The 576716-nt window shown below is 40.0% G+C and overlaps 1 protein-coding gene and 1 pseudogene across 9 annotated transcripts; both read left to right on the forward strand.

Annotated features, from left to right (window-relative positions):
- Positions 1 to 23355: 23355 nt before the first annotated feature.
- Positions 23356 to 413527, forward strand: EBF1 (EBF transcription factor 1). Of its 9 annotated transcripts, none has more exons than XM_040987314.1 (16): positions 23356 to 24278; positions 27115 to 27271; positions 27799 to 27862; positions 28489 to 28544; positions 38836 to 38909; positions 48674 to 48742; positions 267311 to 267392; positions 282335 to 282476; positions 308942 to 309075; positions 332537 to 332663; positions 380236 to 380324; positions 396541 to 396606; positions 397527 to 397704; positions 398312 to 398491; positions 401941 to 402135; positions 410352 to 413527. In XM_040987314.1, the coding sequence occupies exons 1-16, from the start codon at positions 24145 to 24147 to the stop codon at positions 410381 to 410383; spliced, it is 1779 nt and encodes a 592-aa protein (XP_040843248.1). In that variant the 5' UTR covers positions 23356 to 24144; the 3' UTR covers positions 410384 to 413527. The 9 variants fall into 9 exon arrangements, with proteins under 9 accessions (XP_040843248.1, XP_040843330.1, XP_040843578.1 ...); XM_040987396.1 differs by having other exon boundaries at positions 308945 to 309075; XM_040987644.1 differs by having other exon boundaries at positions 308945 to 309075; positions 402043 to 402135.
- LOC121154456 lies at positions 179859 to 180024 on the forward strand (annotated as a pseudogene).
- Positions 413528 to 576716: the final 163189 nt, after the last annotated feature.

Consider the following 576716-nt stretch of genomic DNA (forward strand, 5'->3'; position numbering starts at 1 on the left):
CCAATAAAGGCGTGTGATAGAGGTCAGGGATTCTGCTGAGTGCGACCTGAGGGTGTTCTTCAGATTGCGTGAGCTTTCTCGGAGTCCCCTAGGACACAATCAGAAAGCTGGTCCTCTTCTGCCTGGGTGCAGAGCTTTCTTCTTCCGTCTTCAGAGAGACTCCGAGGAAGACATGCGGAGGCGAGCCAGCTAATTGCACTCTTTACTCGGTCTCTTGCGGGAGCCCTTTCCTGCTCTGTAGAATCTGTTAGAGTTACTAATTTGCTGGCCACAATTAGCATGGGGTTTTCTGGGAGCAGAGTCAATTTCTTAGCTACCCAATGTTACTAAATAATTTAAAAAGGGGAACACAGCAAATTTCCATCAAATATGCTTTGTCTCTTAACATTTGTGCTGCCATTAAGGAGAGCACGTGAGAGGGCAGAGAAATCAAGCAGTTCCTAAAGATCTCTTCTGGCTGAGGAGCTTTAACCTGCCACTAGAAGCTCAAAAGCGGAGAAGTCCGTCTCCTTGTTCAACAAACCCTAATGCTTTTTGTCTGGTGATAAACACTTTCTATCATAAAAAAAAAAAAATGTCTAAAGAGATTTTTTTTTTCAGAAGACATTTTCATGAAGAAGGCTGATGATGAATCAAGAGAAGCTTTTTCTCCAAATTCCGTGGAATGATGCCCCTACTCTCAAATCAGAGTAAGAACCCCTGTTTTTTTTTTTTTTCTTTATTCAGTTTTACTCACTTGCAACCATGCTAAGATTTAAAACATGGCGAGCAGATGCACCATTGTGCTGGGTCCACTAAACGCATCAAGAGAAATCATATACAAAATGTGATTCTTTTCTGGTGAGAGAGCCAGATTTTCTCGAGTTTTTCAGCTTTTGGTCAGTGCCGTTGATTTCTGTCTGGTTAGTGGTTATGGTCATGGTTATGGTTATGGTTAGTGTCCACGCCCTGTTTGTGTTACCGATTTCTGCGCCCCCTCCAACATTCTCTGCATTGTTTTATTACGTGTTGACGTCAGCGTTAGTGGATGATGGTCTAGTGGCAGCGTTCCCTTCCAAGGTTTTTTGAACATCACCACTCAGTATGCTTTGAGCCTGTTTCTGGAACTATTATCTCCAGGGCTACAAATTATGCTTTACTTCATTGTTTTCACATGTTTAGAGCCAACATATCTGCTTAGGCAACTGAGCCAAGTACTGTTTCTCTAGCACATGTATGATGATTGTCTCCTATGAGAGATGCCGGATTCTATCTGTGCTTGTCTTAGAACCGCATGATTGCAAGAGGCTTTGAGGATTCCACCATCTCCTCCAGACCCTATCAGCCTTCTGCCGTGAAAGTAACAGAAACCTGTTCTGGGCTAGTTAGGTCAAAACGGGACTTCTGTTGTTGGAAGGATGGTTCTTGGAATACAGAGAAGCAGCTGAAGGGCCAGGCTGGAAGGACCAAGGAGCCTCGTCAGCACTGAGGACCTAGACAGCAGGTGCTCGTTGGCAAACTTTCCCGGGGTGACCCCAGCGACTCACTCCCCCATTTTTTCTCGAAGTTGAGACTTCTTATGTTCATGCAAAAACGCAGCAGAAAATGACAGCGGGGGTTGATTGCTTGTATCTGAGCTCTGAAGATACTTCCCAGGCCACATCCATGCTCATCATTAAGCAGTAGAAGCCTTGGACGCTGGAGGTATTTGTGTACTCTCCTGTCCAATGTGCAACTGTACTCTAAGCTCTGCAAACACAGGGGCAACCCCTAAGGAAGTCAGGCTGAACAAGTAAAAGAAACGTGGCACACCTGACAGCAGCAAAACCATGTTAGGATACCTGCATTCCACATGTAAGCACCAGGTTCAAACCCCAGCTACACTCCCAATGTTAGATCCTGCCAATCCAAACTCCGGAAGGCAGTAAGTAGTGACAGGAGTGGTCGCATCCTTGCCACCTGGGTGGGAGACCTGCGTTGTGTCCTAAACTGCTAGCTTTGGCCTGGTCCAGCCCTGGCTGCTGTGGATGTAGGAGGAATGAATCAGTACACGGGAGCTCTGTCTATTGGTCTGTAAAATTAAAAATAGAAAATACAAGGAAAAACACTGAGAAAAATCATGAACATTCATACATTATGGGAAAGAGAATTCATGGGTAGAGTCCAGGTAAGCTATTAATAATAATAATAATGATAATAATAATAACAACAATAATACTATACAGCAGCTCTTAGAGGAAAAAAGCATCAAAATCCAGAAGGGTCACACTATTATCTAAGATGTTTAGTGTTCTTGGGGCCAACGCAGTGGCATAGCAAGCTAATCCTCTACCTTTGGCCCGGCATCTCATACGGACGCTGGTTTGTGTCCTGGCTACTTCACTTCTGGTTCAGCTCCTTGTTAACGGCCTGGGAAAGCAGCAGAGACTAGCTCGAGGCCCTGGGATGGTGAACCCATGTTGGAAACCCAGGAGAAGCTCCTGGCTCCTTGCAACCTTCTGGGGAGTGAACCAGTGATGAAAGATCTCTGTCCCACTGTCTAACTCTGACTTGGAAGTAAAATAAAATAAATGTTAAAAAAAAATGTGTGGGCCTGGCACAGTAGCCTAATAGCTAAAGTTCTTACATTTCATGTACTGGGATCCCATATGGGCAACAGTTCTAATCCAGGCGCCCCCACTTTTATCATCCAGCTTCCTGCTTGTGGCCTGGGAAAGCAGTGAAGGATGGCTCGAGGCCTTGGGACCCTGCACACACATGGGAGACGTGGAAGAGCTCCTGGCTCCTGACTTTGGATCAGAGGCAGCAGTTGCAGCCACTTGGGGAGTGAACCAGTGTACATATTTTCCTCTCTGTCTCTGCTTCTTTCTGTATATCTGACTTTCCAACAAAAATAATCTTTTAAAAAAATTTTATTTTTATTGACTGACATACACGGGGAGCAGAGGTGGACATTGAAGTCAGGCTGCCATGCAGCCAGCTTGTGCCTGGAGCTACCTGAAGCCAGACCGAGACAATGAAGAATTCTTCCCCAGAGTATTAGAGAGAGCCATGTCCTGTGGACACCTTGATTTCGGCCTCTGAATTTCCATGGTTTATACCTACCACTGCCCTGCAGATGCTGTGCTATGGCTCATCAACAGAGCCTGGAAATATAGCCTGAGTCTACTCATCTTCACAATGTTTACCATAAAATGAGCAAATAAGAACACAAGGAAATCGCTTCCCCATCCCCTCTTTAAAGCACCTGCCTTTGTTGTCCGTTATTTTAGGTAATCCCTTTTTCCCCCCACAGGAAGTTCTCATTGCTATTTTGTATAGTCAAGGCTGATTTGACTTCACACATTCCTTCATTTCTTGCTTCTCAGAGCTTTGATAATGATCTTTCTGTAGCAAGCAAGGTAACGAATTCCCAGTAGTGGAAATCTGCCGGGTTACCTTCTCTTAGGTTCATCTTTCACTGCGTGCAAAATTCTATGGTGGACATTATTTTCTTTTGATTCATTAAAAATGTCAATCCACTGCATTGTTTTTACGTTTTTCATGAAGAGTTTTATGGAATATTACACTCAGAAGCACTTCTGTAGGGTCCCTGGGACTCGGGCCATCAGCAGGGAAATGGACAAGAAGTGGACCAGCCAGGAGACAACCAGTGCCCACACGGAATGCTGCCACTGAAGCAGGAGGCTTATCTTTTGTGTCTTGGTTCCTGGCCCTAGTTGTCATTCTTTTATGGGTGACTTGTCTAGTTTTCTCTGGCTACTTTAAAGATTCTTCTCATTGTTTTTCTGCAATTTTACTTTCATGCCTTTCACTGTAGATTTGTTTTTACTTTTCTTACTTGGAATTGCATGGATCTTTCTATAGATTACTGATGTTGCCCCACCCCAACATTTTAATGTGTTTTTATTTCCAACTTTTCCTTCAACTCATTCTTTCTCTTCCTCTTAAGTACAAAGTCAATGTTGGATTTGTCATTACACCCTCTTTGCATCTTATTAGCATTAAAATTTTTTTTTCTTATTTCGTATTTCAGACTGGACAGTTTGTTCTGGTTTGTCTTTCGCCTCATTAAATCTCTGTTATGCTTGGTCCACTTTGTTCCTAAATTTGTTCTCTGAGTCTTGAACGATATTTATTTTAATCTTTGCTCTGTAAAAATGTTGTTCATTTCTTTTTGAAATCTGCAATGATAAATTTGACAAATTTGTAGGGTTTTTTTTTTTTTCTGTTTTCTGGCAGATATTATCAAGGTTCTCATCTGTTTCCTTAAACAAGGTGACTGTGGTTACATCTCAGTCTGTGATGCTCCTGGTGCTGGGGAAAGGGCACAGGTGCCTGATTACAGCTGGTCCTGTTTGTTCACCTTGGGTTGTGCTTCCTTGCACCGCTGCTGACCTTGGACCGCTTGCCACCTTGGCCCTTGTATCACTGCTTGTGGGATGACCACAGCTGAGCACACCTGCACTGTTCCCTTGCCAAGCTTTGGGTTTGCATCCTTTGCTGGGTTTGCATCTATTGGGCACCAGGAGTGTTCCTGGCTGTGTGCCACTTAAAGCAGGTTTCACAATTTGGGATTCCTTGATCAGCTCATATTGTGAGGTCCTGGCTGTGAATTCCCCCAAAAGCCAGTATGACTCCAAAAATCCTCTGGGGTTAAAGGGAAAAAGGTCAGGCCTCTGTTGTTCTGGCATTGAAAACTTAGCTCCTTGAAATCTCTCCTGCATGTGAGGAGACTCCCACAAGTGCTCCATCTTAGAGGCGTGGCACCCTCACCTGTGCTGCCTGTCCCCAAGCAGCCCTAGAGCAGAGGCAGCCTGGATGGACCATAACCATGACTGCCTCTGGACAGAAGTGCTTCTGAGGCTAATATTCCAATTGTTTCTCTGGTTGTGGAAAAAACTTTCTCCAAAACTGTCCTGGGAATCCCCTATGGCCGTTTTGACTCTTTCTGTCCTCTCAGGAGAGTTTGAATGCGTGTGTGTGTTGTGGGCAGGAGAGGTTGAACTAAATGGCACAGCTGCCGTGATTAGGAACCAGCAGCTCAATGATATATTGATCTTCGTCTCTCGCATCCTTAAAAAATAGCCCAAGTTGACCAGATAGCCCCCAGAACATAGCAAGGTTTGAGTGCTTGAATGCCTGTGAAATACTGGGCACATGACTATGGACAGCAAAATGAAGAGAAATTTGATCTTGCTTAGATTTCTTACCTAAGTCTAGTTCTTTTAAGAATGATCCAAGTCTTTGTTAAAAACAAGTGCTTCATGTCTCAAGGGTGTATGATGTCCACAAATCTTAACATAAGAAAATGAGCTCACGCAGGCTTTACAAGTGTTAGCATGTTTCCTGAAGACAGAGTCATTCAAAGGATCAGCCCTATGCCCTCACAGACACACACTTAAAGAGCTGTGGCTTACTAGGAATGGAGGTTGTATTTTATATCTAAAAAGTATAGACACTCTTCATCTATACCCTATGCAGTTAACTGAATAGAATATTTTCATGAAAAGATTAACAAATAGTGATGCTATTAAAATGAAGACTACCGTGACAACTAAAACCATTTCAACCCAAATTATCAAATTGCTTTTGGTTTATAGATAACAGGTACTGTTTGTTTATTGCACAAGTTTAAAATCCTCAAGAGCAATTTGAAATGTCAGCTTTCCCAATGATGTGACCTACACATTTCAAAAGCCAGTATCTATCCTGTTGGCTAATAGATGCTTCTGGAAGGTTGCAGTTTGACACACAGGAAGCTATTTCCTTCTTATGTATACTGCACATGCTGATGCCATTTGACTTCAGAGTGCAGACACGATCCCTGATCTGTAGTTTCACTTTCTGTGGCTCTAGTGACCTGAAGTCAACTACGGTCAGAATTATTAAAAGGAGGATTTCAGAAGTGAGCAATTAACATGATTAAACTGTGTGCCGTCTGGAATAGCCTAGTGGAACCTTGCACTGGGCCACTCTGTTCTGCCCAGGATGTCAGTCCTCTCTTTGTCCAGCATGTCCACGTTGAATACAAATGCCCAGCCATGCATCCCAGGGCTTGTGTTCCAATAACCCTCTGGTACCCAATAACGCTAATAGCCCCAACGTGCGAGAACAGTAACAAATATTGTTGTAATTCTTCAATTGTGGTGATAGTTATTGGTGTTAGCTTCTCACTGTGCCTGATTTATACATTGAACTTTATCCTAGAAAAAAAACCAAGATTCTTTTTAGAGTTTGATGTTCTCCAGTTTCACACATCCACCGAAGCATCTTATCCTGTACAGTTAGGAGGCATAAAGGTTGAGTTCATGGTGCTTGTTCTCTAGAACAAAAGTATAAGAATAATGGCCACCCGGAGAAGGTCATGAGGGAAATGCCTGGTTTCCAGCGGGCGTGATGAAGTTACCTTGGCTGTTGAGTGTCGCTCGGGCCTTTTACGCTCAGGACAGCAGACAGCAGCAACAGGGACAACGCTCCTCCCTATTGGAGCAGCCAGGTGACCTCTCCACGAGTGGCTTTAGCACACGCTGAAATGCACGCCTCCAGGGCAAGTCCGTCTCTCAGGGGCCGTGGGACACAGCGAGCCTTGAGGGGATGGCCTGGGACCAGCGGCTGACTCAACCACTTCCTACTTCAAACTCTTAGGCACATCCGCTCAGTTTACCATGGCTCAGTTTCTGGAGGAGAACAATGATGATTTTTGATTGCTGAGGAAAAGATTTCCTGTGCAGATGAGACCAGCTGTTTACGTGGGATTCAGAAGAGTTCTCGGCATCCAAGATGTGCTCAGCCCATGTTGGATGCTGCCACTCAGTCGGGCGACAATGTTTTGCACAGCTTTAGTCAACTCACCTGGGGAGTAATATTCTTGAGAGAGAGTTTTGAATGTAGTTCAGAAAATAATTAAATGCCTTCCTTGATTGAAATAGAAAGTCAATTAAGACAATGAAGCATTTTTCTCTGTGGTATCTAGGACATATTTTTCTCATTTTCCATTGGTAATGGGAAAATTTGAAACTTATTTGAAAATTTGAAACTCAGTGAAACTTTTTCAGAGTGGTGCCATATTACTCATTCTGAGGCCATTGTTCCCCCAGTAAACACATTTCAGGTTGACGAGGTGGATAATATTCTAGAGGTGTCAGAGTCCAGAGCTGTGTCAGTAAGATGCTTCAACTTCTTGGTATTGTTGGCGTTTGATTTTGATTGATGATTTTTATTGGAGAGGCAGAACAGAGAGGAAGATCTTCTGCCCATTGATTTACTCTCTAAGTGGCTGCAACAGGCAGAGCTGAGCCAATCCAGAGCCAGGAGCCTGGAGCTTTTTTTGGGTCTCCCCTGTGGGTGCAAGGTCCCAAGGCCTTAGACCCTGCTCTACTGCTTTCCCAGGCCGCAAGCATGCAGCTGGATGGGAAAGTGGGGCTGTTGGGATCAGAGCAGGCGTCCACATGGGATCCCAGGATGTACAAGGTCCTAAGCTACCATGCTGGGCTTGGCATCTGATATTGAAAGAACTCTTCTACTCTTCTGGGTCTCAAATCCCTTACTAAACATTGGAGCTAAAAATATATTAACCCACAGTGGGTTTAGCAAAGACGCAGAGGTAACTTTAAAGTAAGTCCCAGGGACTTGCAACAGGAAGCAGCCTATTTACATAACCCAGGGTGATTCGTCAAGCTCTTCTCACTTGACCCTTCACAATTTTGTCACAAATATGTGTCTCTGGTTATCTGGAACGGGGCACAAATGACCAAGATAGGTATCTAAAAATAGGGCAGAGGCACGAAGAGGAGGAACAGTGACACGTGATCGAGTTAACAGTGACGCATTCAGTAGTTTCCCCCGACACACAGGATTAGTTACCTGATGATGTATGAATTTCACTCACACACGTTGGGAAGAGGTGTGAGGGAGGAAAGAGATGACTAACCCACAGTCCCATCTTTCATGATGCAATAGGGAAGGAGGGCAAGCCAAACATTCATAGAAAGCGTTGTATGTGCCTTGCTGTTATGTCATAGTTGGTTATTATTGTGACAACCCCAGGATTTCAACAAAATAACTCAGGAGTCTTTAATTCTGTCTGGCTGAAGTGTGTTTTCTTATATAACTCTTCAGAGATTCAGATGCCTGCCTGCTTCTGACACTGACACACTCCCAGCAGCAGCGGTCAACAAACCGAGGCAATGATACAGGTATGACCTGCTGTCTTTGTAAATAAAGTTTTATTGGATTCATTCATTTCCGTGTCAGCCATGCCTTGGCACACTGTGACGATCCAGTGAAGTGGCTGTGGGAGAGACTGCATGGCCCGGGAAACCACAGATGTTGACCACCTGGCCTTTCCTAACAGAGGAAATTATGAAGACTTGAAGATTCTCGGAGCTCATAGAAAGGAAGAGTGGCAACTCTGTGGGAGGGCTTCTGGGCCACGTCTAAATGTGGCTCTCTTCTGTTCTACCTCAAACTAACTCCAAGGAAGCTGAGAACTGTGTTGTAGCTCCGTGACAGTCGCAATTCTCTACAACCTGTGCTGCACAGCGTCTTCATTCACTCCGTCCTTTTTCTTTTCTTTTTTTGGGGGGTGGGGGGGAAAGGCTTGATTTTGTTTAGTTTTTTTCTTTCTAAGATTTTATTCATTTTTTATTGGAAAGGCAGATTTACAGAAAAAAAAAAATCTTCCATTTGTCGATTCACTCCCCAAGTGATTGCAACAGCTGGAGTCGAGTTGATCTGAAGCCAGGAGCCAGGTGCTTCTTCTGGGTCTCCCATGTGAGTGCAGGGTCTCGAGGCCTTAGGCCATCCTTGACTGCTTTCTCAGGACACAGGTAAGGAGCTGGGTGGGAAGTGGAGCAAGCCAGACATAAACCAATATCCATATGGGATACTAGCGTGTGCAAGGTGAGGATCTTAGCCACTAGGCTACCACACCAGGCCCTTTTTTCATTTGTTTTTCTTTTTACATTTCTTTCTTTTTTATATATGAATTTTGTTTTTGTTAATTAGGGTGGGAAGGGCCAAGGATCAGGGGTAAATGAGCAAGCCATTGTTTCCCAATCTTTTGCTTCTTTCTGGATCTGGGGGAAGAGTCTAGAGGATAGAGGAAGCCACACCCAGCTTCCCAACTGTTCAGCACCCAGGGATGGGGAACGGGCACCCAGTGTCATCTCAGGGTTGTTTTTCTGTTTAAGATCTGCTTATTTATTTGAAAGAGTTAAACAGCAAGGAAGAGAGATACAAAATGAAATACCTTCCATTCTCTGTGTCACACCTCAAGTGGTCACAATGGCCAGGGAGCAGCCAGGCCAAAACCAGGAGCCAGGAGTTCCAGCTGGGTCTCCTACATGGGTGACAGGAGTATGGCAGCCGGAACATGAACCTGGGCTGACACAGTACAGGATGCTGGAGTGGCAGGTGGCAGCTTCACCCACTACGCCACAATGCCAGCCCCAACTCTGTCCTCAGAGTGTACTGCCTCCAAAGATGAGACACCTGTAGTTCACAGAGGTTGAGCAACTTGCTGCAAGGTCACCCAGTACTAAGATCCTGGGGAGAGGGGTTTGCACTTGAAGATGCCTGTGTTATTCTTTCTGGGGGTTTGGGGGAAGGTTAAAATGGTGGCAAAATATACAAACTGTCACCTGTATCCTTTTAAATATTTTCAGTAGCATATAAAATGCATTTTTGGGAAAAGGAAGTTTGTTAGCTTTTAAAAACAATGAAAAAAAGTTTATAGTTCTCATTCCAATGATGATAGGAAAGTTAACTAGAGTTTCATTTGAACAATTACCTTAACACTGAGTATTAACACAAAATCTCTGGACTGAGACATGCCTTGTGGGCGTGGATGTGGACAGATTCCCGCGTGTCACTCATGGTAAGGAAGGGTTGGGTCAGAAGTGACTGCTCTCGCCTTCTCCTCAAGTACTATGACTATAGATAATGGGAATATATTGTTTTGTTTTTCTTTTGTACAAAAAGAAAGAGAAACGTGAGCTAGGATTTTAGATGTTTATGCCGTAAAGTAAATGTGAAAATGTACTTACTCTGATTGTGCACGGTGCAGTATGATACCCTATAAATACATACAACTTTTGTATGTCGGTTAAATTTTTTAATGGCAAAAAATTTAAGAATATTAAAATGTTTCCAGTAAGCTTTTCCTGTGCAATATGAATTAAGGAATATTTTGTGGTAGATCAGAAAAAGAGGCAAGCGGTAAGAAAATCAGATAATTAAGGAGAACATACTTGTATGCCCTTAGAACCTGCTTTAATGATCGCAGAACCGTGTTGATACTTGAATGACAATTTGGTTTTCTCAGAATAATGTGGAATCCAGCATATTCTTTATTATTTATAAATCCTTGGTTTTTGTGGATCTCTCCTTTTTCATTTGGAATATGCATGAACGGCTTATTGCTAGTTTTATGCTTTGTGGAGATTTAAGTAGCAGTAGAATGAACTGAAATAAAAACATGAGTTGCCTAGAACAGTACTTTATTTTTCAAAGGCAAGTGCATAAAACTCAAGCTTAGGCATGTCTGCTCCACAGAGAAAGTTTCCCGTTGCTGAACACTTCAATTAGAATTAGACGACTGTACCTGCTAAGGTAGGCTAAGTCACAATAACAAGCAAACCTGAAATCCCAGTGGCTTAAAACACTTGCTCCCATTAAATCCCTTGCACCTTGGTAAGACATTGCACTCCTGGCAACACCACACAGGACCCAAACTTCCGGCTCTGGGTGCCTTCTGTGACATCCCCTGCTGGTCCCCCTTGATGTTCTCTTGCCTAGAAGTCAAGCAAGTCAGGGATCACTCCGCATGTGAAGAAGCAGGGCATCTTTTTGGCTGCCTGGAGGGAGAGCTGTCTCAAAGAACAGCTTGATACTTGCAACAGGGAATATGTTGTGTATTTCCTCAAAGAAGCGTCGTATAGCATTGTGGGTTCCTGTGAGGAGCACATATGCAGTTGGCATTCAACACGTTTCACACCTTGAGTGAATAGCCTATCTCCTTGGGGTGTGCAGTGTGTGGAATATTAAATGATACAATGTTAACCTGTGTGAAAGGTGAAATATTAATCAATATAACACAGTGTTAACTTGTGTGTAACTTCTACCCTTTGGAGTAAGTAGCGATATCTGGTGACATGGTCAGAACTTGTCTGTGACCTTAGGCCTTAGGACTTGTGTGTGATTTAGGAATAGTTAGCAGTGTGATTAGTAAAGAAAATGTTCACACCCCCCCCCCCCAGTAGCATGTAAGAGGAGATACGAGAGGCTGAAAGTCAACCAATCAGCAACACATGCTGGAGTGGCTGAGCCCAGAAAATGGGTATAAAAAGGGATCCACTTGCTCTCAACTAGGACGTGGGGCAATGAGACTCTGTCTCAAGTGCTCAGAGCCAGAGCCAAAGAAAGCAACGGCGGTTCTCTAGCACCAGCCACAACTCAGTGGCTGCCCTGTCGTCTCTCCTTCACCTTTCCTCCAGGGCACATGGTGTAACTCAACCCGATGGACGGCCGCAGCAAATGTCCTGAGACTAACAGGAATAAGAGACTTCTAGTTGAATATATGTGGACAAAAGCTTTTAAAGTTAACTTACTGAGTAGAATCTAAGTTAGTTTGTTGGGTGACTAGGAGATAACGCATTGAAAGGCATGATTGTGTAAATCTCTTGGTTGTGCTTGAAAGCAACGGAAGCGCTCATGCCATCTGCTGACAGCTTTCAGAATTTTATAGGCAGCTGTGTTTTTGAATTTGCAACCAGAATGTTGCTAATGGGCCTACCTGAACCTCATTTCCTCCCAGGTGAAATGGGAGACCCCCTGTCCATTGTTAAAAGGAATCAACACCAGCCTCTATGGCAAGCACTGGGATTCCATCCGGGCTTCTCTACTTCCCATCCAGCTCCCTGATTGTGGCCTGGGAAAGCACTGGAGGATGGTCCATAGCCTTGGGACCCTGCAGCCATGTGGGAGACTCAGAAGCAGCTCCTGAGTCCTGGTTTGGGGTCAGCTCATTTCAGGCCATAGCAACTATTTGGGAGGTGAGCCAGTGGATGGAAAATCTTCTCTTTCTCTCCTTCTCTCTGTAAATCAGGCTTTCCAACTAGAAAAAAATCCCCCTCTCAAAAGATTAAGACCACAGACTCGTAAAAAACCTCTTTGTTAGTTTTTAAGTTGTTTATTATCCAGATGTATTTAATAGTGTTATTCTTGGCGACCAATCACTTCCTAGGCAGGATAGTGAACAGAATGTAATGGTTTCACCTTATAGCACTTGTCATATAGTCAATATTTTATCACTAATGTTTCCTGAAAAATCACGGGAAATTTTCTTAGATGACCAGATAATGAAACCTGGGGGAGAAGAGTTCTTCGGTGTAGAAGCACACCTTTTCAACTGCCTAGAAAATGATGACGCAGTTTTCATGGTTCCAATCTATATGGCCCACTTTTTCTAGCATATGCCCACATTTAAAAATATCAAGGTTGGAAAAAAGAAGTACTCTCTCTTTAGCTCAGGAAGCAGTTCTTTTAAGTTTGGATCTGCGTAGAGGAAGGCTAAGAAGGATTTCGTAAAATAATATCAGGAACTGAAGCATAGGATCAGCCATACACTGCAGCGTCATTACCTAAACCTCTTGTCATCCAGCACTGACTCCACATTCCAGCTAGTGGGAAGCTGGCTGGTGTCTGCAAAACCATCCTTTCCACTTACTCTTGTTCTCCAAACATGTAATTCTCTTTAGGCTCTTAGAACAAAATACTACACATTGGGTGGCCAAAATAACACACATGTAGACCTCACAGTGTTGAAAGTTGGCAAGTTTGGAATTAGGGTGCCAGCATGAGCCCTCCTCCAGCGGACAGCTGCTCTTGTGCTATTGTCCTGGGGGTTTAGGGGAAGGGAAGAAAATGGATAAGATTGTTCTAATCACTTCTTCCTTAGGGGTGTGGGTAGAGAAGAGAGGAAAAATTGTCACAGTCAGTTTCTTTTGTGAACACTGATTGCATCACAAAGACTCCATCCTCGGGACCCCTTCTGAATTTAATCTCCTCTGAATTGACTTTGAGAGGTAAAGCCATTACATTGGAGTATGACATGTCTGAGTTTCGGGTGGCACAAACATTTAGTTCACAACTCTAAATGAGGAAACTGAGGTGTGGAAACATTAAACGACTTGTTCCTGAAACCCACATTGACTGGCTAAGTATTTTTGCCTTTCACCCACCTGAAACCTGGCAGAGAAAGAATTGTTTCTTTCCCAATGTCTTCACACAATTCTTCTTTGGTGCAATTCTCAGGAAGTCTGTGAACCACAGCCCGTGGGACTCCCTTCATGGTATAACCAACTGCAGGAGGCCCAGCAATAATTCTGAGATTCTGTTTAAACATTACTAAAATTGTTTCCCCTTCTCAGAATTCTGGTGTCTGGATCCTCAGGAAATGTGTGAATTAACAAAGAACATGAGATTTGGCTTTCTAGCTGCACGAGTCTGTTATTGAGCAGGATGTGGGAATCAAGTCTACTTTCCGCTCCGTGGGAAGAGCGTTTACGTTGTCCACACACACAGCAGAAAATGAAGAGTTACGGCAGAGAACTATGGCAGAACAAGCAATCGTTGAGCTTTGCATTACACAAAAAAATTCATTTCCCCTTTATGCTAAATATATTTCCTAAGTATGAGGCCCTCCATTCCACACTCTCTTTGTGGAGTGGACCTGCAGGAAACACCAGCTAGGTGTGATCAGCAAACATGGTAGGGGAGGAGATGAACTTTCATGCTTCGTGCTTCTGTCTGGAAGTGACACCTGCTACTTCTGGTAATTCCTCATTTGCAGAGGTCAGAACACTTCAACACTGCTCTGTGCCCGGAAGAAGAACGCCCAGAATTTTGATAAACATATCTGATGATTACCATTATAAAAACAAAAAAATACAAGAAGAAAATAAGATTGTCACTTTGTTAAAAATCTAGTATCTCATGCTATCAATATATGTCAAGTTCTAAATTAAGAATAATATGTCAGCTATGAGATATGATCTTTTTAATGCATTAATTTGCTAAGGTGAAGTTGCCGAATTTTGTCTGTACCTCCATACAACTATGTTGGATGGAATGAGAAGCAGGTACAAGTGAATGAAACTAATTTGGAATTGGGAAAAAGTTTTTCAAAGTGAATCGTGGGACAACTAAATGGGGAGCACACTTATGCCTTTTTGTGGATTTTATTAGCCTCATTTTTTTGGAAAGGAATTCTGGAAAGGAATTGTGTTTTTGTGACATGACTATAGTAGTTAATAGTCTTTCTGAAATAATTTGAGAATAAGATGGGTAGCACAGCCCTATCAAGTAGAACAGTACGTTTTCACCTAAATTGTTAATAGGGAAGGGAGTGTCATTGTTAATCTGTTGAGAATAGACCCTAAGCTTCTTTTTTTTAAAAAAGATCTATTTATTTATTTTGGGGAAGACAGGTTACAGAGAGAAGGAGAGACAGAAAGGGACAGAAAGAGACAGGAGGTCACAATGAACGCAACTGAGCTGATCTGAAGCCAAAAGCCTCGAACCTCCTTTGGCTCTCCTACTTGGGTGCAGGGCCCCAAGGCCTTGGACCGTCCTCCACTGCTTTCCCAGGTCACAAGCAGGAAGCTGGATGGGAAATGGAGCAGCCATTGCACCCACAAGGCATCCCAGCGCATGCAAGGTGAGGATTTAGCTGTTAGGCTACCGCACCGGGCCCAACCTTGAACTTATAAGCCTTAACCTTTTTAGGAGATAATTGAAGACCTAGAATATGTTCAAAAAATTCTCATTTGTTTCTTGTATTTGGGTACAATCATTTGCTTAGCCATATATTTTTAAACTATTAATATATTCATAGCAAGTAAGTTTTTTAAGTGGGGGAGAATTAAAACTAGCTCAGAATCTCCCCTAAATTAAAAAATAGAGTTTTGTACTTTCCATACAGTAAGCACTTTCATAAGCTTTATTGGTAAAACTCTACAAAGCAGGAGGAAAAGGTGAGAAGCAAAGTCCACTGATTTACTAGTTACCTGCCTCACCCTGTCCCTTAAAGTTTTAACACTGAGTTGGGCTAGACTTAACACGGCCACCACCACGAACCAGACACACTTAACCACCTAATTCATGTTCAAGATGAAATTGAGGCTATACTATCAAGCCAATTTCATAGGCAGGTACAGTGAATTGTGCGCAAGTTATGCAAGTCAATTGTGCGTTCTTATTTTTTTAAAATTAATTTTCCTAATTATATAATAGAGTTTTAACTGTAGGTGCTATGTTAAACCCTTTGGCATTTCCCCTCCCTCATTTAATCCTTACAGTAAACCTCCTCTCATAGAGTGAGGCCTTTGTGGATTAAGAGACTTGCCCGAGGTCACCGAGCCGGTTGCCTGTGGAATACTCCTCGGGATGACTCAGACTGCTGATGTTTCCGTCAAGGTTTCTGATCATCCCAGTGCTTCTCCCACCCCAATTCTAAGAGAATAACGCTTACTCATGAATATACCAGCCCCTTTTGTGTCTTACTCTATTGTGAGACCCGTTGATAGAGTTGAATAAAGCTTTGAGTCGCAGGAATTAAGAAAAGTGAGCTGTGGGCCAGGCGTTGTGGTACAGTGCCTGCATCCTTTATCCGAAATCAAGTCCCGCTTGCACGTGCAATCCAGTTAGACCCAGAGGAAGCTCCCGGCTGCTGGTTTTAGCCTTACCCAGTCCTGGCTATCGTGCACATTTGGGGAGTAAGCCCGGGGGTGGAAGAGCTTTCTTTCTCTCTGTCTTCCTCCCTGTCACCCCACCTTTAAAATACAGAAAAATAAACTTTAAAAATAGTGAGAGATGCATTTCTTAGAAAGAAAGAAAAAGGGAAGAATGAGCTCTGGCATCTGGTGTGGGATTCAGCTCTGCCATGTGACCTAGCATCAGCTTCCTTATCATCTGTGAAAGGGTAATGATATTGGTTGGCACTAACAGTTACTATGCCTGAACGTTAAACACAAACTCTCAATGGATCAAAGATCTAAATCTATGATCGCATCAAATTACTGGAAGAAAACATCAGGGATACTGGAGGATGTTGGTAAACACAAAGACTTCTGAAACAAACTCCAGGAGCACAGACAAAAGCAACAATTGACAGTGGGATTACCTAAAGCTGTGACGCTTCTGCGCTGCAAAGGAGACTCTCCACAAAGCCAAGAGGCAACTAACCAGAGTAGAGGAAGAAAATATTTGCAAACTAGGCAACTGATAGAGGTTTAATATCCAGGATCTATAAACAGCTAAAGAAACAAAACAATCCAGTTAAGAAGTGGCCAGAAGACACCAACCGGCATTCTTCAAAGGCTGCAGTACAAATGGCGGTGGCCAAGAGACACACAAAAACACGCTACCGATAACTGGACGTCAGGGAAATACACCTAAAAAGCACAGTGGATTTTCATCTCATCCTACTTAGAATTAACTGCCATCCAAAAATGAAAAAATATCAAACGCTGGCAAGATATGAGGGGAATAGCTACCCTAATCCACTGTTGGTGGGAGTGTAAACTGGTACAGTTACAGAACATAGAATGCAGACTCTTCAGACATTCCAAACTAGATCTTCCAGATAACTCCGTCACCCCACTCCTGGGAATTTTCTCAAACAAAGATAATTAGCATATGAAAGAGTTATCTCTGTCCCCAGGTTAAGGCAGCTCAATCCACAATGGCTAAGATATGGAACCAACTCTATTGTCATTAACTGATGACTGGATAAGGAAAAATATGATATATACATGTATATACACACACACACACACACACTATGGGATCCTACTCAACCATAAAAAGTGAATACAACTAGGAACCACTATACTTGGGGAAATAAACCAATCCCAAAAGGACAAATACATTTTCTCTGACATGCAGTAGCTAATACAGAATAGGAAAAAAACTGTGTGGGAACAACAACAACAACAAATGATGCTCTATAATACGCCATGAATGTGAATTTTAATTGCGGTGATTGGGTGAGGGGTATTAACCATCGAGCAAGCGCCCTTCAATAAGGGAGGGGTAAGAAACATATTTCCTGTCCAAACGGGGCGTGACAGCGCAGGAGGAAGCAGGGACCCTCTGGGAGCTGTGTGAACTTCATCCAGTTGACCTCTCAGTTGGTGATTAGCGGGAACCAGGGCTTCACAAGGTGAAAGGGGGGAGTGTCTGGGGTCCTGGAGGTTCAGGCGGGAGAATGCTGTGGAGAAGAAAGAGGCCGAAAGGAGCGGAGACCCAGGGGTGGGCACTTGGGCGCTTCCGGAGGTGCCAGCCTCCGGCGGCCGAGGCGGATCGCGAGGTGGCGCTGTGGCTCCATCTCAGGGGAAGCGTGGGCGCCCGCGGGTCACCAGCAACGCCCAGGCTGTGTCCAAGAGGTGGGGGCAGGCCATCTCGGCGGGTTTCGGGTCTTCCCCACCACCGCCGCCTAATAATGACCGTGGTAAAGAGAATAAATACAAAATAAACAGATAACGCGAAAGCGGGCTGCTTTAAGACACGCGGCATCAATAATCAGAAACTGCCGGCGAGGAACAATTAAGAGCGCGGAACTGTCCAGCAGGGACCGTTCGGTTTAATTGGTTCTCCTGCAGTGGGAACTGGCCTCATCCTCCCGCAGCTGAGCTGAAGGAGCTGGGCGCTTACCCGACGCCTCCGCCTGGGCCCCCGGCCGCGGAGGCGGCTCCTGGTTACCTGCAAAGCGGGAGGAGCAGCCGTCTGGACGCCTGCGTGGCATTGGACCCTCTCACTGGCGGGAGCTGGATTGTTAGGACTTCTTTGCTGGGGTTGTTACTTTACACTGGACCCACATACAAGTTCATGTTCTTAGGCGCGCGTGCAATGCTCTTGCACACTGCAAGATACTTCTCTTGCACACTCACATAAGCCGGATTCCCAAGACACACGGACGCTGCTGGACACGACCGCCTCTTCACACTCGGGCGCACGCCGCCAAGTGCGCGCTGTCGGTCACCGGCACACAGGCGCGCCGCACAGGCCCACAGGCGGACAGGCACACTTCGCGAGTGCAAACATGTTTGCACATCACAACGTGTGCATCGCGCACTGCCCTGGCTAACAAAGACTCTGCAGTGCAGAGTGACACGTAAAGTATCCAGGGAAGCGCGCCACTCGGGAAATTCGCGGGCGAACTTTTTTTGTCATCCAGTGTCTCTGGCTAAATACACCCTTCTTTCTGCAGCTGTCCCCTAAGTAGACAGGCCGTTTGTGCCCTCCAGGTCTTCACACCCCAAGGTTTCTTCCAAGGGGTGTGCGCTGCTGAAGTAATTTACAACCCCCCTGGAGCGCTCTCTCATTCTGGAGCCTCCGAGGGAACCCGGCTCTCCCGCACCGGGGGCCCGAGCCGGGGGTGCGGACAGGTCCCGCCCCAGGGCCGTCTCAGACTTGGGAGACCGTGTCAGGTAGCGAACCCCAGAACATTCTCCCCACAGCCAGCCACGATTGTTTAGCCACCGCCGAGCTTTCTTCACTCTCAAAAAAGCGCATCAGCAGGTGTCCAAATTTATGTTCTCTCACTGGCTTGGCGGCTAAGTCCGGTGTTGGTCGCGTTTCCAGCAGGTGAGCTGCCTGAGCTCTCAGACATCATCTTAGCCTGGGAGAAGCAGCTAGTGGGAGGCCGCGGGTGCGCCCCCCGCGTTCCCTGGCCCCGCACGTGGGCTCTCTGACCGCGCGAGTGTCCATTCAGTCCGTACAGTTCTCAGAACTCCCCCGCCCCCTTTGTTTCTCCCTTTCGCGTCCCGTTCTAAGGGACAAAATGTGTCCTCGCTCCTTTCTCTTTCGGGAGGCGGATTTCAGTCAAGGGACCCAAGGAGCCTTTGAGGGCAGGAAATCTGCACCGCCGCTGCGTGGGTGGGTTTGCTGCAACATCGAGGGCACCGGTTCTGATGAAATTTCAGCAGTGTGGCCTTGGACACATTTGTTGTTGTTTTTCTTCCATTTCGCTCACAAGGCCTCAGTTTCCTCACCTGTAAGATGGGAGGGTTCTGCACGTCAGTGGTGGAAATTCTGTGAATTCATGCTCGTAAAGCCTTCAGTAAATGGGATCTATTATTACCTGGGACCGCCCCGGGGGAAACCCGAAAGAGCCGGCAGGCTCGCTCCCGGAAAGATCGGTCGGATCCCCGAGCCCCAGGTTTCTGGTTCTGATGACAAGTACCCCTCCCTGCCCCAGGTGCCCTTTTGTCGGGTTGCCTTTGTATTTCTGTCTTCCCCGATTGTACTACAGGGCGAAGGTGTGCTCCAACGTACTGGAAGTGACTGGAAGCCGCCTTCTCGGGAATTCTGGGCTGGGGTCAGTGTCCGGATTTCCGGTGGAGCCTCGGGATGAGGCTCCCTTGCGTCCCCCAGGATGGCGGCTGGAGGGCAGAGACAAAAGGGTCAGAGATTTACGGGGCGGCGCGTCCGTGGTCCCCTGCCCCTCTGATCCTTGCCGCCCCACAGCCCCTGGCCACTACCTTCTCCTGTCCTTCTTCTCCGGGCAGCGCCTCGGTCTCTGCCCTCCTGAGCCCTGAACTTGAAAGTTGCAGGGCCCGCGTTCTTTGGTGCCGGCCGGGCGCGGCAGGACTTTGCGCCTTTAGGCTTCACCGCCCGGTCTGCCTAGAACTTTGGGGTTGCGATAGCCCTCTCCCTCCTCGCTGGCAGACCAAGTGGCAAGGGGAAGGGGCGCTATACTAGTATAGGCGGAGGCTATACTAGGGGAGCGCTCTCACCCGCGGAACTGAGAATCGGGGGAAATTTCTAAGGGACAAGTCCCAAGGCTGGCCTCCTGGGGGCGGGCGAGCAGAGATGATTCCCTCCTTCCCCGGGACGTCCCCCGCTGTTCGGCCGCATTTAACTTGCCTCTTTAGGGGAGAGGATGTGTTTCTTCTCCCCCAAACACCCCAGACTTACTGCGATGACTGAAGCCCTTTAGGAAAAGCAATTCATTCCCTCTCGTGTTGAGCAGGGCTGGGAAACCAGGGAGAAGTTCCATGTGGGACGGGAAGCCCATAAACCTGCTCACCTGGTGGCAGTTTCCTTCAGCAGGCAGGGGAGACCCCCCAAAAGCTGGGCCGCTCTGCCTACCATCTGGAGCAGCGGCAAGCTTGTGCACACTAGCCCTGACGGCTAACGCAACTCCGAGGAGCTGGGCAGGAGGCTTCCACGAGTCTCTTCAGTGGCGCCTTCCAGATACAAGCTCGTTCCCCAGGCTTAGGCTCTTTCTCACTTCTTTGCTACTTTCAGAGATGATACGCATTGTACCTGATAGCAGTAGTTTCCAAATACTCTCAAATAGAGGTTCCCAGGATGCTGGAGGTTTGGGCAAGGCCTGGAAGTCTGTATTTCTAATACATGTAGCGCCCTTCACCCTTTCATGTGATTAGGCAGCTGAGACCGGTGTATGGCTTACAAACCACAGTGAAATAAAATTATACATGGGCTGGGGAACCTGGACATTGCCATTTACACAAGTGACATCTCTTCACAGGAGCTGGGACTATAAAGTGAAAAAAGATGGAGCCAGTCTCAGTACAAACCTCACAGCTAGCCCTGACCACACTGGCTTGTTCTCTGGCTGGTGGTGCTATCCTCATACAAGGGACACACTCTAACGCATGTAAGAGGTCCTCTTTCCAAGTTTAAAATTGCACTTGCTGTTCCACATTCGTCGGAGGATGACTATCCACCACAACACTGCAGCTCTGTTGGCCTGGGTGTCATTCCTAGTTTTTCTCTCTTCTGCCCACCTGCCCCCCACTCTCTGTGTCTCTTTCCCATCTTCACCTTTACCTTCTTCCTAGTTCAGCATCTAATATAGGATGGGAAAGCTAGGTTGAAAGCACATGGACACTGAGAAGAAAAGCTATGAATACTTGCTTGATTCAAATAAAGTGCACCCATGGTCCCAGGGACGGTGTTGGCTGTCTGCACAGCCAGAGGGAATAAGTCTTATCAAAAGACTCCTGCCCTCTTGCATTTTTCTTCCGTCTCTGGCCTGGCAGATGTGGAAATTGCCTGCCTCGTAGTTAGTTCCTGAACAGATTGGCTCTGGGGCAGCACATGGGCTGCTAAGGACTTCTTTCTCTGCCAATTTCTCATTTGGGATCGTGGTTTCAGAAGCTTCCACCAACACATGTTTTACAGATGCTTTGAGATTTATAGAAGCTTGACACCAGCAGTTCACCTGTTGTGTGTCCTTTGCTGATTTTGGTTCCCAGAGTGGCTTTCTCCTCTTCCTTGATAATTTCTGCTGGCAGTGACCTTGCCCATCACTGGACTAGGCGCCCTACTGGCCTCAGCTTGGAGTCCTGCAGACTGTTCACAGCAAGTTAAAGTAGAAGCTAGGGTCTTATGCAAGGGCCATCTGGGGCCCATTGACAAGAAGGTCCTCTCTGCTTCCTGCTCCCCTGCTCTCAATGAAGAATCTGTTCCTGGCAGGGGAAGGGCTTGATACTGTGGACCCCAGGGCAGGGGCATCGGGTTAGGCGGGAAGCTTTGAGAAATTTAAAACCCGCACTTAAATTCCAAAGAGATGGAGAAGGATGACTTCCCTTATCCAAGCCACAGACTGACACCTTTTCTGGTGTCTCCATGGCATATACTCCTGAACTGGGAGCCCTGGTGGATGCTACGGGGAGTCCAACGGGTCTGACCATCTCCTTCAGGAACGTCCTAGAGGAAGTGGAGCTAAGGATGGTGACAGGGAGAAAGTGCTTGCATGGCAGGCACGAAAGGGGTCCGCATGGAATGCCCTGCAGGGTGGCCTGTGGACACGGCATTGTCTGAGCCTGGTGGCCACGCACCCAAACACCTGGAGTGCAGTCTTTCATCCTGTTTTGGCATCTAGGAGAATCTCCACTTCCCTGTTCTGGCAAAAGCACAGAGCATAGCTCTTACCTGTCTCCATTTAGCCAGGGCTTGCTGTTTTTCACTCTCTGACTCCGTGGGCTTCCTAAATCAAAGGGCCGAGGAAGCCCTGCAGAAAAGGGATCTGGGTCTGTGGCAGAGAATTTTCTCTGGTGGAGTCCTTGGCAGGTTTGTCTGCAGCCAGGGAGCTCCTTGGGGGGTAGTGAAACAGAAGTTGACCATGTGCTTATCAGAGGTTACAACCTGCTAAAAAAAATGATGCGGCACATTACCCAGAAGCATCCAGTGATTTCCTCGGCCAGCCACAGCGTGTATACTCAAGTAGGAGGCCGTTTCCCCCTTCTTGCTCTTCTTGCCCCTCTTTCTTTTCGGTTCTGCCCCCTTCTTCTCCTCTCCGTCTTTCCCTTTCTTCTTCCCTCTCTCATTTTCTCTCCCCACTCTTTATTTCCACTCGTCAAAGGGTGCGGACAGTTTGTTGTCTCCTTTTTAACATAAAGAACGAGGCCGAGAAATCAAATAACCAACTACTCAGAAACGGTCTACGTGGTCTTGGCTTCGGTAGTTAAAGAAACCACTCTGAGGCGGGGGAGAGGGGACGAAGGGTTAAGCACTTAATTCGAGAACATTTTAAAATGCACCACCCAGTGCATCCCCTCCACATCACCCTTCTTCCTACGAGAGCATTTCATTCCACCACTCGCACCTCTTAAGGACTGCGAGAGAGAAGAGCGGGAGCGAGTGGCAGAAAGAAGCGTCCAACGCCCAGAGACCCGAGGTTAGCGGCCGCGCGGTGTTTCAAGGCCCGTCCTGGGTCTCCACTCCCTGAAGGACCCACGGTGCCTCGCGCGCGAGGGTGTCTTGAGTTCAGGTGCATTCTCCATGCGCTCCCAGCCCCAATCTTGCCCACCTCCAATCAACCCATCACCCCGGTCTGAAAGTGCAGACGTGGACACCTGGGACATGCATCCTACTTTTCCTATCGGGGCTATCCCAACTCCTTCTGCTTTTGCCCCCGGCCGACCCGGAACAGCGGAGCAGGACGAGGCGCCGTCCCTGGGAGGGCGCACCCTGTGCGCCTTGAAGCGCTTTCTGGGCGCTGCGAGATGCGAAAGGACTGTCCGTGTCCTGGAGACTGAGACCTCCCAGCTCACTCCCCTGGGCAGGACACCCTCCCCTGTCCCGGGTCCGCTCTCCAGCCGCCAGCCCCGGCGCTCCGCGCGCTCGCTCGCCACTTTGGCGAGCAACTTTGGCCGGCTCCCCCGCGCCACCCGGAGCGGGATGCTAATGAGGGAGCGGGGCCTGGCGCGCCGAGCCTGCCGCCTCCTGAGCCGCGATTGGCCGCGGCGAGGCGGAAGGATGACGGTATGCAAATGAGGGGCGGGGCCGCGGGCGCGGGCCCCGCCTTCCCCCGTTGGGGTTAGTGTGCCCGTGTTTAGCTCTGGGGACAGTCAAACTGGATTCCATAGGGAAAGCCTGCAAATCACTTCTATTTTAGCCGGGAGAAAACAGAATCTCCATCCAGCGGGGTCCACCCCTCTCTCTTTCTCCCTCTTCTCTCTTTCTATCTCTTCCCTCCCCCTCCTCCCCTCTCTCCCCTCCCCCTACCCGCTCTGGTGTCTGTCTGGCGACCAGCGTCCTCCTCTGCGCGCAAAGGAAAGAAACATCTTTGGTTGGGAGAGAAGGAGGGGGGAAAAAAGCGAGAGAGAGAGAGAGAGAGAGAGAGGAAAAAACTTGCCTGGTTGTGGAAAATGACACTTGAAGTAGCAAAGCCGGCAGCGCGAGTTGAGCCTATTGTTTCTTAAATTGCCATCAGGTTTTTTTTTTCTTCCTGCTTCTGCAAGTGGAGGTACCGTTACAAAAGGCCCCTCCTGTCCTGCACCGGCCTGTGACCACTACAAAAAAAAAGCGCAAAAAAAAAAAAAAACACCCCAACCCAAAATCAACCAACCAAACAACCCCAACAGCCAAGCATACATCTCTAATTTTTTTATTTTGGTCTTTTCGTTGGATTTTCCCTTTTTTCTTTTTTTTTTTTCTTCTGGTTATCGCTCAGTTTTGAGCGAAGGTTTACAATTTTTTTTTAAAATTTGCTTTCCAGCCCGCCTTGATCTTCTAGCGTGAGTTCATCGTCTCAAAAAAAATCTCTGGTTGGCGTTTTTCTTTGCTTTTTTTTTTTTTCAATATTTTCAAGGGGGAGGAGATTTTCCACAAGAAAAGGTTGTTTTCATGTTTGGGATTCAGGAAAGCATCCAACGGAGTGGAAGCAGCATGAAGGAAGAGCCGCTGGGCAGCGGCATGAACGCGGTGCGGACGTGGATGCAGGGCGCCGGGGTGCTCGACGCCAACACGGCGGCGCAGAGGTGGGGACCGCGGGGGGACCGTGGCCGGCAGCCGTGCGCGGGGCCGGGGAGGCGGCGCGGAGTGGGGACCACAGCCGGCAGCCGTGCGCGGGGCCGGGGAGGCGGCGCGGAGTGGGGACCGCGGGGGGACCGTGGCCGGCAGCCGTGCTCAGGGCCGGGGAGGCGGCGCGGAGTGGGGACCGCGGGGGGACCGTGGCCGGCAGCCGTGCGCGGGGCCGGGGAGGCGGCGTGGAGTGGGGACCACAGCCGGCAGCCGTGCGCGGGGCTGGGGAGGCGGCGTGGAGTGGGGACCACAGCCGGCAGCCGTGCGCGGGGCTGGGGAGGCGGCGTGGAGTGGGGACCACAGCCGGCAGCCGTGCGCGGGGCCGGGGAGGCGGCGTGGAGTGGGGACCGCGGGGGCACCGTGGCCGGCAGCCGTGCGCAGGGCCGGGGAGGCGGCGCGGAGTGGGGACCGCGGGGAGACCGCGGCCGGCAGCCGTGCGCAGGGCCGGGGAGGCGGCGTGGAGTGGGGACCGTGGCCGGCAGCCGTGCGCGGGGCCGGGGAGGCGGCGTGGAGTGGGGACCGTGGCCGGCAGCTGTGCGCGGGGCCGGGGAGGCGGCGCGGAGTGGGGACGGCAGCCGGCAGCCGGGAAGCGGCGGTGGCCGCAGGGCTGGGCCGCGCGGCAGCGCCCGCCGCTCCGCTCTCCTCCCGGGCGCGGCGCTTCCCGGCCACTGCGCCTTGGTCGCCAGCGGCCGGCCGGAGAGCCCCGAAAACGCTTGGCTGGCACTTTCCCCTGTCTCGTTCGCGACTGTTTTCATTTTGTTTTACCCCAGAAGAGGCGTCTCGCCCGCGTGATGTTGTGTATGTATTTTTCTGTGATCACGCTTTCTTTTCCGGCCAGCTATTTTTCTTGCTGTGTTTTCTTTTTCTTTTCTTTCTTTCTTTCTTTCTTTCTTTCTTTCTTTCTTTCTTTCTTTCTTTCTTTCTTTCTTTCTTTCTTTCTTTCTTTCTTTCTTTCTCTTTCTCTCTTTCTTTCTTCCTTCCTTTCTCTCTCTTTTTTTCTTTCCCCGTTTACTTCTTCCTTATTTTCTGCTCTTCGTCCTCCTTCCCTCGCTCCTTCCATTTCGTTCGTTCTTCCTCGCTCGCCCCCTGCCTTCTTTCCTTCCGTCTCCCTTTTTTCCCGTTCCCTCAGTCTTTCCCCCTTTTGTTCGTCTTCCCTTCCTCTGTCCTTCCTCCCTCCTTCCTGCTGCCCACTCCACTCCGTCCTCTTCCTGAGCTTTCCTCGCCGCCTCCCCGCTTTTCTCTCCATTTCTCCCTCGAGTCTTCTCTGGTTGCTCCCCGTCAGTTTCTCCCTCCCTTTCTGTCTCTCCAGCGTCGAGTTTTTCTTAGTCCTCCCGGAGAGCGACAACTCCCAACTTTTATTCCAACACCTCCTCAAAGTCTTCCCCACCCCACACCCCACCCTCTGTCCCGGTGGCCCCATCCAGCCCCTCTGCCACCGGCAGCTTCGGGGCCGCCAGCCTGTGTGATCTGAAGGCACTGCCCTTGGAGGTTGACCTGGGCGAACTTTTGTTGGGCACACACCTCATGCCCCTTTTCTGGGAGCTCCTGGTCCCGAGTGAGAAATGGCCCCCTTGTATGCTCCCAGCCCGCCACCTGAGCTTGGGACAGTGGGGGCCTCTGATGGTCTCAGGCCTGACCACACTCAAGAGTGCGGAAGGGGAAGAAGGAAGGTGGCCGCTTCACCCCCACCTTCCTGGGGCTGGAGGGGACAAGCGTCCTCAACACGGTTCCCACCGCCGCTGTACCTCAGGTCGGGGGCGGTTGGTAGTGAGAGTGCGCGGGGTGACCGGGCTGGAAGCGAAAGTGTGTGTGTGTGTGTGTGTGTGTGTGTGTGTGTGTGTGTGTGTGTGTGTGTGTGTGGCACCGAGTGTATGGGATGTTTGTGCCTGCGCACGCACGCCGGTGTCGGGCAGGTCCGGTAGTCAGCGACCGCCGGGCGCCCTGAGGAGATTCAGTCGGGCGCCCTGAGGAGATTCAGTCCGCAGCCCCCGGCGGCCTCACTCCGCCGGCCTCCCCGGCGGCGGCAATCAGGAGCGACGGCACGAGTGGGAGGATTTCTGTCCAACAGCCAAAGTTTGTTGGGATAAGTCTTAAAAAAAAAAAAAAAAGCCCGTCCCCTCTCCCACAGCGACCACCTCCGACAGCTTGGCGACCCACCCTTGGACCCGGCTTCCCCTTCGGTTTTCTCCCGGGGGTTGGGTGTGGGAGTGCGGCTTCCTGAGGCTCGGCACCCGTGGCCGGCCGGCTGGGACGCGAGAGGTTTCCTGCAGAGTGGGGCTGGAAGGCCAGCGCGCCTCCGTCCCTTCCCACCTGTCCACAATAGCGGGCACACAGGACTTGGGTGGGTGAGCGGCGGGAACTACCGTCCGGGCCCCTTCCCGGGAAATGTGACTTGTGTGCGTTCTCCTTCGCTAAAAACTGAGGGGATACCCCAAGTCCGCGGTCACTTCGCCGGCTCCATGTTGGCGCGCGTCAGCCGGAGTAGAGGCTTCCAGAAATTCGTCTTGCGCGCGAACCCCGACCAAACTTTCACGCCTCGTGGCGAGTTCTGAGGTCGCCCGCTGGCCTCGGCAGGGAGGACGAGGACACGCGCGGAGCCTCGCGGGTCCCCTCGGCCGCTACGCCCGGGGGGCCTCGAAGGGGCGTGAGGGGAGCTCACAGAGCAGTTGGGGGCAGAAGCGGGGGGTTTTTGGGGGGACACGCGTGTCGGCCTCTGACAAGGGCTGGGGCGGGAGGGAAGAGCGGGCCTGGGGCGTCTGGCTTTGCGGTCTAACTCTGCGTCTTTGGCCGCAGCGGGGTGGGTCTGGCCCGGGCTCACTTTGAGAAGCAGCCGCCTTCCAATCTGAGGAAATCCAACTTCTTCCACTTCGTCCTGGCCCTCTACGACAGACAGGGCCAGCCCGTGGAGATCGAGCGGACAGCCTTTGTGGGGTTCGTGGAGAAGGAAAAAGTAAGTGGGCGCGGCGCAGCAGCCCCTGGGCCATGGCTTCGAGGAGCAGGCCCAGGCGCCTGGGAAGTGCGAAGCATCTAAAACACACTCCCACATGAGGGCCCCCCCCAAGCCACTTCCCATCCCAGACGGAAAAATAAATTGTGAGGAGTTCCCCCCCCCCCCGTAGTTGGAGAGGAGCATGCTGGCTCCACAGCCCCAGACATAGGCACCACGGATGTGCCAGTCCTCCTTAAAGACCACAGTCACCTGCCTGTGACTACCCAGGCCCGAGCCCCTAGGCCCTGGGAAAGAGCCGCCTATGTTTAATCGCGCGCCAACAGAATTTTCTGGAAGGGGACCGTGTGGAAATGGAGGAGAGGGCACAGTTGACCACATTTTCTGCTCTCTGGGGACTGACTGGCTGGTGGGTGAGGGGATCCAGGTTTGGGGGAAGTTGCTGTAACTTGATGAACTGGCTCACGCTGATCTCTCTTTCTCAACCTCTCTTGGCATCTCCTGTGCCTTTGCATCCTGCTGCAACCCAGGAAGCCAACAGCGAAAAGACCAATAATGGAATTCACTACCGGCTCCAGCTCCTCTACAGCAATGGTGAGGCTCCTGTCCGGGTCTGTGCCAGCACCCTGCAGTTCTGGGTTGGGACGGGGTCACCTGGAACTCCAGGTGGATAAAAGCTTGCAGCATTGCTAGTCAGACTGTCATGCTGGTGGTGGGCCTGCCTAGCCATACTTATAACCCAGGAGGTTTTACTCTAGGAGAATCCAAGGAGTAGGCTGAGGACTGCCTGGTGGGTCCTTGCACATACCTAGGGTCACAGGTAGTAAACAAGCCTAGCAGGTACTGAGCTGTTTTCATTCTTCCTTCCCTTCCTGAGGCCTGTTCCTTCAAGCAGACAGACTGCAGGGCCAAGGCCCTTTGGGATGAGGAGGCCTGGAAGGCCATGGCCAGTGAGGATTCCGGGCGGCACAGAGGGGCACTTGCAAGGGCAGAAGAGCAGGATGCTAGGACCAGGCCAGAGGCTGCTGTCTGGACACTGGGGGAAAGATGTCACGGCAGTGATTTCCCAGGATAGGGCGAGATCCAGTGTGCCTCTGAACCCCTTTCTCTGAGCACATGTGTGTTTGTTTTGTTTAGTTGTTATTTGCTCCCCTCCCCCTTGGCTGATCCCCTCTCATTTAATTCTTCCTTCCTCCATCCACGCCCACCCTCCACTCCAGGGATAAGGACAGAGCAGGATTTCTACGTGCGCCTCATTGACTCCATGACAAAACAAGTAAGTTTCTTGATTTCGTGTCACAGGGTGACCTTAAGGTTGTCAGGAAGCTGGTTGCTCCACAGCAGGGGTACTGGGATTTGGACTCTGAAAGCTGGGGCAGACAACAGACCACACTCCTCAGAGTCCATTGAAGCTCTGCCCCTACCCCTCCCACCCCCGGCACAGAGGAGGGCTGCAAGACTCCTTTCTTCCAAGGGAGTTTCAGGCCTTGGCAATGAAGACAACGGGGTACTGAGCACAGAGAAGAAGGGCTGAACTTCCTGTGACCTGGCAGGGCAGCCCCAGAGGGCCGGTGCAAAAGGTGCCCAGGCACCCCCTTGCAGCTTGAGCTTAAACTTCTGAAATGCCAGCCAACCAGGCCTGCTCCAGGGGGCAGAGGATGCAGGGGTTGCCCCCCCACTGCAGCAGAGGGGAATTCTCTAGGAGTGGGTGGGATGTACTGAGAAAGCAGATGAGCACTCCACAGATTATTTTATTACTATGATTTTTATTACTATGATTTTTAAGAAGGATGGTGGTGGAGGTAGAGTAAAAGGGGGAGCGACAATTGTCAGAAGATATTTTGTAAAAACTCTCTTGCTTTTTGCCTCCCAGTTTGGCAGGAAGCCAGAGAGCAAGAGTGAGTTTGCAGTCTTAAAGGTACATAGAGGGCATTTTCTTAAGCTTCCCAACACTTGGGTGTCAGGCAGTATACATTTAGGCTGAGTTATGGTTTAAAAGATACAATTATGAGCCGAGTCAGAAAAGAGGCCTGACGTTTTAACGAGGTACAGGAGCTTTTCTTCTTCTTCTTAAATTTAAGAAAAAGTTTAGTTTTTGAATTAAGTAGCTGGTTAGGTAAGATTTAAAAAAAAAAAAGAAGACAGCTTTATTGGTTGGGAGAGAGAAATCAGAACAATGAGAAAAGTTAGGCATTATGCTCTAACCAGCAGTTTAGCAAGAGGATTAGTAGTTATTTGGTTGTGATTTTTAAATGTTCCTCTTGAAGTAAAGGAGGTGATTTTTCATAAACACTGACTTGGAAAGTTTCAAGTTAGAGTAGGCATACATATTTAAAAATTGTCTTTTGAAATGTCATAGCTTATATTTTTTTGTGCAAAATATACATGAATAATATTGTGAGTTTTAAAATATATTCAGCAAGAGCTAGTTTAATAACAGCTAGTTTTGATTATTACTCTCATATTTCATTGTGGCAGAAGTAGAAAACAAGTCATATAGAATATATTTTTAAAATAATAATAAATAAATATCTATTCATGTGATTTGCCAACAATTTTATCTGTTTTTCTTGAATTGTTTTTTAGTTCATTAGTCAGAGTCAATTGCACTTATACTTTCAATTTTGGCCTTATTTTCTTTGATGGATTTGATTATTACATAGGATAATTCCCTTTTATATGAACACTGTATTTTGTTAAAAAATTTTTTTTTTCCTTGCCAGAAGAAACACAAAATCCAATATCAAAACAAAAAGGTCTTAGATAGAGTTTGTTTTCAAAAATTGTCTGTGATAGCCTAGATGTCATTTCCTGACCTTCCCATCAGAGGACTTACAAGAGGGCCAGGAGGCAGGGGAGGGAGGAAAACATGAACCCTATTTCATATTTCATACACATTAAGGATTCACTTTTTATATATGATAAAAGGCACACACATACACACACAAATCAGAACCTGAGGCCTGCTTGCATGAATAACACTGATCACTTACCTGTTAAATTACAGGCAGCACTTAGGAAATGAACTGTTGTAAAGATCACAAAACAAGGGCCTGCTTGCAGGAACTCACTTCTCTCTGATTTAAACTTCCTCAAAATTTTATTTTATTTATTTTATTTGAGCGTCACCAAACACTGGTTTTCCCATTAAGAAATGAAGTGGCTTTATACACTATCACATGAAGACGGTAGGAGAATAATCTTTTGATGTTTTATAAAGCAATACATCAAATATCATTTTACTAACAAGGTCATAGAGCTCAAGAAAAACGGCGGCTTAAGGCATTCTGTGACCTCTTATTATCATCATAAATTCTATGGAGAAATGAAGAGGGAGAGGAGAGGGAATGAGAGATAAAGAGGAGCAAGAATAAGATATTGTTTATGTTCAGTCATAGCAGGTATGAAAAATCATTTAGTATAATTGGCATCTTAAAAATTTAAATTATAAACATAAGTAATTACATGCTTTTGAGAGAGTGACCTGAGAAAATCTTTAATAATGATATTAAAAACAAATAGAAAAAGGGATAATTTAGGACTACCTGTTTACTTTTATCATACTTGCTTGAGAAACTGCCCTTTCTATAGCTTTCACTTTGAAAGCCAATTCCTGCTCATTATCCAGTTGCTTGTGTTGTTGATTGTGTGCTGTGAGAGTTTTGCAAGTAAGTTAGATTTTTGTGTGTACAGTTAACTCAGTAGTTGCCAAAAAGGCAGATAAGTCGGTGTGAAGAAACAAACTTTCCCTAGCTGTCACATGATGATGTATGGTTAGCCATGCTTTACATGAAGCTTTGCTTTAAAAGGTCCTCAACTTGTTTGACTTGGTGCCGTGATAATTAAACAGCAGGTCTAATTTAAAATTTCTTAAATTTTTAACTTTAGCTAAATATATAGTGGCCTTGTCAATCAGGAGCGAGTCTTGATATAAGCTGTTTGTTTATACAATATTTTTGCTCTGAAATTCTGTCTGGTAGAATCTGGATTTTGATGTTTGAAGTGCAGAATGGAATAGTTTTTGGTGATGTGATGAGTTCTAACAAAAATCATAAATTGTGGAAGGAATTCCTAGCCATTGTCAGGTGTCTTCTGTTAGCTGCATGCTTATTATATCATTTTTTCATATCAGGGATGTGGCTTTATGTGTGTGATATCGTATCCTTAATTCACAAATTGACATGAAAATGAAAAAAGGGATCTCGAATGAGCAAATCCAAAACTAGCCGTGTACTCCACATTTCCCTAACGTAGGGCTCCTGAGCTCGGTAGAGTTAGTAGCATTGAAATCAGACAGAAATGTACTCAATCAACCAAGATGCGTTGGGATGACACAGTGTTTCACACCTCCAGAGTGTCTCATTAGACTATTTTGGGTAATGACTCTGAATTTTGGACTCTACCTGGAAGTGAATGCCTAAGATTTAGGTTCCTTACTCATTGCAAGGGTCCTTTGTAAAACGTAGAGGATATCATGTTTAAAAATTTTGTCCACCAACTAGGAAATAAAAGGCTTGCTTTTGGGAAGGATTGTTGAAAACCAAGTTTAGCTGGACTAAAAATAGGTTGTTTTTGTGTCTTTGCTGTTTTTGGTATTCTATTAGTGAGCTTGCGAAGAGCCTTGTTGGATCCAGAAGTTTATGGTTGTTGCATCCAGAAACCCCCTCTCCTCCAGAAGCTGAAATGTACCCAGTGGGGGAGGTCTAAGGTTTAATATGCCTCATTTCACTTGTTCATGTAGTGTTTGAAATATGATTACATTCTTGTTGCTTCTGTGAGCTATTTATCTTTAAATAGTTAGCAATCAAAAATCCTTAACTTACCTGGCTTCCTATCATCTTGCTTTAAAAGTGATGTATATTTAGTGACAGTCAAGGAAAAGATACTAGATTTCATAAATCCATAAAAACAAAACACTCCCCCAGCCCTCCTTGCACCCCGCCCCCGAGTCAGAAGCTTTTTTTGAAAGGGGAAGGTAGTGTGCTCACATATCCTTGTATATATGGATTTGAGGGTAAGAGATAGGAAGCAATTGCCTTAAAAATGTCCCAGCACAGTGGGGGTAGAGGGCTCCAAGGTATAATAATCACAGATGTGCTCTGATTTCTTTTCCCAGCTAGACTTCTTTATATGTTTGTTTTGATGTTCCTGATACTTTAAGTTATTGAAGCAAGTGCAATTTTTTCCTATTGATTGTTTCATTATATTCTGCCACAGCTATGTAGATTTGGTTAGCAGTTGTTTCAGTTCATAGTTCTTCGTTGGTAGATAAGCACGTTTTCAGTGTAACGATAGGTTTCCAAAGAATGCACTAGGCCAGCACAGTTTCTTTCAGATATTTTTGGGAGAAGCAAACAAAAAAGGATGAACAGGATTGTAGTCAGAGGCCTTATTTCAGCAGCTTTTTCAATCCTTTGGTAACATGTCAAAAATGCAGGTGATTTAAATTTCCTTGCACAGAGAAGAATGAAGAAGTTTGGAATTTTTATGCATGATCAGGACCTGTGTTTGGGAAAATGTAAACTCATCACAGTGGAAAATGTGTTGTTTGGAGTCTGGGGGTGAAAACAAAGCTGATGGTTTTGGAGAGATTGCTGGAGCCAGATGGCCTAGTACTTCCCCAGTCTGGCGGTCCAACTGCTCCCTCCTGGATAATATACAGCCATTTGTTCGGGGATATTTACGCTAGAGCTGTTTCCATGTGAATGTTTGAACAGCATTAAAAACGAACATATTAGTAGGGATGCATTTATCGAACTTGTACGACTGTACAGTTAGTCTGTCCTCTGTCTACTTATATTGCTGAGAGCGATAAAGGAATGTTCGGAGCTTGCCGAATTGTTTGCATAGTTGTTGAACAACAATGATTTGTTCTTAGTGAGTAATTATAATATGTAAGTGTTTGGAATAAAACTACTGGAAATAATAATAGCACCTACCTTATAGCTATGTTGTGTGAATTAAATGAATTCATATAAATAAAGGGCTTAGAATAGTGCTTGGCATGTATTAACCGCTTAATAAATTAGCTGCTTTTGTTATTTTATTATTATTTTTATTGCTTCTTCAGGTTGACAGAGCTAAGCATATTAATAAGAGATATAAATGTAGATACGATGTGAGTGAAGTATCTTTTATTACTTCCAGAAAAAGAAATGTAAAACTGTTAGAAGGATTTAGTTTTTTGATGGTGTTTGAATGTGAGGAGTTTGATTTTGAGACAAATAAGGCATGCTAGAACTTAACTGCTATGAGTACACATTCCCTTTTAATTCAGGATTGTGATTTTACTGAACAGCATGTTGAATATGATATCATTCCTTTGCGACTTTCCTAATTCACTTCTGAAAATGGGCCTGCTTAGCTGTTGGGCTGAAATTACATCTTGGTAATTTGTTCACGAGTAGTCAAGCTGCTAATTGAAGCAAAATGATTTTTTATTTTATCTCACCATTAATGTTGCATTGCTGTTTGACACAATTGTTTATGAAATGTCAGATTTGCAGTGTTATTTTTGTCATTTAATTTTTAATTGGTGCTCCTTCACCTTCTTGAAATTTCTAGAACCATATTAGTGCTTTTTGCTTCTGAAATGGCAAGCAGTGGAACTTGTTGGTCAAATGTAATTATCATTACGGTATGTTGATATTATAGATGTTCATACAATTTTTTGATTAGTGTGGTTATTGGTAATTTGCTGCCAAAGGCTTATTGAATCTTCTTATTTGGGGGGCATTGCACTTCTGGTTGAAGGAGGTAATTTGTACGTTTGTGAGCTTGTTTTATAAGGTAGCACATTGGTTTTGGACTTTTGGATCTAGGAAAAGGAGTGACATCTTTGCGAGGTGACTGTTTTGATGTAATTGGAAATTGGGAGTTTCTTTATCTCTTCTTCTTTTTTTTTTCTTAAACTAGTATGTCTCCCATTATTTGATTGTAAGCCCTAAGGGTCATAATGAAAACATTTTATTCCTAAAAATGCTTCATATTTTGCTGAGCCAAAGTTAAAGGTCTTTTTCCCTCTCTTTTGGCTTGGGACATAAAGAGTTAAAACTATTAGAAAAGTAAACAAACAAACAAACAAAAAACTCCTACTCAAATCTCTATTTCCCTTTGGTATTCTATTGAAGTGTGATCGTGGTGTATGGTCCTTGTGTATTTTTCCTTTTAATGTGTGGCCTTTATCCATAGTTAGTTTTAATTGAGTTTTAAGGCCCAATGATGTTTTAGAAAAGTGGAGATGAAATCCCTGTGCCTCACGGATGCCTTCTAACACAGTGGCAATCGAGGTAGGTTTTGTGTTTAGGCTGATTGATTTTCAAAGATGCTACATGTTATTTCGTAATGGAGTAATTGAAATTGCTGACATTTTATCCTCTGTAAACAAAATTTCCAGTACCTTTGTTACATAGGGGTGCTGTGTTTAGCAGTGTCTGTTTTGTTCTTTAGGTAAACTATGAAAAAGTTATTGTGGGGAAAAAAACTCTCATTCTGAAAGTAAAGAGAACACGAAAAAGGGTGCATTATTTTCTCTCTGCTTATCAGAAGCTGGTGTTTAGAGCAGGGAAGCAAGCATATTAGAGACGTAAATCAGCTCTAAGTATATGCAGTTTTAAAAATTTGCTTGTTCATTTGATCAGATTTTTGAAGTTGGAACTGCTGCCCATTTTACTTTTTATTCTTTACAAGCAACCCTGATGCCTGATGGGATTTATTTGCCATTGGCAGGATTAATTTAAACATGACCTTTTACTTGATATTGTATTTTTTTTGTTTGTTTGTTTGTTTCTTAGGTTACCTATCCCAACTTGATTCACCATCAATTGATTTATTTAAATAAAATATTTTATATGCTTTCTCTTCGCCTCCCATCCCATCTATGGAGCAGGCCTCTCCTCACTTGCTGATAAACACATTGATTTATTTAAGCCACTGTTGTCGTTGCTGCTGTCATAGTGGGCTACCTTCCTCACAGTGAACAGACACATGATTTACTATGGAGGAGGAAAATAAGCCTTCTTCTTGGTGTTCCATTGTCTGAGCCCTAAACCAGCTGTCTATTAAAATGGTTTCACTTAAAATAGTCAATGCTGTTTATATGCTTCTGTGATCTTCCAGCTGATCCAACCTCAACCATCTTTACTCATATCCCTCAGAGGCATGTATTTAAATTAGAAAGGAAAGTTAGAAATTTCTTCCTAAGTTGATGTTCAAGGATCCCTATCCTTTTGGGGTTAAAGTCTGCATCTGCTGAACGGTGAGCCAGTGTTGGTATGTGCGCGCCTAAGTGTAGATGTAAAGATTTAATGTGTGGCTGTCATTTGGATATGCATGCTGGAGGGAGAACTTGGTGGCATTTTTAAGAAGTCTGTCTTACTGTTGCCACTGTGCATCAGAAACATTCATCAAAATAAATTTATTATATCTTCCCATACTGGATGCCATCAGAATGTTAATGGGCCAATACTTTCTATATGATGTATGCATCATTGTGTGTGCATGGGCATCTTTGTGGGTGTGTATGTGTCTGAAATAATAATCTTCCTTTAGTAACAAAAAATGTTTGCATGGGTTTAGGGGTGGGCTTGTTGTTTCACTGAGGTTATGAAGTACTCTAGTTACAGGATTTAGACCTGCTGCTTGTGGAGTTTTACTTGCTATTATTTCTGAAGTCAGGGCAACGTCTTTCTCTGTCTTTATGTGCTGAAATATTTTGTTCTGTTGAGGCCTTTAGAGAGAGAGGAAGGCAGAAACTTCATGCTTCTACCCCATCCCAAAGTTTCTAATTATTTTTGAGCAAATCCAAACTCATGTTTTCATTTTTCTATGCTTGATTTGGAGAAGAATTTTCTGTTTTGACTCTGCTGCCAGAAGCAAAGTGGCAGTGTGGTATTTGGTAAGGAGATGTATTATGGAGGCTCTGGGTCTTAAACAAGTGATGTTCAGTCCCCAGAACAATAACAAAAGAAGCAAAGAAGCAAAATATGGGACTTCTTAAAGCTCACATCATGTATTTGTGAAGTTCTGAGCTTATGCACAAGTTTTAATTGTACTTTAACGGGTCACTCAAAATAAAATTTGTTTCATGTGGCAGGAATCAAATGAGAAGGTTTAATGTAGCTAATATTCCTTCTACTAGAAAAAAAACAACTTAAAAAAAATAGTAAGTGAAACCTCACCAATATCTATGAACTCACTTACCAAGTTACTTGTTTTTGTTTAGCATGGCAAATACTGAAATGGAAGGGGAGGTTATCAAGTGTATTAAAAGAACATGCAAACAACGTAGTGATGATAGGACTGAACAGAAATGTGTCATTAGAATTTTTGGCACCAAGTAGAAGATCTAATCAATAATTTATCTTTTTTTCTAAACTTCAGCAATGATTGCAGGAAACAAAACAAGCAGATACGACTTTTGCTTTTCAAAACATTTACAATCAATGCAAGTTTTTGAGTGAAGTAATTTCTTAAGATTTTGGAAAGGTCTTTCAAGAATAGAGGAAAGAATAATCTGTACTTGCTATAAGTAGTGCTGGAAATCTGAGGCATAACAATACACTAACATGACCTAAATCATCTCTCCAAAAAATAGTCTGTGGATTACACTTGGTAAAGTCGTAAGTTTACAATGGGGAAACAGGTTGATGATTTCTGGTGGACAGCCACCACTACTGTAAGCAAATGGTCAGTGTTTATGTTACCAGGGTGGAACTAGTCCACTACACGCTTTGGTATACTGGGTACTAAGCATCACCTCCGGGCGTTGCTGTGTAAAGCACACAATATTAAATCTGAGGACACTCAGAGGGATAGTGTGCTAAATAACTGGCCTGTATCCTTCAAAAATCTCAGTGTTATGCAATACAAAGACTAGGGATGTCCCCTGTTAAAGGAAACATAGCAACTGAATGCAGTGATTAGCATTGGATTTTCTTTTGCGTACAGGCTATTATTGGATAATTGGTGAATCTCAGTAAGGTCTGCACATTGGATTATTGGTGCTATGTCAATGTTAATTTTTGATTTAGATAAATTTGGTGTGATTTTGCAAGTGAATTCCTTGTTTTAAGGAAATGCATGCTTGTTATAAGGAAACAGAACATGCCTGTGATTTACTAATAAATGATTCAGGGAAAAGTAGAGAGAAAATGATAAAAGTTGATTTTGTAAGATGCAAACATCTGAAGAATCTTGGTAAAGTGTATACTGGAGTTTTTTATATATTTTTGCCAGTTTCCTCTATGTCTAGAATTACTTCAAAGTAAAAACATCTTTTAAAAATACAGGGTTATGATAGGTTAGGCATTAAAAATGGTTTTGATGAGCCAGTGGTTGAGAAATGCTTTCTGTTCATGCAAGTATGTTTTTTTATTTTTCAACTTATTACAAAGTTTGTTTTGTAATGTGGTCTGAAATCATAACTGAATCTGTCCTGACAATCTGCTCCCCTTGGTTCTTCATTTGTTGTATATGTCATTAAAGGTTTTTGAGAATCTTGGGTTCAAAAACAAAGCACAGTAGAGCCAATTACAAGTTAGTTACTACAGCATTTCTGTGTAGCAGATATAAGTAAGATGTACTCATTCCAAGTACTTTTGATTGAGGTTTGTAGAAATTATGTTAGTAATTTTATTAGCAATTTGAAGCAGTGTTATGTGAGCGCTGGGCAGTGATCAAATGCTAAATTAGTGTGTCGCTGGACAGAGTACAGTTCTGTTTGATAATTGTGTTTTTTTTTTTTTTGGCCTAGGTATTAACATGTAGATCTGTGAGGAAGCTGAGGTCCCTGGGAACCTTCTCCATGTCCTCATGCAAAATGTTTTCACACATTTAAAAAAGAAAGACGAATATTATCAGCTGATGAGGTGGTGTGGGACTCCACATTTTGAGTCCGATGTAATTCTTCTTAGTTGAGTGAGCTCACTGCGTGGCTTAAGCCTCCACACAGCATATGTGGGCGAGTATTCCTGTCTGGGTGGGTGTACACCCCATGAGATCACATGTTTTCAGCCTGTTGGCGGGAAAAAGGCTTTTGCCTGATTGATGAATCATTTCAAAGAATGACACTTTTAGTGAATGGACTCATTAGCTCTCCCACACCTATTTTCTGCCATTCTCCACTAGAACACTAAATATTGGGACCAGAAGTTGTAAAGTGAGGAGACAAACACATATCATGTAAAAATCAAATTCACATGCTTTTCTATGTTCTGAATAAACAGTGTCTCAGTATGCCAAGTCTTCAGGAATTTTTCTCCAGATAATTACATTAAAAAAAAAATCTGATATTGAAAGGAGAAATTGTGGATGTCTTAGCTGTAGAAGTCCATTCCATACCTGAATCCAGAGCTGTGCATTATAATAAAGTGGTTGACAGATCAGAGCGGCACACGTCCAGTTCCACTGAATTTGGATTGATCCTGAAACAGTGAGCTCAGTGAGGCCTTCAGCTCCTGAAAGCTAATTGGCCTCAGCAGTGCTGAAGTGGTCTCAGACTCAGCTGTGATGCTTTGTGTTCTGCCGTTTGATTCCACGTTTACCTAAAATCTTGCCTTTGCTTTCAGGCCATAGTGTATGAAGGCCAAGACAAGAACCCAGAAATGTGCCGAGTCTTGCTCACACACGAGATCATGTGCAGGTAAGAAACACCTTGGTCTCTCTCTCTAATTAGCAAAGAGAGGAAAATTTGTATTTCTGATCTAGGTGAACTCAGGTCTATTTTTGGGTATACATTTATCTTGCTCTTGGTAGACAATCTGAAAAGAACTGTTAGATGGGAGCATTTGGTAGTAAAGTGTCAGGCATCACAGTAGTTCTCAATTATGTATTAGATTTCATCCTGAAAGACATCCATTTCCATTTTGATATCATACTGTTAATGGGCACAAAGCAATGCCCCCCTTCTGCCTTACAATCGAATAAAATACAATATAAGCCTTTTAGTGTTAATATATGCGCTCAACTGCATTACTAGTAAAATCAGTAAGAATTCTATTGCTGTCAGCTGAGGACTCTGCTGGGTTAAGAGATGAAAGTCATAGTTCCTGATTTTTAATTCTCTCATATGAAAATATGGCTTCCCACATCTAGGCATCACTCCTCTTTACATTGGATGAGGGGCGTTTATTGTTCGATTTTGCTTTGTTTTGTTTTGCTCTGCTTTTCTTACATCCGCTCTCTTCCCAATCCTGCTTGGTAGCTCTGACAATGGAGCCGATAATTCTCAGAGGTAGTGATATTTTGGAAGCATGACAAAGACGTCTCCCTAAAAGGTTTAAAAATTCATATTTCTCACGAACTAGTGTCTTTATTTGGGACTTCAGGCAAGGCTTGACAACAGGCAGGCTGACTGAATTCACTTCCTGACCTCAGCCAGTCCTCTACCTGTGGGAAGGAGACAAGGGGGACAGCTTTGTAGCTTGCCTTCTTCTTTAGAAAATAACAAGGGCACTTTGCTCCTAATAGGTAATTGGATAAAGCATGAAGATGCCAGTATGTATGAGAGAAAGGCTCCTAATTGCTTTGTTAGCCAGGCAGGCGCTACCTGGCACAAAACGTGCTTGGCTGCTTGCGCTCAATGACCAATCCGTTTAGGCCTTCAGCTGCCACCTCAGCATGGGTGGGCATTATTTGCTGCTCATGAACTTGTGGAGAAAGCTACCTTAAACACTACAGGTGGAAGTAAAATGAAAAGTTTGCTTGTTGAGTGAGAGTCCCAATACTAACATCTAAGTCTATAATTCTAAGTGTATATCAAACATTTTCCCTTTCTTAAAAAAAAAACACATACTTTTAATACATTATTCAGAACCATACAAGAATTTCATAAATTTCATAAATTTACACTTTGGTTGTTTTTGAAACTTGCTAATTGTTCCAGAACCAGGTTGTTTTTTCTTTAACTTTAAAGCAGTAGCGAGACCTAAAAATATGGTAATATATTACTTATAAGATAGTTTTAGGCAAAAATTAGAATTCTGCTCTCTGTAACAATTGTAAAATAAATTCATTTGCACCTTTCAGATATCAATGAGTAACATCCATTTTGAAAAACGTTAAAACATGAACTCCTTCATCTTATTATTTTCTGATATTTTAGCTTTCTACAATTACTATGTTCTCAATAACAATTTTCCATGTTCTACTATTTGTGATTCTAGCAAAATAGTAAATGGAAAGATAGATCCAGATAAAATGAGTAGGCCAGTAATGTAATGGATTTGCATCTCATGTCTGTACGTTTGGTCTATTTTGGCAATAATTCTGTTTTTGAAATAGTTAAGGATGTATTGTGCCTTTCACATGCAGGCCTACCCTCTATTAATGCAGTTTATATTTTTCTTGTTTTTAAAATTCATTGGTCCAAAGCACTTTATTATGCTGGTTGGTGTATTTTACTGCTGATGTTCCTTCTATTTTTCAGAAACATAAAAATAGCAAAAATAAAATTCTCAAGCCACTGGAAGCAAATGATGTTTGTACTGTGTGCTAAGAGGGAAAAGCCATATTCAAAATGTCATCCTGCTAATGTTACAGATTACGATTTTCTTGGCTGCCTATAGATGTGTAAGGGGTACTGTTTGTTTACCAGGCTGCCATGACCCTATTACACAAACCTGTCATCTATTGTGTGGCTAACAGTCTTTTAAATTGCAAATCTGATGCTCTTTAGGGGGCTTTAGGAAAAAATTCTCACTTTCTACATCATCCTATTTCTCTTGATTTCTTGCCTGTTGTAAGTGGAAGTTGGGATGTGCTGAATTTGCACCAGGGGTGCAAATGCAGGCTCAATTATAAGCATAAAATTAGAGTTTGTTCGCCATTAATCAGCCTGGCTAATTGCTATGCACCACCATTAGCCATATGGTGTGAAAGACAGCTTGCTCTCCCCACGATGAAATTTCTCCATTGCAGACATGAAATAGTGAGGGCCTTGGATTTTAAAATAGCTTGTTTTAGATATTTAATTTCTAAACAACTTTCTGCAGTGCTTTCTATCAAACCTAACAGTGCAATAAAACTTTGTGTTGATGTCACACAAGCTGTGTATTTATAGTATGTTGGCCTTGGTAAAGGAGACAGAAAGAATTCTGATCGACAAGAAAGGACTTGGTATGATGCTGTTTTGTTGCAGGCAAAGGAAATGGTGGGGGGTGGGGGGAAGCAGAAGAAAACATCAGAGTGTCTCAAGTGGTTGAAGAATTTAAAAATCCATTGTGTTCTGTGGAGAAGGTGACCCCACTACATGGGGTGACTAAAGGAATTGCCACCTCTGGATTATAATTATTACCACTCAGAGATGAAACCTTTTTTGTCTTGATGGCATGGAGCTCTTTCTGTGAAATTCTGTGAGAATTTATCATACCAATCATCCTTAACATTTTGCATTTGGTGGTTAAGTTCTTGGAATGATAAGGCTCCAGGAACAATTTTTTTAAAGGCAGTATTCCCTAGGGGATTTGATCATAGGGCCCTCCTGCATTTAACTCTGAAAGGAGAATAGGTGTTATGCTGCTGGGTAGGGACCAGTTCCTGGCTTCCAGTTGTACTGAACGATGCGGGACTGTTGCAGAGGATAGGAGCTGTTTTTCCACTTTAGTGCAAGATTTCTTGAAGGACTGTGAGTTCTCAAGGTTAGCCCAGTCTTTTGATGTGCCCACTTAGGCGTGGTTTCCTCAGGGAAGCTTCCCTGGCCCTAGGTCAGAGTCAAGTTCCCTTGTCATGCAGCCCTAAATGCAGTGATTTCCCTTTGTAACACTCAGTGCAGTAGTTAATTGTTTGCCCACCCTCTGATTTCCTTTGCTGGAGTAAGAGCTCCCTGAAGACAGGGAAGTTCCTTGGTTTTCCTCTGTGTTTCAGTTGTCCCTTTTGCAAGATGGGAGGGTAGTAGTGTTATTTTTAGTTATAGGCTGGTGGTTAGGATTAAATGCTTTGATCCCAATGAGTGTTTATCAAATGCTTGGCACAGTGTGAACCGAGCCTCTATGATATTGCTGTTAGTAATCAGAGCAGCATTGTCAGAAGAAGCAGTAGTAGTAGCAATGACTAGGTTAATAGTGACTCAGAGTGAACCATGATAAGGGAGCATTGGAAAGAACTGTTCACTAAAACATAACTGTCATTTCAGTTGTTATTAGGTCTATTTTCATTCTTTTAGTACATACCATATGCAAAGGCCTGTGGAATTCACAGCCAGCAAAGACTGGATTCCATAGAAGGAAAGCTTTTGTCTTAGCAGAGGTTTGCAGATAGAGAAACCTTTGGGCTGGAGCTAGGAAGAGAGTCATATGGTCAAAGATAACTGACTTTAGAGGCCTTTCCCCAAAGATGAATGTTAAAGTTCTGGGCTTTTGCAGACTTGACAAAAATGAGAGAAAGAAAAGTGAAGTGACCATGTATATGTTGTTCTTTTTTTTTTTTTTTAAAGGTTTATTTATTTATTTGAAAGGCAGAATTACAAATAGAAAAAGGAGAGTTAGAGAATCTTCCATTTATTAGTTAATTCGGCAGATGACTGTAATGGCCCCTGGTGGGCCAGGCCAAAGCCTGGGACCAGGAACTTGCTCCAGGTCTCCCATGTGGGTACTGTTGCCCAAGTAACTGGCCATTTTCTGCTGATTTCCAGGGCCTATTAGCAGGGAGCTGGATTGAGAATGGAGCAGCTGAGACTTGAACAGATAGCCGTATAGGATGTTGATGCTGCAGGCAGTGACTTAAGCCACTACACTGGGAGCTGGCCCCCATGGATACATTCTTGTGGAATAAACACAATTAGCAAAGAAGGGGAATGTGTTAGAGAACCAGGAAAAAACGGTTAGCATGCAGAACTCTAAAAAATAAAAGGAAGGGGATGTTTCAAAGAAGTGGACTCATCCGTACAGTAAGTTCTAGGGAGGTCAGATCAGTATGAAGACAGAGGAAAGCACCAGAGGTCCATGGTGTTTTTTGCAAAAGGAAATCTGAGCAGGTGCTGATGGATTCAAGGAGTGATGGAGACTTATAAGGAGAATGAAGAGCATCAAAGATATAAACTCTAGGGAAAAGAAAGAGCACGATGATGTGTGTGGTGTATGTACAGCAAGGGAAGAATTAACTCAGGAGTAAGGAGAATGCAAGCACAGGAGTGGTCATTGATGGATAGATGCAAAGGAGGGACCCCAAAGCTCCAGTGCTTGAGTTAGTTATGAGATTAAGAGTAGAAGATAGAGTATATAAAAGTCTGGACTAGATTCTTTAAAAACTAGTCATCCTGTAACAGTTAATCAGACTGTCCTCATAATTCAGTTATCTCATTCTCCAGCCATTTGGCTAAATAAAGGAGACATCTAAATAAAGGAGGCATCTTGGGTGTTTTTCTTCTTGTTTTTTTTTTTTTTAAAAGCTTAGGGTTTGGAATGATGTGTTTCTTTGGTTTAGAGAGCTTCTACATTCAGGAAGAAGTTTCAGGGCGTAGATGAAGATCTGCATTCCAGGAATGGGAAATTTTGAATGTTTCTTTCCCCGATTGATGAAGCTGTGAGTCACTTCACTACCAGGGATGACTGCAAAGGAAGAGATTATTCGGGCTATTATTTCTCTGTGAGAATGCAGAATTTTTTGGGAGACATGATCCCACTAAGGAAAGGGCTGCTGTTTTGAGCTCACAATCTATAGATGATACCACGTGTTAGGAAGCCATTGCTGTGGCTGGCCACATAGTTCTCCTTTCACTCAGATTGCAGGTTGGAAAAGGGATGTGAACATTGATACCATTTGGGTGCTTTCGATTTTTCTGTGGTGATGAACCAAGTAGGAAATTTCCAACCCAACTAATAAATACTTGTTTTAGAGAGAAAATACCAAGTTTATGCTGGCATGCGTAGTCGGAGCCTAAATATGCTATTTTGAATGGATGGAAGCCATTCAATCACACTGTAGTGAGGATATGACAGTTATTGCTATGATTTCTCTTGTTAACATGGTAACTTCTCCTCTAAGTGCTTTTGTATATGTCTCATTTTATTTGGAAGTGAGTTAGAGGGAGGGAGAGATCTCCCATCTGTTGGTTCAATTCCCAAATGGTCATCGTGGTAGAGCTAGGCTGGTCTGAAGTCAGGAGCCAGAAGCCAGGAGCTTCCTCTGGATCTCCCAAGGCCTTGAGTCATTCACTGCTGTCTTCCTAGACCACTAACAGGGAGTTGGATTGGAAGTGGAGCAGGCAGGACACGAACTGGCATCCATATGGAAAGCTCTGCCACAGGCAGAGGATAGCCTGTGTGTAGTATAGCCTACTATACCACTGCCTCAGCATCCATAAGGGATATTTATAAAATAGCAAGTTGGTTTTGAGTCAGAAATGTCTGACTCTAAAAATATATGCTCTTCATTCAGTAAAATATATACACACATACATGCACACCCATACACTCACCAAACACCCTATGGTTCTGAAGATGATATTAAAGGCACAAAATTTTCAGTATAAAATATCCATTTGAATACCTTAGGCAAAAAGAGTGATTGAGGCATCTGTTTCATTTATTGAACTAGTTCAGTAGGCACCCTCTTCTGTTTTAAAAAGGTGAATTTGTCCTTTCCTCAACCTGTCCTTCCAGGTTAGCGCCTGTCTTGTATTCAGTGGAGGTGGCTCTCTCCTTTCTTGGTCCTTTGGTTTGTAGGAGAAATGATCAAGGGAGTTCAGCTTGAGAAGGGAGAACTCAGCAAAGGTAGGAAAGACCAGCATGGAGGGTAAGGACAGGTGCTTGACCTGCTTACCTCTAGGAAGCTACAGGGAATAGAGGTCAGCTCAATGTAATTTTCAAATAGGAAAGCAATACTGCAGCACAGAGCAGAACACTGCATCATTCCCTGTGGCCAGTCTTCCCTACAGGTTAGCTCTTTGAAGTTCCTGTTCATTCATTCAAAAGATATTCCCCAAAGGCCTACTGTGTGTCAGTCTGTTCTAGTACCATACAATGGAGAATTGAATAAAACATGCCTAAGATTCTGTCCTATTGGACAATGGCTGGAGTATTCTGGAATAGTCAGAGAGAGCCTTTCTGAAATAATTCTAATACTCCCAGGTTTGTGTGAAGTGAGGCAGGGAACCATGCCTGTGATAATGCTCTCCTTCCCTCTCCTTCCCTTTCTTTTTCTCCAAGAAATGGGACCATACTGTACTTGCTCTTCTGCCATTTAGTTTCTTCACTGCATCAACTTCTTTACATGATAGTGCTTTAAACCCAACTTTGTAAATACATGGCATTTTGCGTAAGCATGTGTGAGTGTTTGTGCACCTTTGCACATCCAGCTGTATTTTTTTGGTGGGATCACTCCATAGCATTGTTTGGAATCCACTGAGGTGCACAACAGAAGCATGAGTGTCCCATTTTGGAATACAAATAATAACAATGTCATGCAGTAATGTCACTCAAGAAATAGGAAATCTACTGGCTATTTTGCACACCTTGCAAAAACTTTTTTTGTGTGTTTCCCAGCCTCTTTGCTTTTTCTCCCCCATTCTCTCTGTTCCATTCTATATTTCCTTCTAGACTGTTTTTATAGCTGTCAGTTTCCCTGGGCCTCTTGGGAAACAGCATACAGACATGGCGAAAAAAATAATCTGGTTGCTCTTAGGAGCATTTTCGTTTCAAGGAGATGGAGGCTGTACTTAAGCAAAAGGACAGATTGCAACCTAGTGTGGTGCTCATTGAGGGAAGGTGGTTTGGTATGTTCCTCCTGTTCTCTTGCACTGTACTTTTCCTCCAGTATCTACCATTCATTCATGAAGCTGTTCATTCATTCAGTCAATGCATAGTTGAGTCTTCCTGGTTTACTCTAGAAGTTGTACTACTTATTAGGTAAGTTGATAGCTTTTTTTTTTTTATGAAGCACATAGGTTAGAAGAGAGGGTGACTGGTGGGGAGAATAGTACAATAATACACAGATGTACAGATAGCAGTATAGTTTGTTGTTTTCAGTGCTCTAAAGCACAAGTACCTCTAGAAGGGATCCAGTTGAAATTAAGGATGGGCACATCTCTTAGAAGTTTTGGCTGGATTCAGAGGGCAGAGTACTGGTCTACTGACCAGGAATAGACCAGAGGAGGAATAGTCCATGTGGAGATGCCTGCCTGGGTCTGTGCCTGAGGTCTGATTGCACATGGCCCAGTGGAAGACTAGGTATTTGCCAGTGAGTCTGGTCAAAGAATCAGGAGGGTGTGTAGTGGGCTGTTGTCCTGTCCTGTCAAGGATTCATTTTAATTGTAGTGGGAAGCCATTGGAAGGTCTTGGGCAGCAAAGTGATAAAATCCTGTAACATTTTGAAAAGACTGTTAGAGGAGATGAGAGAGTAGAAGCAGGTGGGAGACCACTGTAGGGATCCACTTGATTAATGAAAGTGGCTTGGGTGAGGATGGCGGCAGTGAGGATATATAGATTCTTATCCTCAGCTATCAAGCAAGTTGGAAGAGTCTGTGGAGAGCATTTTAGGTTCAGAGGACAGCAATGACCAAGAACTTGCATTGCCAGTGGGCTGCTTTTGGAGACACATGGCCCCTGCAAAGAACAGGTCTTTTTTTTTTTTTCAGTGTTGGAAGAGGTGGTGACTAGAGGAAAGGAGTGTTAGTGGTTGATGCCTTTTGTAGAACCAACCACAGAGCTCAGGCTTTGTATTCCTATTGCATTGAGTATGCTCCTGGCTACTTCAAGGGAGTGGTTACAATTCTCCCCTTTTGTATATGAGGCAACTGAAGCTCTATGAAGAATACCATGCACAAGGTATCATAGGGGCCTCTGATTGCAGATCCAGTGTTCTTACCACTGTGTTACCCTGTCAAGTCCATGACATGGAGGTGTGGGGAGTCAGCATCCAAGGATGATGGAGTTTATTTTATAAACCATTTTTTTTTGCATGTGTTCCAGCTACCTGTACTTCCCACTCCTTTGCTTCTTTTTCTCTCTTAGATCTCAGGCTACTTTGGGTTTCTGTTGCTAGAATGCTAGTGATAGCAAAGGACGGACTCAGAGGAGATAGTTTCCTCAGAACCAGAAAGAGAGAGCTATTCAGTTGATGGTGTGGTTTTTGTAGCTGTTTTTTTTATTATTATTATTTTACAAAGGAAATAACAATTATTACCATTCTTTTTGAACATAAGAGAGACAAGCAGAATTAGCACTAGATTTGGAAGCTGGTTCTGTTCTCAGACTTACAGTTACCATGAAGAGAGAGAGACATTCTCCCACTTTTGGTGAAATACTCACTGTGCAAGAGTATATTCCATGTCCTGAAGTGAAGTTCAACTTTGTTCTTTGCTGTAGTTCACTAAATTTAGGTTGTGTGATTCACTAAGCCTGTGTGTGCATATGTAGATGTGCATGTGTAAGAAGGAAAATATGTATTTTGCTTGTGTATATGCTAAAGTATAAGCCTTGGATAACGTCTCCATCTTCTGGAAGGATCATACAAGTGTCTTTATGGTGTGCCCCAGGGGACATACTTTTTTTTATTTGAAAACAAGTCCCAGAATGGTAGTTTTGGGTTGATCATGGGTACTTTTCAAAACACGAATCTCTCATCATCTAGAAACATGTTAGTTAAAACATAACAAAACAAAACAAAAAACAAACAAAAAAACCTGACAGCCTGAAGGTCACAGCTGGGTGGTGTTTTAGTGGCAGATGTGTTTCTTGCCTGCCTCTGGCTATTTTCTCTCTGATCTGGTATAGAGTGTCCATTGTCAGGGCCACGCTAGCCATTGGATCCACGGCCCGTAAACTTCTGCAAAGCTGAAACGGTGCCAGTGTAGGCCTTGAAAGCCAGAGGAATGTGAATCTTCATTTTAAAAAAATCTGGCTTTATGCTTATTTTATTTTTTGTGCTTTACGTGTCTTCTTATGAAGATTATTCAAAAACAATTAGAGCTTTAGCATTTTTTGGAAAGGTTTTGGGTGAAGGAAACGCTACCCATAGAAGAGAATGGCAAAGGAAAAGGACTTTGTGTAATACAGAATGACTGGAATGGGAGAAGTCGCTCATACCTTTTTATTAATATATCCCACACAACTAATGTGATCTTGAGGGAAGCGTGTTTGAGCCACCCACAACCCTGAGTGTTCTTGTTGGGTAGATGTAATCCCAGTGTACTGAGAGGCAGTGATGGGGAGACCCACTTCAGCGTTGTCAACCATGGCTGTTGGAGAGCCTCTCTCCCTGCTTCCTTCTCAGAGAAGGGAGAAGTTAAGCCTGGCCGTTAACCCATAGGTGACCCAAATAGAATTTCTGTCCCAGGGATCTGTTGATTGCCAGGTATGGCTTTGTGGTAATTCTAGCATTTGCAACCCAGCAATTTGAACCTTCTGTCTACTGAAATGATGATTTTACATTGTAATGGTTGTACTAAATCCTTTCGCTTTTGCTTCATAGCCGCTGTTGTGACAAGAAAAGCTGTGGCAACCGAAATGAGACACCCTCAGATCCAGTGATAATTGACAGGTAGGGAGCACTCTTCTTTCACTGGATTCTTATTCCTCATTATAATGAAACACCTGCCTCGTGTCGCTCATGGGTGAGGGTTAGGAATGTATGTGGCTGAAATTTGACTGTTGGTCTTGCTTTGCGCTGCGCCGAGCAATTGTGATTCCTGGGAAAGCCATATGGAATGTTCTTTGGAGGCCTGTTTCTTGGATTGCGCTGGTTGTGTGTCTGATTCATGCTCCTAAAGGAATATTTTTTTCATTCCTGACTTTCTATGGCTCAACCCTCATGCTGTGCCAGGAAGCTTCAGAAATAAAATAATAATAGTTTTTGATTTATGAAATGTGGTTGGGTACTTATAAATATTTAACTTTTATTTGAAAAATGTTTGAATCATTATCATTTTTAGCTACAGTAGTTCTGTTGGACGTAATCCATCTACATTTTAAGGTTTTATTTATGCATAAAAGCAGTTTAAAGAGATCTGTGAACCAAGATTTTCCACTGTTATTTCCCGGGTTTGATTGTAGCTCATGCTGTATTGTAAGTTGATTAATTTATCCTACTTGTCTTAATTATTGTGTTTTTAAACAGATCCATATTACTAATCTGACATGACCAAGTAAATCACTGTAGAACAATAAATCTGTTTTAGTTGTTTGGTGTAATTTTGAATCAGTGTGAGCACACATTATGCAAAATCACATTCCAAATATTCATTTTACATTTTAATTATTGAAATTCATTGTATGGAAACATGTATGATAAACCATTTGTTATATAGCATTACTCATTGAGAATTAAATGGCCTGGAAGCTTTATAGATACTGTCAATTGTCAGTTAAGCAAAGAGCTAACGTACTCTACTAGCTGGAAAAAGACTTGCGGATAAGACAGACCTGATCCCTCACTGAGGAAACCAATAGCCAAACAAAACTCCTTTTTGGGTTTTGGAAATAATAACTTTTGATAACAACAGTGAGGATACTTGTCTGTCGTTTCAATTCTTCATCTTTTGGGAACTTGATTATCATCTTTCAGGTCATAAGATCCTGAAATCAAGTTTTTATTTTGCTTCATCATTACTTACATTGAGATGGATTGTTCATTTCTGACATTTATATATTTTTAGATGTAAACCCAATATTGATAACCAATAATCATCTCTCCGAAATATTTATTGTGTGTTTTTTTTTGCTTGATATGAATATTAGCATTTCATTTGAAGTTAAGAGATGAGGCTAATGCTGTTGTGTGCTGCCTATGGAATTGGGGTAGCATGTGCATCTAGAAGAGCAGACATAGCATTCATGTAATTGACTTTTCTGCGAAGGGACGTGTGAGTTGTCACATGCATAAGATCAGAAATAAATCTATCCTTTAAGCTCTTTGTTTCATTTAATTATACATCTTAAAAATACCATTTGTTGTCTTAAGAAAGTTTTCTTTTTCTTTTATTAAGAAGACAGTGTTTTAATTAAGGGCAGGTACAAATCTACCTCCAAACTTTGAAATTATAAGCATTTTGTTCTGTGACACAGTTTCTTTTGGTTTAAATGATAACAGGAAGCTTACCTTGCCACCCGCAGTGAAAACACTTTTTGCTTGTGAATGGGTTAAGCTTTTAAGTTCTTCGTTTAGTTTTAAGCTGTGACTCTGATATAGAAGGTTGATATGACTGTGGTTTGAATAACATTTGATTTTGACCTGTTCCTGTGGGTTGCGATGGCATAAGAAACTTGACTCAGCAGCACTGTAATTAGCCCAGCCTGAGTTTTTGAAACAGGATTGTGTTACCTGGATTGCATTAATGTGGCTTCTATTGTTGCCGCCTTGCATCTGTCCCAGTAGGGTACTTAAAACCTTTTCTTGGCTGGGGTAGTTCAAACATTTTAGGCAGAATAAGTACGCACTTCATGCTGTTGGTGGCTTTAGAGATATTGCTCATGACATTTATCCTGTTCATTTTTTTCTCGTTTGGTTTGACAAAGTAGAAAACAGTGTGTAGCGAATCCCGCTCTCTTAAGATAGAGTACTTTAAAAAGGCCCGAAAAGGCCCGAAACACAGTGCATATGCATAAGTTCCGAAATAGGTTTATTTGCTGACTGTTGTACTGTCCCTCTTGAGTTTTATTTTCATGCAGTAATGCCAGTTGATATGCAAAACCCCCTTTTAGCTATTTTTATTTGCATCCAAGTTTTCACAATGTTTCTGTCCTTCAGTCTGCCAAAGGTTCTAAAAGCTCCAGTCTTGTCTGTGGTGATATGTGAGACTCCCATTTTTAACAACGAAGGAAAGGAATAACAACACGAAAAAACTTATGCAAGGAAGGACAAAATAGAAAAGATTTTTCAATTCCATGAACTTGCTGCAAAGGAAAAAAATGATGCAGCTGTGTTTGAATTTCATAGTTTCCAATTTGATTCTGTTACTGATTACATAATATCTGTGTTGTGTGCTTAGGATTTGATTTGTTTTTAGACTAATGGATTTGAATTCCTGAATATTTTGTAAAAATAGCCTATGGAGCCTGCTTTTAGTAGCAATAGTAACTTTTTTTTTTTACAAGGTGCCCACAGTTTGCAATTATAGAGCTTAGTATATAGACAACTGTTGGCATTAAAGTTTAGCTTAATTTTAACATGCAATCACCTTTTGAGCACCAATGATTTTTAACTCTCATTGCTTGTCCTTCAGAATTTGGAAGAACACTGCTATTTTTATCAGTCCAAAGACTTTTAGCAGTGGTTATTCAGGAAAACTATTTATAGGATGGATAGAAGAAGCTCTCTGGTCATATGGCAGTGGTGCAGGGCAAGCTATTTCTGTGTTAAATTTTGGCTGTATTCTTTGTTGCTAGTGATTTGGGGAGATCGGCTTGGCATATTCTATCAGAAAGTGGAATTAACAAAATCAGCAGTTGCATACTGTAATGTAGAAAATAGGTTTCTACTTCATTCTAATGGCATGCAACAAAGTAAGAAAAATATGACCCACATTCTTTCTACGATTGTACCAATTTGTCAAGTCACTTCAAAAAAAGTTTATAGGAAAATTGCTGTAAATGTAGGAAATGTACATCTGGGTTTGACTGCCGGATTAAATTTCTGCCTGATGCCAGATAGCTGGATTATGAGGCACAAAACCCAGCCTGTGCCTAATGATCCAGATATTTGGGCTGTGTAGACATGAGAAAAGTCAAATGTGTTAGATTTAATAGCTGATGACCAGGAACTAATAATAGCAAATTGCATTACCGCTGATGTAAAGGGCTATGTGTAGTTATTATTGTTAAAGTAAAAAGCAAAAAGTGACTGCCAGTTATTAAATTAAGGGGGAGATTGATTTAACATATTCACGCAGTAACTCATATTTGAATTTAAAAGGTTTGCAATAAAATTCATGTTTAGAAATTGAATAAATTGTAGTTTTATTACTACATTGGATATCCTTGTGTCCTAACCTTTTTCCTTGGAGTTATCTTAGTTCAATAAATAAAACCTCATTAGACTATTCCCATTTCAAGGACTTTATTAAATTTTGCAGGAGTAATTAGCATAAGCTGTGCTAATTTTTCTGGAAGACTAATGAGGGAGGTTCTTAATTAGGTTTACTTTGTAAGAATCAGAAAAGATGATAATGACAAAAGTCACATAGGGTAGTCTGAATTGGGAACCCAGTTTTTCTGAATCTATTAAAAACTTCCATTTCCTAATGGAAACTTCTTTAAAAATGATTGGGTTGAATATATTAAGCATGTAGACTGTTAATTTCTTATCGACTTAGGATTAGCACCCATGCTTGATTTCCCTCACAAAACTCCGTATTTTCCTAAACTGTCTTTGAGCAGTGAATGCAGATGGTTTTACAAAGCACTTTTTCTTCCTAAAACTTCTACTACAGCATTGCTTGTACAAAAAGGCCTGAAATATCCAGCTGTATTTGTGGTGCTTCTCTTCGGTAGGACAAGATAGAGAACAGCTCAGTGTGTGTGTGTGTGTGTGTGTGTGTGTGTGTGTGTGTGTTGACAGTTTAGCAACAGTGAGACCAATGTAATTGTGAGACTACAAAGTCCAGGGAGATAGTAAGGGCCCAATTCTTCATTTCCTAGTTCTGTGAATGCTTAGCTGTTAACAAAACACATTTTTAAAAATGAATTGAAATAAAGGATGAAATTTCTTCTCAAATCATGTTCTGTCTGGTGTGAATTTAGATCTAGTCCTTCCAGGAAATAATCAGTCAGCTGAAAGTTTTTGATTTTTCAAAGTTGATATTTAAAACATGGGTTCAATTTTGGGTTTGCTTGTACATAACTTTGACAGATTTGCCATGTCTTTCTTTTCCTCTTACAAGAATACCTGTATCTATGTTTATAGTTATAACATATAGGCCTTGACATGTGACATTAAAATAATACAGAGTTTTTTTTAAACATGAAAAAACTACTCTGTTTGGAATTACTTTAGGCTGTACTTTTCCAAGGGTCTCCTAAAGAGAAAGAAAGAAAGAAAAGTGTATGCAAGTATTTGTTCTTTCAGAATCATACAAAGATCTTCCCCATCTAAATTACTTTGATTTAGATAACACTAATTTTTTTCATTATTATTGTTGAAGTGGAATTTTCAATAACAAAAATATTGGAATGTCCATTTTACCTGTTGATTTTATGTGATATATGTGCATTATCTGAACAGAACCTAGCCATGTTTGGGTTGTTCAGGGAAGGAATCCTAATGAAATTTGTTCTTCATTTAAGAGATGTGCTAGTATTGTTCAGAAAATTATAGTGTTGACTCGTCACCTCACCACAGTAATTTTATTTTTTACATTGACCTTATTATACTTTAAAAATGTTAAAACTGAAAATGGAATTAAAAGATAGTATATATTTCATAAGCTTCTTGAAGACCTAGGGTATCTGTGTGTTTATATCTAACTGTATAATAGACACTCTATAATAGGTAAAATTTAGTGTTAGACTATATATAAATATATATAGAGAGGATAAATATATTATACACACACACATTTTTATTTTTAACCATCAGGCAGGGTTAGGGTATATATTCTTGTAAGACTGTAAAGCATTTGGAACCCTCAGAAGTGAATGAGTTGACTTCCTTTTATCACCAGAGGTAAATTCTAAAATTCATTTGAAGTTTTTTTTGTCATCCATAAAAATGAATTAATCAGCCAATATGAATGTAAAGATATGCTTTTATTGATGTTGTAAAGGAGGCTTTTAGTCAGAGTTCCATGTCTTCATTTCATTGCGCTTTCAACTCTATTATTTTGGTCTTCCAGTTTTTAGTAGGGTCAACCACCAAACATAATCATTCTGCATAAAGAACTAGAAAATGTAAATGTATTTCTCTGAGCAGATTTACCACCTGATTTTTCTAACCTTGAATGCTCAGTTAAAATAAAAGGAAGAGGAATTCACTTAAAAATTGCTTTAGGCAAGATAATTGCAGTCCTTTTGGTTGGTTTGAGAGGACTGCATTTTTCAAAAGTGAAAAGGCAGCATCGACACCAGGGCATGAATTTACAGTTGTTTGTTAACCCTAGTGTGTTTAAACATTTGTTTTCTCAGTGGGAATTCGTATGTGATTATTAGCGATGAGACTTATGTGAGTATCATTCTAAATTTTATCACATGTCAGATAATACCATTATGAATATGAGATGAGCCCTGTACATTTGTGTGCCGTTTGCTACCATGATAAGAAAATAACTAATACAATAAGCTAATAGCAGGGTATATTCCATTTGCTACCATCTATTCCCAAATACACAACCAGGATACATTAAAATGCATTTCAAATATGCTGACAATATATCATAATGTAGTACTTTTACATAGTATAATACTACTGCAGACACTGTATAATGAACAACAGTGGTTTTCCTGTAAAGGAAATAATGGCACCAACTTCCAAGAAATGTATTTAACGGAGCTTCAGAGAATCCGCGGTGTTTGTGTGCCTGTAGCATGGCCTGGGTGTCAGCTGATGCTGCGGATGCTTATACCATGTCTTCGCAGCTTTACTTTTGTAACAGAATTGAGAAAATACAGAAAAACAGTACAAAGTCCCCAGTGTGTCATATTAGCAACTTTGCAAATCAGTTTGTGATGAGGCTATATCCCTCGATTAGATATACTTTTACTTTCTAAAAGAAGCTGATTAGAATGGAACAACAACCTGTCCCTTCCCAAGCATGATTCTCCATTGATAAATTTCTCTTACTTCTCTTCACAAACAGCACCAGACCATGCTGTCCAATAAAAATTGACCAGATTCTAAAAATTCCACTTACAGGTTCTAGCATAGAGATGATATTTTTGGTGATTTTAACTTGTGTGAGGTGTTATCTGAAATAGATTGGTAATTCTTTCTTCTCACTCCTCTCCTGCCCTATGCTTCTCTTTACAAACTATGTTAACTGTCTACCATCCAGAACAATGCAAAAGTGACTTCAGTACTCCTATTGTAATGAGTGAAATAGGTGAACTATACATGTCGTGCTTGCTTGCTACCTTTGAGGGTGTGAGTAGATGCAGATAAATTTCCCTTCAAAACTGTTCTCCAGTTACCATTCTGTCCAGAAGCAGATGAAGGCTTTAATGTTACAGCATTTATTATGATCAAATTTTAATTGCCCTAATCCTGCTGAAATGTGAAGCTGAAAGAATATCTGTATGTGTGTGTATTCTTCATGGGGAGGGCAGTTAAGGAAAAAAAAAATAAAAAGGCTCTGTTGTATTTTCCTTGGGGTAGAGGAGGGTGGCACATATGTCAAGTGATGCAAACTTAATGAAGCTGATTGTGGAGGAGACCATGCCATTGGCATTTCGTACTTGCAAAGTGTACTCCATTTTCAGTGGGAACAGGACAGCCTCCTGTGTGTATCCAGAATTTTTATTTTTGGCGATGAAGTGCTCTGTTTCCAGTTCCAAATATGCCCCAAACCTACTTGGAATGACAGCTAGACAAGCTGGCAAATTCTATAGCTTGATCCCACACAATAACCTTCAAAATGGTCCTTGGTAACTATACCGTCCTTCTAACTGTTTGAGGCACAATAGTTTTGTAATATAATATAGAGTGGTAGTGTTAGCCAACACATCTTTAATAAGATATTGTTCGCGCCTTTGCCATATGCTCCAGTGCTGCCTCTCTCTTGGTGGGCCTTTTGATTCCTCGCAATAAGATTATTTCAAATACTCTAATCCTGAATCATTGACATGAATACAAAAGCCTAGTGACATCTAATAGATGCCTCTTAGCTTTGCTTTTCCTCTTGTTCCTTTCCTTTTTCTTCTCTTTTTACCTGACAAAAAGCTTATAGACACTTGGGTTCTGTCTCTCAGTAGCAGCATGGGGGGCTCCTCATGAAATATAAAGGAGGAAAAAGGACTGACAGAGGCGCGATAAGCTACAGAGTAAAGGGCCATAGATTAAAAGTAAATGCCAGTAAATCCTACCCGGTACACTCACTTGTTCTTTTATTGTTTTCTTTAACACTTTCATTGCCACGGAAGGGGAAAAAAGAGAAAAATCATCATCAAACTGCATGAGAGCATTTGAAATCTGGAAGTGGTCACTGTCTATTTTAGAGAGATTTGACAAAATTCTTAAATTTTAGCCCTTGTTAAGGTTGTGATGCTTTAAAAAATGTATCAAGAATCTCTCAAGGACATGTTTGTTCATTTTTTACTCAGTCAATCAGATATTGATACAGTTTGGGGTTGGTGGGGATAAGAAGATGATTCCTTCTGTAGGTTGGGAAAACTGCAGGGTCAGAATCCAATATTTTTGAGGTTTTACTAACTTTCCCTTTTTAAATCGATGAATCAAAAGTTGTTCAAGTGAAGTGTGCAGATATTCTATGATAATAGCTTCTTTCTCGTTTGGTGTTATTCTCTGCTGGTGCTGTAAGACCCTTGCCTGGCACACACTGGATTAACTACTGATGGTACACACCCAGGGGCTGGGCACATGACTGGATATTTTTCTGGTGGTCAGAAGTTGTTCCTCTTCCTACCTGTCCAAAATGGCTATGATTTGACCAAAGCTCTTGTATAGACTGAAGCACTTGAATATCAGATAAGCATACTACTTGCAGTCTCTTTATAGCTGTTCAGTAAACTATTAGAATTCCTCTTGTTGCACTGTGAATATCAGAGCGAGGCTGAACTAAGGCTGGGAGCCAACAACTCAATCCAGAGATAGAAAGCCAACACAAGTGCTCTCCATTTCTTAAAATATACTGTTTAAAACTTTCAAAACTTTTTTTTGTTAGCAATGTGTTTGAAAGGCAGAGAGGCAGAACAGACACACGGGAAGAAGTCTCTTATCCTCTGATTTACTCTGATATCTGCAACAGCTTGGGCTGAGCCAGGCTGAGGCAGGGTGCTCCAACCTCAATCCAGTTCTCCCACATGGGAGGTTGGGTGTGAACTCATTGAACTGTCATCATTGGCTCTTAGAGCTTACAGGAAGTAAAAATCACAAGTAGCAGTGGAACTTGAACCCATGTACTTGATTCAGGATGTGGGTATTCCAAGTAGTGTCTTAATGGCTGTACCAATACCTTTCCCTTAAAATATCATTTTTTTTTTGAATTGTGGATGTATTATCAGTTCCCTCATAAATGCAAAATTGATTTGAAGAACTCTGGACATGCATTAGGTGTGGTCACACACACAGTCATTACAGAGACCTCTTAGTATTTTTAAAAATGTTCCTTAGAAAAGAAAGTTGGCTGAGTGTTCCACTGATTATCTTTGAACTGATTACCAATGGTATGGAAAACCAATGTCTCTATGCCATCTTGGGTTTTAAAGAATAGGTTTATTTATTTACTTACTTGAAAAGCAGGGTGATGGAGAGAATAGAGGTGAAGAGAAAGGTTACATGAGATCTGAATCAGGAAAGAATAATTCTAGTCTGATGTCTCACGTAGATGACAAGGATCGAAATAATCGGATCATCCTGCTCCTTTCCCAGCTACATTTGCAGGAAGCTGGATTTGAGGTGGAGCAGCTGGGGCTGCAATGGAAACTCTGACGTGGATTATATGACATGCGGAGTCACAATGCTGGCGCTTGTTGATGTTTTTTTATAGCCATATTTTACCTTGAGCTGTATAGCATGCATCTCAGGGAATCTGAAAATTGCGGTACTGTTTCCAGTGGCTGTAGGTGTGGGAATGCTCTATGCTGGCTGCCCATGTGTTCTCATTAAGACCAATATCCAAACATGGCCTATGAGCACCTTACATCTAAACCACCAAAGTCCCTTACCATTGTAAGTTGGACAATAATTTCATCTCTGAATGGTACTTGTAAAAAGTGTGAAGTTCAGAACATTCTCCTTGTAAAAATATGAGTGCACAAATAAACTTTGTTTGATACATCTGTAAACTGAGGCACACATCTCAATAGATTATTGTATTAGTAACAAATTGAGGGTTTAGAACTTTTTAGCTCTTAGCCCATTTGTTTCCCCATCTTCAATTGCTCAGTAAAAAAAGCATTGTTTTCTATATTTCATAGCATTTGTTTTATTTTACTTAGCATCCACAATTATTTTTTTCCATGTATCACCTTTTGTCTAACTTGTTTTATTAGTTGATGCTGCACTTTTCTTTTTCAGATTGAAAAATGAACTACTGATTATTGTACCCTTTGCTGAGGCAAAACTGGATATCTTGCATTCTTATTTAATCTGATGAATGTACCACTCTGTTTTCATTAGGAATAAGCATGCACTAATCCAGAGAGAAATCTTGGAGAAGGCATTACGTGATGGAAAAATTCATAGATTTTGGAAACCATTGGTGAGGGTTTAAGTCCATTTGCTGCTGCTTGTCTGCACCTGAGTAAAATAGGAAAGTCATTTTGAAGAGTTGTGAGTTGAATTAGCTTGAACTGAGTTTGGCACCTATCAGCTGCTTAAAATCAGGCAGCTCTTGCAGTTTGACCATAATACATTCTATGTGGATTATAATTCTAATGTGATCCTTGTCATGGGGCTTTCTTTCTTTTAATTTTTAATGATTTATTTATTTTTAACATTGTAGCTATACAGAAAGTGGGAGATCATCCCCAGGGGCCTGCAAGTGGCCAGCCTGAGGCCAGCCTGAAGCCAGGAGCCAGGAGCTTCATCCAGATCTCTTGTGTGGGTGACAGGAGCCCAAGCACTTGGACCATCTTTCATTGCTTTTCCCAGGCTATTAGCATAGAAATGGATCAAAGTGAAGCATTCAAGGTTCAAACTAGTGCCCAAATGGGATGCCAGCATCCCAGGCTGTGGCTTTACATGCTATTCCACAGTGCTTGCCTGGAAACTCTTGTAAGTGTCCTTATGTCAGTGAAGTTAATCATGGCGGCTGAGTCTTCTTGGATGAGAATTCACTTGCCACAAATATTTATTGAGCCTCTATTATGTGCCATGCACTGTTTTTTGGGTTGGGCTGTAACAGTAAAAAAGATGTGGCTGCAATTTCTGGCCTCTTGGAGCTTTCTCAGTGTCCCTGATTTGAGGAAAGAGAAACAGATTGAGAGAGAAAGAAAAAGGAGGGGTGGGGACCAGTTGAAATGATTTATTAATGTAAACAAAAATACATCTTTTATTTTAAAAAAAGAATACTATTTTAAAGTGGAATCATGTTGAAGAGGAAAAATGTCCCCAGATTAAAGCTGTCTTTTAGGTCACACCCAGAGATACTGCACTTGGGTAAACTGGTGGCTTTATTGTAGTCCTTTGAGGCAATTCACATACTGGATCAGGCAAGCAGGCTATGGAGATAGACCACCTCAAGTCCAAACCCAGCTCTGTCAGTGCTGTGAGACTACAGGCAGTTTAACTTCCTCAACCTATGATTGTTCATCTGTGAAAGAAGGATAAGAGTAATTGTTGCTAATTTATATCCAAGTATGTAGTACATGAAGATGACTTAGCACAGTGCTGGGCATCTAGTGCATAGTTATGACAAGGTGAATTGTTTTTAAATGTTGAAATGAAGATATCTCTTAAGACCTTTCTGGCTCCAAGCCTTCTAATTTTAGTTCCTGGTGATCTTGCTGAACACAATGAGGCAGATGACTTCTTTTGAGGGCAAACTGGAAGCCAAGAGGACAATGACAGCTTGTGTTGGTTGCCACCATTTCCCCAGAACTCATTAGAGTGCCTTATTCGTGTGTGTGTATGTGTGTTTGTGTGTGTAGTAGATGCCTTGGAATGTTTTTTGTGAAATGAAAGAATGAATAAAAGGAGTTTGAAATTTGTTGAATCTGGTAGACATTGCTTGGCCTAGAGAGGCTTGTTACAACTACACAACATCGTGAAATGGCACTGCCATAAAAGAATTATGAGAAACAGAAAATTTAAGATAAAATATTAAATTTGTTACACTTAAAAATGTTAATCTACATGCGATTACCGTGCAAATCTTCTCATTGCTAACTGTTTAATTGATCCAATAAATCACGGGGTAGACAAGTAAGTAAAAAGCGTGCTACTGACATTCTCACGACACATTTTCAAGAGTATCTTCCGCTAACTAGAATGTCTGTTACATACACAAACTTGAGTTTAAAAAATAACACATACATCTTGTATCTTTTACAGCCCAGAATATTTTAGAGTTTGAGGGAAACCATACTTTGAAAAAAAAACAAAACAAATTTGTGACCTCTCAGTCTTGTGTCAAATGTGAAACTGGTGATAGAGTATCCATGTTTAAGTAATGTTAGAAGACTTAAGAATTTGTCTTTTCTTGTGGACACAGTATTGACAAGCTATTCTGGTGACTGAAGGGTTAATGATTTTTTTTTTTTCTCACTCTATTTCTCTGGTTTCTCTCTCTCCTCCCTCTCCTTCCCAGATCCTCCTGCCTCCCACCCCCCAATCCCATCATGTGCCTGGTTGACTCTGAAAGAAGGGCTTGAAGTTGCCCACGGGGCATCCCTTTTCCCAGCCTTCTTCAAGGCCACCTGGGCAGAAGGGAGCTTGCCTTCTGTCCTTAGGACACAAAATCCAATCAGGCGCCAGGACTGGCGATCTCTCTGACCTGTGCACTGGGAAGAAGGAGGAGAAGCAGGAGCCCTGCCCATTTGATAGGTTGCATCTGTGTCTCCTGGAGGAAGGAAGTTCTCTCATTTTCAAGATAAGGTGTCATTCAGGAGAGCAATGTGCTGAACTAATCAGGTTAATTGAGAGGCCCTGGATTGTCCTTATTGAGCCCATCTCTTTTTCTTGCCACAGACAGATAGTGCAGACAGCTTACAGATAATTTTAATTTTTCCTCCCAAAGCTCATGAAATCTGTAGGCAGGCAGAGAATGTAGGCTCAGATGAATGTCATTCAGGCTATTTGAACATGAGTTCTTATTGTAGAACTGTGCAGCATTAAAAAAATAAAATATAATAACAAGTTATCAAGATTGAAAGATGAGGATGTTTGGGTATCTGAGGCCATCTTTATAATTTGTGTAATGTTAAAACAATCTCTGTACTTCAGTCACAACAGACTGTTGGAAATTCCTTCCTGGCTGTTTTGTTTAAGTTTGAAAGTTTAACAACAACAACAAGAACAACATCAAAAAAAAAACCTCAGTGTCGTGTGTCATCAGTCACAAGCCATGTTTCGATTCTTTGGCTTCCCACCCGGCCACTGGGGCTGTCGCTCTGACTAATCGCATCTCGCCTCTCGGGCCTCCCTCTGGAGCAGCCCGGTGCAGATGGAAGTGGGGCTGTTCCACTGAGTTTCATAAAGGGCGGGGTCTCCCTCTTGCCCACTCAGAATGATTTGTCATAGTTTAATTTTAAACACTCTCATTGACTCTTCTTTCTTTCTACCCCACCTCGTTCCCTCTTTTTGCTGAAAGTTCCAGGAATGACTTTAATTATCTCCACCATCAAATTCTCATTCCTGCCTCTGTGAAAGTGTGTAGTCGTAGATTGCAGGGATTATTTTCTTTAGCACTTGGGGATAGAGAAACCGGTTGTTTCAAAATGAGAACCAGCTGCTTCCACAGAGCCCTCATTTAATGGGGAGCCACTTTGTACACAAAGCCCTTGCTTAGGTCAGTCATTACGGCAAACCCCAAATCAGCAGTGTTTGGTCTATCACCCTTTATTAAATGTCGAGCAAGGAGTGATTTAGCTGATATGATGATAATAATAATGATAATAATTTAAAGTAAACAACCCACCCTACATCTTTAGTTTTGCCTCAGCTAAACACTCAGGTTTGGAAGGGATATTTCTCAAACTTCTTCCTTGGGTAATTATAATCATAGATCTAGCTTATCACTGCTCTCTTAGATGGCTCAAGGGTGCATGTGTATGTGTGTGTATTTGTGTGTGTGTAGCTTTAACCCTCTCTAAATGTGGAAGATAAAATTAAGCTCATCTTTCAACATAATCTTTTATCTGACAAGCACAATAGATGGATGAAAGGTAGATAGCCAAGTTGTGGGTCCCATTAATAGAACCAGTCGGAGGACAGGGATAACTGCTATTATCAAACATCTTCGATGCCATCCCGAAAATAAGAATGAGGGTGATACACATATATATTTTGCTGTCCTTCTAGCTTGTAGAAATTGGCTTGTTGTTATGCCCTGTTAATCTCTAGCAACACCAAATTCAATTTGAAATGAGGAGAATATTTTCACTATCTGACTGTACAAAATACTTTTGAAGCATGCAAAGAGAAAGAAAAAAAGCATCAAAGACACAAAAAGCCACGGTAAATAGTTTTGAGAATGATTTGTCTTTAAAACCCAGGTTGCATTTTTATAAGATAAACGAATTTTGGGGATGCGGCATTTACGAAGTGAGAGGCTGAAGAATAAATAAGGCAGCTTCACACAGCATTTTACAAATCTAGTTTAAGCAAATTTCAGCATATAGAGATGAGAAATTACTTTGCATTACTACTAAAAATACATGAGTTAAAAATCGTAACATGCCTTTGGACATTCACATTGACATAATATTTAAAAATTGGTTTTCAGAGGGAATTTGATCAATAACCCAAGCATATATGTGCTTTTAATTATTTTTATTTTTAGGATTTCCATATTGAAATACACTTTGGGTAAAATCTTATAATTTTTTTTTTGTTTACCGGTTTATATAATGTCTCTTTAATTCAAACTCCAGTTCTATTCCATATTTCCTGTATCTGTTCTTTAAAAAGATTCTGTGGGTTTTTTAATATAAAAAACAAATAACTGTTATATTTCTAGTCACTCAAATTTGAACTGAATTTTACTTCCTGTTTCAAAGGTCAAGGCAGGCTGACCTCAACAGCAGTGTGGAGGCTGCTGAATTATTCATATCATTGACTTTGTGTCAGCTTCCACATTTGTGGAGAGGGATGTTTTATTCATTTATCTCATTTAGGGTTCTTCTCTGCACCTGTTTCTACCATTAAGTACCCTGTAATTTGCATTTGATGCTAATTTAGTTTCATATCAGCCTGGTCCCCCCTTGTTAATTTAATTTTCTAAGACCCTTTTCATTACAGTAGAACTGTTTTCCTCTTTAAAGCAAACATCTATACAAGTAATTGTATAAACTGCCTTTTAAATAATATCTTTTAGAAGATTCCATCGTTTAATTCCTTAATTCCTATAATTAGCCATGGTTTGATTAATGTTTCAAAGGGTTAAATTAAAATGCAGAATTACTCAAATGCGTACTTGAATAATTTCTTATATACAGCAGTGTTAGCATTGTACTCTTCCTGATAATTCTCAAAACAGTATGTCTTAACAGTAGTAATTTTCTTTATTTAGAGTGCTGTTTAGTTTACTAATAGTAGTTTCTTCCAAATTACTGTGTACTCAACATTACTTATGAAATGTTAGGTTTTTTTTTCTTTCACCAAATTGTTGAAAGACAGTGGCTTAAAAATGTTTCTGCAACATGAATCATGACATACCCAAAGTAATCAGGGGATAATTAGTTATGGTTTCTTGATATCTCATGAAACTTTGGTCTAATAAATATCAGGAAACTGAATTATCTTACAGTTCTGTTTCGCTTACTGATTCTTGAACTTCTCTCTTCAGCTTCCCAGTAATGGCTGGAGTGAGCTGTTGTCTCCGTGGGTATCCACTGGGCTATCCTTACTATCTGGATAATTGATCGAAAATTTGATAATTTGATCAAAAATTGTGGAACCTAGGTAGGAGTGGCCTGGTCCCTGGAATGTCTGCCAGGGATTGACTGTCATGAGCTAGCAACTCGTACAAACCAGGTATATATATAGCTCTTCCAATTGGGCGGAAAATAATTCTCTCTTGGTTCTTTCACTGGAACTGTTTCGAGGGTTCTAGACATGAGCAGGTCAGTATCTCTGATAGGCTCTCTCAGTGGTCAGAATTTAAAACAGGGATAGGAGTTCAAGTGCGAAGGAAAGTCATGGCTGTTGCTGAATGCTGCTGAGATATGCAATCACACCCTACAGTGACCCTTTCTGCCAGTACATGTGGTTAGGTTGATTTGTTATTTTCCAAAACAATTGTAAGTCTATTTTCACTGAAATTTTTTCTAGTTGCTTTTGTTTGTTCAGTTATGAAAGACTCCTAACCTTGTGATCGTGAAAATGTGCAGGGGATTCTCCAGGCTTCCTAGGAGACAGTTTCAGTGCTTTAGTTTGCTTTGAGGCAGCACTGGGTGTAGACTGGACTTGGGGCTTCCTAAAGGTCCTTTCTCTTGAAGAACTTCTGGGCTATGGCCCAATACACTGGATTTTTCAAATCCTATGGTTGTTGGTTTTTGTTGTTGTTGCTGTTAGCTTTGGGCTTCTTCTGATGAGCCTAAAACAATGTGAGAGTTTTCAGGAATGAAAAATGGGATCTTCATTCATTAAGAAAATATTTACTTACTGACTCTTCCTCCTCTTTCACCCCCTCCTTCCCTACTCCTCTCCCCACGCTCCAGATTTGCATATTCATTTTAGTTTGAACTTAAGTCTGTGAGTTCCACCAGAAAAGTCTCCTTGAGGTTTGATTAAACAAGCCGGGATTAAAAAACAATAAGGAGTATTTGTGGTGCTCTTCAAAATGCAGGAAAGGTTTTCCCACCCAATTCTGGCTGATGCTTGGAATTCCACATTCAGAATCTCATCCCTCTAAGAAACTTTGATCTTTACTAAGTTTGGAAATGTAATACTTTAATTCTATCACTCATAGATCTCGTAGAGGGAGTGAAGTAAGTATCTCACATGGGTTTAGCACTTGTTAGTTTGCCAAGTTTTTTGATTGACATTATTTTTTCTTCCCTGAGAACACTGTAAGATAGGCAGGGTTTTTGGTACCCATTTCATGGATATAGAGAATGAATCATTTAGCTTCATCAACCTAATAAATAACCTAACTAAATTTCAAAGGCAGTTTTTTTTTTTTTTTTTTTTTTTTTAAGAATTTAGGTTCTGGTAGGTAAAGCCCAATTTACATTTGATCTGAGGGGACTTTCAGAGATTGTAGCCCAGTCTGTTCATTTTAACAGATGAGAATGCTAAGGCCAAGAGAAGCACTGCAAGCTTGCCCGAAGATCTAATGAACCTCAGAGCCAGGAGAATATGCCAAGTCCCTGGGCTCGGATTCCAGTGGCTTTTCTGCTACTACACTGGGCCATCTGGGTCTAACCCTGCTATCCATTTCACCTTGTGTAAAATCTGCCTCAGGGAACAGTATAACTTACATTTTCTGGATTTGGGCTTTGTATCTCCAGCATGGCCTAACATTGTGCACCATGCACCAGTTATGTAGTTTCCAAGCGTTTATAACAGTCACAGGGGAGAAGGAAGCTACAGAATAATATCCTATCATAAAATACTAGTTTATGTTTAAAAGCTCTCATATTTCATTAATTTGCAACTCTGCTTATATATAGGAGGTCAAAGCACTGTGCAAAAACAGTTTTTGTTTCTATTTGTCAGAAATCTGTCATCAATAATCATTTTTCAGTGAGAGTTTTATAAAAAGCTCTTTTTAATCTACACACCTCTCATGAGTTGTTGTCCCTACTGCCTTTCTCTGGAAGGTACTGACATCCATAAATATTGAACTTGGCAAATTACAAAGTAAGTCCTCGTTTAAAAAAATTATCTTGTAGTTAAATCTAAAGAAATTTAGTAAACCTTCCTTTCCAAAAATAATAATAAAGGAAATGAGGCATTGTGGTAGAATATGATTCTGAAAAATTCATAGTGAAAGGGGAAAAAAAACACACTGTCCTGTCTACTTGAAACCACTTCCGTGTGTGATTTTTGTCTTTGAGCATAATGATCACACTTTTTGAACTGCCCAGAAAGAGCAGAAGTTATGGGGATGGCACTGAGAGGGATTATTATCCCCTGGCATAGTCTCAAACTGAACTGCAGGAAAATGATTCCAAAAAGCAAAGGTATTCACCTCGTCAGCTGGAGGAGGAGACAAGTTCTCAGCAGCTTTTGTATTTGTCAGGATGTGTGGGAAAGAAAGAAGTAACAATTATTTAAATCTCTGAGTTATATGCCACTCTGACCCCAATAAAATGGGTTGATTGGGGAAAATTTGATTTTTTTCATTTTGGTTCAATCATTTGGTTTCAATTTTTGATGTGTCTGAATGTGGTCAAGTGCTAAGTCTATCCTGTGTCTGCACTCACTGTCTGGTCATTTAGGGCCAATGTTCTAAAATTTCAAATTTATCTGTCTTCTCTTTTCCTTCTTTCCCAAATTGCCATCAATTACTCAGCAAACTGAATTTTTTTTGTACTCCCAAATACTTTGATATCAGAACCCAGAAAGAATAGTAAAAAAAATGTTTTTCTTTTTTTATGTACTTGAATTGTTTTCATTTGCAGAAGGGATGAGGGCAAGAACCTGTTGGGCTCATTGCCCTTAAGTAGGAAAGACAAAGGACTAGTATGTTTTGTTATTCAGTAAATGTTTATGAAGCAACTACAAAACATAGTATTAACTCGTTTACTCAACTGGGGACTACCTCAGAGATGCTTGTGGTACGGCCAGAATATTCACTTTAGGAAATTACATTTAGTATAGAATACCCTTCTTTTTGCTAAATCACTATCAAACTCATTGAGTTATTCAACTTACTCCTACTGTTACCTGGTCATCCAAGGTCACTCTCTCACCTTCAACCTTCAAGATTTAGTGTAATGTTTAACTACTTAGATTCAGTGAAAGTTCATGCCCTACTATGGTAATTTTCAATCTTCAAGTAGGTACCTCTGTTCTGAACACTGATTCAAGAATATTTTTCTGTCAGATATCAAGCATGTTTTGTTTCTGATGCAGGCCTGACAAATTCAACTGCTCATTCTGAAGTTAAATTTTTCATTTATAATGAAAAGAAAAACTAATATGGTATAGAACGTTGAACTAGGACCTAGGAGACCTGGCTTCTAATACTGCCTCTGCTGTTATTCAGATGCGTGAGCTCCTTCTCTCCACTTCTCTGGGTTTCAATTTTCATATATATAAAATGAAAAAATTGAACACTTAGGAGCTGTAAGATTTCATCTCTCTTGAAGATTTTAATCCTCTGTACTCAAATCTGGTCACCTCTTCTAAGATTGGACAATAGCCTATTATTAAACCTTTGCTTAAGCAGCAACTAGTATAAGGTAAATAGTGATTTCACAGAATTGAATAACTAACTATTCCCAACTGACTTACACTCCTTCTGTATTACCTAGATCAAGATATATGCTAGGTAATAATAAGAAAAGGTAGTCCACCACTATTACTAAGCCCACCTCTATTAACAAGATCTTTTAAGACGGGGGCCTATTGGGTGAGATCATTAGATAATGTACCTTACAAAGTTAATTGAGTTAGTACGTTTGAATTTATTGATGGCATAACTTAGGCAATATAGGGAAAGGATCTAGTGAAAAGAAAATTGTAAGGTAATAAAATAATGAGATAGATTGATAAGCACATTTACCTACCAAAGGCTATAACTTATGCAACTTTCATAGCTATTTAACTGCATGCTGTGATTTAGATTTTCTTCCAAATGAAGCAGCCTAAATGTTGGTACATGGAGGATATACCCTGAGTTGCACACAGTGCATTCTCATTAAATAATTTTCATGGTGAACATAGCCATTTGACATTTATACTTTTGGAGTATATTTAAAAGCAAATAATTGAATAGCTTTAGAATGAATGTATGAAATTATATCATCTTCTAGTATCCTGTGCATGTGTGATAACATAGCATACTTCCTTAAGCTTAATTAAATAAGAATTTCATAAAATCTTCAACACCTTTTGGTTCTGTGCACAGATGGACTAAGAAATAAAACCTTTTCCATGTGGACATTTATCTATCCATCATCTTTTAAGTTCTAGATTTTTCAACCCCTACATACAAACATTGTAATATTTTGACAGACCTCAAAAGAAAAAAAAATTGTAAGTTTCATGAATCATGATTTTCTGAGAATTCCAGCTACAGACTTGGAGCTCTCAGGATATCCTGTTTTTTGTTTGTTTTTCTTCATTTCTTACTTTATGTCCAATAAGCCTTTACTTTAGGCAGGATCTAGTGTTAAGACAAACCAACTACAGAACTAATATATAGAACCTTAATTCTCAAGAAATGCCCTATAAAAACCAAAAGAAATAAGACTAACTATTAAAAGAAATCCATACGTCTCTGGAATTTTTATTTAAGTTTATATTAGCAATAATGACCCTGGTTCCAGGGAATTCAGTAACGATTAATGACCAGCAAGGGGTCACTGGCCCCATGGTGCTTTGGGCCAACAGCTCCTTCCAGTGTGGACAAGAACTGGTCATTTATCCCTAGGAAATTCCCTGAGGCGAGGTCCTTATCCTCTTGCCATCTGATTGTAATTTAACTTCAACTCTTAAAGGGCCCCTAGGAGCAAAGATACAATGAGTTCTGCTTTCAGTATTTTAAAAAGTTGACTCTTACCCTGCAACGCATATCATCTAATAGAGTTGTCACAATTAAGTTGATAATTTTATTCCTTTCATTCTGGAGAATGATTCACTCATTTATATATATGCATCTGCTGGTTAGTATGGGTGTAGCATACATCCTCATAGATGTTAATATTCACATTCCTGTGTCTGAGATTCAAGATGGAAATGGAGGCACACACACAGAGAAGTGGAGTAGAGGTAGAGAGGGTAATGTTCAAACATCCAGTGCAGCATTATAGGAAACTTCAGTGACTTCAGTTCTATTTGCACCTTGAAAATATGTAAAATGAGAGGTTAGACAGAGTACAATTAGCCTTTTCCTGAGTTACAGATGACTGAGTGGCATGGTGACTAGCAGTGGTGTTTGTGAGTTCTATGTGTTATGATAGTTGATAATAAGAGCCCACATTGATTGAGTCACAACTTTACTACGTATTCTCCCATTGAATCCTTACATCTCAGTGTAGCATATCCTTTTCTTCTCCCCATTTTATAGATGAGGAAAATGGGGGCTTACCCAAGGTCGGCTGTGATATTAACTGATGGAGCTAGGGTACCACCCCTGCTGTGTCTGACCCCAACAATTGGGGTCTTAATCACAGTGCTCTTCTGCTTCTATGTAAAACCTAACATTTCCATTTTAGCACAGCCTTTATTTGATGCATTTAGGCACATATACATCCTTTACTGGCATAATCACTATCCTTTTGTTGGTCATTGTTCCCCTGGGCTTCCCTCAAACATGGTCAGAGGTGCCCTGGACTTTTAAAAATGGAAGAAAGGCCACATGGCCCTGCATAATTTGACCGAGACAGCTGTGCAGTTGGTTGTTTCATTTAAATTACAACCACAAGAAAGATGTGCCAGGTTTCATTGACACAAGGCTAAGGGCAGGAACATGAGACCGTTTCCTGAACCTGCCCTGGGTTACTGCCAGAGGTAAGCAGCCAGGCTCCGCAGGGTCTCAGGGACCACTGAAGCTGTGGCTTGCCTCACCGGCACAGCGGTCCCTCCCTCGGCCTCTTGGGAAGGCCGGTGGCTCCAAATACTCAGGGTAAAGGATCTGTCTGTCTCTTAATTCCAGCTTGGAATGGCTGACCCAGACAGGAACTTGAAGACAATTCAGCTGAGAGGGAGAAAAACAAAGGTGTGGGCATTAAAAGGCCAGTATTGCAAGGAATCTTCCTAACAGGCTGTGGTCGAGATTTAAGAGAAACCCCAAACTGATTTGCTCGGGGCTGAACACCAAACCTTGTAACCACAGAGGAGGCTTGGGGAGGCATTCATGAGACCAGAGAAGACTACTTTTAATACAGACTCTGGTACAAAGTTTCATGTGTATATTTTTGCTGTGGGTCCCCCCCCCCCCCCCCCCGTGTTTTGGAATTGGGTTTGATAGTCCAAAGGGTGGCTTTCATGTGTTGTATTTTTCTCTCTGCTTTGTGATATTGGGAGTTTTTCCAGGACTGTGAAACCACAAACATATGCCTACACGACATACAATTTCTTCTTTTTTTGATGGCTTTCTTAGATTGTATATTTTCTCTCTGTTAAATGATTTTTTATCATCAGCTATTTTATTTCCCATCTCATCTTTCCCAAACTTCACTCATGGTGATTGTTACCCAAGTCAGCTTTGGTTTTATTAAAATGCAGAGTCTTGCTGAAACATATTGAGTCTTCCACAAAAGTCCCTGATGGTGATTTATATATATCTCCCCCCATGGGAGAGTGTGATGAGCCTATATCTTTGTATGCCCACTGTACTCCTATGAAGGTTTCTGTCAACATGCCTATGTGATACAACTTTTCCTCTGTAGCTATTTAGAGCAAAGAGATCAATTTTAAGTCATTTTTTAAAAAAAATTTAACACATTATGATAAAAGGGGGGTGATCAAGGTGATTTTTCCACCTTTGCACAGAAAATAAAAATTATAACAAAATGAATGAGGACAAATTGCATACTGGGCGGTACACGTGATTGTGCTCAACTTCACGTGGGGCCGAGCCCCGGAGAGGCCCACAGTCAAGGGGGGGTTACACCGGTCTCACGTCCCTGCTGCCAGGCCTCTCAGTGCTGGCTTTGTGGGGACTCATGAATTACTTCTTAGAGTCGGGGCTCCATGCTATAAATCCCGCCGCGGTGCCGAGCGCGCTGCGGGCAGCGGAGCACAGAGCGGCCGGCGCTGTTTGTGTTGTTGTTAGCGACACGTAGCGAGTTCCTCTCCAACGGAAAGGCCCCGGCTCCAGTTTGTCGCCAGTGAAAGCCGAAACGAGAGTCGCACATGTGGAGCAGGAGCCCTCGCCGCCTGCGGGTGGGGGAATGGGGGAAGCAGCCCAGGCTGTGGCGCCCACCCGGGCATTTGTTTGGGGGTTGGAGTTGGGAAGGGAGGGGAGTGTGTGAGCAAAGAAAATAGCCAGAGGGGAAACTAGGAAGACAGCGCTCTGACCCTAAATGTTATATCCCCACCCCCAGCCCTCACTAACATCTCAGGGCTTGTTTGAATATTCCAGAGGACTGAAAAAAATATACCCTTTGTAGTGTGGCTTCGAAATTGTTAGTTTTTTTCTTTTCCAGGATATCCTGTGTCTGTCTTTGGGTGGGTTTTTCCTGGGTTGGTTGGTTAGGAGACGTCTCCTATCTTTTTCAGAGGTAAAACATGAACAAATGTAAATGTAAGGACTTTTAACACTTCACCCCTTCCTAACATTCATATAATTGCTGTTAAGCCACACTGAAAACCCTGGGGCCTGGTGTTCACCAGGGTAAAGTTACATTTCACAAGCAGAAAATTGACTCACCACTTAGGAAAATTGGCTACCAATTATGTGTCAAAGGCTCTAAAGTCAGACCTGAGGTTTTCTTTTTGCCAGAATGTGGAATTAAAAAGAGCACAAGGCACCCAGCTTTGTCCCCAGGCTGCGTCCTGGAGCAAGTTCTAGTTGAGTTTCCTTCTTTTGAGGCAGCTCCTGGCCCTCAGACCAACCTAGGACCAGGAGGACCTGCTAGCAATATACGCAGGTATGTAAAAAATACGTCCTGGCGTGTTTTTTTTTTTTTTTTTTTGAGAAAGTGGCTTTTGCTTTAGCACTGTTGACCCAGAAGCTCTTACAGTCTGTAACTAGGGCTCCTGGGGCCAAGAGGAGCTGGAGAAAGGAGGCGCTTCTGAAAGCCACACCGCCAAAATCAGGGGACATCTGCTGACTCTGGTGACACGCTCATCACACACGCACCATGTGCAGAGCCCATTCTGGAAACTCACTGATCCTGTCCTTTGTAGGAGGAGCCACCTGGGCAGGAGGGGAGAGCAGTCCCCGGAGGGAGGATCACTGGTGTCTGGGAGGGGCCAGGGAGGACAAATGAAGGCAGGAGAGAGAAAAAGAGGAAGAAAGAGAGAAGCACAAAACCACGGGGAAGGGGGCAGAGGCAAAGCAATGTGGGGAGTGAGAGTGTATACGTGTGTGTGCGCGCGCGCGCGCGCGAGAGAGAGAGAGAGAGAGAGAGAGAGAGAGAGAGAAAGAGACCTCTTTGCACCCCCCCTCCCGCCGCCCCATTTATCTTGTATCCACTTTCTGGGTATACATACCTCTTGCCTTTTTTTTTTCAAGGCCTGCCTTGTGTTCTTGTCGGAGTGGTTTATCCCTGGCTTTATTTGTAATGCCTTGAAATTAAACCTTATTTAGTGGTTCGTTTTCTGCCTCTAGAGGGAGAGAAAGAGAAAGCCTCAGGACTTGCCAAATTGAGTGAATTCGCTGGACAGTGCTGGGGAGAGTTGTTGAGTACAACCAGGATGCAGAATTACACTGAAGATGATCCCAAGATAAGCACCCCTCCCTCCTAACAGCAGGATGTTATATGTAATAATTTTAGTGAGAAAAACCATCCTTATTTTGCCTTCTGGGAAATCTTAGCTAGCTATTTCTGTTTGATTCTAACTTTGGACGATTTCCAGAGTTCTCAAGAACCAACTATCTTAAATCCTCAGTGATCTTGACAGCAAAGACTGTTTTGTCTAAAGGACAGCAGTTCTGGGACTCAATCTCACCCAAAATATCTAATTTCAATTCAGTCCTGGCTTCTTAACTGGAACAAAGAGGAGAGAGAAAGAGTTTATAGTTTGCAGTATATTTTATTCACCTCCAAATCTTTACTGGATTAAAAAGCATGTGTACATGCAAGTGTTCTTCCTTATTCAACATTTCAGAACACATGTCGACGTATGTTTTAGTGATCAAAACTGAAACGTTTTGAGTGGATTTCCCCCTCTCTGTGATTCTAGGTTTCAGAATCTCACAGGCTCCCTCAAGTGATGCTTAATTAGAGAAGTCTTCCATCCACTAAGTATTTTCTTAAATGTATAATTGATTGTGCAAGGAAGGAAGAGCTGCAGGAATGGAAATCATACATCATTTCATTATTAATGGCAATGACTAAATAAAATGCAGACTTTGTCATGCTAATGGATTGTTGAGTTTTAGTTTAAATCAGAAGCTTTTTTTTCTTTACCATTTAGGGATCATTTTAGGAAGTTTATTGTTTAAGATACTGATAAATATATGCTAATAGCTGGGTAAAAGTTGCACAAAAGAGCCAAGTCAAAATCTAGAGCGGTGTACTGGAGTGATGTAAAAATGATTTGAGAAGCCATAATTGTTGCCTTTTTCCAACCTGTGAAGAAGCTGGTGTATATATATATTTAACCAGAACTTGCATTCAGAAGATGTGTATTCAGCACTTGCTGTATATTGTTCCCACTGAGACACCTGCCAATATCCTCTAAGAACAATCAAAGTGGGGAAGTTGCTGCATTTAGTGTGTAATTCACTAGCTGTAATGATAGAATAGCATGCGCATACAGAAACAGCTGGTGCTGAATGAACGTTCATGTTCTCCAGGAAGTACATCTTCAACAGGGATTTGATGCAGGTGGCTTATATAGCCTGACTCTTGAAGATAGGACGTAAGGGACAGAGTGGGGTGAGAATAGGTAAGGAAGAAAAGCTAAGGCAGTGGTGTATAAATGGAGTCACTGCTGAGTTGCTTGATGAGAGTGGGCTCTCCTAAAAGGAGAGTGAAATGTGCTTCTCAGAATTATGCTCCTGAAGGATGAGGGCTGGAACATTTCTCTTCTGGATCCTGTATCTCACTAGTTGGGAGTTATCCATGGGTGCTTGAATGTGGGCCAGGCAGCTCCTCCAACTTTGGCATGATATGGAAGGCAACCTTCTGGGGAACAGAGGGCGAATCAGAATGAGATATATGGCTGAAATCAGAGGTGGGCCATGGGATGGTGAGATAGATGCCAGAGACATCTGTCATAGAAGGTGTATGTTAAATTTCTATGGTAAAGGAAGTTTTTGATGTCTAATAGGACACATTTTGTCCATTATTATCTACTCTGTGCTTGGGCATAGTAGATCTTCAGTGTTTCTTTGTTGAGCTCACCAATGAGTGCAAAAATTCTTTTACAATAAATATTTAATGAGTGCTATTGAATGTCTGGAGACCAGGATGTCTTCTTCCTGTAAGAGTGTTCATGCTGTCAGACCAGGTGTTGTGATTTTTACTTGAAAAAATATGGTGTCTACAAATAGAAAATGCAATACTCATTTTCTTACATGTCACAGAGATCCCAAAGTAAAGGAGACATGATTGGAGCTCCATATCTTCAGTGTGAAATGTATACAGTTCTGGATGGATGACTCTAGAGCATTTCCCACTTACAAGAAGCAGGGGTCAGAAAGCAGATTTTGATCGAGATATTTGAGAGAAAGAATACAGATACAGTCCCACGAGTGTTCTAAAATTTTGGAAGGAGATCCTGCTAACTGAGGGAAATAGCCTCATACGGGACATGCGGAATCTGTTGGGAAATGATTGAGAGTAGCATGTGAAGGGCCCCAGGGCCTTGGTAAGAATAGGGCATCATTTTGCATGTGTGATAAGGGGACCTCGTGTCTGTGTGAATGAACTTAGCATACACACAAGAACTCTTAATTCTACTGCCCAAATCTGGTCATTTTCCTCATGTGACTGACAGACCGCTCTGTTTCTTCAGTTACAGAAACATGGGAGTTACTCATGTTGCTGACCTCTCTGTCCACTGCTACAGTCACAATAGAACTTTCTTAACTCTGTCCTGTCTGCACCACTTATAACATCCAGCTCCTGCAAAAACTCCAGTTTGGTGTTTCTGTATCTGTATGACCTCACCAATAGTCCGTTTTCTCCACACACCAGCCAGAGTAAGTTTCTGGAAATTAAATTTTGTCGGCCATTCACCAACTTAAAACTTACCTGTGACCAGTGATTTCTAATGGTCTTAAGGGTTAATGCCAAATTCTCTGTTGATAAGCTCTATGCGCTTCTCACTCAATATGTTATACGTTCTCACTCAATATGTTTATTGTCAGAAACACTTCTTCTCTTTGGTAAATCTGATCCATGCACCAGCTTCTAGTTCCCTTTCATTCAATTCTCAGAGATACATTTACTGACTCCCCAGTTCCCATCATAGGATGATGAAAGCTCCATGTAGCCAGGGTCTTGGCTGTTTACAGCGTAGATACCTGGTGCTCCAAAAATATCTCTTAGGCTGTATGAATCTTGTCTGGTGGTGTATTGGAGCTGGCTGGAATGGGCCCACGAAAGCCAATTGAGTGAATCTCTTCCTGGTTCTGCTGTATGATGTCTAGTTGGTAGCTTCAAGTCCCTCGTGGTGGTAGTTTTTACAACAGTGGAAATCAGAGCTCCCTCCATCTGCTTTACTGGAGCAGCACTGATCCTATTGGTCACGACTCCTATCAGATCTTTTTTTTTTTTTTAAGATGTATTTATTTTTATTGGAAAGGTGGAGGAGAGACAGAGAGGAAGATCTTCCATCTGATGGTTCACTCCCCAAGAGGCCGCAGCGGTTGGAGCTGAGCTAATCCAAAGGCAGGAGCTTCCTCTGAGTCTTCCTTCCATGTTGAATCTTTGTCACCATTTTCTAGAAGATAAAAGCCACATCTTACTAGGCTTAGAGTCGGCAACCCATTGGTGAATCAGCTGTCAAATAAGGTTTTATCTAAAGAAGAGACAATGACTAGTATTTTGGACTCTGGTTATGTTGTGATGATTATACTACTTACTGTGCTGCTTGAGAAAATAATTTGGAAATGACACTTCAGCCCACTTTAGCCCTCTTTCCCTTCACTGTTGCACTTGTGGTTCGTAAACATTTTACTTTTGTTAGAGAGGCATGTTTTACTAAGCAGGACTCTTGTCTTTGTGGACTGCTAAGTGCAATTAAGTGGTGGCCAAATTCCATTGTAAAATGAGTTTGTGGAGTGCCTGCCTTGTGGGGCAATACCATTGCTTATATGCTAATGAGATGGAGACATTGCCCGATGTCTGTTGTCTGTAAACTGAGAAGTACAGCCGTGTGTAAGTAGAGCCCTAACCTACAGGACATGTTAGGTGGCAGAATAGAGTGTCAAGGGGTTGCTTATATGGGGACTGATTAATTTTGTGTGGAAATCAGGGAAAGAGAGGGAGAAGAATCAGTGTTGTTTGAGATGGACTTGGAGGCATCTCAGTAGAGCTCTTGAGAGTCCAGAGGCAAGGAGGACAAGCTAGGAAATTACAGTGATAACAATGGCCCAGAGATGAAGTCTTGGTCTGTGTTGGTGGCAGGCATAGAGGGGAGTAAGCAGGCGCAAAGGGTGGAATTGATTATAGGAGACTGGGAGAAGACGATTAAGGTGTACTCTTTTTGTGGTAGGAAGAAGAGAATTGGAATGATCTAAATATGACGTCTTAACACTCATGTTATCCTGACAAATCTTAATAAGAGTTTATGATGACTTAATCTCAAGCTGCTGCAGTTTCAATAGAAATTGGGTTGTAGGATGCACAATTTGATTTAGCTAAACAGCTTTGGACTTGCATCTTATTTCATTGTCTCTGAGTTTCATTACTGTCATTGTCTGAAGCCTAATTCCTTTTCTATTTGAATTACTCATTAAGTACCCTAAAATGATGTATGTAATAAATTCATAGGATAACATGCAAATAAGAAGTACTCTTACTCCAGTCTTAAATAAGCATTGTGAGTTTGTAAAGTAATTTAGGAGTTTCAAGTTATTTCGTTCATGTAATGAAATTATAGGTTCACACTTTTAATGTGGATAGAATCCTTCTCCCCCTCTTCCTTTAAATACAAGGAGGAAAAACAAACATTTTGATTTTTAGTCAGGAGCGCGTATTGGGGGAAGAGAGCTGAAGGGGAAGAGGGTCTAAATATAGATTCTCTTTTGAATTGTGGCAAAAAAGGGTAATTTCCATCAGTTCAGCTTGGCTAAGAGAGGCCTTCAGATAAGATTTCTTAAACCTCTGACTCTTCTCTTCATTAAAACTTTGAAAATAATAAAAAAGACATTATAAGCAATCTGGTTTTGAAAGCCAAAAATCTAACCTTTGATGTTGGCTTTTCGGAAGTTAAATAATAAACCACTGCTTCTTCTTTTTCCCTTTTTAAAGAGAGAACTACTTCATAAAACCTATTTTACTTTATAATAAAAGGAGGAAAACATAAATAAAAGACACTCAAATATTTATGTAGTTATTCAAAAGATTAAATGTATTTGTAAGGTCTTAAGGTCATTTAATAGTTTCCCATTCTTTAATGTCTTTGCTTTTGGCTCTGATATATTGAAGATATTTTTTTCTCCCTCTGGTTTTGTTTATATAAATTAACTAATTCCCTGTGATCTGTTACTTTAGAAATATGCAAATACAGATAATTGAGAGAAAGGTGATAGGACGTAGATAAGAGTTTTCGCAGTAACAGTGTTCTTTATATCACTCTGCCTAGTTAGCATTTGGTGTTCTTGAGTAGATGCCAAAAAAATTAGAAATAGGCTACTGGTTTGACTCACATGAAAATCGCAGGGACCCACACTCCCGAAGAATACAGATTTACAGATTTTATATTACGAGGAAACTCTGACAACATCTGTGTTCACATGTGTTTACTCCTATATGATTTTAACTGTGTTAGGTGTGGGAGGATTCGTTTATCAGATAAAAATGTAATGAGTTTCTGTAAAGAGTCTGGGTGAGTTATGTTAACATCCCTCTCTTCTATGTTCCAGCTAGAGTTCTCTTACAAAACAGACAAAGCCTCTCTTTATAGTTTTGGCTTAATTGTTCTAAAATTTAAATATTCAGGTAGCGGTTTTTGTGGATTAAAAAAATCTCCCCAGCGCTACAGTATCTCCATTAATTTAAGACTTTTTTCAAAATCCAGTGTTGTCAATACCGTATTTTCTTTCTCCTTTGGTAAGTCAAGATTGGTCCAAAATATTCCCCACTAAACTTGGTACAGCTTTTTACGTAGGAAGAGTTAAATCTTTCTTAACAAGCGTTAATGAGTATTGTATGTGGTTCTCTATCCTGGTTGATAGATAATATTTTCATATGTTAAGCACAGAACATAATTTTCTGACTCAATAGTAGTTATGATCAATATAGTTTTATTCAACAATTATGTGTTGTCTAAAGCCCCTGGAGAATTACATAAAGTGGTCTCTTCTCACCTAATGCCACTTTTCTTTGATTCAGAGGATACCTTGGCGACTTGCTGTGAATTAGGGTCATAATTATAACTACCATTTATCATGGTACTATGATTGTGCAAGTGCCAGCTAATAGAAGATTCAGAATGCTAGAATACAGGATAAATCACGTCAACTCTTTGCAGCGTGTTGAGGAGAGGAAGCAGGAGCGGAGTTATGGATACTGGTATCATTTCCATCTGTGAACCCTCATGACGTATGAAGTGCCGTGAGACATTTATGGTTTTGTTGCTACCATCAAGACCTTTGGCAGAGTCCTAGACTTATTTTGGTTCCTCCCTCTCTCTCCCCCCTCTTTTTTGCTAGCTATTTCCAGCTGTTTATTTTTACTTGCTTTGAGATGTTTAAATGAGAGACATAATTTGAGTCAGAATTGTGGTAGTTATTAGGTCTGGCTAGAGTAGCAAGACAGTGAGAGTCATTTGGGTTCTCCTGGATGCGTATTTTGTACTAAATTACAGTTAAAGTAGTTTAGAGGCAGTGGTTCATTCACTGATTCAGTGACCACCTACTATGTTCAGATTTTGAATTGGCTTTACAGTTTACCAGACAGACCATCATTCAAAATCATTGAAGTAAAGGTGGGGTTACAAATGTGTTAGGTACTGAAACGGTAGTAGGATGACTTGAGTACATAACACAGGGAGAAGAACTAACTGGAGTACTGAGGGCTGGGAGAGCATGACCCCCAGGAAGTGATGATCAAGTCTCTTACATCTGCATTTCCCACTTGGAGTCCTGTGTGGCAGAGAAGAAATAGCATGTTTGCAGGAAAGAGATGATTGAGGGTTCAAAACCTCCTATTCTACTAACTAGCTGTGTGAGCCTGGACCGGTAATTTCATCTCCTTGCAACTTAGGGTTTTTATCTGCAACATAGGAAAATCTATAGCAGAATGATGGACTGGTGGTGACTGTTGCTGAAGGACTATACTGTTGTAGTAATATGGGACAAAACAGTGGAAGGGAAGTGCAAAGGAAAGGGTGGAAGGCAAAATCCCCAAGCCTAGGGACTGTGACATAAAAAATAAAAATTAAAGAACCGCAGGAAAACCACCGTCTACTCGACTAGGTTGTTTGTGTTGTGAACAGATTACATTCCTTAAATGCCTGCTTCCAGTGGTTAGTAAGTGCTTAATAAATTTCGGCTATTATTATTGCTTCATCTATGATAAAATATGAGTTACATAAATCAGACCTTGTCTTTCCCAGAAAAGTTGTTTTAAAAGGGCCCTTCTTGACCACATAAGTTAGCACAGCTCCCTAGTAACTCCCTATCATGACATTCTAATTAACTTTTAATTTTTATTACTATGAATATTAAATAAATAAAAAATAATATATACAGAAATTATACTGTGAAGTTACACAAACCTTTGAACCCTCTATGCAGCTTAAGAAGTTAGACTTTTAAAAATGTTAAGTAGGGCCCGGCGCGGTGGCGCAAGTGGTTAAAGGTCCTCGCCTTGCACGCCCGGGATCCCATATGGGCGCCGGTTCTAATCCCGGCAGCCCCGCTTCCCTTCCAGCTCCCTGCCTGTGGCCTGGGAAAGCAGTCAAGGACGGCCCAAAGCTTTGGGAACCTGCACCCGCGTGGGAGACCCGGAAGAGGCTCCTGACTTCGGATCGGCATAGTATCGACCCGTTGCGCTCACTTGGGGAGTGAATCATCGGACGGAGGATCTTCCTCTCTGTCTCTCCTCTCTGTATATCCGCCTTTCCAATGAAAAAATAATAAAAATAAATCTTTAAAAAAAAATGTTAAGTACCAATGATTTTGATACAGTTCTATTTAGAAGATGGATTTTTTAAAACAAGCCAGAAAGATGGTACTTCACTCATATTTCAAGCTTCAACACAGTTTTGTGTTGCTGGGGGACCAAAAAACAAACATACACCCACATACATCCACACAAAGAAAATAATGCCATCCCACATGCTCCCCTCACCCTCATTGGGAAAGCAGCAATTTGTCTAAATTGGTTTGACTGAAGCTGGTTCCCAACCGAAATGACATTTAGTAGAATATCTGAATGAGTTGATCATGGTTTCAGGTAAGTCAGTTCAGAAATAGGGTCAGCCTTTAGACATGTGGAAGAGGAGTTCTTCTGGTTTAGGATGCAGGAAGAGGGCCGGTTTTAGAGCCAGACTTTGCCTTTGATGGGGCTGTGAACCTGAGCCTTCTCTAGTTTGCTCTCTGGATTTCAGTTTCATCCCCTTAAGCTAAGGGGATTAAATGACTACCATGGTTTAACATTCCTCAACCTGTGTCTGCCTAATTCTTGCCTGTAGGTGAGCGTGAGTCAGACCCAAAGGGACATTTTCCAAAGCTATTCTCAAAGCTCTTGAGGAGCAATAGTAGCATGAGTTGGTTTTAGGTCTTCTCAGGTCCAGATTGTTTGTGAGCCAAGGAAGCAGCCAAGGGGCAGACTTCCAGCAAGTGAGAGTCTGTCGGCAGGTGTGTGTCCCTTAATGCCAATGTACTGTCTCTGATGGGCTGGCGCCGAGAGCAAGCTTCTTTGCATGGGAAAAAGTTCTCTTCCAATTACACAGCAGTTTTGTGGTGGCTGAGGGCTATAATGGGAATGCTTTGCAGCCAAAGTACGCTCATTCATAAATTCCACTGTGCCACTCTCTAATTTTTTTCCCTTTTGGATAGATCAGTGTTTTGTGGTTCCCTCCACCACAGCCTCGCGAGCAAAAGTGAGTGGTTAAATATTGTCTTTGCCTTTAACTCTCCACTACTCACAAACACAACAGTGTCAATCATAAATAGTATTTGGAGCAGTAAATAAAAGTGAACTGACCCTTCTAGTATCTTCCAGGGAGCTGTCTTGATAATGAAATTCAGGAAGATGCCAAAGATGGGAGTTGGTTTGTCCCTAGTTTATGTATTTCTGTGGAAATAGATATTTCTTCCTGGTAAAAGGCCTGTGTTCATCACACACAGCTAGATGCATAAGCTGAAAGTCAACATCTTTGTGCAGGTGTGAATATCTGTGGTAAATTAAGGAAATCCAGACTGCTTTAAAAAGTATTTTCTACAACTCTTCCTGTAACTTGCATTGTTTCTGGGTTCCCTTTTTGGAAGTGACTAAAGTGCAGAAAGAAAATTAAAGTAAATATTGTTCAAAGAAATGAAATATATAAAAAGCCCACGTAGAACTCATAAACAACACAGACTATTTTAGTATTATGTATTTATTTATTTTTAAAGATTTATTTTTATTGGAAAGTCAGATATACAGAGAAGAGGAGAGACAGAGAGGAAGATCTTCCTTCTGATGATTCATTTACTCCCCAAGTAGCCGCAACAGCTGGAGCTGAGCCTATCTGAAGCCAGGAGCCAGGAGTCTCCTCTGGGTCTCTCGCATGGGTGCAGGGTCCCAAGGGTTTGGGCCATCCTTGACTGCTTTCCCAGGCCACAAGCAGAGAGCTGGATGGGAAAGTGGGGCTACTGGGATTAGAATCGGCACCCATATGGGATCCCAGGGCATGCAAGGCAAGGACTTTAGCTGCTAGGCTACTGTGCCAGGTCCTGTATTTATTTTTAAAATGTGAGAATTATGTTCTCTTAAAGCCAGTGTCTCAGTCCCTTTAATGGCGATCTAAAAGATTTATGCTTCATGCAAAACCTGCTCCTTTGAAAATCTATTGCCTGTGTTGGATAGGTATGCATATTGCACAGAACACTAGAAAGTTAGCATTTGCCTTTTGCCATGCAGTGTTTGCTATGTTCTCATGACAGGGATGAAGAATATTGTAATTAGATTTGTCATAAGTATAATTTCTAGCATACTATTAGCTGATTAAGGTGTTGGGATTGGTCAGATTCAGTTTAAAAGTTTCAGATATAAAGAGTGGGTACCACATTGTGATGCTGGAAAGTGTAGATTATAACTCTGCCGGTGACCTGCCTGTGCGTTTCCCTTTGAAAAAGGTGACTGTTCCTCTGTAGATATGTAGCACAGAATCTGTTTCTAAACAGCTATAATAAAATCTGTTTATTGGTGTCTCTTGTCTACCTACAACCACCTATCTAAAAGCATAAATTCACGTGTGTATGTGGTCTATTCTCCCCTGCATAAGGATATGTCACCCTCATTGGCTTCAATGAAATCTGTGTGCTTACCAGCAGGAGAATAGATTCATATGCTGTGAAAAGGTATGGAATTCTGATTTATAGTCTGCGTTGCTTTTAATGGATATACCTGCAACAGCCACAAACCTAGAAACTGTAAGGTGTTAAAATAAAACATTTTATGGTGCCGTATATTGCCTGCTTGTTAGTTAAAAGCACTACCAGGGAGCACGTTTTAGTTAAATTTGGCTGTGTTAAAAATACATGTAGACTATGTCTGCTTTCCTTTCTTCATCCCTTCTGTCTGCATTTCTCCGAGAATGCATTCCCTGTTTTTCAGAAACTCACTGCCTGGTGACCCCAAGGGCACCGAGGGTGGACATTCTGTGTGGCTGGAGACGAAACTAAAATGAAAGATTAAAGCAATTCTGAAAGATTTCAGGATAAGGACACCGCCAGCACAGCTTCAGAAGAAAGAAAAGGGAAAGGAAACTGGTTTCTTGAGTCGCTTGTAATTTGGATCACAGCCATTTTGGTGACCGCCTCAGTGGATGTAAAATAGATAGGCTTTCAAACCCAGCATGCCAGGGCTCAGAAGCCTTTGCAGGATCATTTATTAAATATTTAAGTGTTTCCTCTTTCTGCCTCTCGCTCGGCCACAGAGACAGCCAGAGAGCAGTGTTTCCCAAGCCCAGTGAGATACCACTGTGCGGCTGTCTAGTTCCTTAGGTTAGGGGAAGGGCTAAAGCTTTGCTTTGGCTGATTTTCAAGTGATGAGTGCCCCTCATCTAGGATGGCCTGCTCCCATGGTTAAAAGCAAGTGCTAATGAAAGTACCTGGATTTTTGTCCTTTGGTGCAGTCTTTGAGAAGGCATTTGAAAGAAATTCACAATGTTTTAGAGGTTGGTTAATGCTATCTTTGAACAGAAAACAAATTTAGCCATAAAATATAGAATTATCTCCAGCAAACCTTTTAAAAGTTTTTTCTTTTTAATGAATACTCCTGGAAACACATCCAGCCCGACCATATCCATCAGAGATCTAGGGGCTTCATGGTTGGAAGTGCTGTGTTTTACTCATTTATTTTATGTTTTACATGTTTTTACTCCTTGTCTAATTTTTGCTTGTAGGTGAGCATGAATCAGACTTGAAGGAACATTTTAAAAGCTATTCTCAAAGCTCTTGGGGAAGAATAATAGTATGAATGGTTTTAGGTTTCATGGTAAAAACTGCTTTTAATATTTAAATATTTTTTCTTCCCAAACGGGCAACTTTAAATAAGAAATGATTTTTCTCCTGAAATGGGCAACTACCAATAGAAAAGTTATTTAATAGTCAAGTTACTTTAGCAACTGGATTTCTTATTTCTTTTCTTGTTATAATCTTGAATGGTGCTTAAGTAAAGTATAATGTAGTATTTAAAATAAATATACTTAGGATCTGTGAAAATCTTACTTCACAGCATTTGTAAGGAAATGTAATGCATGCAAAAGTATATGATAGTTTATATAGTAGTTTTACTTTAACTAGTACAGTATAATAACTTGACATGCTGTGAAAAATAAATAACTTTTTGAAAATGCATTTTCCAAGTATGAAAGTAATATTGAAAAACGACTGAGGTAATCACTTTTGTATAGATTCTGAAAGTGGAAGAGAGAGGAAGAATAATTTATGGTTTAATGCATAGAGTTATACAAAGGTGTGAAAGATTTCCTTTTTTGTGGGACCAGGAAGAATGTGCTGTGCTACCTTGCTGAAAGGCTTTGGGAAACAGGGCTGACTTGAGAGCAAACGCTTGCAGGAGCTGCACTCATTTATACCACAGACACTCTTTGTTTTGGTTTTTGGGCTGGCAGATTGAGTAAAATGGATTTTTAAAAATGCCTTTAGATTAAAAAAAAAGATTCTTTTGGCTGTTTTAGACTCCAATTTCTGAAGGAAGTAAACATCTCATCTCGGGCTTCTCACATGTTGGGATAAACAATGAGATTGAATCATACAGTGTTTATCCTTAATGGAAATAGCCTCTCCATTTTATAGATAGAAGCCTAGAGAAGAAATGACTTGCCCAAGATCTTACAGCTTGTGGGAGTCTAAATCAGGATTTCTCTCCCTTCTTTTCTGTTGCTGTCTTGGAGACAGTTAAGGTAGAGAGTCTGAGACTTCCATAGGCATTAGGTGCCCAGAGGCTAGATCAAGGGGAGCTTTGAAAGTAGTTGATAGTTTTGCAAATGAATAAGGCAATCTCAGGCTAACCAAATATAATTAGGTCAGTGGCACACCCAAAGAATGGCTCAGAACTAAGGTGCTATCCTCTCTCTCCATAGTTTTTGTCAACTGCCCTCCCTGTATACTTCCCACCCCCATCTGAAATAATTATACAAAGTAGGTAAATGCTGTGTTTTCCAGGCTGTGGAGAAGCAGCTTCCAATCCTCTTGGATTGAAATTCTAGTGACAGCACTGCATTGGATTTTAAGTTACTTTGACCCTGAATCCTATTTTTTAAAAGAAAGATTTGTTTCTTTATCTGAAAGGCAGCAGGAGGGAGGAAGGGAAAGCAATAAAGAGAGAGAAATCTTACATCTACTTTCCAAAAGGCTACAACATTGGGATCTGGAACAAGCTGAGGCCAGGAGCCTGAAATGCCTTTTGTGACTCCCATATGTATGGCAGGTGCCTAACTACCTGGTCCAGCTGATGCTGCCTTCCCAGCTGCATTAGCAGGAAGCCAGATCAGAAGCGAAGTAGCTGTGCCTTAAACTAGTAGTCTAATGTGGAATGTCAACATTGAGAGCTGAGGCTTAACTCACTGTTGCAACACTGGCATCTGATCCTGCGTCTTGATGTTTCTACTTGGTCCCAGTAGCAAGGTCTATCTAGACTGGAGAATTTATACATAAAACCTTATTTTCATTGGCTCCAAAAGTGTGAAATATCTGAGCTGTTATTTAAGTGCTAAGTCGAGAAGGTGGGATAAGGGATAGGGTGGATTTCCCTCCATTGATTCCTATGGCTTTTTTGACTTCTTGCCATGAAGTTTGTATGTGAAAGAAAGAGGAAGGTGTATATTTTACTGGCCACCATGGAGGTTGTTGGACCATGGGTTATGGTAAAAAGTATTACTAAGAAGTGCATGGAGCATTAATCCCTGAATGCTGAAGGATGAGAGACAAAAATCTTCCTTCACAGTGTCCCCAGAAACTGTCGGAAACCTTTCAAAAATAGTCTTGGCAGTCAGCTCCTTCTGACATTCTGGCACTGTGCATGAGCCACAGTCGGGGCTTTTTTGCAGAAACAATCCTTGCAAATGAATCTTCAATACCAGGGCTAGGGTTGGGAAGGACTTCCATTTTAAATAGTTGGAGGTGATAACTCAAACACCGAGTCTTTAATGGTAAAATTCAAGGTTCTCTAAACCAGTAAAGAGGTGCTTAGGGGAGTGTATGGCTATCACAGCCAAGAAAGGAAATACTCTGGAAGATAAATTCTGATTCTCCACATCCTCCTAATAAAATGAGCCTGAATAATTACTTTTTAACTTATTCATATGACATATTTTAGAACCTTATTAAGTAGTATTGACAGCCAAAATCGTACGTGCAGGACAACTCTTGTCATCCTTATTTATAGATGAGGAAGGGTGAAAGTTGGAGAGATTGTCTTCTTCCAATTTTGCAGCTAGTCTGTAGAAAAACTGCAATTCAGGCCTGGTGCGATAGCCTAGTGATTAAATCCTTGCCTTTTAGTTGCCTGGATCTCACTCGGGTACCAATTTGTATCCCGGCTGCTCCACTTCCCATGCAGCTCCCTGCTTGTGACCTGGGGAAGAGTAGAGGGTGGCCCACGGCATCCTGTGTGGGAAACCTGGACGAAGCTCCTAGCTCCTGGCCTTGGCTTCGCTTAGTCTGGCTATTGCGGCCACTTGGGGAGTGAACCAGGGAACTGAAGATGTTTCTCTCTGTCTCTCCTTCTCTCTGTAAATCTGACTTTTCAATAAAGATAAATAAACAAACAAACAAACAAATAAATGTAAAGCCAAACCAAACCAAAACAAAACAAAACCCCCTACAATTGGAATTCAAGTAGTTTAACTTCAGTATCTATGTAGTAACTTGCTATTCTAGACTAACTTACTTCAAATATGGTACCAAGCTCTTCAGTTTTATGATTAGTAGCATTAAATTTCTGTTGATAACAGAATCTGTGGTTTTGTTTAATACCTAGAGCTATCAGTTAATTGAACTGTCTGGCTTGGAGTTCTCAATTTTTTCTGGATTTCACTTTTCATTTATTTTGTTGGCTTTTTTGTTTGCTTGTTATATATTTGCTCGTGTGTGTTGTGCTGTTGCTGCATAGAAGTTTTTGATGATTTGAGAATTTTCCCTTGCTTGTCAGCTCACCATTGTTGATTGTTGCTGAGCCTTTCTGATTGTTGCTTCTCAGAACAAGCAATAGTGTAAACTCAACTGATCTGGTCCTCTCTCTCTGTCTCTAATGTTTCAATGAACCAATAATATAATTAGACTACAACAAATGAAGAACACCTATGGCTCATAGTTTATTTCTGATTTTTCTGATACAAAATATCCTCCATCCTTGATGTTCTCTTGCATCTGTTTTGCAAAGAGCTCCATGTTGAGGTAGGTTTTGGTGAATGGTCTTTGTTTTTATGAGAAGAAAAAATGGGGCTAAGGTCCAGTCCTGAATGGGCCAGCTAGACAGGCACCGTAGGGTGGAAGGATTATGTGCTGTGCTGTTGGTTTTTATTACCTGGAGCTCCATCATGAGTCTCAGGGTGGACTGAAATCCTATATTGAGGCCAAAAGTGAAAGGAAAACCCAGACAAAGGAATCTGCAGGGCAAGGGGTGGGGCTTGCTTAGCAAGAGCTAGGGAAAAACAACGACAATGAAGTAGCTTGTAGCTTGCCGCCTAATATGTGTAAAGTGTTGGTACAGGCAAGATGGAGTTAATTCAATAAAATAAATATAAAATACTCTCTCCTCTGTCAGGCCCGCTGGAAGCGGGTCAGGGGTCACTGAGCCGCTTCACTGGAGCACTAATCGATTTGCTGTCAAGGTGGCCTGCTGGGGTTTCAAGCGGGAGAGGAATTGAGAGGCGCGCTGGCCCAATTTCCATAATTGCTCACTGCCTTTAGTGTACAACCTTTTATGAAACACAAAAAATATATCATGGAATCGTATTGATTAGCCATTGGGCTGAATAATTCACTTAGTATTTATTACCTGACCCCAAGAGGTTAAATAAATCCACTATCTTACTTGGGTTTGTGAGAAATATTACTTATTCATTGGAATGTGGGCTGATTATTGCACAATAGGCCTGTATCTTTGTTTCTTGATTTTGCAATTAAGGTTAACCCTTTTTGCAATTGAGGCCAAAAAATTATTAAACAGAAGGAAAGAAAAGGAACAGCATGAATGTTGCCTCAAATAAGTCCAACACCATCAATGCTACTTATCATTCTGAAACAAGTTCTTTTTTTGTGGTAAAATTTTGTCACTTGAGTCAAATTTTAAAATGGTCCCAAACAAACTTTATGGATGCCAATGAAATACAGCCATAAGCCTGGTTTTCATTGTAAACACTACATTTTATAACAACAGACTTATTAACGGCGATGACATCTAAGTCCGTTTTTATGACACTATTTTTGAAAAGCTTATCCTCTTACACTAAACATTCATAAATTAGGAATCCCAGGAAACAGCCGGGAATTTGGCGGTGGGTAGGTAAGACTCTTTCACTCTTAAGGATGAATTCATCATGACAGAAGACTGATATTCATTCTTAAATTGGATTACTTCAAGTAACTTGAAGAGATGATGAGATTTTAAACTGTAGGGCATTTTATGCATTTGTAAACTTTGGAACACTCATTAATTATTTAGTGGCCAGTGGCATTTGCACATTTCTGCTACTCCGAATGAGCAGTAAGTCTGTTTTGATGTGCTATATATCCCAGGCACAACTACATGACATTCAGATCTAATTATGTTCTCAGTTGCCATGAGCCCTCACTGTCAAGATATAATCCTTCCTTACCCTTAGTTCCCCTTTTGAAAAATACGATTCTAACTTTTGTGTAAAGTCTTTCTTTAGTTTCCTGTCTGCATCCTCCAGCATCTCAAAGCATTGTTTTTGAAGTTTAATGGAATTTGTTGCAGGTCAAGGAAAGGAAGTGAAGTTAAGCTCCTTTTTTTCCTCTCTGCCTTCAATAAAAGGGAAAGGAAAAAAAATTCATTTGACTTCAGTGCTCACTTTGTGTTTGTTGATCATTTAACATTTCTGTATCCAGGATCCAACATGACCATTAACGGTAGGAAAAGCCAGGGCTCTGGTGTTGTACTCAGAATCTGCTTTTCCTGTGCCGTGCAGTGGAAGGAAAAGGTGGCTGTAAAGTGGGGTGCGTGTGTGCAGAGCTTCCCCAGGCATGTTTGGGTGGACTCACATCTAGTCTTCCACGTGTCCGCTTCTGTGAATTTGGCCATTTTACTTAAGTTTTATGTTACATTGATTTGTTGATTACCACTTTGGAAATTTTCAAGTTAGAGTTTTGATGTTGGGTCTATAATTAGTTTGGGGGTGGGGCGGATGTGGGAGGGTGGAGAAGGTAGGGGAGGAAAAGAGAGAATAGGATATTTGAATTGTATGTGTGTGCGTGTGTGTGATGTTCTGAGTGCTGCTTTCCTTCCCCCTCCTGTCTGCGTGGGGCTTGGTTAAACAGAGAACACAGTTAACGAAATGACTTGAGGGCTCTTGATAGCCTCTTGAGATAATTTGGTTGTAGGCACTGAACAGAAAGCATTCTCTGGACATACTCATTTCAAGTGCTAACCATGAATGTTAAAATTTTAAGGAAGCCAATGTCATAATACTGCTCATGGTAATTCTAAAATAAATATTTGTAAGATGCCTTAAAAGGAGCGGGTGATTTAAGACAGAGAGAAAAGCACGCTCTGGCTTTTGTTTCTGTGGAATTCTACAATTTAACCTGTGTTGGACCATGAATTTCAGAGTTGCTTAAAAGTCAGTTAAAAAAAATTATCTGCCTAATGCCAGCTTTGTGTAATAGTGTAAGGAAACTGTAAGAGATGAGAGAGGTGGGTCCAGCGTGATGGTTCAATGGCTAAATCTTCACCTTGCAAGCACTAAGTCCCTGTATGGATGCTGGTCATATCCTGGCTGCTCCACTTCGCATCATCTCCCTGCATGTATCTTGGGAAAGCAGTGGAGGATGGTCCAAAGCCTTGGAACCCTGCATCCGTGTGGGAGACCCAGGAGAAGCTCCTGGCTTCTAGCTTTGCATGGGTTCACCTCTGGCTGTTGTGCTATTTGGGAAGTGAACCTAGTGGATGGAAGATCTTTCTCTGTGTTTCTCTTCTCTCTTTCTCTCCATCTTCTCTCTCTCTCCATCTGTTTGTAAATCTGTCTTTCTAATAAAAACATTGTTAAAAAGTTAGGAGATGAATGAAGAATCAGTGGTATGTCCTGATTTCTAAATGTGAATTTTGACTGGAAGGTAAAATCCACCCTATGAGATGAATGTAATAGAAAAAAAAAAAAACCCTTTTCTTTGGAATTAGAAGGGCCTCATTTTGAATCTTAGATATTATTTGTTTTATGTTTCTTAAATTTTGTATAATTGTGAATAATAGTGCCCATCCGTGAAGGGTTGTGGACTGAGAATTCAGAATTATGGGAGAGGCATCTGGTGCAGAATGGTATGAATCAATGTTAGCTGTGCTATTATTACTATCCAGAAAGTCAGATAGGGATATTTGTAACATTTGTCTGTGTTGACTGAGTGTTTTGAGACTCCTGTTGGTGGTGGCATCAAACTGAAAACAGACTACAAATATCAAAGCATACTAGAATGTACAAGGTCACCTGAAAAAGCTTGTGAAAAATGGAATGAAAAGCTTATTTTGGGGTAACTAACTTCTGAACTCTATCCATACTTTTTTCTACAGTGCATTTCCATGAACTTTTGAAGTACTGTTGTATTCATCAGGTATCCTCAATGGAAAATGGTTTGACATTTGAAAATGTCTATTTTTTAACCATTAAAATTCATTCAAAGAAGGGAGGAGTGTGACAGATTTTCAACTACACCCACAAAAAGCTGGTGGTTTTGTTTTTATTTTAACTAAAAGTGGCCAAGATTTCCCAACTGTTCTATTTTTATAATTTTTAAAAGTTTCATTGCTGGGTCACATTTAGGGCCTGTGTGGGAAACAGTGATTTTTGCCAGCAGCAGCAAGATCCCGCTGTGTTGTGGTTTCCATGTATTTTTACATTCCATGCATTGCTGAACTGTGTATAGGAGAAAGCTCTAAATCACTGGTACTTTATGCTAGTTTTTGACCTTTTAATTTGGGCTTTAAGGCGAATGCATTATTTTAAAACTGGAGTTGTTGTGTTTGTGACTATGCGGAGGGCTTAGCTTGCTTTCTTGTTCCGGCTCCACCCTTCATTTCCCCAGTTGATGTCAAAGGTAACCTTTATATAGCACAGGAAACATTTGGGACTGCTAGTCAACAAATGTTTGGATGGATGAGGTTTAATTGTTGGAAGCACATATGCATGCTTAAGACCTTGAAGAAAGCCTGGTTATGTTGAGGAAGTTGAGGAAGAAATGATCGTTCTCCATACATGTCCAGATTTCTCAAGGACAGAGAGATGTCTTAGTGGATCTGGAGCTTTTTGTTGCAGAGTTCTGCCTAATTATAGTCGCATTGCAGCATGGGAATTCTCTCCCATCCATTCCTGTGGCTCCAATCTTTGTTTAGTCCTTCCATCTCTGCAGTCTTTTGTTTGCCTCCCATCTAGTCTCTTGGGCCCTTGCTGACCAGGTCTTAAGGCAACTGCAGAATCCTAGGGCTTTGCAGGGAATATTTGGAAAATTCTGTATAAATCTCAGAAGAGGTATTATTTCCTAACACATTATAGACATTTTCATGACATTCAATGCATAAATTGCCTTCTAACTATTTGAGCATCCAGTGCCAATTCTATTGTGATTTGTGAATACTAGTTACTGTATATTTTTGCCAATGTTGTATGTCATGAAATTTACTTTTACCTAACTTAATAGATGAAACTGGTCTTAAATGTGCACATCTTCTGTTATGAGTGTGGCTGGGCATTTACCACATTTATTATTTCCATGTCTTTTTTTGAAAGCTTCTTTATTTCATTCCCGTTGACTATTTCTTAGGATCTTGGAGTTTTCCTTATCAGTGTGTTTAAATTTTGAGATGATAAATATATTAACTGTCAAAAATAATGTCAGACATATTTTAGGGTTGTAGAACACAAGTGATTGATTTTGTTTGCAAGGCAAGCACCTAAGGTTTCATTCTTTCAAGGAAGATCTTGGGTAATAAACAAGAAATCTTTCATATTCTTGATAGCATTTGGCATTGAGTCTTTTATGTATCAGATGTTCTGAAAATACTTGTTGAATGGATAAAAAACTATGAGAGTTGCTTACTTTTTTCCATCTTCAGTTTTTCTTTATGGCTGTTGACTAAGTTCTAGTGCCCAACTTTGTCACTATCCTCATTGCCTGACACTAATTCCATGGCATCTACTAGCCTTCTTATGAAATGCCAACTTGTTTATGTTTTGGAAACTTAACTCTTCCCTCTTTGTGAAATGTTTCCTGCAGAGGATTTATAACTGGCTCTTCCTTGTCTTTTAACTCAGGTGCCATTTTTTTCAGAGAAGCCTTTCTTGTTCACTTTTTCTTCTGCAATTCCATCCAGTGGTCCAGTCATTTAGTTCAGTGCTCATTTCTCAGTGAATGTTTATGGAGTCCATACTCTGTATCACACATGTAGTTGGTTCAGGGGTTGTAGCAGTGAACAAAACCCTTGAGGTTCCTGCTGTCATGTGGAATATCTGACTCTTATCATTTTCTTAAGTGGTTGATGGCTTCCTTGGCTACCTGTGGAATTGCAGTTCCGTGTGAACAGATACCTTATGTTTTTTATTCACCATTACTTCCAAGCCCTATATGTGCTAAATAAATATTTGCTGAATGGTTAAATGTTTCACTCCTTTTCACATTCATTCTCCAGTGTAGTATTGCTTCAGTTGTTTGTAAGTTAATGGTGTATTCCAGAAGCTTAGGGCTCCTTAGTCTAGCAGTATATGGTAGCTCTTCTTTTTCTATTGTGTCATCATTCTCAAATAGAATGAAATTAAAGATTGTTTTCTTTCCTTCTTCGTCATTCAAGTCCTCCTTTTCCTGATGTACCACCCACTAGATCTGACCTAGAGGATGTGTTCTTCTTTCAGAGCAAGAGCCTAGCTCCCGTTAGTGTTAATGAAAATGATGCTGCTTCGTCTAGTGCCTTCTGGGATTTTCCAAGTACTATTTACGCACTTAAAATAGAGACACAGCAGCAAGTAGAATGCAGTTGCACAAAGTCCCAACTTCAACCTGCTTTTAATAATAGAAAATCATATTTGCCAAGTCCATGTCATTTTTTCCCCCTCTTGCAAGCTTTATTTGGACAGGGAGTGGGCTAAAGTTCATTCTTCTATAAGCAAGTAAATGAAAGATCTGTGTGAGCTGGGAGAACCCTTGTTATGGCAACTTTGCACGTACTTTGTACAACCCAGGAGTTGCAAAGATCTCTGCATGACCCTGCTGAGCAAGTATTGTGTGAGAGCTGAAAAATTAGGACTAGAGAAGAAACACAATCAGCATGTTCTTGTTTCAATCCAGTAAGTTTTTTTTTTTTATCAAATGTCAGCTACATACTAGGTACAGTGCTGTGTTGGGGGGATTTGTGACTATGAAAAAGAGCTAACATTTGAGGATTGTTTGAGAATTACTGTCCTTAGCCAAGAAGCAGAAATTTTAGGGACAGATGACTGAGAGTTTGTATTGTTGGATTATTTTACATTCTCAGATCTGCACAGAGACCTACTAGTATGGACAAGAAAGATGGTAAATATCAGTTGAGTGTCAAGCGTTAAATCAGGTGTTAGAAGAGAGCATGTCAGGGCTGTCTAACTTGGTCTGGCAATGAGCAGTTAAATTGAAGGTTCTCTGTAAAAGTTATGTCAGTGGAGTTAGCTGGGAAGGGTGGCATCTAGGTCTGGTCTAGTATAGACCATAGAATGGGACAGGGAGGTCCTGGCGCCGTGGCCTGGTGGCTGGTGGCTAAAGTCCTCTCCTTGCATGCCCTGGGATCTCATATGGGCGCCGGTTCTAATCGCAGCAGCTCCGTTTCCCATCCAGCTCCCTGCTTGTGGCCTGGGAATGCAGTCAAGGACGGCCCAAAGCCTTGGGACCCTGCACCCATATGGGAGACCTGGAAGAGATTCCTGGCTCCCAGCTTCGGATCGGCACAGCACTGGCCGTTGCACTCACTTGGGGAGTGAATCATTGGACGGAAGATCTTCCTCTCTGTCTCTCCTCCTCTCTGTATATCTGACTTTGTAATACAAAATAAATTAATCTTTTAAAAAATAATATAAGAATGGGACAGGGAATTTTGTCCTCTGAAAACTGTTGAGGTTATCAGTGCAAATTGGCACAAAGTCCATGTGTCTGTCAGTGGTGAGGAATTTGAGCAGCATGCAAGTAGAAATTTTTGTTGTGAACAGAATCAGGGTACATCGACCAAGGCATTGCTACTGCTGAAATGCTGTGGATACTCTCTCCTACTTCCTCATAGACAACGGAAAGCAGGGCAGTAGCAGAATATAAACTGAAGGAGGCAGATAGATCCCTGAGCCAGAAAAGCCAACTGGATGGGGCTAATGGAAATTTGGCAGAGCCTAACCAAATGAAATAGGCTCTGCATCTTCTTTTTCTGCTTGTTTTGGTCTGTGGGGTTCTTCTCCAGTAGGAATTTTTATGTAGACAGATATTTATCCTCTTTCTTACCTTAGCAAAACAAGAGAGTGGGGCTATTAAAAGGATGATTTTGGGCCTAGCAAGATAGCCTAGTGCCAAATCCTTACCTTGCATCTGCCAGAATTCCATATGGGCACTGGTTTCTATCCTGGCTGCTCCACTTCCAATCCAGTTCCCTGTTTGGGGCCTTGGAAAGCAGTAGAGGACGACCTAAAGTCTTGGACCCCTGCACCTGTGAAGGAGACTTAAAGGAAGCTTCTGGCTCCTGGCTTCGGATCAGCTCAGCTATGGCCATTGTGGCCACTAGGGGAGTGAACCAGCAGATGGAAGACCTTTTTGTCTGTGTCTCCTTCTTTCTGTGTATCTGCCTTTCCATAAATAAATAAATAAATCTTGAAGAAAAAAAGAGGAAGATTTTGGAGATAGAAAATAAAGTGGCACTGACCTTTTACTTATCTATTGTCTTATATTTTTCCCAGATAGAGTCTCTAAAAACTATTTGCTGATGTGATCTAGTCCATCTACGTGTAGGGCTAAATTTAGCTTAGGGAGAGAAAAGTTTGAGAGTACATGTAACTTTAACTACAATGCTGTAGAGATCTGTGATTCCAGCTTCAGGGGCACGGCTGTCTTGGTGAACAAAGGCCGTGGCATGCTAAGAGATGAACAAAGGCCTGTGGCCACCTAAGATTCTGTTGGTTGTTGGCTCAGGTTTTCCCATACCTTGCTGGTGGGCAATGTTATTTTTGCTCCATAGTTGTTTATTCTTATGTTTTTTTTTTTTTTTTATTTGTTAGTGCTGACTAGCTTCCCTCTTAATAGCCTCTTCCTTTGTTTGTGGTTGCAAATGTTCCTGCACTGACTTAGTTATTGAAAAGCATGAATTTCATGATTTGGGAGTAGTTGTGTTTAACCTGAAATTTTTCTTCCCAAGTCTAATTTCTAAGAACACGAGTCCTCATTAGCACTGGAGCCTGCTCACCAAAATACTCACTAAATCTGGCTGTAGAATTTGACTTTATGACCTTTTAGGGTGGTGAATGTCAAATACTGAGCTCAGGGCAGTGTGAAATAATAAACAAGCAGGCTGTAAGATCCAGCTTGACGGGCATCATCTGAAATCACCTCCCTGAATGTATTAGAGTTAATCAATCCAGGCTGAAAAACAGAGCCTGGAAACCTCAATCTTTGCCCTTTATTTCATTCATACTTTATTTCAGGCAATAAAAGTTTGTGTGTGTATTTCACTGTTTGTTGTGTTTTGTTGAGACAGTGAAACATGTCACCAAGTGGATGCCCCTTGGATGTAACTTGAAAGGTGATAAAATGCCCAAGAAGAAAATCACCATGTTGTTTCACTTGGATTTCTCAAGGATTTTTTTTCCAGAGTTAAGACTGACTCATCCTATTCTGAGGTGTATGTTGGCCATGACAAAAGTTAGCGGGAGTCACATCTCATTTCAGACATCCAGGAAGACCTGCAGAGATACATTAAGGAGATGACCCATTGAAAGAGAACTGCCTATAGAAAAATCTAACAGGGTTCAGGTTAGAGCAGCTGCTTTTGACCTCAGAGATTGGAAATAAAAAGACTGCTATTAGTTCCACGTCGCTTCTCAGAGTGAATGTTACAGAGTGATGGAGGGTGTTAAGCTGTCAAATACCAGCAAGGGTTAATAAGGTTAAGGAAGAAATAAAAGCTGGTCAACAATAAAGCAGTGTGGATAAATCAGCTCTAATAAATAAAGCATGTCACATGATGTATACACTAGGTAGGGAAAACAAAAATCATACCTCATGTACTCAGGCAACAGTTGCAGGAATTCTTGGGCGGGGTGATTATTTCTTTGGGTGTCTTACATGGATCCTCAGACACCTTACCATTCTCTTTTCCTCTCTGGAAGTCATTTAGTTGCTTTTCTTGTGGGGGAATTCACTATCAGTCAGAGAGTGTAAAATATAAGACAAGCAGAGTCAGTATAACTTAGCACCTGATGCTAAAGAAAGACCATTATAAACCATCACACCAAGGAGGTGATTCACTTTCAGTCCCCTTTGACCTCTGCCCTGGAAAGGAAGGTCAGATGGATGCTTTCTGTGTGGGCTGAGTTTGCCCATCTGATTAGGGAAATGTAGGATTTGTTGACCAAAAGATTTTTCAGATTATTTTGTACATTTGTATATACTGCTTTCTAAAACTTTGTAGTCAAAATGCCTTCAACGCTGTACATAGCAATCTCTACCTTGGTGTATAAGTGCCTGGTTCCAGCTTGGTTTTAAAATGGTTAATAGCTGGCAATTCTAGTTGACCTGTGAGTTTCGTCATGTTGTTTTATGTCTGCTTCCAGACCCAGTGACTATGGAGAATGTCTTTACTTAATAGTCACTCTCATTTACAAGTGATTCTACGAGTAGAAAGTACAGTCTCAAGAATCTGCATTTTATTTTGAAAGTTTTATGTATTTTTGTTTTGTTTGAAAGTAAGAGAGAAAGAGAGAGAGAATATCACTCTCTCATCTTCTGATTCACTCCTTAGATGCTTTCAACAGTTAGGAGTGAACCAGGCCCTCCTATGTGATATATGTGTGTCCCAAAACAAAGTCTTAGTTGTGGCTCCATATGCCTCAATGGATGGCATTTATTTCCCGGAGTGGCATGTCCTTACTAACACATTTAAGTCAGTATTACTGCTTTGGGCTTATTTCATCACTTCAAATCTATGTTGCTCCCAGTCTGTGGTGTATTACTATGAAAATCCTTGATAGTGACAAGTCTTCAGCTTTGGGTGTTGTGTTTGGATTGAGACAAGTATATGAGTATGATTTTTATTATTGTTGCATTAATTTTTCAGTTTGACTACTACTGGTTGTATGGTTTTTGGAGGGTCTTCCTAGTTTTGTTTTTGATAGAGTTGTTAAGAGAGATCCAGAAGCAGCTAGCAAGGGTCATACAATTGAAAACCCTTTGCTTTATGAGAGGTATGTTATACCTTAGCCTCAACATGTTGTGGTCCTAGTTTGTCAACTGTGGAGCAGGTGATGAGGGAAGGTAAGGGCTTTTTTTTCAGGAAGTCTTCCAGCAGGCAACTAGAACCCTATGAAAGCTGAACTCAGTGCCTTCTTTGCTTTGATCTGTGGTGATTTTAGAATTTTAGAAACTGGTTTGCGGAGTATATAGGGGGTCTCAAATGTCAGCTTCGGAGATGACCCACTTGAGTTATGGAGATTTTAATTTCCCCATTCTGAGGAAATAAGGTGTTGGCTTTCAACTACTATTTTCACCCCTTCCTTCTTCTAAAGAAAGAATTTGGATTCCAAAGAAACAATTTCATAAAGCTGTGAATTGCTAAGAAAACATGAATGTTTCTCATATGCCCACCTTCATTTCCCACCCTTTCTTCCTGCTTCACGTTGGACTTGGGATGATTTCATTCTGACAGCAAGGCCTGATTGTTTTTACATGGATTGATTTCCCATCAGTGGGTTTTCTCTGCCATATTTCATGCGATTTCATGGTAAAGCAGTACATTTGTGACTTCTTTCAGGATGCATCTGAGGTTGCCTATAAATTCAAACATAGTGGGTGGTATGGAAACTGTTAAAATTTTGTTTTTATACATAAAAAGAAATATAAAAATTAAGCAAATGTCTTTCTTCCTGTCACTAACTGCCTGGTAGAAAATACATAAATTTGTAACTTTGTCAGGATAATATGATGAAGCCAGGGCTGCTTTTTTTCATAATGTTAACTTCTTAGAATTATTATTTTAGGACACCGAACACAGACTCAAGGATATTACTGAGCTACAAGGACAATGGAGCTGCTAAAGAAAAAAAAAACATAATTTGGGCATTAGATAGAACTGGGTTTGAAGGTCAGTATTTTTCTTACCAGGTGTAAGTCCTTGCTTGGTGTAATCCAAATTCCAATGGCATACCTCTTTCATGAAGTCTGTAGTACTGTGTCTATCAGGTAACTATCATAGTGCATGATGCAACGAGGGCACTGTAGGGATTGGTGTTGTGCACAGAGGATAAACCTTCTGCCTGCGGTGCCTGTATCCCATATGGGTGCCAATTTATGTCCAGGCTGCTCTACTTCCAATTCTGCTTTTTGATAATGGCTTGGGAAAAGCAGTGAGGATGTTCCAAATGTTTGGGTCCCTACTGCCAGTGAGGGAGTCTCAGATCAAACTCCAGGCTTTGACTTGGCCCAGTGCTGGCTGTTGTGGGCATCTGGGAAGTGAACTAGCAGATGAGGATCCATTTCTCTCTGTCTTTCCCACTCTTTGATTCTCTGTCAAAATAAATAAATGTTTTTTAAAAAGAGAGCTCCCAGCCTCTTGCCTCTTCTTTTGGTTTAAAATGGTTTGTATGAACAAGTTGCGTAAGCTTAATTTTCTTTTAGTGAGTGAATTCTTACACTTCTTGTGCAAAACAAATTAGTATATACTTTCAAGTTTTCTTTTACTGTAACTGGAATACAGTCTTCATGACTGTTTTTTGCTGTGGGAGATTATCAGAATCCCAAGCTTTCCTAGTTCCCAAGGCAGAGGAAACAAGCTATCTTGAAGAGAGAACTGGGAAGCCAAGGTCCAAAGTCAGGGCCATTTGGAAATTGTTTGATTTTATAATTCCTATTTGAATTTTTACTTGGTGACTTTAAAAATAGCTTTTAAACATAGTTTTTAAAAGTCAAATGCTAAAAAAAGAAACTTTAAGTATGAAAGTTCTTGCATTTTTTCTCTTCTTTCGCTCTCTGTCAGTCTGTGTCTCTTGGAATACCGTTGAGCTGAGGGGTTTCTTTGAGGAACGTGTGATGCTGCACTGCCTCAAGCAGTCTGAAGCTTCATCCCAGTCGCTGGGCTTTTAACAAGCACAGAGGATTCCATTTTTAGTTCTTCCCCTTTCTTATGTACAAACAGCAAAGTAGAAAAGCCTTTTTACCTGTCCCCTTGTCCCTCAGACCATCTGTAATTAGTGTTTTTATGGTTAATCCCTACCATATAGTTTTAGGAATTTCACATGAGCTAGCCCCCTACAAGTTTTATTGCATTCAAAATAGAGGCAAGCTGGCAGTGTGTGATGGTGGGAATATATACAGTCACCAAGAGGGGGTTGGCTGTTCTTCGTAATTGATTGCTCACTGAAGCCTGCCTGCACACTTTACCCCGAGGCCTGACTTTCCTCCATATGCCTAGTGTCAGAACTTGGGAGCCAGCTGGTCAGTCAGTGCACATCCTGTGGGAAGCAGCAGACACAGGCAGCCGGGTAGCCATCAGCCTCCCCGAACACATTTCCTCTGTGTTTTGATAATAGTTCTGTAAGCTTTAATTATGCTGTGTGACAACACATTCATGAACTATCAAAATAAATCCTTTGAGGAGATGGCTGCTAACAAGTTTTGAAGCGACAGTGCGTGTTGCAAAGAAGTAAGATTTGCTGGATCCCTCCTCAATGTTGAAACCAGATGAAACACTCTCTTGCCTTTTTTTTTTTTTTAATCGTGCTGACAAATGCTGCTTTTAAAGCTGTGCCCTTAAGAAGTTAACTGAAGATGCTTATTGCCACACTTGAGTGTATCCGACACAAGCGCTTTACAATTAGCAGCGGTAATGCGAGCATAAAAGCTGTGTCCCAATATCAGTACATAATCTGAAGGAACACCACAGGGTCCATTAAGGCCATTTACAGTTGAGACTGAGACTAATGGTATTAAATTATAACAGCTCTTGCTAAAGGAGCATTAGAAGTGAGTCCCCTCCAGCTGGGCTGGTTGTATATGCTCTTTGTCAACAGTACAGTCCTTTAAGGAGATCCTCATTGTTCACCGTCATTCAGACGTGATGCTGTGTGCTTTTCTGAAGGTATAAATAACACCCGACAAAAAGACTGGGATTTAGGGTTTGCGTAAACTTGGCTTAGAGTTAAGTGGAGCTGGGTATTTTTGGGCAAAGCCTACTTGTCTTTGTATACACATAGAACTGTGTGTTCATACACAGAGTGGTCTGCGTTCATGAAATGCAACAACACACATCCCCCTGGCTGCTCATGCACGGGTAGATTCGCAAGTTATTCTGTTGGGAAGTTGGCAGAGTTAGGGATTTAGTGTTAGACTGTCAGAGAATTCTTTTTTGAATCCGTGTTGTTACAAAATAGTAGCGATTATAATCCTCAGCACTATAATCCTTAGTTGCTCTTTGTTTGATGAGAGATTACCAGACACTCCTCCAAGGTAAGTAGCCTTTTAAACTCTTATTTTAGCTCCCTTAACATCCAATCAAACATCAGGAGATTGCTGTGTAGAATAATTAAACACTGAAATCTTCAGTTTACCAAAAAGGTTGAAAAAATTGGGAGTAAGTTTAAAGCTACTACTGAGCCTGAGAAGAGAACATGACATGAACTAATGATTCCAGCATTGTCAGCAGTGTAAGAGAGACCATCAGGAAAACACAAAGGTGCTTGTTGCCTCTGGAAGAGATTGAGAGTCAAAAAGCAAAAAGATTAAAAGATTGCTGTAATAAATATAATTGTACATAGTATACATTACTGTTACATCACGTATTATCTCATTTGTGTTACATAAATGGAGAAATTATAGATGAATATTTATTATTCATTACTTCCATAATTTACCTTGTTTGCAAGTGTTTATTGAACATATGTGTGTGTGTCTTCTGCTGTCTTAGGCTCTTATCAGACTTGCCTTTTGCCTTAGAATAGGTAAACTTGTTCATTGCTAAATTCTGCACATAAGAGTTATTAAAATTTTTTAGTTATTTTTATTTATCCAGTTGAATATCTGAGAGAGAGAGAGAGAGAGAGATTTTACATCTGCTGGGCTGCTCCCCAAAGGTCTTAATAGCTAGGACTAGGTTCAGTGAAAAGTAAGAGCAAGGAACTCAGTCTTGGTCTCTACTATGGGTGGCAAGGATCTCAGTACTTGTGATGTCATCTGTTTCTTCCCAGAGAGCGTGCAACAGGAAGCTGGAATTGTAAGTGCATCATGAACCAAGCACTTTCCCGTGGGGCACAGGCATCCCAAATGCAATCCTAGCTGCTTCTCCAGAGTCCTAACCCACCATAAGATTTTAAAGCAGGAGTAATGTGGGTGAAGTAAATTTGCAGCAGAGTTTAGAGAAAGTTTGCCTTGAGCTGGGTGTGGACCTGCAGGAAGGGTTGGTGGTGAGGACAGACGAACCTGCTATTTCCACGGAGAGTGAAGGTTTGGAGAGGGTTGAGCAAAGTAGGCATAGAGAACACTGTGCAACCTTACTGGGTTAAGGCTAAGGCAGATACTTGTTTTTGTTAAGTGCTGTGTTAGGCTCTGGGAACACAAGTAGGGAAGACTCTGTCCTACCCTTAAGGAACTTAGAGCCAATGCAGACACTCATAACCCATACACCTTACTATGGCACCGTGCATCTTGCTCTGTACTCAGAGTCTATTAAAGCTCATCAATTGATTCTTGTAATTAAGAGATGCTGCTTCATGGAAACTTAGGGTTGTAGTAGTCTAGGATGGGCTGGATTTTGGAGATGAAGAGGGGAAATTAAAAAATCCTGGCAAAAGAGTTTGGCTGACATGGACAGCATCAGGAAGTCCTTGAAAAGGCCTGTGAAGTTTATGAGCAACGGGCCAGTGTCAATGCGCCTCATTTTCTGGTTGGGAAACAGATCCAGGGGCCAGGTAACTGCCCAAGCTCCTCCAGTATTCCTGCAGGCTTGTTATTGTCTTCAGATGGAGACTGCCTGCTTGGATCAGACTTTCTCAGGAATTATCAGGGTGGCAGCCAAGGGTGCAAGATGAAAAACTGACCTTAGGTTAACATCTCCTTAGCAGAGATGCACCGAGAACAATCGGGGCAGTAAAAGAAAAGCAGAATTTAAGAGGAAACTAAGAACAAAGGATGGAAGCAGTGGCATGAAAGAAACTCTACCAAATATAGTTTCATGCACATTGCAGTCGGCACATGAGACACTTCTTAGTGAGAAACTATTCTTGAACTTTGCAGTAAAGCAGAGAATCTTTGCAATCTTTGAAACCTTTCACTTTGGAAATATCCACAAAACAAATGAGAAAAACAAACATTAATGAGGCATATATAAAACACTTTGGAGAAAAAATAATTTAGCATTTTTACAGTTGCTATAGAAACACCTCAGCCCTCACTCTGGCTAATTAGTTGGATTTTACACATTTTATATTTGGAAATGCAAATCAGTTTTCATAAATTATTACTTATTTTTCATTTATATTTACAGTGCTGTTATACGGATACACACAGGAAGTCTAAGATATTATTTAGTTATATAATATGACATACTTAGTCATATGAGGCTGACATTTATATCCACAAGACATTTCTTAGTTTAAATATTCTCCTGTTAAATGTTGTGGGAAATTATACAAAGATTTATAATTTTTACAGAAGAAAATGAGAAAATGTAAATTATGTGGTGGCTTAGTAAAGTGCTTTCTCATGGAGTCTTGAGAGGGAAGGGGGAGTTTTACCCCCAGTAGACTCTAAATAATAAACATTTAAAACATTTCTCTAGTCGTGGGAATTATGGTTGGTTTGGGTGTCTTCTGAACTTTTGGTACTAAACACTAGCCATCTGTAAACACTTACTGCACGCACGCTGATTGGAGAAGACATGAAACTGTTTGGAGGAAAGGGACTATAGGATAGCGCCAAGATCTGGCCTGGCCCGTAGTCTTGTGGAGAGGAGATAAGTGAAAACTTAGCTTCAGTCGATGGGAACAGTATGTATCATTTTGTTCATCGTCAGAAGTTGTGAGGAATCAAGTTGTGGATTTTGGCTGAGTTGTTGAAGACGGGGATTTGGAGCGATATACATTCAATTCCTGGCTCTGCCACTTAATAGCTACATGATTTGGGACAAATTATTTGACCACTTCAAGACCCTCCTTCTTGCGTAAAAGAAAGGGACCCAGAGAATGATTCTTAAACCAGAGTGGGTTTTTTTTTTATCTTTTTGGTAAATATTACATTTAGAGTATTTCTAAACTATTTGGTTCAGGACTCAGCACATTAAATACTGTCAGTTAGTGATATCTGTTAACAAAACTATTATTATAGTTAGTTCGCATTGTGCATGCATTTAATCTTCCTGACTTCAACTGTGTACACTTGAACAACAACAAAAAAGAAATGAAGACTAGGAGAATGAGAAGAGTTTAAATAATGTTCTTCATTACATTCTGTGGCTGTGTCTGTGAGCCTGAGATGTGAACCTGCTGCTCATCAGGACTTCGGCCATGGATAATGATGCTTGTGTTCTGCACTTTACATGAAGTTTAAAAGATTTTAAATCATTATTTTGCTTTTTCTTTCTTTTTTTTAAGATTTATTTTATTTTTTTTAATTGGAAAGTCAGATTTATAGAGAGAAGGAGAGACAGAAAGATCTTCTATCCAGTGGTTCACTACCCAAGTGGACGCACTGGTCAGAGCTGAGCTGATCTGAAACTAGGAGCCAGGCTTCCTCTGGGTCACCAGCAGCCATGAGCTTCTTTTGGGTCTCTCATGTGGGTTCGGGGTTTTAGGGCTTTGAGCTGCCCTTGACTGTTTCCCCATGCCATAAGCAGGGAGTTGGATGGGAAGTGGAGCAGCCAGGACATGAATCAGCACCCATGTATGATCCCAGAGCATGCAAGATGAAGATTTTAGCCTTTAGGTTGATGTGCTGGGCTCGACTTTATTTTTCTATTTTGACTTTAGAGGTTAACTTCCACATTCCAGTCAAAGCCATTTTGTTAATTGTGTTATTTTGTTGGCCAGATGAGAAGGGATCAATTATGGTAGCCAATGGAATGACTTGAAGTTACAGTTGACACCTTGGGTCAAATATAATGCCTTAGATGAATTTGAAGTAGTAGATCATTAAATGTATAGTGTGAGGAAAGAGGAAAGAGTGGGCCTGAAGGTGGGTGCTGGAAGGAGCAATGTTCTTTGCCGTGAAGCACTTGTGGCATGGGAGAGGGAGGGAGGGAGGGAGGGAAAGAAAGAGAGAGAGAGAGAGAGAGAGAGAGAGAGAGAGAGAGAGAGAATGAGAACATGAGCCCCTGAGAAACATTCCTAGGAACTTCAGAGGGAACCAGGTGACGGGGCACTAACCATACGTAGGAAGTCGCAGACACAGAAAGAAGAATGTTTCTGTCTACACTAGAGTTTTTAGAGACCATCCTGTGTTAGGGGAGGTTTTGAATAGCAAGGTGTTTTAATGGCCCTTTGCTTTCCTAGGTCTGATGTCTTCAGTTATTTGCAAAACAGTAAACAAGATCATTTCCTTCCCTAGGCTGATTTCCGTCTCTCTCTAAATCAATAAGCAAGGGTTTGTTTCTTCTTTGTGTATATGACCCCATTTAAATTCAGAGTTCATGGTAACATGAATGGTAAGTGGTAGGAAAACAAATAAAGGACAAATACATAAATACATTTCTTTTTCAAAAGTTTCCACATGAAACAAGCCAATAGTTTTGATGTTATCTCTGTGAGGTTGTGACTTTGCTGTTTATGCCACCTACTGGGGTATGGCCAGGCGGGAAGTATAAAATACTGAAGGAATGGGGAGTGAGAATGATGGCAAACTGGAAAGTTGAGTGTGGTTTCTGAGGAGGGGCGCTGCAGCTGGTTCTCAGATCTCCTGTTGCTGCTGGAGAGTAAACAGAATCAACTTTGTAAATAAAGCGGGAGATAGTGTTTTAATGGGAAAACTTATGTTAAACGATGGCAACAAGTAGAAAATATTTAAATCACCCTTTTTGTTAGAGCTACGCTGTCCAATATGTTAGCCACTAAGTAGAAATGGCTATTGAACATTTTAAAAGTCACTGTGGGCATTGTGGTTAAGCTGCTACTTGGGATACTTACACCCCATAACAGAATGCTGATTTGAGTCCTGACTGCTCTGTTTCTGATCCAGCATCCTGCTAACATATTTTTGGAGGCAGGAGGTGATAGTGGCTCAAGTGTTTGTGCGCCTGCTATGCAAGTGGCAGAACAAATGGAGTGCCAGCTTCCTGGCTTCCGCTTGGCCTATCCTTGGCTGCTGCTGGCACTTGGGGAGTGAATCAGCAGGTGGAAGATCTCTGTTTGTTTCTGTTGTTCTGCCCTTTCAGTATATGAAAACGGAATAAACATTTAAAAATTTGGCTAGTTCAAATTGAGATGTATAGTAAGCATAAAAGTACGTTGGATTTTTAAAGACTGTATACATAGTTTAAAATCTTAATTAAAGATTAAAATGATAGCATTTTGCAAATGATGAGTTAGATAAAATATCTAACTTTTCTGGTATCTTTCTGAAATGTGGTCATCAAGAATATTTAGAATTGTGTATGCTACTTGTCTGGGACTTGCATCATTTTTATTTTTGGTGGACATATTACTCTAGAGAGTTTGAACTGGATTTTTCCTGTAAGGTCATCTCCAAGTATGTTTGTGTGTGTGTTTTTTTTTTAGTGGTGAAGGTTTATGAACTTAGCTACATGTCTGTGCCTCCTTCTTAGACTTACCAAAAGGTCATAGAAGATCTTCGTTTTTGGTAGGTCCTCCAGCTAGGTCAGTTTTGATCCAAGGATAATGCTAAAAATAGGTTTCACACCTCCAGCTCAGGTTTTGATTGGCTGGTAGGTATGTACCCAGCTGTCTCTGCCCAAGAACTGGTAGTGATGACACTGACATTTGGCATTCCAGTTATGGGCATGGAGCCCTTGGTACTTCTGCACCTTCAGAAGACATAGTGAACTCCTGGCAATGGCACTTCTTCTGCTTGCTATTACTTTATTTAAAACTTATTTATGTTGGAAAGAAAGAACACACATTTTAAATTTGCTAACGTGAAGAGAAGTTGTCACTATCACTATTGGCATCCCTTTGGGGATAGATTGAAGCTCATGGCTTAACTAATTCCACTGATTCAAAACATAATCTGTTCTCTCAGTCCCTATCCAAGGTAATTAATCCAAGAGAGAGTAGTTCCCAAAGGCAGTTAGGTGGATGACTGGTGGCCTGGTGAGGGATGGGGAGGTGGCTGTAGCTAGAAACAGCAAGTTGAAAAGATGGGAAGGGGTTTGACAAAGTTTTTTCTAGTTTTTCAGAGAACTGTGTGTGTGCAAATTGAGTGAGGTCTAGATTAAACCCAGGAAATACTAGTCTACTTTGTAGATGTTAGGTTCTAAAAGTAGTGTTTTTCACATATACAGGCTCATTTAATACTTCAAAAAGCCCACCTCCACTCTAGGTGCTTAATAGCTAGAGGGGCAAGGAGGAACGCTTTTCTTTACAGTTAACCCCAGACACGGTAAAGATTTAGCATTTTTCTTACAGGCAGGGCAGTTTGGATTGCCAGATAAGAACGTATAGGTTTTCTGTTTGTTCCTTTTATTCCATCTCAGTGGTTCTGAAAGTTTAGTGGGTTGTAAAGAAATACTCCTGCATAATATTTCATGCAAGATATAATTTTCAAGTGTAATTTGGACTATTTTTGATTTTTTTTTTTTTTTTGCCCTGAATTCTGAGCTAACTTGTAGGTCCTCTTTGTATGTTGATATTCTCAGTGCACAGTTCCAGCTGTTTGGGTGGAAAGGTAGGGGACTGTCTAGAGACTGGCCTCAGTCCTTCAAGAATAGTGCGTGTTCTTAATGTGGGGGTTGGTGAGTGGAGAAAAAAACTCCATGAGCAGACATTCTTTGACAGCAGAGGTGGCAGGAGATAGGCCGACTGAAAGGAATGAAAGCTGTCCTGAGGCTACAAGATTCGGGACCCACCCATATTTCAGCTCCCCCCAGGTGCTTTAGCTATGCGTAGATTTTGCTCATGTGATCTGGAGGAGGAGCTTCAAGCTCAGCTCCGAGATGAGTCCTTCCAACGCTCCGTAGTGCCAGCTCTAAGTGTAGTGTGCAGATAGGGGCTTTGTCAACGTCATGTACAAGATTGCAGTGAAGTTTATCAGCTCTGTGGAGTTTATTGTGAGTGTTGCTGTGTAAGCTAACATTTACTGAGGGACTGTGCTAGATAATGCAGTGACATCATATCACATTTTATTTCACACAATGCTCCAGGCTTGGTATTATTCATCATTCACAGAGTAGAAAATTGAAGGAGGTTCAATCATTTGCCCAGGATATCATGCTTTTCATAGGTGAATGTATTAAATATAATTAGACTTGTCTGCAAGTGAAGAAACTCTTGGCTCAATCCAAAAAAGAGTGAAACAGTGGCTTAAATAAGACAGAGATTTACTGCTGCCACATAGAGGAAGCCTCAAGGAAGAAGCTTAGAGGTGGTGAGGAAGCCACATGCCACAGGCCCTCCTGCCAGGCTCCTTCTCTTTGCTCTCCTGCCTCCTGTGGCACGGTGGCCATCACATTAGCATTTCTACTAGCAGGCAGAGAAGGAACCTTTGCGGGAAAGACACCCTCCTCTTAATGACGCTGGATAGTGCACCTAGCATTCTGCTTTCAACTCACTTACCAGAGCCTGACCATGTGGTTATGTAGCTAAAAGAAGGTCCAGACAGCCATGGACTCAGACACATATTCCTGATGTTATCACTTCAGATGAAAGGGAAAACAGATCTAGGACCAGCATGGAATTAGTCATCACAGTGATCTTGGGAAAGTCAGTTAGATGCCTCTTGAATTATTTGTAAAGTAGAAACGAGGATGATAGTAATTGCTAACTTTGGGATGTTATGAGGAATAAATAAGGCCCTTTGGAAAGTGTGTATCATTATATAACTGGCATCATTCAAAACCATCATTGCTACTTTTAACTATAACATTACTAATCTTACTCTATTTTAAAAATATTTATTCTTATTTATTTGAAAGGAAAAAGGAAAAAACAAAGAAACAGAGAGAGAGAGAGATAGCAAGAGAGAGCAAGAGAGATCTCTTTCATTTGCTCATTTACTCCTTAGGTGCTGTGAAAGGGGCTGGGCCAAGCTGAGTCATCCAGGTCTCCACCTGGATGGCCAGGACCTGCCTACTTGAGTATGTTGTCTGCTGGCTCCCAGAGTATGCATTTGTAGGAAGCTGGAATTCAGAAGTAGAGCTTGGGCCCAGACCCAGCACTCCTGTATTAGTTGCTGGCATGCATGTGGCAGCTTAACTGCTTCACCAAATACTTGGCCCTCCTCAGTTTTTTTCCTTCTTTCTGTCATTTTGTGTATGTGATAACATAGTCACTGGAGAAGGATACTTACTTTTTATATCTTCTTTTTCATATTGTTTTCAGTATTTCACATTAGTTTTTGTATGCCTATGTTTATTGTAGTTTAAGTCACAATAGCTAAGATATGGATTCAACCCAGATATCCATCAAAAAATGACTAGATAAAACAAGTGTTATATATACACTGTGGAATACTACTCAGTCATGCAAAAGTAATAAAATACTGTCTTTTGCAACATCATATATGCAGCTGGAAGCCAGTGTGCCTAGAGGAATAGGCCAGTCCCAATGATAAGTATCATGTTTCCTCTAATATGTGGCAGATCTTATAGAATGCACAAAGCAGTGTAGGAATAAAATGGTCAATTTGGTGTAGGATTATTATTTTTAGCTCATGCTTGTATGCAGTGCAAATGTGGTATTGTGGTCTTTTCTTTTTGATTTTTACTTGTTGAATATTATGATTAGTGACAAAATCAGCCTGTGAATATAAAGCAGGTTAAAATTATGACTGCAGATACAAATAGAGGAATGAGAGCAGAAAGTAGGGGAGCGAGGGAAGTGGAGCTGTGTTTTTGGAACTGTACCTGTGGAATGTATAAAATATGTTCTCTTCATTTTGTCTTCTAAAAGCAGAAGAAGCAATGTTTTAGAATCTCACATTACTTTACTGTAATTTCTCTCCATATAATGTTGAGAGATAAAAGTCAGTGATCATGAATTCCAAAAGGTTTGAAGGAAAAATCATAAAAGACAGTATCCAGTTGATTTTCTTTATTTCTATTTTTAAAAAGATATTTGTTTATGTTTTATTGGAAAGTTGGATTTACAGAGAGAGAAAGAGAGAGAGAGAAAGATCTTGCAACCACTGGTTTACTCCCCATGTAGTGATAACAGTAGAGCTGAGCTGATCCAAAACCAGGAGCCAGGGACTTCTGGTTCTCCCACGCGGGTGCAGGGTCCCAAAGCTTTGGGCTGGCCTTGACTGCTTTCCCGGGCCGAAAGCAGGGAGCTTGAAGGAAAGTGGAGCAGGTGGGATACGAATTGGCACCTGTATGGGATCCTGGTGTATGCAAGGCGAGGACTTTAGTTGTTAGGCTACTGTGACGTGATGGGCTTTTTCTCTTTCTTAATTATTAAAGTAGCACATTTTAGAAAAGGTTTTGCTTTGATTGTAAAGGCAGATTTTCAGAGAGAAGGAGAGACAGAGAGATCTGTCTTCTGGTTCACTTCCCTGGTGGCCACAATGGCCAGAACTGAGCCGATCTGAAGCTTGGAGCCAAGGGCCAAGAGCCTCTTTTGGGTCACCCACACAGTTCAGGGTTCCAAGGCCTTGGGTCATCCTCCACTACTTTCCCAGATCATAAGCATGGAGCTGGAAAGCTGGAAGGGAAGTATAATAGCAGGGATGCAAACTGGTGCCCATTTGGGATGCTGGTATTGCAAGGTGAAGGATTAACCTGTTGAGCCATCTTGCCAACCCTTTTTCTTGCTAATGATATGGTTACAGATGATCCCCTTTTCTGGTAGCACTTAATTTCACCTTATATGCCCACAAAACCAAATGTCATCATAAATGATGAAATTAATTCAACAAAATAGATTTAATTGCAAATTTTTAGATTTAGGTCTATATAGATGTTCAGGTTATCGTTGAATTAGACTGACTTAAAAGAGAGCAGACATGTAAGCCAGGGATTTCTGCTCTTCTTGGGAATTTTGCAGTCTGTTATAACTCAGCACCGTTGACTAGAAGGTTTGTGAGCTAGAGATTAAGTGTGTGACCAAGTCTGTTCTGCCTTTAGTTTGTACTAGTTCTTGAGAAGTTTGTGCAGGACATCGGCAAGGACTGGGTATTAAAACAAAATCTTTCACTGGCTTCCCATCAGATGACTATCAAGTCGCTTGCTGCATAGGGCTCTGGTCTTCTTTCTTCCTTCTGTGTTGGTGGTTTCAACCTGGACTTCAGATTCGGTGCTTCTGCCCTACAGTTTGACTCATGTCGCCTGTTGCCTTCAATACTTCTGCAGTTGGATTTTCCTTTTTGAGAGCCTTGTTCATGTTTTGCCTGCTCATCCACTTCTTACCCTGCAAGCCCCATCACTAGGAAGGGCTCTCTGAGCCCCGGCATTGACCAGGTCCCTTGGTTTCAGTGTGCTCTTGAACTATAAGGATTTATTTGTTCGCGGACATCCTGCTGTCCGCCTCCCGCTTTGGTCTGTGAACTCCAGGTAAACAGGGACCATGCCTACTGTTGCTCACTACTGTATCCCGTGTGTTTGATGTGGTGGTTAATAAACACTTGCAGTGTAAATTAATTTGAAGATCTACATATTCTCTGTGAATCACCCTCTGGTAACTTAGAAGATCTGTTTAAAAATGATCTTTCGCCCACCCCCCACCTTAACTGCCTTACCAAAGTTCAGTGGACTGGGTGGCTTGAACCATAGAAAACTATTTTCTCACTGTTCTGGAAGCTGGGGATCCAAGGTCCAAGATGTTGGCAGGATTGGTTTCTTCTAAAGGTTTTGCTTCTTGGCTTATAGATGCCATCTTCTTCTGGTGTCTTCTCATGGTTTTCCCCCTGGGCATCTCTGTGTCTCAGTCCCCTCTAACAGGCATATTGGATTAAGGCCCAACAGATTGACAGCACTTACTTTTAAAATTACCTCTGTGGAGGCCCTTGTTCCAGATACAGTCATCATCTGGGGTACTAAGAGTTAGGGTCTTAGCATATAATTTATTGGGAGGGGGAACAATTCAGCGCACACCTGTGTGCTACAGGGTCTCTAACTTAAATGTAAGTCTAACGATCTTCAAGGCCCATGGGAGAATTTTCTAAGCAGAGACTGAAGACATAGTGACCCAGACTCTGCTGGTTACAGTGGTGCTAAGCCAGGCGGCTTCCTTCCAAGTGACAAGCAAAGAAAGGCAGAGACCGAGGCTCCACTGGGGCTATGTGGCCCACATTAAAGAGCAAGATTTATTTTCATTATATTTTTCTCTTAGCTGAGGGCATCTTATCTGGTTAGACAGGCTTCTTCAGAACCAAATTTTGTTCTTTGTGACATTTGGAGTTAATATGAGGAAATAACTCTTTGTATTGCCTGGTATTGAAAATGTCAGTAAACAAACGCAGCAGTAGAAGAAGGGAGGGGGGTGGTTAGTAACAAAAGACATTGTTTCTAGATGCGGGAGGTCACAGGAGTGTTTAGAACAAAGGTTTTCTCAAAAATGGGCTTGCCCACCCCGTCCCCGCAAACTTTTGAGTCCTTCTCTTGTACCTCCTCCCGCTCCCTGGGCCGGTTCTGCTGAAGCAGCGATGCTGATGCTAATACTTATTGCTTTAGCCAGCCGCCAAAGTGTAGCAGCACAAACACTCTTAATTTCAGGGCTGACAGCAGGGCTGGGAAGGTCCTCACAGGATCGCAAAACAACTCAGGCAGCTGAGGGCTTCCGGCAGCAGGCTAACAAAAATATACTCTTAGAGGATGCGGCTCGGAGAGGCGTGGGACCCGCACAGCAGTGAGCCTGAAAGCGGGCCTTTCCGTTTTTTTTTTTTTTTTTTGACAAAACAGAGCTTCACCCCTCACATCTGGTGGAGCTGTGACAATCAGTGTTAGACCATTTTAGAAATCAGATACCCTGGGTACCAGGAAGTTGATTTGCCTTCCACTTCCTTAAGAAAACACGCATAAATATTTAAGTCGGGTTTTCATAAAAGAAGCGTTGTGTTTGAGATGTGAAATAAAGTCAGGCGGCCGGGAAAGCGTTCTCAGATATGGTGACCCTGGTGCAATTCTGACCATCCTCCAGATTTGGACAGAAGGGGGGCTCAGCTTCATCAAAGTCCTCGTGTGTTTTGTATCTGCTGTTTTACAGCAGGCGTCTATAATTTGCAGAGAATGGGACTTTAAGTTGTCACTTCCTTCTATATAAACAGAAGCTGGAGATTCGTGAAGGTTACTGTCTTAAATGATCCCCAAAAACAGTGTTTATGATTTGCCCCCGCGGTACGGTTTCTTTGCAGCTTTTTCCAATTAGAGAGCTGTGAGAGGTGCATCATCCCTGTTCTGGATTCCTTGGAGACCTTAGCTTTTCCGGGCCAGCTTTGCCAGATAAGTCAGGCAGTGTCAGTGCCAGTCGTGCCATCTTGAATGTAAAGCGTGATTTTTGTAGGTCTCTCAAAGACTTCCAGAAGCAAATAAAGTTCATAAGGGGTGAATGGGTTTTTGTTTCTTTTTTTTTTTTTAAAGATCAGTGTAAATGACTTATTTTTAAAATAAACATTTAAAATCACTTTGATCTTAGCTGTCCAAAAGATGCAAACGAGTCATGCTTCTGGGGAGTACTTTCCGGGGTTTTAAACCTAGCATAGACCATTTCCTCTTTGCTTGCAAGAAGATAAATAATTTTTGGAACAATAGAACTCATGAGAAGCAATTGTGTAACTAATGGGCAGGTATAATATTGAAGGTGTTGTAAGAGAAGAAATTGGTTTTGCATTTGCAAATGGAAATTTTGCTAACTTCTTTAGGTAAGATTACTTAAGCAGGTTTGAATCCTGCAAACTGCATTACTCCGTCTGCCCATCTCTGTCTCATCTGAAAGGATATCATCAACTTTTTTTGGTTAGTTAAAAATTTGTCCATGCTATACCCTAGAGTGTCTTTAATCTTTCAGTTTCAATAACTGGGACTTTTTTTCAATTGGATTGTAAACTTGCATAATCAACAGACACAATAATTTAAACATAATTGCAACACTGAATATCAAGTTCTATATTTGATATCTTAGTTCAATGGTTAATATTTTGAGGAGTACTCCCCAAGTAGCTGCAATGGCTAGAGCTGAGCCCTATCTAAAGCCAGGAGCCAGGAGCTCTTCTGGGTCTCTCACATGGGTGCAGGATCCCAAGGTCTTATGCTATTCTCAACTGCTTTCCCAGGCCACAAGGAGAGAGCTGGATGGAAAGTGGGTTAGCTGGGACATGAATTGGCACCGATATGGTATCCTGGCACATGCAAAGCAAGGATTTAGCCACCATGGTATCACATCAGGACCAAATTTTTAGATTTTGATTAAGTAAAAATATAATTGCAATGAGAATGAGTTCTGATACATTTTAAAATATCCTTGAGATAAAAAAGAATGATTTTAAAGTTTCCTACATACTTCCTTTGTATGAAAAAGCAAGTGTTAGCTGTATTCATATCCTATATTATTTAATCCTTAAACTAAATTTCCTTTTGCCTTTTTTAAAAATGTGATGTTTAAGGTAGTTATCCCATGAATTGCAGGAAGTTGTTCTTATTAGACCATTCATCGTTTTCACAGTCATGGTATGATTGTTCGTATGAAGAATAGGGGAACAAGTGATCATTTTCAAAGATGTTTTAGGATCTAAACTGACATAGTGAAGGATGTCTGACAGTTCATTTTCAACTGGCTTCCAGTCCTTTTCTTAAATAGAGCTCTCTATCAAGTTTCTGTAGCTATTGAGTGGCGTATGTGTGTGTGGAGTGTGGAGGGTGGGGTTGAGGGGGCGATGAGGGATAGGAGGAGGAAGCACTATGTGAGAAAATTTAGGTGGTTCTGTAAGGGTCTCTTTCCAATACAAATGAATTGAAAATGTGTACTTTTTGTTGGATAGACACAAGCACCTAGTGGGCAGAGGATAATCTGAATGAAGACGTGTGAGTTCTATTCTGAGATTGCCCAGTAATGAACCATGTGACCTTACACAAGACCGTTAGCTTCATAGGGGAGATTTTTCTGATGTATAAATTGAAAAGCACTTGGCTTGACAGTAAGTTTAAAAATATTTGTAGAATAAGTAAGACAGAATTGCTGTGGGAATGGAGAGCTTGAGACTGGGGTAGTATCCTCTGGCTGAACTCCGTTCTTGAGGCGTGGAATGGTGGGGGAATCTCTAGAGCGATGCAGAGCAATCCAGAGATGATTTGAGCTAAAATTTACGCTGATAAAAATCAAAGCCACTTTGACATTTTTGCAAGCATCTTTTATGGTGATATTATGTGCTGTAGAAAATGTGCAAAATATAGAAGACCAAATAATTCATCAGCACAGATATTGGATGGGAAGTAAAGCACTCAAGACATGAACTGGCATCCATATGGGATGCCAGTGCTCGAAAGGTGTGGATTTAGCCATTGAGCCAGCGTGCCACGTTTCTATCCTTATCTAGTTAATGAATGGCTCATATTGGTAGGTGAAATAATATCCTGAAAAGAGGTAATCACTCTTTCAGATTATAGAATAAAAGATATCTCTCATGTCATTAAATGAAATGCTGTCCTCATTATATGTCTGGCAAAAAGTTGTTTTTCATTTTGGAGTAAGTAGCTTATACAATCAGCTCTAATGTCAGTCACATACCTGGGATCTCTCTGATTGCTAACACTTTCTTTATATCTCATGACACCGCTGATTTTAACAAACAGGGCTTATGTATTCCTAACTCCTCTCATTTTTGAATTACTATTTTTGAAAAAAAAAAAACCTTGAAGCTGTGTATTTTCGGGGAGCATACATGCATATTCAAGGCATGAATGCTTCTTTCAGGAATTGATCTGCGTGTTGGCTGGCAAACGTCTCAGGTACGTGAAAGGGCCCTGGCTGCCTGGTCACTCATGGAGGAATATATTTTAAAAATGCTTTCTTGACCCTCTCCTAACTTGGAGGCAAGCACATTCCTCACTTTTTCCCAACCAAAGCGAACCAAATTTTCATGTGCAGAGAGTGTGTTTTCAGTGGATTAGACCCAAAGCTATGTTGTTCTAGAGGTCTTAGAACTGCTTATGTAGTGCACAATAAGCTTTGTAGCACAATTTAAATGTTGATTTTAACATATAAACAGTCATCCAAAAGCATTTCAGAAAAGCTGTTTTTAGGAGTTGGCTTGGAAGTGTATTGGATAATGATTTCTCAAGCATGTTTATTTTCTTTTGGTGTCTTTATTTAGGCATATAAAGTTTTTCCCTTTACTGGGACCCTATAAAGAAGTTTTGTGTCCTTTTTTCCCCTCGTTCAGTGCTCCTGCCCTTTCTTTTCCAGCTGTTTCTTTTATTCATAGGAGGCATTAGACGACATTCTTTATTTTCCCGACAATGACTTATTTATACCTAATTGCTTTGGTTCTGGGATTGTTCAGAAACTGTATTGACAGTGAAAATTTTCAGTTGTCTCACAATGAGAGCATGTGAATTAACACAGATCCCAATCAAAACATGGCAAGTGAGAAACAAAGCCCCCAACAACGGCATATTTCTGACATTGCCTTTGTTAAGTGTTGCATTAATAGGAAGGTGACATTCTTTTGAGAAGTAAAGCATATGTAAATAGGAACAGTTTTTAAAAATAGAACTTTTCAAGTCAAACTAATTTTATTGGCTTCATAAGGCAAGAATGAATTAGACAGAAACCCTGTGTTACTAGAGAATTGGAATCAGAGTTGTTCTCTTTGGTTTTACAACCAAATGGTTTTAAATTCTTATTTATTTATTTATTTATTTGTGTTATGTATTGCTGGGTATAGTTAGGTTTGTAGTTTTAACAAACTTATCCTGTGTTTTAATTTCATCCTCAGTGACAACCCAAAGGGTCCCTATGTCCTCTCGGTGTGACTACAGTCAGTTGTATGAGTTTGGAAAATTGCAAACCTAATTTCTGGCAGCATCAAAGGCAGGTTACCTGAAAGATTCCCAGGTTGCTTTGTGATTTGATAATTACATTTCTTGATTTATTTCTCTTTCTAAGATGGGAATAAAAGTGCTGCTCTCACTAATGACTGAATTGGTTGGTTCCACTCATATGCGCTATGCAATCTCTTTACCAGGCAGCCTTTCAAAGTTAATCTATTGTAAAATTAGATTGTGAAAATGGACGAAGTTGCCACCAACTTGGGACAATAGTGAAGGACTCACAGTGTCAGCCACAGATATCTCCCCAGTGGAGATTCTTCCATAACTGTTTATGGTGTCATCTGGTTTTCCAAAACCTTGCATTTGCTTTGCAGCCCCAGTTATATCCTGAAAGTGCGATCCTTCCATGTTGATTGATCTGATCACAAGTTGTTTTTCTTGCTAAGGAAGCGCCCACCCCTTTTCCTGAGCATCTGTATCGTAACTGACAGAGATGCAAAATAATTTCTTTTAATAGTGTTTCTATTCAATTATCTTTATACTATACTGTATAAACTGAGTAGTACATCCACTAGAGAAGGGAGAGAGGGGTCAGAGGATTTGGATTCCAGTAAAATTGAAATAATCAGCCTACTTGCAGTGCAAAACCATGAGCCATGAACATGATCGCTGACCTTGTTAGCAAATGGGACAAATCAATTAGAGGAACTGAATTTTCACGTTGTTGAGGATGTTATAATTCTGGGATTCTTAACCTATAGACAGTTCAAGACTAGATTTCAGGGGTGGGGCAGAAAGCTTTTGAAGTGGATATAACTTTTTTTTTTTTTAATTTAAGTACAGGCATTTTCCTAGGGAGAGGCTTTTATTAAATTCCTAGATGCATCTACACCCATAAAAGGTTAAGGAACCACTGTATTCTAGCTTCATAATTTTTTGTTTTATTACCAAAGTTGATACTCTTTTTCTTTTTATGCAGAGAGACAAAAGCATGTTAAACTCTGATATTCCATAATCTTTAATTTTTCTTTCCTTTTGGACATCTTATAATAAGTATACAGGAAAGAGATATCTAAACTCAGTTAATAGATCCAAGAAATGCACATTCAGAGTGCTTTAAAATCAAGTTACAAATGTAATTTCCAATTTTCTGGGGAGAAAATTGGAAGAAAGAGTCGTTGGAATCCAGAGTAAATTCATTGTATGTACATTGTCAGTGGTTTCATTATATTCCTCATTGGTCCCCAACTCAACACATTTTTAAGGAGCAGAAAGTTTATATCCTCTCCCTATTGATGATATTTTGTGAACTACTTAGTTTGAGTTTTTGTAGTCAAAGAGATGTGGCTGGAGTTTCTGTCTGTAGCATCTTAACATCCCAAAGCAATACGTGTTACCAGTTAGGGATACTTTTTGAGATGTGAATGAGGAATTTGCTGGTCTCGAGGAGCATTTGTTCATTTATGGGATATTTTGGATTCATCTAGATCTAGCCTTGACAGGTTACAGAAAAATAACCATCTTAATTTACTGTGATGCAATGGGCTTCCTAAGACTGGGCCTGTGTGATACGTGGAAAACCCTGAGCTTATGGCGGTGAGGCCTTTAAAATTCTTCATGTCCCATGATTGACTTTCATTATTTTGTGACAGTCAGGAAGTGATGCTGTGACTGTTTAAGAAGTATGGGTAGAATGCTGAGTGCTCCCTGGAGGACTTTCCCATTATAACGGATTTGCCTGTTGATTTGGAACAGCATTGTCACTTTCACTCCAAACTTCTCAAGAATCTTAGCCTTCTCTTATTCTGAAAACTAGGATCTCATCAATTGACGCCATAGAGATAATGTGTCTAGTGGGTCTGGAAAGTTAGTAGGGTCAAATAGCATTTATGACGTTTATGACAGTTGCAAAATGAAATATGGCAATAGCAGCTATCTCTGCTTCTCTGACTTTGATAAGTTTCAATTATTTGCTTGTCCTTTTCATTCTGTTTTGCCCCTTTAAAGTATGATGGTGTCCAGGAAAAATCCAAATTCTGGACCCAGATCTTTCAATCATAATGGTTAACATAATGTTACCTGCTTTTGTGACTTAATATAGTTAGGTTGATGAGGAGATGAGACATCAAATGTGATATCATTTTAAGTCTAAGTGAGCATTTCTCCTTTCGTTGATAGAAACTCTCCTAAAATTGCCAGCTCAACCAGGGTACATATTTTAGTGGCTTACAGTTCTGGGTCTGGAGTCACACAGAATTGGGTGAGAATTCTGACTGTTTCATTTACCCATATGTGAACTTAAAGAAATCTTTTGTATAATCTGAGCCCTGTCTTCTCTATCTTTAAAATGGGAATAAGGATAGTTCATACCTACTAGTGTGAATGGAAGAATATACCATGAAGTCTTAGGCACTGTATGCTGGTCTGTGTAGCTGCTCTGTAAATGTAAGTTATTATTAGATATAGGGTTCCTTTACCTACGTTATTAGGGATTTCATCCTGAAAACAGACCCATGCATATTTGCTCTAAGAAAACCCAATACCCAGGCAGGTTGTCCTTTTAGGCAGAAATCACCAAGTTCTGTGGATTATAGTTCTCAGTAACTGCCTTTTATTAAATCAGATTTGATCTTCAAGTGGCAGCAGGATGCCAGCTTTTCCTACATTTCTCAGTTTCCTGTGCCTTCCAGTGGTATTCAAAATACTTCACAATTCAACTCAAGAAATTTAGCACATCTTCAGAATAAATTATTATTGTCATTAGCACATTACCACCCAGGAAAAATCTGTAGAGGAACAGAGTGCCCAAAGTGAAATGCTGCATGTTCATCAACTTGTGAGCAACATATATAGCAAGATGTTTTGGTTCAGTTACTTTTTGTACACTGGAACTAAAAAGCATAGCACACCAGATAGTGTTTGTTGTTTTTGTAACTGAGTTGCAAAGTCCCAATTTAAATGTTTCATACAGAGATAAAGGTAAGGAAGCCAGCACAGAAAAAAGTCACGGAGACAATGCCCCTTGACAAAAGGGTCCAGGTGAATGAGTTGTAACCATCTCACCTTTCTTCAGCTTGTGTAAGTCGTTGAAACGTGCAATGTAAACATCCCTAAATGATAGCAGAAATAAAAAAGAAAAAATCAAAAGATCTAGTTTAGTTGTTTTCATTAAGCTTTTTAAAAAAATGTGGGCTGATTTTAATCAACTTTTCTATCACTTTTTTTCCTTGTGACTCTTGTTATGCATGGTTTAGCACATGACAGATATTTTTACTTTACAGGTTTCCAAAGGTGATAATTTCTTGCATTGTACATGACTATGTATACTAAAAATGAAATATTGCTTTAAAATACAGTTCTAGGGACCTAGATTGCTTTATCCCTTTGAATGGTGTGGCTTTCTCCTCCTGTTAATATATATGTATAAATTACATATACATATGTACAATACACAATATATCAGCCAAAACTAAAATCTTTTTCATGAAAGGGCGAGTTCATGATTTACTTCCAGATGAATGCCCTATGGATCCTTAAACCTAAGCCTGAAAAATAGGAAATAATTCACTCTGGCTTGAAAGGGTGGGGATTTCTTTGTTTCTTTTTATATTTATTCAGGAAAAGCTGACAATCGTCCCACATTAATGAACTACACCATCAATCACTGAGTTGACAATGAGCGGAAAAGCGAGGTATATGTCAGGCTGACGGCATATTGCCTTTTTCAGTGAGGGCATGGCTGTTTATAGCACTTTCATTGGCAAAATTCTTTTTGCACTGGAGCAGGAGTAGAAAGAATTAGAAAGGCAGCCAATGGAAAGAGATTTATGTTTTCAAATTGTAGTTTGAGAATTTTTTTTTGTAACTTGTGTACCTATATTATAGACTTTAAGTGTAAAGGTAAAATGAGGAAAAAAAGGAGGTTTTATTTCTCATTATTGTTTAGGACTGGTTGTATTTCCTTAAGACCATGCAAGAAGTTTCAAAGATTATGTGCATCAGCTGCATTTGAATCTTGATATTGTTGCATTGGTGAACTGGGAATAAGTAGCAATAATTTAGTTTACTCTTAGCACCCACATTGGGATAAACTGACATACCTGTACACCCACTTACCTCTACACGCACAACACACAGGCACACACACACACACGTGGTAATGAAAGTGACTTTGGAATCCCATTTCCCCTCAGCACCAGTTGAGAAGAGGAAAGTTGAATTCTTGGTGGAATCCTTGTATCAGGCAATATTACAGTGACTTGTTTCTTAGGCTCATTCAGATCATGCCTTTCCTAATTCTCAGATGATGATATTATGTCTATAAGAAATTGTACCACATAATTCAAAATTTCAAAATTATATATATATATATTTTGTAAAGTGTCTTTGATTCCACAATAACTTCTCAACAGTATAAAGGAGTTGTAAGATCAGAGTTTGAGTAGCACACTGAGAGAGGAGTGCGTGGTTATGAGGGATTCACAAGTGGAGGCTGTGCCACTCACTGACTGTTTGGCTCCACATGTCATTTTCACCCCCTCTGAACAATATTTTCCTACCTTATCAAGATCTTACAAAAATGCAATGGAGTATCATGACACTGTGTTTAACATATGATATAAGGCATTAATAATTACCCCCTGCTAATACTACCTTCACCTTTCCTTCTTGGCCAACTTACTAAATTGACAAAAGTCAGACCTATTTGGACAAAGGTCAGGATAAGATGCCTTCCAAGAAAGAGATGAGAGCAGCCAGGGGTTGAACCAGCACTCCCATTATGGGATGCCCATGTTACAAGCAGTGGCTTCATCTGCTGACTGTGAAAGCTTTAATAAAATTAGTGGTTTTACAACTTCATCAGAAGTATTCCTCAGTAAAATGGTTTTTAAAGTGTTTTTTTGCTGTTGTGCTGTGTTTTTATGGCATGCGCCTTATAGTAAAGCATGTGGTGACTAAGTGTGGTTTGGCATCATTACCTTGATTCTCTCAAGGCATCACCGATTGCCTTATCAATCACTGGATTTGCATCTTCAGTACAAATGTTGGCTCAGTCTTATTATTAGGAACGTAGGAAAATAGTTTTGACCTCATGCACCTCTGGCAGGAACTCAAGACTTTTAGGGTTCTGCAACGCTACATTTGTAAACTGCTGCTCTGTGTATTAATGTCTCTCAAAAATGCTCCTGATAGATGTATGAACAATTTTAGGAAGCAAAACAATGGAAAAGAATTGCATATTATTATTGTTACAATACCATTTTATTGTCTATTTTCATACTTGTCTGTCTGTCATGACAGACAGATGCTTTGTTAAAATGCTGCTAAATTTTTATTTCCTGTTGAATCTTTGCATTTCATTTCAAACCAGGAAGAAAATAATCCTCTGTGATTCAGTGTAAGGAAGAAGAAAAGCCTGTGTGTGTCAGGGAGCGTACACATTTGAAGTTCAGCAACTGCTGAACTTCGTTTTCACTTTTACCATGTCAACATTGGAACATACTGATTCTCTGTTTATAATCCTGAGACTAGCTACTTGGAATAGATTTAAAATATTTGTGTATAGTCACAGCATTTTAAGAGGCCAAAAAACCCACCAATTTCTCACGAATGCTTGGAAAGATTTCTTCTCTGTGACTACAAACATCTCATGTTCCCTCTTTGCCAAGAGGGAGAGGGTTTGAAGACAGATCTTTTTAACTAGTTGTAGAGAGTTTTCAACTTCGCCGTGGTTGAAAGTCGTTCTTAAACAAGTCTTATCTTGGTTGAAGTGCAGAAAATCTGGGAGTTTCATGGAAACGTGCCACAAGTGCTAACTTTGCTTTGAAGTTATGGCTGCATTATTTGAATGACAACTGGTCACATTTCCTTTTTTGGGGGGAATTACACAGATTTAGGAATTGTCAATGTCTCAGGCAGTAATATGGAGACAGTGTCTCTGGGTAAAAGCCATCCACATGGATCTTTCATTCTGTTTCTTCTTCTGTGAGAATTTTCTTCTTTTTCTTTCAAAGAGAAAATTAAACACAAAAATGTTGTGTGTGCTTGAGGCTCATTCACTGCAATCTGAGAAGTGAGGTATTTGGCTGAGCCATTGAAGCTTCCATGACAGAGAAGTGCTTAGGATGTAGACACTAAATTTTTCAGGTTGCGGACATTTTTTAGGAGTAGGTGAAAAGCACGCATAATGTACTCTGTGATCTGGCACATTGGGAATCTGAAGGTCCATTTGATCAAGTCAATGGCTTTTCCCAAACTGTGGTGAAAGCTCCAGTGTAGGCCTGTAACATGAGGTGAGGAGATACACAGACATTTGAATGTAGCAATTACATGCCTAACTTTTACAGTAGCCTTCAGATTACTGACTTTCTATGTAGTTTCCCCTTAAAATAATTTTATTCAAGTGTTGTATGGTATTGATGTACGCATGATTGAATGGGAATAAGCTGAAATAGTTTGCACATTATTAGTGATTCTTATATTTATTCTTACGCTTATTTGACATTTTAGGTACTGGGAATTTGGTAGTCAGCAATATAAACAAAGTCCCTGCCCTTGTGGAGCTCACATCCTATCCTAGGTGGAGAAGAAAAATAAATCTAACTATGATGTCAGGTAGTTGGTGTGATACTGAAAAATTAAGCAGTTCAGGAACTAGCGTTGGGGTGAAGTGGCTGCTTTAGGGAAAGATGAAGAAAATTTCACTGAGAAGGCTGCATTTGATCAGAAGCCACCACAGATTGAATTTAGTTAATTTTGTAAACATGCATTAGGGGTTTGACTCTGAAACATAAAAGCATATCTTTTTATTATGTGAGTATGGAATTGTTAATTAAAATTTAATATACAGAGTACAATCATTGCCACATAAATAGGATACTTTGGGGACAGGGAAGAAAAAGAATGGCTGTCCTAAGTGATGGGAAATGAGTGCACAGATGGTTTCCTGAATTGAATCTGTCATCAGGGGGAATAGGTGGACAGGGAAAGGCAATGACAGGAGAGAACTACATATGTGAAGGCATACGATACTCCTTGTGGATGACCCATTGTGGCTATTCATTATTCGTCACATGAAGAAATGACGTGAAGAGTGCTTTGATATCGCAGGAGTATCAGGGTGGAAGAGTGACAGGAGAGCCTAATGCAGGGTGAGCATAAGCCTTGAGCTAGATACTTCCAGGGGCTTTCAACTTTTTCCCAGGAACTTCGGGGATCCACTGGCAGGGTCTGTGAGAGGGCTGATGTGTTGCATACTCTTTATTCATAAACCTCTCTTGTGTCAGTTAGGGGGATAATTTTGGCTGTGATACACAAAAGTTCCAGGAAAACTAGGAAAGGTCTATTGGAGGGAGGCCAAAGAAGATCCAGAAAGGTGTAATGAGAAGTAAATGCTAGTGAGTCAACTGCATGTTGCAGAATGGGCATCACTGGGGAGTTTAAAGCAGCTTAATCTGTGCCTTTAGTGTGGAGTCAGGATTTTTGGAACAAAGGTAGAAGGAGGGTGAACAACTCTACATATGTGAATTAATAGCATTTAGAGAACTGAAACTGTAAAATCTAGAGTGCTAAACCATGCAGAATGTTGAGTGCCTATTGTAGGAGGAACTGAGTGTCCAACACCACTCAGAGATTTGGTTAAGAGGATATTGTGCCCGGACTAAATCTCAAGAAGTCACCAGGTTGCCTGTCTCCCAGTTGTTTGCCCTCAATGGTTGAGAGATCCATGGGCCACCTGGAACCTGCTTATCCTTCCAGATCCTGATAGTGTTCCTGGGACCCAGGAGTTCACTGTCTCCAACTACAGGGCCTTGAGTCAAGGCCCAACTTGATGGGGCATACGGCAGTGAACTAATGTGTTTACCCTTGGAGTCTGAGGAGAGAGATTAGATGTGAGAGTCTGTGTGTTCAAGTATGCACATCTGTTCCTTGAGTTTTAGATCAGAGCCAGATGTGAAAGGAGAAGGGGAAAGGCACGGGGTGGGTGGTTGCCCTGTGCCGTCAGACTCTTCAGTGGAATTTGGAGAAGCTCAAGAATTCTGCCATCAAACTTGACCTTCCAGATTTTTATGAAGGAGTATTTGTTGAGATTAATTTAAGATTTGCTAGTTTGTTTTATACTTTTAAATATTTCAGCATCTAATATGTGTGAGACTTGTTTTATCAGGATTGGGTATATCATAATTCTTTGCATTTTGCCTCTAATCCAGAAATAAAGTAGTTATAGTCAAAAAGTCTAGTTCCCATGAGGCTATGTAAGTGGAATTTTCAGAATATGAATACGTTTTGAAGAAATTATGCTAAAGTTTGCCTCATTTTCCATCTATATATCCCATGTCTATGGTCTTCCCTCAATCTAGTAAATAAATGCGTGTGTGGAATTGAATTAAATAGTACATGATAGATTTATATTTTAAAGACACTCAAGCCAGATTTGGAGAAAGAGAAAGTAGTCTTTCTCCCTGCATTTTTAGGCTTTACATTTTTTGATAACTCCCCAAATCCAAAAAAATCACCAATTTTGGGAGTTAACTTGTGGAGTAAAAGTTGAACTATTTCATAAAAATTAGGAAAAATTATTGCAAAACCATCACTAATTTACCAAGAAAATGTATTAAGAAATTATACGCTTGCAAGTTACTTATAAAGTGCCAAAAGTATTTCTTGATCTGATTAAAACAATAACTACTTCCAGAAAAATTCCATGCTACATAAAAAGATCCAAGAAATCAGCATGATCATCAGATTTACCCAATGAAAGAAAGGGCGTCGGAAGGAGTGAGTTCCAGATATGTTCTGTGTCATAGTCCTGAAAGCCATGAAGTCACCAGTAAATTAAAGTTGGATTTGAGATCCAGAAGCTGTGATGGCTGTTCATGTTCCGTGAGGCTGGAGGCCAGACTACCAGAGCAGGGCCGAGATCCTCAGGGGAGAGAATTGAGCCTTCCTCAGTGCTGCACTTGACCCTTCGTTGCACCCTTGGAAGCCAGTAGGTTTGACTAACATGTTTTTGGAGGACTGTTTACATCATGAGATAAAATTGTGTTACATATCTCTGACTGAAGATGAGGTAATTTTTCTTAGTTCATAGTTTTAAGCAGCAGTTGCCCTACCCATAGGTGGAGTTGTACAAAATGCACTGGGATGCAAAGCAGGAGGGAGCTAAGATTTTATTGTTCAGCTATCCTGTGCCAGGCATGGCACTAGGTTCTTTCTTAAGCTATTCAGTGAATACTTGCCACCACTCTGAAGGTTAGAAAGGTTAAGGAATATATCCAAACTCAATGAGCATGGCAGATAGAAGATCTGTGAGCCGTACTGCTTTCTGTAAGGGGCCTGGTTCTGCTCTCTTTCCTGGATCTCACACTGGGGAATGTCCAGACTCTTCCATGCCTTGGTAAAGCGTTAGTCTCCTACTCTCAAAGCTCAGAGGGAACTTGGTGATTACAGTGTCCCAGAGCCCTTGTGATACCGACATATTGCTGCTGCATCTCTGGCAGCTCTAAACCAAGCCTAACAAGGATAGCCCAACCAGAAATCTACTCTCTGTTTTCCCTCCAGTGAATATTTCACACTGATGCATTGTCTTTTGTTAAGAAAGCAAGAGACCAGGAAGGAATTAACACTTAGGCTCAAATGTCTTGATGCCATTAGAAAGAATCCAAGGAAAATGTATAATTGAGAAATACTGGAAAAAAGAAAAAAAAAATGTGACCTCTGGGGAAGTGCTTGGCATAACATTTACTTAAAAAAATTTATTTATTTATTTAAAAGGTAGAGGGAGAGAATGTCTTCCATTTGCTGCTTCAACCCTCAAAGGAAGCCAGGAAACAAAAGCCAGGTCTTTTGTGGGGTTGGTTGGAATCCAAGTATTTGAGCCATCTTGTGCTGCCTTCCCAGACAGATTAACAAGAAGCTGGGTCAGAAATGAAGGGTTAGGGACCCAAAGCACTGCTTTGATATGGGATATGGATGTCCTCAGTGATGGCTTCACCAGATGGGTCACAACGCCCTTCCCCTGGGATCCCTCTTCTTCAGTTTCACCTCACTTGCTCCCCTTGTCCCAGCTCTTCCATTAAGGAGCAGATCTCTGAGAAAGACCTGGAGTATTCCTTATAGCTTGGCTAGGATGTAAGTTGGTGCATTATTGGACATATATAGGGATGCTGCATGGAAGGCCTGGCTTCTCATAGTGAATGGTGAACCCATCCGAGGCTCAGTGCTGTGTGGGAAAGCAGCAGACTCTAAGTGATGACTGAGTGCTCCTGTCATGCCAATGCTGTATTTCTGAAATGTTACCTACAAAATAACTTTTTCAAAATCAAAATAAACCAGAAGAACATGACTTTCTAGTTAAGAAAATTTACTTGCTGGGAAAGCTAACCTTGAATTATTAGTTTGAATTTTCTAAAAAGCAAGATGAACTAGAAGAACCTTCTCATATGGCACTGTGTAGAGTGTAGAATTCTTGCCTGATGAAAACAGTCATACATAACCTTCTTGCCTTATTGGTTTCTCAAAACTATCAGCTTTTTTTTTCTTTTAGTTCTTTGGTATGTATGTAATGTAATGGTGTATTTGGGATTTTGAGGTAGAAATGACTTTCTGATAAAATAACTGCTCAAATGGTGAAATGTAAAATGGCATGGCATTCACTTTCACAATGACACATCAAGCTAATGTCATCATCAGGGTTAATGTCAGAATCTTACACCCAGAGTTCCAGGAAATACCCTACTTTTCTCAGAAGGAGCACGAGTGACAATCCAGTGTTGTCCCTAGCAGATTAGCATGTAATGTCCTACTCTCTTCACAGGTCACATCACTCTGTTGTGTATGCTTGTGTTTTCATAGCTCCCCATGATAAGACTCACATTTAGTTTTTATATGTTAAAAGATCCTTTGATTCTAAATCTAAGAATTGAAAGAGGCTAATGCAATCTTATTGCCTGGGTTCGGGAAAGCTGCTCTGCATAATAACCATAGAATTTCAGGACATAGCTTGATAGTTGTCCTTGTTAAAAATTCTGTTGTGCTTTAGTATCTGTTTAAGATTTATTTATTCTATTTGTAAGTCAGAGAGAGAGAGAGAGAGAGAGAGAGAAAGAAAGGAGACAGAGGAATCTGCATTTACTGGTTCACTCCCCCAAATGACCAGAACAGCCAGAAATGGGCTGGTCCTAAGCTGGAGCCTCTTACAGGAGGGTGCAGAGGCCTAAGGCTTTGGTCCATCCTCTGCTGCTTTCCCAGGTCATAAGCAGGGGGCTGGATCAGAAGTGGAGCAGTCAGAACATGAACCAGAGCTCATATTGATATTGGCCTACTATTCCACAGTACTAGCCCCTAGTCTCCTTATACTGTTCAAGTGTCCCATTTGGTTTTGATTGGTGGAAAATTACGAGGGATCTATCATTTAATTTGGTGGAATTAAGATGTAGTTCGTGGTCTCCCTCTAAGACCCACCCACGTGTAGGAAGCTGGGACAATGAGTCTATCCTATGAAGGGTGTATGTGGCTTTCCAAAATGAAAGATTTTGTACCCAGCAAAAAAGGAGAGGAAAAAAAACTAAATAAGCTGACATTATCTGGGGTCATTACTCTTCAATGATGCAAAGGCTGAGGGAGACACTTGGAATAAGCTTAATTTTTTTTTAAATAAAACATGTATTTATTCATTTGAAAGGTAGAGTGACAGTAAGAGAGAGGAAGGGAGACAAGAAGGATAGGGAGAGGAACAGAAAGGGATCTTCCACTTGTTGCTTCACTTGTTATATTCTTCCTGAAATTTCATCTGAGTTTCTCATGTGATTGGCAGGGGACCACAGATGTGGGTCAAGATCTGTTGCCTTCCTAGGCACATTAGCAGGAGCTGGATCAGAAAAGGAGCAACGAAGACTCGAACCTACAGTCTGATATGGGAGGCAGGCATCCCATACAGTGACTTAATATTTTGTAGCACAATGCCCATCCTTCAGATTTCCTTTTCAGTCTTCTCTGCAATTGACCTAGAATTTGAGGTGTTAATTATGATTCATTTAAGCTTTAATCTCTTGGCTCTGATTATGACCGAAGCCTTAACTTGTTCCTGGGTTTTACTGTTGATTGATTATGAGTGTAGTTCTTGACTTAAGCTTGGAAGACTAGAAATAGAGTGCCAATAGTAGTTGGTTTACATATTACAAGGTGCTTTCCCCTTATTTCATTTTAAATTCAGAGCAATCCCTGGAGGCTTATTGGTTGAGTGTGAATAGTTTGTTGCACAGGCAATGCAAGAAGATTCAGGTGTGGTTAAAGGATTGAAGTTTTGCTTGATGATGCCTACTTCCAAATATTTATTCTACTGTTTTATCCACTAACTTTGGTATTTCCCATTACCATTGTTCTGTGAATAGAATTTTTTTTTAATCTCTATTTTCAGCTGGGAAACACTGAAACTTTAAGGAACTTTCCCCCCTGGTAATCCGTTGATTTAATAGTTGAGCCAGATAGCAAGTAGAGGCCTCCTTGTAGGTCACATTCAATCCCTAACAAGTCTAAAGGAAACAGCAGGGCTCTTAGTATAGCCTTTAGTGGATATAAATCCTATAAAGTTACATTTCAGCAGCAAAATAGACAAGCACTTTAATTGTGGTGTGAAACATGCAAAGTCTTACTTACAGAACATCTCATGATACTGTTCCCAGATATCTTTTTAAAGAATTTTTTAGTTACATGCAAAGGAACTGAAAATCAGGAATATAATTGGTAAGAAATGTGAATCTTAAAAAAAAAAAATTACAATGACTTGATGAGATATATATTTTTCTCAGCATAAAAGAAAGAACATTCTGATCCAGAAATGGTATGTAAGTAAATAAACTTTAATTGGTTTGACAATGCCCCTTTTCCTGGCAGTGCCAAGAATCCTAGTTTTATAATTGCACAGTTCTGGGCAGACATGTGGTTTCCATTAAGAAAGACTTGTGATTGACTGAGTTCATGAGGCATGTCAGGAAAAACACATCAATGTCTTTATAAGAAGGGAAGAGAAATAGATCTGTATGCACAAGATATACATTCATAAATAGTTCTGAAATGCATACATTTCTTTAATTTTGATGAAAAAATCATTAGGGAAGCATTTGGGAATTTTCAGACCTCTGTTTCTAGGTGAACACAGCACAGTGGCTTGCTTGCATTTATGTTAAAGGGGATACTTTTTTTTAGACGATTTTATGTCAGAGTTCTGGAAGGAAAATGAGTAAATTCTTAGTTGAATAAGCTATTACTTTATTGGCTTAAGCACCCCACGCACCCTTTTTCATTTAAATGGTTTTACCATTAGCAAAAAAAAAATTTTTTTTTTTAAGATGTGTTCTCTTTTGCCCCACATGGTGGGCTAGGCAGGGGATGTGTTTGTATTGTCTCTAGGCTCCGCTCCTCCCGCAACTTTTTAAAGGTGAACTGAATTTTGGAAGGTTAGTAAATTGTTGATGGTCAAAAGCTTGTAAATGCTTTTAATTAAAAAATAAAATGTTTCCGAATCACTTGGGAAATGTGGACTAGGCAGACAGGGAAGGGTATTTTTGCCCTGACATTACAAATGCCAAAACTCCAGAGGTATATCACAGATAAAACCTGTGAAGTAGCTTGAACTTTACATGCAGGAGTGTAAAGCTGGTGAGATTGGAGACGGGTGAATTTTCTCTAAGAATATTTTAGATCAAAACCTAATGACTTGCCTTAATCACCTAAAGTGAATAAAATATTGAATAGTTTATTTTCTGCCTTTGCATAAATACTTTTAAGATGACAAACATTTTCAAGTCTGCCAAATGCTGTCATCTTTGGCAATGTTAATATCTCAGCCTTGATATATTTTCCTGACAACAGAACAATTGTGTGTGTGTGTGTGTGTGTGTGTGCGCTGCTCTTTATTGAAAAACATTTCATTAAGAAGTAGTGACAAAACATGTGGTAGCATTTTAAAGAAGAATATTTTACAAAGGAATCTCTTGCACAAGTATGAGATATTTTTAATCTAAAAAATAAGCCATTGACTTTGCTTATTCCTTGGAGTGTCTAGGCTGTTTTTATAAGTGATTCAGACATTTTTTAAAGCAACCATCTGGTATGCTTAAGTGGAAATGCAAAGTATTATAGTCAGAAATTAATGAAACAATGGTTGATGATGACATTAGTAATAAAAATAACAATGAAAGATAATCAGTATTTACTGAGTGCTTATTGTGGCAGACACTAGCTCTGTGGAATATATTTATGGTCTTATTACTGTTAGGATATTGGGATTATTAACTATTTTTAAAAGATTTCACTTATTTTTATTGGAAAGTCAGATATACATAGAGGAAGAGAGACAGAGAGGAAGATCTTCTGTCCGTTGATTCACTCCCCAAGTGGCTGCAACAGCCGATCTGAAGCCAGAAGCTAGGAGCCTCTTCCAGGTCTCCCACACAGGTGCAGGATCTCAAGGCTTTGGGCCATTCTCGATTGGTTTCCCAGGCCACAAGCATGGAGCTGGATGGGAAGTGGGGCTGCCAGGATTAGAACTGGTGCCCATATGGGATCCCGGCAAGTTCAAGGCAAGGACTTTTAGCCACTAGGCTACCGCACCGGGCCCTGGATTATCTATTTTACAGATTGGGATATTAAGGTTTAATAGTAAATTATCCCAAGAACACACAGATAGTAAATAGTAAATCTGGGATTTACAACCTTCTTCCTTCCTCAATGCATCTGTTATTCTGCCTGGAAATATCAGACATTAAGATATGTAGCAGATCCTGTGACTAGGGCTCAGTGTTGGGTTCCATTTGTAAAGTTCTCATTTACTTCGCTGGTTTTTGATATCATTTGGCCCATCAGTGCTAAGAAAAAGGGATGGATGCTCTGGAGAATAGCCCATGTTTTGAGTTCGATGATCTCTAATACAGAGGGTAGGAAACATAATGCCTTGCATATCTGTTATAAAAGGAATATAATTGTATTAGCCACATATTGATGGTTATTATGAAAAGGTGAAAGTACACATGCCTGCTCGTTTAATCCTACTTGAAATTCCCACTAGGATTTGCAGTAGTTGAAGATAGACAAGGTTAAAGAGTAGGAGGTTCAGTTACCTGCTTATAATCACACAGCCAGTCTTTGCTTGAGTTAGGGCCAGAAACTAGACTTTCTGAATTAAAATCCATTTTTTTATGGAATCATGTGGAAATACCATGTGGGACTTCTCACATGGTATTGTAGTATTGTATTATTGCAAGATTGTATTATTGTCATTGCGTTGAAAGCCAGTCTTCATGTCATTATCCTTTGGTGTCACAGCCATAGTCAGTCAGGCCTGTCTTACTGAATCACTTCCTTACTTGACTCTCTGCCTAAAATTGTTTCCGCTCCTAATCCATTCCTTCATCCTACACCCAGAAAGGCCTTCTTTCAAGACCTTCTTTATGTCTCTTGCCAGGGAAGAAACTTCAGCTAACTTCACAGAGGCAAGGGTGCTGAATGTTGTTCCAAGACCCTACTGACAGGAATAAAAGCCTGGTTTACCCAGGGTGTCCCTACAACTTGCTCCTTCTCCAGCAGAGGAATGCCATCATAGTGTCAAGGTGTTACTTGTTCAAGTATGTACTTTATGCTGTTCCACTTGCACTTGGCACCTCTAACACCTTGCCCTCATGTTTAGGATCATTCCCATTCTGTACGAATAGGTTCATATTTTGGTTCCTATTTGAAGCTTCCTGATCCATCTCCTAATCACCCCTGCAATGGCTTTTCTGTACGAAAGTTCTGCATAGCAATACTCTCTCCCATAGCACTTAGCTGGGAAGTCAGGTAATGAGCAGGTGCTGCCTGAAATACAGGAAAGAGAGTTATAGCATGTCATGAGTGCTGTTATTATAAATTGATATGTCTTGAAAGAATGTGTGCAATGGGCACTTGGCATCTTACAGTCTCATTGTCTTGTGAAGGAGATTAAAAAGTGGAAGTTTTGAAAGCATGACTGCTGAACCTCTGTACTTGTAGCTCATAGTCACTCTGTTCTCATGAATATGAGCTGGGTTTGGAGCTGCATTCAAAGTAAGAAAGACTGCATCTCCTGTGCCAGGCTTCTGTTTGCCTAATCACAGGGATACTTGCATTTGATTTGGATTGGTGGTGTTGCAGCGCTCACTGTGACTAAGCGCTTGCCTGAGGTTTTTCCGAGAGTCTCATGGCCATTTCACATTACAACATTTGTGTCTACGTTCCAGTGTGACCATCGTTTGGCATGAGAACCACTGTTTCCCATCCCAGCAGTCTGTATTCAGTCTCCCTCATGCCTTTCTTTTCTTTTTAAAGTACAAAGCAAGAATCCCAGCTTTCTAACCTGGAGATTGAAGAGGAAACTGCAGAAAGCCTTCCTTCTCCTCCTCCAATTTGTTCTTTTCTGGAGAGGTGTAGGTTACAGCTGTTCAGCTTCTGTGATATTGAGGTTTGTGACTCCGATAGGTATTGAGATGGGTGGTATAACTCATTGGCTATCAGAGAGCCAGGAAATCAACACACATTCCCTGTTGGGCCTTAGTGGGCAGGAAATTCTAGTCACACTTCAGGACATTTCAGTCATCTTTCTAAGAAGAGGGCTTGGTTGATGGTGGGCAAGACCAGCGGCCACCAGGAGGTTTTCTATTGGGATTATGCAGGAGCTAGTTCAGCTGGAGGGACCAGCTGCTAATGAGGCAGATGGAGAAGACCCCTTTGAAGTCTAAGTTTTTTCCCCTTCCCTCTGTTACTACATTGGCTGTATTTTTCTCAAGGAGAGGAACAGAACAGAATATTTAAATTAGGTATTTTTGACCTGTGTCAGCTGCAGATAACCTTAACAGACTTTTCATTCCTTCTCTCATATTTATATTATTTATAGATTCTTGGACACAGATTCAGAAGAAAGATTGGGACTGTTTTAAACTTCTTGGGATTATATCAGATGAGACAACAGTAACCACATTTTCTCAACTCTTTCCTTAAGAAATAAGAGAGTGAGTTTATCAGGCAGGATACCCTTGTTTTCAGGCATAGAAATTCCCGATAGGTAACCTAAGCAAAGAGAAAGAGATTTTTTTTTTTTGAGGAAATAACAGGCAAGCTTAAAAGTCAGAAGAAGAGTTGAATAATTAGGTGGGAAGATGAGGATGAAAGTCAGTCAAGGGAATCTGGTTCATAGAAACTAAGAATCTCAAGATGCTACAAGCCAATGGTCTGAGTGTTTCCTGTTTCCTACTTTAGGCTATGTTCTCCAGATTCAGTGTCTAGGACAGAGTTGGACTGATGGACTTGATTATCTGTTTCCCTAAAATTCACAAAGAGTATACCAGGAAAAGTACAGTGACAAAGAGAAGGTGGAGAACTTGTGCAAGAAAAATAACACCCATCACAATGGGCCAGATCCACTGTATATGGGAGCTTGGCTCCTTCTGTCTTTGTGAGCAGAGGTATTCACTTATTCATTCACTCGTTTCACCTACTGTGAACAGCTACATGAGCCAGATGATGTACTAGATGCTGGGAATACTTAACGTTTAAGTTGTTCATTATGTAAAATGTGTTTAGAGACAGAAAGTTCAGGAAAATGGCCTTCCCTCCCTTCAGGGATGCTTCATCAAGATCTGAATGGGGATGAAAGCTGGGGCAGAGGACACCATTCCTAATCCTAGTGAGTTGGGCCACATAGAGTAGGTTTTCTAATCCTTTGGCTTTTTCCCACAGGAAATTCATGTTTTACTGTCCCAGCTTCCAGTCATGCTAGTAATTGCTCTAGTAATTTTTTCCCCTATAAGCATTTATCTACATAATTTGCATTAGCATTCCAACTCATTTATGCTTCTTCAGATATATTCTTCTATCTTTTTTCTGGGTAGTTAGTTGTGTTATGATCCCTGTTATATTTCTAAGTATTCATGGATATGTATGATGTTTCTACTTTTAGTAGTTCTCCCTGTTCACTTACATCTTTGAGTGTCTAATAACTAGAAGAAAACAGGATTTTTGGAGTCTCTGTTTGTCCATATGATTTTGGATGTTCTCGGAACTTCTCTGCACTTTCATTCTATGATCTGTCATGTGAAATCATCACCACCCTGCATCCTGATCAGGCTCCTGTGAGAATCAGATGAAATAAGGAATGTTATAACGCTTTGGAAAGTTAAAAGTGTTCTTATGGCCCAAGGGAATGTTAGAATTGTGTAGCTTTAGGATAGAGTTCTGAACATGATAAATGATAACTCATGGTAAAGATAATAGTCAGTTGCAATGGAAATCCTATTTCGCCCAGTGTTTAAGTAAGCCTTTGCACAGGTTTTCTTATGTAACACCCAGCTGTTAGCACAGGCGTGTAGGAGATACTATTGCTATCTTCATTTTACAGATTAAGAAACAGTCTCAAAAAAGTGAAACAGTTTTCTAAGAACAGAGGGTTTGTACAAGGGAAGCCTTGATTTTAATGAAAACTTGTCCAATTGATCTCCTTAAGTCTACTGTAAATGTTTCCACAACCTAATTCCTTCATATTTTTTCCAGGTCCATTATAAATGCAGGATTAAAAATGTAGATGGTTAGGCAAGCATTTGTCAGTAGCAGTAATGACTCAAGTAGCTGGGTTCCTGTGAGCAGGTGGGGACCCCTGAATCACTGGCACCTTGTTCTCACCTTGGTTAAACCTTGGCTATTTTAGACACTTGGGAGTGAATCAGACGGGAGTGTTCTTGTTCTCTCCCCTTCTTCCCCAGATACACACACACACACACACATACACACACACACACACACACACACACACACACACACATTTTTAAAATGTACATGCTGGGATTGAACAACACCAACATGTCCTAGCTATATAATGTAAGTGGAGTTATTTAATTTCTCTAACCTTCACATTCCTTACTGTGACATGACAGTAATAGTACCTTATAAGGTAGTTAGCAGAATATATATGAAGTTGCAAAAATAGTGATAATAATAGTTATTAATTATATGCAAGTGTTTGAACTGGTAAATTGGATCCCATACAATGATTATGTAAGATCTAGAAAGCACAATGAAATGAGAGAGGTTGCATTTGGGGTAATTTTCTCTCCTTTTTAAATCCCAATTTCCAAACTTAGGGTAATCCCCAAATGGATGACTTTCTTCTTGATTCAGTTGTGAGACATATTTGTTTTAGTTTCCAGAATATATTTTAAAAAAAATTTATTTGAGATGCTTGTAGAATAAATAAAATTTTGCCTGAAATATATAGATTCAACTTTTCTTATAAAGTTGGAAAACACATAATAATGGGCTTACATGTCTTCCTGGTGACCGCCAGCTGTTGCTGATTAAAGTTGCTCGAGCTGTGTGGAGATACCACACATGGAGATGCTCTTGCAGGTGTTAGAGTTTTAGACCCCTGCTGGAAAACCACTGTGGTCCACCTTGGAAAGCTGAGGAAGGAGAAGGAATTTTTTTTTTAATTAACAAAAAGAAATCTAGTTCTGCAAGTGTATTGTTCCTAATTTTGCTCAGGACTTGTCATTAGCATTCACTTCTGCCTTCCACACCAGGAAGTTAAAAGCAGTCCCCTCTTTACAGGGAAAGGTAGGGAAAATAAAAAAAAAAGCAGAGAGAGAACAGAGAGAGAGAGAGAGAGAGAGAGAGAGAGAGAGAGAGAGAGAGAAAGGGATAGAAATGTGTTACTTCTTAATTAAGCTAAGGAAGGAGACAGGGGCTGAGAGACACAGCATAGCTTGCAGCTCGGCATTTATCACACACATTGCCCCTTGACCTGGGGATGCATTGAACACAAGAGCTAGGCTGCTGGGAATGGCTTTGCTGATGTGCCATTCCTGGGGTAAGTGCTTATTGATGAAGGGGCTTAAGTGATATGTGGAGAACACCAACCCTGCAGCTAATGCTCTGGGACTCTGCAGTGTGTGCCATCTTCCGGGTGGGAGCTCTTCTGCCTGGTTCTGCCAGCTCCTTCATTGGTCCTGCTGACATATAAGTACAGGAATTATTCTTTCCTCCTCCTCTCCTTCTTGCAAGTTTGGACTGGGTGTAGGAAATCTGTGCTGTCTGTGCAGATTTCCTGACTTCAGACTGATGCCTCTGTTTAGCTTTGTTTCTGATGTAAAGACTAGGAAAACATATGCTTGGATGTTGGGCATCCTGATGATTTGGGAGGTGTTACTTATGTAAAATTCAGAAAGAACATGTGTATCCAGATCTTTGAAAGAAAAATAAGGAAGGTTAAAAAATAAATAAAAATGAAAAACTGGGAGAATTAGACTTTTATGTTTTTTATTTGTTTTAGTGGCTTTCTTCTAGTGTTTTTTTGAATAGGATTTATTTCTAGCCCCTATCTCCAGAGATACTAAAATAACTGATTCAGGATTGAGACCAGAAATTAGCATTGTATAACTGATCTCTGAGTGGTTATAGCCTGAAAACTTTGACCTGGCTCCTTATTTTGGTTTAGGTAAGTTACTTATGCATGGGCTCAATGCTAATAGTTACACTAACTCGAGATCCAGGCTGTTTCTCAGCTCAAGGTGCTCATGTTCATTCTGGGTTTCCTTGCAAAAACCATTTCTCACACCATTTGCATGACTTTTACTATATTCTTGTGCTGTGTCATGTTAAAAAGTGTGTATTGGCATCAAGTTAAAATTTAAACATGAGTTTTTTTGAAAAAGAAACTTTATAGTGCTATAGTAAGTGGAGGTACCTAACCACTTGATGCGTCTCTGCTACCTCCTACAGGTCTGCTTTAGCAGACAGCTCAAGTGAGGTGCCAGAGCCAGGTGTCAGACACAGTATTGCCACATGAGAATCAGGCTTCTCTACTGGGTTCTTAAGCACTAGGCTCATCACCTACTCCTGATTTGATGTGATTTAATGTTTTGTACTTGTACCCCTAAAATTATCCTGTATTCATTATCAGTACTACTTTATTTGCTTTAAAAATTAATAGTTGTACTTATAAGAAAACTAGTTCAAAAAAATCAAGTATTTGCAAAATAGAAAAATGACATATCAACTCAGACAAAAGCTTTGAGAAATAAAAGAAACATAAATGAGTTTGCTGGAGTCATCATGAACTGCATCCATTTCCAAATCAGGCTAGAATGTTAACCTTTCTGATAATGGCTACCACTGGTAAATTGTTCTTAGCATACTTTGTAGGCAGAGGTTCTCAACTATAGCAATTAGCTGAATTTAGAGGAGATGGACATTTAAAGAAGGGTTATGCTAATTTTCCCCTTCTTTTGGGATTCTGGTGTAATTTGGAAGTTCATGAGATACATGGGAAATGATCTGATAACATGAATCAATTATTGTGTCAGTGATTAATATTCCAATGCTATTTTTAAAAAATTAGCTAATAGGTACAGTGGCAGGGATAGACAGATTGAGCTTTCATTCCATGGTTCTGTTTCCTAACACCCACAAACAGCTGAACTAAACCGGGTCGACTAGGAGTCAGGAACTTAATCCAGGTCTCCCATGTGAGTGACAGAGACCTACTTGAGTCATCACTTGTTATTGGGGTTCTTTAATGGCAGAAAACGGGGAGCAGGAACAAGTCAAGAGCCGGGGCACACATTGCAGGCACTCCAGTACAGAAAGTGGAACTAGCAGCTTCAACTGAAAGGTCAAATGCTGTCCCTAATCCTGGTTGGTTTTGTTTTGTTTTTTGGCTTTTGAATTTAATCAGAAGAGAAACAGTTTTATTTAAATACTCTGATTCTTGTACAAATGCCTGTCCTAGGTTTGGTACGTACTTTTCCAGATTTTAGTTGAACATGTTATCTCAGGGTAGGCTGTTACCTCCTTGCCCCACTCCATGCCCTGTCTCTACCCATGTGGTAACATTTACTTTCCAAGCTGAGCTGTCAGCTCTATAGTCCCTTTGATTTTTCCAAAAACACTAGCACCAACAGGGAATCTTACTCTTCTGGTCAGTGCTCTTTGATGCATTTACCTAAATGGCATGTTCTTCTTCATGTTGTTGCGTTCACACAATAATTAAATGTACCTTCAAACAGTATTGAAGGTAGGTAGTCTTTGAGCTTATTGCTTAATTAGTTCTGGTTCGTCCTATAGCTTCCCATCACAGTGCGATCAATACTACTCTAGTGAACATTCCACCAATATTGGAAAAAGATGCCTCCTGCCTCCACGCAGTGGCTGTAGCAGGGTTCAGATTGTGTTGTAAATTAACTTTATTGGAAATATCAAGTCGGTCATACTTTTAGAGAGTTTGATAAGTGAATGTACCTCCTCAAAAAAGACATACACAGACAAAAAAAAAATCCCTACAAGCTTCTCTGGAGCCCTTTGTTCTTCGTTCTTGCATTTGTTGAGGTTACTAAAATTTCCAACCAAATTAACAATTCAAAGCTTGCTGCTAAAGGGAACCCTTATACTATTTTATCACCTTTTAGGCCATGGCAGTAATTGGATAGAAATGAAAAGAATATTTTGCTTGCAAGAATTCTTCCAAGTGACTGAGGACTTACGGGTTGCAGGAGTCAACAGCCCACGAGACAGGGCCTTTTAGAGGAAGGATGGAAGGTAGAAAGTAGATTCAAAATGCTGGAGGCCCAAGGGTCCTGTGATGGTTTTGCTCTGTGAGTTAATGAGGGTCTCTGAGAAGCAACCAGACCAGAAGAACTCCATAGTTTCTGGCCTTTGTTACATTGGATTTCCTTCCAGGGTACTTCTGATGAAATAAAGAGCTTCATACATAGGATACCAAGTTTGGGGCCACAATATACACCTTTTCCAATAAATACTGATGGTATTATATTTTTCAAAGCAAGGCACCATCAGTGTTTTATTAAATTAGCACAGCAGGAGTCTTCAAAAAAGAGCAAGATTGATTAGTGATGGTAAAATTTGTGATAGTAAAATCCACATATAATAAAAATAGCTGGGCTGTGAATGCCTTGTCAATAGAAATTTTTGTTTTGTTACTGATTTATTTAATAAATAGTTGTAGTTATCCATTATCTTCAGTATATATTTTGAGATATTGTAGCAAATAAAGCAGTTATGACCCTTAGCTAGTGTAGTTCATTCTCGTTAATCTTTGCCTCTTAATTGACACATTTGAGTGTCAAACATACACTAGTTCCTCAATAAATGACTATTAACTTGAATATAAAGTATGCCCAAGTGCATCTCTTTTATTTAGGTTTTTAAGCTTTAGTTAATCTGCATCTTTGATTAGCCTTACTGTGAAAGTCAAACTATTAGTAATGACAGCAGCTAATATTGATTTAATAAATGTCGGATAGTTTGCATTTGTGAGCTTTTTGTTCCAGGGCCCTTAGCTATTTGACCTAGGAGTTCTAGAAATATTTGTATGTATGTTCTAAAACCTGTGTACTTTACTTTGTAGAGTTTCAGTTAGTTTGTTGTTTGGTCAAAGCTGTTGTAGCTTATTTTGAGTCCTATTTCCCAAACTACAAATTGACAATTAAACTCGCAGTATGTGCTCATTTTGGGCACAGAGTAGGCATTCAGGTATGTCCTGGTTGAACGAACATGATGCAATTTTAAATGATGTAATCAGGAACTTCACCTAACTAAAATTTGAATCAATACGATAATGACCTAAGCCATTATCCAGTTCTGGGTTTACTAGGACTTACACACACACACACACCCAAATATGTATTTAAAGTAAGATTCTAGAAGCACTGTTTTGATGAAATACTTAAAGTAAAACGATAGCAGTTGTTCCAAGTCTGTCTCTGCAGTTCTCTCAAGTAATCACATCTTGCATTATTTTATAGAAGGTTGAGGATTTACATCATAAAACCTTCAAAAATACAGAACTCAGAGTACTTGAGTGCTTATAAAGAATTTTAAAATTAATTTTTAATGAGTTTTAATATTTTAATATTGTACTGGGTTTTAAGTAAGAAAGTTGTTCTTGTATTAGGCGGTAGAGTACAATATTACTTCACAGGATAACATTTAATTAAAATACACTAATTTATGTATTTGTTTATTAGCTTTATCCCTAAAGCTGAGAGAACCTCTGTTAATTTTATGAAAAATGTAAATGAGGGTTCTGGCATCACTAATAAAATTAAATTACAATAGGTAAAATGTATGCTTTTGCTTTCATAATTTTCTAAAAAAGAACTTTAAAACGTGGGTTTGACATATAATAAAGATCACTTTTCAGTGAAATATTAAACTTCTATGAAAGCACCTTCTATTTTTCTAATTTCCTTTTGACTTTATTAGGTTTTACCTGATTTGTTCCTGTCTCAAAGCATTTTCCCTTGTTTCTTTAATTGCTGGAGTCAGTTTGATGCAAGGATATTGTAGTAAGATATTTTAAAAACATTTGGAAAGCATTAGTTGCCCTCACTCACTAAGGGCCACTTTGAGTATTGATGTAGCAAATGAGAAACACCTTATTGAATAGTATATATTCTCTGCTGATTTTGCGTACCCCTAACTTAGATTTTATGCCCTTCAAGATTGGGGCCATGATTTTTGTGAACTTTTACTGTGGTTTTGGACATCTTTTATATTTTAGAAATTAGCAATAATAGTACAGCCTTAATGTTGTTATTATGGAACTTAATAGCCTTTTCTCAAAAACATTTTTAAAAAATCTCTTGATATTGACAAGGAGAAAAAAATGGAAAGAAATGTCATTCTTCCAATTTTCAGAGTTTCATTTAAATGTTCTAAATATCAGTTCCTAATGTTTTTATTATCCAGGTGTCATGAATATATTTTTTAGTAGCACCATGTTTCTTAGAAAACAGATTCAAGACGCATTAAAATGGGGACTGCCCTGAGATATTTTCTCTCTGTTCTTTCTTTGTTAGTTATTTATATTCACACTTCACTACATTCCTTAGTAAACAGCTTGCAGGGGAGTTGCTGTTTGTTAATGAACTGTCAGTAAGCACATGTTCTCCCGACTTCTTCTTGACAACAGACTATTTTGGGGGTGAGGGTGCTGGTTTCCAGTTCCTGTTCATTCCATGGAGAGAGAGGAGTCTTGGCTGGAGACGTGGCCTCAGAGCTGAACACCGCTTGTAGTAGTCACGTGGTGGAAGCACAGCCTTTGTGCAGGGAGCAGAGTGGCAGATTTGGATAGAGATGGTGCCAGCAGTGATTAGGAAGAAGTCGGGAAGTGTTTGGGCACACGACTATGAGCATTCCCAACAGAGCTGAAGAAGTCCCTCCCAAGAACAATAGGTGCAGGACTTCTCGGTAACAGAAGAGCCGGAGTCTGAGCCAGGTTTGAAGAGGGCAGAGATCGCATCTTTGCTGAGAGCCAAAGACCAGTCATTTTCTTTTCTTTTCTTTCTTCCTGTTTTTAAACTTTCCTTGCCTCTTCTTTTCTCTTTGTAGCTATAGGTCTCCACCCGAGTGTCTAACGAAGCACTGACTATACAGTGGCAGTGAGTTGTGTCTGTCATTTGAAAACACAACTTTCCTTTCCACCTAGCCTACTGATGTGTGGGCACAGGAGAAGGAAAGGCACTGCATGCCAAGGTGGGCAAAGTGAAAGGGCCAGAAATAGGCCCTTTAGTTTTTTTTTTTTTTTTTTGGCACAGTCCTGAGCTCCAAATTAAATAGAGAAACTTAGAACAGCCTTTAATGAAAACTGTAATTTAATTAGTGTTGTAACTGCCTGCTATTCATTTTGAAACAAATTGTCCCAAGAGCAAAAATTGGAAATTTTTGCTTTGGCTAAATAAATAAATAAATAAACGAATGAAGAATTTTCTAGTATCTTTGTCTTTTTTTTTTCTTCCTTAAAAATTTCATGCATTGTTAGGGAAGAAAAGTCTAGTCTAACTCACAAATGCATCCTTATTCTCATGTATATTTGATACCGGCCCCAGTCTAATCTGATAAAGTGCACTTTGCCTGTGGTGTCTTACAATAAGCTGGCTGCATTAGTGCCGGGAAAAATCAATACCGATTTATAATTTACCATCGCAAAAACCTATCACTTTTTATGACCCTCCATCCTGGCTCATTAATATTACATTAAAACACACACAACCCCACTGCAACAGGGGGAAATTGTAGCTTGTCAGGTTTACAGCCATAAAGAAACCTTAATTGGGCTTAGTTTGGGAATTTGGGCACAGATTTTGTTTATTTGTTTTATTTTTAATGTATGGTGTTTACTTTGGTGGATTTTAAGATGATGCATGATATACCTATTTATTTCTCTGAAAAGAAAGAAGAAAATCATATTGCAGAAATCATGAAATACATCTTCACATAACTTTTATAGTATTCATGTTAATAGTCCCTAATAATATTATTTTCTATTTTTCTGTACTCTCCAAACCACTTTAACTTTCTTCTTCTTCTTCCTCCTCCTGTTTCTTCTCCTCCACCATCTCTTCCTCCTCTGTCTCTCTCACTCCTGTCTCTGGGCGTGTGTGTGTGTGTGTGTGTGATTTCTTTGTGCTGAAACATTTCTCTTGATGGTATTTCTGTTATCTTTTGGCTTGTCACAGTTGATATTTATTCTCTCACTCTCCCTGGCCATAAAGAAGCTAAATGCCATCTTTGCTTTGTCTGTCTTCCAAAGAAAGGATGCATATTTGATTTTTCTTCTCACTGTATGGAGAATATTACACTGACTGTGCTTGGAAACTGAACATTCTCCTAGTGTTCCTAGAGAACTATAGATGGTGTGTATGTGTGTGTGTGTGTGTGTGCGTGTGTGTGTGTTTTCTTCAGTTCTTTCACCTGAAAGAAATTTCTTATAAAAAGTTAAACAATAGTCATTTCTTAATCAAGCAGCTTTGCTGTCATGTGGTTTGCGACTTAAAAGTCTTATATCTAAATTCTTTCCAGATAAGGTAAAAAAAGGAATGATGTCACTGTTTATGTTGGCAGTGGCAAGGTGTTCTATTTATTTCATACTATTCAAATAGTTTCCAAGGAATTTTTCCTGTTAAAATCATGAAGATTCTACCTTACCACATGACTTGCTCCTTTCCTGGGCTACCTTAAAGGTAAAGGCTTTTTTCCCTTCTCAGAAAGAAGTAAAGCGAAGTGCAAAGCAGAGCCAAATAAATAAATAAATAAGGGAAGGGAGAAATGCAGTGTGTTCTCAAGTGTGCAGTAGATCCACACCATGCAGCAAATACATGTCGTGATTGGGTTTTTAAAAGACGTCTGCCTCGCCCCTGACTGACAGGGCCTATTGATTTTTTAGGTTTCTGCCGTCATCGGTTTCCAGCCTCACAGCGGCCGCATGTCGAGGGTCAGGGCGCACTGGGGCGCAGTGAGCCAGCCCTCGCCACTTCCCAAAGTGAAGGGCCGCTGAAAGAAAATCAATCATGTCATAAGTGAGAAGCATCAAAAATTTTCCCCCTGTATGGCCAAGGCCCATCAGCCTGTCTCCACTCAGTAGCTAAGGTTAGGCATCTGTCAAGTCAGACTGGGTGAAGAGTATTAGAAATGCCAGTTAACCCATGGGTAGACTGAGGAGGTGTGAGGCTGCCTCTTCCTTTGTCTAGCCATCCAGGATGACAAGGTTGGCGATTGCACTTAATTTTTGAGCCTGAATCACTTGTGTTCCCCTTCTCTGGTCTGTGTGTCCCTTCCTTCTCTCCTTCTTCCTCCTCCCAAAGGACAGTGGGTTGGCACCTGGTACCTGCTTATTTAAGAACTGGTGAGGAGCCAACGGGGAGCTGTCCTTTTGTAGCTCACCAGGAGGTCACTGCAGTCATGTTTCTACCAGATTTGTAGGTGAAGTTTTTTAATCTCCTCTCTCATATCTTGCTTTGAGGATCCTAACAGATAAGTCTTAACGGGAAAATTAATTGTGCACATCACATGATAGACTTTTTTTCTGGCCATTGTGCTGCTGTATCTGAACTGATAGGACACTAAATTTTCCTTTTGATCTAGTAATTGGGAGGATATGTATTTTCAGTCCTTGGGATGATCGTCCTAAGAACATTGGAAGAACCTGAAAATGAATTGAACTGAGAGCTATCCTTGTAACTTTCCACACCTAAATTGCCATTCACTGCCCGACCAAGATGTATACTCACTAATAAATATTTTAGCTTTCTCTGCCTCAGTGATTACATTGGCCATTCCATACAGATAAAAAGACAAAATGTTTCTTTAATCAGTCCTGTGATGTGAGACCGTTAAGGTAATAGCGCTTGAAACTATTAGAATCTCAAAGATATTGACTGGCTTGCTTTTGGCATGGCAATTATAATTACATTTTTAGGTTACATTTTATGGTTTATACTAGTTATTCTAACATAAAAGAAATTGCTGTCCAGAATTTTAACACAAGGGAGAATGATCTCTGTTGAAATTCTCAGCAGTGCAGGCATCAGGGGTTGCTAATATACGATCTAATTGTGATCAATACTTTCTTTTCTAGTTTCTGTAATGACAAGGCCTTTGCAATAAAAACACTACCATCTTTTTGAAATCCACAGAATGATAAATGACCGAGGCTGACTTGGGGGGGAAAGTGTAGTGTATTTTACATTCCTAGTGATTTATTATGGGTTTGCACACATAGCCAGTGTGAAATCAAGCTCAGGAAAAGGAGGAAAAGTACCCAACAAAGAAATCCATTCTGCCTAAAATGCCTAGGTTTAAAACCATTACCATTGATGTGAGCTAAGTACTCTCGTCAGGGGCTTAGGAACCCTTGCGTATTTGGATTCTCGTGGTAACATTACAAGAGAGGAAAAGAAAACCAACACAATGAACCGCTACTTTGCTATGTATGAATGGCTAGGTTAGCCTAGCTCATGTGTTACATAAAAAGAACCAATTTGATTCCATCCTGACAGTAAATGAAAGCGTGGCTTTGAAGGTACTTTTAGCTGAATCTATTTGCTATCAGAGACAGTCTATTGGGCAGATCCTGGGAAGCAGGTTATTTCAGGTATAAGAAAGAAAATCTGCTCGGTTCATTAACTGTTAGGGACTTAACTTTCTTTGGTGTAAAGCTGGTCTGATCATCACAGACTTGATTGTGCTGGTACAGAAGTGCCTTCTGTGCTAATCAAACCCAGCTGGTCACTTAGGTGCGACCGATAAAGTTCTTGAGGAAGCCCAGTAGAGACCTGTGAATTCTGTAGTATAAAATGTGAAAAAAAAATGTGTTCCCTTGGGCCTTCTTTCAGCTTCTACCTCAGTTGTTTAGATTCAGCCTGGATTTTTCATGTGGCCATGGACATTTCTTAATGTACAATATTAAAGAGACTGAAATCTTTTAGTCGTTTTTTTCCCCTAATATCTTCCATCCTTCCATCTTCCTTTTCTTCTATCACTTCTACTTTCTCTTTTTCTCCTTTTTTCTTTCTGTGTTTTGTTTTATCACTGAATCTTTTTTTTGTCCTTAAACTTTGTTAAGAGTTGAGAAAAATAATGGAGGCTGTCTACAGCATTCATAACCTTAGGACTGTGGCTACAAAACTTTCTGCCATTCACCAGACCTGGGTTTTGTTGTTATTCTTGATGATCAGAAACACCCCATTTTCTTGCCTTAGTAAGCACAGCATATAGTAAATATTAAGTTTTAGGACTCATGTGGTCAGGACTATGAAAGCAGACATGAGAGGCGCAGAAACTAGGTTTTTGTCCAAGATCATTGATCATTGCTTTTCTCTCGAATCATGCTTGGTACAAAAAGGATAAAGAGTGTTTTCCTCTCAAATATACAATTCATCCTATCAGATTTCCCACAGTGACTTTCTCAACCAAGGTCTTAATGCACTACTCTTAGACTGCCTCATCAGTGACCAGAGCTGATGGGGTCTTTGAACATTAGAAGGTACCCATTAGTCAAGGTCCCTGGGCTAGCATCTCTAGATGGCATTTTCTTCTAAGTGTGCCATTAGTTAGTATAATGGACTGGTGTCTGTCAGCCTTTGGGGCAGGACAGGGAGGTGCATCCAAGATCCTTTGTTAGAAGATGGGCTGTATTTTTACTTCAACCTGGAAACATGTTCCAGCAACATTTTTAGCTCTTGAGGGACAATAAATGTTAATGGCTTCAGTGAAGTCTTTATGATCTCCCAGGTCAGAAATCTTTTTTTTTTTCCCTTTAAAGTCTCAAACATGGATGTACAAAATACTCTTCAGAACTATTATAGTCTTTTGGGTAAATAGTTTTCATTTTAAAACACTTTTATAATACACACATTTTAAAAAGTGTTCTAAATATGTATTTTTACGATTGATCATGACAGCTCCTTAAAGAGCCATTATTACCTATCAGGGAGATAATGTGTGTGTATATTCAAGAAATTGCCTACAAAAAAACCCATCTCAAAGCTGTATATATTTCCAATGAGGATTTTTTCTCACCAATAAACTTGAAAAATTATGCAAAACAATTGAAATGTAGGCAGATCATCAAACTGAGGCAATTCAGAGTTGAAGATTTTTTGTAATAGTTCTCCAGTGGCAAGTGAAACACTCCACGATGAGAAAGATCAGAAATGCCTGGCTATGCTTATTCATGGCTGTAAACACAGATTACTGAAGGTTTATGCGTCTTCTAGACTTTCTCCCTCAAGCTTGCATCTCACAGAAGATCAGACTTTGATTTTATTAGGCTATCTGACTGTGGGTTCATCCAGCTGCAGAGGGTTAGAAATCAGTGAGAATGGGACAATGACTTGTTGGTTTTCCCAGATTTATTGAATGGATCACTGTGCTATGAATTAGAAAGAATAAGCTGCATTTATGCCCTTGGGGAGCATGCAGACCTACAAAACGTATTTACATCGGTAAATTCTACAATGAGGCATGAATGGATGGGAACAGCAGTGAATGATGTTAGGAATAAGAATGAAAGTATTCTTTCTAAGGTCCAAGTGTCTGCAGGTTTCTTCAGGGTTTGAGGGGTGGCAAAAAGTTGAGGGTGCTGAATCAAGTGGGAAAAGATGGTGAGAATCAAACAATGACATCATGGTTGATGGCAAGATTGATAGGAATTAGGAAAGCTTGTATGTGATACTTGGTTATATTTTATTTATTTATTTTTCTTGGAAAGATTTTTCGAAGAGGAGAGGCAGAGAGAAAGATCTTCCATTCATTGGTTCACTCTCCAAAGGGCCATGCGTAGCTGGAGCTGAGCCAATCTGAAGCCAGAAGCCATTCAGCTACAGGGTCCCAAGGCTTTGGGCCAGCCTCTACTGCTTCCCCATGCCATAATCAGGGAGGTGGATGGGAAGGGGAGCGCCCAGGACATGAACTGGCACCGCTGTGGGATGCTGGCACTTGCAAGTTAAGCCAGTCGAGCCATTACACCAGTCCCTGGTGAATAAATTTCTAGTTCAAAGAATATTATATGCTTTCCTTTGCTAACAACTTGGGGTATCATGGTAATAAGATTCTATTCTTGTGGAATTCATAGGTGGTGGATGGAAGGGGGTCATAGAACATGAACACTAAATTAAATGAAAAAATCTTACTCAAATGTGTACAGTCTCTAATTGATTATTTTGTAAATTAGAGAATTGCAAACTGTTTGACTGATTGTGGATCCCTGTAATTGAGGCTAGGTAGTTTGACCTGATCAAGAGGTCAGAGAAATCCCTGAGAAAGTGATTAAGGGAAGAATTGGAATTTATCAGGCAAGGGGAGTGGATATGATGTGGAAGGGTAGAGAAGAATATTCTGGAGAGGAAAATAGATGAGAGAAAAAAGAATGGAAGGATGAGAAATAAAATGCGTCAGCAAGAGAGTATAGAGCTATGTCGCACCTTCCATTCATCCCCTGGCCCCCGTTCTTGTAACAAATATTTATTGAGTGTGTCCCAAGATGCAACACTAATCTAAACGCAGTGGGATTCTGTGTGAGTAAAGCAGTCAAAAATGCCTACCTTCTAGTCAGGGGAGGCAGATGATAAACTAGCAAAGTATATAGTGTATCAAATGGTGATGAATTATGCAGAGGGAAATAGTGCAGAACAGGGTAAGAGGGACTGTGTGGGATAGGGTGGGGTTGTTACTTCACATACAGTAGTCAGAAAGATGTTGGTAACTGAGGTAGTAGCAGAAGGAGTGAATCCTGCAGGCAAAGTGGAAGATGAACCCAGGAAGACCAAGCAGTGTGTGGCAGGGCCTTAAAGGGGAATTCACCTTACAGGCTTGAAGATGAGGTTAGAGGGCACTGAGCTGCAGCAGAGTGCTGTGGACAAGCTGTGGCCTGCATGTTGTGGGACTGTCTGTTGGGCTTTGTTAATCGTAGGATACTCTTGGACTCTTCTCTTGGAGTGAAAATCTCCCATGAGGACAGACATGATAAACAGGTTTCCAGCAGTGGATTAGTCTTAAACCAAAGGGAAACTTTGCAATGGTCACTGGATATCTCAGGATTCCTGACCTTTCTGGTGAAACCCAAAACTGACAACTCTGGAGTCAGTTTTTTCCCTTTTTCCCTCCCTCTCCTCTCCCTGCCTGCCTGCCTCCTTTTCTTGTTTTCTCTTTTCTGTCATGCTCTCTCCTTTTCTCTCTTTTTTTCCTTCTCTCCTTTCCTTTCTTTCTTAGGATGGCTTCAGTGTCAAGTCCACAGTCATAGGATTTTTAGGTTGGCTTTGATGCATCAGGAAGTGTTTTGGAATAGCTCCACTTTACTACTTAAAGATCTGCTTTGATAACCCCCTGATGAAATTCTTCTGTCACTAAGCTGTCGTTCTAGTTCTATGATGACTGTGTACCCAAATATGCAAGGCATATGGGCAGGGTAAATGAAATAGAGACAGCTGGGGCTTGAGTGAAAGATAGGGGAGGGACGTAGAGCATCTGTGAATGCAGATAGATGTGGGCAGGCAAGACAATGGCCTGTCATGATAAGCACCTTTTCTCAAAGGTCATCAGCTCATCAGGGAGAATCCTCACAGACACCTTGGCTTCTGTGGAAGCTGAAGTTCCATCCTGTCACGAAACCAGCCTGAATGATTTCACTGTAGAGAGATCAGCAGGATGATCAAGGGAAAAAAATGGTTTGTGATCCTCATCCAAATAATTTGCTACCTATACATAAACACCTTTATTCTGTTTCTGTTTCTAGTATTGTGGTTATGTTCTTCGACATTAATTTTACATCATTAGGAAGCAGTTTTAAAGTTAGGCATTTCAGATTTTTGGCCCTTTTCTAAGATGTAGGTGAGAGAGCACCTTCAGAATCTTAGCTCTTTAATAAGTAGGCATTACTTTGTTGGGCTCTTTTGAGGCCACAACAGATCAACCTTGGCCAGAGGCTGGGCTTGACTCAGGCAAAGCAAAGAAGGCTCTAGGAAGAGAACCACTGGAAGCTAGTATTATTGGTTCCCAAGCTTGATGCTGAAAAGTGGTTTTATTTACTGGTTGCTTGCTAAAATCCATGTTTGCTGCTGTTGCTGCTGCTTCAGGAGGCCCAGCTCCCAAATCTGGTTGACTTTTTGTAATCACTCTTTAAGGTGGCCACCCATCCAGCATCTAGAGGTACCCTGAATAGGCTATTTCCCAAGACCAGTGGGAGTAAGAATACTGATCACTTACTTGGTGACTTTCAACATCAAAGTAATTTCTAAATATGAAGTCATTCTTGTAAGATTCAGCTGATGCATTGTTATGCCCACTTTTACAGTTGGGTGTGCCCAGATTTCATTTTTCCAAAGATAAATGTTGAGTTTGCGATAAGTATGCTTGACATTATAGTAAATTGAAGATGAAAAGACCTATCTGGGTCACCTGGCATAGCTTCTTTCTCCATCTCCGTATTGTCCAAAACAGGAAGCTCCTGTAAACTACTTTCTACTGCTTTGACCAGTCTTGATTCAAAAGTCCCAGGGGATAACCTTGGAGGAAGAATCTTCTGAAAGAAGCTTCTACGATCTCAGTGCTGTGACCACCCAGCTCCCCAGCTGAAAGGCTCTTGAAAGTGAGAGGACTTTGGTTAGAAGCCTTTTCTTCCTTTCTGTTTGAGAACAACTGCAACTTCCAAGAGTCAAATGTGTATCTTTTCCTTTCATAGTTGATTTTTATATGCCTTTCCAGGTTTAATAACAGACATACGTGTAGGATTTTGAGTTACAGTTGGGACATGAGCTCATGAAATTAGTTTTAACTGCTTTAACCCGTAGGTGCTTGTGTTTATGGAATAAGCAAGTCATAATCGCTGACCACAGCCATTAAAATCTGATGTGAGTCAACTTCCAGTACAAAGGCTTTCTATAAGCCAACCCCCTTGAAGCAGAAATGATCACAATTTAATATAATGAGAATAATTAATAAGGAATGTGCCAGTGACCTTGAATATTAATATTGTTTCCTTTTCCTGTAAACAAACCAGGCTATTTTATTATTATTTTAGTGTGTAATTTGGCATAAACACTCCTTTTCACATAATTTCCCCAGGTGACTTTTGTCTTCTTGGCAATTTCCGGCTTTAATAAAGAAAACCTAATTAAGAAGGAGCTGTTGATTGGTTTGCTAGTGTAATTAACACAGGTGATGCTAATGAGTTTCTATGAAACCAGTGGTTTATGGGAAAAATAAACAGACCGTTGTTGCATATGGCCCAACTGATATCTGCACTCTGGAAGAAATGATGATTTCCAAGTCTCCTGTGAGTGGTTTGTGGGCATGGAATAGACAGATAAAATGTTTTATAAGATTCATTAGTGGAACCAGACCAAATTGGGAGCAAAATTCTCCATACCAGAGATATTTAAAAAAAAATCTGATCTCTGGCTGGCTGTAGTTCTCGTTAACTTTGCTTTTTTTTATGTGCCTAGAAACGGGGAAGATTTCTTTAGTTTGGGACATGTTTTTGATTTTCATTATAGGCTTTGTAGGTTTGCGTAACTGCCAGCTGACTTTCTAGACATTTCAATTTTCATTCTCCTCTCATGGACTCTGCCCATTAACCCTTGAGGATATTCTGGTCAGGAATTACTGTGGAGAGGGAGGCTCCTGAGTACCCTTTTTTGGCCTGTAACTGCTTCCAGAGGAATTCTGAATATTGGTCACTCTAGTGGCATCTATGTCGTCTGGCACAGCTGAAGGATAATGTCTTCTCTTTTTATCTTTCTTGGGTTGGGACGGGCCATAGGGACAGAGGTTCAGATCTAATTTAACAACGCTGCACCGTGAGCAAGATTTCCATGGCATGCACACAGATTCTGTCAGTGTGAATTTTACTAGGAATTCCTTATAATATATATATTTGAAAGTCTTTGCATAAATGACCTAAGACCTTTGATATTTTGCATAGTTTTACAAGGACTTTTCCCATTTTCCTTGGAGTGCTCTTCTTCAAATCAGTTTTTAAAATGTTTTTTCTTCATTTTCATCTCATTTTTCCTTACCAGCTGTTTCCTTTCCTTAATGCTGTTCTTTCTCTTTTTCTTGCTTCCAAAACTGCCTGCTCTACTTTGTCTCTCTATTGCTACGTGACAGAAAAAGCAGAGACATCCTGTGTCTCGCAGTGTACCTCCAGGGACATCTTTTGAACTCTCATAATTTGTATTTATTGCCACCCACTTTGTAAGTTCACAGTTTAATTTGCCAGCAGTGGCAGTGTTAGGCCGACACAGTAAAACAAGATAACGTTAAAATGTCAGAATGAGAGGGGGCATGAATGATGCATTACCCCTACTAGGACTTGCACTTGTCATTCCTTTCCACCAAAGTGATGTTAACTACCTTTTGAGAGCTTTATCTGACTGGTATTACTCAGAAATAGGATCATTAGTTCACTGTTCTGATTAGGAAGCTGCTATGCTTGATTAACTCTTCTTGGACTGGGACCTCAGTGAAGGCATTAAATGAATCACACTGACTTAGACGTCTAGAACTAATTTATAATTATTTTTTTGCAATTATTTGTAGTTGTTGACATGTGTTTTTCTATGATATGGTGCTTAGTGAGGATGCATTAAATGTGCTGCTGAAAGACAAGTGTGTTCAAGCTGCATGTTTAACTACATTTCAGCAAAGGTTATCTGGGTTTTTAGGATGTTTTTCTGTGGTCAGATCCTAAGCCATCATTCTTAGTAGTAACTATATATAACTTGTTCATGAACCTTGTGAAATCCCTGGGTTTTGGTAATTGACCCTTTTGTAGATTTTGCTGAATTGCATCCCTGGGAGGTAACTGGCTGAATTCATGTTTATTCAGAAGGGTGACTTCATGAACAATCAGGGTTAGCGTGTGTTTAGAGGACACTTCCAATGTGGTAAATCTAAAATACCAGGATAGGAGAACCCTTCTGGTTGCTTCATTCCTCAACACTAGTTCATATCATTCTTTGCCTATCTGTGATTTCCTTCAAATCTTGCTGAAATACTTATATATTTATTCTTTGGATTTTGACCCAGTAACCAGCCTCCTATCCTCTCATACTTCAGTGCCACTGAATATTGGAATTTCTTACAAGCAGGTTTTGTTAGGACAAGTGTTGAAAGGCTGGGGAGTAGATGTGGGAGTAGTGTGATGGAGAAAATTGGTCCTGCAGCAGGGAGCTTGGTGATAATGAAGACTTAATTTCTTTCCGTAGACAAGGACTCTGTATATCAATTGTGGCCCATAAAAAAAAAAGGGCTTATATTTTAGTTTAGTCTTTTGAAAATAATAACGTTAATTATTCTTAGACTTCCGAACAGTCCTCCTGTCCTGCTTTGTGTAGAGTGCCTAGCTCAACAAGGTGTGCATTGTGTATCTGTTAAATTGAATGGAATCAAGTGGTGCCTAAGAAGCAATCCCCCCCTCCCCCCGCCCCAGGTACTTCCCCTCCAATGTCTTATTTCCTGAAAGAGCTTCTTATCTGTGTGAATCCAGAGACTTGGGTTGCTATTATAGATGCTTCTGATGAACCTGGGGTTACTCTGAGCATATTAACAGCACCATCCCATTATGCTGCTTTATCATAGGTTTGACATCTGCCCCATGTTACTATCCCTCACTATCTTCTCAAGCTTGGCTGTGTTCTTTTTGGAGACGTCTTGGCAGCGAAGCTTTGACTGTAGATACAGGTGCATTGACCTTCAGCTATTTGTATTAAAAATGTAACCATGACTCACTTATCAAAGAAATGATTTGGACTCGGTTACCAAGACTGCCTCAAGAGCCCCTATTTGAGAGATTGGATTTAACTAAGAAGGGGATGTTTATGTCACCGTAAGACCTGCTTTCTAAGCATATGCTTTTCTTCAGAGTGAATCATTTACAGTAAATTTCAACTTATTGATGTTTTACTCTGTGAGGTTTCCCAATGGTTTCACCTTGAGTTGCTCAGGGCACTGATGGCCCTTGAGATTTGGCTGTAATTCTACTTTTGTAGAGAGGGGAAGTGGAGTTATGAAAAAACAAACAGCTTTCTGTAATTCTGTGTGGAAGGGTAGTCCCCAAGTTGGAAAGACTTTTTTCCTCCTCTCTGACCTCTGTCAGATAATTTTTAAATCAATACAGGTCAGACTTAGCCCAAATCACAGTTATTTTGAAGCTGAGGTCCATTTGAAGTTCCCTTTCTTTGCTTTTTCTTGGAAGAGAAGGTTGGAGACAAAGTTTTTCAAGAAAAGTTGTTTAGCCAAGAAAATATGAAAAAAATAATTCCTCACATCGAAGTTGCACACATCCACATGTGGTTCAAGGAGCCAACAATGTGACTTCTTCCAGAAATAATTGTTGTAACTGAATTATGATTACTTTCCTAAATCTGCCCATCTGCATTACTCAAGTTTCCTGTGCCCTGCATTGTTCCAGTTAGAGAACAAAATGTAACTCTTACCGATTTTGTCTACCTTTTTTGCTTTAAGCCAAGGCTTTGCAGCACCGTTAGGATGTAGATTATCATATTTAAAACCTGTGATGACACCGTTGTACCCATCTGAATGATTAATCTGCTCATTAAAAGAGTGCCGATGGGCTAGTCTAATTGGAACATGGATCTTCTTAAAGGACGTTACAGGGTCGGGAATAGGAAATATTACTCATAACATAAAGTAGGGATTAATTATGCTACTAAATACTACTGTGTGAAATATACATATGGGTCTGGTTAGGGACAAGGATTAGAAAAAGTGTAGCATCCCATTTTATAACATTTATGTCAACGATAAGACAGGTGGTTTGTTCCTACTTTAATCCCAAATCTTAAATCAACATTTACAAAGCTGTTATAACTCAAATGCCACAGAAGGCTTAGAGGTTCAGATAAACACGGAATTTGCATCAGGGAATCAGTGTGATTTAACCGTATGGATTTAGGGAAAACATAAAAACCAAAACCAAAACAAAACAAAAAATAATTGCAGAGATCTAAAGCTGCAGAAAAATCTCTACCCTCCATTAAATCCTAAACTTTTGGACGGTATTAATCTTCCTAGAGAATGAAAGCACAATTGGGATCTTTAAGAAAATAGGCAAATTCATTGAGCCTACGTTTACAAGCCCTTTAAAAATATCCCTTATTTAAACAAACAACAGGTATTAAAGGTGCTGGGGGATTGTTGAAGTTAAATAGGGGTTGAAAAACTTGCAATTCTACTTTGGAGATTTTCTGCCACAAAGATCCTGCAACTACACAATGAGAAAGATGCCAATAACATGGAAGTAGATCCTAGAATCTTTGTATTGAAAAGAATCTAAAAGACCATGTGTTTTAGCTCCCTCATTTCAATGCAAGGCACCAAGTTTATACAACTACTTACAGAGCTCAGCACCATTTCTGACTCCTAGTACGGTGCTATTTTCATCCCTAGTATGGCTACCGAGTAGTTTGACACATTGGGTTGTTTGTTTGGCACGTCATGTCTTAAGATACTTCAGTTTACTGCCGTCAGATCTGTTTGACAAATATGAAATACATTCTTAGACATCTTGAGGGTTTGTTGTATTTCGACTACTTAAAAATACATATTGTTTTTTTACCTGCAGGCAGATGTTATGTCATGTGTATAGTAAAGAATGGAAAGTTGTTATTCTAGAATAAATATGTACTCTTCTGAGTTGGGGTTGCCAAAAAAAAAAAAAAAAGGAAAGAAAGAAAAAAAGAAAATTGGGGCACTTGCTTGTTAGTCGCTTTCTACCTGTTTGAAGAAATAAAAGGATAACATATATTTTTTTAAAATTCTGCTAAACTTAGATATTTTGTTGGAATTTGGTGACCCTGGGATCAGGGAAGCCTTGGCAAGGAATGCTGAATTCATGGTATTTCAACAGTTGGTCATTTTAGGCCTTCCTATACCTTTAGACCCTCTTAACCAGCTTTCAGGGTGTACTGTCCTCTCCATTTTATTCTTCTCTGGTTGAACTGAGTTCACCATCATTTGCCACCCAGATTATTAGGATTAAGTTCCTAGTTATTTTATCCTGTTCAGTCTTGCTCAGACTTACTCAGGCTATCTACAAAGCAACTGGAATGATTTTTCTGACTCTTCTGACATCATTGTCTTGCAGAAAGCTGTCACTTGGACAGCCTGACTCTGTTGTTGCGGAGATAAAAGTTCAAGCTCTTTAACCTTGTGTCTAGTACCTACCTCTCTCAGTGCCATTTCTTGCTACTCTCTTTCTGTCCTTGGTCATCTTGCATTATGAAATCTTTGCCACGTGCTCTGAAGTTGTACCAGTTTTCCCCTTTAACGTGTATATCCGTCTGCCTTTTTCCTTGCCTGAGCTTTCTTTGAGTTGTCTCTGTGTTAGCCTCACAATTAAACTCAGTATTAGGTCCCCCAAAGCCTTTTTGGTCCCCCAAATTGGGACATAGTGTGCGGCCCACTCTGTATTATGATGCTTTTCACAGGCATACTATCAGTTTTCCAAGTGTCTTCCCCTCACCAGTGGGATCCTTGAGGGCAGTGAGTGTATTATTGTTTTTCTGTTCCTTTTTCCAAGTACTGTGTTTGACTCAGAGGAGGAAATCAATAAATGCTGAAAGAAGGAAAGAAAGAAACTCTGACAAGAATTTACTCTCTAATGAATTCTGCAGAAGAAAATGTTCTAACATTTTTTGGGTAGATATTCTATCAGATATTGCCTTTCATTAATAGCTAGATATGTGTCCTTCAACGTCAAGCTTTAATGTCTTGCTATCAATATCTTCAGTGTATTTTTCCTACCTGGAAGTATAATAGGGATAAGTTGACTTTTACCTTTTCTAGTAGCACCTTTAAATTTTGTTCATTTATTTATATGTGATGGGGAGATTGAGAGTACTCTCATCTGCTGGTTAATTTCCCAAATGCTTATAATGACTGAGGCTGGTTGTAGGCTGAAGCTGGGACTGGGAATTCAATACAGGTTTTCCATGTGGCTGCTAGAGACTCAATGACTGGAGCCAGCAGTACTGCCTCTCAGGGTCAGCATTAACAGGAATCTGGAGTAAGGAGGCTGAGTCAGGAATCAGACCTAGTTATTCTGAACTGATGGGCTGAATGCCTGCCTCAGCAGTACCTCTGAAAACACTGGTAGGCAGAGGCCTTTACTCAAAGAAGAGAGAAGAACATTGTTTTCATTTGGAAAGAGAAGCCTTTGACATAGGATTTGAAGTATTCTCAGTTGTGGCATGTTTTGGAGGTTGGTTCTGAAGGCGTTCTTTCTGTGATACGACGTAAGAGATGCCAGTATTGTCATTCTTTGAAAGTTAATCGCAAAGTATCATTGCAGAGCTGTTGGAGAATGTTTGCTTTCTGTTATAAACCTCTGAGCATTTAAAGAATCCAGTGTGGTGTGCAGAACAACTTTAGAAATTATGATCTGATGGAATACCACAATTGTTCAGTAATGAAACAGGCGTGTGGGCATAATATTCTGCTGCAAATGTTATTAATTCCTGGATCTTCACAGTTTGCTAGCCCAAGACTCAACTACAACGAGTTGAATTGATATGTTGTAGTAACATTTGATTGGACAGAATGCCAGGGAAATGGAGTGGTTGTGAATATTTTCTACCTTTGTGGGTAGAAAATTATATCACTGCTTTTTGTTTTTTTTAACCAAGAAATGGTGTGGCTATGGAGATGTGTAGGTGTAGGAGGCTGAATTAGAGGTGAACCAACTCTCAAGAATCCCTGAGTCGTTTACCTAAATTAAAGAATATTGAGCCTTTTGTGTCTAAATGGAAACTACCCACAATCTGCGCAAACCCCTTGCTTAAAGAGGTGGAAATGGAAACCACTTGATGAGCTATCTGTCTCAGTGTCCTCTAGATAGTTGAGGCATAAGCACCACAGACAATGCTTATGCCTAATTCGTTGTCCTTTTCTTCTATTATAAATACCTGCATTGACTTCATGAGCTTTAAATAAGTGTCCCCCTACCCCCTCATTGTAGGTTCAATGCAGAAATAAATTTCAGTTAATTGGAGAAAGGTGAAGAGAATGTCATTGATTGTACTCTGCTGAAATCAGGTTTACTATAGTGACACTCTAGATTATAGCAACAAGAATCTCGATGCTTCTAAAAACTTCTCAGGAGTATACAGACTCCAAAGTTGCACCCTAGCAGTTCCCATCAGATTTGCCTGGGGAAGCATTGTGTTTGGCCTGTGCTGTGCCATTGCCTTGTGGATAGATGTATGATTTTCCTGCCTTAGTCCACACTGTTTTTGGCAGCTTCGCTCCCTGGTATTATTGGCCTAGACAGTTTTGAAGGAGTCCTGAGTTTAATGTAATCTTTCTCTCCCTCTTCCCTCTCTCCCCTCTCTCTTTTTCTGTTGGGGGCTTACAGAAAGCTAAGCAAGAGCTGCTCACTTTATTTGCAGAACATTTGAGAAAGGGGTGCTACATGGAGGGGATGGGCTGGTTGGTAGTAATGTTGTTTACATACTTGGGAGCATGCCGCCCCTCCAGATGCTGCCTGCTTCATCAGATCCCTTAAACCAAGTCCTGTGCTACCATGCACATTCATCCAAATCTGTCACAACTGGCAACCTTCAGCATTGGTATGGAAAGGTAGTTAATTAGTCTGTGCATTAGCACAGATGCATGGTGTAAGCAAATAAGATTACTGCTATGGTGCCACTAACCAATCAGGTTTGCACAGGAGATAACAAGTTCTTCCTGTTTTATTGGAAAAAAGACTTTCCAGGATTTAGGATTTTTATTTTTTTCTTCTTAAAAGTTTTTTTCTGGGCCTGATGCAATAGCGTAATGGTTAAGGTCCTTGCCTTACACATGCTGGGATGCCATATGCTTGCTGGTTCTAGTCCCGACTGCTTCATTTTCCATCCAACTCCCTGCTTGTGGCCTGGGAAAGCAGTCGAGGACGGCCCAAAGCCTTGGGACCCTGCACCCGCATGGGAGACCTGGAAGAGGCTCCTGGCTCCTGGCTTCTGGCTTTGGATTGGCTCAGTTCTGGCCATTGCGGCCGCTTGGGGAGTAAATCATCAGATAGAAGATCTTGCTCTCTGTCTCTCCCCTTCTCTGTATATCTGACCTTGCAATAAAAATAAATAAATCTTTATTAATAAAGTTTTTTTCTTCCCTTTCTCCCACTCCAAAATATAGATAAATAGTTATCTTTTAAATTGGAATAACTTTCATACGCGGGAGTCTTACTGCAGAAAAGAGGTAAAACAGGCTATGTAGGCCTTATTTCTAAAACGGTTATTAGTTTTAGGCCCTGGCCCAATGGCTTAGAGGCTAAATCCTTGCCTTGCATCTGCCCGGATCCCATATGAATGTCAGTTTGGGTCCTGGTTGTCCCACATCCCGTCCAGCTCCCTGCTTGTGGACTAGGAAAGCAGTAGGGGATGACCCAAAGCCTTGGGATCCTGCACCATTGTGGGTGGCCTGAAAGAAGCTTCTAGCTCCTGGCTTCTGGCTTCAGATCAGCTCAATTCTGACCATTGTGGCCATTTGGAGAGTGTATCAGCAGACAGAAGATTTTTCTCTCTTTCTCTCTGTGTATCTGATTTTCTGATAAACGAATCAATTTAAAAAACCCGAACCAAAGAAACAGCTTAAAAGAGTAACTTTTATGTTTGGTAGAAAATTTTAAAGACTATAGACAAGAAAGCAAAAATTATCTTTTGTTCAAATACAGAGGCATCTCTTTTAACATTTTCTGAGTTGGTTTTTTTTTTTTTCCCTGATTGGTAAAGAACTACTGTTTTAAGTTTCCCATCTATTGTCTACCCCTCTGTTCAGAACCTTCCTTACCAATTAAAAAGGCATTCTATGGCTTATTAAAAGGAGTGGTTGCAGTATTGTGTCTTTCAGACTGGAGCGCCAGGAACAATGTAGATGTCATTTCTTCTGTTTTGAATATTGACTCCAACTTGATATATAGGCACACGGCTTTTTACTGTGTTGCATTGATTCTCTTGATGCAGGATTCAAATCACTGTTGCTTTAGAGTATATGATTTCATAATGATTATTACTTTTTCCTGTGTATGAATCATGGAGCAATTCCTAGGTTAAAATAATTCCTTGAGTATATTATGCAAAATTATTTTAAAGCCTGGGATAGTGGCATTTGTATCATGTCTTGTCTTCCTACCTGGAAAAAAAATATATATATATATGTAAAATCTTCATTTATTTAAATCTTTAACATCCTTAAGTAGAATTTTTCTTTATATTTTTGGTTGACATTTTTGCTGTTAGGAAAGTATTTTTTTATAAGATTTATTTTTATTGCAAAGTCATGTGTGTGTATATATATATATAGAGAGAGAGAGAGAGAGAGAAAGAGAGAGAGAGAGAGGGAGGGAGAGAGGAGGAGAGACAGAGAGGAAGATCTTCCATCTAATGATTCACACCCCAAGTGACTGCAATGGCCAGAGCTGAGCAAATCCGAAGCCAGGAGCCAGGAGGTTCTTCTGGGTCTCCCACACAGGTGCAAGATCCCAAGGCTTTGGGCCATCCTCAACTGCTTTCCCAGGCCACAAGCAGGGAGCTGGATGGGAAGCGGGGCCACTGGGATTAGAACTGGCACCCATATGGGATCCTAGTGTGTACAAGGAGAGGACTTTAGCCACTAGGCCAGCGTTCCAGGCCCCAGGAAAGTATTTTCTAAAATATTTCAAAATGGTTATTACTGTTGTTTATTGCCTCTGTGTTCATTGCACTTTAAGACAGTGATATTCTAAGTCTCAGAAAAATTAAACATTTACTGAACTTGTTTAAATAATTCCTTCTCTGCTTTAGGATTTTGAATTGCCTTCATAAGCTAGCTGCACAGAGATTCTGGTCATTTAAATTGTGTAGATAACCAATGCAAAATGACTTGGAATATCCTGAGTGATAATGCGTAAATCACATGGGCAGTCACGTGTTGTTGACGCCTCCAGCCTTTGAATTTCCTCTTCTTAGTGTTTCTGCCTAGGAATTGTTAGATTTGAATAGGGAGGTTTTAAAACAGTATTTCTGGTTTTATTAGAATCTGTTGCCTGAATCTGAATGTATTCCAGGGAATACAGGCCTTAACCAACACCCCTCTCTCCCATCCCCCAGGAGGTGGGGGGAGGAAAATGTTGAGAGTAACAGTCTTGTAAGTCACGGAATAGTGTTACTGTATGAAAACATGCTGCCTCTGCCTTGGTGCTAATCAGGAAGCCATCAGACAGTCTTCCCTGACTGAGCAAGGGCAGGGCGGGGAGGAAGTCAGCTGTCATGATGTTTTTGAAGAAGAAAAAACCGAGAGGTGAGGTGAACCCTGTGATAGGAACTTCACTCTGGCTGCTTCCTGAATTTAAAGGTGTGGTACTCCAATCAGCGCCACAAATTGGAGGCATCTGATTTGCATGGATTAACAGGAGTGGGTCACAACCTTGTGACGGGTCAATGGCACCACTGGGGATTGGAAGAAAACTTTGATTCTTCCTCTTTAGCCCCTCTGCCATGAAGCAGTCATGCTGTTCTATTGTAAGACAGGATCCCTCACTTAGAAAGCCAAGCTTGTCATTTAAATCCACCCAAGTTAGGACACCACGGAGCTCTGTCAGATGTCAGTCTCAATACGGCAGAGAATGTTTTTCAACATTTTTCTAACCTTTTTGGTGGGAAACACAGAGGCCTGGATCAAGGGGGAGGGGCTGCTGACTGGGTCTGGAGGATTTTTACAAAGGCAGGGTTGGAATTTTTCATTTCAGGCAGGTTTTCTTTATGTTTTCTTATTACTTTTTTTCCTTTACCCCTTTAAGTCTCCTGTTAAAGATATTTGCACAAAAGGGGCGTGAGAAAAGAGGTTGAGATTACTTGTAAAAAATCACTTCATTTTAGTGTCTCCTGGAAGGTGTGTAAACCTGGGAGTGAGGTTGGTGTTTTTCTGCATCCCTGGTATAATGGCTGTGTGCCAGTGATGGCCTTTAAAAAACAGTTTTTGACTCAAGGTAACTGTGAAATGTCTAGCAGAAGAACCATTCATGGCAGAATATGGACAAAGAGAAATGGAGAATTTTTTGTTGTTGTTTTTCTTCTTTAGCCTCTAGTGCCCAAATTCAGTAAAAGTAGGAAGCCCATGTTATCAAACCATGGCTTTTGTGACATGCGCTGGATCATGCCACTTTGAAGTGGTACTTGCAGAGTCTGGACCATTTTCTCTTAAATGATGTTTAACAAATGTTTGGAATATAGTGTGTTCTTGGAGTTTTGATGTACTCACTAGGCACTTTTCATTTTCGCTATCGTTCAACAGTGACTTATCCATCATATGCTATGGGCTCTGACTACGTCCCGGTAACTCAGCTTATCTCCTTGGACTTCCTGCTTAGGTCTGTCTTACCAGTTTTCTTTTATGACCTGAGCTGATCTTTGTCATCTGAATTCTAATATTGCTTGTATCCACCGCAGTGCTGGGCATCCCAATATGGTACAGAGAGCCTTGGCAAATATTTCTTACGATTTGGTTGCCTGTGTCATGTTTGGAGTTGAGAAGCCCTAAATTTCTCATCTGTAATATGGAGATGGGGTCTATTCCATAGAAGTATTTGTGAGAAAAAGCCCTCATGATGTGTGTAAAGCACCCAGTAATGATCTTAGCACAGGGTACACATACAGCCTTTAGTGGTTCTAATTTTTTTCTGTTAGTGGAAGTGGAACTGTCAGATGTAACAGTAGTAGTAGTGTGTGCTTAACATCTGGAACCTTCTGTTGTGGTTAATCTCATCGATGGTATCTTGAACCTGTTTCTTTTAGTAAGCATTGTCTCTTTTAAAGAATCGATTGTTGTTGATGGTTGAAGACTGCTTGGAACACCCAAGGTCATGATTTGAAACAAATTCACAAGAGTTCTAGAAGGCACTTACATGTGTTGGAAAGTTACGGTGAGTCTTGCAGTTAGGCTTCCAGTTAAAATTTCAGTTTGGGAAAACCCTTGACCTGTTTTGTGATTTCTCTTTCCTTTGACAACATGAGTGTCCTTTCATAGGATAATGTGCTCATTCTATTTCTGGTGAAAAAAAATTTGAGACCCATTAAATTGCATTTCATTGAAAGAAATTACAGCGTAGGATTGACTCTGGCAGGCCTGAGACATATCACTGTTTTTTTTCTGTGTGGTCCTAGGAGTGTAGGGTTGTGAATCCAAGTGGGTTGCTAGAGTCAATTTGGCTTACAGCCTTAATTTTGACATATTGTGGCTTTAACTTGGGCTTCACAAACACACACAAACACAAATACACAGGCACACGTGCACTCGTGTACATATTTGTGTGTCAACAGAATGACTTAACTGGCACATTCAAGTAGGAACATGTAACACATATGAGTAAAAAATGTAATGTATATGTGGCATGAATGAGTGAATGTAGCTATTCTTGCTTCAGTAATGCCACTGCTGAGTATGGTTTTACAGATTTTGTTCCTTCCAGTTTGTGATATGTTGCAACGCTTTGTTATGGCTCTCCGTAATGGTAGTGCACTGCCACGTGCTGGGTTAATCTGAGTTTTGGAAACAGCCAACAGGGTAGCATAAGAGATCAGTCTATTAAAGCCATTTTGGATCAGACATGCTGATCGAGGAATGATAGTGAATTGATCTCAACCTTCTGCCTACATTCAGGGTAGAACCACAATGCTTTTCTACAGTGCCAGATTGGGAGAAATAGAATTCATTTTGACATGGTTGATAATCAGTAATGCCTCAGGTCTCACTCTGGCTTCTGTGCTCTGGAGAGATCATTGAGCTTATAATTCTTGATGATTCCCTGAGTTTGAATTCTGTTTCTGACACTTACTAGCTGCAAGGCTTGAGGTTTGTTATATAAGTCATCTCTTTGACTGTTGTTTCTCTGTAATTTTTAATTTTCCATGGAGATTCCAGGGGTGGGAGGAGGGGAAGAATAGTATTCTTAATATACCTTACATTAAGTTTCAGGATATTTTCTCCTTTTCGCATTATTTTAGTTTCTTTTTCCCATATACTCAGGGTTCTAACATTGCTTGACTTCTGAGTCATAGAGAAAAATGATCTGAGAAAGGAATTCACATGAAATGCTACTGCTTTAATGTTTTACTGTTTCTAGACTTCCCATGAGTATTTCCACTTCTATAAAATGATATCCAGAAAGACAGTGCCTCAGCAAGAGGGATATGTTTCTAATTTTAGAAATTCAGGCACATGAGTTTGGCACTTAAGGTCAAGGAGGCTGCAAGACCATACCATCTGCTACAGTGCTAGCAGACTCCACTGGATTGTTAGGAAAGATAAGGTTTCTGGAAGCTGTCCCCCACGTCTCCTCACCACTCTCTCTAGAGAGTAGCCAACACCAATACCAGTAACCAATACTAAATATAATTCTGTTGCTTCCAAGGCATTAAGTAGGTGTGCCCTTAAGAACAATTCATTGACATTGCATGGCATATTTGCTCTCATGGCATGACTTTTGAAAACAAATTAATTATAAACTGGGTGCAGTTTAATTCAGTTTGTCTGGACTGTGAGTTTGCAAGGCTTAGAGTACGTTTGGCACTGCTTCTGGCGCATTGGGGTTTCAATGTCTTTGACAAGCCGCTGCTCCGTTGGCCTGGGTAAAGGGCCTATTACCTGCCATTATTTAGTGCCAGACTGACGCTTGGGTTTCAGTTTGCAACTCCCACCCCACCTCTTTGACTAGCACCTTCATCTAAATATTTGCCCAGAAGCTGAAACGGAAAGCTGCATGCAGAATACCCTGAGAAAATGATGGTTTATCGCATAGAAAAATTTTAACTATTTGCATCCGCACAATAACACACAGGCACATAAGACTTTCAGTTCCCCAAACCCAAAGAAGTGGTTTAACAACCCTGTGTGAAGTTTGACATCCTGCTATACACATAAACATAAAAGATAGGTTGGGAAAAATACGAAGTTCCCCATTTGTGTGGAGAATAGTGATGAACTTTTCTCTAAATGGAAGGCCTCTACTCCAATCCCTCTCTCTGAGTCCTGCTTTTAACTTACTTAGGAAGCTCAACTACAGGTTAAAAATCGAGTAAGGGCACAGGCTACATTCTGCTTTTTAACACCCTGCCACTGACTCATCTATTTTTCCGTTTTCTTGAAAAGTTCCCACCCTTTATAAAACTCAGTTTGGTATGCCTGTAGTATGAGGCATGGCAGCTGATTAATTCAGGAAAAAGGTGGCCACTGATAGCATCTTACCTTTTCAAACTGACCAGACCCTTCCCTGCCTCCTTCTCCCAATCTTCGTCACCCCTTTTGTCTGTTCTTTTCCTCATAAAGAAAGTGCAGGATTGTCAGTTGTCTGAGTTCAGGACAGCATGGGATTGCACTGATCCTACTTGGATTTGAATCTCTGGCTCTCAAGGCATTGGCTTCTGAGGAGTCCAAGTTCTCTAGTCTGGACAGGTTAGAGCTCAGTTGCTTTGCCTCTGCTGCCTCTTCCTTGGCAGAATGATGATCTCTGGCATTTATTTATCTATGAGACTTGAAAAATCATGGCCTGTCATAATGGTAAATAAAATGTGTTGGAGTTACTATGAAGAAGAAAGGAGCAATTACAACTGCTTAAAACAGTCTTAAAATATACTTAAGCAGAGGTTTGCCACGTAAACACACAATTAAAGCAGGAATTTGTGATGGATGCAAGGGTTTGACGGTCCCAGACATACTGTTTACTGGTATAGTTAGCAGATGGATAAGTCAACTGATCCCAGATGTGCAGCTTATAAATATAAACTCACGTCTTACCAGTGATGTATGTCTGTAAGTAGCGACAAATTACTTTCCATTTAACTCTTGACTATTTGCTAGGGGAGCATTGTAATATTCACTTGCTTAAAAAGGAAAAGAAGGATTTTTAATGGATTTCCTCTTTCAAAACTGATAACTAAAATATCTAGAAAAGGTTACTTTTGTGCAGGAGTTGTTTTAAAGCACAGGTACGAATAGGTTTACTTTTTTTTTTTTAAGTTCAGACATCTAAGCCATATATCCCTAGCCACAATTTTCAGATATTTGCAGCTAATTAATTCTTAGGAAATCTAATCTTAATTGAATTAATTTTCTCTTTTAGGGCACATGCATCAACTTTTAGGTAAGAAAAAATGAAAACAGCTTTTGGTGCACATAATTCTTGCAACTAATGAAAAGTAATATTGCTGTTCCTTTCAAATAATGCAATAACAAAACATCGAATGAGAGCATTGCATTGTATTGTTATAGTTACTGTTTAAATAATTTAGCTGCAAAAATCTGAAAACTGCTTTAGCTGTAATTAATTATTCATTAATGACATGCTAATTGCACAATACCTTTGAATATTTAACAAAATGCAAAAGCCAAGCTCTGAAGTTATGTTTTTAGTGCAAGGGGAGGAAAAAAACCCTTTAGTCCATCACTGCATCAGTTTGACCAAAAAAAAGTCCTTTTCAGAAGTGGGGTGAAGTAGTAGTAGTGGCCTACTTTCCATTCACCATCTCAGTCACTCTTTGTGCAGTGGGATATAATGTCCTTATCTGGACTTAACAATTGACAGGGTGGTAAATCCCTTGACTTTTGTCCAAATGATTTCTCTACAAAAATGGGTTAATTATCATCTATCCCTAGCTTTTTGACTAACAAAAGGCCCTGAATCTCTTTTTTCCTTTCTTTCTTATTTACTGTAAGGAGGCCTTTGAAATGTGATAGTTTAATCGGCAACACCTTCAACAGGGGGGAATACTGAGAAGCCAGCAGGGCCCTGCCTGAGCTCAGGTTGCTGTGTGAACATTATCATGGTTAGGAGATATGACCTTTATTATGCCAAAGCCATCCTGGACTTTCACGATGAAAAACTCCTGAGTGCTCAGTAGTCGACTCCATTTGTTTCTGCTAATAAAAGCTGGTGGGTTTTTTTTAACAGTGTCTTTTAGTTGAGCGGGATGGCTAAAGGGCAACAGGGAGTGTTGAACTGGCTTAGTTGTGTTTCATTAATTCTCTGCAAGACCTGGAGTTTGCATCTTTCTGCACCTTGTCTCTATTTCCAAACTTCAAAGCTTCTCTTTGTCTCTCACCTGTAAGTCAGGGATAGTGTTGGAAGTGGATAAGCAGAGAATAGGGAACTGGCTCTTTTCTTTTTGTCATTATCACCATCTCAGTCTAAATCAGAGAATCACCAGCCCCTAACTTAGTACAAGGCAGTGAGCTGTGTGGCAGCTTGTCCTTGTGGTAGAGAATATATTTCATGCACTAAGGCCTACTTACTCAGTCATATTTTGCATTTGACTCCCATTACTATTAATGGCATTTATGATCGCACATTGGCGGGAAGAAGACCCCAGTGAATCTGTGCATTATCAAAGAGATGGGAGAATTAGCATACTCCGTGTCTGGGGCCTGATGGATTTTTACTGTGCCATGGAAATGCTTAGCAATTAAATGAGAAATCATCATTGTGAATGTGCACCTGCCAGCAAGAGAACAGAGAAGAAGGAGCATTCACCAAATTATGCCAAATTCCCTCTTTGCCTTTGTATTATCTTATTTGGGAAATCTTACTGTTATATCTAATTGTAGCCATTGTTCAACGTGGCAATACAGAACAGAGTCCCTGTATAATAAACATGTAATAGTGCAGACCCACTCAACCAAAAATGTGTCAGAATCATAAGTGTTTATGTTCAGTTTGGAAAATCACAGCTTGTTAAGGAAAGAGCAAAATAATGCAAAAGTAGTATATGCTTTAATGTCACCTGACTATGAGCTCAGGGATTGCTCAGTCATATGAAGTCTGCTTGATTAAACTTTTTCTAAGTTTGAATTCATATTTTAAAACTGGGAAGTTTGTAATAAAGTTCAACTTTACATCAGCTCTTGAAAAATCAGAAGGACCAATAAAAAAGGGTTGCCATTTCAGAGCAGTGCCACCAGATCAACTCATGTACTCCTGAGGTATTCAGCCACGGTGAAATTTCAGATTGCTCACAGCACTTATGTGTTACCTTTTTTTTCTCAGATTAAAAGATGTCACACATGAAGGTCACTGAGAACACGCTTTTATGCCTTTATGCCTGGTTCTTGGATCAGTACCAATTTTACCAATAACAATCTGTAAAATAACTTTTTATTAAGCCTTCCTCTGTGTAAGACATGGGGTGAGGCACTTTTCATAGCAATAAACTCCTTTTTGGACCCCTAAGCCCTGGACTGCAGCATAATTGATGGGAAGTGCTGCACTGTGGCAGTGGAAAGTGAGCTGAGTTTTGCTGGGAAAGGAGAGGAGGAGTAACAGGTTACCATTCTTCACTGGCCTATAGCTGGCTCTGAGTACTTCACCTTGGGTGTATTCACTAAGGATTAAAGAGGGATGTTGTTACATAAAGCCTTGCTTCTTCCCAGGTCCTGAAGTGAATAACATCTAAAGGAAGTGGGCAGGAGTGCCAAGAGAAGCTAATTTCTTGAGTGTTAATTAGAGACCTCTGGGCCAGGAAATAGAAAAGCATCAGTAATCCGTTTCTCTTTAGCCTACTGCTTCTGTGGAAGCCAGCTTGGAACTTTTTATTTTACTTAGCAGTATTAGGGAAACATCTGTGAACAGGCACCACTTTGTACCACTGGGAATTGCTTAAAAGTGATATAACATGAATCTGTCAAGTAAAAAATACTACTATGATGAGCATGGCTTATAAACCATGTGCACACTTGAACCCTGCTTCCAGGGAGTTTGGGCTGAGCTAGAGTGTTATGCACCTGGAGAGAATCTGTGAGTTAGGGGCTGAGTGACTTAAGCATAGAGAAGTATGAGGTTGAAACTTATGACTTCAAGCACATTGAAAATTAATGGTTAGAGAAATTCAGTTAGTCAACATTACTGAATATATGCAAAGATTTATTTATTCAGAAGAACTCATGTAGATATTTGAACCCAAGTCCCAGATTGGCCAGCCGTGTTAGATTGGGCTCATGTTACATTTTTGTCTTTATGGAAATTGTCTTAATTGATGAAGTAGCTGGCTTGAGAAACAAGTGTGAGAAATGAACACAATTTCTCTATTAGAATCTTCCCTTTTCCCTGATGACATGTCTTACCAGAGTTAAGAAGAGTGAGAAATGGGCATAGTGTCAGGATATTAGAATGTTAATTTAAGAAAAATTAAATATTCTTAGATGCTTTTGTAGATTGACAAAAGACAAGCAATTATGGATCAGATTATTAATATTACTGAAAAACAAGTTGGGAAACTGTAAAGAAAAGAAGAGGAATAGGAAAAGTTATTAAAGGAAGGATGACAGTCACTGTTCTGTATACACTCATACATACTCACACATGTCTGATATCCAAAGAGAGAGGCCCTTGAAACCTATTGGCATTTCCAGAAACTATTCCATGACCTGCAGTTGCTGATGTGCCTTTTACCATTGTAGGGTAGATAAAATACCACAATCCAACTCCAGAGTACAATTAAGGGCTTGTGTCATGCAGCAAGCAGCCATTCCCCCTACTCAAGATTTTTCACTGTATAATTAAAATAAATGAAGGGGCTGGAGAGAGGGAATGACATGAGGGGAGAAGGTCTGGCTGAGTATATTCAGACATGACATTTTCTGATGTCGATAACCATCATGAGCGTGGCTTCTGTGTCCATGAAGACAAGAATGTCACGTGTCAGTCAAAGGTAGACTGACTGAGCAGGACTGAAGGATGGGCGTAGCAAGGAAGGATCCATTTGGCTCTGACTGTTCTCCTCGGAGACTTTAATTGTGCTTTCATTTTGTCAGTGCTGTCCGCATCCAGATTTCTGATGAGTACCGATGGATATGGAGGAATAGCAGCTTGTGCAAAATTTGCTCTTCCCTTTCAGGCTGGGATTCTAGGCCATGTTTAATCCCTGTGGAATAGATAAAAATACACACAAGAAACAATCTCAGAAAGACATTCTGGAGAGCCTTGTAGGCAGTTTTGACCTGTATACAGCCTGCATGTAGAATGCCTCTGCTATAAGAGTATACTTTATTTATTTTAAAAAAAAAAAACTATTCCAGGATACAGTTCTTCATGAAGGGCTTTGTTATATTACTTTTATCTTGTAGTGAGTAAGCTAGCCCCTCCTATTCTTTGGCTGATCAGGAGCTGCCATTGGCCTGTCCTCATGCCTCCCCTAACCTCACAGTGACACACAGTTGAATGAGAAAAAGGCAGATCAGCTAGAGCAAAGATGAGAATGAGGGCTCTAGCCCAAGAAAATGTGGGTGATGTTTTGACGCTTGTTCCCTCCCTCACCTCCCAATTTTATGTACAAGAAATTCTGGAATGCCTTCCTTCCTGTGACAGTCTGACACTCTGGGGACCTGAATAGTTGTTGGGAAGCACACTCATGTTCTAGGATTAGGGGATTTACGTGTTCAAAGATCATTATGTGCTCTTCAGAATGTATAAATATTCTAGGTTTGGGTTCAGGATATGAATTCAAAGAGAACTAATGCTTTATAAACCAATGCTGGGTTTGGGTGGAAGAAAGATGCCTGAGCTGTTTAGGAAGGAAACTTTAAAAAAAGCTGCTGTTGCATGGTTTACTGCTCACTCCCATGTCTACGAATCTGACATCCCAGCTCTCTTACCGTTCATAGTTAACTTGCCTCCACTGTGATTTCTGCTGGCCGTGATTCCCCAGTGTACCTCCCAAGCTCTAGATTCATAGTTCATCACAGCATTTATTAGAAAAGATCCGAGGAATGATGAATTTAAACCACAGGGCTGTCTCTCCTGCTTACCCTGATTGACTAACAGTGGTTGTTGTGACCTTGTTGGGAAGCCCCGACAGGCAAACTGTGAGCTCTTTGGAAGTGAGTGTGATGATGAAGCTGGGATGCTTTTTCTGTATAAGACAAGGAGTGAAACTGAGTGTCTGGTACTTGAGTATCTTCTTTTTGTTTTCCTGTAAATCAAGAGAGTATTAATTACAACTGACTCAACTGAGCATAACATCCAGCAGTTGTGCTGCATAGGCTACTCCAAGGCCTCTACACCCATCCCAAAGCTCCTACCCAACCAGCGCTCTGTGGTTCCTACTTTGGTTGAGATTCCAGAGATGGTCCTGGATTCCCCAGGATTGCAGTTTTCTGCTTTGACTAGGCATGGCCATGCTTTTCAGTGAGAACCTTTTTGCTTGCCTCCCATGAGTCTGAAACCTCATCTGTTGCAGAAGCTATCTCATGTGTGGTTGACAGAAGAGACAGGTTTAGTTTAGAAGTGTTCTAGAGGGACTTGCAAGTGATTAGAGATGCCAGTTACAACACACATCAATTGTTGTGATCAATAAATTAAAGCTTATTGCAATTTTTGTAATTACTGATTTTGTAGCAAACTACTCTGCTGTGTTATCAGCTCAAGAAATAGCAGTGTTTTATATCTTCTCACTGCTATGTCCTCAGAATCTAGCAAGGTAGCTCATACATCGTGGGAACTCAGTAAATCCTCACTAAAAGTGGGGACTGAAAGGACATCAGGACACAAGGCACCCTGAAAGTCAGTGCTGAAGGTTCTCTGAAGCCTCTCTGGTAAGATGAGGACTGCTCTCTGTGTGATTCTGGCCATGCTTGGTGTTAATGTGATCCCTTGAAAGACAGGACATTCGATTTGTCACATGTCTGCTCTCACTCCAACATAGACTCGCATTTGTTTTTCTAGTCAGTCACCCAGAAAAGCTCTTATTCTCTTTCTTTTCTTTCCTCCCTCCACCATCCCTGTTTTCCCTTTCCCTCCTCTTTGTCCTCTCTCCCCCATCCTTTACTTTTTCCTCTATTTTTCTCCTCTTCTCTTCCAAGGAGTATTAATAACAACTCTCCTGTTTTGAGGGCTTACCATGTATCCAAGACTTTGCTAAGTGCTTTTTTTTTTCTCACAGGACTTGTGTTACTGTATGATCTCAAATTTATAAATGAAGTTAACTGAGGTTTAGATGTGAAGTCAGTGGAGGAAGTGGGATTTGAGTTGCAGGTGGTCTGATTACAGAGAAAGAGCCCTTGACAATCAGGTCATGAATTTATGATTCTTAATAAGTTTTATAAACACAGTGACACAGTGCTAAGTTTGATAACAGCTTAGTGGCCATTGATTCACTGTGGAAGATAGTATTATATATATATATTTATATATTTTATTTATATATATATCTTAAGAGAATACAGTTTCTAAGAGAAATCCTTTAAATGACTCATGCATTAATATATAAACTTTTTAACTCTGTGCTTCTTTGCTTGTAGTAAAAAGAATATTATGTAGTTATAAAATATATCTTTTAAAAATAGTTACATGATTGTTATTTGCTCACAATACTAAAGAAATGACAGCTGGAAACTGTTCGCAAGTGTCAAGGCTCTGAGACTCCTAAAATTTAAGTTTGGGAAAGTCTGGAAGAAGTTGGAAGTCTACAATTTGGAAGTTGCTGAGTTGGGATAATGTAGTACAAACCTTCAAGATGTCTATATGCATGTACCTGTGGAAGTGTATGTGTGTGTAGGAGGGAAGGAGACGGAGGGAATGGATGAAGCTTCTTTTTGGAGTTGGACAATATATGGTTCACTTTCTTTGGCTTCTTTGCCTCTGATAGCTGAATTCTCACTGTAAGAGTTCATGCTTGGGAAGAGGTTCTCTGCATACAGGTTCCTGGTTTGAAGTGTCCAGGCCTCATTACTTGGGTTCAACTCCTCTCATTTTCATTCTTTCCAAAATATGTGTCCAGAATGAGTGTCTCACCGCTTACAGCAAACCTGAGACTTCAGAACTTGCCAAGGTGCCGCATGTGTTCATTCTTTCAGTTTTCTTGTGCCCAACACAGTCTGCTGCAATCAGCAACAGATGATTTTTTTCGGTTTGTCTATTCTTGAGGTTAAGAGCTTTACCTCAAAGATCTTCAAAGTGGTTGACATTTTCAATTAAACTGTGCTCAGTCAGACAGGCATAAGTTCTTATAAAAAGCCACCAGGCGGTGTCTGCTACCCAAATATTGCACAGACAATGAACGCAATAATAATTGGTTTTAATTCAAATGTAGACATCCTTTCACCTGAAGTGATTTTATTCCACGGATAGTCCGCTGAGAAGTGTCTTCCAGTGGAAATTCAATTCTTATTGGAGTCTGTCCCCCATTGGACTGGTGCTAAGGGAAGTTATCACGTAGAGAGAACCTATTTCATCTTCAGTCCTTATAATAGGCTGGAGGAAAACCTGCATGAACTTCCTCTCTTTTTAGTCTCCCCGGGAATGTTCCAACAAAGACAACAATAGAATAGGATAGTAAAATGACTAAGATCCTGAATTCTGGCATTAGACAAACACAGATGCAAGTCCAGCTTTACTCAAGCTTTTGTTTTCCTGATCCTTCACATTGGACTAAAACAATACTCTGAGAGCATTGAAGAGGAGAGTGCACGTAAACAGTCTGTGGTCCTGCAGTCCTATAAATGGCAGCAGTTGCTGTTGGTCATTACTGCTCCCCAGATTCATTACCATCTGATGTGGGACCTCTCACTCTTTGGCAAATCTTATCTTTTTTTGTTTCAGAAGATGTGTAGCCTGAGAAATCACCCTGGGCACAATTCCCTTCCAAAGTGCCATCACAGTCCCCTTGTTTGGCTTTCTAATTCTTTCATCAGCATAGATTGTAACTAGCAATGATGCTATAGAAATGGTAGCAAGAGAAGCCCTTCCCAAATGCATCAGGTCTGGCAGCAGATAAATAAAGCACCTGAGTTTGTGAAGGTGCTGCCATTGGAAAGAGACCAGAAAACAAGCAACTAGTATTTTTAATGAGGAAAGTCATAAAAAGTGAGTGTATTTATTGAGACTATTTAAGAATGCTGCATATGGGCATTCAGATTTCTTGAGCAAGTGCTTTCAGTAGGTTAGTACTTGTGTTCTGATTTGGGATCCTGGAATCTGCATATGTAGGAAGGACAGATTTCGATGAGGAGGATTGGCCAGATGACTTCTGAGATGACTTCCCCTCCCTTGGGGAAGCAGGCACGGTTAACCCTATGTGACTGCTGAGTGTTTATTGACTGGTTGTGTGAAAACTTGAAGACTGTAGGCTTTTTCACAAATTGTAGCTCAAATATCCACTTCCTACCAGATCACATCACAGAACACAGTCTAATAATACAGTCCACGCTTTACACTTAAGGTATTTCATGATCAGGATAGATTCTCCGTAATTAAATTTCAGCTCAGCTCCATTGCTGAGCCAAAAGTGCTGAAGATTTTCAGCTTCCATGCCTTTGCTTGTTCTGGTCCCTCCATCTGGTATCTCCACTTTCTGATCACCATCTTCACACAGTCTGCCAGCCTCTTCTGGGAAGCCTTGGCAAGTCTCTCCCCTTCAATCTAGCTGAAATGTCTGACCTACCTCTCAATGCGTATAGCATGTGTCCCTATTTCATGGCACTTTGAGCTTTGTATCTTGGAGTTCAGACTATTTATATGTGCATCTTCTTTCCCTGCTTGGTTTAAGGGTCCTAAAAAGTTAATTTCTAGTTCATTTTGGTGTTTACCAGAAGATACAACTCTTGCCCTGCAAGTGGTAAAGACCGAGGCACATGCAAAATGTGTGGGGAACACAAAGTACCACACACCCTGTCTAATATACTGGTTCCATATTCATTTATTTGCATAACGAACACCTTATGTGCCTGGTCTTGAAGTTATAGCTGGGCACAACTCTTGTTCTCCTGGAGGCTGATGGACTAGTTGAATAAAGAAAAATGTATTGTATTTTGGGATTCCACACTGAAGCCCGGATATTGTAGATGCTTATTGGTGGGCCCTACCCCAGTCTGTGACAGAGAAGCAAGAGCTTCTTGAAGCAAGCAATTCTGGCTAGGTCCTGAAGGAAGATGAGAACCCAAATAGAAGTTTCTGTTCTCTAAAAATTGATGAGTAGAAACTCTAAATTCCAATGGAATGCAATCATGAGGTGAGATTTTTGCAAGGTGATTGAGTTTAGATGATATCATGACCCTGAACACCTCATAGTGGAATTAATGTCCTTATAAGAAGCGAAAGAGAACACACATCTTTCTACCATGTGAAGATGCAGGGAAGCCAGGAATAGGGCCCCTCACCCGACATGGAATCTGCTGGCACTCTGACCTTGTCCTGCCAGCTTTCAGAATTGTGAGAAACAAGTTTGTGTGGCTTATAAACCATCTAGCCTGTGATACTTTGTTATGGCAGCCAGGGCAGGCAGTAATAACAGTGAGGAAAGCATTAGGATGTTCAGGCTAGAGGGAACAGCAAGTGCAAGTTCTGGAGAGGAAGGGAACACAGTTTGTTTGGGAAACCCTAAATAGCTTCAAATGCTGGAGCATGATAGAGAGGATAAGATGGGGGAAAAGTGAGGAGGTGGAGGTGGTCAAGCACCAGGGTCCAGAAAGCACTGTTGACCCTTGAAAGTTCAAGGCAACCATTTGGTTCATTCAGAGACTATATACAGGTACCGTAATCCTATCCTGGATGTCCAGGATCCCAAAGTAAGGATAATGAATTTCTTTTGTTTAGAAAGCCATCTTTAGCAACATGGAAACAAAACAAACATTCTGACGCCAGGAGTTAAGAACCAAGGCACTTGAACCAGAGTTACAATTCTCCTTTCAAAGCTATGTCTTGCTTTAAAATGTGAGCATACCAGGTGCACTGTAAGGCAGTATCCACGCACTGCCTGCAAGGATCTGTGGAGGGTTTCTTGATGTGAATAGGGCATTTCTTGAGTGGTGCATTGATAAAGCACAATGGACCGGGGGTAATGGGGGTGGGGTGTGACTGGTGGGCTGGGAAGTTAAACAAGGTTTTAAACTTTCACCATTGGGTGCCTAATGAAATACATCTTGACATGTCATTGAGGTGTGGAGCCCTGCAGCCCTATGAGGTCACCTGTCCCATCTCCCGCCCAGATATATTCTTCCTCACACTTCTTTCCCAGCTTTTTGTCCAGTGGCTTTATGCACCTCCAGCAATAGGGTTTCTACCACTTCCCTTGGGAAGCTGTTCCACACTCAAATAGAGCCTGCTCTTAAGAAGGTTGCCATGATATTCAACTCAAGTGTTCCTTTCTGTAATTACATCCATTCCTCTCTGCTCTATCCCTTTGCATGACCCTGAGAGATTCTTTCCCTTCATCCGTGTGCCTACACTCTTACTCAGGGAGAATATTTGATCCTCTTGCTTTTTGTCATCTCTGAGCTTTGCCTATTCCTGGCTGGTTCTGCGGAAACCCTTATAAGTAGCTCCTGCTGCTGTTCTCTTTAATCCTCATGGCTTCCCTTCTTTGATTTCTGTCCAATTTGCCTATTGATTTCAGAGGTACTGAGGACCTCCCAAAATGAACCCCTTCCTTCCTAACTATAATATTTATTAATCTTTTACATGGAAGATCTTCTCCATGATGCACAACCAGGTTGGGTGGAAAATAAAAATTGCTTTGAAAGAACTGGCATGAACTCTGTGATAAGACTCCAGGCACTTCAGAGAAAAAATGAGCTTGCCTGCAGGGAAAGTACCCCCACTCAGTCCTCTGAGATGCTTGCACCTGTATGTCATTGTATTGTGAGGGCAGAAGATGTATGGATTTAGGCCACAGAGGGATGAGAATGACCATCCCTAATCAGTACCACTAAGCTCATTCTTCAAGGTCAAGCTTGTGGGGGTCACTACTTCATGACCCCTTCTTTGAGTTTCTTCAACTCCCACCTTTAAACCAGATAAAAATCATCTCCCCTGCCTCTGAATTACCATTTTACTTTTGTGGTGCTTGCTGTTGTAGTACTTCTTCTCTTTATTTATTAACTCATGCAATATAACTTTAAACTAGTATATTGTCTATTTGCGATATTATGACACATTTTGGGGAAATGAAAAACTAACAAGGTTAAAACCGCAAGACAAAATTCTTACCCTTGAAGCATTTCCAGTCCAGAGGAGGCCAGTGTGTAGCTGTCTGTAGATGCTATAGATGAAACTGTTGAGCAGATTTTCACTCCATGGTCACAGGTCAGCTCAGGACTGAGGTGTGTGTGTGTGGGGACTCACACTTCATTCATCTGCATGTGCCCTACAAAGCCTAGCAATTACTTTTAGTATCTTAGCTGACATTTGTAAGAAGCACATCTACTCATATATACCAGGCAAGGGGCCAGCCACTTTATATGTGGATCTCAACATTGGGACTTAAAAACTTTTGCGGTAATTATTATCTCCTTTTGAAAAAAAGAAAGCAAAAGCTGCAAGAAATTAAGCAACTAACATAAAGACACACAGGTAGGTGGTGGTGCTGAGCTTCCTGTACACAGTGCTATACTGACACATATGAGGTATGTATTCATGATCAGCCAGGGTGGAAAACTGAGGCAGGAAATATGATTTGCAAAGTACAGGGTTGAAGATGATTTTTGTGATATAAGTAACACATTACTTTTTCTATGCTGGTGTTTATGAAAAGCAAGGGTGAGACCAAAAGGGAACTTTATACTATCAGGCACCCTAAGAGTACACACAGCTATTTTTCATTTCATAGGTGGTACTGGAAGAGGATAGAAAACTAAGAAGCTTCTTGTTTTATTTCCAACCATTAGTCCAGTAGCATCATGTTAATCAACCAAGTCTTTCTACTGGGAATCAGGGGACTGATCTGGTCTAACCCAGAAAAGTGGTCATTGAGTGCAAACATAATTGTATAAAAATGGTGCATGAACCATATGTAGATTGGAAAATCTGTGAGTACTTGTTTGATATCTGGTATCAAATTCATATTGTTCCAGTGGGTATATCCAGCATATAGTAGCTGTGTATGATATATTTGCTTAAATGTATTTGTGACTACTAACTTTCTATACATTTTATACTTTTGGGGAATGTTTATAATAAGTGTATTCCTACCAAGATTGGCTGATTACAGTAATCATTATATCTGTGATCATTTTAAATAGTCACTGAAGGAGGAAAAATAATGTTTTTTTTTTTTTTTTGCTTTTATATATGTGCTTCCTATCTTATAATGTCTTTTGGAGAGATGAAGCAAGATTTTTCTCCTGCTTAGCCTCCTGATGTAACTGCTTGTATGTGTATGTTCATGTGCATGCGCAGTGGTGGCTATTGTGTGTTCCACCAGCTGGCCTGCTCTGGGTTCACTTATGGTAATCTAGGAGTGGGACTGCCACACCTGTGCCCATATCTCCCAGGAGGCTCACCAGGAAAGGGGAGTGGCTCTGTTGCAGCAAGCACATTTGTGCATTGTCTCGGGAATGTGTCCCTAGCTCCTTGGTGCCTGTGCCTTATGTTGAGTTCACCTTAACTGTGCATTCAGAGTGTAGCCTCTCACCAGCTGCTATTTCTAAGCATTCTTTCGCTCATCCCTGGTTCTCCTGCAAGTGTTGTGCGGATCAAGGAGCTGAGGGAAGTGGGTATGCCTACTTAGGTCACTTCTTTGAGGCTAAGCAAAAAAACAAAAAAAAAAAAAACCAAAAAAAACCTGAAAGCATCGTGTTCCAAAGATAGAGTGGATCAGTTTTTAATTGTTTAAATGTGCTTTAATCAAATAGATCAAAGGGTAAAGTATAGCCATTAACACCTCTGGAGCCAAACTAGCTGGGTTGTATCCTGTCTGTTATTATTTCTTGTTGAACCTTAGGCAAATCAACCCTCGTGAATCTACTTCTTACTGTGCAGAATGACAATAATAATATCTTCCTTGTTATGAGTGCTGTCCTATACCTACAGCATGAAGGGTTAGGGTTTTTTACTTACAGCTTCCTCCAGCAGTGACATTTGGTAAACACTGTGCCAGGCGGTGAACACAGCCTCCCATCAACATTGTCTCATTTGATTTGACCTATTAACTGTATTAAAAAAAAAAACTGAATTCTAACTCTAGTTCAATGTCAGTCTCTCCTCTCTTCAAGTATTGCATTAATTTGCTCATTGTATTGAAATTGGAATGATTTGTTTAAACTATGGAAAACTTTTGAATTTGAAAATTGGGGAGATGAAGAAAAAGGTGGTCCCAGGATCTTGGGTGCTAGAAGCCTCTATTTCTTACTGTCTTACAAATTAGCTCCATCCAGATCTCATCAGAAATAGCATAGGATTTAATGTTTCAGGTAACTTTAAGAAAGACAGTTCAGTCTTGCAATCCTGGTTTTGTGTGTGAGTGTGTGTTGTATCTAGTGCACTATATTACATTGATATTGTACAGGTTGAATGGAAGGAAGAGAGAAAGCAAACAGCATATGTATAAAGTCACACATGACTCTAAAATATGAGTTGCTTCTATCAGCCATTCAGGAGAGTTTGTGATATCTTCATTATTCATGTTCCAAATATTCATTTACATGAGTATTAATCCACCCAACACACACACACACACACACACACACACACGTTCTCAGTTCCCTGTGTCTGTTGGGCATGGGAAAATCTTCCCATGATTCTGTGTTATGATTCTGGATACCCATTTTCCAGTGGTCTGACAGACACTGGACAGCAGGAAGCTTTGATTTTTTATTAAAAGGGAAAAACTTGCAAGTGAGTCATTAAAACCCTGTAATATCAATTCAGGTAGTCCTTTCAGGGAGGTGTGAAGCAAAGGGGATACTGTACTTTACCTTTAATTCATTGGGTTCTTTCCTTGTTCGGTATGAACAGATCTCATTTGTTGTGGTAGGTTTGTGTTAAAGTGGATATAACAGAACTCTGTTGAGCACTTGCTATTTCTTGAGCTCTGGGTTAGGTTACTTAGCCTTTCCACACCTTTTGAGAAATAAGATAAGGGACCATTGGCTGAGGGACATGAAGGCTGTTGCCTGAAGTGATGGAACTTATATGTTCTGTCACATGTAAGGACCATGCAGGCCTTGGTTCCTCCATCCTCAGTTTTCTTTCCTTCTTGTGGCTTAGAAAAGGTTAAAATGAAACACAAACAAACAAAAATCACACGAACATTTCATGAGTTCTTTGATGAATAGTTTATTCTGCAGTAAGGAAAAAAAATCTGTATCATTTTTCTAAGCCTCCTAAAAAACCAAGTCTTTCTGGTTGTATTAAGAGTGTGATGGGGGGAATGTTAGACAGTTTATTGATGCCCTCATCTCAGCCTGACAGAATAGCTCGTTTTGTGCATCTGCATTTTAGTCGCAATTATGTTTCCCTTCAGAAGGATGATGCTTGCTTTCTATGGGAAGCTCTATCTGTAGCTGAAATATTCTCCTTGAGAATTGTCTGAGCATTCTCAAACATTGCTGTAGAAAAAGTCTTGATGATCGCTTCTCGGCCTTTTGGCTAAGATCAAGTGTAAAAAGTCTTGATGAAAAAGTTTAGTGACATGGCAGGACATTTTAATACTTTAAAAAAAATAAAAAGAAATAGCATGGGTTTTTTTTTTTCCTTTTTCATGATACAGTTCCTTAGGCATGAAGATTTCCCTCCACCCTCCCATTACCCCTCCCATGTGTTTCCCTGTATTATTACAATAGTGTAGTCCTTCAGCAACAGTCTTAAGTTCATCATTCTCCCCTAAGTGTATCATGACATTGTACGTGTAAACAATGATGTGAAGTCTAGTATCCTATTGTCAGGGTGTATTTAATTGTTTCGTTGGGATTCCTCCTTCAATTGGAAGTAGAGATGCATACTGCAACATATGTTAACTTCCTGATATGCTGGTCTCTATTACTTAGTTCATCTATGAGAATAAGTAAACGCATATTTACCAAATACCTACTTATCATATTTATGTGAAGGCTGTCTCATATCAAGAGAGAACATATATTTGTCCTCTTGGTTTTAGCTTATTTCACTGAGCATATGATCTCCACTTGGGATCATTTTGTTATAAATGGTGGAATTTCATTCTTTTTAATGGCTGAGTAGTATTCCATAGAGTAAATAGATGTACCACGATTTCTTTCTATTTGAAATTTTTTGTTGAATAGGAAAACAAAAACAACCTGGGAGCATTAGCTACACTTGTCCTGAGTTCAGTGCACGTTCCTTTAGTCTAACTGGAAAATGAAAATGGCTGTGGAAATTGTGAAAGATCATGCACAAGGGCATTCAACATTAGCACAAGTAAATGAGACCATTAAGGAAAACATGTACCCTCTGGGGCATTGGGACAGAGCTATGGAATGACTGAGGACTTCAGATGTTGTCCTCTTGCCTTGTATGAATCTGAGGCAACTTTATACAAAGCTGAGGTTACCACTCCAGTGGTGAGGTGTAGAGGGCATCTTTTAAATGCAGTGTTTTAGAAATGTCATACTAAGAATCTCGATAACCATGCCCAGCATATTCTCTGAGCTTTATGTAGCTGAATAGTTAGTAAGTAATAGAGGAAAAAAATATTTGGAGTGGCTATGTTTTAAATTATGCAGTGGTATAATTATATATTATACCCAGATATAAAATTCTTTATAATATCTGGGTACATTTTAAAAATATATGTATTACTGAATTGTTTAGTAATTTTTAAATGAATAGTTTTTGCAAGGTTTAAAGATCAGCATTAAAATTTCCTTTTATTCCATCTTCCCAAGATAACCACCACTCACACTTTGGTATCTAATTTCTGTTTTTTAAAAAATCATTATCTGGATTTGTTAAAATCTGTGACTGTGAGGACATATCATATCTATAATATCTGATGTTACATTTGTAGCCCTTTCTTTTCATTATTTTCAATCATATGTATTTTGTGAATATGATCCTATCAGCCAATGTTAGACATTTAGTTTTAAATTTTTCATCATTATAAATAATGCTTTGAAGAGCCTCTCTGATTTCCTTGTAATAGATTCCTAGAAGTGGAATTACAGGATCAAAAGATGTGAATGTTTGTAAACTCTTGATGGAATCCATTTCGGAGAGGCTGTGCCGCCCACTAACGCTCCCTTCCTGCATGGGTGGAAGTGCTCATCTCACTGGATCTTCGCTAGCACAGAACACTACCGCTTATTGATGTTTGCTGTTTTAGTCAGGGGCATCTGAGTCGTTTTAAAAGTTAAGATGGAAAAAAACCATGAAGAGAAACAGAATTTGGATTCCAGACAATAAGCCAACATTGGCAAAGGCATATACGGCTTCCAGAAGAATCCTTTTTCTAATTTATAGAGTGAATGTACTCACAGCCTCCCAGGGTATTAGCTGCTCCTAAACCTCTTAATGTTCTCGCATTGCATTAATGCACATTAAATAGGGAGCTGGAGCTTTTACCACTTTGTTTATACTTCTGAACCATTCTAAGTTTCCAACCCTTCAATGAAAAGCAAGTGACTTTTTGTCCTTCTTATAATACAAAAGCATTTTCAGTTTCTTTGGTAGTCAAGTGGGTGTAAAATGACCAATTCAGTCAGCTTGATTTGTTCCCACAATACTGAGATCTGCTTGTCCTGAGTTGTTTGGGAAACTGATTGATTGTTTTGACAAAGATGATCTTTGAGAGTGCACTGGATAACTACAGGAGGTTCAACCAACAATCCAGGTTTCCCTCCAGGATCAAGCTTGCCCAAATAGGGCAAACAGTAAGGATGGAAAATAGTTTTTATTCCTAAGTCACAGTAGCTAAGACAAATATCTTGAGACAGTCCTCCAGGTCCCTATTTTTTTCCTGATCTGTGGCAGGATAAAGGAATGTGGAGGGTGTTTAGCTGCCTGTGAATTAGCAATGCTGTTACTGGAAGACTGGTGAGCATTTTGGGTCATGAAGTGTGATGTATCAGAACAGGCTGCCTTTGGCATTAAAAGCAAACTAGAAATGGCCAGCCTGGTGGGAGATCATCATGATGGGCTCATTGCAAATAAGACAGGAAACTGGACCTGCTACATTGATAAAGGGCTGGCTGGGCACAGCTTTGCCTTTAATGGTGACTCCATGGAGATATGTGGTGACTCATGGAAACACAGTGGGCCTTTTAAATTTGTGCAAGATACGAACATGGATAATTTCCTGAGAAACCTAAGAAAATCAAGAAACACTATTTTGAATTGCAGAGGTGGTATAACTTAGACAAAGAGGAACAGGGCTCATTCCTATGCTCTGACCTGGCACGAATTTGCTCAGCTCATCTTGTCTGTGAAATGGAAGCATTTTAATGCTTGTCCCTTTAGACCTCTTAGAAATGTGACAAAGCATTTCTAATTCCTAGGAAGGAGGCAATGTGGAAATTCACTGTGGTAATTTCCCAAAGTGGGTCATTTATACAATTATAATTGTATTTGGGAGACTGCAGTCATTTGATAGGAAAAAGCATCCGAATGTCCCATTGTAGCTCAAATCAAATGCTCGTGGAGGTCTTCCTTAGGAGTGGCAAGGGGTGACGCACTGCTCAGCATTGGCATAGCAGCAGAATCCAGCAAAAGTGGCTAACTCAGAGGGACATCACATCACCATCAGCCCCCTGTTTCCAGCTTTCGTTGATTGGTCATTTGCGTGCTCATTTTTGTTCTGTTTTTCACAAAGTCTGTTAATTACTAAGCATGGGAGACTTAAACAAAATAAAAGACCCAGCATCATTGGCTAAAGTTTTGTTTAACGTCCAGTAATTCAGATTGGCAGGAGGGAAGAATAGGCAAGAGAGACACCTGACCAACTTGCATTTTGTATTTCGAACACTCAAAAGTGCAATGCTTATGGTAATGAATTTTATCTATTATGGGAGAAAACAATCACCTTTGATGACATTATAGAATAAACACATTTAACAGCATGCTGAATTGCTGAAGTATCATTTTCAACGACCTCATTAGTGTCACTTAATTAAAACTTCCTGCTCTTGACTTTGATGCTAGTACAGGCAAAAACACAGAGGGAATTGAACAAACAACAAAAAAAGGGGGGGGGGTGCATTTTCTAGTGATAAATCGCAGAGGTTGCTAATGAAACCAAATGATGTACCTTTTTTTCCTGCAACTCCGATAAAATAATATGAAACACGCAGCAACTTTGCATCAAACAAATTAATCAGCTGTCAGCAGATTTGCTTTATAATAATCTTTTGCACTTATTGATCATTTAAAAAGGAGGGGGGTGCTTTTTTTTTTCTCTGTACACAAGCATTAGGTTGGTGATAATTAAAGCCTCAGCTTCAGAAATGCCATAATAACCGTTAATTAGCAGGATGCTATTTTCAACATAATTTGCTAATTAGGCAGTGAGCTGGTATAGTGTATATACCTAATTATGAAGGGTCTTGTGCTTTAGACACATGTGACTGGAGTGTAAATGACACCATTAGAGGGGTCCTAGCAGATTTTTTAAAAATACAGTGTGTTTAGAAGTGTTTAATTCATCAGGGACTTTTGCATATAGAGTGTATTACTCTTAGCTGTTTTGCATGAAGTTTAGAACGGGAAATACGATATAGAAATATGCCATTTCTTTCATCTGAACTGTGCACAAACGGGATCACCAACTTTATAAGGCTTTGTCACTGCACAAGGGCTGATGTTGCTCATACTTCCCATTTGCCTGCCACACTCGATTCATCTGTGCACCAGGATGCAGTAAATCTTTTAATGCTGTGTGTCTACCATGCCTTGATTTTTCTGCCACACACTGATAACCTATAACATGTATTTCCCAGCTTCCTGACTCTCTCGTCATGTCATAAAGAAAATACAGACTTTTGAAAATGGATGCTATTTTCACCTACTTTGTCTCCAGTTCATTCTTTAACTCCTTTGTTTGAAAAAATATTTAAAAAAAATTTAAGGAAAAGAATGATAAAGCACAAAAAGTAAGGGTCAGCTTTCATGCAAAAATCTCAAATTTTATGCATATTAGCAGTATTTATGAGTTTAAATTTGGCTTTTCAGCAGAGCATAAGCAGAGTAAGATCATTTGCACATATACAAACTGGCTTCCTGAATTGTAAAGCTGATTTCTTTTAAATGTTTTACCTTGTTTCAAATAAAACTATATTTCTTTATTCACTTTAAACGAAATGAAAACTTAATTCAATAATAAATGAGCTTCAGAGCAGCACAAGAGTCACTTAACTTAAATCTTTTTGTAGAGGTTCCCACTTAAGCAGCTTGAAAGACAGTAAATCACACTGGAGAACGGACATCCCGATTTCATTGCTGCGCTGTAGAGAGCTGAATTAATGACCTTCTCTTTAGAATGTATGGATGTGCCTTCCAGCTGCTGAGCCTGACAGTGTTATAGCTCAATTAATGTGATTTTGATGTAATTGCCGATAGAGAGCGTCACGCTGAAAAATTATTTTTTTTTTCGTGAGAATTACATTTTATCTTCCAGATGTGAGTGGAGGGGTGCTAGTCAAGGTTGAATATGGTAACAGAGCCTCCACTTTCACTTTCTAATCATGTTTCTCCAAAGGAAGCAGAGAATAATGGATCAGCATCTTTTAACCTGAGAATATGCTAAGTGTCCTGTAGTTTGCTAAGCACTTAGCTCCAACCTATCAGTGACTTCAGAGGCCTAAGAAGAACCCTTACGATGATCCCCATTGTACAGATGAAAAGAACGAGTCTGAGAGAGGAGCTACCAGTAGCCAACCTGAGTTTTGAATCCCTATGTGTCTGCCATTCTGAGGTCTTAATTAGCTATCCTGTGGGTCACATGTATACCTTGCCACCAGAGGCCTCTGGCAGAAGGTGGTAGGACTCAGAAATGTTTAAATGCTTAGGCCAGGCTCATGAAGCATGATAACAGAATGTTGTAGGAAATAACTTTCAGCCCAGTCACCTGGTGTGAAGCCAAGTTCTGCAACTTCCTAACTATGTCTGACTTTAGGCAAGGTATTACAACCTTCTGACCTCTGACTTTGCTGGGCTTCAAAGAGAGGGCAATGATGGTGGCTTACTCATATACATTGTTAGAAAAATGAAATGAAAGAATCTGTGTCACGTGTTCAGAATAGTGCCTGGAACACAGTGATGAATAAGTGCTAGCCAAGTTTACTGTTAGCTAAATGCAAGCCAGTGGGGTCATTGGTCTCGTCCAGTACAATTTTCTTTGCCTCATCTTATCTACTGGGTCCAGGCTGTCTCTGGGAACCCGACTGCCCGTGTTTTCTGGGAAGTATCCAGAGTGGCATTTAGCATAATACAGGCTGGGCCTACTGGCATTGATGTAAGATGGCCTATCTTTCTGTCTTGAAGACGTTTCAATGCTTGTGTTATTAGAATGGATAATGATGTTAACTCCCCAAATGATAAACGGTGCACCTGTTGGCACATACTGCATTGCTTGTCTATTCATACTGAGATTGTGAGCAAAGCACTGAATTTAAGGCCTTGTTTGGGGTTCCAGGAGGCAGGAAGAATAGCAACCTGGTAGTTTATGAACTGAAGCAAAATTCAGAGACTGTCTTGGGAAATTCTAGTTAAAGAACAAGTCCAGAGAAAATGGTGATGGTGATTATGGCGATCATTAGATTTGCAAGACTCTACAGTTACTATAATCAATGTTTATAGTACCTCTACAGATAAAAAATAGGAACAATCCATTTTTTCTGCTTTATAAATTTTATAGTTTTAGTTTGTGTGGTAGATACTGTCAACAGAAGGACCATATAGCTTGAGGATATTACTTTACATTAGAGAAGATATTCCCTCTATTGTTCGATAAAGCAGCTAAGCAGTTGACTCACTAGAATAGCTTGGTGTCAGAGCTTTGTTGAAGCGTTAAGATAATAATTTCAAATTTTAATCCCTGTTGTGATTAAAATTCTCTCCGAATTTTGCTTTAAGTTGGACAGTTCTTTGCTTTTTAGTAATTAAATATTGTTTAATAGTGTATCCAATGTTTCAGATGTTTGGCTAATGCGTCTGTGGTCTCTACCCTCGCTGATTGAAACAATAAATTGATAAGAAAAATTGATACTGAGGATTCAAATGCTGTAGCTAACATAAAATTTTAAAATAATTGTTGAAGTTTAAGAGGAAAAGAAGGAAAAAAATAGATGAAAATATGGGGAATCTCAATTTTAAAAACATAATATTTTAAAAAGAATCAAATGGGGACTGGTGCAAATCTTCCCCCCTCAAGTGCCAGGATCCCATAAGGGCATTAGTCAGGGTCCTGGCTTGCTCCATTTCCCACGTAGCTCCCTGCTGTGGCCTGGGAAAGCAGTGGAGGATGGTCCTTGGGACCCTGCACCCACATGGGAAAACCAGAAGTGGCTCTTGGTTTTACATCAGTTCATCTCAGGAACTGTGGCCAGTTGGGGAGTGAACTAGCAGACGAAAGATCTTTCTTTTTGTCTGTCCTCTCTGTAATTCTGCCTTTCCAATAAAAATAAATAAAGGTTAACAAACAAATAGGAATAATCCTGTTGACAGTTAAAAAAGTGAAAACCAAACAAGTTAAATTTGCCCAAGATAATTCAATTGTAAATCTTTCTCTGTGTTTCTTTTTTTTTAATTCCATCTGTGGGTCCATTTTGCACAGCCGTGGTGAAGTCACCTGAAGTCAGCTTCAGGGTGTGGGTGCAGATAGGCAAGGTCAGGAGACTGAGGTTACTTTCACTTCTTGGTACTCATTGTGTCTGCAAGAAAGGCTTACTTTGTCCCTGGTGCATCCCTTTATAAATAATAATGTCTTCTATTTGTGGTTCTATTGATCAGGTTGCAATTAATAAATTACCTTGTCTCTATGGATAATTTGTTAAGTGATTCATTATACACAAGAAATGTATAATAAATCCTAAGCATTTTCAATGATGTGGGTTGGTAATTTACTTCAAGTGTGATAGTTATTATAATGTTATAATAGTGTTATATAGTGTTGTAACATTTTAATATATGATAACAATCCTAATTTTTATGGTTATGCCGTTACTTCTCATTGCTACCTTCAGATTCAATAAGTAAAAATTAATATGAAAATTTCATATATCTAAGCATTTATATAACACAAAACAACATCATTTGCTTATATGTGTGCTTAAAGTCGGCTAGAGTGCTTGGTAAAATTGTTGAAATGGAGATAGATATGCACAGGTGGACTTTATCATGTTCATAGAGAAATAGTTATGGAAAGGGCTTTTTGTTCAACATGTAATCCCTACACTTGAGGCACATTTTAATAATGTAAGTATAAATTAAATATATAAAGTAGACACTGGTTTCTTGGAGGATTTTCCTTCTAATAAGCCTCACACTTGAAACATGTTGAGAAAACTTCCTCTTGTATCATTTGGGTTTGTGTTCTTATACTTCTGCACCTTTATCCCATCAAACTTCGTTCCAGGACACTTGGGAATAGCACCGTAGCCTACATGTTTGTAGAAATACATGGATTTCTACAGAATCTTTTTCTGTTTTTCCCAACAATGGTTATATTAATTATGATTAAGTTATGTTGCAAGTCATCCTTTTATCTCCACCCACTGTGGCCCAACCAAATAACAGCAGCTTAAACAGGACAATTTTTTTCTTCATGTTTAGGAAATCCGGGGGCAGTCCAGGTCTGGGTGACTTTCCATGGTGTTGAATCTCTGGCTTTTGTTTTGTTGCTCTGCTGCGCTTTAATTCCTATGGTCAATGAACTATCAAACATGGCTGTTGGAGTTCCAACTCCAACCTTCACCTTCATGTCACAGCCAATAGAAGGAAGAGGAGGGAAAGGAGAAAGGGATAACCTTTCCCTTACAGATGATTGAAAAACTTAATTACCTTACCGCTTTTCTGAAAGCCATTGGTCAGAGTTAGTCACATGGATACAGGGGAGGCTCGGAAATGTAGGGCAGTTTGGCAGTCCTTGAAAACTCAAGAGTTTTGTTACTGATAAGCCCTCTGCCATAGTCTATCTTATCTTTCAGGATTCATTATGAAAAGCATTAAGTCTCTTAGCTGAAAAATATACACAAGTGGATATTTGCATGTTCCCTAAGGGAGTTTGAGGGCTTCTTGAATTGCAGTCTTCCAAGAACCTCAAGATAACAATGTTTTGAAAAATCACTTTTCTCTTTTATTCATTTGTTATCCAACTGTGCATCATTCAACCTTCAACTAATATTTGTTATATACTCAGTAAATGTTTACTTTCTCCCTCATCATTGAGAGATGAATAAGGCAGGTGGAATTCCTGCTGTGATAGATCTTGTATTTCAAGGAGAAGACAATAAATCACATCAGTAGTGATACTTACTTTGAGGAAAGTCAGGTTGATTGACAGAGTGGAAAACTGACTCATGGTCAAGGGTGCAAATTACTCTGGATTGGGAACAGACACTCTTTTGCGAAAGATGACCTTGAGATACTGGACCCTGATTCATGAATGCATGAGTTAGGGCACTGGGAAGAATATTTCAGGCATGGAAAACAGCACGTGCAAAGGTCCTGAGATGGAAATAAGCTTAACATATTTCGGGCACAGAAAAGTGCCTAAGAGAGGAAAATGATGTATTAAGAGAGGTAGAGTGGAACCAGGCCACGGTAGAGAGTTTGGATTTCCTTCTAACAGCGGTGAAAACTGGAGGAAGAGGTTAAACTGCCAGAAGGGAGACTGGCTGCATACTTTAAACTGTAACTTTGATGCCACAAAGAGAAAGACAAGTGAGGCAGGCCAGCGATACTGGTTTATTCTTCAGTAGATGACTTAGGTAGAGAGGGGTTTGCCCATTGCTTCTCACCTCTGAGTTGAACGCTTGGAGATTTTTTTTGCCCACTTGTGTGCAGAGAATTGTGTCCTGCCAGGACTTTATGATAAGGCTTTAGCAAAACTCTGGATGACTTGCTTATTATAGACACGTGAGGGAAAGCATGCTTAAAACCTTTCCCCTCTGTGGCTCCCTTGCATGGGGAAGGCAGCGAACAAGGCTTACAGGTGAAATAAAGCAATAGCTGTACAAATAGTATGCCTTCTCAGCAAATTGTTTATCACCCATCACATGCTGGAGCTGATGCCCATGCCTGCCCAAGTCCAAGAATGAGCCTACGAGGGGGAAAGTTAAGGGATAAAGTTAGATCACTGGAAGCATGTGGTTTTGTCATTCCCACAAGGGGCACTGTTTTGTGAATGACACATTTGGGCCATGGGCAGTGTCTCAAGGGCTGTAGACAACAAGTGATTAAAACAACACAACTCTGTGAACTTAGTTTCAAGGACGGTCATTAAGATGATGCTTCAGCCAAAGGGATTGAAAGAAAAAGGCAGTGTGGATGAACAATGCCCAGGCTTGGCTTTTGAGCTCAGATGCAAGTGCCTTTGAATCTTGCCTTTGACAAGTCCATCCCCAGCTCATGAAATCTGTTTTCAATTTGGAATCATCGACATTTGGATCTGAAAGGGACCTGAAAATAAACTAGGCCAGTTCCTGGTTTTACACATGGGGAAAACCTCAGGCCCAGCAAAGGTGTGACTTTTCTGCTGTGTTTGATTTAATGCTGTTTGCTCTAGAGCTGACTTTCAGGAGCTAATAGGGTATCCGTTCAGTATAATGTGGCTACTTTGAAATCTCCCCCTCCCGCTAAATGCTTTTAGTTCTTTCCCAGTATTGCAGAAGCTCTGAAGAGTTACATTGCTTAATCAAACTAAATTTACTGTCTTGAAATCAGATTGAGTGAGCTAAGAGTCATCCTCCAAAACAAGGGATGATGATTTAAAATACTTGAAAAGCTTCAGTCTGTTCACTCAGGAATAACTGAAATATGGTATTAATTTTCCACATGCAATATGGGTCGAGAAGGACAGAGAAGTTTTAATCTATAATTTATGACAAGAGGATAGAGAAGGAGAAGATAGTTTTAGGGATAAGAGAAACCTAGCCATTTACTTTGTTGCAAATGTAAAGATGTGTAGGCAGCTGTTAACATCCTTAAAATGTGCTTTTCCCTCATTGGATGGAAGGTGTAGTACTGGTGGTCCAGACCTGGAGAATTGTAGTTTTAGAAATAAACTGATGACAAAGGAAGAGTTCTCCCATTTGAGCCGCTCCAGCTCTGCCTCACACTTTCGGGGGTTTCTCCAGCCTGTTAGAAAGGCCTTTTGCTCCACAGGGAGGATTTCTGCATTCAGATTGCCCCTCCCCCTCATAGGCAACCTAATTGGCTAATTGTAGGCTCATCCATTCACTTGGGCTGCAATTAGCCCCTTACATCTTACTTTGTGGATACAAGTGGCCACTTGAATCCTCAAAAAGTCCATTGTGAATTCAATTATTTGTGTGTCCAATTTCACCTGGACTAGAGAGTAGTTAGAAAAAAAGTAAAGTGGAATAAATGATAGTCCTTGAAATAAAATCCCTCTGAAATCTGACTCAGGCATCCTCACTTTTGAAGTGACTATAATGGGGACGAATAGTTCTCTTGCTCTCTTTTTAAAACGTATATTAAACAGAACACGCACAAATATCCCATTAACTGGAGACTTTATTTTTCTCCTAGTGTAGAACAAGATATAACCACCTGCTGGTTTTCAGCTCCCTAACTTTGTAAATCTGCTTTTCCAAATCCCAGATTGGCTGTGTATAATTTAATTGGCTGCTGTACCTTTCTGTAGAAAATGGATATGCTAATTTCTAGAGTGATGCATTAATTCTTTTTGTTATCCATAAAATTCTGGCAAGTTGGAAGATTTACTTATAGTTTTTATGTTATTTTTATTTATTTGAAAAGCAAAGGGACAGAGAGAGACAGAGAATCTCTATTGATTCACTCTTTAAATGCCTATAGTAGCTGGAGCGGGCCAAGCTAAAGGCATGAGTCCAGAGCTCATTCTGGGTCTCCCATGGAGGTGGCAGAGACCCAAATGCTTGAACCATTCTCATCCTGGCTCCCAGGTTGTGCATTTGCAGGAAGATAGAATTCAAAGTGGAGCTGTAACTTGAACTGAAGCACTCTGATAATGGGATGTTGATGTCCTAAATGGCATCTTAATGATGGCACCAAACACCTGCCCTGAAGGAAAAAAAATTCATTTTAAATATCTGCCCCTTACTGTCTCTGTGTTCCAGCAAAGTGGAAGAGCTTCTGTTTTCAAATACCCTTTTGATGGTGTCCATTATTGTTATGCTGGGTCAAAGGGACTTACCTGAGAGATGATAGATGCAGACACTTAACCACCAGTTTTCCTTAGAAGTGCACAGTAACCACCAGAAAAAAAAATCACTGCATAGATCCTGGGTCGAAAATTGCTTTTGGGGGAAATTCCAGGAAAGAGAAGATTGTGACCTCTGTAACTGCACAGTGTCAAGGACAGATGGGAAGAAGGTATGAATCAATATATGTCAACTGCACAGATGGTATCACCATACAGTGTCCACATCCTGGTTTTCTAGCCCCTGAAACAGAAATTAATAATGCTTTCATTTTAGGCGGTGGCTGCCAAGCAGCTGAGGGGACTCAGCACAACTCAGTGCACTGCTCTGAGCAAGTGATGGGAACAGGAGTAGTCCTGCGCTCGCTCTCTCTCTCTCATGCTATGGATCATAGGTGGCATGATGCTGAGTTGTATAGATGAAAGAGAAGGTGGTTGTTTCTTAATTAATGATATTTTGATGCTGAAGAGTCTTTCCCCAGATTCCTGCCTTGTCGCAAGGAGAAAGTTAACGCTACTGTGCCAATTATTAGCCTCAGAGATTTGAAGATGTCAGAGCACACTTGGTAGTGAAGTATAAAGCACAAATAAGCAACCATAAACCACCAAAACAAGTATTGGCACATCTCTGCAAGCTCTGGCTAGTAATGATGAATTCAGTATTCATCACATGGACTAATTAATGCACGATAGCACATCCCAGTGCAATTTGCAAGTCACAGATTGCATTAGGTGATACAAATGACTCATTTGTGAACCTGAAGGATGACCTTTGGCAGAACTATCTGCTGACCTCAAAAATATTAAAGAAAGGTTATTTCACCTTGCCATTGTCTCCAAATGCCAAAATAGCCCAATTAAAAACCTTGACTTGGAACCATAGGAGCAGATGCAAGTCCTAAAGGGCATTAATTATTTTCAGTGTCAGCTGGTTGTATAACTGAGGCCAAATGAGAGTTTGGAAAGCTATTAAGGCACTGTATTACATGCACTGGGTCTAAGATTTGAATTCAGAATAAGGCGTAGGTTTTATCTATTTAAACATGCTGCATAGAATTTATGCTGGCTGTTCTGTTAGGAATGAAGGGCTTCCATAGGTGAAATGAAGCTTGCCACCCTCACTGGGGTTCTTCCCTCTGCAGTCATCCATTTTATTTTCCCAAGACTATTTGCAGAACCATCATTAGTTACCATATTGTGAGGTCAAAGGCATAAACATGTGTTCGGTATTAGTCTGCTTCCAAGTGGACTTTTCCCCCTCCCTACAAATCTAAGCACTACAATAATCCTGTAGTGCTTCCTCCCAAATGTGGTGACAGATGAAGATATGTACCCAAGCTAGGTTCCCATATGGCTAATTCCTACATTTGTTTTAACAACACACATATTTTAGGCAAATTAAAGCACAAGAACTTCAATATTCGTGGCATTCTCTCCACTTCTGTTTTTTTTTTTTTTCCACCAGGTGGGTTTTAGTGCATTTTTCTGATGGTATAGCCTGCAGGGAAAGGAAGAGGGGCAAATGTGCCTGTCAGATGTAATTGATCCACAACAGTTCCCGTGTCATTGGGAGAGGATTTGTCCATTGCTTAGGGCTTTTGTGGAACCCACATACACATGGATGTGAATTGCCAGGGCTTACATATCTAATTATCCAAAATATAGTTATCCTAAAATACAGGGAAGCAAATGACTTGATCTGTTTAGCAGAAGTTTAAGATTATAGTTTACCTTTAGTTCCAATTGTAAGGAGTTAAAGAATATCACATGTTTAGGAAGAGATAATTTGTTAGAAAGTCCAGGAGATGGGGAATCATACCTGCACTTGGACCTCAGTTTTGTTATTTCTCACTGTGCAAACCTGAGCCCGTAACTGAACTCCTCTTGGCTCCAGTGTCTTCATCTGTACCTCAAGAATAGGCACACCTGGTAGGATTATTAAGCTGGAGTAAAGGGACCCTTTATAAAATGTGACACCTGTGTGCTGTATTACAAGAGGGGCTCTAATATTGTGGCTGTTATTATTTTCATTACAAGAACTTTAGACAAAATTTTCAAAGGTTTGCTTTTCTAGATTTTTCTTTCTACCATTTTGTAATGCTGTGTGCAGCTTATATCAGTGCAGGAAACAGCTTGGAATCAGGGTCTTATTGTCTTCAGGTCATTTAAGATAGTTGTTGAATCTTGATTTGCTTCACATTCCTATCTGTAAATGGGAACATAAGCCATAGCAATGTGTTTTGCATGGGGTTTCCTGAGAGCATGTATACATACTGGCATATACTCACAGTGTTTTTCCTTAGTAGGTGTTTGATAAGCGAGTGTAGCCATATTTTCCTTGCTCCCAGAGTATTCCCCTCTTTTGACTTTTTAGGCTGTGATGAGTGGAGATGCAGTTCTGTCTCAAGGCTTCTGACGCTAGTTCATTCGTATTTTATTTAAAAAAAACTGAGCACCCTCATTGGGATACATTTTCTCTAACCACAGTTGTTGATTTGTCACTTTTAAGGTTAAAGGTCTTTACGTTTCTGTATTATTTATCTGCACGTCATTTGGTGGTGTCCCAAAGTATGGCAGGTTCCCCCATGTTTCCAGTCATGTCTCAGAAATTGACAACATTATTTTTGAGTTAGCCCACAGCACAGATTTTCCCTCCGGGTACTTAGACCATGTTTTACCCAAGTAGCATGAATATCATTTTCTCCCTGAAAGGTCGCTATTATTCTAAGCTACCATTTAAACAAAAAATTTTAATTTCATTACAAGATCCTCATAAATGCCAGCAGCTAATGAGAGCGTGTTCATTTCTTACTCTTTGGGAGGTGACCACCCATGTCAGCAATGGAGGTGTCTGCACATCCTTACATGCCCAACAAGTGGTAAACAGATGGGGTTTGAATTCAGAGCTAAATTACCATGGGAAGAAATTTTGTTCTTTACCAAATGATCTTTTTAATAGTCATTTGTGAAGAACTCTAGGCCTTGGAATATTGGGAAAGTAGTGTCTATAGATAATAAAAGCAGTAATACAAAGTCCATTTAAGCTTTATCAGCAACTAATTTCTGTAAAGAAGCACACTCTTAAATTTTGGGAAAACAAGCATAAAGTTCTAAACACATGTGTCGATTCTGTACTAGAGTGTAACTTCCTAATTTTGCTATAATGCCTTGCCCAAGACCCAAGTTGCTGCTCAGATAGTTGGCAAAAAAAAAAAAAAATGTTAGCGCCATGATTATAACATTCTCTTTAGGAAGAATAAATGTGGGGGTTGAAGATGCATATGGGTGAGAGATGAGTTTAGTTATGTGAACACTTCAGATAGCCCTATCATAACAGACTATTCTTGTTACTTTTGTCATAGGTGAGGACTACCTAGGAATGATTAACTCATTACCTATTTGTCTTTATTTTCAAAGCAATATATTGACTGTTTGTTAAGTATTCAACTTTAGTTTTGAGCTAAGTAATTTTTTTTTTTTGAAAAAGGGAGAGAGAAAGAGAAGGAGAAAAGGAGGGAGGGAGAGGGGAGAGAATCTCCCATCCACTTGTTCACTTCCCAAATACTTGCATTACTGCAACAGCCGGGGCTGGACCAGACCAATATGTGGAGCCAGGAACTCAATAGGAGTTAGCTCTGCGGATGGCAGGGACCCAAGTACTTGATCCATCACCTGCTGCCACCCAGGGTGCTCATTAGCAGGAATGCTGGAGTTAGGAGTAGAGCCAGGACTTGAGCCATGGCACTGTGATATGGGATGTGAGTACTGAAAGCAGTAGCATCTAAGCTGTTATGTTAATCCTGACTGCAACATTGCTACCTTGAAACCAAAAGTTTGATGGTTTTTTCTTTCTAATTTACAGGAAAAGAGGTAAGCACTACAAGTGGTGCATACACTCTTGAAGAGACCTTAAGGTGTATGGTTTCTAAAACAGCTCCAGTGTTTAGTGTGGTTAGTATCCAGGTAGATCTTTCTTGTTAACACCTGGGGAATTTGCAAATTATAGTTAGGTTATGGGGAAAAACAAGGAGATCCTCTGGGTGTTAGAAGCAAATGAAAGGGGTAGAAAGGAGAAAAAATATGCTAGTATTTCTGGGAATGGCGAAGGAGCTTGAGGCTTGGAGTGTATGTTTAAAAAAGTCTAAATGGCTCAAAGAAAGTTTTTAATATTAATTTTGTAGAGACATAGGGCCACCAGCTGCTTAATTTTATTTAGGTCTAATAGGGAGCTTAATAACCAAGAACATCATTGGTTTCTTGTTTGTTTCTTTTATTGAGTGTCAAAGAGCTAACAGCTTTTATTACAGATCTCCCAGGGCTGAAGTTGGCTAGTTAGGACAGTGGCAATGCAGGATGCTAGGGCAGAGTCTAAGGAAAGAGCCATAACCTGTTCTCGTCATGTTTTGAAACCTGAACTCTAAAGGAATGGATTTCAAGGGACACACTGTGGGAGGCAGAGGATGTTAAAGGGTTGCTTGCAACACATACTGCAGAATGAAAGTGTTGATGACCTGCTGATTCCACCTGAGGGGGAGACAGTGATTACAAGTATCTGTCCACTGAGCTGGTGTGGCAAAAGCAGTGGACAACATCGCAGTCATGGTGGTCTACAGCAGGAAATACAAATGTAATTGAAAAATCACGGAAGCTGTCACATAATTAAATTTGGACAACATCTAAGCAGAATTGTAAAATGAGAATCATCCCAGAATACAGCTTAGTTTGCAGTGTCAGATAGACCTGGGCTCAGATCCTGTCACAACCTCTTCCTGGTTGTGATCTCCCAGACATGGTTATAGTCCCTATGCCCATGGATTACCTTAAGTATAACAATTAAAGAGTTTGGCACAATACATGGCACAAAAAATAATTACTTACTGAATTGTGAGTTTTGTTCTCATTACCATCATTATCGATGAGTTTACTGCATTTAATTATATCACATCAATAGATGAGATTAGTAAAATGAAGGTCCCCTCATATGCCTTTGTGGTTTTGTACTGTTATGGATAGCTTTGTTAAAATATATTTTTGCTATGAGCTCAAGAATTCCAGGGTGTTAGGGACAAAAGGTCTTTGATGGGTAGCTTCCGTCCTTGGCATTAGGTCTCTTCTCAGCTTGTGGAACCAAGCAAAAGTAAAGAGCTATGGTTTGGCCAGCATCAATCAAATTTAGAGTTCCTTTTGCAGTGAGGAAATCACCCATGCTTGTGAAGAGCTACAGGTGTTGAAAACCTCAAAGAACAGAGTCTGTCAGGACCTTTGCTCTTTAAATGTTCCCATACAAAATTTCTTCATAAACTTTTCTTGCTCATGGGTGAGTGTGAAAATCCTGAATGTGTACCCCTGTTCCCATTCTATTCACTGATGCGCTTAGCACTGTTGCACTGTGTTTTGTGACCAATTTCTAGAAAAGATAAATTTATTTCATAACTTCTTTCCGTTTTGTTTTTTACCTATTATGTATCTTAACAGCAGCAAAAGAATGCTGTAATTCTCTTTGAACACTAATCCTTATCTCCACTTCATTGCCTTGCGTGGTGAGAAAGTTGAGTATCTGGTTTTTTTATTTTAAGGGCCACACTATCTTCTTCCTGTGTGTGACAGAGCTGCATGTGTGTCTCACAGGACACCCCCTCCTGTTGCCTTATTTAAATGCCCAGTTAAAGCTGGTTACAAAGTTCTTGTTCCTGGTTTATCTGAAGGAAGAAACAAAGGAGGCAGTCCCTCTGCCATTGCCCTGTCCCACTTCTGTGACACATTACCAGAAACTTTGTTCCACATGTTTTTGCATTGTCTCTCTTACATTTATCCTCTGACTATTGTTTCCTTTTGTTCCAGCGACAGCTGGAAATGGTAAATTTGTGTTTTGAGCCAGTGTTTTTCTTTGTCCTGGCATTTTTAAACATTTATTTTTCTATGAGCCAAAAATACCAGTAAAGATGCTTTCTGGAAGATCTTCATCCCACGGTTCCCTATCGCCCTTTGAGACTGTCCCTTTAAACGAGGCCCCCAGAGTTCACTTTCTGAAGTTCATTAGCTTGTGTTATCAATAATTTAGGATAATACTACGGTGGAGCCTGAGTGCCTGGCCCGCCCCATTTTCACTGTCAGTTTTCTCATAGCCTAGCAGTCCAGTGAACTTGATAAGTGTCCCATCATCTTGTTAATCAAATTACTTATGAACTAAAATTGACAGTTTTCATTAATTATAAAGGATTATTCTAATTGCAATTCAAATTTATTCATTTAGAACAGACGGCATTCAGTAATATTTCAGGAAATTTGCATATTAAATGGAGAGGGTCGTCCATTAAGTATGGTAATGTATGCATATTTCCTTATTTTTAACTTCTAGGCCATATGCACTGCTGCTACTTCAGCAGGTGAAAAACCAGAACGTGCTTAATTTGTTCAACAAACACAGGGGCCAGAGCACATCTTTTGGCACTGGATACTGGCACCCTTCTCCCTTTATTCCTTCTGCCTTTCCTTTTCCCACCTCTCAGCACCTCGCACACAGCCAACACCACGGTTGATCTTTCGAAGAAACTTTTTTCGATAAACCTGGGCATCCTCCCCCAACCCCTTTTCTTTTTCTTAAATGTAGGCACAGCTGGTAAGGGTTGATTGAAATGTTTTGCCATAGAAGCTGTGTTCATTAATTTCTTCAAGATGCTGAAGTAGGCATTAAGGTTGCCGGCTGGAGTCCTTCCCTGTGACATGTGGAACAGCAAGGGGCCTAATAGTCAGCCTTGTAACATCAACTGGTTACCCCCTCGTGCGGCATGAACCTTTCCCCTCCAGTGAAAAATGAACCTGTCTGAGACAAAAGCACAAACCACGCATGCGATGAGACAGTGCCATTATTCACACCCATATAGGCTGTTTTCAGAGATCATTAAAAATCATATCTCCATGATTTTAATAAGCACCTTCCCCAATCCAGGTCTCTGGTATAAGAAGGTATATTTAGAGCTGCCCCCACCACCTGGTATTCTGGTATCATGAATCTGGGAGGAAAAAAATCCCTGTGAGCTGAAGACTTCACAAGCTGGTGTGGTAGGAGTGACTTGGCTTTTAAGCTGGTTGGTCTATCCCACCCTACCCTTCCTCACACCAGCCTTAGTAGAGGAAAGAGAGGAGCTGGGCCATTGGCTGCATCAGGTTGTTTCTGGTGAGTTTTGCCTCCGATCCTCAGAAATTATTGATATTGGGCGTTAATGATCTGAATAAAGCATCTGCCAGCATATTCATCTCCAAAAACTGACATGGAATAACTGGCCGCTTATTTAGCCTGGTTTCAAGTAAACTTGTTTTTCATTTTCTGCAGTTAAACTAAATGCTTTGTTGTTTTACGTAAAGATATTTTATTTGCTGAGCATATTTGTTTCAGTCTGTTTGTTTAACGCGAGCGCTCTTGTGGCCATATGTTATTGATTGAAAAGCCTCCACGAATGAACTTGGATTCTGAATAGGCGCTGTGTCTTTGGTAGGTGTCCGAGGGCCCGCTTGCTGCCTTGCCAAACCCTTACGCAGGGCCCTTGCCACGACTCACCCGCCTCCCAAGCCATACGTAAATCACAACTGGTGTAGAGTCTGATTTAATGCTTCAGCTGTTTACACAACCTCTCCCCAAATCTCAATGGGAGCATGCAGTACCCAGCTTCCTCCTTGTTGAGGTTCAGTCATTCTGCTAGAATTGCTAGGAATGACGCGGAGAGAACAGACCACCAAAGGCTATTTTAGAAAGCACTGATGGAAAATTCTCAGAAATCATTCAAGCCCACTGGTGTGTGTTAAGTCAAGGGAAATTTCCCTCCTGTGTAACATCTTTCCCTCCACTTAGTTCAGCTTTAAAACCATGAAAGCCGAGTCTTAATCCTATTTCTGATGACAGTTAATTTTCAATGCAAGTTTTAAAAAATTTAATTGTCACTGATTACTCTGACATGCAATAGTAAAATAATATAAAGGAATGCCACAAATGATTAAAGTAAAACTTAACAACATATGCATTAAAAAAATCCCATAACTCAACTTTTGTTATGGGAAATATTAAGTTGCCTAATGTGCCCCAGTGGTTCAGGATAATTGCATAAGAAACTGTACTGCACAGATATTTTGTATATTATATCCTCATGTGCAGTAGTTCTGGTGATGAATTCTTTAGTGGAGGGAGATCTTCTTGAATGAATGTTGATTATTATCAGAATGTAGACTGGGAGTGATACTAGGCACAGAAAGTGGGCATATGGAGGCAAATTTTTTTAGGAATTACTCTTGCCATCGGCATCTGTATTATCTGCAAGAATAGCTACTAGATCCCTAAGTAGGTGCTACATACATATTTTTGCCGAGGCCAATAGTGAGCAAGAAATACAAAACTTCAAGTGAAAAATAAAACATGGCATAGCACTAATGGAGCAAAATTAAGCACAGTGGAGGGAGGTTCCCTCTTGAAGTCCTGTTTTTTATATCAGTAAAATGGTGCTCATATTTGCCTTATACTCTTCATGAGGAAGGGATTATGAAGGTCTCCTGAGCTCTATCTGTTCCTTCAGATGTCCTGTTCATCAGAAATATCTGAGAAGTTTTAAAAATGCACATTTCCAGGCCCTTCCATCAAGAGATTCCTATTCAATAGGTCTAGATTGGTGCTTAAAGATCTGTTTATGTAAATACTCTCAGGTGACTTTTGTGATCAAACAATTTAGGAAATCATTGCCATACTCTATGTAATGTGCTCCATGAAACAGAGCCCGTGGAAAGGAGACTTGCATAGAAAGTAGTTGAAAAGTAGTTTGAGACTGTACCTATAGATATTGCAAAGTTGATATGGGATAAAACCCTGGATTATATGAATTCTAAGTACTGATTACATTCTGGATCTTGGACTCTGGCTAATTTAGTAGGATCTGTTGCTGAAAAACAGTGGGATTCTGGAATTGGTGGTTTCTGTGCAGAAGTGAGATCTCCATGTGTCTATCATGAAGGCTCTGTGAGAAGGACTGCTATTCACCCACTGATATCACCCAGCCTAGTTACTTAGTCCTTAAATCAACAGCAGATGCTTCTTGATCCAACAGTTTCCACATTCTGTGAGTGTTCTTTATAGTTAAGTAGACTCTGGAGGTGAAACTGTCATTAACCACTGAAGAAAAGAACTTGGAGAAATGGAAAAGAGGGCTAGTTCTTGTCTATGAAAGCGTATGGGGATGGTGATGCAGATCAAGTATGGCTGTATTTATTAGCCATTATTGACGTGGAGCCACTTTATACCATGTTAGTGTAGAATAAATTGGATAGCAATGAAATGACAGCATCATCTAATCTAATTTCAGTGATGCTTAATAGTTGCATTTTGGCTGCCAAGATGGAAGGAATGCTGAGATTGTCAGTTTCCAGTGGTTACAGCAGGGAAGCAAACAGGTAAGGGTGGGCTGCTCTGCTTGTGGCTGCCTACCTTAGTGGGAGGCAAGCTTGAGGGGTGAGTGAGGCTTTAGAGAAAAAGTGATTATCTTACAACAAATCACTCATAACATATGCTGTTATAGCAGAAAATGCCCTGTTTCTTCAGTATGCAGTAATCACAAATTTTTGCTTGGTTTTAGGCGAAATGATGGGTCTTATTTTCTGTCTCCACTCTTGACAATATAGGCGATTAAGACAAAAAAAAAAATAAAATGTCTACCCCCATCAAACATGTTCTCTTATTCATCTTGTGGCAACTAGTGGACTGTTAACATGGTGAGAGACAGAGTTAAGTAGTTATGTCTCTGACCCCTGCAAGCTGACAGCTCTAGTTAGTAACACTGAGATGGGTGTAAACCACGCAAGGGTGCATGAGCAAGCATTGAACACTGAAAGTGTAAACTAAAGAAGGTTCAAGCATTCTGGACAAAATGGTTGTTAGGGTTAGCATTCAGTGAGTTCATGGGAGGGAATGCCCTGTTAGGGTGACTCACTGAGGAACATTTTCTTGGAGTAGCTGCAATTTCAGAGTGTGCTTTCCTTGGCCGAAGGCAGAGATGAGCCCGTAGTCCACAAAAGGAAGCTCTTTCTGCATGGTCCCTGTTCTACCTGTCTCCTGACACGGCAAACACTTGATTTTTGTACAAAGTTTGTACTTTGAAGCATAAGGGATTTGTTTTTCTTTTGAATATGGAATTATGGATCTGCAGGTGCTAACTGGAAATGCATTTTTGTGGTGCACTCAAGAATAATTATGTTTCTTTTTGGTCACAAATTATGCTTCTCCAATTTTCTGTTGAAAGTTGGCTTCACTGCTGAACTTATCTGGACAATAAGATGCTGGACTCTATGCTAGGTATATGCTTGCAATGAAGAAATCTCAACTGAACTTGAACTGTGGTTATGCAGCGAGGTGGAGGAATCCACCATGGGAGGGAGGGTTGTGGGAGGGGTGGGGAGAATCTCAGTGCCTATAAAACTGTATCACATAATAAAATGTTAGTAACAATTAAAAAAAAAAGAAAGTTGGCTTCAGCCAATCTTTAGGGGGTGTTCTATTATTTTTCAAGATCCTGCACTAATTGCTTAGAATCAAGTAAACATGGGTCTCATGCACTACAGATTGTTCCATAATCTATCAAGGACATTTGTTTTGAAAAGTAAAGATGGGATAAAACTACCATGTGTTCCTGAGATTAGTCTTAGACCATACCTCAATTAATTTTTCATGGACTGAAGGAAATCACATCTAAATAAAATATGTGATTTATAAAAGCATCTTTGCCACAGAGATTAAACATACTGCTACTTTAGTATAGGTTCTTCTAATTTCATCTAAAGTAATTGAAACTCAAAGGTCTTGAAACATTTTCACGGCAACGAGAATGTTCAGGATTTAATGGTTGCCCTATCTTCCTCAACATATCCTTGTGCTAGTTTACTCCCATGAATTTGTAAGTACTACTGATGGAAACAAAATATCTTTCCCTAAGAGAAATATTAAAAGAAGGTTATGCCTTTGTGAAAGATGGATGAAGAGTGAAGGACATGTTATATACCTGCTTCTGGAATAGTTATTTTCATCTTTGGATGACTGCTGTTTGGTGGGACGTCACCTCAATTCTGATCGAAATTGTTTCCATTTCACAGATTAGGACACTGAGGACTACAGGAGACCAGATTTATTGCTTCTGGCTAGTGTTGGAATCCAAAATAAAACGTGATACGTATTTCATAGGTTAGGGTGGTAATGCCTCTTCATTTTGGATTTGTGCAATTGGAGATTCAGGGTATTTGTTCCTGATTATATTAAGGATACTAAATTGGCTCTTCTAGTTTTTATATTTCCATCTGCTTCTTACCTTGTATGTGGGTATATTGTTAATTATTTAACTTGAGGGAGGGAGGGAAGAAAACAAATGAGGAGTTTCTGTTCACTGATTTACTCTACAAAGGATAGCAATGGCTTGGTGTTAGGTCAGGCAAAGCCAGAAGCAAGGAACTTAATTCCTGTCTCCCATGTGGATGGCAAGTACTCAACTACTTGAGCCATCACTTGCTGCCTTTCAGTGTGTGTTTTAGTAGCAGATTGAAATTGGGAGTGAAGCTGGTACTCAAACCCAGGCCTTCCAGTATGGCATGAGGACACCCTAAGAAGCACCTTACTCACTTTACCAAAATCCACCCCTGTTCATAACTATAACTTTATGGTTCCTCTTAGTGACCAGAGCACTTGTCCTAGCAACATGGCTTCAGAAGAGGGGTGAATTCTCCTGACCCAACCAGTGATCAGACTGTGCCCTGAAGCTTGGGTTTGGGTTGTCCTTAATTTAGTATGCATAACTTGAAATTGTCCTAATGGACACGTAATTATCTGATCCTCTTTTGTATGCAACCAATGTTCTTGGAGCTGTAGCTAAGATGAAGTCTTTTCAAATTTTTTTTTTTATTCACACATACCCTTGGTGTTTGTTTCTATCCTCTTGACCAAATAAAAACAAATGCAAAAAAACCCAAAACCAAAAAAACTTCATTACCCTTAATCTGAGTGCATATTGGGGTTCCATTGGAAGAGATTCAATCGGTTGTAATTCCTCTATTTCACACCCCACATTTCTATTCCTTTTTTTTTTTTTTTTTTGCTGCTGCCCATGAGTTCTGTTTTCCCATGTGCCATAATATTAATGTTTTTCCCTTCTGGCTTCCCAGCCCGGAGGTCACAGCTCGTGTTTCACAACACAAGACACCCAGCCATAAATCTCCTTTAAATAATACAGACGGCAGGAGGGGCACTATCAGAGAGTCAGTCGGTCTGAACAAAATGGCATTGATGCATGACACACGGAACAGCTTGACCACAGTCAGGCTGGGCAGGTAGAGCGTGGAAGAGCCTTTATTTAAAGGCAGGAAGGTGTGCACTCTGCACGGCTCAGAAGAGCCAACCAGTTCTTCTCAGTATGAGTTGGCTGCCAATCACAGACCCTTCCCGAGACTAATCACACCACCTCTTCCCAGCTCAGACTGGAACGCCTGATTAACATAATTTGTGTTTGAAGGTGCAGACACACCTCTTCAGTTAGAAATTTGCATTTCTTGAGGCCTCTTCTCCATATTTAAAACAAAGTTGGTGACTGCCAGGGTGAAAGTGAACCACAGCAGTGATTCTGGGCAAGTGATTTCCCTTTTCCTGATCCCTGGTTAATTTAAGGGGGCAGGAAAAAACTTTGTGAAATCTGACTCTTATGGAGGAATTGATTTTAGTGGAAACCTTGATTGCAGAAGGGCAAAGAGATATTTACTTGGGGATTTGTTTTAATGGACAGAAATAAAAACTTTTTGGTACTCACGAGCCAAGGCACTGTGTTGTTAGGATAATGTATCTGTGAGAGTTCCTTTTGTGAACAGGGAATAAATGTGCACGTGTGCTAATATATGTAGAGATAATGTGGGCAAAATGTACAAAGATAGTTTGTGCACTAAGTTACACTGTGGGAAGGTGAGGGAAGGAAGGAAGGGCAGGCAGTATGATTTTGCTTTAAATCTGTGTATATGAAATGCATGAGATTTATTCCCGATAGATAGATAGATAGATACTTTGTGTGTGTGCTTATGAGTGTGTGCTTACACTCTTTCATAAATAATATGGGAAATAACAGAGCATACAAGGTAATGTGTGTTGTAAGTAAGGTGGGGTGATAGTGAGACGTGCTATATAGTTTTCTTTGACAGGTGTTCTTAGGATGTAAGCCTTTCTTGCCAGTTGTTGAGTTCCAACTCAGTAATTTTCACCTGCCAAAACTTGGCATTGAGGGGGAAGATTAGAATCTCATTCTGTTTGTTTATTTAAAATCCCCTTTCTGCCACTATTAGTTACATTTCCGAAAGGTCAATGTGGCTTCTAATTTCTCTATTACTTAATCATTGTAATGGTGTTGGAACAACTGCTATTGAAACGATTTCTGGAATCTGCTGCATATTTGATAAATGCACTGAGAACAAAAGAGCAAGCGCCAATTCAGGGAATGATTATGCTGGATTTGGTTGGCTACACTTTTGAGCATTTGTTATTTTTTATATTGTTGACATTAATTACCACTGTAATGGAATAATTGCTGTAAAGACACATTTTGGGTGATAGTAGTGGAGAAGAACTGATTCTATTCTTATTCATTTAAAATAAAAAATGTTATCGATCACTTGGGAGTTCACTTACTGGAACTGGAACATAGAAACCAAAAAGGTTTTAGTGGAAAACTCTCGTTTATGTTCTGAAAATTTTGCCCTTTCAACTTTTATAATTTTATATGATGTGTCTCAGTGATGAGTTAATGTATTATAACATTATTCCTAATATTAATTGAGTATTAATTTTTGAGAATGTACTCATTGTTTCATCAGATTTGTAAACGTGTGCAGTCTCCATCTTATGTTCCTGTTTTTCATTTCAGTGACTTTTTAGACTCCAGAGAAGCATATTTACACCCTCCTGTGGGTCTGTGATGTCACTGAGCGTTGGCCTTCTGCCCTAGCACCTTCACCCCACTGTGGGTCTGTCTGAGTCCCCACTACACTGACCGTGGGGGAAAGCGGGGGTGATGCTTGTATAGTTCGTTGGTGTATCTTCTTCCCAACTGTGGTTACTTTCAGGGTGCAAATTGCTTCAGTTTGCTGAGGATTTTCCTGACTTTTGAACTGAAAGCTTTAGCTCCAGGGAGTCTCCCAGCCCTAGGAAGTCTCTGTCCATAGATGGAAGTGCATCAGGGACTCTAACAGAGGCTCTCAGAAATAGGATGTGGGTGCTACAAGCACCACCCCTTCTCATTCGTGCCTGTTGTCCGTCTCCAACACACAAAGATACTGAGTTTGCAGAGGTAACCGCTAACCTCTTTTTGGAGGTTGGTCTGGTGAAACTGAATTTTAAAAATGTTTTTGTGTAGAATATATTGCTGGGAAAATGATACTTTTGTGCGTGTATTGTTGGTTTCTGAAATGTTATTCATTTCCTCTGTTTCATAGTGTGCTCAGGTAGAAAAGGCAGGCAGCCTGCTTCCTTGCAGACGGTCAGTTACAGGTGGGATAGAAACTCACAGTGCTACTGAGCAGAATGAACACAAGACTACACCTGATTGGCAAAGAGGGAAGCTTTGGGTGGAAGCCTGTGATAACATCCGTTCTCTCGCTATCATTGTCTGCCCACTGTACTACTATCTCCATAGTGGTGAAGCTGGGTCCAGGATGTGTTTGTAACAGAGTTTCTAAACTGCTAACCTTAGAGAGATGGAAACTATCCATGAATGAAATGAAAAATAAACCAGAAGCTATTTATAAATAGCTTGTGTTAATGAAGGCATATGTTTCATGAAAATAACCTCATAAAAAGATCTGCTTTACTTTACTCCCATCTCTATACCTCCATGTCCTTGCTGCCACTCAGCAAGTGGGAAAAGGGCCCAGGTTTTGCTCACAGGTTCCTTGTTCTCTGAGTGTCCCAGCGGCAAGCAGCAGAGCAGAGCTGGCTGTCACAGAGAATCCTTAAGAACTTCAGTCATTAAATCCCCTTTGCTCCCGCTCTACGATGCATAGTTCAATAACAAGCAAGAAAAATTGTTTTATTGTAGTTTAATAAAAGAAGACAAATTTTGCTCCTGTGCAAAGGGACTGAATTACACACTTCATGAACCAAATTAGCACCACCACATTTGGCTTTGTTCGAAAGGTGATACGCATTTATGGGCCCATTTTTCAGCAAGATAAATATGACACACGCCAAGATTTCCCTGAAGTAAATATTGTAAATAATAAAAGACTCTGCCAAGGAAAGCTGAGAAATGACTTAATGCCTACCAGTTATTCTACATTGCCAAAACGCCACTGTCAGAACTGTAGAACAAACAGCCCCTTTAATAAACTCATCTCATGTAAAGAGAATGCAAGGCCCTTTAATTCCCCAATCAAAGCCAATATTCCCCAATTCTGCCTTTAAAAAATATTCACAAAGGAGGGAGACCATTTGATGGCACAAGCACATTTGATTACTGAGTAAAAAAAAATATTCTGTGGGCATTTCAGAGTCACATGGCAGCAATGCTTATGTGAATACGTTCAAATAGCAAGGTTTTTATAGAAAGCAAAGAGCTATTCTTTAAACCAGACTCTTATACTTATTTTGTTTCAGTTTATTCTAGTTTGATTTTTGGCTGATGTTTTCTGCTGGTAAAAGGGTTTAATGTGTTTCTTCTTTATGTGCGGATTTGTTAGGGAAGATGGGATGACACAGAGAATGCACTGAAATCCTGTGGTTGATGTGACAACTTCCAATTCCAGAAAGACCTTCTTAAAGGTCATTCAGCTTGTTCTAGAAGATATTAGCACATAGTTTATGGAGCAGGGCACACTATCATGTTAATGCGAGAAACAAGGCAAAAATTTTTTTTAAAAATATTTATTTATTTTATTACAAAGTCAGATAACAGAGAGGAGGAGAGACAGAGAGGAAGATCTTCTGTTTGATGATTCACTCCCCAAGAGAGCGCAACGGCTGGTACTGCGACAAGGCAAAATTTTAAACATTACCCTAACTAATATGTCATCTGAAGGAGTTGAGTAGGTGGGGGTTGAATAATGCATGGAGTAGTGAAGAAGCTGGGTGAATCGGTTGGCATTTGTTAAGGGAAAGTGGTAACTCACATGGTTGAGGACTTGCTATGTAGGGAGTGTTGTCCTAAGCTATGTGTGGTTTGCCTCGCTGAGTCTTTTGAACCCTTCTTGAGTAGGCACTTCAAGTAGGTACCATTACTACTCCATTGTACTGATGGAGGAAATGGAAACCAAAAAGGCAAAAGATAGGATTTGAACTCAGGTCAGTTCTGTGAGCCCTTTTATTTTATTTTAAAAGTTCATTCTACTGATTTGAGAAAGAAAGAGAACAAGTAAGAATGAAAGAAAAAGAGAAATATATATATATATATATAGAGAGAGAGAAAGGGAGTGGGGAGAAAACACAATTGGTTCATTTCCTAAGTTCCTGAATCATCTGGGGTGGTACCATGCTGAAGTGAGAAACTCAGCTTGGTTCTCCCACATGGGTGGCAGGGCCACCATCAAGGGCCATCACATGTTGCCTCCAGGCAATAACATTAACTGACAGCTGCATCTAAAGTACAGCCAGGACTATAAAGCAAGGATGCTGCCAGTATGGGATGTGGTTATCCCGCTGCAGCCAGTGTCCTTGCACTGTGTGAGCTCTTACATAGCACACCAGAATCCTTCACCCTGGTTTGCTGATGTGGCAGGACAGGAAGTAATATGGAATTGGAATCAGGGACTTTAGCTTTGGGTTTTTCAGTTACCCCCATTTTGTGAGACTGTATCCTATACTGGTCACCTTGAGCCACCATTTCTACCTGATCAACTGGACATGTGACTACCTGCTTGATTCGACTCACGGGATGTGGGGAGGCACTTCTTCAGGAGCACGTACAGAAGAGAGTGAAACATTTTGAAGCACTCTGTCAACACAAAGGGAAGGAATATTGCTCATAATTAATCAGAGGACACAGGGAGAGTGTGAAGCCACTGATTGCCTTTGGATCAAATACAATTACATAACAATCTCTTCTTGACTCTTCAGCTCAATCAAGTGTCTATTTGTAGAAGTGGCTTAAAAGTGAACTCACTTTGAAAATTAATCAACCACCACTAATGGCTGGAAAGTCAGCACACTGCATTTATTTTAAGTGAAGGAAGGCGAGGGAGAAAGAAATCCATCTCCTGAATGCGAGTTAATAGCCCACTCTCTGCCTGTTGTTGGCTAGGCTCAAGACAGGAGGGCAGAGCATGAGAACACCCCGCTGCTGGTCTATTCTACCCCCAATCAAGGAACTCCCCTTAAGAGGAGACCCAGGGAAATGTGGCTGGCCTGAGTGGGAGTTGTTAATTGAAGGCAACTCATACTGGCACAGATAGAATGAGCATTTGAAAAGGAAAAGAGAAATGATCTATGCAGAAAAGGGTTAGGGCAGATGCCCCCAACATGATGCAGAGGGCTGTGGATGCATGTAGGCAGTGAGTAATCTTCTTATTTATAAATGAATGAGCTGACCCGGGAGAGGGGAGTTTTGTGGATTGTAACCAATATCCAATGTGACAGGCTTCCCCACTGAAGAAAGATCTCTCCCCTCCTTGACAGCCAAAGCCTTGTAGAATATCCCCCAACCCTGTGTTACTGGGCTTTCAAACTAATGGTGGTGCTCATAAGCCTTTGGAACTTTTGAGAACTGAGAATTCAGGCTTCAAGATCAAGGTTGTCTCAGGAAAAATCTCATCTGTACATTTTGGATCCATCCATAGCTTCCTGCCTTTCCCTTCTTTTTCCCTAGTGCTGTTCTTTCACTGTAGAAAGTAAGGTCCCTCAATATTGTTCCCCTAGAATTGTTCTTATTTTTGGGGTTTGAATCTGACACCTCCCACTTTGTAAAACTTTTGTTCTTTGTGCATAAGAGCATTCTTGGGGTACTGTGGTAAAATCTATTCCCCTACAAGCAGCCTTTTTGGCCTCACCCTATTCTCATCACTGCATTACTTAAGTCAGCTCAGGACTTGCACATGAAGTCCCATTGATACTGTTGCTTTGTAATTGGTATTATGTTTTGGGAGTGGAGTTTTGACTGTGTGGTGTAGTTCTCTCGCTCATTTGTAGGAGCCCTTCCCTGTGAGCCTCTAAGAATTTCGTCTCCTTTCCTACAGCCACAAAAAAGTGCATAGATCAAGAACTCCTTACCCTTATGAAATGGGGGAGCAGTGGTCTGTCTGGAGGGGACCATAGGTTATAGAATCAGAAACTTGTTTTTGAGTTTTCCTTCCTCTAGTTAAGGTCTGCATGGATTCAGGGGAATCTCTGCTTTTCTAAACTTTCATTTTCATGACTATAAAAAAAGAGGCTAAAAGAGTACCTATGTTATGTACTTAACATATACCTAGCATATTTCCCAGCAAGGTAGCTGAAATTTTCCTTGGTAAACTCTTAATAAATGTAATTATTATTATTACAGTAAATGCTGTTGACTGAATTTACCACTAAATACTTTGCTGGCTTGTAGTGGGGCTCAGTGTTGATTGCTGAATAAATAAATGAAAACATAAATGATAAAATGAATTAATGCATCCATATGATCCAGAAGACACAGATATGTTCTTTCTTTATAAGATTTATTTGTTTTTTATTGGAAAGGCAGATATACAGAGAGGAGAGACAGAGAGGAAGATCTTCCATCCAATGGTTCACTCCCCAAGTGGCGGCAACAGCTGGTGTTGAGCCAATCCAAAGCCAGGAACCTCCTTTGGGTCTCCCATGTGGGTGCGGGATCCCAAAGTCTTGGGTCGTCCTCGACTGCATTCTCAGGCCACAGGCAGGGAGCTGGATGGGAGGCAGGGCTGCTGGGATCAGAACTGGCGCCCATATGGGATTCCGGCACGTTCAAGGCAAGGACCTTAACCGCTACGCTATCATGCTACGCTATCGACTACTCTTGCTTTTCAAAAGGGAGCTGAGGATATAAACCATGAACAAGATAAACAATATTCCTGCTCTGTGTTCTTTGGCACTAGTGGAAGCAGACAGAATATAAGCCATTTAAAAAACACTCAAGGTGATTTTTAGATGGTAATCTTTAATAGTGCTAGGTGAATATGAAGGCTGTTACAGGATACTAATGATAGAGAGAGATGGAGGGAGAGAGAGAGAGAGAGAAGGAAAGAGAAAAAAATTGTTTTATTTTAGAATGCTCCAAAGAGGAAGAACTAGGTCACATTATAGAAAGTAACCAAGAGGGGCCCACATTGTGGTGTAGTGGATAAAGCTGAGGCCTCTGTCTGGCTTGTATGGCTTGCTGCTGCTCCACTTTTGATCCAGCTCCCTGGTGATGTACCTGGAAAAGCAGTGGAGGATGGCCCAAGTGGTTGGTCCCTGCACCCATGTAGGAGACCTGGAAGAGGTTTGTGGCTCCTGGTTTTAGCCTGCCCCACCTCCTGCCCTTGAGGTAGTGAGTAAGAGGATATAGCTCTCATTCTGTCTCTCCCACTCTCGTTCTGTAACGAATAAGAAATAGCAAGGAAACAGAATTAAACTCTTTCTAATTCAAATATTTTTGACTGAGTAGACTAGAAGTAGCATGGACTGTCTTGAGGGTGAGTTCGTTATCAGAGGAAGAGTATGAATAGAATTTGGATGACATTCTAATATCATATAAAGGAAAATTGCTTTGGATAATCTTCCTAATTCTTCCTTGTATAAAAATTCTAACATTTATTTTGCAGTTGATGTTTCATAGGCTTTGGAATCCAATGATTTAAATCTCAGGAATATTAATCACTGTTTGTGAGACCTTAATTCCTTACTTCCTTATGACTGGGATAAGGGTTGACTAATTAAGCCTTGTGAATGATCAAATGTCTGTACCTGTGCCCATTAAGTGACAGTTTCTGTTGCAATTGGTATTTTTCTTCTTGCTGCTGAGACAGTGACTGGAGAGTAATTCAATGAAGTTTTCAAGAGACAGTGGTAAAATTGGTAGTAGCTACTTTGTTGCAAAAACTTGAGATTCATGAATGCTACCCATTCCCAGGCTCCATACTTATATTTTCACCAAATCAGGACTGTACAGAGAGCTCTCATACATTCCAAAGGACAATTCTTGCCTCAGTTGTGCCCTTTTGACGTACTTGCAGTATAATCCTATTCCAGTAGGAAAAGAAAGAAAAAACAGTGTAGAAAATGATGGATGGATGGGGCTGATATTGGTGTAATGGTAACCTGTTACACTCATCCATTGTATGGGATGACCATATTCCATTGCCAGTTGCTCCTCTGATGCAGTTCTCACTACCTGGGAAGCAGTGAAAGATGGCCCAGGTACGTGGGTACCTGCTCTTCTTATAGGAGGGTTGGATGGAGTTCCTGGCTTCTGGGTTCAGCCTTATCTAGCTCCAGCTATTGCTGCCATTCAAGGAGAAAACCAGTAGAGTGAGTGTATGTGTGTGTGTGGGTGTGCACATGTGTGCCTGTCTTTCAAATAAACAAAAATATACATTTAAAAAAAAAAAGAGATGGAGGGTGAGAAAGTAGGATGTTTTTCTTACTTCCACGTGTGTGCCCCAACAAACAAGCACCCATGAGTCCAGGGAATTGGCTTGTGTAACACATTCAGATGTGCCCTTTGGATCCATGCATCTTTGTGTAAAATAAAACCCCAAAGGGACAAAGGGAAAGATATAACATTGTCTTAGATAAGAACCTGCTAAATTTTCTGATTCAAAATGTCTTTGTGTGAATAATTCCCCGCAGAGGTAGGAAAAAAACCTCACAAATAGGAGAAGCATAAGAAACATCTGGAGGGAGCCCAGACTGGGAAGCCCAGGGCCTGACCATCTGCCAGAGAGCCAGATGCTGCTGCTGGAAGCCTCTTGCCTCCTGGCTTGTCATCTGGGTCCAATGATGCCATCCAAAAGAAGGACCACAGAGTGGGAGGGCAATGAGCAATCCATCTTCTCCCACCCACAGTTTTTAATTGTGTGACATGGGAGGATGGGGGGAGGGAGAGGATTAAAAAGTTTGCCCACAAAACCACACCTTCCTCTTGGAAAAGACATCTTAAAACATAAGGCTCTGACCACCCACAATCTATAGGGCTATTCCATTCAGTTTCCCTCGTTTTTACTTGGCCTGCATAGACCAAGTACGGAGGCTTCGCTGTGTAGTTATTAGTGAGAATTGCCACCTTCTGTCAACTTGGGAGTGTGTTAAGAGCTTCTAACTGACTGACTGGTCGTTACATTATAGGATTTCCTGTATTGCAAGTGTTCTTCCTATTAACAGCATTGGTGTCTGATTTTGGCCAAAGCAGATCATTGGGATTCAGAGGGACATCCTCTTGTTTTTCCATTACAGAAGCAATCAAGAGTCTGTGCATACGGTGCTCATAAAAGGAAAATGATCAAAACCACACACACAAAAAGGACTATTAAATTCCAGATGAAATTACTGTTTTATGTTATTCACACCAGTGACAGATCTACACAGGCAACATGGTAAACATAGTAGCCTTATTACTTATGCTCTCATATATATTTTATGCTGAGTCCTTAGGTATCCCGGTTAGTTTTAGCCATGACCTGTTTTCAGTGCCAGTGGTGGTGTAATAGATTTTTATACTCATAGTTGTGCTTTAACTAATAAATAATTGCAGTGTTTTCTGGCTATCCACAAGGCAAAAACTATTTGATTTTAAAAGTAGTACCTGTTAGAATAATTTAACACACAATTTTCAGGCACACTTAATTCTTCAGATATGTTATAGAGAATGTTAACTGTATTCAGCAATACTGGAAAGTACTATCGTATAAATCTAAAGTTTTGGTCTACTGATATTTCTGCATTCATTAGTAGAATGACTGGGGACATCCTGTGCTGAAGCCTCCTCATCACTGCTCAAAGCAGGTTGTGGTGTCACGTGGAGACAGGCATATCTTAAGCTGAATCACAAGTTTTCTTTCTGAAGAAAGAGTAGGACCATCAGCTCAGGCAATCTCTTTCTCACTACTCTAGGACAAGGGTACTTCCTAGAGCTTCGTTGTTGCTATGTTCCAACTTCTACCTGTGCCTGAGATACAGGAAAGATAATACCTTGTTTGATGGGTGGATGACAGCCAGCCACACTGAATGTAGCACTGCCAGTGGAAAGTCTGAGGTTTTGAAAATAGCGGAAGTGGGGGAAATGAAAATGTAATGTACATATTTACTCAGAATTGTTTTTTTGTACTTTTTAGGCTAGTAAACATCTCTAAAAAACTTATTGGGCAATGTCTTGGGCAAATAAAAGTTGCCTGGTGAAAGTAAGAAGAAATGTATTATTCTGAGGTTGGGGCCAATGCTCACTGGCTCAGTGGGGGAAAGGACTGCTGATTCTCATTGCTGGCTTATCCCACACATTTTCAGGGGATTGGGTGCATTGGACGACAACGGGTAATTTCTGAGAAAGTATTATGAGGGGCCAGAACTTTTCTGCCAGTGTCAGAAATTCTTAAGTCTGATGTCAAATATTTAGCAATGATGTGGAACCGTTGCCAATGCAAATCTTGATAAAAGGAGATCACTTAGAGAAATTTAAAAAAAAAAAAGCCTAGGGGCTACTCAGACCTGAGATAGATATCATTAGTGTTCTGCAGCTAATTTTATTCCGTGTATAAGAATAGGATGATTTTCGACATTTTAACAATATTTTAAAGACCAAGGGTAAACCTAAAAGTTGTGATCTTTAAATAGCAAGCTATCAAAGTCTTCTGAGGAATTGGAATCTGGAAAAATTTTTTTGTATGTGCAGTTTTGGACTCAGCAATGACCTTTTAATGGAAAATGTTAATGGGTGTGTACCCTCTACCTTGCCTAGCGTTTTGGGGCATGTTTCATTCTCTCCTCAAAACAGCCCAGTGGAGGTACTGTTACTGGTATCTCTATGTTGAAGCAGGTGTTGTGGCACGGTGAGCTAAGACACCACATGGCACACCTGAATCTTATGTCATTGGTCCCTGTAATCTTTCCTCTAGTTCAGATTCAGCCTCCTGGGAGTTAGCAGTAATGACCCAACTTTCTGTCACCTGCTATGTGTAGAGTTCCTGACTCCTGACTTTGGCCTGGTCCAGCCCTGGCTGTTGCTGTTTTTTGGGAAGTGAGCCAGGCAGTGGAAGGTTCTCTCTTTCTCTCCTTGCCCCTTTGCCTTTCAAATAAATAAAACCTTAAGCATTTTCCAAGGCTCACTCTTCATTGATACAGAAAAGAGATTTTTCCTCTCCTAAGATAATTATCTTGTTAAGAGAAAGATGATATTGACCTGAGCAAAACAGCTATGTGCTGCTTGTTGTGTGCCACAAGATTACTTGAGTTATTTATGACATGCCACAATGGTGGTGCAACTTGGACTCAGTGCTGTCTTGTGATTCTGCCATGAACACTCTTTCCATCAGTGGATGTAGCCCCTGTGAATTTTTATTACATGTGGTTAATACCATCAATTTTAGCAATTCATTAATTTTGTCTCTGTATGAGCTGTTTTCTTTAATTAGATGAGAATAAGAATGGTTTTACTTATTCTGAGTGCCTGATATATCCTTAGTAAATTGACTGCTAAAATATTTCTAAAGTTAAATGTGTCTTGGGTTGAAGTCAAGGGGCTCAAACGCTATCTTCATTACTTGCTAACTATACAACCCTGTTGACTGTATTCAGGTATACAGCAGGCTATCTGGATAGGATGGTGGGTGATAGGGGCGTCCTTATTTCTCCTGATCTCCTGAGGAGTGAAGTGAAATATGAAAAGTGGAAAATATAATTTTTTAAAATTTTACAATTGCAAAAGTTTTTTTTTTAAACTACTAGTGTTATTTAGCCTGCAGAGTCAGTTTTAATGAAGTCATAAAAGAAGGTGGTAGGATCATGTGAATTAAAACAGCCACCCAAGAATACCCTATATGTGTAAATATGCACAAAACATATGCACAACATTAAAGAAACAAGAACTTTGGAATCATACATTGTAAGCCCCACCCTCTGCCACTGAGCTGTGTGGTCTTGAAGTCATGCAGTGTGAACCCCACTCTCTACCACTGAGCTGTGTGGTCCTCAAGTCGTGCAGTGTGAACCCCACACTGTGCCACTGAGCTGTGTGGTCCTAAACTCATGCAGTGTGAGCCCCATTCTCTGCCACTGAGCTGTGTGGTCCTGAAGTCATGTGGTGTGAACTCCACCCTGTGCCACTGAGGTGTGTGGTCCTCAAGTCATGCAGTGTGAACCCCACTCTCTACCACTGAGCTGTCTTGAGCAACTTAAGTTCCTTCAACTTTGATATCTTCAGTAGGAAGTTGTGGGAAAAAACATCCCCCTAAAGCAAGAATACATCAGAAGATTTGGGGAAATATTAGTAGATAGCATCTTATAGGTCTTTAGAAAGGATAGTGTTCTCCCTCAGAGTGGGTGGGTTTGGTACTCAGCTCCAGCTCCTGATTCCACACGCCTGCCACTGCAGATCTTGAGTAGTGATAGTTCAAACAAATTTTAGTTCCTGACACCTGAGCTGTCTGGGAGCTCTCGATTGGGTTATTGGCTCCTGGCTACAGGCCCCACCCAGTCCTGGCTGTTTGTTTTTTTTTTTTTTTTGAAAAAGAATTTTTTTTTTTTAAATAATCTTAGTTGATTAGGGCACAAAGGGTCAAGGGCTACAGGGTGAAAGTGGGTAATACCCATTGTTTCCACGCTAATATAATCATTTTTCCCTGTATCTGGGGTTAGGAGAGTAACAAAGGGAAAAGCCCCACCCAACCTCCCACCCATCCCCGATCCCCAACAGGAGGCGTGCTCCAAGGGTCCTGCTCAAGCAGTTTTGATAGTTTGTTTGGGGTTTTTGATGAGTGAATCCATAGATAGAAGATTTTTTTTTTTCTCAGAATGGTATTTATTGCTAGTATTATTGAAGGAACTATTTATTGAATATTTGGTCTTTAAGAAATGTGTATAAATAGCCAGAAAATTGAAGAACTTTTTCTCTGGCTTATAGTGTCTAATCTGTAGTATTGAAAGAAAAAAAAACTAACCTCCCATTAGTTTAGAAAATTATATTTAATAACAGATGATTTAAAAAAATCTGTGAACCTGTCTCTACATTTGATTGTATTATGGCCTTTGAAAGTTCCTTATCTTCAAGCGATTTTATTTAAAGATTATTTTTATTGGAAAGGCAGATTTATAGAGAGGAGAGACAGAAATATCTTCTGTCCACTGACTCCTTTCCCAAATGACCGCAATGGCTGGAGCTATGCCCATCCAAAGCCAGGAGCCAGGAGTTTTTTCCATATTCCACACAGGTGCAGGGTCCCAAAGCTTTGGGCCGTCCTCAACTGCGTTGCTAGGCCACAAACAGGGAGCTGGAAGGGAAGTGGAGTAGTTGGGACATGGAAAAGGCACCCATATGGGATGCTGGCATATTCAATGCAAAGATTTAGCCACTGAGTCATTGCATTAGGCCCTATCCTCAAGTGATTAAAGAATATTTCATTCTGATTTAAAGTGACTTGCAACTACCTTCTGTGGAGATTAACAATTCATATTATCTTCTTTTATTATTTTTGTGCTTAAAAAAGGCTTCCTTCATTTAGGCTGTCTTTGATTCTAACTTTTCCCTAATTCTTATCAGTTATGTAGAGTAAGTTGGAAATTTTTGCTTCTTTTCCATCTTTTTTTAAAGTCTTTCTCTTGTTTGCCTTAAAAAAAAAAAGTATAAAGAACTCCAGGAAAAGGAATGCTTGTGTTTATCAATTGTTTGAAAAGTATGATTTGACAGTTGTTGGGAATTTTATTTACCTGACTTGCAAGTTGCATTTAAATGGCTTGTTGGGAATCTCGGAAACTCAAGCTTCAGCAGTTTGCACCTCTGTCCCAGGTGATGACTGGTTACAAAGTCCAGGCTGGTATCTCCTTTGACCAGACCATTCCTCTCCCAGATCAAATTGATTACTCCCTCCTTTCAGGAAATATTTTGTTTCCAATGGCTCCCACTAAAATCAGACAGGCAACTTTGCTCCTTTCAGCTCTAGTCTCTGTATATTTAGGTTGTACATGTCAGAATCATTGAGAGCACTCAATGGTATAGCGCACATAGCATATCTACAGCATGTAGTAGCAAGCGTTAAGGGGAATAGGCATTTGGCCTAATGGGGCACCCACATTCAGTATTGGAGTGCTGGATCAACTCCTGCTCTGACTACAGCACCCTGCTAGTGTAGATCTTGAAAGGTAGTGGTCATGGCTCAAGTAATTGAGTTCCTTCTGTTCCTATGGGAGACCTTGAGTCACCACCTCCCATTTTCAGCTTGGCTCAATCCTGGCCATTGTGAACATTTGTGGGGTGAACCAGCAAATGAGAGCTCTTTATTTGTCTCTCTGCCTCTCAGATAAAATAAATAACAAAAAATTGTAAATGTTAACTGTTTTAAAAATTATTTATTGTTGTCATCATTATTATAAAAGACCTAAAGAAATATTTATTTACGTATTATGCATGTATATATTTTGCTGCTTTTGTGCTTTTTAGAAGTGCTGTGTAGTACTTAACTTATATGGGATGTTCAGTGAATAAAATGATGACCATCATTTTCTATCTGACACCCGATTTGTTGCTTATAGTCCATTCTCCTCAACTGACAGGTGAAGGCTTTTGGACAGGATTCTTTTAGACTGAAAAAGATTTTGTAAGATCTTCTCATCTTTATCTCATTTAATACTCATGTACTTACTGATGTGATATTTAATAACATGCAGTAAGTGTAACATATTACCTTTCTAACATCTAAAGAACACTGAATTGTGGAGCCTATCTGGCTTCCTAATGGGGTCAGGTGCGGGGTTGTGGCCTTGGAGGTGTGGAGGGATTTTTACTTTGTGTGCTTTCATATACACTGAGCCATCTAATTGTTGCAGAGGTCCACTGAAGTGAGTAGGGTGATTGTGAGCTCTGTTTTTCAAATGAGGGGATGGAAACTCATGGAAGTTAGATGACCTGCCCCTTGTGAGAGTCAGTGGCTGCATTCCCATATGCTTTCTGCCGCACTCCGTGCTCTTGTCTGTGATGTTGAAAGAACAACTAATCCTGCCTGTAAGACCATGGAGTAGGGGATATCTGGGTCGGGTTTTGAAGGATAGGCCACCCTCTGGATGCCACAAATGACTAAAGCAAGGGAGGAGCTGGTGTTTTTTTTTTTGCTTTGGTACCTTCTTAGTCTAGAGAGGATAATCTATCTCTTCATGTAGCTTAACCCAGGACGCTTTTAAGAGTGTGAATGAAAATATGTAGGAAGAAAACAAAAGGTTATCTTGAAAGGATTAAGATCGATTGAAGATATATTGTGTTTCTCAGTGCCCGACCCTATATTTTTCTCATGTTTGTGAATAAAAAGGATTTTAAGAATTCAAGAAAATGAATTATATGTCCTGCTCCCTAACTAAAAATTGGAGGAAGGCAGAAATCAGATTTGATTCATATGTGTAGTATTCTAGCATTGTGTTTCTTGCATATAAATTTAATAGGGAAGAAGTACAGATTGTTTTATCACACAGCAAACATTCTGTGGTTTCTTCTACTGTCATTAGGAACTTGAAAATGGTTCCTTAGAGAGCGTGCTAATTTTTATTTTTTGCCACTTTTTTCTATCAGATATTTACAGAGCTTCAGAACTTTTAATGTTTTGGGTATAACTTCCTAAGATGTATTTAAAAAAAAAATAAAGCTTCCAGATTTTTCCTCTCTGCTTTTTAGTGATGTGAGCTTCAGTCTAAATGCTTTAACAGAACTCCTAGAAGAATGAAAAAAAATTGGTAACATTTCTCAGATAATATTGTCCTGCACCTGGAACACAAGACCATTTTGAAACAGTAATTTGGTCCCTGAAGGGCCCTTCGGCCTCTGTCCTGCCCGTTTTCCTTGGCTGAACTGTCTAGGAAGAAAGCCCAAGATAAATGAGGCTGGATGTATGCAGAGTAATTTAAAGCCCTCTCCGATTCTTGTCTTTCCTGTGAAAATGTGCTTTCTCGTCTTGAAGCATCCCTTGCACACCTGATTTTGTGATTTTGTTTCCTTCCCCTTCATGGATCCTTTGTTAGAAGGATCACGAACCTTGGCCTCAGCAAAGGATTAAGTGAGCCGTTTCTTTACGTAATAAACCTAAAGATATATTAAAAGCAAGGAAAAAGCATTTCCCCTGTGTTTTGGGGGGATTTATAAGTGCTAAAGGCTAAACAACTTACAAGAGAAGTGAGATTGCCCCTTTTTTCAACCTGGAAATGTTCTAATATTGTGACACAGCACAGAATTAAGCTGGCTTACTAAGTAGAAACATGTAACGTAATTGAAAATGCACAATACAGACAGGAATTCTCAATGCTGCAATGTCCTGTTGTGAAGATTACACCGATTTATAAGGAATGCCTTAACTTGTAATCCCAGCCATGCAAGACCATAGAGTCTTTTATTCAGGGTAAGAAGGGAAAAAAAATCTTAATAATGTATATTCCCAAAATTGAATATAAATTTAGAATTGGTGGTTGAACAAGCTATTCATTTTGCTTAAACTATGTAACAATGAAAATATTTTTATTGCATTTTGACATGTGGCTTTTCAAAAAAGTTCAGGCAGTCTCTATTTTAAAAATGATGGGTATAGACAAATCATAGTGGAGTAATGACAATGAATGGTATATAGGGAAGAAGAATAAATATTGTGGGACATACACTATTTAGAAAAGATCAGCAAAGAAGAAAAGTGTTGGGCTAGTAGAAATAAAACTGAAGAAGTAAGCTTACATAAAAAGTAAGGGTGAGGAAAAAAAATGGAGGCAAAAGGGGACCTTGGAATAAATGCTGAGGGAGCAAAATCATTATGGCTTGAAATTAAGGATAATAAAGGCTAAATAGAAATAGAGTACACCATGGCTTTCTTTCCTTCTTTCATTTTTTGGAAAGTGTTTATCCAGGAAAAGTTGTATCAGGAGCTCTGATCAGAATGGGGAGTTTTGGGAGCTTGTTTATGCACCAAGGGAACACCAAGTTCCAAGCAGTCCCAGCATTTTTTTTTCTTGCTTTAGAAATGGGAAAATCGTATTACCCATATCTGATGGTATATGAACAGAAGAATGAAATATTGTTGAATAGAGTGCTAAACTTATCAGAAAGGATAGTAAATGTGTGTCATTATATGGATGTAGGAGTTAAACAGGGAGAAAGTGCTTAGGAAGATAACGTTCTCTGGCATTTATTACATCATGGCCATTGCAGATTAAATAAATAAAGGTATATTGACTCCATGTATGTCCATACCTATAATAGGTTCTCCAAAAGTTCACAGAGAAATCCTGTTATTTATATATATATATATACATACATATATATTATATGTTATTTATATATATGTATATATATATACATATGTATATATATATGTATATTATGTGTATATTATATATATTATATGTGTATATATGTATATATATATGTATATTATATGTATATTATATATATATATAATATAAAGCTATGCATGGATTTCAAAAATGTTTTGCACCAAAATAAAGTTATTTTAAAATTCTATTTCCATGAACTTTTTAAAGTACCTTCCTACAGAAGAAGGGAAGTTCTTGGATGAAGAGTAAGCAGTTGCCAAAAATAACTAAATAAGTAACTACATCAATAAAAATAAAGCCATTATTGATCTTTGCTTTGTTTTCCAGTTTGATCAAAGGAATGGAAAAAATCTCCCCAAGTATTCCTGGTTCACAGGAAGAGGAGCACTATAGACAAAAAGATGAATATTGAAATAATTACCAAGAATTTATTGAGTCAAAAGGTGGATGCTCAGAGTAAACACATTTACTCACATAAACATACACAACATATACATGTGTAATAAAAGCACATAATCGCAAATACAGGCACACGTAGGTATCTAAATATAAATATACAAACACACAGTGTAGCTGGCTTTAAGACAGAAAAATATTGGAAAAATAAAAATTATCCCCAAGTTGAGACTTCGGAGAGTGATGGCTGTGACATTGGCAAGGCTTTCACAGTGGAGCTACCTCTATTCCAAAGGAAATAGCAGAGGAAAGCAACTAGTGAGATTTATCTGGTGCTAACAGAAAAGTGTGCATTAGGGGAGAAATATACATATACCATAACCATAAAAAGTGAAGAGGATTTTGCCAACATAAGAGAAGGATGAGCTCCTTCCTACAGTTACGGGAGCGTAGTTCCTGTTGAAATCAGTTTCCATTACTGCAAGACCTTTCTGAGTTCAGGGGTTGGCAAAAAATATCTTAAAGCCAAAAGAAAGCATTAGCAAGAGGGAGACATGGGGTTTAAAAAAAGTCATTCTCCTTTCTCAACAGAATCCATAGTTTTGCTTAGGCAAAAACAAAGTAAACCAATCCCAAACCTTGTGTGTGCAATGGGAAATTGTGAGCTTCAACACCCTGATCATCGAAACAACTTGTGGTTCTTTCATGGAAAAGAAATTAACAGCAGTTTGGTGCACGGATTAGCTCTCTGAATAGACAGAAGGCCTGTCTTGTGCCTGACAGTCACGTTGTATTATTTGTCCTTAATACTCCAAGCAGGGTGAACAAAACTAATTCTGGCCTTACAATGCTAATAAGAGAGAGACTAGCCCAGTATGTAGCCGGAGAACTTTGAGCCCAAGCGTCATGGAATATGTCATGAAGATTTGACTTTTAGAAGTCCAACACCATCAGAGTTCACAAAGTTTTGTTTTAAAATGTTAGCTAGAAACTTGTACTTTCAGGAGTGATCCATTCCCCCAAATAAATAGAAAATGGTATAATCTCAGCTGCAGGGTATAATATTCTTGTGTATTTGACCCCAGCCTTAACAGCAGGGTGGAAGGGGAAGTGGAGGGACACTGAAAACAAAGGCAGCAGGCAAAATGTAAAGTATAAATAGAAATATTCAATGTACAATAACCTGGAGGAAATTGCTATAATGCTTCTTTCAGTTCTTGTCTCCATTTATAACAATGAGAAAGGAATGATTGAAATGTAAGATAATGCTATAGGAGTCCCATGGTTTAGACAGGAAAACACTCCATGTCTTTTTTAGTATATATGCTGCCAAAGTGAGCACTGCTCTATGTCTTTTGAGGAGAAAAATGGAAGACTAAAAGGAACCTGTTGAGAAGGTTGTGTGATTCTGTAAGATATGTAGAAGTGGCTGGCAGCTATTTGTTTTGGTGTTAAACATGAGGATAACATTCGACATGAATGTGTGAATGGACACTGTCATTGCCATTTCTTTTGGAAAGTGTAATTACCACATTGGATAAAGACCTTGTGACCAGAACAGCAGGAATTAAACAATTCAGAAAATGAAATAAGTATAACATTTTGAGGGAAAAAAAAACAATGCCAGTTGGTTCCTTTATTCCTTTATAATATGTCTTGTTTGCTAAGGTTTGGGTTTGCAAAGTACTTTCATGTCTAGCCTATATGTTTTCATGTTGTTTGTTCCCACAACAACTAAAGGAGTTAGGACGGAGGGTATCATCACATTAAATGAACCCGAAATAAAAGAGTAGTGGATAGAGTGAGGACAGAAGATGTGGAGTTTTGCATTGGCTCTTTCAATAGTGCATTCTGTCCTTTCAAAGAATTCCTTTATGCTTCTGATCTCATCTGTAAAATGGGAATGTGCTAGTAAATAGCTGATAGGCCTTACTCCTCTAAATTCTAAGGACCCTTGGTTTGCCCAGCTTTGCCAGTGAGTGAGAGATAGTAGAACCTAACGTTCAGTTCTCTTGGCTCAGCGTAATGCTTGCCTTTGATGCATTTATTCTGAAACTTTCTGCTTATTTTCACCATTAGTTTTAAGATTTCTCTCTTTTAATCTCTCCATACAAGTGTATGACATTAGGCAGTAAAGAAATTGCTTCATTGGCATAAATTCAGTTTTATTTTCTGACTTTAAGAAATCTACATAGAATGACAAAGTCATTCCCTCAGTGACTCTAGCTGAAAAGTTAAGCTAAGTATGTCCTCAGCAGAGTTTTCGAGGATTTCTTTTTCCTTTCTGGCATTTTGTATTTGCAATTTTTTTTCCCCTAAATCGTATCTATTGACTTAGTAGTGCTTAGCAAGTACTTGTTAAATGCTCGTGATATGTTAGAGGAGTCTGAATTAACTTTGTGGAATGCTATCACTTTCTAAAAGGTAGGGTTTGTGGTTATGGGAAATGAAGTTAGTTTTGGTAATGTAAGTCTTTCTCAGTGGAATTTGTACCAGGGGAAAGAGCCTGTATGATTAATGAGAACTTGATGACCAAAGTCATGGGTGAAGTGAAGGCAGGAAGGGAAGAAAATTATTCAACATATTGGTGGGAGATAATTCTACTTGTGTTTGGGGAAGGACACAAATATTTAAGAGAAGACAGGAGGGGGAGAATTTAGTCAGGATGTAGAGTGGAGTGAAGAAGAACCTTCAGCCCCTAGACAGATGTGATGGTGAGTGATTTTGAGGTGGTGGAGCCCTGAAGAGTATTTTACGATGGAGCAGTTGAATGAAGAACAGTTGGCAACATGCAGATACAAATTCATGTGGAGATACACTCTCAATCTCTTTTTTTCTCTCTTTTTTTCTTCCATCTGTACACTTTCCTCTACTATTCAAAACATCAGTGCCAGTCCTGTGATGTCTAATGTAATTAGTCAGGTTTTATTTATTGGAATCTAGCGGAGTTACACATTTTACAGGGAAAAGATAGTCATAGGAAATATTTTCTTGCCAACTCTCAGAACAAATTTAGTACTTTGGGTGTGAAAGCTTTCTGTAGCTACACAGATTTATTACTTTTATGACTATATGCTGTGTTCAGAGTCTAGCCTCTTAAAGGTACACAACTTTCTCTGAAAACAGTTTGTCCAGATTACATTTTATTAGCAAGAACAAATGCTCTCTCTTGTCAGTACTCTGATACTTTGATTTTAACTTAGGCATTGATTCCACACACTACACATACAACCTGGACACATAGACTCAAGGGAAAAAAAGCATGAGAAGTGAATTTTAAGAGCTTCTTATATTTCTTCACCAACTGGAAAAAAAAATAGGAGAAAACCTCATACATAGGAGCTATTAATAGATGTTGCAGTTTGAGGCTCTCTTTCTTGATCAGATAAATAATTTGTAAGGTTTTGATGACAAAAGGATGCCAGTTCTGTTGAGGCCTCACTGGCCTGCACTGCTGCATGCAGTCTGACTTAGGAGATTTTAGCATAGAAATCATCCTTTTCCCGTTTCCCCTGGAAACAGAGAGCCCAACTGTGAGGTTAATCATTTGAATTTTGCAATTCATGTGGCGGCAAAACAGAAATCACTCTTCACCTTGGACCTTGAAAATTTGTTAGCAAAATTTTTAGAGCTCAATATTAGACTTCCTTCGAATCATTAACATAAAAATGTTTTAAATCTATTGTTTTATAACTTGGTCTCTCATTGAAGTGAATCTTACTAGGTGACATGGAATGTCATGAAATAGAATGGATGTGATTTTTAGAATACTATATTTGAGGGAAAATAAATAGAAAAGCATAAACGGAGTTTCCAAACACAGTGACACTCAGTAAGGATGGAGCTAAATTCTGTCCCTAAATGTGCTTATTCAAAATGGTAATTTCCCCATATACTTTCTTTGGAATTATCTGGAACAATTGATAGGGACAAGGATCTCACGTAAACATGAAAATTAGGTTAAAACTATTTCTGATAAATAGGGCATTCCAGAGATGAGTTAGTTAGCATGCTAATTACTGATTTAGCTCAGGAACTTCATTGCAGGTATAGCTCATGAGGTATAAGGACCTTTTCTCAAGAAACTATGTGTATGTTGAAACTTGTTTTAAAATTGAGAGCTTTAAAACTATAGCAAGCTCTGTGATTTATTTTTAGGATCAGAGAATTTTTAAATTATTGATGGTGGCATCGATGAACTGTTTGAATCTTGTTGAGCCTGTTTCTCAAATCTAAATAGAAAATCCAGTTTTACAAATCTAAAAATATTATGAGGACTGCAGAGTAGAAGCCATTCATTTTCCCAGTCATTAAAAAAAATGCTTATTAAGTATTAACTTTTTTTCCAGTTAGCATGCCAGAAAGAGACTGAGTCTCTGAAGGCGGGACCTTTGAACGATCTAGGTTTCTGTGTCTATGATGCCCTCTTCTGTAATCTGAAGTGTCCTTCTGCAAATAACCATTTGTATGCACTTTGTAATTAAAATAAATATTCATTTTTCTCAGAATGTCCAAAATTGTTCTTAAATATCAATCTCTTAGGGTTTTTGAACAGCTTTGCCTTATCCAGATTTGGGTCCAGGACTAAATATTTTCATCTTGAAAGAGAAACCAAAATATTTCTTACTTTAAATTAGTTTAATGTAGACAAAGGTCCTGGGGTTAGAGTGCCCATAGCAAAATCCCTCCTATACTGCTATATCTGTACCAAAAGGCTTCAGTCTAAGCAATATATTTGTGAATCCTTTGGACAGGCATGCACTGATGCAAAGCAAATGCCCTGCCATCTAATTTGGAATGTTATACTTTAGAAATAGCCTGGAATTTGTCAGTTATTGATGAGTATTGCTGGAAGACACTGAGCGTTTGGCTGTAGACCAGCACTGGGTTTGCCAATGCAGGGAACGTCTGCTGGGTTTCTAAAACTCATAGTTTAGCCACTGGTCCACACCGCTTTTCAAGTGTCACATGCTGATGGTAGAAACACCTCAGATTATAACTTTTCTTCCAGTGGACCTCACAAGTAACAACTATATCCTCACAGATAGTCTGGAGGACAGACATGTGTAGGTCTCTTTTAAAGATTAGGGCAGCAGACTTGGGGTACAACAGTACCTTACCTTCCTATTCACACCAAGTATTGCCAGCAAGGCAGTGCTTTCCTCCTGCTGCCTTAAAACAATCTTCTTCATATTGTGCTTGAGTGGGGCGGGGGAAGGGGAGTGCTGGGGAAGGCACAGGTGGAGAGGCAGTTGTAGTAGGCACTTTGCATAGCAGACACACTGCATTTACTTGCATATTTTCTGATATTTTACTATGCTAAGAAAAGAAAAATAAAATGGTATATGTTATCATAGCACAGAAAATTGGCTAAGAGCATAAACTTTGGGGCTGGGTGGATCTGTGTTTGAATCGTAGTTCTCCAACTCCATGGTGCAGCATTTAAGTGACTTACCTAGGCTTTGTGGTTTTAGTTTCTGCCCGTATAAAGGAGTCAATATTTTTGTCGTGCATTTGCTGTGAAGAATTGATGAAGTGGTCAAATTGTGAGCTGAGAGCCTCCCTGTAGCAGTTGTTCAGTAAGCCTCAGAGAATGTGGTGATGACAATGATTGCATGAGTGTCTCTGCTCTTCACAACCATGGGGCGTGTGCATTATTAACTGATCTCAGTGTCACTGGACCAGAAGTACTACCATCTAGCCAACTTGATCAGCCTCAAAGTTGGCTGTCACCTTCATTTAGCCTGTCATCAAGTCTTGTCTCCATTACAGCCCTAACACCTCTCGTCTTGGTCCAATTCTTTCTCTGGATCCTCTTTTCCCCCCCATATATCCTATTACTGCAGCTGTCTTCTAACCCTTCCCCTTTCCTCTGTGTGTGTGTGTGTGTGTGTGAGAGAGAGAGAGAGAGAGATAGAGAGAGAGGCGGGCAGACAGACTAAGTTTCCTTTGTCATACAAAGGTAGAGGGCTGGTTCTAGAATACTGTTTCCTGGTTTAAATCCTTCAGTGTTTCCTCCATGTTTTCCTGACAAATTGCAGATGCATAAGCAGATGATCAGTATCTTCAATGATCTGCTGCACCTCGGGTCTCCTTCTCTTACATTCCACAATCACAGATGTGGCATTCAGCTACACAGCGCTCCCAGCTGGTGCTGGGTACACAGGAACAGCTAGGCTGATGCACCTTGACATGGGCTGCCTCTGTTCCTGAGGGCACCTGCCTTTTTCATTTTCAAGACAGATAACCTGGAAGTTAAGAGGATAGCCTTCAAGTTAGGCCACCCGAGCCTGCAACTGTAAAAAGATGGGCAACTTCAGGTAAATTGCTCAATTTCTTTGTGACTCAGTCCCTCGATTTTGTGGATAACAGTGCTAGCTATTTTTTGTTGTCAGTAGACAAAAATAAGTAGCCATGTATCACTTACAGTATTTTCTGCCACAGGTGATTGCCATGTTACTAATATTTTATATTTTATTTACTTAGTTGAAGGAGAGAAAGGGAGAGAGAGAGAGTGGGAGAAACAATTCCTGATTCATTCCCCAAATGCGCACAATTACTGAGGTTGGGCTAGACCAAAGCCAAGAACCAGAAATCCAATCTAGGTCTGACACGTAGGTGGCAGGGACCCAAGTACCTGAGTCATCAACTGCTGCTTCTCAAAATCTGTGTTGAAAGAAAGCTGAAGTCAGAAGTTGAGGTGGCCTCAATCTCCAACACCTCGTTTATGGACTGCACATGTTCTAGAAGGCATCTTAACTGCTAGACCATGTGAATGTTTTAAAATTCTGTTCAGGAGTTAACTCTTGGATTGTGATTTCCTGGGCCCATCTCTCCCCAAGGTTGTGTGGGTTGAATGTGTGTCTTGACCTTTGTCCAGCTTAGGAGGCTCTCACCTAGCACTCTAGCTGTTAGTCTGCATTTCCCTCATTCTGAGAGCTGCACTTTATTCTTTCTTTAAAAATTATTTATTTTAATTTTATTTAAATGGCAGACAGATTTTGTGCTCCATTGTCCAAATAACCACAGCAATCAGAACTTAAAACTCAAACTGAGTCACTTACATGGGGCAAAGACCCACATTCTTAAGCCATGCATCCATCTGCTGCTTCCTAGGGTACACATGAACAGGAAACAATGTGGACCACAGAGGAGTCAGAATTTGAAACAAGCACTCCTAATGAGTTGTAGGCATTTAAAGTAGTGACATCACTGCTGTAGCAGGCACCTATCCCTCCTACCCCCCTTTTCATTTTTTATATCTTCAACAATTATATCTTCAACAATTCACAGTGTTCGGCAAGTAGTTAGGGCTAAATAGATACTAATTGAATGCATTATCCTCATTTTACAGATAAAAATGAGATTAAAAGAATTGGGGAAGCTTATTAAAGTATTTAGAGAATCTGCTAAACTCCTATTTCTCATCTGCACAAAAAGGGCATCATCAAACACATAGGGGAGTCAGGGATAAAATAAGATTTCTCTGACTTTCCACCCCTCGTTTATTCTTCTGTTCTTCACCTCTGATGTTTTACTTAGACAACTCTTAGCACAGAGAAATGGATGACATTTGATTTCATATCACAGTAGCTGTTCTATTTCTAGAATCAAAATAAATCTTTTAAACTGTGGCAGCAGTGACTTAGACTTTCTGCAGAGTAAACAGTAGCAAATGCAAGTGTTGTGCCAGTGACTTTTAAAATGCAGGGTATTTGTGTATTCGCAGCACTGGATTTACACAAAGACACGATGGTGTGTTTGTGTGTCGGTGTGTCGGGTTTCTAGGAAGATGTGTCAGTCCCCAAGGCAGTGCCGAGTATGTTTACACATGCTCTGTGCTGGCATGATGCTTTTGTTTTAGGCCTGGCTGTTGTGGATGTGGCTGTCTCACCAGGCTCATCTCCAGGCCAGGACCCACATTATTATCAAGTCCTACCTGGTTTTTGATGCAAGATGAAGTGGTTGCAGACAGTAAGGGAGGAGAGGCACAAGCTTTGGTGTTTCATCAGTTGCCAGCAGGTGCCCCGAAGAAGCTGCCAAAGCCTCAACTTCCACATTCATGAAATGGCTTGGACTGCTGTGAGGATATGTATGTACCCATATATCAGGTCAAAGATCAAGGTCGCTTTGCCTTGAGACAGTGTTCCTTCCACTTTCCAAGCTCATGTGTGCGTCTACACTCATGTCTATGGAAGCACATTTACATGCATTTCAACAATGAATATCTTTTCTCTCACTACAGCCTTCCTTCATTTCTTCCAACATTAAATCCTCATTTTAAAGAAAAAAAGATCAATAACATCAATGTTTGTGGTTACATTTTATCGGCTTGAGGATTATCTTCTCTTCCATAAAGAAATAACAAAGGGAATGAAGTGGAGAATAAAAGAAGGATTGACAAATAGAAATGGAGTGATTGGGCCCCCTTTTTCTATTTTTAAAAGCCTGCATCTTTACCAACAGATAAATAATTCCCACACAGTCATGCAGATTCATACATGAACAGTGGGGCTCTGGAACGTCTCTATGCATACATGCATGGCGCTAACTACTTGACGATGTATAACATGATAATGTGTTTTGCCCCTTGTGTGTACTTGTGCTGTTGAATTCTTCTGTTGCACGAGGTATAAGCCCAAACCAATAGTATCTTTATTAGTTATTGAGCTGTTTGCCATTGATTTTTATTATACATGCTCCTTGTGAGAAGGTTGGATAAAATGTCTTTTTCCTATCATGAAACCCTATGCTTTTAACATGTGTTGTCTCAAAGTCATTAGGAAGATGCCCCTTTTCTGCTGCTCTTCTGTGTGGTCATTTTAATGCTTCAGTTCCTGGATTTAGCTCTTTGCTGGTTAAATGTTAGACTTCCATCCAGAGTATGTGTCAGGCTCTGGGGACTCCAACTCGTTTTAAGGAAAAAAGCACTCATTTTTCCTCTGACAATGAGCATGACATTCACATGTCTGCATCTAGGACCATCTTGCAGCTTTTATACCAAATAGAGAGACATTACTAAATGAACATTTCTTACTCTTGTATAAATAGATAGATTAATGGTGCTAAGTGAAAGCCAGGCCTGCCTGAAATGTTAACTTCCTTATGGGGTTTTGAGTTTCTCTTATTTTTGATAAATGGACCAATCTGGCAATAAAATCCTTACACAGTAGGTTAATAATGTCATAGCTGAACTGTGAAATAGTAATGTGTGTACCATCTCTCAGCAAACAATAATCCTTGAAGCCTGATAAATCTATTTCCAGCCCAATTGCATGTTCATTGTTAACCACAACTCGTTTTTGCAAATACAAAGCAGTTTTGTCACATGCATCTGTAAGAGAAGCTGCTGAGACATCACAAGCAGGTAGACAATGCAGACAGGGAGGACAGATTCATCCCTGCTCTCCTGAGTCCTTTTTTCCCCTCAGGACCTTCAGATTATAGTTGGTAGGATGGGATATCATGGAGGTTTACAGTACCTTCTGAGCCCAAATCACAGACGTACAACTGGAGGCCTCTGGGAGTTGGGGTCAAGGACGTCGGAGTTTCTCCAGGCTCTAATGTGTTTATTGATGAATTAGTGGCAGGCAAGGTTGGTGCTTTTGACCCCCAAATTCCTGTTGAAAGTGAGGCAGTGGGGAGACTTCTCTGTTCTCATTTACTACAGAACTGGGAGTAGGAACTTTGGTAGGTGTCTGCAGGCTTCATAAAACCCACAACACAGACAGACTATGCAGGACACTTGAGCACAGTGAATCATAAACAAAAGAGCCACATGCCCTCTCAGAACTGGCATAGAGGAGGAGGTAAGGTCCTTTCTCCCCATCTGTGGCCAGTCTTGGGTAACTCGTGGGTGAAATGTACCCTGCACTGGTGAAAAAAAGAACTGTATCCAAAATCACAGCTGATTTTGAGGGGATTATTTAAGCGTCAGAATCTAAGTAGCTTCGGGCAGTGCACATAAACTTGACAAACAGGCTACTTTAGTCCTGTCTGACTGTATCAGCATAATAGGCCAATGAAGCTTTTATTCATTCAAAGAAAGGTTGAGTTTGATTGGCAGGGCAGCCTGCCTGAGCGCAAGTGGCTCTTTTCCCCAACACTCCACTGCTATCAATTACCGTTTTGAATACGAAGTGTTTCTAATGTAAAATAATGCCAACCTCTGCCTCTCTCCTCGGGCCAGAAAGCTTCTTTGTGTTATTTATTCCCAGTCTCTGGCTGTCCTGAACCTTCCTCCCTCGGCTGTTTTCCCCTTCTTTTCTTTCAGTATCTAAATGATGTAACATTGCCAACAAAAGTGAGGTTCATGCAGGAAACATTCCTGCTCTTTATTTTAATCAATAACCTCCTGGGTGAGTGACATTTCCACCTTAGTGATTTAAAATCAGAAGACCTGGGGATGTCCATGCTTGTGAATCACCCTGGGTTCCAGGAACAAAGGAGGCTTTTTTTTTTTTTTTTCGTAATTTCCCCGTCATACTACAAACAACCCAGGTCTGAAGTTGATTTCATTTAGCAGTCAACTTCTGTCTAGAAAAATGTGTGCAACTGAACTGAATGCCGTTCTTATTTAAATGGGCGAGTGATTTGCTTTAGCTGCCATCTGTTGGCCGGTTAGCTATTTTAATTTGATGCTGGGGACATTACCTGACTTTGTATATTGCATTTTGATCTGCATCATGTTTGAGAAATATGTGAAAATGACTATGACAGAGAAGACTTTGAAGGATTCTGTTAAACAAATATGTGCATATGTTAATGTTGTGCTAGGAATACAAGTGTGAAAATATATATATTTAAACATATAGATGCACACACATACACAGAGCTATAGGATCTGCAACTTAGTTAATCATCTTTATGGCCAGAATACTAATAAAATCCTTCCATATTTTCTTTTCTCCGTATTTTCAACTGACCCTTCTCACTTAGACATCATTATCTTCAGTTTTCGTGGCTTCCTTATCCGTTTTTCTAAAGCTGCATTTTCTCAGTTTATCATGTTTATAGCCCTAGTGAGCTAGTCTTGGACGGCGGGTGGGAACAGCTGGTGGAATATCTGGGTGGACCTGGGATATGAATATGGAGTGGATTAGTCCCTCTCATCTTCTTTTCTCAGAACCTCAGAGTTTGACAGTACTTTGTGTTTAGTTATCAAAAAGTTCCAATAAGAGGCATGGAGCCGTTTGGGACGTGCCCCCAGCAAGGAGTCAGCAGCCCTGATTTCTTGAGTTGGCTGGGCTTCTTGCTGTTAATTAGTTGTTTGATTTTACAGCATTTTTTCACTTTAAAAAAAATTAATTTATTTTATGAAAGGGTTTTATAGGCTCAGAGATTTCCCCTCCCAGCTCCCCAATTCTCCTCTCCCCACTGACTTCCTCTATATTATTACGATAGTACAGTCCTACAGAACAATGAGCCAGGTTTTTAAAATCCACTTGTACCTTTATCTCTTTGTATGTGAAATGAAATGGTTGTAGTGAGTAATCTCGAGTCACCTTTCCTCCTCGGATGTATCGGAGAGTTCAGGAGGCCAGGGTTATTAGGGAAGAGACAGCATGTCTCTTTGTTTATCCTCAAGTCTTTCATCACCTTCTTGAGACCATAGAAATTAGTAATGTTCTATGTTTCTATTTCTAATTGTTCTGATTTCCTCATGAACTGCATTGTTCTTCTCTGTTTTTTTTCTCCTTGCTAAAAATAAAGTAAAATATTCTACAATGTTTAAAAATTGCTTTATCTTTCTCAACATTGCCTTCCACATGGTGTTCTTCTCTCAATAATTTTTTCCCATGAGCTTCTTCTATGTTTTTTCCAGGCCTTTCATTTCTTACACTTATTAGCATTCTTGTAGAGAGCACAAGAGGGTTTTCACTCTGACCTCATATCTTGGGACAGACTCTTCAGCCAAATCACTTCGATATGACCCCTCTCTTCCTTGAGCTTCCATGTGTACAAACACCACGTGCAGTTGAATCATATATGTTCATCATTGTGATCACTGTTCACATTTAAGTGCCCAATTACAATATTGTGTAGTACGAATCCTAGACTTTGAAGTATAGGTCATCCAGACAATAGAGAAGACATATCTGTTTGCAGTAAGGCTGAGTAGATGATAGGAATCAGGGAAGAGTGAATAGTGGGAAATAAACAGGGCAGGGCAGGAAAAAAAAATGAAAAATTTGCTTGGAAATTTGGAAACAGCATAATCTATTTGTTGGACTTTGGGAAACAGTGAAGAAACTTAAGATGGCCAAAAGTAAAAATGTGTGATCTTGGGCAACTGGCTTAACTTGTTGGCGCTCCAGTTTCCTCACTGAAAAATGAAGGCAATAATCATACATACCTACAATCTGGGATAATTGTAGAGATTCTGTGAAGTCATGAGCTTAAATGAGATGAAGTATTTATTCAGTAACTATTTTCTGTTGTTTTATGTGAAAGTTGTGTCAGAAATTAGCATTCAAGTCGGAGATCATCTCTCATAGAAATGGGAGCTGGTTTTTACTTTGGAGGATCTGCAGTTTGAAGTCACTCCAGTATAGCCAACAAACCTCCCTCTGCCCCCATATCAATTTCTCATGCTTATTTTATTTTCTCTCTTTCTCTCTCTTTTTTGCTGATAATTATACATATCTATCATTACCCAAAACCAAGTCAATAGTTTCACTGTTGATGGTTGTAGAGTTGTAGGTGATTTATTGCAAGAGGAAATACTTTTTGGATTTTGTTTTTGTATATTTAATTTGCTGTTATTTTCTGGATCTTCTTCTGCTTGAAAATTGATTTAAATTTTCCCATGAGCGGGAGTAAACTATGCCTGGGAGAACCTGATGGGGCCACATTTGGTCTGGGTTCCATGTTATATGTTTTTCCATTGTGACTTGGAAGCTGACATTTGTGTTCTGCTTCTTGCCAGTTTTACAGGCATCGGAAGCCATTACTTCCATTGCAAGATATGGCACACAGAAACTGCTTCTTTCCTAATTATTCTAATGAGGCTTCCTGAACATTATTGGAAAGAAAATCCATGGAAATTGCGCTTCGTCACAAAACTTAGTACTGCCAGCATAGCATTGGTTCTTAAGAGGGTTTCAAAATACAATGCCAAGTGGAAATAGCTTGTGTTTGTGTGCCTCTGTGTTTGTAATATTTCATCATAAATTATTGCCATAATCCAGCTACCAAAATGCCTGTTTAAAAGGATAACAGTTTAATTGGAATGAAATAATTTAAGCTCTATTTTTTATGAAGCAATAATATTTTTTGAACAGTCAGCTGAATGCTGCCTAAGTTGCCTGGGTGCCTATGGGGCTTAGAAAGTTCTTCCATGGAGATAAATAAGCTGTCAATTCATGATGAAGAAAATCATACTCACGGTGTTGATTTTGGCTGGGATGCCTGCACAAGTATGAGAGAAATTTTTGCTGAGATGTAGCACAGCCCATGTGTTAGCAGTTAGCACTCCAATGCCACACTGAGCCTCTGCTAGCCCTTTCAAAAGATAAACACGGTTGTCAAAATAAGGAAGAGGAAAGATTAACCCATTGAGGTGCATGTAAATAATGAATGACACTCTGGCTCCCTACTGTATACATGAAGAAAAGAAGTAAGGGGGCAGAATGGTTTTTAATCAGTCACTGGATTTCCTTTTCTCTCCACCTTCCAAAGCTTAGGCTTGGATCTGTTGATGGAGACTTGGAAATGCATCTGGGTGTGGTGGGAAGTGAGATGATGGTAGAGTCTTTAAGGAATTAATGGACATTCATGCCACAAACCCATTCCTTGACTTAATTTCTTACACTTTTACAATACAACAGGCTATTTCTCTGACTTTGAGGCCTAAAACCATGCATATTTTGGAAGGAACATCTAAAAGCAAACAGCAAGCAAGCTAATTTTGTTTATATCAAGCTTGTGCGTTAGTGGGAGAAAACTGCATATGTATCCTCCTGCTATAAAAATATAATATTGAGCATGATCACACACAGGAGAATCATATTTTAAAATTCCTTTGGTATGTAGCCTATCCCTTGGTTACCTTGAGATTTGCAAATTCCAAAGATTTTTTTCATCTGTTTTCATATCTAGCATGAGAGTCATGGCTGGTGGAGCTGGATCAGACTTCTTAAACTAGACAATTAGGCAATGCCAAATATGTTATGGAAATATACTATTTTTCCTCAAGTTTGGGGGGAGGCAGGTATGGGATGCAAGAGCTTTCCTTTTTGTTTTTGTTTTGTTTTTGTTTTTGTTTTGAGGTCTCACAAAGGAGTAGTATAATAGGCTAGAAAACATTATTGTGTCTTATGTCTAGGAATCATCAATAAAAAGGCAGTGAATCTATGTTGCAAAAGTATCTAATAGGCAAAACTCAGAGAACTCTGAGGGAGTTTCCTGAAGAGTCTAGTAGGCAGAAAAGAATCTGAGATTCAGGGTGGGAGATAGACTGACCTTCCTAAACCTATCTTGTCACTATTTACAAGGACAATATCAACAACTACCTACTAGAGGTACTGGAAATCTAAAAATAGCTGCCAATCAAGTGTGGTGCCTACCCTATTGCAAGCTGACCACCAATACTTAAAGCTATTACTCATTTTTATTCTTGCTAATATTATTACATCTTATTTTGTATTGTTGTTTTGCCTAGTGATACATAATCTTGAATATACCATGAAACATTTTTTAGGATTTGTGTTTCTCATATTCCCCAAACAAAACAAATCGATCAGACATCTGAGATGCCTTTATTCCTCTAAGATTCTGGGGTCCAAGTTTTTTTTTAATAATAATTGAATGAAAATGCACATATTTATCTTTGGGTATAAAATATCCAAAGGATCATAAATTTAGGGCTTCTTGTATAAAGGAAGTTAAAAGTCTTTAAAGTTTTAGGTCATAATTATGAAAGTGAATTTTGCTAAAACTGACTGTAGCCATGTGCTAGTGTTTTCTCTAACTGCATGGATATTATCTGAGTATATGTAAATAAGCAACAGGTGGAAAAGATGAATACTAATCTCTGTAAAATCCAAATGAATCTTAACCCTTATTCAAATAGTGTACGTAGACTGCATAGAGAAATGAAAGCAGGCATTCAGATGATCTCATTTTTTCCCAATTGTACATGTCCTTCTGTTTCAGTAGCAGTTTAGGACTTACAACATTGCTCATTTCCTGATAAGAGGAAGACATCTAGGCTGTTCCTTTAAATATAGTAGCTTGTTTGTTCAGGCTCACAGCTCAGGAGCATTTGCTCCGTTTTATGAAAGTACTGAAAGTAGGGATTACAAGTATTCCTGCATGGATTATTAGAAGTAAAAGTTTATTTATACCAGGGAAGTTTCCAAGTAGGATGTACTCTTTCTTGATTTATGAAGAAGTGACACACGTTTCAGTTTCGATTTTGTTGCCTTAGAACTCTGTACTTTTTGTAGAGCCCATTTGGAGAGATAAAAAAAATCAATTGAAATTCTGTGCATAAATTTAGATTAAAAGTGCCTTGTTCCTCATTTGCAAGCTCTTCTACCTTATTGGCAAACCTAGTATTTCATTCCTGCATTTAGATTTTCATAAATAAATGCAAATAAAGAAAAATATGTAACTATCAAAATAAAGGTGTTCTAGGGATCAAAGAGAAGGCTTGTCTTGGAATACAATTTGGTCAAAACTGCCTGGTGTGTGTGTGTGTGTGTGTGTGTGTTCATCTCTCCATGATTCATTCTGAGGGCTGTTTTAGCCTTCATAAAATATTCATGCTAGTTGTGCATGGTTCTATAATTGCCATCTCAGGCCTTGAATTATTTATAGGTTGTACTGTTCACATAGTCTCATTTACTGATAAAGAAGATAACACCATACAAGAGGATCCCAAACACTCTGAGGCCTGTTACTTTGCATTAAGTAGTGGAATTATATTACTGTAGGTGTAAAATGCTGGTCTTTTTTTTCCTCCTCTCCCTTTAATATATCATTTTTTGTATTTATAATATGCTAATTGCCAGAATGCTGTTAAGCGTCATAATTCCTGCCGAGTTTTGCAGAAATCAAGATGTAGGTGAGATGATTTACTTCTTGATCTCAGGATGATTGTTCTTTAAAAAACCTGTCTTTACACACAGCATAATTTATTGAAATGATGTACGACTTTACATGCATACCTGAAACCTTTTGTTTTGTACTATTGATCAGTTTGCATGTCTCTATGTTAACCCACATGTGGTTGGCTTCAGGAGACATTTACCAAGGAGTCTTGCGAGCTTTGCTGTTGCTAATTAAATACTGCGTCTCGATTTGCTCCTGTGACAGTTTCTCTGCACCCATTTAGTTTGCTTTCCTAATTCCTCTTCTGTTTTCTGCCAAGGTAATCTGCATTCCACATATATCAGAATGTTTTGAAATTTATTTGAGGGTGGGGATATGCAGTAGTTGTATATCCTCTCTTTTGTTTTCTTTAGTTTCCAAAGTACATGTTAATGTTGATGAATATCTATAGACAGATTTACCATAGAGTATACTTTTCTGGTATTTTGCCATCATTTTTCATATCTAAAGAGGGAAAATAGAAAAAAATTCATGTCAGCTCATAACCTACTGCTGGTATATTTTAGTTCTTTACTGCTGGAAACTCATGAATTTTCTGCCAGTCTAGGAACTTCCAACTCTATACAAATCATTCAGCAAATCCTCCTCCATGTCCTCTCCACAGTGTCCTTCTAGTTTTCTTTCCATAATACAAGTTGTCTTCCTCCTACACGTGGTGTGCACTTTCCCACACCTATACCACTCACCTTGCTGTTTCTCATAGAACACATGCGCACTGCTCGTGACAATGCGGTGATCTCAAGTTGGAAGTTAAATGGGTTTTAAGTGGTACCCAAAGGTGAGTTTAAAAACCTGTGAATCAGATAATGAGAAAATAATTTCATTTTCAATTTGTTCTAGTCTTTCTGATTATATATGGTTTCTTAGTTTGATGCTCATCCATCTTAATGCTTCTCATATTTGTTCTAACCTCTTTTTCAATAAAAACTCTGAGCTGGGTAAAGTATCCAGCACAAATTTCATAATTTTGTTTTTGTTATTTTGAATGCCTTTAAATTTAAATTGCACTCTTGTTTCTATCTCAAGCAAGTGGTGCATGTTTTCATTCATAATAGAAATATAGCATGTTATTAAAAATATTAGTGGTAAAAAGAAATTAGTATATACATACTTTTAATTTAACGATTTAGTAAAATGGTAAAAATTCTTAAGGGACTTTTATTAAGGATTGAAATTCAAGAACACTGAATAATGTCACCACATTGGTGAATCGTTCTAGAGAAGCCGGTGGGGAATCAGTGGAGCCAAAGAGAAGGTTAGTCTGAGTGGTGGGGAAAGGAAGGTGTGGAACTGGAGGTGACGGTAGAGGTAAAAGAGGTGCTTTTTTGTCAACTCAGTTATCTTTATTATAAATCTTTGAGTAAATGGGTTTCTATTTAGTTTGCTTTTTTGGTCAGCATTGTTCGCTTATAGAGATGAAACATTTTTCTAAAGTCTCTGGAGTTCCCTTTCCACCATAATAAAATGGTGTAGGAAGCGAAATTGACCATCATTAGTGAATGGGACTTTTCACAGATTAGGTATACTGCTGCAATTCATAGCGGATCTTGTGATTTTGTTGGGAATGTAGAAAATTAGTGTAATTATCTACAGAAGGGCCCTTGGACAAGAAAAACAATAATAATAATATTACATTTTCGTTGTTGTTTTTTCATTCTGAAGAGGATATGTACTGGGAGCTTTTTGATCTGTTCTCAGAGAGTGACTGGTGTGATGTTTGCATTTAGCACAAACCCATTATATGGAATTAAAATTTAGCAGCAGGGTTTCAACTAATACTCATCAAAAAATATGTACACAGAAAAACTGCGATTGCAGGTGAAGCCACATCATTGTTTTATTTACTCAGCACATCCTGCACAACATGCCTGTGTCTGTAAAATGGGGGGAGGTGACCATGGAGTAAATTAGGTAGGTCTTAGGCGCTTGAGACAATACACTCAAGCAAAGAGAAATGTGGGCTAAGCAGATTTGAATATTAAAATTCAGATCTGAATGTCTTACCTTCCTGTTTTCTTTCATCTTGTTTCACAGAGTCGAATCTTATTATTTGGGTGGAGGAGTGTGTCTAATGGATGTAGGCCATGTTGGGACTGAAGTGACTGCATCCCTCCTGGTTACCTGTTAGTGTCTATTTTGGCAAAATAATTGAGTTGTGGAACATTAAAAAAAATCTCTTACCCAGCCTTGTATAGTTTGGAAAAGCAACAGCTGGACTTTTAGTAAGTGCTCTACACTTGCCATGGTAACTATCTGCCTTCTTGTAGGCTTTCATCCCATTGGCTTTGACTGCTCCAAGCTGGTGCATAATATTTTCTTAAGGTTTAATTTTCGGAGAGTGAATTTGGTGCATTATTGTGGAAAGAGATTCTGCACCACAGGGGTAGCTCTGAGGAAGGCTGTGGTCCTAACTCTGCCACTCATGTACTGATGTCATTTAGTCAATTCATCTAATTCTCTTAGTTTTTCTCCTAAAAAATGTTATGGGTCCACCATTCACTACTTACACTTGTGATGTTAGGCTTCAGACCTGTGGAAACAGGGTCTGCTAAAGTCAGAACATCAATTGTAATTTTAACAAGACTGGCTGTTACAATTTTTTTTTTTGGCCTCCTTAGAAATGTGACCATCTGCAAGAATGATTTGCTGGCTGTTTCCTTCAAGTTTTGATTGTTCTGCATGTTACTCTTATTACGTAACTATTCCGAATAGTGATGGTTATATTAATACAATTGTATGGCATATTTCCAAATGAGTCAAAATGCAACTTGAATATTCAATGAAGAAAATAAGGGAAGAGGTTGATCTTGACGAATTTCTATCATGCAGAACTTTGTTGTTCCTAGATACTTGGCATTTGGTTTTGATATCTTAATTTGTTTTCTGTAACAATCCACATGTCACAAGTTGAACTTCTCCAAGCTTTTACTGGCCATAGACTCGTGTGACTTAAAGGGAAATTGGGGCAGATAGATGAGTTTCTCATTTCTCTGATATTTCTGCAAATAGTGCCTTGTCTTTTCTTGGATGTGTGCTGTGGTGGGAAACTCATCCTCTTGTAAGGCATCTGTTATTAGTATATTGGCTTTCCTTCTTTTTTGTTTTTTTTTTTTTTTTTTAAAGATTTATTTTTATTATTTTTTCATTGGAAAGGCGGATATACAGAGAGGAGAGACAGAGAGGAAGATCTTCCGTCCGATGATTCACTCCCCAAGTGAGCGCAACGGGCCGATACTATGCCGATCCGAAGCCAGGAGCCTCTTCCGGGTCTCCCACGCGGGTGCAGGTTCCCAAAGCGTTGGGCCATCCTCGACTGCTTTCCCAGGCCACAGGCAGGGAGCTGGAAGGGAAGCGGGGCTGCCGGGATTAGAACCGGCGCCCATATGGGATCCCGGGCGTGCAAGGCGAGGACCTTTAACCACTTGCGCCACCGCGCCGGGCCCTCTTTTTTGTTTTTTAAGATTCATTTATTTTTATTGGGAAGGCAGATACATAGAGAGGAGGAGAAACAGTGAGGAAGATCCTTTGTCCAATGATTCACTCCCCAAGTGACTGCAAAGGCCAGTGCTACGCCGATCCTAAGCCAGGAGCCAGGAACCTCCTCCAGGTCTCCCACGCAGGTGCAGAGTCCCAAGGCCCTGGGCCATCCTTAACTGCTTTCCCAGGCCACAGGCAGGGAGCTATATAGAAAGTGGAGATGCCAGGATTAGAGCCAGTGCCCACATGGGATCCCGGTGCATTCAAGGTGAGGACCTCAACTGTCAGGCCACCACGCTGGGCCCATGTCTTTTCCTTCTATTACACAAATATTGTGTAAAAATTTTTACCCGTGGGTCCTAATATGTCTAATAGACGTTAGCACTGTTCCTTTGCCTGAAACAAATAGTTCAAATATTTTGAAACAGTTGTTTTGTCGAGTCCTCTTTCCTCGAACTGAATGTTCTTTCAGATTTCTGCCTTTGACATTGTGTTGAGTCCTCTGACCCTTTGTTCACTCCCAGTGCAAAGAATGATGGCACTGAGTTAACCAAATGTCAGTTCAGAATCCAGACACACTGCTTACCTTGCTATAAGATTGAGGGCTTTTGGATCAGTCTCAGATTTCTCAGTCTTAAATTGGTGGTAATATTTGAATATAGCTAACATCTAAGATCTAGAGTAGATATAAATGAATTTTATTGTTTCTCAGCACTAACCTGTTTCCTTGTCTATCCTGAAGCATGACAGCCAGCCATGCTGGGATACCAGAAATGCTCAGCCTACTGGAGAGCACAGCAGAGTCTTTATATCACCTCAGTTCTGAACACCATATTTCTAGTAATACGGCCAAATGTTGCTTTACTGTGGTTAGAATAGAGGGCATATGTTGCAGGCTCTAAATCTAGCCCTTGCCAATGTGCTTTGGCAAAAATACTTTGCATTGGCAGTAGGTAGATTGCTTGTTGATAAACAGTAGCAGTTTTGGAGCATGAGATCTTGCTTTCTGTGAGTATTTGGCATATTGTAGAATTAGAATTTTCCCTTCTCTGAGTTTTCTTGGCTCTCTAAAACAGTGTCCCTACCTGGTCCCAAAACAAAACAAGAGAAACAAATATCATCCTCAGACAGGCCTCTTTTCTAATTCAGGAAGAAAGATAGGTGTCTCTTGGTCCTAGAGAATATGCTCTCCAGTCATCTTCATGAAAAAATAAAGAGAATCCAGTGTTCACAGAAAGAAGAAGTGAATGTGTTGTGTGTGACTCCATATCCCTGGCCTAGATGAAAAAGCACAAGTGGAGTATGGAAAGGGAATTTGAAAATGTTGGGTCTGAGTTTGTCTTAAAACTTAAAAGCAAAAGACAGTATCTGTCAAGTGTGGCTGTATGTGTGTCTGTGTGTGTCTTAGTATCCATATCAAACTTGGAGAATACTACCAACAACAGCTGGCTTGTCTTATAGGAGAGGAAATGTAAAGGTCTTACAATTGGGCCATAAGGTAATGCCAAAGAGTGAGGCAATCCTCTTCTCTGACCCTACAAACTAAACGACTGGACTGGTAAAGTTGGTGTTTTCTCCAGGCATCCAAATCCTATGAATGCTGGGTACAAGCTAAAACACATTGTCAGGCAAATTGATCCTAATCCCAGCGGGCTTGCATTGTACCTAGTGAAGCCCTCACTGCTGGTAAAAAGGCTTACTAGCTGTCTTCTCCTGGGTTGGCATCTTTACAGAGTGATCAGAACAGACAGGATTCTGTATTTGTTTCACACAGTGCCCAATGTTCTAATGTGTCTTCTATGTATGCATTTTTTAAAAGTTTGTGCATTTATGTGAGAAAATGAGAACAAAGACATCTTCCACTAACTGGTTAACTCCTCAAATGTTCATAACAACCCCACCTGGACTAGTCCCATGGGTGGCATGGACTCAAGAACTTTAGCCATTCTCTGTTGCTCCCAAGGTGCATATTAGCAGCAGTCAGTATTGGAGGAGAAATAACAAAACTTGAAACAGGTGTGGGCATCCTACAACCTGTATCAAATGTGTGATCTTAGTGTCTTCTATTTTTCTCTCTTTTTAACACGCAGAAACATACACACATGTAGAGTCTTAACAAGCACCTTTCCCCTCTGACAGACTCCCAAAGATAGCAGCCCCCAAAAGGAGAAATTGGTGGATGCTACTCTTGATGGTTTCAAAGGAAAATTGCATGGCCCTGGTCCTTCCTCTTTTGGAATCTGCTAAAGGGTTTCCTGAAGTCATTATAAGTCTTTTCCAGAGTAGGTTACAAGTTAATCCTTACAACATCGAATCTGTTGAAATCATCTCCAGTTTTTGCTTATGCCGTTCCTACGCCTCCACTGTCAGCAAGATGTTGCCATGGCCCTTGGCCACTGTGCAGCACGTTCAGAATGTTTTTAGCTCTCCTGAGTTGGGCAAACACAGGGAATCTGTGGCACCAAGTCATCGTGAACAAGTTGGTCTGCCGTTCTTTCCAGTTGCATTGCACAAGTGTGTTGTGTGCAACTCTGGATTGAACTCTGCGACTTTGTCCTTAAACATTTCACCTTGCCATATTTTCAAATAACAAGAAAAAAAAAACAAGAGACCCTTGTGTCACCCTGAATTTCTCTCTGATCTATGAGGAGACATGACGAGTATTAGTATTTGAAGTAGATGTTCACAGATCTCAGAAAGATAGATTGGGCAATATGGTCCCTGCCATACCAAGTGCCTTTCTAATACACATGCAATAGAGGCATATTTGTGTACTTGCTATCTTAACCTCTTTTGAATTTTGAGTGACATTTTTCAGAACATAAAAAGCATGTTTACCTACTATGTCTAATGTATAAATGGGAGGAAAAACAGACTCAGCTACATACATGTACAGGGACACTCTGTAGAGGGGAAAATTTTGAAGTTTTTTGGTGTTTCTATAATCAGGAGGTGGTAATATCATCTAAATATTTCAGGCAAATAGAAAAAAATGAAATTTGTGCCTGGAATCCTAATGATTGAAACATCTGCTAAGGGGAGGCCTGCAGAGAACTCTGTGATAGGATCTACTCCAACTCACTTTCCAAATTTTGTTGATTTTGTATCTAATATACTAATTAACTCTTAAGGTAAGATAGAATGGCAAGAGGCAAGAGAATAATAGTAAGTTATTTGATCATGTGGAAGTTTTGACAAACTCCCCGAAGTGGAAAGTTATGTTTTTCTAAAACTAAGGCAGTGGGAGAGAATTGTTGCGTGTGCCAAGAACTAAGCCCACGAAGCTGTGGCCTTGTCTGCAGACTGATCCCCAAGGAAGGCCCTGGCCGCTTTACCCCCATAGTTTTGTCACTGTGTGTAGAGTTCAACTGATGGGCACAGACTGTTTCATTAGTATCCAAGCTGACGCATACATGGAGCAAAAGCACAGAAAGTGACCCCAGTTAAAGAAATATCATCTCTGTTCTTAAGCATTGAGTCAGATGAAAACATGGAGGCTGAATTATGCCTAAATTACATACTAATGGTTTTGTGGAATAGAAAGTCATGGTGGCAGAGGAGAAATAAATCGTTCAGATCTGCTTAGACACAAGCATGTGTCCTCTTCCACCCCAACACTCAATAGCCAGCAATTTTACATAAAGTGCCAGGCCTTTCCTGTATGTGTGGTGTGTTCCTCAGTTATGTGAGCCCTCCCATCTTCAACAATACCACTGGGTCTTTATTGTTGGTGGGGATGTCAGGCTGCCCTGAAACCTGGCCAGAAGCAATAGACCAAAACTTAACAATGAATTTGAAATTGATGTTGAACACATTTGTGGAACTGTCCTAGTTCCCAGTGCTGCATGTGTAATCTTTTAGAGAAGAAAGTACAGAGATTATTGCACAGCTCTTGGCCACAGATTATGCATCATATTTAGTTCACATTGTTTTTGTCTGTATATTGTTGTGCTTTGCTAGTTTGTATAGACTAGATGTATGTAATATGTGCCTATATATACATACATATGACTGGACTCCCCAGGGTATAGTTTATAGTTTGGAACTAAATCATCTTCCATCATTCGTCACTGCCTGGCTGTTGTAGACTGGGCCAGAACATCATTTGTTAACAGCGACAAAGCCACACTCATAAACGCCGACATGTTACATTAATTTATAGGCACTGAGTGACTTATTAAAAGTGACGTGTGAAATATAACAGGGCCTGGTATGGATGATTAGGTTTCGGGTTTTGAATTGTTGACAAGGCAAGGGTAATGAATTGTGGGACACTGGCTCCTGCGTTTCCCCCTCATTAGTCAGTATTAGCTGCATTAATAGTAATAATTGGATATATTCATCATTTAAAATGTTTTAATAAATGTTTGGACAGTACCCGATCTGAGCTGTCAAATATTAGGCTGGAAGGGTTGTGACAAGAGAAAAATGATGATGTTCCTTAGGTGAGAGATTTATGCAGCTTTGGAGATGCCAGCCTTGACTGTCTACTCTCTAAGGATCCCTCAGTTCAGATGAGCTCAGGATACAAACCATGGCAATGGGGAAACACATCTCCTGACTCATTGGACATTTCTGCAACAGACTTTGAAGAAGGACAAGAAAATTTGCCCAGAGGGACTGGTTCACTTAGGATGACTTTCAGGGACAAAGTAGAGATTCAGCTTTGACTCCAGGTAGCTTTGTAGGCCTGGACAATTTCCTTTACTTTTATGAGTGGCATTTACGTGTATTAAATGTTTCACCTGGGTATCTTTGAAATCTAACGCTGTGTGCCTTTGATTATAAAATATGAAATTGTGCATCTAAGGAAACTTCTAATTCTCTGCTTCTTCCATTTCAACTGGTATTTATTGAGTACCCATGAACTAACTGACTGGAAATGATGAATACAACCCTTTTTTAATATCAAATATTGTTTCAATATATGCAGCATTATCTGAGGGATATGGACACATTTATATTTCCCACAGTAACTAGGGCCTAGTTGTATCCTGTTTTTGTAGTTCAGTTCTTCCGATGTTACTGTGATCATTGTATTCCATGCAAAAGATTTAGGGGAACAATTTGTTGTAAATTCCACATGACTGCTAACCCTTAAACCCCTCACTCTGTTATTGCCAACACAATGCAACACAGCAAAGCAAATATATCTTTAACTTGCATTTGGACAAATACATCGTTTATACCAAAATGAGGAATGTATCATCATCATTATCAACTAGTAACATTACCAATAAATAAATCTTATTGAACATTTGTTATATATCATGTCAGACTTTGTGGACTTGACATGCACATATTTGCCTAGTTTGTCTTCACAATGATCCCTCCAGGTTGGTGCTTAAAATCTAATTGCATTAATGAGCTGCGGTCTTAAAAGTTTTCAGTGATTTGTTTAAGATCACACATCCAGTAAGCGGCAGAGTCCAGATTGGAGACACTGTCTTAAAGAACTTCATGTCTTAACAACCTGTTTTGTGGTGCCTACCATTTTGGAGACCTACTCAGTTCTGACATGATTCAGGAGAGGTGTCATCTAATTAGAGAGTATTTGGAAATGGGTAACAGGTTGGAGAGGCAATGGGAACCCTCTTCTGAGGTGACAGAAAAGCCAAGGGCATGAATCCTGGAAAGGAGGCCCAAGAAAAGAAGTGACCACTTTGAATTATTTGCAAGCATTCGTCAAGGAAGAAGTGAATCCACACTCAGGTTTTCTGTGACCATGCTTTTAATATAAAGTTGCTCCATTTTTAGCAACTATCACTTTCCATATTTTCTCTTCCATTAATCTTAATCAATCTGTAGCTATGTTATCTATGTGCTTTTTGTATTTCTTTTCCTTGCGAACTCAAAAAGGAGGGTACCTTCCCATCTCCACTTCACTCCCAAGGCAGCATTGAGGTGCCAGAGCTACTATTTGCTAGGGACACTTGGGAAGGTATCTCTTCTTTGAGTACATGTTACTCAAGATAGTTCCTAGATGAGTATTTTTTGCTCATTCTTGCAGCACACAAGATCTCACCATTGCAGGAGCTGCCCTTGCTTCTTTGCCATATCAGAAAAACAAGAGAGCGATCGACATTTTAGAGGATTCTCAGTGCCACTGTTTGTAGGTGTAGAACCCAGAACTCTCTTTGTGCCTAAGAGAATGAAAATGATAACTGTAACGTTATTCATAGACTTGGTATCTTGGGGGTAGCATGAACCGGGTGAGTTTTTATTGATGTTACTCTTGGATATTAAACTTTTAAAGTAATAAAGCAATCTTTTTCATCAGGAAAATTCTGGAAACCATTTTTAAATATGTTATTTGGAATTTAAAAAATGTTTGCATTGAAGCTGTCACATAACCCAACACAAGGTAATATAGTTCATGATGATGAGGAATGGGGGATTGCTAAAGTCAAGCTAAAGCACTTTGGCTCTGGGATCTTATTAGGTACCAGAGGAACATTTATTTAAGGCAGCATTTGACTAAGCTAATTCCGGACATTGCTCTCAACCCTTTTGCCATCGGTTTTAAGTTTCAGGAACGATTTTGGGTTGAGGCCAATTGAGGGGAGTATACATAAACATGGGGTTTATTTTGTGAGGGATGTTCTTTAGAGACTGTATTCTCCACTAATCTTTTTTTGTTCTTTGTGACCATTTATTTACTTTTGAAAATACCCCTCTAAATCCTCACTTGAGTGAAAAGGAGATGTGTTCTCATGGCTGGCTCAGTCACTAATCAACAAGGGGCTCTAAGAATTGAGTATGCATTCGGATCCTGTTGTTTTTAGCATTCCAGTTAGTTGGCTTCATTTCTAGAAATGAATGGTTTTTCTTAAAATATTTTCAGAAATTCCCATCTGTGTTTTATAATCTGTGCTCCATGTGTGAGAGAAGACATTAATAATGATTTTCTCCACCTTCCAGTTTCCTTGTCTTTTTTTTTTTAGCTGATCTCTGAGTGAGGCTGATGATGACAGAAGTTCTTAGGCCTCACCTTGACTCCTTTGAGTAATAGAGGACCCCGGTGATGAGAAAGATCCTGATTGATTTTACGCATCCTTTCAGTGAGTGCATGAGAAGAGTGGAGATTCACTGTTAAGGTCCCAAATCAGATACGGCTGTTAGAGTTTTTGTTAAGATTTAGAGAAGCTACAGATAAAACTGAGTGTCATCTTGGAGGTTAATCTACCTAGTTCTGGAATGTGCGTCTTGATTGCTTGATTCTGACACCTTCAGTGCAACAGCTGAAGGTGAAGAAACCCCCTGAGTTCCGTTCTGTACAGGGTATTCAAGGTGGGTGTAATGATAGCAGTATCTGAGTTTTGAGGCTGAAGGTGTTTGTACTTCACAACACGCATACCCTGGACACAAAGGATGCACCGCTGATGGGCTGAGAAGAGCAGGAAGAAGGAGGAGCAGTCAGAAATCTCCTTTATCTGTCTTGCAACAACCTTTTCAAAGTTCATACTGGCCATGTGGGATGAGAAAAGCAGGCAGTGAGGGAGGGAGTTTACAGGTGGAGAGGGTTTTCTTGTCCTGTTAAAAATGAGAAAGATTCAGTTGTGCTAATTAGAACTAAGCAAAGATGGCAGCCAATTTCATTGGAACCATCAAAGGTTACTGCTTTCTAGCTGCAAACTCTGAGCGGGGCCGTTTTTATGCTGTTTTCTCATTCCTATATCAGAGGGCCAGAATGAATAGGTAAGCAGGGGAAAAGGTACCTTTTGCAAACATCCTGAATACCTTTAGGAATCATGATAGGCTGGATACAGATAGCCTGGTGAACAAGAACATAAATTACGGCTTTATTCAGATGTGCATTCAAATTCTGGGTCTCTCATGTATCTCTGATCTCCTATAAGCAGAGTACTAATCATGTCTATTTTAGGACTGAATGAGGATTAATGATAGGATTAAAGGAGATATTATTAGTAAAGTGTTTAATAAATTTCTTTGTATATTGTAAGCACTCAAGCAATGTTAACTATAATAACAAGAATAACAGTAATCAATGATGATATCAACAATACTAGTAGCAGCAGAAGAGAGGTTGTTTGGCAGTCTTGTGGCAGTTTAAACATCAATATTTGTTTTCTTCCCCTCTATGGTCATCCCAGAGTGAAATATTTGACCTATATCCACTTATTTATCGTGCAATGATGTAGAAATGTGATTCTGCTAAACAGTATGAAAGGAACAAGGTTGTATGTCTTGTAAGTTGGGTGTATGTTTTTGTATGAGTGTATGTTCCCTCTACTCAGATGCTGACAATCTAGTTGGCCAGTTAAGAAAAATAAATGCAGAAAAGCAATTACAAGGTGCTAAAGGATCAGTGTAATACAAACGAGAGTTGTGGGAGGTTAGATAGTGCTGCTCTTGGTTGTTGTGACAGAGGGACTTCAGAGTTGAAGAATGGAGAGGTTATATTCTAGCAGAGGGAACAGCACATGCAGAGGAAAGACGAGGTGAAGGATGACTTTGGCGGAAAAAGTGAATTAGCCAGTTTCAGACAAGAATGGCTTCAATAAGAACTCTATTAGTAGAGTCTCAACTCCCATGGTACTAGCAGGCAATCATATTTATGCAGATAAACTAAAGATGGAGTGGCCTTGGGAACTGCAGTAAGAAGAACATTCACAGGCTTTGAAATCCTGAGGTGTATGGAGGGTGAGACACTTACTCACAGTAGGCCGTTGTGGGAGGTCTTACTTGGAGTGGAAGAAACATAATCAGACCAGGAAGTAGAAGGGCTTCAGAGAGAGGCATTCAAAAAAGAAGGAACAATTGAGCTAAAACTTGGAGGTTAGAGAGGACTCTGTTTTCCAGTGAATGGGGACATAGACTCTGTAAAATCCCACACAGTATTTTAATTTGTCATAAAGTCTGATGTACTTTATGCATGTCACTTGGATATAATGGAGATTGAATAAGAAAGAACCCTCCTTTGCTCTTCTTTCACTTTATCTGTATTTCTTGCATGGGAAATAGAGTGGGGCTGATTCTTCTTTGAGAGACAGAAGGGGGACTTTGTAAAGTCCAAGAACATCTCTTAGGCCACCTTTGTTTCCTAGATGAGTGCTGACTGCGTGACTGCTGTACTTCTGATTCATTGTCTAAATGACCAAGGACAGTGGTAACTCATTGCCACTCACCTGGCCCCTCCCCAACCTCATCAGGAGGGATTTACTTCCCTTTGAGAGTGAGCCGGCTACTTTGCTACTTCAGGAGCTCAGTTCCATTCAGACCAAATACCTTCTTTTCTCTGAGCCCCTATCTTCTTGGTCATGCAGGAGATAGCGTCAATAGAAAATACAGAGGCACACTTTTTAATCTATGTTTGAAAAAAAAAGGGGGGGAGCAGAAAATCCACCTCCCTGACATGGTTGCCCTTTAAACCATGGTTTCTTCCTATTTTGATGTCTGAAATAGAGAAGCAGTCTTAAGAGAGAAAAAGCAAGCACAGAATCTTGAGGATTTGTTGTCTGCGATGACTTTCTTATCTAGGCAGTGGCTTTATTTGGCTGTTTGTGTGCATGCACGTGTGTGTTCTACTCTCTTGCACAAACAGCTTTGAGAAAGTAGCAGTGGAGTAGGCAGCATGTGTTAAGCAGATCTGCTGTTCCCCCTGAAGAGTTGTGACATCTCTGCTTCTGAATTTCTCAGGCACCTGAATGAATACTATTCACCACTAGGTGCAGTCACTGAGATGCCAGTGTCACGTTACAATTAATGGTAATTCTGGTGGCTGTCATCACTTAGCCTGAACAAAGTATCTCCAGCAAAAGCATGACACTGTCATGGTGCTAATTCAAAGGCATTGTGTGAAGCAGGACAGACCCTCATGCAACTTGTGTGCTTATTCAAACAAATACAGTCTAGCAACTTAGAGTAGGGGGTGGGGAGGAAAAGTCTTAACACATTTCTGCTAGATGAGCCCATAAAGGGTCAAGTCAGAAAAAAAAAAGTTGTGTTAAGGAAAGTAATTAAACAGAGGCAGAAAGATGAAATATAAGTGCTTCTACAGAGTAAATGAGGATAAATTCTATTAATTATGTGACTTTTCCAAGTACTAATATGATAACAAAGTACTCTAATTCTGGAGAGACCTGTCACAAACCCAGCTAAGGCAGTGACCCTTCTACTAGGTGAAACCAAGAAGCAGCGTAGAAAGCTTTCTGCCAAAAGCACGAAATCAGAGTTAAATGGATTTCCCCCCTTTCTCTGTGTTTAGCATAGAAGACTGCTACCCAACACCATCATCCTACTGTTGGTGAATGGACTGTCTCATTTGAGGCACAAAAGCACTTATGTTGGCTTTTATGTTTAGTTCCTGAGGGAAGAAATGTGAGCATTTCTTAGGGTATAAATAGCCCACTGCAGAAGTCTAGTACAGTGATTAACAGCATCAAAAGATTCTACTTAGAATACTGGTGAAATTGTGACTTATAACATTGTATGGCATAATGAATGAGCAGGGACTTGCTTTGAAAGGTAACGGTGATAGGGAACTTGATTATTGCAGTCAAAACACGGAGGAAAGATTTCCGAGGTACTTTTTGTGAGAGCCAGGACTGTGTCTCAGTGTGCTTGATTGACAATTTGTTGTTTAGATGAGAACAGAGGCAATGAGAAAATATGCTAGGAGGAGCCACTGTATGTGCACAAGTGGAGAGCTGGCAAAGCAGAGAGGGTGCTGAGGGTGTAAAGGAGGCTCCCAGTGGGGCTGCAGAATACTCTTTGAGGTAGAGTGGGACAGAGGAAATGGTGTTGGTTTGGTTCAGATTATGAAGTAAAACAGTAACTGTTTCAGGAACTTTTGTTTCTTTTCTCAATTTATGTAATTAAAAAAATAGACCGGTATCTACACAAATTTTACCCAGGCATTGTTTAAATGCTTACAGAGATACGGTGGCTGCTGTGCGTGTTATCATCATGTGACAGTAAGAACCCAGTTCTAAGAGAGCCTTGTTTCAGTGCTCACCACCATGGGCTGCCTAGCGAGTTGCCTTCAGATCTTCTGTAACTGCATGAGCTGTCTGCCAGTACACATGTTACATAATCTCTCGGTGACTCAGCTTTCTTCTTATCTGGGGACGAGAGGCCGGGATGAGGGGCTGATGAATGTGTGGGTGTTATAGAGTTGCTGGGAAGATGACAAAGGAGTAAGCACTGAGCATAGTGCTCTACACATAGTAATCCCTCAATAAACACAGGCTGCGATTTTATGCTTTTACCCATTATTGCTTTTTTCCCCCTGAAAGCTGGAGGAGTTCAGCTGGGCTACCATCATCAGAGGAAATTACTGTTGTGATCATCTTCACTAAGCAGCGACGTCACAGTGAGGTGTGCATGCAAACTTGATCCCGTTGTACCAGCGAAATCCCCTATTTTCCCAGGCAGCTCATTTTGAGAACAATATGTTGTCATGATGACCATTGTAAAAGAGAGGTTTATTTGTTTTTTTTTTTTTTTTAAATAACAGAATAGTCTAAGAGTTTAGGGACAGGGTTCTGGAACTAAACTGATTGAGATGGAGGGGACATGACCTGGGTTGAAACAGACACAGTGCTCTCTTTCCATGCTTCTTGGCTTAAACATGGTGGCCGTTAGCAGGAAAACTCCAGAAGGAGAGACAAAACGTTGGAGTTGGGGGCCCAACATTGTAGCATGGCAGATTAAGCTTCTGGTTTTGATGCCAGTATTCCAAGTGGTGCTGATTTGAGACCTGGTTGCAAGGAGCATGACTGAGGTAGGCTGCACCAATGTCTGCCTGGGGGATGGCAGTCAAAAGAGATGGGGAAGAACTCTGATCCAATCCTTCCAGGGGCCATAGGAGGGAGAAGCTGGGCACCTTTGCGGACTTAGGAAGTTGCCTCCATGGCTGCAGCTCTTGGGAACTGGACCCAGGGTTTTGCAGTAATCAACAGAGTGATTGTGACTGTATAACTTGATATTTTGAGAATTTGTGTATTCATCCATCAAGTGATGTACCAGATCTTTTGCAAGTTGTGGTGGGATCAATTTTTCAAAAGCTAGAAAAGGGCCGAGCATGGTAGCGTAGTGGCTAAAGTCCTCACCTTTTTGTGCCAGGATGGCATATGGGCACTGGTTCTACTTTTGGCTGCTCCACTTCCCATCCAGCTCCTTGCTTGTTGCCTGGGAAAGCAGTCAAGGACAGCCCAAACCCTTGGGGCCTTGACATGTGTGGGAGACCTGGAAGAAGCTCCTGGCTCCTGGCTTCAGATTGGCTGAGCTGTGGCCTCTTGGGGAGTGAATCAGCAGATGAAAGATCTTCCTGTCTATCTCTCCTCCTCTCTGTATATGTGACTTTCCAACAAAAAAAATAAATATTTTTTAAAAAGCTATAAAGGAGATTATTTTCAACAAGACAAGGCGTGTAATTCAATATATAACTCCCTTTATTATGATTGCTTTGACAATAAATTATTTCTATGATAACTTAACACAAGTTTGAGTACCTATTTTTCTATTATAAGGTTTATCCCGACAAGTACTGGAAACCCAGTTTCATCACATCATGTTGTTTGTAACTATGTCAAAATGTAGGAATTGAACTCTACAGCAAGGTTTTTCTTCCTGTTATGAGCTTTATCCTAAGCTCACATCTTGACTCTTCCACCATGATGTGTATGACTTTGGGCTGTTTTACCAAATTTTCTGACCTCAGTCTGCTCATCTGCAAAGTTAAGAAACCAGTGGCTCTTGGCTTTGGGTAGGCACTCAGAGTTTTTTTTAAATGATTCATGTGAATGGTTGGTGAAATAAAGGTTCTGTATGTGGAAATAGGAGTTGACTCTTATGCCAGTGGCTCTAGCCAGGCTTATGAATCCTCCCATTAAGTGGGAGGAATAATAAAAATGCTTCTTTTAGGTTGTCGGTGTGTTCTTTCATACTGAGTTCCCAATTGTGACTTTTGAGTCTATTGACTCTTTAGAAGTGGGGAGGAAGGCATCAAGTCAGATGTTCTGTTTCCTACATGGTTAATTGACTGTAAAATGCTACTGAAACTTAGTGCTTCTGACGGAATTAAGTGCCCTGGGAAATCCAGCTGTGAACAGGTGGGCACTGGAGGTTTTCCTTGTGTGCTCACTGTCTGGTGGAGCCTTGTGCTGATAAATATGCATCCCCATCACTTTTGGTTTTGGGACCAGATGTTTTCCCCCACATCACCCTTCACCCAGTGTATCAGCTGCTGGTGGTTTGGGAGAAAACAAGGTTGAATATATCTGAATTTTTAGTGGTAGGGTTCTTACAAATAAGAAAACAAACAACAGAGAATACGCCCTTTCTTCAAAAGTCAGAAGTTACTTGTGTTTTTTTAATGAGAGGGATAGCATTTAGAGGAGCTGCAGGGTTCTTGCTTTTTAGCTTTATTATTTTTTAATTTAAAAATCAGTATGGAGCAAGGGCCATGTTCCCTAAGCTTGCAGACAAATGATTTGGTACATATTTGATTTACAGCAGAAAATGCAAACTAGAGAGCTTATCCCAGATAGCTTTGGTCTAGCTAATATATTGTTTGCAAGACTAGCAGATTCTTCTCCAAAAATACCCCTGTATTTCTAACATTTTGAATGGGAAGATCTGGCAGCACTTCAGTGTTGCCTGTGGAGTCAGATGAGTGTAGGAGTCTGTGACTTAGCCGGTAGCTTTGTTCTTGTGTTGATATTATCTGCATGGGCTCTGTAGAATATGGATTTGAGACTCTAATTAAAATAAACAGCAAGTGCATATGATAAAGAAAAAAATACATGGATGCTTGTCTTTGTGTGTATAGGTTGAACACCTCAGATCTAAAGACCAAGGTGATTCCAAATCCTCAACTTTTTGGGGCCAACTTGAAGTCATCCTTGACATTCAAATTTCAGATAAACTAAAAATACTATACAAAGTTACTTCCAGTATATATGTATAGCGTATATAGGAAATATAGTAAGTTACCATTCCCAATATCTCTTATCGTGTATAGGAAAATATTCCCAAATCCTAAAGAATACAAAATCTGAATCTTTCAGATAAGGAATGTTCAGTCTGTAAATGTATTTATGATAGTGACTTGAGCAAAGACCTTAGGATGTTGAAATTAAACAGCCTGAAAGTTACCAGGGCTCTTGAGGATTATGCTTCCTACAGATACATTTTTTATTTCAAAAATTTATTTATTTGAGAAGCAGAGAGACAGAAAGAGACAGTGTTGCATAGGAGGAGAGGAAAGGAGAAAGCAGGAGGGGGAGAGTTAGAGCCAAAGAGACAGAAAACTCCTGAGAGAGAGGGGACGCAGTCCTATCTGCTGATTCACCCCTGAGATGTCGGTATTGCGGGACTTGACAGGCTGAATCATGAACTCAGTTCAGATCTCCTGGGTCAGTGGCAGGGGCTCAGTTATTGGTGCCATCACCACAGACTCCCAGGGCACACACTGGTGGAAAGCTGGAGACAAGAGCCAGAGCTGGACTTTGAACGCTGGCACTGGGAGGTAGAAAGTGAGCATCTTAATCATTAGGCCAAATGTCTTCTCCTACACACTGTTTTTTTGCAGCTTTCTTTTCTCTTGCTGTCTTCTCACTGTAAATTATTCTGTTGACATCTTTGCTTGGCCCTACCTTTGTTGGAGTACATTGGAGGATATGAGCCCTAACCACCTTCCTCTCCTCACCTATCAGAATTTACTTGGCTTATCATTTCTCTTAAATGGAATACAAGTGAATTGCATTCTGTTATGGGGTCTTCATTAATGCGTTGGATTTTCCAGTAAATCTAACCTCACGTCTTTACAGGTTCAGGTCCATTAAAAGGAAATTCAACTCTTTGTTTAGCCTCTCAAACTACAGTCCTGTGATGAACTCAAATCGGGCCCAATTTACTTGATTTGTGCTACATTCCCACCTCTTAGGAATTGAATGATTGGTGGGATGGAGGTTGTGCTGCCCTCACCCAAATGCAGAAGCCCCTTTAGTCAATTTGTGGAATAAATCCATGCCATGAAATACAGAGACTCTGGGGTGGGGGCGAGCAAAGTAATTCTTCCTAAAAACAGGGGACTGTTGCAATAGGAAGAGAAAGTTCTAGAACTCACAGACTCCTTTCAGTCTTATGAAACTTCTGTATCCATCCCACAGAGAAGTTGGTTTGCACAAATTTGCAGCCAGCCCTGGGATATTCAAAGGCACCATGCAAACCATTCATGACCTCTAGGTTAAGAATAGCTGGACTGGATTATTTATACATTCTCATCCCATTCTAGAATCCTTAATCTCAATAAATGATCATCCAATGTTTGTGACAAAATGATAGCTTTTTCAGAGTTTTGTTTCCAATGTTTCTGCTTTAAACTCAGGCCATTCAAAAGGGACGTGTTGTGCAGAGGGCAAGTAAGTGACCTGTGAACTACAAAATGCCCTCAGAAAGTCTAAATGGTGTCATTGTTCGCCTATGATATTGCTTTAGTTTCATTTTCCATCAGTATTCTTATGATATCATGAGAAATTGTGTTTAATAAAGTGCCAGACTCTATTCCACATTATTGTTTCAAAATGATGAATTTCTTCTTCTATTTTTATGGACTAGAACATACAGACTTATTGGATCGTCCATAATATTAACTGGAATAATTTGGAGCTCATGAGATTATTTTCCGTGCTCTGTGGGTCTGATGCTCACTGGTCATTTTTATTTGGAGATGAGTTCTGGGCATTAAATCCAAATTAAGGAGTCACTTGTTTTTATCTGAACTCAGCTTGTGTGGTATGTTGGGAGGCAGTAATTTTTTTTCAATGAAAGTCATTGCTTAAATTAAATTCATTATCCTCAATGGTGTGTGAGCCCAGAGGATGGCAGGCAACCCCTGGTGATTCTGAGATTGGGGCCAAAGAAGATGTGTATGGGGAAAAGTGAATAGATACATGGGGTGATAATATTAAAAGGCCAATGAGGATTTAAAATAGTTTCAAAATAATTTTTAAGCTTAGTGCCTTTTCCCCAGGGACTAGCTTTCAGCTGACTCCTTATTTCATTACTACAACTATGATGATGAAGACGATGAATACTACACTGCTCTTTTGTAGAAAAAGGAGCTTTTTTTTTTCAACATAAAAGCAAAAAGTAGCCAAATACCAGCTTTTTCTAGCAGGTAAGCTCCCCTTTTTGGGAAGCCATGAGTGAAGAAATTTCACTTTTCTTTTTCTCAGCAATCATTTAAACTTTTATGCTGAATTTCAATGAGCCAAGACTGAATTTTGTGCTAAATTTCAGTGACATAATGTCCATCTCTTTATAGTTCCCACTTTCTGATACATAATGCCATCATTTTATGGTATTGAAATTATTGCTATTTTTTAAAGTCAGTGAGCTATCTCTCTTCAGGTTTCAGTATGCATCCGAATTGTTTGGATGCCATACCTTGAAATTCTTCCAGGCAAATGTCTCTGACAGTCCTGATGAAGATAGCCTGCAAAGTGTACTTTAGTGAGCTGCCATCACGCCACAGAGTGGAGTTGTTGCTGTGTGCATTGTACTTGTCACTTAGCAGGGACTCTGAAAATACTGCATGAAGAGGCAGTGAATGTGCATGGATGACGAGGGAAGTAGGTTGAACAGAGATAGTGAGTCAGTAGGAGTTTTAAATGCTGTTTTCATTAAAGTCATCAGAATGGTCTGTAGAATTTGGAGAGAGATCCATCTCAGACTCTTAGTTACACAGCTTGTAAAACCTTTGGGTTACACTTAAGTAGTTGAAGAACAATGGCAGACTTAACCTTGAAAACATATGTTAAACTTTGGTGGTGAGAAAATTCTAGATAGGAGACTAAGGATCAATTTTTTAAATGATTTATGCTTGCATGACATACATTTTAAAGACGACAGTTATTAACCATTTTTGTTTGAACTAAATGAACTAAGTGTGAAAAAACTTTGAGAAGGCCACTCATCAATATTCACTTCAGTTTTTACAACAGAGTTGTTTATTTTTTTTTATTCAAGTAATGTCTATTTGTAAAAGCCTTAGAAAACATAGAAAACTCTGGAAAGAAGAAAGACAAGCTTTGTTTTATAATTTAAATGGAACTGATGTTAGTATTTAGAGTCTGTTTAAGTCAGGTATTTGTTTTCTGTATGTAACTGTATTCATTGCGCTGAGCAATAGAGAGGCACAGTCAAGGAAGGGGTCTAGTGTCCAGGAGAAGCAGACAGGAGCACAGTGTAACTGCACTATTTGTGGTGATGAACAAGTGCTGTAAAAGAGTAAAGAACGAAGTGATTCATTCTAGTTGGGAGTAGGTGAAAATAAGACAGGTGAAAATATTTCATTGATGCATTGCATTTACACTGTGACTGGAAGGATAAATGGGATTATGAGGAGCTGAGATGGCATGGGTGTGGGAAAACATTTCAGAGCCAGGGCTGCAGCCTACAGTGAGGTAGGAAGGAAGGTGAACAGTAGGAAAGCAATGTGTCTGAAAGGCATATTGTTGACATTATTTGGGTCTTCAAAGGATTCATTGATCTGGCCTCTGTGAAAACATTCACAACAGGTTAATATCCAGAAGATACTCATCCTTCCTTGATACCTACTCAAATAAATTTCCTAAAAATATGGATTTAAATACTTTGTCTTTTTTTTTTCTTGGAGGAAAACTTTAACTGGAGTCCTTATGACCATGGCACTGTTGATCTTGAAAGAGAAGAATCAGTACTCACTGGGCTCTCTGGAAACTGGTGCTAGTTGAGTTTGAGAATGAGTGACAGTGAACATTTGTATTTTATAAGGTCTTAAAAGGAATACAAAGTTGAGAGACCACATAGAGGTATATGCCTCAATGATTATGGAGTTGAACTTTTTAAAAAGATTTATTTATTTTTATTGAAAGGCAGATATTTTTATTGAGAGGAGGAGAGGCAGAGAAGAAGATCTTCCATCCGATGGTTCACTCCCCAAGTGACCACAACGGCTGGAACTGAGCCAATCCAAAGCCAGGAGTCAGGAGCTCTTCTGGGTCTGCCATGCGGGTGCAGGGTCCCAAGGCTTTGGATCATCCTCAACTGCTTTCCCAGACCACAAGCAGGGAGCTGGATGGAAAGTGGAGCTGCCAGAATTAGAAATGGCGCCCATATGGGCTCCCGGGCGTGCAAGGTGAGGACTTAAACCACTATGCTATCGCGCTGGGCCCGGACTTGAACTTTTTGATTTCTCTCTGACATCTGTCACCTTTACTAGGGAAAAATAATATCAAGACTCTTTATGTCCTCAGAAGGGAAAGTGAAATTCTAACATGAGATTCTAAATGAATCTGCTTTAAACTTTTGAGTATGTGTTGAAAAACTTGTACTAAAAACTTTTCATTGACGACTTGTGGCTTTCCGTCCACATGGAAGATATTCAAAAGTAGTGATTGTGAAACTTGTAACTCTTAGAAGCCCATTAACTCTTCTCTAAAGACGCAGCTTACCTTGCTTTTGCTCTGGCTATTGTTTGCTATATTTGCTTCAACTCTGTTACCAGAACCACCCACTGACCTTTCCTTATGGTCACAGTGCATTTGAAGTATCACAAATGGCATGAACCTGGTCATGAGCAAAATTCAAGTTTATAACAGAGTGTTTCAGGGAATATACAAGAAATTGTTATCCTGGTTTAGCCCTAATTTTGGATGAATATGATGATGATGATAAGAGAAAAGTCAGATATCGTTAATGATTCACACTTCCATGAGCTGCTGTGCAAAGAATACAGGTTAATGGATATGGGCCTTGGAGCTAACTGCCTATATTCAAATTCCAGTTTGAATACTAGTTGGTGAGGATTGAGCAAATTACGTAACTTCTCAGTAGTAGAATTTATGCTAAAACAGAAAATCACTGGGTTGTTTGAAGAGAAGTTAGTATGTATAAAACTCATAGAAAGGCCATTATAGAAAGGGTCTTCTAAGTTTATGGAAAATGTATTTTTATAAAAAAACCATGCATGGCCTATAAAATTTTTTGCATTGATGTCTTTCTTTTACCTGGAATAGTTGGTGTATTGCTTTAGTAACTAGTCAGGTGAGATACTGAGGATCCTTCAGAGCTTGGCTTTATGGTAGAGATAATTGCTACTGAAGCGCAGTTGTCACCTGCACTCGCGTCTGTTCCCACTTGGAGAAGGATTTGTATCAGTCCCCCAGACTTAATGCTTTTGCTCGAAACTTATCCCTGGATCAGCAGGAACCCTGTGCCTCCTGATTACCTGTGGATTGTGTTTCTTGTAATGGAAACAGTTTAACACAAATGTGTCCTCAGTCTGTCTCTAATGCCGAGAAGGCCAGACAAACACTGGATTTGTTGTCTGGTTTATTCTTGCAGAAAACATTACAAACGATTAGTATGCTTTCCAATGTTTGCCCAGGACCAGGCTTTGGCAAGAAACACTTGGAATTTGGGTAATCATTCTGAAAGAGTATCCTCAAAGATGACTGCCTTCTCTGCCACATGTGAGCCTACAATTCTTCAGAGAAGTCATCCTTTCTTATTTAATCAACAGTTGAAACTTTCTAAGGGGGAATAAGTTGCACCAGGCTAATAGAAGTCAGTGTTGAACCACAGCATCCTTGTTCTCATGAAAACAATGACCTAAAATTTATTCCCCCATTGGCCATTAATTATTTGTCTTTTCCTTTCATTATCCTGTCTCTTTTCCTGGTCTTTCAGATGTGACTCTAGTATGAACAGACTGATTTCAGCAGGTCTTTTATCTTAGAATTATTTTTAAAGTTACTTAATTGGTTACTATGCCACCCAACACCTTATTTGTTATTAAATCTTTGCCACTAACTGTGTCTGTCCATCAAGGGCAAATTCTTAGCTCTGAGGTAATGAATATTTTTCATGTTGCTTATGGTCAACCGTTCAAGCTGAGAGCACCTGCTAGGACTCCCACTCTCTACAGAGAAGACCTTGCCTAGTGGCAGAGGAAAACATCTTGAGGTTAACAGGCAATAATAGGGACAGCCACATTCTCTCTCACTGGGATCTGCAAGATAACACTACAGTTGATACTATCCCACCATCTACTTTGAAAGGGGGAGGGGAGAATTTGCTTCTCTGTATAAAATTTCTTCCATGATCTCACCCATCTTCTTTCTACCCTCCGTGTGTCTCCTGCATAATAGTGGAAATATATGTCATGGAGGGTCTGGCTCAGGAATATGTGTTTTTAAAGGTTTATTTTATCCTGATTGGAAAGTCAGGAATACAGAGAGGAGGAGGAGAGACAAAGATCTTACGTCCGATGAGTCACTCCCCAAGCAGCCAGAACTGATTCAGTCTGAAGCCAGGAGTCCAGACCCACTTCCGGGTCTCCCATACTGGTTCAGAGTCCCAAGGCTTCAACTGCTTTTCCAGGCCACAAGCAGGGAGCTGGATGGGAAGTGGAGCTGCCGGAATTAGAACCGGTTCCTATATGGGATCCTGGTGCATTCAAGGCAAGGGCTTTAGTTGCTAGGCCACTGCGCCAGGCCCAGGGATGTGTTTTCATATCAGCAAAGGAGATGAGGTTGACTTAAAAGCAGCAGGCCTTACCCAGATTCAGCCTGCTGTGCCTGCCCTTATGGCTTCTCCAGGATTTTGGCAGAACTTCTGGGTATCATATTTTCACATGATTGAACTGTACTCTGCAACAACTTTTGGGTACTAGCAGCTGAAACATTTTCTTTGGTATTGAGAAAAGTTTTGCTTTCTGATTTGGCATGCCCTATGTCTAAGGGGATCTTTCCTTTTTGGTGGTTGTAGTCATGGAACTCCTCTCTGCCTCCTCACAGGTCAGTATGTCCTTCGGTGTGCCCTTAAACACCAATGTAACAATGGCATTTGTGAGATAGGTCTCACAGCCTGGATAGGGATATATGCTTTTATTTTTTTTTAAGATTTATTTTTATTATTTTTTTATTGGAAAGGCAGATATACAGAGAGGAGAGACAGAGAGGAAGATCTTCCGTCCGATGATTCACTCCCCAAGTGAGTGCAACGGCCGATACTATGCCGGTCCGAAGCCAGGAACCTCTTCCGGGTCTCCCACGCGGGCGCAGGTTCCCAAAGCTTTGGGCCGTCCTCGACTGCTTTCCCAGGCCACGGGCAGGGAGCTGGAAGGGAAGCGGGGCTGCCGGGATTAGAACTGGCGCCCATATGGGATCCCGGGCGTGCAAGGCGAGGACTTAACCACTTGCGCCACCACGCCGGGCCCGGGATATATGCTTTTAGGCAAAGTATTTTCTAGAAGAATCCCTATACCCCAGAAAGCACGCCTTGGTTATTTCTGAGCTTGGCTTGGCTGGGGAGGCACACAGCTCTGTGCCTTGTCAAAGCAAGTGTGATGGTGCCTCTGTGTAAGTTACTTAGAGGACTTTGAATCATAAGTCATCTCCCTTTCTACCCTTTGCTGTGTGAATGGAGCAGCTTGAACTCCATACAGAAGGGATCCCACCATTGTTTTCATTCGGCTGTTGGAGAGCAGAGTGGGTGTCCGTGCCCTGAATATCTTCAGAAAGGATCAGTTGCCGCATAACCATCTGTGAGCATAAGTCAGAGGGGAATTCTGGGGGGACCTCAGGAGTGCAAATGGGGGTTTTATATCTTGATTTAGGTGTGCCTTTCCTTCTAGCCTGGATGTATGAGTGTAGCCACAAACATCCAAACGTGATTTTTAAAGAATTTGTGAGGGGAGAAGTAAAAACTCAACCTGCTTAGCTCAGATCTGTTGCAATGCTTTGCATAATAATTAATGCGGCACAAGCTGTTGCCTAATGGACAGTTTTACTGCCTGTGCCCTTCAGTTCTGACTTGATGGAGTTCTCTGTGATTTAAGCCAGTACCTGTTTCCTTTACATGTCTTGGCTTTTGGGTAAAGTTGCGGTAGTTACTGTTGCCTTTCCTTGGTGTTTTTTCTTTTTTTCTTTTGATAGCTCATTGGTGAAACCCATAGTCTTCATTAGGTGCCTGCGTCTTTATCCTTGCTTTTAACTGGAATATTTAAAAGGAGAAAAATCTAAAAAAAAAAAAAAAAATCCCAACATCTCAAGGGGCTTGGCAATGAGCAATTGCCAGGAATAAATGATGATGAAAAGAACGATCATTTCCTCTCTGCCAGGAATTGTTTGAATACTCTATGTATGTTATTTAATTCTTACTACCTCTCTAAAATAGGTTCTGTTATTTCCCCCATTTTACAGATGACAGCTGCAAAATGAGGCACAGAGAGGTTAAATAATTTGTCTCCAGTCACATCACCAACTGAGAAGTTGAATTGTAATAATGGTGAAAGCTCATAATTTCCTCAGAGAAAGATGCTGTTATTTCCGTGTTTGTAAGGTGGTAACTGAGGTTCAGGGAGTTGTTAGGGGCATATCTATGACTGTCTTGTGAGGCCAGATTTAGTATAGATTGTTTCTATTTTGATCCCTCTGTAGGTTCTGAGTTCTGTTTAGTTGAATGCTTATAAACCCCTGGTTTCTAGGTCCTATTCCATGCACTCTGTATACAGGAATGATGTGATTTTGTTGTTGTTTTGTGTTCTCATGTAGATTAGTCCCAGTCTTTTGGCTACTGCAGTTACTCACATGGAAGCTATTCAAGCTTGATACTAAATATTTATTGTTCAATAAAATGTGGTGTAAGCCATATCATTGAATAAACAATTTTATTATGAAAATGTATGGGTTTTTGTTGGTTCAGTGATGGGCTCATGTCTTACACGAGCCTTATTATCTTTTTTTAAAGATTTATTTATTTTTATTGGAAAGTCAGATATACAGAGAGGAGAAGAGACAGAGAGGAAAATCTTATATTCATTGAATCACTACTCAAGTGGCCGCAACAGCTGGAGCTGCACTGATCCGAAGCCAGGAACCAGGATCCTCCTCCAGGGCTCCCACGTGGGTACATGATCCTAAGGCTTTGGGCCATCTTTGACTGCTTTCTCAGGGCACAAGCAGAGAGCTGGATGGGAAGCGTGCCCTCTGGGACACGAACTGGCGCCCATTTGGGATCCTGGTGCAAGCAAGATGAGGACTTTAGCCACTAGGCTACTGCAAAGAAGCTGAACACATCTTTTAATAGGATGTCACTCTTGGCTTTATGACTCACTTTTATGATTGTGGTTGTAAGACTAAAAAAATCAAGAATTCCACTGTTGAGCTGGCTTCTGAGAAATAAGTTTTGTAATGAAAAAAAATCATCCAACTGAACATCAGGACATGTGAGTTGTGATTCTAGCATTTATAAATATTATTAACCCTATGAACATTGCTGATGTGTCCCTTTTGTCATATACAAACTAGATGATTAGACTAAGTGATAAGATCACTTAGAGAATCCTATCATTCATGAAAAACTCATGTCCTGACTAGTCCTTTTGGCCATTCTGTGAGATTCATTTTCGACTATGAGTAATTATCTTAATTGTGAGTCTTGGTTTTCTGGTGTTCCAAGTGGATTGGATAGTTCCTTGCATACCTAATTTATAGGATTTCCATGAACATTCCATCAGATTCTGGAAATCTGAGTGCTTTGAACAACATATTGCGTGAGCATAGGATGATGATATCCGTATTGAAAGCTAAGAGAAAGGTTTTAAGTTTCTCGCTGCCTGTCCCAATTTCCCCTTCAATAAAAAGATTCAAGTTTAAAAGGAGTTTGATTCCAGTCGGGTGTTTCCTGGAGGGTATGGAAGTCCTTGGAACTCCAAAGGGTCAATGGGGGGCTTTGTGCTGCTGTGGGTCAGTTTCCCCCAGTTGTGGTAAGGCCACCACGCTTTCTCCTGACAACATTTTATCAAATACACTCACCACACAAAATGCAGTAATTCGTTACAAAAGTGAGGTTTTGCGTTACACTAACCTCTGCTTTGTTAAAAGCCCCCTCAGAATCTGAGATCTTCCCCACAGGCCGGCGGATTAGGCACGTGTTCCTGTTTGACCGTTAATAAGCGCCTCATGCATTCAGCCTGAGTAATCATACCCCACTCTCCCAACTTGTATTGCATCTAACTGGGTCTCTCAGTGAGGATATTTTGAACTCTCCCCTTCTAACTCTTAGTTCCTTTAAGGAAGTGTGGTCGGACACTTGGCTTCTATCTAGGAAATTTTTTTTTAAAGAATTCTTACGTGTTCCCAATGCGTAGGGCTATTTTTCCTCCAAAGAACTGGCCCTTCAGAGTGCCTTTGCCGCATACAGGCTGCGTGAGGCCCCAGGCACCAGTTGACGGCGCGTCTTCCCCCACAACAGATGGTCAAGCTTTCAGTTTCATCAAGAGATCCTGAGCTGTGGGGGTGGTGGGAGAGCCTGCCAGCAGGCCACGTGATGAGGCGGCTTAGGGTAACTAGGATCCGGTGTGTGCTCGGCGTGGCTTCTGTACTAACGATGGGCTGCTGACAGCCTCTCGCCCCTGGCTCATCTTTGAGGCAGAAGATCCCCTGCTCCCTGGATTCTGTTTCTGTCTGGCAGAGCTAGCGTCCTGTTTGCCTGTCTTTCAAAATCCATTTGGCACCAGATGGACCCCCTCATGGAGGCTAGCAGTTGTCTGACTTGAAGATGCCAGAGGGTGTGCTGACAGCTCGTTCTAACACAACCTAACTCTGGCTTTCAGGCCTGGGCTCAAATGGCTTAAACACACGTGAATGTTATCAACTCTGGGGAGCCAGGCAAGAGGTTCGGTGCACGAGGGTCCGTGCACGAGATTCCGTGCAGGGAGTATATCAGCCTCCATGCTAGTCGCATTGCCCTGGTGGAAATAGTGTCCTCTTGGTAGGACGGTTACTCTTATTTGCTCTTCTGAGTACTGTTGCTGCTGTAGTACAAATGCTATCAGTGGGACAGCCAGCGTTACTGCCATTCCTGCACTGCTTCTGTTTTTACGGAAACTGCTACATCTTTGTGGGTAAGAGCGTGGTCCCTGAAACTGCACTGACTGCGTTTAGATTGTAAATTCCCATTACTTTTGGGCAAGCTGTTTAAATTCAGTGACTGTAAAAACGGATGGATGATAGAAGTTATTTAGCAGGATTAACTGGGAAAGTGTCTTCGAAGTGTTTACCTTGGAGCCAGCACCATTTGAACCTACAGAAACCATTGTTACGACAGGATTATCTCAGAAGTTCTATGGTTTCAAAAAGGTGCTTTTCATAGCCATGTGTATGTGGAGAGTAGGTGGTCAACAGAAATGACCTAATGTGATACCTTTAATATCTGCTGCATCTCCATGGTACAGTTTAATATCTGCAATGGTTCTGTAAGAAATAAAACTGCTAGTGGAATTGTGTGTGTTCTTAGCCATATCAAGGTGTTTTTTAGAGTTAAAGTAGGTGCTATTAAACCTTAAACCAGTGCAGCTGGTACAAACTGGGGTTTTTCTTGACAAATTGGAATCTTAGCTCACATTAACGAAGAAAGTCATGGTCTCTATACAACGAATTCAGAAACCAAGGTGGAAATGAGGCAGGAAGATCCTTATTCATTCACAGTAACTTTTGTCTACAACAGCAAGTCTAAGAAAAACATTCAGAGGATATTTGAGAAATTGAAGGAATTTAGTACGATGGTACTTGAACAAGTTCACAGAAAGTGAACTAAAAAGAGAAGCTTATTTTGGTGCTAAAAACTGAACTAATGTTTTCTTGTATGCCTTCTGTTGAACCTCTTGTTCGTCCCTGTAGGCATGGAATTTAGGGTTTTGGTTTTTTTTTTTTTGCGCGAAAGGAAGTATTTTAATTTCATTTTTTCAAAAACTTTTTGGAGTTTCTTGGTGTGTGAAACTTACCTATTTCTCATGTGATGCTGGTGGCAAGAGCGTATCGTTTGGAGATACTGAGGTGAAGTCTTTATTTCGCTCATAGAGCCAAAAGTGTACATTTTTCTAGTTCATTGCCTGTGAACTCATAGGGCTTATTACATGTTATTTTGGGGGGTTCATGAGAATTTTCAGATAATAATATCCAATTGGAACATATTTAAACTTAGGGTTAAGACTTCCCACTGTTGAGTGAAATATGTCCTTAGGGGCTTAGGTCTGTTGGCAGTGCTATGAGTATTCATAAAGAGGGTTTGACTTGAATACAGAACAGTCTACAACTTTAAATGCTGGCTGTAACACTGTTCTGAATATTTCAGAAAACGGTAAGAGAATGGGATGCATATCCAGAACTGACTCCCTAGTATGATCCTGTGTCAATGGAAAGGCTAACCACAGTCATTTGTTTCTTCACAGGTTCTTCTTGAAATTTTTCCTCAAGTGTAACCAAAATTGCCTAAAGAATGCAGGAAACCCACGTGACATGCGGAGATTCCAGGTAGGTTGGTTGTCTCTCTTAAGTTTCAGTAATGACATCAGTATCAGAAGAGGGTACAAAGTCTTAGGCGGTGGGAGATAGAGTATGGTGATTTCCCTAGAGGTGAAGAGCAGGTGCAGCTTTTGGTCCCCCAGGTGTGTGCAATCTACAAGTTGTTTTTCCTGGAGGAGACTTGGGATTTCACCACCTGTGCTCCCTCGTTAAGGCAGTGAAATCCTTTGAGTCTAGTTTTACTTCCTGACCGGACTCATGTTCCTCCCCGACATCGATTATGTGACGTAAGTAGAAATGATGAATTCTTTGACTAAATTTAGTTTACAAAAACAATATCAGTAAGAGCAAAATTGGGAAAACCGCTCTTATGTTCTCTTTTTCTTTCCTTATTCTCTATTCTTCTTTTCCAATCTTGGAAATTGTGAACAGTAACTGCCCATAATCGATGGATTTCTTAATAAGGAAAATGCTTAGAGAGGTGTGAGTGGTACTCAGTTCTCTTCCAGAAATATCCTTGTACAGCACAAGTAAATACACTCAAGCATCAGTCAGAACTGCCACCATGCAAACATGAGTGGTTGCTAACCTCACAGAGTTATACCTTTACAAAGGCAAGAAGGCTTAAAAACAAATATGTTAACTTCTAAGACTCCAAAATGTACTTGGATGTTAGTAAAGGTTGCTGAGTTCTAGACATATGCCTCTCCAACTTAAGAGGCTGAGAATTCCCAGGAGATCTTGTTAACATACTGATTGAGGTCTGGGGTGGGACTGGAATTCTACATTTCTAACAAGCTACCAGGTGTTGCCAAAACCATGGACCACACTTTGAGCAGCGACGCCCCAGATCCTTGGGTTGCTATCCATCTAATTTTACAACTAACCTGTTTGCAGGTCAATTTTGTGTTTTAAGTATGCTTGAAAGTATATTTAGCTAGCTTTAAGTGTAGGTTGCAGTGTATGACTTCTAAGAGGTTCTGGAAAAAATTTCGGCTGTACCTTCTCTGAGGAAGACAGGAAGAGATAGTTTTGAGTATTAACCTTCAATGTCTTCATCTTTTGTTCTTCAAAATGATATTTTTTTTTCTAAAAAAAGGGTGAGATTTTAGTAGTCTTAATAAGAATAAATTCAATATGAAGAAGGCATTGTTTCCTGAGTTTTTCTGAGGTATTTATATAAAATTCTTCGTGGTTTTGCTATCTTTTGTCTTGGCAGAGATGCGTAGGGGGAAAACTGTAGATTTCTAGTTTCTCAGAGCATGATTTTGTTACCAGATTCTGACCTCATGTGGGTAAACTTGGGTCTTCTTATTCTAAACAAGATTTTTTAAATGTATATTTGGAGTCATCAGCTTCACAATTAAGCTGATGAAATCACACATGTGACGCTACTAAATGTGTTTGCTGACTGTCTTGCCACATGAGTGTCTAGAAACACTGGGTTTCAATATAAACTGTTTTTTGACTGTGAGATGAGCCATATATCCATTTTGACCTAGCTGGGGGCTTAAAGCAAAGCATAGTTAGGGGTGCAAAAAAAAAAAAATAAAAAAACATGTCTACTTAACACTTCTAGGATTTATCTTAACTCTTGGAGATAACATTCAGGATGCACTTTGGTGACTTGAAGGCATTTGGTAGCACTGCTGAGGCCTTGGTTGCCTTCACAAGATTGGCTTGTAAAATGTTTGAAAGCCTCAAATTATAAAGCTGTAGATCTTAAATCGGATGAAAGCCCAATTCAGTCTGTTATTTTTGACAGTATCTAAATAGATTTAATTTGGCACACAGAGTATTTTATGCCTTGTTTCGTAGAGGGCTACTGAGATAAGAAGCCATCAGTTATACTTCTGACAAGTTTCTGTGATGGTTAGAGCCCCATGTTCATGAGCTATAAAATGGAATAAAAATGATTGCTTATTTCACTACGTATGAAAGAAAAACAGCATTTTGCATGTGCAAGTGATTTGCAAATGATAAAAATGCATGCCTTTGAAGAAATATCCTCAAGATTCACCATCGTGTAGCAATAGAGGGTTTTTTTTTGTGTGTGTGAATTCTTTGTAGGACTTTTGGCAGTTTCACTGGCTTCTATTAACTGTCACAAGCACCAGAATGTCTCCAAATATTGCCAAGTGTCTCCTAAGGGTAGAGAGGGGGACGAAGTGGCCCTTGATGGAGGGCTGTTGATTCAGTCCTGTACCTTAGGGCTTCTGGCAGGCTCTTGGTGGTGGTAGATGACCATCTCACCCTTTGATTAGGCATGCGAGCTCTCCCACACAGGGTCTGTACTTTTCTTCAAATAAGTAGGATTTTTTTTAACCTTTAACAATGCTCCTTTCTGGGATTCTCATCTGTGTCCTGAAACAGACCTTTCACAATAGGGGCAGCTGCTTTTGCCACCACAAAGTCAATATTTGAGTTGAAAAACTTTGTCTCTCTTAATCAGCTGTGACAGATTTCTTATTAAATCTCGAGTTTAACCTGCCTTGTTCCTATCACTTACTCATTGCTCCCTGGATTAGGGAAGAAGGAATCTAAAGCAAACTGAGTTCTATATTTTGTATCTCAGTACATGGGTAATTTTTACATAACTGATGTTTGGTCATGTGCATGTAGGCATATGGATATTTTTGCAGTTAGAATGGATGCAGTGGCTCATTAAAGGGGCTCATTAAACCATCATGAAAGAGAAAAAAAGTAAATACATATATTTACTCTTTCATGATGGTTTACTCCTACTTTTATGTACATCATTTAATGCTGGTTACAATTCCATCCTTCTTGGATCCATCTTTTACCCTCTTGAAGTCATTTAATTTTGAGCCCACTCCAAGGGATGCTTTTTGCCTGCTGTAAATTTTGGTGTTCCTTAAGTTTCCTTCTTTTGCAGGTCTTTACACACATCTGACCCCTCCTGAGTATCTATTCTCCTCCCAGAATCTTAACCTCTTACTTGTGCACTGAGAACTCTGGAGTCTGCAGGACCCAGGAGCACAATGCATGTCTCCTCCATCGGTGGCAGGGACTCAGGTCTTTGAGTCATTACCACAGCTCACAGTGTGTTAAGTCTAGGTTCAGTGCTTACTACACACTTGTAGGCACTTTAGCAAAACCACCTATTATTTAACAGTCAACCCAAGCTTCACATAACCTATGGAAATTCTTCTCTGTAGCAAAAAAGCTACCACATTTAGATGGAGTATGAGACAGTTGGCCCCCAAATACCTAGCAGTACTGAGCTAGGAAGCCAATCAGCTGACTGGATCACAGAGAGGAGAGTTAGTTTTCCCTGCAACTCCATTAGTTCACAGCAGAGGGTCAGAATGACGCTGGTGAAACCTTGTAAAAGGGCATACAGTTTCTGCCATTTCCTTCATAACCCACTCATTGGTTTCAGATCTTTTTATGTCCTTGTTGCCTCTGAATAGGGAGTGACAGTTTTTCTGGTGTGAAAAACTGGCCTATTCTATGTATCAATGTAGCTTTTCCTAGGGCTATCGACAACTTGAGTCTTGGAGACATGATTGAAAACACCCTCTCTTGCCTGTTAAGTGAGCTCTCTGCAACGTCATCTGGTGCAGCTGTTCTCTCATCCTGGTTTTGTATGCACGCTGGGCCAGCCTGATCTTCACTCAGCAATGCCAGAGCTCGTCTCTCCTGACAGTCGTCAGGGGCCCGTGTAGGCGACTGCAGAGGACGTAAGGAGGGTTGTTGCTCTCTGACATGTAAAGACATTCTGTCAAGCACACTCAGCCTCACAGTGGCTGGGCTTCTGGTGTGTAAACAGAGACTGCTTAATTACACAGGTCATGTCAATTAGTGTGACCCCAGTGTTTTCAAGAAATTAATCACCTTCTGCAGAGCTCAGCCATGTTCATACTATAAGGCAGGATGGAAGAAGCCTGGTAGAAAATCTGGTAATATATTTAAATTTACAATGGATGTTTTCTTTTGAAATCCCTAGGCTGTGGTTAGAGTAACAAACTTGCTTAACTGCGACAGTGGAGACAGGTTTCATTCGGTTCTGGTGGGTGTGGGGAAGGATGGAGAAGGAGGGAAGGTGGAGATACAAACAGTCATGACACAGGGAGAAATTCACTGTGACTAAAAGAGCCTGTTTCTTCATCTTGACACTAAAAAGATGCTAATGTCAGAGGATTGGGTTAAAGCCGTGTCATGGGACTGCTTTTTAACTGACAGGAGAAAGATCATTCAAGGTGAAGGTTTAAATCCTGACCCATAGCTTCTCTTGTTGGGACTGGCAGACCTAGAGTGGGGAGGGAGGGGAGCAAGAGCTGGGTTCAGGCCCTTGCTGTGGAAGATGTCACAACACCTGGAGACTGTAGAGTCAAGTACACATTTCTGAATTCGTTTTAGGTCTTCAACAGAGTTTTCCTGTAGACTAAATTCTTAATCACATAAGTGTATACATTTTAGATCTGTGACTATGGTATGTAAGAACATAGATGTAAGGTAGAATTATTTGTTCATACATGCATACGTTCAGCAAAACATTCACCTACTGAAGTAGGTGATGAGTCTGTGTTATGAAAAAAAAAAAAGAGAGCCTTTGTTCTCCAGGTTTTGTATTCTATTTTTTTTTCATACAAGTATTTCCATGAACATTTTGAATAGCTGTCATTTGAGGAGAAACCACCTGGTTATTCATTCTAAATTCCTACCAAAAATGTGTTTTTGCAAAAAATAATGACCTGAGTTTTGACTTAAACAGGCTTTTGTGATTTTGTGAATTTGAGGAATTTTGGAGAATTTTTATTATTTGTTTAAAAAGTCAGTGTTTCTCAATCCATACATTGTAGAGCAAATTCAGAAAATGTATGCTCAACCTCTGTTGTTTCATTCTGCTTTTAAGGGCACTTACATAAAGAAGTAAATATTCTCATCTCTTTCCCCGCTGTCCCCCACGCCGTCTTACATGCCCTGATATTGTTTTGACAAACAGTAGGTCTTGCAATTAAATCCTTTACCAACAGAATGTTATGAGCTGAGCTGCACTCACTATTTATACAGAATAATTTCAAGATGCGCTATGCTGATTAATTATACTGAAAGCAGCTTTAATGATAGTTTCAGAATTCAGTATTCATTCACATAACATGGTAAATACGAATGGTGAGTCTTCAACCTGATATATTAAACCATTACAGCTTATTGGGAAAATATGTATCTTGGCTTGAGCTGTATGCTGAGCCTTGGCAGAAATTATGCATCACTGAGGAATTCTCATGAATGGGATTGATGAGTGGCAGAGCTGCACTTAGAGGAAGAATATTCTTGGGTTTAGTAGAATTATCTTTGAAGAAAATGCAAAATATATTTAGGATAGCTGGACGTGTTTGGCTGGATCTGTAATTGCCAACAGATCCTGGTTCTGAGGAAACCTGTAGTTACTAAGACTTAGGAGGAAAAGATATTTTTACATTCTCACACCTTTTAAGCTGTAATTTGTAGAGCACTTGTTACATGTCAGACAGTGTTATTAACTGTTAATACATGCATAATCCTGCTGGTTTTTCTGCCAATCTCCCTTTAGTTCACTTTGTTCCAACCAAGCAAATCAGCCTTCCTTCTCTTAATTTCTCTTCCCCAAATACATCAAACCTCTTCTACCTTCAGCATCTTTGCGCAGGCTCTTCCATATCCCCAAGAAACTCTTCTGCCGCATCACCGAATGTCAGCATACTTCTTGTTATTTGGATTTCATTCAAAATGTCACTTCCTTTGAGATGCCTGCTTTAATTACTCAACCAAAAATTGCTCTTTCCTAGGCGTCCTCCCCGCTATTATTTACTTTTTTTTCCCTTCAGAATTTACCAATCTGAAATTTGGTGGTATTTTCTTTTATTTATTGGTTGCCTGGGTACAGCTATATTCCTAGTAAGAATTGAATGCCTTGTAGATGAACGTATGGACCGTTGTGTTCCTGGATACCTCTCCAGTAGTAGAATAATGCCCTGCATGTGGTAGATACCTAGTAGATGGGCAGCCTGCTTGCGTGATTCAGAGATTCAGCTAAGGTAACAGTGTAGATAGTTGAGGACCACACTCAGGACAGTCTCGCCCTCACCTCTGAGCTGTTGGCCGGTCTGCCATTTTCTTGTTCCTGACTCTTATAGTCTATGATTCATAGCCCTTGGTGAGTAAGCATGAATGATCATTGTATGTCTGGCTTACTAAGAAAAGCCAGCGAGGGCAGTTAAATGTCAGGGACACCAACAAATGTCACCACCAGTGTACAGATTCACAGAGTTCTAGATCACTACTGCGTTTTTCATGATTAGCACATGTCACCGTTCAAGAGACAGAAACTTAATCCAGTTTCTGAAGGTCTGAGTTTAATACAAGTGTCTCAGGGTTTAGGTGAATCTGCTTTTGCCTTCCATTAAGAAGAAATAGCTTTGCCTTGAAGCTTATGGCATGGGTTTAATTTTTTAACCACTCTCTTCTTGCAGCAGTTCCATTCTGTTACATCATGTAGGTTCGTGCATCCTCCATAATTCTTAATGAATACTTTGAATCTTTCAACCCAATAGACACTAGCAATCAATCCATATTAGTCAAGAATTCATGTATTTGAAAGATTTTATTTAGGAAGGAGGCTAGAAAGGAAACTTCTATCTGCTGATTTGTTTGCCTAAATGGCTGCAGCAGCTGGGGCTGACCAGCCCAGAGTCAGGGGCCTAAGAACCCTATCTCAGTCTTGAACCTGGCTAACAGGGACCATCTGATGCTTCCCAGAAACATTAGCAGGAAGTGGGATAATGAGCTGAGTTGCTGGTATTCAAACTGGCCATCTTGTGTGCAGTGTGGGCTTCCAAGAGGCAGCTTAACATGCTATGCTACAGTGCCCAATCCACGTCACGACTATTTTAAAGGATAAAGTTAAGACCTAAATAATGCAGACCATTAAGATAAATGATACTTAACCCATAGTCAGTCCCAAAGACTCAATAGATTTGTACTGTCACATGAAAGGCAGCGTCTGTCAGGGCTGAGGGCTGCCTTGGTAGCCTGCAGTTTCCTTTGAGCCTTAATCTTACAGCCAAGAGGATGTTTTAAAAACTCTTGGACCTAAATTTTCCAAGCTGTATAAGGAGGAGTTGTACAAATTTGCAGTGTGCTATCAGCTTGAGCACTCCTTTTGTTATTTTTTTCCCTCTGAACTCCATGTATAGTTATTTTTCCCATCTGATTGCATCTAGTAGGAATCACACTCTCTACCTGACAATTATTCAAAGCTGTATAAAATTGCCAGCCAAGAGCTTTTCATGTACACAGGTTATCCAGTTTCCAGCTCATGGAGTTGATGTGATCCCAGGTAAGGGAAAGTTACTGAGTATTTTGGTATACAGCCTGCTTGTGGGTGCATTTATGACTTCCTTTATTGTTGTCCCCTGTTACTACTTTTGAAAACTTGTGGTGGAAGGCACTAGTTTTGTTGATGTGTTGGGTCTCTTGTTACTTACATGCAATGACTGTATACAGAAGCATTTCAACAGGGAGGCAGGGTGGGATAAAAGGTTCTCTCTATAGCTTGGGGTAGATATTTAACCTTCTTAATGATGCCTGTGTCCCCAATCGGACCATACGAGTTTGAGAGCTGTCTCCGGTTTTTGATTCCAGTTCCTGTCACTGCAGACCCTGGGGATGGGCGTGGGGCAGCAGGATATGACATAGGTGCTTGGGTACTGCCAGCCACATGGGAGACCCGCATTTCTGTCTCCCCTCTCTGGCAGCTGCCACACTTGCTGTTGTAGGTATCATGGGAGTTTCTTGTTTGTGTCTTTCACTGTATCTTTTTCTCTCTGTGTCTCTCTGTCCTTCAGTCTGTTGAATAAAATTATATGTAGGTTTTGTTTTATAGGGAAGTGTTAGGTTTCCAGAAAAAATGGGTGGAAAGTATGCAGTTCTCATGTCCCCTCAATTCTTCTATCATTCCCTTTCCCGGTTTCTTTCATTACTAATATCTAGATTAGTTTAATGTATTTGTTATAGCTGACACTGACCTGCAAGTATTGATAGATTATTGGTAACTATTGTTTACACTACAGTTTGCTCTTTGTTGTGTGTGTCCTATAGCTCTAGACAAATATAAGAGGTTATAGACCTAGCATTATTATCTAAGCACCCAAATTCTGAACTCCACCTTTTAATCCCCACTTCGTCTTCCAGGCTCCTGGCACCACTAGCTTTTTTTCTGTTTCCACAGTTCTGCCTTTGCAAAGTACAAATAGTTGGCGTCATAAGTGTATACTTTCTTTGGGTTGACCTTTGTTTTTCCGTTTGGTAATATACATTTAAGATTGCTCCATGCCTTTTTGTGATAGTTCATTTCTTTTTATCACTAAATGATATTCAGTTATATGGATTCCTAGTTTGTTTATCCATTCACCCATTGAAGGACATCTTAGTTGCTGATGCTTTATATTTAGCCGAGTTCTTTATTGATAGAATTGACAATTCATATCCTGTTGAGTATTAACATTTTATAAAGTTACAGTGCAAGGATAAAATCAGGCTGTAGACCTTGATACAGTCTAGCTGTTTTATTCAAATTTCTCTAGTCCACTAACTTAACAGTGCACTTTTTTAGTTATGTAAAGTTTTTGTTGCATGTAAAAATTTGTGTATTCACTACCTCAGCTGACACAGAGAACAATGGGCATTTTACCTTCCTCAGAGTCTTTGCTGGAAGCCACACTTAACTTCCTATGGTCTAAATTTCCTCCTCCAGTAATGATACTAGTAAGATTACCCTAACAGCTTCATTTTAACATAATCAGCTCACAATCTCCAAATGTAGTCACATTCTGAGAATATACTGAAAATCAGGGTTTTACCATATAAATTTTGGAGGAAACAATTAACTTCTAATATTCATTAAGTAACCTTTTGTTTATGGCTTTTTTAAAAATATAGGGTGATTTACTACTCCTACCCATCTTTTAAAAATTTGTTTATTTTTAAATGAAAAGCAAATTTACAGAGAGGAGAGACAATATTTCATCCACTGATTCAGTCCCTAAATGGCTGCAGTGGCCTAAGCTGAGCCAATCTGAAGCCAGCAGTCGGAGGTATTTCCCAAGTCTCCCACGAAGCTGCAGGGCCCCAAGGCTTGAGCCATCCTACAGTGCTTTCCAGGCTATAAGCAGAGAGCTGTATTGGAAGTGGAACAGTCAGGACAAGAACCAGCATGATTATATGGTGCCAACACTACAAACTGAGGATTTTCTCACTATAACACCGTGTTGGCCTGTTACTTTCTGTTTTTTAAAACTCTGCATAATTCTCAAGAGGTTAACACAGATGGGCCCGGCGCTGTGGCGCAAGTGGTTAAGGTCCTTGCCTTGCACACCCGGGATCCCATATGGGCGCCGGTTCTAATCCTGGCAGCCCCACTTCCCTTCCAGCTCCCTGACTGTGGCCTGGGAAAGCAGTTGAGGACGGCCCAAAGCTTTGGGACCCTGCACCCGTGTGGGAGACCCGGAAGAGGCTCCTGGCTTCGGACCGGCATAGTATCGGCCGTTGTGCTCACTTGGGGAGTGAACCATCGGACAGAAGATCTTCCTCTCTGTCTCTCCTCTCCGTATATCCGTCTTTCCAATAAAAAAAAAATAAAAGTAAATCTTTAAAAAAAAAAGAGGTTAACACAGACACATGAATAGTTTGGTTCTTTGTTGTTGCTGAGTACTATTCCACAGAGTGTTGTCATGTTTTGTTTATTTCATATACTCATAGTTACTGCTTTTAAAGCTTTCTTATTTAGGGGTCTGTATTAAGATTAATATCAACAGAAGAATGGATAAAAAAATGTGGTATATCTACTCTATGGAATACTACTTGACCATTAAAAATCCATTTGCAACAAAATGGTCCCAACTAGAGGCCATCATGCTTGGTGAAATAATCCAGTCCCAAAAGAACAAATATCATATATTCTTTTCTGGCATAAGAAAGCCCTTAGGCAAACTACAAAATAGATATGGGTAGCCAAGTACATATATATACTCTCACAGATGAACAGCACAACGGAGTGGTGGTAGCATGCTGGGTTGTAAAGTTATGTTACAGTACACATTCTACTCCCAAAGAAGGGCTCCCATTGTGAAACACGTAAATGTATCTGTACCACATGATACTAGATACCTACCTTTACCCATACCTAGTACATCATACTACAGGTAAATAGGAGAAAGCTAATCTTGTAGTGTTACTAAGGAACTATACTACTGTAGTCATTTGGGGAATAATAGTATTTTAGTGGGAATGGGGAAGGAGAAAGAGGAGGGGTATAAGAAAACTACCCACAAAACTAATGTGGTAAATCATAAATAGCTATAATTAAGAAAGATTAATATGAAATTGAAGCAAACTGAAACCACAGAGAAGCCATGGAACAGACTAATTCAAGCTTGAATTTCCTTCTGCTGAGTTATGATGCATTAACATTGAAAATCAAGGTTTATCATTTTAAAATCATCATTCAAAATTAACTTGCTTCAGTGGCTTTTGTTTTGAGGGAGAATCTTGCTACCAAAATATTCAAAACTTGAACTTTGAAAATATTCTCATGGTATATAATCTGTTGTCTGGTTCCACAGTTATTGGAGAATTGCTTAAAGGTATAAATCTCAACTGTTTTGGTTTCTTTTGTCATAAGTCCTTCTTCCACAAGAGCTACTTTTGTCAATGTGATCTTCCACTCATGATCGAATTTAGCTGCTTGTGTCTTTTTGAAAATGTGCTCATGAGACAGAGGTTATGCTTCATGAATCTTAGATAATATAGTTAGGACGTACAAGGTCTCCTGCCTGACACAAAGGGAGGAAGGACAGTCTGAGAAATGATGGCAAGGGAATTCTAACCAAGAACAAAACTCTTGAGACAACTTCCTTCATGGGAACTATTAGGATCATTAGACTGCATTGAGTCGAAAGGTGATTTACAGACTAACTTCAAAGCAGTATGATTTCATTTAATTTTCAAGTCTCGAATGTAACAGGTTGATACAGCAAAATTACAGGAACTAGTGAAAATTGCAATTAATGGGAGGACTAAATGGTATAGTAATGTGTTGTGAGCACAAACGTCTTAAAACTTGAACAGTTACATTGAGTAATAGACACAAAAGAAATAGCTGCTGTATGTTTTGATTCCAAATAGTGGTTTATGCTTCAGCCTTGTGATAGCAATGAAGATGCTTCGGGTCATCAACCCAACACATTCCCTTGCACCTTATGTTTAGCATCACCAACAAAGCAACAGCTTCTCTTCTATGCTGCTGATGCTTCCTTGGTGCTGGATATGAACCAGGAGCCATGCTAACCACTTTAATTAGCTGAGCCTCACAGCAGCCTTATGAGTTAGGTACTGTTCATGTTCTGATTTGATAGGGACACTGGGGGCTTAGGGAAATTAACTTGGCCAAACACACATCAGCTAGGAGAGCTTGGGAGCCAAGAATCATAAATGTGCTGTCTGAGTCTTTCGAGTTCTGAATAATGGGGCACATAATAAATTTTAGGAGTATCTGTATCCAGAAAAAGATAAAACAGAGAAAATTCTGAACCACAGCTATGTGCTAAGAAATTAAAAACATCAATGTAAAATCTCAAGTCCATGGCTAGCTGCAAAATTCTTTCCTCCCTTTCTTACGGTCTTACACCAGATAACCTCAGTTGGTGGTTAGGACCCAAATAGAAGATACCATGGAACACACTGAATGTTAATAAGCATATCTCTGGATTGTGATGGAAATTTGATTATCTTTATTTCTGGAGGTATCAATTTGGAATCTTTATGAGTTAATTGGAACAATTTCTTTCAAAAGCAATCTAGAGGAGCACTGTCCAGTAAAACATTGTGCAGTGAGAGAAGTATTCTGTGTTTGTCCTGTCTGGTACAGTTGCCATCAGACATGTGTGGCTACTGAGTACCTGAGACATGGCTATTGAGATTCGACAATTGTTTACAGTGTTACTAACTTTGAATGGTTGTCTATTCAGCTAACGTTTTAGGCACTGCAGTTCTAGAAGGTAGATGTGCAATTAGAGTAGGAATTATAGAAGTCTCAGTATATTGCTCCTATATACTTATCATGTCTTTCTCTGGTTAGGGAAGTGAAAAAAGGGTATACGGAGGGCCAGGGTGATTGAGTCCAAAGGTAAAATCATTTCCTATGTTTATCTGTCCCAAATTCCAGCTGTTTTATTGACAAAATTTGGGCAAGCTGAAGATTTGGCAGGCCTGTGTGTCCCCTTGCCTGCATGAATGTGTCAGCACCTCATTAATCTTGGGTTCAACTGTAAAGGCCCTTTTCCCTCCTACTATAGGCCTATTTTTAAAAGGATACTCCAAAACCCCTTTTGCATTTTGCATATTTTTTAAAAATTACAAGTTATTGTATGGGTTAGTTTGAGCATATGTTTTATTTAAAGGTGTCCTGATCATTTCCAGATAGGAATGGAGAAAACTATTTAAAGGGAAGATAAGTTGTGTTTGAATTTTTGAAGACCCTGTTAACTTTTTATTTTATAGAAATTAAGAACCATGAGGATTATCAATATTATTGTCTTTGTTAAGTGATTCTATCACACAGGTGGCCCAGATGACCTTCTCTTGCCAAGAAAAGAAAAATATACTTAGTTTTTCCTCCCTAACGGTTTTTGATGTTGTTATTCAATGTAAGCATTAGATGTTAGTGTCTTTGATTCTGAATATTTTAAGCCTAAAGTCTTTAACGTGTGTGTTACAGGTGCATGGTGAGTTGTCATAACTTTTTCGTTTTAAGACAGACATCTTAGAATAACCACTTTGTGCGTTTCCTGACACTGGAAACAGATACCGTTGAGATTCCTTTTATAGTTTCTTTGGCTAACGACTCCAGTGACCACTCAGTTGTGGTCTTGTAGTAAATCAAAATTTCTTTGAAAGACCCAGTTCTGTTATATAATTGTCAGTGTCCTATAAAGTCATCTGGCTACCTAAAAGGAGAAATGAGTTTCTGTTTCCTTGAATAATATTGACTCTGCCACTGCACATAATAGTTCTTTGAAAATAAAAGAACAGATCATTTTTCTCCTCTTAGAATTGGCCAAGGCGGAGTTACCAAGCTTCAGGCTGTGTCAGACCTGGTTAGTCAATGTTGAATAAAGAGAGGAATCACTTTGCAGACTGCTGTGTGTAACTTGTATGTAGTCCCATGAATCATTGGTTTTAGGTGGAATTTTAGGTTTCACAATAGCTAAGGAGAAAAGAAAACTGCATCCCTGAATGGTCTCTGTTGTTACTATACATTTTAATAAGTGTGTATCATGAGTGATATGGTCACGACCCATAGTTCATCTTATCTTTGGGACTTAGGAAAAGAATTTCTCACCCTATGTTTTCATTATGCATTTATGTCTAAGAAAAGGATAGTGAGATGCTTAAATATAGCCAGGCAGGTGGGATGGGTGTCCAAGGATTGAATACCTGCCAGGCAGGCTTGCTGGTTCACAGCCTTAGGTCCATGCCCGACCTTCTCCCTCTGCCCTGTTATGGTGGTGAAATTGCAATATTGCACAGAGTCTGGAAGTCAGTGTCCCCGTTAGACAACTTGGGGAAAAGGCTTCCGCCTCTGAAACTAAGGCTGACTCTGTGCCAATCCTTGTAAAGCAGTTCACCTCTTCAGAGGCTAATGCTTCTCAAAACCGAGAACAATTACAGCTAAAGTCTTTCCAGGCAACTGGGGAATTGAGCAAAAATAAATCAGAAATCCTCAGCCTTCGCTCTGGAGGCTTGCCTCATTATGAGAGCAGCTCTATTAGCCCTCTTGCCATTGTCTTTCATTTCTCAAGTGAGGTGATTCTAATTAAATTAATCTGCATGTCAATCTATCGGTGATCAATCAAAGAGCCTGAGGTTTCCCCTATGCTGCAGGGTGCTTGCGGCTGACAGGGGCTGATAATGGAGGAAGAAATAAACTGTTGAGCAAAGTTAATTAGTCAACATAATAGGTGGATTAAACGGGAGCTAGCTGATTGCTGTTTCCCGTGTCAAAGCATGAGGTGGGAGCTGAAGCTGCAATTACAGACAATTATTATATTTGGTTGTAAGAGGTCGCATGAATAAACATCTCTCTGTGGGTTTCAGCTTTAATCCCCTCCCCATTTACTGTAAGGAGAAGTGTAGGTCATTTCTTCTCATTGTTTTAGTCAAAGTTCTGCAAGACAACACTTTGGCTGCTGTCAATTCTCGCAAACTTGATTCAGAGTCACTTTATGAGATAGACCCAGTGTCTGAGCTGTGCCTTGGGCCAGTCCCACAATGGCTTTATTTCCTTTTAATTAGCGTGGATTTTGGTGAGAGGGGCTGATAGGGATAGTGATGAGGTGGCTTTGGTCTGACTAGCCAAACTATACTGGGAAGAAAAAGGTACAAATAACAAATTTGAAAAAGACTCAAGAAAAAAAAAAGTAACCCAGCTCTTGTGAAGCATCTGTTTCATTTTTCTATCCTCTTAACCTTGACACAGCAGGGAAGAAATATTTGAAAAGATTCAAAAGATTTTTATTTGCAAGATCAACTGTGATATCTTTTTCAGTGTCTAAACTGAAGGGTAATTTAGGTGAAACACAACCACCCTTGTATAAAAAATATGCTAATAAAGATCCTCTTGTTTAAATTATGGTTAACAGTGTACCTTCTGCTGTATAACTATAAACTGTGCAATTTTACTTAAAACTGCATCAAAAGCGTTGCATGCCAAAGACCCACTCATCAATAGCTCCTCTTGTTAGACTTTTACAGCATACGCGCCAGTTATTATGCGAAATAGCTATGTAATTTTCTTCAGCTCCCAGCTGTTATTTATTTAACTTGAGTTTATTACCCGCCATGCTTTTATATTAAAATGTTCATTCATTTCTCTCTCACGTCTCCAGGTCGTGGTGTCTACAACAGTCAACGTGGACGGCCATGTCCTGGCAGTCTCCGACAACATGTTTGTGCACAACAACTCTAAACATGGGCGGAGGGCACGGAGACTTGACCCCTCGGAAGGTACGCCCTCTTATCTGGAACATGGTAGGCGAATCATTTTCATTGGTTGGCATTGTTACTTTAACTGTGAATTAATTTGGTTTCTTTCTTCCACTCCACCACATTTTCTAATTTGTTTCAAATTTCAAGTGCCATTTTGAATAATACTGATCTTCTGGGGTTTTCTTTCTTCAAAATGTGATGCTGAATGTTTGAAGACAAGTATCTGAGGTCTACCCCAACCCCTTCTTGCTCATTGCCTGGTTCCCTGCCCTGAAATAGACTGAGAAAGAGAGGAAGACATGGACCACAGATTTAAGTTTTTGTGCCTTCTGAGTTTGAAGTCCAGATCAAAGATTCCTGTGTCTTGTGCATAACTCTCCCCTCATCACATGAGGGGAGATGGATTTTGGTTCATTTTGAGAAGTATGGCTAATCAGTGCTGCCTCTGAGGTGACTAGAGGAAACCAGATAAAAATTTGAATCAAACAAAGTGAATGTCACTTGGATGAACCATGTGTTGGATTGAGAACATGTCTGGAGTTCTTCGTGCTGTGTGTGTATGTAATATAATCCACTCTTCAGTTCTCTGCTCATCAGCAGCCATCCACAACCGAGACCTTGCTGAGCAATAGTCACCACATCACACTTTATCTCCATTCTCCTCAGGTTAAGCGTTAAGTCATTGCAGTCATTTCACTTTCTAGTACACTGGGTTAGCAGGATTCTTCTGTGAGCACTACCACACGGATTATCACTTGATTGCCTAATTTGTCCATGGGCTATAAGCTGTCATGATATAATTGATAAGATAGAAAATTCACTTTCTTGCCAATATTCCAACTTAATAAACATCTCACTATCATGACTTTTTTCTTCTCTCTCCCACCCCTGCCCACACTTGAGTAATGTACAACTGATACTTTTTATTAATTAGCCAGATGTAATGCTCTTAGGAGAGCTTCTTTATCATATCCAGTTTCACAGTCCTTCTTTTTAAAAACCATCATCTTTCAAAGCTGCTTCTTTATGGTTTCATTAGTGCTGAGATGGGGGGATTTACTTCTTGCAAGAGGCCACTTGAAGCACCTGCTCATGATTATATTCCTAGTTCCATTTCTGTACTTACAATTATTTTGGATTCTCACCCTTTTCGTAATATCACCCTTTTAATATACTTGGAGTCACTTAAGGTATTGCACAACTAAATATGTTTAGTTAACAGAAGGGAAAAAGCAAGGAAATCCTTATTTGGTACATTTGGAGAGCACTGATTTAAGAACTGAAGTTATGTTTTGTTTGTTGAGGTGGTCACTGTCCAGTCTGGAAACAGACGACCCCAGTTTGAAGTTTGCTGGGCATGAATTCAGTTCTAGAGATGCTCCACATGCAGCCCATACCCAGCTCCTATTTCTGTCCTCATATAGCCAGTAAGATAGCTCAGGATACTTTGGAAGCCATCCCACCAATCAAAAAAAAAAAATCAAAGAATATTCTACCAGAAAGAATGCCTGTGGAAAGGGAAGATCAGTTCCACAACTTTCAGTGTGATATGCATGACAGAGCCCTAAAACTGGTATCCAAAATCCTAAATTCAAGTTGTCATTTTACTTGGCACTGTGTCTTTGGACAGGTCATTCTAGCTTTTGGGATTCTTGGTTTCTTCTTGGTGAAGGGAACATTACTATCTGTAGGGTGTTGGATAGGGATAGATGATGCCAACAAGGGAAGTAGACTAGGTGGAGATGGAAGGCAGGCCAGAATATATTCCCTCAGCTTGATAGGGGCAGAAGTACCCATCGGGCAAGATTTAGAACTCATCCAATTTTTTATTGCTGGTGAATAACTACAAATTTTTGAAGTACTAAAGGTAGGAAAGGAGGAAAATTAAAGTCACTTGGGAAGAACACAGCCTAAGGCTAACAATTTGATCCAGAGACCTCTGGATTAAAATGTTCCTATACTTTCTTTGAGCCCAAATATTCTCTCTTCTAGTAGGACATATTAATAATTCAGCTGGGATATCTGGCTAAGTTTTAAAGGCATTTATTCTTCTACTCTCATTTGCCTATCTAGAATTAGCCATGTTGTTATTGAGATGCTATTTAAGAAAATGATGAGATTTCATTATGATTGAATTGTTCAGCTGGCATTGGCAATGGTAGATAGGTCCTGATTTCTTTAGTTCAGATGCCTCTTGTTCTCCAAAGCCTGCTTTCCCTTATCTCCCATGGATTGAGAAGATAAGACACAGATCCTTAATGATGACAATAGAGGAACATCGAAATCAGCCTCTCTGCTGGGTGAATCAGCAGCTACTCACAACCACCCACTCATTTAGGTGCTTCAAGCTAATACATAAATATCTACTGAGCAGAGGGTGGCTAACCCTTTTATTAGAAATGTGTGGGAGTGGATTGAGATGCTAATTCATGTTGATTGTGTCATACTTCAGCTTGTGTTTGAGAAATCCTATGTAACAAGGCCCAGTTGAAGGCTTACAGAATCAAGTCTGACCCCTCGGCCTCTCCACTCCCAGCTTCACCTCAAACCGCTCCTGCAAGGTGAATATGTAAATCATTTTTACCCCTTGCAACCTTCAGGAGCCTTCATTTTACCCATTCTGAACTTTTTACTGTCTCATTTACAGGTAACCTGAATTATTTTGAGCTACTCTGCACATCTCTATTTATATCTTGTTTGCCAGACAATTGGAGGAAAGTTCCCTTTGTGGCTCATCTTGGCGCATTTAAGTAGAAACATACTATGGGTTACATTCATGCCCAGTCCTCCCTATATGACCCATGGACTCAGAAAATACCTATCTCACATAAATGGGCCTGTATTTCAAATATGAAACTTGACAAAGCCAAATTTATCTCATAGAATCCTGTGTGGTCCAAAGAGGGTGAATCCTGGCACTCTGTAGCTCATGGTAATTGCTCTCCCCCCACAATTTTTTTTCCTGCATTCATAAATACTGAGATTTTCTTTGGCTCGATATTTATGGGAGCATTTGGCTTGCAAGGTTTTTTGAGCCATAGCTTTATGGAAGATGTGTATTTGTGCAGCAAGGCAGCTTCAAGATGTAACAGCTCTTAGGGTTTTTGAAAAAGGCATGGGCTTAGGACCAAAGGAGCTGAATGCTTGCAGTCCACAGTAATGCAGCTTGTGTATGACAGATTCCTTGGCACTGTGTGCTGGGGGGACTTTGCAGGCCTTGGGGGGATGTTGTTATTGTTCTGAGTTTCAGGTTGTGTTGACTTGGATTTAAAGCCAACAACTGTGGAATCAGTTTCTCTACTTCCTCCCCTGTGGCAAAAGCAATGCCCTCTGGATGCCATAGTGCAGGGACCCTGTCAGCTTGCATGTGCTAACACTTTATTATCTAATGATCTAATATGCAACAAGGCAAAGTGCCGGTGCTCATCATTCTGACATAGAATGCCGAGAGAAGTGACTAAATTACTTTATGTACCATTAGCGCTAGCAGCTATGGTGAACTTACCGGCAGCATTTATGCAAATGCCCATGAATACACGCTAGTGATTTTGTCAGGAAGCCATTTGACAAGCAGTTTTTTTTTTTTAAAGGGTGTGTGTGTGTGTGTGTGTGTGTACATATATATAATTCTGGCATGCTTGTACTCTTCTCTTGTATTCTGGTTTTTGAATAATTATAGGATTAACCTGACTCTCTGATCAGCAGGAGCCTTTTCTAGGATAGAGGTTAAGCTCCACCTTGGTGTTCTGTAGATCTGGGTTTTTGTTGTTACAAATTTGTACAGCCCTCATATTTATTTGAAAAAAAAGTCAGTGGGATGGCTTGTCAAGAATTTTTAGTCAGTGACATCTTTATCTTTCATGCATTCTGACCTGAGGTGCTACTTATTTTACTCAAATGTGTATGTTTCAAAAAGTACACCAATTTTTCTTAATGGAAAATGATTGAGATTTAGCTTTTGTGAGCATCAAATATGAATGAATTAAACTTTCCTTTAATGCAGCTTTAAAGATTGGCACATGTGGATGTTCCAGATCCCCAAATAAACAAAACAGAAGTGGGGGTGCTGTGGCCCAACTAAAAATATTTGGGTGAATACTGAGTGTTGATGGAGTTGTTGGGCCCCTCCCCTTGGTGTAATTACATTTTTAGGAAAAGAGAACCAAGTTTTCACCGCCACCAGTTAATTCTTATGTTGGAATCCAGCTGTTCCTAACAACATGATCTTATTCTCAATCTTTATGCACTGCTTTAGATCCACTTGTATAGAGCCCCTTTGCTGTTGTCGGTGGCCCCTTGATGTCCAGTCCTGCTGACCACTCAGCTGCCATTCAGTTTGTTGTTTTATGCACATGTGGAGAAAGCTGATTCAAATGTAGAGAAGTTACTTGTAGAGAAAAAAAGGGCTGCAATGATAGGGCCTAAGCCAGTACTGGAGTCTGGAGTTTGGGTCATGATCCAAGTCTTCAGGTGAGTAGCAAGAACTTATTTGAGCCTCACCACTGTCTCTGGGTATATATATTACCACAAACCTGGAGTCAGGAACTAAAGCACAGGTACTCTGATGTAGCACATGAGCATTTTAACCACTAAATACTGGTCTCGCCACAGACTGTAATATTCACAGATTTAAAATTTTCTTTTATCAAAATACAATTGTCTGATAGTTTCATTTCTCATGAAGTTTTTAATTGCCCAAATATTACACTAGCAAACCAACTTCAACAAAATGAAAATTGATGATAACTAAAACAGGGAATATATGATTACACAAATCTGTCTCTTTCTCCTTCCCAAGCTGAGCAGTTGCTGAGTTGCAGTTTCCGCTGAACAAGGAGTTAGGGAAGTAGGGAAGGTCATCTCCTTTCCTGCCCCACCTGTATTTTACAGAAAATGAAAGTAGGACCTAGGGGTGTAACCCCCTCATTCTCAGATTTGGCTCATTTGCCCTCAGAGTCCTTTCAGTGATCTTTACATCTGCCCATGGCTTGTGGGTCAGCACAAATGAATCAGGGTTGCATAGCTTCCTGATCTTTGGATGATATGGTATTGGAGGCCAAATTAAGTGGCCCAGACTTGCTTCCAATCCCTGTGAGATTTCCAAGAAACATTTACAATTGTGTCAACTTCTTGACAGAAATGTACATAGAAGTCTAATGTCAGAGTGTGGCTGAGGCACACAGCAGCTCTTCGCATAGTTGCTTTGTTGGGAAGGATCAGCTAAGCCCACTTAATGCAAGAGGAGTTCAGGAAAGGTCCAGGTTAAGTAGAACAATACTAGAGCCCTCTTTGTGACTGTGGAGGCATATTACAACTTACCAATTGATTTTTCCACCTGAAGAAAGAAGACAGATGGAAGAACAGAACTTTAGGATTAAGTAAATCCAGATGTATCATTAGACAGAACACCCGCAGTCCAGATTCCCAAGCATCAAGTCAGGTGTTCTGTGTTTGAGTAGTGAATAGGCCTTCTGTCATTTCCTTGAAGGAAGACTGATGTCCATTGTGCTCCTCAAGGAATTCAAAAGGCAGACGAGACACCAGAGTCCAAATACTGGGGACCCCATGGTAGCTCAGCTTCAGGCAGATCAAAGAACTCATGAGCAACTTGCAATGATTAAGAAAATAGCACATCTTTATCTAAATATAGTCACTCACAGAATTACTGTCAAAGAGAAGTATATTCACATTCACTGCCCTGCTCAAAGGTGACCAGATCAAATAATAATCTTTATTATGTTATTAGTAATCTTTGCCTATTAACAGGCAACACTTATAGAACATTCTCTATATGTCAGTATTATAGTAAGTCCTGCTACAAATTTGATTAGATAGGATCAAGATTATTCCCACTTCACAGGTAAGATATTTGAGGTCTAAGAGTCTATAGAAGTAATTAGAATTGGAGAGGATTTGACTCTACATGTGCTGTAGGCATCCATTAAGGAAACCGAAGATGGGCGGGGGGGTGGGATAAGTTTTCTAGGGTTACAAAGAAATAATTGGTCCAGGGACCAAACCCAGAAAGCCCAACTCTGGTGTCTGTGTTCTTGACTACTGCTCTTACAAAATAATGCCAATTCTTTCCTTCTCCTATCCCATTGTTCTTACTTTTCTCTCCATACAAGTAAGGCAATTATGGCATTATTTTAAGACCTTTCAAAATATAGCCTAAGGCATACCTTTTTAAAAAAATAGGACACATCATGTAAGTATACATTATAGTTCATTTTCCTTCAGTAACCTGTTTTTCCTGTGGCTAGAACACATTCTGCTAGTCAAATTTTTTAAAAATGCTGACTTTATTTGATGACTGGTATATTTTCTATGGCAGTAGCAAGATAATAAGGAGGTTCATAATATTTTAATTGCAAGAGTTTTAAAAAAAGATTTATTTTAATCATTTAAAAAGCAGGGTGATAGAGAAAAAGATCTCGCCTTTGCGGTTTGACTCCCCAGGTAATGGCAATGTCTGAGGCTAGGCTAGGCACTCCATGTGGGTGGCAGGGACCCAAGACCTTGGGAAATTGTTTGCTGCTTTCCCTGGTGTATTAGCAGAGAGGTAGATTGTAAGCAGAACATCTGGGCCTTGGATCTACATTCTGATATGGGAAGTGGTATCATGGGTGGTGGCTTCACACGCCACAACACCAGTCCCTTGCAAGAATGTTTTGACTCATCTCCCTGAAAATCATTTGTTGAGCATATGGCTTCTCTGGCATATAAATGGGAAATAGATCGAACCACAAGAGAAAACTGAAATTGTGAGTTAAACAACCGCTGGGACACTGAAACTTTACTGAAGCCTGTGCTAGAAATAATGTGAGAAACCAATATGGATATGTGAAGACTTTTCTTTTTCTTTAAAAAGATTTATTTATTTTTATTGGAAAAGCAGATCAGATTTATGGAGAAGGAGAAATAGAGAAAAAGATCTTCCAACTGCTGATTCACTCCCGTAGCAGTTGCAATGGCCAGAACTGAACCAACATGAAGCCAGGAGCCTGGAACTTTTTCTGGGTCTCCCACATGAGTTCAGGGTCCTGGGGCTTTGGCTGCCTATCCTCCATTGCTTTCCCAGGCCATAAGCAGGAAGCTGGATGGGAAGCAGAGCTGCTGGAACATGAACTAGTGCCCATATGGGGTCCTTTATCCAATGAGCCATTGTGCTGGGCCCAGAAACTGTTTTCTTAATATGAATCTACTGACAAACTAGTGAACTGGAAAGAAGTTTCAGTATTTGATATGTTGGTGTATTGTTTGATCTGATAAATGGACGAGCCCACCTAATCTATTTGAATAAAAAACAAATTTGGTATGTTACAAGCTGGTAGTGCTCTGCCTCTTTTCAGCTAGAAATGAAAAGATTGTTAAATTTTAATGCTTTACTATAAAAGCACCATAATTCCACTTGTGTTTCTTTGCATAATTGATAATTGGCGGACCAAAGCTCTTCCTGTACTTGTTGCAGAATTGTTTCTCACCTGGGAATTTATGAGGGTCCAAGTGATGTTAATTTTTAAAGCTTGAATACACTATTCAAAAACTCTTCCTAACTCTAGACATTTACGTGCAGTGTCTAAGAGTTGTGTTTGAAATATTTCTGATGTTTGGATATTTTCAATTAGATATGCTGAATAAATTATCAGAAAGTTCTCTTTTTAAAAAAAAGTTTCAGCATTGGTTTCCTTGGGCCCACACAGTTTCTGCATTGGTTAAGGTGGGTCATAAGAAAACCTAACTCTGATGATTAGTATTTTGAACTCGATTAACTGCACAGGGGATTCTCTTGTCTCTTGAGAAGCTACATACACATACACAGCCTTGGGGAGTGACTGCCAAAATGCCAAAGTGATGGTCATTCTACAGAGCTGACCTATGGTCTACCTCCCCCATTTTGGCATCTCTGTAGGAAGTTAGCTGTTGGTTGCAGATAGCCTGTAGAAGCCACACGTACACCAGATGTTCTGTTGAGAGGACAAGGTGTATAATCCACTTGGTCGTTAGCAGTGAGCTTCCAAACTCATGATTTCTGTGCAGTAGGTAAGTTTAGGTGATGAGAGACAAACATTAAAATGTTTAATAGTTCCATATTTATCATGACACATAAGCAAACATCATAATCTCACAGCTATTATTTTTGAAAGCAAGACTAAATTTAAAGAAAGAATGCAGGGGAAAAATCCCTATGCCTATGGAACTGTATGATGAAAAAAAATTTAAGAGAAGGTAAATGTATATAAGCCAAAACAGCTAAATACTTAAGTGGTACCAGTATGGGAAATGCTTTTAGGTTGTAAGGATGGGGGAAGAAATAATTCTTTCAGATCACCAGGAAACAATGTATAGAACCCTGGAAAACATCCTCCCCCTTCTTTTTTCAAGAGTCACTTGTTTTTAAAAGAAAGCTTTTTAGACTTAGTTTACTGTTATATGGGCTTAATATCCTAATAGGATTTTAAAAATCAAAACTTCTTCCATGTTGTTAACTGTGTTTTTAAACAAGCAGTGTCTGCATGTCAGGGAGCAGAAATTAGTTTGGAAAGAGGATTTGACTCAAGAAAGAGAATCAGCCTCAGTCCACCCAGGCAGCACATTATGATAATGTATACGGGACCAGCTGGACACTGAGCAAAGCTGACATTGTGTTGTCAAGGGCAGGATTGCCCATCAATTTCCGAGATAGGATTTGAGTTCAAATGACAGAAAAGAGCAGCAACTGTGTTGAGACTGATGCATGGAGGAGGGGTTGGGTGAGCAGGAACCAGCCGGGCCTGAAGACAGGAAGTCCCAGTGCCTCCGGAAACGGGTGGCTCTGTTTTCTCATCTGGCTACTACCCTTCCTTCTAACCTTAACATCTGTCACCACGATCCACCTGCGTCCTTGCGTGATTGCAGCCCGCTTCAGGGGGTAGTTTACAGGTGCTAATTTTAACCCCCCAAGAGAATGGAGGGTCTGGTGCTGGAATGGGGACCAGATCAACCCAGGAAACAGGACAGCATGTTGCCACTCCTCATCCGTTAGGAAGCCCCTGTGGGTGTAGGCGATTGTTAAGAGCAGCTGGAAGAGTTTTTAACATAAGATACTATGTTTTAGTCCTTAATATCTCAGTAGTTGTGATGATTCCTGCTTGGTTCATTTACTTATTTATTCAGTTGTTCATCTATTAACACATTTATTGAGTGACTGTGGTATATACATTAGAGGTACAGAGGTGAACAAGGTAGGAACATTTGACAGTTATGTAGTCGTGTGTGAGCATATTTATGTGTTATGATTAAATAATGGCACATAAAATGATTTGATTTATATTGATAAGAATTATAAAATACAAAATGCTGAAGAGCTGAAAAAAAGGATCTCAGAGCTGAAGAATCAAGGGAACTTGAATGAGTAGCAATTAAGCAAACAAGAAAGAGCATTATAGATAAAGAATAAATCACACTTGAAACATCTCATGTACACAGACCATTAGAAACATGAGGAAATATGAATAGGCAAGGCGGATTTGTTTCAGATCCATTTTTGAGAAAGTAAATTTGGAAGTTTCTCATAGGTTGATTTTTCTTTTATGTATTTTTTAAAACTATGCATTTTTAAAAACAACAAAAAACAGGTTTATTTATTTATTTGAAAGAATTACAAGGAGAGAAAGATTTTCCATCCACTGGTGCACTCCCCATATAGTGACACAGCCATGGCTAGAATGGGCCAAATCCAGAATCTGGGAGTTTGTCCAGGTGTGCCATGTGGGTGACTGGGGCCCAACCACTTGGGCCATCCTCTGCTGCTTTTCTTGGGCCATTAATAGGGAACTAGATTGGAAGTGACACAGTTGGGACATGAATAGCACCCACAGGAGATGCTGGTGTCACGGGCAGCAGTTTGTCCTGCTCTATCTCAGTGCCAACCCAGTTATATTTTCTTAATCATAGGCTGACGTGGCTCATTGTCACGTAAAATGCTGGATTTTAACCTGTGCTTTGAGTATCAGTACTTCCTGTGCCTCTAGTTCAATGGTAAACACTTTGTGTAGTTTTGTTTAATGTTCCTGACACCTAGAGGACAACACTACCATTGTTACGTCTGTGTAACAAGTGAGGGAAACTGAGTCTGTCCTTCTAGGATTGGTTGTGGTCAAACCGAAGGAGTTAGGTTTTTCTGTCTGTCCCAGTTTTGGAGCTCTAAGTAGCTGACACAAGGGGTCATTGGCGTTATTCCTTTCCACTTTAGTTGGTGCTAATCCCTGAACACTGAGTTTCGGAGGTGGAGAGAAATTCTGCTATTTGAGTGTGTAATGTAATACTTGCTTCAATTGAAACAGATTGACGATGCTACTCAAAGGCCAATTGAAAAGCCAGATCTATGCTAAATCCCATGGGTAAGTTAGTTGGCATGTGCAGTGTTATACAGGAAGGTACTTTTCTGGGTTAAGATAAAAAGTCTTGGTATCACGTCACGCTATCGGGCACCCCATCTTAAACTCCCTCTGCCAGCCCTGCAACTTGAAATACTCAGTGGACAGAAATGAAACTTTATAGAAATTAGGTAATCATCATTCTTATCAGATGAATATGATGCCATCGGCACAATTTTAGCATCTTTGTAAAAGAAAGATTACCTGGAGAAGTGCAAGAGAAAGTCTGAGCTGTGGATTATGGGACTATTTCTTTTCTTGCCCTGGGTGATTTGCCTGTGAGATGACCTAGTAATTAAACTCCTGCTTCAATGTATGCTGCTGATCAGTCATAACAGAAGCACTGACATGGGCAACCAGACAGGAACCAGAGAAGGAAGAGAAAAGAGAAACTCAAAAGTAACACTCTCTAGCCCACAGGATGCAGAAATAGATCTGAATTGACTGAATGCATATCTGACCACTAAGCATGAAAGCAGAACCCAAGTACTAATATATTTTTAACCAAATCTGTGAAATTAATCAATATTTTATATGCAAACATATGTTCCTGTGTTGCTGCCTTATTTAATTGACAGTTGAAATCAGCAGGACACCAGTTGTTCAAAGCCATATTTTTCATCCACAGTTCTGGGGAAAATGCAATACAGGGACACAGGGAATTGGGACACAGAAAGTAACAGTTCTTGAGCCTCTTCCCAACACAACAGTTACTTTCACTGACTTTGTGGCAAAGAAGTAAAAATTTGAGAGATGTATATGGGTAAAATATAAGCAGTGGCACACTTTAACTGTTAGAATGATTGAAATCGCTGTGGTTGGTACAAATTGAAGATCTCTGATCCTTTGTTATTTTTCTACTTCTCTTTGGACCCAATTGGGGGAGCCAACACACATTGAATACCTACTATGTGCTGGGCCTGAGGCACATGACTTTACATATATTAACTGTGTGATAGTAAGAATTCACCAACATAAAGAAACCAATAACAACACCTACTGGTGTGAATTTGGGGAAAATGGTACCATAATCCATTGTTGGTGGGAGTGTAGGCTAGTGCAGCCAGTATGCAAGTCAGCATGAAGAGTGCTCAAAAAACTGAAAATGGATCTTCCATTTTATCCAGCTATCCCATTCCTGGGAATATATCCAAAGGAAATGAAATCTACATATGAGTAAGTGACTTGGAACCCTATGTTTATAGCAGCATAATCCACAATAGCAAAGACATGGAAACAACTTAAATGCCCATGAAAAGAGGAGTGGAAAAAGTAACTGTGGTATATTTACTCCACTTAGGATCATTTTGTTGCAAATGGTAGGATTTCATACCATTTGCAACAAAATGATCTTAAATGGAGACTGTTACAATCAGTGAAATAAGCCAATGCCCAAAGGACAAATATTGTATATTATTTTGATATAAAGCAACCTTCACACAAAATATAAGTAGATAATATAGGCAAATATATATGCATATATTTTCATGGATGAACTATATAACGAAGACTAGCATACTGGAAAGTGAAGGTACTTTGCAGGATGCATCCTTACTCCCCAACCAAATAAAAAGGGGACTCCTAATGGAACAAATATACCTTGACATTGTAATATTAGATTTTTACCATTGTCTAAGTTTACAATGCTATGATGCACTTCAATAGCAGAATATTGGTGACTGCTGCTGAAGGACCATACTATTGTAATAATATGGGGGAAATGGTGGTAGAGAGGAAGGGAATGTGAAGGGGAAATCCTTATACCTACAGAACCACATCATGGAAAGTATTTAAAAAAATAATTAAAAAAAGATGTAAGTCCTAAAGGAAAAAAAATAAGGAATGAGTTCTGGCCAGTTCAGATTTTTAAATTTTTAAAAATCATTTTGAGGAGGCATGTGTATCTCTTTGATCTTTCTTTGACAATCTTTTGGCTGAATCATCAAGCCAGCCGCTCTCTGTTAGTAACTATCATGTACAACAGTTCTTTAAAGTCAGACCTCATATCCTTTTACCTTTTTCATTTTTGTAGAATCCTACACGCTTGTCTTGATCTGGTTAGCTAGATCTTGTTAGCTAGATCTGGTTAGCTAGATCTAGCTATCTAGATCTTGGTCTGCAGCATCCAATTCTTGTTGCAGGGAAGTAAGAGTGTTGCAAAAATGTTATTTGCAAAATTGTTATTAAGTATTGTCTCAGGATTACTTACTGTTCAACCAGTTAACATAATTTTTGTTATAGCGGTAAAGTCCTTAAATGAACACCATTGAGGTGGATAATGTCCAGGTTTAAAATGAAAGAAGAGATTGCTGAGGTCGTTTATATGAGAGTACTTCAAAATGTTCATTACAAATGATATTAAAAAATAAGCTCATTTTGGTGCAAAATAATTTTGAAATGCATACACATGAGGGAGTCTTCAAAAGTTCACAATAGTTGCATAATTTGAGAAAAATTAAGCTTACCTTTTAATTCCATTTTTTTTCCACAAGCTTTTTTGAAGTTCCTTTGTGATCGATGTTCAAACTTTTAAGTTTGTTTAGCAGCCCAGCTTGTAACAATAGAAACTCTTCTAAGCCTGGAAGTTTGGCAGTATTTTTGATGTTCCTGTGTTTAAATTGGCATGTGTGGTGTTATAGTAGGATGCCATTTTCTGAACTTGGAAATAGAAGAAGGTGAAGAGAAAATTTTTACTATAATTCATACATGGGTCTGAGTCTTTGGGGAAAAATAACTTTGCTTGGAAATGGAGTAGTGAGATTCTGTAAAGTTAATAAATATCCACCCTCTATCTTGGGGATAAAAAAATTGCACAACTAAGATTTTATGGGACTTTGTGTTTATATGATCGAAATGAATATTTTAACCAAACAGGGCAGAAATTTCAGACAAACAGCAACATGAACGGTCGTTTGGGTGTTTTAAATATCTGACTATGCCAATCAAAGTACAATCTCCAAGTCTTAATTTTAAGTGAGCCTCTGAAATTTGGCTGTCTCATACTCAAGATTGATATTAAGAAAAACTGAAGTAATGTTCTGGGAAAGTTCTTGGAAACCTTAATGCTAGTTAATTGCCAGACATCAGTTATGTACAGAGCGGTGTCTAGTTTGTAAACAAAGGAAGTTCCCATCTACAAAGAATGAGTTAAATGGTTGGGTTGATTTATATAAGTAGGTACATGCCCAGTTATCCATGTACTCACATCTTGTATATCATGGTAAAAGTTCAGATAATGACAAAGGAATAGGAAAGAAAGGAAATTGCTAAAGGGTTAGTGTGTTAAACCAGGATAGAAAAGCTTCTTGCTTTTAGGATGGGTCATTTTGGCAACCAACTATGGGACCGTGTGGAGTAAGTGATATAAATTTCTTGAAAAAGAAATGGTGTGAATGCGCACAGGACATTTGCAGGCAGCAGGTTTGGCGATAGTTGTCATCATCTTTATTTTCTTCTTCCCTGTCGTCTTCCTCCTCCAGTCATTCTTCCTCCCCTCCTCCTCATCGTCATCTTCCGTGCTTACTCTGTGTTGAGCTTTTTACACAGATCTACTAATTTAAACCACACAACATTCTCACACTTTGAGCTCTATTATAATTGTTATCCATGATTAAAGTGGTTGTGACTGAGGTTTATGAAAGGTGAAGCAGTTTGCCCCAGCTGGTAAGTGGTGCTGCTGGCATGTGAGCGGCAGCTTCCTGAATCCAAAGCCAGAGCTTGTAACAGCTGCCAAATCCTGCCTCCAGGTTGGGAGAGGCGGGAAGTGAGGTTGGAAAGGGAAAATCAGTCATGATTATGAAGTTGTGCATGATCTTGTAGGCTAATGTTTAAAAGATGGCATTGGATGAAGGTTAATCTAGGTTTTTATGTGCAGACTAGCCTTTGCATAAAACTAATTATCAGCTGAAAAGAATCAGAAACAGGCAAGTGTGTTTGCACTTCACAGTCCAGAGAGAACTGCCAAGATGCCAAAACGGTGCTTGTGGAGGAAATTGACTCAGAACATCATGGCATTTAAAAGGAAGTGGAGTTCCCACTTTTCTTTGCTCACCTGTATGAATAAGTGTGATGATACACATTCCTTTGCTTGTGATGTCATAGATCATCACCACGGAAACATCTGTGCCATAACAAATGCTGGATTGCAGCATCACTGAGGAGAGGAAACTGGTTCACAATGATAAGGCTGTCAATAATGAAAGTTCACTCAAATATGTTAGCTATAGCAGCCTCATTTCGTGGAGAGAAATATAAGCAGAACTATTGCAAAAAGCACAAAGCAGAATTTGTGCATTATTAAAGGTTGGGCAAGGTTGATTTTGAAATGCTGCTCACATTCAAAACATGGTTCCTCTAAAAAGTCACTATCTATGCTGTCGTGCATGATGACAATAGAAATCCTTCAGGAACAAGAAGCTCATCTACCAGACTGCTTACAGAACATCTTATGCAAAGCAGTGCAGTTTAGCCAGGGACCTCTGTGTGTTTTGAAAGAGGCCTTCAACAATCAGAAGCAGAACTGGCCCCGATGTGGTTTATCTTTATTGTTTGATAAATCAGGCAGTATTAGCTATGTGGTTGCAAAAATTAATAACTGAAAGGTTGTTGTTGGCGCCCTAGTAAGGATTTTTATCAGTTGATATCTGGTAGATCATGGACTGAATCCAGATTTTAGCCATTTTTAGATTTCACTTGCATCATCTCTTAAAATGATAAAAATCATTCACATAATTTGAATAATTTTAAGAAATGTAATGATTTTAAGAAATGATGTATTTGTTGCTGATTAAAATACAGTTTTATATGAAAATGTGGATCTGCAAATTCCTTTTATAATTAGAAGAACTTGTACAGGTTTATCATCCCTAATATGAAAATTCAAAATCTGTAATACTCTAGAACCTAAAACTTTTGAGTACCAACAAGATGCCATAAGTAGAAAACTCCAGACCTGATAGTATGTGATGGGTTGTGATCAAAATGCAAGTGCACTAAAAATATCATCTAAAATCACCCTGGAATATGTATATAAGATGTATGTGAAAATCAGTAAATTTTATGTTTAGAATTGAAATATATCTCCAAGAAATCACTATATGTGCAAATATCCCAGTATCTGAAAAGATTCAAAAGCTAAAATACTTTTGACCCAAAGCATTGCAGATAAGAGCTATCCTTAACCTACAGTGCTGGATATTCATTCTCAAATAGCAAATGTGTTGTCCAACTCAGAAGTTGAGTTCCTTTTGGGTGGGCCATATATTCCACATTTAGCTAAAGTTTCCATGACTCCCCTTGTTTTACTTTAAACTACTTTCCTTCATAGCCCTGTGGGTATTCACTTTTTGTGAACTTTGTTTGGATGCATGATTGTTATCCCAGTCCCTTGTGTCTGAAGAGCGGCCCATAAGTTGTAGCTTTGACTAGTTTTATCCTAGACAGGACTAGTTGTTTAAACTCGGTCATTAATCAGCTCCATGCGATAGAACATCCTGTAATGACAGAAGTTGTTTGGTCGCTGTGCAATCTAGAATGGTAGTGACCAGCCACTATAGCTGTTGGCCATTCGACATGTGGTTAGTAGCCTGATAAAATAACTTTTATTTTCACTATTTTAAAGTATATTTATATAACCACCTGTGAGTAGTAGCTACTGTATTGGGCAAAGCAGATTAAGTAATGAAATTGTATCCTCAGTTTCCTTCAGACAGCATAAAACATGGAGGAGAGACAATAGGACTGTGTGTGTCTGTCTTGCAAGAGGTGAATTATAAGGGACTTCCTTGCTTAGTATTATCTCAGATATATTTAACAAATGTTTATAGGCACATTCATAACAGTACAAGTCTCTTGAAGCTCAAATGTAAGCTTATTGTTAGCTGTCTCTTGATAAATACTGCTAGACAGAAAAGCTATACTTATGTGTGGGAAAAACCTCAATTATAAGAGGTTTTTATAACACCCATGGAGAATGAAAATAGTGGAAAAGAATGCATAGATTACAAAATTGTTACACCAGAATAAACATTTCTTAAACTTCAGTTTTCCTCCAACTTTTGAAATACCCTTGTATTTGATGAATTGCTTTACTACTGCCTTCATGACAGCCAGAGCCAAGAGCCAGTGTGGCCTAGGCACCATGGTAAGCCTGTGGAATCTTGCAAGATGGCTAAGGGGATTCTTAGATCTTGAGGTCAACAGGCTTCTTGTGGTTTTCATCCCAAACACACGGAGCACCCAGTCCCAGCGCAGACTTTCCGAGAGTCTTCTCTCTTGTGACTTTTCCATTTCTTCAAGTTATTTTCTGAGAAGCTCATCACTAGCACTCTCCTCTGAGACCTGTCAGAGCCTCCTTTTGACTTTGTTACAGAGTTGAATATCCCAGCACTCTTGCTCAGACACTGGTCTTGTTGACAGCTCACTGGCATCCATATTAGAACTGCTGTTAGCTAACCTTCTGGTAAATTTACTCCAACTGGAGATAACTTCACCTGATGACCAGCATCAGCTGTTTCATTCAAGGGGACATCTGAATTACAACCATTTTACCTTTCCACCACCGCAAACAAATAAAATGTAGGAGGCCTAATGGCAATGACAGCAATGGGAGTAACTAATTTTTGTGTATTTATCATATAAATCTTCTAATGGAAGGAAAAAACACACATATGTAACTATCTTCTACTTTGGTCATTCATCGAATCACAATTACCTGTCTATTTTGATGGTCAAGTTTTATGAGAGGTTCTGATGCCTTTCTATTATTATATCTTTGTGAGCCAGCATCAGTGTGGTCCTCTGTTACAATGCTGAATTGAATAAATCCTAGAATTATATAGGAAGAAAAAGACAAAACTCCCTTCTAAAAAAAGTGCATTCTATATGTTTTTAATTTTATTCTAGCAAAATCTTTAGTCAAAATGTTTTCTAGAAAAAAAGACAATGCCACCTAAGACTCCCTAATGAACTGTTAGATTGTCTCCATGCGTTTGTGTTTTTAGTGGCACATTTACTCTCACTCCCAGACATCAGGAAGCTAAAATTCATATTCAGATAAAGAAAGGCAAACCTGGGTGAACAGATGGAGCAGAGTTCAGCATAAAGGTTTAATCCTATCAGGCTGATTCCTGTATGGCCATCTGGATAATCCGGCACACACATTCAAGGCCTGTTAAAAATACGACTCCAGCCAAGATTAACGTCACAGATTTTCCACTAGACTTGCTCATATTTGACTTTATGATTTTCTAGGCCCAGGATGATTGCTTGTGAATAAAGACTAGAGTATTTCATGAAGAAGCAGCTACATTTAAAAAAAATTAGAGAATTGTTTCCCCTTTGTAAAATGTTAGGTGCTCATTTTTGGAAAGTTATTTTCATTTCCTTTTTTCCCCTGGCTTCCATTTCTCAAAGTTTTTTTAAAACAGTTTAATTAGGAGAATGAGGCTAAAAATAATCTTTACATGAATGTTCTCCTTGTCAGGAGGAATATATGTACTCATTGGATCAGAGGCAAGTAAATATTTAATTTATTTTGAAGATTCTCCCACCCTGATGAGAAGCTTTTCTCATTATTTGTGGCACAGTGCTTGACAATTATAGAACAAGAAAAAAATAATAAAAAGAACAGTCTTTGCCTTTTGCTGCCCTAGGATTAATATTTTATACCTTTAAATTTTGTATTTGGCAGGTCAGTATGAGGTAGAAAGCAGTGTGTTCCATATCTCCTTGAGTCACAAAATTCCAAACCTCCACCATATATTTAACAAACAATTTTTGCATATTATGAAACAATGCTATGTTGGGTGTCATTAAATATAAAAGCCTTCAACAAGTCTTTCAAGTGCAATTTAGAAGTTATGGGTACATCAAAATGTCAAGGTTTTTCACTGCTAAATTGTTAAATAACACTGCATATTAAGTCTGCACAGAGTTCTGGATCTCATACAGACAAACTCAGAACACCAACAGCACTTGTCTTGGAATATTTTGGATTACAAATTCTCTGTAGAACACTTCAGTCCTTTCCTTGCTCATGCATGTGTCCACTGGTTGTTAAGGTATTTCGCTACTTCAGAGCAGAGTATGAAAGCTATAAAATAAGCAGGAAGTAGATATAATTTGGGCTTGTTCTGTCATTAGCAAATGGCATAGTTTGGTACTTAGGTGCTGTTTTGTTAAATTCATACACAGGGAGATTCAACCCCCGGATTAGCTCTGCCTCACTGTAAATGGAAATTAGAGCAACATTTCCATCGAGTGACTGGGAATTTTTCCATTTCTCCTTTTCTGTGGGAGCCATTAATATTGTCAAAGCATATGGCTTTCTTGCCAAATGAAGTCACTTTGGAATAAAGGATGAAAAACACTTGAAATTTCAATTTCCTCATTTAATATTTAATGGGTTTAATTGCATCTGGTATCAAGAAACCTCTAGATCATGGGCTGCATTTCCCTTTACAGTGGAGAATATCACCCCCTCCAATACGCACACACACACAGGAGCAGGATTTTTTGCATGTATATAAGTCTTTGCTAAATATTCTAATATTGCTAAATATTCTAATGTACAGAGCAATAAATGAAGATCTATAACAAAACAAAATAAAAAGCCTATTAAACAGTAAAATGCTTAACTGCATAATGCAATTATTAAAGAATATAAAGGAAGACAGAAACTCATAAATATAGAGTAACTCAAAGCAGCAATATGTGTTTAAAAAACTGCTACATCTTGTGTGAGAAAGCTGTCAAGTGTGTTTGTTTATTAGCTAAGCCTGTCTGCCTGTTGGCTGACTGGAGCTTGTGGCAATGCTAGTATGGTCAAGTGGAGTTTGTGCATGTTAAGGCTACAGCTCAGGAAGGTGATGTGAATTCTAAGGCATCCTGTTGGAGGACAGGAAGGCCAGGAGTGGATGCTTCTCCTTTCCACAACTGTACTGATAACAAACCTGTTTGTCCTCCTCCTGGCAGCCTCTGTTTGGGGATCTTAGAAGGCAGGTTTTATGCTACTGAGCCTGAAGCAGGTGGCAAAGTCATTTCATTCACAAAACCAGCAGTAACTAAGTGTTTAGACAGAGCAGGGAGAGCTGTTCTCTGGGTATTGACTTCTCTGGAGGTACTTTGTGATTTCATCAGCCACTGGTACAGGATTGCTCCCAAGTGCAATGTCACTGTATCAACAGATGCAAGGGAATAAGGCCTTAGATTTTATGGAGCCACAGATATCCCACCAAACGAGCTGAGTCCATGGACGTCACATTTTCTGTGAAGTCTCAAAAATTTGGGACATTAATATTATTACCAGTCCTTCATTTCTGAGTGTTTCCCATGAATATTCATTTTGGGCAAATGAGATCTTTAGAAAACATTCTCCTTTGGAAGGCCTTATGCCAATTCCATGTATTCATTATACTTAGCTGGATGTGTTAGCAAGTAGCTGATGGGAAGTTCTTAGGAAATCTGTACATTAAAAGACATATAGTGTTTTCAGGTAAATAGATGAGCTCTGGTTAATGGGAAACTGATGGTAATAATAATGATTGTAGCAACGATAGCATACCATTTACTTGGAACATGATAAAACAGTACATAGGCACATCCCGTGCATTTTGTTGGAAGCCTCCAAGTATCGCCTATGAGAAGACTACAGCTTGCAGAAAGCAGGTGACCATTTCAAGGTTGCACTAAGTGCTAGATGTAGAATTTGAACAGCTGGCGCTCTTGCCCATTATCAAATGCTATAATACTCCAAATGTTAAAATCTACCTACATAATTTCTTCTTTCTATCTTTACTCAGATGCCAAAAAGGGATGGTCCCAGTATCTTCCCTTCCATTTTAGGCTTTCAAAATTTGTTCTGTAGAAATGCTCATTAATACACAATGATAGATAATAGAATGCTTGACAGAGTTTACATGTATCTCATTTTTTAAAAATTTGTTTTATTTGAAAGGCAAAGTTACAGAGAGAAAGACCAAGATCTTCAATCTACTAGTTCCCTCCCTAAATGGCTGTCAAGGGCTGGAACTGGATCAGTGCAAAGCCAGAGGCTAGGAACTTCTTGGTCTCCCACATGGGTGCGGAGGCCCAAGCCCTTGGCCACCTTCCTCTGCTTTTCCAGGCAATCACCAGGGAGCTGGATTGGTAAAATTATATGGGAGACAACTCCAGCTACAGATTTTGTATTTTCATGCATCCCATAAAACTTATATCTGCTTCAAAATGGGATTTCATCTTGATTTAGAATGGACTAGAACCTTTATGAATTTGTACATTTTACCAGCGGGTACAGCATTGTTTCTTTGATGCATTGAAATACAGGCATGAAGGGGAAAAAAAGCCAAATGATGGAATTCCTAATTAGGTTTCCATAATGAACCATCAACTGTTGGAAAAGCCCCATTTTGTGGATAAGATATGATAAATGCTGAACTGAGGTCATCTCTGTAGCTACCCCAAACAAGTGAGATATTGATCATAGCACAAAGAGATTTCACAGACGAAAGTAAGAGCAGCTCAGGACCCTGCTGATAGCTGCACACACCACTAATTCACCTCAATGGCCAGGCACCTCTGAGCTCAATTAACCCGTATTCCCAAGGCCACCCATAAAGCCCGAGGTAAACATGGCTCTCCTGGCCCTTGCTTTCTATCAATGAAATAGATCATTTCTATTGGAGGCCATGGTGCGACTCCAGCTTATAAATTCCCCTAGCTAATAAAGAGCCTGATACTTCTAGTGTGAATGTGCAGGAACTCAAATCATGTAGCATTGATTCTGTAAATCAGAAAATTTTAAACTGCCGAGGACACCTGTGATTTCTTTTCGCCTTTTGTGGCTATTTGAAGGAGTTGGAAATGCCCTGGAGGTAAGGCAGGTGATAGCAAATGTTCTCTGGTGCAATTGTCTGCACACAGAACATTCCTGGTTTAAATATGTGCGGGAAATAGAATGTTTTCTTCTTTTTTTTTAATTCTTCCTTTTCTCTTCTTTCTCACCATGACCATTGTTCAGAAGCAAATTGGAAATCTGGTAATTAGGCCCTGACTCATGGTGTAGTATTAAAGTCCCGAGCCAAAGTTCAACACCCTGAAATGAAATTTAAACCAATTAATCTGTTAGATTTTTATCGCTTGTCCGTGTTTTCTCAGCAATTCCCCCAGCACGTGGCCTTTGATCAACTCTCATACAAACGCTAAAATGTGTGCCTGCTGCTAGCAAGATGGGAATGACATTAACATGGTACTCATAAAACAATCAGAGCAGAGAAGCCCTCAAACAGGCAGGGCATAGTAATATTTAATAAAAGCACACACATAATCTTCAGAATTAGCATTTTGTGCCTTGCAGTACCTTTGGGAGAAGAGCTTTTATTTGTGGAGTGATCATTATTATAACAAAGAAGAGCTACCTAATAATTTCCACTTTAACTCTGCAATGTGCCATGAGCATTTCAGAGCCATTATGCTAAACTGCGGTGGGGTAATCATGTTATTGTCATAGTTTGAAGGAAGGAAAATCTCCTCTACTTTGGTGGCTGGTGAGGGGTGGGGTTAGGAAGTAAAGAAAGAGTGTGTGTGTGGAGGGGAGGGAAATGCACCTAACTTTTATTTTTAAGGAGACATAGAACCAGGAATTGGCTTGTTTTGTGGATAAATCATGACAATTCTCTGGGCAGAAGAAAAGAATAGTTTATTAATGAATTCAAGAATTTTCTGGTACTTGTGGGTTTATATTCAAAAACTACTCTCTCAATCCCATTCCATAATATTTTCTTAGAGATAGAATTATATTCATTATTCCATCTCGAGGCTGAATTGAACTCTTTCATAAGTCTTTTCACTGCTAAATCCCACTGAATCCATCCACTGTGACTATTAATAAACAATGCTCTTCAGTCTGCCCTCTGCTTTTCTATATGTATCATGAGTGAAAGAAAGCAAATCCCTGACCACTTTGGGTGTTTTCTGGGCTCGCCCAAAGAATGCTTACCCTAAAAAAGGAGCAGAAAGGCCAGATCTGTGATTCAGCATAGCTGTCTTTCGTTTGCTTTGTGTTATCAATTTGCTCTCAAAAGTACAACTCTGTTTCTCACAAAAGAAAATGTTCTGTGGTCATTGAATTTCTATTGTTGCAACACCTTACCTTAATAAATACTAATTTAATAACTCAAGCCATATAGATGTCTACAGAATAACACTTCATAGTTTGTGTTTTCTGACCACCCTGTTCTAATCACATTGAACTTCATAAGGACCCCCTGGGGACAGTTCATGCTCATTCTTCCTTCTAGATCTTTATGTGTTATATTTGTTCCTGTAGGACCACACTTAGACATACACAGATTCATAAATTTAAATTTGAGGAAAAAAAGGTCACACTATAATGTGTCCATTGCTTACTTCATTTTTTGTTTCATTTTCTTTGTTCTCAACAACTTTCCATATCAAGTTATAGAAGAGTTTTCATCCATTGTAATAGCATACCCCTTTCATATCTGCAACGTAGACTGTACTTTTTTTTATCACTACCAATTTGGGGGCATCTAGATGTAACGTTTTACTGTCAATACTGCAGAAACATGTAAAAATTGGAGTACCTGTAATTTTGGCCACAGTGGCAAATACTTCTTGGTCTGTTTTAATCTGGCAGCTTGTTTGCAATTAGAATAAAAGCACAAAATGATGTACCATGAGTTAAAGCCAGCCAGTAAAGATTTTGTTTGGCCTACATATTTTACCAAAATATTTAATTAGTTTCCAACATTTAGAGATTGGGCAATGTCATATAAAAGCTTGCTTTCTTGGCTCCTTTTGAAAGATCAGGAGCCAGACCACACTGAACCTGTGTTGGTGGGGATTACCAAAAGCTGGAGCTAAGGAACACTTCCTGGAGCAATCCCCCAGGATCCTCTGCATTCCCATTTTTCCCACATTGTTGTTCTCGCCCTCTGTCAGGGCTGAGGACCAGTGGCTGCCCATCTCCCTCAGCCTGGAGTGGCTGGTTCCTTTGGGTTTCTTGCCGTGGCCTGTTGTGAGTTCACAACATCTCAAGTGTAATTCCTTTTTTGCTTTGTATTTTGGCCCTATGAAATTCCTTGGGTGGACCATCCTATGCATTGCTGGGTAGTTGGCACCCCTTGACCTCCAACTATTAAATGTCAGTAGCCCACCTCCTGCCCCACCTTCAGCCCTCCCTCTGTAGAAACCTGTGCTTTTTCTTTTTTTTTTTTTCATATTTTCCAACTTGTTAATGGTGGTGGTGGTGGGGGGTAGTATGCGTCTTCCTCTTGGGACTGGTATGTTATCAATGATGTTGGAAAGCTTCTTTAGAACCCTTTGGACTCAACAACTAGAAAGGGCTGCATGACTGACCTGTCCTGGGGATTCACACAGTCTCTATGCAGTAGTAGTCGATGACGTGGAATGTAGACAGGTGATAAACGGAGCAGCGAATCACTCTTCCTGGGATAATCCCCTCAAGGATTTTGTTTTCTAAGAAACAGTATGAAACTGGTGTCACATTATTGCTATACCACGTCATCTCCACATGTCTAATCTTCCTTCTTTTCCCTGGCTGGGTGGCATAAAACTTTCTTCCAGAAAAGTGGCTCACAGTATTCAAAGATGTTAATCTTTAGGAAATGTTAGAAAGCACACACATACACCCTTGTATGTGCCTCCCATCTGCTACTGTGACCAAATGGAACAAGAAAGAGGGAGAGCATCAAGATCTAAACTGCAGGTCTTGGCCAAGCTGAGGGATATATAAACACACTTTGGAATTGAGCAGTGCTGAGAAGCCTGGAGATGGTGTTTATTTCAAGAAGAATGCTTCAATGATTATAGCCCTGAGAATTAATAAGTTACATTCGATGTGGGTAATCATGGGGTCAGTATTGAATATTGGCATGGATTTCACACTTTGCCATGAGATGGAATTCTTAAGATTGGGTCCTTCAAACATGCATCCAGTATTTCTCAGAAGTATCTAGGATTCTTTTTTTTTAAGATTTCTTTTTATTAGAGAGTCAGATATATATAGAGGAAGAGATACAGAGAGGAAGATCTTCCGTCCGATGGTTCACTCCCCAAGCAGCTGCAACAGCTGGAGTTGAACCAGTCCGAAGCCAGGAGACAGGAACTTCTTCCAGGTCTCCCCTACGGGTGCAGGGTCCCAAGGCTTTGGGCCGTCCTCAACTGCTTTTCCAGGTCACAAGCAGGAAGCTGGATGGGAAGTGGAGCTGCTGGGTTTAGAACCAGCACCCATATGGGATCCCTGCATGTGCAAGGCGAGGACTTTAACCACTATGCTGTTGCACAGGGCCCAGTATCTAGGATTCTAAGAATATCTGTATGACTCTGTTCTAGTAATTAGATATGCTAATTATGAATTGAAAATTAATTTAAAAGACATGAACAGAAATTATTCAAACAGGTTATATTTAAAGAATTTTACATTGTTAAGTGTCATCAGTTCCTCTTGTAAAGTGTTTCAAAATCGACATCATATTTCATCATTGGTTCAGCAGTGTTTAACCATACATTTAAATGTATTTTTTTTTTACTTTAGAAGAAAATTTTTGTTCAAGAATTCCTGTGCCTGTGTAAGACTGATTACAACCCTAGTGTATATTAAGAACTGGAAGGATTTTAAAGTCAAGTCATGAGCCATTTACATTTTCTTGATTAATGGTTTTGTTTTGGAGAAGAAAATGGTAGATAGAAAAGTCATGTAACTTCCCCATTTTACTTGTAAATGCATTGCCATGAGTTCAGCCAACATGAAATGTTTAGTTTGGATAGTTAAAAAATTTTATCTTTAAAAATCTGTTAAAAAGATTAGTTTGAATACAAACCTAGCCCATTCTGTTTATATGTGTGGTGGCATGTGAATAATGGTTCCACCAAGTTTGGCATAACATGTTTTTTGTGCCTTGCAAAACTTAAACCATGCCATTTTGCCAAATTTTACAAAGTCCAATAATTTTTTGCCAGTTTTTCCTCCTTGTTAAAATTAACTGGTGTTCTCATTGGCTTTAAAATTTGGAAAGCCAGTCATGGGTGCTTAATAAATGTTTTATTAAAGAGGAGGGTCCCATTTTTCTCTGCTTGCACAACATCTTGCTTGCTTTGGAATTTTTCTTTGTTGCCATTCATGAAAGTAATCATGAGAATCACGTTGTGGCTTTGCAGAGTTAAAAATCCTCAATGACCTAAAGATTGCTTTAGAGAGACTGCAAAAATATAATCCAACAATTACATTTATGCCTTGCAATTCTGTTGAAAGTATGCCATGCTCATTAGGCAAGCCACCTCCACTCTGTTTGGAAACACAAGTATTTGAAAATTATTTCCCATCTCCAAGGACTATTTATAATGGAAATAGAAAATATATGAAATTTTGAGAAAATCGGTTCTAGGTTTTGATACAAAGCCAAGGTTATGAAGAGTCTGAGGTTCAGCACTAACTCAACCATTCAGTTTCACAATCCTTATAAGTCACCCTGAGTGACCTGCAGTTTCTGTCCCTATAAAATGGAAGTCATGATTTTTACTTCGAAATATATATGTTAGTGATTTTTGATGATGGATATTGCTGTTTTCATAATATAGACTGAAGGCTTTGAGCAATAATCATTTTCTGCTCCAGCCCTTTTCTAAACTTCCCATTGGATGAGGAATGTTTATCTAAAAATGTTTACATTTTCTTTTCAAGAAGGAGACTTAATGATGAAGCATTTACAAAGTTTCCGATCCTCTCAAAAAAGTTACCCATTAAAAAATCTTTAGCATTTCATAAATTAAATTTTATGTCTATGTTTTATTTGATCAGATTTCACAATGCTGGTAAAGATTTGGGTAAAATATATGTATTCTCACCGAAACAATGAAAAGCATGCTTTTAAAACTTGAAATTGCACCCTTGGGTTTCAAGTTCTGTTGTGACTGGGAAAAGCTGAGATCTTGAGGGACTTTCTGTTAGTGAAAAGATAAAAGTTTTTTTTTTTCTTTTTCTCAAGTCTTCCATCGTTCAAGTTTGGTTCTAACAGCCGACTCCTTCTCTTTTTCATGTGTGTTGAAAAGCAGCTACTCCCTGTATCAAAGCCATCAGCCCGAGTGAAGGATGGACGACGGGAGGCGCCACTGTGATCATCATAGGGGACAATTTCTTTGATGGGTTACAGGTCATATTCGGTACCATGCTGGTCTGGAGTGAGGTAGGTGTTGTCTGAGCATTAATATCTAATAACTTGCTCTAGTTTAAGACACTCTCTATGCTTGAATTTCTAATAGAGTGTGTAGAACTTAGTGGTGCTTCTCTGGGTGGGCAGCTCCGATCTATAAGACTTTGGGAAGCTAGGAAAGATAATGGACTAGGTTATATTGGAATGACTGTTATTCTTTGGCTCATAAGCACTGGGGGAGTTTCTGTTTATTGACTTGAGCTGTTGGGCTTGCTGTGGCATGGAGGTTCTGTCATTGGGAATGAGATACAAAGTCATGAGATACCTCAGAAAAGTTCACCCAAACTTTGGAGAATTGTCTCCTGTGAATATTTTGTAGATGGAATCTGCTGTGGCTCAGTCTTCCTGGAACACTATTTAAATGATAATCTGGGGTCCAGAGCATTCTTGACTTACTCATTGGCTCTTCATTAGGAAACCAGTGATTTTTCTAGAATAACCTAAAAGACCACAGAACATTTTTCAAGCTCAGAGAATCTGCAATGGGAAATGATGCTCTTTTCTTTCTGTGATTCTTTCCAAACATTGTGATCACTATTTTTTAAATATTTTAATTTTAATTTTTATTGAAAAGTGAGATATACAGAGAGGAAGAGAGACAGAGAGGAAGATCTTCCATCTGTTCAATCACTCCCCAGGTGGCTGCAATAGCTGGAGCTGAGCCAATCCAAAGCCAGGAACCAGGAGCTTCTTCTGGGTCTCCCCCATGGGTGCAGGGTCCCAAGGCTTTGGGCCATCCTCGACTGCTTTCCCAGGCTACAAGTAGGCAGTTGAATGGGAAGCAGGGTCACTGGCATTCAAATTGGTGCTCACATGGGATCCTGGTGTGTGCAAAGCAAAGACTTTAGCCACTAGGCTATTGCACTGGACCCTGTGATCATTATTTTAACATACTAGTTGCCTTGTCAGGCAATAATATGCGTTAGTTATACATTAAAGATGCAACAGCAACTTTCATTTGTTCTGTTAAGTCTGAGCCTAGATTTCTTAACTATGTTCAGAGCCCTTTCTCCTTAACCTGCCATTGAAATTTAGTATGAAAACAATGAGACAGCTCAAAGGTGCAAAGATTTGATTGACTCAGCTTGCTTTGTTAGTAGCCCTATTAATTGCTTAACCCTATGGAAATTTATTGTATGCTGTATAGTGTGCTGCCTTCTTTACACAGATGTTTCTTTTTTACTACCCTCTCTATGCTGACAGATAAATACTCTTAGCAGATGTCTACTTGATAGGAACACAGAGGCATAGGGGACAGGTAACACGAGAGCAGCTTCCAGAGCACATGGAGGGTAACAGATAGGGATGTGGCTGCACAAAGAAGGCAGAAGCAGAATGGAGGTAGAACTCAAGATTTTCTCTTTCATTCATAGTTGTCCTTCCATCTTGATCTTGTGTGTTTTCCATGAGAAGGATTGTAGAGATGAACAGACTTAAGAGGGCACCCAAGGCACCTGTTCATCTTCTATTTTGTGTATGTTTCTCACTGAGAGTAACCCACTCAGGCAAGCCCCTTCCAGCTCAGGATGCTGCTGCTTTTGCATTTCCTACTCAATTGATGAGAAATGCACTTGATCAGAGGAGCAAAGCTTTCATAAAGGTGAGTCAGAAGTAGGCTTCTCTGTTGACTCACTAAGTTATTATCCAGGATTCAACATTTCAGACACAAAAGATAGGCTGGGCTCCTTCATTCTTCAGTGGAACCTTTGGCTTGTAAGTTAGAAGCGTCACATGCATGGCTGAGTCTATTGCCAGGCTCTAGTCTGTCTCTTGGGAGACAGCAATCCTCACCAAGACAACCCTGGTAGATCTTGCGGGTTGTATCTTCATCTCTTCGAGTTGGGAGAGCGAAGAGTAAATACGGACTCCTTGTTTCAGAAACACCTGATAAATGGGGCTCAGGTTTGTTAGTCTTAAGGGCAGTTTGAAAAGAAAAATGGATTAGTCTGAAGTGTCATTTAAAGCATCATGCATTTGCCCTAATGATTCAGTCATCAGTTGGACTGCTTAGATCCCACGTGTGTGGAGTGTCTGTGTTTAGCACTGGCTTAAGTTTCTAAATGAATCTAGCTTCCTTCTGATGCGAGTCCTTGGAAGCAGCGAGAGAAATTGCTGCTACTCTTAGGCGAGACCAGAGTTGAATTCTGGTTCTCAGAGTCTGCTTTAGTTATTGCAGACTTTTGGGCAGTGACTTATCAAATGGGAACTCACTCTGTGTGTGTCTGCCTGGCTATCTCTTTGTCTCTCTGATTCTTAAAAACAACCGAAACAACTAAAGTTCCTATGCTCAATTACCCAAGTAATCAACTGCATGTGGATTTAGGATACATCATGGAAACATTCAGTTGCATCTGTACTTTGTCCTTGCTTTTGATAGCATCCCCTGTTTGCTCTTAGTTTCTTAACCTTCTTGTCCACTTTTAAGGGAGGTTAACATGTAACTTAGATTTATTCCAGTTACTTTCAAAGATCTGTTTCTAGGCTTATGTTGTGGCACAGTAGACTAAGTTACTGCATGCAATGCCCACATCCCAGATGAGAGGTATCCTAGCTGCTCTGTTTCTCTTCAGTCTCCCTGTTTATGTGCCTGGGAATGCAGTAGATGGCTCCAGTACCTGGACTGCTGAAACCATGTAGGAGACCAGGATAGAGTTCCTGGTTCTGTTTGGTACAAGTCAGTATCTGTGATCATTTGGGGAGTGAGCCAGTGGATAGATGACCTTGCTTTCTCTTTCTCATTCCCCACTGCTGTGTGTGTGTGTGTGTGTGTGTGTGTGTGTGTGTGTGTGTGTGTGTGTGTGTGTCTTCATCTTTGTCTCTATATCTCTATTTCTCTTTCAAATAAATACACAAAAATTTTAAAGGGTGTTTTAATAAACACAATGGATGGAACAAAAGAAAAGAAAAAAGCTCATTCAAGCACTTTTCATCTTCCATTCTCTGTCCCTCCTGCTTCTCCCCTTGTATGGCCTATAGCCTGTCTTATCCTGGAATTCAGGCTGGGTCCAGCCATGGAATGTCAATTAAAAGTAGTGGATGCATGCATCTTCTTTGCTTGCTTTCAAACTGATCCCAGTTTGGCCTAGGTTACTAATCACCTATCTGGTGGAATCTACTACAAAAATTCCCTAAATATTTGAACATATATTTTAAAGATTTTTATTTTTATTATTTTTTCATTGGAAAGGCGGATATACAGAGAGGAGAGACAGAGAGGAAGATCTTCCGTCCGATGATTCACTCCCCAAGTGAGCGCAACGGGCCGATACTATGCCAATCCGAAGCCAGGAGCCTCTTCCGGGTCTCCCACATGGGTGCAGGTTCCCAAAGCTTTGGGCCGTCCTCGACTGCTTTCCCAGGCCACAGGCAGGGAGCTGGAAGGGAAGCGGGGCTGCCGGGATTAGAACCGGCGCCCATATGGGATCCCGGGCGTGCAAGGCGAGGACCTTAACCACTGTGCCACCGCACCGGGCCCTGAACATATATTTTAAAATAAATGAATCCCCTGTAGCAGTAGCAGTTGAGTACCTGGGTTGAAGAATTTCAGTTATCGCATTAACGTGATGATTTTCAGAATAATGATCCTTGTAGAAATCTTTTTGTGTAATGTTATAACGTCTTTGTATTTAGTTCTCCATAAAGGCTATTTGGCAGGCATAATTTTTCTCTGACTTTGTGTACAGAGTGATAATTTGCTACTGATCCAAATGTAATTATGAGAAATATAGAAATAGCTCATGCTTATTAAGGATTTACTATATGTAGGCACTTGATGAATGTCTGTCTGTTGAATCCTCCTGATATTCCTGGGTTAGATAGTCTTGTTATTGTAATCTTAAATATGAGTAAACAGTTTTATAGAAGTTAAAGGCTTATTTAAGATCATACAACCAAGTAACGCTAGAAATTTTGAGCCAAACTGTATATTTTTGCACAGAAAGGTGAAGTCTTCATTAACAGGAGGGAAAATGTAATCTTGAAAGAGGGAAGAATGATAAAAGGAGAAGGGGGAGGGAAAAAAAAGTATGTGTATAACAAGTCAGGTGTATAGTAATATAAAGTAGTAGTAGTAGCAATAGCATTAAGTGGCAGCAATGATAGTTGTTGTTTTTAGTCCAATAAAACTATATGAGTGTCTTTTGTTTTTATAGGAGCAAGAAGTTATGAGGCAAGTTTGAAGTCATTTCTCAAGGTTTGCATTAGGGTAGTTTCATAGCTGAGTACTGGGAATATTTAAAAGAAGACATCAATGAAAAAGCTAAAGAAAGTACACAGTGCAGCTAATATTAAAGACGTTCACTGAGCACTTAGTTTCTATTGGGCAGTATGCTAAGTGCTTGGAATAGCTTTCTTGTGAGCCTCACAACCATGAATGCTGCTTTCCTTTGGTTCCTGAGGAAATTGATGCTGTATGCTCACCTGTACGTGGCATAGTACAACAGTGACTCACATTCCAAGGGAAGGAAGGGTTAGCATGTATAGAGCCAGTGATAAGAGAGATTCTTTTAGTTTTCTAGTTGTATATGTTTGTGGTTGGAACCCCTGGCTTCTAGGTAGAATTTGTTCCCAAATAATAAAGGGGAGATGCCTTATGCCTGGAGGAAGAAAGCCTGTTTAGAGTTCATATCCACAGTGTGGGTTTCATATCTAGAGGGAACTCCTACTTAGCCAACACCACATGGTGTCCTGGGCAATAGGTCATCTCTAAAACCCAGTCCTTTTAATTTTAAGTAGAGCTTTTATTATTATTTTTCTCTAGTTCCTCATGCTGTATTCCAAAGCACCCAGGAAGCAGACTGATGGCCAGGCCAGAAGATAACATTTGAGATTAGCAGCTGATGCTATCACACTGCAGTCTGTTTTTAGCTAAGGAATTTTTCAGAGTCTGAGAAAATAAGATTGGCTTAATTTACCCTCATCTGTGCTCTAACCCTGCCACCCACTCTCTTTGCAAATGAGTAGTTCAGTCTAGCTCCCTGCTTGCCCCCTGAGGGTGAGGAAAAAGAAAAGTGACACTCCACTGCTTCTTACACGGGCTCTCAGCTCTCAAGTACACTTGGCTTACGTGTGAACTGCGTTTGTGTCTTGGTTACTCTTCCATTATTATTACAGCCAATTCTCCTGTAAAAAAATAGTATTTATTCATTTATTTGAGTATTAGAGTTATGTAGTGTGAAGGAGACTCAAAGAAAGAGATCTTCTATCAGCTAGTTCACTTCCCAAATGACCATAATGATCAGGACCTGGCCAGGCAAAAGCCAGAAGCTTCTCCTCTGGCTCCTGGGTGCAGAGGCTCACATTAGCCATCCCTCGTTGCTTTCAGCAAATTAGCAGCATGCTGGGAGAGAAGTGGAGCAGCCAGGATTTGAACTGACACCCCTGTGGAATGCTGATGTCCCAGGCAGTGGCTTCCCTTGGTATGCCACAACACTGAACCTTTCTCTTTTTTACAGTGTAAATTGTTTTACTGTTATTCTTGGATTCATTATTCTGACTTCTTCCAAAAGACTGAAAAAACTCCCCCAAAACTTCCTAGTTTTTTTTTTCTCTGACCACATCAAGCCTGGTGTGTGTGTGTGTGTGTGTGTGTGTGTGTGTGTGTGTGTGTGTGTGTGTGTGTGTGTGTGTGTGTGTGTGTGTGTGTGTGTGTGTGTGTGTGTGTGTGTGTGTGTGTGTGTGTGTGAGATCTCGGTGCATTTAAGGTGAGGATTTTAGCTGCTAGGCTACCACACCGGGCACTTAGTGTTTTGTTTGAAGAGTCTTCCAAAAAGAAACGCAGATTTTAATCTCATTCTCTTCTCTTTTTTTGTGGGTATACCATTGTTTCCACACTAATGTCATCATTTCTCTCCCCACTTCCCCCCACCCCATATCTGGGGTCAGGGAAGAAACAAAGGGAAAAGCCCCCCCCCCTCCCACCAATCCCAGGTCCCCGATGTGAGGCACACTCCGAGGGTCCTGATCAAGCAGTTTTGATAGTGCAACAGTTCTGAATTGTGCCAATCTTGCCATTCCAGTCACGATGAAACCTATTCAGAATCCACTGGCTGACATAGTCTCTTCGTGGTTGGAGTTCTGAGATCAGTAGTTCAGTTGGAGGGATCTCCAAAGAAGCTTCATTTGAGATGATCCCAACCTGATTCTTGCATGAGTTTCCCAGTGCAGGGTCCGGCACCGGCCATTTCCCCAATCAGCTTATGCACACGCTGGTCGTTGCAATTGCTGGGTCAGTTCTGTTTCCAGCCCTGTCTTCCACTTGAACCAATGAGTGTTGTAGTCCACCTCGATCCTACCCACTTCATACTCGGTCCTCAAGCATACCAGTGGGAGCTGCAGCCTAGTTGGGGCCACTCCCCATAACCCTCCACCAGGCCTGCTCCCTACCCTGGTTCCTATGCGTGCCAATATGTACCGCAGGCTTATTCTGTCTGTCCCACTTTCCATTTAGCTCTTGTACTTCTCAGTGGGCATTGAAGCCTAGTTCAACACAACCAGCCCTACTATCCAGCCCACACACATACTGACTGGCAGGTGCCTTTCTGTCTAGCCACCCCTGCCCCTGTCCTGGTTTTCGTGCTCTCCAGTGGGAGTGGTTACCCATGAGAGAGGTGCCCACTATCTCCCTACTAGGTCACTCCCACTCCCAGGTTATGTACTCTTCAGGTGGTTCTGGCATTTAACTTGACAGAATTAGCCCCCAGTGCCAGCCTCTGCCATCTGATGCTGCAGCAAAGCCCAACCAACCCTCAACAACTCTAATTTTTGCTTGCACCAGTCGAAACAGTCTGCCCAATCTGGCCCTTCCCTAATCTAGCTCACATGAATCTCATTATTTCCCATGAACTTTTGGAAGATCCTTGATGTATAACCTATATCTTGTGTGTATAACTGCACACACAAGATAGCTGTGTGCAGTTACTCAACGTGGATTCTGGTTTTTCATATTCAGAGACCTATTTGCCTGTTTTGTTTTTCCATCTGTGTGTGATTTGGAGCAGACAGTAGCTGTAGAGCTCATAATTATTTGAATACCTTCTTTTGAATTTCTCTAATTTATGAACAATGAGTGTTAGTTGTTTGCTTACTGGTTGTCTAACAGAGGGCTAGGTATTACAGATACTTACAGTTTGTTTTTGTGGGACTTCATGTTTTATTTGGGAAAAAAAAACCAACTTGCTCCCAAGATGCGAATCAGAATTATATGATATGTTTATATCATCTAGTATTACATTTGTGGCTTGATACTCAAGGCAAGATTCTAAAAACTGGAAGGATAATCATAAGCTGAATGGTGGTAAATTGATCAAGTTTCTATTCTATGTGGATGGATCGTTGCTAGATATTTCAGGCCATCATGACTCCTTTATTTCATCATATAAATATTTGTGCGAATTAGTGTGGCTCAAGGAATAGGGGGAATTGAGGACAATATTCTAAGAAAAGGTTTATTTAGATTCCATGTGGTAGCAGCGGGCAAGGAGCCAGTCTAAACACCTACTTATTGTATTCTCATGGTCCTGAGGATCTGGATTCAGCTGGCCCCGGGACCTATTTTCTTTTCTGATAGAGCAGGGCTTGGACTGATTTTTTTTTTCAACTCAGTGCTAGAATTATAGTAATTTAATGTTTTAAAACATGCATTTTTTATTTTATTTGCAAAGCAGAGTCAGAGGGAGAAAGAGACAGAAACACACAAAAAGACAAAGAGGGATGTTTCTCAGGCTTGTTCCTTTCCACATGGCTACAACAGCTGAGGCTCAGCCAGCCTGAAGCCAGCAGCCTAGAATTAAGTCCTGGTCTCAGGTGGATTGTAAGGAGCCAAAGGTTCCTGAGTATCTTTTGCTCCCCAAAATGTGCATTAGCAAGAACCTGTAATTACGGTGTAACTAGAACTTGAACCGCACACTCTTATGAGATGTGAACATCCCAAATGATGACTTATTGTTGCAGTCAAAGCCACTCCTATGTAGAATTTTTCTCTGAGCTTTCTTCTTAAAAAGGGGCAATATTGGTGGATGGCAAGCAGCATGCAAATATCAGGTTGATTTGCAAAGTTGGACAATTTAGAGATAAAATTTATCAATCTCCCTATTGATAAATGTCAGTCAATATTTCTGCTCTTTTCAGATTTTGGAATCTGATAAAAACATCCGGGTGGTACCACAGTGTTGCTATAATTCATCTTCTGGTTTGTTCTGTGTTTTAGCAGTCTTGTGAGGTGTTAGTAGATGCCTCATGGGAGATGAAGGAGTCAAGAAAGTTTAGGGAAAATCTTTAGCTCATCCTGTTTTGGGCTGTGCAGAACCTTGAAGTATCAACAGGCACTTTGCAAACCTGCAGGGAAATTTTCAGCATGTCTCAATATTATGTTTTGATTTGACAGTCTGAGTTACAAAGAAGGAAGAAAAAACAGAGAACTTCCATTCTCTGGTGCTCTCTCCGAGTGGCCACATGGCCAGCAATGGGCCAGGCCAAAGGCAGAAGCCAGGAGCTTCATCTGGGTTTTCCGTAGGTGGTAGGGATCCAAGCTACTTGGATCATCTTTCCCAAGCGACTAGCAGAGCTGGAGCAGAAGTGAAGCAGCCAGGTCACGAACTAGGGGATGCCAGCATTGCAGGTGGCAGCTTTATTCAATATGCCACAGTGCCAGCCCCTTAAACTTTTTTGACTCTACTTTTCTCCCCGTAAGGCTCACTTCCACAAGAAGACAAACTGATGATGGTTGAAGTGCGTTTTGATTTCATGTCAGTGAAACCGGTTCATTAAAATCAGTTATAAAGAGATTGGATTGGGATAGAAGTGAGAAAATTGTCTGAAATATTTTCAAAGTATCCAGATTAGACCAGAAATGTTGAGGGCCATTATTTTTTAATGCTGCAAGACTTCCCGTACAGTTTACATCTGGTTTTAGTCAGTGCTCACTTGATGTTAGATGCCATGTGATTCTGCAGGACAGTTGTATTCAAAGATTGGTGATTCCGCTTAGCTCAGATGGGAGAGGCCTACGTTTCACCCTTTAGGGACAAGTTAGTGTCACCAAAGGATACACATTGTGTTTTTCATCTAGATGAAGGTTTTATGCAACAGCATTTCCAGAGATAGGGAGTAAAGTTGAAAGGTTTCTGGGAGAAACTTGTAGGTGAATACAAGGGGACCTGTTCAAAACCTATGTGGAAAATGGAATAAAAAGAGTTTTTAAGTTCATACATGGCTTTTCCATAATCCATTTTTTCAAGAACTTTTAAAAGAAGACTTTTCATATCATTGAGTAAATGAAAGTTTAGAGGAGTTGAGAAATATTTTTGTCATTTCAAGTTAAAAAATAAATGAGAAAAAGGTTTTAAAAGTAGTTCATGATTTTTTTTTCTTCCTATCTCATTTGACCACTAGCTCAGAGGAATGATTATGAATTTAAAGAAGAGTTTTCATTCCTTTTTAATGTGAAAAAGTGAAAAGCTAAAACATGTAGCTTTCCCAGGCTTTTGTACCTGACCCTTTACTGAGCTGTAGAGACAAAACATTTTCAGTCCTGTAAGGGGTGCTTTTCAGTCATTAAGGACAGCATTTTTACTTTTGGAGGAAAATGGGGTCCCAGAGAAGCCGATGACAGCTTCCCAGATTTCAAGTGTAGTTATATCAATACATCTAGAGCACATTTTATGCTACCTACAATTGGAAATTCCCTAACAGAAATATGATGCAATATAAATAGTTGTGTTCATTTATTTTACATAATAACGCTTTCCTGTGCAAATATAATTCATGGTTGTTGAATGCTTGGATTGAAAATAACTCGCGATTGTCCTTTTTACTTAAATGCATGTGTAAATCTAAGTTTAGACTGTACTTATAGGTGACCTATTTAGATTTTAAAGTTTTACGAAATTAAGAGGCAGAGAGGACTGTTTGCTGATTCACATTACAAATGTTTCTGACATTTGGTGCTGAAGCAGTAGCTAGAACACAATCCATGTTTCCTATAGGGGCTGCAGGAAGCCAAGTAGCTGAGTCGTCCCCTGCGGTCTTTAGGGTATAGAACAGGAGGAAACTGGAGTTGGGAGTTAAACTCAGGCGCTTTGATGGAATGGAGGTATCTTAATCAATAGGTTAAATTCCTACCACTGACCATGGATTATATAGAAGATGCTTGATGCAAAGTTATAAAATATTTGTCTGACTTGATTACAGTAAGCTTTGACTTTGACTTTGAAAAAGTGCTTCAAGCTGAAGTAATTTTATGGGGAATCATTTCTCAGTGAACCGGCATATTTAATAAATGGTCTAATGTCCTTTTTAATATAGTTGTATGGTAATCTCCACTAGGACGTTACTCCGAAAACGTCCTAGTCTATATTTTTATTTTAAATGACTAAAGCACTTGAAATCTATCCTCTATGTAGATAATTAAAGTACAGTTTGACATTTTCAGTTACTTGTTTACAGTGGGTTTAGGAGGTACACATGTATGTGCATATAACTTGAAAATAAAAACCACAGAAGTGTGATGCATTGCTAATTGTAATAGGAACCAGAGACTTCATATCTAACTGCAATCACTGAAATGTCTATGAAGAAATTGGTATTTATATCGTGTTCCTTTGCTCTGTGTGTTTAGTACTGCTTTCCAGGGTAGGCATTAGTGATCAGTTGGAGTCAGAAGCTAGAGTCAGGTATCTGCCCAGGTACTGTAATGTGGTCTGCAGGCATCAGAACTGCTAGACTAAATGGCTCTCTGTTAAACATCTGTGCTACTATTCACCATGGTTTCTGTCCTACTGACATTGAGTTCTTAGCTCCTCTGGAGCTTGGATTGATTTTTTTGTTCCCGTCCTTTTGTCTTGTTCTTGCCATTCCTTCCCTCTCTAGCACCAGCCCTGTCAAATGAGCTTTCTCCTCATTTCTATGCTTTTATTCATCATGCTTTTAGAATCTTGTAAAATGTCACCTTTTCCTGGGAAACCTTTCCTTCTTGTTCCAGGTATAGTATATTTGCTATCTTCATTCCAAGATTGATTCATTACTACTATATGCATATATAGATTCTAATATATACATATGATCTATAATTTATGTAATATTTTTACTTTTAATTATTATAATGTAAGGACATATGCTATCCTTTGAGACAGGATTAATGCCAGATTTTGCTTCAGTTCTCATTGTTCCTAGCATGAGATGATGAACATTAATGAAAATTCATTGAATAACACTATCACCTTAATTTTCATTCATTAAAGAGATGCCCCTTACTGGAAAATATTGTATTTGATGATGATTCACAATATTAGTACCTCCTGAATATGTGGGTGGGTAGTCTATGTTTGACTAGTTTATATTTACTGTACAACATGTATGCACATGAATATTTTCGTGTTACTCCACTGGACATTATGAGGAGCAATCAGTGATAAAAGTGATGATTTTCAAGCGGTTGATATAGGTGATACCTTTTCTTGAACTCATTGCAAGCATTAGATCAGTGAATTTTTATGATGACACTTTAGAGAGCTAATCTTCTCCACCTGAGATGTCCTCCCTCAAAATAGGAAACAGAAAGAGTAAGCATAGAGGCACATTGTATATATATGCAAGTAAGGTGTTAAAAATAGGCTCAGGCACTGCAGCAGTGACAGTTGGTGGCAAAATGTCAAAGGCAGAAATGGAAAGCCTAGAAGGTACCTATGGAATTACACATATTACCGTGTAGCACATTAATGACCACTCACAATGACAGTGGATCTGAGTCATCAAGAAGAGGCTGACAATTATGTCAGTAGATTCTGCTTAAAACAGCAAATTGTGTCTAGTGTATCCTCAAAGGACTCTTCCAGCAGAAGCAATTGTAGGACCACAGTATTAAAAGGGGTTTGGCTTCACTTTTCTGTAGAGCTTAGATAGTGTAGCATCCCTGATTACCTGAAGGTACATGTTAATTACTGAATATATGTGCAAGAATCCTTCACAGATAGAATAAAATATGAACCACACTACAAAAATGTTACAGTGTGTCTGTTCTTACTATTCTGTGAAGCCTTTGGTGAAACCTTTGAAAGACAACTATCTTTTGGTGAAAAGTATATTCATTCTCTGCTTACTCCATCATTCGGTATTTTGATTCTTAAATTTTTCTTTCTCCTAATTCCAATAGCATTGCTTTATTAACTGCCAACTTCCTTAACAAGTGTTCAGTCCCTTCCTTAAATGCTTCTGGCTTTCCTTTTCCTTTTGTATTTTAATTTTTAAGCAAATAAGTAGGAACATAGCTTGAGTGGGGAATGGTGTTCCTTCTTGACTGAGTTTAGCAAAACAAGCCTTGGGAGAGAGCTCATTGTGTCCTTTCCAACCGCAGGGGCTGGTGTGGCTGGTGGGGCTGGTGTCTGGTTCTCTCCTTTTGTAACACCATGTGCCTCAGGAACTCTCCAGCACCGCTCCAGCTCCCAGATGGCCAGGATGGGAGCCAGGCAGATTTGGGGCCCAGTTGGCACAAGATATGTGTTCTAGGAAGAGGGTTGGAGAAAGTTTATTTTAAAAATAAATTACAAAATAAATAAATAAACCCACAAACCAAAGATAGTTGAAGCATGGTGTTTTTATTTTAGAAATTTTCTCCCAAACCAGCTATTTTGAAACACCACCTTGTTGCTTTGTTTTGTTTAATTAATTGCATTGATTTAGGAACCTGGTTAATTTCTATTTAATAGAAAAGGACAGTATGTATTTCTGTGAATGGTTAATGAGGATATCATGAAGCTTATGGTGGCCAAGTAAATTAAATTTTTTTAGCAGAATTAATTCTGAATGGATTGGTGTTCAGTATTTCTCTTTTTTGTTTGAAAAGGAACTGTGTTGGTTCTTTATCTTAAGAATTAGTAGTGGTAACTACTGTTTTGTCACATTGATATCCCACAAGTCTTTATTGAGTGCTAGTGGTTTCAAGGCCCTCTTAAATATTGGGAATACAGTCATACGTAAAAAGACAAAGTTCATTTCTACATGGGGTTCATATTCTTCTTGAACTAGACAGATAACAAATGGAAAATTATATTTGTATCTGTTATCTTTCTCTAAGTCCATATTTATATGGAGAGAGAGAAATCTCAGACAGTGTCAAGTAACACTGTTGATTATTCAAAAGCGAAGATAGAAATCCTTTATTTAACTCAATTCCCGTGACTTCATTTCAGAAATCTCTGACATTCGTACATAAAGTTTATCTTTGAGTGTTCATGTGACCTGCTATATTTTGCTAAACATTGGTTTGGGGTTATTTGCTTCAGGACAAAAAGAAACCAGAATGTTTGTGAAACAGTAAATGCCTCCACTGGCTTTCTCTCACATTCTCTGAGAAATCATATACTGCCTTTGAGACAGGCAATTCTTGGGAATGAAAGAATCTGTGTTATGAAATCCAGAGAGCTCTGATTAGAGAACTTTCCAAATTTTACTCTGTGCCGCGCAGGTGTGGTGCAGGTAAGCTTGGGGCTCTCGGTGGTTGTTGGGGCGGCTGGATTTGTGTGGGTGTTTTCCAGTGGCCTCCGCTGTTACCTACGCCTTGATTGGTGTCGTTTTCGAGTGCTGCGCACTGGTGATTCGCGGCGTTATCCGAGTGAGTTGATGGCAGTGGCGTCCTGATCTATTCTTGCTGCGTGCGTGTGGTGGGTGGTATTGGATTATGGTAACGTGGGGGTCGATCACGGGGGGTGAGCGGGTTTACACTTCTGGGGTGGGGGGGGCTTAGGTGTTGTGGGGGGTTATGTGTTAGGGGTCCTTAGTGAAGTGTAGCGGTGTCGGGTGCCATTGCTTGTATCCACCTGCAGGGGGCTATAGAGTGGGGTGTGCTGTTGTCGTAGTGTGGAGGTGGGTGATGGCGGGGGTGGTAGGAGTAGTATGTTTGGGTTTTTTGGGTAGCGGTTTTTTTTGTCGGCTGTGGACAAGGGTGTTGCGCGTCCCTTTTCTCTTGGGGTGGGTGGTGCGGTGAGACTATGAGCAGGGTGTGCGGGGCTGGTGAGGGGATCTTTTCGGTAGGACCCGGTGGGCTTAGGCAGGGGGGGGTGGGGAAGGGGGGAGTCGGGCTCTCCTGGGGGGGGGATGCATCAGGGGCAGGGCCCAGTGAGGGCTTGGGCTTCGGGGTGGTGGAGGAGGCGTGGGCGGTGGGGTGTAGTAGGCGGTTTGTGGTTGTTTCGGGTGTGTTGCGGGGAGAGGGGGTGGGTGGGCTTACTTCTGAGCTTTTAATTTTCCTAACCTTTCAGTATTGAAGGTCATTAATGGTAGAATGCTAAATCTGAAGACCAGACATGAAAAGTCACTGGCTGCTTTCTAGTAATGGTTGTTACTTTTTTGAGTTTGTGGTTTGGAACTTCCAATTGCATTAATTTTATGTAGCCCCATTGGTTGGAAAATATGCATAAAAGCTTGTCTTGGAAGTACCTTATTATGTTTGTGAGGAGTCATTCTCAGCTTGATCCTTCTCCAAGAAGAAGGATTTTTGAGCAGCTACTGGGTTCCCAGGACCTTTAAAGGTATAGGAGAAGGTAAGGTGGAGTGCATGCCAGAAAATGCAGAAACCATAAGCAGTTGTATAGAGAGGGACCATTGTGGTTGCACCACAGTGGTCATTATCCAGGATGCCTAGCCATTTACAGTTGGTTCTTTGATCAGGTTTTTAAAATTTCCTGAAACTCAGTTTCACTTGTGAACCATCTAATGACTACTTGCCTGTCACAATACAATATGAATCACTGAAAGAGCTTGCCCAGTGAATGGGGAATGGTAGGAGGACAGAGAAAGGCTGTTGAAGTCATTGCTGAGACCGTCACCATCATCAGCTTATGAAGAACAAGAGGGATTTAGCTAAAAATGCTACTGACTCTCAGAGACGAAAGTAATTTCTAAGACTTGTCTTTTATCCACAAATCTCACATGTTTCCATTAATCTTTTTAAACACTGGTACTGATGTTTACCTACCAAATGGGCCATGCTTTGGATGCTACATGAGGCCTTATTAAAAACCATTTGGAGAATTGTCACTTCCATGCTCTTCTGGGCTTCCCAACTGTGTAGGTTCCTGTGGAGTTCCCAGTTCCATGTGCACAGCTGCATAACCTAGCGTGAAAGCTCTTTCCTTGTTGATGCCTGTGTTTATGTCCAGGAGAGCCCCCATCACAGCTCAGCCACTTGTTTAAGATTGTGTTAGGGAGAGTTCCCGTTCTGTAGTTCCCATGTCCGGGTGCCATCTCATAACTGCTGTAGTTTTGCTATACTCTCAGAGAACACAGTGAGCGTGCCTCATCTGACTCGCCCCGGCAGGGCTCTTTTGGCCTTGTGCTCTGCGTCTAGAGGAGAGAAAATCCGCATATGGGTAGTTTGGAAAAAGAATTTGCCATCACCTGTCCTGGGCATGCTTGCAACCTCCATTAGAGTCCCATGGAGACATTTATGTTTTGTCTTAATGCTGCTCTTGAAAATCAATTCTCTGGGTTGTAGTAATGTACTTTGTTATTGAGAAGCAGAGAGAATTCACAAAAAACACGCAGAAGAAAATAAAAGTACTGTACCTTTGCTAGCTAGAGATAACTTGTTATAGTATTTTTTCCATGCACATGTATACCGAATGCATAGCTGTGACTGGATATTATCCTATTTTTAATTTTTAGAACTTTTAAAATATTTATAATTGTACCTGCATGTGCACATATTTTTTGTTCTATATGTGACTAGTATTTTCCTGCACAAATTTGGGAAATACATACACATAAACACACACATATGAAAGAGAGACTTGAGTGCTTCTAATGTTGTTAATCTGGGAATAAACATTTTTAATATTCAGTGTAGATCTTTTTTCTACTACCTGCTTAATGTGTTTTTTTTCTTCTTCTTACTGGAGTCACAATTTTTCGACATTTTTTTTTGTTTACCACTTAGATGAAATACAAACAGTATTTATATGCTTACATTGGGACTTGAGTGCTAGGCCAAAGAAATAATTTTAAGAGCAACATTGTTAGGGAATGAGGGTTAATTTTTTTTTTTCAAGAAGTTCTGAAGTCATAGAATTTCACTTTTTTTAAAAAAATCGCTATTTGTAATGGCTGAGTAGTATTCCATGGAGTAGATGTAGCATAGTTTCTTTATCCACTCCTCTTTTGAGAGACATTTGGGTTGTTTCCATGTCTTTACTATTGTGGATTATGCTGCTATAAATATAGGGTTGCTGACCACTTCCTCATGTGTAGATTTCACTTCCTTTGGATTTATTGGCAGGAGTGGGATAGCTGGGTCATACAGTAGATCAATTTTTAGTTGCTTAATTAGTACTCTTCATGCTGGCTTTCATAATGGCTTTTCTAGCCTACATTCTGACCAGCGGTGGAGTTAGGGTATCTTTCTCCCCATATCCACACCAGCAGGTATTATTAGTAGATTTCCAAGTGTGGGCCAATCTCCCTGGAGGTAGGTGGAACATCATTGTGGTTTTTATTTTCATTTCCATAAAAGCTAGGGAGCCTGAGCATTGTTTTCATATGTCAGACATTTGAATTTGTTCTATTAGGAAGTGTCTACTCATTTCCTTTGTCCATTTCTTATCAAGATTGTTTTACTGTCATTAAGTCTCTGAAGCTCTTTATAAATCCTGGGTATTAGTCCCCTGTTGGTTGTTTAGTGTGCCAAGATTTTCTCCCATTCTGATGGTTGTTACTTTACTTTGTTGATCATTTCCTCTGCTGTGCAGAAGCTCCTTAGTTTGCTCTTTATTTTGGCTTTGACCACCTGTGCTTTTGGTAACTTTTCTAAAAAGTCCTTACCAATACCTCTATCTTGCGGAATGCTTCCTATGTTTTCCTCTAGTAGTTTGATAGTTTCTGGGTGCAGATTTATGGTTTTGATCCACTTAGAAGTATTTTTTTAATAAGATGAGAGGTGGGAGTCTTATTTCTTATTTGTGCAGACTGCTATCCAGTTGTCCCAACAGCATTTGTTGAAGAGACAAAACTTTTTTCCTTAATTATTTTCAGTTCTTTTGATGATTAGTTAGCTGTACATGTATGGGCTCACTTCTTGTATTTCTATTCTGTTCCAATGATCTTTGTTTCTGCAGCAGTACAAGACTGTTTTGCTTATCATTATGCTGTGTCTTAAGGAATTGTGATTCCTCCAGCTTGGTTTTTATTCTTCAGGATAGCTTGGGCTGTTTGTGCTCACTTGTGTTTGTAGGTGAATTTTTGTATTATCTGTATTTCTGAGAAGAATGTTGATGGACTTTTGATTGGGATCACATTAAATCTGTATATTACTGTCGGTGATGTGGGCATTTTGATGATGTTGATTCTACCAATCTAAGAACATGGTAAATTTCTCCATCTTTTAATGAGTTATTCCATTTCTTTCTTTTTTTTTTAATGTTTTGTTATTTTCGTTATAGAGGTCTGCCATGTTTTTGGTTAAGTTTGTTCCAAGATACTTAAGGTTCTTTTCTGCTATTTTAAAGGGGGCTATATTTAACAAGTTTATTCTCAGCCATGGATTGTTTGTGTATACTAGAACCATTGATTTATATTCACTGATTTTGTTGTCCTACTACCCTGCCAAACTCTTATGAGTTCCAGCAGTCTCTTCGTTTTGTCTTTTGGTTCTCCTCTGCGTAGAATCATATAGTCTGTAAGCAGGGATAATTTTAATTTCTTATTTCCAATTTGAAGTGCTTTTATTTCTTTTTCTTGCCTAATATCTCTAGCTACGACTCCTAATACCATGTTGAATAGCAGTGGTAAAAGTGGACATCCTTGTATAGTTCTAGATCTTAGTGTAATACCTTTCAGTCTTTTCCCTATTCAGTATGATGCATTAGGTTAAATATCATTGCTTTTAGAGCGAAGGGCCCTGGGCAGGTAGTTTGACCTCACAGTTAAGGTGCTCAGGTTTCACACTGGAACACCTAGGTTCGACTTTGTGGTTTTGGCTCATGTCAATGGCTGGCTGTTAACATACCCTGTGAGATAGCAGTGATGATTCAAGCTAATGGGTTCATTCCATTTATGTTGGAGACTCAGATTGAGCCTTCTGGCTCCTGATTTCAGCCTTAGCCACTATGGTGTTTAGAAAATGAACCAGAGGATGGTAGCTTTCTCTGTCTCTATCACTCTGTGTGTGTCTCTCTCCCTTTGTTTCTCTCTCTCTGTGTCTCTGTGTGTGTGTTTCTTTGCTTCTCTACTGTAAAAGAAAACAGTGAACTTACAGATAGCATTACTATACCTAATGTACTTACACTTCCAGCACAATTGTGACCTAATTTACATATGTATACATTACAGAAATATTTTGAAAATCTCATGGGTGTTGGGTATTAATTTAGTTTAGAGAACACAAGTGTGAATTAACCTCTTTTCCTGATCTCAGGATCTCTAATTGGAGAATGTGCAGAAAAATCTTGATGGCACAATGAAAATAGGCTGCTAAATGTTATGGTGGAAATGCTGTAATTGTATGTATATCCACAAAGATGTAGGAAATTCTGAATCTTTGGATTAAAGAGATTTACTGGAAGAGAGAGCATGTGGTCAGGTTGCGCAGAACACCTGATGTATCAGTAGGCAAGAGAAAAAGCAAAAACAGGTGCTTGGGCAAGGGTGTGGTGTTCCCATATATTCACACACCCTGCACTTCAAAGTGTGGAAAGGCAAAGCAGAGATGATGATAGAAGGGCAGATGGGCTGTCAGGCCCAGAAGTAATCTGAATGTTATACCAAGGAGTTTGGACTATATATTGTACATAAAGTGGGAAGTTGAAGGTTTGTGTCAGGGCATGCTTTGGTAATATTTATTTGAAGGATTTTGCTAGTGAAAGTAAGGTAGAAAGAAACCATTCTAAAAGTAGTTATAATATTGTTATAGTCTGGACCTGAGTGGGTGACAACCTTAGCAAAAGAAAGTAGTACAAAGGGGTGAGAACTGGAGCTGCTATTGGAATCTAGCGTGGACACAATCAGCATGACTTAAAAATTAGAAAGAAAGATTAGGGATAATTCCCTGTCATCTCTTTAGAGGAAATTGAAGGATGCTGAGTTTCATTGAGCTTGAGGTGTCAAGAAGACATATTTGGAGACATGCTGTGGATGTGTTTATAGAAATGTGGTGTTCATGTGCCTGGTGCGGTAGCCTAGCAGCTAAAGTCCTTGAACACGCCAGGAGCCCATGTGGGCGCCGGTTCTAATCCTAACACCCTCACTTCCCATCCTGCTCCCTGCTTGTGGCCTGGGAAAGCAGCGAGGGCAGCCCAGAGCCTTGGGAACCTGCACTCTCATGGGAGACCCAAAGAAGACTCCTGGCTCCTGGCTTTAGATTGGCTCAGCTCCAGCTGCCTGGGGAGTGAATCATCAGACAGAAAATCTTCCTCTCTCTCTCTCTCTCCTCCTCTCAGTGTATCTGACTTTTAAATAAAACAATAGAAATAAGTCTTTCAAAAAAAAAAACACAGAAATGATACTTAACCAAAGAGATCAGTCTCCAGGTTTTGGTTTATCTGAGGTAATTAAGTCAAGTAAAGTCAAGAAGTGGTAAGTAAGTAAAAAAATGGAAATAAAAGGATAGAACTTGGAAAATTCCTGCAAATAACAAGTTGGCAGAAAATGGAATAAATGGTGGAAAACAGAGTAATTAGCATCTAATATGTGAGAAGAGCTGTGGAGAACAGATGAGCAAGAATTTTCTTTTTAGTTTTTTGAATGATACTAGTTTCTTGTGTGGCCCTCAACGTTTTTCATTTGGAATATCCATTCCACAGGATGAGTTTTTAAACATGGCAACTGTGAAATCTCTTTGAAACTGACATTTTCCAAAAGTCGTAGTTGTTACAATTAGTATCACAGACATGAAGAAAGTGAAGACTTTCAACTAGGGAGAAAATAATAGCCAATGTTAGAGAATTTCAAGATCTTTATTTCTAACTCAACTTTGCTTGGGTTGTACTTTAGGAAATCAAGTCAAAACAGTGAATTTACCTTCAAATCACACAGAGCGAATTTTCCAGAGTGTGGGGTGCATGGATTTTGTTATCACAGGAGACAATTTTATATTTGACATAGGAGTTAAGTAGGACTGAGTCACATGGTGAGAAAGGTATTCTGCTTCTGTTTCTCTTTTGATCCTTCTGATTTATATTAAGGAAGAAAAGTGGCAGTTGGGGTAAGCAAGTTTTTTCCACCATATTTGATGTAGCTTCGATCCTTTTCAACAAAACTACAGGCTTTCAGCAGTTATCTAGCAAAAATTTAGCATCTTAACTTGAGATAACTGACTATATTCTTCTTGACAGAAGATACCCAGTTTTCCAATTATGCTAGTGATATAAAATTTTAATCAAAAGTAGAATCCACATAAAAGATATTAGGTACACAAGTGCGTGAGTTGACTATACATGTGACAAAGCTCAGGGAGAGTTCTTCTAATGGTGAAAGTTTGGAAAAAATTAAAATTAATAGAGCTTCTTCCCCCTTGTTGCTTAAGAGTGAGCAATGTGTGAAATGCTAGGATTTGAGTCCTGGGTTCCAGACCCCATTCTCTAATATCACTCCCTAGGATGCTGGGTTTGTTTTAAGCAACTAAACTTTCAGTTCCTTAGGCATGATTCATTTAAAATGACCCCACATACTCCTTCCTGCAGTAAATTCTATAGTTCTTTGAATGATCAATAGCTAAACATTTACCTTGATTTGATAGCCATGAGATAAAATGTTTTTTTCTTTGTAAGCCATCACTGTTAGAGCCTGTTCCCAGACCCAATAGTCACAGCAGGGAAAATATTAACAAATTCATTCTGTAATGATGACTCAGATTCTAACCTCATTTGTGAAAGCTAGTTGTTTCGAGAAGGAATCTCTGCTTTAGCTACGGTGATTGATTAAACTCGAAAATGAAATTGCGCCTGAAGATTTGTTTGAATTTCCTGAATGTAACATTTGATGGTAAAACCTCACGGTTTGTAGTTTCATTGCAGTCGCATCTAATAAAGCCTGTGCATTTTGTTCCTTAGTGTAGCAACTGTACGTAAGTCACTGCACAGTCAGAGAACTCTGCTCTATTTACTAAGTTTTATTTTTTAAAAATTTATTTCTGCCAAGAAAAAGAAAGATGTGTGAAGGATCTTCTACTTGGCTGAAAGTTATTTTAAGTGTTATTATGAATCTGTTTTAGTCTACATCTCGGGTAACTCTTAAAAATAAAACTACATCATCTATTGAAACAACAACATAGCAATCCTTACCTTCAAAAACACAATAAGAGATCAGGCGATAAGTGGAAAGAGAAGATACCAAGTATAGAAACACACAGTCCTTGGATGACAGAAGTTATTTGTTACTACTTTTCTGAAGTTTCCATATGAAAAGTTCTCCCTGTCATCAAAAGGGATGTTTTTCAAGTTACCAGGGCAATCTTATGTGAGCAGCTTAATCATTTTTTTCCTGAGCAAATTACTGCTTTTATATTTACAATATCTTCAGCTTTGTGGTAGCTATTTCTTAGGTACTTAACAAATACTCTTGACCTTGAAAGAATACTCTCTGAACAGGCAATATTAGCATGTGCTGGCTTTTGAAAGATCATCTTTTAGTATCCTTCAACAACTGCTCCCTCTCCTATTCTCTGAGTGATATTAAATTTGATTTCCTGGTTCATGCTTACAGGTCACAAGAGCGAGTTAGAAAGTACAGTGAAGCCCAGGAGGGAAAAAAAATGCGAAACAGTAGAATCGAAGTAATTTCAGAATCATGCTATTTAGAGCCATTTGGTGCATGAGAAAGTGCCTCCTTCATGCTTTGTTACTTAGAATAAATTCTTTTACAGCAAGGTACAATACAGGATATTCCAAAAGGTGATCTTGACTCACTAATGCTAAGTTAAATTACATACACTTTACTTATTTTAGAAAATGTACATTGTAACGTAGAAAAATTTCAATGTTAGTAGGATAAAATTTTAAGAAAATACTTTTGTGTATGTGCATGTATGGGTGAACTTTTAGCCATTCAAGGCAGTCAGCCATGAAAATCAAACCTGTCTATGTGACCATGGTCTTAGTAAAATATCATTTGCGTGCAGTCTTTAATAAATAAACTGAGACTCCATATATTCTACTGAAGAGGATAAGGCATTTCTTGTTGCTAAGTTAAGATGATTTTCTGTGCTGTTCTTCATGTTTTAAGAAGGAGCTTGACAGAAATCCCTTGCGGGCTTTAACAGAAGCACCTTTTTCACATTCCTTTCTCCAGGACTTAAGGTTAGGGGAATTTCCCCTGGGGAAACCCAGGGACTAGATTCAGCTTCTTATGGTGTCACCTGTAATTCTCTGGACAAGACATTTGAATTGAGCCTGGTTTGTAAATTAAAATAAAAGTACTTTCTAAGTTATCTTCATGAGAACAGCACACACAGAAGATAAACCTTTATATACTATATATAATATCTACTGCATAAAAACTCAATACCGTAAACATTTAACTTAGTGCATGTGAAAGGAATTGGAGTGGGCAGCTGCAGACCCCAGAGAGAGAGAGAGAGAGAGAGAGAGAGAGAGAAAACGAGTATAACTCAGGACCCTCAGAGGTCAACCAGTCAAATACCAGAGCCGAATTTTTCAAAGAACCAGATAATGCCAGTTTTATGGCCATTAATAACATTTTTGTTATATAAACAAAGATAAGAGTAATAAAAAATAAATTCTATGCAGTGTAATCTGATTGCCAGCAGAGTTCAGAAATGGCCTTCCTCTCTGCACACATGGTGTTGCATAATGGACCATGATCATTTGGCAGCCCCCTTCCTAGTCTTCCACTTCTCTTTTATGGATAGTATTTCATTCTGCCAGATCCTTCAGCTATGCCAATGAGGCAGATTCTCTGGTTTCACCTTTAAAGCTCTTTCATTGTGCCTCTGGTAGTTACTGCACCAAATGATCTTCAGGGCTTTTCATATGTGTGCTCTGCAGCTAATCAGAATGCCTGGACCTACTGTTTTCCTACCTCTGTGTTTTCGACGTGTTTCAGGATCCAGTTCAAACACCAGAGCCATCAACTACAGAAGAGGCATGGCAAAACTCAGCTCTGATTTGGGTGTCTGTTTCAAACAGAGATTTTCCAAAGGATATCCTGCAACAGATAAATCATCTCATTAGGCTAGGTTCCCTTTTCAAACCCAGGAAGCAGAATGCCTGCCTGCTGCGTAGGAAAACCCAGATAATGTTGTTATGGCTGTGCTCAGAGCACTTGTAAATATTGTTGTCAGTGTCTTTTATAAAGGTTCCATTGAGATTGCATTTAAACATTGACAGGTTAATTGTCTGTTTTAATGCTTTGTTTATGGAAAACTGATAGGGAAGCGGCAAGATGAGTCTTTTACATATAGCAATGACACTCTCCCCCCACCTACTGTCTCCTCCAGTTGATTACTCCTCATGCCATCCGTGTGCAGACGCCGCCTCGGCACATCCCTGGTGTTGTGGAAGTCACATTGTCCTACAAATCCAAGCAGTTCTGCAAAGGGACACCAGGCAGATTCATTTACACAGGTAAGAACCACTGCTGTGGTGAACATGGAATTGCCATGTCCTCTTGGGTGTTTTTACCTTACCTTGTTGTCATAGGCTTGTATTTGATTATTCAGTTTCTGTTAATGTGGCTTTGTCCATTTCACCATATCCGTGATTAAATGAGTGGCTTCTATGATTATTAAGGATCTACCTAGGTGTCCATGTCAAATGGCAGATGTTGGAATAATTGGTTGAATTCTTCAGGAAGCAGCATGGGAAATAAGAGAAGGGAAAGAAGGAGCACTAGACATTCCCGAGTCTCTCTGGATGTTAATGCCGCCTGCTAGGGTTGGTTTACTCTACTGGAGTAGGATTGTGCTTTCATTGACAGTATGAGTAAAACTTTCTTCTAACCTGATCGTAGATTTACATTTAAATATGTTTGGCGGGTTTCATATTTAATTCAAGGTTGGTGCTTTTTTCCTGGAGGAGCTACATCTTATCCATCTTATCCTTCTGAAAATGGCCTTGGTACTTGGACCAGCCTTGCCCTAAGAACCTGGGGTTGCAGAGGCAATATAGACCAACCCCCGTATCATTAGAAAGGGAAAATATGGAAGTACTCTGTAGAAAACCTCGATTGCACTGAGTGCCCAATGAGATCCCTTGATGGTGCCATGTAAAACAGAGAAGAATTTTTCCTACATCCAAATTTTGCTGTAACAGGTCTGGGTAGAACCTGAGACAGTTCCCAAGGGAGGCTGCTGCTGCTGCTGACTAAAGTGCTACACATGGAGCAGAGAGATTCTGCTTCCACACTTAGTGTCAGACTCGACATTTATCCTCATGAACTGACCCAGTCAAAAAAAGAACCATGAGGCCACATTTAGTCCAAGGCAGAAGTTGTTTCCACACAAAGTTGTAGAGCAATGACCAGATACCACTGTTAGTGCATCCTAATTATAACCATGCAATTAAATTGACAAACTTTATTTTGCTGTGATACTTTATGTCAGAGCATCTTTCCCTTTTATTTTAATGCTAGGAACAAAACCAAGCATGCTTCTTAGTTACTCTCTGCCTCTCTCAAATTTTAAAAACAATTAATGTATCCTGACCCTTGGAAATGCCTCCCAGCCCTTTAAACAAAATGCAGGTTTGGTGCCTGCCTGACGATTAGTTTTAGTTAATTGAAAATTATAGGATTGACCCAAGAGGAAAATTTTGTTTGCACTCCAATCACTTTTACAAATTAAGGAAAATTACCACAATTTTGTTTAGCTAAGGTTTCACACTGAGTTCAAGAAATTAGCTCAGCCATCCCAACAAAGTCAGCACTTTGTTAGTGAGCACTTGAAAAAATAATAGTCTATGTGGAGTTTTGCGGTGTATACAAACGAAGCATAGAGAAAGCTATGATGCCTTATAGAAGTAGGCCAAGTGTTTTTAATTAGGCTCATTGGTTCAGCGTAAGTTTTGAAGAACAATCAAACTAGCAGATTAGCTGTTTCTTTTAAAGCTAGGATTTCTTGCCATTCATTTTTCCCATGAGAACTTCCACATAGCACTACTTTTTTTTTTTTTTTTTTTTACAAGCCTCATTATGGGCTTGCAGGAAAAGGACCAATTGCAACTTCTGATACTGTAACATTCCCCACCATCATTCCATTGGATGGGAGTTTTTCATAACGTTCCTCACTGAACTCGGTGTTCTGGAACATATTACAAAACCACAGAGGCCAAATGTTTTCTCTGAGGAGTTTGGACTCTGTTTTTGGCCGAAAACATTTGGGCCTTGCTGGCTGCTTATTTACTCTGCTATTAAGCATAAGAAACGGAGAAGAAAAGGAAGAAAATGCTTGTGTGGTGGGAGGTACAAGAGGCAATCAGCCATGGTTTCCGCTTTGGTGACAATGTCCCTGCCCATTAATGGTTCCATTTTGTGGTCAGGTCTCATTTAGAAGAAATTATTTTTAATCAGTGTTCAACAAAATATCCCCTAGAGCCACCTGGCCATAAAAGTTTGAGGAAAAAAAAAATCAGCCCCATTAAATTACTGAAGTTCTCAAAAGAAAATAGCTAGGGAGCCATCATTATTTGGAGTTTTTAAACCATTAAAAAAATGCCATTAATTAAAAAAAATCACATCTTGGAGAAATCTATATGATGCCGAAGTTAAGATCAAAGATAAAAGTGACAGATTTGTAAGTCTAGGAAACTAGTTAAGAGAGAGAGCCAAGAGTTGGTTTGGATGCACGTGGGTAATTTGTGTAAAAGCCAAAGTATAAAGCTTGGCTTCTGTTGTTCTTGCCTCACACTGAGGGTGGAAGACAAGAAGACTTCATTTTTAAAATGTTATAGTTTCTCCCCATTTTGGAAAAATAAACATTTGAAGGAAATGGCACCAAGCTTTCTCCACTGATACATAGTTGGCTGTTAACAACAATGGAGACATCACTTTTAGCAGAAGAGAATCTCCGTTAATTGGTAAATGACATGTGGACCTCTTAATCACAAAATGCTTTTACCAAGGGTTGCTGGTTCATGGTTGACGCTACTGGTGTTTGTGATTTGCTCAGTTTACCTCTCTGCTTGTCACCAGGTACTGGTGAAAGTCTATAGATGCATTGTAAAACCTCTGTTCTTTGTATTCAAACCTGCTCAGGTAGTTGTAAATCCTAGCACCCCTCCTCTTTCCACCCACAGAAGTTCACACTTCATTTTCTCTAACACCCATAGTATTTCAAGATGTGAAGCTTGGTTTTCTGGATTTGGTGAACTAACTTTCTTGTTTCTTGTGGAATGTCATTTGGATTTTTTTCCATAAAAAAATATCATAGAGTGTGTACTAGAGTTTGGGTATGTAGATTTGGAAGGATCTAAACATCAGTAATCATTATATGGAAGGGTTTAAATAATAATCTTTTTTTTTTTTAATCCTTGAGGCTGAAGCCATGTGGTCTAATCTATGCAAATGAAGGCAGAATTTTTTGGTTAGAGAGGAAAGAATTTGACTAAACCCAGATTGCCTGTAAGCTTGTTCCACTTGCAAGGAGTGGTGAGACCATTTCTCCATGTGCTTCTTCCTAACAGAGACACACAGTCTGAACTGCCAGATGTGTGAGATCCCTGTGTTTGTCCAGTAAGAATCACAGAGCAAAGTAAATCCCTGTTTGATTAGAACACAAAGGCTCAATAGCATTATTACCTTTTCTATGTTATTTTCCTATGTAAATGCAAGTTAAGGCTGACTTTAAATTCTAAAAATTGTCTTCTAGAAGAATAAAATAATGCTTTCTAGACACAGGTTTCTTTCCAACATCCTGTTATCATGTGTCTGGTCATTGAGTCCAGGGAAAAGAGAAGCTGATCCACCATAACTCTCCTGCCAGGGAAGGGGTCTCCCCAGTACTTTGTTATTCTCACAGCTTGTTTTCTTGCACTTGTTAAATCTTTAAGTGACTTGAGTCTTTCAGAATCATGATCTCTCCTGCTAAGCCCCCTTACATAACCTTGGGAGCTGATAGAATACTCTTAGGAAATGTCAGCTGCTTCTTTGAAGTTCTTAGAATTGGTTTTCCTGGTAAAAAGCAGCTAATGTAACTTTCATTGCAGTTAATTTCTCCATGAGAGTGGCTACTATGTCTGTGGAATAGATGACTGTCAGAATGGGCCTCCGGGATGATATTTGACCAGCTTAGGTGTGCACTGACACCCACACACTGCCTGCTCCCCAAAAAGAGGGTCAAAGTCCTGACACACAGATGTGTAACAACTCAGTTTGGTTACGTGACTTCTCATATCCTTTCTATTACTGGTTTCCACCAGTCTAAACATTTTCACCCAACTTCTACCTGTGTGAAAGAACTAATGAAAATCCCTGCATGTTAGTCCCAGAATTAACTTGTAAGTAAAATTTTTCCTAGAAACACCCCCTATTTGCGCCTTGTGCTCAAAATGACTGGTCAAACTATATATCACACATGGCTCCACATGGTGAAGAGGCTGTTTGGTTCAGTATGTTCTCAGCAACTTGATGACTTTTACCATGACTTTCAGGTTTTCCTTTTTCTCCCTTTCTAATCACTTTTGTTTTCTTTCTGCTATTCCTCTCTCTATTTCCTCCTCTTTCCTACCCCCTTTTTTTTTTGCCCTTCTTCACTCCCGAGAATACAGGGTAGCATAGTGGTTGGATGTTTGAGTTCAAGATGGTGGGAGGTACACTGAACTCTCAGCTCTTGCTCCTTCGTTTATTGGTTAGAACAGCCAGTTACCACGGAATACTTTACATATGTTGCTTATCATCATATTATCATCATCATCCTAGAGAACTGAATGATGTCTTTTATTGACAAGAGGAAGGAGGAAGAGGAGGCAGAGGTATGAACCTCTATGCTTATAAAACTGTATTCTAGAAAAAAAATAGATAACTAAGATTTTCATTGCTGTAATATTGCCCCTAGCAAAATAAAGAAAAAGCTAACACCCACCCATAAAAAGAGAAAAATTTATGAATAATGTAGCAAGAAAAAGAGATTCATAGATCTTACTACAGTAATTCCATTTTAATTAATATTTTCTCAGGAAGAGCCTCAAAGAATAAGTGTTTTACTGAAGGGATCCTGATTTAGAAAATCTGCACCATGGATTTTTTTTTTCAGCAATAATACATATCTGTTCTTTTGTTTTCATCCCTAATTCCAGCTGCTGCTTCTGGAGATAGTAGTAGCATGGTGGCTGTAATAGCATGACCATATCTCCATTACCAGCCTCCTGCCAAGGTGTTTCGGTTTTAAGTGGTTTGGATTCAAGATTCAGGAAGTTGCAAATCAGATAGTCATGCTCCCAATTCTTAACAGCCTCCTCTGCAAAATGAATGCTTCCAACTTGGTGATAAAGTCATTAGTTTGAAAGAAGTGGAGTTAGTACCTAATGAATCTCCGGGTCTTTAGCCTTTCCTTACACTAATTCATTGCCACATTAAACTTCTGAAAAGCCATTTTCATGGGTGTATCCTTCAGGGAGGCCCTCCCTCATCATGCACAGTATTGAAGATTTAGTCCCAAAGCCTGTGCTGGGCATTCAGGTCTTATGTGTTCTGGGTCTGGTTTTTTTCAGCTGGATTCATGCCATCTGCTCACTCTGCCTCAAGCTCAGTTATACTTAGGTGTATTGGGCATGGCATTTCTTTCTGTAAGATCCAACACAAGCACTCTTTCCTGTGTGGTGTAGTGGACAAAGCGCTGTGCTGAGAGCAGTGAAGCATGTTCTAGTCTTGGCTCTGCTATTAATTGACTATGAGACCTAGGACAGGTTGTTTATGTACTCTGTATCGTTTCATTAGAAAAATAAGCCATTTAGGGTAGGAGGCCTTTTTGTTTCCTCTTGTTAACCTTGGTTGGTTGGAAGTCTGTGTATTTGGATCTTTTTGCCCCAATTGTTTAGAGTATTCGTTTGTCATTTACTGCTTTGAGCTCCTGTTCCGTAGTAGACAAGATAGCCACGGACTTTATGAAGGAAGAAATATCCCTCCCTGATCCTATACTGTTTTTTATACTGTGTCGGAAAAATTTGATAGCTGCTCTGTAATAATTGATTGACATACTGCCCAAGATGAATGGGCTCTCATTGATGTTTGTACTCTGAATGGCATGTAATGTAAATAAGAGCTTTTGATTAAGGATCTGTTATTTTTCCTTTAAAGTTTCACATGCATAGAAAATAATAGTTGGGGGCTTTTCTTAGGGAAATAATTATCTTAAGTCTATATTGTAAATATTCCTTGCTTTCTCATCTGTAAAATTGAGACATCTTAATAGTACCTTTAAGTGCAAAGTAAAAATGGGTCAATGTGTGAAATGCATTTTCATCATTATTTAGTGTATAAGAAAATTCAGAAAACCATAGATAGTTATAACATTGTTTCTCTTGAAAATCAAAAAAAAAAAGCATTGATCGTCAGAATATACTTTGAATGGTATTAAATATCTCCCAGCTTCCATGATGATTAAAGACATGGTTTATTTTTAGGCCTTAGGAATATCCAGATACCTAGAGTCTAGTTCTTATTGATCACTTCCTTTTGTTACATCATCCGTCTCACAAATGTTTGTGGATGGCCTGTTCCATCTGAGGCAATGTTATAAACCCTTTCCAGGCAAAACATCCTAAAAACAGTGCACGCTTTCATTAATCTGATAGTCTAAAAGACAAAATGAGTACTTGTAAGTTTACAATTTCAGACCTTGTAGGTGTTCAGAAAGACAAAACTTCAATCATACAACAAAGAAACCCTGACTAGTCCGAGATACTTCTCTTCATGAAAGATGCAGAGCTGAATTTTGAAGGATCACTACAAACTAAGCCAGAAATTAGTGGAGGTTTAAAGTAGGTTGAGACTAGAGAAAGACAATCAGGACTTGCTGGAAAGTGTCCCAGCAGATGGGAGAGAGTAAGAAGTCACAGTGTGGGGAAAACTGTGGCGACATGGAAGGTTGTTAAGAACTCTCTGGAGATGAATCGTCAGGAATTAGGAGAATAATGGCAAGACACAAGATGGGGGGAAAAAAGCATGTTCAAAAGTGCAAACCATGGAGAGGAAATTGATTTTTACATTAAGAGAGCTGGCATACCGTGAAGTGTCTAAAATGACAGAGTTGACCATATTTACATTTTGGAAACAGTAGTAATTGTGATGGCTGGCACACACGAGGCCAGAATGGATATTGGAATACTTCTTAGGGGATTCATTGCAGTGGGTTAGGAAACTGACTTTGTGACTTCAATTTCGATGATAAGGGTTAGAGATGGATGGAAGTGAAAGAGTCCAGATATTTCAGAGGAAAATGGGAGAGGACTTCTCAATGGGATGGATATGGGGTTGAAAGAGACAGGGTTAAGGCTGACAGCTTAACAAGTACCATCACTTATCTGTGTGCCTAAAAAGTCTTGTTAGTATTGATGAAAGAAGGCCAATGCTTTGCATGAATGATAATTGTAATGAAGACAAACCTAAGCAAACTTAGGAAGAACTGGGGAGAGGCAAGCATGAATGTGTTTTCTTTTTCTCCTGTTATTTGCACTAGGCAGTTAGCTGAAAGTGGGCTGTGTAAGGAACACTTGTGTAGCATTTATGCACTAAAGCATGTCCTCATTGGAAAAGATCCAACAAAAAAGAAAAATTCACAGGATGTGCCTGTCTGTATGTCTTAAATGTTATTGTAAATGAGGATAATAATTCAAGGCAGAGGGAGTGTTTATTCCTTTTGCTTTTGTGATACAAGGAGTGGATCAGGGGGCTAGCACCATGGCACAGTAGGTTAAGCTTCTTCCTGCTGGGCCAGCATCACATATGGGTGCTGATTCAAGTCCTGGCTGCTTCAGTTCCAATCTAGCTCCCTGTAAATGCATCTGGGAAAGCAGCAAAAGATGACCCAAGTCCTTGGACCCCTGCACTTATGTGGGAGACCAAAAACATTTCCAGGCTCTTGGCTTCAGACCTGCCTAACCACAGTCAGTGTGGACATTTAGGGAGTGAATCAGGAGATGGAAGATATCTCTCTCTCTGTAAATCCACCTTTCAAAATATATCCATATATTATTACTATAAATATATATCACTGTATTACTATAAATATATATTATTACTGTGACATATATCACATTCCTATAAATATGTATGTATATTTATGTATTTAGAAAAGTAGATCTTGAACATCTTCTCTGCTGAAGGTAGTTTGTTGACCTTTGGGAGTATTTAATAACAAAATGGAATTTTTAAACTCATTTGAATCCACTGGTATTTATATAGTTAAACATCATTGGCCCCAGAATGAGAATGACAACAATGATCACTACACTAAAAGTAACCATTGTATTTCTGTAACATGGACCAAATGAAAGTGTTCTTTTTTTTTCAAAGAATCAGACCAGGCTGAAGGAAGCATATTATTTTGCATATTTTATGTATAAGCTTTCCAAGAAATATGATCTTTATTTCCTATTTGGAGTGGAGTGTAATCAGGACTTGAGTAGCTAGCGTAACACGATCATTAAAGGGGATATTTTCACTGACATTAGCGGTCTAAATGGCCACGAGGCCTTATATACAACCTTGGCTTTTTCCTGTCTACCCAGAGTTAATAAGTGATAAGACTGGGAGAGAGGTAAATCACAGAAATCCCTGTCCAAAGAAAACATATTGACTACAGCCAAGCACATAACAGACCGTAACCAACAGTCCCATTCATCATTCATGTAATAGGGATATAAAGTATTTCCTACCAATGAGATCCTATGGAAGGAAAAGGCAGATAAGCTTGCCCAATCTAAGGCGTGCGATTTGGTTATTAAGGAACATGAACTATTTGTCACATGGCTTTAATCTTTAAGATGTGTTGCTATTTCTCAACTATAAATTCTGGTAAGGGACTGGAAAGCTATTAACAATAAAGGTAGAAGCTGAGCTTTGTAGGTATTCTCAGGAATATCACACAATAATATAAAATCCTGAATCTTTTTGTGTGATGTAATTTAGTTTTCAGTGCCAAGAAAATATTCAAAGGGTTGCAAGAGTGTTTTTTTTTTTAATTTTTGAGGGCTTTTTGAAGTTGTTTTTTAGTTTTTCTTTTTAAACCCAGCATCATGATAAATTAACCCTTCAGCTTTTAACTATGTATGTCAAAATTGTCTCCAGTATATTGCAGCGGGATAAAGGGAGGTGAAATTTCTTTTTGTCTTTTTTTCTCTTTACTCCAAATGTTTGTTGAGGATCATTTTGATTTTACTTGCCCAACTTTGCGATCTGATGCCAGTCCTTGTGTTCATTGACTTCAGCTAATTTTTAAAGCACCGATAAAAATAATTTGAAAAGATAATATTAAAATTACCCATATTCCTGCTAGTTCTTAAAGAAGTAAACATTCAAAGAAGTAAACACTCAGTAAATGTGAACTAATTAATGAACTAATTAATTATAGGATTCGTTTGTTTATTTGAAAGGCAGGAAACAGAGAGAGAGAGAGAACCCCTCAGATGGTTTGTTTCCCCAGTGGTCACAGTGGGTGGAGCTGGGCAGGCCAGAGCCAGGAGCCAGGAGCTGTTGTGTCCAGGTCTCCTATGTGGGTACCAAAGCTATCTTCTCTGCTTCCTGTGTGCATTAGCAAGGATCTGGAATAGACGCAGAGCAGTTGGGACTTGAAGCCTGTGCATCTGGGATGGTGGTATTGCAGGCAGGGGCTCTGCCTACTGTGTCACAATACTGGCACCTATGAATTGTTAATATTATTTTAGTGGAATATATCCTTCAGTCTTTGTTCTAAGCATGCATTTGTCTCATTGCCAAAATAGAGTGGTACCTTACATAATATGTAATTCATGTTTTCCTTTAATAATACTCATATGTCATAAATATTAGGGTACAAGTAAATTAAAATAATTTGATAATTATTTCATGGCTTAAGAAAGCCTTATAATGAGACACATCTTTATCTCATGTTAAAGCATATACACCTTGAATTTAGGTTATTGCCTTTATTTCTGAGAAACCCACAGCACAGGATCAATAATCCTATGCCTGATTCTTTGGGGGTCAGAATTAGTGATAGCCATGTTGGTTGGAATTTTTCAGTCATCTCTGAATGAGTGCATGTGTCCTCAGTGGGACTAGTCACGAAAACATATTTATTTACAGCACAGAGCTGCTTTTGCTTCCAAACTGAGTAACCTGCAGGATCACTGAATTCCATAAAACCGGTCTCTTCTGTGAAAACAAGTACTGTAACTTTCATAAGTAAAAAATGAAACCCATTTAAAACCCTTAGCCATTTCTGAAATCTAAGTCTAAAATGATCACAGTAACACAGGTCCCTTCTTCCTCTTCCCATGGAGTGGTGCCTCCTGCTAGAGTGCTAGAATATTCTTTCCCTCATCTTCTGAGTTTCCACATCCTCGATGGAGATTTGTCTTGTTGTTCCCTCCTATTACACAGTTTCCTATACTAAAATGTTACCCCATCCCTTTACAAAATGTGTAAGTCAGTCCCTACTGTTAGCCAATTTTAATAAAAGGAGAAGCAACTTCCCTGGATTTAGTTATAAGGAGTCAGGCTTTGGACTGGAGTGTCTGCTGGGATAAACTACTACCTTACCTTACCAACTTATGAATTATGTGATTCTGTGAAATTTAGGCTGTTGGTGATGGGTCAGTGTGGGTTTTCCATGGCATGTGCATTTTTATTTGATATGACAGGAACGGGTGCCTTAAACATTCTAGCCAAATCTTAACGTTGTAAATGTAACACATTCTCATAAATAAGATTCTAAATATATGGAAAAGTGTGGGAAAATGACCAACCATTATCTCATCCCTCAAAAATAATCACTGTTAATATTTTTTAAACAATTTTTCCAGTATTTTTCTTTGTATACTGTTGCCTATTTTATCAGAATAAATCACATTATGTTGATATAATTTTGCATCCTGCTTTGTCATTTAAATTATGAAAATTTCTCCTCCTCCAATTTTTTCCTGGAGGTGCAATGAGGATATAGCACTCCATTTTTTTATTACAACGCCATAATTTGTTCAGTCATTTCCACACTATTGGTTGGCATATTGTCTTTTTAAAATAATATTTTTAACAACATATTGATCATTTTCTTCATGAAGTTTCTAAGTTTTAAGGCCAAGTTAATTTGGTGATATTTGTAGGTATCAATGACTTATCAACTGTCAATTTATAATATTTCACCTACTAACTGAGCTACATGCTGAATAGTTAGAACTTTGTGAAAAAATTGATTTAAATGATTGTTTTTGCATCAAAGTAAATTTATCTGGAAAGTCACACATAGTTTTTCATTATATGTTCTTCCCAGAAATTTTTGAAGTACTCTGATCTGATGCATATATAAATTTACAGTATAAATAACAACTATTCATAAATGTATTTTTTTCTGCTCTGAAAGTTTTACTTTTATTTAAATTCCTTAGAACCACAGTTGCTGTGTTTTGTTTTTTTTTTTTTAAATTCAAAATCAGGGCCATTTTAAATCTCATTGTATTCTATTCCAGCTAAGTTGCTTGAGCTCTTTTTGGATCTGTACATAACACTTTCATTGGAAATTTTATTCTAAGCTCTAAGTAACCATTTGCTATATTTAAATCACCAAACATAGCCCTTTTCAGTAGTGTTTTTGAAATTGTTCTTTAAATGGCTTGTTTTTAGGAACATTTGTAATAGTGAGAGGCCTAGCTTCTAGGAAAAGTTACTACATTTATATTAATTTTCTATTCCTCCTTTTGGTCTTGCCCCACATCCTCATCTCTGTCAGCTCTCCCGAACCACCATCTGATCGTTCCATACTTCTGCCTAGCTTAAGATAATGTCATTGGAAAAGCACCTTGTCATAGGAGAGAAAATATTCAACTACCTGACAAGGGAAGTTTTTCATCAAGAGAGATCTCTCCATGTATTTCGACATGGTATTTCTTTTGTTGAATCATGTGCCATGGGCAATCTTTGGTGTAAGTTATTCTGTTAATTCTATGTAATATTTTGTCTGAAATAAAGGATGCTCATCCCGGTAAGTAGGCTTCATCTTGCTCAGGGGACCCAGGCAGGTGGAAGCCCTTCTGTTCATATCAGTCTTGAGATTTTCTGTACTATCTACGTGATGAGAGGAAGACAGAAGCTGGAACTGCCTACATTAGAGACAGAAACAGCTCAGAAAAGCAGACTTCCCCTCTTCCTTACTGCTCTTTGACCTCACACATGTAATTGTTCCTGATTTTCCTGTTAGCTTCCCCTGTGGTTTTTTATATCATGGATGCAAGGCTCAACCTGCTGGGTAGAGCTACCTGGATCAGCCTCAGAGGTTAAAATCAGGAAACACTGACTCCCAGTTGGTATGGAGTTAATTTAGATCTTTGTTTAATGCCAAAAATATATTCACATTTAAATATCTGCATAGAATATGACCTTCCTTGTCCTTCTACACACATGCACAATTTCCTTTATGTTTTAACTGTTGTTGAAAATAGTCACAGAGCCCAAAAGGACTCTGTCAGGTAGTTGAATATTTGGGTGAAGGAACAGACCTACTGAATCCATTTGGAACAAGCTGCTTAGCTCTAATATCTCTCCTTTTTTTTTTTTTTTAAGAATAGGAAAAAGTAATAGGAAAGTAAAACATTTACTCTGGTTAGCTCAGAAGACACAGCAAAAGATTATCTAAAGGCTTAGAAAGTTCAGTTACTGAAATTGTTAGCATTAAAGTAGAAAAATTATTATTCCTTGTCAGAGTTGTGTATCTAGGAGCCAAAGACCTGGCCATTAATTCTCTGTGTATCTCATCTTAATCTTTCGTCTGCATAAATAAGTACATGTATCACCATGCAGCTTTATAGTTAACAAATACTTTGCATCAGATCTGTTTTGTTCTCTGTCTTGTAGGAAGAATGAGTCTTTTGGCCTTTATTTTCAGGTGCTGAAATGAGATATAAGAATAGCTAAATTGGCCCATTTACGAAAATTTGGATCATTGAGTGATGGATCTGATATCTATGTTCATTCAAGTAATTGATCATACTTTTTAGTAACTCAGATTTTTTTTATAGCTATACAATGGACTTGTACTAGTTAATTCTAACTTTTAATTTTGTATTGATATAGTTCATTAATAATATTAGGGATTCATAGATGCTCAAGGTGACTCCCTAGCATTGACAGGGAAATTGCATGCAGCACTTTTTAAAAAAAAGATTTATTTATTTTCATTGCAAAGTCAGATATACTGAGAGGAAGATCTTCTATCCAATGGTTCTCTCCCCAAGTGGCCACAACTGCTGGAGCTGAGCCAATCCAAAGCCAGGAGCCAGGAGCTTCTTCCAGGTCTCCCCCATGGGTGCAGTGTCCCAAAGCTTTGGGCCGTCCTCCACTGCTTTCCCAGGCCACAAATAGGGAGCTGGATGGGAAGCAGGGCCATTGGGATTAGAACCAGTGCCTTATGGGATCCTGGTTCGTGCAAGGCAAGGTGAGGATTTTAGCTGCTACAATATTGCGCCGAGCCCAACATGCAGCACTTTTAATCTAGTCATAAAATTCACCACCAGTTGACTCATTCTGAGATATTATTTTTTTAAAAAATAAATATTTATTTATTTGAAATCTAGGGTTACAGAGGAAGGAAAGTGATCATCCATCTTCTAGTTCACTCCCGAAATGGCTGCAGTGGCTGGGCAGAAGCCAGAAACCAAAACCGTAGCCAGGTCTCACATGGGTGTTACAGGGCCCAATACATTTGCCATCATCTGCTGCTTCCCAAGCACATTAAGCTGGAAATTGGATCAGAAATAGAGCATTCCTATATAGGATATCTGCAGTGGTGGCTTAAGTTACTATAGCACGCCACTGGCCTTACTTTTTATTTATATCTGTATATCTTGTTATCTTTCACTAGACTAAGTTTTGTGAAGATAGGGTTCTTGTCTGTCTGGTTCATCACTGTATTCAGCACTTTTCTAACTTGTTCACCACCATCTCACAGGCCAGGTCACTATAAATAGTATTCAAATCAATGGAAGAGTTAGTGACTGAAAATGTGGTCTGATGTTTATAGCGTGTGAACCTTAGCTATAACATATTTAGTCAAATTGTATTCTTCTTTGAAACTAGGCTCACTAAGTTTTAAAGATTTAGCTGAAGTTACTAATGGTGTATGTTAATACCAGGTTCCTTTTTTTTTTTTTTTTGTTTTTGGCCTGTCAGCCACCAGCTTGTCTCATGCTATGTGTATTTTTCTCATTTAATTATATAGAAACTGTATGATTGTGAGGGTATCTCACAGGATTGCTATGAGGATTTGACAAGATGTGCTAAAAATTTAGCAAAGTTTGTGACACATACTAGGTCCTGTGTTAATGTGGAATCATAGCAAAAAGGTTCCAAAAGAACAGACTCCTGGAGATCTGATTTGTAGAAATGAAAAGGGCCTCAGAAATAGCTTAGACCAAGTCCAGCATTTCAGAGGAGGAGCTAAGGCTGCGATAAAAGGTTTTCCTAAACCAATACAGGATTTTTCATTCTTTAAAATCTTTGAATTCTCAACGATTGAAGTAATGTGAATGGTTGATTGCCTGGGTCTTTTAGTCCATGATTGGTTTACAAAATGGGTGCCACAGGGATTATTCTGATCATTTTGCATCTTTTTCTTCATCTCCGAGGCAATCAGAGACACAGGTAACCCATGTGCCAGTTTCCCTTCTTGCAGAGAATTCATGCAGATGAAGAACATTGTCGTCCATCTGCCTTTTTGTAGAAGCCCAGGATAAGAGCATGGCATCTGTCAGATCCCAGGATGATGTTGGAAAACCTCGTGGGAACTGAAGGATAATTTTTCCAAGATCCAATTAGGGAGGAGCTTGGAGCAGTCCACCTGAATATAGAAAGTACTTCAAATCCTTGAAAATGTAATCAAAAGATTACATTGTCATGATGTGTTATTTTTTTTAGATCCATCCATCATTTGCATAATATGCTCTTCTCAGAAATTTTGAAGAACTCTCACACAAATTTCAGGAATTTTTTCATCAAAGTAAACTTGTCCTGTAATAATGTTTCTCCACAACATTTTTGACCTGCCCTTATATCATCTCCTGTTGCACTTTCATAATCCAAGGCCCAAGGAGACATATTATCATCTTTCAGTCATGGGACATCTGTGATTCTCTCATCTGCCTTTAAGTTATAGTCTCTTTGTGGTCCTGGAAGAGAAAGGAGACTGTAGCCTTTGCTGCCGTAAGTGATCTTCCGTTGAGTAGATGAGGAGTCAAAATGATCAGGGTCAATGACAGAGAGATAATTGTCAGACAGTGCTGATCAGGGACAAGAATTCAAGTAAACACAATTTTTTTTGAGGACATTTAATTGTTGGTAGATAGTCAAAAGTACCAGTTGTTCATTGATGCCTAAATGTAATGAGTAAGAAGCAAATATTCTTTCCACTTTTCCAACTGCAACTAATTAAGTATAGCTGCTGTCACAACAGATCTAATTTAAACCAGTAATGTAAATATTCAGTTAAAGTTGCTCCCACTGCTTTCTTCTCTGAATATTTCCTTCTTCATATTCTTACAGAGCATGCATTTGTGCTGATTCTTCTTGGGAGTCCAGGTGGTAAATGGGAAGATGCTTGTAGGACATAATTGCAAAATGAAATACTGTCTATGCAAATACAGATACCTGTGCAAACTGTACCCTGAAATCGTAGCAGAAACTGAGCCTTTCTACCCCCAAATATCGTTCAATCAAAAGAAAGCATTTCCCATTTCATTCTATACTACTTAGAATACTTTATCACATTATTAAGTACATGTTACAAGAAGCATATAGTTGAAGACTCATTGATTTAAACAGAACTATTCTTAAAAAGTTCCATAGGCCTTTACATGTAAAAGAAGAGCCCATATAAAAATTATAAAACCTTAATATAATATAACAGCCCATAATATAATAGTCTCCCATTTTCTAAAGAAACCACCAAAAATTCATAATGAGTTTATTAGAACTGCTATTTGTGAATTCTAGGATGTCATGTCTAATTAGACTTAATGAATTTAAGCATTTCTTTAATGTAATCTGTAGCTTAACTCCCCAGTATTATATTCCTTGTCTGTCTGCCCTTAAAATGATTTTACTTTATTTTTATTTTGGGTGGCATTAAAAAGAAATGAAAGGCTATCATTCTGCCTCTCTCTCAGATGGATATAGTGAAAAATATAGTGCTTATTATGAAGTTAATGTGAATTACCATGTAATTACCACTGGCTGTACTGTAATGATTATTTAGTTACCACTGAGCATTCTCTGCCAAGTACCACACATTATTTCATAGGAAGCATAGAATTAATTCAAGTCCTCCCGAAACCCATGGAGAGGAGTGTATTCCTGATATCTGGTGTTAAGGGCAGGCGCTGCTAATGCTAATGTTAACATCGAAATAGTCAGACTTGGGGCAAAGTGACACAGAACAGGATATAAGTTTACAAAATCTGATTTGCTGATGTTTTAAATACTTAGGAGATAGCTATAGAAGCCAATTAACTTTATGCACCTTGCAGAGACTTCTCTCCTTTTGTGAGAAACAATTTAAAGAGATACACTGGCCCTTTAACTGGAGGGGAGAAAAAGCATTAATGAAATTTCAGATGCAAAGTACCAATCAATTGTGCCTCTTTTGTATTTTTAAACTTTTAACCATTTGGGCTGCTGATATTTTATAGGGTTTGTGATTTTATTTTGCAAGTGTAAGATTCTGTTAAACTTTTCTGCCTGAATTTTTTTTTTTGGCTATTGATTATGATGTGCCTTTAAACAGGCACTGTGTCTAAAAGAGTAAAACAAAAACAAAAACATGTCAGTACACTCTGTCCCTTTCAGATACTGCATCTTATTTAGTGTACCGGAATTCCCAGTTTAAAGTAATCACAAAATTTATGGAGAAACGGATAAAAAAGGTTGTAAAATATCGATTTGGGGAAAATAATAACACAACTCATCTATAATAAGAAGAAAAATGAAGCAATAATTCAGGGGGTATCGAGCGGCTTGCTGCTGGGAGTATTGATCCAGTCCTTTACAGTATAAGATCGCACCTGAGATTGCTCTGAAAGAAAGAACAGCATTCCTTCGCTCATTATTTCTCAGATACTATCGCCTTGTTACATGGGTCCTGCAGAGCTAGAATTGTTGCGGCTGGGAGAGTGGGACCTGCAATAATAATAATAAATAAATAAATAGCTCAGAAATCTATATTGCTTTAAATCCACCATGCCTGGTCTTAATAACACAGTGGCTTGGGTTGTATAAGCTCTGCATTGCCTTATAGTAGCTAATGACAATTCCTATGCTGCATGATTCATTTAAGGACCGACCAGATCTTCATCTGTAATAGATCCCCCTGTTTGGAAGGAATTACTGTCTTGGCTGAAGACACATTATACTTCTAGTTAAGTCACCAAATTAAAAACAATACATTTATGGTATTTGGAACCCTGGAAAATGCTGGCTTATGATTCTTCAAGGCCCTGCTCTATGTGTTGAGACAAATTGTGGATGAAGCAAAGATATTTTTCCTGAGCAAAATCTTTAAGTCAATATATTCCAAAATTTAAAAATTTGTTAGTGAAAAGCATAGCCATGAATATATATAATTTGTAGAATCTTCCATGGCAAACCAAACTTGGCAATATACAACTAAGTAACTCCTGAAGATGGCAGGCTGCATTTTATTGCTGCAGAATTGGTGTTTCCTTCCAGATTTAAGATTATCCTGTATGAAGGCATGAGAAAACATGACTGTTTTCTCTCAGGCTATTTTTGAAGGGTGCAACTATATGCAGATCCAATTTTTATTAAAATATTTTGAATATCTTTTATGTTCCTTTCATCTACATTTTGTGACCCAGAATGGTGAGATTCTTGACTGCAAAACACCTGCATTCTAGTAAGAGGGAAAGGGCGATATGCAAGTTCAGATTTAGAAACGAGAATTGCCAGATTGGTAAAGCTCTAGAGAAATAAGAGGGATGATGTGGTAGAGTGTCATTTATATATTAGAATTAGTACAGTATGTGATTGGATAGTTCATGGAGCCTGCACCACTTTCCCCCAGGTAAACATGTTTTTGTTTTCAAGCATCTGTGGCTTCCCCAGAGTCAAAGTCATGTTATCATTTGCCAGAAGCTTCCCTCTCCCTTCCCCATCCCCCAGCCACTCTGATCATTATCTAGAAATATGAGCCACATCAGCTGACTATGTTCTCAGCAGATCAGGCTTCCTGAAATTTCAATAAGCATTGATCCATGTCATTGCGCTCAATCCTTGAAATTGTTGTTTCTATAATATTTGTCTCTCCAATTCTAACTCTGAAAGAAAAACAAAGTTCTGGGGAGTGAGAGGCTGACGCCAGGTGTCAATAAAGGTGGATGGAGGGCAAAAGATGGGGAAGCAGAAAGGAGTAGACATGTAGCCATCAAGACTAACTCCCAAAATAGCTTTCAATAAACTGCAAAGCACACCGCTCCTTCTTTATCCACAGCAAGATTGAAAGTCATCACTGCTCTTTAAACTGTGAATATTGAAATTGTGAGATGTATGGTACATTTAGTAGAGACGCTGGTGAAGTACAGAAGTCATTTTAACTTTGTCTTTTAATTTTAAAGATTTATTGGTTGTAAGGGTAGGGAATATTTATAAGTGTTCTTAGGTATTCACAAAACGTGTGGTTGCCAAACAGTGCAAAGAATGGAAAGAAATCATCATTACGAAGCTGGATGATTCAGGAAATGTGGTGATAAATATGGGAGTGACAACATATTATCTCAGCCTTCTCTAGCTCCACATTTTGAGTCATGATTAGCAAGTGTGTCACTGCAGGGAGTATGCTAAGTCAGTTTTCAGCTAAAGGAATTTTAGTTTTAAAAGAATAACCAGGCAGTGTTGGGGAAGCACAAATACAATAACTGATGTCAAGCCATCACAGCTTGAATAAATATGTATTGTATAATTTGCTTCTCTCCCTTAATTTCTTGTAATGAAAGTGGCAAGAAACCAGTAAGCAATTAATTGCAACAATGGTTATTAGCTTGTATAGTGCCTGAATTAAAAAGAACATTAAGATTACTTTTCTAATAGCTCATACTTTCTAAAATCGCTGAATGCTTTGTAAGTGGCTGAGGCATTTGAATTGTTTTAAAATGCATATGTCTCCCTTGTTGGCCAACACATTGTCAGAATGAACTCTTGGCTGCTCGGTTGGTTGTTTCATTTTCTTGTCCAGGAATTCTGGAGATCACCGTTATAGCAGAGCTAATCTGGTCTAATGCTTCTCTGTTGTGTGGTGGTTCTGAGACAGGCCGATTGTTGACACAACAAGCTTCTGGCTGTCACTGTGGTGTTCACATGTGTTTGCTTCTCTCTCATCAGCCCAGAGTCGTGTTGCTTGCAGGATCTAGCAGATGTTGATAGATGGCACATCCCTCCTCTATCCACCAAGTGGGTAGAGTCAAGACCTTGCTCTCTTACCTTGCACAGATTACCTTATTGTGAAAACCTCTACTTTCCTATCCAAAAAATGGGCAAAATAGGCGTATCTTCTTTGGTTTGTTGTGATAGCAGGAATGGATAATATGAGTGGAGCCTTTAATGCATTATAAATGCCAAATATTAAGGACACAAGATGGTTGGCCTTATTTTTAAGGGTTTAAACTACTCTCAATCTGCAAAGTGAATATCTGTGAATCTGTGTGTTTCATTTATCTATATTTCCAGCACCTCACTCTATGTCTAGCCTAGAGCAGGTGTTCAAAAAAATGTTCCTTGATTCTGATCAATAAATAACACCAGCTATTGCTGCTAACATGTACAAGGCATTGAGTGCCATATAGTGTTTCAACATTTGGCATAATTTTAAACATCTAATCTGTGTCCTTAAAATTGTACCTATGAGATTTTAATAAACAAATTTCAAAAGAACAACTAATTTAGGAAAAACAACAACAAAAACCTACGAGAGAAACAGTATCACTGTCTCTACAGAAGGACAAATCTGTGTCATGAGGGTCAGAATTTGGTCAAAGTCAGGCGACTAGGAGGTGGTAGAGTCAGGCTTGGAGCATCAGCAGCTTGGGCTGCAAGGTGCAGGCTCTGGAGCACTTGGACATGTGATCTCCTGTGTTTAGGCACAAGGATAGCAGAAATGTTGTACTGTGCTCTGATCATTCAGTGAGTAAGTGTGTGTTGATAATTCTCCATATCTAAGTTACTGGGGATATCATCTACAAGATGGACACTCTCCTTACCCTGATGGAAATTATAGTCTGTCCATTCCAATTTTCCCCAATTTCAGTTCATCCCATGCTTTCCTCAGTGACTAATAAAGGACAGAAGTCTTGTTTTTGGCAGTAGAAGAGGCCACAGAATGCAGAGAGCCACAGAAGGGTGGCATTTTGTTGATTGCAGTGGGTTACCCAGCAGCCATCCCATCTTAGAAAACAGGATGTGTGTGTGTACTGCATGTCTTTGGAAGCCCCGATTACCCCGAGGCTTCTTCCTGCCTCCTTGCCATCTAAGCACCCCAGTGACATCGAAATGGATGAGGAAAGCATGGCTTCAGTGCAGCCAGAAAAAGTCAGCTCCTGGCTCAGTCCCTGGAGTGAGATAGGATATCTGGAAAGAACCCACTTTAACTTTTCTGAGCATCCATTCAGAAGTCAGGTTTTTACAGAAAAGCCCCAGTGATTTTGTGTACTATGTTCAGTGCCACCACCCGGCTGATCCACTTTTGAACCAGCTTCCTGCTGATGTGCCTGGAAAGGCAGAAGGTGGACTGAAAACAAAAACAAAAACAAATAGGTAGCTGAAAGGATTCAATTTGCAAGTTGGTCATCCCAAGGACAACCCTTGGCAGAGAATAAAACCTTCACTGATGGTTGTTCAGAGGACGGAATGATGGATTGCAACTGAATTTAAAAAAGAATTAGAAAACCACTGCATTTTCACTTGGAGGCCAATTTTAATTAGGAATGAATTCAAGTAAGATATTCTAAGTAATTCTTGAAGAATGAGAAAGTCATTCAATAAAAAGGGGAGGTGAATAAAAGCCAAATCATATTTATCCCAATGGAGTACAGTGATTTTTTAAACAAACACATTGATCTATAATCTTCCAATTTTGTCTCCTTCCGCCTGGGGTCAGCAGTCAAGATGACTGATTAGCCCAGGAAAGATTTTATATGCTATCTTATAAACAGAAATCTCACATTTGTTCAGAAGGCAGCCCAAGCACTTTGTCTCCAGAGGCTGGGAAAGTTTAGCTGTGGTTGAATTTTGGCCAGAGGGAAAGAGCCTGCCAGAATGATAGCCTGGATCTGAGAGGCACAACTGTAACACAGCAGTAGGAACAACCTCTGGTTCCCAACACACTTAGCAAGTCAGGACATGGCGCCAGATCCAAAACTAAGGTCTGCTGCTAAGCTATTCAAGCTGTTTAAGTAATTACAGATATTTTGGCCAGATTAGAAATTTTAGAAAGAGAACCTTAAAAAGAAAATGTAATTTCACACCTCTTTTTTAAAGTAGGAAAATCATGTTTTATCTTAAAACCATTTTCACCAAGCTGTGGTTTGAATATATGGGGAGTAGGGATCACATCTACTGATACAGCCCATCCTCAACTCCCTTATCAGTCTGCACAGAGATTCTCCCAACATCCCCCAAGGCAACTACTTTCCACCTGGCAGCCCTATCTCATCCTCCCTTGCTCCATTGTCAGTGTCTGCATGCTCCGCTGAGAAGTGTGGCATTGTACTTAGGACCTTACAGGTTTCAGCCTTTAAAAACAAATTCTATGGAATTCCAAGATAATTTAATATCTGAAGTTGCTCTCACAATTCTTCATTTGCTTTGTCCTTCAACTAATTCATCCTAACAAAATTTTAGGAAGTTAAAAATAAAATGAACTTCCTAAGTAGAAGTTTTGTTATTTTCTTCAATTGCATTCTCTGCCTTTTAATAAATGCCAACTATGTACAAAGTGTGGTGCAAGTACCAGGGATACATAGGAGTCAGGTGCACAGCAAATGCAGAGGGCATATTGAAGAATGACGCAGATCAGAGTGATACAGTGCTTGTGTAGAAATCTGTATAGCTGGCAGGAGGTGGGGGCACCATAATGATGGAGGGGAAGGGGATAAACAGTGGACAGAGCCAGAGAACAAAATGGGAAGGGTGGAGGAGATGGCCCAGTTTTAAAGGGAACTGGGAAGTAAGAAGGGTGTTTAGCTCGGATATATTCCAAATTTGATTTTTTTTTTGCTGTCTTCTTAAATATGAGATTCTGTCCTCTTAAAAATGGGCAATGGGCAGTCTTTATTTATGAAAACATGACTTCATAGAAAAATTATGTATTGTAAGGAATTATCAGAAAAACTCTACCCTGTTTACCCACCTGAGTCAGATGCATGCTACCATGTTCCAGAAGTGATGTCTGAAACTCATCATTCGAATTGTCCCTTTCTGCCTTCCATCTCCTCCCGTTTCCTCCCCTTGAGAAATTTGAGAGTATTTAGCATAGTTATGACTAATTCCTCTTGCTTTGGAAATCCTGTACTTGGTGTCAATTTCAAGTAAGAAAAATCATTGCATTATAATGAGACAAGTTGCCAATATATATATTCATCCAATATAAACCAAAAACTTTTTTCTAAAGAGAACTGTAGTGCTTATAATTATGAGACAAATATTTGGTTTTATAAGGATAGAATGGCACCTTTGATCTGATGTTACAGATTTGGGACTGTGGCTGCCAAAAACAGGTACCATAGATCTCAAGGACTTTCATGGATGACTTTTGCAAGAATAAAATGAATGAGTGAAGGACACTTAACTTAGATTTACGGATAAGGCTTCTCATTTGCTTTTCTCTAAAGAGGCTCATCTGGGTATTCTTGCATCGTTAAAGATTTTGAGCATTTTGCTTCTGTTCTGTGGTGCCATCATTTAGATCAGACTTCACTGGGACTGGGATCTATGTGGACATCGTAGTCCGGTCAGGTCAGAGCTTTATGAAAAGTCACCATTTCCAGGTGACATAACTTGACTGTTCCAAGTAGAGATGGTTGTGCAGCAGCTCCAATGACTGACTGAATTCTGGGTGGGAAACATCTGCTTTTTTATATTCCAAGGGAGTAAATTACCTCTTGTTATTTGTGATGCCTTCAAAGGACATTTGGGGTATTAGGGCTGCATACAGTAATATGTAAAATATGCAGTTGACCAGAAGTTTGCAGTTTTGACTAATGGGATTATTAGGCAATGAGTAATACTTCAAGTTTGCCAAGTCCCAGTTTATAGCTGAACCTTTGTAAGTCAGAACTGAGTGTTCTAACTTCCAGAGGCACTCTATGCTTGCAGTGCTGGTTGGAAAATAAAACATATTAGCAAATAGTGTAAGAAGATACTCTTACAAGTTTGTGGAAAATGTGTATGATAAAAGAACTCCACATGAATTTCAATTCTTAAACAAAATAGACATATCTTTCAAATGAATTTCACACAAACTTTTCGAACTGCATTGGAGAAGAAAAGAAAAAAAATGCAAGGGAAGCCAGGTAACTGGTACTCATGTTAACATTTGGTCTGCAACAGCTTTGCAGGCTGCTCATTGCAGATGCTTTTTGTGATGGTCAAAAACACATTTTTGGTAGTGAAGTTTGAGAAAGCCATGACAGTTCTAGTAAGTAACATAATAGCAAATAATTTGATGAATGGATATTGACAATATATAGAGAAAAGTTTATTACTTGAGCAATTTATTTTGCCCATCATGGACACACATTATTAATAATTTATTATTAGTGTAAGGGAGAGAAGAATTCTTTCAATGCAAAGTTGGGCACAAAGGGAGAAAGAAAAACCCAGCTGGTCCACTGACTTCATCGTGTGCTTTCCAGGTGGTGGTTTTGGTGGGTTAAAGACACTTCATGGGTTTCCGGTCTTGAACATGCTTTTTGTAGCAGACCACTACCTTGGAAAGAGGAAGCTTGCTGGTCTACCCTAAGACTATGGCCAGATTCCAACAGAAGGCTTTAATTTCTTTCCAGCAAAATCCTTTCAAGAGTTTCGGTCTTCGGTTCTTTTTCTAGGTATCTATTTAAATGATTTCAATATTAATTGTCTTTAATAATTCTTCTGTTATTGGTAGCACTTTGGGAAAGGGTAAGGTGGGGATTGCGCAGGCTTTTCTTATTAAGAGATTTCCTGTTATACGTGCATCCAGAGAGCTGGATTGCTGGCTTCTGGGTCTACTTCCTCTCCTTTCCTTTTTTTGTAACTTTCACTTGCTTCACCAGAGGGAGAAAACGTGGGTCAATTGTATCATCGTGTTAGATTGTTTAAACCATGTTTAGATAAAAATTTACTTTATGCTTTTCTTACTACAGTTCATGATTTCCATTTGGTAAAGCATCTTTTCTAAATTTTGTGCTTTATTATTCTTGCGGTGTTGAGCGAGTGAAAACAAAGTCTAGTTCATAATTCACTTTAAAGAACATACCCTTTCTTTCTATTTTCTTGTTAAAACCAAATTGTGTGCAATTTGTAGGAAATTGAAACCACATTTTTCACTTAAGTTTCCAAAATTAAAATTTATGAGGAAAAAGAAGCAATAAAGCAGTTACAATCTGGTCATCTATAATTATCTGTGTGGTTTGAGCAGTTCCACATTTGAAAAAAAAAGTGACATGGCAAACTTATCAAGATTTTACAACCGTGGGACATTTCACTTCTTTTTGCTATGTTGGAGCCAAGACCTCCACAAAATGCTAAAAGTTATCACTGCAATTATAAAAACTAAACGTGAAGAATTTTGAAATGAAAATACACAACATTGAGTAGTGCCTAAAAGCAGTTGTTTACTATGGAAAATTCACCGTTCTAAGCTATTCTTATTTCAAGTATTGTCCGTGATTTCAGTTTCTTCTAACATTCTCTCATCACGCTCCGCTTGGTAGGAAAAAGCCACAGAACCAGCAAGAAAAGGCTGTCTCGGTTCTTTGGCGCCTCCACTGTTGTCTGAAATGTTTCTGTTGCCGAGGACATCCCCATCCTATGGATTCCTTAAGAAAAGATCCTTAAAATGTTCAAGTGCTGAACTGTGATATGCTTTTCAAGGAATAATTTTTTTTTCATTTATCTGCCCTTTAGATAGTGCCAACTCTTTGTTTCTATGTTGTAATAGTAGGACTTTTTAGATTCCTAGGCATTCGATACTTCAACCTTGGTGGTGAATTAAAGAGCCAGTTCATTTGATAATGGCCCATTCATGGAAATATACCTCTTATTTAGACAGCTTGATGGACCTGTGGTGAAATCATTCATTTATTTGTTTTCTTCCCATTTTGTGGACATAGATTTGGTTTCATATGCTATGTTAGAGTCTAAATGCAAAGTAGTGAACAAGACATTTCAGATGGGCCTGACCCGTAGTGACTGTTCTGCTGAGCTTGAGCAATGGCTATCATTCTGGACTAGAAAGGTGTGGACTAGATCTTAGGCACATACAGAATAACCATCTAAAGCAATTAGATTGCAAAATACCAGCTTAAATTCAATGGGAAATTATACTCATGACCCAGATAAGCTTAACTAAAAACTTGCAGAGCTCCAATGTTTTACAACTATTTAATAATGATTTCCATTATAGCATTTTACCATTTAACCATTCACTTATATCGTACTTCTAACACAACTGAAAATTTTATTTATTCATTTAATGTATATTTTATGTTTTCTTACTTATTGTACTATTCTGGGTATTTTAAATATTCCTGCCCATTTAGTCTCCTGCCATCTCTATGAGCTAGGTGTTTTATTATCTAATATGAAAACTGAGACATAGAAATGTTAAGTCATTTGCAGAGTTACACAGATAAGTGGAGGAACCATGTATATTCAGACAGACTCCAGAAGTCAGCCTTTTCACAATTCCATGGTGGTTCTTTTAAAATTTTATTTAAATTATATCTAGAAATATTTAGAAGATATTTCTAATATCTTGATATTTCAATATTTAGAAAACCATATGGCTTCGTTAGCACTGGGATGATCCCTGAGCATCCGGCATTTAGATACAACTCTTAGAAAATGTACTCAGCCTCCACGTGGGCAAAGTTTCCCAAAGAGGAGCCAGCAAAGAGGTCTCTGACATGCAAATGCCCTCCGAGCATTCTGATCCAGGACTCAGTAAAGCATGTTTCACACCTCCCTTTCAATCCAAGAGATCTGTCCATCTCTTTCCTACTTGATTAGACATATAGAGAAAACTGCATTAGAATTTAAAAAGTTAACATCATCTAATATCGCTGAGAGGTAATCTCTGGTAACAGTTTCATATATGTCATGTTTTTCTGTGCTTCACAAAGAATGTAGACATTTTAAATATTTGTGGTTATGCTATGTACGAGTGTGCACAGTTTTACATTCTGGTTCATTCATTTAGTCTAATAAACATTTCCCCATGCATTAAGACTTCTCCAAATACACAATGTTAAAGGGCCACATAGTCTTCTTGGGATAAATTGAATATATTTATTAATCTGCTACTGCTGGGTATTTGTTTCTATACACTTTGTAATGATAAACCTTTGTTCTGTTTCCTAACTTAGATGCTTTAAAAACCATCATAATTTCTGTTAAAACAGTCCAACCTTTTTGATGATTTTGAAAGTTATGCTAAATGGTTTTTCTTTTTTTTTTTTTTTGAGGAAGGTAGTTTTTTTGTATAAAACGTTTGGAACAATTTTGTTTTTATTATTTTAGTGTTTGCATTATAGGATAATACTGTAAATATAGCATATTAGAAATAAAATATGACCAAGTATACACATGAACTCAAAATTAGCCAAGGAAATTATATCTAGCTATAAAGTAAGCATATTAAAGCTCTTGTATGTGTATTAATACAATCAGCCATACTTTGGGTATATAAGTATTTATTCTATCAGTGTTCTTGCTCTTTTTTATCACCCAGCTACAAACTGGATTCATTTCAGATAATTACCTTTAGTACTAAATGTATATTATCTGCCCAGTTAGGAAATAGATTGGAGGGGATTCAGAAATCAATAGTAATAAAGTAAACAGAATGGAATCTATTTCCTCTCCTACCATTTATTTGAGCCCACTCTACTAAAGACAGGGACCCTGTCTAATGGATGTTGGACAGAGGACCACAAATAAACCCCAATGGGAATAGCTCTCCTTTAAGAATTGATCTGACATTTCAGTAAATATCCTATTGTTTGAATATTAAAATGGTAGGTGCTTAATGACGCCAACAGTGCTTTCACTTCCGCTGTTTACAGAATCGATTTTAGTTTCTTTTTCAATGTTCATACATCTGCAACTGGGTGCATCTCGTTTCTGCCTGCACTCTCTCTGGCCTTCATAAAACGATTTTTGACGAAGGATTGATGTTAGATCCACTGGTGTTATGCTAACCACAATCTCATTGTCCAAAGGGAAATAAAACCCAGTGGCCCAGATTGCTGACTGTAAAGGAAGCTCTCTATAAAGTGTCGATGTTGATGTCATCAGGAGGAAAGACAATTTAATGATTACATTGGGATGCATCTATGGCACCTTTACCTTGGCAAAGGTTTGAGAGAGTTGTTTACCCTGCGTAGACCTCTAAATATTCTGACAGCCTAATGAAACTCAGGGAACTGGCATGCCTTGCCTCCTTTGTTTATATGCTAAATGCCACAGCCAGGAAAATATTTCTGTAACTAACGGAAACTCCTAACAATGGTTATCCAGTGTATGTTCATCTCCCTCATATTATGATGTTATTTGCTTTTCTCAAATCAAAATCCTAAACTCTATGGGTGTTTATTAGCTTATAACTAATGGGATTGCTAGCAGGAATACTAAAATACCTTTCACATATTTTTTTTACACTACCAAATATGGTAGTATAGAGTGCTGGGTCTTGATTTGAAGAACCTAATCTGGCACCTTGTCTTCAATGCTGAAGTCCCAAAGCAAGGACTGTGAGGATTTAGAAATTTCTTTCTGTGCTTACAACATTACAGTCATGCTTGGCTTTAGAATCGTGACCAGGGAGAACATGATTAGCTTCTGAGTTTATTTCTAAAGCAATCATAGTATGTCTAAAGAGATTGCATATATTTTCATGACATTAAAAAAACATGTTGATACAACCCAAATAGTTTCTCATGCAGTAAGAGCTTAGCTGTGTGTCTATACATATATATGTACAATAAAGTCCAATTATACCTGATACATTCTTCATAAGAAACACTTAAGCTCACATTGTGATTGCCCCGTCAGAGGTACAGTCTAATTCTTCTTTCAAGAAATTCTTACCCTGACTTAAGGAGAGTGGTTAACCTGTGTGCGTTTCCAAAAGAACTTGCCCTGCTATTGGTGGTAATTTGGCAAGATTCTTTGGGGCTCACATCTGAAACCTCTGCTTAGGTCTTGCAGCTCTGAAATGAGAAAGAAAAGTGGACTTCAAACAGGTCAAATATTTCAGGAGAGAAATCTACCATTGGTCTTTGTGCCCCCTCCCTTCATGCTACACAAGGCTCTGTTTGCCTTGTCTTTCCTCACTAGGCACATTTGAAGTCCGCTGAAGTGGTGTTGAGAGCGCAGAACGGTGCTGTTTGTTGATTCTCTTGCAATTGGCTTACAGTGAGGATGGGTGGATGTCAATTTTGCATAGGCAGCATTATGTGCTGTGCTTGCTGCTCAGCCCCAGAACACTCATTTGGTTGTGAAGACCAGTGGTTAAGAAGTTTGCTCCTTCTCTCCTGTTCCTCCACAGTCCTGCTGAATCTCATATTCCTCTAAGTACAGCCCAGAGAATGCCAGCCTTTACATACGCCAAGAGAAGACACTGTGAAAATGGAGCATTAATGCTTTGTGAATCTGAAGATAGTTAACTGATGTGTACATTCAATTAAGATGGGTTGCTTGGTTAAAAGAGTCCCCGAGAACAGAAGCTTTATTCTCGTGTCTGGGATATGAGTAGTTAATGAAAAAACATCAGAATTCTGCTCGTGTCACCTGGAGCTGTCTCCAGATTCCATACCATTTTTAAGTTACTTGATGAAGGAAAACTTGCAGGGTGAGATTAAACAAGCTGGGAAGTGATAATGGGGAAGTGTGTGTCATTTCTCATCTTTCCTTATGGGTGACATCGCTACCCCACACCTCACAGAAATTGACTTTTGCTGAAGTGTGATCCATTTTGGAAAGTTTCCCTTTTTAAATTTGCATCTTATTCAAGTCAAGTCTTTGTAGCACCAGTGAATGTACATTTATAATTTTTTTGTGTCGAAGTCAGGAAGTTTTCCTTGAGGCATCTTTTATTATTTGTTTTCATCTGTATTTCCCTGCAGGGAAAGAGAACATCTTTCCTTCCAGAGTATTAACCAAATACTTCCAAATTGCAATCCAGCATCCATGGCGGGCAAGCAGACAGGAAACAGATACTGCCTGATGTTGAATTCTAGTTCAGCCACTGTTCATGTGAAACTTAGGCAATATACTTCCCTCTTTGTCATTTTTAATGTCTACTTTTATCTGTGAAGATGATGATCATGGAGTGGAATGCCACATTTTATAGCTAGGTTTGAGTCCCAGTTCTACTCTTGATTCTCACTTTCTGCTGTTGTGCACCCTGGGAGACAACCCAGGAATGTTCCAGTAGTCTGGTCCTTACCACACATGTGAGACCTGGATTGGAGACCATGATCTGGTTTCTGCCTGGCCTAGCCTTGGTTGCTGTAAGGGTGTGGGAAGTGGATTGGTGGGTGGGAGATCTGTTTCTTCCCCTTTTCTTCCGCTCCCTTTCAAATAAACAAGAAGAAACTGCTGACAATTACACTCCAGACTTCAAAAAATAGCTAACATATGAACAGTTTAGCATTGCCCCTAGCCCATAGTGATTGCTATCAGTTCTGATTAGCTAGTATTCTTGTATCATTGCTGCTGCAAGAATTTAGACAGAGTCAGGAATATTGTTTAATCTCAGGATTAAAGACAGTTTTCATAAAATGGACTGTAACAGGACAGGTTGGAGGTGGTTATTAAAGAATGGGACACTTCTAAGGTCCTGGACACCTTTGTATTCCTTATAGTTACTGTACATTTTATATAGTGTCAGGCTATTTTGGCTTTTGAAATGCTTACAGTTACAGAGGAAGCATCCTGTATTTGTAGACATAATCTGAAGGGTGTGATAGATGTGATTTTCAAATCAGTTACACTCCTTTTCATTATGTTAGTCAGATTTCTGCTGTGAATTTGCAATACTGGAGGCAGCTAACTTATAAAGAGAAAAGGATGATTTAGTTCATTACATTGTAGGTTCACAGTCCAAGATCAGGTGTACCATAGGAGTTCGGCCTCTGTTCAAGGCTTTCTGGAACCCTAGAACGTCACATGGCATGAGGCACAGAGCCTGCATAGATATACCCATGTGATTTCTAATAAAGCCACCAGAATTCGGAGCCAGTGCTGTCGCATAGTGAGTTAAGCCACTGCCTGGGATGCTGACATCCCATATGAATGCAGATTTGAGTCCTGGCTATACCATTTCAACATAGTTCCCTGTTAACACACCTGGAAAAATGGTGGAAAATGATCCAAGAACTTGAGCTCCTACAGCCCACCTTGTAACCTTGATGGAGTTGTAGGTCTCTGGCTTCAGACTGTCCTAGCCTTGGATTGCAACCATTTGCGAAGTAACTTAGCAGTTGGAAGATTTTACTTTCTCTCTGTTGCTCCATCTCTTTCTGTAAATCTCCCAAATTAATAAATAAATCTTTTTTTAAAAAAATGCTACCACAATTTAATGATTAGGGACACCACCCTGTGAATCCAATCCAATCCAAGCACTTCCCAAAGGCCCCAATTTCAAGTACTTTCTTGGGTTGTTTTCACTGTTCTTGCACCATTGGCATAAATCTTAAGGACCAAACTTTTAATGAATAATCTTTTGAAGGACATTCAGCAGCCTGGTTAATGCCTTGTTCTTACTTTGCTGCCTTAGTTTTCTCATTGGTGAAATAGGTATTCCTACCTTTCGAGTGAAGAAAAAATGTAAGTTAATCAAAATAAAATGCTGAGTGCCACATCTCAAACATAGATACTTTCTTTTCTTTCTTTTTTTTAAGATTTATTTTACTTTTATTGGAAAGGCAGATATACAGAGAGGAGAGACAGAGAGGAAGATCCTCCGTCCGATGATTCACTCCCCAAGTGACTGCAACGGCCGATGCTATGCCGATCCGAAAGCCAGAAACCTATTCTGGGTCTCCCACACGGGTGCAGGGTCCCAAAGCTTTGGGCCATCCTCGACTGCTTTCCCAGGCCACAGGCAGGAAGCTGGATGGGAAGCGGGACTGCTGGGATTAGAACCGGCGCCCATATGGGATCCTGGACGTGCAAGGCGAGGACTTAACCACTGCGCCATGGCGCTGGGCCCAGATACTTTATTTTCAATCAATGTATGTGAAGCAATTGGAAGTCAAGGGTAGATTGAGTCCTGGAATTTAAATTCTAAGTGAGATTCAGTTGCTGGCAGCTGTGTGATCTTGTATGGATAACTCATAAGCTCCATACATTGTCCTGTTTGCTATCAAAGGAAGAATTTTTTTTTTGCAGCAGTAAAGTTGAAAGTTTATTGAATATATCTGTTCTTGCCCCTCTACAGACTTCATTAAGTTCAAATTGCAGATTCTAAAGTTGGAGGGAAGACCTAGAAGAATGTATTTATACCTCAGAGATTTTCAAGCTTTTGAAAAACATAGTCCAGTATGCTTGATTTTGTCCTTAAAGGGTTACATTACCTATTGTCCCAATATGATCATAATTTTTTTTTTCCATTTGGTAATAGGTCAGCAGTTTATCAAGCCTATCTCTGCTCCTGCAGCTATCCTGATCCTCTGGGAAAAAAATGTAAAAATCCAACAATGATATCTGACATAGAGCCTTAGGCAAAGCAAATTTCACAGAAGGAGCTAAATATGTATTTCCATGTCCTCTAAATTCACCAGTTTTCAGTAAGGGCATGAGGACAGCAAAGGACGGGCTTAGAAGAAGTCCGTTCCTTTCTCTTCTCTCCACTTGTTGTTTAAGCAGGTGCACTGCAACCATTGATAGGGAAATGACAGAATCAGTTGAGGCAACTTCAGTCTGGGATGCTAGTGACAAGGAAGAAAAGACCTGGAACCATCTCGACACCAGCACTGTTGTCCTGTAACACTAGATGGCATTTCTGGAGGTCAATGTGATGGGGTGGTTGATGCTGGCTTTTGTCCACTTGGAAAAATGGACTTTAGATGTGGTTTTTGTGGTCCTGGACTACTTTGGGATTGTTCCTGAACTTAATGAAAATAAAGTCTTACATCTCTATGCATAGATAGTGTCTAGAGCCAATCATCAATATACAGGAGTTCCTATATTTCTATTCAAGCTGCTGTTGTCAAGAATGAATCTATAGAAGCCAACTTATTATTTTAATAAATCAGCTCACTGTTGCTTATCTTGGGCTACGATTAATACTGTCCTCTGACAGTATTCTGTCACCGAGTCTATTCAGGTTGCAAGCACCTTAGGGGAACTTGCAGCTCACAGGTGAACTGAACAGAGCTATTAACTACAAGCTTTCCAGAAAGCTAGAAATAATCTGAAACAGTCTTGAAAACGTAATCGTTTTACCCTTGGATATTGAATGTACCATCCCATCGTGGCCTAACTTTGACTGAGCCTCTTTCCCGCCCCCGGTATCCATTCAGTCCTGGCATTCTTTGTAAAGAGGGCAGTCTCTCCAGTGTTTGCAATGACAAGTGGAGAAATCACAGCCTGAAAGCAGAGCTAATTTGTTTTTCTGTTTACTTTAGTGAATTACGAGGATGTTTTCTTACAGATCAACAGCAAGAGCCTGCACTTCTTTCACCTCCTTCTAAGCAGTGTAGTTTATATTCCAGTGAGACATCCCTCCTCCTCCTCCTCCTTTCACTATATTTAGAGAACAAATTATATTAGCATGGCAGTTGCCCTCTGATCCATTTTCTAGACCCCTTTTCTTTGCAACCTAAATTCAAATGAGAATCAGAAAGCCTTGGTGCAGTAATTTAGTAAAGTTCAGTCTCTTATTTTTGAGTGTTGACATAGGTATTAATGGGATAAATTCATTACAATGCTTTTAAACAGAGACTTTGTTAAAGATACATGACACAAATGATCTTGTGTCTACCTGGCTTACGTAAGTTCAAATCTTTCTCTTGCTGAAGGTCAGGATCAGTGTCAAATTTATAGTAAATCCACTTATGATGCTTAGTGTTCCTTTTGGTTTTTATCGCCACAGTAGGTTTAACCTGACCAAGAAGTAATTACACCATTATTTTTTATGTGGTGCTTTATTACTTGCTTTTCAGAATTGGTTTCTAGCATCTCATGAGCTAATAGCAGCAAATGTGTGATTATAATGTTCACTGCATCAAGAGACATGGGGTTATTGAGGAAGTGGCCACATACCCATTGCCCACACAATAACTGTTACTCTAAAACAAGTGAATTGTGTAACTAAACATGTATTGATTGTAAGACTCCAGGGGCTAATATCAAGACCACCAAGGGGAAGATTAAATTCTGGCTATGCAAACACTATTTTTTTTATCAATATTTTGTGGTAAAGGGACCCATTCCCTCCTTGGACGACAGACCCAGGTTTAGGACACGTAGAAGAAGTAAAACTTTACTCATTGTCAAGGAGTTAATAACATGGTTCCACCTACTACTTAGAAGGCTGTTATCAAAAAGGGGAGCAAAAAATTAATCAAGACCTATGAAAAGATGGCTCTTACCTCAAAATATACCACCAAAAATTGGCTAAATCTAAAGGTGAACTTCCACTCCATCTTCTTAGCTATTCTGGGGGGAACATGATAGCTCGTTTCTCAGAGCAACTGGAGATCTACGTGCTGCTTTAGGGTGGATCTGACTCTTACGTGGGACTGAGTACCTTCTACTGTCTTACACTTTTTGTGCTAAGTAGGCAAGTTTGCCCATCATGCTAGCTTACTTGTGTTCAGCTCTTTGTGTTGGGAGTTGTTGGATGAGACCAAAGAAAACCAGAGCCTTTGAATCCTCACTGATTTGACTGGCCTTCCTCCACTATTATTTTTGAATCTCTCTCTAACCAGTCCTCATTTGTTGGTCTTCCCCATAGTTCGATATGTGCTTGATTCTCTTATCACACGAATGGTTTTGTTATTATCTATATCATTGTGATACCCACATCATTAGCTCAATTTTTGGTCTTTGCCTGGACTTTTTTTTATGCGATTTCCAACTGCTACTAACCATGTTTAACCTGGAAATTCTACTGGATACTGAAATTCAGTGTGTCTGAAAGTGAATGCATTGTATTTTACATTTCAGGAATAGTTTTCTTCCTGAATTATTTATTTTGCTAAATGATCACTCTTTCTGGTTAGCTGGGTAAATCAGAAATATCAATCATCTCTTATTCTTCCTAATCTGTAACATTTAACATATTCTTGAAATTATGTAAATTATGCTCTAAAATATCCCTTAAAGATACCTTTTCCTCAATACCTACTGTGTCATTAGTTGGTCTTTCCATTTTCCATTTGGGCGATTTGTAATAGTGATGACTTTAAAACCCATCCTTCATCTGACCTTTCTGGTTGAGTGTGTCATTACCATGACCCTAAGATATGGAAAATCTTAACTAGTTCCCTATTGCCTCCCAAATAAAATTTTTAGCAAAGCACTCAAGGCCAATGATAATATTCAGGTTGGGGTTAATTTTCAGTGCTCTACTCCAACAAAGAAGCCATGCTGTCACCAAATTCAATGGCCTTAATCCATTGACTTTGTGTTGCTATAATAGAATAGCTGAGGCTGGGTAATTTAAAGGAGAAAGAGACAGAGAGAGAGAGAGAGTGTGTTCACAGTTTTGAAGGTCCAAGAACGTAGCATCTGGATCTATTAGATGGTGGAATCCTTCTGGTATGAAACATCCCAGGGCAGGACTGTTGTGAAAAAGATAAAGCAAGAGACCAAGGAGGTAATAGGTTCACTGTCTTAGAACAACTCAGTTTCTTGGAAATGAACCCACTCCTGTGAGGCTTAATCCACTTTGTTAGCCAAACAATAATCCCATCAGCAAGGTGCTCTTGACTTAACCATTTCTTCTTCTTAAAAAAGATTTATTTATTTATTTTTTGGAAAGTTAGATACACAGATATGAGGAAAAACAGAAAAAAAGATCTTGCCATCTGCTGATTTGCAACCCAAGTGGCCGCAAAGGCCAGAGCTGTGTCAATCTTAAGCCAAGAGCCTGGAGCTTTTTCCAGATCCTCCAAGTGGGTGCAGGGTCCCAAGGCCTTGGGCCATCCTTGACTGTCTTCCCAGGCCACAGGCAGGGAGCTGGATGGGAGGCTGGGTCACCAGAATACAAATTAGTGCCCATGTGGGATCCCGATACCTGCAAGGCGGGAACTTTAGCCACTAGGCTACCATGCTGGTACTGACTTAACCACTTCTACAAGGCTCCACTTCTTAAAGATCCCACCTTTTCCAATACTGTCACACTGGGACTCACAAGGCTTTCAACAAATGAATTGTTTCTAGATAATAACACAGTGTCCATTTGAGCACACTCCTTTACATCTCTCTTCCCTGGCTCAGGTTTTTCCTCTTGTTTGGAATGTTTTCACAACTCTTCAGTAGAAGATTCCTTTTCATATTCAGTTGAAATATGAGTTTTTTGAGTAAATAATTCTCAAACTGAACTCTACAGAAGTCTTTTTTTCTTCTCTGTAGTGGACTCTGAATGCATTAGTAATATTACAATTCTGTGTCTTTTGGGGTGGCAGATGACAGGCCTGTTTCCCCACTGATCCATTCTTCATGGGGTACATATAGTGCCAGGGAGAGTTTTTCAAAAAGTCAGCTCCCTGAGGGGTACATAGACATGCCCCCTGTGTGGCATCTCTCTTTCTTTTCATCTTGTTAACCATAGGGCCTTGAACACAGAAAACAATCATTTCCCTTTAATTAATTATAAATGTAAAATATTTAGGTCAGAAGAAAAAAATCCCAATTTAATTAGGTGCTTCCTACCTATTTTTGTTCCTATATATTCATAGAATTTATATTGTTTTAAAATGAGTATGGCCTACTCCAGATAGTAGGGTAATATTTGAGAATCACAATTGGTGAAATTATTTGAACTGTATTTCAAGTTAGTGGAAATGAGGGACGAAAGGTTGAACCCCAGGGACAGGCGAACCACATCTAATGATCTGCGTTGCCACATCCTCAACTTACCAGTTACCACATTGTTTCAGATCCTGTTGTGTCTTTCTGCCTCTCTGCTTCCTTCAGAATAAGGAATAGGTAAATATGCCTAGCTGACCAGGCACTTCCCACTATTGCCTCATTTCTATCCGTAGCAGGAATTCTGTTAATAGTGGTGATGACTGTCAGTTGAATATGTTTTGTGTACAAATAGTCCCACATCAAATCTTCAATTTCCACATAGGGAAGATTAAAGAATATTAGTGGTTCTTCCAAAAGGCATGTAGCTGGTCAGTGATGTAGCCTAGATGCACTGAGACAAAGTGAAGAGTGTGCTGTGGAGTCCTAAGTCTGCACTGGGTGGCATGTTGTTCATGGAACATAATTCAGACAAAAAAGAACGGGAGCACACTGCAGGTAGAGGGTTGTATGGAGAGCAAGAAACATACTGAAAAAGTCACAGAGGCCACAGCCATCAGTGATCTGCTTTGGGGGCCCCTGAGCTGTGCTCAGGCTGCTGTTTTGACAGAGAGGGTAAGAGCAGGGTTCTGGAGACAGACTGCTTGGGTTTGAATCCCTGCCCTTTTACTCGTTAGCTCTGCAGATCTAGGCAATAGGAGTTTGGAAGCCTCAGTTTCCCTGTCTGTTTAATGGGACTGATAATAATGACTTTTTATAGAGTCACTATGTAAGTGAGATATATTAAGATAAAATGGTGCACAGTAAGTCCTCGGGGAGTGTTAGCCGCCGCTATCACTGCTGCGATAATTATTACTATTATTGTCAGAGGAAAAGTCATGCATAAATTAATGCAACGGATCCTTGTAGTACCATACTATGCTTCTTTGTAGATTCGTGCTTCCTGAACTTCATGCACCAAGGCACTAAGTTTATGTCTTAAGGCATTGAGGCAAACTCACATGGAGCTGTGATTAGTTTAAATATGAAGGAAGCAGTGATGCTTTATTAAGTCTTTCAGATACTACACAAACTATTAGTTCAAGGATGCTCCTAAGCTCAACATTAGATTCCATCACATTCTTCTTAGTGATGTTCACCTTTTGCAAGGCTTGGACTGCAGCAGTTACTACAGTCAGAAGGAACTGCTGAGGCTGGCACTGTGAGGTAATAGACTAAGCCTCCACCTGTGGTGTCAGTAGCCCTTATGGGATGTGTCCCGTTTGCTCCACTTGGGATCCAGCTTCCTGCTTAAGATCTGGGAAATCAGTGTAGGATGGCCCAATTCCTATGGACCCCTGCACCTGCCTGGGAGACCAGCGGGAAGCTCCTGGCTCCTGATCGGCTCAGCTCTAGCCTTTGTAACCATCTGGGGAGTGAACTAGCAGATGGAAGATCGCTTTGTCTCACCCTCTCTCTGCAAATCTGTCAAATAAAAAAAATTAAAAAGAAACTTCCATGTGGAATAAAACATTAGAGTGGCAGTACTAGATATAATTCTGAGGTTCACAAAGTTGTGTGCTAACAGGATTACATGTCACATTAGTAAGAGAATTTGAATAGTTAAAGATGTATTTTTAAATTTTAATTAGAAAGTTAGATATACGGAGAGGAGGAGGAGGAGGAGAGAGAGAAAGATCTTCCATCCGATGATTCACTCCCCAAGTGGCCCCAGTGGCTGGAACTGTGCTGATCTGAAGCCAGGAGCTCAGAGCCTCTTCTGGGTCTCCCGTGTGGGCCATCCTCAACTGCTTTCCCAGGCCACAAGCAGGGAGCTGGATGGGAGTAGAGCTGCCAGGATTAGAATCGGCGCTCATATGGGATCCCAGTATATGCAAGGTGAGGACTTTAGCCACTAGGCTACCAGGCTGGGCCTGAATGTTTAAAAATGAAATAAAAATATTACATAATGTTTTCTTTGTTTCTTCCTTGTACTTTTCTCCTTTTAGTGGCTACTGAATTGTTAGGACATAAATATTAAGTTGCACAGATCTGGTGGTTAGTAGACAGAACATCTGGGCTTATTCGGACTCAGGGATGCTTTAAAAGGATTACCAAGACCCTCTTGGTACTGTAATTAGTACGGAGCAGACAATGAGTAAATCTGTGATCAGAATTTGTAGTAAGGTCAAAAGAATGGAATCCCAGATTCTGTCGTACAGGTGGAAGAGCCTGTCCTGGCTGAGTCTTGGGACTATGGTGTCCCATAATCATTTAGGTTGGGTCAAAACATCTTATATCAAGATGTTATATAGCTTGAATTCAGGCCAATAATAACTGCTAAGCTTATCCACAAGATCATTGTCAGTCTCTACGTGATATATATATATATATAACTCTTTGATGCCAAGAAAATGTTGACATTTAATCACTTAATCCTCTAATATTTCCCAGTTAAAATTCCTTCCTGACTTATCACTGGAGTTGGTGGATTAGTTGGAGTCAATTTTGATTTCACTTTTCTTGGGATTTTCTTGTTTTTCCCAGTTTGTCTACATCGCTCAACAGTAGCTTTATCATGCAGCACCTCTGAAATCGGTCTGCTGGTTTACAGGGAACAACTCTGAACAGTGGGGTTAGTTCTCTGAGTTGTTTCATAAACTGTGATATTAACAATCCCAAGGAAGACCTCAGCCCAGAACTCTGTGCTTGGTTAGTGTGAGGCTCAGGGAAGGGTTTCTTAGCTTTGGTGTCTGACTCGGTGCTGTCCCCTGCTGAGAGCCATAAGTCTCTGGTAGGCTTGTTCTAGGAGAGTAATAAGTATTGTTGTTTAGCGATTGCTTTGTTGAAATTCAGCTCCACTATGTCTGACAGTATTTATCTAAAATACTTTCCCTGGTGCGTGTTCAAGTTCCAGTAAACCGTGTCTTATTGTGCGACCTTTTCATTTTCCAGTGAAAAGGGATCAGCTCGTCAGATAAAAGCTACAAGCCAGAGTACAGGAAAAATGCGTGCTCAGAAAATCCAAGCATGATTGAAAACAAGATGTGTTAAATCAATGCGCTTTATCGCCTGCCTATTCCCGGCAATTGCTGTTCTAAGCTTATTCTGTACACACACCGGATGATAAAAGTACGGTGTCACAGCTCTCACTAGGATGGAACATAAGAAAACATGTTTATCAGACAGGCTGGGTGATTTTATCCCCTTGATAATGGTTATTGTCAAAACTCTTTGGGAAGAAATCTGAAGAACAATTATAGAAGTAATATTACTCTTGTTATATCAGAAGATGTGTCAGTAGGGAGGAGAATTATGGCTTCATCCTTAAATGTTAAGGAAGAAAGACAGAGTATGTTGGCCTTCAATGCGTAAACACCATCATCCATTACACAGAAAAAAATCATCCTTCTATTTTCGTTTCAAGGAGCAAATGTGGTTTTGAAATTTAACCATAAATGACCCATTATTATTATTTATTTAATCCAAAAGAATGGAAAGGGGAAAACAAAGTGAGGATTGATTTTCTGTTTGCTTAAGGAGTTTAATTTTAGTTTTAATACTTGGATTAAATTTGGAATTCTAAATTAAGGCTTCTGGAAGGCCAGGCTGTTCAGAGCACATCACATACAACAACAGGGGTGACATTTCTCATCAAATTCATTACAATTTGAGAGCAGTACAGTTTTCTCTAATTATTGTAGGCTCACCTACTTCCCATTTTAGATAGAGTAAATGCTCCAGGGCAAGTCAGGGTCTGTTCAAGAGGAGATGTTCCACTTCTTCCAGAAACCTTCTCACCAAGGGGCTTCTAAAAAATGCTACTGACATGAGATAACTTGATTTAAGTTATCTCAGCACCACGATGTCTTTCATGGATCTTTGAGAGAGTTACAGAAGTTTTGGCATTTCTGGTGAGGTTAGGAATACAGATTCTTGGTTATTCCCAGGGTGGCTGCCTCCAACAGTTTGTGTTCGCTCATGCCATGAGTTTTAAGTACAGAAGTCAGGCCAACTATCTGCTCTCTCCTCTGTATGAAGTCAGGATGTGAGGCAAAAAGATAACAGCTAAGTTGGAATTTGTTTCTCAGATATTTTGCCAAAAAAGGAAATGTTTAATTTTTTTTTTAGTAACAGGACTTGTCAATACGCTGCATATAGAGATTCATAATAGTAAAGCAAAACAGACATCTTGAAGTAAAAAGTACTGCAGAGAAATATTAACAATGAAATGTCTGTATTTATGCTGCCTGCTCTTTCTCTGCCTCAGTTTTCCACCTTTGAGTTGAAGTTAGTATTTTTCAATATTGATGTCAAGAGTATATTTTGGGAGTTTTGGAGACAATGTCTGTAAAACACTGTTTTTTACTAACAGAAAATTTGGCAGAAACCTCAGGCTCTGTTGAAGGTGACATTTCTAGAAGGGCTTGTTGGAATTGTTTGCATCTACTAGAAATTTGCAGAGGGCCCCCCAACCTGGGGGATAATCAACTTAGAGATATAAGCTCTTAAAAATTGGCTTTCTTTTGCAAGCACTTTTAAAAGAAAGCCTTTGAAATATAAATTGGTATAAATTCTATAAAGGATAATGAGGATACAGATGTATTTGAATACTTGAAATATGCTTTTATTTTTAACCCTGGAATTTATACTCAGTATTGTTCATTATAACAATTCTTTAACCGGGAAAAATGCAGGGAAAGAATGAGGTGAGCATAAATATGAAGAGTATAAATATGAATATAGCTCCATATTTACACAAAACAACAGTGTGAAAAATGTCTAAAAACATACATACTAAAGTATAAATAGTACCTATACATGACTGGGGATGTTAGAGGAATTCTCTTTCCTTGTGTTTAAAAAATTTTTATACAATAAGAATGGTTTGCTTTTAGATTTAGGAAAACAGTAAATCAATCTCATGTTGGAAAACAAAAGCCAATTGCTCTTCATTCCCTCTTTCTCTTCCTAATTACTTCTGCTTCTAGAAGTATATGAATTTCCAAACATTTGTAAGTTCTTTGCGTTCCAGGCCACAGTCCTCAGCGTCTCACATCTGTGTTCACAAGAGCAATTTCATCCACCTGGGCTCGTCTTTTTCCAGCTGACTCTTCAGCCTGTGCTTTGCATGGTCCCCTGGTTCACTCTGTGCCAAGAGGACTTGGCCACACAAGCCGACTCACCTCTGACTGTGCCTTTGCTAGAGAAAAAAACATCAAGTGCTATAGAAAGGCAGATTGGGATTGTTCTTTGGGCTCCTGTATGGATTAACGCTGCCTATGTTGACTTCCTCTTAACACCCGTCTTGTTCAGTTCAAGGAGCCTGCCCCAGAGCATCACAAGCCCAAGGCAAGGGCGCCAGGCTGTGAAAGCACTTCACGCTGAAAGCAGAACTCCGCTTGCAGGAGATTTGGCTTTCGCTTTCTTAGGGACTGTATCGTTTCCACTGAAGAGTCGACCCTGCATGCCATTTGTACACGCTACATCCAGGCCGATACTGAAACGCCCAAATGGCTGGGAATGCAACACATTTCTTCAGTGACTATATTTCTGGCTCTTGTTTACGTTTCTGGTTGATTTTTGGGCTTCTATATTTTAAAATTTGTGAAGATAACTTGCTGTTTTATTGTTTACCTCTGGTTGTTAATTTAGTGACTAAGGGGAAAATGGGGCCATTATGGAACAGAAAGGCCCTGCGTAACACATATGTATTAAGTCTCATACCCAGAATGGGTCTGCCTGGAAGGGAAATGCTCTGCCGTTACTCCTTTAGTTCAAATATAGAGTGGTCACCAGGGAAGCTTGGAGACCCAGGTGCTAGTTTTATCATTGCCTGTGCTGTGAGGTTTTATTTATTACTTGGCATGGAGTCTAGATATTTGTTTGGACATTAAATAGCGATAGAATATAAATATTACCTTCCTAATATCTGCGTTTCTTTTTATTTCCAGTCAAAATGACATCATGTCACACAACCATTAAAAAAAGGAAATTAAAACCCCAGAAATATGTTAAAGCACTGCAGTGAGTTGCTGAGCTATAAAACCAGGGAATTCTGTAAGCGAACATTGAAATGGCACTCAGAGCCCTCTCCCCTAGGTTTGGGAACACGGCGTCCCAGCCTCTCATTACTATTGTTTGCAGGAATAAGTATTCAAGAAGGGAGATGGAGGAGTGATTTCTGTCTTGACTGTATGATTTTAATTTACAAATAAATCCCTTTAAAGAGAATTTTCTTCATTTGATCTCTTTGGGAAGTGCATTTCTTAAAAAGAGAGCACACGAGAGAGTAGAGATAATTAGAGAAAGACTAAGGGTGTGACAAGGCTGTATTTATACACTTAGAATGTGCTCATTACTAGTGGTTTGAAATTAAATTTGGTAATCCTCTGACTAGTATTAGCTCCTAAGACCTAGTTGTATTATCAGATTTTCTTCATGGTGTTTCATGCTGTGTGAGCATTAGGACATGTAGAAATAGCTTTGTATAACCATGGCTATTCTGTTTTGATGTGCACGTGGGCTGAGGTCCGTGAGGAGAAATGCTTCATAGAGGCTGGCTTGGAAGAGAAAGTCACGGGTTTCCTTTTGGGGATTCTGAGAAGATGAGGCCGGGAACAAACCTAAAAGATGTTTATAAACAGTCCCAATACGAAGCCAGCTGAAATGGCTTGATTTTCTTTTTGATCATGTAATCAGCTTTTCCTGTTTCAAAATGATTTTGAAGGAGCTGAAATGCCAACCGTGTGTGTGTACAGTGCGGGACTTTTTTCCCCCAGTAGCCCATCCCCAGGATCCCATACTCACTGTGGTGTGAGGACCCTTCTGAAATTCTAGCTGAGACTCCACTCTGCTGGCTCTGGCTGCCCCTGTGTTTACGTGACTGTTTCAGCACTCCCCTGGTCCCCGTTGTTCAGAGAGCTGTAAAGCTGTGCCTTGCTTGTTCAGTAAATGTGCTCTTACATCTATCTTCCTGTGAGTCAGTCTGAAGCGTTAGTGGAAGGCATCTTGAGTTCAGTGGTTTGTAGCTCTACCATGGCCTGATAACTGTTCAAACCTGTGTGTTCTCTTGAAGTGCAATATGACCCTAGTGCAGGCTTTGTCAGAAACAGGAGCAGAGAGGGTGATGCTAAGAGAGACCAGACAATGGATTTTGGAGCAGGAGTTGGAAGCCTGGTGGGAGATGAAGAGCGGGGTTCAGACTGCAATCACACAGGGTGTGAATATCCTTTTGGGCTGCATAGTTAGGACCTTTCCAAAAGTTTTTAAAAAGAGATTTATTTTTATTGGAAAGTCAGATATACAGAGAGGAATTTGCTCCATTCGATGATTCACTCTCAAGTGGCTGTAATAACTGGAGCTGTGCCCATCCAAGCCAGGAGCCCGGAGCCTCCTCCGGGACTCCCATGTGGGTGCAGCATCCCAAGGCTTTGGGCCATCCTGGACTGCCTTCCCAGGTCACAAGCAGATGGCTGCATGGCAAGCGGGACTGCTGAGGTTAGAACCGTCACCCAGATGGGATCCTGGCGCGTGCAAGGCCACTGGGTTACCACAATGGACCCTCCCAAAACTTTAAGGGTTGATGATGTTGTGACACAAACCAGATCACTCCAACAAATACATGTGATATGTACTAAAAAATGATGGCTGAGTAAATGAATACTTACACTTCTTCTGGAATTAAAAAATACTTTGGTAGAGCCCACTATATTCTAATTACTTAAACATTGAGCCTTTCTAGGTATTGTACCTTTTTTTAAAATGTAGGAGTTTCTTATTGGGTTATCTTTAACTGGTTTATGATGATACCTTCCTGTTTAAACTCTGCTCAGAGGGCGTGGAACAGGTATTTGGAAGGAGAGCCACACAAGTTGCTCTCATCATAAAGTGCTTTATGCACACAGCTTCATCTAGTTCATGCTTCTTTATTTGTAGTTAATTATGTCCATTTTTTTTCTTTCCAAGATTTTCAGAATTATCCCAAGTTTGAGGGGTGGGAAATTGATCAGTCTCATTTCTACAGTGCCCCCTGAGTCCTGGGCTTGAGCACAATGAAGTCACTTTGTTGAAGGATTAATTTTATATTGCATTCTTGCAGAGTTGATGTATACCCCTAAGGTATGGCTACCCCCACCGAGGAAATAAATATACCATTCTTTATGATTCCTCGCTCTTACTCTCTCTGTTGATTTTCAGAGAGTTTATGAATAGTCACATATTTGTACAACTGGCCAAAAGCATACTACTTACTTTTCTTATGGTCTGTAATAACCTATTCAAGGTTATTAAAGGGTATACAGACCCCTTTTAAGGTGAAGTTTGTTATGTCATTACTTTATACAAGCAGGTCAAATTCCAACTCCGCAACAATCTCCTGCTCCTAACCTTTTTCTCTGATTATAAAAGTAATATATGTTCATTGTGGGGAGCTTAGAGAGCACACAGGACAAAGAGGTGGAGAAAAGCACCATAAGATCCGTGCTAAGAAGTAACCAGTTTGTGCATTTACACAGTACACATTTTCTTTATCCTACACTCCTATGTGTTTTCGTTTTTTTTAAGAATGTAATCCTATTGTACATATATTCTGAACTCTGCTTTTAAGTTACCAATATATTGAATCTCAGCAAATTTTATTTTTATCTTCTGACAGTGATTTGGGGAATACATCATATTCTATTTCATTCTATTTCATGGGTATGTCATAACGTAACCATTATCATTCCCAGGTATTTAATGCTTTCAGAGTTGTGTGTGTGTACATGTGCACTTGTGTTTAAGTAGGGATCTTTAACAAATGAACCTTCCCTTTCAGTGATTGCCTTAATTATCTTCCTCTAGTTAAAGCAATCAGAAAAATCAGGTTCTTTCGAACTTGGGATCTATCATGTTAACTTGTCTACAGCCCTGGACAATTCCACTGTAATATTAAGGATTTTTATTGAGAGTAGATTATCACATTTTTTAAATTATTTTTTTATTGGAAAGGCGGATATACAGAGAGGAGAGACAGAGAGGAAGATCTTCTGTCCGATGACTCACTCCCCAAGTGAGCGCAACGGCCGATGCTATGCCGATCCAGAGCCAGGAGCCTCTTCCGGGTCTCCCACGTGGGTGCAGGGTCCCAAGGCTTCGGGCCATCCTCTGCTGCTTTCCCGGGCCACAGGCGGGGAGCGGGAAGGGAAGCGGGGCTGCCAGGGATAGAACTGGCGCCCATATGGGATCCCGGGTGTGCAAGGCGAGGACCTTAACCAGTTGCGCCACTGTGCCGGGCCCAAGAATAGATTATCACATTTAAAAGTATAAGAGAGATCAATCTGTAAAGTTGCAGGAAATGAAAACTTGCCCTTACAGTTTTGACTGTTTCTCCTGCAGTATATTTCATGGAGTAGGTGCTTATTTTTCTTTGCATAATGAATACCATGTCTAATTCAGCTACACTCTGGCAGCAGAATGACTTTTCCTCAGCTCTTTAGCTGTTACTTCCATATGATATCAGAATGGGTTCTTTTAATTGCTGATATTGTCAGCCATTCATCTGTGAGTTGACCAGACGGCCAGAACGTCACAGCTTTCCCCCGAGTACATCAGATAGTCATTCAGTTAATAGCCATGGGTTTCCAGACACAGTGGGAGTTGGATATGTTGATGTTGAAAGGGTGAGCCAACAATTCAGATTTTACTGGTGACTTGAACTAAACACTGAGGCCAAAAATTAAAATTTCTAAGTTGCCAAATTATACTGCCGTGTATTAAAATGATACATTTAATTATCTAAAGCTGTGATGAATGGTTATACATTTTTGTTGGTAGTCAGTGTTAAGGGTGTGGGGGAGATATGATAAGTCCCTTACTCGGTGTCTCTCATGTATTCCTTGACTGAGTACTGTGGATTTTATGAGTAAGATCTTACCTGCGTCAAGCCCTATGTTTTCTTCTCTACAAGTCTAGTTTGAAAAAAAAAATTCTTCTCAGGGGTTTAGAAAGTAATTCATAAAGTGGGAGGAATAATAAATATTGTGCCTTAACTCCCAGAGTCATATATGAGGGGGGCGGGCTTGATACACCTGGGTGTAATTTAGTTAATTTCCACAAGAGGTTGAAAGTTTACTACGAGGAACAAGGGGAGGATTGGCAGAATCTCATAGTTACAAAACTGATCAGGTTATCGTACATGAAAATGCTGCTCCTTTAACAACTTCAGTAAGCACTGCATTTGGGGAAAAAATCTTTTTAATAAAAAGTTACCTGAAGTTCATTCTAACTTAAAATATACAAGTGAGGAGAAAGTACTTATTCTGATTTATGTGTCTTTTGGAGGCGTAATTATTGGCTTTTTACTCACCTATGTAAAACAATGTACTTTTGTAAATGGATTTCTGGCCACTTTATGCAGTCTTTTTTTTTCAGTCTTTTTTTTTTTTCTTTCTTTTCTCTCTCTCTTACATAAAAAGTAAGCACTGTCAATCAAGGAATTTTAAGGTTTATTTCCTCTTTAGAAATGATTGATAGCCTTTTAGATTTACAAGTTGACAAGTTAAAGGGTTCTATTGGTATAATTATGTACTAAATTCACAGTCTTTCAATTTAAATGTCCTTTTAAAACCACAAGATTATCATACCTGTATTTTGAAAAGTGGGCCAGTCAGTTTGGGTTGGTATACAAATTGCTTCCATTAGCCTTGGGACCTATTTGAATTTAATACAGTTTTTTAAAGTTAGTAGTAGTATGAATCTTACTTTTAAAATTTAGGTTAATGGAAATGCATTTTAAGTAACGCATGTGGCATCTTGCTTCCTAATGTATAGCTGGATGTTAGACCTACAAAGACTATCTTTCTATTAAGTATGGGAAAAAAATGTGGTTGAAACTTGTTACACTAGAAAAACAAGATAATTTTTTAAAAATGCACACCTATTCATTACTCAGAGAATGTGGAGGATATGGGTAGAGGATGGGGCTGCCATCTTACCCATTATTTTGGGTGAAATGGGCTAGAGCTATTTCATAAACCATGGAGGACTTTTAAGTATGATAAGAGTCCATGTAAACGTTGTTTAAGGATACTTTGAGGATTGTGTAGTGAATATGGGCACAGCAGGCCAATCGCTTCCAAATTGTAGTAAACAATGAACTAAAAAAAATCTTTTTAAGATTTATTCTTGGGATTCAGCTGCTATAAGCTGCTTCTCCACTGAGACTGGTATGCTGTGAGGTTTTGAGCCAGAGGCATATTCCATATCCATCACTTTGCAGACTCTATCAGACTTTCCCACACCTGGAAGACCCATCCCTACCCATTCTCCTTTGCCACTCACCAATTTCAGGCTTATTTGCATGGCAGGCACTGAGATAACTGTATCTGTGAACTATACGGAGTTTTCTATTATGCAACTACTTTTAGTTCCCCTGCTATTGACAATGCATATACAGCTTGCACAATCTTTTTTTTTTTAACTTAAGCCTGAACTACAGTGAATTCTAAAAGTTCACATAAAATACTATTTTAGTTTCTAATTTATGCTAATCTAAGGAATGCGGCATTGGTTTAAATGTGTGATATTCAAGACCTAGTATCATTGTTCTTGTGAGTGAGTCACTCCCTTCTGGTAAACAGAAATAGATGGTGGAAATCTTCATCAAAGAGAATATTCATCGATCATTTTATAACCCATTTCAAAAGTCTTTACTAAACTTTGTATCTATAAGTTAAATGTATACCATCAGCATTGCAAATCGCATTCTGCTTTATGTTCTGAAAATGTCTTGTGCGATTTTTTTCATTGCAGCTCTCAATGAACCCACCATTGATTATGGCTTCCAGAGGTTACAGAAGGTCATTCCCCGGCACCCTGGAGACCCTGAGCGTTTGCCAAAGGTCAGAATGCTTCCTCTTTGTGTTATGATCTCTGGAAACTTGGACTTAATAGGAGAAAGCCGCCCCTGATGCAGTTAGTTCATTGATAAGCAACATACTTTTGTGCTTTGTAGTATACGTAGTGTACGTATGTGCTAGGTAACACTGCACTTCGCTTTTACATATTTATGTCATTTCACTCTCAGCATCCCTTTGGGATCGGTATGCATAGTAATTTTAGTTTAGAGGAAAAAATAATGAGACAAAGAGAGGTTAGTTTGCCCAGGATCATATAACATGTAAATTGCTACATGAAAGTCAAACCCTAACAGGTTGATCCCAAGGTTTGAGCTTTTAAATCACTGAATCCTACTAATTCTACTAATCCTCAAGAGGAAAAGAACACCGAATTCCCATTTATCCTGGCGAGGCAAGGACAGATAGTGCACTGCAGAAAACATATTGGTAGACCCCTGAGTCTAAGAAAATGAAACAGCCTCTTTTATTCTTGAGACATTCTACCTACTTGGGACATAAAGTTCAAATATGTGTGGAGTTTAAAAATTGAGACAAAGAAATATACGTCAATATTATTGTTTTTTGCAGCAATTGACCTTTATTGATTATTGCATAACTGTTGTAAAAGTTGGAGACCGCTCCCATCTCTGTATTTGAGGAGGTTGCGATCTCTGTGGGAGACATTGCCAAACACAACCAATCAAAAGCCAAAGGAAAAAAGTCACATCTGTTTAGTCAAAGTACCAGCAAGTTCTGTGAGGACTCTTTGGCTGAATGCCAAAGAGTCTGAAGTACAGATTTAGTTCCTTCCTGTTACTGACGGCACAATGAAATATGCTGCATCGTGACATGAGAGGTCCTTTCTATGCCATAGTAAGTCTACAGGTGCCATTTCTAGGGGGTTGGATACTCAGAAATGATAGAAGACTGAGGTTGGCATCCTTCCTAGTTCAGGCAGCCTCCTTGGGGGCTCAGCTCACCATCAAATCTTAACTGTGTGCTGGCTGTGCATGTAGCCAGTCACCTGTCGGAACAGGTCTGGTCCGGTGAAGAGCTGCTCCTTGGGTCAGAGGGCACAGAGGTAAGGGATGGAAGTGAGGCAGAGACAGAAAGACCTGTGACATGCAAGGCCTCTGTCCTGCGCCTTGGCCTCAGGAAAAGTATCACCCAGCCTTCAGCTTCACTTGGACTAAAGTGCTGTTCACTTCGGTAAAAACTGCATGCTGCCATTTCCCCTGAGGAACGGACCACAGGATGGGTCAATATGTTTGCATTCTGGTCTTTCAAAAAGTCCTTGTCTTCCTACTTCCATCCTGACTTATACTTGTTTAGCAATTTGAAAAACCAAATTATAATCATGAATGGCAATGCCCTTCCATGGTGTAGACACTTCATAAGAAGGTTTACCTTTCAGCTCTTCCGTCTAGCAAGAATGTCACTCTTGGGATTTATGGAACAATTTGGTAATTGTATAGCACAGTGACATAAATCATGTGTATTTACACAATGATCCATTAGTGGTGGTAAAAGAGAGGTATTGGTACAATACCAGATTCTTGCTATTGGTCCAATTTGGGGGCATGTCTTCAGTTTTGAGTAAGTGACTTTGTATTCAGTCTTTAAGGCCTGCCTGTTAGAAGAGTTCAGGGCATAGATTGGTGAGTCCATGAGGTAGAATTCAGTTTAACCAGTTACCAGCTCTGGAACCTAGGTCCACAGTCTTTAATCCTCTGTTCCTCAACTTTCCTATCTGGCAAATGGGAATAGTGATATTTTCTACCTTGTAAAACTGTCAGTCCCTTATTTAACTCTCAACAAAAGGGGGCTGTGATTATTTGAGGGTGAAACACTTCTGAGGACTCTTTCATGCAATTGATGCAGAGCAAAAAAAAATCTGACTCCTGATAAGCAGCTGAATATGTGATTCAGATTAAATGCCTCACTTTCTCAGTCTGTATAACAGGGATAATAATCATAGTGTCCTCCTAGAAGTTATGTAAGGATTCAGCATCATCAGCATCTATTCCGTGACTGCCACTCTAAAAAATTATTTAAAAAAAGAACATGAATCTGGTTTTATGATTAAACTCTAAATAAGCAAGTCAAGGCTTTTCTTATTTCCAAGGAAAAGACAGAAATAGTAATATTTGGTTCACTTGGTATATTTACTATCAAGACCATTTTTATAGTTGCAATGTTATGCTCAGAAATGTTGAACAAATAACATAGGCACGTGTCCTTTTGTCCCTGGTGGCCCAATGGTGAAATTCTTAGCCCCCCTTTCCCCGGAGCTTGGGAAGAGTAATCAAGGACACAATGGATTTGTGTGTTAAGGAAACACTCCACAGCTTGCATGTAGCCACTTGACCATGCAAGGACGGTGGCTGTAGCCCACCCCAGGAAGCTGTTGGTGTGACTCAGAGTGGAGTGGCTGTCCTCTTGGCTCTGGATGTTAAGGTGGAGCAAGAGTTCAAGGGCAGGGTCAGGAAGTGGCGGATGGAGCCAGCACAAGGTATTCCCGTGGACTGGGGAGATTTATACTCCTGCTGTCCATTGTTACAGGGATAAAAGAGGGCTCCGCCTTTCTTAGAATCATGGTCAGTGTTTGTCAAACAGGAGTGTTTCAATGAGCGATGGACCACACACCTTAAAAAACAAACTCCACTTTATTAAATCCATGTGTTTGTGAATAGACAATGCTAGATTCATACAACCACCCACATATTCTGTCAAATGGAACTGCTCCAAAGACCTAGCCGACAGCTTTCCATAATAATATGCCTTTGTATACAGGCTTGTGTTTTTTCAAAGGACTTGGGCAGGCTTTGTTTTATTGGCTCCCCTCTTGTGAGAGAAGTCAGGAAAGCAAACATCGTTCCCATTTACCAAATGGGAAAATAGGAGCAAGCAAAATCCTTTGTAAATGATGTTGTCCCTGAAAGTCACCATCAGTGATAGTTGCTGGACACACACATTCAAGATACTGTAATTATGCTAACCCCAGATGTTTTTCTTGGTTTCTTTTTTATGTGCACATGGAGAAAAGGAAAGCTAAGGTTTAAATCACAGCATTCTCTTCTGTTTCACACAGCCTTGTCTTCCTCTCTTGGATCTGGGCAGGATGGGGAGGAACATGTGTCCGACTTTGGGGTCACAGTCGGCTTTTCTTGCAATGTAGAGGTGAAGATGATGGGTAGGTACTGTGGTGTGGTCAACCAAGAGCTCTGAGGTGTTGGCAGCTACACTGATGCAATCCTGAAATATTGAGCCAGGCGCTGTCTGTTTTAAAGACCAGGGTGTCTTTATCCTCTTGAATTTTTCACCTGTCTTCATGAGCATTCTAGTTTGCCTGCAGTTAGAACAGAGCTCAAGCTAAGCTCATGTGCTGTTCCTTAGCTGTGAATCAGGGAGACCAAGGCAGTACTGACTTCAGGCCTAGCGGAACCTGGTGCAGCCTGATTGAGGCCACTACAGGTTCTGGAGACCAAGGGAGTGGTACTCTCAGGGCAAACAGATGTGCATTTGGAAACCAGATCTACTGCCTGGTACGAAGGATCCTACCTCCCAAACCTGAGGTTTCTCTTCTCTGAGGCAACTGCCCCTCAGCATTGTTAGATGTTAATAAGATAATTTATGCTAAGTAGTATCCCTGTTATATAGAGACTCCAGTAAAAGGGGACCAGTAATCCGCGTGTAATGATTATTACCCATTTTACAGATGAGGAGTGGCGGCCCCTGGGGGTCTGTGACTTGCCAGGACTTTATGGCTAGCAGGTGGGAAAAGAAAGACAAAAATCCAGGTTCCTGGGCCAAGTATTTCACTGCTTCCCACTGTGTGGACTTCGACTTGTCCTTCAGCTCTTGAAACCCAAATAATTCTGCCTTAAGATGTCCAACTTCTCTCTCCTATCCCTTGTGGACAGCAAGCCCCAGCACTCCTTGCATTCTCACCAGCTTTCCTTCCATGCATTTAGAGGGCTGGGATGGGAAACTTAACAGGGCAAATGTGGATTTTTCTCTAAGAGCCAGTCTCTGTTTTAGTGAAAATAAGACAGTTTGACAAAAGTAACAAAGGCTGCATTTGTGTATTTTGCTTTATGGAGCTGAAAATATCTGGTAAATTGATCCAGTGGGAGTAATAAATACACATTACTTTATCTTGTTCTTCATGTCCTATACCCCTGAGCCTTGATAGAACAACACCACTTAATAGACTTAAAAAAGAGTAATTACACTCATTGGTTGTGTGATTTTTCAGCCCTCCCAGCCCTGCCTGACCTTCTAATTTAGCTCACCGTGTCTAAGTAATGCATTTATATTCATCTTTTATGAAGCATGTATAGTACAGACTTGACTTTAGAACCCTGTTCAAGCTGTCCACCCAGGCTTCCAATCTGGTTAGTGCTAAGACTGGGAACCATCCATCTCTATATGTTTGCATGTATACATAGCATATATACAAGGCCTGAAGCATTTTTTTATTCTTTATGAAACATTATAAAAAGTATTTATTACATTTTTACTTTAAAGCTTTTATACATTCTAGTATTATTTACAACTAAACATGCAGGGAAAAGATGTGTTTTTAAAATGATTACTGTTAATGTTTCTGCTTGTCAGAAGTGCTTAAATTTCCCTGCACTTTGTCTAAAAACTTGGTACTGTTGCCTTTTAAGAACAACACATTTAAAATATCTTGCAAGTTAGATTTGCAAACACTGCTGACAGTTTGTGATGAATGATATTGCAAAATTTGCAAGATGTTTGTCATTTTGCACAGACAACATATTAAGGAATGGATTAAGAAACTCAAAACCACTATGGAAAACAACCACCCCAAACAAACCTCAGCTAAACCTTGAACCTAGAGAGCATGCCAGAATCTCTCACCCAGGTTTTCTCTCCCAACTTCCCACTCAGCTCGTGGAACCCAATTGTTCTCAGTGCATTTTCTCTCACCATATGGTCTCCTCATTACCATACACTAAGAGTCCATATGGGAAACTTGTGAAATGAACTGTATTCATTTTAACTGCCAGATGAGCAGCCTTTTGCTTTGCAAGCCTAGCTTAAGTCATCTGCTGTCTTCATGTTGTTATGGCAACATGGCACCAATAAAAAATTCTAATCTACTGTAAGTGATCACAGTTTTTTAAGTGCTTGCCTATAACTGCCCTCAAAGGGGAAGAAGCAGAAGGGGTTATATTTGTCCAAGAGGCAAGGGTTGATGTTCATTCCAGCAGGTGTCAGTAAAGGAGTCAGCGAGCCGGTGTAGGGGAAGTGAGTACCAGTGTGGCCTGTAGCACACTTGGGGTGTAAGAAGGTAGACTGCATAGGGCTGAGTCATGGATCCTTTAGGTGGCTCGGAAAACCTAACAGTGACTTTCAAATGCCACAATTACTGTGGCAGACACACACTGTGCTACTGGCACTGTGAAGCCCACCATGAATAAAAGCTTAAGGTTAGAACTCTGAAGGCAGCGCATTCTCCTGTTAGTTTCTTCCTCATTGACATGCTAAAATCTCAGGCTCCGTGAAGCTACTCTTCCTGTACATGGGAATTAGTCACTTCCTACACCAGGCTAATTAAGAGTACCTTAAAGTAATGGAAGTAGGCAGCAACATCCTTAAGTATAAATCATTTTCACCTCCGCAGGCCACATGATATGCTGCATCTCTGTCGCTCTATCTGTATTGAAAGTGAATGTTTATAGTCTCAGTTCATCAGTTCACATTAGCCTCATGCTGAATATTTAAACACAGAACAATTTGAACACTCCATGAAGGAAGACAGTGGCTGCACTTTCATTTGGAACAGCAAGGGCTCATCTAATAATAATTTAGTAAATCAGCCATTTAGTGGCTCAGTTGTGCACTGTATTGTGCCAAATATTATTCAGTTCAACTGTACACTTGCAAAATTGAAATTCAGACTCCAGTCACAGGCACTGTTCTTACTCAGTGGAGAGATTAGACCCCCAGATCACCATCCCTAAAGAGCGTTTGTATTTAGTGATTTATCATTAATATAAAGCTAGGGCAAAATAAAACTGGATGGGCTATATACAATATATTCTAATTATGCTTTTATTATTGTAGTCTTTATGCAAAGACTACCAGTAATTCAAAACCTGCAGTTGCATCAGGGAAAATACAAATAAGAAATCTCTGCTGAGCCACACTGCCTCTTTGCAGAAAAAGGAATGACTCCGGGTTAAGGAAAGTCCTGTATCTTCATCCTCCACACAGAAGTGGCTTTTCTCCTTTTCACCTTCTTTCTTTACCTTGTAAATTTAAGATACTCTATTAATGTTACATCCAGAAACTGAAGTGACCTTATGCCAAGGAAAGATGCAGCAGCAAAGGCAGCCTTAATAGTACATTCAACTGTCAGAAAAAGCACACGCTTCAGTGGGAGGCCGGGAGACACTGTCTCCACAGTGCCTTGTCAGAAGCGGCAACTATGCAGGTAGTCCATTTCCTTCCCGACCTCTACATCTGACAGAAAACTTAGCGATGAGTTCTGTTTTCTCATTTGATCTTGTGCTCAGTTTAAGAGCTTGGTACTTTGACTCATTATTGTGTTATTAGGGAAATTGAACCTAGGTCTAAAAGTATATGTAGAATTCCTGTGTGTTTGTGATATATACACCTGCCTGTACATACAGCTGCCCCCACTCCTTGGGGAGAGAAAGAGAATTAGGACTTCATTAAAATGTCCCACAAAAGGAATAATTTTTATCTTTTTAGATTATTTATTTTCTCCTTAGCTGCTTTAATCTGCTTGTCAGAGTTGTATCATGCCCATTTTAAAGATGAGGGAACTGAGGCTTAGGAAAAATAAGTCAGCTGCGGAAGCTGCACAGCCAGCCAACAGAGACTGCTACCTTACCATTGGTCTCTTCAGAATCTTGGAAAGTGTTTGCAGCTATTGTGGCATCTCAGAGCATCTGAGGCACCACTGTATACTGACTGGGAAATGTAAGTGTTTTGCCAAAGTTCTCGGGAAAATAGGTGGGAATTGCTAGCTCTTGCTTGGTAAACATTAATTACATGCAAAAACACTTCAAAACGTTTATGGAAAGGTGGCTTACATATGTTTATTTTGATGTTAAGAAATTCAAAATCCATGCATAGTTTTCTCTTCCACAAAATGTGTTTTTCATGAACATTCTGAAGATTCCTCCTCTGCCCTGATGAACAGGCATTAGCCCTCATCACACAGGTATACATTTCTATGCTAAGATACAAGAGAAGATGGATTTGAGCCAATTCTATCGGCCTCTAGATCCCGGGCCAGCATAGCTGTGTACTGCCTCTTAGAATTAAGAAAAGGGGTTGAAAAAAAATAGTAGGGGCAGGCATTTAGTGCAGTGGTTAGGGCACCTCCAGAAATCCACACCCCACGGGCATGCCTGCCAGCAGGTGTTCCTGATGACGTATATCCTGGGGGTAGCAGTGGATGTTCTTGTTCCTTGGTCTCTGCCATTCGTGCATGGAAACCCAGATGGGGTTCTAGATCTTGTAGGCATTTGTAGACATTTGGGGAATGAACCAGCAGCTCAAAATCCTCTTTCTACCTTTCAAATAAAAGGAAAAATAAGTTAATGAAACTGAAAAAGAGCAGTTTTATGATCTAATCTTAAAATGTGTCTAGGTGTAATGGTAGGCTGAAGTTAGTGCAAATGGCTGAACTGGGCAGATGTTGCACCAAGAGTTAAAAAACAGACAAACCGGAGAACATGGTTTTCTCTTTAGCTGCAGAGTCATTGTGGTAGTGACTTGTAATAACAGTTATCCAAGAGCTGAGTTCTGGAACAACTTCCAGTTCCTTTTTAGCACTGAGCTCTTGAAGGGGAGGATTAAGTTAACCTATTTCACATCATACCCCACACAGAGTGGCACTGAATTAAATTGCTAATTAAGATGAACAGAAGGAACAGAGGGTTTGCCCATCTCCTCCTCACAGCACCCCAAATTTCTTCTTAAACCCTGAAACCCTGCGTAAACAGGCATATGAAGAGATTTGACCTGTACTCACTGTTTTTAGCCCCAAGTAACGCTTCAATTAGGCACTGGCGTAATAAATGCCAAGCTGTAGTAGTCTTGAGGCGGTGGGTTTTAATTGCTGTTATACTCAGGATCTTATATTATCACTTATACATATCATTCATCTGTAAATACACATATAATAACTGAAGATGTTCACCCTGTAAGGAACAAAAACCAACTGTATTTTTTTATCTTCCTTAGATATTCTTTAAATGTAGTGTAATTTCACATGGACACACATCATAAACTCAGGTTTGAGTATAACACTTGTCCAAAAAACTAAATGTACACATACACTTGTACACACACACAGCAGATACACATGTGGATAAGACAAGTATGTCTCTTTGTTAGCTCAGTGGGTCTTTTAAGCTCAGTGGAACTTTTATTTTAAATCTAGATTTATTCTGCCTTGCCTTGGGGAAAGGGAAGCTACAGCCAAAAGACAAAAAGAAACAGAAGTAGTTAATTTGGGGCCTTTATGTGTGTTTTTAAAAGCCTGGGCCTTGGCAACTTAAAGGTGACTTAGAAGATTTTCAAGGCTAATTTTGACTCTAGGCAGTTTTTGTTTCATGTGCTGACTTTACAACCTACCCCTGGAAAAGGCACCTCTGTCCGGAGCTTTCTCTTTCAGCAGAGGCTTTTATCCTGATCAGAAAGTCGATTTCCGAGGCCACACAGCAGGACCTAACCCAGAGCGCTGGTCTTAAACCAGTACAATGAATTGGAAGAAGAGGAGCTGGCCAGAGGTTCACGGGGTCAGCTCTGTACCTCTGAGCAGGTCACAGTCACAAGGGTGCAGACACCATTTGTCACTGTGTTTGTGGCGAGAAGCACCACAGGCTGCATTCACCAATTGCCATGACACCATTTAGGAGAGAATGCCAGGAGACCAAACCGAGGTGAGGTGGGGGGTGAGCAGCCATTGGCATAACTCTTGTCAGGAATACCTGTTTTCACCATTTATACTAACTGCTGACACTTGAAAAGTTGAACATTTTGGTAAAAACCAATCAAGCCGTTAGGTTTTTTTTTTTTACGAGAGCCCCTTGCGGGAAAGGGAGGGCTTGGCACCTCACAGAGACCATGCTTAGTTATCCATCATAGCAAAGACGGCCATCCTGGGCAGCTTCTCGGAGGTCACGCGATCGAACCAGCAGTTTTCACTACTGTATTATTGCTTACGGAACAGTAATTGAGGCACCAGATAAAAATTACCTGGTCTAATAGGCAGCGAACAGTTTCCACTCAATAAAATTATAAGCCAAATCATTCATTTCTTAACACTCTGGCTAATTTATTTGTTGACCTTTTAATATCCATAGCTCTTCAGTGGTATTAACTGCAACTCAGACAAAATCTCTTGTTCATTTCACTTACATTGATTTTTTTTCCATTGAGGCAATAACAGCTGTTTGAAAACAGCTTTTTCCTTTCTACTAGAGAAGTCAATCATGTAAGTTAGTGTGTCTTATGTGGAGATAGCTGGGCTAGCTTACAACTTACTTTAATTTCATATGATTCAGAAATCTCCTACACCATGTTTTTAGCAAAGCAAGAAAAAAAAATTCTGCTAGGTTTGGTCTGTGAAAGTAAGCTTGAGAAGTGAGCCAGCTGTCATTTAATTACAACAGTCATCTTTAACATCAGAGCAGAATCAGAATATTCCTTTGCATGTTCTCTGGGATAGACTGCTTCTGATGCCTTGGCCTCTCAGGAGTCTCTGTCAGTATACTTAGTGCTTTGCTCCTGAAGTATGTACAGCTTCAGATTGTGGTTTGAATGTTCCTATTCTGGAAAGACTAGAGGCAACAAGATTGTATTAGAATATTCTGTAGGGTAGTCACAGCTTTAGAGAGTCTTCTTATATAATGAAAACTCTATGAAGTCTTCAGAATACAGGGCTGTAAAATGTAATTGTTACACATTTGGCATTTTATGCTTCCCTGGAAATAACTGGTTGCTACCTGTACCTCGTCTCTGCTCCTTCTTTCCATTTCAATTCACTCTACAGTGGTTCTTAGCCATAATGAGATTGCCCCTTTCAACAGAAACATGTTTAATTATATCCATGCTAAATGTAAGTGACTCTTCTCAGTCATAGGGCCTCTGAGTAAAAGTGTTTAATGTGTGACACTAAAGGCTTCTAATGATCTGCCTGCCATAAGCCCTATTTCAAGAAGTTCATATTACAAGAAAAATGAAAAATGTAAGGAATGTCTCAGAGGACTGGAAACTAAACAGTGCCCAAGTGTTATTTTGGTTTGTTTTACTCTTTCCCTCACTGCCCTCATTATACGGATTTTTTAGAATGTAAAGCCTACCATTGTGGAATTTTCCATCTGGCTAAATAAACAAAGGAAGTTCATCCTCCACAGAAATACATCTCAGTACAACAAGTATTTATTGCATTGTACATGCAGCACCACGGGAAATGGGCTGAGAAAAACTTCCAATCAGTTTTTTGAACATTTAGGATTTCCAATCAGTTACGTCACCCAGACTTTTTAGAAGTAGGGAGAGAGCCAGAACATAAGGCCAGTAAGCTGAATGCGTGCTTCCACGTCTGGGCTCCATGGTAATCCATGAAATTTCAGGTCCAATGACATCATATGCAGAGGGTTGTCATCTCAAAATCAGGAGTGTCTGTGCCATTCCACTTTGGGTTGCTGACATTGGGCTTGATGTATCTTGAATCTCTAATAAAGTCAAGTAGATGGTGATCACTGGGTATTAAGATACTATGCAGAGACAGAAAGGTAGTGTGCACCTCTTCCCCAGGAATCAGCAATGCCACTTGTCTTTCATCATTGACATCTGTAGATTATTTTGCTTATTCCTTCCTTTGCAGTTTCAGTTCTCACTTTGGGCAAGCATAATGCCAAATCTCAGCTGTTCCCCTAGATTACTGAAGCAATCCTGAGCCTTAATTTTATGGACATGTTCCAAGAGTGTCAAAATTTATTTCTGAATCTTGAACATGTATGTTGTATACAAAGTGGGTACTCACTTGCTTTATGGTGTAGTTTACAAGTTATAGGAACCAAAAAAAGTTCAGGCCTTGTTCCAAGCTCATTTGGGGTTGAATTACTCAAAAGACCGAACTGGGCTTACAAATGGCTTCACATTGGTCAGTTGCACAACGCTCCCCTTTATCATGGAAGGCTAAATGTTTTGAGTGAATATGAGCTCATTAGCTACATATTTGAGGTCAAATGCTTAAAAGAAAGCTCCCAGGGCTGGGGAATAATCCTCTGAGGTTTTGCCATCATGAGACAGAGAGGATGATAACTTAGATATATCTGTATGTTTGATATGCTCTGCCTGGTACTCAAGCTGGCTTTTTGTGAGTGTGTAAATACTTAAGTATTTCCAAAGCCCTAAGAACATAATTACCAGAAGGCTGACACACATCAAAACCAACCTCATGCTGCTAGCAGCCTATAAGTTGAGATAATGTCTGCACTAGACATGATTAATCACAAAATTAAAACATAAGTACCAGCCGAAAGGAGTGAAAGAGCAAATTTATAAGGAAGTGACACAAAAAGCAGTGATCAGAACTTGACCTTTGGGAATCTACCTATTGAACCAAAATTTCTGGAGTCGAAATACCAAATTTAAGTCTTCTGCTCTTGTAACATGCAGCGAATATATGGCTTTGTCATTCAGTGTAAATTGGGTGTGCACTTCTAAAAATCAGTGACTATGTCTTAGAATACACTGCAACAAGAATTTCTCAAGACCAATGTTTTGCCAAACATTGTGTGAGAGGCAAAGTGAAGGAGACTTAGATTATGCATGTCCTCATAGAGTCCAGCTGTGGAGAATAAAGTCTGACTCATTTCAGGGAAAATGTGCTGATTGGTACAGATGTTCAACTCATTTTCAAGTGAGAGAAAGAGAGTGGAGTTAGGGTATCAGGGGTGGTAGAACTCTTTCTGATAGTATTGTGAACTTGCCAAGAGTTCAGGCTTTATCTAAAAAAGTTTGGATTTGAATTCTGCCTCAGTCACCATTCAGCTGTCTGTGCTCAAAGGAATTTAGTTGTCCTTTCTGAGCCTCAGGCACTTTATATGCCAAATGGTCATATGGATAATACTTTCACATAATCTCTCTGAATATTGATTGGTCTGGTTTGCTCAGTGCTTCCCACTCAGTTTTCCAGATGCATAGAGAGAAAAGACTGACTGTAGAAGGTAGAGCCAGATGACCATGGGCGGGCGATGGGTCTTTATCATTCTCAGAGAAAACACTAGCTCAGTGCTAGGAGCCAATGTGCCTTGTAAGTTATTACAGTGTAGTGCCTACATGTGGTAACTGGGGCAGCAAGAAGCTCAAAATTTGCTAGCTAATTGACTGGGCTGCAGCACAGAAAGTGAAACAGTCTTTGTATTTTTAGATCATCCATCATTTTTTACTGTGAGTTTTCAAGTTGTAAGTAAAATTCTCAACAATTATACTTGAGTCATTTTCTAAGAATCCCCTCCCCTTCTTGAATCTCTCTAGTATTACCATTGATTCTAAATCATTCAGTATAACACACCCATTTTTTTTCTGTTGACTGTGCCCCCTCACGTAATCACCTACAGATGGTGATAGGAAGATAAGGAAGCCTAGGTTATAAATGCAAGAGGAAACAGTATGGGACAGTTGTTAGTTTCAGGGGTAAATGTGTCTGATTGCTTTAAGAGAGAAATCCAAGGCCATGGGAAGAAAAATAACCACACTCAAGATGCAGGTTGGAGAACAAGCATTACCTCTACAAGGAGATGCTGCGACTTTTCAAAATTTAGGATACCAGTACTTATCTCTTTAATTCCCACGTGCTTTTTTTTAAATCTAAGGATAGCATTAATTATCTTAGAAAAGTCTAATCTCTACTCTTGTGTTTGAAACTGTGAACAGGGAGATGTTTTAAACATTATGAAAAGAAGAGAAAATCTCTCTTGACAAATAAATGCCTTGAAAAATTAGATATTAGTACTAGTCAAGTGCTCTTTCCTTTCAGAAACATTAAAATTGCATATTAGAATGGAAGGATCTTTATACTACACTCCTTCCTAATGCCACAAAAAATAAGACTGTAGGAACAATTCCAGACAAAAGATTATATGAAACATCCAGCTCTTCCCCTTATGGGAAATTTTTTTATAACATCCCAGGCTCAATCATTTCCTAATGTGAAATTACAGATTTTTCAAATTACCATATAAAACTGCAAAAAAATTACACTTGTGACCACAGAAAAGATAGCATACAGTATCAATTTGATTTTAAAAGGCATATATCTTTTCTACTACCTGTCATCTTTATAATGCCTTTTACAAATTTAATCAATACATTTTAACATTCTATATACTTTAAGTGCAATATACAATAAATATTCAACTTTCATCTTAAACATGCTTTAGCCTTTAAATTGTTAAAACTGCAGTGCCCTTTCAATCTACTTACATAATGTCATAAAATATACATTTCAAGGTAAATGAAGTCAGCTACTTCAATTTAGTCCCTCAAACTGGTAGTAAATGAGAGGTTAACACTATGGTGCCAAACCCATTATTGAGTAAATTTAGCACCTTGGACAGCTCTGTAAAATCTTTATTGCTTTCCTGACCTGCTCGTCATGTTCTGTCTGTGTGTTCAGTGGCTCTCAGCTCTGATTGAAAGGCAATATATTAGATCCCCAACACAAACACGCTTGGGGGCTAGTTCACTGGGAACGTAAATGACATGGAGGTGAGAGCAATTTTCTGGTCACCGAAATCCAAGCACCTTGCAGGTTCACTGCATGAACTCATAGAGGACCCAGAAAAAGCCTTTCTCCTTCCTATTTGCAGAAATAACTAATAGAGGCTGAATCACACTGGCCAAGCTGATCCAGATGCAGGATCTCCCTTAAACTCTCTAGTTGATACTGCAGTGAAGGACATTTTTAAATGGTCAGAGATAACAGTTAAGAGCATTACTTCCAAGGGAGAAAAATCCTGAGCAGTGCTGTGTTGGGGAGACACCCACACCCATGTGGTGAATGGGGGAAACATGCTCCACCATCCCTACATCCAAGGGGGCATGGAAAATCAAGGAAAGATGCAGTTTAGGAAAATAGGTTCATGTGTTTCATGTGGATTAGTGACCAGAGCTCTGGGTATTAGAATAAAGAGAAATAAAAACATGGATTATGTCATTGAAAAACTTTATCATAAAAAGATAAAAACATTTACTACTAGAATACAGAATACATACAAAACAGATGGTTTTTTTCCCCCATGTTTACAAAAACTTAAAAAAGTTGGATTTAACAGATTAACATAACTAAGAAGGGAACAAGTTCCTAATTATAGTGTCAGAAGAATGAAATCACTAAGTCCAGCTTTCTACCAACTTCACCGTGCTTGTGACAAACAGGAAACATGTTCCCTTCTTTTTCAAATGGAAAGAAGCAAAAGTATTGTTTCCACCTGGTCTCAAACATTTATTTGAAGAAATAAATGAGTATAGACCCAGAGAAGTAAAATCTTAGCAAATAAACTCGCTTGGTCTTATTTTGTTTTAATCTTTCCTAAGAGCTAGATAAAACCAAGAGGTTTTACAGAAAGTGACACAAGCTGAATTTGATCTGGGGATAGGGTTTAGTGTGCCCATACCATAGTAAATTATTAACTGCGGGGATCAGACAATATTGCAAACAAAAAGTAGTAAATTACCTTGTAGCTTGCATTTAAAAGTAAAGAACTGATTTTAGGTGTATTAATTCAGTCTCCATTGATTATATAATGCTTTTCTCTACATAAGAAATAACTGTATTTTATAAGAGGGTTGAGCAACTTAAGGTAAACAAATGTTTATTGAGAATTGAAAACCCCACTCTCTCATTTTTGAATTTAGGACATTATATATGTCATAAGTAGCTACTGCAGTGTGACATCTGTTTTATCATATATTACAGAGAATTTTAAATTGGAAATGCTAATATGTATCTAAAAGCTTGTCATTTCAAGAATTGTTCAGGATTTTTGAAGAGGCTATGGTGACAGCAAAATGGATGCAATTATATTCCTATTTTCTGATCAGCATTTGTAGTATATGAAAATTTAACACTACTGCTTTTCCATGCAGAAATTTATTGTGTAAAATACCAAAAGTTGAACTTCTGCTTGAATTTTTCCCACAGCAAAAATGTGATAAAACTGTGTTTGTGCAGATCAGCTCAGGCAATCATACCACCTTTTGGTTGGGTTTGGTGATAAGTTCCCATTTCTGTACGCACCAACTCAGACTGTGCTCGCCTCTTCACTTTGAGTTGCTTAAAAATGAATCTGTAGACAAGCAGAGATAAATTCAGAGTATTGTTTCTTTTGGTTAGAACTTTAAAAAAATTACCATGGTATGCACTTGTACAACGCATGCAAAGTAAGTATGGAAGCCCACCTAAATGAAAAGAGAGATTTTCTTTTTCCTTTAGCTGGAATGAGCAACAGAGCGTAAACAGCCCATCTAAGAGTGAGTGAGCAAATGGGGAAAATGAAAAACAACACTGAAATAGCAAAGAATTGCTACGAAGCACACAGGTGCTCCTGGGGACAGGAGGATCCTTTTGTAAGAGCCTTTGACAAACAGTGCATTGTCTCAGCATGCCAGCTTACTACATCACCCCTTATATCATGACTCTACCATACAAGGAGATAAACAAAACAAGTTTAATGCTGCATGCTTCTGGTAGCTGAAGATTGATTGGAAATCCCTTGAAAATGATCTGTCTGATAAGGTCATGGTTCCAGGAATAAGCAATTAAGTGCAGAATAAACACATCTTAGGGATTCATAACATGCACTGAATGACATCGATTGTAGTAATATAGTAAATGACCTCGGAATTGTATTCTGCAATAAACATATGAGTGCTTTCTCGTGGCCATAGCGAACTTGTTGAGTGGTGTATTTTATCTTGTAGTACCAGTAATGTTCACCTTTTGACTCAATTAAGTGTGTGTATGTGAACAGGATAAATTGATGATTGAACACCATTTTAAGGTTCTCTAAGCTACTGCCTTTATTGCAGTGTGTTGGCAAACTATGTCCAGAAGGGTCTGAACAGGATTATGTGCACAGATACTGGCAGCCTGCCTTCACTCAGAGGATGGTGTCTGCTTTTCTGTTGACAGGAAGTAATTCTCAAAAGGGCTGCGGACCTGGTGGAAGCGCTGTATGGGATGCCGCACAACAACCAGGTGAGTGCCTGTGGCTTCTAACTGTGCTAGATCTCTGCATTCAGTTGAAGACCTCAGATCCCTTGTTGTATGAAAATGCATAATCATCCTAACAAACCACACACATGAGTAATTTAGACATAGCTCCTGAGGTGGGTGCTCAAGCAAGCCTCTCTGTTTTGTAGGTCTTGTCTTGCCTTACTGAATCATTCTCCTTACCAGAAGTTTCTCCGTGTAAAGCAAATTGGTAATGGGACTGTACTTGATAACTGGTGATTTATTGCTCTCGGGTTTTCAAGCAAATGTAGCAGGAGAATAAAAAGGTTTTAAGTTCTTTTCCTGAGAAAGATAATGAGGCCTGAAGAGTACTGTTAGCTCTGCTTTGTAGAGCCACTTCATGCATGGGATCCCAGTTGTGTTGAAAACTTCGAGTCTGACTAATCGCTCCCTCCATTTCACTTTTGTTGTGTCACCTGAGTTGGTACCCAAGGGACATAAAATATTACTAATGCTCAGAGACCCATGTAGTCATCCCCAGCCTGCGCTGAACCTTGGCAGGAGGGAAAACTGGAGTTTCTCTGTTTCTCACCCTCCTGCCCCTGACGTTCCTGAGTGTTTCTGGGGGCAGTGGGAAAGCCCCCTGGCTCTGATGTTCTGACTGCCGTGGACTGTTCAGGTCTGACCTAGGAGAATTATGAATGTCAGCTGTGTCCTTAAATAGGTGAGTGCCTTTAAGTGAAGTCTTTGCTTTCTGCACCTCAGTTTCCCCCTGGGTCATATGGCCATGGTGATGATGAGATTAACCATATGGGCTTTTAGACAGGGTCACAGGAGTTCCTGCAACGAGCCACTGAGACCCTGAGCATGGTGGTCAGCATAGAATAAGTATTCCAAAATGATATTAGTAGGAAGCTGAAGCGGTGCTTCCTTTGTCTTTTCAGGAGATTATTCTGAAGAGAGCGGCTGACATCGCAGAGGCTCTGTACAGCGTGCCCCGCAATCACAACCAGCTCCCAGCTCTCACTAACACCTCAGTCCATGCAGGGATGATGGGCGTGAATTCCTTCAGTGGACAACTGGCTGTGAATGTCTCCGAGGCATCACAAGGCACCAATCAAGGTCAGGGCTTGCTCTTTTTCCCTCGCCTTTTCCCACCCCCACTGCCATTTGTCATCAATGTTGTTTTCTTTGAAAAATCATTTTCTTCTCCAAGGGGAGATTCCTGGCCTGTGTATGCCAGAGTAGTTTTGGTTCTAACGCTCCTTCTGGTATAGAGGGCTGGGGAGCATGTATACATTTAGCTCTTTCCACATTTGACTTTTCACGATGAACCGTGAATGACAGATCACAAAGAGGATTAGAATTAAAGTTCTGAGGCCCCATGGCATATCCTTCTTGCCCGGGGAATAGGAACCTGTGAACTCCAGGGTGCATCTCTTAGATTGGGATTTATTTCTGCTCCAAAATGATAATTTATAGACCCTGCATTGCCACTTCTCACAGCCCTGCTAAGTATTTATGATCTGCTAAGAAATGTGTCTTTTGCTCACTTCCCATTTTAATCATAAAGCAAGCACCACCAACCCACACATATGAGTCACCCGAGCCCTTCCCTCTGGGTTGCAGCGAGCCGGCAAGAAGCAGAGACCTCCCTCACCCAACCCTTCCAGGACGGCTACCATCTCAACACCATCCTCACTCTGGCTTTGCCCCTGTCCTTCCTCAGGTTTCACCCGCAACTCAAGCAGTGTGTCACCCCATGGCTACGTGCCGAGCACCACCCCACAACAGACCAACTACAACTCAGTCACCACAAGCATGAATGGCTACGGCTCAGCTGCCATGTCCAATCTGGGCGGCTCCCCGACTTTCCTCAATGGCTCAGCTGCCAACTCACCCTATGCCAGTAAGTAGAGACATGTGTCCTGTCTGGTATCACTAGAACCCCCATCTTTCGTGATGCTGCTAATGGCATCCTCATCTCCCATCCCACAAAGTCTCTCTGGCAGTCAGAACTTTGCTGTAGCAGCTAGAGGAGAACATTCCAAGAGCCCCAACTAGAAGGCCTATATGCCTGCTTCAATCTACTGGGGCCTGAGGGCAAAGGGCAAGTTCATTTCTCCATCCAAGAATCAGTTATTTTCCCCCCTCTGGCAAATAGAGAAAAAGAAATTAGCACCTATCTTAACTGGCGCTGTGAGCCCAACCTCAGAGCATGCACACAGTGAGCTCGTCCTGAGGTCCAGCTTGTGAGAGCTGCAGCCCCAAGTCTACGAAACAATCCACAGTCCTGGTGAGAACAGTGATGGGGCAGTGTAGCCACATGACCGAAAACCCCAACTCTCCTCTTTTACCAACACAACTCCTTATTTTGCTTATGTTTTGGGGGTACTTAAAAATACAATCAAAAAATACTTTATTTCCCCCCCAAAAGTACACACATACACAAGAAGCTTTATATTTTTTGGTGCCTTGTATTCCTTCTAGGTTAAGCAATTTTTTAAAGTACAGTATTTAGTTTACATCTAAATGGCCTCAGCCAACTGGTGTCTTTAAATTCATATATAAAATGTCATGAACCATTTTCTTCATGACCTTCCAATCTCCCCCTGGGGATTTTTTTCTGTAGAGAAGCAAGTCAATCTTAGACATTGTAGGTGCTTCATCTATTTGTAAGATGTAGCCACACTTTTAGATATTTGTAGGATGAGCTTGTTATATGAAAGAGTAATTGAAAGATTTTTTTAAAGAATATTGGCTAAACACTCTAAAAATTATGCTCTCTCATAGCAGAAGTGTGGAATGTGCTACTCTTTTCAGAGAAATGATTTTTAAAAGTACAGTTAGGGTCTTTTTTTGTTTTTTGTTTTTTGCTTTGGGTTTATACACTAAATATTTTAAATCTATTTCTGTGGAATCAGCACTTTGTAGAACATTTAAATTCCACCAAGTAATGTCCAGATCTGATGTCTGTCTGATATGCAGCGTCAGTTGTACTTTAGATTTTGATTTATTGAAAGATTACCTCTCATGGATTTATCATTTCCGTGGTCTCCATCTATTCAATCAGAATATGTTTCAATCATGACCTGAAAATTAAAAGGTGGCATTCTTAATTAAATCAATAAACTAATTGCTATATGGTAGCAATTCAATTTAGGGGCTTGGGTTTTTCTCCTCAAGCCTGTACAGACACCCAGTGATGTGAGCCTGAGATTGCATCTGTCAGACTGTGAACATTTAATTTCCATTAATTGATTTCCTCAGTGCTCACAAATATAGTATTAAATTCTCAAATAGGCTCTCAGATGGGACGGTTTTATCTGCATAAATGCAAATAAAACAATAAACACAAAGCCCAGTTGATTTGAGTTTTTGCCTCTATAATATTTAATTATTCATAAACCATTCATGTTGAAAAATTTCGATGGAATGAAAAAATAACATCAGCCCTTCCACTGGTGAACATACTCTGGTGTGGTGGCTGATAACTAATAATGTTGTAACGAATGGAGCTGCTGGACTGTATTTCACCCCTCTCTGCTAGCCACCCTCCCCACCTCTAAATACACATAATGATCGCATTTGCCAACGAGATTAATTGCCTTCCTCAGCGAACCAGCAGGATTTCAAGTCTACGAATATTTAAAAATCAAACCTCCAGTGCAGGAGTTTTGCAATTTAAATGGCTGTTATTATTGAGCGTATTTTCACATTTACAAATCCTAAGAGATGTATAAAAATGCTGGCTTCATTAAAAGAAAAAGTACAGTTTAGGAAATGTTTGTGAAAACTCAGAGGACGGCAGCCCTATGTTCTGCTCCATAAAGCATCCGGCGCATGGGGATTCTGTCCTGCCTTGGGTGTGCCTGAGAGGGACCATTCCTGCCTCCAACCCACTGGAGTCCCACTTGCCCAACCTTTCAGAGCCTCGTTAGAGCATGTGTAAGGCCACCCGGACCGCTCTGTGCATTCCGGCAGACTCAGGGAAGAGCGATTCTCAAGATCTGTTTCCTTCACAGAGTGGTGCAGAGGAAGCGGCGCTGGAGTTGGGTTTGATTTGTGGCTTCACAGCATTAGCTCTGCCCTTGGGGAAGTCACATAACTACCTTTTGAGTTTCAGCTTGATTGACCTAACTGTAAAACATGCATAATTGGCCCGACTTCAAGCTGCTTTGCCAAAGACAAGATGAGGAAGACAGGAGAAGGTTCTTAGGAATCGTAAAGCCAAATGAAATGTTTATGAAGTGATGGGGGAAAATAATGAAATAGAAGGTAATACCTAATGGGACAAAGTTCATACTTTGCTGTAGAATATAGAAAGTGAATGAATGAAAGCACTATGCTTGACTTGGTGTGTACAGAAGTGTCCTGGGAAGTAACCAAGAGATGATTAGCCATGAGCAAAAGCCAATGGCAGGGCTGAGAGGACTTGGTGGGTAGAGAAGATGTGTCTACCAAACTCTCATATCTCCAAGCAACTAGGTCCTTTCCTCTCTGAATTGCCACATTCTCTCTCATTGATTATTTGCAGCCTTTCCACTGCCATACTGGAGGTATTTACAAAATGACTGCTTTTTAATTTATACTTATATCCATGGAGCTTTTTATAAAAGAATTTGGAACTTGAAATTCTAGTTTTGCATTTCCCACAGATGCTGCATGTGGTAGCCTGCTTATCCATCTGACATCCTACCATGTGCATATGGTAGAGCATTGAGGTACAGTTGTATCAACAACATTGACCTCATGGAGAGGAACTACACACGTTATCAGCTCTCAGTGCCGTATGTTGGAATCCTGCTTTTTCCCCATACTTCTGATCCCATCAGTGTCCTTGCCTTCTCCTGGACCTCCTGCCCCTCGTATTCTTTACCCTTTGTGAGAACTGGACTGTCTCCTCTGAATGATTGCACAGAATTGGTCATGCTCATTTAGGTCACTGTTTTGTGCTGCTCTATTCCTGGGAAGTCAGTGCTTCAGTTCCCTGGCCTAGAGAACTCTGAGGATGGCATTCTGATGCATAAAATACTCAGTGACCTGAGTAATTATGGTGGTATGACCCTCTAAGAGTAGTTGCTGCTTGGGACTCCGATCCTAGCATACTGCTGGCACACAGTTGGCTCAGATATGCACCCCAAGATGACCAACACTTAAAGTTAACACATGACAAGTACCAGGTCATGGATGCAGGCGGGATCCTGAGATAATCAATCAAGCAGGGTGACTGGGCAGTGGCGAGGCCTGAGCCCCAGGATGGCCTAGCTAGCTGACCAGGCAGTGGCTGGGCCTGAACCTTCTCATCACAGGACGCTATGAGAGGCACTGACTTCTCCTTCCCATTGCTCCTTTCAGTTGTGCCATCCAGTCCCACCATGGCCTCCTCCACAAGCCTCCCCTCCAACTGCAGCAGCTCCTCGGGCATCTTTTCCTTCTCACCAGCCAACATGGTGTCAGCCGTGAAGCAGAAGAGTGCTTTTGCACCTGTCGTCAGACCCCAGACTTCCCCGCCTCCCACCTGCACCAGCACCAATGGGAACAGCCTGCAAGGTAAGCCCCAGACCCAGATGGCTGTGCCCTGGACACACCTTCTCTGAGCCTGAAGCAGCTGAGTGGATACATCTTGAGCCTACCTGCTTGTCTTTGCCCACTCGTCTTATGGTCCCTTTGTTTTCTCTCCCTTCAACCCTGGCTTATGGTACTCCTCACCCCTCCAATGCTGGAGTGGTTCAAGGACTCCTTCCAACTCTAGCAATTCTCCTAGGGCCCACGACTTGGCTTGGAAATATTGTGGAAATATTGTTTCCACTTATAACCATCATTTTTCTTTTGTCCTCTTACTCCCTATTGTGGCTACTTTCAGACCAGTCTTGTGGACTCTAGCAAGTTTCCCAGTGTAGGGCCTTTTCCCAGAAGTGTTCTTCTCCTAAAGTAAGTCACACAACCTTCCCCTATATATTCTACTCTACTCTACTCTACTCTTTCTTTCTTTCTTTCTTTCTTTCTTTCTTTCTTTCTTTCTTTCTTTCTTTCTTTCTTTCTTTCTTCCTTCCTTCCTTCCTTCCTTCCTTCCTTCCTTCCTTCCTTCCTTCCTTCCTTCCTTCCTTCCTTCCTTCCTTCCTTCCTTCCTTCCTTCCTTCCTTCCTTCCTTCCTTCCTTCCTTCCTTCCTTCCTTCCTTCCTTCCTTCCTTCCTTCCTTCCTTCCTTCCTTCCTTCCTTCCTTCCTTCCTTCCTTCCTTCCTTCCTTCCTTCCTTCCTTCCTTCCTTCCTTCCTTCCTTCCTTCCTTCCTTCCTTCCTTCCTTCCTTCCTTCCTTCCTTCCTTCCTTCCTTCCTTCCTTCCTTCCTTCCTTCCTTCCTTCCTTCCTTCCTTCCTTCCTTCCTTCCTTCCTTCCTTCCTTCCTTCCTTCCTTCCTTCCTTCCTTCCTTCCTTCCTTCCTTCCTTCCTTCCTTCCTTCCTTCCTTCCTTCCTTCCTTCCTTCCTTCCTTCCTTCCTTCCTTCCTTCTTTCTTTCTTTCTTTCTTTCTTTCTTTCTTTCTTTCTTTCTTTCTTTCTTTCCTCACCTGACACCCCGTCCCCCTCAAATCGCACTTACCTCATGCTTCTGCCTCCTGTTGCACCCAGACATACCACAAGGACAATTTAACCGCTAACCTGGCTACACACTCCGACAATCCATCCTGTTACAAAGAGCAAAGAAATCTGCCCGAGGAACACACCTTTCAAGCATCTTACTCATGACAGGGAATACTTACCCTCCACAAAGAGGAACCAATTCATGCAAGCAAGCCTGCCTCTTCTTCGGCTAAAAGTGATGATGTTTGGTCACCTTTTAGGTCACTTGCAGCTGACAAATCAGGAATGTAAGCAATCATTGCTCTTAATAGGTGGAGATCTTGGTAACCTGTATGGAAAAAGAAAATACAGCATCTTGAGCTACCAGACTGAATTCTTTTCACTGTTGGGAACAGGATGTGCTGGGATTTGTAGTAAGGAGCTGAAGAATGGGGACTCGGGAAGCAGGGCTGATCTGTAAGATGGTCAGCAGTGGTATTCCTGTCCATGGGACATTGGTGGTTGGTTCTTTGGTGAGGCCTAATGCCTTTTCATGCCACATGCTTCTAGCAGGTGGGGGGGAAGGGTGAGATAGGGCAGAAAGTAGAGGCTGGACCCAGCTTACAGATCCTGTTTGGTTGGAAAAGGAACTTGAGCCTCTGTGTGTTTGTTGGGTTGAGGGATTTGTGTTTAATGATGAAACCCAGTGTGTGTGTTTGTGCTCTAGGGCAAATGTAGGAGACGGTCACCTCTGAGCAGGAGCTGAGTCTCTGTCACTGTCCCATTTTCTCACACTTAACCACACAACATGGAGAGCTTGTGGTCTGAGTCCGGGACTTGTGGAAGAACAAGTGTAAGGTGATTTTCCAGGGACCCCCATCTCCTCCTCTCACCATTCAGCATCATTGAAAGATGTAGTGTTGTGTTCCGAACGTTCCTACTTCTGAGCAGGTGATGATGGCAGTGGAGGTATGGCTAGAAAAATGAAAAACTGAAGTGAGACCATATTCCTTGAACCTGTCCACTTCACAGCCAGCTCTCACTCCCTGCAACCATACACACACTGCCCACCGAGAGCCACACCTTCTCCCCCTAGCACACAATCTCCCACAGGGATAATACCATTTTTCTGCTGTGATTCTTGCTTAGGCCTTTGAGGCACTACTGAGAAAAAGTGACGGTCTGACAGTGGGCTTCTAGAATAACTTCACCTTTAGGTCTTTAAATTCCACTGCTACCATTCCAAAGGGCTATGTGTGCATTGTAGAATAGAGGTAAGGATCCCTGAATGCATTTCATTTTCAAAAACTGTTTTATCTGAGAGAGAGAGGGAATTTGATTCTATGCACAGGGTCAATTCCTAAGTGCCTACAATGACTGAGTGCTGGGCCAAGCTGAGGCCAGGAGTTGATACTTGACATTCCCTGTGTATAGGAGGGAGCTAAGTGCTTGAGTCATCCCCTGCTGCCTCCCAAGCAGGAAGCTGCAATCAGAAGAGCCAGGGCTTGAACTCAAGCACTGCAACATGGGAAGCAGGCATTCCTGGCATCTTTTTTCAATAATGAAAAAAAGACAGGTTTACAGAGAGAAGGCAAGAAAGATGGTCCATCCACTGGTTCACTCCCTAAGTTACTGCAATGGCTGGAGCTGAGCTGATCCAAAGCCAGGAGCTTCTTCTGGGTCGCCCATATGGGTGCAGGGTTCCAAACCTTTGGCAATCTTCTACTGCTTTCCCAAGCTACCGGCTGGATGGGAAGTGGAGCAGCCAGCAAATGAACTGGTGCCCATATGGGATCCCAGCATGTGCAAGGCGAGGACTTTAGCCACTAGGCTAGTGCGCCAGACCCTTGTGTTGGCATCTTAACTACTGCCCCAAGCACCCACTCTTCCCTTCTTTTCAGTGCTCTAGTAGCACCTCCTATATTCGGATCCACAACATTCTTGATTGTGATCATTAACACGGGGCTAGTGATGGAGGAGTTGGTTAAGCAAATCGACCATGTAAACTAGATTAGAGGTGACACATTTATGCTGTTTAAAGGCCTATTTACCTCCAACTGCCACTTGCTAATTGTCCGTCATTCTACTTTTTGAAAGCTTATTCCTTAAAAACCTCTTCCCTAGCATCTTTCACTTAGCCTCCCCTGGTTACTGTGTGTGTATTTCTTCCCAAACAAGGAAACATTACAATCTCGTATGGAGATTGTAAGGATGCTCACACCACTAATGGAGAAGGCACTGTTCCCTCCCTGGCTGCTGCATGATCTCAGCTATTCCTCTCAGCCACCCTTTTGATGTCGACTATTGATTATCCCCATTTTACAGACATGGACATTGAGACATAGAGAGAAGATGGCTTGTCCCGAGTTGCACAGCTAGCAAACAGGGAAGCCTGGACCTTACAATCTTTCCCTGCAATCGGAAGACACATACCTGAGTAAGGCAGAGCTGTCTGGAAGAAGCCGGGCATAAGAGTTGGGGAGTTGGGCCCGGTGCGGTGGCACAGTGGTTAAGGTCCTCACCTTGCACGCCCGGGATCCCAGATGGGCGCCAGTTCTATCCCGGCAGCCCCACTTCCCTTCCAGCTCCCTGCCTGTGGCCTGGGAAAGCGGTCGAGGACGGCCCAAGGCGTTGGGACCCTGCACCCGCGTGGGAGACCCGGAAGAGGCTCCTGGCTTCGGACTGGCATAGCATCGGCCGTTGCGCTCACTTGGGGAGTGAATCATTGCACGGAAGATCTTCCTCTCTGTCTCTCCTCTCTGTATATCCGCCTTTCCAATAAAAAAATAATAAAAATAAATCTTTTAAAAAAATAAAAAAAAAAGAGTTGGGGAGTGAAAAGGGAGGGAAGATCAGAGTGAGACTGGAACAGTGCCAAGGAGGGGGTTGCCTTTTCGTGAGATCCTGGGAAAGAGCAAGCAGGATTCAGTGGGAGACTGGAAGAGAGGCAGCTGAAGCAGAAGCATTGAGAGAAACAGACTCAAGGAGTGGAGGCAGGCAACTCTCCTGCAAGTGTCTCAGCTGCCTGAACGGAGCACAGAGGTCAGGGAGCACAGGGAACATGTTGACAAAGGTGGTCTCTACCTGGAGTCGGGCTCCATTTCATTATCCATATTCTAGAATTCACATGTCCTTCTGCATTCAGGTGCCTTTGTCTTCCCATTGTAGGCCAGCGACTTGTGTGGCCAACTCTGTCCAGCTGTTGCCTGTAGAGATCTCCCTTCAAAGCTCATGCAGATTGGAGCATAGATTTAGACAATTCAGGACTCAGAGAACTTAATCAAGAGAGGCAGCACTGAGGCAGCCACCACCTGCTAGTGGAGCTTCCATCAGCACTGGAATTCACACTCCAGCCTTGTCCTAGAAGAGACAGACAGCAAAGGCCTAAAAACAAAAGGGCCAGTAGGAGTCAGTACATGCGGATACATTTTTCCTTCCCCATATTGCTAAGTTCAGGACGTGGCTCCTCTTGACCCTGGAGAGCTGGTGTGCTGTCCAGCACCGTGAGGTCATCATCTTCTCCATGCACATTTCAGTTTGTCAACGTTCACCAAGCCATCATGACACCACCACACTACCACCCCCTGTTCCTGATAAGCTGTCATTCTCTCTCTCTCTCTCTCTCTCACACACACACACACACACAGTGGTTTGGAGAAGACCATTCTTGACACTTCCTGTTCACCCTCTCCCAGTTCTGCAAAATTTACCATTTTGTCATTGTTCTTATAAAAAACATGGAGATAATCCTGAGAAATGCCTTTAAGACCGAATCTTTTCCGTGCTTCTGTCTGAGACCATGTTGGCCCAAGCTGCTGGGGGAGACAGCGGAGCAAGCACGGTCTCATGATGACTGGGTATGTTGTGATGAGAGTGTGGTGTCCTCATGGGAATCTTTGTGGCCTCTATTTGGGCAAGTCTGCATGCCAGCGGCACTTCTGGAACATTCCAAGCTTCAGACACCCATCCCTCTCACCCACATAATTAATTTTCAGATTGCAGCACAGATATAAGGCAAACAGCCTCTAAATCCTGAGAGCCGCTGGCAAGCATGCAGTTTACTTACTTCATAAAGAAGTTTCTTGTGTGATGTGTCTGCTCAGGAGCAATGAACAGTGATCTTAGCGCAGAATTTACTTACCACCAAGGGTCTGCTCTTGGGGTCTTGGCAGTCATGGACAAGATGTAGGGCTCTGGAACTCACTGATATTGTTGTCGATAAAATCCTAGGCTGCCTTCTGCACAGAGTTCCACAGCTCCCATTAGACTCTCCCACAGATCTGTGGGTCAGTGAAGGAAAATGGGAAAGTAGGAACAGGCCACATCTACCCTCTAGAGATCCACAGATCTGTTTGCCTGTAATCTCAATTATTTGCTGACATGGATACACTAGGCTGTTTTCTTAAAATGCCACATCTCCAGCTGCTCTTGAAGTCACAAGTCTTGGTGGCTGTGAGCTGGCAGTATTGCACAGCAGAAGTTGGCAGCCCTGGTTTCATCACCTCCACCAATACCCAGGGGCTTTGCTAACTCCCTTCCCAGCCAGAGCTCCTGGGGCACAAGCCTTGCTACTTCTGGGATCCAGGTCAGGAAGTGCTCTTGGCTGCTGCCTGCCACACGAGTTATAGAACTTATAATGTGGCAGTGTTATCTCATGGATCTAACACATTTTTCAGGTACCCAACTGTTTATACCTTACAAGCAAAAAAGTCTAGCCACCCAGAAGGGAAGTTCTCAGGACCCCAGCTATAAATATTGGGTGGACATCTTGACCAAATTAGCAATATCAGCTCACTGACTCGTATTGACATTGCTCAGGTTTTATCCAGCTATACTACAGGAGACTTCTCTTTGGTGCCTGTCATACAGCACAGATTTTGTAAAAGTCAAAAGTTGATTGACCTCTTACAACTCCCACTGCATTTAGTGAGGGTGCTTGGGGGCCTGATATGATGACTCGGTGGCTAAATTCTTACCTTGCATCTGCCGGAATTCCATCTGAGCACTGGTTCCTATCCAAGCTGCTCCACTTTGCATCCAGCTCCCTATTTGTGGCCTTGGAAAGCAATAGAGGATGGCCCGCATCCTTGGGATTCTCTGGCCACATGAGAGACCCAGAAGAAACTCTTGACTTATGACTTCGGATGGGCTCCGTTCCTGCTGTTGCGGCCGCATAGAGGAGGGATGAACCAGCAGATAGAAGATCCATCTCTCTTTCTCTTTGTAAATCTATTTTTCTACTAACAATAAATAAATCCTTAAAAAATAAAAAATTATGGATACTTGGACCCCCTTCTAGCCTGGATGAAAACTTTATTATGGAGGAAGGGCTCTGTCAAGCCCCCTACACTGCCGTGCCTCTGGGGTCTCTGCACTTTGAATGCCGAAATTCAAAGTTGGATTAAAATACATATATTCCGGCTTTAGCCAAATCTAGGGTTCATTTGACTCGTGTGTGTGTGTTGGGGGTGGGGGGCACTGTGACTGCATTTTGATCTGATCCAAAATCTTTCAGGGGGTTTAAGTTGGTCTGCATTTTGGCAAAGGACAGCTTCCTGTTTCTATGAAAAAAAGGCTTAGGAGGGCTTACAAAAAGGACTCCAGGAGCTTTTGGCCTGAAAAGGGGCTCTTGCAAAACAACATTTGGATGATTTACGTGTAAATGAATCAGAAACATGTGGATTGAATTTCCTTGTGAATACAGATGGGTTTAAAAATTAACGGAAAAAGTGTTTGGCAAAATACTTTTGGGTTTTTCTCTTAATTGAATCTAAATGTCAGGGGTGAGGGCTGGGAAGCAGAAAAGTGGGGGCTCAGAGCCCCACCTCTCGGCCTCCCAGTGTCCACCACTGGATTTGTAGTAATGGGGTTCATTTAAAAAAAAGGCACATTCTTTCACACATGATCATTAGTGAATGAAGAAGACCACTTCCTAGACACAGTCATCACTTACAAGAACATTAATTTAAATTTAGAACTGCCAGTTAAAAGAAGACAAGGAGTTTTGCTGCCTGACAGGACACTGAAGGGTTCTTGGGAGTCGGAGGTGGCTGCCCCTGGGGTCTAATGCAGGAATGTCTCTCGCCTTGATGGATTTCAGAGTTGCTATCCTGTCTCAGTTGTCTTCCCCTCGTCAACCATCAAATGAAATGTGCATGCTTGATAAAAGAGCAAAGACAGCACAGAGAAGTTAAAACACTTAAAACAAGGTCACACAGCTAGTGTAGTAGCAAAATGATGGATTAAAAATCACAGCAGATAACTTCTATTAGGAACACCCTAAGGGAAGTTGGTAAATACATTTCTAGATAAGGAGACTGATATCCATGGAACCAAGTAACTGTCCTGGGATCATGCCAGAGTTGGAAGCTGACATACCCAGCTACACTCTCCAGATACCAGTAGGTGTGGCTGCCTGAATCTTAAACCTTCAACAGAATCTTGGTGACCTCAAAGAGCCTTCCTGTTCCCAGGATCTTTCCCCACTTTTCCTAGGCTGCAATTTTCTAGGAAGCATGATCAGAACATTCCAGAAACCATGAGTGAAGCTGTGGTGAGGAAGACATTCTGCAGCTTCCTGCCAACTTGCCTTCTCCTCCCACTCTGAGCTTTCTCCCAACTTCACATTCCCAGGGAACCCTGCCCGCCATCCTGGGGTGTGTCTCCTGCAGCCCGAGGTCTGGCCTGAAGGGTGCAGATGGCCTGGTGCTCAAACCAAGCCTGGCCAAGTTCCTGGCTGTTGTTGCTGTTGTTGGAAATGACTGGCAGTCATGAGGGATCAGCTCTTTACATTCTGAATGTGAAGTCAGGGCGGGGGGAGGGGGGACAGGGGGAGGGGTGGATAAGAGTGACAAATTGAAAATTCTCACTGTTTTGCAAGGTTCAAGGCTGTATCTTTCTCACTGGTATTCAAACTATTTAACTTTCCAGTCATGTTTTAAAATTGAAATCAGATTTGGAACAATGCTTGGGATATTCTGTTCAGTGAGGGACATATATGCATGCTGGTATAGTATGATATTTAATATACTGCACATACATTTATAACAAAAACTTATTCCAGAGAAGATTAGAGTGAGCACATGCATGGTTAATATTCATTCAACATAGATGTGTGTGTGTGTGTGTGCTTTTTCTTTTTTTCAAAAAAAATTTTTTTTCTCATTGAGAAGTTGGACACTAAGCCATTAACTCCTGTCTTCTCTTTCCATAGCGATATCTGGCATGATTGTTCCTCCCATGTGAAAGGATTGCCTTGAAGAATTTTATTAATGAAGAAGTTGGATTCTGCTACAGAGAGTAATCCGATACAAGTCCCAGAGTGGAACTTCTAACTCAGGCCTTTTTAAGAGGAATCACAGTAACTGCAGATTTTTAAACGAACAGAAACCACCGACCTTGCAGACACTGAAGTTGGAAGGAATCTGCAAGTGCAGGGTGTTGGTTAAAGTTGTACCTCCCTAGTGTTTGGGGGATATATTTATTCTGTGTTGATAAAAGCAAATTCATTTTTTCTTTTTTCTTTTTCTGTTTTTTTTTTTAAGCTTAACTCTGCAATCATTTGTCTTTTATAAACCGTAAAGCTATATACAAGGGACACTATAAATAAGACTCCATGTTTTAATTTATGATGTTTTTAAAGCTGTGTAAAGGGAGAATGAAGTGGTGATATTTACAAAAAAAAGTTTTTAAAAAAGAAAAAAAAAGCTTGTATGGGACAGAATAGGAATGCCAGTTAGATTTTTTTAGAAAACTAAGGGTCGGCTTTTGCGCCTTAAAGCATATCAAATGGTAGTTAGCTCAGACCGTGCATTTTCAGTATCTAACTTACCTTGCCATCCCTTAGCCGTGCAAGCCTGTTTATTTATCTCTTTCGTATTGTTGTCTTAAGTAACTGTGTATATAAATGCAGCCTGGAAAGTGAAAAATTGATGTCAGTGATCACATTTTTTCCCTTCTACTGAAAAAATCCAGTGCCTCTAGATAGCTCATTCAAACGCTTACTGAAACCTGCTATCCTTCCTCGTCTGACTTCTGCAGCCCTGGTCGCAAGCCCCGGGCCTCTGGGAGCCGAGAGCCACACTTACGCGAGGATCTCTCTTAAGACATCACAGAACAGGGTCCAGGCACAGAATTTCACACTCTGCCCTCCAGTTAACAAGCCAAATTCTCACTTATAATCCGCCATTTACCAGTTCAAAGTTTACTCATCCTCAAAGCTGACTTCCTCCCAATTCTTCAAAACCTGACTAAAGCAATGTGGCAGGTATTTCCATTTTTCTACTTGGAGATTGGGCTCTATCAATGGGCCCTTAGGTTCCTAACAGAAGATTCAAACAACAGGTTAAGTGCTTTGAGATTCAGAGTCAAAGGAAGCTGGGGGAAACAGAAGGTCCAGACCTCGAAAACAGTTTTCTGTTCTATGGAAATTTTTGCTCTCGTTATCTGGGAAGTGTTCTTAAAAATAGGGAGTTGATGGCAAACACGCAGCAAAGCTCTGAGGATGCATTCGCCTCGTGTGGTTTTTCTTTGCCGTTGTGTTTTTGTATGTAGTTATAAATACTGTAGATTTTTTGTGATTTTTTGCCAAAGTTGTTGTTCTATTTATACATTTTAATGTCTTAAGACAGTTTTTCAATATCACAAAAAGATTTTACTGCATATTTTGCAAAGAAAAAAAGCTCACTACCTTTAGCTTGCACATACTTGCAAAAGTTAATTAAAAGGCTTTTTGTTTTAACGGGGATTTTGTAAAATATCCATATAAATAATGTATTTATCTTTGGAATTTGTACATTGCTTTTCCCTTCCTTTCTTCCTCCCACCCTCAGTTTATTTTATTGTGTATGTTTGCTATGTGAAAAGTACGTATTTGTTTGGTCACCTACAGTTGTATTAGCTGTTTCAATGTGATTTTAAAACATTTCATTTATAGTTATTTTTAGTATTGTTTTAAACCATGCTTCAATTTTTTTTATTCCCACCCAAAAGCCATTGTCTATTTTTGTATTATTTGTAAGTTAAGAAGTTTTTTCCAATATATGGCAAAAAATAGTAGCATATTATTCTTGTAGTATTTAGTTCTGTAGATCAAAAACAAAATGTATCCTTTGCTTTGGAAGCTTACAAAAAACCCTAATGCTGTTTTACTCTATTAATATGCATGGAATCTCTCCCTTTGGAATAACGCATTTTGTGCATTAAATTCGGGGGAGAAACTTCATAGAAATCAATGAACATACTTTCTTTCTAAGTCTGCTTGTATATTTCCTCTGTCCTTCACATAAATATAAACCAGCAGATTGGATGCCTTAACCATGCAGATCATATTCATTTCACTTGTACATTGCAATTGTGCACCAGAATTCTCAGTCATCACTAACATTCTCAGAAAAAAAGGAAAAAAAAAAAGAAAAAAAAAACAAAGAAATTGAAAAGCACAAAAGAACTGTTTTGTTACCTTAAGACAATGTAACTTTTTCTAGTAGAGCAAGAAATCATTTACAACAATGCTGCAACTGTGCATGCCCCCATATGGATTTTGCAATGGTTTTCACTAGACTGTCAGAGTGCGATTTTTATGGGTCGGGGCGGGCGGGGGTGGGGAGCTGTGGGAGGGCAGGGAGGGATGAAAGCTGATTTTTCATGGTGAGAAATAATAATGATGATGACTGATAATAATAAAAACTGGAAAATGTAAGCAAGGTTTAGCGTTGCTTCTCGGTACTCAGAAAGGTGGTGTGATTCGTGTGGTCAACGCTGGCCTGAAGATGGATACAATGTAAAGCCATATTTTGTCTGGTGGTCCCCTTAACTGTTTGCGAAGGAACAGTGGTCAGCCAGTGAGGTGCCTGGCTCACTTAGCCCCGACAGCAGACACTACCCATCTGTCAGCCATGTGCAGTGGTTAGAACTTTTCTGGAAAGTCCAAAGAGCCTTTAAAATGCGTATGACTTGTGTTTTGTTGCATTTGTTTATATTGATTAGATGAAGACGTTCTGGCCCTTTTACCCTCTTTCTTCTACATAAAAATTTCAAATAAAAGATATGTTCCCCTAAAAACAGAATATGGCTTTAAGAGGAAAATGGAATAGAGAATTCAATTCTGATTTCAGGTTTGGGGGAATAATACAGCTTCTGGATGACTGGATTGGATCATGTGCCCTGGCCTCACATTGTACTAGGATGCAGCTTGATACAGTCATCTCTGATCTACTAACCTTTCACCTTCTTAACAAAACTTTTTGAATAGACACACACTGTACAGTTCAATTGTTAGAGAACCTAACTACTGTAGAGATTGTTATAATTTTTTTTTTGCAAAAATTCAAGCTGTAAAAACTTTTCAACTTTCACAATATTTAATTAAAGTTACTTCCTGTCTGTGATGGCAGTTCCTCGTGGTGTATTCATTTCTGCTTCACATGACCCTGAGTCCAACGTCAAGTACAAGGTCTGTGTTTGCAATTTCTCAGACGAGTGTTGACACTCAGAGAAAAGAAATTAAGGTAATCTTGGGATGCCCACTTTCTGTGTAGACCCTTGGGGAATCTGCTCATCTGGGATGCAAATTGAACACACACAGCGTACTGCTGCCCTCTGCCGGCACTGGCTGAATGTGCGTGTGCTCACACTGCCCACCCAGGAGGTGAGAGAGCCCTGGCAGTTTCACTTGTCAAGCAATGAGCCCCTCCTCCCACGCTCTGATTCACTGTGAACCCTGGGTCTGTCCAGTGTAGAACTCCATTCCTCGCGCCACAAGTCTGAATCAGACTCCTTGCTTACACCTGCTAATTAATCCCAGTGTGGCTTCTGGTCAGTGACTGCGCCCTGGCTCATGGATGAGGAGGTGTGTGTGAACTCCCAACATTTTGTGATCTATATTTCTTAGTCTCATGTGGCTAGGACAGTCTCCATGTCAAACAGAATGTACATTCATCTGGAGTCAAACATTGCACTAATGCCTAACAGGTACACTACGGTGGAAAATGGTTTCACCCTATGTACTATCAGATTCATAAGTCTTTCCAACTGCACACTCAATGCTTTTCCTACTTTTGCAATTATTGGACAAGATAAGGTTAACGAGGCTTGCAAAATGTCCTGAAACCTCAGCAAATAGGCCATGAACCAACAGAAACTTGATGAGCAGTGCTAATAGAATGTCATACAACTGCCAGCACAATCATTTGTGGTGGGCACTGCTGATATACTTGCTCTTGAACATAACTCAATTTGTTGAGGAAAGAGTATAATGTGTAAGTAGGTAGAGAAGCTGCCCTATTTTTACCAACTGCAAAACTTGTGCTAACAAACTTTTTTTGAAGTCTGCATTAGATACAGTTCCTAGTATTGTACAAGATGAAACGGAACAAGTGTTCAGTCATCCCACAACACAGCGTCTCAGGCAGGACCAGCCCTGACCTAGACAGGCTGAGGTGGACATGCTACTATCACATATAGAATAAAAACAGATATGTCTGCTTCTGATACACCAGCTTCTACCTGCTAGGAATTTACAGAAATGTCCATTTATCCATTGCTGTAAGCCTTGTTTACTAAGTGTTTACTGCCCCTGGACAAGACATGGCATCCGCCAAAGTATTCAATTAAGCTTTCTCACCATTTTGTAGCTTATGATGGAGCAGGGCACAGAGACATTAAGGAAGCCCACAGTCCATAGAACAAATCAGTAATGGTAACAAAGAAAAAGCCATGAATGCCCTGGAGGCATGTTGTAATGGAAGCTGACTTAGCTTGAACATCTGGAGATGGTGTCCAGTGAAAGCAACATCTGAGCGGAGATGAGCAGAATGTGAGCTGGTGGGCCAAGTGCCTTGGGAAGAGGGGATGAGGCCAGGTACCAGGGCTTGGATCAAGTACATCCGTGCAAAGAGCCTGAGTGCAGTAGGCAGATGTACAAAAGGAGACCTGAGAGCTCAGGCAGGCCAATTCAGAACATGTGCCAAACCACCTGCTATGTGCTTGGTGCTGTACACAATACCTCGGGGCACTGAGAAACTGGAAGATGTTCCCTGTAGGGCTTCAGGCAAGGCTAGTCAACTGACTGCCCCATATTAGTCCACGAGGGCTATGCTGCTTTAAAATTGGGGGGGAGGGGAGAGTAAGATACATTGGGACTACCAGGGTGTGAGGCTCCACCTGATGTGAGCACACTATGCAGCAGGATCCCAAACACTCGGGTGGGGGGGGGGGCATCTTCTGCTGCTTTTCCCAGTGCATTAGCAGGGAGCTGGAGCAACAGGAATGTCAAACAGTGCCACTTTGTGATGCTGGTGTCATGGGTGGCAGTTTTACCTACTATGTCACAGTGCCAGTCTTGCAGAGAAAAAAAAACCCTCACAAATTAGTCTACATTTAAGCACATTTTTCAGACAAGTGAACTCTTTCCAGTACACCTCGCTCATGGCAACACCTGTCCCAGCAAGCACATTCCTAAGCACTTTCCCCCAAAAATGATCTTCTCAGCATCATGGCTTTTCCCTGGCCTACAAGCAAAACTTTCGTGGAAAGAAAACAGACTGCTGGAGCTCACCTTGCTTTCAGTCTGTCCACAGCTCCCTCTTATAGCGGATCTGTTTCTCTGGTTTTCTCCATTGCCATTTTCCCATTGTCCTTGTCACAAATCATGATGTTTATTCGCAGGATGAGTAGTGGGGAACTTGCCACACTGTATAAACAACAAATAAGGAAGATGTAATGTTATTTTCCAGAAGTATCATATTGGTAGATACAGGAGAGTGAAGGGAAGGGGAACAGTTGGGGAGCCATTGCAGTAGCCCAGGCAAGGGACAGACAGCGTGGTTTAGGAAGAGAACAGCACACATCATCAGGAGTTGGTAATTGGTGCAATGTGGGGGTTGAGGGGAAAGGTATTGTCAAGATAACGTTCAGTTAGTTTTGACTGGGACAAGTTTTGTTAGACAACCACTGGTTTTTCTGTTGGGGCTGTTTCCCTGCTAATGGAGAAATCCCAACTTCCTGTCCCCTTTCCCAATAGGAATCCTCTTTGCCAGACACTTCTATATTTACACGAGGAATGAGATTCAGTTTCCGGTGCTGGAAATTTTATTTTATTTATTTATTTTTTTTTACTTAAGCATCAGGCACTTTTATTTCTTTTCTCTGGAGAGTTATATGAGAGTGGGACTGATTTTTATCTACTTAGCACACATTTTTCCCATTGATTGTAGAATTTTTACATTCTATATTAAGAACAAAAGTTCTGAGCCCTGGAATTAGCCACAGGCCTGATGATAGGCCTTCTACAGGAAATACCTTGCACCGGGAATTATCCTGTAAGGAGAGTTGAGGGCTTCACAAAGATGTTGATGAAATGTCAGTGAAAAGGACAGAAGGTGATTTGTTCGGTAATGTACGTATGGATGGGATTCTTCCAGGAAAGCAAGGGTAATGAATGAGAACCAGGCCAAACAGCCATGGCCTTTTCTACAGCATTTACTCACTCAACATATTCTTACAGGGGCTCTCCTTTGTGATCGGCATTGCACTAAGGGCTGGGGTTGTGATTCTGTCTCAAATAGAGCTATTTCTTCCCATCATTACTGCCTAAGCAAGATAGAGACATGCGTCAATCACTCAAACATAAAATTACACACTGCCATAAATGCTGTTGTAACCCCAACATGTCTGAGTGAGCACGTGATCCTATCTGTGTGACATCAACCTACCTAAAAATTAAAAAGGAATCGAATTCCCATATTTAGATCTTTCAAAGGCCACTGTGCAGACTTTAAGTCCACAGCAATATGCATTGGAATTCTCTTTCTTCTACGTTCCTTTCCCTCAGCCTGCATGGTCCTCGCTGCTCTCTGCCACTGACAGGACAGGGCCCTCCTCTGTTCTGAGGTTGCATGTGGTCTCATTCTTGCATTCACCAGCCTCTGCCATTGCTTCATTTTCTAAGAAATCTCTTTCCTACACAGAAATCCCTCCTCCAGCAGAGCAGGGGAAAGGGAGACACTGTTTCAGGACAGGGTGAGGGGTGCTAACTCCTCCCCTTAGGAGGTGTGGCCTGGGCTATTGACAGGGACAAGTTCAGGGAGCCAAGGGCAAACACAGCCAGATGAATTGAGCTGGTGGTGGGTGGGAGAGGCCTGAAGGAGGCAAGGTCAGTTAAGGAGGCAACGTTTGCAGAACAGCAGAGAGCACTTCCCAAATGGGTGCCGGGGCACCACAGGACTGATGAACACAGACTACTGTTCTGTTGACACCATTCTTCTTTTCCCCACGGACTTCCCCTCCTTCTCACTTCATCTTCCTCCTTGCTTCATTTGTTTTTCCCCTACTTTTTCATGCTGACTTGCTTCATCTTTGCCTGTGCGCCTGTCCTGATCCTAGCTCTAAAAGCAGTTCCATGACTCCAAGTATTACAATCTCCCTCAACCAACAGTCCTGCTCCCTCTCCTTCCCCCCATTGCATCCTGAGCCCATGAAATGATTTAATGCTAATCTAGGGACGTGGTGAACATCTCATCACATTTGTCAGTCATAATCAGATGAAAGGCTAGCAGTCCATGATATAGCTTCCCATTTTCCAAAGATAAGCACTCTGTATCCCCACCATGAACCCCAGAAACCACTACAGCCCAACATGCTCAACTTTATTCTTTCAATAACAGTACATACTAACTTGACTTCCTATAGAAATCACACAGCGGGGAGCATTGTGGAACAGTGAGGCCACCATATTGCCTGCTGATGGCTGTGATTGGAGTACAGTTTTGAGTCTCAGTTCTTCGGCTGTGGATTCACCTCCCAGTTGATGCACTCTCCCCCTCTCTCTGTCACTCTTTCAAACAAATAAACATTTTTAAAATAAATCATTCAAATCCTTTATTCCTCAGTTCTTCATATTTGTTCAAAATGTAATAGTATTTATTTTAAAACATGTCTAAAAAGATGATCAAAATAAGTCACATGCTGATTTATTCAGTGCATGACACATTTAGCCACTCAAGTTTAGGAATTGTTTTTCTATTTTATGTGTACATCACAATATATTCACCTGATGGAGGGTTATCTTTTATCCCATGTTATTTTTATTCAATTGATATAATAAAATTTCAAAGGAATAAAAGTGAAAATTCTGCTTATCATATCCATGGCATCCAAAGGGGCACCTCAAAGAATGGATCTTTTTTTTTTTTTTGGTCAAAAACAGAAGCAAAATAACAAATGAAAAATAACCTATAAATCATTTACTTTTCTTAGAGTACCTCTATGTTACCTAGTGCCATGGAACTCCAGACATAAAAAAGGAGAACCACTCTGGAATTGGCACCTGCCGAAGGAAGCAGATGCTAGATGGTGCATCTCCAAGGCAGGGGCCTCGCACTGCAGTTGAGGATGGAAAGGGACTAACGATGTGGAGTCAGCAATGGAGGAGTGCACGGAAGAAGAAAGAAATATTTCCTAGATACTGACGGCTATGAGTACCCTTTGTTGCTGGGAGATTTATTATTTCGAGCAGACTCAAGCCCATCATCATCCAAGGAGCTAAACTACCCACGTGGCTGCCTGCAGCAGGCATCCAGCCACCCCATCAGTATCAGCTTTCCCTTGTGTTTTAGAATATGAAAACCAACGCTTGCTGTTGCCAGAAGTCCCTGGGCTTTGAGGTGATTTGCTACATGACACTCTGGTGGAAAGAGCTGATTCACACTGAACTAGAAACCTGGAAATGAGCATTGCGGCAAGAGAAGCCTGAGCCGAGTGCTTAAAGCACTATGGTGGGTTGTGAGGAACCCGGGAAGGTTAGGGAGGCTGTGATGTGTATCATTCAGGGTTGGAACATTTGGAAAAACAGTGTCTGTGGTCAGCTGGAAAGGCAGACATTTTTGTGCTCTAATGGGGAGATGTGGACATGGACTGGCAAAGGCTGCACTGGAGGTCCACACTTGGCGCAGCCTGCAGAACACTGCCTGACATCCCCGACCAGGGTATCACCGCTTCAGGTCCTGGCTGCTCTGCTTCTGATCCAGCTTCCTGCTCACTTTCCTGAGAAAGCAGTAGAAAAGGGCCCAAGTAAGTATGCCCCTGACACCCATGTGGAAGTCTTGAATGGAGTTTCTGGCTCTTGTCTTTAGCCTGGTTCAGTGCTGGACAGCTAACGGTTGCATCCATCTGGGGAATCAATTAGTAGATGAAAGATCTTTCTCTCCCTCTTTGTCTCTCCTTCTCTTTTCATAGCTTGGCCTTTCAAAAAAAAGTAGATAAATCTCTATTTTTAATGCAATATTGGACTGGCTATATGTAGCTTCCTAATTGTCCACTTTTGGACATGAGAGTATACAGGGAACTCAATAATCTGGGTTATGTTGTATTAGAAAATAGTGCAGTTCATCATTGAGTTTCTATTCAGTGAAATAGCATCAAAGTAAAAAAAACAAACAAAACAAAAAATTGGCCAAGGGCAAGGGCCACAGCAAGGACTGGGCCATTGAAATACCACCTAAGGGTGTATTCCAAAGCAAGTATGTGGCCATCTGACCCTCTGTTAAAACGTCAAAAAAGATTAAAGTGGCAATGAATAGATCTATCTAACTGGGCAAAGAGCATCCTAGCAAGATCACACAGAAGCCTGAAGTTCACAAAGTATGTGCAGCTGGAGAGGTATTTTTGAAAAGAATTATGGGTGTGCTTTTGGCCCATGGAATTGACTTGGAGCAGATGTACATGCAAAAAAAAAAAAACCACATAATTCTTCAAATAATTGTCTTGGAAAATAAGTGGCCATTCTGATACAGAATAGATTGTGCCTGTTAGAGAAGTTAAAAACATACCAAATCACATAAGTAGAATGGGAAGCTTGCTCACTTTCAGAAACGATCAAAGTCAAATACAAAGGAAAGGATCCCCAGAGGGCACAAGAGCTGTGAAAAACACCTGCAGAGCAAGACTCCACTTCCATGGGATCCAAGGGATGCAGGGCCATTCACTACTCCATCGATTGTGGGCTTGTCCTATGACTTGCTTAGATCTGCAGAATGTTCATGGATGTGAGGTGAGTTAGAGGTGTGTGCCCTGGTCAGTATAGCTTTGGGCTGTCTTGGCAACAGCTGAAATTCCTGGACAAAATTTCTACAATTTGAACTGAATTGACCCAAAATGCCCAACTCAAGAACCTCCTGTTAAGTCACGACCTCTGACATCACATTTTCCTATTCTTTGTTTTTTTAAATTCTTGAAGATTTTATTGTTTGATGTTATTTTTTTTAAATTATATTTTGACAATCTTTACCTAGTCAACCAGGGTAAAAAGGCTCAAGGGCTACAGGGAAGTGGGCAACACCATTGTTTCCACATTGTTTCCCTCCTGTATCCGAGGTAAAGGGAGACATTGAGGGAGAAGCCCCACCCAGTTTCCCACCCTATTTTTTTAAAGTTCCTGCCCCTGCTGGAATGATTTTCACTATACATTGATCTAACTCTTAGCATTCTTACTCACTGACACCACTGAATGCTGAAACCTGCCACATGGTCATACTGAATACTTGCCTTTGGATGTCAAGTTCCCTGCCCTCTCTCAGAGTTAGTAATTCTCACAAGCTCAGGTTGTGCTGGGAATATCATGAAGATCTTGGGTTTCTCCAGTCAACACTGCTTCCCAACAGATATGTCCAAAGTGTAAAGGACATCTCTGATGTGGGAATATTAATGTGTGCTCCAATTAGTTAGTTCTCAACAAGAGCAGCCAGTGGAATCATTTCTGAGCAACGATTCAGGAAAATAATCAGGAAACAGAAATACTTATTGCCTGAATTAAAACAAACAAGGGGTCTACAGTATGAATTGATGTATATTGACCTTAACTGTGTTGCTGATGAATCTGCCCAGATAGGCCAAATAATAGCTGTTGGAGATGATGGAACTTGATGGCATTAAAAAAAAAGAGAGACCTCAAGTATAAGGAATAAAAATTGAAGAAATTCCAAGCAGTTTTTAATGTACCTCTGCTGGTTTTGTCCAGAGATGCCTCTAATCTGGTAACTGGTTTCTTCATTCCCTCCATAGACAAGATGGTAAGAGTCTCTGTCTTCCAGGAACTGCCCATTTATCTAGCAGGTAGGCAGACAACCATGAGACACTTGACATTACTAGAGTATTTAGGACTATTTTTGAGGCTCATAGGACAGGAAACCAAGAGGGCAATGCGTTAGAGACCTGACCTCCAGTAGTGGAGGAAAGTTTCCGCTGAGAAAATGCAGAAGGCACAAGCCAAGATCTAAAGGGTAAGTGAGGCCAGAAAGAACATTAACATCTGAGTGAAGAGCACACACAAAGGAGCCAAGAAAGGTCACTGTGGATGAGGCCAAGAGGGAGAGAGGTGACAGACGAAGCCAGTGCAATGTCAAGACCCAGACCTGAGCGGCCTTGGGTAGACCAGAGGACAACAGTGGCTCTTATTTAAAGAGGAAAAGGAAGCTAATGAAAACTTGACAAAGTTATCAGCTTCCAAGACTCAGGCATGTGTTGTGGATCTACTTCCAACCCCTCTCCTCTGAAGGCATGTGCCTCCAGTCTACAACATAACTGAGTTCTGGCACCTCACTGTGCCAGGTGACTATGTGTCAGTTTCCATCACTGGGTTCACCTTTACCTTTCCATGAAGCCCACTGTGTGACACCCATCAGATCTCATAAGGTTTGATATTTATTTTGTTTCAACTATCAGTCTTTTTGTCAAGTGTAGTCTCAAGCACAGCAGGTGAACTTTTTATGGTTTAAGGGATAAATAGAAAACTGACGGGCTCACACCCATTAGCTAATGGATTACTAAGCAAAAGGGACTACATTCCACCCCACTGCACTTAGCCCAAGGTTGCTAGGAATTTTAAAGACAAGTGAAAGCTTCCTCTTCACTTTACGAACTGGAGGGGCGGGGGCAGAGGAGGGAGAGGAAGCTTAAACTCAAAGATGGCTTCTTTGACAGACAGATGAATGAATAAGGCTATCATTATGTAATCATACATCTTAGGGTTTATTTATTATTGGCTGCACAACACATTTTAGAAATACTTTGGAGACATCTGACCTGCCAGGTCGGTGCATTTGTTGGCTACCACCTGGCAGGCAGAAGACCCTGATGGAGCATCACTCAGCCATCTTGTTTTTGCTCATCCTATCAGAGTCCCAATAATTCATGGGGAGATACATAAGGAAAATGAAGCTATTTTACTCAAGTTGCTTTGCAGTAAATGTGTCTGACATTCTGTTATCTGCAATGCACCACGCCTTTGTAAATTACCCACTGCACATGTTGTGCCAGGACCTCTTTTCCAGAGCCTTTAATCAGTTGTTTCTGATATATGTGTCTCATTAGCATTGGAGCAATGCAATCACTTTTTTATCTTGAATCTCATGATTTTATTGGGCTATTAAGGGCTTGATTTGTGGGCAGAGGGAACAGCAAGAGAACTTATGCCATTGATCACACCATGCAGGAGGTGCCCAGCAAAATGTAGAAATCAGCAGTCGGAGTCCCAGAAACACACAGAGTTGGCACAAGTGAGAACTAACATGATAGCAAGCTCGCTTTGACAAATTGTTGATCTCAAAACTTTAGTTTCCCTATCAACCCAGCAATGACCTACACCATTACTCAGTCATGCCCAGAGGAAAGGATGCAAAACTATCTACTTCCAAAGGGATTTTTCAACATGTTAAAGTCCAAGATATTGTTTTGGGTAAAGGGGCACAATAATCATGGCACGAGATCATGCAGCTCACACTAAGAACTTCAGTAGCCAATTGCAAACACACTCATCTTTGTTCCACCCCAAGATCAAAGAACCTTAGGCCTTACCAACTAGAGGGACAGCCTTAAAAGTTATTTTCCTAATGCTCTCACAAGATGCAAAGAAAGAGGGACAGTGTCTAGCTCAACATTCAACAGCAAAAACAGTGCTGGTGCCAAACCCAACAATTTGATGCTGATACAGAAGTTGGCGGGTTCTTAACCTTTGGTTTCCATAGTCTCTGGGTGCATGAAAACAGTCATAGAGGGTTATTAAAGCTGAAAAGCTTGAAAAAGGCAACTATTCTCTCATGCAATAATGAATAGTAAAATGTCATGACTATAAACTCTCTGTATTTCTTCATTTATGAAGTCTTCTCATTCATCCGCCAAGTCATTTTAGTATCTGTACATTTTCCTGGGAGGGATCTGAAGAAATGATTAGCAAAGGGTCAAATCCAGGTTTTTACTTTCCTGAACTTGCCTGTCTGATAAAATGAAGGATCTTGCATGAATTATGGCATTAGAAAATATTTATCACTACTCAAGCAACAGTTGATAGTATTTGCTAACTGCCTGTCTGAACCTCTTCCTGTTTTGTTCTCCACCAATAGCAAGTGTGGTCTCTTTAAATTACAGATCACATCATGTAGTACTGCATTGCTTCAGTAACTTCCCACCACTCCTAAAAGACCTGTCTCTTCTCATTAGCATACAAGCAAATCTTGGTATCTCTGCTCTATCTGTTCTTCAAATTTCATCTCCATGCCATTTTGTTTCCTATGACAGGGCCTTTGCACATGTTCTTTGTGCTTCTGGAAGGTTCTTTCCTTTTTCTTTGTATGCCCAGTAACTTCTCTTTCAGGTTCTGGCTCACATATACTTTCTCAAATCTCTGGAGTATTTATTTCTTGCACTCTTTTTAAACTACGATTATTTTTTCTGATGACTTACACCTCACACTAGAATGTAGGTACTGCAAAGACAGAAATCACGTCTGTACCCTGAGGATACATTTTGAGTGCACAGTGCAATTATCTAATGCAAGATAGATGTTTACTTTTTTTTGAGAGAGAGAGAGAGAGAGACAGGTATGGACAATATAGTCTAGTATAGGAAAAAATAAGAGTTATAATTCCTATTGACACAGAGGTACCTAGGCCCAGAACTGGCCAGGTGGGTCAGGAGCTATAACCTGCTTTCCCAAAATAGCACATGCTACAACATGATTGGAAGAGGTTGCCCAGGGGCTTTTCCTGGAACACACAGGTGTGAGTGAAAAGGGAATGCTGTGGTGGTCAAAAACTAAGACAGGAGCCACGGCTTCATTGGAGCTCCCCAACAAGGTAGGGGCTAAAGCACTTGGACTTTTCTTACGCCATCAGCAGGGAGCTAGATCAGAAGATGCAGGGACTGCACTCACTGGTTTTACTTGTTACACCACAATGCTACCCCAGTCTGCTAACTCAGTAACTTAGGCAATAAAATCCTACCCTCCCCCAATCTTTGATTTCATTTCATTTTTTAGACCTGTTACACCAGTTCTTTTCTCATAAGAAGAAAAATATGTTCTAGGAGCAGCACATGGAAATCCAAGATGAGTAATAAAACAAGTAAAGGAAACATTAATATTTACTATGTGCTAGGTGTTTTGCACACATTTCATCCACACCTCCTAACAACTCTAATGCAGTTCACACATGAGGACCGGGAAGCTTAGAGAAGTTGTTTAATTTGCATAAGGCCACTGAGCTGTTAGGTAAGTGCAGAATTGGGTCTGATTCCAAAGCTCGTGTTTTTAATCACAGTGCTAATTCACAGACGAGAACTGGCCATGCAAGTGATCTGAAAGACTTAAAAAGAACTGCTTAGTAAGAAAACACTGAGCGCCGGCAGTAACGGGTGTGACTGCAAAGTCACCTCAACAGTCTGCAAGCGAAAGGTAGCTAAGTACTCTTGGATACTGCACTCAAACAGAAAGGGGAGGAGGTGGGGGAAGGAGGATGATGGCTTTAATAGTTGCTGTGCATTATTTTTCTCACAGATACCCTTTCTGCAAATAATTTTCCAGGGTGGGAGAATTCACTAATTCTTTCAGAAGTAAATATTTACAGAGAGCTCAGAGGTTGACTTTTTTTTTTTTAAAGATTTACTTATTTACATATTTGTTTCTTTTAAAGGCAAAGTGACAGAGAGGATGAGAGAGATGACAGAGGTATTTTCTTTGCACTGCTTTATTCCCCGCACGGCCTGGGAGGAGGGCAGACCACAGCCAAGAGCTCCATCCAGTCTCCAGGGCAGGCGGAAGCCATAGTCTTTTGCTTGCTAGCTGCATCTGTAGGAAGCTAATCTGCAGGATCTGGTCAGGAATCAATCCCAAGTAGTGGCTTCACCCACTGTGCTACGCTGCCGGGCTTGGACCTCTGTCTACTGCAGGCAGCTTCTCCAAGCTGCTGTTGGAGTCCCTGGGTGGGAAGGCATGACTCTGCAGGGAAAGATACTTCCTGTAAGGAAAACCCTGTCTTTAGCCACCCAGCTCACCAACATGCATAATCAGATCGAGGCCTCTGTAGCCAATTTCAGCCGAGTTTCAAGTCAGTTTTTTAGAAAATTTATACAGTTTACAAGTTTAAAACCTTCTTTTCATCCCAGAGGACAAGCCCACGGAGGGAAGGGATGGAAAACTGCTAACACAACAGAGTAGAAAGAAAGCAAGGCATCCCGGGGGACACAGGGGAATGAGCGTGGAGATGCAAACAGGGCAGACGACGATTGTTAGATGAGTTTCATCACTCAGCTGAGCTTCTCCCCACTCCTAACTTCTCTGAGAAGTCGTCCTTTGGGGCCCAAACTTCCCTGGTTTTGTCTCAGCCCAGAGGTGGAATGGGAGGAAGTTTGAGCGAAATTGTTTCAGGCATGTTGGAGTTCTGCATGCAGGCAATGAAATGACACTGTTTCCGCTTCCAAAACAAACAGGAGCTGCTGGTCACAGAGCGTCCAGGCCTGAGAACTAAGAAATCCGCAGAGGCTTCAAACTGCAGGAGTGGCACCCCCATCGTGCAGAGACTTGGGAGGGGGCAGGCTGGGAGTAAGAAGGCGCAGGGGATTATGGGTGAGGAGGGAGCAAAGAGAGATTCTGTTAGTCAAGTGAAACTTTTGTAGCTTAATTGTCTAATTACTGAGAGATGGAAACCACAGGCCATTTCTTACACTTTACTTTCCTATTTATCCACCAAAGAAAGCCAAACTCTCTTTCCTATGCCTTGAGTTCTTTATAATTTTCCAGCTTGCCCACAGCATATTTCTGTGATTCCAAATGGACAAAGTTTTGTACTTTTTTTCCCTTTGCCTTCCTTTGGGAGATGAGTATTTCAAACACAGCACCTTAAAACACAAACAAGAAGAATGTATGAATTCAGGGCCCAGCGCGATAGCATAGTGGTTAAGGTCCTTGCGTTGCACACGCTGGGATCCCACATGGGCGCCAGTTCTAACCCAGCGGCCCCAGTTTCCATCCAGCTCCCTGCTTGTGGCCTGGGAAAGCAGTCGAGGATGGCCCAAAGCCTTGGGACCCTGCACCCGCGTGGAAGACCCTGGGGAACTCCTGGCTCCTTGCTTCGGATTGGCTCAGCTCTGGCCATTGAGGCCACTTGGGGAGTGAACCATCGGACAGAAGATCTTCCTCTCTGTCTCTTCTCTCTGTATATCCACCTTTCCAATATGTGAATAATAAAAAAAAGGAATCTCTGAATCCAGACGGACAGCAAATTGCAAACTCAATGTGAAAAATCATTTGCACATCCTATGATGTGCCTGAAAAGTCAGGACCAGGGCACATTTTCATTGCAAAATTCTACTTCTTGTCTCTCTTAACCAGTACAGCATCAAAGATGGCAAATTTAGGGCAGGCTGCGTAGCTGCTGGGATGTCTGTTTTGGTCTCGATGTATTTCCTAAGAATGTGGCAACTGTGTCATCTGGAAAATGGGCTACTTAATACCTGTTTCTCATTCCATGCCCTAGTAGGACTGTATACGAACTGTGAGACAGCAGAGAGGCAGGCACGCATTCAGGCATGTGCCCTGTACTTTAAACATCTCAATACTTTACCTGCCTGGCAGCTCTGGGATGCAGTGAGCATCCCGCTTGCTCCATGGACACCCCCTCCCACCTTTTGATATGCAACGAGCTAGGGCCAAATCAGCCACCAGATAATTTCCACTATAGGAGTCTTTGGGGACAGGGACTTTGGCAGTGAGATAGCAGGGCCCCAGATTGGACTTCATCACGAAGCCCTCAAAAGCTGAGCGATTTTGCAGAATTTAATGGGCTTTGGGGACAGTTTTACAGACTGATTTCCAGGAGCACAAATATTCAAATTGCTCAGCCCCTATTTGAAGGCACATCTGAAGGTGCACCCTACAACCTGTGTGTAGCAGGCTCTTTTGAATCTTGTCCTTGAAACAAAAAAAGGGGGGAGGGATAGAAAAAGAAAGAAAGCAAGGCAGTGCCCCCTGGGATTTCCCCAGCTGAGACTCCAAGTGCAGAGTGACTGCAAAGACCTGCCAGGAGTCCTTGGGGCTGGAGGGAGGAAGTGGATGAGAGAGACAGGAGATGAGAAGGGCCTCCAGCAGCCATCAGGGAGGTGGCGGCGGGGGAGAAGAAAGGGAGACACGCACTAAAAACAACAGAAACACAGGTGGAAACGGCCTTGTGGGAAATCAGCCTGTCAACAAACAAAGCTGGAGGCTGGAAACCACTGCCTCACCAGCCCAGCTCCTGGGCAAGGAGATTGTTCTGTAAATAAATTAGCAGTGGCTTTGACTGCTTGGAAATTAATACTGACACCATGAAAGCAGCAAATGACTGCCTTTTATCAGGAGCAGAAGCACTGCCCTTCGCCAAAGCATCTCTTTGCCATCCCTTGTTTCATTTTGCTTTGTTTTTTTCCCAGGGAAAGTAAATTAGAGCCACTTACATCAGTGGAGCAGGTTAAGGGAAGGGGAAGAAAAAAAGAGAGAGAGAAAAATAGTTTCATTTCATGTACCAGTGGTTTAGAACTTCATTTAGAGCTAATCACACCCCCACCCTCCTCTGAGCCGTTTCTGATGGCAAAACAGCCTTGCCTGCCTGTGGGAAGACACGGCGCCTGGAGTCATGGTGGAAACACATGCCAAGGCCAGAGAGCACGCTGCACGCTTCTACCAGTCAGCAAGGAGGTGTGGTGTCTGGACCAGTCCTGGTCAAGGATGGCAGAAGCCATGTTGAAGACCTGTCCAGGGTAGGTTGTGGGTCCAGATGACCTCGGGGGTTGGCTCCTGCGGTGGTGCTCTCCTCTGGTGCCCAAACTCCCTTCTTACTCCTTAGGAAACAGGAAAGGCTCCGATGACCATCACTTAGCTCAATGCTTCTAGGTATTGGGCCTGGTGGGGCCAATCCAAAGCCCTGGAACCACAGACCTAATTCTACTCTGGTGAGAAATTAGACCTTCCCTTCCATTCCAGGTCTTTACTATGAACCATCCTTTCACCTAGCAAAACAGACCCAAGCAACCTAAAGAATCCTGTATCTTTAGGAAACCTTGCAAATCTCTACCAGTCGATGTCCTAGTATCCTTAACCACTGCGCCACCGCGCTAGGCCCTATGTCCTTGTATCCAACAATTATCCCTTACTAACTTCTGTACATCTGGAGTATACCCAAAATTGATGTTAATGGAAATGACTTGTAAGTCTCATTATTTTTTTAAGGTGCATTTTGGACCATGAAAGGTGCAACTATTTGATCTAATTGTATAGGAAACTATATGTTGTCTCCCTAAGTCTTGGGAAAGTGGTCATCTGTGTGCAGTGGTTATCGTGATTCTCTAATAGCCAGAAATCTACATTAGTGAGTATGACTCCAACACCACTGACTATCAGGAGGTATGGTCCTTATTAAAGCTTGATCTGGGGTCAAGACAAGCATACTAAGGCTCCATGGCTGATTGAAGAAGCTGCATACTACCTTGTAGTCAAAAAAGTAAAAAAAAAAAAAAAAAAAAAAAACCCAAACCAAGCCAATCCTTAGCCTTTGGACCTCAGCAGTGAAGTGCCATGGACATACAGGGCTTAGCTCTTAACGCATCACTGCAGAGTGGTTTTGTGAAATAAAGGAACTCATACTGGTTTCTGAGATCTTAAGGCTTTAAGGATAGAGAAACACCTGAGCGGAGACTGATTCTGGGAGGGACTCCAGGAAAGTAGGGGAAGTTGGAATTGTGTCAAGGGCATGGGTTCCATCAATGGTAAACCATAAAGGCAGCACTGGGCGGCCCATGTTGTTTGTATTCCCAATCCCACACTGCAGTGGATCAGGTATTTCCTCATCCACCAGATAGGAGTACGCACTGGTGATTACAGAGGCTGCTTGATCTTTCTAGTCCTTTCTGGAACAGCACAAAAGTGGGTGACTAGTGCCGACACATTCATAAAAGCAGAACACACACACATTATTTATTTATTTAAAAGGCAGGGCCACACACAGAAAGGAGAGACAAAGAAAGAGAGACCTTCCATCTCTAGATTTAGTCCTCAGATGGCCACAATGGCCAGGGCTGGGCCAGTTTGAAGCCTGAGGGAGGAACTTCTTCCAGCTCTCCCACGATTGGCAAGTGCCCCAGTGCCTGGACTGGTTTTCCCAGGCCATTAGCCGGAAGCTGGATTGGCAGTGGAGCATCTGGGATATGAACTAGTGCCCACACAGGATGCTGGCATCACAGGCCGCTACATCTCCATGCCTGCAGCCCTCTTCCTATTTCTTTTTTTTTAAAAAAGATTTATTTATTTTTATTGCAAAGTCAGATATACAGAGAGGAGCAGAAACAGAGGAAGATCTTCTGTCTGATGATTCACTCCTAAAGTGATCGCTACGGCCAGAGCTAAGCCGATCTGAAGCCAGGAGCCAGGAACTTCCTACAGGTCTGCTACGCACATGCAAGATCCAAGGCTTTGGGCCATACTCAGCAGCTTTCCCAGCCACAAGCAGTGAGCTAGATGGGAAGCAGGGCTGCCGGGATTAGAACTGGCGCCCATATAGGATCTCAGTGCATTCAAGGTGAGGACTTTAGCCACTAGGTCACCGCACCAGGCACCCTCTTCATATTTCTTTTATAAACCCAGGGAGCCTTGGCTACCAACACCTTCCTAACATGCCCGTGACCCACCTCTTGCGTAGGCAGTCAAGGTGCCACCTGGGAGGCCACATTCCATACCATAGTGCCTGTGTTTCAGTATCCGCTTGATGGTTAATTCCAGCTTCCTGCTAATCTGGCCCCGGGACAGAGTAGGTGATGGCTCTGGTAGTTGGGTTCTTGCCACCAACTTGGGAGATTGGGACAGAGTTACTGGCTCCTGCCTTCATCCTGGCCTAGCCCACTATACATTAAGGCAGTGAATCAGCAAGGGGGGGATCTCTGTGTCTCAGCCTCTTATATAGAACAAATAAGTAAAAAATAAAATAAAATGAACTAAAATGTAAACATATGAGCCCAATTCAGTAATCTCAGAAAGGATTTAGGAATCATGTTTAGAAAAATGATAGCAAACTTTGTCCAGTTATCCTTATAGTAGCTTTATATAACTTAGAAAACACCTCTTCCTTCAATATACTTTGTTTCCAAGTGCTGTCATTTATTTTAACTTCCCTACAATGCCACATTCAGGAGTTAAGATCCCTACATATGAACTTTCAAGGGATACCACACAAATCAATGAATCATGAGTCAGAAAATGACTGAGACACATTGATTTTGCTCATAGTGGATAATTCACTGTCATCCATGAAAAGTTGTGTAATTCTACCAATCTATGATGTCTATTACATGAAATTTGTTCTCTTAGATAAGGCACATATTCCTTGTGCACTATGTAATCTACACAATTGTACTGAGTTGCACTGAATGTAGAGGCAGAATATGAATGGGAAGATGAGGAAAAAAACACTGGGCAATGGTATTTATCCTGGGAGCAAAGAAGGGGCTCCAACTTGAAGAAACATGACTTAACTAAATTCTCATGCCCTTAGCCTAACATGAAGTGTAGATCTGCTTCATTTCCTTTCAGTCCTCTTTGGCATGTAATGATTTCCTCATTTTACTGATATTTCAGTGCCCTTCTAATTATTCATGTTTATTGTGCATAAGATATCCACTGACAAAACTGTAATAGACAGCTGGAACTAACCTATTTTAACATTCTGGTTTGCCCATTTGTTAGTTTTCAAAAATGTCCAATTTAGAATTACTGGTCATTTGTTCCAAGCAGCTTCAGGGTTGAAAAATCAGCAGAGCCTCTATAAACTGTTCCCCGACTCCCTACCAGGTAACTGCCAAGTAAGTCAAATCTAATCAACATTCACAACTCGATCACTGTTGCTCTCTGCTCACATATTTTGAGATAAAACTGTGCTGGGTATGGGGAGGGGTGCAGATACAGAGACTTTGGTCTTCTCCCCCTTGAATGTTAGGAGTCTATTCTATAACCAGCTTGGTTGTTAATGTCAGGCAATCATTTGTGTTAGTTTTACCTTCCCTTGGAGGACAGGCATCAAGTCTTAACATATTTTTGTCTTTTTCTCAACATCTGTCTCAACTCAATGCATAGAACTTAATATCAATCATATTGAGTCAGGAATTCACTCTAAGGTAGTAATCTAGGCACCTTAAACCATAAGAGACTAATAACAAAATACTTTATGGCAATCTCACAACTGATTTGCTATTGCGTTGGCCACTGCCATAGAGGTGAGACAAAGATTTGTATTTTTTTTGAGTGTTTCAATATATTAACATACCTATTGTACCTCTCCATGGTGAGGCTTAAACTTGCCATAAATTCTTAAGCACCACAATGTGTCATCATTCTTTTACACTTTTAGATAAATTCCAGAAGAATTTAGTGTAATCAAAATTGAGGCAAGTTTCTACAGAGAAGTTATCAGGTTATGTGACAAGGAGCTTGTTTTTTGTCCCCACTGATATGGATTTTGGAAAATTTTGAGGGAAAGCTCATAGCCTTTCTGGGTGGAGAAGAGATCAGAAAAGAACTAAACCCTAAGGTTACACTAGCTATGCAGTTCCAAATAATATACCTTAAGTTGTATTTTGTGGTTTATTATTCTCAGAAGAGGGACAGATCTATGTCACTTTCCCATAACTACAAGAAATGGATGGAGTCATCAGTTTGCAGGAGAGCAGTGCATTTGACATAACAAAGGCATAATCTGATTCATCTAGGCTTTCCCAAGAATGTCTCAACAGGAAATCCCACCCTCTTTCTGATCATACTTATTAGCATCCTCCAGAACTGGTCTTCTGTAAGATGTGCTCAGGATGACAAGGGGGAAAGAACCCAGGTAATTTGAAGACAACCACTGAAGATCTTAATTCATTTAATTACCAAGTTTAGAAGTTTATAGTATGTCCAGATACAGCTGGCAAAGAAGAGTTTGCAACATATAAGATAGAACCAGCTAATAAATAACATGCAATTTAAAGATGAAATGCAATGGGAAATTTAAACAACATTTAACTCTTGTTAGATGTTAATGATAAGAAAACAAATGACTTTCTAAAAAATACAGTAGTGACACAAGCCAGGAAAGCATCTGCTAATCCAATGCTTTGCTCTTTTCCAACATAACCTGCATATCCCACCTGATCCTCATGACTGACCAGAAGGCAAACCTTAAAACTGGACTAGTAACTTGGGAAGATAGATACAATCAGGACTTGATTGGGGCTTCAAGTTCAGAGAAACAGTGTGTGTGTGTGTGTAATGGAATGTATAAGACTGTATTTGATTGATGTGGAAATTTACAAGGCAGTCTGCAGACTAGGGGCATCTGTAATGATAGGAAAGCCCAAAATGTAAGGCTATGCATCATTCCTTTAGATTTGTTGATTACTTGTATCAACCAAGCATCAAGAAGCCCACTTTCTACAACTTTCTTTTACATTGGAAAGTTCTCAAGACGTTTTACTCAGAAATTGATGTTTCCCAGTCTTCAACATGATTTTTTGGGAAGTGCATATTTTCCAGAATTGAGGATAAATTCATCTTCTCACCAAGTGAGATAAAGAAAACCTTTGACTGTGAAACACAAGGAGATAGTTGAGTCTAGACAAGACAAACAAATTAAACCTATTCCACTGAACTACAGATATATAATTTCTCTCCAGGGATTCCCAAAGACTGACAAAATAAACAAAGAAATAACATGTTTCTTAACTTGTGAAATGTGACAGTCAATGGCATATGGCAAAACAAAATGCAAGGAAACAGTGTTACAAGTTTTCCAATGTTAGTAGCTAAGGAGAAAGTGGAAGGCGGTCTTTCCTCCTCAAAACAAAGTGCTTAAAATAAAGTTACTCTCTAATGTTGCTTTATAGGAGAGCTCTTCTTTTTACCATATGCAGTCCTCTGTAGTTTGGGAAAAGAAAGCAAGATTGGTCCCCAACCATTCCATTTTCGCCAGTTACCCATTTTAGCTTCTCACATCTTCCTCATATTGTTAACTGAACTGTCAAGTTCTTCCACCCTCTGTCTTTGGCCAAATGACACAGACTCACCCACTGGGAGCAGCGCTCTCTTCTCCAGCCGTGTTGACTGGTTAAGGAACGCATACAGGACTGCAGTGGGGCTGGGTGAATCATACGTAGGAGAACACATCTAATGGGAGAGAGGTGATCTTATTTCCTGGGGAGATTACTAATCTATAATCCTGTAGCAGCTGGAAGCCACCTTTGCTACAGTGCAGTCAAGTCTTGTCTGGTGAAAAGACAAGGCAAGGAAAACAGGGTAAATAATTCGAGAGACAGATTGCTGGTGTATGAGTACACAGCTATGACAGTGATGGATTTCTCATCTATATTAGGTAAAACCTCTTACTGTTATCCAAACAATGGAAGTTATCCCTCCTCTTCCTCTTCTTGCTTCTCTCTGTGTTCCTACCCTCTTCTCTACATCTTCCTTCTCCTCCTCTTCTGCCAAAGTCCTCCAATAGTAAATACAACTGGCTTGGATCAATGCTTACATTGGTCGACATGGACAAATAGCTGATAGTCACAGTTTGCAATGGAAAAAAAAAAGGACAGGAAAGATATACAAAGAACAGTCACCCTTAAGACTGTGTTCAGACTCCTTAGTCTGATGAACAGTCAATAGTCAACATCTTCATTTATGTCATATGATAACTGCTTCTTATTTTCACACCATACATATGTTACAAAGACCATATACTAATGAAAATAGCTATGAGTGGAAAGAACCCAATCACTGTATCCACAGGCAGGTCTAAGTGTAAACTCAGGGAGGGCAGGATGAAGTGTACCTTTCTCACCACTGTGGCAACAGAGCTCAGCACAGAATATGCAGTTTCATTGCCCTTCCATCCGCGAAGGAAATGAATCATAGTGCTGCTGATGTCTGCACTGGTATGTTCAGATTTATCTACGCTCAGATCCAAGTGATGCTGCCAGTGGTTTAGGTAGCAAGACAGAAAACTGTTGGAACATCTTTCACATATATCTGAGAAAATGAAAAAGCTGAAGGAGTTTGTTAACAACCTAGAGTACTTACTGATAAGCAAAATTCCTCTTTCAAGTACACTGAACAAAACATTACATCTTCAGAGAGCTCTACTAGTTTGAATTTTGTGATTTGCCAAGATCTTATCTTAAAACTTCTCTGCCTCTGTTTTTCAAATAAATTCTTGCAATATATTATCCCTCGATATATGAGTGAAGAGAAATTGTTATGTACTGGAGAACAGAAAACCAAACTCCTATTCTATATACTAAGAAAAATCCTAAGCAGAATTAAGTATAAATACAAATAATATTTTTAAAAGTATGTTTGGTAAATCTATTACTTAGAGGGAAATCATGGTAGATTTGGCCTATAACCAAAATAAAAAGAAATCTATACACAAACATAATACATGAAAAATAAAGTACATAGATTGTTGATAATCCTCATATACATAAAGCATGAAAACATGGAAATATAAAATATGAATCAATGATGTATATATGAAAACAATGTTCATCTCTTGCAGTAATAAAAAATACAAATAAATCAAAATACAATTCATTTGGCCCTTTCAAATGGAAAATGTGAATCAGAATCATAATTCCCCATCTTGGCAAGGGAAAGGGGTTCTTCCATAAGATCTGATGAAATACAGTTCAGTAAATTGCTTTTGGAGGATTATTTTAAAACATGTACTTACTAAGGACTATAAAGGGATTACAGCTATATTATTCTTAACCAGAAATAATACTTTTAGATATTTTTTTTAGAAAAAAATCAGTACAATGATTCATAAGACAACATTTCACATAAAAGACAAAACTAGAATGCCTAACCAAAGGGAACTGGTTAATTAAGCTATAGTCACAAAATCTCATATCTTATGGGAATAAGGAATGAAATGTTACATATTGAATTGGAAATTGATGTTTCACATTGCCAAGAAAAAAGACTGAAGAGAGTATAGAGCAATGCGATTTATGTAGGAAGAATTATGTCATCTTTATATTTATAAACATTAAGTAGAAGAGCATCATCTAAAGCATTAACCACAATTAAATTGGATTATTGAAACTCCACTCCATTTTGCTCCTTCGGATTGCCAAGACACTGGATTTACTATTACTGTGAGCTGTTGGTTTTTAAGACTACCAGAGTTAGAGAGGTAGGCTGGGTATGGGAATAAAAAAATCCGAGTTGCCACAAAGACTGTTGTGTTGAGATATGTTAATTTTTTTCTCTTAAAAAAAAAATCAGTTTCTAACTTTCTAAAAAGAGACTTTTGCCAAGTTTTATTAATTTTCCATTGTTTTAGTGGAGATAATTTTTTGAATTTTTACTCTACCATATTAATTGATGCTTCTCAAAGTGCTTAATAATTTTAGTATTTTTCAGATTATGAAAGTGAGAGTTAAGGAGCTTAAGTAACCTTTTTGAGGGTGTGGATAGTAAATGGAAATGCTGGCTCAAACTTTTGCACTGACCCTCCCAGCTTGAACTAGATATTACTTTCTTAGCAAAGGCAAAGTGACAGTAAACAAATGCCTTGATTCCCACTCTTCTGGGATCCACCACTTAGCGCAATTTAGAGGAGTTTGGAAAGTCACTGATAATGTTTTTCTCAAGTACCAAGTGGAGATTGTATTTCCACTCCCCTTTCTATAGCTTGTGAGTCTAAAGGTTCTGAATGTAGAAACAATATGCTTTGGGGTCCTGGGAAATTGGTGTTTCATAAGAGGTGATATACTAGAAAATAACATCTATGGCATTCTTAGAAAAATGCTAAAAAGATTTAAAAGAACATGTCTTTCCTGGAGGAACCTTCTTCATTGGCAGAGAGGGCCCCCCGCAGTGTGAGCCCAGCTCCAAGACTAAATCTTTTTTAGTTTATATGACTGTCAAATTAGTGTGCCATTAATCCTCTTTCAACTCCACAATTACATAAAACAATAGCCAGGACAGCAGCACTTTGAGGAAGAATGTCCCTTGTTGAGAGTTCAATCGCCCAGCACTCTTTTGTTACTTCTATCACCAGAATCTGGGGAAGCAAGGAGCTCCATTTTTCAAGTGAGCAATGGAAAGAGAACTAGCAAGCGATCCCAGCTTCACTCATATGAAAACAATAACACACATTTTGTGACTTGGAGGTCTGGAGGTTTATGTTGGCACCAATTGGAATGCTAATGTGCAAAGAATCTGGTCTCCTCTCAAACACTAACAAACACCAGTCATTTCCTACTGATTGGTTTCAACCTAACAAGCATTTTGTTAAGCCCAAAAGAATATTTCATTTTACAGTATTTAGATTATGTTGATTACTCAGTTATGAACCATAAGTTGGTCAATGAAGAACAGATTGCTTCAGATTGTTATGTGAGAAAACTTCCCCACCCACTCACCACCACCACCACCACCACAAACCACCACCACCACCCAGGATTAATATTCATAATCAGAACAAGATAACAAGTGAAAAGGGATTGTAGGGCTTTCTTAAATCTTCCATGAACTTTGAGTCTCAGAGATCCCTAGAAGCATGATAAAAGCCATCAATATATATCCTTCTATGAAATGATGCTACTGCTAGAATTACATTTTCAGACTGGTGCTATGGAGCTCTCCAACATCCCCGTTTATCTTAGAGATCCTGCCTTTCTAAAGTGACCTTTTATTATAGTGCCTCTAATGTCTTGACTAGATGTGTTTCAAAGTACATTTCACAAAGCACTTCTCAACTCTCCACCTAACAATTTTGAATTCTTTTTTGATTCCAGAATTCTCATACAGATAAATGTATACCATCATTTCTGGAACACTACCATCAGTCATGTGTAAAAATTCTGGTAGAGGATATAAAACTCTATGGACCAAATGGTAGCACCAGCAATGTTGTGAATAGGCATTGTTTATTAAACATGCTTGATTACTACTCTGCAAAGAGCTTAAAAATATATGTTTTTTGTATTACTGTATTTATCACATCTTAATGTATGCATTGAGAGCTAGGGAAACAAAAAATAAGCAGTTTCTAAGTAATTTTAAATATCAGTGAGTAATATAAAGTTATACATGGATAATTATTAAAATGCTATGTGAATTTACGTGAAAAGGGTAGAACAGTGGTTAGACTCTGGCTGGAGCAAAGAGGTCAGGGTTAGGCAGAAGCAAAACATGCTGGAGAGAGCTGTTCTACAGTTCCTATTGGGTTGTGGCAAAGCACAGCCCTGAAAATACAGTACTTGGTGACTGACTCAAGGAAAATTTATAAGGAAGAATTGGCTTAGTGTTTGACCAGATGTTGTATGGAGGAAGATAATGCAGGAAAGATGGGGAAATGCAGAAATGTGGACTAAAAGAGCTTATGTGGGATAAGGAACACTAGTGTAGCATGAAGATGTCCTATTTGAGTTGGGGTACAAATGGAGACACCTGTCTGTAAAAGAAAATTAAACATGGTCATGAAAATCATGTGAATGAGAGGTCTGTGGTGGGAAGATGTCAAAAATTAAATTCCTTGGTATTTTGGAGCCATGAACTTCAGAAGGATATGAGTTAAAACTTATACTTAATTCCCCAGGAAAGTGTCCGTTTATTTGATTTTACTTATTCTCTCAGGGGATCATTAAAACTATGTCCAAATTTGCCATGAAAAGCAATGTTTCAGTCCACAGAGAGGTTGGTGGTCCTCAATTCAAGTTTCTGGCTCATGGATCATGCCAGCACCCTCTCCTCTAGATGGACCCCGAAGAACCACCTGATTTTGTTAGAAGCGTAAAGCAATGAGAAAGTCTTACTGACTTCAGCAATCTTTCCGTTATGGGGCCAACTGTAGCTCAAGAGCATCATATACCATGAACTTTGAAAAATTCATTCTGCTTTCCTTTCCTCCATCACCCTAATTTTTCTCCCTACTTCTTCATACTTCTGCCTTCCCATCTCAATACTTAGAGGTTTACTGTGATGAATTTCCCAAATATGAGGAATGATCAGAAGTTGTCAGAGTTATTGCCCAATATGAGGTTTAGTAGAGTGATTTTTTTCAAGGACTATTCGTCCCTACTATCTCCATGGCTCATATGACATGCCCAGAAATTTCTGGTCCTTCAATTTAAGGTGGAGGGGATGAGTCAGCAAATAGGTGACAAATGTACCTAAAACCACAAAATAATTGAAGGAGATAGTTCTTGCTGTTGGCTGGTCCATCTTCTAGCAGTAAGTCCACACTACTTTTTTTCTAAAGATCCATGAAAACAAATCAAAAGGAAACGGAAACTGAAGTACAATTTTCTAATTCTTCTTATTAAAATTTGGTTGAAATAACAAATAGCCTAGTCATTAGCATAACAACATAAAGTTACTATGAAATAGAAAGCAAGAGATGAAGAAATAAAGAGCTCTTTGGGGATTAATTGTTAAAATAGCCTATTGATCTTTATTTTGTTATTTTGTTGGCTTCTCTTTTTAAGAAGGCACATGTGGGGAAGAGTGGGTTAAGTCACTACTTGCACTGCTAGCTTTCCACTTAAGAGTGTTCATCAAGTCCCAGCTATTTTTCTTTCAGCCCCTCTTCTTGCTAAAGCACCTGAGAAGGCAATGGAAGATAGTCTAAGTACTTGGACCCTTGCCACCATGTGGGAGAACATGATGGGTTTTCTGGCTCCCAGTTTCAGTCTGGCCCAGATCTGGCTACTGCAACCTTTTAGGGATCAGTGGATGAAAGTTCTTTCCTTCTGTCTCTCTCTCTCTCTGCCTCTTTCTCTCTCTCTCTCTATGTGTCATTCAAGTGCATGAATAACTAAATAAGCTTTTAAGAAGACACAGATGCTTTACATGTATATTAATGTTCTTAAATGATCCATAAAGATAAAAAGGCTTATTACTACTCAACATACCAAAGATGGTACTATGGATCCATTCTTTAATATTCACAAGAAATGTGTAAGCATCATTTCAATGTTTATATATGACAAAGATAATGTCTGAGTTTTTTTTAAGAAAAATGTACAAATGTCATTTTTACCAGAAAGCTACAGTAATGCAATGGTAAGTATTAATTACCTAGCAAGCACTTGCCTTGGCCAGGAGCTACAGTAAGTGCTCGCTCTGCAGTCACGGGCACTTTACTACTCACAACACAACCTTGTGTGTGGACATTTCTCACTCACCAAGAAGATGAGGAAAATGATTCCCAGAGAAACTGCTCATTATGTGGCTTTTTAGTGACAGATGTGGGATTCAGAGAGAAAACCAAGAACCACGGGTGTATCTTGTGTACCTTTGTATGGGGTAGCCATGCACCAGTATCTGCCCAGATCCTCCTCTGAACTCAAAAGGGAACAATGTTACCAACTATGGAAACTACCCAGGATGCCCCTGCTTCCAACAACTGCTGCTTGTCTTTTCATCACAAAATTGAACTTTGTTGGTAGGTTGAGGATTCACTCTTGAATTGCATGGTGCTACAATTAGCAGTGGGTATGGTTTGAGTGATTGCATCAGCATGCTTTCCTATTAAAGACTCCCAGAGTAATAACCAACAGATAGGACAGAGTCAGAAATCAGAAGAATGTGTAAATTAAAGACAAACAACTATATTCTCAGAATAAGATGCACCATTGCCTTAGTAAGATGAGCAAAGAAAACCCCTTTCCTACTCTAAAGCTTTCAATGGCTCCCTGTTTCTCATAGATCCTCAACAAACAAACATGGCCTTTGGTATGTGAACCGTGATCTCTTTATAACATTACCATTTTCTCTTCTGCATTACAGTCTTCCCATGTGTGAGTCATCTTATTACACAAGCTATCTGGGTGACTTCTGAACCAAGCTGATACAATGCTATGCTGTGCCCTCTCCACAAAACCACCTGCACGGCTCATCTAAAAAGAGTGGGTGCCCATTTCCTCTGTGCCAAGATATAGTTTAATGTGCCATCTCCAGAGCAGTGCCTTTCTGCCGGATTGTTCTTTTGTGTCTGTCTTTTATTCTTATTCAAATCTGTTAGTCTGGTACACTATTTGACATACAGGAGGAGCTCCATGGATTCTGCGTGAGTAAACACAGGGATAAACAACAGTCACTTAGCCAGGTACTCGTGATAGGTTGTACACAAAACAATTTCTGCACCAGCTTAATTCTGATAACAGCTTTTTATAATCTCCAATTTAATCATAAAAGAGTATCTGAAAATAATCAGAAATTGTGTATTTATCCCACCTGAGGCTGATTTTATTCAAGGAATCTTACAGCAATAAAGAAGATTGATTTAGTCCTAGTTCTCATACAGCTTACATTCTGAGTGAAGAGAAAGTAAGACTTATAAATCAACAAAATGAGATGCTTTGAGATTATGATAAAGTCTGTGATGAAACAGAAGCAGGGTGGGACCATAAAGCATGATTTAGCCTGAATTGTGTCCACTGAAGGTTCATGCATTGAAGCCTAACTCCCATTATGGTAGCGTTTGGGGATAGAGCAGGTAGGAAGTGACCAGGGTAGGTCAGGTCCTGAGGCAGAGGGTTCTCCTGAAGACAGTAGTGACCTGGTGAGCAGAGACACCTGAGAAATGGCTTTGTCTCTCACACAGTGTAATCCTCTACAAAAGAACACAAGAGGACCCTACTAAAACCTGATCTCGGACTTTATGTGAGAAATGAAATTTGTATTGCATAAATTCTATGGTATTTAGTTATAGCAGTGGTTTGTGGCTGTTGTTTTAAACAATATGGTTTGGGAAGGCGCTCAGGAAATCTGGTACTTGAGCTCATACATGAGTAGTGAGGCAAAAAAGCCATCAAATGAATATTTGGACTAAAACAATTCTTGCTTGGCATGTGCCCGGAAGGCTGGCCTCTGTAAAATTATGACACTTTCAAACATGGCCTTTCTTCTCCCGGCCACCATGTCTCTACCACCAGTGTTTACTAGAAGCCCAGGATCTTCATCCATGACTTTCTGTCCCTTTGACTATCCACAATGTCCCATTCTGCTCCAAAAGCTATCAGGGCTTGAAATGGCCCCAATTCTCTTATTAGCTTTCTTTGCCTATCCTGTACCCATTTCTTACGTTACTGACTCATGCTAACCTAAGGGACATAACATTCCTCCCAGATAACATTTGCCTTTCACAGGGACTTACTGGAGCTGACTTGTTTGCAGAGAACGACAGAGATCAGGGGGTGGAGACATCATGGAGCTTACTGAGGGAGTGCTACTGAGGGCATCCCCAGGCGGCTCCTCACTCCCTCTCCAAGATGGTCCTTCCTGTGTGCAGAGGTTACAGACTGCCTGCATTATACTCCAAAACGATACACGTTAGATCATGACTTCCATTTCAACTCCAAACACAACTGAAAGCTGAACTAGATTACAATTTAGGACATCTATTAACAAAATCTTCATAGATTTTGTATTCTGGTATGTTTGTTTAAGCTTTAGGCTGAATAATGGCTTGCTAAAGGATTTTAACATAGTGTCTGAGTTTTCAATATTGAGCCACACAAAGGAGTTGCTGAAAACCTCCTTAAGCAGCTAAAACCTAGTTCCCAATTCACAAGAAATTTGGCCAAGGAAGATATTAAATAGAGTGGTGTCACTAGTCAGAGTTGATGAAATGCAAGCACAGAGATGGTACCTATCAAAAGGGAAATTAGAATAAATGAATATTAAAATATTTAAATTTGTAACAATGTGTTCAAAACACAGCTCTGAGGAACATTATCCTTGGAAGTGAGAAGCCAGAGTTAAGTCACTTACTGTCTTTTCTAAGCAACCTTCTTCCCTCCATTTCAACTCATTAGGATAATATTAGCTTCAAGTTTAATGGCGTAATTTTAACTGTATTGTACACAAATTACTCTGGCTCTTGCTCTGACAAGATTTAGCAATAATCTCTCTTGGTAGACCTTGAACAATTGCTACAATACTGGAAAAACAAAAAGAACGGGACATTTAGAAATAAGAAATGCATGTGAAAGCTAATAGGTTTTATTTACCCAGAGGGCAGAGAAGACACCCTCTGCTGTAAAACTCGCTTGGTTTAGCGAACATCTTCCAGAAAATAAGTTTTTACCTTTCCTGAAATGCCTTCAACATCACAGTACCTTAAGTGCAATGTCAGGCAGTATATAAACACCCTATGTTTTAGGATTTTACTAAGTTAATCAACTGGAGAACATTTATTCATTCATTCAACTCTGTATGTGTTGGCCACAGGGGAGAACACAACTGGCTGAGAGCAAGGTTCATGAAATTAAACAAGAGACAGGGCTAAGCCCAGAGTTCTGCAGATGGTTTCAGACTGGTCTGTGCTGAAGGATTATGGGAGCAGAAACAGAACAAGACACAAAAAAAGCTCATGTGAAGTTAACTTTGAAACTTCTTTGATACCCACATCAACAATTAACCCTGAGGAATATAAAAAAAAATATCTCACTCCATATCCTCCACTGCTTGGTTTAAAAACTGTTATTATTAATTTGGTCTCCTCAGTAGCTCACATGCATTGTGTTGATACGTGCATTTCGTGGGGATTCTGCACTCTCTAAAATCTGAAGAGTAAGCAAAAACAGTTTTTTTGCTTAAACCCTTCACAGTTTATAGCCACATTTACATAACATTAAATAAGTCAACAAAGGCATCATTAGCTCCCATTAAAATATGAGCAAAGAAATTTAAACGAACAAGACAGGCTAATTGGTAAGTAATGTTGTGTATCAAAAATTATGACTGTAAGATACCCCTGTTAATGAGAAATCCCACAATCATGTTTACTACATATTTAAAAATTAAATGAAGGTGAATAAGAGGTACAGAAAAGATTTCCTCCTTCTCCTTCATGGATGCTATCCTGGCTGTTTTTCAAAGTCAAAAATACTAAAGGATATTTTAGCTATCTACCCGATAAAGAATATCCTTCTGATTTATATTAACTTTTTATGATTTTTTTCTTTACTATTTTTATGCTCCTTGGGTCACAGAGTAGAGGAGAAGAGCTCTTGAGCTACCGCAGTGAGGAGGTGCTGCCTTGGTTGGCTGACATCTTCCCTATTCTGTTTTGGTCAGGCATAGGCCAAACCCTTGTCAACATGTACTCTTGAAGTCAGCAGTGCAGTCGACCAACTCAAAGTGACAGTGGTTTGCAAGGCCACCTGCCTAGCACAGACACGAGGTAATGCTGATGTTTGGATGTTTAGGTTCTGCTCTAGACCCACGGAGAACTTCAGGGTAGGGCCCAGGCATCTGTATATTAGAAACACTTTGTTGATTCTTAAAGGGCAGTCAGATATGAAAACTACTGTCCTACTCATTTGCTAATGAGAGGTCATTAATAAAGTACTGAGTGGTTATTATATACTAGGTTTTCAGTAGTTATTTTATGCATGGTTGAATGTGATCTTAATCATCGAATATTTACAGAGACTACTTCTAAAGGACAATTCTTTATCCCAAAGAAAAAATAAATGATTTATTTTCAGACACTGAGGCAGTAGGTGGAAAGCATCTGGAAAGTGAGAGGACAAAACCATAAAGTTTCTCTGATTTCCTGCGGGTGATTGTGCAATGTCCTTATGTTGAACCTGAATCAAAATATGTGAAGTCAGCACCTGATGGGTAGTGTGTTCCAGGAAGGAGCTGTCTTGGATTTTCCAGGCAGTAAGACGTGCACGCGCTTGTGTGTGTGTATATATCATTTATGGACTCTGTGATACGTGTGTATGTGTGTAGATGTTGTATGGCCTCTGTGATAGGAGTGTGTGTGTGTGTGTGTGTGTGTGTGAGATAGGAATGAGTGTGTGTTGTACACTTGTGCACACTCATGCATTTGTTGAGAATAGGTACAATTTTGAAAAGTTAGAATGCTAATAATCCTTTGAAAGAAATGCCTCCAACTTGAAGTAGAAAGAAGTATCTTGCATTACAATGCCAGGGTTGGGCCCACCCTCCCCACTATTTGAAAGGATCCCCTGGTGGGGGGCATAATCTCGGCATAGCTGTACCTCAATATCCTTTTAAATGACAGAATCTCTTTGTGTGGTCTCTTCTCTAGGACATTCACTTGAGTCTTGGCTATTTCAAAGGAGTATACTAAGTCTGGAATGTTTTTCCTCTGAGGTCTAACTTCATTCATTCATTAATTCATTCATTCATCCATTAATTTTTTCCCTCTAAATTTCTCCAGAAATCCTACAGTCTTAAAAAGAATTACTTTCTACACTGAATCATTCAAGGGGCATTGCTTGAAACATGCTTGATGTCACTCATTGGACTAAGTGCTGGGAATATAATAGTGAACAGAGCACTATTGTTCCTGGTCTTAGAAACTTGGGTCACATGAGGGAAGAGATATTAGATAGCTGGGTTCACAATTCCTTTTTGGTAATTTTAATAGTGACTGTGCAAGTTGTCCAGGTAGGGTTACAAATGCATGCCAAAATGACCTGGTCAAATCTGTAGGTCTGGTGGGGTTGAAGGAACAGGTTTCCTAAAGGAGTGACAGATTATTTAAGACCTCAAGCATAGATTGGACATAGCCAGGCAAGAGGGATAGTGTTCATACTGATGGCCATGGTTAGTGTAAAGGCCTGGAGCAGAAAAGTATGAAGCCATTGCTATGAACTGAGAACAGGCAGGGAAGGTACTGTAGCTCTAGTGGAATTAAGCACAAAGTGAGGGACAGAGATAAGAGGCAGAAGGTCACATGCAAGGCTGGTAGCTTTACTGTGTGTGTGTGTGTGTGTGTGTGTGTGTGTGAGAGAGAGAGAGAGAGAGAGAGAGAGAGAGAGAGAGTTTCACTATAACTATACTGAGAGTTTTGAAGATTTTTTGCAAGCAAGGGATTGATGCCATCAGGTATACATTCTAAAAGAAATGTATTTTGGTTTGGTATGGGACCAAGATTGGAAAAAGACCGACAATATCCAGAGGGATCATTTTGAGACAATTGCAGTTACCCATTTGTACAAAGGATAACTTGAGCTGGGACTGTGGAGACAAGGGAATTAAGAGCAGTTCACACATCCTGCAGGATTTTGTTTCTGCTGTCCACCTGACAGTGGGATTCCCAACACACCGAATCACAAAGGAGAGGGAGGCTTTACCAAAAACAAATACAAATCAACATGTCTGGGAACTGTATGTGGCCTGGAGGACCAAGAGAAGATTTTTTTACATTAGCCAGCTGCACATTGGAATAACACACAGACCTCTGTGAATCGTTTCATGGCTTATTAAGCCAATTCTGTTTGCAGTTAGTAAGCTTGGAAAATAAATGTCCATGTTTGTTTTCACTTTGTATTTCCTTAGTTTGTCAAGAGACTCATCACCCCAATCATAGGTCCTTGGAAAGCTCCTAAGTAGAATTGGGATCTCGCTTTTGAATGTCCCTAGATCAGCCTAAGATAGCCATTCTAGTAGTCTTCCCTTATTCATGGATTAAATGCTCCAAGACCAAAGAGGATGCATGAAACCACTGACACCACCAAATACTGTATACATCATGTGCCATCCTATAAGTACATACCTCTGATAAAGCTTTGTAAGTCAGGCACAATAATAAATAGTAATAAAAAAGAATGTTAACAAAACATTGTGATAAAAATTTATTTGAACTCTTTCCATTCTGATATCATACCAGTCAATTTGATAACCAGGACAGCTATTCTGTTACTAGCAGATAGGTAACATACACACCGTGGATATGCCATACCAAGGGTAAATCACAGACTCTCACGTGGAATGGAGCAGGGCAATATGTTATCTCATCATGCCACTGCTTCGGAACATAGAAACACACAATCTGTTTATTATTGAATCAATATTTAATATTTTTGAATTGAAACTGATCGTGGGTAACTGAAACCACAGGAAGAGAGATGGAGGCTGACTGGGAATTTCCATCACCCCTCACAAGAACAAGGCAGAACTCTTGGGATTCTTTCTGTTAATCAGATATGGTACGTCAGCTGCCTGGCATGGCTGGCACATGATCAGCCTTCTATAGGATCCTATTCTAGAATGCCATCTCCTTGGGGCATCTGCCCCTTTGGACTGGGGAAAGAGAGTTTCAAATGACCTATGTGTAAAAAAATCTTGCACATTTCTGAAATATTATATTTTGTCATTATTACCCTACAATCTTACTTGGAGGATATGTTTGTGTGTATTTGCAGGATTCATCTGAATTCCAAGTGAGCCTCACTTCAGAAAGTGCAAAAAGCCTTGAGAGTACATTAGAATCACTTGGAGAACTTGTTAAAATACAGTAGGCTAGGTTTCACTTTCACAGCATATTAAGTCAGGTCCAGGATTCGGTCTGAGAATTTTGCATTTAATTTTTTTCAAGTTTATTTATTTGCTTCTTTATTGAAAGAGGAAGGGGGCAAGAAAGAGGTAGGTAGGGGTGGGAAGGAGAGAGAGAAAGAAATTCACACTGGAGCCCAAGTGGGATGCTGATGTCACAACTGGTGGCTTTAGTTGCTATGCCACTTCAGTTTCTCAAATACTGCTATCAGAAGACTCACTAACTCAGGAGGCAGCCATTCTTCGAGTTGGTACTGAGTATAAACCCTTTTTGGATTGAGGAGAAATCTCCCTCCCTGGAGCTTCCACAAAACGCCCTGCTTTGACCAAGTTCAGTAATGGAACATGCTTAACTGTTCTTCCCTGACAGCTCTGTCAGACAAGAGCAGTGGGTATGACAGAAGCCTTGGATGCTCAGTTTTGAATTTGAGTTGTGCAATATGTGAATCTGAATAAGTTACATAACCTCCTGGCAGCTACTTTTCTTTATCTGTAAAACTGTGACAATATGCCTCAAGAATTGCTGTATCAAAAGTTATTACATGCAATGACTTAGGAATAGGATCTAGTATATAATTAATGATACAAAGATATATCAAAAAGTATATGACAATATACAATTCAAAGTAAACTCAATTCAGTGCAAAAACTTGATATATATGCACAGCTTTTCATAATATACATTTTCCAGTAACTCATTATACATACAGTATTAACATACTTATACATGCATGTTAATATATACATATGTATATACATATACATGTGCATATGTATGCTGTGTGTGTGTGTATACATAAAAATTTTGGAAGGCCGAAAGAGACAGAGACAGAAATCTCCCATCCACTGGTTTACACCACAAATGTCCGTAACAGCTGAGGCCAGACCAGACCTGTTCTAAGACCCTGACACTCAATCTGGTGTTCTGTTGTGGGAGGCAGGTACCCAACGTCTAAAGTCTTCATTACTGCCTCCAGGGTCTGCACTAGTGTGAAGCTGAAGCTGGTGTGAACCAATGGATGGGAGCTCTCTTTGTCTTTTTTTCTTTCAAATAAAAAGATATATATGTAGATATATATACACATACATATATACATACATATACACACACATATATATAAAGGGCCTATTAGAGGTAGATGTTATTGTAGACTTTTTGAACACATCATTTCTCATTCTTACAACAGTTGAAGGTGAAGAGCTAAGTTGCTTATACAGGAGCATATAACCAAGGGATGGAAGACACCTCCCTCTGCCCCCGCCCCCCGAGTTGCTGGCACACACACGAACATTTCACCAAGGGACAGAAGAGAGACAGAGAGGCACACATACAGAAACATATCACCTAGCAATAGAAGACACACACACACGGTTGCTGGCATCAGGATGGGGAAAGGGCTGGATAAAAGACAGTAGCTCTGGCAGAGTGCTCGAGAATGGTGGGTCTTTCAAGGGTTGGGGTGGGTGTACACACAAGCTCATTCCATGCCAGTCACAGAAAACACTGTTACTTTAAAACATCTATTTATATTATTTGAAAAGCAGAGAGAAGACAGCCGGAGTGAGAGCATGCACTTTCCTCCATTCACTGGTTCATTCCTCAAATGGTAGCAGCAACCAGGGCTGGGCCAGGCTAAGCCCTGGAGCCTAGCAACTCACCCAGGGTCTTCCACCTGGATGGTAGGGATGCAACCACATGAACCATCACCTGTTCCTTTCTGCAGTGAACAATGGATTAAAAAGCTCAAATTAGAAGCAGTGCTGGGATCCGATGATGATTGTGGGTGTCCCAAGTGGCTCATGAGGAATTTTTCAAGAAGTCAGCCCTCTCAGAATTAAAGGAGCTCAACTGTTAGTAGACCCGAATCAGTATTCACAGAAGGAGTACACTTTTACACAGCACTGCAAGCATGTTAAATCATTCAGTTATCACAGTCTCCCAGGAGGCTGGTACTGTTTCCACCCTTATTTTGTAAGTGAGAAGGCAGGTCAGAACAGTGGTGGATTTTCCCAGGTTCCTCGGACTGGACAAGGAAAAGCAGGTCCCAATCTAGATCTTTCTGACTTTGAAATCCTGCTTTTAATTTTGTCTTTCTTTTGCACTGTAAGCTAAAAATGATAATATAAGCTAAGTAAAGTCTGAACATTAAAAAAATTTTACAGGAAGGGCCCAGCTTGGTAGCCTAGTGGCTAAACCTCACCTTGCATGAGCCGGTATCCCACATGGGCACTGGTTCTAATCCTGAAGGTCCTGCTTCCTATTCAGCTACCTGCTTGTGCTCTGGGAAAGCAGTCAAGGATGGCCTTGGGACCCTGTAGCTGCATGACAGACCCCCTCTGGGCTCCTGGCTTCAGATCAGCGCAGCTCTGGCCAATGCGGCTGTTGGGCACAATGGATGCTCAATCAATGGACAGAAGATCTTTCTCTCAGTCTCTCCTTCTCTCTGTATATCTGGCTTCCCAATAAAAAATAAAGTAAATCTTTAAGGATATTTACAGGAAAAAATAGATAAGTGATGTGGGAAAAATATAAGGTCATTCAAATGTCCCATTCCAGGATAACTTTCATTAACACTTCGAACTTTTTCTCCAGAAATTTTTTTTCAAAATGCATACCGACATATTACTATTTAAATTTTTTTTACTTGAGGGTCAGAGAGGCAGAGCCAGAGGAAGAAAATTAATTCCTATCTCCTGGTTCACTCCCTAGTTTTCCTACAATAGCTAGGAAGGAGGTGAGGTCACAGCTGGGAGGTGGGAACTCAGTATAAGTGCCCAGATGTGTCAGGGATTGAAGCACTTGAGCCCCTGTCCCTCAGGACCTGGGAAGCTGGAGTGAAGGGCCAGGGCCAGAACCCAGGTATTTCCTAATGTGGGACATGGGCATTTTAACAGGCATCTTAACCTACTAAGTCAAAGCATTACCCCATGTATACTTTTTTTCATTAAAGAGTCAAACATAATACATACTGACTTTTTCCTCTATTTCTCCCACTTTGTGTCATACATGTGTTTTCATGTAAGTATTTGCATTGCTTCATACATAACAATTCTTGATAGACTGGCTCATCCTACTATTATAATCTCTTAAAGCTAGGCAAGCAGTTCCATCTCTAAGGTCATTCATGGAGTGATGGTCCAAATAAAATGAACAAATAAAAAAACACAACAAAAAGTAAAAACTGCCCTTTCCAACATTCCTGGTTAGAAACAAATCTTCCTCTATTACCACCCCCTACTGCTCCAAATGGCACCCCTGAACACAAGATAGTCTATAAAATAAGGTAGTTCCAAGCTGGAGTGGGCTATGTATTCATAGGGGCATCTTAAACTCAATCTAAGTCTGGAAATCACAAAGGGTTTCCATTGCCTTCTCTGGACAGGGTTTGTTTGGGGCAGGACAAAGGAAGGGCTCTTGTTACTTGCAGTCTGACCATTCTGATAAGGGTGAGGTCTGCAGTCTTAACTAATCCCCCTAAGCCTTTGTGGTGGCAAGGAGAAGATCCCTCTGACTGCCTCAAACTTTCTGCAGAAGAGAAAATGCACCCCACCATTGATGGAAGACCTTTCCCAAGCTCTCCCATTACCAGGCATTGTCCCTGCTACAACTAGATAACTCTGTATGCGTGTACCCCTATGCCCTCTTGCTGCCCTAGGATAGCATTTGTCATTAGAATATAAAATACCTACTCTGGGGTTTTGTCATCCTCTACCAGATCAAATGGAGTTTTCCTTTAAGAGAGAAAGAAAAGAAAGTAACAAACAGAAAAAGAGATAAGAAGAGGAGATGAAAGGATATAGCATACACTGGGGATGTTACAAAAGAATTAGCCAGGAATCCTTGGCTAGTGGAGTGCCACAGCTTCCATTTCTAAGCATGGTATTCATTTATCTCCATCCTTCTTTGCATGCGTGAGAAAGAATTTCTAAGCAAATCACCCTCTACTCTTTGAATCCATGCCAACTATCAAAGGTATACAACAAGACCGCTGAAAGCAAGATGAGGATTGATGGAATCTTAACAGTGCTGGGAACTCATGAACGTTGTTCTCTTCCCTTGGAGCCCTTTAATAGTACAGCTGGTAACATCAAAATGATTCTGATTCCTTTTTCTACAACTGCTATTTTGGTTCCTATGCCATCTTCAAACTATATTTCCTATGATAATTATATATTTTCCTTATTTCCAATGTCAGCTTATTTTCAAAGAAAAAAACATACAACAGAGCTAAAGCAGCCAAAATAGAACAGTTTGTTATATTAAGCAAATACTTATTTGCATAATTGCGACTCTCATTTCTATATTAGCACAGCATAAAAACTAACAGTGTTCAATTTGGAAGGGCAGAAACTGGTGGGTAACACCTTATGTCTCACTGAGGAACAATTAAGAGGGAAAATGGTAGCGCATCTCCCCCCTAAGCCAGTGTCGAATTACACTTGAGGCATTTTCTTTACTACTTCATTGTTACTGGTCTTAATGGTAAACTGAACATTTTAACATATTTTATATATTACATCTCACCCTGAAATTATATTCAAGGTTAAAAAAACGTAGAAAGTTGAAAGTGAATTACAAGTTTGAACATGAGAACTCTGTTTTACTAGAAAATGGGCCGTCACAGAGAGCCTAACTTCTTGTGAAAGACTTGAGTGATCCTACGCAATAATTCCTTCAGTCCAGCAGGTAAATTGATAAATCCAGACAACTCTGCTTTTCTTTAGGGAAGATCTTTTTATAGTTACTTATCAGCCTTGATATCATCCAGAATTTTGAAGGAGGTAGTCCTAGGCTTTTTGAAATAGTATGAGGCCTACAGTTATATATATTAATATACATGAAGTTGGATACTGTTTATGTAATCATTCACTCCATAATGACATCCAGACCAACAAGTGAGTCGCATTCAGGACACTGGTTTTATAACACTGAATCACTAAGAGGTTGTAACCATCTTAGTTTTGTTGGTATAACTCTGTGATGTTCAGACCACACAAAAAATGCCTATCAGTGCATTCTCAGAATACATCCCTGTCATTACGAAGTGCATGACTGTAGTTACTATTGAGAAAAAAAATATGTTGGCTCAATGTCCTGCCAAAAGCATTTCATGCCAGTGGGTACATGAAAAAACATATTGCCTAAACTGAGGGCCAGTGTCTTTTCAATCAGACAATCTCCAGCCTCTTCTGATCTAAACCACTGGTCATCCAAGAGATACTATCTAACATCTGGACTGACTTGGACAATCAAGCCTGTAAGTATGTAACTTGAAGCACCAGAGGCTGTTCTGTCAGATCTGAAGGAAAATCTGCACTCTGCCTGAAACCTGTGTGACTTTGGGTAAGTAATCTAGCTTCTGGGGGCATTGCTTTCCTCACAAGTAAAAGAGAGTTTAGAAAAACATCCACCATCCAGATTTACTATAATTCTTAGAGAGATAAGTGCATGCAGCATTAACAAGATGCCTGGCATACAGGATCAGTCAACCGAAGGCACGATTCATGTGTGTGGAAGTTTGCAAACAGACAGACTGCTCTGCTGTGTTTGGGAAGGTACATTATCAATGAGAGAACTGAGGGGCCGAGTTAAGGAAGGGAGAGACTGGATGAGGGGAATGGTAATAAGTGATGTATGCAGAAATCCGTTTTAACTGCAACTTGAAGCTAGAATATTGAAGTGGCATCATGATCTTTTGTCATCAAAATCTCCATTAGTCAAAAGTGGGACTTGAAAGTCACATAGTTTCTTTCAAATTTTCCACTGGCACACCATAGAGATCTTTTTCTCTTCCTCTAGAATGTTCTGCTAAGGTTACAGAGTTTATAGTTCCCATAATGCCCATGTACAGTATCTATTTCATTTAATTTGCTATTAACACTTCCAGTTTCACTTACTGCAACACAGCTGGATAAAAAGAATTGAAATAAACCATCTATGTTAGAATTGGAATGCAGTTATTATTAGCAGTTTTATTTGCAAACTCACCCTTCTCTCAATGATCCTGTGTCATGCCATAAATTCCATTCAATACACAATTATTAAACATAGCTTTCTGCCAAAGAAAATCATTATGTTTTTCCCAGAAAGCCAATTTTTTTTACACTGGTTTTGCTGTATCTCAGTGCCCTCCAAAGGTATAAGAGACTTTTGTGAAGGCAAATCAAACAAACATGCTAAAGGAAAATCCCTATATCTTTAAGTAAGATTGTAAACATTACAATTTTCTTAACTAGGATTAGTAGTAGGACAGTTTTCAGATTTCTCTGGTACATTTCTTCTTTTGTTTTGTGCTTTTGGAGATCAGTATGTATAACAGTAACTCACATGAGCTTACGCTAACAAAAGAAAGTGAGCTATCTTAAGGCTTGTTGGGGAGTAGCAACTGAAACCTGTTTTTCAGGGAGGTATCCATGCTTACCCTACTTTTTTTCTGAGAACATGCCATCCTATTCCTCCCCCCGCTGACCTATAGCTGGTCAAAGATCATACTTTCCCGGGATGACTGATTTTGTCTGCCAGTCCCCTCTCTACTCCCATCTCAATGTGGCCTTTTAGCTCAGTGACCCAACATATTCTGATTCCGGTTTTGGTTCTCATAGTTCATATTTTCAAGAGAAAGACAGAATTAGATTTAGTCATTGCTTAATCGTTGGTCTGATTCCCCAGGGTCACAAGTTTTCTCTGTTCTAACCAGTTGTAATGGGGCAGGGATAATATGACTCAAAACTGGTGGCCTAGAACCACCTCTCACAAATTGTCATAATGAAGGCACTGAGCTAAGTTTTTCACTTCCTTTCTCAACAGAAAAAAATACCTAAACTTGTGATGCAACTGTAACTCTTCAAACTCAGAGGCCACTCAACCTTTTCAAAATTAAAACCAAAATAACCTGGTGTTTCTTCAGAAGCTTTGTGTTTCAAGTGCATTTAAATTTCTTTTAAATTTCCATTTTGACAAAGCACTTTAAACAAGTATCTCCCATAGGTTTCTTTAGACTGCCCATTTACGTCAGAGTATACACTGAAATTATACCATCAGTCATAAAAATATTTTCTTCCACATGACTTGGATTTCTTGTGTGAATCTCATTTTATTTCATACATGCTAAAGCTTTGGACAAGCTAATGAATACAGAGCTTATAAAACTGTCGAACTATTCATGACAAATGAGTTTCCACACATCATATCCCACTGTTTAGTACTAACTCCAAAAATTGTCCCAGAAATAATATTTTTAGGACTCGCCTTCTGAGTTGGGAAAAAACATCATGTATATCTTTCAAATGTATAACTAACTGCATAGGGATAGGCCAAGCTTGCTGTTTGCTAGGACAAAGACTTTTGCTTCCATAACTTTCTCCCTCAATATGCAAGGGGAAGAAGCTGGGGGTGAGGGTGCATGGCAGGATGAGGTGGAGCACACGATCCAGTTTGAAATGTATGAGACTTGGATACTCCCAAAATTCCAACAAGATTACACACACAAAGAAATGTCATCTGGTAAATATTACATTCTGTTTTTGTCTTTGCTTCAGTTTTTACACAAGTTGACAGTTTGTGGTATTGTGCCACATTTCAGAGCTAAGGTTTACAAACATCTGGCTTATGGGCAGCATTCCATTCCCCCACGGCCCCCAGTATCTTTGCAATAAAGTGTTTGCAACATACCAACCGAGGTGGAAAACAACAGTTTTCTTAGAGAACAATGGGGGTAAAGCAAGGCTTTGCTGTTATCCATATGAACTTTGGAGTTTCAAAGACCCTTGCTGCCCCTGCCCCCAAGTGTCCAGTTAGTTGGATCACTTGGAGACATGAAATTTACGCCATAAGGCATTGTCACAGTGAAGTAATGCAAACTCTTCAGTCATTTCAATGGAATACTTTAAATCCCCATTAGCCTCTGCAGCCTGGCTAAGAAAACCCTTTCCTAGTGTAATTTTCGTGAAAGAAAAATAATAGATTTGTTAAAGCAAGTAGAATAATGCTTGGCATTTAGTAAAAACTACTTAATTTTTTTACTTTAATCATCATTATCATTATTTACATGCTACCTATCAATATATCTACAGGAAAAGTTATTTTTTCCAATGGTCAGATGTTGATGCTTAATTGCTATACCATTTATCTCGTTGTTATCTTCTCTTTCCTTATTGTTTACAAGCTGTGATAGGGTATTAGTATATTATCTAGGGCTAAAAGTGCTAATGTTATTGTAACTTCTTTTTAATGAAAACGCCTACACTGGAGACTGTTTATTTGGATTGTTTCCTAACAACTCTTGTTCCTAGGCAACAAATGCTTATCTTCTGTGCCAAATAAGACACCCCTCAAAAGAGTATCATCTTTCCCCATGGAGAATGTCTCACCCAGCCTCCAGAACTCAAAGTATTGATCTAGGAGTGGGCTGTGAAGAGGTCCATAGATGGAGTAAACATTAAGTCCCTGCACTGGGTGCAAGTGTGTGTGTGTGTGTGTGTGTGTGTGAGAGAGAGAAAGAGAGAGAGAACGAATGAATGAATGAATGAGCAAATATTTGCCTAGGGCAAAGCTCAGCATCTTTCTTCGGATTTTTAAAGCTACTCACACACCTAAAAGGCTAATGCCTGTTTGTGTCTGAGGACTGAAGACAGCCAGAGTATCACTTCCCTGTAGACTTCAGATTGCTGTAAGGGTATATATCAGAAAACATAAACAACTGTTTCTTATTGGATGCTGAAATCAAATAGGAAATTAAACCTATTAAATCTAAGGGAACAGCTAGGGAAATAGATTCTCAGCTCTCATAGCTGGTGACTGCTTCAAGTTTATACGAGTTCTTTGCACAGCTGATGTGTCCTCAAAAGAAGTAAGGGATCATGGGGTTTCCAGATATCTCCTATGCAAATAGCTCTTCAGTTTCTATTTTGAGTTACACAATACTAGTGGTCATGGAGAGAGAGGTTACAAGGGACCTCTTGATAGCCAGCACTGGAAGACTTCTTTCTATTTATTTCTCTTTCAGGTGAATTTAGCAAATACTTTAATCATTTTTATAAAGATCTATATAATAGTCTTTGCAGTAAGACAGAAAGGAGATTACCAGAGGAAACTCTGTATGTTACATTACAACCCAAAGCCTCACAGCCCCAGCGTAATAATCAGGATTACAGTGCTTTCTTCATAGGACCATAGTAAAGGTTAAAAAGGAAAACATATAAAATAAGGGTATGATATTGTGTCTGGAACATGATGGGTAATAAAAATTTTACCTAACTGGTCCTCTGAATCCTTGTAACAGTGTTCTGTGGTATGTAATAGCTTTCAATTTTGAAGACGGAGGGACTGATGTTAGGAGAGGGAAAGAACATGACTGTAGCCAGTCGGCCAACAGATGACAGAAGTGGACTCTTCAATACACAGTATGTTTCTCCAATGTTGTACATGTATCCTTGGTCTAATGGAGGTCAATGTGTATAATGCATAGGGAAAAGTTATGTATTAATATCTTAGAAAAACATAATGTCTACCACTTTCCATCTTTCATATATTTTGGCTGAATCTAAGTCTAAAATGAAGTTGATTTAATCATTTTAAGTCAATCATACAGATGCGTCATTAAAGAGGTAAAATCATTGATGTGGTTTAAAAAAGCAAAGGAAGATAGAACTATCTCCTCATTAATTCAGAGAAGGGAAAATACCTTTGAGTTGAGGTTCAGATGTAAAAGATAGCTATATACACACACATATGTATAGTTAAATTTGCATATATTCTAATTTACAAGAGAATTTTAATATAATATACCAACATATCCTTGCTATAAGCTATTGGAGATCTGGTTATGCTAAAGTATAATCTTTTATATTACATGTTGATGTCTTTATAGTTGAACACTAAGTCCTTATTCAATACAAATAAGTTATCTCAAAAACTAAAGAAAGAAAGGGAAAGAGGGGAAGGAAGGAAGGAAAGAAGAAAAAAAGCAAGGTGAACAGTAGAAGGAGGGAAGGGAATGGTGGAAGGGAGGAAAAGAATATCGTTATAGTGTCAGAATTATATCTACGAATTACATTGATTGCAGTATTTTCTTATGATTCAGCAACGAGTTTGTTTCTCCACAGATTGTGAGCACTCTGTATAACCTGTCTAATATTTGTAGTGAGAAAATCAGTGTTAATGATTTTGATGACTGGAATATTTTCAGAAGAGCCTAAGCCCAGTAGAGAATGTGTGGAAGACAAAGCAAAGATTGCATGCAAAGAGAAAGAATGATCCACCCCATTTCAGTCACAACGCTCCTCTTCACCAATCCATCAGACTGAAAGCACCTACCCCCAATTTCAATGCTATAAAATATCACCAAAAGTAATATTCTCTTCTACCTTCTTGTTGCTTTCTGACAAAATATTTCCCTCATTCAATACTCTTTTTTTTTTTTTTAACCCCCAAGTTGTGGTCTTGGAGAAAGAAAGTACTAGAGATATTGATCTTGCCCTTCTTTCTCATTATTTTCAAAGAGATTTATTTATATTTTCAAAAGAGAAATGAGAGGGGAATAGTCTCATAGGAAAGCTTTTTTTAGGCCAGGGATAAGATTTGTAAAACAATGTCATTAATATATAATTCTCACACAGCAGAAAGGAGTAAGTTTGGGACCCAGATTGCAAATGGTTCAAATACCATTCCTATACTCCCAGCTGCATAACCTGAAGCACATTATTTAATCCTGAAAACTCAAACATTTTCATTAAAAAAATAACAATATCACTGAGTGCCTTGACACTGAAGGTTAAATAAACACCAGATATGTAAATAATCTAGAATATAATCGTGCTCAACAGGATTGAAGATATGTACCTTTCTTCTCTTGTCATTTCAGTGTTTTGTAAAGGGTTGCTATGTTGTTTTCGTTTCTTGGTAGGCAGCAGAAAGTTTCTAATCTAATCCCCAAAGTTATCTTCCTGCATTAGGCATTCTGCCTAAGGCCCACTTCCTAAACTCTTGCCTTTGAAAGTTTTCTTTCTGAAATCTATCAACCCAGATAGGGTTGTACAACATTAGTCAAGATCTGCCTCCATGTGAGAGCAACATCTCTTGTCACATTTAGGGAAGGTTACTTTTCTGCTAAACTGGTGCCCAAGGACTGTGCACTGTCCGTGGAACTCATGTATTCTTGCAGGGATGGTGAACACACTTGGGTGAAGTTTATTTATCATTTCTTTCAACAATTCCCTTCAATTTCTTCTGTTTCATATGTTGGTCTCCTGGTTTCTTGGTATCAACAGAAGAGTTTGTGCATCTAACAAACAACTGATGAGGATTTTAACATCAATTAGTAGTCTTTCCCTTCCATCAGAATATTTGATAATATTTACAGTTAAATAAATAAATAAATAAATAATCCATCTCCTATGGGGAAGGCTTAGATGATTTTTTTTAAAGATTTATTTATTTTTATTGGGAAGACAGATTTACACAGAAAAGAAGAAAGAGAGAAAGATCTGCTGTCCACTGGTTCATTCCCCAAGTGGACACAACAGCCAGCGCTCAGCCAATCCCAAGCTAGGAGCCAAAAACTTCTTCGAGATTGCCCACACAGGTGCAGGATCCCAGGACTTTGGGCCATCCTAATGGCTTCCCTTGGTCATAAGCCTGGATGCGAAGCGGAGCAGCTGGGATATGAACCAGCACCCATATGGGATTCTGGCATGTGAAAGGCAAGGCTTTAGCCTCTGGGCCACCATACCATGCCCTGAGCTGATATTTTAAGGGTATAAGGTATTAGGTTACATGAGAAGTGTCTTGATTCTTTATATCCATCTCTACTGACATCACTGTAATGCAACTCAGCTTTGACTTTTTTTTTCAGCTTTGACTTTTGCCTTGATCATTAAAATGGTCACTTAAGCAGTGCCATAATGTCTACTTTGCTTCCAGCTCATTTTCAATGGTACATCCACAGTACTTCTTTTAAACACAGATCAGGTACCAGGTTACCATTTGTTTAAAATTCTCCAGTGAATTAGCATTACCTAATAAATAAAAACTAAAATCTGTAGCATGGTTGAAAAGACCACTTATAGTTCTTATTCTCTATTTTTTCCTAGCTTACCACTCCCTATTTCCACTTCATTCAATCTTGGTATATGATTATCCTTCTGTCTAGGATATTCCTTTCCTATATCACATGGATAATGCTTGCAGATTACACAGTATTCTGATTGGATGCTCATATATGGAAGCATCAGGCTGGTTCTATGATTATCTTTCATTCTACTATCCTATTAATTCCATGTTATTTTTATTTTTAAAATATTTTAAAATTCAAAAATTTACTTTTTGAAAAATAGAAGTCTTCTATCTGCTGGTTTATTCCTCAAACTCTTGCACCCAAAGAGCGTGGATGAACTCAGCAGTCTAGAATTCAATCCAGGTAAAGGCATCCCAACATTACAGACACCACCTGCTCCTCCAGAGGCACATCAGCAGGCAGAGAAATTTAAAACCCAGCTGGGACTCAAACCCAGAGACTATGATGTGGGATGTGGGTATCCTAAGCAGCAACTTAACTGCTGCACTAAAAGTAGCTCTCTAAAAATATTTTTAATTGATGCATAATTGTATAAATTTACATGTTACAAGTGATACTTTGCTATGTGTGTATATGATATGTCAATTAGCATAATTAGCATAATTAGCATTTCCCTCTTAAACATATTTCTTTGTGTTGGGAAGCTTTGGAACTTCTCTCTTCAAGGTCTTTATGAAATTATAAGAAATTACAATGAACTTGAGTTCTCGATCGTGCTATGTAATATTAAAATATGCTCCTTCTAACAATCTGTATTTTGGTACTCATTCATCAATCTGTCTATTTCCCTACCTCCAGTATTGTAGGTGTTTAAGTAGTATTTAAAGAAAATTAAAAATTACTGCTTCAGAAATCCTAAATATTTGTGGAAAGAAAACAAGTCTAGGAAATATTTCTGGGCATTGTGGCACAGTCGGTTGGGTAACTGCTGGCACCCCATATAGCATTGGTTCACAATATCAGATGTTCAGATTCCCATCTAGCTCCCTGCTAATGCACTTGAAAAGCAATGGAACAAGGACCACGTGCTTGGACCCTTGGATCCATGGCTGGAGACCCAGATGAAATCACTAGTTCCTGACACAAGCCTGGCCCAGCCCTGACTGTTGCAGAAAACTGGAGAGTGAGCAACAGGATGGAAGATCTCTCTCTTTCTGCATCTTTCTAACTTAAATAAATACATAAATCTCTACAAAATTGCTTGAAGTAGTGTTAACCTTTTCTAACTTGCAGTAAGCACTACTGTACTCTCCACTGATGTGAAATCAACTTAAGTCTCCCATAGTGTTCATTCCAGTTTGTCACTACTGTATAAAATCATAACTGCAACTTTTTCGTCATTTTCTTGAGAATTTTAACAAGTTTGCTCATCACTGTATCTCCAGGGCCTTGTTCAGAACTGGAGATTTAAGAGTATTACTAAGAATAGTAATATCAACCAATTCTGCAGACCTCTGATTTCTGTAACAATCCATTAAGGTTTACTAATAGAGAAACTGAGGTACAGAGAGATGCAATAATTCCCCAAAGCTTCATAATCAGTAAGGTGCTGAATGTGAAGGACTATACTATTGCAATGACATGGGGGAAATAAGCGGGGGGAGAGGCAGGATTTTGGAGTGAGGGGAAGGGAAATCCCAGAGCCTATGTAATTATATTCATGGAACAATAAAATAAATAAATGATTTTTTTTAAAACAGTAAGGTGCCTGGCTCTTGAACCCATATAATTTAATTTCAGAGCATGTACTCTCATTCATCCTACCAATACACTCCTCAAGTAATTGCTGGTGCTTGCATCATAGTAACTACCCAATAAGCGACTGCTAATCCAATCATGGAAGTTGAATAGATAGTTGTTAAAGTGACTCACTGGGTAGCTTAAGACCCTAGACTTTCCTCAGGATTGGATAGAGTCACTGAAATCATCACTCTGATAGCATATAATGTTAGCATCTTCTGGTATGAATACCTAAGCAGTGGCCTTCATGAGATATACTTATTATACTGGAAGCTGCCATCTCTAGCTTGCTGTCTGGAAATGCTGGCAGGCAACATCCCTGTTCCTGACTAAGCAACAGCAAGTTTAAATATAGATGAGGACTCTAAAAACGCTTCTGTGGAGCCTGTAACAGGTGATGGTATACATTTTTTTTTGTAGGTAAGCACATTACAAAGCCTTTGAAAGTTAAGCCTGAACCATGACTATCCCTGAGTGTTTATCCCCATGAGCTTTTAATGTGATGCTGGGGACTACTGTCATTTACTGAGGGATTTGTCTATTTGCTATGAATGTCAAGAGACTGAGAACTTGTCTATTTACCATGAATGTCAAGAGACTGACATTCATAAAGATGAACAAATACCTTTTACCTACAGAGGCTGTGCCTTCAAGGAGGTCATTTGGGGCTGATGGCAAGTGAACAGCATAGGAGAAATTCTAGGGGGATTCTTTTGTCCCCAAAGAACAAGGAAAATGGCAAAATAGGAATTTCACTGACCTCCTAAAAGGATTTAACATTTGGAGAGTTACTTGCTCAACACTTAGTCAACAATATGGACAGGGAACATTTACACAGACCAGAACAGAGCACCAGTCAGCAGGAGTGATAAACAAGAAAATGGAGGCCCTGTCCTTGGAGAGCTGATACTTTAGTTTGGAAGGTTAAACATTCAGGTAATGCCTTGGCAGTGCTTCTAACACAACTAACTTACAAGATTAGTAGAGCATGTAGATGGAATGGCACAACGTGAAAAGAAGGGAGACAAAATTTCACTGGGACCATTTTTGATATTCATAGGTCAGTGTGTGTACTATGTTAGAGGTTGGAGCTAAGAGTACAAATAAGATTTTCCTTTTCCTCAAGACACTTAGAAACGAGGTGTGAAAACAGACATGTAATCCCAGATGTGAGAAGTGTTAAGGCAGAGGTAACTGCAAGGTTCCCCTAAAGAAGGGGGATTAATTGGAAAGAGATGTGTGATAGGCAGCTTCCTTGAGCTAAATATTAAGAAAAAAGGTGCCAGTGGGTGGTTGGGTGAGTCAAGGGATGCCAAGGATAGAAAATGTATTCCAAGTCACATCAGTAATCAATGTTAATGGTCAGATCTGAATCCCATTTACGAGACTTCAAGTCTCTTAGCATTTCTACTCTAACAGGGCATCTTCCAAGGCATGAATATGTATTAAGGATTTGCTAAAAGTATGTGCTATGTTTTGCATTGCCTTCTATGCTTTAAGCATACTCATCTTGGCTTTTATTTACATAATAATTTAAACAATTGACCCAATATGGAAAATTCTTGCTTAGTGTTCGTTACTAAGGCCTAAAAATGTGGCCTAAAGTAAGCACTAAATAAATAGCTAATCATTACATTGAATAAACAAATGAATGTGGGATGACAATGCGGACAGTCTGGAGTAAAGGCATAAAAAACAGGGAAGAAACAGAATGTTGATGGAAGAGAGGGTTATGAAATAGCAACTAGAAATCAAGAGGAATGAACAGAAGGACACGAAGGCAAAAAGGAAAAAAGGGCTAGGGAAAGATCATACCCTCACACCTTTGGTCAATTATCAGTAATGTTAGGCTCAGCAGGACTGAACATGTGCTTCATGCCAGGCCTCCTTTGGTATCTTTTTACATGTGTGGAAGCTCTATTATAGAACTGCAAGTTGGGTAGTATTTTTCCATTGTATAGCTGAAAATCATAAAAGTAAAATTTGTAACTTGACATAGCAAAAACTATTATGTTGTGTTAAAATTCAGATTCATTGATCTAAATAACATTTTTTTCTTACAAATTCCTTCTAATAAGGCACAAATCAGACAAATACAGTATATTTAACCCTTCTTTAAATTTATAATACAAATGTGGTCCTAAGGTAAGGAACTGCCCACCCTCCACATGTTCTATACCATTTGATATGCACACCCATCTTTCCATTTTTTTCTGAGAAACTAATGCCCTGGGTCTGAATTATAACATTGCAAGTTGCACAAATTCAATCACCACCTTATACACAGGTACCTTATGATTCCTATCATGTTCTAGGTTATTTCCTAAGTGCAAGAATTACCAATTAAAGGAAGTTTATTCCTGAAGAGGAAACAGAGAAATAAACAAGCAATAATAAATTAAAATTCCATATTGTTAGAAACTTGGAAATAAAATTAGTGCAATTTCTAGACTATCTCTGTCCATGTGTAGAGATAAAGGATACTAAATAAGACCCTGGCTTCAGTAGTGGCCTAAGATGGGGAGATGAACCAGAGGAAAGCACATCTAGGGGAACCGTGTTTCTTGAGATATGAGAAGGTGCAAATTCCCGGAGACAGGTACAAGCTCAAGAGTTTGATAACCTGAAAATCTCCAGAGTGACATGATCTGGTTGGGTGAGAAAAGTTAGAGTTGACAGTTGTGGATGTATAGTTAGGAGATAAGTCAAACATGGTCTTGTAGACAAAGGTAAAAATTATACTCTGGCTAAAACAGGAACACATTACAGAATTCTGTACAAAATTCTAAATAAGAGTTGCCTAATTTTTTTCTGGAATACAGATTTCTGAGGGTATACTAGAAGTAAGGTGATTAGTAAAGTGGCTACCATGACCATCCAGATGAAAGGCAATGGTGGCATATGACTTTTCTTAAAATCAGAAAAACAAAGTGAGAAGTAGTTAAGTCTTAAATATATTTTTTATTTTTAAAGAATTCTTTATTTGAAAATGAGAGAGAGAGAGAGAGCCATCTTCTATCTGCTAGTTGACTACCAAATTGGAGATTTTCTATTTGCTGGTTCACTTCTAGATAACTACAATGGCTGGTTCTGGAACCAAAGCCAGGAGCCCAGAACTGGAACCCAATTTCCCACATTGGTGGCAGTGATCCTAGTACTTTGGCTATAATTCATTGCATCCACAAACACAATAGCAGGATTCTGTATTGGAAGAAGAGTAGCGGGAATCAAATGACCTCTTCAACATAGGATGTGAGTAACAAGCAGCAGTTTAACCCAAATTGGAATATTTCTTATTTACATAGTTGTTTGTGTCCTTGTTAGTAAAGTAATCGTAGGGTCAGAAAAAGAGGACTAGAGGATGACTCCTAGGTTTTTGATGGAATGAATGACATGGTTTGTATTTCTTTCCCTAAGATGGGGGAAGATAGGAGAGGCATTGTATAGTATGGGGAGGGATTAGTTTCTTTAATTCATAGCATGTATGAGGATATGAGTATCTGATTCATGAGTAGAGATGTCATATAAACACTGAAAAATGTGGGTTGAGAGGGGAGCTCAGACTTAAGATGATAACAAAGATAGATACCATCATCACACAGATTTAAAGAGCTCAGGAATCTCACTAAGGGAGAGTGTAAATAAAGACAGGAGACTGAACCTTGGGGCACATTATCACATGGCAACCCATTTGAGAAGGGTAGACTAAAGTAGGTTAAATGAAAACAAAAGGTGCATCAAGTATAGAAGTCTGAAGAAGGAACTCTTCAGGAAGGCAATGACCAATTGGTAGGCAACAAAATGAGAAAAGAAAACTCGCCATCTCTGTGTCCCTAAGATATTGTGTAGGTGAAGACAGTGTATACTGCATAAGGATCCCTAACTTAAAGCGATTGTAGGGGCTACAAGAGTCCCAACAGTTTGTGTTTCTTCCTCCCGAGATCTTTTATATCTGCTCTTTCTTCTACTTGGAAGACTCCTCCATCATTTTCTCCTTGCCTCCATCCCTCTCCCTTGAACCTCATCAATTTCTTTCTTTTATTTGAAGCTTCAGCTTGAACACCTCTGTGTCCACAATCCTGGCCTCTCACGTGGCTTGCTACTGTCGATCAGGCTAGCGGGAATGCTGGCATTTACTCCTCATGGCCATGACATTCATCACCCTTACTTGACCCTTTGCCTTGTATATGACTATGTGTATCACTTCTCCGGCAAGACAATGGCCCTGGGCTGCAGCACTTGGGGTTCCATCTACCCCATCTACAATATTAACCCTTACATTGTATTTTCACATTGACCAGTGCCCTTGCCACGTGTATGTTTGGGCTATGCTGATCACTCAGAACAAGCTATGATTTTCTGGTAACAGCTGAAGAAATGCAAAGGGAAAAGTTTGAGAGTGGTATTTGAGGTAGTTTCCTTGTTATGATTTTCACATTCATAAAATTACCAGAAGCTAGTCATCATTTAACCTGAGTAGACCTCCCAACCATGTAAAACAACAAGGAAATATAATATTTAAATAGAAACAGATTGATGGTGGTTTAATTGCAATCAAACATAGTGGTCTGAAGGTAAGTGACAATACTTACAAACTAGAAGGACCACCACTCTTTATTCAAGAAAATGTTGGAATGCACAAGAAGGTCATTGCTACAAGTCTCATAGTAAACATGATTATAATAAACATATTTATTTCATCATGATAGAAACAGAAACCTCTTTATGTTCATCAATATTAAGATCCTTATTTTGATAATTACCCTGATATATTTTTCATCAGTTTTAATTTTTAAGGATATCAAATCCTCCAGTTGTAAGTATTGTTGGGAATGAATCTAAAAATTCTAAAAAATTTCTAAAAGAGAGAGTTTCCAAACATGACCCTCTGGTATCCACAAAAGCATCACTATGAAACATTAGAAAAATAGATGAACAAACACCAACCAAAAAATACTGAATCACAAATTTTAGGGTGGGATCTAACAATTTTAACAAGACCTTCAAGCAATTTCTTGTACACTGAAATTTGAGACGCTCTAATCTAGAATATAAACAGATTTGTTAATGAGAGAATGAATACAGGATTTCAAAATAGGTTTAAAAACTACAAAAACCATGATTTCCAATTCACTAAGACAGTGAATAAAATATAGTTATTATAGTGAAACCAGCAGTCAGGGGTTGGGGGTGGGGGAAATGAGTTATACTGTTTTCCTTCTGAAGCCAAGGATCCAATTTATCCAAATTTAATATTGAAACAAATAGAAAGTCAGGCTATAAAATATGAAATATAATAAAGGAAAGTTGGCTTGTACACTTAGTGTAACAAAATCTACTCAAAACAAAGCTTTGATAATTGGCAGCTGGCACTGAAGTCATCAGAAGATGCCTGTCAAGACATTCCCACTAACCAACATCCTAGTTAACAATTATATATAATATGCTCAATATAAACTTGTTATGGAGAAGCGTGAGAACACCAAGCAATGTTCTTGTAACTTTCCCCCAGAAAGTTGGGAAGCTCTCAAGAGTTGAGATGGTCTCCCGAGAGACTAAGATGTAGAGGGAAATCCCCTAGTCTCAACCCCAGCTCATCCTTCCCTCATGACAGCTGGTAGCACAGTCTGAGGAAAAATCTCTGCACTGGGCTTGGGAACCTCCTGAGGGAGTAAGAACCTGACTCCCTGGTTCTGGGGGAGCAGAGGTAAGGGGAGGGGCAGGCCAATATTTTCAAACTTTCTAAGGGAAAACTACCTGAATTCATAAAAACGACATTATGCTAACAAGTAATAGGAACTCTTTCCTGCCTAATCTTCTTTTTTTAAAGATTTATTTTTATTATTTTTTCATTGGAAAGGCGGATATACAGAGAGGAGAGACAGAGAGGAAGATCTTCCATCCGATGATTCACTCCCCAAGTGAGCGCAACGGGCCGATACTATGCCGATCCGAAGCCAGGAGCCTCTTCCGGGTCTCCCACAAGGGTGCAGGTTCCCAAAGCTTTGGGTGGTCCTCGACTGCTTTCCCAGGCCACAGGCAGGGAGCTGGAAGGGAAGCGGGGCTGCCGGGATTAGAACCGGCACCCATATGGGATCCCGGGCGTGCAAGGCAAGGACCTTTAACCACTTGCGCCACCTTTCCTGCCTAATTTTAAGTGAAAAAAAAAAATGTAATGTATCATAAGTTCAGTTTTTTTCTTCTTCTTCTTTTTTTTTTTTTTTAAAAATCAAGAGTAGACACTGGCCCTCAGGAAACACATAGAAATAGGAGGCAGCAGGGTCAGCATTGTGCAACACAGGTTGCCACCTGCAATTGTGGCGTTCCATATATGTGCTGTTTCAAGTCCTGGCTGCTCCACTTCCAATTCAGCTCTGTGCTAATGTACTTGGAAAAACAGCAGAAGTGCTTGGACTCCAGCCACCCAGTCTCATATTTTCAGCCCAACTCCATGCAGCCATTGAGACTATTTGGAGAGTGAGCAAGATCTCTCTGTATCTCTCTCTCTGCCTTTCAAATAAATAAAAGAAATATTTTTTTTAAAGAGCTGACAAACTGAAAGGAAATATCTTTGTTCCTTCCTTTTTTTTTTGAGAAAAAATATTCTTTTATTTGTAAGTCACACACTGAATTTATTTAATTCTTATTTAATTCTTCACTTTAGTCACATCTTTGAAGCACCAACTTTAACCACACCTTGCTTGAGTTTAAATGCTAACATACAACATATATCCTCATGTCAATGGGTAGTATGACTCCATTCTATTTTGGTATTGGTTAGAGTTTGCTGAGAAAGAGAAACTGCATGAATATGCTTGTGTCATGTCTATCCTTGACCCAGTTTACTATGGTTTGTGTAGATATAGTCTCTGGTTGCAGAAATGACTTCTGGGTCCCATGTTTAAGCAAGTAGAAGAAAACAGGCAGTTCACAGAATGATACAAGAGCAGGTAGCTTTGTGTTCAGCAAACTACTTCCAGCTGACATTATTCTATCAGAAAACTGTGTCATCAAAACTAAACCAATTGGTTCTCTTTATCGGAAGAACTCTTAGTTACCACTTCAGATAGATAACCAAGATTTATCTCAATTTTTCTTTTCTTTTTAGCAAGAGGAAAACTTAAATGTGGTTTTCCTAGGACACAAGGTATTTATATAAATTTTAACACTCATGTTTACATTATTAAATAGTGAATCACACTTATGATTGACCTGTGATGAAAAAAAGCTGTTTTTAAAAAGTTGATTTTCCTGAAAATTTCATAAAGTTCTCTGAACACACAGGTGCTTTTAGGGGCGGGTATTTCAACAAGCGGTTAAGATAAGCATATCTTATTTCAGAGTGTCTGGTTTGACTCTCTGTTCTGGCTCCAGGTCATAACTCAAGATGTTGGGTTATGACCACTGCTATGGGAGGACCGACTTCAGGTTCCACTATCTTTTGTCCAGCCCAATACCTGATTGCTGGCAGGAATCTGGGGGAATAAACCAACATTAGGGAATACTCACACTCTCTCTGCCTTACAAGTAAATTCAACACTAAATAACAAGTGTGTTATATGATACATTTTCCCAGCTATGCACATTACTTTTGTAATGCTAGGCTTTTTTCCTTTTTCCACTTTTTTGCTCTATGACTTTGTAAATATGTCTATGTAAAAGGTTTGAATGATCACACACAGCAGCATAACCAGTCTCTCCAGCAAACGGTCTTACAAAATAGGTACTTTAGAATCAAATTAAGAAGTAATCTCCATTCAAAGTTAGTCTCAGAAAAGGGAACACTTGATTTAGAGACACAATGAGATACCTCAATCCCCAGAAAACAGGTCTTTTCTATCCTATAATAACCCCAGATTTATGCCTACAACTGCACTGTGATAAGAGTGGCCTAAGAAAGCTATTAGTATTAGATGGCAACTCAAGCTAGTCTAAGTCAACATTTTAGTCTCAACAATTTAGTTACAATTTATTATAGTCAGAACTAACCACAGTTTTGTGGGGAGGAGGCACATTGGGGAAAGAGAACAAATGGAAAAAATCTGGAGGTGGATGTGCAACCTAACTGGAGGGACATCCCACAGAATGAAATCCATGAAGGACCCAGAAACTTGGATCTAGAATTTGGACACTTCACACACTTAAAAAGAACACAGAGTAAAGAACCAAGGATCTTGTCTATTCAATCACTTTGCAACATACTAGGTCTCATTCTATTGTATATTTGCTCATGAAACAAATTCATTCCACAAGTACTAATTGAGCACGTCTGAAGCAGTAACACTGTTCCAAACAGTGGAACAAGAGTAACAAACTTGGCTTGCTGGCTGACAGAGTAACCCACATTTCCCAGCTTGAATTCCTGAATAACTCCAAGTAGGCTAAGATGACTCAAAATAAAGAGAATCTCAGTGTTTTCAAGAATATTCTGAACTCATAAGACCGTCAGTTCAGTCTTCAGCCCTCAGGTGATGGTTTATTTTGACTCCTGAGTTTGGTGTAACAGTTTTTGTTGAGGGAACTTTTGTTAAGTCCCAGCTGTTGGGACCAAATCCAATGGGGTAAGGAAAGTCAACTTTCCTTTTCCTCTGACTGAAAATTGCTTTGTGACCATGGTGTAGAGGGATGAGGGGAGGAGTGTGGGACTACTGAGGCTCCACAAACTCGGCAGCAACCTCCAATGCTTTTCTTATTTGTTGGTCAGAAAGCTGTGACTCAGATTACCATGGTTTGGGAATTGAAATCCTGACATGAACAATTAAATTCTGTATTTATATTCCTAGCAATTTCATCTTGTCATTTGTGGTTTTCTTCAAATTACAAAACAATTAAATGAAGAATCTGGCAAAGAAATCGAACCAGATGCAAGTTTCTTGTTCTCCCCTCCCCCCCTTCTCGTTTAATGGCAGGAAAAAGAATGTAATTTAAGTCTTCCCAGCTCTTCAGCTGCAGAACAGCTGAACAGGCATCTTGAAGGAGAAAGTGTCTCTTTCACTAAAGAGTGTGATGTAGTGTTTTATCTGCAATGTTGAAGAGGAAAGCCCTTGAAGTACAGAATTCCCTAAGAGAAATGAAACACACACATACTCCAACCACAGCATTTATTATCCTGACACTGCAATTTAGTAAATAAAAGATACAAAAGGTGTCATTCTGGTCTATCTTTGGTAGACACACATATGAGAGCTTCCTTTAAAATGTTATGAAACCAAAAGATTGTTCTTTAACACACACAGACCTCTGATGTCTAAACTGGTCTAATAAGTGCCAAATGCTACTGTCATATTAATTTAGATGACTACTCAGAATTTTAATTTGCTCCCACAGCTGAATAATACAGAATACCAAATATATTTCATATGCCCTTCATATTCTCTTTCTCCATTTCATCAGGGAGACAGAGAAACTTATTTTTGATGGATTTAGATTTAGCACCTGTATAAACACATTACACCTCTTAACAATGCGTCCATTTGTAGCACTAGAAAGGCATCTGGTAAACAAGCCCAGAGCACTTCGGCCAAGCCTTGGAGTCTGAAATTCATTCCACTTGGTAGCAGAACATCTCCAATCAGGTATTTACGTGAAGACAATTTAAAAGATAATATATATCATTCAAAGGAAGGTTGCAGAAAGTTTGGCTGTGTACTTCTAGAAGTTAAATGCAAAGTGTCATGTTACATTTTATTCTGAAAGAGACAGTAGAGCCTCTGCATAATGATTTCCTATGCTGAATTACACAGAGAAAGAACTTTTCCATTTCTCCTGACCCGTAACTTAATATCAGGCAAAAAGGCTATTAGGTGCAGGAAATGCTATTTGCTTGAGTGGTTCCATTTTTGTCACCACCACTCTCCTCCATTCCAAATCCTTCCACTTACCTCCAAGTGCACACATACACATATACACTAATTTAGAACAAAGAAAGTAACCTGAGTCTTCTCTCTCTTAGGGATAAGGCAAAGTGGAGAAAGCAAAGAGTCTAGTATTAGTGGTCGCCACCAATATTGGTTGTGAAATTTACTAGTAGTAGAATCTAAGATAGGTTACCTTTTTAACCCAAAATATCTCGCCTAAACAAACAGAGGGGTGAATGTTTTGACACTGTGGTCCAAGATGCTGATTGGAATCCTGCACCCCAAACTGGAGTGCCTGAAGTCAAGTTCCATCTCCTGTCTCTATACCAAATTCCTGTTTATACGGACACTAGCAGGCAGTGGTGATGGCTCAAATAACTGAGTTCTTGTCATTCATATGAGAGACCTGGATTTAGATCCAGGTTACTAGCTTGGTCTTGCCCACCCCCAGCCATTGCAGGCATTGAGGGAGTGAACCAGCTGATGCAAGATCTCTTGTTTCTGTATCTGCATGTCTGTTTTTAAATAAAATAAAAATTTAAAGAAATTTGGAATGAAGAAATATCACTCCCACTATGTGTGAGCTATTCCGTTGGGGTTCTTGTCAACAGAGGGCAGGCATTGCCAGAATCCTGTCATCATTGACATTACAGCTCATGCTAGCTGAACTCTACCCCCTCTGAGAACTTGTCAGCATTTCCTCATCTTTCTTTGTGTCCATAAGATTTGAAGTAAATACTTCTGTTTATTACTCATATATTCCCTGGCACTTGGATATTTATATTGTTTAGCTTTCCTACACTGAATGACTTATTTTTTCAGCATATGCTTTCCCCCCTATGAAGACAATACATACTCCAGGTAAAGAATGTAGCAAATTTAGATAAGTAAACAAAAATTTTCTATGGTCTCAGATTCAGATGATCACATTTCAGTGTCTGTCCTCCCATGTCTTGTTTGTTTATTTGCAGCACACAACTATCTTTCTGCAGTTGCCATCTTGGTTATGGCAAAAACACATGCCAGCTCTAGGACCAGGAAAATCTAGAGCAAAATATTTACAGGGAGGAAACATCACTGCAGGCACCCTGAGGATACATGGGGCCACATAAATGTCTTTTAAAATGAGGGTAGGGGACAAATGCCATGAAAACAAAAACATTACATTTTCACCTGGTGTCTGCCATGATTGGAGCTGCAAAAAGAGATATGCCCTTATAGAAGGAGGGCCCTTTCCCTGGGGTATGAAGAAATCAACCAAAATAAAGCGATTGTCATTCCTTATAACGAAGTCAGCATTTGCAATGGTCAAACTGGGTATGTTTTTCTTGGCATGACCAAGTTAAGCTTTTGTCATTCACAGAACAGACGGCCACAAAATTAGAAACATTGGGACAGGCAATTTCTCTGATGTTTTCTTTTCAACAGTACTGATCTGTAATTATTTCTCCAAACAAAAAGAAAGTGTTTGACAGAGACATTTAAAGACCTAAAACAACTTTCTTATAGGAAACACATGCTTCTTCTCCAAATTAAAACACACTATTATGCTAATAGGAGGACACTCAGCAAGTGGAATTTTCTGGTGATTTGTGTGTTGGGGGAAGGATAGTGATCAGAAGGTAAGAGACAACTGACTTTTGTTAGCTGTCCTGAACGGACGCCAAGCAAGCCAAGTCCAACAAATGTGTCCTTAAAATGACCCTGTTATACACACAGGGGAAGTATCTATGTGCTTTTCATGGGACTGTACAAAGCTGAGCTTTAGAAAATACAATGAAGATGAATTTCTGGTTTCTATTAGTGCCTTCTCACCTGGTCCCTGAATTCAATTATTCAGCTCTTAAGATTCAGAGTCAAATAGATTTGTGTATCAGTATGGTAGGTATTCTGTTAGTTATATGTACAAACTGCTGTAAGAGCTCCAATGCCAGACCTTTCTCCAAAAGCAAAGTTCATCTTGTTTTCCCTCCATCTTTAAAACCCATCAATATCACCAAAAAGAGAAAAGAAACTACATCTCTACAACAATGACTGTTGTATATGGAGGCACTTATATTTGGCAATAGGTCATTCATTAAGGCATAGTAGGCATCAGCAGAAATTTTTTTATGAGGAAACACAATTCCAAGACTAGCAACACTGAGCTTGATAAAAGAAAGGAACTCCACCACAGTTCTGTGTATTCCTAAATGTACACTTATGGGCAGTTTCATTTGTGTAAAGGTAGAATACTCAGCAGTTCAATCAGTAAAGCAGATGGAGGAATGTCTGAATTTACTTTTTAGTAAAACTTAAGAAGAATATTGCTAAGGTGTTTTCCATCTATCATTAACTTGTATATGTTCATTACTTCATTAGTTTTAGGACGTTATGTCCAAATCTTACATGATTTTATCCCAAGTTCTTTTTCTTTGGTAATTCTTGTTTCATTCTATAAGTCTCCAGGATCAGCATGGCTCAGAATTGGGCTGTTTGTTTTCAAACACGTGTCTGGTTTTCTTAAGTAAAGGGAAATTCCCTACTACAAAGCTTTCCCTTTATTAGTTTACAGAAAATATTCAGGTTCGATTTCTGCAAGCATCATCCCCATATGACTCACACTTACAATAAGCCCATGACAGTGCTGCATTAAAATGTAAATGGCATCTGAAAAGGACATCACCTTAGCCCTTTATCAATTATCACTGTCTTAGTATGAATCAGATTATCTCTCTATTTCTAGAAAAATGAATCACTGCCTCAGATAGCCACTGTATGTTCAGTTGTCAAAGCACTAATTTCAGTCTTCTCAAGAGTGATTCATTAAAATTTTACCTATTTAACAGTTGTATTTGTATGCATTTATAGTATTTTATATAAATCATAATGTAATTTCCCCTTGAAAATCCTGTTGTAAAGCACATGTCTTGACTTTTCATTCTGATTTTGCAGTACGGAGGGGGAGGGTTTACCTATCCCCAGCTTTTAGCAGTCATTGAGTTGCATCAGGTGGTTTATAGACAGTCAAACATCCTACTTGGACAATGCTTCCTCAACGGGAAAGGCCATGACAAAGCATTCCCTACACAATTAGAGAGAGAGAGTAGAATCCTAAGGGACCACTAAGTTTGGATTTAGAAAGCAAACAAACCCAATGGCATGTCAACTGGTCCAGGAAACCGTGACCTGACAGAGGATTACTTGGGAAAGTGGACCTCATTGGTAAGAGACAACAGGGGACTTCTAAAGCAGTGGTCCAAACCAAACAAGCTGAGCTGAAGTAACTAACCTAGAATCACACCTGTGGTAAATAGTAGAACTGGTGTCTGAACCCAAGCTTTTAGAGATTCATACTTACAAATAACAGAAGCATAGATACTATGTCAAAACATGCTAACAGGCAATAAAGTATATTTAAAAAGCATCATGATGAGAAAAGTGGCAGAAATTAAAACACAGACTCACACATATATTATACATAGGTATATGATGACTAAAGTTTACCTTCAACTTTGGCATCTCAAGTGGACAAAGCAAAACATTTTCACTCAGTTACAAAATTTGTGTTTTTTATATGATGGAAAATTTAGTGGAGTGGCCAACATTTCCTATCTCAGAGACAGAAAACTTTCTTGTAAGTAGGCTTTTATCTGTATCTTTAAGAATAACTCTAGAATAAATAAAGTGGTGAGTTTTGTTTGGCTATTTCTCTCAACATGTCTCAATGCAAGAAAGTGATGAACTGCATTGAGATCTGAAGGGAGTAGTCCAAAGATGCAAATCTCTCATGATCTGACGTAGTTTAAGAACCCAAATCAAGGGGTGGATGCAGCACCATGTGTTAGTCTCTTAGGAGTGTGACTCCCACTTTATCTAGAACTCACTTCCCATATATGTAAGATGGAAAGGTTAATAGCATGCTACTTGGGACAATTTATACTTTCAACTTTTATTTCACAAACATTCATTAGATTTTTTCTAAGTGTTGCCCCCTGGACTGGGTTCTGCAACTAGTTTACAGAAAGAAAATCTCACCAAAACAACAGATAGATTTCCTCTTCCTACATATGTAACATGAAGTCATTTATTTAACAGGTATACACTGACCTCTGCTATTACAGAATGGATGTATCTATCACTTGGTTCTCGTTAAGACTGACCATTTCAAACAAGTTTTTTTTTTGGATCCTTGAACTGAAGAAGGCTCAATAAAACACTCAAGTGACTCAGCAGAGTAGATAAAGTGAGAAAATAGGCTCAGGCTTATTTCCTATTTCTTGCACTTACGCTCAAGGTGGGCTGACACTGGTACTCTAGTCTGAGTGTGGGATGTTGTACAGAAGGTGTGGCGTGCTCTACATGCACTACCAAATTCTCTATCAACCCACCTGACTCTGGTCTTGATTAAACCAACACAAGCTTTACAAGATAAGACAAGGTAGACATATGTGCCAGTCATATTTACTTGAATATTCAGTGTTGAATATTCCAGTTCCAAGAATCCAACTTGCTCAGTTAATGTTACTAACACTCAGTCTTTCAGCATTGGCAAAGTTTGTCTTTCCTTTTTAATCACTAGGACAAATGGAAATTCAAGAAGAAATAGAAAACATGCTATGTTTTGTAATCTGAGATAGAACCATTGTACCATTAATATACACACATATATGAAATATATATAATGCAAGGACAGGATACAGAGTGTGAGAGGGAGAGATACAGAGATTTTCTGTATCATCGTCTGGTTCACTCATAAAATGGCTACAACATTGAGAGCAGGGAGACCAAAGTCAGGAACTGGGAACTTCTTCTGAGTTTCCCATGGGGTACAGGGGTCCAAGGAGTTGGGCCATATTCCATTGCTTTTTCAGTTGCATTAGCAGGGAGGTGGATCAGAAGCAAAGCAGCTGTGACTTGAACTGGTGCCCACACGGGATGCCAGCATCACAGGTGGCAGCTTTTCTTTTCATGCAATTCCCTAACCAGTGCATCTTTCTAAAAGCAGTCACCCTTTAAGCATCATAATGACATGTACCTGGCACCATGTACTGTTTGTTATTGGTGTGCTTTGTCAGTTCCACCCCAGTCTGGACTCATCCTTCTCCAGAAATCTTATCTTATTTTTTTTTTTACCATCAAAATGACATTTGGCTGCACATTTCTTATTCTATTGTGGGACATACTTAAGAACATCACCATATTAGTGAAACCAGCCCAGCCCAGCTGAGAAACATCAGAAGCCTTCAAGCTCCCTACATGAATCCCCCACAAATGTCAAAGCATCTCATTCTTTTTCACATAATTTCTGTCCACTTCCCAACCTCAGTTGGAAAAGGAGACTGCAATAGCTCATTTTGAATTGTATTGGCTTTTTTTTTTCCAGATAAGGAGGGGTCAGGGGATGCTTAAAATCCCAAGACCTTTCCTCAAACCTTTGGTGTCTCTTTCTCTCTCCTTTCAAGAGGCATTTCATCTCCAGGTTCTCTCCCGGAAGTGTTTTCCCTTTCTCTCTACTTTCTATGTTCACCTGGTCACTTTGCAAATAAAACTTCTCTGTCTGAAACTATAACAACATTGTATTTTGCTTTTAAAATTGCACTGTTTTCAATTTTACAATGAAATATGGAGAGGATGGGATTATGATATAGTGAGTGTTGTCTCTACCTGCAACACTGGCACCCCTACCTAGATGGCCAGTTCATAACCTGGCAGCTTCACTTCTGATCTAGATCCTGTTAATGGCCTGAGAAAAGCAGCAGAAAATGGCCCAAGTGTTTGTGGGCCTGCCAGTGACGTGGGAGACCTAGATGAAGCTCCTGGCTTTGGCTTAGCTATTGTGGTTATCTGGGGAAAAGAGTAGATCAAGGATCTTTCTTTTCCATTCTGTTTCTTTATTTTTTTTAACCTTTAACTTGCCTTACAAATAATGAATAAATCTGTATAAAATAATGAAAGACAGAAAAGTCTATAAAGACAGGAGAACAAACTGTGCTCTGAATCATGCTGTTTTGTTATCATTATTATGAATGATACCTAGTATTTTATTAGACCAGATGTATTATCCAGATAGCCTATTTGATTGACCCTGGAAGAACTTGTATTCTAAAACAAGCAACTGTTAATGCTCAAATGAATGAATTTCAAAGAATTCTAGTTATAAGATGCTTAAAGCATCAACTGTGTTGTTAATCTCAATATAGTTTCTACTATGCTAGAAGACTCATGAATTTTACAGAAAATACAGATTTTTTTCAAGACTAAACTCCAAGTTACAGCTGGTCATAAAATCAATGGCAAGTAAAAAAGTGAGTTTCTAGTTCTTATAGTAATTTTGAGGTTCAGATACTTTTTACTAACACCCCCCAAATTAAGTTTTGTTGAAACATTCAAGAAATAATATTTCTCTTCAAGGAAGGCAAGATTTTAAAGCATGATTTTAAAAACCTGAAAAGTGGAAAGATCAATAATTATAAAATTGATTGCTTTTGAACCATAATGAATAAGTACTAACTATATTTCAATTATGGCATGATATGACTACATGCATTTGCTATGAAATCACATAGGTCATATTTTATGTTTTCTTGAAGAAACATAAAATGAACAAGACAAAGTAGTTGTTATTATCTTTTCCTTAGTCAATGGGAAGAGGAAAGTAGGCTTTTGGACTAAGCCCATTCATCTCTACCTACTTTAAAACCAACATGAAAGGAATTAGACTGGTTTGTTCTGGCTGCATTGAGTCAATTTTATGATCATACCATCCCATAAGCAGGAAGAGCTTCTTCAGTGATGTTTTCCAAAATAAGACTAGAGACAAAGACCATATCTTTGAAGAAGAAACCTAATGCTTCACTTCCTACATTGTTTTCCTTTCAGCATCGATACTGAAAGAACCTGTAGAGCTATTTCTTTCCATAATTTAATAAGGCTACATTTTTAATTATATAAAAAGCATCATTGTGCCCCAAAATAGAATATGCCTAAATGCTAGGATCTACATCACATCAAATGATAACTGTTTATTTAGGACATCAATTTATTTTTACTTTGGTATTACATAAAAATAGCAGTAACATGGCAAGTAAGATGATACGATTGATCTGATTGCTGAATTATTCATTCTATGGAAGTTGTTGGGTTCACATGAGACATCTACTGATGTACACTGCATAAATCATAATGCATCTTTTTTTTTTTTTTGGCCACAACCACTCAAAGAACCTATCAGATGCTTTTTGTATCCATTTACGCACACATCCTGGGACTCCTGATATCCTCGTAACTAGGCCCAAAGCGATATTGTGCATCAGTTGCTGAAGGGTGGGGTTCCAGCAAATGATATCCAGAAGGGACATTCTCTTTCAGAGAAAGTCAGTTAAATAATGAATGACTATACAAGTATGTGATTTTCCAGATTCACTTACATAATTACTTTTAGAGCACCAAGTTTTAAAATGGCCCTGGTACAGCGTAGTTATTTCAAACTGTTGGAATATAGGTCTTAATATGATCATGGTTGCTGAAATGATCTCCACACCAGGCTGGACTGAACCTATTGCCTCTTTTCAAATGCACTGCATGAGCTCTAAATACACCTGCTTATAAAAGGTTTTTCTCATTATCCAGGATAAGTTAGGGCTCCAGCTTTATGACTCACAGCACCTATATTCCCTTCACAGCATGTTCCACCGTGATACTTAATTTGAGTATTATTACTTGCCTAAGGTCATTTGTTCCCTCTACCAAGCACCTCTGTACCTATACTTGTCTTATTATTGGACTTGCCTTATTATTGGAACACAAAAAGACAACTGATAACACTGTATTGGCTAAATAGATAAAAAAAAAAATTCTCACTCAGCTACAGCTCTCTGAGCTGTATGAAGAATTTTCTGCATGGCAAAGTTGCTTTTTTCCATTTTGAAACACACATTTATAAATACAAAGTATCACCATCTCATTCTTAATCATCTACCAAGCTTCCCATCCTATTTAGTTTGACAAAAATACTAAATTAGAATATTTAACCAAAGGAAGAAGCCACTATTCCCTGATGAATTGCCACCATTTATATACTCTGCCTCTTTGCTTCAAGCAGCTGAATTTATATATTAAGATCTAATAATTTGAGATAAGACAGACATATTTTCATTGGAGGGGACTTTCTCAGACATGTCCCCCATGTTCTGATGATGGCAGGAACAGAATTGATCTTTTTGGGGTTTATTCAGCCAGGGGGAAGGACTGCAGTGTATGGGCTGAGTGGCATCTATTAAGAGGACCACTAAAATAAGAAGCTTTACCTCTTTGTGCTTTAATCCCACAGCATTTAAAAAAACATTTCTAATTACCACTTGCATTCTGTATTCAAAAGCTAAACATGCTTGTTTAGGGTATGGTAAGATTATGGGTGACTAAAAATTTTCCTCATATTTTGAAATGAATTAAAAATATGAATCTATTACTTCAGGAAACAGAAAAAACTGACTGCTAAAAGGTGCGCTTTCAGACAAAGGTATTATAATTAGCAAAGCTGCAAAAATTATGGTAAGGCCAACAATCCTGCTAAATTTTTGTCTATAAACTTTTCCCAAGTGTACACAGCAACTGTATCAGTTAAAAGTCATTGGTGAAAAATCAGATGTTAATAAGTTTCTATCATTAGTTTTAATATGAATTTTAATACTCTAATGTTTCTATCATTAGTTTTAAAAATGAATTTTAATACAGTCAGGCATCACTAAACTCTTGGGATGCATTCTAAGAAATGTTTGTTAGCTGATTTCACAGTTGTATGAGTATTGTGGACTGTTTACAGAAGCCAAGAGGATTATAACACTACTAGGTGATACGATCGTATGAGACCACTGTTGTACATGTGGTTCATCATACATCAGAATGCTACGATGACTAAATTTTTGTTCATCTCCTGCCTTCTTTCTGACAATAGGGACCTGGCCCATAGTGAGCATTCAATAAATATTTGCTGAAATATGATATGAGTGAAAAAATATCTTCATCAGACAAGCTGAGTTCAGAGAGATTAAAATTACTCAAAAGAACACCATCACTCTAAGCAGAGTAGAATGTTGCATATCCTTCACACCCCTTCTCGGTGTGCCCAAATCTCACTCACAAAAACCCATGATTTTCTATGGGTTAGTGGGCATATTTATGGCATCAGAACTTCACTGTCAGATATAACAAACTCTTAGTCCTTCAGTTTGTCTCACCTTTCCTTATGGGAAAACGCTGGTCTTCAGACACAGGGCAGAATGAAGCAAAAGCTTGCCAAGCGCTAAGGGAAGCCGCCTCTGCCTGGCTGCCAATGCCTGAGACTTTGGCACACTAAGGCATCTGTTGTGGTTGTAGATTTGAGTTGAGTGATTCCTGCTGAAAACACTGTGAATAATTCTAGCAATGTCACCACATGCTGTTGTTCTGGACTTTCTTCTCTGTGGGTCATGTTTCCAGCCGCAGATGATTAGTAATAAACACTAATCAGTAAACTGGTCAGAACAACAATACCATTGCCAAGGTCTGCCAAAAGTGCATTAATAGGATACTGGGCTCTGATTTTAATTAGGCTTAGATCTTGTTATTAAGCTGGACTGGGAGGAGAGGTTGGAGGATTAAAAACAGCAAGGCAAAAGCAGGGAAATGATCTTCCAGGAGATTAGGAATCATTAGTCATTCTCATTTTCTGTAGTTATAAAGTCTTAGAAAGTTGTGCCACCTTATTTTTTTTCCACATGTAGGTATGTGGTAGAAGTTGGATCTTTCAGAATGCTCAAAAAGTTATCCTGTTCCCTCATCTTTGGTGGCTTTCCCTGCTAGTTTGTTAGTAACATATGCTGAAACACTGCCAGTTGAAAACACACTTGTACTGGTGGAGGGGACTTTCTCAGACATGTCCCCCATGTTCTGATGATGGCAGGAACAGAATTGATCTTTTTGGGGTTTATTCAGCCAGGGGGAAGGACTGCAGTGTATGGGCTGAGTGGCATCTATTAAGAGGACCACTAAAATAAGAAGCTTTACCTCTTTGTGCTTTAATCCCACAGCATTTAAAAAAACATTTCTAATTACCACTTGCTCTCTTGCTTCACAATCTTTGTTCACAAAAATGACTACCTATAATGTGATTTAAGTTTGATCATATTTTATTGTAAGAAACACTGAGCCCCTCCACATCCAAATTTACACTGCTTCTATTTGCAAAGAGGATCACCACCACCATTATTATCATCTTAACACTGAGTTCTTACTACAAGTTATGCATTTATACATGTTATTTCTCACGCATGTTCATGATAGTTACTGTCACTGCTTCCACTTTGCAGATGAAGAACTCAAGACTCAGGAAGGTGAAATCACTTTTTCAGTGGCACACGCCATATGAAAAACAGAATTAAATGTAGTGCAGTTTTCTGGTACACAGTTGATGCTCTCAAACACTAAGAATTGGACGCTAGAGCCATCATAGCATCTCAAAGGAAAAGAGGACTCTATAATTCATCCCTTCCTGAGGGTTATAACCTAAGTGGAATATTAATCTCCTGAGGGAAAATTTTGAAAAAGCTAGTGCTCTATTTTCAATTGACTCAGACACTCAGCAGTGGGACATGGCTATTAACATCTAATGAAAGATGCTCACATAATGCTGGGCTGTGGGTAGAAAGTGAGAGAGTTTCATTTCCCTCCCATCTCTCCTTTTACTTACTTTCCTCTCATTGTTCTTGTTTGATTCAACAGTATTCTTCTCCTAAGCAAGTTTCTATTCCTAGCTTTAAAAGTTTTCCTCTTTCTGTCTGCTACATTGCAGAAAGCATCACAAAAGCCCCAGCCAGCAAGCATGGGGCTCTCTTTAGCAATGAGCAAGATCACAGAGGTACAAAGAGAGAATGGTCCTTCATAAGGGAGGAGGGAGGGGGCTGCTGATGTGTACAGCTTTATTTTATTACCCCAAAGTGGAAAGAAGTGCAGTGGAAATTCAAATACAATAGGATATGCTTACCGTTTCTGCCTCTAATAAAGTGCTAACCATCTTTTACTTTTTCAATCCCTTTAACTTTCATTAAAATGGTCTCATTCACCTTTGAAGGCCATTCTGTTAAAATTCATTTGCAATCTCTTCCTTTGATACGAAGACTGTTCTAAATAAGGTCCATTGCAGTGATAGAAATTCCTAATTGGTCAGGTGATGCACCTCCAAGAAAGGAACTGGAGTTCCCTGAACACATTAAGATAAAACAACAAGAATCTCCAGCAAGTATCCAGTGCAGAAGGATACTTCTCCTGAGGAACATATTTGCTCCAATCAACAGGAAAAAGTGGCTCATCGTCCACTCACATTTTGCACCTGCTGGAGGGTTCTGTGAATCAGTGATCTGTAGGTGACCAATTACTGTGGTAAAAGGTTGAGATCTGATTATTCAGAGGGATTTTTTAAGATTTATTTATTTTTATTGGAAAGCCACATTTACAGAGAAAAGATACAGAGAGAAAGATCTTCTGTCCATTGGTTCACTCCCCATGTGGCCACAGTGGCTGGAGCTGGGCCAATCCGAAGCTGGGAGTTGGGAGCTACTTCTGCTTTCCCATATGGGTATAGGGTCCCAAGGCTTTGGGCTATCCTTTACTATTTTCTCATGCCACAAACAGGTTGGGAAGTGGAGCAGTTGGGACATGAATTGGTGTCCATATGAGATCATGGCTCATGCAAGGCAAGGATTTAGGTACTACGCTATTGCACCGCATACTCTCCCCATTTTTTTCAAAGACTTATTTATTTTTAGGAGAGACAGAGAGAAAGTCAGAAGGATTCTTACAGGGGTACTTTACTGTTTTGTAAAGTGTGAGGTGTTCTGAACACTTCAGTATGTAAGGTATCTTCAATTCAACCTTAGGCACTTGAATACTACTACCCGATGTAAGTCTTAAACAAAACACGCTAGATGGAAGTATATACTATGCCCATTTTTGACCAGCACAGTTAAATAATATGGCTTATTTCTAACAGGAAATAGAAAAACTCAGATAAGCGCCAAAAGTTCTCTTGGACTGGGGGCAAATAAAACCCCATGAATGAATGAGTTAAGACAAGCCAACTTGACAAGCACATGTGACAATATTTATTCAACTTACCGTTGTGGATGACAAAGAAAAATTTTCATCAGCAAAACAATGACTCATGTTAAGAGATAAGAATTTTTCAATAGATTAGCCTACCTCTTACAAGTCTGGCCTTCCCTATCAGAGTGCGGAGTCCCTGTCCTAGCTGCAGCAGTTTGAATTCAGCTTGTGGATAATGGTGAGCATGTAGTAAGTTTATTATTTTAGGTTGGATGAGAGAAGAAAGAAGTCAGGAAACAATATAGAAACAATAGGACCAAAGGCAAGATAAAAAGCATCATAAGTGGATGAAAGGTATATCCCAGGATGTTACACCAGAGAATGATGAGCAATGAAATGGGCAAAAGGTCTTAAAAGATAATTTACAGCAATATAAAATGGCTGAAGCATTAAAAAAATTTTTTTTAGGTTCTTAAATAAGAGCATGAGACTATAGAACTTTGGACATGAGAGTCATACCAATACCTCCCAACAAAGATTACCAGCAATGTAACTTTTGTTAGGTATACTACGCTTATTACTGGAGGGATTAAGAGAGAGTGCATACACTAGAGAACCATGGAATAGCTTAATAGCTAGGTGTGGGATTTACACAGAATTTGGGTTTCCGTGGTTTTTGGAGTTGAAAAGATTTACTCTGGATTGAGTGCTCTCAGAGAGTGGGTATAATTATTAAACTGACTATCCATAATGAATCTTACACAGAAGAAGGGAATACTAGACCCAGACTAAATTGTAATAGGTAAGGAAGGAAGCAGTTTCTTTTCTTTTTTTTTTTTTATCATTTTGAGGGCTAAGAGGGTGCTTAATAATGTCTTATTTTGTGGCTTGAACAAATTATGAAGCAATGCTTTTATCTCATGTCATCATGGTCAGAAAGTGAGCATAGCTAATAATATTTACTGAGACTGACCATACCTAAGGGGAGGTTAGTATGGTGAAACTTTGAGTTCCAGACTAGTGCCTAACAATACCAAGCTCTTGTTGGACATATCAGGTCAGGTTCCTGATGTCATGGGCTGGTTGTCTTTTTCTTAGCAGACTTGAGAGTAGTATTTTAGGACAGGTCACTGATGAATGATATGAGTTGAGTAGAGAATAAACTCAAAGGTAGAACAACTAAGTAGCTTGCCATCCTAGGGGAAATGGGTTGCACTATCCATGCAGCATGGTACAAAACCTCAGAAGCACTCCAAAATGTAGGGACCATCATAATCTCTATGTCAAGGCTGGAGACTTAAGGCTTAGAAAGGTTAAGTAGACAGCACTATGCCTTAACTAGTAAACAGTACAGGGATTCAACTCTAAATCTGCCCTGTTGCATCTAACAATATCATCACTGGGACTCTTGAAGCCAAGGGGTCATAGAAGAGCTATCAACCATGTGAGCACTCCAACCTCTTCAGGAGCTTTCAAAAGGATGTCTACATTTTCTCCTCACAGATTCCAATTTAAGTGGTCAGCCTCATCAGTGTGTGTCACTGGTGATTTCTATCACCTAACACATTTGAAGATTAGGAGAGTTGGAGAAAGGATGTACAATTTCAAACTAACAATGTCATTAAGTAACCTGTTTTACTTTCCAATGTAGAGCTGAGGGTGGGTAGAGCAGGGACTGCTGTGTTGCAATTCGGTAGATTCCCTCATGAGAAAGAGTTAGAAAAACAAAAACACAAACATGTAACGCCTTTCCCCCAGGAAAATATGCTAACATTCACCATCCCAAACTTCCCTGAGCACCATGGCAGCCAAGAATAGCTATGAGAACAAACACAGACTTTCTTAATTTTGTTAAATGGTAAAACAAATGAACCGCTTCTAAGAGCTTGAATTCTTGTGAAGGAACGTGTTCAACACAAATGGGTCTTTTCTCTTCTTCCTATTCTCTGTGTCAAACCTGAGAAGTATTAGGCAGTTTATCTACTCCTTCTTTCCAAGTAACTAGGGATAAAAATGCACTTGGGGATCTAAATTCCATCCTTATACAGCTTATGAAGGTAGCAGAACTTCAACAATCAGTAGGAAATCTTATGGGGAACCAAGCATAATTGTAACAAAATAAAGTGAAGGTGGGCAATAGCTTTGTGAAAACTATTAAAGATGCTCTTCCAAAATAGATATTCCTCAATGTGAATAATACCACAAGTTTGAAAGCCACCAAAGAAGTGCACCAAAAAACCCACACAAGTTGCAAACTAATAAAGGACTTCAGGTATGAGTGAGACTTGGAAAGTCATGATGACTTTTAAATAGCAAGTGCATCTCACTCCCAAGGAAAGGTTATAGCTTAACAGTTTTCCTAGTTTTCAGGTGAGAAATTCTAGTTTCTCCAGAATTATATAGCTCTACCCAAGTCCATATTGCTGATAACTAACTGTATAGAAATTTCCTAAATCTAGGTCTATGTACTCTACTATACTTACTCACTGGAGCCATAAGGATGGCATATGCTTATTTCATATAACGTTTTAGCATCTTTTAAAATAACTCTCCACCTGAACTATTCAAATTTTGCTCCCATATGTATATGTAGACATATGATTAAACTATGACCCAGCTATCCAACTCCTGGGAATATACCCAAATGAAGTGAAACTGGCATATGAGAAAGCAATCTGCAACCTTATATGTATGTATGTGCAAACACACACACACACACACACACACACATAGCAGTACAATCCACAGTTAAAGATATGGAAGCAATCCAACGCCCATCAAAAGAGGAATGGATATAGAAAGTGTGGTACATTTATACCATGGAATACTACACAGCCATTAAAAATGAAATTCTACCATTTGCAACAAAATGGTCCCAACTGCAGACCATTATGTTTAGAGAAATAAACCAATCTTGAAAGAACAAATATGTTCTCTCTGATATAAAAAAGCCTTCGTACCAAATTATATATATGCAAGCATGTATATATACTATTCTCATAGCTAAACTATATCATGGATGCTAAACTATATCATGGTACCAGGAAGTAGGGCTATGCTGCAGTAAAAGAAGGACTCCCCATAAAACATTTAAACATCCTGTGACAACACGATACTAGATTTTTTACTTTTGTCTATACTTACAATGCCATGCTATACTTAAATAGCAGAATGTTAAACTTGTAACTGTTACTAAAGGACTATACTACTTCAATAATATAGGGGGAAATAGTGGGAGGGAAAACTGGGGAAGGGGAAAGGAGAAGGAAAAGGGGAATTCCTATACTTGCAAAATTGTATCATGGAAAATCATAAAAACAATTAAAAATTTTAAATAGAAAGCAACTAAGAAACGCATGAGAATAGACTTTGTCCCAGGAGGGCTTTGATTCCACTTCAGCTTATAAAGAATAAATCACTCACCAGTGCTGTTCTGTGTGGTTAGTCATATACTGCAAATATTGATGACGCCATCGGCAACTGTGTGTCATGACCCATGACTGGGAACCATTGCTTCAAATCAAAGACTGAAGGCTATTGTGGAAGGGTCAAGCTGCCTCTTGCAAATTACACCACCACCATCCTGCTGCCCACTTTGGGGACCAAACCCCTTGCAGATTAGAGGCATTCTTCATAAAAGGGAGGGAACAGGAATTGGGGCTCAGCACCAAGTCCTCCTGGAGGGTGTGACAAAAAGAGTGAACAGAAAATACTGTTACAAGAGATGGAATAATTTCCCTGAAGTGATAAATCTTAGCCAAAAACTGCATGAGATCCCATCCAGAAAGCTGCAGGATTTTACACTTAGTGGATGTTCCAAGGACCCCCATGGCCATGGCTCTCTCTATAACTTCTCTCCAGGGAGACATATCTAGGGTAGAATCATTGTTCTATTAAAATAAGGCATGTTTGGGGGAGAGAGGGAACACAAGTTAAACCACAGGCACTCCAAATGGCTCATTATTTATTTTATGGCTACACTTTAGTGGGACACAAATGAGCAACTCAGGACTAGAAGCCCTCATCTCATGTCTCAGCTCCCTCCTTTCCATTCTACTTCCCATTATACTCAGGGTTTTATTATTTTAAGAGTTTAATGTTTGTCCATTTAAATGGAGAAGGCTGGATAACTCACTCAGCATAATGGTTTTATAATTTCAGTTACAAAGTAATCTGATGATTGGAAGTCAGGCATGTTTCATTTTCCTAAGATATTGCTTCTCACAAACCCCAAATAATTTTGCTTTTAGAACCTCAGAGGAAGGTGTTGCATGTCAGTCCATCCTAGGAGTTATCCTCAACAGTCCATCAACTTGAGCGATTTGGGGTTTTCCAGCAACCAACCAGTCATATGCAAGTACCAAGGACCTGAAAGACAGAGAAACCTACATTTTAAACATAAAGATACAATAAATTATTTCCCTGTTTCTTATTTGATGCTTTGATATTAATTCAATGCAAACTTGGCAATATACATTTCCTCTACATTTGCCGGTTAACTGTTCATAGGATGAAGCCAAGCACTCAGAGGGAATTCAAAAGAAATGGAAAGCATAGTTCACTTCCTCAAAGAATGTTTATTCTAATTGCAGAGAAGAGACTTGGAGATTGTACTCATTAGGCAGACAAGTTTCAAAGCAAGCTGCTTATAGCAAAGTAGCAATTAGGTATCAGAGATAAATTGAAAAAGAAAGATAGTCGTTTGGGCTGGAATGAGGACGAATGAGGCTGTACAGAAGGTAAAACAGAGTTTAGAAAGAGATAAAGACAAGAGAGGGACCAGAAGAAGCTTCAAGTTGGGATATATTTGCATTTAACATTAAGGAATTCTTTTTCAAGCAGGCATTACTATTGTAGTCCAGCCTAGCCAGCAGGTCCAAGAAACTAGCAGGGAAGTGAAGAAGGAGCACTTTACCCATTTTAAACAAATGGCTAAAACAAAACAAAACAAAACAAACAACCCAAATGATTTCTTTAGTTCCATGCTCAATTCAACATCTTCCTTGTGTCTGGCTTCCTTGCTCTCAAAAGGGAAAGAAACTGACCTTTATTGCTACTGATTAAGATACATGCTAACAATTGGTGAGCACCCGGAAGTTAAGATGTTAAATTTAATAAACAATACCACTGCTTTTTGAGCAATTATTACCCTGGTATTACAAAGAAAAAATTCAGTCTCCAACAGGTTGTAGTGTCTTCTAAAAAGGTGTGATGGGAGTTTAAAACCAGGGCAGCTGGTTCTGAAGTGCCAGGTCTTGCTCACTGTTTCCCAGAGTCTCTAGGACCAGGCATCTCAGCACCAGCTGGAAATGCTGAGTTCAAGCTCAGTCCAAATTTATGGAATCAAACTCAGGAGAGAGTCCAGCAATTTACATTCAAAAAGCCCTCTGGGAGATTCTGATGCATGCCCAACTTGGAGAACTACTCTTACAACGATTTCTCTGCTAACTAAGCTTAAGTGGAACTTGGGTTCTGCAGTACCTCTCTCTCTTTTAAATGAATTTCATATTTTTCGCAGAGGTTTTAGGTTAACAGCACAATTGAACCAAGGTACAGATACGGCCCATGCATTCCTACTTCCCATATACTCCCAGCATCTCCCACTGTCCTTGCTTACTTCGAATGGCTTCTTATATACTGGCTTCTTACTGGTTTATGGATGCTCAGGTATTTAACTAGTAAAATACAGTATTTGTATCTGGACCTGAGTTACAGAATGCTAAAGGCAATGAAAGATCCTCTGTGCACTACCCATTGCAGAGCTACTTAGTTTTGTTGTCATCACAAGGGGCTTAAAGGGAGGTCATTGCATTTCTGAGGACCCAGGGCTCTTTCCTTCAGAATCCCTCATGTGCATCAAACTTTACTATTTTACAGACTGAATTGAGAAGGAGCCAAGATATTAGGACCTGTAAATGGTAGCTGAGAGGTAAGAATTTACCTAAAATTTTTGTTCTGAGGCATTTAAATGTCTTTGTGGCCCTTTCTCAGTCTCTCCAGAAGATCCCTGGGTATCAGCTGATAGGGGAGGTGAACCATGAAAAACGCTGGGTTCCATTCAACGTAATTCCATTAGGGGCAGAAATGACTTGGTGAAACATGAGGAAAGGAAATCATTTGCAATATACCAACAGCTGGGCCCAAATGACATCACTCACCAAAATCAAAGGAAATGAGCTAATCAGATATGCATAAAAGCTCTTTTTGTTTGCCTGCTTAGAAAGTTACAATTCGCTTTCAAGCTAGAGGTGGAAAAAAATATCTCTTTGAAATATTTTGGCCCTGATATTTCGCTTCTTTAAATTGTTTTCCGTTATTGGAGCAGACATAAAAATAAAATGCTTGGAATATTCTCAGTGTTCTGCTCATGATAGGAATTATCCCAGGAATCTTATTTTCACAGGTTACTGCCATACATTTAACTGCCCTCAGCCACACATTCTCAACCTCCATGGGGGGGCAGGAAAAGAGAGGTACAGCGGGATCCACTGGTCTTTTATGCCAGCTTGCTTCACATGTTGATCTTTCTTTCCTGTCTCCTCACAAGTTCACCTGATCACGTGGTTGCATAAATGCATACTAAATGAAGGGTTGAAAGCTGTAGGTAAAAGTAAACTTAAATAGCATTAAGTAGAAGAAGTCAGAGAAAAGGAATTCAGCATTTGCTCTGTGGTTAAGGCAAAGCAAAAAAAAAAAATAACATTCTTGAAGCATGGAGGATGAAGATGCGGCTCTGGGTTTTGGGGATGCGGATTTGGGAAGCAACAGCATACAAGGAACTCAAGGTTATAGGTTCTAATAGCTTCTAGTTCTAAACTCTTGCCACAAAGTTGAACAGGGCCGAATAAAAGCAGGACTTAGCCTTGCACCCATATATTCAACCACATCCTCTCTCAGGTGTCTGCTGGGTGCTCTCAAAGCAGATGAGGTTGAGGGGGCCATCCTTTAAGGTGAGAAAACAGTGGAGAAGAATTGTTGTTTCACATTATTGAGAAGCCATGAAGAGCCTTGAGAAATCAGGGTCTAGTGATGACAGGTTTTCAAAAAATTCATGGTAAATGCTTAGTGTAAAAATAACTGTCCTTGGATTTCACAAAATTTTATGCCAAAGCAAACCTATCTTTTTCTCCCATTTCCTATTAATTTTTTGAAGCTTCTTACATTTGTAAAGAACAATCTCCAACTGAAGTCATTCAGAAACCATCTGCCAGCCCATGTGGCAGAAGTGCTGGTATTCTATTCCTATTATTACATTAATTATTATCACATTTTCACCATTAATTAAATTATTGGTAGTATAATGAAAAAACTTAGAGATTTCCCTTCTTTGCAGCATTTTAAGAACAAAACACAAAGTATATAACATACAGTGGTAACGTGGCATAGCAGGTCTCTGAAACCAATGCTTGCATAACTAACACTTTGTACATATTGAACAGTAGCTTCCCATTTTTTTCTTGCAGTCATCTCTCCAACTGTATTATTTGAACAACACTGTTAAATCCACAGGCTGATGTATTCAATGACTCTGGAACCATTTGAAGTATTCATGGCAAATGTTGGATGCTGCAAAAAAAGATGCTCTCCTATGTAGCTCAAAAACTGTACCTGACTCCACTTTGGAGATCCTCTTTGGATTCTAGCATATCCTTACTTGATGTGAATCTTTTCCCGGTGCTAAAGTCACTATCAATAAAAAGGTAGTCTGAATACAACATCAGTTAAAAACATCAACTGAAACACAACAAAAAGTTTATAGGGTATTTGTGACCAAACTGTGATTCATGCATGAATTGTGCAGTTCCAAATGAGAAATAATTTGGAAATTCGGTCAAGAAAACACATATGGGAGGCTTTCGTAGGATGAACACAGAAGTGAAGCATAGAAAATATTTGATTGGTTACAGTTATACAATTGCCTTATTTGGTCTACCCCATTGGAACGTCCCTAGCTATATAATTATATGTGCTCTGGCTGCCTTTGGTTAAGCTAAAATTCTGTTTTTTAACATAAGCATTTGCAGGAAATAGCTCAAGTTAAGTTTTGTTTACAAATCATGCAAGGTAAAGGACACTTATGAGGCTTAAGTGGTTTTGTTCAGGGATGCTCTAGGCTTGTCTCCACTGTAAATTCGCTTTAGCATACCACATTGGGCTAGTTCCTAAACTAGTTGCTTTGGAGAACTGATGTAAAACAAACCAGAGAATGACGTGGCTAGGCCACTTACAATAACTTGATGTTTTGGACCAGAGAACCAGTGCCCACCTGGGTGCTCTTGCTTGACATTTGCAGAGGATGTACAGCCTTCCTTGCTTGTCACACTCAGTGGGTACCCTTTGGTTTGGTGCATTTAATTCTGTCCGGTAATTCTTAGGCCTGATAGAGTTAGGATATATTACTGCACATGAAAAGAATGAACAAGAGAAAAGCCAACATGCAAACATGTAGGTGTCCAAACTATGCCTTTAGGGCAGCCTTCAACTCCTGGCTGGGATAAAGGCTGGGTCGAGATTTCTGATGGTCTGTTCGCACTGAAGGGTTCACTCTCCACTTTGTTTTTAGCATTTAGCACATAGAAAGTTACTGCATGTTGAAGAATTCATTATACATTGAGCACATATGAGTGTGTGTGAGTGTGAATGGGACACAGTTATAGGCTTGGATTGTAAAGTCAGCTCAGTAAATTAAAGGTTTTAATTGCACTCTGTCTTGATGAGACTGCCGAAGGCTTCAGGCAATGGGGTCAGTGAAGGTCAGCCAAATACAATCCAGGAAACAAAAGTTAACCTAGAAGAGCCTGAGTTTCTCGCTTGCATTTCTCAGAGGGAGAGACTCTTCAAGGGCTCTGCCCCAGCTCAGTGGCCACAACAACACTAGGCTCTGCATGCTGAGTGTACTTTCCACTTGCATCCTTTACTAACTAGGGAACTTTGAACAAGTTACTGAATGAAGACAAAGTTATTTAGGGGGTAAAACTATTTCGCAAGTTACTGGAGGGATGAAGCTGAAGGAAGATCAAAGGTGCTTACAGAATAGTGACTGGGAAACAGTGAATGATAAACAGCTTTTAATTAAAAAAATTTTTTTAACATTCCCCTTCCACTCATTCTCTGAAAGTTGCTTAGAATATCCCTAAATGTTGCCTCCAATTTCTTCCTCCTATTCTTTGATTCTTTCCCATCTTGTTGCTCATGGGTCTTCTAAGCCAGGAAGGCCACGGGAAAGGAGAAAGGCACCAGGAGTGAGCCTCTACAAGTGAAAGCCTGGGGTTGAGTGGGAAAGTGTCTTGAAAACCTGGGTTTTTTTTTTCCAAGATGCACATAAGGAAATGTTATCACCTAATTATCTTTACCACTATTGGAAATCACATACTCCAAATACCAATTAAGGATAGGACCGTTGGAATCAAAGTGTCCTATGTTACAAATCCTTGAAAGTTTCCCAAGTTGACAGAATCTCAGCTTGCTTTTCTGTAAATGACAAGTGTGGCTGGCCTTATTGAGTTATCAGGAGGCTTAAAGCTGTCGATACTATAATGTGCTGGCAGATAGCAAGTGCTAGACAATCAGGAGTCATTATTACACATTCAGTTCTACAAAAACAGGGGGACAGGATGGGACATTCAGGCAGAGACTCACAGCCCTACCTGCGTTAACAGGAAAGCTGCTTTCAGCCTGGCCTGGATACTACTGCAGCCCTCAACACTTCAAACTTTGGGCTTCTGAACCTTATTACCTTTTACCAGAGCCAAGAGATTCTGTGGCCTAGCAAAAAGTATATGCTTCCCGGAAGCTACCTAAAAGAGAGACAAAACACAGCCTGGTGTATACCAGGTTGCTACTCCCTAAGCAAAAGAAAAGTCATCAGGATTCCACAAGCAAGGGAATGAGGAGGGGGCTCCAAAGTTTAGCAGAGGGAGGTGTGGGTCTCCAGGCCCCAAGGAGCAGGCTGTCTTCCAGGTCTAATTGCAGTGCATTCCTGAGCTTTGTCGTCACTTAGCCATGATGCAAACGCCTCAGCATTGTGGGTGGAGAAGAGTTAGAGTATCTATGAAAGACACACAAAAACATATGCTGACCCCTTCAAACTTATGACCATATTCTAAGTGGAGCCAAACTAAATGAAATCAAGGTCTCTGTCCAGTATTTGAGAGCCAGTGAAAATAGGAACTTAGTGTTTCTCTAAATACACAGAGTATATTACCTTAGTCATAAAATTGGGGACTTTCAAATCTAATTTGTTCAGCCCTAGTGCTGTTGAAGGCTGGGCAGGGTTCCAAAGGAAATCACCTCCGCGCAAACAGAGATTAGCAGCTCCCCACTGGAGGCATATGGGAATGATTCCCTATAATCTCCAGTAATTGTGGCTGCATTACATTCAAATCCTGTTTTCAATTTTCTTAAACTTCTAGACTGATTGTGTTATTAAATCATGCTGGCTGATGTGTTTAATAAGGACCTATTAAATGTTTATAAAATTAGGGAAATAAATATGGGCTTTTAGTCAGATTGCCCAATGGATCTGGTAACCTATTGTTAAAATAACAGCTCTCCTGTTAAACTGCTTTTCCTGACTATATGGGCTGGTGCTCACTTTAAAACGCCATCCCAACTTTCACACAGATCTGTTTATTCTAACACTCCATCTACTAAAGACCTTGGCTCCTCCCACTCCCTATCACAAAGGAAGAAAAACTTTTTGAGAACACTGACAGGGAGATGCAGAGTCTTGGCTGATGAGGAATGGCACCTCTGCTTGCCAATGCAGTAGTAGTAACACCCATTTCTAGAGAAGACCCAGAGAGACCAGGTCTGCTGTTGTTGTTATTGAAATCTTCAGCTGGCTTAATTTCAAAGTGGAAATTACACCAAGTTCTCCAAGGCCTTTAGCAGGAAGGTATGAGCAAGGCCTTGGAGAGGAAAGGAAAATTGGCAAGGATTTATACAACTAGGAGAGAGAATGAATACAATACATTCTGCTCAGAGAGGCTTATTTAGGAATTGCTTAGCCATGGAATCCTGGGGACCATGGATGGTTTGGGAACTATCTAAGTTCTCTGCTGCAAGACTTAGACCTGTTCAATAACCTTTGCCGCATTGGTTTTCTGAAAGCAAAGAGCAGCAGAAGGGACTGAGGCATGGATCGGTAGGGCTACCTTTAAATACAAGATTCACAATGCCTATGAGTATGAACTGTCATCCCAGGAGGGTATGCCCTCCCTCACTTTCATGAACTAAGAAAGATATTTCCCCCTCAAGGAACCCCCTTTTCCTTCTGCATAAAATGGAGATATCAGTTTTTTTTTTCCACCTCCAGTACATTTTAATTGTGAAGCCGGAGTTAGGCTTTTCTGCTATGAGCCTTCCATGCTGTCCAGCCAAGGACTCTGAAGTGGGTGATGCCAAAAGGAAAAAGGAGGATGTACAGGCCACTGTTAAAATCAATGGTCCCTATGGAAATGATAAAAATAACTATGAAACCATACTAATAGTAAATATTAATATAATATTAACTGTCTGAGCATGCTTCTGATTGTGGCATTAAAGGGAGAACCGCACGGTTCCCATCCAGAGCAATTCCCTAACAGACACAAAACCATAACTTCAGTCTTCCCTGCCAAAACACTCTTGGCCACCTGGCCTTAAACCACAATTTCCTTACACCCTTGACCACAGCTCAAGTAATTCTGTTATCTTCAGGGCAAATGCACACTCTACTTTCTTGGACAAATTAACCTTTGAATTTCCCCTAAGGAAGGCGAAAGCAATTAAACAATCTTTCTGGCATTAAAAAAGGAGGCCAACAAACCACATCATTATTTTGGCATAAACACACCCCCTTAAAATATTTCTAACCAGAGGGTACAAGTCCTCTCTCGGCCCCCCAGGTCACACACTGCCTCCATCCCTGTTGCAGAGTATTGTAAAGTGATGGGAAAGCTGGCCTGGTTCACATTAGGGACTCTGAAAGGTTGGAGGAGAATTGGATATAAGGTTAATATTTGGCAGAACCTTGTAAATGACCTGATTGTTATTTTATATTGGCTGCAGTCTCCAATCACTGCTGCTCGCCAGAAAGTCCCCACTTACACACACAGCAGTGTCCCAAGCCTACTCCATGGAGGGACGCACTTAACTTGTGTGTGTGTATGTGCATGCATGTATGCACAAACCCTGATTTGTCTTTCCTTAGGCCAATCAAAATGCAGCAGAAATCCAGCACAGCAATTATTTTTACAGATTTCTTTGGTTTGCCCTCAGGGGAACTTCTCCCAGTTTAATTGTCTGGGGGGATTGTTTCCTTGTGGGATTTTATTTCAAAACATTCCTGTTAAAATTTCTTTCTGACAGGGAAGGAAAGAAAGGGTGAAATATCTTTTTTTTTTTTAAATCTCCTTAAACACAAAACCTATAATTACGTAAAAAAAAATTCACCAAACTGTGCATCCTGAAATTAATAGTGGTGTTTCATGATGCATAGATTTTTAAATTATTTGTCTAAAGATATGCTTAGAATTGATTATATTAAAGGTGTATAAATCTTGGGTGCCCTTCCTCCACTCTTATGCTTGGGAATGAATGCAAGTAAACCAACTGAATTTTAAGTTAAGACAAACAGAGGGAGAGATCATTTGTCTCCAGTTATACATGAAATAGCTTTTAATAGTGAAAGCTGAGTTCATGTAGTCTATGTTCGACCCCCTTTGATATAAATTCCATCATCAGCTCACAAAGAAATTGTATTTATGCATAAGACAGTGCTCTCTAACATGAACTCCCATAAATTATGAGAACAGAAAATACAAATTTATAAGATGCCATTTCTGAATTTATTTTTAATGCTTTCTTCTGCATATTACTGAACAAACGACACATTAGCAGAGCATGGAAGTATTTTTAGTGGCATAAGCTATAGTGATGAAATTCATAGCACAGGCAAGGTTGGGGCTGAGGGCAAACGAAGAGACAGAAGAAAAAAGAAGTGTGAGGGGGAGTGCTTGAGGGGTCCAAGTGCTGTTATATCCTTTGCTGTGCATGACCTTGGCACTTTGCTATAAAGGAAAGCACATTTCTTAATCCTTTAATAGCATTGAACACAAATTATTATATGTATGTCTTAAGATGTAAGTTTAATTTCATCTTTCAAATCCTATATTGTAAAGTAAAACCCAATTTTCTTCTCTTTAATCCAATAATTCCTGCATTTTTTGATTCAATTATTCCTCAAGTGTTCATTGCCTGCTTAATATGTGTCAACTCTTAAAGTGAAGAACTAGAATGGAGTTCTGAATCTGGTGATAAAGCAATGTAGATTAGCACTTAGAACTCGGGCTGTGAGAGCGGGCATGGTGGAACAGTGGGTTGAGATGCACTGTTGATGGGGGCATTTCATATTGAAGCATTGGTTCAAATTCTAGCTGCTCTGCTTCCAATCCATCTTCCTGTTATTTTGCCTTTGAAGGCAACAGAAGATGGTAGACTAGGGCTCTTCTCACTCATGTGGGAAACCCAGAAAGGAGTGCTCCACTCTTGTGTTCAGATGCTCTCTATTTCTTCCTCTCTCTGTGTCACCTTGCCTTTCAAATAAATAAATCTACAAAAAACAAACAAACAAAAAAAAACAAGACAAAAAAACAGCTTAGGCTGTGGGGTCAGTCTGCCTAAGTTAAATACAACAATAACAACATTAATAATACAAATTCACATTCTTGGAATGCTTATTCTACTTCAGGCACTTTTCTAGACTTGTACATGTGTTAGTTCATTTAGTGTCCCCACATTTCTGTGAGGTTAGATGCTATTATCTGTTGATTTAACAACATGAAAATAAAAGTTGAAGACATGTTCTAAGAGCTAGTAGGAAGAACCTACTAGCACTTGAACCCAGAACTTCAAGGTCAGTAGATACAGTCATTCTGTTGAAAGGAGCTAGCAGATATTCTTCAACCAACCAATCATTACTGTCGCATCATTTCCCTTCCCTGACTATGTGACAGTGAGCAAGTCAGTTAACCACTGGATAATGGTGGCACTTACTGAAGACCATAGTGATGGCAGAAAGGGTTATGAATGTGCAGCATTTAGAATAAGGCCTGACATGGGTGAACACTTAGTGTCCTATTTATAATTTATTTATTGCCATTTTTATTTAGTAAGTCTGCTCTTTTTTCCTTGCACATGATGGATTCACCCAGACACCAAGGTTTTGTTCTTTACTTTCTTTGAGGTCTATTGCACAGAATGGTGAATGAAGCTAACAGCCGAGGCCTGTACTTCTTAGCATCATGGGGAAGATAAATTCCAACTGGTTTCATCATAGATGTCACATGTTTAAGATGATTGGTTGTCTTGATTTGATCATTCCACAAAATATTCAAAATTCATATCTTTGTACCACATAAGTATGTAAAACTGCAATTTGTCAATATATAATAAAATACGAATGAAGAAATTTTAAAAAAAGACATGAAGATTTAGTTTTCTCACAGACTTTGATTAAGGAAAGGACAAATTAGATAAATACAGTTTTGCACTAGTAAAATACCAGCTAGGTCTTATGTTAAGAAAGCCAATCATGAGTGGTCTAAGACAAATCACCAGAATAACCTAGAAAAAAAAATAACTTTCTTCACTTTGTAATTACAGGTAAACTTGGAGCCCGGGGAGTAGGAGTGTGGAGCTCACTGAGGTTTCAGTCTACAATCCAAGTTCCCACTTCTAGCACAGATTCCACATCACTCCACCATTCTCCAAATATTAGTCCTTCTTCAGGGAAGACCGCAGGCCGTGCTTCTGAGCTGTTCACACTTTCCAGTGTTTCCTTTTAAAAGTTTTAAGTCACAATGGGCAGGACATTAAAAAAGCGAAATGCTTGAAAAAAAAAATACTCAAATGACAATCAGTGAGAGGTCAATTTGTGAGCACTAACTTTCCCCTCCTTCAACTTTTATCTTCAGAAACCAACCTGTTTAAAGCTTTATCTTAAGAACCAGATCACATTCTCAGTAGCAAGCAATAGAAGGTGGACTGGCATATGTTATGAGGAAACAGAATTGGCCAATAGGATAGGAAGTAAAAGACATGGCAGGAACCAAGCTCAACAACTATAACCTGGAAGAAGATCGAAATGTGACTACTCTACTTTGAGGCAGTCTGCTCTGGAACTGGTGTATCTCTGTACAGGCTGTCTTAGGGACTGGCATTTCTCTTTCCTGGAGTTTACAGCTTGACATTCTCTCTGCCACAGGCTCTGCTTATTTGTTGTTTTTTCTTTGAACACAAAATCAGGGGCAGATATATATCAATGGCAAAACCTAGTCCCACACACTTATTGTCAGCAGATGCTACAAAGCAAGTTTCTCATATTTTTCAGATTTGTTAAATGAAGGTTGTGTTAGCTAAGGGTCTGGGTGGTTGAAAGAATGAATATTTATTTTGTACAGTTCTGGAGGCTGAGAAGTCTAAGATGCAGGAGCTGACATAACTGGTTCTTGGTGGGGATTCTCTTCTTGGCTTGTAGATAACTGCTTTCTACCTGAGTTCTGAAATATCTGGCCAAGAGGGAGAGGGAAGGAGAGAGAGGGAGAGAGAGGGAGAGGGAGGGAGAGAGAGAGTGAGCAGAGGGAGACAGATGGAGTTAGTTTGGTTTCTTTTCCTATTCATAGAAAGTCTCAAATTTATCATGAGAACTTCACATTTATAACTGCATATACAACTAAGTACCTCCAAATACCATCATATTGGAGGCCAGAGCTTCAACAAGAACTTGGGTGTACAAAAGCATTCAGTCAATGATAGAGGTGAGAGAACTCCAAGACAAGAAGAAAATGAGTTAACTGCAAACTAGCCAAAAACAATGACAAAAGTACACTATATCTCATGTAACAGACCTGTGACTGAGAATAATTTTGTTTCCATAACTGGGAGAGTGTCAGTAATCGTTTAATGGAAAGAGGCCAGGGATGCTACTGAACATCTTCCAAAGCACAGGACAGGTCATCCTTGCAACAGGATAAATGGCCCGATATGTTCATAATGCCAAGGTGGAGACATTACAGGGTAGAAAGAGTTCCCCATGAGTGGAGACTGTCTCCAGTTTTTCTCCTCTTACATCCTGACAGCCATCAAAAGAAACACTCTGTGTTTTGTGCAGATAAAAGGAGAGGCAAATGAGCAGATTTTCTTTATTGCCCATTGACTTCAACAGTAATGGGAAAAATTTTCATTTTACTTCTGACTTTTTGACCACCATGGCTTCTAACACATGGCTATACATGAGAAGAAATCTAATACTTTATTGTAAATCAATTTTGGGGGCTATAATCCCTATAGTACATAATTAATATACTACAGTACTATTTCCACTATGTAAGTAAAGTTTACAAAAACCCTTAGAGTCTGGCCTGTCCTTAACTCCTCAACCTCCTCTTCCACCATTTGCCCTTCTACATACTCTGTTCTCACCACACTGGCCTCCTTGATATCTTCCCTGTATATTAGCCATGCTTCTGTTTCCTTGGCCTCTATGCTCTTCATTCCTCAGGTAGCCACAGACTCTCTCTTTCCATTCCTGCAAATCTTTGATAAAATGTTTTCCAAGTACATTAAACTGGGGCCCTATATGAAGGGATATGTGTCATTCCACCCTTGTTTCTTCTGACACCTTTGCATTGTTTGTTTATTCCTACAGGTCATTTACTCCCTTGGTAACTTTCTAACCACTTTGGGAGTTATTAATTTATCTCATTTATTGCTTACTACTCACTTGAGTTAGTATTCTTTATCTTGTTCACAATGTACAGCATGTGCCTAGAATGCTGATGCATAGATGACCAATAAATGTTAAATAAATAAACAACTGAATTAATCCTAAAACATGGGACAGACTGAACATATGAATAGTTTCCCAAAAGGACTTTCTGAAAGTTCATAGAATGGAAAATCATAATGACGCAACAGGTACACAGGATGTGTGCATGCTTGCAGTGCCTGGAGCTGACACTAGAAGGAAAGCACTTGGTCTGCCAAGTGCGTCCTCTTGGGGCTTCCTATGTACCCAACAGAGGCTCAGGGATTCCAAAAATAGCTTCTATTTCTCAAAAGTCTATGAAGGAAACAGAATCCAAATTTTTCAAGTGAAGAAAATGGGGTTTGGGGAAATTAACCAGCTCTCCCTAGGGCAAAAGGACTGAAAAGCAATGGAGGTGGCAGTGTGATATGGGTTTTTCTGATTTCAAATTTCATGACCTTGACCCTGGGTTTGTAGGGCCTTTCTTTTGGTGGTAGTTCTCTATCTTCTTTAACAGGTAGTCATGGAGAAGTGAAGGACTTCTAGATTAATAGGCAATGAAGGAACTGAATTTACAGTGCCATTAAACAGGAGACTACCCCAAAGTGTCATTTAGTTTTCTGACCGCAAAGGAAATCTATAACAATGTATTGGGTTTAATGATTTTGTATTAGTCTTTTGATTAGTACCTCACTAAAATCCAATGCATTTAGATAAGGCATCCTTGTTACCACAGTGAAGAAAAAGGCATAGAGTCTTTTCATGATATACGTTTCCATGATCTTTTTGAAAAGCTTTCACATGCATGGACTTAAAACCATTTGGGACCAGAATAAATGTGTCTTTTGATTTAATTTTCAAGAAAAGTTTAAAAAAATAAAAATTGATTTGAGAAGCAGTTAGAAATGAGGAGGTGAGGGGGAGAGAGAAAGGTTGCAGAGATGCAGGGAAAGAGAAGAAAAAGAAGGAAGGAAGTGAGAGAGGGAAAGAGGGAGAGAGGGAGGAGAGAAGGAGGGAGAGAGGAGATTCCTTTCAATGTTTTATTTTCCAGATGCATGCCATGGACAGAACTGGGCTGGTACAAACCAATATCTGGAACTAAGTTCAGGCTTTCCATATGAGTGATAGGGACTCAGCTTCTTGAGCCATCACCAGTGGTCTGTCAGGGTCCACATTAGCAGAAAGCTAGATATGGGTGTTTCAACAAATAGACAAAACACCCACCCCTCCATGAACTTTTTCAAGTGACTATAATACATGTAGGTTTGTGCTTATGCACACATGTATGTCTAAGTATATGTGTGCATCCGAGATGCTAACTTCAAATGGAGCATCCTGATGAGTCACTAAGTTCTACGCAGGGTCCAGGGACATCTGGGATTCAAGCGGAGACAGAACGGTGCTGTGAAGTACCATGAGATAGCAGTCAGGATATTTGCTCTCCAGTTGGCTTTTCATTGTTTTATCCAAAAAAGAGTTTGGCCATAGGATTCAGGTGTGTCAAACACTCATAAAATGGTGTCAAATGCCCAACCAACATTTCTTTATTTTTATAGGTATTTAAGTGCTTTAAGTAGACTGTGTGTGTGTGTGTGTGTGTGTGTGTGTGTGTGTGTGATTGTGTGTGTTTGTGTGAGGCTACCTCAAAAACTAATTTTTGTGTAAAAGATTTTAAAAATCTAGGCATAGTTTTTATGCATTTGTTGTGATTGTGAAAATTTTGATAGTCCATCATATATATCAACACATTTTTGTGACATAAAATTTCAGAAAATTAAGAATCTTTCATTTGCTGCATTTTTTTTCTGACACACCTATTCTGTACAGTATGGTCAAAGGCTCCTGGAACAATTTTAAAAATAAGAGTGCTATATAAAATGAACTGATATTAACTTTACTGTGCAATTTTTTTTTTTTTTTTGCGGGGGAACCTCTAGTTGCAAAGCCACATTAGCTAATCACAGGAAACTTCATCTTATGACCTTATGATTTCACTCTCTTTTAAAACAGTGTTGTACCCAGTCTGGCCTCTTTCTTCATCAGACTCAATGCCAAAGACTTTTGATCCATTACAAAAGTTAAACCCACACTACAAGGGTGAAGCCTGGATGCAATCAATGCTATTCAAAATATCCTGGGGGACTTGAACATTCTAGTAACAGCGGCCTCATTGGAATAAATACACAAACTCCTAGGGTGACCACTCTGAACATGCAGTGTTTATACGGTTTGTTGCTTTTACTCATTTAAATTCATTAAGACATAATTCAAACTTTCATAAAGTTAGAAGATTAAGACACAAACAATTTTTAACCTAACTGTTCTTATGATAATTGATTTAAATTTCTTGATATGACTCATGGGAAAACAAGTTGTAAATAATGGTCTTGATTGATAGATGACTGTAATATCAGAAGGGTAGACCTCATGACTGCTGCGGTCCTAACACCAAGCCTAGGGGCAACTTCACATGACAGCAATGCCTTCTAGGCTGCTCATGATAGTCTGTTTACTCTGGGCTGTTTTGTAGTTTTTAGTAACATCTTTCTTCTTTTATACATGGAAACAGTCTCAGTTTTAGAAATAAATTATGTGGAAATAACTTTTATGTGTATTAATGGATGAAACCACGAATGAATGACTAAATAACTGAATCACACATCTATCATCATCCAAGATACGTGATTAACTGATATGGCTGGTTCTCTGAAGACAGAAAGAAAGTACTGTCTTGGAATGTCTGCTACTTTCTGTGGTATATTACTCCCGCTGCAGCCAATTTTAATGTTACATCAATCAATTCACAATTAGGAGGAAAAATATGAGCTGGTACAAGTTGGCTCCCCATCCCTTGTCCCAGCATACATGAATCACACATTTGTGAGACACCAAATTGAAAACTGTCTTTTGGTTTAACCACTTGATATGACATAAAAATAAACTGATATTACATTGGTAAGAGCATATGATTTACACATCACAGTAATGAACTATAAATGTCTAGCACAGCAACTGGAGCACCTTGCACCCTAGCTTTACAGTGACTGAAGTTATTATCTTGATCCTATCTGTGCTGTGCACTCACTTAGTCAACACACTGCCTTAGTTCAGCCAAGATGGGCAAGAGATAGCAGCAACATGATTCTCAGCCCTCATTACCATCTTAAGAAGTTCCCTGGAGTTTTAAACAAGAGTAAGCTAATCCTTCTGTGTGCAAAGTAATCTGCAAAGATATGAGAGGGTGCAGAACATCCCTCATGTATACTAAAATGAAGAGTTGCTCCTGCTGGTTTGCCCACTTGGAGAACACTCCACAGTTGCTTTCCTACCTTCAGGTAGAATCAAATTGCTGAGAAGTTTAACAGTATAAGTGACAAGGAAGGATTCCTGACTTAATTTTGATTTGGATAGCACAAACATTAAGCTCAAGAATACTCTTAGCACATCAACATAATTCTCAGAAAATGTGGGCAAATTTTCAACTGTGTCAACAAATAGTTTGCTACTATAAAGACACATCCATTGCAGGAAAATGAGGATAAACTGAGACTCTTCCTTGGCATTTTCCAAGGGTGGAGAACTTCCAGCCCAGAGGCCCAATGAAGTCCACAAACATACTTCCTAGGCTACTTTAGCTGGGATTCAATCTTCAATCATTGATAGCAGTCTCATGCTTAAGCATTAGTTGATCATATTTTGCACGTCTCACAAAGGATATAGTAAGTAGTTAAAAGGTTGACCTCCACTGTTGGAAGAAACTAAGGCTTTGATGCTAGAATGAGTATAATTTTCTCCACAGAAAACAAAGACTCAGCTGGGAGTGTCCATAAGGTTATCAAACTGCTTACAAAGATGATTCCTGAAATTCAATGCTTTGACAAGGAGGTGGAGGGTCAGGGATCCCTAGTGTAGACAGGATCCAAGGAGATACTTCAGGGAGTTCATAGAAAGAGGAATTAAAAGATAACTTTTGGTGCAAAAATTTTGAAATCCATGGATGTGAGGGAACTTAAAAAAATTCATGGACAACACACACACACACACACACACACACACACACACACACACACACACACACACACACAAACACCATGCACCTATTTCAAAATCACACCAAAACAAACATTTCCCATCTCATTTTCCCATGAACTTTTTGAAGCCCTCCCTCTCACCTACCAAACACAATGAAAAATAACTACCACCTACACAGAGTGTTTCAAAGACATTGAGAATACCCACATCACATACCAGGGCTGACCTCATGAGTGTGTGAACTGGCAAATCCTCACTGAGGCCCTGTTCTTCCCATCCTGGAATTCTCAGTACTTCTGAACAAAGGATTCAGAATTTTTATTTGTCACTAAGCAATACCAATTGGTTGTGCTTTTGTAAAAGACCATTAAAAGATTTAGGCTAGGAGTTTTCAAACTGTTCATCCTGGAGACCTGAAATTGCCCTTGAAATGTGTCATGAGCCACCAGGAGATGAAGTTGTACTGTGAAGGACCATTAATTTCTTAACCTGCCGGCAGGGATATGTTGATTTGAACAATTTGACAGTTGATTAGAAGGAGAAGTTTTGAGAAGAAAGCAGGATATAAAGCAGCAGAGTAGCGCATGAAAGGTAACCAAGGTAAGGATCAGTCTGGGAAAAAAAGCCCCAAACAGGAGTTTTCCAAAGATTCATGGAAAATGTATATTATGAAAAAATGGATTTCAAAACTTCTTGCACCAAAATTAAATTTTAATTTTGTTTTCCATAAAATTTTTGAAGCACCCTTGTAGAAAATACAGAAGCAGAGATGATCTCAAACTGGCAAATGTTGTTCACATCTTGCTATTTTCCTGATTTTGTTTCCTTCTCTTCCCTTTTATCTACTTTCCTTCCTCCCTCTTCCACACATAATTACTCAATAAAGCTTTACAGCAGACAATGAAATGTCTTTTTTCCCATTGGAAAGTCAAGTATACAGAGAGGAAGATTTTCTGTCTGTTGATTCACTCACCCAGTTACCGCAATGGTGGGAACTGCACTGATCCGAAGCCAGGAGCTGGGAGATTCCTCCAGGTCTCCCACAAGGGTGCAGGGACCAAGGGGTTTGGGCTGCCCTTGACTGCTTTCCCAGGCCACAAGAAGGGAGCTGACTGGGAAGTAGGGCTGCCAGGATTAGAACTGGGGCCCATACGGGATCCCAGCTGTTAGGCTACGGTGCCAGGCCCAATAAAATGTCTATTAAGAGAAATAATGCTATAGTGAGGGTGTTCAGAAGAGGGTCTTCCCACTCACCAGTAGGAAGACACAGTAAGAGGAGTCAGCATTGTAGCTGGACCTTGGGAGACGAAGGGACTTGGAAACTAGGTGATAGAAACATTTGCTAAGAAGAAGGGACAGTGGGAACAAAGGCACAGAATCAAAAAGCCTGGAGCTGATTATAAAGACAGTGCCTCACTTTGTTTCTCCAGAGTGCAGTTTCATGGCAAGGGGCAGTAGGAGGGAGCACGTTCAGTTCTCCCTGTATTGATCTTTCCCTGATATTTCAGATGAATAGAAGCCACAGTTTACAAAAGGAGACACTTTCCCAAGCATCTGGTCCTTATCAACGGGCCTTCACTCTGCTTAGTACTGTGACATATCATATTCTCAATCCAGAGGATGAATCAGCCAGTACAGATACAGTCATAGTGTAGGAATAAACAGCCTCCGAAGGTCTGGAGCTTAACCACATTAGCAAAGGTTTACTTCTCTTTTAAGTTGTATGTGTGCATCAGATCTGTCAGAGACTGTACTCTGCTTCCTGTTGTCTTCATTCTGGGATCAGGCTGAAGATGCCCCTGCTGTCTAGAGATTTGCTGATAACCATGGGAAGGGGCGGGGACTGCAAATCATAGGCTGGTTCTTAAAGGCAATTTGCCTGAAAGAGATCCAGGTCACTTCCACGCACATTTGGTTGACCAGACAAATGTCATCACACCCAGCTTCAAGGAGCTGGGAGGATGCCAGATGATCATGCATCTAATGGAAGAAATACTGGAGATATATGAGGAATGACACGAATATCATGGAGAAAGCGATTTACTCCAAATAAACTCCTTCAGTCTGTGTATAATATGTTTAATAAGTAAAATCATTACAAATAGTTTTCTATAGATTCACAATTTGGTGTTTTGTAATTCAAACTGACCATCAAATTTGCTAATACATTTAAATAAAGTTTTTATATAAACATTTTCTTTCAAATGTTCTATTTTAAAATTCATTATATTTATTTTATTTGCAAGAGATTTGCCATCTACTGATTCAAACTCCAAATGCTTGCGTCAGCCAGGTAAAAGCCTGGAGCCTAGGACTCATCCCAAATCAAACCATTTGCAGGGCAAGGCCCAAAATGTTTAACCGTCATGTGCTGCCTCACAGAGTGCACATCAGCAGGAACCTGGATTAGAAGCAGAAGTTCTGGGATCTGAATAAAACACTCTTGCATGGAAGGTATACATTCTAACAAAGTGATTTTACTGCTGTACCAAATGTCCATCCCTGAATGAAAATCTTGAAACCCATTTATTTAAACTGTGTCTGATTTCTTTTTAGATTCAAAGTATATGGGTGATGTTGGCATTCCCACGTCTTAATCCTCATTTCTCACCACTTTGCAATGGTGTCTATACATTGAAATGTGTGATCAAGTATTGTTTATGTGTCAACTAGGATGTTTTCTAGTTGGAGGAGAAATTGCCACTTTGTCCTCCAATTACCTATGGCCAGAATACTGACCCAAATTTGAATCTTTCTCAACTGAGCATTCTACCTGCCTACTGTTACATGATCAGAGTTTTCAATGAGATAAAATTTATTATTATCTTATAACAAGGGGAAAAGTCACATCAAACCCAGATGACTGTCTAAGTCAATGACAACATATTAATGGAAGGATTTTATTGTTTGGTAGATTTAATGATGTGTTGACTTCTTACTTTAGTCAGTATTTATTGAGACCCCACTATGTGTCAGGCACTACCACAGGCCTAGGGATGCTAACAGTCACAATAAGCGTCATCCCTTCTCCCAGGGACACTCATAAAATTGCATTAATATTTCATTGGTTTTGTCATCCAAAGTTTGAAACAAGGGGCACAAATTATCTGTACTGAAAGCCAGAGAAGCAAAAGTGCAAGTTTCACAGATTTGAAAGGTCCAGCAGAGAAACTAAAGCATGAACACCCTTTAGAGGAAAACTAGAGAGAAAAATCTTTTTCTGTAACAGTAACAAAAACAGAAAAGTTCAAACCACTGGAACAAGACTTATTTGCCAAGATTTGATAAGTTATCTTTCTTAGAAAAAATAATTTCTAAGTATTTTTCTTCATTTGTTTAGTCAACTATTTGTTATTTATTATGTGTTTGATGATAGATAATATCATAGTAGTCTGAATATGAGTAAAAAGAGAACCTCCCTTTGAGAAGATCCCATGCAGGGGGTTAGGAGCTAAATAGAAATAGGGGAGGCAAACAGAGTAGCTACAAGACAGATTTGTAATTGAGGTGAGTGGAAGGAAGTAGTGCTCAGGCTGTGCAACAGGTAGAGAAAAATGACTGGATTTTTTCCAAGAGGAAGAAAAAGCCAACAATATTTTAAGCCATGGGAATGGGTACAAAGAACAGAAAATGATTGATTGGAGTGAGTCTGGAGAGTCTGACAGGATTCACAATACTGGAATGCTGATGTGAGAGGCAAGGCTGGAAACCTGGAAACACCTAAGCCATAAGAATTAATGAAGTTCCCAGGTTGGGGATTTGGGTATGAGAGGTAGTAATGAGAAGAACATGCCAGAATCTATGGTTCTGTTTAACCACTAAACCAGAACACTCAGTTGTCCTCCTCTTTGCACGATGAATGGCCCTGATTTTAACTGGGCCCTAGTCTTTCCATGCTCTGCTCCTGGGCTCTGACTTACTCATGCTCTACAGTTCTTTGTCCAAAATACAAGCGAACACAACCTTCGCAAGACTGTAAGAGGACAGCTTATTGTTTCAAAAAACCAAGCCCTGTGACTATGTTGAAGGTTAAATAACCTTAGTGGGATGTGCCAAGTTTCATCCTTAAATCCCAGCCAATACACCTGCCCAGCTCCAGGACACTTGTCTCCTCAAGTTTATTTTTCTCAATTGGCAAGCATGTAGATCTTCACCATTTTATCACTGTGAAAAGTTGGCCTCATGTTGGGTAGTGCGGACTTGGGGGCTTTGAGCAGCTATCATCACACGGTGGGTGCTGAAGTCTGTACTTGTGTGTTATTCTTTGAAAGTACAGGACTGCTGGGAACTAACTTAGGCTGAGTAACAGCCCATCAATGTAGTGTGTACCAACTTCATTTTTCCTCTCTTCAGCTGACTTTCTTGCACACTCTACTTCCCCACCTCCCCACCTTTCTTACACCAACTTTAGGTCCATCTAATTTAATTCTGACCAATGGAAAGCAAATGAAGTGATGTAAGATCTGGTTGTTATAAACATCCTTATGGATCTCTGTTCTTGGCCATGGCAAGCAAGTTACCACATGTTCATGTGGCATTCCTCGTGAATTTGAATGAGAAATACATTTTGGGGATTGTCTGTGGTGGCAGGTAGTGTTAATTTCCCTCAGACTAACTGTGGGAAAATCAGTGAGTAGGGATTTATTTCCTCTGCCCAGAAACCTGCCTCACTAAGACCTTAGTCTCAGTTACTCTGAGCAGGAGTCTAATCAGTCTTCCCTTTAAACTGAATCCAGGGTACAGCTCGTATTACAAAAATAGTTTCTCTTATGGAATTGAGGAGGTGGGAAAAAGATCTCAGCAAACAGAAAATTCATCTGTATGTAGTGAGCCAAACAAACCACTCAATATATATCTCTGCTAAGCATCTTTACAATATACTTCCAGGAAGCATAAGAAAGACACGGGTCAGGCATTGTTGTGCAGCAGGTTAAGACCCCCTTGGAATACATTCATTCCATGTTGGAGCATTAGGAATCAAATTCAGATTCTGCTTCCAATCCACCTTCCTGCTAATAACGGTTCTAGTAATGAGGACCCTGTTACCCGTGTGGAAGAACTGGATGGAGTTCTTGGCTCCTGGATTTAGCCTGCCCCAGCTTTGGCTATGGCAAGCATTTGGGGAGCAAACCAGTGGAAGACCACTTTCTTGAGAAAGAGGAAAGGAGGAGAAAAGCAAGGGAGGGAGGGAGAGAGAAAGGCATCTACACTAAGCATCTTTGGAAAGTTCTAAGCCCCATTCTGTCAACTTAAGCTTCTGTCAGCTTTGATAAGCAAATAAAGTTCTAAAGGACCACTCCCTTCAAAACAGAAGGGCCTTCAACCCATACCATAATCTCCATTGTGGTTGCCAAGGAATTTTCTAGCTCTGAAGTATCAAACTGGGAACCAAATCATGAAGATGCAAGTCATTTTCCATAAGCCACAGAACAGTTGTCAGAAGTTAATGAATTTGACTCAGTAAACTAGATTTTTTGGACAAAAAGTAAAAATCTTCCTAGAGTATAACACAGCTGCCCCCACCCTCTTCTCTTATTGTGAGGGAGAGGAAATTTTGCCACCAGAGTAGCTGTGGCACCTAGGGCATAGTCAGCCTTGCCTATTTTTCCCCTGCTGATCCTACTAAAGGCTCCTTCCTCTGGAGCTAGATGCTGTGTTAGGCAAATGAGCATTTCTGGCATCACCCTATACTGACAGCTGTCTACATAGGCAACAGGTCTCATTGGCATGTGGTTCACATATGTTGAAGAATTCTCCAAATCTTATGGTGTTAAATGTCAACCACTGAGATCACGGTGGCTTGAAAAATATGTTTTTTTTTTCAAGAAGGTGGAGCTTCTGGATGCCAAAATCAGTAAAGTTTTTAATAATTATGCACATTCTAGCAAAAGAGCTTGATGGAAGAGAGCAAATAGAACCTTCCCTAGGAAGACAAGAGCTGACAATAAAGCACAGAAAGTCTGATGAGACCGCACGAGAGATGGATGACAACCCAAACCTTGCCATTCCTGTCATTCTGAATACATCCAGGCTTGTGTACTGCTGGCACCTCTTTGGCACTGAGGTACCCTAAGAAGATCTTGATCTGTCTTCCTCCTTTCACTCTGGCCTACTTCCTATCAAATCCTCATGAGGACTCGAAGTACTCAAGGTTCACACATCAGAGTACCTGAGTTTAATCTCTTGCTCTGGCTCCAAATTCTAGCTTCCTGACAGTTCAACCCTCGGAGGCAGTAAGTGATGTCTCAAGAAACTAGGTTTCTGATACTCATGTGGTAGACAGGTACTGAGTTCCAGCAGCTTGCTTCTGCTCAGCCCTACTCATCACCAGCATTTGAGGAATGAACCAACAGAAGATCTCTAGCATGACCTCAAATAAATACATTGTTTAAAAATGAAGGAAAAATTGGAGCATAATCCTACCCTGGTTATGCAGGAGACTGCTCATGATTAACTGTTCACCCTCATTCAGTTCCTCTCCATCATTTACCACCATTCAATCTAACTGTGCTCCCTTCAGTTGAATAGTTGCCTCAAGCCTCCCCTGTGATGCTCTGGGGTCACTTGTAGGCATCATCCTCAGCTGGGCCCTCTTTGTTCCCTTTCAGCTCAGGCCTCGCCTCTTCACAGAGGTATTTCCATCTACTCTATTTAAGTATATCTGTCTTCCCTCTGCATTCATCACCCTGCTTCTTTCCTTCATAACATTTATGCTATCCATAGCCAAGGACTCAAGGAAAAGCTTCTTTTTATCATCTGAACCTCCTACTAGATTACAAATGGTGCAAGGGCAAGCCTACATCTGTTTCTCTTTCTAGTAAACTGTACTGCGTCCTTCATTGTTCTTGGTGCTCTTTTTTTTTTTTTTTTTTTTTTCAGTGAAGTTCATGGTTTGTGGAGAAGGCTGTCAACAAATACAGGATCTTGACTCAGGTGGACCTGGGGATTCAGTTCTTTGACCAGCTGCTTGCCGCATCAAGACCTTGAACAAATAGCCTTTTTGCCAAGCCTCGTTCTCTATCTTTGTCATGGGTATAAATGATGGCACCTTTCTTTTAAACTTGGCTGGATGATGACTCATTGCAGAGGAAAAGTGTTAAGCTAGTACCTGGTGCTTAGCAAGTATTGTATTAGAAAGTATTGGGTTTTTTATCATTATTAACAATATTGACAGTTTTTTTTATCAGTATTAACAATATTGACACCTAAGTATTTAGGCATGATATCCAGTCCTCACTGGAGAAAGGTGCACAAGTCCTTCTTATCGGGTGTGTAGTGTATGTGTATGTGGAGGGCAATTTTCTATTTTGTTTTTATCACAGTGGTACATAACCCCAGCCTTCTGTTCTATTCACTTTACACCAGACAGCATTTTACCACAAAGAGCGGCTGCTGTTTCTCTAACGGCAGTCACACACTTAATGCTTCAATTTCCACATTTTATTTTATATGTAATTTAAAGCCCATGGTGCCTTAATTGTAAAATAGGCCTTATTAAAATAATAGCTTGAAACCAGTGGGGCTCCCTGTGCCGAGCAATGAGAGTTTTTAGCTTAACGGCTGTTTACTAGGATTTAAAAAGAGACACAACCCAAATAAAGCTGTAAAGACATTTCCAGCGTGAGTGATGGGCTCAGGACCAGCTGATAATTAAGCTCCCCCCATCTCCACATGGCTTTTTTTTTTTTCTTTTGGTGCTGTCTGGAGCTTTCCTTAGAAATCCAAAGCACACCCTTTGCAGCTTTTATGATTGATGAGGCGGTGAGGGTACTTCACCACGAGTAAGCAACGCAGTGCTTTGATTAATGATGCTGGTGGGACTCCCACAAGACCAAAGAGAATAACACTGTTATCAGGAAAGCAGCCGAAGCTGTGCAGAGGGACAACAGCTCCCAGGATCCTGTCGACTGCGGAGCCATCCACTGGCAGGCCTTTAATTCAGCCCCAGTCCAACCTCTCCTCCTGTAATGCTGGAAGCCAAGGGAGAGAGGGCAGAATGGCATGATTTTTCTAGTGCACGTAGAAAAGCAGCACTGGGCACAGTTAGGGACCCTGGAAATCTCTACGGATGAAACATACCTAAGCTGGCAGGAGTCCCAAGTTCTATCATGCACATGTTGGGCTTTTTCCATGTGATTTCTCGTCAGCAGTAACAGCCAGAAGAGATTTTGCAGAATAAGAAAATAATAGAGTTTATCCATGGAGTCCAGGCTCCTAACTCCAATCTGGACTTTACATGGATTTCCACTGAATCCATTAAGAACAGGAGGTGGGTGCTGGTATTATTCCTCATACTTTCTGGCTAAGCAATCTGAATCCAAAAAAACTTTCTACACTCTGAGAGATCACGTACCTCTTGAACTAAAATCCCAAATGGTCTCAATGCCATGGTCTGTGCCCTATCCCATGCCCATAGTCCCTTGCCCCTTAACATTCCCAAGCTTCAAAGAGAACCTTGCGGGTCAGAGGAACATATCCAACCAGGTTTCAGACACCTTGGGCCAATGGTCATGCCTAAGCAGTACAGCCTTGGGTGAATGTTTGCTTCTCTCTGTCTCAGTGTTCTTGACTATGAAACTGGATATACCCTGCCTACTTCACAAAGCTTTCATGAGGATCAAATATAATTCACATTTACAAATGTTCTTTGCAAAGTAAGAATCCCTGTGGACTGTTCCTTCTAGCAAAAATGTCAAGTGAACCCACATAGAAAAACATCTATAAAGCCAATCAACATGGAAAGAGCCAAGCAAATTAAGATTCCTGGTTCCAGAGGAATCCAATATCATTTCCAACTCCCAAATGTATGACTGTGGGTAAGTCACGTACTCTCTCAGGACCTCAATTTTCTGCCCTGCAAAATCAATTAATACCAATGCCTCAGCCTTACTGGGAGGCTTCCCTAGTTTTTTTCCCACAGAGCAGCCTAAACATGGCTTGGAACTTGTGCCCAGGAGTGTCAGCTACCATTCCCTTGTTTTTTTCTTTCCCTTCATGACACAGTCCACTCCTCGTTACCTACTTGGGCAGAACTGTGCCTCCCTTTTTCCTTGTCTTTCTGAACTCTGGCAGCATTATAGACTGCAAAAGGAAATATGAGTCAAAGAGTGCCCTGAGGCAGGAACACTGTGGTTTTGAAAGTCAATATGCCTGTCGATAGCAGGACTCACAGCCTCTCCAGGGAGTGCCCATGGCATGTTGCTGAGGTTGGCAGGACCTGCACAGAGGTTTGTGAGGTGGTGGGAGGTGCTGCCTAGAGGAAGGCCTGTATCACTGTCAGGTCTCAGCATCTGTAGCTGTCTTAGGGAGCACAAATTTGGACATCAGCAAAGCCAGACCACCTCTGCCTGTTCCCACATCCATAAGGGGCTGAAATCAACACCCCACTGACCTTTTATCTTGTACTATATATGTTTCCACTTCCTGCAGGGAAGCACAAGTACACACACATTCTCTCTCTCTCTCTCTCTCTCTCACACACACTCACTCTCACTCACTCACCTTGAACCAGCCTGGAAGAAACCTGCAAAGGCAGGCACAAAGAGAAAACTGTGACCCTTCCAGGATGTGAAACCAGACAGATCTGGGCTCAGATCTTGATGCAATCATTTCTGAGTTCTGTGGTGCTGGATAAGTTCCTTAATTTACCTTTTGTTTCTCTAAGGCAGCAGCTTAGTGCAATGGCACCAGAATGCCTTGGTTCAAATTCAAGCTCTCATTTATCCTAACTGAATTCTCAGATAATATATCCTTTTCCTCACCTTTAAAAGTGATGCTGTAGATAAAACAAAATTTAAAACATAGGACAGGGCCTGATGTGATAGCCTACTGGCTAATGTCCTCGTGTTGCACACACACTGGGATCTCAGGTGGGCGTCAGTTCATGTACCAGCTCCCCTGCTTTCCATCCAGATCCCTGCCTGTGACCAGCGAAAGCAGTTGAGGATGGCCCAAAGCCTTTGGACACTACACCTGCTTGGGAGGCCTGGAGGAGGCTCCTGGCTTTGGATTGGCAATGCTCTGTTGCTTGTGGTCACTTGGGGAGTGAATCAGCAGACCAAAAATCTTCCTCCCTGCCTTTCTTCCTTTTTGCATATTTGACTTTCCAACCAAAAATTAAATAAATATAAAAGAAAAAGAAAAAAAAACATAGGACAAGCCCTTTTGTTCATCACAACAGGCTTCGTTATGCTCCAAACGAGTAATAAACTGATATTTCCATGGGTTAGCACAATAAAAGTTTCATGTTTCACTAAAGGCGGAAAATTCTCTTCTATCACATAAGATGATGCAAGGACCAGAGATCTTTTCCTCATCTGACATCATCATGCCAACGAAGCCATGGTTTTCAAGTTCACTTGGCAGAGAAAGAGAAGTGTTCTAGAAGGAAGTTCCATGAGTTTTACCTCTTCAGCACTCTTTTTCACAACAACCTTGGTCATAGCTCATGCTAGCACCCAAATCTCACTGCTGTCAGGTGCCAGCTGCAACTCCCTCATGGGCAGTTACTGCAAATCAAGCTAACTGCCTCATTTCACTGAGTTGTAAAAGCAATAAATGCCACTGTACATGGATTGCCTTACACTGTACCTGACAGGCTTTTGACTCAGTGCCTATCTGAATTGATTCAGCATAATTCTGATTCAGATCAAGCCATTAGTACTTCTAGATCATGGCCTAAGGTAGGTCCAGGTTCTAGTTTTTATGGTAGTCTCTGACCTCTATCAATAATTCCTTACCTTTCTACAAACCCTTTGCCTTTTCCAAGCACACCAACATGGGCACCCAACTAAGTGGTGTAGCCTATTCTATAAAGTGAGGGAGAATTCAGCTCCAGAGGATTCCCCTCTCTAGACAGATGCAGACCATGTCTCTGTGCACTCTGGAAGCTGCAGCTCATATCATGGGCCTTCCCTAACCTTACTTATGTTTCTGTCCCTTAAAGAATTAAAGCAGATCAATGGATTAATTCAAGATTTACTGGCTTCCTACAGGAAACAATGGCCTAACAAGTAACACCAATCTGGGACTCTGAGCAGCTGAACATGCACTGTGCTGTTTCAGAATCTGTAGAGCATTAATGGTGGATGGCAAGCATTCAGCCATCTGCTGGATGAGCTATTCAGAGGCAGCTATGCATAGTCAGGGTGTCCCCAAGATCAGAGTACTTAAGTAGCAAATTTCCATCCCAATAAAAAAGCTCAGCTTTCCAGCCCAATAACCACGGCCAAAAAGCCAAGAATCAGATTGAGTTCTCTTGAGCACAAGGAATTTAAACTCAAAATGGGGATCCAGAAACAGCACATTCAAAGAACGCATAACCTCAATTCTTTCAAATGAATACTACTTATTCTCTTTTGTAGCCCCCTCCTTCAAGGAGCATGGATTTCCACACCATGTATTTCAGAAACACTGTTTAGTCTTCACAATAAGCATATTATATCAGCATTATTTATCCTAATTTTCCCATGCTGGTAAGGAAACTGAAGCTCAGAGAAGTTAAAACAATTGCCCCAAGCTACACAGCAAAACATCATCAGAGTTTGCATTTGAACTAACCCCAAAATCTATCACTTTCAGTACTATCATAAGACAAAATGCCACAGGAAAGAGTAGACTTACCAGTAAGTAAGAGATGAGTTGATTTTCTCCTGGAGTTTCCCAGGGCCCTGGCACATTAGATCAGTAAGCAAGAGGCTGATGGAGGGCTGGCAGCTAGCTGAGACCATCCAGGCAAGATTCTAGGGTCTGCCTTCACTCCCATCCGAGAAATCTCACTTGTGTAGTTCTATACTAGGTTTTCTCAGAAACACTGTCTCTAAAAAAAATACATATATACATATTCTATTGGATATATATATAGGATAAGGCAAAGAAAAAGGCAACTGAATTTAAAATTAAAGAATAATAAAAACCAACCATTTAAAATTTTATCATAAGCTCAACCGGATACAGAGGTCCAAGACTGAAAGGGCTTTTCTGATGATTACAGAAAGAACTGCAGGTGACAAGCTACATTTTGGAACAGGGCTTAGCAACCTTTTCCTGTAATAGGCAAGATAGTAAATGTTTTGGGTTTGTGGGTACTGTGGGCTCTCACAACCTCAACTCCACCATGGAGGTGAGCAAGCAGCCATAATCTGGAAACAAAACAGCATGGCTGTGTTCTAACACACTTCATGAACAAAGCAGGCCCGGGGTTAGACTGGGTCCTGGGGTGGTAGGTGGCGTATACCTGATTTCAGAAAGTTCTTGATTATTTTGTACTTTTTCTGAGGACAGCTTGATCATATTACCCTGTTCAACTGTGTTAATGTTGGGGAGAAAATGCCCTATCAAAATTGAGAAGCTCCTGGGATAGAAAATCAAGGGAAAGCATAAATAAAGGGTTAGAAGAAAAATTCCTTGACCTGATATTGATGTTCACACTACAAGAACTGCAGAGTGTGACTAACTTCCTTCTGCACCCAAGACATAGAGATAAAGTGATTTATTTTGCTAGTAGAGATAATGGTTGCCCAAGATTATGAGTGCTATTAAACTGTATACTTTCAGGTGGTTAATTTTGATAAGAAAATTATCTCAATGTCATTTTTAAAAGTATCTAAATAAGCAAAATAAGGCACAAAATACCTGATCATGAATGAATGACATGGTTCCTTCCACACAGGCTATCCTCCATCTTGCCCCAGGATCCAGAGTTGTGGAGTTTTTCCTTGGAAGGAAAGACTGAATTGTCTGCATGGCCAGGTCACTGGGTGAAATAATTCCTTTCTTCGGATGTCTCACAGACTTGTTCTTGATTTCTAGCTTCTTTAGTCTTGAATTTCCATATTCAAACAACATAGTTTAGTATCTCAAACTTTCAGAATTGGTGTGATCACTCAATGCGATCTGGTATAAATTGTCTTAGTCAAATGCAGCTGTTGTATAAAATACCAAGGATACTTAGGCTGAGTAACAGCATTTGGTCTCACAGTTTTAGATGTTGGGATGTCCAAGTTCAAGACATGATGGACTGAGTTTCTGGCGATGGCCTATGTTCTGACTTTTACGTACTCATTTTCTTGTACACTCACACAGCTTTTCCTTGGTGCATATCTGTGGAAAAGCTGAGAGGGAGAGAGAACCATGTATTTCTTTTTTGGTAAGAACACGAATACTACAACCCCAGTTCCATGAGAATGGAACTTTCAAAATCTAATCGGAACCAGATTATCTTACAAATCCTACCTTTAAATATGATCACATTGGCAGTTAGGGTTTCAACATATGAATTTTCAACATAAGCATTTTCCCTATAACAAATATTTAACAGCTTAGAAATTTTAATAAATGTGGCTTTTAATAGCTGTATTTCTGAAAAGGCTATGGCTGCTCTTTACTAATTCATTCACTTATTCATGCATCATTTACCTGGAAGCATAATTATACCTGCTTTCTAGTGATATAAAATAGACTTTTCTCCAAATTTAGTAACTTTTAGTAACAAATATCATTTCACAATTATTGTGGGCCAGGAAGTGGAGGAATTAGCTGGATCACTTTGATTGGGATCACCAGCACAGTTGCCATCAGAACATGGCTTAGGGCTGCAATCATCTGACGTTTTTATTATAAGTAAAGAACCTTCTTCCAACACGGCTTGCTTACACAGACAGTGGTGTTCTTTTGTGGCAAACATTGGCTTCGGCCATTTATTCAAATAATAAAAAAGAAGTACCTAAATTAAATATCAATTCATGCACCTTATTCTTTTAGCTAGAATCTGCCACCACAAACCTACTCTCCACTCAGAGGATATTACACAAAATTATGAATACCAACTGGTAGAATTATTGGTAGCCATCTTGAGGACTGGCTATCTTGATGTCTTAGCATGACTTCCAGGGATAAAGTGATGAGAGAAAGAATCATCAAACGTATATTCTAGAAGGACAGACGAACATGTATCAAACCACCATGGACTGTACCACTAACTGAGATAAGCAGTTAAGGAAACTCATTTTAGGTTATGAAAAGCATTTACCTAGGGGACTTCACTCAGAATGGAGGAAAGTGGAGAGGAAAGTGTTTGTGAGGAAGCTACATTGTAGTAGAGACTTGAAGGATGAGTGGCAGTTCATGTTACATCCAAAATATGGCAACTGGCTCAAAATGTTAAACATGGAGTTTACACATTGCTCAGTAATTCTACCCCCTAAGTATATTTACATACTTAAGTTAAATGAAAATATATATTCACACAAACATGCATGTGGATATTCTAAGTGGCATTATTCACGGGATCTAGCAAGTGGAAATAACTCAAATCTCCATCAAATTGTGAATGGATAAACAAAATGTGGTATACCCATACAATGGAATACTACTTAATGGTTAAAAAAGAATAAAACATTGACATATGATGCAACATAGCTGAACCTTGAAAACATTATGATAAGTAAAAGAAACCAGACACAAAAGACCACACATTCCATTTGTATAAAATTTCCATAATAGAAAACAGAACACAGAGAGAAAGTAGATCAGTGATTGCCTAGGGCTGGGGGTGGAAGGAGGTTGGGGAAAGAGAAAGTGACTGCTAATGGGTAAAAGATTTCTTTGGGTTGATCACATAATTTGAAATGGATTGTGGTTAGCTGTGCACAACTCTGGGAATAAGCTAGAAATCTTTGGATTGTGCACTTCAAAATGGGTGTGTTACATGGTTTGTAAGTGGGTCCTCAACAAAGAAGTTAAAAACAAAAGAAGATAGTAGAAGTGATGCAACATAGGGAATGACTTACAGTGGAAGGGAATGCTGTGTGTGGGAGGAAAACAAAGAAGGCCATCATGTCTGGCACATAGAGTAAGAGAGCGCAGTAGTTTCAGATAAAACAGGGAAGATATTCTGCAGGACTTGGGAATCCTATTATAGATGCTAGATAATCTTTACCACGATACCTAGAGGGATTGGAAGCACCCAACTGGGAAGCTCAATGACAAGTTTAAGCAGAGTCACCAGGTCATACTCAGATTAGAGGTTTTCAAATATAACATATTCAGAAACCAGTAAATTAAAGTTAATATTTATAGTATGAGTTGATTGGCAGGGCAGGTAGAATCTATTGAAAACTTTTCATCATTTTCCCCTGTGGAACACAGACTCTGGAGTTTTGGTTGGTGCTTGGACCTTTTAGTGGCTGGGAGAAGCCAGTTCAGTGTCATGTGGTTCTTGTCTTCCTTCTGGTGTTCCAGGTGGCTGCGTGTTGCTCATGGTGAGGACAAGTTGGATGTGTCAACCCTGGGTGTTGTCTCCTGATGCCATGTTAGAGTCCTTAGGACTCTAAGTTTCACTGAGCTCTTTGTCCTTCTGCAGATGGCAGTGTGTAGGGAACTTCTGGTAAAATATTACTTACACCTCATTGAATGCAGCTTCCATAGGTGTGGTGTCGTCAAGGACTTTACAGGAAAAGCTGATTTCAAGTTCTGGCACAACGATTAGCTGATTCACAAAAGATGTGAGTCTTCATTTCTTCCTTGCACATCTGTCCTGTCTGCTTTTAATTTGAAAGCACCAGTTTTAATTTAGCAGCAGGACTGTAAACTCCATTTCTGTGAACACAGAATGACATACTTTGTGGAACGGAGGCTGCTGGCCAAGATTTGACTCTTAAGTAATTGATGGCCGGTGACTAGCTGAGAAGGACTCCAATGCAAACGCTTTCCATGGCAAAAGCCCGGTTCTATCAGCTGCACTGCAAGTAAGCCTGGTTGGCCTGCTACCTATTAAATACAGACCAGGGTTTTAACCACAGTTCCTCCAAGATGCAGAGGGTCTTTTCCAGTTCCTAGCTCCCCTCTGCCCTTGGCTTGGTCTGGAGGCTGTGGCCCCATGCACAAATTTCCTCATCGCTGGAAGTCAACCATATCAGGAAGGAGGCTTCAGCACTCGGGGCTGTTTTGTTCTGGTGAAAAGGACACTCTTTTCATCACACTTAAAAACCAATTTTTAAAAATCTCACTCATATCCAATATTTTGTATGTGAGAGGGAGGAAAAACAGGCTCAGAGTTACATCACCCTTGTGGTTTAAGAAACCCTTTTTTCACAATACGTAGATTGTTTTTTGGAGCTGGGATTTTTGGAGAAGGGGGGGAAAAGAGGTAGAACAAGAGAAACTGAGACATAGTGCAGAAAACTGCATCTCTTTCCAGGCATGAAGAAATAATTAAGTTAAAGGATATGAAATGGACAAACTTTCCTTGAGTTTGGAATCTTTTAGATGCAGAGGTAACTAAACTAGTACAAAACCCTACAATTCCATTTTAACAAATAAATTTTATTTGAATCCATCTATCATAGAGATCAAATCCCTTTTACCAGTTCCAGTGCCTGGGGTAAAGTAGGCATGAACACATCATTTCAAACTCAGATGAGAAAGGAGTGATTATGGAATGCTTAACCTGGGGTCCGTGTTGCTGCAAGTCACAAGAGAATCTGAAACACAACTAAGGGAATCTACTGCTGCACAATTAAAGTAGGGGTCACAGGACATAGTGTTAGCTAGTCCTGCTTGTGGGTTAAGTCCTGGCTCTGCCATTTACCAACTAGTTATCTGTACTTGGGGGAACTATTTCAATTTCTTAATTCCCAATTTCCTCAAACTGTAATATGATCAATAATAGGCTCTATGTCAGTGATGGTTTGGAAAAACAATTGAGATAAAGGATAAAAAGTGTCTGGAACATAGGAAATGCTTAGTAATGTTTGCTATTATTGTATTATTTGGAACCGGTTTGGGACATCCTTTATGCAATGCTTCTTGCCTTCAACCTCCTCAAAACATCCTTGAACTGTCACCTTTGGTCACATGCAACTGGATGCCAAATCTTTCCTCAAGCCACAGTGGGGGCCATATTACACATTCCTGTTGGTTTTACTTAAGTGTGAAGAGTCCCCTCATCCTGAAATTAACATGAGTTGTTTGAAAATCCCGTCTCTATGGAGGACATGGGCTCTCTCAGCTCCAGCACAAACAAGAGAACATCCCAGATGGTTTGCAAAGTATTTTAGTTTTTGCCAAACATGTTTTCCCCTAATTTTAAATTCCCTGTGTATTTTAAGAGAAATGTGATCCACATGTTCTTGGCCAAGTAACTCTTAGGAAAAGAAGTGGCGAAAAGGAAGGGAAGGAGAATTTCTTGTAAGTTCTTAGTGAGATGGCAGCATCTAAAGGGCATGTCCCAACTTTACTCCAATGGGGGGCTTTGGCCAGGGGTGAAGAGGATGTGAATGCTCCCCAACTCTCCACTCCCACCCAGCAATCAATCATTTCTCCAACCACTTCCTGATAACAGGAGCTCTTCAATTCTATACTGCACTAGGCACCATGACTCATGGAGATCAGGCTAATGCAATTCCTATCCTGCATCAATTAGATTAGAGCTTGGCAAACTTTTCCTGAGTTGGCCCAGAGAGTAAACATTTTCAGCTTTGTGGGATGCGTGATCTCCAGGCAATGAATCTATTCTGTCAATTGCAGCATGAAAGCACCAACACACAATACAGAAGCACAGAACGGATTGCATTCTGATGAAACTTTTTATATATATAAAGACAGTGGGGCTAAGTTTAACCTGTGGTCATAGTTCGTTGCTCTCTGTGTTGGCTTTTCCAGAAATACTGACTATAGCACTTCAGATAAACACTCACAGGGGTGACAGTTCAGTGTTTGGCAATGAAGAGACTGAGATAGGAATTCAGTGCTGGTAAGAGTCAAGGTCTTGTTGTTAAACATTTCTAGAAGGAGGGGATTCCAATGCCAGACCCCTGATTTGTTAGGTGACTTATTAAATCTCTACAAAGTTTAGCTTTTTCATCTCTGAAATAGATCAATGACATGATTCATCCTTTTAAAAAAAGATTTATTTAGTTATTTGAAAGGCAGAATTATAGAGACAGACAGAGGGAGAAAGAATGAGAATCCTCCAAGTGACAGCACCAGCCTAAGCAGAGCCAAGCCAAAACATGCAGGCAGGAATGCATTCAGGCCTCTTGCATAGGTAGCAGGGACCTAAGTATTTGTGTCATTTTCCATTGCTTTTCCTAGGCTGTTAATAATGAGCTGCATCAGAACTGGAGCTGATGTGGGATGCTAGTGTGAGAGATGATGGCTTTATTTGCTACACCACAATGCTGGCACTTATCATCTTACATATTATATGTAACATTACTAATAAACATTAGTAATTGACAATATTTAATTTCAGGATTAAGCAAGAGACTGTATTAAAAGTTTTCATGGCACAATTGATATCAGGTATACAACTGGTAGTCAGGATGGCAAAATAACTTCACGGCTAGTGGTCCTGGCTTTGAGGCCTACTCTGCCACTTAACTCTCCAGATCAAGAGTCACAGTATTTTTCTCTAAAAGACCAATAGCAAGTATTTTAGTTTGGAAGCCACATAAAGTCTGTCATATTTTCAAAAACATTTAAAAAGCAACAATTCATCTGTCATCTTTAGATTATAAATTCTACAACAGCTGACTGTGGGTCAGATTTGACCTGAGGGCCATTGTTTGCTGACCCCTTCTTTAAATGCCTGTGTTATTTCATAGACACAGAATGTAAACCCTAGGCTGAGGTTCATAAGTAATTTAAAATTCTCTAGTAGCTGTATTAGAAACATTTAAATAATCCAGAAAACTGTGAATAAAACAAAGCAATTGGTATAGTTAATTTTAATAATTTATTTAACCTAATATTCAAAATATCAGTAAGTAAAAATACTAAACATTCATTCAGGAACTACTCTGTCTCCTTATTTTGTTTTTGTACTGTCTTTGAACTCTTGTGTATGTTTGACGTACTTCTATCTGCAGGTCCACTCTCCAAATTCCCACCATGCCAGGGACTAGCAGGATTCTGAAACTCAAATCAGATCCCCCATGTAGGTGGAAAAGACCCATTTACTTGAGCCATTACTGCTTGCTTGACTTGTAGAAGGCAGGCTTTGTTGCATATACCTGTCTAATCTGAACTCTCGGTTAGTCAAAAGTAGGACAATTAGTCTATGCATCTCTTATAGGATCCAATGATGCACAGGAAAGGATCAATCATCTTATAGCCCCCTCAATCTAGGGGAAAGCAAATCAGATGGATGGGAAGAGTAGTCCTAGGCTGAAAACTGTAAACATTCCTTCTACTTGAGGTCATTCTGTATAATTCCCTTGAAGAATTGGTTTTCATATTGAACAACTCTAGTTCAGAGGTTGAATGACATCACCCACTCATGAAACCCAGCCCTCTACACAGAGTTTCTTACTTAGCATTTGAAAGAAAAAGGTCTTTGGAGCCAAATCCTCGCTCTACCAATTGCCAACTGTGTGTGCCTCTGTTTCTTCATCTTTAAATTGTGACAACCATGTTACTTGGGTTGTAGGTAGGATGCAGTTGCCGTTAGTTATAGGAAATATTTAATTAGCTCATAGACTGATATACAGTATAAGTAAATGGCAATCAATCATTATTCTCTTTTCTTGGGTGAGGTAGCTGTACTTTGATCAAATTCCTTTCCTTTCTTTCTAATGCTGCAGTGGTGAATGCCCTAAGACTCAGTGGTATGGATACAGGCTCACTGGCCCATAGCCTCACCTGTGGCAATGAAGACATAAATGAGGAAGTTTAGTAGGAAGAAGCAGAGCAATAGAAGTCATTCTTGCCCTAAGGAAGCTACTAGGTCTCTGAGAGTGGGGTTCCCTGGCTGAGATTTCACATTTTGCTGCTCTTATTGGGAAGCAGCCTGTTGCTTAAACAGTGTCCTGTCTGGTAGTGGTCCCAGGTATATGGGAACATGTCCACATCATTTGGAAACCCTTTGATATCATTATTTGAAATTAAACCACTTGGAGCAAAGGAGTAAAAGGCTGCTTGTGTTGTAACACACACATTTTTTGTAATATTAAAGTAAAACATCACAGCTGATTATAATGAATGAAAATATTACATCAATCCTGAGAAAGACTGCCCTCTTATCCTATCAAAAAGGGCAGCATATTGCTACAGGAGTATTTTTATTACCATGGAAACAATAGGTTTATACTTAATTAATGCCAATAAATTGACGTATTGTCTTCCATGGCATATTAAACACCTTAACAAATTTTTTATTAATGATAATTGTGTTTTTATGAACTTCAGTGTGACATTTTAATACATATCCTTAATGTGTACTGATAAATCAGGGTAGTCAATATTTTCCTTTATTATTACAGTAAATTTATATATATTTAAGCAAATGAAAAGCAAACTTTGCATTGAAGAACATATTAACTAGAGCTTGAAAAATCCAGTACTATGCTAATTACAACCTCTGAATTTCCCTAGACTCTAGTTCAAGGCTCAGGAAATGTTATCCTACAAAGATGGAAACATGCAAGATAGATGGGATCTGATGGTATCTTTTCCATCATTGACACCATGGTGTCAAAGTCATTTTAGAAGTCAGTAAACTGATGAACAGCTTTATTCCAATAAAACTTCATTTGCTGAAACATGCAGCAGGCTTTGGGTTTTGCTCTGCTAAGACAGCAAACGGATAAAACTACAAATAAAATCTCTACAAACTTATCATCAATTTTATTTCCATTATCACCTAACAAGGTAAATCTGTAACGATGATGATGTACAACAGCACTGGGTAGAGATTTAAAAGATCTGATAGCCCTCCTGTGAGTAAGACACAATATCATTTCCTTCAGGTCATATGACTATTAATGTGTTCACCCTCCATGATTGGAGGAAAAAGGGAAATTATATAATTAAGAAAAATAAAAGGCAGAACAGTGTTGTTGGTTTAATAATTAACTAATTCAATATAAAATGTATTGGAATCCAATGGCACTTTAGTTATGAAAAATACCATCTCATTTATCAATGACCAGACTATAGGAGATGGGTTTGATTTTGTTTTGTTTTGCTTTGCATTGTTTGTTTAAGACACTTATTTTCAATATATTGTTTAGTCAATACTATGTCAACTAATACCATAACATTGTATGTTGTTGCTGATGTTATGTTGGGGTTTTTGATTGATCGGGTTTTTACTCTGTTGGCTCTACCTTCAGACCAGAGAAGGTCTTCCCAAGAAGCCGCTGAACTTATCTGGACAATAAGATGCTGGACTCTATGCTTGGAATATGCTTATAATGAAGGAATCTCAACTGAACTTGAACTGTGGCCACACAACAAAGTGAAGGAATCCACCATGCGGGGAGGGTTGTGGAAGGGGTGGGGGGAATCCCAGTACCTATAAAACTGTGTCACATAATACAATGTTATTAATAAAAAAAAAAAAGACACTATAGGTTCTCCTAAAAAATCAGACTATGGGAAAATTTCTTGTCTCATTTAGGTGAAAAATCTAATAGCCTTTCTATCCCTGGTTTTGCACACAGAGTCCTGAAGTATACATGGGAATAATTAAAAACCAACAAAATTAAAAATAATAAAAAAGCGGGTTACATGAATGCTGTAACTGGGCACTGACACCATATGACATAATTGGCGCTTGCCTCCAAGTTTCATCTGAATCCAGCATTCTAAAGTTCTTTCGTAACAGCAACGAACATCTGCTCTAAAGAGAAGCCCTACTGCCAGGCGAAAAAAGAGTAGTATAGAAGGGTGTGTTTTCCCTAAAGTGCAACAATATATACTATTAAAGTGTCAAATCTCTACATTTGCAACAATAATTGCACAAAGACAGGCTAACAACTTTAGAAAAAGACACACCAATTAAGAAACCCATAGGAGAGGCAGCAATAGATACTGGATGAAGGTCAGTCAACTTTTCCAGGATTGGAGTTGAATGTATTTGAAAAGAATGAAGATGATTCCAGTGATGTTTGTACGGTTATTATTTCTTCTCCTTCTTTCTCAAGACCTCCTCATTTCAAGTAAGATTATTTATTAACAAGTGGAAATCATTACTTTGGGATTTTATTCAACAAAATGTTAAATGGAAAAAGCAGGCTCCCAAGCTGCCTGAATGTCATCATGTGCTTTCCTCACTTTTTCTAAATCGAGCTTACCCATAAATTTTCAGATATTATTTTTAAAAAACCACCAACAAATTTTCCATGCCTTTGCTTCCGATAAAACTATTTTAAAAGCTTTTCTACTTCCTTCCCCATTGAGAGAAACAGAAAATGGGAGGGAGAGATGGAAGGAGGGGTAGAGAGAGAGAGAGGGTGAGCGGGGGGAAAGGGGAGGGGGGAGGGAAAAGAGAGAGAATACAAAACTGGTAAAAAAAAATGCTCAAATCATAGGGAATTACAACTTCAAATTGTTATTGTTCATGGATTTGTAGGGTCTCTTGAGGATGCAGTAAAATGTATTTCATCGAACTGTTGAAGTTCATTCTGAATGAAGCTGAAATACCGTATATGCGTACCCCTTTCCAAGGTTAATGAGACAAACTGGACTCTGGGTGGGGGCTGTCTCTGCAATCAACAGGTCCTCTAACCCTCTATTAGTAGCAATATGCGCTAATGCAATCATTATGCAAAACAGAGTTTTTCAGATATCTGAAAATCACTAGACCATATATACCACTCCCAGAAATTTTTTCCAAGTAAAATGAAAGCAACATAAAGGAGTTACCTATACCCACATGTTTATAGCGGCTCAACTCAAATGCCCATCAATGGACAACTGGATAAAAAATGTACATACACACTGTGAAATGCCACTCAGCCATTAAAAAGAATGAAATCTTTTGCAATTAAATGGCTGCAACTGGAAACCACTATGCTTAGTGAAATAGCTTGTCCCCAAAAGAAGAATATTATCTTTTCCCTTAATCTGTGATAACCAACAGAGAAAACAAAAGAAAATGTATCCATAGGTATGAAAGTGACACTCTGGAATTTGATTAGTATATAAAGCCTTGGTTTATACATCTAAGGAGCAGATTTTAAAAAAAAATTTTGTTTGCTTAGGCTTCTTCTTTCTTGTTGATATTTACTACTTGCCATGTGCTGATATTGTTACTTAATGGAGTTTTAAACAGGCAGAATAAATAAATAAATTGCATGATCAATTTTTAATATTTGAAAAGTTCAGTATATGCAAAATAGACTCCAGGGCCGAAATGCTGCCAATGCATGGCTTTATCCATGGATGTTACAATGCTAGCTAGAAGTTCTAATTTCCTTTTCTTATTTCTAATGTTTCACTGAAGGAATGTTTGAAGATGTTGGGGTGTGAATCATAGCAACATGGAAAAAATGTCAACTGTGTTGGCCTACTTTTGATGCTACATTATCAGATTTCCATTTTAATATCATACACATATTTTTGTCAAATTTATATCTCACTCATATAAATTACATATTTAATGATATGTTTTTTCATGTAACAAATTTGCTTAGATGTAAATCTCTGTATTACTACTATTAATGGAAAGGCATTATTACCTGTCAATAAGGAGTTTGCCACTAAAATATCTGAGCAAAGAAACTGAAACCCATTTTTTCTTAAGATTTATTTGTTTTTATTACAAAGTCAGATATACAGAGAGGAGGAGAGACAGAGAGGAAGATTTTCCGTCTGATGATTCACTCCCCAAGTGAGCGCAATGGCCGGTGCTGTGCTGATCCAAAGCCAAGAACTTCTTCTAAGTCTCCCATATGGGTGCAGGGTCCCAAGGCTTTGGGCTGTCCTCGACTGCCTTCCCAGGCCACAAGCAGGGAGCTGGATGGGAAGTGGAGCTGCCAGGATTAGAACCAGCGCCCATATGGGATCCTGGTGCGTTCAAGGTGAGGACTTTAGCTACTAGGCCACCACACCGGGCCCTGAAACCCATTCTTAAACTATAGACATCTGTCTGGTGAAGGCTCCATGCCCAAGACTTGAACTCTTCTGAAAGAAAGGGAGCTTAACAAGTGCTAGAGAGCCAGTGGCATAAAGGTAACTCATTCCTTAAGAGAATCACTTTGGCTGCATGAGAACCACCACCAAAACAACCCAGTAACTTTTGAACTCTGTAGTTCAGTACTGCATGATGTCCATTTCTACAAATGAAACCCCAGACCTTGGAAAATGCCTGTCATCCCATCTGTGATACTTGCCATGACAGGTGCCTCTGCTTGCAGCTACAAGCTTTTAATACCTCTCAGACATCAGAGAGTGCTTTCACACAGAACATTCCAGCTGGTCCTAACAACAAGTTGGTAATAATTATTACTTTTATTCTGTTGGGGCTTTAAGTATCAAACAAGATCATTAATGCTCACATGTCAGAGTGGCAAAGATGTCGCTAGAATTTAGGACACATTTTCTGCTAATAAAAAATATATTTTGAGTGCATTAGACAAATTTCCTATTAAATCTTAAATGTCTTCCTTAAAATACTTTTTTCATTTTAAAGATTTATTTTTTAACACATTCACTCAAAATTCAGAGTTAGAGAGAGAGATTGACTTTCCATCTACTGGTTCACTCCCAAAATGGCTTTAAGGGCAGGGTTTGAGCCAGGCAAAAGTCAAATATTGGAACTCCATCCAGATCTCCTAGAGAGGTGGCAAACGGCCAAAAATTTGGGCCATCTTCTGCTGCCTTCCTAGGCATATTAGCAGGGAGTGGGCTGGGAGTAGAACTGCTGGGATTCCAGCTGGCAATCACAGAAGATGCACTTAAAGTAGTTCGTGTATTTGGGCTTCAGCACTCAATCTGCCATGTAATGATCCTCCAAATTCTTCCCAAGGCATTAAGAAATAACAATAGGAAAAAATGAGCTGCTATTAACCAATGGAGACAGCAGCATTTAAGTCCTTGGACTTCTCCTTAAGACTGGTGATTTTCAATGGCAACTTTTGCAAATGGCAAAATTCCTAGTCTATGCATAATGTGAAGCAAGTCGTTGCCCCCTGAGATGGATTGAACTCATGGGTTTATGCATATATTACAGGACAAGCATCTGGATGCAGAATGGAATTTTATGGAATTCCTTGAGATCTCTAAGCTGTCATTTCACATTTCTCTACTGCTACTGAAATGAGGACTGAACAAACTAATTGATCAGGAATCCAATTTAGTTATCTTGCAGTACTGAAATAATCTTGCCAAATAAAATAAGCAATTCTAGTTATGATGACGATAGAATTGGAGTGCCTACAGAGCAGAGGAGATGAACCGTTAACTTGATCAGCTGTATAAACAAAGTTTCTGACCAGTGGAAAATGTTAGCCAATAACCAAGCAAGGAAAAGGCTTTAGGTGAAAAATCAGAGAAGCTGCTAATGGAATATAACATGTCCAAGACCCAGAGGGAAAAAATAGACGGCTCTTTCCTACGGTTAGGTTAGGGTAAGAGAGTTTCAGTTTGATGTGGCATTTGGCTCAAGCACAATGGCCAGCATACATCAGGGGAAGCGTTTTCTCATCTGCCTACCCTCCTCCTGAAATTGTGTTGATTCTGAGCCTGAGTTGTGAAGTTAATAAGATCTGGTTTTCATTGCTGGAGTCCTATCAGATTTAACTAAGAAAGTACAGAATGTAATAAGTATGTGAAAAAAGAAAAATCCTTTCTGAACTTATTATTTTAGAGATCTTTAGAAATTCTGAGGACTAATTAAGTAGCTCTAATAAGGTTATTCATATTGTATACACCAATCTAATGCAAATGGAAAATTTGACAAATCTTAATGATTCTCTGAAAGAGTACGTATAATGCTGTAACAAATTTGAATACTAAGAAAATGCCAGTTTTGTTAGCCTATATGCATTCAGTCAATGGGTGGGTTAGCATATGAATTTATTAAAAAGTGCATATGGTGGACCTGGCATGGTAGCCCAGTGGCTAAAGTCCTTGCCTTGCACATGACGGGATCCCATATGGCTGCCAGTTCTAATCCTGGCAGCCCTGCTTCCCATCTGGCTCCCTGCTTGTGGCCTGGGAAAGGAATTGAGGACAGTCCAAAGCCTTGGGACCCTGCACCCACATGGGAGATCCAGAAGAGGCTCTGGGCTTCATGTTGGCACAGCTCTGGCTGTTGTGGCCACTTAGGGAATGACTCAAAGGGTGGAAGATCTCCCTCTCTGTGTCTCCTCCTCTCAGTATATCTGACTTTCCAATAAAAATAAAACAAATCTTAAAAGTAAAGTGCTTATGGGAATGATTGTCAGATCTTAGAGGCAGATGTTCTGTGTCCCTCCTCTTTGTGTCACCATTCTGATCACATGATAATTATTTTAGGAAGCTGGATCAGTGAATGGTATAATGGATTGTGTTCTGACTGACAACTCTTTCCTTGTTCTCTTGTCTAAAGCACCCGGTTAAGAGGGAGACAAACATTAGAGCACCAGTTCACAGTAGCAGTATAGATTAGCCTGGCAAGGAAGTTAATTCAGTAGGTCACTTTCCTGTTGCTGTTGTTGTGAATTAGCATAGGCACCACATGCCCTGATCAACACTGTATAATTTAAATTAAAAACTCAATTCTGTAGTGAAATAAAATCCTTGTTTACACAGTATAATCTTAACATGTGGTGAAACGTCCAAAAAACACATTTTGAATTGAAAAATTAACAAACAAGATATTTACTATCGGTTGTGTATTGCACATAATTTGTAGCTGTACCCCTAAAAACTGCCCTTTTTCTTTCAAATGCTTTCACAGATACACAGTAAGCTGCAGCTTTTCTCCTACTTAGTCTTGGCTCTTAGAATTTAAATTAGCTCCTTTTCTAAACTAACTAGATTTTCAACAGCAAAATATGTTCTGGAAGCTAAGTTAAAACAAAATGATCCTTTTCTGCCCAGAATAAAAAGGTAGGGAAGAGGCAAAATTGTGTGTTCCCATGTAAAAATAAATTTTATTCTCGTAATACAAGTCAATGTGCCTAATTGTATCCTGGGGATTTCTTGGATCCAGTCACACATGCTGACACTTTATGAAGTCCTAGCTCCAGCAAGTCATGTCAGCCACACATGTGCACATCATTAAGTAGCTAAGCCACGACTTCCTGTTTGATAGGAAGTAGCAGAGATCCAAGGAACAGCAACAGAAAAAAGGCTTAGTAAACATCTCCGGAAATGGGGATAAGAGGCCTGCCTCTGTACCACAGAGCCTCTTCGTGAATCTACTCAAAGAGCTTGTATTATTGAGAGCTGAGGTTAGAACAGACATACTTCTGGAAGATGCATTCTCACTCTATATTTAATTCATTCTACACTTGAACTTTAAGAACATCCACTCTGGCTCATTCCCTAGCATGAGAAAATGAAGAACAGAAATCAGTAACATTATTGTTATGGAAGATTTAAACATCATTACTCTTTATTTTAAATTTTAGTTTAAAATAGCCTTTCACAATTCTATCTTTGAGACTGATGAAACAAAGCAAACTACAACATTAGTTTGACTTCCCCTGGCTCTCATTTTCCTTTGACAATCAATCTGGGTGCAACCAAAGCCTGCTGTGACTCCAGTTTGGTATTGCTCCCAAGCTATCTAGAGTCAGCTTCCTTAAGAACAGTGGAGATTCTACCCCCCAGGGAACATGTGGTAATGTCTGGAGACGTTTCAGTCGTCACAAATGAGAGGCAGTGCAGTTGGCATCTAGAGGATTTAGAAGCCAAGGATACTGCTTACCATCTCACCATTTCCCAAGAACATTCTCCAGCAACAACAAATTATCCAGCCCAGTGTGTCAATGGTGACTGAATTGAGAAATCCTATTTTATAAATATGTGATTCAGTACATACATGGCTGTGTTCTTTGAACTCTGGGAAGAAACAGCTTTTATTTTCAGTTACTGTGGAGGGATCATTTCTACTAAGAAATTTTCCTTAAACTTAAAAAAACTCAATCAAAATTTCCTTCAACTGCCATTAGTACCTGAAGTTTCCAGTCCTGGTCTCTCCTCATGGAAGTGAAATGCTTTCTAAAACACTAGTAGGTCTCTCATTCACTAATATATAATGCATTCATTATGTACTTACTAAGTGTGGATCAGTGCTATCCTTCCGTGAGCCCATATGCCTCCCTCCACCTCTCTGCCCAATATACTCATTGACTACTGCTCATTTAGTAAGTATAACACTTAAAGTATCCTATATTGGGCTGCAGCTACCTTACAAATATGGAAAATGGAATATGGCATATCTGTCCTTGAAGTTAATACTATCACTGGATGTAAGAAAGAAGAATTCTGCCTTGGGTTCTGAACTTCAGAAAGTATATTGAACTTGTTCACAGGTCTATGGGAATTTGACTTTCTGCAGCCTATGCCATACCTTCTGAGGAGCCTGAAATTTCAGCCAATATCCCTCAGTTTCTTCTCGCATGGGAGGGACATATGCATGTACAACATGGACAGCAACTGGGATGACAGATTGAAATCAGAAAATACACAGAGAGTCCTTGAGTACTTGAAGCTTCTTGCAGTGTGGAATAAATTCAGTGTGGAATGAATTGGGTGAATGAAAAATAAAGAAAGTGGACTAAGAATCAAGTGTCATAGGTCACCTCTCCTTGTTTTTCCATTGTCTGATGCAAATTCCAAGCAATCAAAAAAAAATCTCCAAATCATCTGGTGGCCTCCTAGATGTTGTTAAGGTCATAATAGTAGAAAAAGTATTTTAGTCCACCAGCTGAAATTAGAACTTAAATATTTGGATATATCATGTGTGGGACTCTATTTTTACACTTGCTTCAAGTCTATACTACAGCTGGGGGGAATCGGGTAAGAAAAGAACTGTTTATTTTCTCTGTGCAGCACACCTCAGGGTCAGAACAGCCCTCTTCCAAGAAAAATTTTGCACACTGCTCCAGAAATTCACTTCAAGACATTTGCCAATCTTGAGGGTACTACATGTGTAGCCTCAATGATAAATCAGCTCATCTTACATCTAGTGACATCATTATGGGATGGCACAAGAGATGAGCACATAGGAAATATGTTGACATATTTAGTTTGCTGGATCATAATTAACAGAAAGGAAAAACTGTGAGACAGGGAAAATAAAGACTAGAGAAGAGAGAAAGGGCTGGAGAAAGGGGGCTGTTTGGGAGAAGAAGTGTTCTCGGCCGAGTGAGAACTGCTCACTTGATAGAAACAAGAACAGGAGAGGGAAAGCAGGGAAAGAGGTGGGCACCAAGATAAAATAGGAAATGGAAGAAAGAATTTTTTAAAAAGGAAGAGAAACCCATGCTTCCAACGTTTCCTCTTCTGCTTCTTGTTTCATCGAACTGGAAAGAGTGTGACTACTGACTTTATTGTTCAATTTATTAGCAATTTTCACCTTCAATTCCTTAACATTGCATCTGAGAAATGGGTGCTCCTATTGATCCTAATGATACCTTAAGGTTCTGAAAAAGGAAAAGAACTTGTGGGATGCTGTCGTTGCATATTCCAGGGTAAAAGTCCTCAGGGTGCCTTTTACTGTTCATCTCTTTCTCTAAAGGACTTAACCTTAGAGAGGGTTCTATGCTGTGGTCCCCATCGATAGAATGTTCTTCCACACTCAGAGAGAGGGTCCAAATGAAGCATCAATGGCTGAAAGATGGGAGAGAACACCACATTTAAAATGTGAAAAGAGCTAACTTGAAGAGATTGGGGACATCTTCTCGAGGAAAAAGCCCAGTCGAGGCTGGTGATCCCAAGTAATGACTAACACAGGCTTTCAATTACACTCAGGGACATCATCATACCTTGCTCCCAGCTCCCACTGAATTCAGTAGAAAACAACTCCACAGCATGAACGAGAGCAAAAGCAGCCGTGTGTGTGTGTGTGTGTGTGTGTGTGTGTGTGTGTGTGTGTGTGTGTGTGTGTGTGTGTGTGTGTGTGTGTGTGTGTGTGATTAACTGCCTTTGTTTTCTATGTGGGAGTGGAACCACTCATAACCACAGTGGCAGAGGGAAGTGCTCTCCACAGCAAGTTGAGGATATGCCTGCGAATTCTGTGTTTTAGCTCAGAGAAGGGTATCTTTCCAAGACAAAATCACACAGCTCAGAAAGTTAGTCATTAATGTAATGGTCTGAATCTACAATGAGAAAAAGATTGAAGCTGGCATGATTTTTTATCTTTGATATTATAGCTTCTGAAGTTGAGAAGTAATTATGTATGTTAATATTACATCTATTCGATATTCAGTGAATTTTTTCTTGGTGCTTTCTTAATTAATCTTTCCTTTTCTTCTGTTTCACAGTGCTAGCAAACAGTCACATAATGGATGGGGAGTGATTAAGAAAGAACATGTACTGACTGATGCTCAACTTACATCTATTTTCAAAACATTTTAATTATCTATTTTTATTTTATTTTAAATAAAGTGATTGTAACAGAGATACAGAAAAAGACCTCTTAGTGATTGGTTCACTTCCCAAATACCCACAGTAGTGAGACCTGAGCCAGCACAAAGCCTGGATCCTGGAACTCCACTCAGGTCTCCTATGTGAGTGGCAGGGAAAAAAAGTACTTATCATCTATTGTTCCTCAGGAAGCTAAAATTGGAAGCTGAGCTGGGACTCAACCCCAGAGGCCTGCCAACCAATACAACCAAACAACTACCCCATTGAATTTAGACATTTAGTGAATCAATAATAAAAACAATAAACAATACTTGCTGCAAGTGTGTTGATGTACAACGCATTGTGTAATGGTTTCACAAACTTTCTCCCACTAAATCCCCCCCCCAAAAGCTTTAGGGGCTGTGAATCATTCTTATGTCCATTTCAGAGATGAAGAAACTGAGCTTTTACAGGGGATGCTGCCTTGCACTCAGCAGATTAGCTTTTAAGGACTCAGTGGCCTTTACCTCTTTAATGTAGGTGCTTGTGGTGAAGATCCAAGCGGCTGAATGAGAGAGAAGCTGCGAATGACAATTTTTCCTGCCTCACATGTCATGCCACTCTCCCTATCATCCACCTTAACATGTAACAGTCTATAGTTACTGCATACCTTTGGCTTCCTCTTCCCTACCTGCAGCCCCCTAAGGACCAAGTAACCGAAAGCATCAGAAAAGCAATAACAAATCTCTCTCTGCTCTTCCCTCCTCAGCAGAATCCAGCAGTCCCGGAGTGCTGGAGAGAATTACAAAAGCGAGGAAGCTGCAGCAGCAGACGTTGCCCTTCAGCTTGAAACGCAGACACCCTAGAGAGATGCCAAGTGCAAATCACAGATGCTGAGACCACTGTCCTCACCTTTCAATTCCCTGGCAAAACTGGGCTCCCAGATGCAGAATGCTGAATCCTCTATTACTAGAGCATTTAAGGGTGGCTGTGCTTCGGTATTTGGTAACAACAATAGAGTCCTGAAGACATAATTAGATTGCTGATATGTCATCCTTAGTACTATCCACATCATCACAGTTACTGTGTTTGGAGGTTGATGAGGAGCTTAACAAATGGAGAGGAAGAGGGGATTTCAGGAAAAGGGAGCAACGTGCAGCCTTACAACCATTTATTGTCGTTAGCTTTGAAACTGATCAGTTCATTCATTTATGTTTTGTTTAACAAATATTTATTGGATTTCTACTATACTCCAAAAACTATTCTAGGCACCATACAGAGGAAGTAACACAACGAAGAACCCTATAGTTAAAAAGCTTACAATCTCATAGAAAACAGATTAAATACATTTAACGGGGGCAAGCATTTAGCCTTTAAGTTAAATGGTCAGTTAAAATGTCCACATGCTATGTTCTTGGGTTGGGCACCTGATTGAGCTGCTGACTCCAGGTTCTGGTAATGTAGACCCTCGGACACAGTGAGTATGTCTGATGTAGTCGTATGCCAGACACCCACTAGGGAGACCGGATCAAGCATCCTGCTCTTGACTTTGGCCCTTTGGACATTTCAGGCATTTGAAAAGTGAACCAGCAAACGGGAATTCTCTGTGTCTTTGCCTTGTCTCTCTGTACTTCTATCTTGTAAGTAATGTTCCAAATTAAAAAAAAAACCTAAATGGGGACATTTGTGATTATGAATTTTAATTGATATGTTCTTTGAAAGGAAGCAACATTGTTTAATATGAAAACATAAGAAGGTTATTTGTACTAGATAGGTGATCAGATGAGTCGAGGATGAAATCCTTGGGCAGCTGACTTAGATGTTGAAAGCCACAAGATGACCAAGAGACAACAAGACAATGAATTGGGGGAGAGGATTTAAGGCTTGGGGAACAGCCTGTGTAAAGTTGTCTGTCTGGAAGCTCTGGAGGAAAGAATCAAATAGCAAAGAGAAGCAAGCCTTACTTTATTCCTGGTAGACATGGAGACCACCCAGCTTTCTATTTTTTTCTCTGCTCCCCACTTTCCTGACTTGAGTTCAGCAGGTTTTCCTGAGCTCTGGCATTTGTTAGCAGCAGGGCTCTGTGGCTTTGGCCTTTTCTCTCTTAAAGGGTAGAAGCATCTAAAGAGGCTGATGATCTCTATCATAGGCACGGGGGGCCAACAGAAGGAGAGATATTACCTTCTGATTTGAACATATAATTGGAAACCACACAAAGTCCTAAGGAAAGTTTCCACCAGGTTTCTGCAGACCTGTTTCCAGTTCCCAGTGACTTAGCTTGGCAAAGGAGAATGTTTAGCAGCATTTGGTATTCATCTTTAACTTCCAGTACTGACCAGTATGGTCTCACTGTCTCCCTTCTTGCCTAACAAGCAGTAAAGAAGAAACTTCAGTGCATAATGGAGACAAAGGTATGAATTGTTTCTCAAAGATTATCAATGTGAAAGATGGAGAGAAAGGAAAAAAATGAGAGAGATCATCCATCCATTGATTTACTCCCCAAATGCCCTTTAGTAGCTGTGGCCTGGTCAGGCCTAGGCCAGAGCCCAGAACCCACTCTGGGTCTCTCACATGAATGGCAGACCCCCAAGCACTTGAGCTGCCTCCCTGGGTACACATCAGCAGAAGTTAGATCAGAAGGAGGCAACTTAGTTGGCTGTGCCACAGTGTTTATCCCAAAATGCTTTCATGCTTCTCAAATTTCTATACAAAGCTAATAAACAATTTTAAGAATAAATTTCTGTGTCTGGATTTTCGTCACAATTTGGAGACTATTTCACTCTTCCTGCTCCACACACTTTTGGAAATCATGTTAAAAGATTATAAAACTCTAAAATATTTACATTGGGGTGGGTACAGAATCAGAGGCCTGAGTGACTCACTCTTGAAATGAGGTAATAAGTAAGTTGTGACAGGTGATAGAGTGGTAAAGGGTGGTTGTGTTTCGTTGGACGGAGTGGGTTTGGCGTGGCCCAATGGGGAGGCCTTATAGAGTGGAGGGGACCTCAGGTTTCCAAACAGCTACAAAACCATATCCTTTAGCTTTGGACTACTTAGAAACATCTTTCTTCCCTCTCGGTCTCCTTCTTGCCTTTTAACTTTGCAAATGTCATGGTTAAGGTCAAAATAGATTCTAGTTTTAAAGGACAACTCTGAACTAGAGTGATTGTGACACCACGTCCCTTTTCTAATACCATCATCTCTCTCCTCACTGGGAGAGGACATGTTCGCTGCCTTTTTCAAGCATTTTCATAATTATGTGTAATCTCTACATGATGTTCTTGGCGAAAAGTGATTTTTCTCAACTGGTATGCCTTGGTGGGTTTACCTCTATATGTGAAGAGACCCAAGCAGGAGACCAAGGTGGAATTCCCAGCTCCTGTTTTGGGCTGCACTTAGCTTGGGATGTTCTGGATGTTGCAACCATTTGGGTAGGCAACCAGCAGATGAAAACTCTCTTTCTCTTTATGTTTTCTTATCTGTCAAGTAAATAGAATAAATCTATACTTCTAAAAAAGTCATGTCCTTTGTATTTCTTTATGAAGCCAAACTGTATTAGAATAATAGTATAAAATGTATTTAGCAAACCACAGAAAAGATATTTGTATAAAATGCTTGTTAAACATTTATAACAACTCTACAAGTTAGGAACTACTAATATTTCAATTTAAAAACTATTTATTTTCATTTATTTAAAAGACAGAGAGATAGAGGGATGGATATAAAGATTTCTTCCACTTTCCGGTTCATTCCCCAAATGACTGCTACAACCAAGGATGGGCCATGAAGAACCCAAGAGCCAGGAACTCCACTAGGTCTCCCACAGGGGTGTCAGGGGTCCAAATGCAAGAACCACCTCCTATTCCCTTCCAAAGAGTGCTGTATTAGAAAGCTAAGCCAGAACCAGTCACTTCAATATGGGATATGGCATCCAAAACTGTACTTTAACCTATGATCCAAAAACCCGTTTCCATTTTATAGATGAAAGTTAGGTTTATTTCAGATTAAGGAACTTGCTGGAATAAATAAATGATGGAAGCATTAATCCTAGGTAAATCTTCCTAATTCTGATGCTCATTTCTTAATCAATGCATTCTATCCCTTTTATTTCATTTTACTTATTATGTATTTATTTATTTGAAAGAAAGATGAGAGAGAGAGGGGGAGGGAGGGAGAGAAGGCGTAAGGGAGGAAAGGAAAGACAGCACAAGAGTGAGTGCACTTTCAGGTGTCTGCTCATTCTCTCAAATGTGGGCAATAGCCAGGGCTGGATAAAGTCAGACCTGAAATGTGAACACCATCAGTTCTTCCTTGTGAGCAGTAGTAACCGGAGTATTTGAGACATGACCTGCTGCCTCAGGTGCATTAGCAGGAACCTGGACTAGAAACAGAGTAGCCAGCACTTACACCTGCATTTCAATAAGGGATGTGTGTCTCAAGAAGTGATTTAATCTGCTTGGCAACAACATCCATCCTCTAGCCCTTTTTAAAAAAATACATCCAAGTCACAGGGGCTTTTGAAAGTAAAACGACTTTATATTTTGGTTCCCAAAGACTATATCAAGCAAACAAAGTTTGTACATCTGAAGCCGCCAACCCGATTCATTTCTCCCTGGGCCATCCTGGCCCACAGTCTTTTTCATTCCACAGATACCACCATGCTGTCATATGGCTACTATCTTTGGTGACTTCAGGGAAAGGTGCCCAGTCGGGTAGCAAGTGCCAGGCTGGCAGATTCAGGGCTGGGAAAAGTGAGTTGCAATGAAGTGGTAGCGGTCAGCATGTGGATGAGGAGGTACACGCCAGCCAAGTGCAGTTATTGGAAACTGCACTCATTAGAATACGGTAATTGGTTCCCGCAGGGCATTGGAGGTTAGAACACAGAGGAGAGAGAGAGGAGGGGCCGAGGGGGAGTGCACTGTATAGAAACTGTTTTGTCTTTTAGCTTTTCTCCTCCAGAAAGGAGCTCTAACCAGCTTGAGCACACGGGGTGGGGTGAGGGGCGGATTGACAAAGGCACCCTGCGTATACAGCAGTGCTGGAGTCCTTCTGACCCCTTACCCCACTGTACCTCCTTTCCTTGTGCTCTCCTCTCCTTCACATGTCACCAGGAATCTAGGGGCCTCATCCCTCCCATTTTGCCCAAGCAGAAAGCCACTGATTAGCACAACCTTTTAAAAAGATTTAACTATTCATTTAAAAGGAATAAGAGAAAGAGAGTAGGAAGGAGACAGATTTTTCATCTGCTGGTTTATTCTCCAAAGGCCCACAATTTCCAGATCTGGGTCAGCCTAAAGTCAGGAACATGTGTTTTTGAACTATAATCCCATGTCACAAGGCACATTAGTGGGAAGCTGAATAAGGAAGCAAAGCAGCAAGACAGGAACTGGAACTCTTGATATGACAAGTTGACACTGCAAGTGGTAGCTTAACCCCACTCTGGCATAATGCTGATCCTTGAAAGATAAACTTGAGAAATGTTGGAATTTAGTATAACATCCATTATGTACTCAATTGGCCAATTTTTTTTTTACCCCCTTCAGAAAACCTAATGCCGGGATCCAAAAAAAACACGTTAATGCTGGGATCAAAGCTTTGCAGCTCTAACGGATGCACTGTGGGCACCAGCAAAATTGACAGCCACCACCCAGATAATAGATAACAATTTGTGTCATCCACACACAAAGTTTAAAAATGCTACCAGGGCATACTGACAATATGGTATGGTTTACCTGATTCTTAGGGAAAGGGAGTTGGGGTTGGGTGTGTGTGTGTGGGTGGCAACTTTTAAGCCCTTTGGAGTGAACTGTTTGTTGAACAGCCTTACCACTAGCAATGTGAGCACAGGATTCCATATCTTGACACCACAGTCAGCATTTCTAGCATGCTCTGGTCTGCCAGCTTCTCCTGGAGGGTTATAAAACTCTGATATAAAAGCACAGCTTCATGTGGCTTTCATTCTTCTTAGAGGACTTGTGCTGGTGGCTTTTGTAGGAAGGGTTTTCATCCTGTTAAAATCATTGTTTTGGTAAGGAGGAAAGGGATGCTCAAAGGCAGGTGGTAGTGATGATGGGGAATGATAAGTCATTAGTTGACTTAAATGGATTTTTTCCATGTTCCCACTATCCAGATCCTGTACATTTGCACAGTACTCCACTGCGCCGAGCAGCTTTTAAAAATTGGTTTGACTGAACATGAACTCCTGGCCATATGGAAAGCAAGAGGTAGTCTGGCTTGGCTTAGACAGGTGAAACCATTTGCTTCGTCTGACTACCCTTCTGCTTGACATGAAGGATTCTACAGAGGAGGGATAAAAGAAAATAATGCAGAAGAAAGAAAGAGGAGAAAAGAAAAGAAAGATGACAAGGAATAAAGGAAGGGTCTTATAAAAACAAAAAAGTAGGAGATTAATGGAAAAAGAATACTTAATAAAGCTCTCTTGGGCTCACACTCTTTTTTTTTTTTCTGAGGCTGCTGTATTAAATTAAAGTCATACATAGGTTTCAAAGGAAATCACATTTCTGCAGTCTGGTGAGCCCACCTGACAATGCACGCTAACAGAATTGTAAATGTAAAGGGTGATGCTTGTCAGTGCCTGACAGTTCTAAATGGCCTTTTAGTTCAGTACGCAGAGCTGTCATAAAAAAACATAAAAATGCATATGCAGACAGCTGAAACTGCTATGCACATCATTATCTGCAAATGGTATAAGTATCCTGAACAAAAGGCCTTCCAGTTTAAGGACATGCATAAGACATTTCTCTGCCTCCAGCTTTAAAACAAAGTGCTGTCAAGAAAACAAGATTCCCGGTGCCAGAACCGAGGTTTTTCTGTCAATCAGGGAGGTGCTACATTTGTACATATTTTTCTGACCCGGCATATGAGAAGAGCATTCTTAACAGATGTGTATTTAACTTCTGGCAGCTACATCTGTTTCTTCTGCATTTTCCTTCTTATTTCTTTATTGTTGTTCTAACAGATTGCTCCAGATGAGGGGCATTTGATTGTGTATTTACTCATTGCTCTTTAACTTCACTTTTTCCCTTCCCTCTCCTGTATTCACCTTGCTTTAAAGCTTTCTCCTTCATTTCTTTTTCTCATTTTTTTTTCCACCTCCCCTCATCATTTTTTTTTCTTTGTAATTCATGAAGGCCCAAGGAGCATAGGTTTGGGTGTATAGGGATCAAATTGATAGAGGTACTTGTCATTCCTTCCCTTGGCTGGGATAGAATCTGCCCTTTAAGATGGCAAGCCCCAGGAGGCCAAGTTAAGGTTGATCTCACAATAGTTCTGAAAGCCAAATGCACATCAGAATTACATGAAGAACTTGCAAAGTTCTTATTTCTTAGAATCCTCAGGAATAATTAATTCTTGGCATTATTGTCTTCAGGGTTAGGGCCCAAATGTTTATGCTTTTTTCCCAAAACATCCTCATGGTTATCATTTTTTCATTAAGTATGCATCAGAAAAACACACTGGCCCATTATCCTAGGGCAATTATTATTCTAAGCAGTGAATGATACCATCAGAAAGAAAGGACAAACTTCTTAACTTCAATCAGACTGGATACTGTTGAGTCAGGTTGATCACTATATAAACAAATATGTAAACATGACTGGAGCAGAGAGTGACACATATCTGAAAAAAAAGATCAAAGGGAGGTGATGGAGTAGACTGGCACTGCCTAGAGGGCACAGTGCACTTGTGAAGGACAGAAAAATCTTCCCTTGGGATTTGATGTTTTGATAGTAGACCTGAGGGAGAGAAGCCAGCCATGAACCCATCTGGGAAGAGGATTATCTCCTATTCTTTCAGCAGAACAGAAATTATAATCATGGATGTAAAGATGAGAAAAGTGATTCCCAGGGAAATTATTGGCTTGCCCCACATTATATAATACACATTATACACAATTATCCAACCTCATTTTCTCTAGTTTGTGACCAGTAAGACGACGATGAATCAACTCCAAGCTTCACTGTAATTTCCACAAGTATCCAAATTTTGTCCAGACTTTAGGGCCAACCTGAAGTATATTCTCTTTCTTCCATTAGTTGTTATACCCATTAATGCATCTTTATAATGATTAATTCATGCAGGCAACATAGATATCTATTGAAGAGCATAAATCTTGGGTAGGACACGTTACAATAATTTTCCTAATATAGCTCAGTTTAACCTTCATTCCTCCTGAATTTTTAGGATTGAGGATTGAAACAAAAACATGGATTTCCATTCAGGTTATCTAGATGGAAAACCCTGAGTAATACTCTAAGCCCCTAGACGACAATCTATATTGCACAATTCTACAGTTTATGGCCAGTAAGAACATTGTGCCATCCCTTTCAGAAATCTTTGAGTCTTGGACTGAAGATATAAAATCTGTAGATAAATCGCAATGTTAGATAGTGATCTTTAGTTAAAATTTCCAGGGTGAGCATTTAGTCTAGTAATTTAGATGCTCAGGTCACACACTGAAGTACCTGGGTTCAACTCCCAGCCCCAACCTCCAACTGCATCTTTCTGCTAAGACTATGGGAGGCAGTGGCAATCAAGTAATCAGGTTCTTGCCATCCACAAAGAAAGCATGGATTGCTTTACTAGCTCCTAGATTTAGCCCAGGCCTGGCTTCAGCTACTGTGGAGCATTTGAGGAGTGAACCAGTAGATAGTAAAATAAAATGAAATTCTCCAGTTACTGGTAATAGTCCCCTCATTGGAAATAGAGCAAAGCATAGGACTTAAAAGATGGTTTAGCAAATTGGCTGAAAATCAGGGTTCTGGAATAAAGGGGCTTAATATCTTTCCTACTAAGTGTGACAGATGAATCACGAAGGCTGAGCTGACTCAACTTAGAAATGGTGATAGAAGCAAGACATAAGTAATCATGAAATTAAACTAGACACAGCATGTATAACTCTTAGTACAGTGTCTGGCACACAATAGGCACTTACTAATCACCACCCATTGTTATTATATTCTCTTGCACTTGTAAGACATGGTCATGTGACAAACTTGACCAATTATAAGGGTTGTAATCATAATTTGAGACATATGGAAAGTATAACCCCTCCCATGCCAAACAGGCTCAAATTCTCGGTAACATCCCCTTAAAGAAGGCATCATTTTTTTTTTTATACTATGCTTTCCTACTCTATGCCCTTCTAGAACTTATGTCGTCTAGTTATTCTAAAAAGAATACTTCTCTGCAGTATCTCCTGGGGTTTCACTCTTGCTAAGAGCAATTGCTTTTTATTGAATGTGCGATTTGTTGTTATGGAAAATGTATTGTGATTAATGACATCCCATGACCAAGGTTATGTGAGACAAACTTGGACTGGTTAGCAAGATGTCCTTACTTTCCACAGTGCCTAAGGTGGTTATAGCTTAAACTACATTATCAATCCTGTTTGTAACTTTGGGAGGAGATGTAGTTAAAAAAGACAATACTTTGTTCAATACAATTATAAACAGAGTGAGAAATCAATTTTCCTAAGTGTTCTAATGTAGTGGTATATACAATATATATAAATTCTAATTACACAGAAAAATAATAGCAATTAGGAACTTCTGGAATTTATACAGGTACCATGGATTTGTATGAGAAATGGACATAATTCTGTTTTAACATTTTAACATTGGAATATATTCAGACAAAGTATGCTTCATTCTAATCACCAGAGACATATCACTCCACTGTTTCCTCTTGTTGACATTTGTGTCTGAATACAAATAGTATGCCTAGGAATCAGAAACCATAAGTACTAGTTTCATAGAGACTCACATTAGAATTGTTATGATTCCAGCTTTCCCACATGCTAACAGTATATGATCTTGGCCTCAGCTCTTCTCTTTAAGCCTCAATTTCTTTTGTGTAACATAATACCTCTTTCTTCTCTGCCAGAATAATATACATAAATGTAATTACTGTATCGTGATGAATACTTAAAATATATACTATAACAAAAGAGCAGCTCTTGGCCCCACCCTCTAGATAAACTTATTTAGATGTTCTATATTCCTATCACCATCACTGAACTAAACGTTGTCAGTTAAAGAATTGTTGGAGATGAAGACCTAGGGTCATTTCACTTGATGGTTAATGTCCTATATGGGTTCTGTTGATATAGGCTGCCTACAGTTTTTCAGTCTAAAACTTATTCCACAGATGGTTTTATCTTCCCTTTAATCTCATCTAGGCCTTCTCACCATTGCCCCAGTGAAGTTCCCATTCGTTTCTTTGATCAGTCTCCCAAACCTTATTTGTATGTAAAGCTGTAAATAACATATACTATCATTCTGGACTAGATGATTGCAATTGAGGCCAAATGTATCAAACAATCAAGTAGAAAGTTGAAAACTTATATTATTCCAACCACATAAAAGACACGTTTCAATGTGTTTAGACATGGAATACATATATTTAGTCACAGAAAAACAAAATGGCACATTCATGACTTTGGTAAAGCCAACTTTCCTAGAACAGTGAATCCCCATCTGATATAAACGGGTTTTGTTTTTAAAATATAGAAGCTTCGACCACAACAGCAGAGATCCTGATGAAACTTTTCTGTGTGTTGTCTAGATATTGGCTTGTTTCAGAAACGCTCCTCCCTCAAAATGAGTTGACTAAATGTGCTTGAACCTTGGGAGATGGTCATACATACAAAGGTACTTCAAAAAAGCTCATAGAAAACAGAATTGAAGGATAAGTTTAGTTTGATGCAAATTTTTTGAAATGCATGCTTATATTCAACTGATTTTTGGCTCTGTCCATCAATGAAAGTCCTTTCTTTTGTAACACATTCTTTCCTGAAATTGTGTTAATGATATATTCTCTCTTAAAGTTCCACTGCCAAGAATTAGTCTTACAGAAATACAACCTTCACATGCAAAAACAGGTTCCAGGAGACACTTTAATAGTGAATAATCAGAAGCAATTCAAATGCTCATCAATATGGGCTCAGTTTTAAAAAAATAACAAGGCATAGCCAACACAATGAAACACTACACAGTCCCTAAAAAGAATAAAGTAAATTCAGGAAATATACTCTGACAGAAAAAAAAAATACCTAGACTATTTTATTTAAATCAAAACCAGCACGCCATAGCATAATATGTGTGCAAGATATGTTTCGCTGGACAAGCCTTCACCATCAAATGAAATGACAGGCACAAATTAAATGGGTTTTTAAACAGAAAAAAAAAGTTTCAACAAGTCTCAAGCTCTTACATCATTACTCTTAGAAGTACTCTGTCATGAAGGAAACAGGAAATTTCCACATTTCACTTTATATTCCCCTTTAATGTTTGAATGTATATAAACAGAATATATTGTATTTATATTTCTTTTAAACAGGAGGGAGAACATTTGCCTGCCACACCCTTTGCCTTCACACATACTGCCTTCCAGCTCAAACGTTAATCGGGCTGTTTCCAAAGAGAAAGTGATGGACACTGCACTGGCTGGATTCCTCCATGGATCAAAAACACCCTGCCTCTTTTCCATTCAGCGTTCCATGAAAGCACAGCAGTGCCAAATTCTGTGTGTGGGAAAGTGTGTCTTTGTATGTGGATCTGGTTGTAGCTACAAAGGCTCCTCCCTTTGGTAACAATTTAACACCCACACGCATCCTGAGGAAGGTCAAAAGGGAAGAGCCCAAATGAAAAAACATGCTTTAGAAATGTGAACTAGCTCCCACTTCCCAAATGCTTCTCCCTCACATGGAAAAATGACATCATGTGTATTTCTATGAGTTTGTGGAGGACTTAATAAAATGAGCGCCGACCCTACCCATAGGAAAAGCAGCAAGCTCGCAATCTACTTTTCTAGTTGGAAGTGAGGCTTTGTGCTGGGAATGATATTGGCTTTTCCGACATGAATGTAAAAATCATCATGCACAATTTCATGTCTTTTTCCTAATTTGTATTTAAGACTTGTGGCCATTTGGAAAGGTCAGAGGCCTAGCAAGGGAACAAACATGGACTTACGGAAAATAAGCACCTCCTTGGATGATTAAAAGAAATAAAAAATTCATTCACAAAAGAGAAGGCAGGTAATTTCCTGTAATTTTGTATTTGAAAATTCAACTTGAATCTTCAGTACATTTAAGTGACAAAGCAGGAAATCTAATAGCACGTTTTAAGATGATTCAAGGGAAAAAAGCTTGAGAGAGTTATAACTTTATGTAGGAGGTGTTTCTGGAAGCACTATAGTAAAATATTTCTTGCTAGCCTGTTTTTATCAATCTCTTTCACAAAATGCATGAGTCATAAAATGTAAGTAAAATACCTTATAATTTTATGAAATAATCTTGTCTTAGAACCAATCTACAATGGAATCTACAATGGAAAGTGTAATACCAGTTTCATTCTCAAATCACTATGCAGCCTCAAGTATGTTGTTATAACTCTGTGTCACAGTACATGCATCCAAGCTGACTTGCCTCCTTGGTGTGACTGTGATGGGGACAGGTGAGGGGATACACGCTTAAGCACCTTTCCAAGTTCAGTTTCACTAAATACAGGTAGCATGGTCTACACTGAAATGTATCAGGTAGCTTCCTTAAGTGTTTTTATTCCTCTTGGAGAGAAGATGAAAATAATTAATTCAAGACACTGAGCACTCTACTCTTCAGGCATGGTTTTAGTTACTGGGAAGACTGGCCCATTCCACCCACTCATAACAGTGCTATAAGCATAAAGACAGGAACATCCACCAAATACCTTAGAAACCAGAAAGTCTCGTGTCCTCATATTATTTTTCACATTTAATTTATCAAAAAATAAATTGAATAAGGACTTAGCCTGGTGTAGACCAATGAGAATCACAGCTTTCTTCTTCTCTCCTTCTCCCTCTCCTTCTTTCCTCCTCCTCCTCTTTTTTCTTTTCTTTTTTTAACATGTTAAACAGACCTCAGAGGGTAACAACTCAGATTTTGACTAACTTCAGAGAACATGCAGTTTGGTAACGACTTACATAGTCAATGGGATTTGGCCAGCCCTGAGGCTGGTACAGAGAGTCTCTTTAGCCTAAGAGACAGCAATTTCCTGGATTTGTGGTACACACCCACTAAATGCTTCTTCCTATTCATAGGAATTCTCCCTTAAGAATCTACAAAGCCTTTCAACATGTCTCAAAATTCCACAGGGCAATAGTACAGTGATTCCAGACTGGTCAGAAATACCCAACTGGGATAAAGAGTGTTCTCTGAATGCTGAAATACTATCTTATAAAACAAAAGTCTTAGGACTTAAATATAATACAAAATCAAACAAATAAAAATTCTGCACATGACTCTTTCAACCTCATCGCACAATTTCTAAGTCTTAAAAGAAAATATTTCACAGGGTTAGGAAATAATGCTTTAGTAGGATAGAGATGGAGAGAACAAGGTCAAAGATAGAGGACTGTGTCCATAGCCCTTTGTGTGTAAATAGCTTCCATCCCCAAAGTGTTAGGTAGAGTCCAGAACTTCTTAAATAGAAAGCCATTTTCTGTCTCACAAAAATGTTCCATGCAAAAGGACATGATCTGTTCTATTTTGCTTAATCCGAAGTACAACTGACAGGTACTGGTGGAGATGCTACACGTGCAAGGTTGCGTCCTGCAGTCATATGCAGACAGCACATTCCCCACCTTCTGGAAGCTTGCAGTTTGCTTAGCTAGGTCTTCTGTACATATATGCAAATGAGGGGCTTATGTGAACAAAATTAGGAATGGCTAGAGAATAGCTTTTTGAGTGTCATGTTAGGGGAATGTCAATGTAAGGGAAAGCTCTTGGGGGCTGTTTTTCAAATCATTACCACCTAATCTACCCATATCCTCTATAACCCTCTCATTACCATCCATACCAAGGTCCTACTCGTTTCAGTTCATCAACCAAGGTATGTTTTTCCCTCTTGATGGTCTTCTCTAATCTTGCTGTCTTTTTTTTTTTTTCTGCAACATGCACAGTCACACACTATTTCTCTTTCCTCTGTTACTTCATGGCTACCATGGAATCCCACATTAGATCATAATAAAAAAAAGTGTTGATTTGGTCTGTGTTCTTACCTTATGAAAAACCTTTTCTGATTAGCCATTTGTGTTTAGGCTCCAATCCCCTGTATAAATTATACCACATCCAGCTATGTTTCATATCTTTCTAAAATATCTTCACAGATCTGTCTATACTATTTTATAAATTCTGTAGCAGCTCATTTGTATCATAAACATGGATTTATTACATGCATTGCCTCTGAAATCATAGACACTGAAATCTAATGACATAGCATTTCCCTTTTGCAATAGAAGAAACTGTGGGTCAAATAAATTAAGTCAGAGACGAGGACTGAGGTTCAGTGTATTAAGCTGCTATCTGCTATGCTGACATCCCACATGGGTATCAGTTCCAGTCACAGCTGCTCCACTTCTAGCCCAACTCCCTGCTAATGTACCCAGGAATGCAGAAGACAGCCCAAGTGCTTGGGCCCCTGAACCCACTTAGGAGACCCATATCAAGTTCCTGGCTCCCAGTTTAATGGTAGCTACATGGGGAGTGAGCTTATAGATGGAAAATCTCCCTTTAAGTCTCTCTTGCTTTCTCTGTCACTCTTTGAAATAAATCAATAAATCTTTTTTAAAAAGAAAGAAATTAAGTCACTAGTCTATCATAACATGTCTACTGTGTTGATCAAGATACTTAGCTGAAAAAAAAAAAAAACAGAGTCCATCCTACATGATTCAAGCAGGAAAGATTGATTGAAAGACATTGTACAATTTACAGATGCTCCCAGAGGGCCACAGGCTGGGATCTGGGTACTTCATAATCGCCACATCCAGGGAAAAGGACCATTATGCCATCTCTTTCCTTGTCCCTCAGTCAGTACCTCTGATGCTAACGATCAAGTGTTGGACCAAATACTGCAACTGTGCAAAGATAACACCAGCCTCTTTCACAGTGAAGATCCTCTTTCATTACCGATTACCAACACTTTGCAATGCCAACCATTTTCTGCCAATATTGCATGATTACTCTGACTACAATGGACTTTACAAGAATGTCAGACTAGAAAGGCATTGAAACTACTGTTAAACAGTAGTTGCTTGCATCACCTAGGACATGACAAGCAGAATTAAACCCTAACTTCAATGTCCTTGATTTGAATTACTACTTTACTCTATAGTAGAAGTTGCTGGGTGAGATATAATGTGTCCTGTTCTCTTCAGGTTCCTAGGTGTTGGGATGTGTGTTTCTTTCAGGTTCATTAGCAGAAGAAGCTTAAGCTTTGGACTCCTTCTTGCCCTGTTTTCTCTGCATTGACAGTGAACAGAAAATTTCTAACAACAGACACAGTTCAGGAGGACACAGACATCTCCTGGGGGCTCTGAAAGCCAGAAATGACTTTAAGAAGACAACAGAAGAGTATGATCTAAAAGAACTAGTTACAATGGAAGTAAATAAAGATCAATTATTATGATGTTATTCACTAGTGAGGCACCTAGCACGTACAAATCTGATTCTCAGCAACCCTAAAAGATACACAGCTTGGCCCTAGGTTTTAAGATCAAGGTGGTTAATCAAGGTTGCACAGTGCAGTAGAAACCACAAGTGGAAGGCAGGTCTCTTGCTCTTATGCTTTCCTAAGAGTTGCTAATGCCAGTCAAAAATTTCTAGAGTCCAATAGCTGTATGACATTGGTTCATTCATCAACTTTTGCTGGGCCTCAATAACCTCATCTGTAAAATGGAGACACCTACATGTGTTAAATAAGGGTCATTAAGACAATCGGTTGTGATAATCTTTTGTGGTCCACAATCAGAGGTAAACAAAACAACAGCTTCAGACTTTACTGTTGTTACACTATCATGCTCACTATTATGATTACTACATGTTGTTGCCTCTCTGAAGAACAATGCCCAGGGAGGCAAATCGTGTGTTAAATAAAAATGCGAGACAGACTCCCTTGCAAAGCACATTCATCAGGCCATGAGCTCCTCACTCTTACTGGAGTGGAGAGTTCCTGTAAGAGAGTAGTGGGTGATCAGACAGATGCAGAGCCATGTTGCGCTGAAAGCTTTGAATTCCCTGGGAGATGGGCTCAATTGGGCCCTGGTGGAGACCCGCCTTGGGGGTGGCAGACACAGAACTATTCCCAGCCGCTGTGCTTCTCATCCTCGCTCCAACACAAAAGGGAAGGATGAGTGACACCTCAAACAACTTTGGAGAGTCTAACAACAATTTCCAACATCAAACAGGCCACACATAAAAGTTGAAGACTTTTGCTACAAACCCAACCACTGGGAAATCACTGCCTGCCTGACATTAATTCCCCAGTCACTGTGAAGCTGTTACTGAAAATGCAAGTTTTTTTTTTTTTATTCCAAGTCCTTTAACATTTCAATCTAGGGCATGGGTAACGTGGAGCAAATCCAGGTCAGATCTTACTTTAATCCCCAAACTGAGTATCAGTGTTAACTCCACAAGGAATTAAGGCCCAGAGGTGAGGGCAAGAGAGACAAAGGGCAAAAGGAAATGTCTTAGATCCCACCAGAATTTCCTTTCTTTATGTGGGTGCCAATACACAATTTGAGTCATAATTATGGCTGGTGCTATTTTACAATTACTTTTTTAACCACACATTACTTTTACATATAGCATTATGGATTCTTCCAAGCTTATATACATGTATCATCTTCATGGATTTAATTTGCATTATGGGATTGCAAAAGTTAAATTGCAAAATGACCAAGCCAGGAATAAAGGCAAAGGGCCAAGATCATTCCATTTTGTTGTAGGATGAGCCCCTCTGGAGAAGGTAGTAGTCCTTGATCTCAATGCCAAGCAATATCATAACTTGAAAAAGCCTGTAGTTCACCAGGCTTCTGGACTTGAAAAAAAACAAAAAATGAAAAAATCATGGAGTTTCTGTGATTGGTGACATCAGAAATGAGGAGAAAGGCAAAATACAGATTTTTGAATAGATTTCAGCCTAGTGAAGAAGAATAAGCTCCTTGGGTAATTACAAGCAGAGGCACACAGAAGAAGTGTAATTAGGCTGACACAGAAATATGTTTCCCAGCATTTCATTCAAGAGGAGAAATTTTCAAGGGAAATATTAAAAAATTGTTTGGTGGTTTCTTATAAACATGGTATATATTCACTAATAAAAATTCACATAGCTATAAAAGGAAAAAAAATCCCTTTACTCAGATTAAAAAAATAACATTAAAATCGGATTTCAACTTTTTCCTGACAACTGTCATCATCTGATTTTACAGAGTTGTAAGAATAGATTCAGCTAAAGAAGAGATAATCATACATACAAACACGATACACAATGAATTGTAAACTCACTTTTTGATTTATCCTGTGATATAAACAAATTTTAGTGTGGATAAAATAGGACCATTTTATAAGATAGAACCCTATTTCAGTATGTGGGGAGGTACCATTTTTAACCAATACCCTTTGATGGCCAGTAGTTGGTTTGCAAGTCTTTGCCCATTAATGGTGATGTGATGATCATCCTGCAAACATTATGTACACTTAGGTAAATGTTTCTTCATGATAAAGTCACAGAAACAGTATTGTTTAGGATGACTCATACAGGTGATCTGCTTTAATTTCTGATTTGCCTGAGTGAGTGCTTTTGAAATTCTAGGTCAGGGATTGTGGTGGTGTCTTCTCAGCCTTTAAACTCTGTAAAGCTTCCCAGAACTTACAAGAAAGGCCAGAGGAGAGAGAGAGATGTGGGGTAGCAAACATGTGTTACATATTCTCGCTCCTACAAATTTCTTCATGTGCTCTGTCTCATGGAAGTCACACATGATTCTTTAGAAGTTGGTATCATTCTGTCTAACTGAGACATTAGAGAATTAGGGATGTTTCTAACAGAAGCTCAGCACAAAAACTTGGCCATTCATGGAGCTTCCCTAGAGACCTACAAGGTGTGTCATGAAGTGGAGCAAAGAGGACAAGGTCTATCTACCTTGAATGTTTTAGAATCCACTGATCCCTTGTCCTGTTCCTACTAACACTCATTAAGCCCCGCAAGAAATGTGAATACTGTGCCAACTCTCCCTCCATAAATGTCAGCACCTGTTTAGAGCTCCTAAGTTTGGCCTTTATCTTGCCCAAGAGGCTGCCTTTTTCATGAGTGTAAGTCTGAGAAACAGGTGACTGTTTTAATTCTCCAAGATCCGAAAATAGGAAACACCAGCCAGAAGCTATGGAGGGAAGCCAGCCCACGTGTGTATCTGCAGGAAATAAAATGGTGGGCCCCCTTAGAGGCAGGAGGAATGGACTCGGGGGAATTCCTCACCATCTGTTTCAGTCTCCAATGTGTCTTGATAGATGATTTTTCCTTATAACCCATTAGTCACCTCATCCCTTTCTGAGAGCTCTGTTCTTTGAAATATCATTCTCTCATTTGAATAGCAGTGACTAAGTGCATTGGAACCTACTTAAATATGTTCTAAAAGCATTAAATTGGGAACATGCAACTCAGTGATGTACCAACTGCCAAACTATAGTAAAATTTGAACAAATTAGCAAAGTTTAATGCATGAAACTCGCATTCACGAAGCCAGAGAGAAAAGGAGTAAGTTTTTCCAGTGAAACATGAAATGTCAACCTAGTGGTAGATATTTTGGAAGAAGTGGGTGAAGGCCATTGCCAAAAAAAGTGAAATAATGGATGAAGATCCAAAGGACAATGCCCTACTACTTCATTTTATAAAATACCTTCAAAGTCAATGACAGGTGATAAAGTCTGAAAGTCAATTGTTTCTCCCTTGTATACAATTCCAATATGTGCATATGAACATGTCAGAGCCCTTTAGAAAAAGATCCAACCACTATGGCTTGAGATCTGGGTCATGTTTTTGAATGGCCTTATTGTTCCTGTTATGAACTGGATACTAAGGTATTTGGCCTGGAACGCTTATCCACACCCTAGTGGCCGGATGATTTATAACTTGCTACCCACAGTCTCCTAGCTATTTGCTCCATCTTCAAGCCTCTATCAGAAAGAAAACACTTATATTCTCTCTTTCTCACACACACACATGCACATACGCACACACACACACACACACAGATGAAGCTATTACTCAGCAAATTCATGTTGCTGGCTATCCATCATCACAAAGGTCTTTTGTCCAACAGCCAGAATTCATTCCTGTTTTTTCTAACTTCTAGTTATGCCTCCTTCCTTCCCTACTTCTTTTTCCTTCCTTCTTTCCCTCCATCTCTCATTCCCTTTTTCTTCCTCTTTCCCTCCCTCTGGTTTTATCTTTCCCTATTTCCTTGGTTTTTTTTTTAATAAGGGAAATAAGTAATTCACTTCTGGGGTCCAGTATGATGGCTCAGTGGCTGAAAGCCTTACCTCACACATGCCAGGATCCCATGTGGGCACCAGTTCGTGTCCTGGCTGTTCTACTTTCCATACAGCTCCCTGCCTGTGGTCTGAGATGGCAGGCAAGGATAGCCCAGTGCCTTGGGATACTGCATCTGTGTGTGGAAAAGCCAGAAGAGGCTCTTGGCTCCTGGCTTCAGATTGGCTCAACTCTGGCTCTGGCACTGGGGAGTGAACTAGGAAACAGATATTTTTTTTTCTCTTTTTATTTCCTCTCTGTAAGTCTGTCTTTCCAATACAAATAAATAAATCTTTAAAAAATAATGGACTTCGGGCCCGGCGCGGTGGTGCAAGTGGTTAAAGGTCCTCGCCTTGCACGCCCCAGATCCCATATGGGCGCCGGTTCTAATCCCGGCAGCCCCGCTTCCCTTCCAGCTCCCTGCCTGTGGCCTGGGAAAGCAGTCGAGGACGGCCCAAAGCTTTGGGACCCTGCACCCACGTGGGAGACCCGGAAGAGGCTCCTGGCTTCGGATTGGCATAGTATCGGCCCGTTGCGCTCACTTGGGGAGTGAATCATCGGACGGAAGATCTTCCTCTCTGTCTCTCCTCTCTGTATATCCGCCTTTCCAATGAAAAAATAATAAAAATAAATCTTAAAAAAAAATAATAATGGACTTCTTATTTCAATTGATTTCAACCTCACTTGTTTTGGGAACATTGTCCAAATCTCAGGACAAGTTACCTTTTTGCTGCAATAATTGATCCTCATTCTTCCTGCTACTTGTTAAACTATAAATAACTTAATAACTACAAAGAGAGCATCAAGAAGTACCAGTATAAAATTAAAACCTATGCACTCCTTCAAACAGTAAAAAAATTTACTTGTTAAAAAATATCTGGGGCCCGGCGCGATGGCGCAAGTGGTTAAGGTCCTCGTCTTGCACGCCCCGGATCCCATATGGGTGCCGGTTCTATCCCGGCAGCCCCGCTTCCCTTCCAGCTCCCTGCCTGTGGCCCGGGAAAGCAGTCGAGGACGGCCCAAAGCTTTGGGACCCTGCACCCACGTGGGAGACCCGGAAGAGGCTCCTGGCTTCGGATTGGCATAGTATCGGCCGTTGCACTCACTTGGGGAGTGAATCATCGGACGGAAGATCTTCCTCTCTGTCTCTCCTCTCTGTATATCTGCCTTTCCAATTAAAAAAAAAAATAAAAACAAATCTTTTAAAAAAATGCTTTCCACATCAAGCTACCTGCATGCAAATGTTTGTCCCAGGCATATGTTGCAAATTGTTATATACATCTCAATTTCACAGATGTTAAGTTGTGAAAATATTTTCATCTCTGAATAATGAAACACAGGAATTTATGAGAAAAAGACACACTGTTAAGTAAACCAACGGATATCAAAAACTTGCACAGTTTGGTCCATTCCTACTATTAAAACAAAATATTTTAGAATGAGAAATTGACAACAAGATTTCTCACAGCACTTGAGTCACCATCCACTAAAGCCCAGAATGCACTAGCAGGAAGCTGGATTGTAAACCCAATCAGTCTGTTCTAACAACATACCTGAGGTTCGTTAATCTACAAAGAACAGAAATTCATTCTTACAGTGTTTGAGTCTGGAAGGTTGTGATGCAAGGGTCAACACCTAGGTGTCTTGCTCTATTCTGAAGAGGACTAATGCTGTGTTCTCACATGGCAGTAACAATTAGGGGCATAAAAGGGCAAATTTCTTGAAAGCCCTTTTAATAAGAACATTGATGCATTAATGAGGCAGAGCTTCATGTCTTAGTTCCCAAAGGCTTCACTTCTTAACATCTCCACAATGCCGATAAGGTTTCATATGAATTTTCAAGGGGACACCACGTTTAAATCACAGTATTATAGGACATGGACAAACTGTGTTGCTAGACCATAACAATTATTCATTTAGTTGTTAACTCAAAGTATTACAATACAAGAAAATGTTATTTTAAAATCTGAAGTTGAATAAGACCATATAATTCTAATTTAAAGAAGGCCATTACAGGGTGAGAATTGTGGCATTGGAGGTTAAGCCACAGCATAAATTACTTATATCCCATATCCAAGTAACAAACTGAGTCCTGGCTTGCTTGAAATTGGCCTGCTACCACACAACACTGCTCCCCCTCCCCCTTTTCTTTATCACACCCATTCCCTTCTACATTTTTCTTAGAATATTAATCACAATTATTTCTCATCTATGAAATCCAATATATAGGTTATCTTCAAGTCTATTTCACTGGGCTTTTTTTTTTTTTTTATGTTTTTTCACATTTCCCTGCCTCCTTTGTGTCTGGTCATTGTTACTCTGTCCTGAACATTCCAAGTACAGATCCATAGAGTCATCCCTAGAAATTGAGCACCACAAAGGTTTTGCTTGTCTCTGTTAGGTTAAGGGACCTATCACTAGTAATCGCTAGTTATCTTGCAAAGGGTTATTTGGGTTGAGTCTGTGCTCAAGATTAGGTAATATACTTATTCCACTTTTTATCTCTCAAGTATGAAACTCTCAAGCTTTGACAGGGAGCCTTCATGTCTCAGCCTAAGCTCTAAAAATGCTAACCTTTGCAGATGTTTAACTTAGTCATGTATGTTATACAAGTTAAACACTTGGCAAACATCCTGGCAAAGACCAAGACTATGTAATTTTTGTATAGTCTCTTCTTCTGGTAAAAGAAAAAAAATCTCCTTACATTTGTTTCTTAATTTTTCCTTTATTTTTTTTACAGATTTATTGAGACGTAATTCATCTATCAGACAATCCAAGCACTTACAATGTACAATTCAATGGCCTTAGTATATTCACAGATAAATGCAACATTTGCTACAGTATTTTTAAGTTCTTTTATCATCCACCCAAAAGATGATACCACACCTTCCTTGCTCATCTCACCCCAGCCCTAAGCATGCATTCTCTGGATTTCTCTAATCAGAACACTTCATATGTCTATATGTAAATTTCTGACTGCCCTCTCTCACTTATTATAATGCTTTAACACTTATTTTTTATTGCTGTATAAAATTGTACACATATATGAGCTACAGAATAATATTTCCTCTTAAATAGATTATTTATTTGAAACTCAGAATTACACAGAGAGAATTCCTCCATATCCTTGTTTTCCCTTTACTCCCAAGTGCTTGCAACAGCCAGTGCTGGGTCAGGCTGAAGCCAGGATCCACGCACTTCCTCTGGGTCTCCCATATGGATGGCAGCAGCCCAAACATTTAGGCCATCTTTCACTGCCTTGCTCAGGCCATTAGCATGGAGCTGGATTAGAAGAGGAACAGCCGGGAAGCAAATCCATGCTCCTAATAGAATGTCAGCAACATAGGCAGTGGCTCTATCACCTAGGACCCAAAGCTTGCTCCAAAGTGATATTTCAACACAATTAGTGAGTAGTGTTATAATTATATCAGCATAATTGACATTTCTATCCACTTAAGAATTTATCATTTATTTGTTTGGGGAACATTAAAAATCTTTCCTTTTAGCTATTTTGAAATATACAATTAACTGTTGACACTCATGGCTATCCAGTGTGCTATAGAACATGAGAACTATTATAATATTCTTTTTTAAAAAAGAGGCTAGCTTTAGGAAGCTTTTTAGAGGTAATTAATTCACCCAAGGACCCAGGAAAAGATGGGCAATGAAACCTCAGAGTTTTTTGTTCAGTTATACTTTCAGAGCCACACCATAGGACAGTCATCACCACATAAACTGGATAATGCCCTAGTTGTAGGCATTATGCAAAGGAAAAATACATGTAATCAATTCCACACATCATTAGGTGTCATATGTGCAAGACTTTGTCCATTTATGCTGTGCTCATGCTTGTGTTATTTTTAAGCTCTAATACCAGATAAGCATAGCTTCAATAAAAATTTGCTAAAATATACCTGTCACATTATCTGAAAATTAGATCTAAATGGATCAAGGACCTAAATCTCCACCCAGAAACCATCAAACTATTAAAGGAAAACATAGGAAGCACACTCCAAGATATAGGAACAGGGAAAGACTTCTTAGAAAAGACACCAGAAGCAAAGGCAATCAAAGCCAAAATGAACAAATGGGGCTACATCAAACTAAAAAGCTTCTGTACAGCAAAGGAAACAATAAAGTGAAGAAGTAACCAACAGAATGCAATAAAAGTTTTGTACACTACACAAGTTATAGGGGACTACTATCCAGGATTTACACAGAACTTCAGAAACCCAGGGACACCGAAACAAACAAATAAAAAACCCTGTAACAGAATGGCAAAGGAAATGAACATTTGTCAAAAGAACAGATTCAAACGGCTAACACACATATGAAAAGATGCTCAGGCTCCCTAACCATCAGAGAGATACGAATGGAAACCACAGTGAGGTACCAGTGAGTCTGGCCTACATTCAGAACTCAACGAACAACGCCTGCTGGCATGGATGTGGGGAGAAAGGTACCCTCCTTTACTTCTGGTGGGAATGTAGGCTAGTACAACTACTGTGGAAATCAATATGGAGAGTGCTTAGAGAATTGCAAATAAACCTGCCATATGACCCAGCTATCCTGTTCCTAGAATATACCCAATAGAAGTGAAATCTGCATATGAGAACAGCATCTGTAATTCTATATTTGCAGCAGCACAATCTACAATAGCAAAGACATGGAAACAATCCAGATGTGTGTCCAAAGAAGAGTGGTTAAAGAAACTGTGGTACAAGAGATGGTCTCCCCATGAAACTGTCAAACTTATCTGGACAACAAGATGCTGGACTCTACGCTTTGTAGATGCTCACAAGGAAAGAATCTCAACTGAATTTGACATGTGGTAATGCAACAAGATGGAAGAATCCACCATGGGGGCGGGGAGCGGGTTTTGGGGAGAGGAGGGGGGATCCCAGTGCCTGTAAAACTGTGTCGTATGATGCAGTGTAATTAATTAAAAAAAAAAAAGAAACTGTGGTACATCTACTCTATGAAGTACTATTCAGCTATTATGAAGAATGAAATTATACTATTTACAACTAGGTGGTTCCAACTAGACACTACTATGCTCAGTGAAATGAGTCAACCACACACACAAAAATATCATATATTCTCTCTTATATAAGGAAACCAGCATGGAAAGTGTAACTTCAATAATCTAATCCATAATGATTTTTTGTTTCTTTGGCTGCATCCCATGTGCTTTGATGGTTTTTATTTCAGTTTTGTTATTTCAAATAATTTCTTTTCTCTTGTCAAACTCATCATTGGCTCATGGATTACATGGAGGCATCATTTTTTCCCAACACTTTTGTGTTTCCTTTTTGTCACTCATGTGTTGGTTACTCAGTGGCATGCTTTTTCATGGTGCTGCAATTTGTTGTTGTTGTTGTTGTTGTGGCTGTTCTAACTCATACCAGTTGTTGACCCTGTTTCATGGCCTCTCAATTATGAAAATGTATTGGGATGGAGTACTGGGGTCTACCATATACAGATGTGGGAGTATAACAGAACATGCATCTCTGCTTCCAGATGAAAGGTGGATTCCCAATGAAACTGTTGGACATGTGTAGACAATGGGATGCTGGATTGTCTGACAATATCTGTACCAACAATGCGTGGGTACACTTAAATGCGAGACTGATAGAATTATGATTCCTTATGAAGGACTACACCATTGTAGTAAAATGGGGAAAATCTGCCGGGGGTGGGTGATTGGGGGGGAGGATCCAGCCTATATGAAATTGTACTACATACTTCGAAATTCAAAATGAAAATATATTTAAAAAGTAAATTAAGATAGTGTCTTCAAATATGCTAGCTGCTATCCCCCCACCAGGTTCCCTTCTCTGCACCAAGCTGTCTTGCTTTTTATCATAAAACATTACAAAAGTACAGTTATTAAGAATTCTGGTTTCACACAGTAGAACAGCAAAGAGGGGAGGATCTTAAGGTGTTCCATAAAAGCTTTATTTCATCCTACCATAAAGATCTGGTTCCTGCTCATGAACATTTTTTTCCTTCCAATGAAGGAATTATCCCTATAACGACTGAGGAAATGATTTCTTATTCGTGAAGTTAGAGCAAAACAGCATCAACAGACAAAACTTGAGTGACAACAGAGTTCAGTCCTTTCTGCAATAGCCACTCTAAGGCCTTCTTTGTAATAAAATACTGCAGTTGGTAACATTCTTGTTAAAACGAAATATTGCAGCACAGGTATTTAGGCTGGAAGTTAAAACACCTACGTGACATATAGGAGTGCCTGGGTTCAGTTTCCATACCCTGAGAGGCAGCAATACTGGTTCAACAACATGGGCTTCTGCCATCCATATGGGAGACTTGTATTGACTTCCCAGCTCCCAGCTCCCAGCTTCAGCCTGGCCTAGTCATTGCCATTGCAGGCATTTGGAGAGTAAACCAGTGAGTAATGCCCTCTCTCCTTTGCCCTTTCTCCCTCTCATAAAATAAATGCCTAAAAATGAAAGCATTTCCTAGGGTGGAAAGTGTGGGTGGGTATATAAATAGAATTTTGCTGCACAGCAGAGGATGCTTTTAGTGAAGATATGCTAGTGAGCCACAGAAAAGTATGACCAACAAGTGAATTCTGAGACCTTCAATCACAAGAAGGACTTCTTTTCCCTCATTCCTTCCCAGAATCCACTTGCCCCAATACGATCCCCAAAGTAAGCTTAGCTTGGAGGGGCTTCTGTGAATTCTAAGATACACCTGGGAGCTGCAGGTGTAGCCCACATTAAATGTTTAGGTTGGGTACATTTCATGTGCTAGCAACCCGAGGTCCAAGCATGAATAAGGTCATCTAGTCAGTGATACAGATTCACAGCTAAGCATATATTCATTTTGAGAAAAATGTGTACTGAGTACCAACCTCATAATAAGCATTATTTTAACAGCTAGAGATACATTAACAAAAATGACAAACTTGAATAATTTTCAGAAGTTCCTATGACCAGAAATGCCAGGAAACATGTAGGCCAGGCCAGAGAAAAAGTACAGATAAACAAACCTAATCAATACATCTAGTATGCATCCAATTTCTCTTATAGATTTTGCCTAAAATGTGTATTATCCAAAGTGTATATCTAATTGTGAAAAAGAAGCCAACAATACCCCCTATAGGTAGCTCCTAGCATCCATCTAGATCAGGTGTCGTCATGCTTCTATCTCTTCAGGTAAGACTTAAACATCTCAGCAGTGTATTCAGGCATCAGAGACATGGTTGCCTATTCCCAGGTGTGTTCCATTCAATTTCTAAAGATTCATACCATTATCTTTAACTTAGTGCTAGAAGCGATACATGGCTGGGACAATGTGTAAGTAGTCAGAGATGAAACATGATAGAAACAACTGAAGTAGAAGAGTGTGCAGTATTTGACAAATTATTTGGTATTTGGATGCTTCTGTGAACTTCCAGAAACTGCACCCAAATTCCAGAGATACATTCTTACTGGTAAATTTAAAACATTTTAAAATTTTACATGCAATCTGCTGATTTCCCTTTGCAATACATCTGTGCAGGTCAAGACTCCCCAAGCTCTCCCTTCCTGCCTGCTGCTCCAGCCGGTCTGCCCAGGAGGAACTAACCAGCAGCTGTCACAGAGCAACGTCAACATGACCTCCAGCATCACCAGAACTGCTGGGAGGTAGTGAACATCATTTTCTTATTTTTCCAGGCTTCTGAGTGCAGATCTCCATTTGTGTAGAGCCAATGAATGGTAAATACCAAACCCTTGACTTTCTTAGACCTACGGGACTTGAATAGAAAAAAAAAATGAAAGGGCTTCTCAATAGTTTTATGCTCCTTTCTTAAGCAGACCTCTCCTCTCTGGAGTTCTATTGTCTGGTGTACAGGGAAGTAATAAAACATGGCACAACAGAGTTTGAGGTTAAAATGCCATACATTCACTTTGGGATATGTTATGAAATGATGCCATGAGACTCAAAATAAGCCTTAAACCTCCAGACTGAGACTCGTGTTTTTTCTTCCACTGCGTAAGTTATTTCCCAGGCATTTTATAAATGCCTTGCTAGGAATAATGGAGCAGGTGAGTTTATACCACAAGTTTTAGTGTCAAGCTCTTTCAGTAGAAGTCCCAGTGTAGCAATGCTGTGATACAGGGGAGCCTGTATCACTTTAAGCCTCAGTTTCCTCATCTGCAAAATGAGTACCAATAACAGTAACAATGCCTACATCATAGGGATTCTTTGAGGATTACGGTAAACACAACATATTTCCTAGCAAATAGTAAATGTCAAGGTACACTTGTTGCTCTATTTGTATTTATATGCAAATGCACACAATCTAAATCTTTTTTTATTGTTATTAAAATTGTATTATGTGATACAGTTTTATAGGCACTGGGGATTCCCCCCAACACAATCTAAATCTTGAGGAAAGGGATTCAGCACATTTGGACAAGAACCTGAATGTTAGGAGACTATTTAAAATTTTATAGGAAGTTGTGGGAAAATGAAATTAAAATAAGTTTATTTTGGTACCAAAAATATGTTTGAAACTCAGGAATGGGTATTTAACCTAGTGATGAATAGTTCAGTGTTGCACAGTGGAGAACCTGTGACTGACATGTAGCTCTAATTCCTGACTCCAACTTCCTGCCAATGAGATTCCTGGACTGTTTCTTGATCCAACCTCACCAAATCCATGCATAGCTTCATCATAATATGAATTTTATCTGTATCTTTGAAAATATCTTCTACACACAAAACATATACACATATATAAATCACTATCATATACACAAGATACTTCAGATTGTGGACAAATGGAGTGAAAAGACAATGTATACTTTCCACAAAGATTTTGAAGTTTTTCTGTACATAATGTATCTGAATGGTCTTCAAAGCTTTCATGTAAAAAATGTATTATGAAAAGCCTGTAGACATAAATCTCTTTTGTATATTTTCTTTTTTAACCTTTTAAATTATTATTTCATTTATGATCTTTACATAGTTGATTAGGGCACAAAGGGTCCTGTAGGACTTCAAAAATCTTTATGCACCCGAATTAACTGATCTTTCAGTTCCACTTTCACACAGACTTTTTGATACATGCTTGAAGTTTGAAAACCAAGTTGCTGACTTCACCCATCACCCAGCATGATGGGATCCTTATTTGTGATAATGCACAAGTCTGCCTCACCACTGTGCACCGACAAAAACAGGGCCTGAGAAAGCCCTACACCCCTAACAGCCCCCAAGTAAAGCTAGATGAAACAGGTGGTAATAGGACATGGATTTTGTTCTACTTCTTTCCAAATCTCAGTGAGTCATTTGCATACTGAATTATCTTTTCTCTCATCCTGTTTAAATAATTTATCTCCACCTTGAGTATTTCTTTCTCTTGGACCATGTCATGGTGTCTCCTTTAGTAAAAAATCACACTCTTTCTTGTCTACTTCTATATACAGCTTCTCCAGAACTGTTATTCAACCATTTCATCTATCCATTTGGGTTCCATGTTTGCCTAGGTGTCATGCATAATGAGCCTAGTCTGTTCTCTTCCATGTCCCATCTCCCTTGGTGTTCTTGCCACAGCATCCCAGTATTCTCCCCAAGTGCACATCTGTCAGCAACATCTTTGGCCCCACAATTGTTATGTTATCAGTAAATTTCTGGCCTATTATGAAATTAACATTCTCTAAACCCACAAGCATGCACATTCATGTGAACACCCACATACCCATCAAACTTGTCCTTATATTAGAGAAGACAGCTAGGCACAGCAAGTATGAAACTGGGATAAATGAATCACAGATTACATTTTTTGTTTTCATTTCATGCTGTGGGGTTAATACACATGTAAAGTCAAAACAGATGCAATGATGTTTAACCTTTCCGTTCATCATAAGTACCTTTCAGAATACTACAAAAGTTTTGAACTTGCATCTTCAGAAAAAGACACACGTGCACAATATTTCACATGTGATTCCAGTGACATGGGATGAGTTTAAATTCCTTATATATTTCCAAGTTAAGAACCTTGACTGTGGTCACATGGTGAATCACTGGGGCATAGCTGCTTAGGCCTGCATTTCTTATCAGACTGCCAGATTGAGTCTTAGATACTCAATTTCCAACCCAACTCTCTACTAATGAACCTTAGTAACAGGACAATGACCCAAGTATTGAATTTCCACTACCTAAATAGAAGATCCAGGTGGAATTCCTGGCTTCTGACTTCAGACTGGCCCAATCTGGCAATTGTAGGCATTTTCAGGTGAAATGGTCAATCAGTGGATGGACTCTCTGTCAATCTTTCAAATAAATTCTTAAAAAATAAAAACTCTCAACTATGGAGAAATGCACTGAGTAATGTAATAAGTAAACACACGAGTAGTGTAACTAGTTGACCTACTGTGTACCTGTAACTTCACATGCAATGTCTCAAATTTTCTCAATACACCTGCAAAGCTAAATAATTAAAGTCATTCAACTGACAAATAACATAGCTGTGATGTCCTGTAATTTATGGGCTCTTCTCACTAGTAATACTCTGAGTATTTCTTTCTTTCTCCTGGGCCATGTCATAGTGTCTTTGTACCTGAAGTGGGTTCTGAGTCAGCACCATCAGTTCTCCATTTTCACTTTATACGGATTGTCAACACAGTGAGGTGCTTTGTTATTTATGGAGCTGATGGAAATTACAAGTCCTGTTTTAATACCAGGAGGATGATAACAATCTATTGTAGAAGATTTTATAACAGCTGTAGTCATCAGCTCTGACCACTCAGATCCAAAGTTTTATCCAGAGTTCCACATCATGATTCCCATGCAATTGACTTTCCACACACTTAACACAATTCAAAGTTTTGGAAGATCTGCTTCCATAGAGTTGGAAAGCTTTGATGTAGTGCTTACTTTTCAATGACTATTGTCTCTCTTTTTCTTTTCCTAAGGAGCACATACAGATGTAGCTCTATGTACCTTTGAGCTGTCAACATGGCAGCATTCAGACATGTACTGGCCACAGGATTTGACTGCTAGTTCTAACAATTTCTACTTGAGGAAGGAAATTTACACAGTGGGAAAATATGTTGCCCTTTGTTTTGTTTCCTTTCCTTTTGGGAGTTATTCATGTGTGTCTTAAACACAATAAGAAATAATACACACTACTATCAGGATGTTCTCAGAAATATTATTTTGAACTTTTTTTCTCATAGCTGGATTCCATTGTAACTCTCTCATGGCAATGACAAACTATTAATAGGATTCCAGCTTTTTTTTTTAGTAGACCCCAGAGAAGTCTCCTTTGCCATGTGAATGAAGGACAGATCAGATCTTGACATGACACATCAATTCAGTTTCCAAAACAGTAACTTGACTAAATAAATCATTTCAGCGCTTGATTGTTATTTATACATGCAAATCTGGTTTTCATTTGTTGCACTCGGACAGGAGGAAAGTAAATAATTTCATCAAAAGTTGATTCTTTTCCATTTTGGAAATGGCACAGAGTTCACCATTGCAAGACCTACACTCTGCCATAGTGAGTGAGTCAAACCCCTCCCTCAATGTCATGATAGAATAACAACACAAACAGAGAACTCTGGGGAATTTGCAACTACAAGTCTCAACTCAGGTTGATGAATTCTTAAACTTCTTCCTAGCATCACTCTCTTTCCAGTGATCATATTGAGGGGAATAAAATGGACAAAGGTAAGAAAACATGGATCATTTTAAATCCTGAACATTACCCAGTGGTATTAGCTTAAAAAAAAAATCAAAAGCAGTGAATTTACAACAGGTTAGCCTTATTATAATAAGAAATTGGATAATATGTGAGAGAGGTTCTACTTTGATAAATACAGATATTTGAGCTCTGAGAGAATATATCTACTTCTAATATTCTCACACTGGCATGAAAGTTCACCTAGTAATTAGTTTTCACCACTGTCCTCCCTTCTATACTTGTCTTATCATAGGATGATAATACAGCAAGTCCCCTGAGCCTTCAGTGTCAGATGGGTTCTCTGTTCTCCTTATTTCCTCTGACACTCCCTGTCTTACCTTTGTAAGGAGGTCTTCTAACACAATAATGCACCCAGTCATGTTGTGTGAGAACAACAGGTAATCCATGAGTTTGTTGGAGCCTAGTTGTCATTTTGATGCTCCAAGGATCCAGAGAAAAAAAGCCTGTTGTTACTAAGAATAAAGATGTTGAACTGAACCGGGGCCATCTTTTTCTTTTTTTTTTTTTTCTTATTTTTTTATGATCTACTTATTTATTTGAAAGGTAGTGTAACAGAGACAGAGACACACACACACAGAGATCTTCCATCTGTTTATTCTGACCACAACAGCCACAAGAGCCAGATCTGGGCCAGGCTGAAACCAAGAACCATAAACTCTACCCTAATCTTCCTCGCGTGTGACAGAAGCCCAAGCACCAAGTGGAAACCATGTGGGTTATCTTTCTCTGTCTTCCCAGGCATATTAGCAGCAATTTGGATCAGAAATACAGCTGCCAGGATTTGAACTGGTGTTCTGCTACAGGATGTGGCCTTGCAAACAGGAGCTTACTCCCTATGCTACAATGCCAACTTCCTAAACTGGAGCTATACCTATGAAAGGGAAAATGTACAATAATAAGGCTGGGAATGTGGGACAACATGAAGGAGAGTGAGGGAACTCAAAGAAGAACATCCAGGGGCCCATACATGTCAAACTGACAAGTTTTGCACCCTCATCAGCTTTTCAACCATATTCATTCTTGGCTACAAGAAATTCTCTTTGTTGATGATGGACCCATTTGTGCCTTCAAACCGTCCTGCTATGGGAATGGGATGGGGTGTATTGGTGGTGGCAGGTGACAGCAGACCTGTTTTTTCCTCAATTTTTTTCTTCCCAGACAGCTCTAATTGTATACACTAAAGCACAAAGATAAACCAAGGAAGACATAGGTGCCATCAAGTGGGTTCTGACAGGATCAAACTTTAACTTAAAGCTGGCCTCACTGGGAAGAATGAGCAAAGATTCTCCTTTTGCAAAAATAAAGTCTGTTCTTCCCTCCAAGACAAGGCCTTGGCAGGCTAATTACAGGCTTTGGGGGCAACTGTCCACCTTTAGAAAACCCATCAGACACCAGAATGTGTTCATTGTAGGTCCCAGGAGTGCCTGGAGTTTCTGGATTCACAGAAAGAAGGTTATAGGGTTCCGGTGTGAAGAGCTTTTGGATTTCACAGGCAGCTGAAGAAGGCGTAATAATTTCTGTATAAAGACCAAAGATGAGAGACAGGCTTAGGCGGGGAGATTTGGGGTTTCTGAGCAAGGTCCTGTCATCTTGCTTGAGCTTGTGAGGTCTTTCTGCTTCATTTGCTGCTTTCAGTTTAATTTGTTCCAGTTCTAAAAGGATTGCACTTTTAGTATCAGGCTTGTGAAGATTAATGTGTATTAATTGTTTTACCTTTGAATCAGACTCTTTGGAGCTGTTTTCACCAAAAGTCTCCCTTTTGTCAGCGGCAGGGCTGATGAGTGGGAATTCCTGGGGGACCTCGCTTCTGCTTCAGGTTGATGTAAGGAGAAAGATTAAAGGAAGCATGGAGAGTAGCTTCCTTTTTGATTGTGCCCCCATGGATATTATGTTGTCCCACACATTGTGTTAACTATCCTGGTGGTTTGAAAAACAGAATCAGTCTGAGCAGTCAGAGAGGTCCTAACAAGAACATTCACCGTGATGGAGCTCACTTCTGTCTCTATCACAGGAAGCAGGACTCTGGTTTGCCACTAATATCCTTCTCTGCTGCTTGACTTAGTCCACTGAGCAGTGTAAGCTAACCTTGTGATAACTGATTCTCAGGTGGACATTGAACTTGGAGGCACAAGAAGGGGAGGACCAAAGGGACACTAACAACGGGTGGATAACAGAGCCTGGAATCCCTTTGCTGGGACTAAACCCAGAGACTTCTTTCTTGTGAGCTTTGTTGAAGCTCCATGTCCCTAGAGATTCTACATCACAAATAATTTTCTGAATTTTTAGTAGGAAGATTAAATTCACTTTAAATATTTATAAATTTCTATTTATGACTATTTCTCCAAATTTCCCCCAATATTCCTATGAACTGCTACTACTGAATACAGGAGGAAGGCAGGGAGAAAGGGGTAAAGTAAGGAAGACACACAATGATAAAGCGTTTTGTAGGGTTCTCTTTTAACAGTATGATTATAATTTTGTCATTCAAAAAGGCTGAGTGTCATTCTAGCCAGTTGTTTCTGAAGCTAACAGAATGCCAGGAATACATGGGCAAAGCTGTAAAATAAAAAAGTAAATAAATCCTCCATATTTTGGTGGTAGGCACAGAAAAAAGACTAGGAAGACCATATTTTCCTGGGATTCCTCTTGTTTTAAAATTGAAAATCAGCACTTTCTGCCTAGATTTTCTATCTGTTATTTTGATGCTGCTGATTGATCAGTGCAGAATATGTGGTCAAACACCTTCAGTAGAACTACCAATGAAGTAATCCTGGGTAAGAGTTCTGACTTTGACACTTCTCGTTGCATGATCCTAAGCAGCATAGCATCATCTCTGGGCCTAACTCCTATCCTCTGACATATTAGTTCAAATGTGTTATAAATATTGACATTCAAAGCATGTACACAGACAATACTATTCATGTAAAACTCTACAAGGATAATTAAGTGTGCATAGGTCAGAACCATAGCAAAAAAAAAAAAAATTCTTTCACAGGATGGACTAATGAGAAGCAGACTTATAGTCAGTAAGTAGTAATTGAATATAATAACAAATATAAACGTTTTTCTTTTTAAATAACTCATTTTAGTAGGTTTTAAAAACTGCCAGAGCATAACACATTTTAAATTTTAGGAAAAGTCACTGACTATCACAGAGAGTATTGCTTGAAGTCAGTGTTCAGCAGACTACAACCTATGGGCCGAATCCAGTGTAACACCTGCTCTAATAAATTTTAAAAGGAATAGAGCCATATCATTCCTTTAAGTGTTATCTATGGATATGTTCACACTCTCAACAACACAGAATTAGAGGATCATTACAATGTCTTATTCCCTCCACTCACTTTCTGTCCATCTAAAAGTTGCATACATATGTATATGTACACTATGAGAAATATGTGTGCCTTACAGAAAGCATATAACATTCTAAAATACTACTTACTCCTTTCATGGCCAATCCTCCTTGATTCAACAGCCACTGTGTCAAAGATTAAGAGCTGTAATGTACAAACCATAAGATGCATTTGCTCTTTGATGTTGCATTTTTTTTCCCTCATAGTGAGTCAGGAAAACTCCATCTTCAGTCAGGGAGTTTGCACCAGTGGTCAAACAATACATGGACAAGAACTGATGAGTAGAATTTAGCAATAAACTTGCAGAGCTTTTTTTATATCACCCCGAGTTCAAGGTTCTGAGGGCCTGATATAACAAAAGACCTAAACAGAGGGGAAAGTGGATTGAGGGCTCCATTTTTACTTTTTAATATTTAATGAAGGATGACTCCTTAGGTTCTTAAACACTGTATTTCAAGGCTGTACATTTCTGAACTCTTAGTGCTAACAGGAAACCAATGTGAATTTTTTTTTTCAGGAAAGCTAACAATGACTTCAGAAGTGTGTGTTTGTTATCAGATTTAGGGCCCTTGTCACATTTTGGCCTGAAGGCAAGCCAAGGGAGGGTTTGAAAAAATATCCAAGAAATGTCTTCATCACTCTTTCTCTCTTTTAATTAAAATGCAGTTCCTCTTACAGATTCCAGAGCATTTTGGATTTGTGGTTGCAAGTATGAGGTCATTTTTCCTGCCTATATGACCATAGTGAATTTTTAAAGTCTTTAGTGTTTGGTAACAACAGACAAATAACTGTGGAAACCTGAGAGCTGAGCTAAAGTCCTTTCCAGAGTTTTCCCATTATTCCTCAGCATGGGGTAAGATGGAGTCCACCTCATTGGGCTGATTCCAGGATCCCTGAACACTATTCCTGTGAAACTGAAGGGTGAACCCTCTTGTAAAAAGATTAGTTAAGTAGTTAGCAAGGAGATGATGGGAAAGAGTTCTGCTGTCTCTTGGACCGGAATGTGCATGTTACAAGAGATACACAGCAACTTACTTGGCCCCTCTGAATGTCACCTTTCCTATATGTGAATAAAACAACCTCATAAAGTGACTTGCAAAGACTAAAGGAGAGAATGAATATAAAATGCTTAGCATAGTCCCCAGAAGTCGGAAATGGAGTAAGCAGATGTGTCCTTCTCTCTCTCTCTTTTTTTAAATTACTATCTATTTAGGTTCCTTAAACTCAGACTGAGAAAATCACATAGATCTGGTACCAAGTTCCAGAGGTGTTTCCTGGTTTGACTAAGTAATCAACTTTACCAGAAGCCAAATGATTCATTCAAAAGTCCTAATACCTGAACCACAGTCAACGAATGAAGGCTTTTACTCTAGCAAAAAGCACAAGACTTGGTCCAGTAAGATTGGTGGGAAAAGGCGTTTTTTTTTTTTTTTTAAGGAAACAGACCTTGCCAGATGTAAGCAAGGCAGCAGAGAATCACTGATGTTGCTGGTAGCCATCTTGTGACCATAAGAGAAGTTAGGCTGAGGAGAATATTGAAAAACAGTCAAGTTTGGGCCAAAAAATCATAGAGTTTATTAAAATATAACTGTTGGGGTCTGACGTGGTGGCCTAGCAGCCAAAGTCCTTGTCTTGAACGCACCAGGATCCCATATGGGTGCCGGTTCTAATCCTGGCAGCTCCATTTCCCATCCAGCTCCCTGCTTGTGGCCTGGGAAAGGCCACAAGCAAGGAAAGCAAGTTCCTTGCTCCTGGCTTTGGATCGGCGCAGCACTGGCCATTGCGGTCACTTGGGGAGTGAATCATCGGATGGAAGATCTTCCTCTCTGTCTCTCTTTCTCTCTGTATATCTGACTTTGTAATAAAAATAAATAAATCTTTAAAAAAAGGTAACTGTTGGACCACATTCCCAGCACTTCTGGTAGAACGTGATGGGGCAGAAAAGTAGCACTTCCAATGAGTTCCAACTGATTCTGATGCTGGGAGTGCAGGGACTAAATCATTTATGTTGTGCTCATAAAAAAAAAAGATGGTCAGATTTTGCTCTATATCAAGGACCTTTGCTGCCAATGTCCTCCCACTTCATTGCTGGGGTCCTTACAGATTTGATGGCTGAATCCTCTCTCTTTATTCTCCTAGGACTCTCTCTCTGGATATTACCTCAATAAACCATTTCTACTGGCATCCAGGTCTTCCAGGTTCTTGGTTCTCATGACACCCCCACCCCCTTCAGATGGGGATTTGTTCTTGATTTCCATTTCCTGCTTTTGACAACTTGATTCTGCTTATGCTAACAACAGGACAGAAATGAAATTGAAACTTTTAACTACTGTGAGAATATATGAAGTATTGCCTGTGAATCGCCTGTGTCTGTCAGGCTCTCCTTGACCCCTCCCAGGGGTCTCCCACCAGGTGATCCACCTCAGATTCTGCCATCAGTCCCCTGTCTGCCTCGCTTGTGGGTGAGACAATCCCTGAAACTTTCTTGGGCTGGCTGGTCAACTTAGTGTCAATATTGATGGGGCCAATTCTGGTCCAGATAATCCAACTTAGAGATTTTTTTAAAAAATCAAAAAGGTTGTCTTTGTCTAATGTATGTAACACTTATTTCATTTTTAAAAAGTGAGTTAAACATTCATTGCCATGAAGAGAATTGAACTTGCTTAATTCAAGGAATTAAGACATAGGCCTTTTGGATTCTATTTATTATCTTGGAAATAATTTCATTTCCCAGAGTGTGAGCCATGTGTCACCCGGGGTTGGAGAGTGTTTTTATGTAGCACGTTGACATGACATTGCTAACACCATACTCATACTGAGAGAGTTGCTTCCTTTATTATTCTCTTTGAAACAACCATCAGAGTATGGGGAAATGCCTTAGACTGGCATTAGTGTACCTTCCCAATTCTGTGTTTTGTTCACTTCTTTTTTCATGTAATAGAGCTTCAGGAAGCGGACAGTGACTATTAAGTTTGTGATAATAGTTTTCTCACTTTTAAAACCATTCTATTTATTTCTGTAGTAATCTTAGAAGTTAGGATTTTTAAAAAGGAAGAATATTTTATCATGGAGAATATGGCTGTGAGACAAATGTGGCAAAAATTGTTAGTGTCACAAATTGTGGAAATTTTGGAAATGTTAACAAAAGAAATGCACTGTTTTTTGCACCACCCACCATGAGGAAACAACCCTGAACCATTTTACTTTCTTCTTTTACAAGCCAATGCTGTTAATAAATTACAAGGGGGTGATTATATAGCCAATACATATTTTTTTTAGAGCTTACTCAAGAAAACTGAATTTTGAGAGGCAGTTGTGTCTCTATTAAATGGCACGCATGAGAACGTCTACATCCTCCCATCCCTGCACCCACAGCATCTACATTGTCTGCTATCTTAACCTCCACATCTGACGATCATCTGCATCCTTGCCTTATGTGTCTTAAATATGTAAATATGTCTCATCCCTCTGTCTCAGAGCCTTTGCACATGCTGGCCCCTCTTTCTGGAATGCCCTTTGCTCTTTTCATCTCTTCCTTTTGCATATACTAAATCAGCTACTAATTTAAATGCTCTAAATGTTGCTTTCTTCAGAAATATTTTGCTTATATCTCCCCTTATGGCACCCATTCTTTCACTATGAAGCATTCTTCACAATCTCAGGTATACAGTTTTGAAGTGATGATCTAACATCTGTCTGCCTTGCTAGATGATAAGCTCATGAGAGCAGGAACTTGTCTCATGTTGGTTCATCATACGCATTTTTGGAAAAGATTGAATCATGGACCCACCACAAAATGTTACTCAGGCACCAGAGACCTAAAACAACCAGGTGACTAAACTAAAAGAACACACTGTTTTAATACTTAAAGACTGAAGTTATCTCTGACCACAGGCCATAATAAGTGTCCAAAATTACATGTGGTATCACTTGAATCAAATGACCCTTATATACAAACCTGGCCCTCCATGCTTATTGCTTATAAAAATAAGAAATTGTGCATTGGTTTAAGCCAGATGCTCTGGAGGCTGAGGCTCATTGTCCTCACATGCATTCTCAAAACTGGAACTGTGTGTATTTCAGATACTGGTACATAAGACCCAAAATCAAAAATATTTTGAAATAATGTTCAAATGACTCAATCCTTGTTAGACGATTGACTAGAACACTCTTTTATACACAGCATTATAAAAACATTATGTTTGGATTTCAAATTATAGAATATCTGATTACAATAGCCTTTTTTTCCACATTTGTATTTCTATTTTACTTAACTGCTTTTAACATTTTGCACAGATTTATTGTATATGACAGTGAGCAACTTGAGCCCCTGAAAGAGCAGGCCATGCTATTTCCTGCTCCCCACCACTATGTCCATAGTATTACTCTGTCCTGCCTTCTAACATCCTCGATAATCCAGACTTTTTTCCCTGCTTGGAGTGTGGACTGAAGAAAGGTACAGTACTAGAGAAAATTGCCTACTGGGTGATCCCATGCCTCCACTTCTGAATTGATCAGAGGTTTGGCTTATGCAAATGTCATTCTGTCCTAAATCAATCTATAACATGTGAAATTTAAAAAAAAAATATCTCCATTTCCAATACTAAGCACCAAGGGATGATAGGTGGATAGCTTTTGGGTGCTTAGCTCTAATACTGATGTTTCTATGTGGAACTGTATGGAAAGGTGACTGCATCCTAACTAGTATGTTTGAATGTATCTGTGTTTTTTTTTTGTCATAAAGTTATTACATTTGAATTTGGCCAAATACATGGACGATAAAGTAGCCTGATAAAGGTGGGATTCTCTCAGATATTTGAGGTTCTCATATTTCCACTTTGATGATCAGTCCAAGATAGGAGATGTGGGACCAAAGCCATGGCCACATCAGGAACTTAACTGGTGAGAACAAAGCTGCAAAGAGATCTGGGTAAGATGAGCCATGCATGGCATCATGAGTGCAGTGCTGTTGCATTTTAAGTGTTCCATAAGATTCAAGAGCTCCTGGCATTCCTTCCTCCTCACTTACATTGAGTGGCCATACGCTGGAAAGTTCTGTCCAAGATTCAAGTTATCACTAATGGTTTTTATCATTAGTTGTGCCTTCCCTATTTGATAACTCCTGTGCCTGGGGGCTTATATGTATTATCCCATTGATTCCTCCAACAACCACATGAATTATAGATTTGAAAACTGAAGCCTAAAGAGATGAATTAACCAAAAGTTTTAAAAATGAAACTGTATCTGTTTCACTCCAGAGTTGAGAACACTTTATCATAGTCTATTCCAATTTATGATTTGTGCTATGAATCTGAGGTTGATCTACCCCTGTATGAGATGCAAAATGCTTTTCTAAGAAACTCCTAAATGAACACAGCTTTTCTGAGATAAGAAAAAGAGTTTGAAAAAATCCTACTTTATTTCACTTGGGCTAAAAACATGGAGTTATCACCCAAATAGAAAAGTTTAAACTCAAAGTCAAGAGCATCTAGAGATACCTCTTGTTCAACAGAGAAAGAACAGGAAGAGGAGAAAGACAGGCAGCTTTACACCATAGACTAATTGGTAATTGGCCTGGAAGGACTCCAGGAGTGCCATCTTATTTCCAGTCAGTATTATTGATTTTAATACTAATGGGTATTTGAACTGGATCCTGATCAGTTTATAATAGTTTCTCTTTGGGTAGAAAATTCATTTTCCTGGCATTCAAGTAGGTCTACATTGTGTAGCAAGCTACCCTGTCACCATGGTGCCTCACAACATCATTTCTGTGTGTTCTGTGCATGTAATTCTTGTCCTGTTCTAGAAATGTACATCTACAGCTTACACTGTCAAAGTGGCCCATTCTGTGTATCAAGGCATAAATAGAAAATAAAAAAGTTTACAGTTTGTCCCAGCTGTTTGTAAAAACATCTCTCCTGCAATTGGAAGGGTATTGACCTATGTGGTCAGTTTTTCTTTCTATCCTCTTAAAACTTAAGTGCATGTAGGAATACCCTTCATGATGTGATCTTAGGGGGAAAAAAAGATGCTTGGCAGAACAAAAGGTCAGAACATTCCAGAACACTGAGGTTTCTATTTAGCTGTATTTTGGGGCTGAATTGCAAACTCCTGTCATGCTTGCTTCTTTCTCACAGTGGAGGGTGGGGGTGAGATCAGTAACGGCAAGGGATGTGTTTTTCAGAGATGGAATCACGCTAAATAGCAGTGAAGTTTGAGAGTTGGAAAAGGAGGCTGAATTCCACTAACAGCTAACTGTTGTGAATGATTTGGCTTTGGAAAGTAGAACTCCATGGGCTATGAGTGCTGCAAATGGTCCTTGCTTTGATTAGTGGTACCACAGGGAGAAGTTGGGCTAATAATTGAATAGTGTGCCAATTGGTCAACTCCAAGCCATACCCAGACATGCTGAGAAGTGGACATTAATGGGGAGTTCTGAATAACAGGAAATCTGCTCCATAAGCAGGGCTAGAGTAAAATCAGGCTGTCATCTCTTCTCCCATTCTTTTGGGAAGAGGATGCAAATAGATTATTTCCAGACTACCTTCTTCACTTGCTCCAACTACTTATCTCTCTGCTCCAAATCCCTCAGAAATCTCTGTTCAAGTATATTAATACAAATTGAATGATTGAAAGACACTTTTCAACTTCAACAACTACATTGCCACACATTCACTGATGTACTTTCTCTGCACTGTACCAACACTATGACCATCACATGAGTAACAGTCCCCTTCCTTCTGTAGCTGTTCCCTGTTTTTGGTTTTGAGAGATTCTCTCTCTCTCTCTCTCTCTCTCATTATGTGGAATTCTTAACTAAGACATGTCCCCACACTTTCAAGAAATAACTAGGTTCATGACCCAAATTAGGTCACTTGGAAATTTTTCCCTAAGGCTTTGAATCTTGAGAAAAATGTCAAGAAAGAAAAATAGTGGAAGCTAAATATTTCAGTAGCAAACAATCATCATATTCCCAATTATGTTTGTGCGCATACATGTGAACGTACATGCTATGTTAATCCCTAAATGTCAGATTACTATTCATTTTATATCTTTGATTTTCAACTTTTTCCCAGATTGAATGTCCTCACTCCCTTGTGCCACCTTCTTCTCTGCTTACATCTGACAGAGTGAGTTTCTGTCATCTGTAACTAAGAAATCTTGAAAGAGAGGGTATGCAAGAGAAAACAGCATCCCATGGACAGATGAACATTCTTTCTCCACCTCCTTTTTCCCACTCCTAGTAGGAAAATGCGTAAAAGGGAAGCAAGTCATCTTTTTGGTATATGAGAAGATAAATAAAGAAATGAGAAAATGAAGGCTTTTTGCTAATGAGTCTTGGTTTAGAGCCTGGCGTGTGTATCTTCATCCCAGATGTTCTCATGGGATCGGTTTGGAAGCCACATTCCCATGGGATTGTCATTGCACTTTGGACCATGAGTGATTTGTCTAGCTTCTCTCCTCACTGAATTTTCTGTCCGGGCCCTCCACTCTTTTCACTCATTCATGACCTTCTATCCTCCTGGGTTCAGGGCTGATACATGCATAAATGTAGAACGGCATGTAGCACAGGAGGAAGAAATGTCACCTACCCTCTGTCTTCTGGCTGTCTTTTGGGCATGGTTTGTATTAGCTGGTCTTAGGGAAGGCAAGTCCTGTCATGTTTCAGCTGAGTGTGCTGTGCATGTGTGTACACTCTGTTGCCAGGCAACCCTGGCAACAACACATCCTCCTGCTCCCCTTTCTTGCCCAGCATGTCCTTGATATCTTCACCAGGGAGAAAACATCCACCTGATGGAAACCCTAATGTTATACAAATGTTCCTACAGCTAGATAGACAAATGAGGTCTTGGTCCTCAACATAAGTACAGGGTCCAGAAGTTCAGAAACAGCACCAAATGCCATGTCATAGGTTTCAAATGATGTGCTCAGAATCTCCTCAAAAATGAGCTAAGAATTAACACCTTTCACCAGTCACCAAGACAAAAGTGAAGAGTAATATACATCTATCTGATGACAGCCAAGGGAAGAAAAGCTGCATAATCATAGCAGCCTCAACCTTCAATTGCACCAGTTGGATCAACACACTGTTATAACCACATCCATTCAGGACTTTCACAGGTTTGATTTTCTCAGTCCAATCCACTGAGGAGTTGCTTGCCGGTTTCATGGTTTTTCTGCACAATTACAGATTATTGCCATGGCAACAACAGAATCATGTGATAACTTTGCTACCTCAGAGACCAGGAACAGCCACTTACAGGCAGCACACGTCATCTTGTAAGTGGGACTCTGTGCCGTTGGTCTCACATGGCTTTAAGGCTAATCACTGTTTTTTCATAGATGCTGTTTTTCCCCAACTCCCTGCAACCACCCACTCTATTTTTCACGATCTTTTAAAGCAATTTGCATTCACTCTAAAACAGCTCCAGCCTGTGTTTATTTGGTCATGAAAAAAAAAAGTATGATTTGAGGGGTTAGGTAGGAGGACAAAGGGGTAAAACATGATGAGTGGAGGCAGATGGGGAGCAGTAGAAACAATTTTGCTAGCAGTTGGTTTCCCAACCACGGTGTGACTAGAGTTGAAGTCAATGACAGTTCTGAAAGTCAGAACTGGCCATGCACAAGGCCATCCTGAGAATGAATGCAACTCGCCTTCTTTTCGA

The sequence above is a fragment of the Ochotona curzoniae genome, unplaced genomic scaffold (genome assembly GCF_017591425.1).
Source record: "Ochotona curzoniae isolate NIBS_2020 unplaced genomic scaffold, NIBS_Ocur_1.0 contig_1, whole genome shotgun sequence".
NCBI lineage: Eukaryota > Metazoa > Chordata > Mammalia > Lagomorpha > Ochotonidae > Ochotona > Ochotona curzoniae.

Coding starts and splice junctions, on each gene's coding strand:
- EBF1 (XM_040987314.1), top strand. CDS start 24,145: ATGTTTGGGATTCAGGAAAGCATCCAACGGAGTGGAAGCAGCATGAAG. Junction 309,076..332,536: donor CCATGCTGGTCTGGAGTGAG/GTAGGTGTTGTC, acceptor TGTCTCCTCCAG/TTGATTACTCCTCATGCCAT. Junction 397,705..398,311: donor ATCACAAGGCACCAATCAAG/GTCAGGGCTTGC, acceptor GTCCTTCCTCAG/GTTTCACCCGCAACTCAAGC.